The sequence below is a fragment of the Zootoca vivipara genome, chromosome 9 (assembly GCF_963506605.1).
Source record: "Zootoca vivipara chromosome 9, rZooViv1.1, whole genome shotgun sequence".
NCBI lineage: Eukaryota > Metazoa > Chordata > Lepidosauria > Squamata > Lacertidae > Zootoca > Zootoca vivipara.
Window position 1 is genome coordinate 47,701,761 of NC_083284.1, and position 576,716 is coordinate 48,278,476.

The 576,716-nt window shown below is 42.1% G+C and overlaps 6 protein-coding genes, 2 long non-coding RNA genes and 2 other non-coding genes across 22 annotated transcripts; 3 read left to right on the forward strand and 7 right to left on the reverse strand.

Moving 5' to 3' along the window:
* Positions 1–3,198: 3,198 nt before the first annotated feature.
* On the reverse strand, positions 3,199–3,267 carry TRNAA-UGC (transfer RNA alanine (anticodon UGC)). Its single transcript has one exon. It is a non-coding gene; the product is annotated as a tRNA-Ala (tRNA).
* Positions 3,268–14,972: 11,705 nt separating this feature from the next.
* Positions 14,973–15,047, reverse strand: TRNAE-CUC (transfer RNA glutamic acid (anticodon CUC)). Its single transcript has one exon. It is a non-coding gene; the product is annotated as a tRNA-Glu (tRNA).
* A 19,597-nt stretch (positions 15,048–34,644) lies between these two features.
* Positions 34,645–232,993, reverse strand: GPM6A (glycoprotein M6A). Of its 3 annotated transcripts, XM_060278714.1 has the most exons (8): positions 170,520–172,651; positions 131,087–131,158; positions 76,332–76,524; positions 59,737–59,893; positions 45,389–45,542; positions 42,850–42,926; positions 40,748–40,813; positions 34,645–36,212 (listed from the first exon to the last, which is right to left on the reverse strand). In XM_060278714.1, exons 1-8 carry the CDS (start codon positions 170,554–170,556, stop codon positions 36,060–36,062), a joined length of 909 nt encoding a protein of 302 aa, XP_060134697.1. In that variant the 5' UTR covers positions 170,557–172,651; the 3' UTR covers positions 34,645–36,059. The 3 variants fall into 3 exon arrangements, with proteins under 3 accessions (XP_060134697.1, XP_060134699.1, XP_060134698.1); XM_060278716.1 differs by lacking the exons at positions 131,087–131,158; positions 170,520–172,651 and adding an exon at positions 232,848–232,993; XM_060278715.1 differs by lacking the exon at positions 131,087–131,158 and having other exon boundaries at positions 170,520–172,649.
* Positions 232,994–244,322: 11,329 nt separating this feature from the next.
* On the forward strand, positions 244,323–307,640 carry WDR17 (WD repeat domain 17). The gene is given in 30 exon segments (XM_035111797.2): positions 244,323–248,886; positions 253,934–254,062; positions 256,531–256,714; positions 257,661–257,891; positions 262,111–262,362; positions 265,239–265,361; positions 268,945–269,026; positions 269,028–269,121; positions 270,489–270,657; positions 271,922–272,013; positions 273,695–273,777; positions 274,962–275,048; positions 275,854–276,018; positions 277,877–278,079; positions 278,184–278,333; positions 279,287–279,417; positions 280,345–280,470; positions 281,320–281,475; positions 282,712–282,776; positions 283,424–283,556; positions 284,301–284,392; positions 284,913–285,012; positions 286,371–286,510; positions 291,014–291,125; positions 299,564–299,705; positions 299,808–299,910; positions 301,372–301,473; positions 304,646–304,744; positions 304,935–305,118; positions 305,263–307,640. Coding segments are annotated over 30 exon segments (3,915 nt in total). The 5' UTR covers positions 244,323–248,820; the 3' UTR covers positions 305,383–307,640.
* Positions 307,641–307,910: 270 nt separating this feature from the next.
* SPATA4 (spermatogenesis associated 4) lies at positions 307,911–315,131 on the reverse strand. Of its 4 annotated transcripts, none has more exons than XM_060278712.1 (6): positions 314,956–315,131; positions 313,059–313,135; positions 312,440–312,558; positions 310,987–311,207; positions 310,459–310,569; positions 307,911–309,653 (listed from the first exon to the last, which is right to left on the reverse strand). In XM_060278712.1, the coding sequence occupies exons 1-6, from the start codon at positions 315,092–315,094 to the stop codon at positions 309,526–309,528; spliced, it is 795 nt and encodes a 264-aa protein (XP_060134695.1). In that variant the 5' UTR covers positions 315,095–315,131; the 3' UTR covers positions 307,911–309,525. The 4 variants fall into 4 exon arrangements, with proteins under 4 accessions (XP_060134695.1, XP_034967695.1, XP_034967696.1 ...); XM_035111804.2 differs by having other exon boundaries at positions 307,912–309,653; positions 313,059–313,188; positions 314,952–315,131; XM_035111805.2 differs by having other exon boundaries at positions 307,912–309,653; positions 313,059–313,188; positions 314,956–315,073.
* A 1,767-nt stretch (positions 315,132–316,898) lies between these two features.
* Positions 316,899–346,123, reverse strand: ASB5 (ankyrin repeat and SOCS box containing 5). Of its 4 annotated transcripts, none has more exons than XM_035111799.2 (7): positions 345,801–346,122; positions 326,382–326,461; positions 324,785–324,892; positions 324,303–324,453; positions 324,071–324,205; positions 319,827–320,018; positions 316,899–318,069 (listed from the first exon to the last, which is right to left on the reverse strand). In XM_035111799.2, exons 1-7 carry the CDS (start codon positions 345,994–345,996, stop codon positions 317,942–317,944), a joined length of 990 nt encoding a protein of 329 aa, XP_034967690.2. In that variant the 5' UTR covers positions 345,997–346,122; the 3' UTR covers positions 316,899–317,941. The 4 variants fall into 4 exon arrangements, with proteins under 4 accessions (XP_034967690.2, XP_034967693.2, XP_034967691.2 ...); XM_035111802.2 differs by lacking the exon at positions 345,801–346,122 and adding an exon at positions 339,735–340,718; XM_035111800.2 differs by lacking the exon at positions 345,801–346,122 and adding an exon at positions 334,065–334,641.
* A 5,605-nt stretch (positions 346,124–351,728) lies between these two features.
* SPCS3 (signal peptidase complex subunit 3) lies at positions 351,729–362,510 on the forward strand. The gene is made up of 5 exons (XM_035113483.2): positions 351,729–352,173; positions 357,072–357,145; positions 358,820–358,896; positions 361,357–361,472; positions 362,364–362,510. The coding sequence occupies exons 1-5, from the start codon at positions 352,031–352,033 to the stop codon at positions 362,494–362,496; spliced, it is 543 nt and encodes a 180-aa protein (XP_034969374.1). The 5' UTR covers positions 351,729–352,030; the 3' UTR covers positions 362,497–362,510.
* A 60-nt stretch (positions 362,511–362,570) lies between these two features.
* LOC132592643 (uncharacterized) lies at positions 362,571–366,620 on the reverse strand. Its single transcript, XR_009558158.1, has 2 exons — positions 363,175–366,620; positions 362,571–362,915 (listed from the first exon to the last, which is right to left on the reverse strand). It is a non-coding gene; the product is annotated as an uncharacterized LOC132592643 (long non-coding RNA).
* A 1,707-nt stretch (positions 366,621–368,327) lies between these two features.
* On the forward strand, positions 368,328–433,887 carry LOC118083409 (uncharacterized). Of its 2 annotated transcripts, XR_009558157.1 has the most exons (4): positions 368,328–368,393; positions 424,644–424,733; positions 428,468–428,574; positions 430,230–433,887. It is a non-coding gene; the product is annotated as an uncharacterized LOC118083409 (long non-coding RNA). The 2 variants fall into 2 exon arrangements; XR_004692391.2 differs by lacking the exon at positions 368,328–368,393 and having other exon boundaries at positions 424,111–424,733.
* VEGFC (vascular endothelial growth factor C) lies at positions 423,979–472,082 on the reverse strand. 4 transcript variants are annotated; one of them, XM_035111770.2, is made up of 7 exons: positions 471,417–472,082; positions 437,919–438,138; positions 433,144–433,334; positions 431,331–431,482; positions 430,018–430,106; positions 429,398–429,731; positions 423,979–424,114 (listed from the first exon to the last, which is right to left on the reverse strand). In XM_035111770.2, exons 1-7 carry the CDS (start codon positions 471,561–471,563, stop codon positions 424,000–424,002), a joined length of 1,248 nt encoding a protein of 415 aa, XP_034967661.2. In that variant the 5' UTR covers positions 471,564–472,082; the 3' UTR covers positions 423,979–423,999. The 4 variants fall into 4 exon arrangements, with proteins under 4 accessions (XP_034967661.2, XP_034967660.2, XP_034967663.2 ...); XM_035111769.2 differs by having other exon boundaries at positions 437,919–438,141; positions 471,417–472,081; XM_035111772.2 differs by lacking the exon at positions 471,417–472,082 and adding an exon at positions 468,706–471,406.
* Between the last annotated feature and the right edge of the window lie 104,634 nt (positions 472,083–576,716).

Consider the following 576,716-nt stretch of genomic DNA (forward strand, 5'->3'; position numbering starts at 1 on the left):
ACAGTCATTTTCTAGCTTTGTGTAGCTTCCTAGTCTTCCTGTCCTCTTCATTCTGTCCCTTTCTGCCAGCCTACCTTCCGGCTTGCTACTTCCTTCATCCCTTTCCAGGCTACCTTGGCTTGGACCCTGACCTGTGTGACCGATTGCCTCCAGATTGCCTCAGTTTTTGAGCCACTGACCTACAGGATCTGTCCCAATGGTCCACCTCCATCTGAAATCCACTCCCAATCCTGCTGAGATGCATGCTTTGAGCTGTCCACCACCCAGTGCTGATGCTTGGTCAAAATACATTGATGTAAACTTCCCTAACACTTAGTAATGACCTTTTAAATTCAGATTACAACTGATAGGCAGAATAGCGTTGTGGATTTCCCACGCATGCAGTGCCCAGCTATGTATGATTACAACTAAAGGGATCCATAGGATCCAGATGTGGGGTTTGGAATTGTAAACTGCCTGAAGCAAAGCCATTTTGACTGATAATGAGCCAACTAATATCTGTGTTGTCTCCTCTCTGGCCAGGTAAATTGCAGCCTCTTTCAAACATTTCACTAGATGGGTTATTATTTTGCGAAGAGAGGCATATTGTATGCATTATTCATAAGAGATGGCAAATCTTCCATGTAACCACAGAGTATGCACTATCAAGCTCTACTTAAAATTCTTTGCCTCCTTTCTCCATTTCTGCTAACTTCAGCTAAGGTTTAATCTCCATGTATAATGTAAACTCTCTGCCTAATCTCTGTCTAAATCAGGTATTGCTATGCAGAAGGAAAAAGACGTGATCTATCTTGGAACAACTGTGAAGAGATAAGTTGTTTTATTTCCATGTTTGCATTTTGAGTGCATGATTGTGTCTTTTTGCCGAACATGTCACTGAAATGCTTGGCATTTGACAGGCGCTTCTGATTTCTCAAATCTCAGGCTGTCTCCAATGCTTATTTAAACGCATGTGTTTCATACCCCTAATTAGCTAGCGCGTGGAACTCCAGGAACATTTGAAAGTTTCCTTTGTTCCTTCTTTCTAATACAAATGCAGGTTGAGATCTCTTTACAAGATGACATGTATCATTTATATCCTGCCTTTCATCACAGGACTCCAGGGAAGGATGCAACAGTAAAATGCATAACACATAAACTAGTTAAAAGTTAAAAACACAATGCACAATTCAATAAAAAAAACTATTCCGTCTGGGCAATTTCCCCAAAATATTCAAAAGGGCTAGGCTGAGTGGAGTGCTCCTTGTGAGCCATCTTTAATTATTCACCTCTGAAGACTAGGGGATCCAACTGGCTGCCAGAACTTTCTCATGTATTTTATGCCAGCCTTACTATTGTCACCAGTATGATAAATCAACAGAATAAAAATGTTTCTCAAAGTTCTTGACAAAGTTTTGCCTAGATACCACCTCTACCCAGCAATGACTTCTTGGCTTCCTCTATGACTCTGATATTTGGATGAAGTTGCAGGTAGGGATGAGGTAGAAATTTGATTCAGTTTGCACTGAAGGGCAAACCTGTCAAATTCACACTTTCTGAAACATTATGTGAACTAAAACACAGCAGAAGTGTGCATGCACACGAAAGCTCATACCAAAATAAAAACTTAGTTGGTCTTTAAGGTGCTACTGAAGGAATTTTTTTATTTTACTTCGACCCAGACCAACACGGCTACCTACCTGTAACTAAAACACAGCTGTTCTTCAAAATTCTCACTTCTTTCAATTTTTGCAATGCAGTTCTCTAGCCAAGTAATGTGTGCAAAAATGCATATACAGTATAAGCAAAATTATATTATATATGGGGGAATTACATGTTCATCAGTCAAAATCACATACTTAAATGTTTGTTGGGAGAAATTTGCCCCAAAATGCTGACAATTTTTCATTAAGATTTTTTTATGCAAATAACTCAATTATCACGGAAAACTGAGACACTTAGAGAACCAAAATGGTCAAATTTGTACATTCCCTAGTCACAGGGAAGTTAACTGGAGTGTGGGGGGGGGCAACTGGGGCAAATCTGGTTGAGCAGAGTTTAGGAGAGAGATTGGAAACCTGTGACCCTCAAGATGTCGATGGACTACAACTCTCATCATCCTTGACCATTGGTCATGCTGGCTGGAACTGATGAGATTGAAGCACAACAACTGAAGGTTGCCCATCCCTGGCTGAGGGGAAGGGCCTGTGTATTGCATGCAGAAATTCCCAGGTCCAATCCCTGCTGTATCCAGATAGGGATGGAAAGGATTCTTGTCAGAAACTCTGGAGTCAGTGGAGGTTATATGGATCTAGATGGACCAATAGTTTGATTTGGTAGAAAGCAAATTGCAATGACATTTTAAAGCATATGTTGTGGTGGTGATGGCAGCAAAGAAGGTATCATTACATCTCCTCAATGTTGTCCAGCAAAACATAAAAATAAAAAAAATTCTCAAAATGACATTTTCAAAAGGTCATGGTTTGTTCAGCTGATAAATGTAAGATTGCCAGTATAGAAGTTGTCACCAGAATTTCAGTCCCAAGAATTACTTGGGGAAATGATAGTCATACCAGCTTCGTGACTCATTAATACCAATAAAATGCACTGTGCAAGCCAATATTCAGTTCCTCGGTGAAAAGAAAATCCATATCCCAAGTAATTAAAAATATAATAATGCAGTATTCTAAAGTCATTCAAGTAAAACAAAAATATTGACTTGTCAAAGGCTTGAACAAAGTGCACTTAAACTAATGTCAGTTTTGTCTGTACGGTAGCTTACACAAAAAAAGTAAAGAAACCCGGAGACATTATCAAATATGAAGCTGTCGATCTGATGAAATTGACCTCAGTGGATCATAATCGGTCTGGATTCAGCTCAGTTGTCTTGCTAGCAGAAGCCAGTGCAAGGACTCCTACTGGTGTAAGGGGATTTCCCCCATCTTCCCATCCATCTTCTCTCCCTGCATGTCCACTATGCCTTCCCCAAATCCACTCTGGAGGGCAGAGGGAATGCCTGGAACAGTATGCAGGGGGCGGGGAGAGATAGTTTCACCTGGCAAGCAGAAATGCTGTTGCACATGGAACGAGCATCAAAGCATGGACATTGAATTCCACCTTATACTGAATCAGGCCATTGGTCCATCTTGCTCGGTATGGTCTTCACTGACTGGCACCAGTTCTCTGGGCTTGCAGGCAGATAGCATTCCCAACTCTTCCTGCAGATGCCAGGGATTGAACCTGGGACCTTCTGCATGCAAAGCAGATACCCTACCACTGAGCTATTGCCCTTCTCCATAGAACCAGCTCCCGTCCCTTGGACATTAGTCAGTAGTAGAAATACAAGAGTAAGCCAAAGACAAGTCTTGCCTAATGTCAGTTTGTGAACTGCACACATTTGCTGCTCTCATTCAGCAGCTACATATAGCAAGAAACTCTTGTGAGCCTCTTTAGATCTCATTATAAAGTTAATTGCCTCAGAGATGAACCAGGCATTAAATCACTCTTCAGGTCCAGTTGTTGTTGTTTTTTAAAGAATAAATTAAAAAACCAGAATAAATTTATCCATTCTACCCCTGGCCCATTCATGTCATCCTTACTATTGAAATCTTCTTTAAGAAATTGGTTAGTTCCCCACCCCCCACTTCCAGAGTTTGGGGCTTTGTATTTATATAGTTAATGGGAGGGGTCTGCGGGAAAGTAGAGTTCAGAAGCAAAATCCATGGGATCGTGGAGGCGGGAGACAGGGACACAGATGCAAAGGGCCTCCCACCTAGTCTCAGAAAGATATCTGCCAACCTGCGCCCAACCACTGCCTGGGGATGATGGGAGGTTACAGTCCAAAACATTTGGAGGTGGAAACGGCATTACAGTAAATCTTTTTTTACAGAACTCTGCATTTAAATATTTTCATCCCGTACTTTTTGTTGAAATGTAGCACCGCATGAGACAGGATCAAAGGTGAAAACACACAATAAGGAAGGTGTCCAAGCATATTGTGAATTTCAATCTCTTTGCAGGCCCCCTAACTTCACATGACATAAAAAGGCCACTCCTCAAATTGAGTTCTGTCAGCATTTTGCCAGCATAAGACCTGTAGTACTATATCTAAGAAGAACAAGGCACAGGTCAGCATTTGTTCCATTAGGATTATGTTACATTCATTGCATTTCTACTACTTTCTGTCTCTTTGTATTCATTTTTTAAGATTATATGTCATAATATCCTCAAGGCCTCACACAATCAGCTCCTGACATGCCTTAGCAAGTGGCTCCCTTAATGTGAGCTTTCATGGCTTTCAAAGTCAGTAGACGCTCCACTCATAAACATAGCCACCTTAGGTGATTGAAGAGGCTCTAAACAACTAATATTCTTAAAGACCATCATTATTTTTCTTTAAATTTGCTACTAAGTCATTGATTTTATTGTGAGCTAAGTATACGAGATACTTCGTAACTGACTGAAGCGAATGGTGCATATGAAAGAGTCTTACATAAAAGCATGCCAGACAAGAGAGGATGGAAAACAGTCAGAGAGGAAAAAAGCTAAAGGTGATTCCAGCACAGTTGGTAAGTTGGTAAGTTTCCAACACAGTTTTTTTAAAAGTCCGTTTCGTCAGGGTATTTAAAAATATAAAAATATGCAGTCTGAAAAAATAAGGTTAAAAAATATCTGCTCTAAAAGGACAAAACACCTAAATTAACAAACTATATCTCATAATCTGTACAATATTAAACCATTGTGGGTGTGGCTGTATTTAATCACATCAGAGTCATAACTTAAAAGTTGGAGCTGTTACTAGGTGTCTTGAAATTCAGCTTAGGTCAAAACAGCTGGGTTAATGGAGAACTTATGTCCTGTTGGGATGAATATATATTAGTATATATTAGATCCAACTGAGAGCCAACTTTAGTAATAGCGCATGCCGATCGAGGACAAAATTGTCCTATTACACAAGCTCCTATTGAGCCAGTGGGCAGACATAATTGAATATGATATCTCACCCATTAGGTGTAGTAAGTGTTATCATAAAAGGGGGGGGGACCTGCTGTCTACCACTATTTGAAACATATAACAATCCATGGAAAACCCAATTGTCATTTGTTCTGATTAAGTGGTAAATAGTGGGTTTTTCCAAAAAAAAGTTGGACAAAACAACAACAACAACAACAACAACAACAACAACAACAAAAACAACAACAACGAGACACAGACCTCAAAAGCCCAGACCTGTGCCTCATAAGTGTGGCACAAAAGGATGTCTGGTTGAGTCCTTAAGAAGTTAGCTACCCTGGCAAAACCACTTCTTCACAATCCCTAATACAAGAAAAGAACATTTTTCTTTTTAAAAAAATGACTTTCCAAATTGACTACTCCAGCAGTTGCAAGGTGCATGGCTGAACTCTGACGTACATTAAATAAATTTTATAGCCTTCTTGTCCTCAGAAAAGGGCATATGCATTTATAAAATGTCAAACCACTTACATATTAATTGTGCAAAATCAAAGGTAAGTCTGGGCTAATATCTGATAAATATTACATCTTGCTTAATACTAGATGAAAACACAGTAGATTAATGACAAAGGCAGTATTTTGTTATCCCTTTTTGTTTAAAAGTAAGTGGAAGCTGAAGCTGTAATAGCATACTTTTCCCAACCTGAACTACATCAGTGTGTGGATACCTTCAGATTGAATTTTCTAAGTGGCTATCTACATTGGGCATAAGGCAGTTTTAGAAAGCTGTATTTTTTATTCATGCACAAATGCATACTGTCTCCTGAGCTGTTATGTTATGGGTGCAAAATGAATGAAGGTCTGTAGCAAATTTAATACATGTTCCGCTTTTGCCCTGTTCAAGCATATGGCCATGAGGTGTATTTGTATGGCTGTACACATGGTCTTATTTTAACTCAACAACCATAAATAGTGATAAATTGCCATAATAGGCAACTCACAATCTAGAACCATCTTCAGTGTCAATCACTGCATGATGATCCATCTATTTTATTTGCCACAATACCTGAATGTCATCAAGCTTAGAAATAAGGTAGAGCAAATACAGGGAGGGAGATCCAGTCAGCTGTGGGGACAGAAGCCATACATGGAGAATTCCCATAGGCTCAACAGAGCCCTAGATACCCTTCACTCAGCAATACATAACTCACCAGAGGGACAAGCCACTAGTGGCCATTGGAGGTCTATGCATATTTCCTATGTCCCCATTCTCCCTTCTCTGTCACCCCAGTACAAACAGGCAGGACAGATGGACAACATGGTTCTATTCTAGAAAGGGGAGTAAACATCACATGCTCCCACCTCTCTAATGTTGTCTGATAACATCACATGAACCCATCTGGATGACCAATCACCCTTCTATTGCATCAAATGGATTGTATATACAGGGATGCGGGAGGCACTGTCAACTAAACCACTGAGCCTCTTGGGCTTGCCGGTCGGAAGGTGGTTCGAATCCATGCGACAGGTTGAGCTCCCGTTGCTCTGTCCCAGCTTCTGCCAACCTAGCAGTTCAAAAGCACACCAGCGCAAGTAGATAAATAGGTATCACTGCAGTGGGAAGGTAAACGATGTTTCTGTGCACTCTGGCTTCCATCACGGTGTTCCCAGAAGCAGTTTAGTCATGCTGGCCACATGACCCAGAAAGCTGTCTGTGGACAAATGCTGGCTCCCTCGGCCTGAAAAGCAAGAAGAGCGCTGCACCCCATAGTCGCCTTTGACTGGACTTAATCATCCAGGGATCCCTGCACGATATACAGTAGTTGGGGTGGAGAGAGAAGGAGGTTGGTTGGTAAAGATAAGGTACTCGTATATACCTGTACTCATATATTGATTAAAGTATCATGGGTGCCAGAACAAAGTGGCTGCCAGGGAACAGCAACAACTCTCCTCCTTCTCCTCATTCCTGCCCATAGCAGTGAGTACTGTCGCACACAGAAAAGGCCCTGAAAGTACTGTAGATGTATAGGGGGTGTGCAAGTGAGATGGGGAAAGAGGCACACCTGTGATGATCTATAGATGACGGTGGCTACATGCAAACATTCTACTCACTCCCATGTGCCACTAGGCTTGGCAGTGGGAATCAATTTATTGGGTTCAGATTAGTAGAATAATAAATTGGATTTCTTGGGAATGTTGCAAGTCAATGCATCTTACAATTAGAAGATGATTCTTTTCTTTTTTTAAAAAAAGAAACTGGGGGGGGGAGAGAGAGAGAGAGAGAGAGAGAGAGGGAGAGAGAGCTTACAGAGGAAGGTGAATGATTAAAATCTCACTGGGCAATGGAAAGGATTAAGCATCAGTATGGGCAAAATGATGGTGAAGTGAAAAGAAAATTAGATGAAAGCATTTAGATGAAATAACCTCTGCTGGGATATATTTATAACTTTAAGACTATACAGTGGTAGTTCCTAGCCCACCTACTGGCTGAACATGTACAACTGTATGAATAGCTCTGCTCTGAGCTCTGGGGTAGATGTTCTTTCATTAATGGAAGTTTTGATGAAGAGCTTTTCATTGCTTAGTTAACTAGGGCTCTGAATAGAACTCCACACTGCAGCCGTTACAGTCAGAGGTAATGTTCCATAATTTTATAGCACAAGATTAAGCAGAATGTGGCAGAAAGTACAGACTTAATTAAGCCACACTTGACAAATAAGCAAACATGGTGATGTATAAATTATATACTCCTTGCATCTAACTGTTCATTAGTGTCTCAGAGAGTCTGAAAATTTGCAGAACAATATCTTTGATGGAGTTTCCTGCCAGAATGCTTTGCTTCCTAGACACTTTGCGTGAGCGAACACTTAACTGTGCACAGAGATATATGCCATGCTCAGCACCGGAGAAACTGCATCATGGTGCTAATCATGCTATTGCTTTGCATAAGCAGTGCAAAAGAGTGGGGCATGCTATGAGTTTATGTCAATTGGTTGTCAAATAATGTATATTGATCAGGTTAATGAATGCACTGTATGGAAACTTACTTGTGATGACATTTGGCCCAATAGCAGGACCTTCAACAAATATTTCAAAAGATCTATCAGATGCTCTGGTCCATGGGGTCACAAAGAGTCGGACACAACTAAACGACTAAACAACAAATCACATTAATGTTAGACGAACTGCACAAAGCCAGTACAGTACATTTGTCAACCTTAACCAAGTCTCTCTTCTAATGGCTGCTAGAGATCATTGTTGTGCCTGCTGAAGGAGTCTTTGCACAACTTGTTTCCTAACTCTGAGGGCCAAACTAAATGTGACCTCATTTCTTAAATTAGCAGTTTCATGGGGAGGGATTGGTTTTTAACTGTAAACCGTAGGGCCATGCCTTGTGCTCTGAATCAGGACTCTGTGGAGGAGAGGGTTTTTACCCTTCACCCTTCTTCTACAGTCGACATCAGACTCAATCCTTGCAGTTCATATAAGCAGGTGCAGAGGCGTACTTTGGATTAGGATCGCATTAAATGGTAAAATCCACTTTTCCTGCCCTACAGCTGTCTCAGTTCTGATCTGCTCTACATTCTTGCCATTCACACTTGTAAAACCATTCACACAATTGCTGGGTGAATGGTGTCACATTTACATTTGCCCTGATAAAGTTGGGAAGACAGCTTTGGTGGAATGATGAAAAATAAAAATAAAAAGGTACCCAAACTGTTAACAGAGAGAATTCTTGGAGCAGTGGTTCCCAACAGGTGGTCCGGGGACCCCCAGGGGTCCACGAGCTATGCCAGAGGGGTCCGCAAGATGGAATTAGAATAAAAAATATATTAAATATATTTCGTATGATAACAGATTTTTTGTTTTGGCCGCTTCCTGCATGAGCAGAGTCTAGCGCAAAACTAGAATTAGATAGAGGCAGTAGTTCTGCTGTATGCCGTGTACAAACACTACTGTTTTGCAAAGAGGCAGCGCGCGCATTCTACTAACGCTCACCTCCCCAAGTTGCTTTGCGCACGTCGGCTTCATTTGTGCGCTACTGCGCAGGTACCCTGTCTTCTCCATTCCCCTCCCTCCTCCCTGGCGCGCGCTGCCTCTTTGCAAAACAGTAGTGTTTGTAAACAAAGCGTTGTTTTTTGCGGAAGCTACAGTTCGCGTAGTTAAAAATGGACCGTTGGTTAAAAAGTGGTTCGTTAAAACAACAAAGGCCTACAGATGAAGAGGAAGATAATGCATTTGATGTTCAAGTAACTGTAAAAAATGTATAAATATAAAATATAAAAAGACTCTTAATTTGGCTCTCACTTTTTAATTTTAGGATTGGGAATTAATGGGGGTCCTTGTCACAATAGCGGCTCGATGAGGGGTCCTCGAGAAAATTTTGTTGGGAACCCCTGTCTTGGAGGATACAGCTATCAATGACTACTAGACACAATGACTATGTTGTACTCCCACTGTCAGAGGTGGTGTGACTCTGAATGCCAGTTGCTGGGACTCACAAGTAGGGAAAGTGCTGTTTCCCTTAGATCCTGTTTGCACGGTTCCCATAGACATCTGGCTGGCCACTGGGAGACCTGGATGACAGACTAGATAGGCCTTTGGCCTGAACCAGCAGGACTCTACTTACATTCTTTGTGGAGAAGCATCACTCCATAAAATGTGAAGCTTCTGTTTTCCACTGCTGATTTGCCAGGTTTGTGGAGGGGTTCCTGTTTTACTTCCAATCCTACCATTGACTTACATCTCAAAACCTTCTAATTTCTACCACCAAATATCTATACTTTGCTGCTTACTAACTTAATGGCTGTTGCAGTACTTTAGACATGGCGCAAAAACAGCCAGACACATATTATAAGTAATGAAAAATAACAACATGCTCTTTATTATTAACTATAAAGGTAAAATGAGGTTAATATTATCCTCAAATTTGTTACTGCTTCATTAGGATTTATGCCTGCATACACACACACACACACACACACACACACACACACACACACACACACACACACTAAGATCATGGCCACTGGTCCCATCACCTCCTGGCAAACAGAAGGGGAAGAAATGGAGGCAGTGAGTGATTTTACTTTCTTGGGTTCTATGATCACTGCAGATGGTGACAGCAGTCCCGAAATTAAAAGACGCCTGCTTCTTGGGAGAAAAGCAATGACAAACCTAGACAGCATCTTCAAAAGCAGAGACATCACCTTGCTGACAAAGGTCTGTATAGTTAAAGCTATGGTTTTCCCAGTAGTGATGTATGGAAGTGAGAGCTGGACCATAAAGAAGGCTGATCGCCGAAGAATTGATGTTTTTGAATTACGGTGCTGGAGGAGACTCTTGAGAGTCCCATGGAGTGCAAGAAGATCAAACCTATCCATTCTTAAGGAAATCAGCCCTGAGTGCTCACTGGAAGGACAGATCCTGAAGCTGAGGCTCCAATACTTTAGCCACCTCATGAGAAGAGAAGACTCCCTGGAAAAGACCCTGATGTTGGGAAAGATGGAAGGCACGAGGAGAAGGGGACGACAGAGGACGAGATGGTTGGACAGTGTTCTCGAAGCTACGAACATGTGTTTGATCAAACTGCAGGAGGCAGTGGAAGGCAGGAGTGCCTGGCGTGCTCTGGTCCATGGGGTCATGAAGAGTCGGACACAACTAAACAATTAAACAACATAAGATTATTGTTCTTATAAATGGCAATTGCTACCAAATACAGAAACTTAAATACATAACACTGCAAGGCATAAAAAATAGTCCAGTAGCACCTTTTTAAATTTTTTATTTCGACTACATCAGACCAACATGGCTACCTACCTGACTGTAAAGTGTAGTTCATATTCCATATTTATATGCCAATTATTATTAGTCATTGCAGGGTAGCAGTGGAGGAGGAGAAGGAATGGGGTTTCAGGTGCCATTTTCTGTTTTGCCTTAGGTGGCAAAATGTCTTGGGCCAGCCTGCCCTTCATCCAATCAGATTTGAGTGGTATATAATTCTCCTCCATCACGCTGCTTTCTCCATCCAATGAGTGACCAAGAATTGATATCCAGCAACCCAACTGGAAGTGAAATTTTACACTCCTCTAATTTAGTATAAAAATAACCCAGTTTTTCCCAGGCCAGTCTTATGCAACTAAGTAACAGCAAATTGTCAGCCAGCAAGGGATACTTAGTATTTTCAGCTTAACATTTTACATAACCCCACATACACAGTTAACTCTCATAAACTGTATATAAAGCAAACATTTTAAAAGCTGATTCCTTCCTATTCTTAGGGTGAGTGGAGCTGAAAGGAAAGGATAAACTAGAAGATACAGACCTAAATAAGACCCGGGGTAAGACTCCTGAAGAATACTTGTACAATCATACCTCGTTTTAAGTACGCTTCGGTTTGAGTACTTTCATTTTAAGTACAGTGGAACCTCGGTTTATGAACACCTCGGTTTATGAATTTTCGGTTTATGAACGCCGCGGACCCATCTGGAACGGATTAATTCATTTTCCATTACTTTCAATGGGAAAGTTCGCTTCAGTTTATGAACGCTTCAGTTTATGAACAGACTTCCGGAACCAATTACACCCATGCTTCAGTTTATGAACGCTTCAGTTTAAGTACTCTGCGGACCCATCTGGAACGGATTAATCCACTTTCCATTACTTTCAATGGGAAAGTTCGCTTCAGTTTATGAACGCTTCAGTTTAAGTACCCCGCGGACCGTCTGGAACAGATTAATCCACTTTCCATTACTTTCAATGGGAAAGTTCGCTTCAGTTTATGAACGCTTCAGTTTATGAACAGACTTCCGGAACCAATTATGTTCATAAACCGAGGTACTACTGTACTCCGCGGACCTGTCTGGGATGAATTAATCCACTTCCCATTACTTTCAATGGGAAAGTTCGCTTCAGGTTAAGTACGCTTCAGGTTAAGTACAGACTTCCAGAACCTATTGTGTACTTAAACCAAGGTACCACTGTATCTGAATGGACAATGCTATGGTGTCCCTTGAGCAGGTCTCATTCAGTTCAAAAGGATTTGCTCAAGAGAACTTAGGTTTTCCCTTGCTTTCCTCATACAGGAGCTCAAAAAACAAGTACATTTCTAAGTTTGCAACTGTAACACACACACAAACACATAAACAAACAGTAGAATTTATTGCTGTTTCAGATACATGAAAGCTTTGCAATAAAGTAAAAAACAAACTAATAAGTAGTGATCGATTCACCATCTCACTGTGCCCAAGGCAAAAAAGATACATCATCAACAACAGCTACAAACTCACAATTTTTAGTTCAGGAGAGCATGGTATAAAATGTTTTATTAAAATCTCCTTTCTGTTAGATCTCCTGAAGTTATATTGTGTGTGTGTGTGTGTGTGTGTGTGTGTGTGTGTGTGTGTGTGTGTGATATTTAGGGAGAAGAATCTTCAAACATATTAGAAAAAAGTATATAATCATTACTGGATGTTATCTAACTAACATTTATAATGTGACTCTATAACCACATACCCAGGAATAAACTCTATTTAACTTAATGGGAATCACTTTTGAGTAGATAAGTAATCTTAGGTACTTGGCTTTTCACACTGAATCAGGTCAAAAGATGATCCAGTCCAGCCTTATGTTTTCAACACTGGAGGCAGATGCCCCTGAAAGCACGAAAGTGATAGCTATGGTTCTTTATATTTATTACCAATATCATTAATGCCATTTCTAATTTTCCCTTCCTTTCAAAGAAACAAGGCAATGCAATTAAAAATAAAACCAATTCATCCATCTCTTTGCTATTTTATTGGAACCTCCCGTCCAGAACTGTGGTAAAACATGCAAAACAAAAAACAAAAACAAAATCCCATTAAGAACATTTAAAAACAGCTGCATATCTTCACATCTAATAATTTCAAAGTTGCTGGGAACAGTATCTTTCAGTCATCAAATTCATATTGTGGTTGCCAAAAGCTACCAGAGCAGTCCTCTCTTTACATTAAACATTCAAGGACCACCTCTCCCCATATGAACTGACCCAGACCCTGCAATCATTATCTGACACTCTTCTTTGTGTGCCTTCTCTGTGAGAGGGCAGCAACACAACAGCAGGCTTTTTCTGCAGTGGCTCCCCACTTCCGCATTGCTCTCTACAGGGAAGTTACATATGCCAGGTGAAAACATTCCTATTCTCTCAGGCCTTTTAAACTGTGTGTGGCTTATTGATTTTGTTTGTTTCTATACTATGTATTTTTGGGTTTTTATATTGCCTTGTGATCCTTGGATGAAGGGAAGAATAGAAATTCAATTCATAGAAATAATTAAAATTAAATTAAGATGTAAACAAAGGTTGGGCGGGGGAGTAACATGCTAGCTCCATGCATGTCACAATTCCCATCACCATCACATTCTTGTAAAGCAGGGAATTTAGTGGAGGCTCTCGGTCTGCTTTACAACACTGATTTTACAGGGTTCTCAAAGGCTTATCTGTGTATTTGAGGGCTATACGTTTGGAGAGTTTAATGAAGAATGTGTTTAAAAACAGCTACTGGGCAATGTGGAAAAGATGGATGTATAAAGAACATAACAGAGAATTTTGAACACTGCCTACTCAACATGCATTAGAATAACAGAATCGTAGGAATTATAGTCTACATCCCAATTCCAAAGAAGGGCAGTGCCAAAGAATGCTCCAACTACCGCACAATTGCGCTCATTTCACACGCTAGCAAGGTTATGCTCAAAATTCTACAAGGCAGGCTTAGGCAGTATGTGGACCGAGAACTCCCAGAAGTGCAAGCTGGATTTCGAAAGGGCAGAGGAACCAGAGACCAAATAGCAAACATGCGCTGGATTATGGAGAAAGCTAGAGAGTTCCAGAAAAACGTCTACTTCTGCTTCATTGACTATGCAAAAGCCTTTGACTGTGTCGACCACAGCAAACTATGGCAAGTTCTTAAAGAAATGGGAGTGCCTGATCACCTCATCTGTCTCCTGAGAAATCTCTATGTGGGACAAGAAGCTACAGCTAGAACTGGATATGGAACAACTGATTGGTTCAAAATTGGGAAAGGAGTACGACAAGGTTGTATATTGTCTCCCTGCTTATTTAACTTATATGCAGAATTCATCATGCGAAAGGCTGGACTAGATGAATCCCAAGCCGGAATTAAGATTGCCGGAAGAAATATCAACAACCTCAGATATGCAGATGACACAACCTTGATGGCAGAAAGCGAGGAGGAATTAAAGAACCTTTTAATGAGGGTGAAAGAGGAGAGCGCAAAATATGGTCTGAAGCTCAACATCAAAAAAACCAAGATCATGGCCACCGGTCCCATCACCTCCTGGCAAATAGAAGGGGAAGAAATGGAGGCAGTGAGAGATTTTACTTTCTTGGGCTCCTTGATCACTGCAGATGGTGACAGCAGTCACGAAATTAAAAGACGCCTGCTTCTTGGGAGAAAAGCAATGACAAACCTAGACAGCATCTTAAAAAGCAGAGACATCACCTTGCCGACAAAGGTCCGTATAGTTAAAGCTATGGTTTTCCCAGTAGTGATGTATGGAAGTGAGAGCTGGACCATAAAGAAGGCTGATCGCCGAAGAATTGATGCTTTTGAATTATGGTGCTGGAGGAGACTCTTGAGAGTCCCATGGACGGCAAGAAGATCAAACCTATCCATTCTTAAGGAAATCAGCCCTGAGTGCTCCCTGGAAGGACAGATCGTGAAGCTGAGGCTCCAATACTTTGGCCACCTCATGAGAAGAGAAGAATCCTTGGAAAAGACCCTGATGTTGGGAAAGATTGAGGGCACTAGGAGAAGGGGACGACAGAGGACAAGATGGTTGGACAGTGTTCTCGAAGCTACGAACATGAGTTTGACCAAACTGCGGGAGGCAGTGGAAGACAGGAGTGCCTGGCGTGCTATGGTCCATGGGGTCACGAAGAGTCGGACACGACTAAACGACTAAACAACAACAAGGAATTATAGAGTTAGAAGGGAACACAGGCCTCATCAAGTCCAACCCCTGTAATATAGGAATCTTTTGCCCAACTTGGGGCTTGAACCCACAACCCTGAGATTGAGAATCTCATGCCCTACCAACTGAGCTATGAGCAGTCACATTGTTTTCATCAGATAGGGAATGTGCACAATTTCCTGGGAGAAGTGGGATCTTTCATAGAAAGTGCCCAACCCTGTACATCTTCTCTACTTGGACACTGCGTACATTCATGCATGTGTGAAATACACACATCCTCCACTATTGCGTATTGTTGAACTGTGTTCCTGCTGTTGATTATAACAGTCTCCACGCCTCATGATGTCCCATTGTGGTGGACATTACGGTAATAGCACCAATTTAAATCCCATTAAAATTGGATTACGCAAGTTCGTGGAAAGGGTATCAATGACTTCTAGTCACAATGTCTATACACCGCTGTCCGAATTTAAGGCACCATGGCTCAGAATACCAATCACAGCAGAACGCTGGGAGAGGGCTATTTTCTTCATGTCCTGCTCATGGATGTCTCAGAGGCTTCTGTTTAGTCACTGTGGCGAACAGGATATTGGACTAAATGGGCCTTTTGCCTGGTTCAACAGGGTCCGTCTTCATGCCTGGTGCTTTTACACATCTTCTGTCCAACCCATATGAACCACAATATATGCATTATGACAAATCTATACTATGGATAAAATTCATACTTACTGAAATAAACAGGATTTTTAAATTAATTTTTTTGCCATTAATTGCAGTCATACGGGAACTGCATCATACCTCACATAATAACATGTACGTTACGAATTCGCAGAGGCTCTCGCTCCTCACAGAAGGCTTATGATGACATCTTGTGGCCATTGTGCACTACACTGATCAGCCATGGCGAATTAAGTCTTGTTATGCAAGTTGTTTGTTTTAAAATTGAAATGGAGAAAATAATGCTTAGGGGAGAGGCTAACCCTTCCAGGGCCACGGCTGTTCAAAAATTGTTCATTGCCTCCACTCCAAAACCTTAACCAAATAGTCCTTATGATCATCACATCCTAAACTTTCTATATAGCCACAAATCTCATTTTGTTGTAAACAAGAGGCTTGTGTACACAAGTGCACAATTCATACTTTCCTTTTCTTCTTGATCGAAAGAGTTGGAGCCCGTTGGCACTTTAAACATGGACACATTGATTATGGCACAAACTTTCATAGGTCAGAGCCTATTCCAAGAACATCTGGAGAGCATCATATTGACAACTCCAGGTTTATGTCATAATAATTCTTTTTAGTCCTTAAGGTATCCCAAAGGCTCTTTTGTCTTTGCTGCAATGGACTAAGGTAGATATTGGTGCAAATTGCTCAATGGGCATTTAAATGAGTAGGCTCTGGTTTACACTGAATGTTACATATATGGTGCAAGAGAGCACTGAAAGAAGGATTCTTTCTTTTGCAGGCTTGGAAAATTGGCAACAACAACAAAATCACATTGGAAACTGTCTCATGGACCTTTTATTGGGACGACACTCTGATGAATATAAATAATTATTCAGGGATGTGCAGCTAAATAAAATAGTGCTTACCACAGGAGGGTGCTATGGCCCTCAAGATATTGCTGAACTATAAGTGCAGGAGAATTGTAAGGCTTATTTAGCTAACTGCTGAGCTCCACTGTGTTTCAGTCATTTCTTTATTTCCCTCTCAGATCACACTATTTCTCCTTTCAACCTTTGCTTGCACTGCAACTCAGCCAATACTATCCCAGAGCATTCTTCCTTCTTTTGCTCACCTCCTTCCCATCAGTAATGTATTTGTAATATGTTCCTGTTATATTGCAATAGTTTTTCACAGACCTAGAGAAGGGGACCCTTTTTCAGTTTGAGGGCCAAATAGCTTTCTTGGCAACTCTCCAAGAGCCAGTAGGGGGCTAGACTGCAGTGGGTAGTGCAATAAAAAATAAAAATGTACATTTTACCTTTGTACACTGCACTTGTTTCTACACACTCTGTTCTTCATCCAGGCAAGCAAGAGGCGTTGTCAGAGTTCAAGGATGCATCCCTGCCTAGCAAAAGTATTTGGGAAGAAATGCAAGACCAGTGAGGGGTATGGACTGGGGAGCATTATGGAGGCTGGACAGAGAGACCCGGGGGACCATATTGAGCCCCCAGGTCTGAGGTTCCTCAACTCTGTGTTAGTTGTTTCTTCAACTTTTCAAGGTTTTGTTTACAGTCATACCTCGGTTTAAGTATGCTTGGGTTTGAGTACTTTCAGTTTAAGTACTCCGCGGACCCGTCTGGAACGGATTAATCCACTTTCCATTACTTTCAATGGGAAAGTTTGCTTCAGGTTAAGTACGCTTCAGGTTTAGTACTCCGCGGACCCGTATGGAACGGATCAATCCACTTTCCATCACTTTCAATGGGAAAGTTCGCTTCAGGTTAAGTACGCTTCAGTTTGAATACTCCGCGGATCATCTGGAACGGATTAATCCACTTTCCATTACTTTCAATGGGAAAGTTCACTTCAGGTTAAGTACAGACTTCCAGAACCAATCGTGTACTTAAACTGAGGTACCACTGTATTTCCCCTTTCGATCTTGTTCGCCTTTATGTCTTTTCCTTCAGGCTCCTGCTTTTCCTTCCTGTGACTCATCATAAACCGCCTGGCCCCTGAGCTCCTTCCTTGCTAATTCCCCAACATTTCCCAGCACCTGACCCAGAGTGCAGTCGGAAAGGACTGCCACCAACTTGCTGCCACCAACTTGCTGAAGCTAAGCAGGCCTAGCAGGCTGAAGGCCTGGATGGGCGATTGCCTGGAAACCACACGCATGACACCTTGGAAGAAAGGTGGGGCATAAATGTAAGAATATAAATAAAGACATTCCCTGATGTTGGGAAAGATTGAGGGCACTAGGAGAAGGGGACGACAGAGGACAAGATGGTTGGACAGTGTTCTCGAAGCTACGAACATGAGTTTGACCAAACTGCGGGAGGCAGTGCAGGACAGGAGTGCCTGGCATGCTATGGTCCATGGGGTCACGAAGAGTCGGACACGACTAAACGACTAAACAACACCAACAAATAAAGACACACATTTTAGAGCTGTGTGTCTCCTTAGCATCTCCTGTTCCGAAGCTTCTGTGAGGGCTTTTCCCAGCCAAGAAAAATTTCACTTCCTTTGCTGAAGCTGGGATTTGTCGTTGAGAGCTTCATGGGCATAGCTGTCAACCCTCCCGTTTTTTGCAAGAAACCCTCTTATTTCAATCCGTTTCCCGCTGGCAGCCCGGATTGTAAAATATCCTGTAAATCTCCCAGATTTTAAAGGAAGCAGCTCCTCTCCCTCCCTGTTGGCCAGGGAGGCTCCACTCGCCCCCCCGCACGCACGCCCCCCGCGAGTGAGCAGCCAGCCGCCACCCGGTAAAGCGCCTCGCTCGGCGGCTGGCTGCTCACTCACTTGCCGAGTGCTGCCGGAAATCACGTCTGTGCATGCCCGGGCATGTGCAGAAGTGATTTTCAGTGTCCAGACATGCGGACACGGGCAGCCTGGCACCGAAAGTCGCTTCTGCGCATGTCTGGACATGCACAGAACCAATTTCCGGTGCCCCGGACATGGGCAGAGCCGGCACCAGAAATCGCTTCTGTGCATGCCCGGGCATGCGCAGAGGTGATTTCCGGCAGCACTCGGCAAGTGATCCCTTATTTTTCAAACCTAAAGTTGACAGCTATGTTCATAGGCCATAGCCAAAAGTAAACACTTCTTCACACAGCACATAGTTAAACTATGGAATTTGATCCCAAAGGATATAGTGATTCAGATTACTTTAGAAGAGGGTTAGAGAAATTCATGGAGGATGGTCTATCAATAGCTATATATCGGTTTCTGGGAATATCAAGGAGGGAGAGTGCTATTGTCCTGAGGTCCTGTTTGCAGGCTTCTCATTATTAATGTTCAAATGAGTGTTTTTTAAGGCCAAAATTAAACTAAAAGTATCTGTTCTCTCACTAGTAATTTTTTAATACAGTATAAAAAACCCCAGTTATATAGAAGTAATGCCTTTGATTGGGCCATCAATAGTTTGATCCTAGATGTGCTTACTTCAAAATGTCTCAGTGTGCACAGTTCTAGTCATTTAAAATGTTTTACACATACATTGCCCCCTTATCAGACACCACCATCTCTGATTTCTAGAAAAAAAGAGATTCTGTAGTCCATAAAACAGCGTATAACATACTATAAGCAAGCATGATTGAACTCTACATCGTTTATTTTAGCTCAGAGCAAAAATAAAAGAAGAAGCTGCCGCTACATTCCTCTGCTGCTATGATTTGAATGAATCTGTTCTTCGGGGGGGGGGGGGGGAAGGCAGCAGAATGGCAAAGCACATTTTGCTAATTAGGTTATAATTAGGCTTTGCTTAAAGAACATAGGGTGAAGAAGTCAGATACAAAGCTGTGCATGAAAAATATTGACTGTGGAAACATTGCAATACACCAGCACGTCTCATCAAAGCTATGAAGTCTTAGGACAGGCAAGACAAAACAGTTCAAATATTAGAAAAAGTGGAGACGGATTTTGGTGTCTTACTAGGTACAGCGTCAATTCAGTTCAACCCAACTGATTACGTAATCCAACAAGGCATTCCAAGGCATTCCCTAAATTCATGCTTGAATTTGTGATCCACATTTGTGGTCACTAGATGTCAGTATTTTGCAAGTTTCAAAGAAGCATGTCCCTCCCAGTCTTTCTCTTCTGCTTCGTTCTGTTGTTCAGCCATTTTCCTGTCTTCATTAAAATTCAGAAAATCAGGCTCTGTGGAGTCAGGAAGAGCAGCAGGAGTGCATCCATTCTTCAGTAGGTTTGAGATTCTTTCAGACTAAATGGCCTCTTTACTGATTAAGCACCACAGCTATCTAGCATCTTAGTAAAGCCTTTCTGCAGTGACTTAAATCCAGGAGGGCTTGGAAACACACACATTCACTTCTGCTAGCTTTTCTTTCCAAAAGAGAAAGCCAATACAGAATAAATTTGCAGGCAAAACATCTCCTGAATGATAATTAAAACACAGACGAGCATCACTCACACAACAGGCTGAGGATCTCAGTTTATCAGACCCAATTGGTAATTTAATGCTGCAGAGGACACAATAGCATTTCTCCCCATTTAGGTAAGAGAAAAACACATTTGGTACATGGTATCTATAAACAACTATATGCTGTGTGGGCTGAAATGTTATTTTGGCTGCTATAAATACATTGACTCTAACGAGCACGTTCTTCAGTTGTAAACCGTTGCTGTGACAATAGAAAGAAATTGAATTCAAGCTCTGGGCCTGATCCTCATAGAGGGGCAAACATGATCCACAAAAATTAAGCATGTCTATTTCAGTGGGTGAGTTCAGCATTTGCTTAACTGTCACCCACTGAAAACCAATGTAACTGCTATGCATGATTGGTAGGGAGGCAGTTTGTAGCATTAGCTCTAGAGAAAGGGAAAGGAAGGAGAATTCAAGAAGGGATTCAAGTTACTACAGAATTCTACCACGAAGGAAATCCAAGGAGATGGAACAGAACCAACAACACTGCAGTGCAGTTTGACCGCTTCAAAAATGTGCCCATTGCACCTTGCATGACCAGTGGGTGGCTTAAACATCACCTGCTAACTACACCAGAGGCTTGAGCATGAGAGAGGACCTTCTATGGATGGCCCGGGACATCCTTGAGCTGTGCTAGGACTCATGTGTTCCAATCCCAGTAGATACTGGCTAATATGCTTTGGTTGCATAAAAGCATGCCTTAGTTGTTTGAAGGCACCACCTTTGGGTTACACCAGATGCTATCATTCTAGGCACCAGGTGGCATCCTAAAACACCTCAGAGGTGCTTCTCCACTTCATGTGCTCCAAGCTGTGGAGGTTCCAAGAGACTGGATATGCCTCTTTGCACCTGCTGAATGGATTTTGGAATCTGTTCCAGACTCTGCAACCCATTTCAGAATTTTGTTGAAGTAAAAGATGGATCCGTTTCATTCTCTGCCAAACCTTTGGTTTTACATATCCTTAGAAGGGGTTCAGTTTACTCACAGCAGGCTAAATGCTGCTGTGTTGGTCTTTCTTATAGTATAGATCAGGCATCCCCAAACTGCGGCCCTCCAGATGTTTTGGCCTACAACTCCCATGATCCCTAGCTAACAGGACCAGTGGTCGGGGAGGATGGGAATTGTAGTCCAAAACATCTGGAGGGCCGAAGTTTGGGGATGCCTGGTATAGATTATAGAGGGTTTTGGAAGCAGGCATCCAGTTTTCTGGTTTCCTTGGGAAAATCTTTTTTCTAAGTAAGATATTAAAAGGTAATTAGTTTGGGTGGGGGCAGGTACTAGTCTGGTCAGAAGAAACTATGACTTCCTTGAGTACTTCATTTTGTCTTTGTTTCTTAGATTCAACTCTCCCACATGCAGGTGCACAGCACTCTCATCCCCATCGCAGCGCCGGATAGAGAAGAGAGGTTTCATCTCCACCCATCCAGTGCTATGATGGCAATCCAAATTGCTGCTTCACAGCAGTAGGTTAGGTGAAGCTTAAACCCCTCCTCTGAGCCCAGTGCTGCCATGGGGTGGTTTACCCATCACAATCATGGGCTGCGTGGAGGAGTTTGAACCTTTCCCATGCCAGAACTGCAGTAAGAAGGGAAACCACTGTGTCTACTCTTCAGAAAGTGGCTTCTGAAGAACAGAGGCAGCAATTTCCTCTCTATCACTGTAGTGGGCTAGAAAATGAAACTCTGCTCAGCACTGTGATGGGTAGGAGAGGGGCTTAAAGGTAAAGGTACCCTTGACCGTTAGGTCCAGTCACGGACGACTCTGGGATTATGATGCTCATATCGCTCTATAAGCCGAGGGAGCCGGCGTTTGTCTGCGGACAGCTTTTGGGTCATGTGGCCAGCATGACTAAGCCGCTTCTGACAAACCAGAGCAGCACAAAGAAACACTGTTTACCTTCCTGCCAGAGCAGTACGTATTTCTCTACTTGCACTTTGATGTGCTTTTGAACTGCTAGGTGGGCAGGAGCTGGGACCAAACAACAGGAGCTCATCCCGTTGCGGGGATTCGAACTGCTGACCTTCTGATCAGCAGCCCTAGGCTCTTTGGTTTAGACCACAGCATCACCCGCATCTCAGGAGAGGGGCTTATGGGCTACTTAAAATGGCTTGTTGGACCTGTTCCAGCCTGTGGGCTCACCGTCCCCATTCTCAAACAAAGTGTGTTATAACGAGGCTTTCCTAAGATAGGCATTTCAAGTCTAGCATTTAATTTGGTGTCCTAATTCCCTACAGCCATAATGTGGACATGAGCATGGAGTCGTTACTGACTTTCTTCTGCATTTCATTTCATTTTTGTGATTCCTTTGAAAGAGGAGACATGAGCGGATGGAAGCCATGTCCAACATCAGAATGCCTAGAATGGTTGCTCAAAGTCACCCGATTTTAAGAAAAAACCATTATGAGCTGCAAATGTCACAGCTGTGCAGGGTATTCCACAACATTGTAACTCCACAAAACAAAATAAATAAAGACCTGTTTTTCTAGGAGAGTGCATTTTATTCAGTACTTCTATCAACAGAATGCATTGCTGCTATAGTTTCAGCATAGCCCTACGGTGTTCTTGTGATATTTGGATATTAGAAGTTTTATGGCTCGTGGTGGGGGAGAAAGGAGGAGATTGCTTCAAAAGGAATGTAAAGAGGATTGATAAATAAGTTCCAGAAAGACCTGAAAGGGAATGAAAGTGTTTGCAATCATTCATTGATGAAAAAAAATACTTCCCTGTTTAGATAAATGCTGCTTGACTTTTCTGCCTTGTAGAAACTGAAATCTCTACAGTAATTTAAAAAGCAACAATTTGAAAACAACATAAAAATGACGAATTAAACTGGTAAGTAAAGAACTAAAGCTGCCCATGCATTTAACTTTCTCCGTTTGTGGAATATTAAAATATCTTTTTCTATACAGTAACAGCCTTAAAAACAAAAAGTCATAGAATCATAGAATCATAGAATCATAGAGTTGGAAGAGACCACAAGGGCCATCCAGTCCAACCCCCTGCCAAGCAGGAAAAACCATCAAAGCATTCCTGACAGATGGCTGTCAAGTCTCTGCTTAAAGACCTCCAAAGAAGGAGACTCCACCACACTCCTTGGCAGCAAATTCCACTGCCGAACAGCTCTTACTGTCAGGAAGTTCTTTCTAATGTTTAGGTGGAATTTTCTTTCTTGTAGTTTGAATCCGTTGCTCCGTGTCCGCTTCTCTGGAGCAGCAGAAAACAACCTTTCTCCCTCCTTTATATGACATCCTTTTATATATTTGAACATGGTTATCATATCACCCCTTAACCTTCTCTTCTCCAGGCTAAACATACCCAGCTCCCTAAGCCGTTTCTCATAAGGCATCGTTTCCAGGCCTTTGACCATTTTGGTTGCCCTCTTCTGGACACGTTCCAGCTTATCAGTATCCTTCTTGAACTGTGGTGCCCAGAACTGGACACAATACTGACCAGAGCAGAATACAGTGGTACTATTACTTCCCTTGATCTAGATGCTATACTCCTATTGATGCAGCCCAGAATTGCATTGGCTTTTTTAGCTGCTGCATCACACTGCTGACTCATGTCAAGTTTGTGGTCAACCAAAACTCCTAGATCCTTTTCACATGTACTGCTCTCAAGCCAGGTGTCTCCCATCCTGTATTTGTGCCTTTCATTTTTTTTTTTGCCCAAGTGTAGTACTTTACATTTCTCCTTGTTAAAATTCATCTTGTTTGCTTTGGCCCAGTTGTCTAATCTGTTAAGGTCATTCTGAAGTGTGATCCTGTCCTCTGGGGTGTTAGCCACCCCTCCCAATTTGGTGTCATCTGCAAACTTGCTCAGGATTCCCTCAAGCCCATCATCCAAGTCATTGATAAAGATGTTGAACAAGACTGGGCCCAAGACAGAACCCTGTGGCACCCCACTAGTCACTACTCTCCAGGATGAGGAGGAGCCATTGATGAGCACCCTTTGGGTTCGGTCAGTAAGCCAGCTACAAATCCACTGAATGGTAGCATTGTCTAGCCCACATTTTACCAGCTTCTTTACAAGAATATCATGGGGCACCTTGTCAAAGGCCTTGCTGAAATCAAGATAGGCTACATCCACAGCGTTCCCTTCATCTACCAGGCTTGTAATTCTGTCAAAAAATGAGATCAGATTAGTCTGACATGACTTATTTTTCAGGAACCCATGCTGACTTTTAGTGATCACAGTTTCTTTCTAGGTGCTCACAGACTGTTTGCTCAATGATCTGCTCTAGAATCTTTCCTGGTATTGATGTCAGGCTGACTGGGCGGTAATTGTTTGGGTCCTCTCTTTTCCCCTTTTTGAAAATAGGGACAACATTTGCCCTCCTCCAGTCTGCTGGAACTTCGCCTGTTCTCCAGGAATTTTCAAAGATTATTGCCAGTGGTTCTGAAATCACCTCTGCCAGTTCTTTTAATACTCTTGGATGTAGTTCATCTGGCCCTGGAGACTTGAATACATCTAAACTAGCCAAGTATTCTTGTACTACCTCCTTACTTATTCTGGGCTGTGTTTCCCCTGCTGAATCATCTGCTCCATATTCTTCAGGTCGGGCGTTGTTTTCTTTCTTGGAGAAGACTGAGGCAAAGAAGGCATTGAGGAGTCCTGCCCTTTCTCTGTCCCCTGTTTGCATTTCACCATCTTCTCCTCTGAGTGACCCCACTGTTTCCTTGTTTTTCCTTTTGCTACGGACATACCCATAAAAGCCCTTTTTGTTGCTTTTAACCTCTCTGGCGAGCCTGAGTTCATTCTGTGCTTTAGCTTTTCTGACTTTGTCTCTACACGTGCTGGCTATATGTTTGAATTCCTCTCTGGAGATTTCCCCCCTTTTCCATTTTTTGTACATATCCCTTTTAAATCTTAACTCAGTCAAAAGTTCTTTAGATAGCCAGCCTGGCTTCTTTAGGCACCTTCCATGTTTCCGTCTCATTGGTATTGCCTGAAGTTGTGCTTTTAATATCTCCCTTTTAACAAACTCCCAACCATCATGAACTCCCTTCCCTTTTAGTATTACTGTCCATGGGATTTCACCCAGCGTTTCCCTAAGTTTTCTGAAGTCGGCTTTCTTAAAGTCTAGAATTTGGACCTTAGTATGCTTGGTTGCTCCTTTCCGCTGGATAATAAACTCCAGAAGAGCATGGTCACTCCCACCTAATGATCCTGCCACTTCTACCCCACTAACCAAGTCATCACTATTGGTTAGGACCAGATCTAAAATGGCTGATCCTCTTGTTGCTTCTCCCACTTTCTGGACAATGAAGTTGTCTGCAAGGCCAGTGAGGAATCTGTTCGACCTTATGCTCTTGGCTGAGTTTGACATCCAACAAATATCAGGATAGTTGAAATCCCCCATTACTACTATCTCACTTCCTTTGGAATGCTTGGCCATCTGTTCCAGGAAGGCATCATCTGTGTCCTCAGTTTGGCTTGGGGATCTATAGTAAACTCCCACAATGAGATCACTGTTGTTTTTCTCTCCCTTAATTTTGACCCAGATACTCTCAATTTGGCTTTGAAGTTTTAAATCCTGGATCTCTTCACAGGTATACATATCCCTAACATATAAAGCTACTCCTCCTCCTTTCCTGTTTGGTCTATTTCTCTTAAATAGATTGTATCCCTCTATTACTACATTCCAGTCATGAGACTCATCCCACCAGGTTTCAGTGATGCCTATTATGTCATATTTAGTTTGCTGTACCAAGAGCTCAAGTTCATCTTGTTTATTTCCCATGCTCTGTGCATTAGTATACAGACATTGAAGACCGTTGATCATTCCCCCATGTCTCTTATTTAAGGATATTTTCGTCCCACCACTAGGTCTGCATGCTGCTTGCTCCATTTGGTCCTTGACATTCGGATGATCATCTTCAGCATTTGATAGACTCCTACCTTCAGGACCACTGTCTCCCTCCCCCACATAAGTCAGTTTAAAGCCCTCCTGATGAGGTTTTTGAGTTTCGTGGCAAAAACATTCCTCCCAACTTTTGTGAGGTGCAGTCCATCACTTGCCAGAAGTCCATCTTCAAGAAACTGCAGACCGTGATCTAGGAATCCAAACCGTTCCTGTTTGCACCATTTGCGAAGCCAGTTGTTCACTTCCCCTATTTTCCCCTCTCTCCCTGGGCCATGTCGTTCAACTGGGAGGACAGAAGAGATGACAATTTGTGCATCTAATTGCTTCAACTTCCTGCCCAGAGCCTCATAATCATTTTTGATCTTCTGTAAGCTATGGCTTGCAGTGTCATTGGTTCCCACATGCACCAAAAGGAAGGGGTATTTGTCGGTGGGTTTTATGATTCCTTGCAGCTGTTCTGTTACATCTTTGATCTTGGCCCCAGGTAGACAGCACACCTCTCGAGACATCTTGTCAGGCCCACAGATTACTGCTTCTGTACCCCTCAGTAGGGAATCCCCAATCACCACTACACGCCTCTTCATAGGCTTGGTTGGGATTCTTCCATGTGCTGTCCCTTCCAAGGTTACCTGCATATTCCCAGAGGACTGACTTGGTTGCTCGTCTTCATATTCCTCATCAACTGTGATGAGGGAGAGATCCTCAGGTGGAGTCTGTTCCTCGTCTTCCATGAGCACTTCAAAACGGTTGTGTAATTCTAAGCACTCAGAGCGATCCCTGGGCCTTCTACTTCTATGAGTCACGTTCCTCCATACATCTGGCTGCTGTGTTGGGGAACTGACCTCCTCCTCAGGGAGATCCCCTGTCTCCTCCTTGGTGCAGACAGTGTGCTCTGCTGCATCCAAGAAAAGCTCCAGCTCTTTAATTCTCTGGAGCGTAGATACACGCCCCTGAAGCTGCTGCACCTTCTCTTCCAGAAGGGCAACCTTGTTTTCTAGTAGGGCAACCAACTTGCAATTGTTGCAGGTGTAGCTACCCACATCCTTTGGCAAGAAAACAAACATTGCACAGGAATTGCAGGTGACAACGGTTGTTCCCTCCACCTCCATCTTGAAAACCTTGAGGTCAAGGGGGAAAGAGGAAGAGGCCTAGGTCCCCCCTAACAAACGTGTGAGACTTGCTGCCCTAGGTCAAAAAGATGGGTCAAACTGCATGCACCGCTAGTGTCTCCCAAGCTCAGCTCTCCTTCTGCTCCTTCCTCAGTCGCTGCACTCCAAGCTCTGACTAGCTCCGCCCACAGCTAATCACCTGACCCTCCTGACTCACACTTCTAGGTGAAAGGTCACAGCCAGAAACAAACACCCACACAAGCCTGGACAGTCACCCAAATCCAAGAGGCAGCAGCCCTTCTGCTCCTTCCTCACTCTTCTGAAAGTTGCTTAAGGGTGGAAAGTTCCAAAAGTTTGGGATGGTCCTTAAGCACAGTTGGGGTCTGAACTGGTGGTGACTGATGAGGAATGAGATATTGGAGTCATAATAGACAGTTCGAAAAAGACATTGACCCAGTGCATAGAAGCTGTAAAAAAAAGGCAATGATGGAATGCTAAGAAAGGAACTGGAAATCAAACTATCAACATCATAATGCCATTATACAAATCTAAGGTGTAACTGCATTATTTACTGACTGACTGACTGACTGACTGACTGACTGACTTACTTACTTGCTTGCTTACTACCTGCCCCTCACCTAAGCCTCTGGATTCTGTTTAAAGTTCTGGTTGCCTCACGTTGAAGAGAATATTGTAGAGTTGGAAAAGTGTTGCTTCTTCTCTCAGAACACTCATGGACATTTAATGAAGCTGAATGTTGGAAGATTCCAGACGGATAAAAGAAAGTACTTTTTCATACAGCACAAAACTATTGAACTCACTCTCACAGGAGGCAATGGTGACCACCAGCTTGGATGACTTTAAAAAGAGGATTCGACAAATTCATGGAGGAGGCGACAATCAACTTTCTGTACGGCTGGTCCAGAGGCTGCAGCTAGCGCAGAATGCCCTGGCCCGAGCATTGAGTAGTACCACATAAGGGATCTCCATTGGCTGACAATTAGCCACTGAGCCAAAGATAAGGTCTTGTTATTTCCATATAAGGCCCTGAAAAACTCTGGACAAGCTTACTTGCAAAACCAACTTCCCCTCTGTTGCCCAGTAATGACATTAAGATCAATAAATGGAACCCAGTTAGTCTAACCACAGTTTGGTGAGTATCATGTTGTAGTGACTCATAGGTGGACTTTTCCCACTGTTGTCACCAGTGTGGTGGAATGCACTCCCTGATGAAACGAGAGAGATCCCACGTGGATTGGCATCCTGTCAGCTTTTATAGGCACACTTGTTTACACCAGCACTTCCCCTGATCTTTCAACTTGACTCTCCTGTCTTAATTGCTGTGTTGTTTTAATGAGATCGCTTTATTGCATATTTTAATTATGGAGACCCATGTTTTAATGTTTTAATGGGATTGTTTCCTTGTGATATTTCAATTACGGTGCATTTTTAATTATTGACTACAGGAACATTGTTCTATAATCGCTTTCTATGTTTTGCAAACTGCTTAGGAGCCTTTTTCATACTATAGTCTTTAACAGGCATAGGCAAACTCAGCCCTCCAGATGTTTTGGGACTACAACTCCCATCATCCCTAGCTAACAGGACCAGTGGTCAGGTATGATGGAAGTTGTAGTCCCAAAACATCTGCAGGGCCGAGTTTGCCTATGCCTGAGATACAGCAAGGGTCTTTTCAGTCGTGACTCCCAAGCTGTGGCTTATCTGAGCTGATTTCAGTGCCAGACAATTTAAAAAAAGTTCCATTGACTTTTAATCTGTTTTAGCTTTAATATCTCTCTCTGTGACTGATGCTCCATGTCTGTCTATGTGTGTGTGAAAGAGAGAGAAAGAGAGAGAGATTATACTTTGAATTGTTTTATTTCTTGTTATGTCCACCCTGGGGCTTTCTTATAGGATGGTCTATATAAACACTCTAAATAAGTTAATAAATTTACATGTGAATCTTGTCAACAACATTCAATAAGCATCCTCTAAAATGAAATAAAAATGATTCCCTCCGGAGGCCTCTGAATAAACTGAACTGAACTCAGAAGTATTAGCTTTAAAACAATTATAATTAGCCACAATTACATTAACAAATACAGTGTTCATGTGGCTCTACATTGTGAACACTCTTGCCTATTTCCAGCGCACTATAGCAAAGCTTAACTACCATCACTTTCCCAAGGACTGATTAATGAAATGCTTTCTCCCATTTTATATATAACGCATGTTCCCGTTTCCTGTATTCCATTTCCTTTTATATTATGCAAACTTAAATAACAAATGGGCTTATTTTCTTGCAAAGCTAATATAATTTCTTAGCTTCTGTCAAAATAAGCCTTTCCAAGTCAGGAAATCCTTTGCCATTACTAGTAAACATTCTCCTAGCTAGCTTTGACTAATGTGCAAAGCTAGGACATGCACTATTAATCCTTGAATAGCTTTGACTGCACACCCATTACTTCAAGCTGTCTGAGAGCTGGAAGGTAACAAGGCAAATACCTTTTAGAAGAGCTAATAAGTTTCTATACATGCCTTGCATCTTACTTAACTGTAGCTCATAGGCCATCAATGAAGCACCCATGGGTGCACATGCACCCACAGCCTCCCCCCATCCTCCAGCTGCAATTTACCTTGAAAACAGCCTTCTTTTCAACCCTAATTGTGACATGGGGGGGGGGAAATATGGGGGTTTACAACTAGAAAGAGGAATGTTAACTCTTCAATACCCCACTGTGACCCCCCTTCCCAAAAATACCCTTGTGCCACAATTAGATTCCAAAGAAGACTTTTCTTAGCACCCTTCAAGCTCAATTTCAACTGTTGTTGTTGTTTAGTCGTGTCCGACTCTTCGTGACCCCATGGACCATAGCACGCCAGGCACTCCTGTCTTGCACTGCCTCCCGCAGTTTGGTCAAACTCATGTTCGTAGCTTCGAGAACACTGTTCAACCATCTTGTCCTCTGACGTCCCCTTCTCCTAGTGCCCTCAATCTTTCCCAACATCAGGGTCTTTTCCAAGGATTCTTCTCTTCTCATGAGGTGGCCAAAGTATTGGAGCCTCAGCTTCACGATCTGTCCTTCCAGGGAGCACTCAGGGCTGATTTCCTTACATACGCTTCAGGTTACAGACTTTGCTAACCCAGAAATAGTTCCTCGGGTTAAGAACTTTGCTTCAGGTTGAGAACAGAAATCGTGCTCCGGTGGCGCAGCAGCGGCAGCGGGAGGCCCCATTAGCTAAAGTTATACCTTAGGTTAAGAACAGTTTCAGGTTAAGAACAGACCTCCAGAATGAATTAAGTTCTTAACCTGAGGTACCACTGTAATTAGGTTTCAAAAGAGCCTTCTACTGGCTCCAGGACAAGGATTTTCAAGCTTAATTGTTGAGGAAGGGGGTGATCTTCCTGGAGATTGCAGTTAGAGAGGGAAGACCAGGTGTGCAGGATTCCATCCAGCACTGTGGGTGCTCAGCATGTGTGTGTGACATCATATGCAGCCCAACAGAGCACCCTGCTGCAGTGCTTTGGGTTACTTGGCCAAGCACCCACATTGAAAACTTTGTGGGTACCCAAGCACCCAGGGCCCCCTGAATTTGGTGCCTATGAGAGAAACTGTTAGGCTTGGGGTGGGTTGGGAAAATCAAAAACACTTATTTCAAGCCTATTTGCTGGCTGAAGCTATGAGAGGAACAACAAGAGAAACTATTGGGGTGTAATTATCTGCATTCCCTCCACCTAAACTCAGGTGTAAATATGTGTAATTCAATCATATTTCTTAAAGACTCTACAGTCTCCACCATGCCTCATTCCAAAGGAACACAATCCCTGGTTAAGTGCCAAGACCTCTGGAATCTTGCTCCTGCTCGGTGGAGATTGGGATGGCCTGTAACAGTATTAATGTACAGTAGAGGCTGGTGCATTGGGGGAGATGGGACACTGCCCCACCAAGCTCAGACTGCCTCAGCCAGCCCCACCTGCCTGCCTCCTTGCTTGCATAGGGTCCAGTGGGTGGCAATGGCGGTCAGACTTCTCCTTAATCTCAGCTGGGGCGAGAATAGACACAATAACAGAATTAGTTAGCTCTGTCCATCATTGCTTCTAGCTCCTTCCATTGGCTCTGGCTGGCTCCACCTACTGTTGACCTCCCTGCCTTCTACCCTACCAGTCCCAAGGGAAAAAAACCCTCCAATTGTTAACAAACATTGTGGATTCAAGTCTCGTTTGATTTACCACTAAAGGACTGTTTACAAGAGAGAGATAGCGGGTAGAGCAAATGAAATCTTGTGTGTGTGACGTGACCATAGCTGCCAAGTTTTCCCTTTTCTCGCGAGGAAGCCTATTCAGCATAAGGGAAAATCCCTTTAAAAAAGGGATAACTTGGCAGCTATGGACGTGACAGAAATGGTTTTTGCTGCCCCATGTGACGCTGCATCCCCTAAGTCCATGATTGGTCAGATGGATTGATCCAGTGAAAAGCAAGGCTGATTATTTATTTGTCTGTTTGGCAGCAAAAGCCAAACCCCAGTTTTTACACCAGTTTTCATAAGTAAGTCTCACTGAGTGAAGCTTACTCCCAGATAAGCAGGTATAGCATTGCAGTCTAAAAAGCTCAGATGATTAGTGGTCCAATTAACCTGAATGCACAGAATATATCAACAATATGGTGGTGGAAAAGCTGTTGAAATAATGATACTCATTACTACCTTTCTTTAGGACTGAGGATACGCAGTAGCCATAGATTGCTCATGGAAAAAAATTAGATAGCTTTCCAGTCATACATTCAGTATAAACTGTATTATCATATGTGCATAATCATCCAACTATATGGATACATAGCTGCCAAGTTATCCCTTTTTTACAGGGATTTCCCCTTATGCTGAATAGGCTTCCTCGCGAGAAAAGCGAAAACTTGGCAGCTATGTATGGATATCAGTAACACCCAAGGCTAAGAACTAATGAGACACTGTCATTCCAATTTCTTGATCTTTTCAGCAAAGAAGATACCCACTCCAAAATAATGTTTATGTATGGCATAAGAAATATAATATCAATTATCTTTGATCTGATGTCATTCTGAACCAAGGTCTATTCTTATATTGTGGGCTTCTGACACACAAGACAGCTTTTTAGAGAATCCATGACAGATTCATAAAATAATAAACTGACTCCAAAGGCAAGATGCTGAAAAATGTTCCTTAAAAAAAGAATCATTTTCAAATACTGCTTCTCACATTTTCTAGAAAACAATGCTCCTATTAGCCAATCACTGACAAACAGACAAAAATGCAACATGCTAGAAGTACATGTTGTAATTAGAATATGGATTCCTTCCTCAAGCACTTCTATAGCTGCCCTGTATTTCTGATGTTTGAGCTGTGAGTGCTGTTGCTTAGGTAACCAGAATGATATTAGCCATGTGCAAAAGGCAGGTATCAAGAGGTTTGTGGGGTTCCCAAGGTTAACAGAAATAACAAACAAAATATTTTTGAAAAAATTGTAAGTGGAGAAAATGCCCACAACACCCCCAAAACGACTGAGAATACTCAATGGTCAAAGATAGTTTAGTGGCTATTGGGGTGGGTGGTAGATGGAATGGAGTGTTCTGAATTAAGGCATGGCTGACAGGCTGGCACAGTAAACAAGTGCACTACATATGACAACATTTTGTTGCAGCTCTACTTATACACCCATTTTCCGAACTTACCGGAACAATTTTAAGGTTCCTGCTGGAGTCTCAAAGATTCCGTTCACTGCTCAGAGGAAGCTGCTTACTCTGTCAGTGTGCTAAAATAAATCATGAGATGGTTCAAAACTTGCCCACACAACCCGAGAGGGGAAAATAACTGCCAAAGTTGTTTGTATTCTCAGTATTCCCTGCTGAAAAAAATATGAAGCATTCCAATGTGAGGAAGGGTAGAATTGGAGCTGACAGTTAGGATTTCTGTCCCAAGACTGTCACCGAGAACCCAGCCACAACCCATTGAAAAAGAAATACCTAAATATATAAGAAGAGTCCTGATTGGTCAGGCTAAAGGCCCTTCTAGTCCACCATCCTGTTTCACAGTGACCTGTGGAAGGTGTAGGAAACCTGTGGTCCTCCAGATGTTTCTGAACTACAAATCCCATCAGCCCCAACAAACATAGACAATGCCCAGGGGGATGATGGGAATTGTAGTTCTGAAAGAACTGGAAGGCCAAAGGTTCCCCACCTATAGGAAATCTGAAAGCAGGATCTGAGTACAACAACACTCCCCCACTTGCAGTTCAAAGCAACTGGTGGAGAGGTATCTCAGCCAAAGGCAGATTCCTCTGAAGGACTTGACATAGTTGCTTGGCATGGCCTACAGGCTGGCACTACAAGCAGGGCCAGCACAGCCATTAGGTGGGATGAGGCCACTGCCTCAGGGAGCGGAAGCCCCCGTGGTGGCACTCTCACCGGCCCCGCTGCCTCTGCCACTGGCAGAGAAATGTCACCAGCATCAATACTGATTTCCGATGAGATCACACCCAAATCACGTGAGATCTTGTGGAGCATGCAAAGGTGGTGCCTGGGATAAGTAGGAAGGGATAATGCAGGAGCAACACAATCCCAACTCAAAGGTGATACTTTAAGGTCCTAAGTCCTGTGGAATCTCTCCTAAGGATATACATGCAAAGTTGTCCTTGATATTAAAGTGAATGGTGGAAACCTGATTAGTACTGGAGCTCTGATGAAGCTCCATTAAAAACTTAAAGCAAAGCCTTTAGATTTAATACACTCTTGACAGAACAACCAGGTTGGGGAATGTTCCTTCTGTAAAACAAGAAAACAGTGACTTATCAAGAGCACGTTTAACAACATTTCCCCTCTGAAATTTCCAATACATAAAATTTTATATCAAAAGGTGAAAAATGAAGCACGGACAACTAATAAGTACACAAAGTACACAAGTGTATTTATTACATTTTTGCAAGCACTTGGTTCTACATTTCAAAAACGCCACCATCAAGCTGTTGGCACATTTATGTACAAAACAGATTAATTGTAATGCCTGCTACAAAGCATTCTTTGTGAAAATACAAACTCTAATACCAGAGAAAAGCCAAAAGCATCAACATCATTACAGGAGTTTAAAAGACACTGTTTTAAAAATCATCACACTGTTTTAAGACACAAAACTGAAACACTACAATATAGAATCAAAATAGGTTCATAATACCTTTCTGCAGAACTGTAAATACTGGTACTGCACATATCAGAAAATGCTGACCCCGTAAGACAGTAAAGTGTTTAAAAAAAAGTTAAAAAATTATAATTAAAAAAAATCGAAATTAACTAATACTACTTGATGCATAAACATGCCACAAGTAACTATAGTATTACCCTCTACTTACTACAAGAATTGTTAAAAATTACTGATGATGCATGACTAGTAATAGTACAAAGAAGAGTTTTACTCAAGAACTTTTATTAGAAATGCACTTACACTGAGAGAGAATTCACAATGGTCCAATAAGTGCACAAAACTAGCTAGGATTTTTTTTTTAACGCTGACAAAAATGTCTTGTCAGGATACATCACTTTAAAAGACACTTTACAGCATTCTTGTAGCATTAGAAATAGGCAAAAGAAAAAAGAAAATTAAAAACACCAATTTTGGTCCAATAATACTGATGTCCCCCCCCCCTTTTTTGTATGGTTTTTCTTTTTTTCTTTTTTTAAATACAGGTACTTCTTTCAGATCAACATTACTGACTTTTCTCTTAATATTTTCTTCCTCAAAATAAAGGTTCAGATATATTACTAACACTTCCAAACAATAGGTCCAGTAGCAGCCATTAACCTCACTTTAACATAAGACAGGTAAACCAGTATGTGTGTAGGAAAGCTACAAGCCAAGCTATTACATTTATGGAAGCCTCCTTTAAATATATCACATACAGTATATGTATAGTTCAGACAGGTGCAATCCACTTAAATTTTTAAAGCAGGTAAAAAGACTTCTGACTCTTAAGAGGTTGCTGTATTATAGATATATCACTTTCATAAATGTAGCTAAGCAGCAATTGCTCACATCGGCACATGAACAGCTTCAATTCAGCATAACCGTTGTGGGATTACAGTGATCATTCTGCAGAAACCTACGCATAGCTGTATGTAACATTGGTTCTATACACTGCGACTCTTAGAAGGTAACCGCGGTATCATACGCTTTAAAAAAAGACACATGGCCATGCATTACAAGCACCACGGTTTGCATGCTCACAATATAAACATGAATAGCCACCAATGGAACTTTGATAAGAGAGAAGAATACTCTGTTAAGTACATGAAGAAGAATCATACAATGTTAACAAAGATAAGAAGCACTTCTTTTTGTTTAGTTTTTTACCTACTCTTACAAATTTAGAAATTGCACCTTTGATTGTTTAAAATGTTCTCAGGACCCCTCTGTCAAGATGCCCACTGGTCCACCTGGCGAGATTTCCAAATCTGAAGGAATGTCAGCAGTGTGCCTCCTCGAGAAATTGTACGTGTTGTACCGTGGTCCCTTTGAAGTATACCTGTAGTTAAAGTACTTACCAAAATCCAAACTAAAAAGTATAAAAAGCTTCTTTTTTTCCTTTTCAAAAACATATAAGAAACAATGCAAAAAGGTGTTATGCATAACACATACAAAGTGATTTTAAAAAAATCAAACACATCTCCGTATTTGACAGTAGTTAGTATTCTTGATCTAACAGAAAATAATCACTTTAGGATTCAGGAAAGGGCTGTTTCGGGAGCTTTGTAGTAGAGACTGATCACACAAGCTATTAACTAATTAGGAAAACCAAGTGCTAGACAACCAAGAATTTGTACAGGGGTGATGTAGATGTCACCCTAGCTATCTTTTGTGAGAAGCACTTTTCATATTTATTTTTTTAAAATGGATAGATGTATTTTAGAATTTCTGTTTTGTTGGAAGCCGCCCAGAGTGGCTGGGGGAACCCGGCCAGATGGGCGGGGTATAAATAATAAATTATTATTATTATTCTGGCCTTTAGTTAAACAACAAATCATTCAATGGTAGAAAGTAAGACAAGGTTTTTTCTTATGTGTATGCATTGAGTCGCTCTTTAGAGCGGGTAGAATGAATGTCGTGGAGCTCTTGCTCTTCCTTTGACTTAATATCCTCATATTTCTGCATTCTGCAAGCATCTTTCACATAGGCCCAGTTGGCGGACAGAACCATAAGGTAGTGAACCTGAGAGAGGGGGAGAGAGAGAGAGAGATGCTATGGAGCTTCATCACATTTATTTCACATTTCATCACACCAAGCCAGATTCTATTGGACTCTGCCTCATTCCAGCCCTTACCTAAAAAGAGAGGAATTGACTAGAACAGCCTTTGCCAACTCGTTGCCTTCCTGATACCTACAAAACATCTCTGACTGGCTGGGGCTGATGAGAGTTGAAAGGCTGGGCTGGGACAATGGCATTCGCTAGGCAAAATGATATTCCAGGCAGAAGAGAAGCTGGAGGCATCGACCATGCTTTATTTTGTGCTTGTTTACACGATTCTCTGTTTTCTGTGACTTCTTGCAAATACCAGACAGAGGGCCTTCTCGGTAGCAGCACCCGCCCTGTGGAACACCCTTCCATCAGATGTCAAGGAAATAAGCAGCTATCCTAATTTTAAAAGACATCTGAAGGCAGCCCTTTTTAGGGAAGCTTTTAATATTTAATGCTATATCATTTTAATATTCAATTGGGAGCCGCCCAGAGTGGCTGGGGAGACTCAGCCAGATGGGCGGTGTATAAAAAATAAACTATTATTATTATTATTATTATTATTATTATTATTATTATTATACGTTCAAGCTGTTTCCATGTTGTTTACCAGTGATCCTTCTTTGCCTCCACTATGCTCACCCTCATTTGCACACCTTTCTTTGATTCTAATGGCTGTGGTTATCCAAACAATTTTGCTTATGATGTCACAGTGCTACAGCAGACAAGATGATGTTCTGACACCCCATAAGCAAGATCACAAAGGTCATTATAGCCAGTTGGACAAATAAGGTCAAGGAAGAGGAGGAAGAAGCTGCTGTAGGCACAATCAGATTTCAAAAAGCAGCAGAACAGCATTAATCTTTGGCAAGGCAATTTATTTTCAGGATGTTACTTTCAACTATTTCATGCAGTCATCATCTTCCCGCTTCCCATAATGGTACCCCTTGCCATTTCTCCTCATTTCTTATCCCTGCTCTCATTGACAAGTCCGCCAGAAGTTAAAACAATGCCAAGGCATTTTGAAAAGATGCTTATATGCTGAATGACATTGATCTAGTGTACATTTGGTTTCATGAAGGAAGGTGATGCTCCACAAGCCAGGCACATAGTCAAGGCAACTTTATCCTACTATGTAGACTTAATCTCATATCTACTCTAATTAGTTCTGAAATGACTGTCAATTTCAGGATGATGGGAGCCCACGTGCAGAAGATTGAGCTCTCCTTTTCTTTCAAGCAGGTAGTTTGAGGTTGGTGGGGTTTTCTCTTCCATCTGTTAACAATTCACTGGACAACACCGTCACTAAAAGGCTCCTGTGTAATTGAATTTTACACTTTTATGAGCAGGTTGCCCTAAAGCTTAAGTGTGTCATGTCAAGGCTTTCTGGATGCATACAAGGCAAGACATTTTTCCTTATTTTTAGACATTGTTGATGCCTGAGTTTGTTTTGTATGAGAAACTGATTTAATCTTCTGGGGTAGTAGAATTTGAGTCTAAGTCACTTCCCACAGCATTCTTTTCTCTACTTGCATGACTACAAGTGTTAAAGTCTGTAGAGTGTTTGTGCACAAAAACATGCCATGTACCAGAAGGCAGACTCTATCACTCAAATGAGGCATGTAGGACACAAATAAGAACTGAATTGGGTGGGTTTCAGTTTCCATGCTGAAATCTGCACGTTGGATTTTAATGGTTTTTATTAAATTTTTATGCTGCCCTATACCCGTATATCTCAGGGCAGTTCACTGCATAAATCCAAAAGTTAAACAGACTGCAAAAAACCATCATAGGGTTTCATTGCTTTGTTGTCAAAGTCTAAATAAGTAACTCTTCCTAAGCTTTGGAAGCCAGCAAGCTCTACAGCCCTTGAGCCTTTCCAATAAAGTTCAGGATGCTATCCTACCTGACTGAGATAAAACCTGATGTGGAGTCACTGGGCATCTTGACTAAGGCTGATGGGAATTAGATCTCAGCAACATCAGGATGACCAAAGGTACTCCATCCTTGTGGTATAAACTCCCACACAGTGTGACAGGAGTTGTGTGACATTGACAGTCCTGTCTTATCATTGTCCCCTGCACTGCTTCTTTATACGGGGTGATAAGAAAGAGTATAGAGTATATGAAAGGGACTCTGATTATTTCTGGAGGATGAGGAAGCCACCTTAACATTTGTTAGACAAGGTCAGGGCAGCTGCCTTCTCTGATGGCTTGGCTGCTTCTCTGAGTTGCAGCCTGTTGCTTAGTTCAAGGACTGCATAGCTCCTCAGACACATGTTTATTAATTTAAATGGGTCTGCTCTGAGTAGGCATAACATTGGATACAAACCAAAATATTCATTTTTAATGCAGCCTTTGGAAATTACTTGCAGTTGGCAAGTCTCTGTACTCACAGTCAGCTGAACGATTTGGAGTATTTCTCTGTGCCAAAGTACTTGTTGAGAGAACATACTTTGATGAATTAAACAGTGAAAATGTTGTCTTATATTTCAGGGTATATGGCGTATTGACCAGCCTTGCTTTTGGGAGAGCCAAGAGGAAATGAATTAAATATAATCATATAATAGATAGAAGAATTTGCACAGCTTTGCACATTCAAAGAAGGAGCCGCTTTGAAGTATTAATTAATCTTTGTTCTGGTCTGCAGAGGTAGCTAAATCAAATATGGAGACTTGAGCAAGAAAGATTAATGTGTGTCCCAAAGCTCCAAGTTCTGTCCAACCAACCATGCTGCTGTCTATTTGCTGTCTAAACAATGAGCAAGACACATTCAACAGCCACAGAACAGGAAGACAGCCATTTTTGACAAGAGGACACTGAAAAACCAATCTTATCACTATGGAAACTAAAGAAGAGGACAAGTTCAGATTTGTATAAAACATGCAAGAGCTTTATCACTATCTTTTGGAAGGTGAAAGATAGTTCTGGTGCACTTGTTGGAGGGGCATAAAGTAGCACCTCTTTGCTTCACAACAGTAAACTTGCAGACCCCACATTATTTCACTCTTAGAAGAAGCAATTTCAGAAATTGAACTGAATCCAGATATAATCTGTGTACAGTTGGCAGATGAACATTTGAAGATTGAATTAATTAATATTAGAGCATTTGTATTCCTGCTTTTCAGCCAAAAAGGCTCCCAAAGGGGCTTAAAAAGGTAAAGGTAAAGGTACCCCTGACAGTTAAGTCCAGTCGCAAACGACTCTGGGGCTGCGGCACTCATCTCGCTTTACTGAACGAGATGAGCAGCTTACATGAAATCAAAAAGAGACACTCACTATCCACAGGCTTGCATTCAAGCAAATAAACAAACAACACACAATCGAAAAGGGAAAAAGTGGGAAGACGGGGGGGGGGGACCTAAAAACTCAGGGTTTCACAGCATGTGCGAACTTGGAGCCCTCCAGACATTTTGGACTATAATTCCCATCAGCCCCAACCATCATATGCTGCCTGGAACAGATGAGGGTTGTAGTCAAAGTGCCTGGAGTGAACCAGGTTGGGTATGGCTGACCTATAGGATACCATAACCACATCATGACACATTAAGTTTAATAGAGCTAGCAGTGAGCTGGGGACCTTTGGTTCCACCAGGAGCATGTCCTTCCTATATTGGTTTTTCTTCTTATTCTAGAATTGTTACAGTATTTCAATACAACAAGGGCTGCACAAACTGCTGATAACCATTATGCTTCCCAGGTTGAAAAAAGTCAGAAGTCTTCTGGTTTCTGTTCCTGCACCAAACAATAGCCACACACTTCTGCAAAACTAGAAGCATGCCTAACTTATTTTTTTTCAATGGTTACATTTTTGCAGTCTTAAAATGGTGTGAGATACCAAAATGGAATTTGTTTGTCAGTCATCAGAACAGATTTTTCATATTTTATTTTGTACATCTGTTACCCTTGTATTTTTGTTTGCTTGCTTGTTCAGAAAAATGCATCGTGAAAAGGTCCATATGCATACTGAAGAAGATGATCTCTGAATTCAAAAAAGCCATAGAAATTTAGCAGACCAGTGTGTCCCACTAGGGCCCAAGTGACTTGGGTTCAAATCCATACTTAGCCATGAAGCTTAGAATCATAGAATCATAGAGTTGGAAGAGACCACAAGGGCCATCCAGTCCAACCCCCTGCCAAGCAGGAAACACCATCAAAGCATTCCTGACAGATGGCTGTCAAGCCTTTGCTTAAAGACCTCCAAAGAAGGAGACTCCACCACACTCCTTGGCAGCAAATTCCACTGTCGAACAGCTCTTACTGTCAGGAAGTTCTTCCTAATTTTCAGGTGGAATCTTATTGGATCAAGTTGGGTCAGTCAGGCTTTCATTCTAAGCTACTTCACGGGTTGTTGTGGGGATAAAATGAGGTGGGATATGCTCTTCTCTTTCAAAAAAATGACAGGACATAAAGCTCTTGCAATTACATTTAATATTATTCGATTTAGAGAACAAGCAGCCCTTATATTCATTGTGACTTTTACCACCAAGGGAAAGGTTTCCATATCTTACCATAGCGATGACTGCGGCTCCAGCCCCAGCAAGTGCCACAATAAACAAATGGAATGTCATGTTCAGCTGTAAATAGAACAAGGGAAACAAGTTGCAAATTGAGGATGCTAATAATAATAAAGCCCAGGTTCTGCTGCACTGCCATGCATGGATTAAGCAGCCCAATTTTCATTCATTCATTTTATTTCTGTGCCGCTCCGTAACCATTGCTCTAGGCGTGACTTTCAAATAATACCAATAGTAAGGTCACATTCTGCAAGTACCACTGTGCAAGTACCAGCTCAGTATTTATTTATCTATTAAACATTTTCCTATGTCGCCCTATACCTGCCATTCTCTGGGCAACTTTTAAAACAATATAAAACCACAAAGTTGAGAACGATACAATTAAATACCACAGTGTTAAAACATCAGGATAAAACAGAGAGGAGAGCTACAAGATCATAAAAGCAGTAAATAAAGGAGGTAAACCCTATGTAGAAGTTCCAGGAAGACCAGCCACATCAAGACATTAAAAAGGATGTGAGGGTAAAAGGTATTTGCTTGGTGCTAGAAAGGTATTAATGGAGGTGCTAGGCAGGCCTGGCTGGGGAGAGCATTTCTTAACTGAGAGGCCACTGCTGAGGTGGCTCTTTCTTGCCTGGTCAACCTGCTGTTATCTCAGCTTGTGAGGGAATTTGGAAAAGAGCCTCCATTGATTACCTCAGGGCTCAGGTAGGTACATATGAGAAGAGGTGGTCTTTATTATTGATATTTATAATCCACACTTCATCTTCTAGGATTCCCAGGGCAGTGAACACACATAATAGGACAAGGAGTTTGATCACTGTAATCATATTAAACGGTTTTTTTAAAAAAATAAAAAAATAAAAAACCACCCTGCAGCAGGGTCAAAAATGGCCATTCCCACTCATAGACCTCTTCCAAATGCCTGTTTGATCACTCTGAGCTGCCATTTTCTCCACAGGAAGGAAGCTCCAAGGTCATTCCAAATCATTGAAGAGCTTTAAGGGTCAAAAAAAGCTTTTTGAATTGGGCCTGGAAACAGACTGGGAGCCAGTGAAGGTGATGAAGTATTGGCCTCCAATGCTAATAGCACTCAATGCCAGTTAGTACTCCTGCAGCCATATTCTGTATACAGACTACAGTTTCTTTCTTCTGAGGCAGCACCATGCATTCCATGTTAAAGTAATATAAAGTATTGTCTTGATATTGGTACTCTGAAGAAATTAACTGGAGTTCTATAAATTCATTACTGGTGTAAGTGAACATTTGCATTGCCCCTGAACACCTGTACGAATTATTTTGCAATATAGAATTCTATTGCTCCCCATTTGGTTGGGGACATTTTTGGAGACTGAACCAAACATCTGAAATAGCAGCAAATTGTGTTTTGGCACTAACTGATCAAGACACGGACATGCACAGTCCTTCTCCCCCTCATTTCTGTACCTCCTTTACATTCCCCTCAAAGGGAAAACATAACTTATGTGAGCTGGTCCAAACATATTTACATCTGAACTGGATGGTTTGCTCCTAACCCAGAAGTAAGGGAGGGAACTGAAGCAGTTGACTAAGTGGAAGGGGAGGATATGAATTTGTAAGCGCCAGGGCTCATTCCCAGCCTTCCACACCATGGAGTGGAGGTATGGAGGAGTTCCTATGACTATGCACACATACTCTTTCATGGAAGGTTCAGTTTTAATAGATCTTATGAGAAAATATATGTGTACCTGTATATGTATGAGCTAAGTATATGAATTAGAAAGGTTTGGAGAAGGAGGAGCACAGGGTGGACAGTGTCGACGGGACATTCCCTGCTCATACCCCATATGAATGGAGTCATTTGTTCTTCACTGCTACGGTTAGAAATATGTTATACAGTACTTTTATATTAAGAAAATGAGTGGAAGATGGAGCAATGGTGGTATCTGTGAACCTTAAACTGCTATATCTGCAGCAGTCTCAAGCAAGTAAACTGGGCTCGTGACAAGAGAGCATTCCAGATTAAAGCATAAATTATTCCCTTAAAGTGTGAAAGGAGTGGAAGTGTGTGAGCTCCTTCTTTCCACAATGACCAAACTTTTCATACTTTCACTTACCTCAGTAGATTCACACATCCTGATGAAATTTTCAGACATTGTGCAAATCTTCTTTTCTTCTCCAATTGTTACAATTCCTGTAATGGATTAAAGACTCGGTGAGCTGTTGACACACATTTAATGAATTCAGACATGGGCTCAGATTGTTTTTAAGATGAAAGGATAATAAACTAATTGGTAACACGGAAATATGAGAACAATTCAGAGTCAGTTTGTTCCGGCACCCTTAAATTAGGCGCCCTTGGCCCCTGCAAGCCTAAATACATCATAGGCACACAATATGGGTTTGGAAATGCATTTATTTGTGGTATTTATAGGCCATTCTGTAATGAAGTTGTCAGAATGGCTCACAACAAGGATGCCTTTGCTTGGTATCGTAATCACACCAACCTAAGTACCAGGCCAGCCTCTGGCTTGAGCAGATTCCACAGGTGGACTACTCTTGCTAAAAAGGCTCTGCTTCCCAAAGCCACCCAGCACACCTTGCTTTATGGTCCCGGTCATGAAACATATAAGCACACAGGTCAAAACCAGAACCTCAAACCGGACCTGGACATAGGCTAAGAGCCACTGAAGATGGTGAGGCAGCAGCATGATGTGCTCATATAACACTACTCCTTTAAGAGTCTCTCAGACATAATAAAAACTTACTTGATCTTTGGGGGCTGTTTTCAAAGGCAGTGCCATGTACAACCCATTATAGTAGTCTGAACAAAGATAAGGTAGGGTCATAGCTGGTGCCCCAGCCTATGCTAATAAAATGGCTAAACAATTAACCAGCAATATAAAATAATGCATTAATATCTAAAATATTATAAAACATTATATGAGCTTAGCTTAACCCTGACCACTAAAAGTCAGCGCAGCCAGGCTCAGATGTTGATGCTTCATTAGCGGGAAGCAAGTATTAATAGTTGGGAGGAAGCCACCATGCATGTCTCTCCACATACCAATCAAACTCACCATGTGCTTGCACTTTCTTCTAAAGGATGCACTTGAACTTAAGAAAGAATGTGGACTATATGTATGGCTCAAGCCATTTGGGACTTGGCAAATGAAAAACAGCATTATCAGGAATTATGTCCAGAAGACACCAAGTCAGTACCAAGATGAGAATGAGAAGATGAATAAGTGGGTATCATCAGTAGTGGCCAAACCATCCTGCTTCTTGTCCTTCATGAATGATGCACTAATAACCTCAGCTAATACAGTGGTACTTCGGTTTACGAACACCTCGGTTTACGAACTTTCGGTTTACGAACTATCCTAACCCGGAAGTTAGTAAGCCGAGGTGCCGGAGGTCTACTGAGCGTCCGATGCCTTTGGGGAGGCCGGGCCTTCGCTCCGATGCCTCCTGGAGGCCCGCAGCGAAGGCCCGGCCTCCCTGAAGGCATCCGAGCGTCGGATACCTTCGGGGAGGCTGGGCTTCGCTCCGATGCCTTTGCGGAGGCCAGGGAGCGTTTCCGCGACTGGGCTGCAGCCGCGAAAGCGGTCCCCGGCCTCCGCAAAGGCATCAGAGCAAAGCCCCGGCCTCCGCAAAGGCATTGGAGCGAAGTCCCGGCTCCGATGCCTTCCGGAGGCCGGGGAGCGTTTCCGCGACTGGGCTGTGCAGCCGCGAAAGCAGTCCCCGGCAACCGGAAGCCAGGGACCGCTTTCGCAGCTGCACAGCCCAGTCGCGAAAGTGCTCCCCGGCCTCCGCAAAGGCATCGGAGCGGCTTCGCTCCGATGTCTTTGCGGAGGCCGGGGAGCACTTTCGCGACGCTCCCCAGCCTCCGGAAGGCATCGGAGCAAAGTGGTTAATCCGTTCTAGGGGGTGTTTTTCCTCGTCTAGAACGGATTAATCAACTTCCCATTACTTTCAATGGGAAAGTTCACTTTGGTTTACGAACACTTCGGTTTATGAACAGACTTCTGGAACCAATTGTGTTCGTAAACCGAGGTTCCACTGTAAAGGGCTCAGCCATACAGTACTTGTCTGGCACTCACTAGTTAGAAAGATTGTGGCCCAGTTTGGCTGTAAGACTAAACCATGACTTAGTGTTATGTGTATCAAGCAAGAACAAGCCTTGGATTCATGTACTCCTCCCCTCCTGCCTCTCCACTGCTGTGACCATGGGCAAGACATTAGAAGTTTTAAAACTCTCATTAAACTATGGTTTGTTTGGATGTAAAAAGAAACTGTAGTTTCTTTAAAACCTCAATAAATTTTAATTTTATCCTTGCATAGTAAGAGAAGATAGGGAGCATGCAAGCTCCAGGCTCATTGCTACTAATGCACATAGTGCTACAATTTGGCTTAGCATGAAATCTGAAAAGGGACTATGCGTACAATTTACAAGCTGTCATCATCATGTCCACAAATACGATCTCCTGCACATGCAAGGAAGGCTGACTAAAATGTGTTCATTTTATTCACTGACATTTGTTGACTAGATGTTTGATCTAGTATTTCTAAAAGTGACGCAAGCATTTTAATGAGTTGTGGGGGTTTTTTTTATAAAAGAAAAAGATAAAACTGATCCACAAGTCATTCACTTACCAAATTGACGGAGGTCCAAGCAGAGGTTTGCCCCTTCCACTAGGGTGGTGTTTTTGCAAATAGTCCACATGTTGAAGTACATGTAAACAGGCAGAGAGGTGAACGCTGTAACACCCAACCAGGCCAGCATGAAGATATATGTCAGCATGATAAACTGTAACAAATAAGAAAAGAGTGAGACAGAAACCTGAATAATATTTTAGACTATTTTCTTTCCCCAATAAACCTGCCAGTCATAGAACAAGGAAGAAATTTTAAAAAATTGTTTGTTTGTTTTAATCCCACCTATCTATTTATTTGTAACTAAAAACTTTCCAATATTGAATTTATCTGATTATAATTCAGATAAGCAAGCTTTTATGGTTCACCATAAAAGGGTCTGCACAAATCACTTCAATATAAATGGATCAGGTGGAATCAAGCTCATAAGCTTTTATAAGAGAAAAACACGACCTGAAGTCAAATGTATCCACAATATAACCTATGCTGGCAGAATGGCAGATAAGCCATGGCCAACACATATATCCTGGCAGAACACCACAGATGTGCTGGCAAAGGGGCTGAAATGGGGTGGAGTAATGGGAAGGATGTGGGCAGCAAAGTGGAGGACAGGATCACTGACCTGCCTCCCACAATGAGGGGGCCCAAGGTCACATGATACGTCTCACCCCTGCCTGGTGCTCTCCCAGCGGCAGCGGGACATGGTGGCCCCGCAATATTGGGGGTGCTTGGCACTCTGCCAAATATTGAGGAGGCCGAAGCCCCTTCCACCTCCTATAGTTGACACCCCAGTGGAGGAACACTTCCTATGCTCCTTTGATCCACAGAGATACCTTCCATTGATGGCACCAAGAATTTCCCTCCCAGTAATTTCAATGAGAGAGAGGGAGAAATAGCACTGGTGCTAATTCTGCCATGATGGAGCAGATGAAATGGTGGAACTCAGCACCCAATCACAGCACTCAGCTGTTATTCACAGAGGGAGTATGACACAGGTTACAGGTTCTCGCTTACCTTGGAAGAGCCACTGCTAGTCAGTGTTGACAAAACTGGGTTAAATGGCCAAATGGTCTCACACAGTACAAGGAAGTTTCCTATGTTCATCATTTGTGCTCAGTCCTCCCTCCATGCACCTCCCCCCCTCGCCTGCCAAGTTGTGTTTAGCTTCCTCCTCTTCTCTCAGACCTCCACCACCTCCTTCCTACTCCTTGCAATTGTTCCCTTCCTTTACCTTCTTCCCATCATCCCACCCATTGACTCCACCACCAATCATTGCTAACCTTCATTCTGCCTCTTCTCCTTACCGTGCTCCAGCCACAGTGGGCAAAAGAACCCAGGCAGCAGTCATTGCCTTAGATTGGGTGTGGAGAACCCAACTATTTGGATGTTGCTGCCCAGCAAGCATGGCAAATAGCTAGGGGTGATGAGAGTTGTTGTTCAACAACATCTGGAGGGCCAAAGTTCCCCACACCCACTGTAGGCCATAGGACAGCTACCCTGTAGACATTCATATTGCCCAATGACTCCCTTCACAGTTTAAAGACCGTTGGCAGGGGGCGAGGGAAAGACTGAGGTCAGAGCAAGCACATCTTTTCAAATAACAGTTGGCTTCCCACCAGAACTCCCTCTCTGCCTCAGGTTCCAGCTGAAGGAAAGTGGTTTATTTATTATAAAGTTATTCCACAAAATAGAAAAGGATACATAAGAAAAGGAGATGAGATGGCAATTGAGACATGAATAATTTATTCATTTATATTGTCTAAAATTTGAACATGTGGGATCCACGCAGAGTTGGTTTTCTAATGTTTTCTAATGGATCTAACACAACATGAAATATAATGTGTATGTGTGTGCATGCGTGCCTAATATTTATTGAAGTGCAAAACATCACAATAAACAAACAATACATACACTCATTTCAAGTCTACAAGTTTTACAAAAATAAATAAATGGCAGCATTAATGTTATACGGTCCAGTCAGGAACACCAACTGCAAACTCACTTTGCACTAGCAAATCATTGCAAAGGGAGTATGTGTTACATCCTTATGCTGATTAACATATGTAATGAAAGGAAAGCATGTCTCAGAAAATATATCCTCCTGAGTTTCACCACTAGCTGTGGAAAAACCCTCCTTCGCCTCAGCTATCTCCATATGGGCTGCTACTAATAGCATTACAGAAGGGTTTGTATGAACTACATTCTTATTAAATCCCTTGTAAAGAGTGCGTAGAGCTAACACCAAAGGTTGTGTCGGTTGCTGAGGAATATCACAATATGCACTGAGCACATATTAGGCAGGAAGGATTAATTCTGTTTTCTGAAAGGCTGGTGATGCTGGATTTCATTCTACATATTTAGCATTTCAGGGCACTCTGATTCCATGTAGACCCCGCTATGTTTTAATTGACAACCACAGGATTGCAAAATAACAGTCACTTAAAATAATCTGAATTCCTCAACTTTCTTCATCTTAATTTTTTTATGTAGCACAATATTACTATCATTTGGATTAAGAAAACAAGTATGGCAGCAATCGTATACACCATTACTTGGAAGTGAGTCTCACTCAAATCAATGGGGCTTACTTTTGAGTAGGTATGCATAGCAGTGTGCGGCATAAGAAATATATTGGTGGATGGGATCTTTTAACAAATAAAAGCAAACCCACTTTTTATTTTATTTATTTTTTTAACCCTATTACCTTTTACGTCTTGTCATTTCCCCCCCTTTCTGTTTTATAGCTCTGTGCCTCTCCAACATTACTTAAGCAGATGAGACATCTCTGCCAACCCCAGGCACTCTAACTGAAGAAATTACTTGGAAGCAGAGAGTCATTTAAGAATATCAAATTGTAGGCTAAAAATAAAAGGTTGGTCTTCACTTCTTCTCCGACTAAATGTTTTTGTTTCTGCAACCATTTAAACTAATTCTGGGTGCAATGAAAAGATCCCCAAAGTATAGTTAATTATATATTACTCTGCAATTTGTAAAGACTAAAAACACTCCCATTTTGGTGATCCTTTCAGAGGACTGAAAACAACATGCTTTTACCATGTGATGCCTGTAACATGAGGAAGCAGATGGGTGGTAACATAGGGTTTAATCACATAATGAGAAGCTACCTTCCCATGTCATCCCAGGCACAACACAAGAAGCCCTTATGCTCCCTGTATCCTGCTCTACTATTCTAAACCATGAACTGAAAAATCAACAGTCCTTTAAGGCTCCATTAAAAGCTGCTCTGGTTTTCCAAAAGCTGCTCTTGTTTTCCAGAAGTGGCTTTGTCATGCTGGCCACATGACCTGGAAGCTGTACGCCGGCTCCCTCGGCCAATAATGCGAGATGAGCGTCGCAACCCCAGAGTCGGTCACGACTGGACCTAATGGTCAGGGGTCCCTTTACCTTTTTAAAAGCTATCTAATATTAGAATAAGGTCAGGTACGGCAAAGCAGTAATGGCCTAGTGGCTATTCATGTTACATCCACCATTCATCTTGATCAGCAATAGACTTTGGGCTCTTCCTGATGAACTGATTGTTCAGCATTCATCCTGTTTTAGACTATGTCCTTTTTTTATTGAGTATGGAGTCATCCTGATTTGCTTGTGGGGTGTTTACAGGTCTTCCTGTTAATCATTTCTTCATCCCTCACTTTTAAATGCCTTTCCCTGTTGCTTTCCAAAATGAAAAAGGTCCTTTTTAAAATTTGTTGTGTTAGGGTGACAGAGCACTTCAATTGCACAAACCCAAAGTTCTGCTATCTACTTGAATCGTTCCTGCAAATACTCATAGCTGCCAAGTTTTCCCTTTTCTCGCGAGGAAGCCTATTCAGCATAATGGAATTTCCCTTTAAAAAGGGGATAACTTGGCAGCTATGCAAATACTGACAGTCTGGAGGCACCCTTTTTTTTGATAGCCCGGGACAGAATGCCAGAGATAATTACAAAGCAAAACAGCAGTTTTAAGCTGCCAACCAGGGATAATCAAAGGATCGTATGGGCCACATTCCCAGCAGTTGAATGCAAGGATTTGTATTCAGACATGGATGTTCAACACATAACTTTAGTCTGAGCAGATGAACCAGCAGCACAGTGCAAGTACCTAGCAGAATGAGCCCTCACATCCTGAGACCTACTTTGAAGAGTGATGTAAAAACAAGAAGGTTCATTGGATCAGGACCATGCTGATGCTTTAGGAAAGGGTGGGGTAGCTATAAGGATGATGCGTTAGTGCCTAGCTGATGCTGACGCAAAATGTCACTCTGCTCAGCATCCAGTTCTGTGGCATTTCTTGGTTGGACAGCTACTTTGGAAACCTTTCCAGAGGCTCATGCCCTGACTCTGCTGGACAGCTCCCTGGCCTTGCTGGTAAGACAGAAAGTAGCAGTGGAATTGGGGCAGTCATGTGGGATAGAGCAAGTGGGGAGTGGATGCAAGGGAAGCAACCATGTCACTCCTCTAACATAAAAACTGGCCCCTAGTGTCCTATGTGGGACTAGCAGTCTAGACTCTGTTTGAGGAAAGGGTTAGTTCTATTAAGTATGATTCAACCTTGGTGCCATTTTAGTGCTAGGTAAAGACCTATTTATACTCCGAGACATTTGACACCTATGTTTTATCTCCTGTCTGGTGTTCTGCTGCCTTCTTATCTGTTGCTGTTCCTATTGTCACGGTTGTTTTATGCTGCTTTAAATTACAACTGTTGCATACTTGCATCTGTACATTTATACTCTAAGCCATCTGAGGAAAGTTTTGTGATGGGTACAGCATAAATGGGTTAAATCAATAAACAGAAGGGTTTTTTTATATGCTGGTTACCCAGTGTATGGGGCGCGGGTGGGTTAAACCACAGAGCCTAGGGCTTGCCGATCAGAAGGTCGGTGGTTCGAATCCCCGTGACAGGGTGAGCTCCCGTTGCTCGGTCCCAGCTCCTGCCCACCTAGCAGTTCGAAAGCACGTCAAAGTGAAAGTAGATAAATAGGTACTGCTCCGGTGGGAAGGTAAACGGTGTTTCTGTGCGCTGCTCTGGTTCACCAGAAGTGGCTTAGTCATGCTGGTCACATGACCCGGAAGCTGTACGCCGGCTCCCTCGGCCAGTAAAGCGAGATGAGTGCAGTAAAGCGAGACGTCTGCAGACTAAATTAAGTTGTGATTGTTTATTTCTTCAGAGTTAAAGCAATCTTATACACACATCTGGTGGTACATTTCACTGAACTTCAAATGACTTACTTCTGAGTAGACATGAATAGAACTGCATAGATAATGCAAGTCCCATTTTATTTCTAATTTTAGTTTCATGCTTGCTCTGGTATTGAGTCAAAGAAAAATCCCTCTTTTACATGATGACAATTATTATTAGGTCATTATTATTAGAATACCAACTAATACTGCCATGCAAAACATAGTAATAATTAAATATATGAAATTTACAGCAATTTCTTCTATTGAATTGACTGAGGCTAAATTTGTTTAATACTGTGTTGAAAGGGAAAGAAAGCTGAAGAAATTTACCAGATTGTATGTCTGAGGATCTAACATAGCCACTGTTTTGGCCAAGCAACAATTTGCCTAGTAATAGAAGTCTTAGGCACTGTAAAGTGCATTATAGTCAACTAATTATGGACAGACACCTCTTGGAGGATATTCATGAAGGAACTGATATTCAGAAGCTTAAGGCCTGCAACAGTGGAGGCAGAACCTAGCAATCATGGCTATTAGCCACTACCAATCCTATCCTCCAAGTCTAAGTGTCTTCTGAGTAGACATTCACAGGATTGTACTGTCAGCCAACCTGTAGTTTTTTTTTAAAAAAGGATTTTGTTATGTCTCCTGGGGGGCAGTAGTCTGACTTAGGGGTCGTACACAGCTTTGTCCTCCAACACCTTATTACCTTTTCCCTCCACCCAAAGCACCTGTCACCTGAGGAGGTTGCCTCCCTCTGCCTAATGGTAGGGTTGGCCCTGCAGACGAGTTTGTGCCTATACAGATGCACATTTCAATTTTCAATTAAACAGTTATAAATTACAGCAAGATCTAACTACTGCCACCACAACATGAACTGCGTTCCAATTTTACAAGGTATCTCCTTGTGGGCTGTTGTTGTTGTTGTTGTTGTTGTTGTTGTTTTAAAAAGACAATTTCATTTTATTTCTTGTTACACTATGTGTTAAGAACTTGATAGACATTTTGGGGAGGAGGCTGGGTATACACCCAGTGTGCTGGCCTGCTGCCATCCACATTGTTTCACTTCTTCATTCCCAATTGTCTCTTCCCTGTTGGTGACAATGTCAACAGCAGAACTAGCAAAACAGCTAGAACAGGCATATCGATCAGAATAATAGTCACTCAGGGTTCTTCCACTGGTTCTTCTATTCTCCACCTCTTTTTAACTTTAGGCCAGGGATCCTCCAGATGTCAGATGCCAACTCCAGCAAACCTGGCCAACGGTCAGGTTTGATGAGTTACAATCCAACAGCATCTCAAAGGCCACAGGTCCCTAATCCCTGTTTTAGGATTCATTTCCCTTACTCCTTTTCTGTTTGCAAAGATGAAGCATATACAGCAGGGGGTGTGAAGCACCCTGAGTCACAGCTTCTAAATTAGGTCCTTCCTTCTTCTTGAAATGCTCATATATTCCCTTCTGCATTATTAATTGGTGTCAATGTGATTGATTCTTCCAGGTTTACTTTCCTGCCTCCAACTGTTTTTCACGAGGAAGAAAATGAGAACAATGTGTCGAATGCTTTATTAATAATGAAACAATACGTAGTAATTTATCATACTTCAGTAATATTTGTAATTAAATCTATATAGTGAAGCCTATGTGAACATGATATGAAAAAAATAATGTTATGGGGAGAAAAATATATCTGAGACAGTTCAAGTGCCTGCTGCACAATCAATTACAACTTCTGACAGCGTAAGGTTATTGAAAATTGGGTTTCTGTTCTCTTGAATTAGCTATTTAGAACTTGTAAAACTCCAGCCCAAGCATTTGTGTGGGTAGGTCTGCCTACAATGCCACTGCAATGCTGTTTTGTTTTGCTACAAGAGCCTAATTATCAGCACATCCCACAATAAGCATGCATATATTTGACTTAGGGCTCAATCCCAACCCCCTTTGTCCTGGGCTGGGATGGAAGAGGAATGACTCAGTCTAGCTCTCCCAGCCTCTACTTGCAGTGACACCAAATGCAAGGACAAGACACAGCCCACGTCTGCTATATGCACCCAGATCTCTTATTTCAAAACGCTGGTGAATAGTCCTTAACGGAGATGTGCAAGGTTGCCACAGCAACAAGAAAAATGGTTACCATGCTCACATGAGAGATGTTGCATTCCACAAAAGGGGCATACAAACTCTCTATCTTGTAATCTCTTGATCCTGTTAAGGTAGAGAGATGCAGACACAGTCCTAGGAAACAGTCACAGGTAAATGAAGTATTGCTTATGGGTAAATTCTCAGCTGAAAAGGAATTAAAAGACTCAGACATGGCAGTCAACAGTCTAATTATCATGATGAACCAGAGGGAAGAATGGAATATTTGGTAATTGAATTAGATCCCTTTAGAAAGGAAATAAATGGAATGGCAAAGAGAGTGCCTACTACGTAGTTGCAATTACTATATACAAGCGGCTGGGCCTGCGATAGTGCAATCTACTTATTATAAAGCTAAGTAGCAATCAAGGTGATGAATAGCCCACTACTAGCATAAAAATAAACCTGCCGGCTGTGAGTGAATGTGTAGAATTATACATCCATCTTATGAACAATGGAGATTCTACTCAAACTGCTAGCAGTGGAGCATTAGGAAGGAAATGTCTGACAGTTGACATCAGAGTCAGCATAACTGTGAAAAGGTAAATCCAAATAAAGTATAGCATAATTCTCTTTGGAAAGTATTCATATTGCATTCTAATTGTTTATGAACACAGCCTGGGCAGTCTTGGAGAAGACACCTTCCCATGAGCTTCCTTAGTTGAAATTCCTGTATCACAGAGGGTTGGGTGTTCCTTCCAGCTCTACAATTCTATAATTCTATGCATAGAGAGTCTACCTTCTCACTACCATTATCCCCTTGCTTGCCAAGCAGAAAACCAATGAACAAGCTACCAGTGGTTTCTACTGGGACTGCCAGGTTTTATGAAAATAAATCACTCATTCTTCATTTTCCTCTTACCCCCTTGGAATATCTACTTCTACTTATTCCTTTCATGACATCATTATTATGCATCTTCTCAATCTCCCACCTGTGCTACTAATCACTGTGCCATGTAGGGATAACTAAATGGCACCAGGACAGAGAATAAGTTGAACCAGAAGCTATAGACTGGGGTGGGTAGTGATTTTTGACAGCAGCCCCATTTTTTTATATAGTTCTGCCATTATTCAGTTGGCAACATGCAGTACTTAGACATATGCTCATTTGTAGCAAGCTATGGTGCTTGTTCCAATCCACACATGCAAACACATTACATAAACAGTCCATATAAACAAGATGGATGGATTCAAAGCGTGTCTCTTTTCCTCTGGGAAGAAAAATCTCTTCCAAGAACCATTAAAAACCATTAAGTGAGAATGTGAAAGAGAACATAAGCAGAACTATGGAGAACCAGAACATTATGTAATTGTGTTTACTTCCCAGCCTGCATATGCAAATAATAATGCTGAGGCATGCATTACTAGGATAATGACACGATTTCTGCATCCAACTTAGCTGATTACAAAATCCCTCAAATTCCAGCAGTCAATATCCATTATCACCCATATAAAGTTAAACCAATATGAGCACAACTATGTTAAATATTAAATACATTTCATTCTGTACTCCTAATTTATCTCATATTAAATTTATTGGGCTAGATTGTGGCTTGAGAAAGGATGTTAATTTTGTTCTACACAAATGAACCTGAACCCAAACTCTGTGTCCACAGATATGCCTCTAAACTTTCAGAGGAACAACACTGAAAAACATGTTTGCCCTAGGGTAAGACTTAGCTGGGCTATTTTTCCATCTTTGCTTCCAACACAAATGGTTTGGTTTCTTTTCTCTTCTTTGTATGTCATTTCAGTATAAGAGTGATTGGCATAGGAATGTAAGCCTTCTGTGTATCATTCTTACATGGCAGTCTGACTGACCTTGTAGACAGTGGGTTCATTTAAATCTCCTGGGATATGGGAAGGGCAATGCAAACATAAATAGCAATAAAGATGCCCAAGTGAGTTGTTGGATCAGCAGATTAACTTGGAGCTGCTTTTTCTAGAGGGCAAGAAAGAGAACTATCAAAGGAGATGGAAGCTGATCAATTATGTGATGAGTAGTAATGCATGACTGTATTAGAAGCCTGTTAAGGTATTCAGTGGTCAGAAAAAGAACCACAATAGATAATAAATGTTGTGGTCCCTTGGAGTGCATACAAAAGTAGACTTAAATCTAGATTCACTACATTGTTTTTCTCTTGCAGCATGAGAGTGGCTTACTCCCATCTTCACAATGTATTGGTGAACAAATTGACTGCTGATTCAGTAGTCTGGCTTGCCCCCGCCCCCATGCTTCAGGCATACAGTGCTGAATGTACATTTTTTTCCAGTTAAATGTACATTTGCCCTCCTTAAAGCAGGGTGGGGGGAACACTGAAAAGCTACCTTAGGGGAGAGGTGTGTTAGTGATAATTTTAGTTTATAATTTATTTTACTTAAACAGTTTATATCCTGCTTATCTAGAATCAGTGCTCTTTTTATAGAAAAGGAGGTGCTGGATCTTAGAGTTCATTGTAGACAGGGCTTTCTTTTTTCTAGCTGGAACTCACCAGAACTCAGTTCTGGTACCTCTCAGGTGGGCACCATTGCCATTATATTAGAACAAGGGAGGTGTTCAAGGAAAGCCCTGTCTACAATAAACTCTAAGCTGTATAAAGAAATACAATACAGAAAGGGTAAAAAAAAAATCAGTTAAAACTTAAAAAAAAATCAGACTCGAATTAAAATGCTTGCTGGAATAAAAAGGAAAGAAAGGCTTTAGTATTTGCTGGAAGTTCAATAGGCAGAGGGCTTGTCTGACCTCAACTGCAAGGGATTTGCACAAAATTAGCCCCACCATCTAGACCAGGGCCCCCCAAACTAAGGCCCGGGGGCCAGATGCAGCCCATTCGCCTTCTCAATCCGGCCTGCGGACGTTCCAGGAATCAGCATGTTTTTACATGAGTAGAATGTGTCCTTTTATTTAAAATGCATCTCTGGGTTATTTGTGGGGCATAGGAATTCGTTCATTATTTTTTTTCCAAAATATAGTCCGGCCCCCCACAAGGTCTGAGGGACAGTGGACCAGCCCCCTGCTGAAAAAGTTTGCTGATCCCTGATCTAGACTCATGGCTCCTAGTGGATGTGAGCCATGTATCCAAGACATGGGTGTCACTGATAGTCCCACAAAGACCTCAGTGCTCAAGCAGTGATTTAATGGATTAGGCAGTCCTTGAGGTAACTTGGACCCAAGCTGTTAACAGCCGGACAATCAGGGCTTTTCAGCCTCAGCCACTGCTGTAAAGTCGCAGAACCAGCTTCCTTTGTGCTCGGTCTGCAAGAGAAAGTTCTATGTCTTACAAAATTTTGTGAGTGCACTTCCCCAGGGGGCTTACTGCACAACTTAAGTACACCTGTGCATACCCTTTGCAGAGCCAAAAGTTTTAAATGTTAAGTAGCAAGTATGCGAAGAACAGTTTTATACCCGAACCCCAAAAACCCATTCACAGAATTTAGGAATCAAAGCCACACCCTATGGTATTAGAACTATCTGTTCAACCTCTATCTGGTGTGACAGCCTGGCTAATAATTGAGATTTGCATAGTGCACTTTATCTGAAGAGCACAGGGCTGTTCACAACATTAAAATACAATAAAGGACACAAAATGCATAAACAAACCAATCACCCACAAACACATTTCAAAGAACATAGAATGGCCCGGCTTCCCATTCTGAGCATTTGTAAAGTCTTTTTTCTTCATGTGCATTCTTTTATGTTTAATAAGTTCGAACTTAGAAGCAAGGACCTCATCACAGTCTGAGTATTTTTATGTACCCAGGAAGGCATCAGGCATAACTCTCTGGCCATTCTTGGTGGAGTACAAATTTCCCTACTATAAAATGCAGCGCATTGCATTTGTCCACAATACATTTATGATATTACAGTATGCATAGAGAAGGCATTGAAAATATTAGTGCATATGAACAAAGGACACTTCTGCGAGTGCAAAGCTTGTTGTTGTTGTTGTTGTTGTTGTTGTTGTTGTTGTTGTTGTTGTTGTTGTTGTTAAACCTTTCACCATGCATAATTTTGGGGTGCATACATAATATTTTAAAATAAATACAGTAATATATGAATACCATGCATCAAATACATCTTTGTAGTTATTCCCATCTTTGTTTTTATTTCCTGTTCATAGTTGTTCTGTCTTTTCGCACCTTCCCATTCTGGGAACGTTATGTATATTATCAAAAATTACTCAACAGATACAGTTACTGAAGAGTTTAATTCCATCGTAGAAGTAGGTGTTCCGAATAATTTGTCCAAGCAGTTTTCAAATACAGGTCCAAGACCTCTCTTAAAATGATTACTTTTCATTGTTGTACTGAATCCAAAAGGAAAACCATCCAGTATTGAAATACAAGCCATTTCTGCTTCTATTCATCAAACTGTTGGTTAATATCCCTTAAGCACCACAAAAATAGTACTAAAGGGTACCAGCTTATCATGTTAAATTGATGTGAATACCTCAAAGGAAGATTTATGTGGCTGATAGAAAGCTATTCTACAGAGCGAGATTGAAATCTTATTAATGATTAAAAATTTCTGCAAGCATATGTGCAAAAATATAATAAATAACTTAGCAGTAACGGCAAAGCAACTGCGAGAATGAGAATGTTACACAGTCATTGTCATTTTGGAAACATCAATCACAAGAAGATGGTCAGTTACCAGCAGAGAAATCCAAAGTGTTTACTTTGCAAACTGTTCCTGGACTAATCACAATGAGTTATGTACTGTGAAAAGTATGCTAATAAACAACAGCAGAATCCTGAACTCCTTGAAGGAGTGCTGATAAAAATATTTATTTGTTTTATAGTTATTAATTTATGAAATTTATATTCCAACCTTCATGAGATGACCTCTGGGTGTGTAGCAATATATAAACCTAAAGCATAAAACACCATATACAATTCAATCTAGTATTTCAATCAAACAACCCATCTGTCAAAATAAATAATGCACAGACAAATATCTCAAAACTCAAAGGAAGAAGAAGGGTTTCAGCTGGCACTAAAAGATGGAAAGTGCTGGCACCAGTCAAACTTCAGTGGGGAGGTTGTTCCACAACCAGGGTGTCATTGTCAAGAAGGCCCCCATGTGAGCCGCAGATCATGAACCTCTCTCTTTAATGGTTTTATCGCCAGTGCCTCTGGCTGATCCCAGATTCCAGACAGGCCATATGCTTTCAAGCATCTTTCTGTGTCCCTGGGCCTCAGCAACTAAAGCAGATCCAAACCTAGCCTAGATAGTGTTCTAGATACATCCACCAGATCTGTAATAACTGTGATGTCAAGGTTGGCCTTCAAGAGACTTTGCCTTCAACGTGACTTACAAACTTGACACAGCAGTTGGATTCTAGGTTACTTCCCTTTATAGGGAGATTCCACAAGGCGTGATTGTGTACTTGTGCTTGGTCATTTACGTTATACAGGCACACCTCATTTTATTGTGCTTGGGAGATGAAGCTACAGGAGCAGCGACTCCTGCTGCTCCTTATCAGAATACAGATGTAGCCACAGACAGCCCAGCTGCTTCCAGGGGAAAGAAGCCCCCACTGCCCCTCTTCTGGCCATGGGATTGGAAATGGCTAGAGATGAAGCCAGGGTTTTCCACCCCTGCAACCAGAGGGGCCTGAGGATGGGCTAAGCAGGCTTTCTCAGGGTGGACCATTGAGCTTCCCTCCGCCTTTTCTGTGGGAGTTTGAGGCAGGCCATTTTGTGAGTCATACAGCATGGCAGCGGGGAAGGAAGCAAAAGCCAGAGCTGGCAAAGGGAACTGGCTTGGCTGCTGCTTCTCCTCTGCTCCTTCCTCCCCACCATCTCTCTTCCTCTTTGTAAGCCTCCCTATTTATTCCCTGAGACACAACAAGATTGATATTAGGCCAATTAATAACCTCTAAGTGTTGAAGTGAAATGAAGAGTCAAGGGAAGACCCTTTATCAACCCAAAGATTATGACTCGCTGAAGGCTCAGTTAAAGCAAGCGGTCATTACCCCCATTCGTAAGTCAAACAATTCAGTTGTCGAGTCGTTCGAGGTACCACTGTACTTTGGATTACCAATTGTTACCCAGCTATGAAATTCATCTGCATTAAACCTACCAAGGCAACTGAGGAGTATATCAACTTACTTCCTACGAAAGTCAGTTTAATATTAGGCATTAGCATCTGTGTTTAATAACCACATTTCTTTTCATATACAGAAAGATGTGTGCACAAATGGATTAGACAGATTGAGATACTTATTTTCTCAGATAGCACAAGAAACACTTCTCTGTGTACAACTATTCTTTCATTCTAGCTTCTTTTATTTAACCGCATTGTACCCTCTGATGAAGTTTAATAGTCTGACGCTTTGAATTCCTATTAACTAGAATTATTTTATTTTTATAATAGCACAAGTGAATGGGGGTGGTGGGAATCTCAAGTGTGCACTGAGCTTATTTTCTCTCTGCATGATTCAGTTTTCCATGGAGGTAGGCTTTGAACATTTCAAGATGTGCATGCTTAGTCAAATGCAACTGCAAGACAGACTGTGAATCATTCCTTTGGGAGCTCCCCTTCTGACATCACCATTGAAGAACAAAAACTGGAAGGCTTCTTATAATGTCCAAAGCCGATCTCACAGAAAGGGGCATATCGAAGGCAGATGTACCATAATTAGTTTTAGAAGCACATCTCTGCACACCCTTGATCCACCGAAAGGGCCTATTGTGTCTTGATACAATCATACAACATACAAGTAATTGCTTCTATAAGACGCTGTAACTCCTGAAGTACATTTACAGCTCTGATTTTTAAAACATCTATGAGAATTTGGGCTGTAAATCACTCTCCTGGTGGAAAACCTTTATCATATTTCAGAATATTAAGCTTGAGTTTTGGGTGGAATCCTTAAATATAAGAAGATGATGCTTTCTGCTCCACATACATACCTAGAGACACACTTTCTAGTCCACTGAGTTTGCTAACTTAGTATAAATTAATTAAAATACTCTGATGCAACTGAAATTAGCATGAGTAATCAAGGCTGTCATATTAACATACCCAAGCACTGACACATCTGCCGCAGGTGGTGATTTTGAAATCCCCATAGAGATCCTTGATGGCACCAGTTGTAAAGAATCCTTCCACCATAAGCAAAATGCCATAGACAAAGAAGGCAGCTGCTACCCCGTAGATCACATATTTGAAGATGTCAATCCTGTAATTAAAAGGTATCTGTGTTACTTAATGTTTTAATGATGATTCTTTTTAAAAAAGAAAGATTCCTTTTTCTCCACATGCAGTATACAATAACAATAACTACGTTGTTTCTATATTTTGACATCAATCTTAGGGACAGCGATATGTTAAGGCAGGGGTAGGCAACCTAAGGCCTGGGGGGCTGGATGCGGCCCAATCGCCTTCTAAATCTGGCCTTTGGGTGGTCTGGGAATCAGCGTGTTTTTACATGAGTAGAATGTGTGCTTTTATTTAAAATGGATCTCTGGGTTATTTGTGGGGCGTAGAAATTCGTTCATTTCCCCCCCCCCCCAAAAAAATTAGTCCGGCCCACCACATGCTCTGAGGGACGGTGGACTGGCCCATGGCTGAAAAAGGTTGCTGACCCCTGGGTTAAGGCAAGAAATACAGACTCCTTTCATTGAAAATAAACTGAGCATTTCACACTGATGGATGCAATTCTGCTCTGCAAAAGCAAAGGATTCCCAATGCCCACAATGACATTCACAAGATGGGAAACACCTTCCATTGCTAAAATATATACGCCTAGCAGAGGCACAATGCACGTGACACATTCACACAGCTGAGCATAGGGTTGTCACAGTCAGAGTGACATGGAGGAGTGGGAAGGCAGATTATCAGTTCTTGCAGAAGTGTTAGGATTGTGCAACCAAGGCCATTTCCAAATAAATTATTTGCTGTTAGCGATTGTTGTTGTTTAGTCGTGTCCGACTCTTCGTGACCCCATGGACCCTAGCACACCAGGCACTCCTGTCTTCTACTGCCTCCTGCAGTTTGGTCAAACTCATGTTCGTAGCTTCGAGAACACTGTCCAACCAGCGATTATACAGTATAATTGTTACACAATTCCTATTTATCTCTCTTTCCACTCTCATTGGTAGTCTTTACCCTCAATTTGAAAAAAATAATCATTTGGAAACTGCAAGTCAATGCAACGTGTATATACAGATGGGTGGGGTATAAATACATTATTATTATTATTATTATTATTATTATTATGCTTACATTGTTATTAGGAGGTATTTATCAATAGCCCAGATGAAGGTTGCAGACAAAGGTTCCTCAAAAAGATTTTTTTTATCATATCTTAACTAATTAAAGGAATGTAAATTCATTATTCATAAAATGGCAGTATCCCACACCTTCTACTACAGTCAACGAAGTTTTTCCAGATTATCAAAAATGTATCTTGTCTACCTGCTTTCTTTCTATTTAAGAATGCGTGCAAGTTTAGCCATAGCTGCAAACTCCCACACCTTGTCATCAATCTATTATTTTAATATTTGGTGTCATTAATATTCTCCATTTCATTCGGAAGGGTATTCTAGCAGCAGCTAGAAGTGTGTCTGGGGACACATGGTGAATATGTGCATGGAAATCAGGGTACATGCATACCACCCCACATCTCTCACATTATGGCAATCAGGGACATGCTGCTAATCCTTCGCTTCGTATACATGTTACAGTATACAGTACTCCAAAGAAGCCAGAAACGCGTCTATAATTAAAGCTGAATTTCACGCAACCGACATTAATCCTGAATTGATGCAATAAAAGTCTGTTCTCAATTTTGTTCATATATATATGGTCTTAAATATGAATCCTCACTGGAAGGACAGATCGTGAAGCTGAGGCTCAAATACTTTGGCCACCTCGTGAGAAGAGAAGACTCCCTGGAAAAGACCCTGATGCTGGGAAAGATTGAGGGTACAAGGAGAGGACGAGATGGTTGGACAGTGTTCTCGAAGCTACGAACATGAGTTTGACCAAACTGTGGGAGGCAGTGCAAGACAGGAGTGCCTGGCGTGCTATGGTCCATGGGGTCACGAAGAGTCAGACACGACTAAACAACAACAAATATGAATCAAGAGGTCAGGTAATATCACATGGTTTGAAGAAGATGTCACTGCCATCTGGCTGCAGCCATTCCATCAGGCTGCAGAAGAGGAACGAATAAAAGGGATGTGGGGCTGCTTTCTCTTTTCTCAAGTTTAAACATTTAAGGCAGCTGGGGAATCTTAGAGGGAGCATATGATCACATCAGTGCTCAGCCACTTCCAGTTTTGCTATGCTGGATTAAAGGCTGAAGGAATCCTGAATCTATTGTATGGTGTAGACTTACATTGTTGTACTTTATGGGTGTGAGGGACAGGGGATATCGCGAAGTCCCTCCCCTCCTGAGTTCAAGCCCATCCCCGAGCACAGGGGAAAGCAGAGAGAGTTCCGATTCCAATGGGGAAGCAGGAAGTCGTGTCCGAGGCTCAGGCAAGGTAGAGGAGCCAGGGTCCCAGGTGGGACAGGAAGGGGCGAATAAGGGGGGGAGACCCATCCCCCCAACTCCGGAATTACGCAGAAAGAGGAGGGGAAAGAGGATGGGTCTGCCAAAGCTTTTGTGTTGGAGAAAGACGCGCCAAAAGCCATTCGGAGGTTCTGGAACCGACTGACCACATCACTCCGTGTAAATAGCAATGACTTCAGCACTGTAAATACGCAGCACCAATAAAAGAATAAAATGCAGAGCTGCGTAGCGTCGTTACTCTGAAGTAGCCCACTCCGGCCACTGTGACAGCAACCTCCGAATCCTTTTTTGGGCTACTTTGGAGTTGCCGGGATGAGCGTGTCAGAGGCGGAGAGATGGCGGCAGATCGCGGAGCAAGCCCAGCAAGAACTGCAGCAGCTGTCGCTGCAGGCGCAGGGGGAATTGAAGGCAGCTAAAGAAGAGACTAAGAAGGTCCAGGACGACCGGCTACAACTTGCGGAACAGGTGAGAGCGCTACAGGAAAGAGAGCAGGAATTAAGGGCGGTGGCGGTAGACCTCCAAAACAAGCTGGATGCAGAGAAAAACAAGGCGGGAGGGGCACCCCAAGTCCAAGTGCTGCCAGGAAGGAGAGCCGGGACCCTAGTAAGCAAGTTCAATGGAGACCCGAGGGAATATCAGGGCTTTGAGACTGAGATTGTGTATGCTCTTGAGCTGCACCACGATGAGTTCCCTGATGATGAGCACAGGGTAGCGTTTATTGTGGAGCACCTTACCGGGGCAGCCAGGGAGTGGCTAAGACCGTTAATCGCAACAAAGAATCCTTGCATGAAGAATGTCAAACTATTTCTAGAAGGTTTGAAAACGATGTATTCGTCCGATAGTCATATGGACCAGACTAAGGAGGAACTTCATAATTTACGCCAAGGAAATATGACAGTTCGCGCGTATTGGGCGAAATTCACCATGCTGGTGCACAGATTGGGGTGGGAACTGGAGTCACCCCCAATGCAAGCGGCGTTCTACTTGGGGTTGCATGAGGAGGTGAAGGATGAGCTCTCGAGAGGTCCAAAGCCCAGTAATATGGATCAGCTGAGCAAAGCGGCTCTGGCGGTGGGGGTGAGACAGGAATCCCGGTGGAGCGACAAGCAAGCAACGCGCGCAAAGCGGGCTTGGTTCCCACGGTCGCAGGAGAAGCCACTCCCCCAACAACCCTTTCAAGCCACGCCTGGGGCCAGCCAGGACCAGGAACCCATGCAGATTGATAGCGCGCGCGCGCGGGCTTTTCAAACCCCAGCGGCGCCAAGACGCAAGGAGGGAAGGGGTGGGAATTGCTTTCTCTGCAACTCCCCCCAGCATCTCGTCAGAGACTGCCCACATCGCAGGGAGTGGCAAGGAAAGGCGGGAACGGTTGTGCCCTCCCCCACTGACGCAGCACCACAGCAGGGAAACGGGAAAGCCTGGCTGCAGGAGACAAGGGGCAGCAGCCAGGCACAGTCAGCAGACAACAGCCCCAGCCCACCCACCCGCACAGAGAGGAGCAGAGCCAGCCCACCCCTCCCAGAGCAGGAGTGGTTCTAGAAGTGACGCTCACGCTCCCAAATGGCTATCCCCTGACGGTCCTCGCCCTAATTGACAGTGGGGCGTCAGCGAACTTCTTCTCGAGAAACTTTGCAGAAGAGCACCAGATCCAGCTTCTGCAGCTGGATTTTCCTCTGCACGTGGCGACCATTGACGGCAGAGAGCTGCTGGGAGGGGCCATCACTCATCAAACCCCCCCCATGAAAATGACGGTGGGAAGGCACTCAGAGACACTGGCATTCAACGTCACCACCATCTCAGACCCCCCCATCGTCTTGGGCATGAGCTGGCTGACGCGCCACGACCCCTCCATCAGTTGGCACCAGAGATGCATCACTTTTGGATCGGACTTTTGCCTGGAACATTGCATGCAGCACCAACCAGGGGAGGGGCCTCCGATAGCCACGGTGGCCACCATGCACGTCAAAGGGGGTGAGGCGATACCCGAGCCGTACTGGGACCTGCAGGAGGTCTTCAGCGAAGCGGAGTCCGACCACCTACCCCCACACAGGCCTTTTGACTGCCAGATCAACCTGGTGCCAGGGGCAACTATACCCCCAGCCAAGCTGTACGCCATGTCAGACCAGGAACTGGAGGATCTGCGCGCTTTCATCGACAAGAACCTCAAGCGGGGGTTCATCAGAGAAAGCAAGGCAGCAGGGGGCAGCCCAGTCTTCTGGGTGGACAAGAAAGACACGCAACAGCGCCGTCTTGTGGTGGATTTTAGACGGCTGAATTCAGTGACAGAGCCAGTGGCTTTCCCCATGCCCAGAGTGGACGATCTGTTGACAGCAGCGCGCAGGGGCAAGGTTTTCACCAAGCTAGACCTGAGGGGGGCGTACAACTTAATCAGGATCCGGGAAGGCGATGAATGGAAAACCACGATGTTCACGCCTCTGGGCTCTTTTGAATATCTGGTGATGCCCTTCGGGTTGCAAGGGGGCTCAGCATGCTTCCAGGCCTTCATGCACCACGTCCTGGGGTCCCTCCTCTTCAGGAAATGCTTGGTCTTCCTGGATGACATCCTTATCTATTCCGATGACCCAGTGCAGCATGTGAAAGATGTCAGGGAGGTGTTGCAGCGCCTGAAGGAGAACCACCTGTATGTGAAGCTGGAGAAGTGCAAGTTTCACACCAAGGAGGTGGACTTCCTGGGCTACAAGCTGTCAGACAAGGGGCTGGCGATGGACAAGGACAAGGTGCAGGCCATCCTGGACTGGCACAGCCCCAGGACGCGCAAAGATGCCCAACGCCTACTAGGCTTCGCCAACTTCTACAGGAAGTTCATCAAGAACTTCTCTCGCGTTACGGCTCCCATCACTGACTGCCTGAGAGGCAAGCAGAAGTTCAGGTGGACACCAGAGGCGCAAGCAGCGTTCGAAAGCCTCAAGAGGGTGTTCGCCTCAGACCAGAACCTGTTCCACGTGGTTCAGGACGCGCCCCTACGCGTGGAGACAGATGCTTCTGATAAAGCTATGGGCGCCATTTTGTTGCAACTGGACGCCAACAGAGAGTGGAGACCCTGTGCCTTCTTCTCCAGGAAGTTGACCCAGCCAGAGCGAAACTACACGGTGTTTGATCGGGAACTTCTTGCGATCCACGCTGCGTTCCAGCACTGGAGACACTTCCTGGTGGGCGCCAAGCACCCCATCCAGGTGTGCACAGACCACAAGAACCTGGAGTTCTGGAGAACTGCCAGGGTGCTCAACCAGCGGCAGATACGGTGGGCAGAGTTCTTCTCGAACTTCAACTTCTCCATACACTACATCCCGGGAGAGCAGAATGTCAGGGCGGATGCCCTCTCCCGCAAGCCAGAGTACATGGAGGAGGAGGCGCCACCGGCACCCAGACACATTTTCCCCCCGTCAGCATGGTCCTGCAGAGCAGCAGTGGTGAGCGAGGCGGAACTCACAGCACTGACGGCAGCGGATGAATTTGCCGACCGCATCTTCAGAGAACTGAGAGGGGGGGGGAGCAGGCAAAAGACTTTGCAGAACGCAGGGGGCTGCTTTTCTACAAGGGTGCACTGTACCTGCCCACCACCCAGCTTAGACGTACGGTCCTCAAGCAGATGCACGACAACCCAACGGCGGGTCATTTTGGGAGGGACAAAACCGCTCACCTAGTCATGAGACACTTCTGGTGGCCAGGGGTGCGGGAAGATGTTAGAGACTATGTACGGGGCTGTGACACCTGCCAGCGGGCAAAGGTGGTCAGAGCAGCGCCACCGGGATTGCTGGAGCCCTTAGCCACGCCACACAGGCCGTGGGAAGTGGTGTCCATGGACTTCATCACAGATCTGCCTTCTTCCAGGGGCAAGACCGCAGTGTTGGTGGTGGTGGACCTCATGTCCAAAATGTGCCACTTTATACCGTGTGCCAGGGCGGTCTCTGCAGAGGAGACAGCCAAACTGTTTGTGGATCACGTATTCAGACTGCATGGATTACCTTTAAGGGTTATTTCGGATCGTGGCCGCCAATTTGTTTCCAGGTTCTGGCGGCGGCTCATGAACCTCCTGCAGGTGGAGGTCAGCTTGTCGACGGCTAGACACCCGCAGACCAATGGACAGGCGGAGAGGGTCAACGCCATTCTGCAGCAGTACCTGAGATGCTACGTCAGCCAGCGGCAAACGGACTGGGTGGATCGCCTGCCACTGGCAGAATTTGCCTACAACAATGCGGTGCACGTCTCCACAGGGGTGTCGCCCTTTAAGGCCAATTACGGGCGCGACCTCAGATCTTTCCCAGAGAGGGAGGGGGAGGAGGAGGAGGAGGGCCCACAGGCTGAGGATTGGGCAGAGGAACTGGAGACGGTGCACCAGCAGCTTAGAGAACACTTGGAGAGAGCCAAGGAAGCGTACAAGAAGGGGGCAGATCGCCACAGGCGACCGGGGGAGGTCATTAGGGTGGGGGACAAAGTTTGGTTGTCCTCGGAGGGCCTTCCCATCAGAGGGAGGTGCAAAAAGCTGGCGCCCAGAAGGTTGGGCCCCTTCACGGTCACACAACAGGTCAACCCGGTGGCATACAGGCTGGCACTGCCAGAGGACATGAGGGTGCACCCAGTGTTTCATAGATCGCTGCTGTCGCCGTACAGGGAAAGCAGCAGGCTCCGAGGCAGCGAACAAACCCCTGAGGGAGGGGGGGAGAGAGAAGGCAGGGAGCAACTCAATGAGGCCACGGCCATCCTGGACTCAAGGAGGGGGGTGGGGGGCCTGGAGTACCTCATGGCATGGGAGGATGCTCCACCGTCCCAGAATGAATGGGTCCCAGCCACTCAGATACAGGAGGAATTCCTGGTAGAAGAATTTCACGCCCTCTTTCCCCATAGACCCAAGCCCTGGCACATGGAAAGGGAGGGGGAGGGGGAGGAAGCACGGGAGAGCAGTTCACCATGGCGCTGGGAAGCGGAGTTTGAGGAACCAGAGGATGAGGTATGGGTGTCAACGAGATCCACCCAGTCAGAGGAAGGAGCAGATTGGCAGAACATTTTTACCCCTACCAGCTCTGACGCCACGGACTTTTTGGGATTCCCGTCCTCCCAGGCGGAAGGGGGGGGCTCGCAGGACTGGGGGGAGGTGTTCACACCAACGGGCTCGGAAAGCACTGAGTTCTTAGGCTTCCAGTCGTCACCGACACCTGGGGGGGACCTGGGGAGGGGTGAAGGAGAGCTTGGGAGGGGGGTGGATGTGAGGGACAGGGGATATCGCGAAGTCCCTCCCCTCCTGAGTTCAAGCCCATCCCCGAGCACAGGGGAAAGCAGAGAGAGTTCCGATTCCAATGGGGAAGCAGGAAGTCGTGTCCGAGGCTCAGGCAAGGTAGAGGAGCCAGGGTCCCAGGTGGGACAGGAAGGGGCGAATAAGGGGGGGGAGACCCATCCCCCCAACTCCGGAATTACGCAGAAAGAGGAGGGGAAAGAGGATGGGTCTGCCAAAGCTTTTGTGTTGGAGAAAGACGCGCCAAAAGCTATTCGGAGGTTCTGGAACCGACTGACCACATCACTCCGTGTAAATAGCAATGACTTCAGCACTGTAAATACGCAGCACCAATAAAAGAATAAAATGCAGAGCTGCGTAGCGTCGTTACTCTGAAGTAGCCCACTCCGGCCACTGTGACAATGGGTGTTGAAAAATTAAAAACCAGACAGCATGAAATTAGAAAGTTTCCTATGAAAGCTGCATTATGGTGATTGAGAACATACCATATTCTAAACAGGGAAACAGATGGTTTGTCAAAGAAAATGCATACAACCTTACCCAGCCACCCATTACAAAATTCTAATTGTTAAGAGGAAACAATAACACTCCTGAAGTGTCATAGGCTCCTACACTGTGATGGGCAAGAAAGAGATGGCAAATATTGAACAAGAGAGGTACTAAACGCACAGAATTCGGCTTCCGTGGAAGACATTGCTATTAGGCTTTGCCTGCGCGACCGCCAACCAATCAGGGCATTTCCAAACTTGACTACCAAACCAGTCACTGACTTCCTGTCCTCCTGATTGGCCCAATCAGCATCTGCAAAACAAGTGAGTTGTGGCTCACCTTGCGCTGACATCTCCAAACAATACTCTTTGGTCTCCTGCAAATACCTAAGCACTCTCTTAATGCCATTCCAAGCATGCACGCTAGGTTTCGATGCTTCTCTACTGAGCAAATTGACTGCAAAAGCAATATCTGGTCTGCTCCATTGTGACAAATACAACAGACTCCCTAGCGCTGACTGAAACACTTCAGGACTCTCAAACGCTACTTTGTCCTTCACTTGTGACTCTTTCACAAAGTTTGTCTCCATGGGTGTTCTGACCCCTTTACAGTCAGACATTCTGAACTTCTCAAGCAAATGTTCAATCTTGCCTTTCTGACTGAGCAAAAAACTTCCATCCTCAGTTCTGTCTATCTGCACACCTAGATAAACATTCACTGCACCTAGATTCTTGAGTTTGAACCTCTTGCCTAGCTCCTTTGCAAACTTCTGCACTTGCATCTGGCTCTTTGCTAAGTAGATCAGGTCATCAACATAGACAAGCAACAGTTCCTGCTGTTCTCCTTCACCTCTGAGATACAGACAACTGTCAGCTAGACTCTTCCTGAAACCTAGGCTCTTCAAAACAGAATCAAGACATGAATTCCAATTTTTAGCGGATTGCTTCAGACCGTAGATCGACTTGTGCAGCTTCCACACCTGACCTGGCACGTCACTCTCAAACCCTGGAGGAGGCAACATGTACAACTCCTCCTGGAGGTCAGAGTTCAAATAAGCGGTGTCCACATCAAAGTGGTTGACCACTAGGCCTCTCTGCGCTGCAGTTGCTAAAAGCATCCTGAAAGATTCCGATCTCGAAGTCGGACTAAAGACATCTGTGTAGTGGATTCCTTTCTTCTGAGTAAAACCTCTAGCCACTAATCTAGCCTTGTACTGAGGCTCTCCAGTCACTGTGGGTTTCAGCCTGTAGACCCACCTACAACTGACTGCTTTCTTGCCTTCTGGCAACTGTGTTAGGCTATACACACCAAGAGATTGCATGGAGTTCAACTCTTTCTCCATTGCAACTTTCCACTTACCAGCTTCCTCTACTGACAACTGTTGCACCTCTTCAAAGCTTTCAGGCTCACACACTGCTAGGTTCGCCCATACACTGACAGCTGAAAACCTTTCAGGTGGTTTACCTTTCGTGGTGCGTTTTGAACGCCTTGGTCCCACATCTTCCCCCTCTAAATCCGAACTGCTTGTCTCTGACTGTGGCTCTCTCGGACTAGCAGCACTGTCAAGAGACCTACTACGCTTTGCAGCCCCCTCTGGGCTTGCTTTGGGTGAAGTGGGTGACCTACCACGTTTGCTGTACTTCCCAGGCTTGACCTGGGGTGAAGTCGGTGCGCTTCTGACTACTTGCTTCACTTCCCTAGGAGCTACACCACTTGGACCAGCTGCCTGACCTGGATCTGGTCCTGCAGCACCTGGAACTCCAGCATCAGCTACCTGAGTTTCCTCTTCCTGGTCAAAACCTGAAGACCAGTCAAGAAGAACTTCGGGGTTAGCATGAATGCGTCTCCAGCCCTCTTGTTCACAGAACGTAGCACTCCTGCTAATGTGAATGCGGGTTTGGTCCCCCTCTGCTGGTACAAACCTCCAAGCCTTTGAGTTTGGTTCGTAACCACAGAAGATCATTTTCCTGGATCTTGATCCTCCCTTTCTGCGCTTCTGCTTTGGAATTAGAACCCAAGCCTCACACCCAAAAGTTCTGAAATAGTGCACCTTCGGAACTTTGCCATACAACATGTAGTAGGGTGTGTTTTCCACAACTGAATTAAAAGCGCGGTTTGAACAATAATTCACAAATTTATAACATTCCCCCCAAAACTTCTGGGGTAATCCTGCATCAAACAACGTTGCCTCTACCAGTTCAGACAGCGTTCTAAATTTTCTTTCAGCTAAACCATTTTCCTGTGGACTAAAAGGGGCGGTTTTCCTGTGTCTAATTCCCTTGCTGCGGAAAAACCCTTGTAGTTCTGCACTCAAAAACTCTCCCGCCCTGTCACTCTGAAAACACTGGACAGTGACGGAGAACTGCAGTTCTACTTCGGCTACCCACTCTTTTATCACTCTGGCAGCCTCCCCCTTCTCTTTCAGTGTTATGACCCAGGAAAAATGGCTGAAATCATCCAAAAGACACAAAACATATTTTGAACCACCTAAACTTGACGTTGACATAGGCCCAGAAATATCCAAGTGCACTAACTGAAATGGTTTTGTGCTCTTCCTCTCAGACCTAGGATAAGAGCATCTCTTCGTCTTCGCTTTCGCACATGCACGGCATTGCAAGTGTTTATGACATGGCTTGAACCTGCAACCTTTGACAAAATCAGGGGCTTTTTTCACATAAGGAAAAGACATGTGACAAAATTTACGGTGCCAAGCATGAATACAATCCTTATGGATAGCGCCCTCTGTGCCCTTTGGGGTATTGGCACTTTTAGCCTGAGCATCACCAGTGTTACTTCCACCTGCTTGCCCCCTCCCATCTAGGACAAACAGACCATCAGACCCAACAGTAACACTTACCAGCTCAGCCCCATCTCTGGCAATTTTGCAAACACCATTGGCAAAACTTATTTCAAAGCCCTCACGCAATAAGCAAGACACACTTAAAAGACCATTCTCCATGCCTGGTACAACATAAACATCAAGGTTAGTGTCTAAGCATTGCATATAAAAAACACCCTTGCTTTTAATTGTTCCAGAAGAACCATCAGCAAGATGCAGGCTTTTTTCATCTTCAAGTGGCCTGCAGTTCAGGATCTGTCCTGAAGGCGGTACAAGATGATGGGTGCTGCCTGAGTCGATAATAAAAGTGAAACTGTCCTGTCCTGTTTCTAACCGTTGCTAAGGCAGCAGAAAGATGGCTGACAGGCTTATCTGTAGTTTTCCCACGTCCTCTGCCTCGGCGCTGCTGGCTGGTCCCACGACCACGTCCGCTGGGTTGCCTGGCACCTGGCTGAGTGACCTTGGCTGCTTCCGGAGCTGGGCAGAATCTCGCTACGTGCCCCGGCTCCTGGCACCGAAAACAAAGCCTTGTTGCGCACGCACTCACAGTGGATTCCTCAGTGCTTTTTCCTGCACCCCCACTGGCTTCTCTGCGCCCACGGCCCCCCTTCTCAGCCGATTCTTTCTGGCGTCTCCGTTCCCCATCCGCCAAACGCCCAGAAACGTAAGCAATCGTGAGTTCAGCTTCAGGCATGGCCTCAAACGTTAAGCACAAATCCTCATAGGCGTTTCCCAAACTAGACAGCAGAATATAAACTTTTTCCTTCTCTTTGAACACAAGCTCATGCCGCTGCAGCTTATGGAATGCATCAATCACATTGGCAATGTGCTCCTTAATGGGTTGCCCTGGTCTCAGTCTCAACTCAAAGAGATGCCTCATAGCATGCAGCTTAGCTCCAGCTGTTTTTCTCTGATGGACCCTTTCCAAACTGTCCCAGGCTTGCTTGGCATTTTCAGCATTTTGCACATAGGGCAGCTGCGTAGCATCACAGCTCATGGCAATGGCACATAAAGCCTTATTGTCTTTCCTGGTTTCTGCTGCAAACCTCTGTGCTTCAGCTGCTGAATTATCAGCGACAGGGGTTGGAGGATTTAACACACAAGTCCATAAATCCTTTCCCAGCAACCACATTCTGGCCCTTTCTCTCCACTCTGCATAGTTGTCGCCATTCAACCTCTGGAACGGCACGACAAATGACTCCTGTAGCTGCTCCGCCATCTTGTCCACCCCCGGGCTCCGTGTCCAGCACTGTACTCACTCAGAATAGCTGACGTTGTTCCTCCGGGTAGACTGCGGATCCCAGCCTCTAGTCCAGGGTCTTTCTGCTAGCGAGTGCATCTATTAATTGCCGACTGCAAAAAACAGGTTTCTCCCAGCTAGCTCTTTACTCCGGCTTTCTCCAAGGCTTTTACAGCTGCAATCACCTTTTATTGCTTTGGTGATTGATTAGGTTCAGGACCTCTTATCTCGCAGGACCTGTCACCCAGAACTTGTGACAGGTGGCCCATGACCTGTGACCCATAACCTGTGACGGGTATAGGACTCCTTTGAGTTGTTTATGACTCAATTAGGAGCCACTGATTATCGCCCGGCACGCTTTCTCTAGCGCCTCTGCTCCGTAGACCCGGGCTGGCAGTAAAACACACAGCAGAGTTCTTCTTCTCACACACAGCGGAAACTTGTATAGCCGTTGGATAAAAAGCCTCTTAAGAACACACAGAGTCCAAGGTGTTCTAATAACTACTGGAGTTTATTTTAAAGAGAAAATAACAAACAACCTGGTGAGAGCGCAGACATCTTGCGACCGTCTCCCAGGCAAAAACGAAACCAACTGATACACACAGAAACACTTCTAGTACATTCTGTAACATGATCTTCCTCAGTGGTCAGGTGCTACACAGTACACAGTTAACCCCTTCGGTTACTTGTTACTCCTCAAACATTTAGTTAGTGAAGGTGCAACGTACAGTAGAAACACTATCACAAAGTTACAAAATAACATTGGATGAGCCCGACTAGATCAGACAAAGGGCCCATCTAGTCCAGCATCCTGTTCTCACAGATGCCATCCAGATTGCTGCACAACTAAGGAAGTCCCTGTTACATAGTGAATTGCCAATGTGGCCAGTTTCTGGGAGTGGCACTAAACTGTTAGGCAGGCAGACTTCCTGACTGGGATGCTCCAGAACTTGAATAGATGTTACTGAACATACTCAGAGCCATTATCTCTTGCCAGAAATGCTTAGAGAAAACACTAGGGTTTGTGAGCTGAGAAGTGGATGGCTTACACATCCCTGGTCATTTGATAAATCTTTCATGTAAATATTGAACTTCAGGTTATATTGAGATAAATGTGCCAATAAATGCTAGAAAAGCCATAAGCATGGTTAAATATAATTTACCACAAATAGTTCCAAAATCAGTCAAAACAAAAGAATAATAAAAAAAATTCCTTCCAGCAGCACCTTAGAGACCAACTAAGTTTGTCATTGGTATGAGCTTTTGTGTGCATGCACACTTCTTCAAAATCAGTTTTGTAGTCCTGGCAGGAGGTGTGTGTGTTAGACAAGGATGATAAAGACATTTTATGCGACCTTGATTCATTGTTTTATTGAACTGATTCACACATCTTGGTAAACTATAATTAATGGTTTACTATGACTTCCACCTGCTAATAATAAGAATAATCATTTTATTATTTATACCCTGCCCATCTTGCTGGGTTTCCCCAGCTACTCTGGGCGGCTTACAGTATATCTAAAAATCTAAAGCATTAAATGTTAAAAACATCCCGATACAGGGCTGCCTTCTGATGTCTTCTACAAGCTGTGTAATTCTTTATCTCCTTGACATCTGAAGAGAGAGCATTCCACAGGGAGGGAGCCACTACTGACAAGGCCCTCTGCCCGGTTCCCTGTAACTTCGCTTCTCACAGTGAGGGAACCAGCAGGAGACCCTCAGAGGAGGACCTCAGTGTCCAGGCTGAGTGATGGGGTAGAGAGGCTCCTGCATGTATACTGGGCCAAGACCATTTAGACTTTAAAGGTCAACACTTTGAAATGTACTGGGAGCCAGTGAAGATTCTTTAGGACTGGTGTTATATGGTCCCAGCGGCCACTCCCAGTCACCAGTCTAGTTGCCACATTCTGGATTAGTTGTAGTTTTCCAGTCACCTTCAAAGGGAGCCCCATGTAGAGCGCACTGCAGTAGTCCAAGCGGGAGAAAATCAGGGCATGCACCACTCTGGTGAGACAGTCTGTGGCCAGGTAGGGTCTCAGCCTGTGTACCAGATGGAGCTGGTAGACAGCTGCCCTGGACACAGAATTGACCTGTGCCTCCACTGGCAGTCCAAAATGACTCCAAGGCTGCACACCTGGTCTTCCAGGGGCACAGGTACCCCATTCAGAACCAGGGAGTCCCCCACACCCACCCACCAACAGTACTTCTGTCTTGTCAGGATTCAACTTCAATCTGTTAACTTCCATCCATCCACCAACTGCCTTCAGACACTCACACAGGATCTTCACCACCTTCACTGGTTCTGATTTGAAGAAGAGCTAGAACTGGGTATCATCTGCATAATGCTAGACACCCAGTCCCAACCCCCTGATGATCTCTCCCAGCGGCTTCATGTAGATCAGGCATAGGCAAACTCCAGCCCTTCAGATGTTTGGGACTACAGTTCCCATCATCCCTGACCACTGGTCCTGTTAGCTAGGGATGATGGGAATTGTAGTCCCAAACATCTGGAGGGCCGGAGTTTGCCTGTGCCTGATGTAGATGTTAAAAAGCATGGGGCAGAGGGCCAAACCCTGAGGCACCACACAAGTGAGAGCCCAGAGGGTCGAATACTCATCCCCCAACACCACTTTCTGGCTTTGCTCCTTGTTACTAGTATTACTCCTAGTATTTACTCCTTGCTTAGTATTATGTTCAAAAGGGATTGTTTTTTGTTTCACTTAAATAAGATCAGACATAAATCTAAGCCAAAATGTCTGGCTTGTTTCTTCTGCATGATAGTGGAGAGGAACAGAGCAGTCAGATCACCGAACGAATTTAAACCTTGGTCTCCCCTGTCCTAGTCTAACACTCTAACCACTACAACACATTGTCACTATATGTGTATATCTCTCTCTTGCTATTTACAATGAGACAAAAGTGTATGTATTACAGGGGAAATACAGAATTTCCAAGGAATGGAAGAAATCTTCAGGGATCAATTGTATTTTAAAAATGAACAAATTAATTAATTGATAAATACTTTATCATTGTCTCTGAATTATTTGTATATAACTATGTTTCTTGACTGATGTTTCATGTATAGCTCCAAGATAGCAGACCTGGATAATTTGTGAAAAGCTTAATGCATTGATTTACTATGTTTCTGCAATAACAGCTACCCAGAGACTCATTAAGTTAAAGTCTAGAAAAACGGGTTAGCTTTCATTCAGTAATAAACCAGAGACTGAGCTGTGAAGCCAGCTTTGGAAACATTATTCTAAATGCAATTCTAAAAATAGAACCAAATTTAAGAAGAGCAATATAAGCAATATTAATGAGCACCAATCATAAAGCAATCAAGCTAAAATATGTGAATTCTCCATCACCATCACGAGACACACACACACACACACAGAGAGAGAGAGAGAGAGAGAGAGAGAGAGAGAGAGAGAGAGAGAGAGAGAGAGAGACTTTAAGTATTTCCTATTCCTGGAAAGTGAAGTGTATAATCCTTTGGAACTTTCTCAATTCCTCCCTTCAGCCCCCTGTATGTCCCCAAAATCTGCTCTGGAGGTTCCAACACTCCCCGCATGGGGGATTGTGGGGGATGCATGGGAACGAGGAGAAGATCCAAGTTCTATTGTGTGAGTGGAAGTTCATTCCACTTGTACATAGGCAGTGTTGAAAACAACCCCCTCTTCCTACTAGGTGGCCATGTTCTCCTTGCCACCACTTGACCTGCTAACACTTAACAAGTCCTGCCAGTGGAAGCCTTGCACAAGGATTTGCAATTGTGCAATGGGGCTTCCCCCTCTCCTCCTGTGCCCCCCTCCCAAATGGCTCTGGTCAGGAGAACCCCCAGAACATTAAATAGGAGGATGGAGTGGAAATGTGTGCACGGACAGAAAGCTTGTAACAGCCTGACACTTAATTCCACCCAGTGTCCATTTCTGCACCCACTAATGCACCCACCTACTTTCATGTTTCCTAAAAAAAAACCCCAGCATGGATAGTCCATTCAGGCTGAATGCAGCCCACATCTAGATTTCATCCAACCCTAGATTTCATTTTTTTAATGATATTGAAATGTACACTCATTTTGCAGGATGAAAAATTATCAATAGAAATATTTATATAGTGAGAAATATTTTATATCCATATGCTATGAAATAGATTTAGAAGAAATTCAAGCAGATGTTTTCTCTTCACTTGGCTGCATAATGCCTGGCATAGGGAGGGTTAGTAATTACATCTTGCATTGCAATGGTATAAATGAAAAGGTTAAGCGGAGACTTACATGGTAAAGACATCAATAGTGTCCCCAGGAGCTCTTGCCAGTTCAAAGTAGGTCTGAAGAATGTTGACAGTTCCCGAGAGTGCTTCATGGCCACAGCCACAGAAGAGGGCAACCCCAGCATACAGCAGGATGGTGGCAATCAAGGAGGCATAGGGAATGCCCCCCAAGCACTTGATGCAGCATTCAAAGCACCCTGGACAAAACAGAAAAGAAGACTATTCTTAACACATTATAATTTTCCTCTGCCTCAAAGCCAACCCACGTTTTCTTTTTTTTCCTTTTTTCAGGACAGTATTTGCAGTCATGTGTTGCCAATACACTCTGCTGGGAGTGTGAGCAGGCAAATACCCTCAGGGTAGATTCTAAAATAAAATTTCTAAGAGACAACCGTGTTCTCTTTTCTTTCTAGTACCAAAGCACCCTGGAAAAAATAGTGATGCAGCTAGGTGATCTGAAAGACCCAGTCCTTGCTGTCGGACAGGAAATAGGCCCTTGAAGCTAAAGGAGGCAACCCACATATTTCTTCTAACAGTGGGGGGAGTGTGGCTAGCCACAAATTAGGAAAGTAGATAAAAGGAGTGAAAATGGAAGCCTGCAGATCCAATCTGCAGGGTAAACCTCCTGATGTTGAGACTTGGTCAGAGAGAAGACTCATGCACACGGCATGCCTTTCACTTATCACTGTCAGCTGAGGACCACACTTTGCGCACCTGATAACGTGGACATTAGTCCATGACAGCTTATACCACAATACATTTGATGGTGTTTAAGGTGCTGCGTGATTCTTTGTTTACATCAAGCAAAAACAACAAATACATTACTTTTCTGGGAACTATCCAAAACATCCTACCTGTGGCTGAAGCTCCCTGACATTATGAATTATTTTGCATGTCTGAATAACAGCACAAACTCACACACAAGCATTATGGATTAACCTAGATCCATAGTTTCAGATTTTTCAAAGAGGAAGTTATAAAGTGCTCAAGGAGGGAATAGTATCAAGTCTTATCTACACTAGTGACTTGAAGAAATCCATTCATGCCACATATTCAACATTATATGTATACACGGAAGGAATGTGTATTGTGGTATAAGCACAAGGCCATTTCCATTTCCTTTGCTTTTTATTGGCTCCTGCAGCCCCCTCATTCCTCATGCTTCACTTCTCCTTGGACCAGCGACTTCCCTTGCATTATGATGGCTCAAGTCTGCCGTTTATAATGTTTGATTTATGGATACCTGGCTGAAAGTTGTGTGGCCAACAAGAAACCTGGGCTAGAATTGCTGTGGTTGTTCAAATCAACTGCAACAGTGCAAAAGTCCTTTTGTGCTCACACTTTTAGGGCCTTAATCCCAAGATCCATGTGGTTTTAATGCCCATATCTCCCCAGAGGCCACATTGTTATTTTTTTTAAAATCATAATTTTTTATTGATTTTACAAATTACAAAAAACGGTACATACATGAACACCTTTTCTACCTTCTTCCCGCCCCCCTCCATGGGTCCTCCCCTGCCACAGAAGTATCCCACGCAGGTGAACAGTCAGAGATGGTCCATTTTATGGTTGGATTTCTGTCCTCCTCCCCCTCCCCTGCCCCCAAAGCCCCCCCCCTGCCACCAGAGAGCTCCAGGAAACCAGGGCAGTACGCAGGAAGGCGTCCATCCAACCATCTATTCTCATACCAAAAAAGAGTAAAAAAAAAGAAAAAAAGAGGAAAAAAAGAGACAAAAAAGGAAAAACAAAACAAAAATAATCTTTTTTCATTCATAATTAATAAACCATATTTTGTGGGCTTCCCCAACCTCCCCCCTTCCCCGGTTTTCATCCCTTTTTTATCCTCTTCAACAGTTTCTTATTCTATGAAATAATTACCTTTATACCTTATACTACTCTAAAACTTAGCTATTATCATTTTCACCAAATATCCAAATCACTGAAAAATCAAACTCCCATTTTTTCTTCCCGTGCCTAATTTTTTTCCCCTCTATAAGCCTCCATATTTTCACCTTTTCCCAAAATCAATTCACTTTTAAACTATAACTATTCCCAATCTAACCTTTCATCCCCAATTTCCGGCTCCAACCCCCCAATCCAGCAAGTTCCGTAGTCAGCAGTCCAGTTTTAATCCTAGTAATCCATCCTATTAATCACAACTTCACTTTCCCTTCACCCCACCCCCTTTTTACAGTATTTTGCCATCCAGGCCTCCATACAGCACCCCTGAGTTTCTTCTCTTCTCTGCTTATTTTTTTCCTCTTCCCTGTGGGCATTCTGGAGTTCCAGTAAATCCAATCGTACCCCCCTCGAAGGAGGGGCACTCCACCTGACTTTTTGTAGAGTAAAATCATCTTTTTTTTCGTGGTGAGCTTCATTTTGTATTATATTGTCACAGTCCTCATCTTCATCTTTTCGTTCCAAATCACAGTCCCCATCATTGTCAAAATCCTCCAAATCACTGTCACTGTCATTCTCACACTCGTCTTCCTCAGTTTCAGTAGCTTCATCCTCTAAGAAGTCATATTCTGCCATCACCATCTGGAATTGTTGCTTTAACTCTTGCTGTTGTGTCTCCTCTTGACATAGTCCTATTCTTACTTCCCACATTATGGTCAAAACAGTCCGCTGGAACTCAGGCGAATACCTTTTTGTTGACATAGTTCAATCCTGTCAAGGTCAAAACTTGTCACATGGGGTGGAAAATGGTCACAGTTTATTTTCTCGACTCCATTTTAACAAGCTGGCTGCATTCTCCAAATCTTATTAGAGATAAAGTTCAAACTCACATTTCAAAAGCATATAAACCAAAAAAAGGATTTCCAAAAAGTCCAAAAATAGAAATAAAAATAAAATTCCACTTATAGATCCTGATCAGCTCACTGGGTTGTCTGGGCTGCCGGCTCCCGGGGAAAAGAAAGGTCTTTCTTGATCTTAACCTCTTTCTGCAGGGTATTCACAACCGCAGTCTTTCTCCCCTTTTACCCTGCATCTAGGGGAGATCCTCTTTGATGCCTTTGAGGGAACCTTTTAAATTGAAATCTTCTATTTACGGCTTCGGGTTTCTATTTACTGTCTCTTAGGTTGCCGGTGGGGGGGGGGGTGGCTTCCTCTTTTTTCCCCTCTCTCCCAAATCCAAATTATTTTATAGTCCAAATCCAAATCGTGAGATTACTTACACTCTTATTTCCAATCGTTTTTTTTCGGAAGAATCCAGCGCTCTCCGCCTTCGGCTTGAAGCTTCTCTCCGCTAGGATAACGTTGTCGCTCAAGATGGCCCCCGCGACTTCTACCCTCCTCGCTCCGGAGCTCTTATTAGAGCTTGCCGGAGAGTTGGGGAGTCCGGATTGGGGCTCTGCCGAGCAAAATTCGCCCCCGGGACGCTCTTCCCGAGGTTCTAAGGGGCGCAGCGTCGCTCTCGCTGCCCTCCCCACTCCTAGCAGAGACGGGCCGTCTCGGAGACGAGACGGGACCCCGCCGATCGGCGCTGGCGCTGAACCGGAAGCCCCCCAGAGGCCACATTGTTATTGTCCCATTGTCACTATTTTTAACTAAACCAGCAGTGTATTTGTAAACATCCATACCATTCTAGCATGCAAGGGCAAAGGCTTCCATGCTTTGATTAACCTAGCAGAGGTTGGGATAAAACTATATCCAGAGATGAGAACATGGTTCTCCTGTACTACCAAACAGCACTACCAGTGCAGATAATAACCTGCCTTAACAAAGGAAGAACTTATTCCAATGTCCCCTTCTCTCCCATTTCTTATATGGAATTAGTAAACTGGTCCATTTTTGTCCAAAGACACCAAACATTGTCTACTCTGTAATATGAATCTGGGACCTTATGTATGCAAACTTTGTATTATACCACTGAACTATGGCCTCTCCACAAAGGTACAGAGCAAGGGTGGGAAACCTGTTTCCTTCCAGATGTTGAACTCCAACTTAAATCAGTCCCAACAAGAATGACTAAGAGTTAGGGATGAGGAGAGTTGTAGTCCAGCAACAGTCAAAGGGCTACATGTTCCCCAGAAGTTGGTTGATTCCAATTCTCTTCAACTTTAGTCTAACTGTGGTCCAGAACATCTGGAATGCCACAGGTCCCCCAACTCTAGGGAAGCTTGATCTCTCTTCATAGCAAACTACAGACTGGGAAACTACAGCACTACTATTTCATGCCAGAAATCACAGAACTCTAGACCATAGCTTCCCCTGGCACTGCTATACTGTTCTTGAAACAAAGAAATCCCCCCTTCCATTTTGCTATACTTTTGTGTCATGCCTCTAAGACTGCAGCAAGAGTTTCCCATCTATATGTACAACACTAGTTTTTATTAAGTGCACTAGACTCCTATGTACGATTCAGCAAGGTGAAGGAAAGTTCATTACTATTCTCCTTGCACAGTCTCACACAAAATCTCTGGTGCCTAATCTGACTAACTTTAGCTTTTTCTTCACATCATCTGACAGTAATTTTTCTCTTCTCTGGAGAATAACTGCCAACTGGACTGTCTATTAAATCTGTGTGGATCTTTCCTTTTTCTTCTTTGCTTCAAAGCACAGGGAATGTAGAAATATGTTTTTAACTCAAGGAAGAAAATAAGTGTTCCAACACTTTTGGGGGTCATTCAATTTGGGGTACATATGTGTTACCTGTCGAAGTGTTATGTCTCAATTACACTTGGTGAAATTTAGGTTGCAACATAAATTTAATATCAAAATAATTTCCTTGTAAAACAGATGTTCTATTAGTATTTTGACTTATTAGTCACATACTATGGGAAAGTATCTAAGCAACTTACAAAATGGTTTAAAACCAACAAAGTCCAATACATTTTATGGCATAATAATAATATCATATTCCGCCATGGGGAGTGTTATTGTGTCATTAATTTACCCAGTTCAAGTAAAGACCCATTCATATTTAATCACAAGGCTCAAATAATACTTGAATTTATGCATTTCAGTGTGCATATCTCAGAATGTTATATATTGGAAACACATTTCCATACAAAAATCATAAAATGAAAAGACTTGAGGACATATGACATACGTAAAATGGAAATAGTTTATTTTTCCTTTAAAAGTAAATGTGCTTGGTTCTGTGAGGATTTTGCACCAATAAAGAGCTATTCTTTAAGGTCATCTTTCTACATGTTTAATTCTTTCAATAAAATCAATTTCCATACAGAATATGGCTACTTGGGCAGTTGAAATGACAAATCCTAACCATTTCTGCTTTCCTGGGTGAATGGTGCCAATGAGTGAACTATGTTCCTAAAGTAGATTATATGTAGTTATTCACTTATATCTGGGTATCATTTCAGTTTTCAGTGAGGGGGAGGTGGTCAGTAAGGTGTGCAATAGAGAGATAGAGAGCAGTTTTGAATGTGAACAGAATGAGACAGAGAATATTCCAGAGTTGTAAACTAGCTGTAGAGGAAGCACCCTGAGGAGCAAAGATTAAGACCCTCTCTAGGGATGTGTTGCCTGCTGAAAGAATGCCTATTTGCTTGCAGGATGCTCTGCTTACGCATTTGCAATCCAAAAGAAGCCCAACTTGGTAACCTTGCCCCTAGCATGTTCCACTGCTCAGGAAGTTGGGAGGGGGCACCTAATGATATGACTCATGTTAAATTACAGCTTCAAAGGAAAATAATGGTTTTCTTTGATGTCTGTTGAAAATAAGGAACTTCATCGTAAATGCATTTTTAAAATGCAGGATATATCTCCAGTTGAAATAGTGCATATCCTTATGTTACTAGAATCCTTTTTAAACAATCAGTACATTCCTCCCACTGCCTTTATAAAAAGGATGAGGTGGGTTGGGCATGATCAAAATAATTCTGCCTCTGGGCTTCCATTTGAAAGCTCAGGAATGAAAAACCCAGCCTCCTTTCACACTTCTCGTGTACTGTACAGCAAAACTCATCCTATACAAGATGAAAGTGCTGGGCATGCACAAACAAATGTCCTCATGGCAATAAGAGAGATCACTTATTTTAAGCATTAGCCTTGTAGCAATAGGTGATTAGAAATTCCATGCATGAGAAGGATGGAGCAGGAAGAATAGGGTGCTTTTCCCCTCCTCTGTGTCCAACATTGAAAGCAATCACTGATAGGGGAGGGAAGCCCCTTCCTCTGCATTCAGCATAAAAATGCATCTCTCTGTCTATACCTTGCCCAGCCCATAGCAAGTTTATTTTTTTTTAAAAAATGATCTAGTAAATTTGGGGGCATACTTACAAGGCTATTTTAAGTGCAGGTGTTTGTTCCTAGAAATGCACACAGCAAAAGTGCTAAGCTGAAATTTGTATGTGTATGTGTGAGTTTCTTGAACATTTTTGCATCCACCAAAATTCAGTATGTCTAAGAAGGCATGTGAATGATGTAATAATGGTCACAGGGGGAGAATGGGGGTGTGTGAGCCCATTGCCAAGGCAACTGTGCTTCATGACTTGTTGCTCTGCACTGAAGATGAACTGCCAGTACAATGTGGCAAGATTTGGCCCTGTTGCCTTGGCACTGATTCAAGGTGCATCTTTTACCAAGTCCTGTGGGTATTAGAGGAAAAAATAGATTGATACTGTGATCCCAGAAGTCTCTTCTCTAGTGCTTAGTGCATTATTTCACTTGGTTAGAAATGAACCTGTAAATTCTCACTGCTTAAACTGCTTGCTTATTTATTCTTTGGCTAATTCTTCGACAATCTCTCATAGAAATATTGAGGGGGAAATGAAAATATGAGATGCTAGAAACTCACTATACCTTTTACCTTTGAACTCTTAGCTTAGTGTTTTGGAACCAGTATCTGCCCCCAAAAAAGTATCTCATCCTGTGGGGCAGAGTCACAGCAAGAGCCTCTCGTGAGTGGAGTCATTGCCACTTACTTGCGAGGGGCAAGATGGCAGCAAAGTCAGGGCTGCACGAATTACTGGTGGAAATGCTAGATTAGTTCTGCCAATGTACTGAAAGGGCATAAGAGGAAGGAACTCTTATTTGACTTTACACTAGGAAACCTCCACCTGACTTCTCATCTTCTCCATTGGGACAGCTCAGATATATTATCTCTGCAGCATTTGTAATGAAAAGCTATCTCAGCTCCCTAGAATTCTTAGTAAGCATTTTAAATTTGAACTGTGTTTTTTGTCTATGATCTATGCGCAAATAAGTTATTATGTAATATATGATGTGTGTTTTTTATATATAAAAAAACCTCTACAACCTTTTCTCAAGTATTTCCTCTTAAATAGTTTTCTATGTAAAACTTGTCACAACCCACATTAAGTTCAAGCAGGAACACTTCCTTCATGGGAGATCTTGTATTGCCCAGTTATCTAAATAACTTAGTTGTGGGGATGAAGCTTTCCTAATAGAGGCAGAAATATTCAGTGTGCTGAAACAAACCTTTTAAGTGGAGATCTGTATCCCAGTTGCATCTCTACTGAAACTATTTTCTTTTGTTTTTATTTGTGGAATTATTTTTAAATGCTTTACAATTATTTTATGGATGGAGCTTTTTCATTTGTTTTTATAATTGTATATATTATTGTTGTAACCTGCCCTGAGACCCTGTAGTCAAGGGCATGTGAGAAAATAAATAAATATAAACAAATAGCTCAGTTGATTAGAGTGTGGTGCTGATAATGCCAAGGTTTGATCCTCATACGAGACAGCTGCATATTCCTGCTGGCATTTCCAGTTAAAATAGGTCTCCATCCTAGGACAAAGTCAATCTAATGGTGGACATGAAGAAGTTGTGCAGTCCCCTGCCTACAACAAAAGAACAAGGCTTAGGGAAGTACCACCTTCTCGTTCAACAATTAAGCCCCATTCATTTTTAGTAGAAGCTCTTCTCCCCAGCAGATGACACTGTCAGTGGAAGAAGGAGAAACTATATGAAATCTAATCGGAGCAGGAGAAAAGTAGTCAAGCAGACAAAGCCATGTGTAGATCAAGTCTGGAGGAGCCACTGATTCACTGGGGGCTGCATGGCATACATGTCAGCCTGGAAAGTACGGGGATGTGCCCTTTGATATTCAAGGAGGAAGACATGGACTTAGTATCAAGACTTCTATTTCTCATTCTCCACACACACACCCAACTAACCATGTACTTTTGAAACTGCCTTAATCAGTTGCCGAAGCCTAAACAATCATGAAAGTAACTCTACATGCCCAGCAAGGATTTTACATAGGTTTGTTCAAACATTGCAACACATAGCAGGTTATTTCTGAAACACAGGCACTCTTGAGGGTTGAGGGTTGGGGCTTTCTCAGTGAAGCAAAGCTCAACTAACTGGATGGGTATACTAAAGCAAAAGGAGCTCTCTGGATTATGGCCAACGTGTATGCCCAAACTGATACAGACTCAGTAGTTTCTAAAGTAGCGGAAGTTGTTTCTATAAAGACATCTCGGTGTGCCTATTTTTAGTTTTTAATGCATACAATATGCCCAAAGCACACAAAGACTGGAAATAAATTAATCAATATATCCAACAACTTAATTGCACTTCATAAATTTCATTAAAATGAGAACTCTCATTTATAGGACATTAATGGTTATGAAAATACAGAGGAAAATTGTGTTGTGATTAGCTTTTATGTGTTTTCAGTACATTAAGTTTATTGCAATATAAATGAGTTATCCTACTCCCACAGCTAATAAACATGTAAGATATGGACATTTAGCAGTGCCTGCATGTAAGGTAAATTAGTCAGGCACATTGCAAACAGACTCCCTCATCCAAAAACTTACCAAATGTGTTGGTCCACTTTGTCCATCTGCCTTACTTAACATAATCATGAAGTTGTAAAATAAAAAGGGCACAACTGGATCCATCTTTCCATTCTACAACAAAGGTGGTGGTCTTGGCAAATCAGCTAAAAAATTTATTATCATTGGCTTGGCTCCTAACTTTTCTTCTGTGAATGGAATTTATGGAAAGGGACCTCCCCTTCCCAATGTAGGCCACTGCACCTTCTGAAAATCTGTTCCTGGAGGTTGAGGGACTCTTGGGAATAGTGTCACGGCTTCAAAACCCACGATGGGCAAAATATTGCAAGGAGTTGGACTGGTGACCCTCATGGTTCCTTCCAACTCTATGATTCTATTATTGTTCCAATAATATTTTCTGCATCTTTTGATTGGTCACTGCAGTGTCCACTATTTGGCAGCTGATTTGTGGACACACCCTTATAGAAGCTCACCCCACAGGCTTGTATTGAACATAAAGTAATTTGTCCACATGAAACATTGGTATTTCTTTATTACTTGAAATATAAAAACGGGATTCTTGTGCCTTCCCGAATAAAAATTAAATTCATTTTATTCATGAGAACTAGAAGGAAACGTTAAATTTTCAAAATGAAATTCCATATATGGAGAATTCCCACAATGTATTTTTCCTTAAGTTTGCATTGTTATGGACAAGATAATTCAGTTTCCATGGGCTGAGGCAGCTGGGGAAAGTGTCACTGCAATCATGGGAACTGTTACCACCCATATCCCGTGATTGCTCATTTCACACATTCTGTTTGCCCATCTGGGCATGTGTCAAAGGGTTTTTTTTGTGGAGATCAAATTTGCTACGTGCTCACATGACATGGAAATTGTATAACCAAATAAAATTCTCTGTTGCTGAGATTACTGCAAAGGTCATTTATCTATGGTGTCTAGTATTCCAGTATTCCATGTCTGGGAAATGAGTTTTACTTCCTGGAGGAACATGGTTGTGCTTTAACCTGTAGCAAATGCAGCAGGGGATCAAACACACTGCCGGGATCATGCTGCCAGGGGCGGTGCACTCCCCCCGCACTCCTCTTCTTCCACCAGTGTGGGTGGGAGATAGGACAGAGCAGCCTATGAGTGGAATTCCATTCATGGTAACTCTGCATCCAGCTCTTTATGTTTAACTTGTGCACAGGTAAAGGTAAAGGACTCCTGGACAGGTTAGTCCAGTCAAAGGTGACCATGGCATTGCAAAGCTCATCTTGCTTTCAGGCTGAGGGAACTGGTGTTTGCCCACAGGCAGCTTTCCAGGTCATGTGGCCAGCATGACTAATCCGCTTATGGCGCAACAGAACACCGTGATGGAAGTCAAAGCGCATGGAAACACCATATTACCTTCCTGCAGCAGCAATACCCATTTATCTACAGTCATACCCCGGTTTAATTACGCCTCGGTTTGAGTACTTTCAGTTTAAGTACTCCGCAGACCCGTCTGGAACGGGTTAATCCACTTTCCATTACTTTAAATGGGAAAGTTTGTTTCAGGTTAAGTACGCTTCAGGTTAAGTACAGACTTCCGGAACCAATTGTGTACTTAAACCGAGGTACCACTGTACTTGCACTGGTGTGCTTTCAAACTGCTAGATTGGCAGGAGCTGGGACAGAGCAACGGGAGCTCACCCAGTCACAGGGATTCAAACCACCAACCTTCTGATCGGCAAGCCCAAGAGGCTCAGTGGTTTAGACCACATCGCCACCTGCATCCCTAAATTACTGTAGACATAACTATGTAACAGTTGTCTACCTGTATCTGTTTTTTTCATAGTAGCAACATATAAACTGCAGAGTATACACACTCTATACAAATTCTTGGCCTAGCTGGATATAGGTCAGTAAGAGTAACAGCATATTATGCCAGAGGCAACAGAGAGAACTGATCTAGGTCCTAACTTAAGTATGGGACATTTTTGCAACGATGTAGCATATTGTGAGCAAGATATTGTGCAACTAGATATCTGCTATGATATGGTAACCGTCCTAAATGACTGTAAGGAATGTCTCCTTCAAAGTTAGTATTTTAAGATGGGAAGGCGGGAACTGCTCCCATGAAAGTTACGTTTGGCGTGATCAATACCACTGCAGCCCTGGCTCAATTAACACAGAAGAATACCAGTTTTCCACTATCAAATGTATTGTGTTATAATTATTAATTTTAATTTGTATTACACTCTTTAACTCAAAGGTTGCCAGGGCAGTAAAGAAATCTATCTGGCACTATTTCCTCTTACTGATACAGGCCTGCCCCATGATGCATAAGCGCTATCTGCAGCAGTTATTGCCAGCCAAATACATGCATGTGTGTGCGCACACATGTGTGCCCCCCGCCACATTTTCTTTTTTTACATTTCTAAGCAGGCAACAAAATAAAAGCCCAAAATATTAATCAAGCCATTGAGCCACCACACAGAAATGTTAAGCTCAGTTAAACATGGTGGGTCACAAATGGTTCTGGTCCTAATATAAGCTCTCAAAACCAGGTGTAGAAGAGAGTCATAAAAAGAAGCAGAAAATACAAACAGCGTGGAAATCCCATGGATTCTTAGGACAGCATTGGTGTTGCCACTCTATGGAGAGCAGGGAGAAAACCTCAGTTTTCCAAACTTGTGACGATCGGTCAAAGATAATAAGTAAAAGTTAGAAATGTCTCAATATTCTACCTCTTAAAGCAGAGGTTTTCAACCTTTTTGAGTCCACGGCTCCCTTGACTGACTACAATCTTTCTGCAGCACCCCTGTGGGGCTCAGGAGCCCTGTAACTATGTCACCCCTTGCCTGCAGAGCTGGCAGCCTCTCACCCTTTTTCAAACACCACCCCTTATGGAGTGTTCCCTCAGCCTCCTCTCCTCTTCTCTCCCCTCTCCTTGGGAGAACTCCAGGCAGCCACTGCTGCCACCCCTGGTCTTTGAGCTGCTCCCCACCCCAAAGAGAGGTGCCTCCTCACGCTGCCCCACGGGGATCTGGGCAGAGAGGATGCCCCCAGCCTTAGTGGCCCAACGGAGACTGGCCAAAGGTGAACATGAGGCCAGCACCTTACTTTGGGAGGCAGCAGTGGCAGCAGCAGGGCTGCAGCTACAAACAGCTGTGGAAGCCTTTAGGAGGCAGAGATGCAAGACGGCATTAGAGGAGGGCAGGAAGGAAAGGGGGGCAAAGGCCAGTATTGCCTGCGGCACCCCTGGCCATCATTCAAGGCACCCCAGGGTGCCATTGCACAGTGGTTGAAAACCTCTGTCTTAAAGAGTTCTTTTCTGGTTCCTGTTTATGAACTGCATAATTTAGGCTACAATCCTGTGCGCAGTTATCTTTGTTTAATGTTTTTATATATGCTGGAAGCTGCCCGGAGCGGCTGGGGCAATCGCAGTCAGATGGGCAAGGTACAAATATTATTATTTGTAATAATTATCTGGGAGTAAACCCTGCTGATCACATGGGAATTACAGGCTTGTGATATAAGTTTATATTTTACTGATAATTTGATTTTTAAAAATAAAAAAAAACTTTTGTTTTCTGATTCAACTATGGAAATATAAATCTAAGGTCCCTGATAAGAAGGGAGCAGGAAGAGGACAATGCCTTTCATTCCACCAGGGGCCCCTTTATGTGTAAGCAGACATCAGGACCTCCCCACAAAACACTGTGCCTTGAATGTGCCAGCCGCCTCCCTTCTTCTGCTGCAAGGAGTGGAACCTGTGAGCCTCCAGAGGCTGTTAGACTTGGGCTCTCATCAGCACCAACCAGAACACACAATGAGATGATGAGAATTGGAATCCAGCACCATATGGAGGGGTACAGGCTCCACAGGTGTCTTCTGCTGCCTCCTCTCTGCATGCAATCAGTGAGAAACAGTGGTGTACATAGTTTATCTGTGTCGGTCTGTATCTGTACTGAACCTGAAATTGTTTTACATCAGCTTTTATTGTTGATTTTTATTTTTTTTAAAAAAATACGAATCACTTTTGGATGTCTTATGGGAAAGAATAGCGATGTGCCAACGCCAGCAATTCCCCCTGCAGCTGCACACCCGCAGCTCCATAGCTGTCAGTAAAGCATATTGAAAGCCATTTGTTACAACCCCTTGCCCCTATTTTATTCATTGATTTGAAATAGCCCTACGCTGCCCTTCCTCCTATTTAAGATTTCAAGGTTGTCTGTAGCCAGCTGTACCCTACACTTCTGGCTATGAAGCATGAGTGAAAAGACCACAATGGAAATACAGAGCTTCAAATAACAATGAAACGAGCTACAGGGAAGGAAAAAAAAAAGTCAAGTGATTGTGGCCAGTTTTTAAATGGAATTTTCCCTTCTTCATTTCATGATAATGGCAGCCACATATGTGGGTATTGAAAGCCTTACACAACTGATAGGATTCAGCTGTGCAACAAAAGGAGGGAAGCATTAGGGAAGCCTCACAGTTCCGTGGCCAAGGCCCTCTGTAAATGAACAAAGAAGCTACAGATACTAGGGCAACCCAGGCCCTGCTGTTAACACTGGGAATGGCAGAAGCAAATTATACATCACATCAAGCTACCTTTTCATCTGTGGCTGCTCTTTAAGTACCCTCGGTTTGCACTAATTCTCTATGTGAAAGATTTTAAATAGGTTATGAAGATACATACAGAGGGACATAATCGTCAGGAATCTGGACTATTTTATTCCCCCACCTTGAAGAAGATGGAATGGTATACTGCTTTCTGATATCTGAACACACAGAACACATAGGGCACATAAAGACATTATCTTGGGGAGAGAATGATTATTGATGCAAATAAATGAAGATGAGCTCGTTTCTGCGACACTCTTTGTTTCACCCACCCACATAGCATACATTTATCTCCCCCACCCCACCCAGTGACTGCTCTGAGATATATGCTTGGAACGGGGCAGACCCAACGGAATAGGAAGGGAAGATCAGCAGTTCTTCATTCTCTAAGATGCAGTAAAAGCCCCCCCAAAAATTCTGGCAAATGGTACCCACCTCTCAACACCAAACAATTTTCAGTAGTACCTAAGACTAGTCAATGTATTTTGGCACCTGAACCAGAAAATCTCAAACGTGCCTCTTTCCCTCCCTTGGTGTGTGTGTGTGTGTGTACACAACAATAATAATAAATAGCTAACTAGTTTCTTGAATGCCACTTAAAATCAGCTACCTAATATGGCCACCTCACTCTACCAAATAGTAATACCGGCCTTGATAAGATGGTTCTTCCATAAACCCAGTAAAACATAAGTTCCATTTTTTTAAAGAATACTGCTGAGCAATTTTCATAACTTAGGCTGCACTCCTGTAGCCATTTATCTGGGATAAAGCTCCACTGATTTCATTAGGACTTACATGTAATTCTGAGTAGTATAGAGGTGCACTGTGGGCCCACAGGCAAGATAAGTTTCAAAAAGGTAAGAATCAGGGATAAGGGGTTGGTTCATTAAGCCAGTATGAGCTGGGTCTAAACTTCAGGAGGCTTTGGGGCCCAATTTATGATGGATTTTCTGACCTGGAGGGAGTTCATTTCTGACCACACCCCATTTCCATTCAGAATTTGAGTGCCCTTGGCATGAGAACCAGGTAACCTCAGTGATTGTTACAAGGAAATATTTCTGGATTCCAAGGTTTCCTCTCTCGCTGTCAGTCAAGCAAGGAATCAGAGCATGAATTTAGAACCATTTGTTTTATTTTAGGAATGAGTTTCTATGAAGAGCATGGAAACTAATGCAAGTCCATGCAAAGTCCATCTGTACAACAGATGTTCTTCTATAGAAGCACAGAAGAGTAACAATGCATTGCAACTGCATTTTTAATGATATGATCAACACTGTACTAAAAGGCCCATTTTCTTGCATCCCAGACGTGCCCCGAAGGCTGTCTTTTTCTAAGTACTTCAGAGAGGTCCTGTTGACATGGTACCACTAATGTAAAGAAACACTGTCACTTCCAGAGAATGCATGTACTTCAACAGTTCTAAAAGTGTCTATCAAATCACAAGCATCACATGCTGAAGTCAACTTGACCTGATCTTTCGAGTGGATTTGCATTAACTGAAACAGTGTACTAGACAGATGAGTTAGAGCAGACCCAAATATATAAATGAAATATACATGCATATAAACACAAACATATATGAAGGGTGTAATGACTTATAACAGCATGTAGGAAAATGTCCCATGCAAAGCCAGGAAGGTGCACTCAGAATTTAATAACTAATTCCTGGGCCATTTTGATGCCTTTGTCACAGGAAATTATTCAATCATTTAAATAGAGCAGCTCTTCTAGCAGTGGAATGTTAGAAAGAGCTGCAATTTCATGTCTATCTAAACTGCTGAATGTTTTCCCCTGATGAAGATATGAGACACAGTGGGAGCTATTTATTAAATCACAACTGGATCTCAATTGGCTTTCCCTGCTGCATTTTTCCCTTTATCAGAAGAGCCCTTTATTTTTGCTTGCTGCAAATACTATGGAAATTTGTGTATGCAGTACAGTACATATATTGTACAGACAACTAATCTTTCTTTCCCCTTTATGCCCTACAAGAAGAAAATAGCAGCAGAGGCAAAAAGGCAAATGGAATAAGGACAGCAATAAACTATATCCGATACAGTAAAAGACAGTTATGTCATGCTAGTGGCAACGAAGTAAGTTTAGTAAGGGGAATGGACAACAAAAACAACCAACCCTGATATCTGCCAAATATAGCTGCACAGTGATTTCTATGGTTATCAGCATAACAAAGAAAACAGATTAGCAAATAATGGCTTTTCCATGACTTTCAATACAGTGGTACCTCGGGTTACAAACGCTTCAGGTTACAAACGCTTCAGGTTACAAACTCCACTAACCCAGAAATAGCACCTCATGTTAAGAACTTTGCTTCAGGATGAGAACAGAAATCGTGCTCTGGCGGCGCGGCAGCAGCAGGAGGCCCCATTAGCTAAAGTGGTGCTTCAGGTTAAGAACAGTCTCAGGTTAAGAACGGACCTCCAGAACGAATTAAGTTCTTAACCAGAGGTACCACTGTAGTTTATAGTTTGCTAAAAGCTGGGTGAACCTTAAGGGTGCCACCATAACTTGGAACTTCAACTCAACAAAGTAGGCACCAGAAAACTTTCCAGTAAAGTCTGTCTAACCTCCAAAGAAAAGGACATCTGGAGAATGACCACAGTAGAGTGGACCACTATTTTTTAGACATCTATGCCAACAATACTCCAACTTCAATCCCTAACTGTTCCTTAGGCTTTGGGCTCTATAAAAGTCCAATGTGCATTGTTTAGGCTATTTTATAGCACCTAGGCTGTGTTTTCACATAGCACTGAACCATAAATTAATGTTACATGCATGCATCTCAGGCTCCTGGACTCACTCTCCTCTTCTAGTATAGCCACAATTAGATTGGCAGTATTTCTTTTCACCTTCAACTAACCAAGGTTTGTAGTTATTTCTCTGAACCTACATAAGCTGTGGTTCACTTTAATTATGACATGCCCAAATAAACCAAATTCAAACCGCAGTCAATTACCATAGCATGCTTGGCTAAACCATCATTAATGCTAACTGAAATTCCCAGTTTGGACATGGCAACAATCTTCAGCTAACTGAAAATGGAAGTAGATGCTTCTGATCTCCTCACAGTCATGCTGGAGATAAAACAGAAGCGCACAGGACTGGGGTTCATGGACATGTTGAGCCAGAACCTAAAGAGCAAACAAAACAGCTTTCATTTTCTGAAAATAGCTTACAAGATTTGGCTAAATGTTTACAAGTACGGAAACATATATGCTGAAGACAATTTCAACACTTGCCCAATATTCCAAATATTTATTTTTTAAGGGTCTTACTTGGGCAAATATGGTTTGCACTATTTGTAACACTGGAAACTTGAGCTGTTATAACCTGAGGGGGAGAGAAAAGGCTTAAATCCAATTTCAGAAAGACCACTTTATGTTTGAACTGATAATATGTTTTTATTTGTCCCCAATGCACAGAGTTGCCCTCAAAAGCAGCCAGTAGCAAGCTCCTTCAATTGTCTGATCCGAGTTTTTCCTCCAAAGCTGCTACACAAGGAATATTGCTCACTTCTGGGACTCTCACAATACTCTCAGCTTCATCATTGCCACAACAGAAGCAAACAAATTCAACACCAGATTCAGTGTGTTAAGAGAACAGGCCCTTAGAAGATCAGCTATATGAATACCATTACAATTACTGTCAGGACATCCAGGGAATACCAGCTGCCTTGCAGCAGATGATCTGTGGACAAAAAGAGCTGACACCATATCCCACTGCTATCTGCATGCTAAAATCAAAATACACAGAGAAATCCCTCACGTGGGAAAAGAGATCAAGCAAATAAACTAAGGAAATATTAGCATACTTCAGCCTTTATTTGAAAAGACTCCCTTATAATGTTGCCCATCCCCAATCAATGCGGGGAAAAATAGCTACATGCAAAACTAATAAAACAATCGATAATAGCTCCATGAAATAAATACAGTATGATAGATCAAATCAGTATGTTACTGAAGGCAATTGGTACTGGAAGTGGACTAGAGATTTTAAATAGCCAAATAAAGATTTCTGTGTCAAAGGGTGAACCACAAGAGCTATAAAGCTCAAGTAGAGTCATTTAATCACATCTGGACAAAATAATAATAATAATAATAATAATAATAATAATAATAATAATAATAATTGTAAATCCTTTAAATGCATAGATAGCAGTCAGTCAAGAGGGGTTTATCAGGTTACGCTCCATACTCAGGCATAGATACCTTCATGCAATATACATGAATAGCAGTTCTATAGGGAAAGGGATGTTTTCATGTAACAACAGCTACAATGCGAAATTTTAATAATGGCATTTCAACAGCTGTTTGCCCTTGATCATATTATCGTGATTCATTACATGAGGCATCCTGTTCTAGGATCAACGATGATGAAATGATAGTTAGAAATAAAGAAGTAAGAATCAGATAAAGGTCAAGCCTCCAGTCTCAAGTATTTTAAAGAAAAACACAGCTACTTCTACATGCATAAACTTGACCCAGCTGAAGTATTACATGTATGTTTTGCAGTCATAAACATACTCAAAAGTGCAGACAGTTTGTCTGTCTAAGTCTTGGGTGGCCATTGCCTTTAAAAATTCCATATACAGAAATCATGTAGAGAAAATGTCTCCTAGACTGCTGTTTAGGCTTGTTGTCAATTTTTCTATTGCCCTTTTGTATTCACCTTTTCTACTGCCAGTCAACAGCAATAGAAAATGTGTCCATTCTTCCTTAGCAGGGGATGGTTAGGGTCATGAGTTTCACGTAACATTTAGTAAAGCCGCACACTAGGGTGAATTCCTAAAGCATTAAATCCAACACAGAGCTGATACTGTGTGGCGGAAGAGTTAGATACAACTGCACCATAAATGGAAGCAATTTCCCCCTTACTCATAAAAAAAACCTAAGAGTCTTGTGGCACCTGAAAGACTAACAAATTTATAAGCTCCAATGGATGAAAGTTCACTTCATCAGATGTATGAAGTGTCATCGTAAATTTGCAGGCTTATATACACACATTGAGGAGAGGAGTAAGGTAAGAAGAAAATGCAATGCTAAGAGGACAGAGGTGATTAGCAAAAAATGTAGCTAAACGGCTACAGTGACAATTGATAGAGCAGAGTTGATATATTTTGCTTAAATCTGTAAAGCATCCTATAGAGCAGGCATCCCCAAACTTCGGCCCTCCAGATGTTTTGGACTACAATTCCCATCATCCCTGACCACTGGTCCTGTTAGCTAGGGATCATGGGAGTTGTAGGCCAAAACATCTGGAGGGCCGCAGTTTGGGGAAGCCTGCTATAGAGTTTTGAGTTGTGATTCTTTAATGCAAGGTCAGGAATAATAATGTGTGCAAATCTCAGTGAGTGCTATAAAGTTCTAGACTAAATCAAATTTAAGAAGAAAAAAATAAGGTAATTCCTATTGTCTTTGTAGATTTGTCCCCATTAGGGCGTGGCTCATTTCAATAAATCACACATTACAATGCCCTGTCTTCTTTTGCCTCCGTGCCTAGGGTTGTTTACAAATCCATTTTTTAAAAGAACTAAATAAGCATCTATTGGAGTGTTCTGGAGAAGGGAAGGGCAAATCTGTCATATTCGATTTATCTAGGTTGCTCATCAGTTCTCCACATTTCCATATCTGTTGTTGTTTAGTCGTTTAGTCGTGTCCGACTCTTCGTGACCCCATGGACCAGAGCACGCCAGGCACTCCTGTCTTCCACTGCCTCCCGCAGTTTGGTCAAACTCATGTTGGTAGCTTCGAGAACACTGTCCAACCATCTCGTCCTCTGTCGTCCCCTTCTCCTTGTGCTCTCAATCTTTCCCAACATCAGGGTCTTTTCCAAGGATTCTTCTCTTCTCATGAGGTGGCCAAAGTATTGGAGCCTCAGCTTCATGATCTGTCCTTCCAGTGAGCGCTCAGGGCTGATTTCCTTCAGAAATCCATATTTCCGTATCAGTTTGTGATTAAAAAAACTCATGAAAATTCACCAGAATCTTAGTGCTGTCTCTTAGTATGCACATTGGTGTGCAATTTTGCCAAATATACTCATTTTAACAAAGCAATGTTCCTAAATAATATGCATATGTGTATAATATTTTCACTAATATATGCATTTCATCTGGGGGTTTTTTCAGCTGGATCTCACTGGAACTCAGTTCCAGCACCTCTCCGGTGGGCACCATTGTCATTATAAAAGAACATTGGAGGCATTGCTGGTGAGTTCCGGCACCTCTTTTCTTGAAAAATAGCATTGTATTTCATGGACTCTTTACCTTTGTGCAAACATTTCCCTATACATTAATAGGCTGGACAAGTGCCCTGTAAAATTCAAAGAAGTATGAAGAAGAGCAGTGGAAAAGGCTGCTGGACCTAAGAGACTTTTTCTTTCATTTAAGGGGGCATATAACAGGGGAGCAGGTTGTCAGACAGTGAAGGTAGATGGAATTACAGTGGTACCTCGGTTTACAAACACAATTGGTATCGGAAGTCCATACTTAACCTGAAGCGTACTTAACCTGAAGCGAACTTTCCCATTGAAAGTAATGGAAAGTGGATTAATCCGTTCCAGACGGGTCTGCGGAGTACTTAAACTGAAAGTACTCAAACCGAGGCGTACTTAAACCGAGGCATGACTGTATGGCAAACACAGAATATTTCCTTACTATTGTGCTGGCAGTCCCCCTCATCTTCCCACAAACAAATCCTTCTTGCAGCCCCACAATCCTTAGGGCCACCCCTTTGCTTTAAATACTATCCCCTCAGGCAAGTTCTTGAATCATTTTATTTATTCACTGTATAAATATGTCATACAGATTTATTTCTGAAACAAGGACTGAGAAGTCAAGTCAGATTACTTTTGTGGCACAGTTACATAATCCATTATAGAGTCGCTTTCATTGCTCCCGGCTCCACTGCATTTAAAGCATTCCTCCTTCTAAACCTTCTCCTTTAGGCCAAAGTAACGAAAGCTACTGAATTACCTATGTTTAATAACCCTCTCAGAGGAAACAGAGATTAGCATCATCAAAATAAATGGAAATGCATTTTACCACACTAGCAGGTAACTTATAAAACAGTTACTACTCTCTAGTGTACAATCATAATAACAGCGCAGTTTGGCCAACACTTGCTTTATTCAACAATCTCCATTTTTTAAAAAGGCATGCTCAGTGCTCATATGTTCGCTAGCCAAGAAACAAACTATAGTAGTAGTCCTACCCACCTAAATTATATATTTTTTAAAAAATATATATGAAATGACTTATACGAAGACTTGCAAGGCACACGTTTCCCAACAATTGCTACCTTCTTATACTACAAAGGCATGAGGGAGATATATACAGTAGAATCATAGAATCATAGAGTTGGAAGTGACCACAAGGGCCATCCAGTCCAACCCCCTGCCAAGCAGGAAACACCATCAAAGCATTCTTGACATATGTCTGTCAAGCCTCTGCTTAAAGACCTCCAAAGAAGGAGACTCCACCACACTTCTTGGCAGCAAATTCCACTGTCTAACAGCTCTTGGTGTCAGGAAGTTCTTCCTAATGTTTAGGTGGAATCTTCTTTCTTGTAGTTTGAATCCATTGCTCCGTGTCCGCTTCTCTGGAACAGCAGAAAACAACCTTTCACCCTCCTCTATATGACATCCTTTTATATATTTGAACATGGCTATCATATCACCCCTTAACCTTCTCTTCTCCAGACTAAACATACCCAGTTCCCTAAGCCGTTCCTCATAAGGCATTGTTTCCAGGCCTTTGACCATTTTGGTTGTAATATGCTGTCTCCATGCACTGTTAGATGAAAGCGATTATCTGTATCCATGAAAATCTGACATGAGGCCTGGGTTCAACATCAAAACTGCCTTGGCTGGCTTGTTGTGGTGGATAACTCATGTAATCCTGCTAATTATTCTGAACACTTCAGCTTTGGTATCATTGATCATAGGAACTACTGAATGTGCTTCTTGGAGGTTGGGCATTATGCTTCAATAGTTCCTGGATGGTTGATTCTAGGAGATTGTCCTGAAAGTCTACTATTTATTTACATTAGATAGGATTCTATCTTGTATTCCATGCTATACAACTTCCACATCACAATGAGTGAGGTCATCCATGGATTCGGAATGAAGTGCCATCAGTATATTTCTTTTCATTAGAGTCAGGTGAGAAATGGTGCTTTAGATCAGTAAAGGACTTGATGAGGACAAATAAAATGATGCTCAATCTGAAGACAGCAATGTTGCTAATGGGGTGGTTTGTCTAATCTGGGTGGAGGTTTTCATTCCATACTGGATGGGTAGACACCCATCCTAAAGCAGGGGTAGCCAACATGATGCCCTCCAGATGTACTGGCCAGGGATGATGGACATTATAGTGCAACATAATGCACTATAAGGGCACCATGTTGGCCACCTCTGTCCTAAAGCACCAAGCTCACAGTCTGGACATGCTAATAGAGCTCTGGTTTTATACAGATCAATCACGAAGTGTCATCCATGAAACGTTTCACCAGATACGGCTGTTATACCAGCTGTGGCCTCTCCAGAGCAGAGATAACCTCCATAGGTGATCCTTGCCTGATAACCACCAGGCTAGACTACTGCAGTGCATGTGAGTTTAGGAACACAGCAAACTGCAACTGGTCCATGTAGTTCAGTATGGCCAACAGTGACTAGCAGTGGCTCTCCAGAGTTTCAGAGAAGATATTTCCCCTGATCCTCCTGGAGACGAGGATTGAACTTAAGACCTTCTGTACGCATGACCTGTACTGAACCACAGCCCTTCCCTTCTTGGAAAATTCAGCTGGTTCTCAACACAGCTGCTGGGTTACTATTTGGGACCAGCTTGCTCTTCAAATAACAACACTGGTTGCCAGCCTGCTTCCAGGTAAATTCAATTTGCTGATATAATACCTTAAGGCCCTAAATGTTTTGGGACCTGGGTGTCTAAGGAACCACCACTGCTCATATGAACCTGCTTTTCTCTGACTCCCTGGTCTTCCTGAAGTTAAGTGGATAATGACCAGAGAAAAGCTTTTCCACTGCGGTACCCTACATATGGAACGTCCTCGCCAGAGAAGCTTGCCAGGTGCAGAACCTGATGTCTTTTTTACACAAGGTACAGATCTTTTAATTTGGTGATAAACAGCATGTTACCTAGGTGTTTTAGCAAATACTTTGTGTGCCTTTTATTGGTCCTGCTGCTCGTTTTATTTTTATCCTGGTTTTCTCCTTGTTTGTTCTTATGGACTGATGTTTAGAAGCCCTGGGAGCTTTTCTTAAACTAAAGGAAAGCATGCAAATATTAATTACTTCATTGTGTTTGAAGTCAAGAGGCATTTGAGCCTTTAAAATTTGTTGAATTCTGAGTTAAATATCTATCCAGAGGGATATTTACAAATGGGTTCCATTTGTTCTCAAAACTGTCCATTCTGAGAATTGCTTTTCTTAGTTGTATGGCTGAAGTACATTTTCATATCTAAAACTTTTCTCAAACATGTCCACATTGTTGGAACTTTATTTCCAGCGCTAGAATTCAAAATTCAGTGCAGATATTCATTTCATATGATTTTATTTTAACTAAGCAGAAGAGTAAAAATGTAGTTAAATTGAGTTCTTCCTTGTTTTAGTCTTGCCTGTAGCCTTTAAAGATAATGTCACAAGGTATAAACACCTGCTTTCTCAGGGAGCAAGGTTACGGTAGCAGTAATATGCAAGGAAGTACTAGAGTGATCCTAAAACCTGGTCAGTGGAGCAAATTGGAATGGCAGAACACATCCCGAATATTGCCACTCCTATTAGCCAGGTTGGAAGGTGGTTCTTTGAGAAGGGATTTCTTTAGCTGCATCAGCTCCAGGTAGCTTCCCACCCTATGTGTACTGCAGCGGCCTCTGCAGCAATGGAAGCCTCCCCACTGGCAGAGCTTGATGGAGTCCAGTGAAGGCTCCCCTTTGCAGCACAGATTCAGGGTTTAGGATTGCACTCCCATTTTATAGCAAGCATAAATACCTTGGATGTCTTCATTCCATCCAATTCAGAAAAAATGCAGACTCCCACATTAAGTTAGAATTTTGGACTTTTAAAATAAGAGGCAGTGACATAATTGACATGCATCAGAACCCCATGTGTAATTCCACTGCAACACTCATGCTACTAATAGGGGAAATTGCATTGTTCCCCTCCTGCTCGGTTTATATTACTTAATGAGAGTTCAAAGAGATTGTCAGGGAGTCGCAATTCATGGTGTGGTGATATCAAGCATCATGGAGGCAACTGATATCCCCCTGCATGTGCAGGAGACTATGGCTTTTACACCGTGAAGTGAACCTTCCTGCCCATCAGTTCCAACTTCACTAACATGAAGAAAGTATGTGTGTTGATATGCGTACATGTATGCACATGTACATATGCCTACATGTATGCACATATATTTGTGGAAACTATGAAGGTCCTGTTTGTGGGTGTGGAGGATGTGGCCATCCTGGTGAGCTTCTGGCGATTTGAACAGCTCCTATCAAGTCTCAGCCAGGATGGCATTGTCAATGATCAGGAATCATGAGAGCCATATTTCTAGTACTGCCCAGGGGCCTAATCCAGGCCTCTTTTGGAGCAAATGTGGAACATGGAAATCCAGAGTCTGATGCACATAGCTCCAAATCCACTGACTTCTAGTTTATTCTTTCCATACGATCAATTTTTGAGTTGTATGTGTTTCCAAAGCATTTCATTTCAGATATTAAAAAAAACAACAACATCCAACCCTGGGTGCAATAGCACAAAAAAGGTGCATGCATTGATCCATCAATCTGATTTACCGGTGCATCTCCAATCTTTGAATTTTAGCCAAATTACATGCACGTTAGGTTCTTGAAAAAATTGAAGAGGGGGTGATTTTTTTCTTCTCTGTGGCAACTATCATGAATAAATGATTCTTCTATTTATATTTAAAACATTTTTTTGACAATCTCAATGAGTAGTCAGCCAGTAACTCTGTAGTTTAATGGCACATGTCTCCGGTATTTTTAGTAATACAATGATTTTACTTTGGGATTTCAGATTGTCTTAAACCATTACACAATGTAAGTTTTCAACTAACATATATCTTTATGTGAACTTCATTCAAGATACACACAAACAATTTGCATCATATGTAATTGATAAAAATATTTTTTTGCACACACTATACTTAAAAACTGATTCAAGCATCATGAACTTATTTTAATATAAAATAGGGAATGACTTTGAGCTTATGATGAGTAAATGTGTCAGATGTTTTTAAACAAAGAAACAAGCACAAGACCACAGTCTCTACCTTCATTGAAATTCTTAAGGTGTTTCCAACACAGCAGGCCTGAAATAATCAGGTAAAATTACTGAAATTCTATCCTATATATTACAAGGTCACCTTTGTGGAGAGATTCATTCTGGGACTTAAAAACTGATCCAAAGGAAGTAGACAGATAGGTGAATTATATTGGAAGGACTCAAACAGCAGGAAACCATATTGAATCTGTTTCTGAGTTAAGTGAGGAGCTTGGTCTTACAATAACAAATATGTGACTCGACCTGTGGTTGCACCAATTTTAAATTTAGTTGGAGCTGGAGTTTTAGAAAAACCAAGACTCTAGCTGTATTCACCTTGCATTTTTAAACTCTTTTCTGCTCTCCTATTAGAAACATATTGTGGCCTAAAATATGCAGTACATAATATTTTATGAGTGTCTGAATAATGGATGGGGCAATAATTCAAAGTAGGAATGCTCAACCATGTAAATTCTAGCGAGCAGTATCAAGGTGGACATAATTTGCATTTGGGTCAGGACTCCATTACTTTCAATGGGATGAGAAATTGGATCCATGAGAAATCCCAGTGGATCCACTGTTGGTCAAAACTGCAACTATGTAGCTCAGGCCTGGATCAGAGAATGTCTGAACCAAGATTAGTCACAAACAAAACTGGCTGTGCTGTTGTTGCAACTAAAGAAAACTAACATCCTCCCACTAGGCTACTACCAGAGCTCAAAGAGGAAGTCATTGGCTTTCTGTGCAACTGTCATGTGTGGTGAGCTACTGAACAGTAGTGCATTGCTTTTCAGTCCTTGCTTCTGGCTTGCTCCTTCTTGATGCTACTTCCTGATTTATCCTTTGGTCCTGGTTTTGCTCCTTGGTCCTCACTACTGACTCCATCCAATAATTTATGCCTCAGCCCTGACAGCTACAAAAGCCCCAACAGGGATATATGATTAGACTGCCTCTCTGCTCCCTATCAATATGCACAGTCTTGACACATTCTAATGCATCTCCTTCAAACGTGGAATTTAGAAATAGGTAACATTGCAAAGGGCCAATGAATCTTAACATGATGTCCCTATCATACAAAAATATTGAAGCGGGTGAGGGAAGACACTAGAGAGGTTGCAGCATTGAGTAATGAAGCCAAAATAATGCTTTCAACATTACCAAAATTGTAATTGCTTGAAAATCTTGATATTGTGGCTGCTTGGGTTTCACTCAATCGATAAAACGTTGAGGGTTATTCTACCAATTAATTAAATGAAATAATCATCACGGATAATAAATATGACATTAAATATTAACATATCTGATGCTTTTACAGAAGCCATTAAAAAGAATCTCTGGAAGATTAAGTTTTTTAAAAAACAACAACAACCCACATTTCTTTATTTCCAGGAAATGTCAAGTTCATAAACATGAAACTATGTTCAGACCTTACAGGACCAGGGAGAGTTCCCAAAGGAACTCTTTAACTTAAAAGACTCCACAGTGTAAGGGGGGGGAGGAAACCAGCCATTGTTAATGTTAATTTTAATTGTGTTTTTATAAACATATAATTTTTAAAAGCAAATGAGGGGGGCAATTAGATGTGATGTGTGCATCCTTTATCATTTCCAGTGGTGAGGAGAGAAATTTAAACTTCCCCAACCAGAAAGGTCTGGGCAGAAAACTACATGTCACAAACACCCATAAAAAACAACACAGTTCCTATCAGCAAATCATATCATATCAACTGGAGGTTTGAAAATACTAGTGCTGTGCAGCAGCTGGGGGGGGGGCAAATAACAAATCAAATCATCCCAGGTTCAATCCACAGCATATCCAAGCAGGGTTGGAAATGTCTCCCGAGTAAAATCCTGGAGAACCAATTCTAGTCATTGTAGTTGGTGTAGTAGTGAGCTAAATGGACCAATGGTCTGATTAGGAATAAGGCAGCTTCCTATGTCACTAAGGGAGTTGACACAGAGCTGCTGGTTTTTGGCAGCAGTCCCATGTTGGGTTTTAGATTTGGCTCCCACTCTGAAATGCCTCTCCCAAGTTTGCAGTTTGTTAACTTTTCTTCCTCATCATTGTTTTCAATGAGTTGCCCCTTGACCTCAGGTCTGGTAGACTCACTGGCTACATATCCTCTGGGGCAGGTGATTCTGGCTTAGAGTTACATCAGAAGTGTGTGTCAGAGAGATCCAGGACGTACTATCCAAACAGTCATATACTTGCAGAACCACACACAGTTACTCTAACAATCACACCATCTCCTGCATATATGTAGGAGAACACTTCAATCTCCCAGGACATTCAATACAAGATCTCAAAGTAGCTGTCTTATTACAAAAGAATTTCAGAAATAGATTGGAAAGAGAAGTTACTGAATTGCAACTTATTACCAAACTTAAAACCATGGAGAGACATTGGATTCTTATCTCATTATACATGATAAAGCTATTTTTAGTCTTCTCGCCCATTGCTTTTTCCTGTAAGACCAACTGCAGTTGTTAACAGTCGTCAACAGGTTTACCACACCTATCAGCCAATCACCCTTTCCCACCACCCTTTGGAGTAATACTCCTCCCCACCCTGTCACTATGTAAAAGGGTCTGGTACCTTCTGTTTCAGTGTATCTGAAGAAGTGTGCACACGAAAGCTCATACCAATGACAAACATAGTTGGTCTCTAAGGTACTACTGGAAGAATTTTTTTTATTTTGCATATTTATAATCACACATAACACTACTCTTTTGCATACACAAAATAACATATGCACCTACAAATTACTCACAAACCCACAAACTTACAAGGACTCTAAAATATTGTAGCAGTCAAGATGATGATGAAAGGGCAGGTATAAGCAAGCTGTCATTTTCAACAAAATAAAAAGAGCCAGCCCTATACTTACTGGTTATGTGAAACCATCCTTATCCACATTTGAAGAGATCACAACTTGATTACTCTTTGACCAGGAAAGGGGGCAAGTATCTGATTGAGTATCAATCTCAAGATTACTCTGACACTTTTGAGTCATTATTATGCTCATATTTCTTCCCTATTAATAGACCCACTTACACTGTTCCCTTGGTACATCTTTGAAAGCCCTTGTCATTTTCCTTTAACTCTTTTACCACCATTCATTCTGCTTCTCTCTCTTCTAATTTAACCTGATATTCCCATGATCATTAGTAGCTGTCCACCCCCTACCTCTCTACTCATATGTAAGATGACAGACTAAACCCTATTAAATGATCTTGGTATTTCAAAGTTTCAGTGTATTATGTGAAGACCTCCATGCTAGACTTTTATGTTGTTCTACTTTCCTGCTGGTTTATACAGTAAGTACTTCCTTTGAAATCCTTTAATTACACTCAACTACTTCTTACTTTAAGAAAAAACTCCCAATATAATTCCCATGCTCTCAAAATATTGCAGTTGAGAGAGAGTAATCAAATGTAAATAAAAGTAAGACCATGTACATTACACAGAGTTTATAAATATGCCGAGATTCTAATAAGAAAATAGATAAGAAACACGGGTTTGATTCTGAGGCAAACCATGAAACCCCTTCTCAAGCAACAATGCTGACAGCTTTAGTAGGAACATTTGCTAGAGGAGGAATTAATGTTAAACATTAGTAAAATGCAGAATTAATTTCAGCTGGAAATAAATAAATGCACACCCAGGTGAACAGAGAAGGTGAACATGCACTGTAGATACCCAACAGCAGGTCAGTATGTGGTTCAATTGTCTCTCCTCTTGTCTCTGCAGCAGATGACAATGTATACATGACTGGACTGCTTGCACAGCAGTGATTTGTCCATGACGTTCATGCCTTACTCCCCCCCTCTCATAGAAAAATATGACTACCAACAGTAAGCATGGATTTTGAGACTCTCCCGTGACAATGTATCATTGTTGGGGTTGGGTTAGCATGCAACATCAGAACATGGTCAGTAGTGCAATCCTGTTCTCCTTCATGGATGGAGCCCTCTACATGTGGATAACATGAAGGAGGCTTTTGTGAGTAGCTTTACATATTACAGATACAATTCTCATGTAACTTGCATATCTCTTGCAAGGAGAGGTACATTAGCTGGCTGAACATTGATAGCAAGCATCCACATGCATCCATGGAGAAGATGTGCAAATTTCAGGAGTGGATAAGAGAGAAATAAAACACAACTGCACTTCCCAGTTGACACGCTTCCCAGTTCCAAACTGTTCCAAGGTGTCACAAAACTCAACAGAAGAGTCAAATTCCTACCATTATATTCTACCACTGGAGGAAACTGCATGGAATTGATTTCCTGTATAATGCATGAATGGAAGGAAAGAGGTGACAGCAGCCCAGGTTGGCCCAAGAAACAAGGTGGAGGAAAAGATTTAGGATGGACAGATGGTGTCTTAAGTTTATGTAAGCCTGGCTGATACCGCTGTAGGCTAGACCTTGTAGGTGTTGGTGTTGGTATTAGCACGAGAAGCATAAGGCCGTGTGCATTTTTCAGCATGGGTGCTTCTGGTATATGTGCTTATCATATTAACTCAACAAGAACTGCATACACTGTATAAGCTGTGTGCTCATTTTAGCTATAGGTAGGAGTATTTGGCAGGTGTATTTTACTAAGCCCAAAGGTACCTAATGAACCTTGTTAATACATAAAACTTTTGTTTCACTATCAACATGAACTCAGTGATTTGAAGCTCAGTGATTTGAACTCTGTGATTTGAATGCAAGCTGTGTGAAAGAATGTTAAACCATCTCCAAAACTAGGAACATGAATATAGGCCATCAAATACAATGGAATTTCATAACTATATTATCTCTTTAGAGCAGTAGTTCCCAATTAGCTAAGTACTGAAGACTCCCTGTTTTTTAAAAGCCAAGCCATTGGAAAGGTTGGTATTCCTATGGTACTTTTTGATATGTGAATGGAGCCACAGATCTCCTAGGTGGGTTACACGGATCCTGTGGGGTCCATGGACCATCAGTTGGGAACTACTGGCCTAGAGCATCCACAGATACTGCTCTAGGTGAACAATTTCCCACCATTATCCCATGAGCTGCTACCAGAAAGAAGTGCCTACAACTCTGGACACAATAGATCAGGTATTATTGTCTCTACACATCTGTGATCATAGGGATGGACCACATGATGGATGTTCAAGCATCTAAAAGGATCTTTTGTTCATGTATGGGTGAATGCACTAGATATGGACCTTGTATCCACAGTTTGGGGTGTGTGGGGTGTGTGTGTGTAGAAAGACACATAACCCATCTTCTATTTTACTTTACAAAATAAGCTACAGTTCTTCCTGGAAGGATATGTGTGTTCTATAAAGACAACTTAAGGGAAAATATCAAACACTTAGCAAGCTCTGAAAGGCATATACTGTATATAAATACTGACAAATAAAAGCTACCCATACTGTGTGGAGGTGACTTTCCTATATTAAACTGAAAAAACATGTACCACTTCTTAGCACATCCAAAAGCGTGTCTTTTATCCAAAACGTATCAGCCTAAATTATAAAGACCTAAACATAATGTCCATGTGTGGCAGAAGAAATACTAAGAAGAGGCTTGTCAAGGTAGCACATACACCAGAAAAAAAATGCATGAATGTACTCTTTCAATATTGTGTGGACACAGGCCTGGCCAGTATGCAGACCTGTTATAGCTTCTGGGGTTGACAAGGCATGTGAGCCTCACCTGTCCTGGGCCAACTCTAGCCAAGGAATCAGGCAATGCCCCAAGCTAGCGAGCCCCACCCGGGCTGTGGGTCCTTGCATTCCTTCCCTCCGAACTGAAAGCTGTTAGTTCTGGAATCCTGAAGTCAGGGGTGGTACGTCCCATTTTACCACTTTAGGCAAAACAGGAAGTGCCACCCTGCTCTGCCACACCACCACCACCAGTGGGGACACTCACCACCACTGAGCCACCTGCCGGTGGCACTGCAGCTGTACCACCTGCTATTCAACCTCTGCGAGAGATGGAGAAATTATCAGTTTGGCTGGGATTAAAACCTCAAGCAGGCTTTAGAAACAGGAGTGACTTCGTGGGGCTGCCCGAAGACTGCAAAGAGACCCTAAAGTAGGACTGAAGGAACAGGTCTGAAAAACAAAAAGCTTAGCAAATTGAGTTGCACAGGAGAAGTCTGCTGGTAGTTGTGTTTACTGTGTAAGTGCCTCAGAGGTCAGCCCCTATCAACAAGTTCAGTCAGAGCTGCCCTGCTTTGCTGCCAATGCCACACCACCACACCTGCCCTCACAGTGTCCACTTCTAGTCATAGCTGCCAAGTCTCCCGTTTTTCGCAGGAAACCCCCGGATCTTAATCAGTTTCCCACTGTTATCCCAAATAGAAAAAAATCCTTGTAAATCCCCCAATTTCCTACCTGCCAGGGAGGCTCCTTCTGCGCATGTCTGGACATGCGCAGAACCGATTTTGGGTGCCGCTCTGCCCATGTCTGGGCACCGGAAATCGGGCAGAGCAGCACTGGAAATCGGGCAGTGCCGGCAGTGGAAGTTGCTTCTACGCATGTCCAGACATGCGTAGAAGCGACTTCCGGTGCCGCGCCGCTGCTGATCCCGGATTTTTCAACAGGAGACTTGGCAGCTATGACTTCTAGTACAGACAGACCAGGCAAAGAAGTAGAGCATGTGACTCCTGCATTGACATCTCACATCAGCACTGTGACATAATAACCTCAAGGGGGCAACATGTCAGGAAGCAATGGAGGTGGGAGCTATATTTCACTTACTGAATTCTTTGGCTAGAGGTTTTGGTAACCTTCATACAGTTCTTTTCTTAACTTCTCAAAGAGGCACACACTGAATTAATGCCAGGCTTTGTACAGCTTTTGTAACAGGCAGCACCTGTGTAACAAATGTGGTAAAAACCTTTCTCACATAGGAAAAGATGAAAAACCTTTGCATTGTGCATCTGTTAGCCAGACCCCTCCTCATGCACAACTGAGTTCAAGGGCTTTATTCAATGTTTTACTGTAAGATGTGTAGATACATATTCCAGATCAAGGAACCTGGACTATCATAATGAAAAACTACAAGCGGTAAAGGTTAAGGATCATATTCTGGCCAAAGGCTTCCCAGGATAGAGATTAGCATGTCTTGGAAAACAGATCACTGCTGCTCTCGGCATGTGGCTCAGCATGACAGACAGCATGTATCTTTAGTTTTCCAGATCATAATGAAATATAACATCTCTTTCCCCATTCTGCATTTATTTTCATCTCCCTCATTTTAAGGCAACTTGTGTTATCTCTTGCACTCAAAAAGGAGAATAAAAATTAATACTGGTTATTGTGCTGTGCGTTAACAGCAGTATATGGAGGAAAATATTAATACCATATTTAGGTATGAGCACCAAATATACAATTTTAAAATGCTGACCATTCTAAAATGCAATATTCTAATTGTAGAAATACTGCTGCTGCGGAAGTTCCGTTTCAGTTGTTGCTGAATTTTGAAGCATCAATAAAGGAATGAAAGAGTTGTATTATTGTTTCAATGTGAGGGTGACTAACATGGTGCTTTCCAGATGTTGCTGAACTACAACTTTCATCAGACCCAGCCAGCAGGGCTAGTGGTGAGGGACAGTGTCGACTGCAGTCTCTACGACATCTGGAGGGTGCCACCTTGGCTACACCTGAAATACCTTCCATTTCTGAGAAGTCCAAATTCTCAGCCGTTCGACAAGACATCAAAAAAAGACACATCATACATGTGCTTTGCTGGCAAAGCAAATTGCAATGTGCTTAATTTCTTTGGTACAGGCACATGTTTGTACATCTGCTTTATTGCTGTAGGAAGCATTACCTAATAAAATGCAACAAGAAACATTTGACTGAATCTCCAGAACATTTCCAAATGAGCCTAGTTTGGGAAATCATTCAAAAACAATGAAGTCATAAACAAGGTCCGGGGCCAGGTAGTTCTCATCCTTCCTATCCCACTCCCTGGTTTGTTAACAGACATTAAGCTAGAACTCTCAAATTCCCCTGTAACAGCCAACTCTGGTTTAACACAAGCCAGGATCTATGTGCCAAACCAACAATACAGTGAGAGGAGAGAAGAGGAAAGGCAAGGGAGAAGTGCTTGTCCCCAAAGCTTATTCCTCACTTCATAAACATGGTTTATGAATTATCATATGAACTGGGCCACTGAGTCACAAACCACCAACATTCGTTCAGACTCAGTTCACACATTGCCTTTTAACATGGAAGTGCATGGGCTGGATTAGTCATCTTGTCTTGTTCTGATGAAAGGCAGAGACAGTTTAGAACCAGCTGTGCCACACACATGTAAAGTCCTGCCACTCAACTTCCTTCCAGATGTGTTGCTAGGGCACCATACAGGTAGACTGGGCTGCCAGTTGTGTTCATGCCAAATAAATCACACACCAGCAGAATTCAACCCACAATCTTACCACCCCATAATCATTACCTAAGGCTGATTCACATGACCATCTGTGCACATGGGAACTGTGAAGAAATGTTGGCTGCTGATAGATTATTTCAAAAATCACTTTTTGATAAATTATGATGGCATGCAAAAAGCTGGATCCAGCATGCAGCAATTGATGCACACAGTCAATTCACTATAATCTGTAAACCAACATGGGCAGGCTTTTCAAACATTCTTGCGACTGACCCAATGGTGGTTTGAATTAGGCTTCAATCATTCTTAAATGTTGTCAAAGCTGTAATATTCATAACCTGCACTATTTAATAAAACAGATTAAAATCGTTTCACAATATACATTTCTGATCATCAACCTTCTGTGTACATATAAAAACTGTATATAATCCACAGTGCTTAAAAAAAAATCTAAAAACACAATAAAACAAAGCTAACACTAATACAGAATGGATGTACTCTCACCCATAAATAATTATCATTCACAGAGAGGGAGCTGTACTCTTCCAACAACAACCTCTACTGTCTGAGCTTATTTTCTGAATGACTTTTACTTGCCAAAACTGGAAATGAACCCACCCTTATATAATCCCCTTCACAAAGGGCTTTGGACTGCATATAGAGGCAGCTCTGCATAAAGGCAACTGCTAATCTTCTCTTGAATGAAAAGAATTAGATTTGTAAAACATAATTCATCAGTTGGTATTTCTGTGGAGTCCCTAGAGTGTTATTTTTAGACTTTTTTTAAAAAAAAGTTCCCTGCAGCAGTGGAATCACTTCTCCAATTCTTCCACTGGTTTAATTGAATTACATCCCCATAAGGTAGATCACCAACCCTCAACTTTAGTAGCCACCACATAAGTGTGTGAGAATTATTATTATTATTATTATTATTATTATTATTATTATAGCTTTTTAGGGGGTACTCAAGGGTACACAGTACTGGCACCTTTTTGTTATTGTTAAAAAGTGCAGCACTTACTGTAACAACTTCATGGTGAGTACCAGCACCTATTTTTCTATTTAAAAAGCACTAATTATTATTGTTGTGATTGTTATTGTTGTTGTTACAACTGATTTATTAATCACCGTCTAAACAATCATCTCACTGTGATTTATGCATATATTACCGGTAATTAGAAACAGTTAAAAACACCAAACTACAGATGCATTTAAGAAAAAACTAAAAACTTAGTTTTTAAGTATAAAACTATAAATATTTCTAGGGAAAAAATTAACACCACATCTAATCTCTTTGGTGTCCTTCAGTCCTGCAAAGTAAGACATCTTAACAAGCATCACTACAAGATAACTGTCATTAAAGACCTATGGGAATTTGCCCCATCAAAAAGTTGCCCTGTCTCAAATATATGTGCCTAATAAGTGGTAAGAAATTTAATAGGAAATTATCAAAAGAGGATCCCTGCAACACCCACTAGCCTCACGTTATGTATTATTTATTCAAATTCATAAGCCATCCAATACCCAAGGCTTAGGGAAGGTAGGATTTTTCTAAAAGTAGGTTGATCTTAAACATATCAAAAGTGATAAGAAGCCAGTTTAGACAGATTACCTGAATCCTCATTAAACAATAGAGCTAGAAAAGTTTCAGTGGCTGAGCTAGTCTCCTATCCTCAAACAGGATATCCATTACAACATATATGAAGAGGCAATATAAAGAAATGGACTCATTGGCAGGGTTTGCGTAAAGAATCACAACTGTATACAACAACAACAAAAGACTAAATGTACTGGTAAAATTTTGGGGAAACAATACGCAGGGTGAACAATATGGAAATAAAACAAAACGGGAGTATGAGGGAAGCCCAGGGGAGGAAGGTGGAAATATGAAAAATTGTTAAAGATATATTGTTAGAAGAAGTATACATGGAAAAATCAATTCAAAAACTTTTTTTAAAAAAAAAAAACCCCAAAACAATAAGAAGCCAGTTTAGACTAGGCATCCCCAAACTGCGGCCCTCCAGATGTTTTGGCCTACAACTCCCATGATCCCTAGCTAACAGGACCAGTGGTCAGGGATGATGGGAATTGTAGTCCAAAACGTCTGGAGGGCCGAAGTTTGGGGGTGCCTGGTTTAGACAAATTACCTGAATGCTCATTAAACAATAGAGCTAGAAAAGTTTCATTGGCTGAGCTAGTCTCCTATCCTCAAACAGGATACCCATTACTAAACCCATTATCTAAAACATCTCTGACAGGTACCTACCAGTTACAATCATTGCCTTCAGTACATAGGTGTCATGTCATGTTCTGCATCTGTCAACAATCCTTCAGTGACAAACTCATGAAGTATGTCACAATCAAAGTAAGGCATAGGAGTATTTCTCACTGAGGCCGTAAACATGTACTGTTTCATGATGAAAAAAGATTATTTCAGAGATAACTGCCATTGCAGGGGGACGCATATGCTAAAACCCTTCTCCCTGGGAACATTTTCTGGATGAATATTCAGCTACGTCACCAAGATTTACCATTTCAGTGATAACTAGTCTAGAAACAAGACAGCAAATTCCCTTGCTCTCAGGGTTGGGGAATCTCTGGTCACCAAACCACACCCACCTGTCAATCAGCTGATGTCACCGGATGATGTCAACTAGGGAACGCACTGCAGGGCATGATCTGCTGAAACAAACCACTGCAAAGAGGAGGATTGAATCCTCTCATCACCAGCTGGTGAGTGGAAAATTCAATCCTTCTGGGTACTGTTTGCCAGAGTGTTCCCCACAGAGAATGTCAGATGAATGACAGGTGGGTAGCTGTTCATTCATGGGGTGGGGAGATAAAGAACTCATATTTCCCTTGCTCGGTTATTTACTTCCAAGGAGTCCTACAATCTTTTCATGCCTTGAATAGTGCTAATCTCTACAGGAACAAATCACAAAGAAATCTTACCTTTGCCTCTATGTTAAATAATCCCCTTTTCTAAAGGAAAGCATTTTTAAAAGGTTTTTGCAGGGATGCTTGAGAAATTCAGATTCTCTGACTTCCCCCACCTCTCATACAGCCCCAACTAAAATAATGCTCCAGGGAGATGGAGGATTCTCTGGAGCAGATTTTGGCAGTGTACATGGAGAAGACCAAACTCTAAATGCATTTTAAAAGAAAAGAATAAAATGTGTAAATAGAGATAAAGTTGTATATAAATACCATTTTGTTTTAATGAAATACTATTTGAATGTGAACTATTGTGCAGATTTTTTCTTAAATGCAAACCAAAGTGGAAACGGGACAGAACCATTTTATTTATTTTTATTTATTAACATTGTATCCTGCCCTACTTCACAAAGGAGCCCAGGGAAGCAAACATCAAAATTATGAATGTGTAATGCGAAATTGACAGAAACTGGAAATAGGTTGGTCTAAACATCCCTATATAAACCATTTGATTCCACTTCTTCTGTTGCAGTATCTGAAAAGCAGCTCACATATTTTACTTGTGTGTGGGGCTCATGAACTCAAAACATTCAGCTGATGTTTGTGGATCTCACCACAAGCCCCACTTCAAGTATTATGTTCAGAATCCCCCCACACTGGATAGCTCATTTGCTTAGAGTGCGGTGCTGATAACGCCAAGGTTGCAGGTTCAATCCCCGTATGGGACAACTGCATATTTCTGCATTGCACGGGCTTGGATTAGATGATTCTCAGTGTACCTTCCAACTCAACAATTCTATGATTCTGCTGCCTGGTGTTTAAACTGGTTCTTAGAAAAGCTTCAAAACAATTTGCAGTGCAGGGTGTGTGGGTCATTGGGTTACAGCTACCACCTTTTGACCAGGCAAATTATAGGCAGTTCAGGGGAGCAAGGAAGGTGTATAATATTATATTATATGATCACAATATAATCATGGGTATCTAATCACATCATTTTAATTAGCTCCCATAGTAAGTGCTGTGCTACCACAGTATTAAGTACTGCCCAAATGTGTTATCCTGCCTGGCAATTCTAGAATTTTCAGAATGAATATGATCAAATCAAAAATATTAATATGTGCTGCCAATTGGATTTAAAAAATGCTTTCATTTAGAATATCTTTAAAGTATACTTGCTACAGCTCTTTGTAATCCATGCCCCCACCTGAAGAAACACACATTTCAGAAACTAAAGAAAAGACAAATTTCTGCCCTAACAAAGGTAAAGGTAAAGGACCCGACAGTTAAGTCCAGTCGCGAACGACTCTGGGGTTGCAGCACTCATCTCGCTTTACTGGCCGAGGGAGCCAACATTTGTCCACAGACAGTTTTTCTGGGTCATGTGGCCAGCATGACTAAGCCGCTTCTGGCAAAACCAGAGCAGCACATGGAAACGCCGTTTACCTTCCCGCCAGAGTGGTACCTATTTCTCTACTTGCACTTTGACGTGCTTTCAAACTGCTAGGTTGGCAGGAGCAGGGACCGAGCAACGGGAGATCACCCCGTTGCAGGGATTCAAACTGCCGACCTTCCGATCGGCAAGCCCTAGGCTCTGTGGTTTAGACCAGGCATCCCCAAACTTCGGCCCTCCAGATGTTTTGGACTACAATTCCCATCTTCCCCGACCACTGGTCCTGTTAGCTAGGGATCATGGGGGTTGTGGACCAAAACATCTGGAGGGCCGCAGTTTGGGGATACCTGGTTTAGACCACAGCGCCACCCGCATTCCATTGCCTTAACAAAATGTATGGACAAATTCTGTGGTGGTGGTGGTGGTGTGTGGTGTGTATGTGTGTGTGTGAATGATTTCTACTTATGGTGGGCAGATCCCTGATATATGAGCGATCTCCTTTCAAAATTAGTAATGGGTAGCATTCCTTTAAAACTGCTGGCCCTCCCTTCATCAAGTAGCCATTAAGTCAAAAGGAACCATGAAGATTTTGTCCTGACCTGGCCATATATTTAACTTCATTTATATTACACTAGATTGTATTTGTGTGTGACTACCAACAACAGGAAACTGTAGCCCTAAGCCCCAGGGAAGACACTTCTTGCTTGCTATTATGCTCTTTACAAGCAGCAGTGGGCAATTCCATTTTGTACCTATGTCTTTTAGTGAGCTCTGTATTTCTGCAAATCACATGGGTTCTTTGTATACCACAGTACAGGCATTGTACCTGTGAGACATCCATATATAACCCCTCTCATAATGCATACCAGAATTATTTTTAAAATGAGGAAGATTAGAGCAAAGTATAAGGTACACAATTAATATTATTGTCTAACGCTGTGGTCTGAATTTAGAACAGTGTTAGATTGGGATGCCAGCAGGACATGGTTTCTATAGCAACTGAACCAGAGATAGAGAGGTGCTATTAACTGGCTGCATGTAAGCAAAGCTGAGTTCATCTTTAGCTGATAAAAACAAAAAAACCCAGTGTTTTCCAAGTATCGTTAAGGTTTAGAAAATATGTACATTTTAAAGGACAGATAAAAAGGTTTATGCTTAAAAGTTGCTTTTTTAAAAAAAAGGTTACTTCGGGATTGTGGCTCAAATGGTTATACCTAGGATGCTTTGTAAATTTAGGGCAAAATATCAGAAAGCCCATATTGCTGACTGCAGTAGCTTATTTCTGCTAGTGAATGGATTATATATTTCTGACATTCTGCAGTACAAAAAATTAGTCTTTAGATTAATGCACATCAAGAAATTAAGGGTAGTGACTTCTATATATGCCACTCTAATATGTAAGCTATCCTCCACCCATATTCCTCTGCCCGATTCCACAGTAAAATTATTTATATTTTCAATTTATTTCCCTACCACCCTTTGTTTTGAACTGGGCTTGGTTTTCAAAGGAGTTCCACAGTCACACATTTATTTATTTTACAAACAGATGGCATCCTCCATTCTGTATCCATAGTACAGCCACCTGCTGCTCTGCCCTTAATCATTGCTGTGCCTCCAATGATGGCATCTTCCTCTATGTGTGGAATTACCAAACAAAATCACAGTGTTTTAAGAGCAACACAAGAGCGAAACAAAAATTGGCCAAATCTTAGTTGCACATGAAGCATACTAGCTAGGGCTGCGGTTTATAATTTATTTAACAGCAATAACTAGAAGAGTGCTGTAAAGATTGTTGAAAGGCACTGTCACAAAATTATAGCACATTTTCATGAGCCCTAAGTCAGTCCATCTCACACCCTGCATGGACCCTTCCATGTGAAAGAAAAACAGACAAATAAGCTTTCATGGAGGTTTAGTTAAAGCCTGGCCAGCTTTAATCGAAGGGCTTCATTGAGGAGGAACATAATTAATTGTTTTCCATGTTTCTAGCTTATATCTTGGTTTGAAGTATTTTCAACAGCTTTAAATTCACAAGCATAAACTCCCATGAAAGAAAAGATTCATAGCAATGATTAGCAAACTGATTAGCACACTCTTCTTGCTCAAGAAGCATATACATCACGTGTTGGCAAAATAATCTTTAAACGAAAACATTGTTCAAAAGCAGAAACTGAGATATGAATGAACAGCAGCTAAAATCTTACGTTCATTTTTCACGTGGTCTAGTCCTCATCTGAAGACTGCAAAAAACAATTACATACAGTACTTCCTCTGCCTTCCTCCCTAATATTCTTTTGAGGGTCCCTTCTCCAGTCATCAGAGAGTGGCTGGAAGTGGGGAGGCAGAAAAGGTCCTCCTTTCCTTCCAGCAGTGGCAGTTTTAATCTGAAATCTTTTAATAGAATAGAATAATAGAAACTGCTCAGAAACTGCTCACATTGATGAAACTCCCTGTCACAAAATGCACCTAGAACAATGTGAGTTTTGAATGCTGTTCAAAAGTTGAGAGTTCTGAATTGCTTCTATTAGGAGCAGCAACTTCTGAGTTCAGTTATTTTCCAGGAAGCATCCCAGTTTCTCAACCAGTTATTTCACCATGAATAGCCAAGGCAAATCATGTCAGTGTTCCTTGGAAGGCATAGGGCTACTATGTTTACTCCTCTGCCCTCCTCTTCCTGTTATCCAACTCTACCAGAAGTCAAACTCCCACTCTTTTGCAGTGGTTCTCACCTGCGGCTGCTGTACAGAGTCTCTATCCCAGGTATTGTAGCCAATTATGTTAAATGAGCAGCTAAAATGAGCGTCAAATAACATTTCTTTCCTTCAGTAAGCTATCCGGTAAATGACTCTATGACACTACACTAAAGAACACTTTTAAGTCATTGAAAAAGTTGTGTGCTAAATGTAGTGCAGTGTGTCCTCAGCATGCCCTTTTAATACTATGATATGATTAAACAAATATCTAAAGACATCTTTGCGTCCACGGGTGAGAAAGCTGGGCTAAGTTTTCTTCTATTAAGAAAAGAGAACAGTTGATAAGGCACAGCCCTCCAGCAAGTTTGTAGAACAATGGTGGCCGAGTAAGAAGAACAATGGCCATTTACTACCATGAGGCAGAATGAGGCATCCAACTCAGGGGGGCAAATGCTGAGGGTAGAAAGTGAACAGATTTAGAATATCACAGCTACTCTTATGCCCTTAAGGTACAATGGCAAATTCTGTCTCAAACTGGCCAGCTTTTGAACATGGAATAAATTTTGGTGGCATCTTGTATTTTGCTTAAGGCCACAAAATATATTGGGCTTGCGCTGGTTACTGGACACAGTCTACTGGAAAATATTCTACACAAGCACATCAAAATACTGTAACAGGAACAGTGCAAGAACACAGGCTTTCACAATGCCCTTTCATTTCAGTGGGAACTTCCCAGTATTATTGTTGTAAAGGTAAAGGGTAAAGGGACCCCTGACTGTTAGGTCCAGACAGTCATGAACGACTCTGGGGTTGCATGCTCATCTCGCTCTATAGGCCGAGGGAGCCGGCATTTGTCTGCAAACAGCTTTCTGGATCATGTGGTCGGCATGACTAAGCCACTTCTGGTGAACCAGAGCAGCGCACGGAAACACCGTTTACCTTATCACCGGAGCACTACCTATTTATCTACTTGCACATTGACGTGCTTTTGAACTGCTAGGTGGGCAGGAGCTGGGAACGAACAGCAAGAGCTCACCCCGTCACGGGGATTTGAACTGCCGACCTTCTGATCGGCAAGCCCTAGGCTCTGTGGTTTAGACCACAGCGCCACCCACATCCCAGAATTATTGTTGTAAGATGTATACCACCCTTCATCTGCATTTCTCAGGGGGGTTCACAGCATAATACAAGATAAAAACACAAAAGACCTAATAAAAAGAAGAAAATAAAACAACAATAACCCCTTCCACCTTCTCCCATGACACATTTAAAATGATATAGGATGTTAGCCAAAGGCTTGTTTGAAAAGGAACATTTTCACCTAGTGCTTAAAGCTGCATCATGAGGCACCAAAGGATCTCCTACATCATGGGTAGGCAACCTAAGGCCCAGGGGCCAAATCATGCCCAATCGCCTTCTAAATCCGACCCACGGATGGTCCGGGAATCAATGTGTTTTTACATTAGTAGAATGTGTGCTTTTATTTAAAATGCATCTCTGGGTTATTTGTTGGACATAGGAATCTGTTCATTTTTTTTCTCTTCAAAATATAGTCCTGCTCCCCACAAGGTCTGAGGGACAGTGGACCGCCCCCCCTGAAAAAGTTTGGTGACCCCTGTACCTACATGCTAAAAATTCAAAGATTCAAACTATTTCATGATAGAATAGTATACTGCTAACTGACCAATTTTCACTCCATTTTGCAAGGCTGTGCAAGTTGCTGTCCTATCCTTTCCATAACCAGAAATGAGAATGAAACCTGATCCACATCAACAGATACAACAGCCTATTGCAAATGATGGAAAGAGGGCTTTTTAAATGGTCCATTGGGGGCTACCAAATGACTTAAGGTTGCATTTGCTTCCTTCATTTTGTCCTTAAGACTTTGCCATTACCAAACTTTCTGCAAAAAGTAGGGTTAGACATGGGGCCAGTCATTGTGGCAATACAGGGAACGGCCAGGGTGGGGGTGGGGTCACAGTCAGCCCTACTAAGCAACAGTGTAAAGCAACCTGATTCAGGCAACACATGGAATAGATGAAGACATGAATTAGTGGCTCAATGGTGTGTTTGCTCCATTTGGACTCTGATTTAGGAAAATATATTAGACTGTCACTGACAATCATAATTGGCTTTATATATAACCAACAAATCTTCATTGGTTAGGTATTCTGGGAGAAAGCCAGGGGGAAAGGGATATATATAAATATATAATTATATATATATAATACATAATTGGAAGTGAAAACATGCATATGCAGGAGCGAGATCTTGGCAGCAAGTCCCATACCCAACTATATGTCTTCACTGTACAGTTTCTATGGGCGTATGAAATGTACACACAGGCAAGTGTGGTTTTTTGGAGCAGTTGAGAAGAACCTAGTTTCTGCATGGCTTTCACCTACTCATAAAGCAAGTGCATGAATAAGGACTGTACAGGTGATACAGCCAACATGCAAAGGTCACCACAATCCCACACCTTTCTTCACGTTTGTTTTATTCACTTGCATGAATAGGACTACAGAGAGTGTGGGTGTGTGATTGAGAGTCTGTGTATTTCAGAGATCACTATGCAATTATAATGCTAAAGCACACATAGTTGTGTACTGTGCCATTGGATAGTTTCAGATGTTTCAGCAGAAAAATCTGTGCAATCGCAAAGGTTCAAGATGCAAAACCCACCTGAAAAGCATATTGTCATAATTTTGACAGTGGCATATATGAAAAAGGAGGTGGGAGGAACAATGTCAACAAGGGTTGAATTTAAGCAACTGCAGTTATAACTTGGACTCGTGAGAATAAGGACTAATTCTAAAGATTTCATAAAGGAGTAAAGTTTTAAACTAAAAAGATTGTGAAGTCACTGTTCTACACTTCAAACAGTTTTATTTCTTGCTTAATGTAAATATTAAATTGCAGTTGTAAGTTTTGTTTTACTATAGTTTTAAAAATTGTTCATGTTTGAGTTTATAATTTGTTGTTGTTTAGTCGTTTAGTCGTGTCCGACTCTTCGTGACCCCATGGACCATAGCACGCCAGGCACTCCTGTCTTGCACTGCCTCCTGCAGTTTGGTCAAACTCATGTTCGTAGCTTCGAGAACACTGTCCAACCATCTTGTCCTCTGACGTCCCCTTCTCCTAGTGCCCTCAATCTTTCCCAACATCAGGGTCTTTTCCAAGGATTCTTCTCTTCTCATGAGGTGGCCAAAGTATTGGAGCCTCAGCTTCACGATCTGTCCTTCCAGGGAGCACTCAGGGCTGATTTCCTTAAGAATGGATAGGTTTGATCTTCTTGCAGTCCATGGGACTCTCAAGAGTCTCCTCCAGCACCACAATTCAAAAGCATCAATTCTTCGGCGATCAAAACTTCGGCGAGTTTATAATACTAGTGCTTAAAGACGTGTGTATATGCCACATGTATGCATACATGCATACACACGCATAAAAGTTTTATCCCAGAGCTGAGAGATCTTAGCCAACATTACAACAACTCCAGTTTTATGCAAATACATTCTAACAACATCTTGCAGATAATACATGTCCCTTTTCCTCCTTTTCGAAGTATGAGCGATTAACACAAACAGGATCTAAGGGGACACACATAGTACTAGGCACAGTAGCCAACTCCTAGGGGCCAAGGTCCCTTCGACCTCCCTAATAAAATATTTGAGGGGGCTAGGGGTCCCCAAAGTTGATGAACATTGCCACTCAAATGATGTGCATATGCCATGTATTGTGATTGATTAAGCAAAGTGGGGCTTACCTGCCCCCCCCCATATTTTATTCAACTTGACACCCCTGGTACTAAGACCAAACAGAATGAATTCTTTTCTCAAGGGTAGCACCACTGAACTCAACAGGACTGAAATAGTGCTACTGAAAGGCGAAACAGACCAGTCATCATGAAAGCTATTCTCAAAAGTAACCAAAAAGGCCACGATTGGTATAACGCACTGTAAATCAACATGCAACAAAATCAATCGAAGCATTACATGGTCAGTGCATCTACCAATTTACAGCAAACTAAGGCAAATCAAAAATATGGATGGCAAAGTACTGCAATAATGAATCAATAACACGACTGAGGAAATATGTATGTCAAATAGGTCTTGACATTTTGGAGCAGTAAAGCAATCCCTCCCTGTGTTTGGAAAATGAAGAATTGTCCTGCACCCAGCATGGGTTTTACTGTTGTACAAACCCTTCTAAAATACTGTTTCAGATACAAGAACTCATATGCAAATTAAAATTGGACAAACAGAGGAAGATCTTATAAACATGTCTTTGGGAAGCTTTTTCTACCTCTGGGTTTATTTCCCTCACATAGATTTGCTGCAGGAGCACTGGAGTCTTCAGGCTATATTCAAGATTCCCCTGTCTTCTTCAAGAGGAGCCAGTTCTCTTCGGAAACACGGGAACTCTGTGTGTGAGTGAAGTGTACCCAGAATCAAGGTGTCATTTTTCTGCATAAGGCCTAACTGGTGTATTTTTGTATTTAAGATCCCAAAGCACCTGAACTTGTTTCATTTATAAGATTAGGCAAGACCAATATGGGTGGTGACACTTTTTGTGAAGTAACACCCAAACAAACAATGAACTGAGTGATCTTATTAGAATCTACTAATAAATAGCTGACTGAGTTTAGGACCAATGCTGGGGCTTCAGTATCCTCGGGCTCCAGAAATAAATTAATTCTTAACAGAAAACATGGAGCAAAAGAAAGGGATTGAGCAAATCACAGATCTTCATTAGCTCTTACCATCAAATAAAGCTGCCTTAAGGGCATTCTACTGAATGAAGTATTGCACATTTGAGTTGGTCATAAACATTATATAGGATGAAAGGAATCAAGGCATTTGTTTAGAATACCCAACACACAAGTCACAGACTTTTATAGGTGTTTTAATGAATTCTTCTTTCCAACAGCAACCAAGCTAGCCACCTATATTTATTGATAGTTGAACCAGTATTTTCATAGGTTTAGAACCTTTTAAAGTGATGAAAAAATCTGACTGCTATTCTCTTCCTTTGCCGCCTGAGCCAAGTCATATTCTTTAAGCCTTCCTCCATGAAGTAACTTTTCCTGAACATGACCAATGATGTCGAACATTGTTGATTTCTTACTAACTTTCAAGCATTTTGTTTTTTGAAGAACCACATAAGAGAATTCCAGTTATGCTTTGATGATGAAAACTTAATTTGAGTCTTAATTTTAGCATCTAGACTTGTCCTTCAAAAATTGTGAAATGCGGGATTTTTTTCTGTTCTTCTACAAAACTAGAATCTCTGAAATTTGCCATGTAAAATTGCTAGCAACTAGCAGAATGGCCAGGAGACATTGAAGTGATGCCAGTCCACTCAGTACCGGTAGTACAGCACCCATTAAGTTCCCCAGGTCTGAGCTATTCATTGGGAGACTGGGTTCATCCTACTCATGTCATCTAAACTTTAATTTCATTAGACATTGCAACAGCACAGAAGATATAGGAGAACATGGATGACTGACTAGAACAGGGGTCGGCAAAATTTTTTAGCTGTGGGTCGGTCTACTGTCCTTCAGACCTTGTGGCAGGCCAGAGAAGCGGCACTGGGGGGGAGTTGGAAGAAGATGCAAGGGGTGCAAGTAGTCCTCCTCCCCACCCCCAGCCACTGCACTTACCTTCCTTGGGGCTGCTGCTGCTGCTGCCACCACCACCAACAACAACCACTGCTGCTGCTGCTCCTTCTCATGGGTAGGCAAAATGATCTCATCCACTCCTCTCTCTGGCTCACAGGAGCACCAGGGCAGCAGCAGTGGCGGGAAGATGAATGGCACAAAAGGGCTGGCTCCAGAGAGCGGCTGCTTAAAATGGCGTTCAGCCAGCCCAGCCCAGCCCAGCCCCCTTCCTCCTCTAGGCAGGGTGGGGAGAAGCCAGGAGGAGCGAGGGAGGTGGAGGCGCCACAGTGTGTGGGGGGGACAGAATAGTGCAGGGGGGAAATGGTGCAGCCCAAACAAACAGAATCCCCACACCAATCCAGGGACAGTCTGCGGGCCAGATCCTGAAGGCAATTGGGCCTGAACTGGCCCGTGGCCCTTAGTTTGCTGACCCCTGGAATAGAAGCTATCAACATGGTTCTTTCTTATTCCCTTTCTCCCACTACACTCTGCGCCAAAAAGGAAAAAAAGGGGAGGGAGAGCTAAAATCAGGCAGTAAGAAGACATCTGAAAAGCTACAACAGTGGTGGCATTAGCATTGGCAGTTGCTGTCACCATATTTGGCCAGCCAGTGGCTTCCTGTTGTCACCCTCTATCTGAATGTCTTTTCCAGACACATGCTGATACTATTTTACAAAACTAAAATGATCATTATTATCTGCAGGACTGACCCTTAGTTAGAATGAGGATCTTTTAATCTGTATCTCTAGCTCAGTGGAAAACTTCACATGAATGCAGAGGGAGACAAACATGTCTGTTATTGAAAACACTCTCTCCCTCCCTCTCTCTGTGTAGGCATGTGCATATATATGTGTGTTTGTGTTTATATGTATCACTGCGAATACCTCTCTACAGCAAGACATCAAGGAGGTTACATAGGCTCTGACAACTCTAATATTGGTCATGAACACCCATGAATTGGAAGTGGCCTTCTCTTCCAATGTCCCTCCAGTCTGGAAAAATAAAACCTGATTTTTCTCTGTTTCCAACTTATGAAAATAGGAAGGGAGGGAGAGAGAAGATCTTCAATAAGCGGATTCCTTCTTATGTCACTGTCCTACTTTCAAGCTGCATCACATGAAAGCAATTTTGCATGCACTTAAATGTGGTTACACATAGTATTTCCATTACCCACATTATACACTCAGAATTTAAACAGAAGACAGTTTCTATATTTTATCATATCTGTTGAATAAATTATTCACATCTCATTTATGAATGCTCCATTTAATAGCACAATATAAATAAATCACTTTCAGCCAATGCATTCCCAAAGGATTTCAAATGAAGAATTTTGATCTTCTACTTTGTTTCCCTGACTCTTTGTTCACAAATAATTTGTCAATGCAGTCTTCTTTGAATTGATTGTGAATGTCTACTATATGTTAAGTAGGAAATTCTTTGTTGACACTGTTTTGAGATTATTTCCATGAGCAATTGGGGGAAGGGAAGCTTGAAGAGGCTGGCAGTATACCATCCTCACCTTTTCAAAATTATGAAAAGAGCCCAGGAGAGAAACTCATCTGTGTGGTTGTGTGCTTTGGGGAGAACTGGGTGACATGGCAACTCTTTCTAGCTGACCTCAAGCCACAAAGAACCAGAAGCTGTAGACATTCTACTAAGCTGAGAATTGAATCTCAGACTCCGAATAGAAATGACTGTCAGATGAGAGTGAGTTTAACAAGGCTTGCATGATGTGTAGGGAAAACAGGCTGTCACAGTGGCCGGATGGGGCTACTTCAGAGTAACAACTCTACACCGCTCTGCATTTTATCTTTTTATTGGTGCTGCGTATTTACAGTGCTAAAGGTAGAGCTATTTACAGAGACACATCTTCTCAGCTTGAATCAGTACCTCCGAATGGCGTTTGGCGCGTCTTTCGCCAGCATAACAACTTGGGGAGACCCATCCTCTTTCCCCTACGCTTTTTGCGCAATTCCGGAGTTGGGGGGATGGGTCTGCCCCCCTTTCTTCCTCCTTCCTGTCCCACCTGGGACGATGGCTCCTCTACCCTGCTAGAGCCTTGGACACCACTTCCTGTTTCCCCACTTGAGCTGGAGCTTTCCCTGCTTTCAGCCGCGCTCTGGGCTGGGCTGGAACTCAGGAGGGGAGGGACTTCGTGATAGCCCCTGTCCCTCACATCCACCCCCCTCCCAAGCCCCCCTTCTCCCCTCCCGAGAGGCTGCACAGGTGTCGGTGACGACTGAAAGCCTAAAAACTCCGTGCTGTCCGAGCCGGTTGGTGTGAATACCTCCCCCCAGTCCCGTTGGCTCCCTCCTTCCTCCTGGGAAGACTGAAATCCCAAAAAGTCCGTGGCCTCAGAGCTGGTGGGGGTGAAAATCTGCTGCCAGTCCACCTCTTCCTCTGACCGGGTGGACCGCGGAGACGCCCATACCTCTTCCTCCGGGTCCTCAAACTCCGCTTCCCATCTCCATGGCGAACTGCTCTCTGCGACCTCCTCCCCTTCTCCCTCCCCCTCCCTTTCCATGTGCCAGGGTTTGGGCCTGTGTGGGAAGAGGGCGTGGAATTCTTCCACCAAGAATTCTTCCCGTATCTGAGTGGCTGGGACCCATTCATTCTGGGATGGCGGGGCATCCTCCCATGCCATGAGGTACTCCAGGCCCCCCACCCCCCTTCGTGAATCAAGGATGGCCGTTGCTTCATTGAGTGGCTCCCTGCCTCCTCTCTCCCCCCCTCCCTCGGGGGGCTGTTCGCTGCCTCGGAACCTGCTACTTTCCCTGTACGGCGACAGCAGCGATCTATGAAACACTGGGTGCACCCTCATGTCCTCTGGCAGTGCCAGCCTGAATGCCACCGGGTTTACCTGTTGCGTGACCGTAAAGGGGCCCAGCCGTCTGGGTGCCAGCTTTTTGCACCTCCCTCTGGTGGGAAGGCCCTCCGAGGACAACCAAACCTTGTCCCCCACCCTGATGACCTCCCCTTGTCGCCTGTGGCGATCTGCCCCCTTCTTGTACGCTTCCTTGGCTCTCTCCAAGTGTTCTCTGAGCTGCTGGTGCACCGTCTCCAGTTCCTCTGCCCAATCCTCTGCCTGTGGGCCCTCCTCCTCCTCCTCCCCCTCCCTCTCCGGGAAAGATCTGAGGTCGCGCCCGTAGTTGGCCTTAAAGGGCGACACCCCTGTGGAGACGTGCACCGCATTGTTGTAGGCAAATTCTGCTAGTGGCAGGCGATCCACCCAGTCCGTTTGCCTCTGGCTGACGTAGCATCTCAGGTACTGCTGCAGAATGGCGTTGACCCTCTCCGCCTGTCCATTGGTCTGCGGGTGCCGAGCCGTCGACAAGCTGACCTCCACCTGCAGGAGGTTCATGAGCCGCCTCCAGAACCTGGAAACAAATTGGCGGCCTCGATCCGAAATAACTCTCAAAGGTAATCCATGCAGTCTGAATACGTGGTCAACAAACAGTTTGGCTGTCTCTTCTGCAGAGACCGCCCTTGCACACGGTATAAAATGGCACATTTTGGACATGAGGTCCACCACCACCAACACTGCGGTCTTGCCCCTGGACGAAGGCAGGTCTGTGATGAAGTCCATGGACACTACTTCCCACGGCCTGTGCGGTGTGGCTAATGGCTCCAGCAACCCTGCTGGTGGTGCTCTGATCACCTTTGCTCGCTGGCAGGTGTCACAGCCCCTTACATAGTCCCGAACATCTTCCCGCACCCCTGGCCACCAGAAGTGTCTCATGACTAGGTGAGTGGTTTTGTCCCTTCCAAAATGACCCGCCGTCGGGTTGTCGTGCATCTGCTTGAGGACCTTACCTCTGAGCTGGTTGGTGGGCAGGTACAGGGCTCCCCTGTAAAAAAGGAGCCCCCCGCGTTCTGCAAAGTCCTTTGCCTGCTCCCTCCCCCCTCGCAGCTCTCTGAAGATGCGGGTGGCAAACTCATCCGCTGCCGTCAGTGCTGTGAGTTCTGCCTCGCTCACCACTGCTGCTCCGCAGGACCATGCTGATGGGGGGAAAATGTGTCGGGGTGCTGGTGGCAACTCCTCCTCCATGTACTCCGGCTTGCGGGAGAGGGCATCCGCCCTGACGTTCTGCTCCCCCGGTATGTAGTGGATGGAGAAGTTGAAGTGCGAGAAGAACTCTGCCCACCGTATCTGCCGCTGGTTGAGCACCCTGGCTGTTCTCCAGAACTCCAGGTTTTTGTGGTCTGTGCACACCTGAATGGGGTGCTTGGCGCCCACCAGGAAATGTCTCCAGTGTTTAAACGCAGAATGGATCGCGAGAAGTTCCTTATCAAACACCGTGTAGTTGCGTTCTGGCTGTGTCAGCTTTCTGGAGAAAAAGGCACAGGGTCTCCACTCTCTGTTGGCATCCAGTTGCAACAGGATCGCTCCCAAAGCCCTGTCTGAAGCGTCGGTTTCCACGCGTAGGGGCGCATCCTGCACCACGTGGAACAGGTTCTGGTCTGAAGCGAACACCCTCTTGAGGCTTTCGAACGCTGCTTGCGCCTCCTGTGTCCACCTGAACTTCTGCTTGCCTCTCAGGCAGTCAGTGATGGGAGCCGTTACCCGCGAGAAGTTCTTGATGAACTTCCTGTAGAAGTTGGCGAAGCCTAGTAGGCGTTGGGCATCTTTGCGCGTCCTGGGGCTGTGCCAGTCCAGGATGGCCTGCACCTTGTCCTTGTCCATCGCTAGCCCCTTGTCTGACAGTTTGTAGCCCAGGAAGTCCACCTCTTTGGTGTGAAACTTACACTTCTCCAGCTTCACATACAGGTGGTGCTCCTTCAGGCGCTGCAACACCTCCCTGACATCCTTTGCATGCTGCACTGGGTCATTGGAGTAAATAAGGATGTCATCTAGGAAGACCAAGCAGTTCTTGAAGAGGAGGGACCCCAGGACGTGGTGCATGAAGGCCTGGAAGCATGCTGAGCCCCCTTGCAAACCGAAGGGCATCACCAGATATTCAAAAGAGCCCAGAGGCGTGAACATCGTGGTCTTCCACTCATCGCCTTCCCGGATCCTGATCAAGTTGTAGGCCCCCCTCAGGTCGAGCTTGGTGAAGATCTTGCCCCTGCGTGCCGCTGTCAGCAGATCGTCCACTCTGGGCATTGGGAAAGCCACCGGTTCTGTCATGTTGTTCAGGCGCCTAAAATCCACCACCAGACGGCGCTGTTGCGTGTCTTTCTTGTCCACCCAGAAGACCGGGCTGCCCCCTGCTGCCTTGCTTTCTCTGATGAACCCCCTCTTGAGGTTCTTGTCTATAAACGCACACAGATCCTCCAGCTCCTGATCTGACATGGAGTACAGCTTGGCTGGGGGTAGCGTGGCCCCCGGCACCAGGTTGATCTGGCAGTCAAACGACCTGTGCGGGGGCAGGTGGTCGGATTCCGCTTCACTGAAGACCTCCTGCAGGTCCCAGTACGGCTTGGGTATCGCCTCACCCCCCTTGACGTGCATGGTGGCCACCGTGGCTATTGGAGGCCCCTCCCCTGGTTGGCGCTGCATGCAATGTTCCAGGCAAAAGTCCGATCCAAACGTGATGCATCTCTGGTGCCAACTGATGGAGGGGTCATGGCGCGCCAGCCAGCTCATGCCCAAGACGATGGGGGGGTCTGAGATGGTGGTGACGTTGAATGCCAGTGTCTCTGAGTGTCGCCCCACCGTCATTCTCATGGGGGGGGGGTCTGGTGGGTGATGGCCCCTCCCAGCAACTCCCTGCCGTCAATGGTGGAGACGTGCAGGGGAAAATCCAGCTGCAGAAGTTGGATCTGGTGCGCTTCTGCAACGTTTCTCGAAAAGAAGTTGGCCGACGCCCCCGAATCGATTAACGCGAGGACCGTCAGGGGATACCCATTAGGGAGCATTAGCGTCACTTCTAGAACCACCCCTGCTCTGGGGGGGGTGGGCTGGCGCTGCTCCTCGCTTTGCGGGTGGGTGGGCTGGGGCTGTTGTTTGCCGATTGCGCCTGGCTGCTGCCCCTTGTCTCCTGCAGCCAGGCTGTCTCGTTTCCCTGCTGTGGTGCTGCGTCAGTGGGGGAGGGCACAACCGTTCCCGCCTTTCCTTGCCATTCCCTGCGATGTGGGCAGTCTCTGACGAGATGCTGAGGGGAGTTGCAGAGAAAGCAATTCCCGCCTCTTCCCTCCTTGCGTCTTGGCGCCGCTGGGGTTTGAAAAGCCCCCCCGCGCGCGCGCTATCAATTTGCATGGGTTCCTGGTCTTGGCTGGCCCCTGGCATGGCGTGAGATGGCTGTTGGGGGAGTGGCTTCTCCTGCGACCGTGGGAACCAAGCCCGCTTTGCGCGCGTTGCTTGCTTGTCGTTCCACCGGGATTCCTGTCTCACCCCCACCGCCAGAGCCGCTTTGCTCAGCTGATCCATATTACTGGGCTTTGGACCTCTCGAGAGCTCATCTTTCACATCCTCATTCAACCCCAGGTAGAACGCCGCTTCCATCGGAGGCGAGTGCAGTTCCCACCCCAGTCTGTGCACCAGCATGGTGAATCTTGACCAATATTCGCGAACTGTCATTGTTCTTTGTCGTAAATTATGCAGTTCCTCTTTGGTCTGGTCCATATGGCTATCAGACGCATACATGGTTTTTAAAGCCTCTAAAAATAGTTTGACATCCTTCATGCAAGGATTTTTTGTCGCGATTAACGGTCTAAGCCACTCCCTGGCTGCCCCGGTAAGGTGTTCCACAATAAACGCTACTCTGTGCGCATCATCAGGGAACTCATCATGGTGCAGCTCAAGAGCATACACGATCTCAGTCTCAAAGCCATGATATTCCCTCGGGTCTCCATTGAACTTGCTTACTAGGGTCCCTGCTCTCCTTCCTGGCAGCACTTGGAGTTGGGCTCCCCCTCCTCCCTTGTTTTTCTCTGCATCCAACTTGTTTTGGAGGTCCACGGCTACCGCCCTTAACTGCTGCTCTTTCTCCTGAAGTGCTCTCACCTGTTCAGCAAGGTTGTGCCTGTCCTCTTTGACTTTCTCCGTTTCTTGCTTAGCCGCCTTTAATTCCCCCTGTGCCTGCAACGCCAGTTGCTGCAGGTCCTGCTGGGCTTTCTCCGCGATCTGCCGCCATTTCTCCGCTTCTGGCGCGCTCATCCCGGCAACTCCAAAGTAGCCCAAAAAAAGATTCGGAGGTAGCTGTCACAGTGGCCGGATGGGGCTACTTCAGAGTAACGACTCTACACCGCTCTGCATTTTATCTTTTTATTGGTGCTGCGTATTTACAGTGCTAAAGGTAGAGCTATTTACAGAGACACATCTTCTCAGCTTGAATCAGTACCTCCGAATGGCGTTTGGCGCGTCTTTCGCCAGCATAACAACTTGGGGAGACCCATCCTCTTTCCCCTACACTTTTTGCGCAATTCCGGAGTTGGGGGGATGGGTCTGCCCCCTTTCTTCCTCCTGCCTGTCCCACCTGGGACGATGGCTCCTCTACCCTGCTAGAGCCTTGGACACCACTTCCTGTTTCCCCACTTGAGCTGGAGCTTTCCCTGCTTTCAGCCGCGCTCTGGGCTGGGCTGGAACTCAGGAGGGGAGGGACTTCGCGATAGCCCCTGTCCCTCACACAGGCCATGGGGGAAATAGTGTGGGCACTTCTTCATGAGTGGTGGTGGGATTTGGAACTGTCCTATGTAGCCACTAAGAACAACCCTAAAGATTCGAGTTTCTCTGTATGCTGCTAGTAGAGGTTTACATAATGGCGATAAGTAAGGATTGGAAAGCATTTCCCAGAATAAGTTTGAGTGGGAAGGCAGAATCCAAGTCACAGAACTTGGCTATAACAGGGCTTGCCAACCCAATGCCCACAGGTGCTGTAGAACTCATAAAGGCTTTCACTAGCACCCCTGGGCAAATGTGCTAGGCACTGGGCTTTCGTTTTTTAAAAAAAGGTACGTTTCTAGCCTTCCTGGGGCAGAAAGTTATGAGACAAGATGTGCAGGTATCTTTTAAGCAATTTCTTTGAAATGGCAGTAAGTGTGATGTGGCTGCCTTGTATCTTTTTACTGAGGCATGTTCCTTGCTATTAAACAGCAATACCGTGGGGGGGGGGTGTCTGAGGAGCAGAGATCACAAAATATTGATTCTGCACATTCAGGACTTGCCATGGTAACCACAAGGCTGTCTGGCGTAGCTGTCTCTCTAATTTTGTGTTATGCCACACTCTGCATGGCAGCCATTTCGTGTTAGGTCATGCTTACCCCAGAGCAGCTATTTTGTGACTGGTACCCCCAACACCCCCTCTAAATTCTAAATGTGCCCAGTGGTCCAATAAAGTTGGCGACCCCTGTTCCAGGAGATGCTGACCTTAGTCAAGGAACTGAAGCTTGATGTGCTGCTGCAGCAAATGCTGTCTCTATTTAAATTCTATTTTGTAAGAGCTAGAAAGCATGTGGCTGATTCAGATGATATTCTTCAGGCCTAGTGGTGATGCTGCCAAGATTAGCTCTTCCATATTATACAGGGACAGAGATAACCAGGCTGGCAAGTCACTCATCCTTGGGTACTCATTCTGCAATGGTAGTGAAGGAACAGCAGATATACCTACGGTAGAGCAGAGATGGGAAACCCCAGGCCTCTCTAACTGGTCTTGAGGAATTCCCCTAGGCCACACCCCAGGCCACACCCCTCACCAGCCCCACTGCACTTCTTCGTTGAGTGCTTATGTAATTGTGACAATGCCTCTTGCTTGCCTGGATGCAGTGGTTGATGTGTGCTTTTTCCTCAAGACTTGCTTATGTGGCCCCCCAGAAGGTTGCCCATAAGGGAATGTGGCCCTTGGACTAAAAAGGATTCCAGCCTTGGCCTAGAGACTGGCAGAAGCCAGTATAACCATGCCTCTTGTGCATATGTTGCAGACCAGTAAGTGCATAGCATATTCAGTGCCCAACAGTTCCATATCAGAAAGATATACAAAGCAACGTAAGTTTATACTCGCTTCTGATAACCTGCTTGCTTTTTTCCACATCGTCCTAGGTCCAGTCTTAGTGCTGTCCAAGAGGGAATCCTTGTGGAGTGTGCCAATTTTTGAGGAAGAACTAAAATAGCAAATGTACAGCTTACCTAAATGATGACAAGTGAGGTGCATGTTAACCAAGCAGATTTCTTCCTCTCTCCCTGTCCTACTGCCCATATCTGAAAGGTGTAAACACCAAGTAGGCAGAAAAAAAATTAAGTATATGACTAATACAGTCAAATGAAATAAACATGGGAAATGTATGGTTTGATAGGGGAGCAGTTTCCTGAATATGTGGAACAGTCTTCTTTCAGGAGTTGAGTGCAAGGACCATCATTGGGGTAGAGAGCAATACAGTCTGCTATACATAATGTGGGGGGGGGGGACTTGAAAGGCAATTATTTTTAGCTACTGCATTGTGTCTCCAGCTTAACATAAACAGTGAATGTCCTGCCAGCCTCAGCTGTGTTTCATCTAAATGCACTACTATGGACGAACACAGCATAGTAAGTTGAAATTTCCTCATCACTGGCCTGGTGCCCTCCAGGCACCATTAGTCATGATGGTCAGAGCTGATGGGAGATGTAGTTCAGAACAATCCTCCGGGTAACAGAGGATTCTCTCTGCCAACATTTATTCTCTCTGCTAACACAAATAGGGATGAATTTAGGGCTGATTTGCACTTTACATATGCAAAGAAGAGCTGTGTGATGCTAATTTGCCTTCACCTCTCTGTTATTACCCTCCACATGTTCAGGAACACTTTAAAAATAAAACGTGACACCAACATCAAGACATTTATGACATAGTTTAGATGCAATCGTAAGTGGGTGGGAATCAAGCCATGAGAAAACTTGTTAAATTATAGTGTGATCTGGAAAGCTGCAACCCACAGCAAACATGCACATTGTAATTCATGCAGTTCGTATAAACAGGCCAAAGGCAAAACCAAAGTTGATACAACAGCTATGACATATGTACTCTAGTTAGTTAATTCGACATCAAGCAGATCAAAAATAATGAAAAAGACTGAGTAAAATATAACAACTTGGATCCTTAGATGCATAAGGAGAAGGACGTTCACATTTTTTTTAAAAAAAGTTTGCTGTCCCCTTGTCTCCTCTGCAGCTGTTCTTAACCCTGAAAGGCATTTCTGGAGGAACAGGGACCCTTCTGAACAATATGGGATAAGGAAGGGGCATTTAGGAGGGGTGAACAGCCCCAAATAGGCAGGTGTCAATTACCACCTCCGGCTCCAACTACAGCATCCTCTACCTCATCCTACATGATTCAGGAGGGCCTCTAAACCCTCAGAGGTGTATGTAGGCATTTGTTTATCTTACAATTAAAGCCAATGATTCAAAAACTTACTTAGCTCTGCTTTGACATACAGAGCAAATATATTTTTAACATTAACATTTCTACAGCCATAGGCACTTTTCAGAAACAAACAAAAAAGCTATTACAATGTGATTCTCATATTCTCAACATGGCGTCTCCAATGTAATGTCAGTGTGCATCAGAGCACTCTCAGCCACACATACCCTTGACCCTCAGACCTCCTTCCACCACCATTAAGCTTTTAAAATTGATAGGTTTGGGAAACTTTTGGAGTTGAATGATTGAGAGGCTGCCTATTTAGGAAGGTTCCTACTTATTTGTTTGTGTTTCATTATTTGGGGGTGGGGGTATTCTGAGAATTGGGCATTTTTGTGGTACCCATGGTAGTTTATTAGATTTCTAAATGGGCTTCCAGGCCTAAAACGTTGGGGACCCCAGGTCTGAACTATGCAAAATGCCTGGGGAGGGGGATGTTCAGGTTTTGCAATTTTAAATGTGCAACGTCAGTTCAGAAGCTCCTTCCAAATGAAGTAGCTCTGATAAACACACAGAAGTTCTTGCAGTGGCTTTCTCTTCCAATATCACCCCCTAGTGACGTATCTAACTGACAGAACAAAACAAAAATGTCTGCTTGCCTCTAATGCAACCAAATCAGCTTTGACTTCATAGTTCATACACACTTTGCTGATTGCAAGCTGGTCCTTTTCGCACTGGTTAAGGCAAAATGTGTTACCAGATATTAAATGTCTGAGCATTAAGGCATTCTATTCCTCCTGTGTGTTCATTATCCAAAACAAGTAGAGGGAAGAGGGAGAGACAAGACTGGACACAGCTGCTTACAAACAACTACTGAAGCCTGCTGAAAAACAACAATAAATAAATAAAAGATGGAGCAATCCATATACAGAAACTGCAAGAGATAAGATAAATTGTGCAGTTATATCTTTTTGTGCTTTTTATTATAACTATCGCCATTGTAATCATCATCATCATCGTAAAACTATTTTTCTAAGTGTACCAAAAGAAAGACGAGGAAGAACAACATTGCAACATGAAAATGAAGTAACCATGCACAGCTGCCAGATTTTCATGCACACGATGTACATTTCTTAACAGTCATGCAAAACTAACTCCAGTTTTTCTCCATGAAACAACCCTCTCCTTTTTTAATAGTTTGTTGTAGGTATGTATGCTAATATCTAATAAAGGAAGTGGTTTTGGAAAATACGGTATAATGGAACGAATAAGCAGTTCTTGTCTTTTATAGGTATGTTGCTCTTCCGCAGATATCAAATTGCCTTATAAAAATTCATGAACCAAACACCACACCAACACAGCAAATGCAGCACCATCATAATTATTTTATTTTCTGTATATAGTGAGTCAACCAAAAAGGTATTGACAGGCTGAGAACGCTATCATCATCTGTGGATGCATAATCTGTGGAAATGCTGCAGAATCCTACATTTTCTTCTGACCATAATTCTAAGCCTTAAATCTTGAACAAGATCAGAAGACCCAAGTGAATGGGCCATGGCTGCTTACAGTGTAAGGCCTTAAGGTATTATTGGCCTTTCCCTTTGGTTCCAGAAATATTGCTTACTAAGGTGGGCCATTTGGATGACACCCAACATTACACCAACAGACATGACTTACCCTTCTTCTCCTTCCCTTCTACAGTTCCCCAACACCGTTAGCATAAGCAGGGCACTCCAATTGGATATCAATTATTAGATTTGCCACACAAATACTTCTTGAGTGTCAAGACATCCTTCCATAATGTTTTTATTTAGTCCAGATAATTATTTGATCTCACAGTGTGGATAGAGAAATATACAAATTATCTTCTCCTATGAATTTCTGTTCCTAGTTGCATATCCTTGTTCCTCCCCAGTCCCTTTTAAGTTCACGCTGAGAGTCACATTAGTTTACAACACTTTTAAAATAACCAGACTAACTCAATAACTTTTCATTTAAATCAAAAGCAAGATTCAAGCCTGATGTCAGATATGCAAAATGTTCTTTCCTGTTAATACTTAATAAAAATATGTCTGAAACTATATTCTGGTAAAACTCCATTCAAAGCTGCAATCTAATGGTAAACACCACTGGAATACTAAGTAGTCTGGTTTCAAGTAAACCCCTTTATGCTACTGCATGGAAATTATTGATATAGCATTTCTTCTTCTTGCTCACTGATATTCTTTGCTAACTGAAAAAGCAACACATGGAAGATAAATGAACAATGCTGTTTTTTGAAGCATTTGTAAAATGACCCCTTAAATTACAAAGCAAATCTCAAGAGTATTTCTAAGCAAACTAGATCCTGTGGATGCAGTGCATATATAAAATAGGTTCAAATTACTGTTGCTATTTAAATGAGATTTCTGCAAGACCATTTTGTGTTTCCTCAATATATTGGGAAACATTTTTATTTTAAGCATTATTTGTAGCTTACTGCAAAATTCTGCAGGGGATACAATACATAATAATCCCCACAATGAAACAAATTTGTGAGTCTGGTCTGAATTACACCACTTCATGCCAATGTAGAAGTCAGCTCAGATTACTCGAGTTACTAACAATTCATACCAAGGAATGACCTCAGGGTGTACACGTAACCACCAGCATATGGCCAAATTTCCTTATCTGCACACACTATTTGAAGCAGAAGAGGTCACATTTAACCATTTAACTAACGCAAGTATCTTATACTCACATTGTGTTGCTTGTTTGCTTTGGAGTAGGGGAAAGACTGCTGACAAAGGTCCCTATAATTAAAGCTATGGTTTTCCAAGTAGTGATGTATGGAAGTGAGAGCTGGACCATAAAGAAGGCTGATAAGAATTGATGCTTTTAATTATGGTTCTGGAGGAGACTCTTGAGAGTCCCATGAACTGCAAGAAGATCAAACCTATCCATTCTTAAGGAAATCAGCCCTGAGTGCTCACTGGAAGGACAGATCCTGAAACTGAGGCTCCAATACTTTGGCAGAAGAGAAGACTCCCTGGAAAAGACCCTGATGCTGCGAAAGATTGAGGGCACAAGGAGAAGGGGACGACAGAGGACGAGATGGTTGGACAGTGTTCTCGAAGCTACCAACATGAGTCTGACCAAACTGTGGGAAGCAAGTGAAGACAGGAGTGCCTGGCGTGCTCTGGTCCATGGGGTCACGAAGAGTCGGACACGACTAAACGACTAAACATCAACAACAAAGGGGGAAGACTGGCTGTTCACAGATTTCCATTATATTCCACATAAAAACTTTCATCTGCACTCATAATGGTTTATGTTGTTGCAAACTATGCAGATATGCAGAGATCCAATGAGCTAGCCTTGCATCTTTACTCTGCTACACTATCAGTTGCTGAACCAATATAGGCACCAAATCACTCAAGGTGCAACGTGCTACATTTATTCTACAGTGGTACCTCTACTTACGAATAACTCTACTTACAAATGTTTCTACTTACAAACGGAGCTCCGTCCGCCATCTTGGATGCGGTTTAGATAGGATTTTTTTCTACTTACGAATTTTTAGATAGGGTTGCTTCGACTTACGAATTTTTTCTCCCAATGCATTCCTATAGGATTCGACTTACAATTTTTTTCGACTTACAAATGTGCGTTTGGAATGCATTAAATTCGTAAGTAGAGGTACTACTGTACAGTATCTTCTTTCAATGTTAACAACAGAGGTAAATAGCCAATCTGAAAAGAGCCAGTTCTCTCATTAACCACATGGTTTCTTCTTATTAAAGACCCATAATAGCAATTTAACTCATTTGTTCGCACTGTTGTCTGCTTTCATCAGCATGAGCCAATCCACAGGCAGATATATTAAACTACGACATCATGATGCTTGAATGAGAGATACAAACCCATTTGTTATTCCTCCTCTGTATACAGTACGTATTGCAAAAACCCAAGTACATTTACATTTTTAAATAACTAAGGAAGTGATGGACCTGTTTTCATACATGACCAGTGAAGAAAAAAACCTAACATACTAGAATTTGTTTTAGTTAGTTGTTATTACATTTTCCTCAAAGGAGCTTGAGGTGCCATAAATGGTTTTCCCCTTTGTCATGTTATCACCCATTGAACTTCATGGCCAGTTGGGAACACTGGTATCCCAGGTCCCAGTTCTCTAAGCACTACATCATATTAGCTCTCAGGGTTGTAGTCAGGGTTGTCCCAAAACCATTAGGCTGCCCCAACCAGTTGTGTTAAGGAATCCAAGGTATGTCCCATTACCACTAGATATGTTACAGAGGCAAGGTATGCTTGGCATCTTCTCTGACACTGCAAAGGATTCTAATATGCATCTCTGACTGCATGTTTTACTGATGCCCCTTAAAACGTGGCTATCCCAAGCAAGATATCAAGTTGCTTCTACCTGTCCCTGAGTCTTGTCTGATACAATGCCTACCTCTGAAAAACAGAGTGTGCTTTTTCATAACACAGCTATACGCTGGATTTCTGGCTGATTTTATTTATTACATTTATATGCCACATTTACTCCGAAAGGAGCCCATGGTAGCAAACAAAAAGTGATAAAACATTTATAAAATACATTTAAAACAATTCTAATAAAGATGCAGACTGGGAAAGATCCCAGAAGGCTTTTAGAAAGAGGTGCTGAAAAAAATAACAGAGACTGAGCCTGTCTAATATTCCAGGGGAAGGATTTTCACGGGGTGTTTGTGTGTAGAACACTAAAGGCTCCCAATTCCATATTGTGCAAAAGAGAAATCATGAGAAGAGGCCCACACCTTCCCAGAGATTGATTGGGTATATAAGGGGTGAAACAATCTTTCAGGTATCCTGGTCCCAAACTGCATGCACCAAAAACAGCCCCTTAAACTTAGCCTGGTAGCTAATTGGCAGCCAACACAATTATTTCAACAGGGAGGTGAAGTGTTAGCAATATACTTCCCCAGGAAGCAGCTGAGCTGCCACATTTTGCCCCTGCTGCAGCTTCCAAACCAACCTCAAGGACATAGAGTGCATTGCAGTCATTCAGCCTGGAGGCTACCTGCGCATGGATGACAGTGGTCAGGCGATCCAGGTCCAGAAATGCCTGTAATTCTCATACCAGCCTAAGCTGGTAGAAGACACTCCAAGAGTTGCTGAAGTCACCTGATATTCCAGAGACAAAGATGGGTCGAGGAACACCCCCAGACTACAAACCTGCTCTTTCAGAGGGGGTACAGCCCCATCCAAAGCAGGCAATTGACCAATTATCAAGACTCGGGAACCACGTACCCCACAGCATTGCCATCTCGTCAGGATTCAGAGTCAGTTTATTGGCCCTCTTCCAGCCAACCACCAGCTCCAGGTTCAAGTCTAGCGCCAAGTCTAGTGTACTGATGACCTCACCCCAAATCTCTTAACGACTGTTCTCAATAGCTTCATGTAGATGTCAAATGGCATTGGGGTCAAGATGGTACGTTAAGGCACCCCACTGATAGGGAGACAATCACCCAATTCTATTCTCTAGAACCTAAACTGAAACTAGGATCAGAACCACTGGGAAGCAATGCCTCCACCAATACCCATCCCAAAAAGCTGTTGAGATATCATGTAAGAATAACAGGATCATATTCACCCTGGCCTTCTACTTATATCTTCTTAAATCACTTTCCCTAAAGGGGGTATATTTGTGACCAGATGGTAGTTGTCACATACCTGGTCTATTTTAGAATAGCCAAGACCACTCCGTCCCACAAAGATGCATTGATCACATCCTAGACCCACTTGGTCATACCCCCCTCAGCAAACTTTAAGAAGTCAACAAGTGACGGGGTGGGGAGATATATTGCTGGCCACATTGTCACAAGGACCTTGCCTATGACATCAGGCTGCCTCAGGTGAAACTGATCCAAAGCAGTTCCAGCAAATGCCACACTGGACACCTCACTGGACATTGCAGTAAGTGTGGATGTGGTATTGAGACTGCTATGAAGGCATCATTACCAGTGCATTGCAAACAATTCACATCGGTGTAAACATACTGACCCAATGACATCTACCATGCAGTAGAGTTGATCTGCATGGAGATTGGTCATTTCAGTTTGTTTCATAACTTGGTTTTGGAACTGCACTCAGTAGAGCATAAGAAATTATCTTTTCTTTCCCCTGCAGACATTGACTTTGTCAAATGATTTTAATTTTCTTTTTGCAATGATTCATTTTTCATTGGGGGGTGCTTTAAGTTTCAGATTCAATGAAACATAGTCAGGCTTTAATTGTCTTTCTGTCTCCTCCACCCCCCCTCTTTTTTTTTAAACAAAAAACAGATGCCACTGGAATTCTCTGCCTATGTAGTCTTTAAAGGAACATTCTTTAACATTTCTACCCTCTCTTTTGCAGTTTCTGAGAACCACAGGCTGCTGACTCCTCTCTGCGCATGTTTAATCGACCACTATGGTTGTCATGCCAACCAGCAAAGAGAATTCTAAGCCTACACTTGGTATTTCAATGCAGTGACCCAATTACTGTCTGTCAACAAATTCACTGGGACAATAGCAAGTGTAACACATTATTGAGATTAAATCCCAGAGACTGAACTATAAAATGTCTGGAACCAAAATCTTAAATCAGTTTCACAAGGCAAAACACTATAAACAGAGTTAGCGGTAATGCCTTCTAATCCTTCAAATGTAATAGTTGCTCTTAAACAGCTTTTTTTAAAAAAAAAATCAAAATCAAATAATGTGTGGAGGAAAGAGGCATAGGAGAAACCGTAAACAAAAGCGAGGTTGCAGGGGAGGAAGGCGACTAAAGCAATTAAGGCTGAAGACACAGCACTATAACTTACCACTTCCCAGCATTTTCTATGCGAATGTGAGATCCTTGGTGAACAAGCTGGAGGAGTGGAAGCTGTGGGTGGCAACTGAGAGAACTGTGAGTGAATGCTGTCTTCTGCTGATTACAGAAACTTGGCTGACACCACTTATACCTGACTCAGCCATAGAACTAGCAGGCTATACAGTGTTCCGTCATGATAGAACAGAGGACTCTGGTAAAAGAAGGGGGGGAGGTTTGTGTGCATATGTAAACAACTGCTGGTGCACAAACCACACCGTGATAGCTAGTCATTGTTCCCCAACTGTGGAATTTATGACGCTTAAATGCAGACCTATTTACATCCCCCGAGAATTTACAGTAGTACTGATAACTATAGTATATATTGCACCTGATGCGAACATCAATGAGGCATTGGGTCTCCTGCACGATGCTGTTAATAGACAACAATGCAAGTATCCTGAGGCTGCATCTATTGTATGCGGGGATTTCAACCAAGCAGATTTGAAAGTGGTCCTACCCAAATTTTATCAACATATAAAGTGTGCAACCAGGGGCGAAAGGACTCTGTACAGACTGTACACAAATGTCAAGCAAGCCTATAAAGCTGAACCGCTGGCACACCTGGGTCAATCTGATCACGTGTCCCTGCTCCTGACTCCTGTATACATTCCACTGAGGAAACGGATTCCAACAACAAAGAGGAGTATTACAATATGGCCGGCTGAAGCATCTCAACAGCTACAGGACTGTTTTCATGACACAGACTGGGCGGTGTTTAACCAACAGGACATAGAGACTTTTACTGAGGAAGTGCTGGATTACATCAGGTTCTGCACTGACAATGTAACACAGAGGCGCCGGATAAAGATCTATCCAAATAGGAAGCCCTGGATGACAAGGGAGGTACAGGGGCTGCTAAAGGCAAGAAATACTGCTTTTAGAAGTGGAAACAGGATGCTGTACAGCTCAGCCAGAGCAGATTTAAAGAGAGGTATCCGGGTGGCCAAAGAGGCGTACAGACAGCGGCTGGGGGATCACCTACAGAGTAATAACACCAGGCAGGTGTGGCAAGGTGTACAGGAACTGACGGGGCAAAAATCCAAAGATTCCTTGGTGGACGAGGGAGGGGCATCCCTCGCAGAGGAGTTTAATGTCTTTTTTGCCCGCTTTGAAGCAACATCTGCAGCAACACCTGCGGAGGCTAGGCCACCATCACCACCGTCGCCACCATCGGTGCAAAGGAATGTGGTATTCAAAGTGGAGGAAGGAGAGATGAGGAAGGTGCTGAAGGGAATCAACTCAAGGAAGGCTACAGGGCCAGATGGAGTAGCTGGAAGAGTCTTAAGAGACTGCGCAGACCAACTAGCGGGAGTCTTCACTGGGATTTTAAATCGATCCCTAGCCCAGGCTACTGTCCCATCTTGCCTGAAGTCTTCTATTATTGTTCCAGTACCAAAAAAATCCAATCCGGAGAATCCGAATGACTTTCGTCCAGTAGCACTTACACCCATAATTATGAAGTGCTTTGAAAAGCTGGTACGAAATTATGTCATTGCCTGCCTACCAGAGGGATTGGACACATTCCAATTTGCCTACAAAACGAAAAGATCAACAGAGGATGCCGTGGCGATTGCCCTCCAAGCTGTTCTTGCACATTTGGAGCAGCGGGGGAGCTACGCCAGACTGCTTTTTGTAGATTTCAGCTCGGCATTCAATACCATTCTACCGCGACGTCTGATAACTAAACTGGGAAATCTGGGGCTCCCGCGATCACTCTGTGGGTGGATACTGGACTTTCTCTCAGATCGCTCCCAGAGGGTCCGGTTGGGCCCTTATATGTCAAACATGCTTAGGACTAACACAGGAACACCACAAGGATGCGTGCTTAGTCCGCTCCTTTATACTCTTTATACATATGATTGTGTCGCTGCCCACCCTAGAAATAGGGTTGTCAAATTTGCAGATGACACAACCGTCATCGGGCTCATCTCTGATAAGGAGGGTGAAACTGAGTATAGAGATGAGGTGGAGCGGCTGACAGAGTGGTGCAGAGTCAACAACTTGCTCATAAACACAAAGAAAACTAAGGAGCTTGTGGTGGACTTTAGGAGACAGAAGAACGAGGTCCAGCCACTCTTGATTGATGGAATTTGTGTGGAGAGGGTAACAACGTTTAGATTTCTAGGCATTGAGTTACAGGAGGTTCTGTCCTGGAGTGTTAATACAAGGGGGCTTGTGAAGAAGGCGCAGCAGAGACTGTATTTTTTGAGAATTTTAAGGAAAAACCATCTTCCACAAAAGCTGCTGCTTGCCTTCTATCACTGTGCCATACAGAGCGTGCTCACGTACGGTTTATGTGTGTGGTACGGAAGCTGTACTTCCCAGGACAGAGCAGGGCTGTGTAGAATTATTAAAACAGCAGAGAGCATTATTGGCTGCTCACTCACCACCTTAGAACAAATTTACACCACCAGGTGCCATAGAAAAGCACTAGATATATCAAGAGATCCAACGCACCCTGGTCACCATTTCTTTCAGCTCCTGCCATCAGGACGGAGATATAGAACAATGCAGGCAAGAACGAGCCGTCTCAGGAACAGTTTCTTCTCTAGAGCAATTTTGGCCTTAAATGGAAAGCCCGGACTTTGAAGTCATCTTATTTTACTTGTCATTTTGTAGTATAATTACTGTTTTTAATTAGCTTTTTGTAATTTTGGATTATGCGGAATGCTTTATCTGAGTGGATGTAGCAACCGAGTAATTTCGTTGTTCCCGCAAGGGGACAATGACAATAAAGATATCTTTTCTTTTGGTAGCGCTCAAAAAACCCATCCCACAACTCAAATTTTGGAGTATTTATGTGACCATTATGGTTTGAAATTTGGAAATATTTAATATATTTTAATATACATTTGAAAAAAGGAAATATTTAATCGACACAAATTTTCCTCCATGAAAACAGTAGTTGAATACACACTAAATGCACACTAAATGTTTCAGTTTTGCACAATGTGGCTGTGAGGATGAGCACTGCAGAAATGAAATCACAGACACTGTGTCTTCATGCTTGATAAGAAAAAACTAAATAAGCGCTATGGATAATTATAAAAACTGTTTTCTACAGTGTTCTGAAACAAATAAGAGCAAAGGAGATTTTTCAAGCTGAATCACTCTCTACTTTTCATTTAACAGCCTCTTCAGCATCAATGTGCTGTCCTACACTTCCATTGTTAACATCTGCAGATGGATTGTTCTGATATAAATAATTCAGCTGAAAAACATCATAGTGGAACATGAACTCGACACTGGCATAAAGCCAATCCCACAATCATATGAATAAAATATATTAACATATCACTGTTTCGACGCACAGCCATATCATCAGAAACCCTGGCGGTACCTCCTACCAATCTAGAAAGATATATTTCACACATTATATGCAATTATACACAGAGCAGTCAGTGTGGTATAGTGGTTAAGAGTATGAGCTTAGAATCATCAGTCCAATTCCAACCTCGCCTGTGAACTCACTGGGTTGCCATAGGCAAAGCACTATCTCTCAGCTGCAAGATAGGTCAGGATTATCAACCCTATCTTACCAAAGTGTGATAAGGATAACTGACGTAATGCATATGAAGCAAACAGACTCGGTCTGTGGCACCTCTGGTCAAAAGGGTTCCAATAATAGGTGATGGGAAAGACCTGTCTCTGCCAGAGTTCCTGAAGAACAATTGCCAGTAATGCTGGGCTAGATGAACAAATAGTCTGACCAGGCATTCCTATGCTATATAAAAGGTCATTATTAATAACTATCACTGATATTCCCAATCTCTGTGTATTATTAGGTGAGGTGGCAAAAGCTGAACTCTTACAAATACAAAAAAGATAGTAGAAAAGAAAGTTATTTTATTTTATTTTTGTCCAATCATTCTTTTCAATGAAAGTAGTTCTTACTGCAAGATTACTCAACCAGGAAATCAACCAATTAACATCCTAAGGAACTTGCAGTAGCAAAATGAATTAAGTAGCACTCTGCCTCATCATCACTTTCTCCTGGTAGGTGGGAAAAAATAGATGTTGAATTGCTTTGATTAAAACCCAGGTGGCTACTGGCAGAAATCAATTAAATTGCAAAGCATTAACATGTGAGATAAATCTCTCACCTGTCTGTAATGTATTTGTTGGTGGACAATGAAGGAAGCTGAGCAATATGTAAAACTAAATGAGAAAAGACTAAATATAAAAGCGAATTCCAATACGAATATTCCATAGGCGTACCCAGCGGGGGGGGGGGGGGAGTCAATCTTAGGCAGGACCTTAGGCAGCCTTCTGCCCACGTTGCTGATGCAGCTGCACGTCCAGTTGCACATCCACTTTCAAAGTCCATTCTAGTCCAATGCTCTGCCGATAGGAATAGGGACACACATCTTCAACCCTGATCATGGGCGTTCCCGCCCACCGCGCTGCGCCCTCCCTCCAGCTCCCCGTTGTGCCCTCCAGCAAGGCCAAGCGCGGCGGGGAACCAGAGAGCGCAACGGGAAGCTGGAGGGCGCGGCGGGCGGAAACGCCAAACTCGCGCTCTGCTGGGCTGTGCTCCGCCTCCGCCGGCAGCTCCGTTCTCGCCCACGGCTGTGCCGGCCCTGCTTCTAGGGGGCAGCTGCCCCCCTGCCCCGCGGTGGGTACGCCCATGGAATATTCCCAAAATTGGAAACAATTAGCATGAGCGTTGTTAAATCAGCACAAGAGGCTAAGTAATAAGTTTTAAAGATGCACCCATGTGGAAGGCGGAGCATTATTTGGTTTTACTTATTTTAAAAAGAGATAAATCACCCATAATCCAAAACAGATTTCAGGGCAAATAATGCAAATAAATTTAAATTTACAAAAACACTATCACACAAACCAACAACACAATCAGATTATAGGATGTTTGTTTTACTTAGCAAATCCAAATAAAGCAGCTCAATGAAGAACAATAAAAGTGATGCAAGCGGAACACAAACAGACGTGTGGTGGCTCTTCAATATATTTCACATGTGTCTGCTAGGTAGAAGTCCTGAAAGTGTGCACAATACAATTAGTTCCTGGGGGAACATGTTCTGAGAGGACAAGTTCACTTCTTTGATGCCAATCTAGTCGTCCTGGAGAATCATACCTGCCAAGTCTCCCGCAGAAAAATATGGGATCAGCAGAAGGTGCACCAGAAGTTGCCCGGTGGCCATCTTGGGGGTGGCCACATGGCGGCGGCCATCTTAGGGGTGGCCATGCAGCCACCTCCAAGATGGCCACCGCCATGTGGCCCCCCCTAAGATGGCCGCCGGACATGCGTAGAAGCTATTTCTGGCGCCAGCGGCGGCCATTTTCTGGTGCCCATAGATGGGCAAACCAGCACCAGAAAAATGGCTGCCGGCAGCAGCGGATTTAAGGGAGATTTACGGGAGAGGAGCTCAAACAGGAGACCGCCGGAAAATGGTAAGGAAAAACGGGGGTTTCCCGGGGAATACAGGGTACTTGGCAGCTATGTGGAGAATCTGAGAGAGTCAGAGAGGTTGGGGGATCAGGCCTTCATTGACATGTTAGCATCATCACACTCCTAGGGTGAAAGCTCATCTGTTTACATAGAGAAGGGGGGTAATAGGCAAAGAGGGTGTCACTCTCTGAAAAGAGGAAGAAGCAAATGATCACTTAGAAAAGACTCAGTCTTTGGATAAAGGGGCAAAGAGATGTTCTCTCATGCTGAGGATAATCCCAGGGGATTTCCTGGTATGTAGTTGATTTGATAATAAGGGACATAGCTAGATTTGTGATGGGCATGGTGACTGCTTGGTGCAAAAGTTGTGGGTGTCATGCATCATCTAGATAGCCTGATAGAATAGACGAATCTGGGCAGGAGTCAGGGGTTGTCGTGCATGTTGGCACCAAAGACATGAAGAGATGTAGTTTTGCAATCCTAGAAGCAAACTTTAGATTGCTAAGTACGTAGAAGGTTTAAAGACAGGTGCTTTACGGTTAGCACTCTCTCTCTCAGTTTTGCTGTTGTTGTTCTTATATTCATTACCCGCCCTTTATCAGCAGGTCCCAGGGCAGGCTACAAAAAAATCTGTATTAAAAAAAGGCAAAACAGATGACTACAGTTCAACACAGTAGACAGGTAGGCAGAACTGAGGAGCCCTAGTACTTGGCTGGGACAATGCTGTTGGGAGGAAGAGTTACATTCATTAGGCACTGAAAATGTCTTCCACTTAAAGTGATCCCTGGAAGAAAGCCAACAAGAGCTGAGGAGCATTCAGTTCAGGATGAATCATCCCAAAGGGATGAGAGTGAAAATTATCAACATCATTATTTACTACTACTACTACTAAATCACCCTCCCTCCAGAGACTGCAGGCCAGTGTAAAAATACAATAAAAATCTAAACATCTGAAAAATTAAAATATGTTATATTCCGTTAACTAATCAGCACACTCAGTTTCAAAGTACCAAACCATTGGCAGTACTACTACCAAAGCCTCCCATATTGATTTCAGGGCCTGGGAAGGGGTATACTAAACAAGACACTCCATCAGGTTTCTCAAGCTAGGAGTAAACTGTAAGGAGACCAACTTTGCTGCTGACACAAAATTCCTTGGGATGGCAAAAACAAACCAGGATTGTGAGAAGGTCCAAAATGATTTCCAAAATGGCTGAAAGTGAATTAAAATGACAAATGCAGTTCAAGAGTGCACATTGAGGCCAAATAAAATACTGCTATGAGTTTGGGGGTGCCAGGCTCCCTTAAATTCCTAGATCTGGTAGGTGCTAGAGTTTAATCAAATCTCCTGAGCTCCTGGATCCAGCAAGGGTTAAAATATAAGCTCAGACAGTTTCCTGATGAGGCAATCGCCTGTGAGATGAGCCATTAAGAAAACAAAGGAAAGGTACTTGAGGAAGCCAAGGAGAAGGGGCTCTGTGCCAGATGACAAAAGGGTGGGGTCCTTCCTCCAGCTCAGAGTTTGTTAAGAAGGGGTTGGCTGTGATGTGATTTAAAGGGGGGAAGGTTGCAGGTTGGTAAAGGCAGGAAACTGGACAGAGAGGCAGAGCACGTTGGAATATTTCTATTTAAATCCAAGGCTGCAGCTATGGGAGAAACAAGATCCTCTTGGGGTGCTTGCCCCCCCCTCCATTGTAGGCTCGGGTTGTACATATGTGTAAATAAACCATATATCATAGACATCAGAGTCTTCGCTGTGCCTCATTTCCTAAAGGAAACATGGGTAAGTACCTGGAACTCCTGGAATCTCGCACTGCCTGGAGATTGGGGTGGTATGAAACAATACTTGTGTTTGAACCGATGCTCGACCAAGAAAGACATGGCAGCTGTGACTTTGCTCTCATTTCTATTGTCCTTCCTTGTTTTGCTTCTCCTTTTGCCACTGATAAATCTGAACAGATGTACTACCTGTTATCAAGCTATTATGTTACTAATCATTTATTGAGCACTCTTAATGTGGAATGTGCTCTACCAACTTGAGTTTGTTTCCATAGCAACTCAGTAAGTTTTACTGCTATACATATTTCACAGACAGGAAATGGAAAAAGCAAAGGTTTACCCGGAGCCACCAGATCCAATTCATGGCCAAGCAGGGATCTGAATTCAGGTTCAAGTTGAACCTTTCCCCCTTTGGTTCCTGGTCAATCTGCCTGCCTCACTTGCACCTAGCTGAAGCCACATTCCCTTGGTCAACAACATATAGTTGACACTAAGCAACTAATTACATCTTGCATTAATAACATGATAAACAATCATATTGGTATTTATTTATTTTTACAATTGCAGTATCAGGCATAGCGGGGAAGCAATTGTCATTTGTAAAATTCACACAAGCCTCCTCCAACATGGCAGTTAGCATTTGGAAAAAAGCACCAATTTGCACTAATGGAAATCCCATTCCACCCCCAAAGCTCATTGCCATACAGGGACAGTTTTTACCAAGAATGTGGATGGAGAGGGAATGCTTACATCTCCCCTGCCCTTGTGCTGCACTGCTAACAGCAATCACACACCCCATTCCTAGTACTTAATTTCTTAAAAACCACAATATAATTGTTAATCACACCTTTAACAATGTGTAATTAGTCCCTAATAGGGTTGGCAGACTCAATAGAGGACAGGACTTCTGTGCCTTTAATTGCTCTGCTCTCTTTTGAGTCTGGAAACCTTAAAGAGAAACCAGCAGACCCTTTGTTTAATTTCCAAGCAAAGGGTCTGCTGGTTTCTCTTTAATGTTTCCAGACTCAAAAGAGAGCAGGACAATTAAAGGCACAGAAGTCCTGTCCTCTATTGAGTCTGGCAACCCTAGTCCCTAACAGCCTTAAAACATTATTTGCCCTTAAAAAGAACGTGCTTATTCTCCTACTTGTTGCCTTTCCTTAAATTCTGTGGGAAATACTGGTAAAAGCCATGCTATATTCAGTGCTAGTTAGTTTTCAGTTGAAGAATATTTGCATTCTGCTATCTCAGCTTTACGGCATCATACAGAGTTCTCCTGATACCAACCAAACTGGGTAAGAATTGAAAGGTTGCAAAACTCTGATTCAGGGCTTTTTATCTGTTGGGGGGCTTTATTGATACAAGAGAAGAAATGTGGCTATTAACATAGCATAAATGCCATTTTCAACAGATATACTAGGCCTGTGGTCACCAAAGTGTTCGGGCCTTATTTTGATTATGTTGACTGCAAGTTTATTTCTGAGATTATTTGATGGTGTTTGTATTTAAATATTTAAATGGATCACAGACCAAATAGCTGATGATGGAGCTTTTCTTACCATAACAATTTGCCCATGCACTACAATCTTCAGATTAGGTCCTTCTTTGACTTCTGAGGTTCATTATATAGCCAGAAAAGTGAGGACCTTTTCAACAAGAGCATCCTGGTTTTGGAATATCCTCCAAAAAGATATTTTCATCTTCAGGTTAAACCCTTTATTTGCCCAGGCGTTTCAAATTTACGGTATTGGTTTTACTGGTTGAATAGTTTTGGTTTGCTATCATTATGTTGCCCTGCCTTTTACTGTTTGTTTTAACATTTATTTATAATTTATGCATACTTGCCATGGAATCCATTATTGGATGAGGGTGATGTTTATAAATTTTCAAAATAAGTAAATAAAAAGGATATAGGAAGCTCCCTGCTGTTACAAAAGAGAGAAATAAACAATATACAGTACTATTTTGTTTGTCTTAATGTTGTCGCTTGCTCTAGGATTGTGCCAACAATGAAAAGTTATAATATACAAATAAACAAAAAATGGAGAAGTAATCACTTTATCTCCTATCTACCTTTCCCATTTGGTTGATGACCTAAAGAAATGCAATTAAAATGAATGAAAATGTGAAATATAGATGGCTATGCAATTGTTTTCAGCCTAATCTATGATTTAGTTTTACTAAACAAAGCTAGGTTTTAACATATTTAATCCTAATAATTTCAAATACACACAGAAAGAGACTTAAACCCAGCTACTTTGGTTTAACAAATTTGCTATATGGGTTATTTCTGTTATTACGCATTTAGCAAAATAAACAATGCATTGTTTTTCAGCTCACTTTAACTTGACTCCTGTTGGAAAGCTGTCTTGCTGTCTGACTCCAACCACAGTCCATGATAAATCTGCAAGAAAGCATCTAAAAAGCATTGCCGGGGGCTAGTTGTGTTCACAGAGAGGGTTCAAAGGTTGCAGAGGCTTAGTACATGAGGATTAAAATATATGCCATCCCCAGTTCTCTTTTAATATTTATGAAGCCTTCATAGAACAGAAATGCAGCCTAATTGCTTAATTCTTAGTGACAACAGTCACTCAGGCAGCCTGATCAGTTGCAGACTCAAAGACAGAGATCTGCCAAAGAATGGTCACAGCTCCAGCAGATGGCTCTGCTATAAACTGCTTGTTCTTCTCCCACACATGAAGTGGGGTGGGGGATGGGGCATGCTCTGTGATATCAGCATGTCAGTCAATTTGCTTAGCCCAAGTTTGAACTTAACCTCATGAATAGTGGAATTAGGGCATTTGTGCTCTGTTGCCCAAACGACAGGCCGCCAGAGTAACTCTTTACAACCCTGGGTCTCAGATAGCCTTAGCACACTCATGTTTATGTACAAATCAACAAATAGTACTTTTTAAAAGCCCTTTTTTGTCATCCATCACAGGATAACAATGGAGGAGCAGAGGATTAAATTTGGGAAATGCGCTTTTTCTTCTTTAGATTACCTTTTTTAGATTATCCATTTTTAGAGAATGCTACATTTTTACATTTTACATTTTTAGAGAATGCTACATGCTCTGGTCCATGGGGTCATGAAGAGTCAGACACAACTAAACGACTAAACAACAACATGTAGCTTTTTTCCTCTTGAGAATTCTATCCAGGCCTGGTTAATTGTGATATAAGCATTTGCAGCCATTACTGGCTAATATTTCTTTGTGGTGGAGAGTTTAAAGTGTAAACCCTAGTTGTTGCACTAGTCCTATGCATGCTCCCTAACATGTCACATGTTAATGTGACGTATGGGGAAGATCCAATGACTGCTTTTACAACTGCTAACAAGTGCCAGGTTTTATTCACAGTCAAGAGCATTATTCAGACATTCAAAGAATACATGGCTTTGCGGGGAGCTCCCCATATACAGCAGGGTTAGCACTGCCTGTCCTATGATCTTTCTGAAACCCACAAACCACCACTGCTATAGCCCAGTTTTTGCCTGCCCCCCAAACTTGTATTCAATATATCACCTCTTATTTAGGGACTCCACACCATCTCCAGAACTGACCAATCATCTCTGGACAGCACAGCCAATCACATTAATCGGGGTGAAATCATATTTTAAATAGAAAATTGAAAAACCCTTCGAGTAGACATGGCATAGCTGGGGGCTGGACAGCTTTGTGTCTCCTCTTTTTGTGTGTGTGTTCTCCTTTCCCCCCTTGATTATACCTTTTCCAATTGGGGGGTCCCTCAGGAATGCACTGAAAGGACTACAGAGTTTGGGCAGAATCATGTACAGTACAGTGGAACCTCTGTTTATGAACACCTCGGTTTATGAATTTTCGGTTTATGAACGCCGCGGACCCATCTGGAACGGATTAATCCACTTTCCATTACTTTCAATGGGAAAGTTCGCTTCAGTTTATGAACGCTTCAGTTTATGAACAGACTTCCGGAACCAATTGTGTTCATAAACCGAGGTACCACTGTACAACATTTTTAGCCAGTCAGGTGCATGTATTTACACCTGATCTGGCTCTTCTTTCCTGGGGCTGTGCTGGTTATTCTCAGTGGTGCTGCCTTTTCTTCAGCCAGCCAGCTATAAGTGTGCATAGGATTGCATCCTCACACTGCAGTGTTCATCATGTCTACTGACATTCTTTGAATGTGTAACTAGAGCTAAAGGAGGAGCAGGTTTCAAACAAAGTAGCTCTCATGCAATTCCAGATATAATATTTAAAAGCTAGATGAGCATGGGGGGGGGAGAGAGATATTGGAAGCTTTTTAAATGTGATTCCTTTACAAGATACTACCTAAAATGCACTCATACACACACAGCAATGTGTGCATTTAATAACCCTCAAGAGAGAAACAATAGCTTGCTTCTGTGTTTATGGAGAGGTGGTTCCATTATATTAGCTGCATGTAAGTGTGTCTTGTCCCATTTGCTGGGTTAATTTATTATTGAATTTATGACTCTCCAATTTCAGGAAGCTTTACTGCACTAGTCCGAAGAACCAAGTTATTAGTTTTCACTCTACTGTAAGATAAACTTTAATGTGCTAAACTGGATTACCTAAAACTTACTGATCTGACCCCCACCAAAAAAAACACAAAACACACACACACACACACACACACACACACACACCGTCGTCTAAGATGTTAATAATCTTTTCTGTCAAGTATATTAATGACTGGGATACTTCTCTTTCTTGTTACATCCGGGCCATTGCACAATTCATTGTCCCAGAAGGACTAGAAAACAGGCTTGTAAAATTATCTCTTTGGCAGTAAAGCCAAGCAATCTTGGTCTACAGCAGCACCTTATTACTTTGCCCCCTTGCCAAGGTATGAAAGACCAATAATGGCAAGATTGTGATCTTTTTGAGTTGCAATGCCTACAGATAATATGATGAAATAAATATGCCCTGCTTAACAACTACAGGCAGGGTTGGGCCAGGGAATTTTGCTGAGTGAGGTGGAGGGCAAGATGGTGCACACATCCATTCCTTGTACAAAAGTCTCTTAGATTAGCACTTGAGTCTTACTTCAACGCTGGTGATGGAACAGCTCCTGCTACACTTCAGAGCAGCAGGCTAGCTTTGGGGGGGGCATATCAATGTGGTAATGTGGTACATACAGTGCTGCCTGCGTTGGCTGTCTAAAGATAGCATTAGTGGCCAGCAGGGCAGTGCAGATGGGGCAGCACGTCAAGCTCCCCACTACTTTGCCCCTCCTCAATAACTGGTAGTGATGCACACCCCTGGGGATGCAGGTGAGCAATGCCATGCTGCCACAGTGGCTGCCATTGAAAGGTAGGGCTGTCCTGGCAAGAGGTAAGGCCATGCCGTAATGATGAAATATTATGAGGGCAGGAACACAGAGGGTAAATAAACCAAAAGCAAGGTGCACAACTCATAAAGAGAGATGCTGTTAATCAAATACTAAAGTTGTATCTCACCTCTGTGTGGCTAACACACAAACCACATTAAAATCCAGGGCAAGGTCCCGCCCCCACCCCAAAGGCTATGCAGCCTTACACAGTCCTCATGTGATGACTCACTGATACATTATGCATTGATTGGTGGGGCTTCTGGGGGGAAGGCCGTGGCGAGTTAAATGCATCCTGCATTCATATGTTTCCCACCCTCATCAGTGTCCTGCAGGAGTGCCAGCTTGGCCCCGCAGCCGTGGGTGCCATGGCCCTTTCATGGGGCATTTTGTGCTGTGCTCAGCCACCCAGGGCCCCAGGGAGTTGGCACCTATGGCGTCCTCTCCACACTGTCCTGTCTCTCTTGCAATGTCCATGTGGGATTTGGGGCAGATCCACCTCATACATTTAAAGCACATCCAATGCACATTTAAAGCATGTAACTTCCCCCAAAGAATTCTGGGGACTGTAGTTTGTTAAGGGTGCTGGGAATTGCAGCTCTGTGAGGGGGAAACTACACCCCCAATATTCTTAGGGCGAGCCATGTGCTTTAAATGTGTGTAAGATGTACTTTAAATATACGGTGTGGATCTGATTGGTTAGAGATTCTTGATGGTTAAGCAGAGGTATACACAGACACACTCAAATTTTACAGGTTTGATGCACACACATTAATAATGTGTAAATAAGGCAGATTTCTTTGTTAGTATATGCCTGAAAGCAATGATGCAGACAATGATTACAATTAAACAAGATTTGAGAAAGGGGAAGGTGGTATGTTGGAAACACAGGCAATGCAGATAGCTGACAGTAGTGCACAGCTGTTTAATGGAGGGTGGGGGGAACACCCTGCATCCAAACAAGTAAAATGGTCTGGGAAATAATACTCGCAACTGTCCACAGCAGCTTCTCTGGTGCCTTTATTTTTTAATGACTGGGCTAGATGGGGAAGAAAGCTCTATCCCGATTGACCCATCCATCCATCCATCCATCCATAAATACTGTAAATAAATAAGACCAACCTAAAGGGCTTCCTTGCTATACAATTCTAATCATATAACTGCTGACTAGCAAAACAGTTCCATAAACTCAACACAGATTATGCAAGAAATGAGCATTCTTTTGTTTTAAAAAATTACAAAAACTAGTGAAAGGAGGAACAATAATATCCATATTTAGATCTCCATATCACCTTGCTGACAAAGGTCCATATAGTTAAAGCTATGGTTTTCCCAGTAGTGATATATGGAAGTGAGAGCTGGACCATAAAGAAGGCTGATCGCCGAAGAATTGATGCTTTTGAATTATGGTGCTGGAGGAGACTCTTGAGAGTCCCATGGACTGCAAGAAGATCAAACCTATCCATTCTGAAGGAAATCAACCCTGAGTGCTCACTGGAAGGACAGATCATGAAGCTGAGGCTCCAATACTTTGGCCACCTCATGAGAAGAGAAGACTCCCTGGAAAATACCCTGATGCTGGGAAAGATTGAGGGCCCACTAGGAGAAGGGGGACGACAGTGGAAGAGATGGTTGGACAGTGTTCTCGAAGCTACCAACATGAGTCTGACCAAACTGCGGGAGGCAGCGGAAGACAGGAGTGCCTGGCGTGCTCTGGTCCATGGGGTCATGAAGAGTCGGACATGACTAAACAACAACAAATAATAGGTAATGCAAGATATGTTATGCAAGATAGTTCATATCCTGACCTCCTATTGAAGCAGCAGCAGGAGGAGGAGGAGGAGCTACCATAGAGGGTAGGTTAGGCAGTAACAGTGGGATAACACAGTGCTTTGGTCCATGGGGTCACAAAGTCGGACACAACTAAACAACTAAATAACAACAACAACCAACACAGATATAGGATTCTGGGTCTCTCTAGTTGAAGGATCAAACCAGTAATGGTGCTTAAGTCCTTCTTTAAGAGATTTTTAAGCAGAGAGGGGATAGTTACCAAACAGGGACATTGCAGTGGTGAATTCCCTGCACTGTCAAGGGGTTCGACTACATGATCTCAGAGGTGTTTTCCACATCTATAACAGAGCCTAGGGCTTGCCAATCAGAAGGTCGGCGGTTCGAATCCCCGTAACGGGGTGAGCTCCCGTTGCTCGGTCCCAGCTCCTGCCAACCTAGCAGTTTGAAAGCGCGTCAAAGTGCAAGTAGATAAACAGGTACTGCTCCGGCAGGAAGGTAAATGGCGTTTCCGTGCACTGCTCTGGTTCGCCAGAAGCAGCTTAGTCATGCTGGCTACATGACCCGGAAGCTGTACGCTGGCTCCTTCAGCCAGTGTATACTCCAGAGTCGTTCGTGACGGTCAGGGGTTCCTTTACCTTTGCTTAAGCCAGTAAAAAATAGGCATGTTTAAATCCAATTTATGGATCATTTAACCCTTCATATGTGAACAGTGTTAAAAGCAAGCAGCTAATGAATGCTTCTTTGAAATTAGGACTATTTGCAATAGTTGTAATATTCTGCAGCTTCCTTCTCCCATAGCTTAGTAGGTTTGGGGTTTGTAGTAGCCCGGCATCAAGTCTGGTTACTGGCAGTCTAATTATAAATACATTTCAGCCCTAGTCTTCATTCATTTGATTCACCAGCTTCTTGGGCATCTAGAGATGGTACTGAAATTCTTTATTTGTTTGCATGCAAAATGTACCATTCTGCAAAAGGCTGTAAAACAAAGTAATGTTCCAAATTTTATATGCAATCTTCAAAATTTCACAACATTTTACTAATAGATTCTTGTTTTTCCATGTCTCAACAAAGCATGGAAAGTTTAGGAACATGTAATTAATGAGCCTATTTACTTCTATGAACTGAGCTGTCATAGAGTCATATCTGCTTCCAGAGTAAGAAAAGAAAAGAGTAGAATTTGTCAGCCATCAAACGGCGAGGGGGCATCATTGCAGCAATGACAACAGAGGCAAGGAAGAGGCTGGGTTTGCATAGGTCTAGGGACTGTGGTGGTTATAGGAAGGAAAGGGGTGTGACCATGCAGAAGCCAATATATTTGCTGGGAACATTTGGGATGACATGCAATGAAGGGATTTGTGGTTACCTAGAAGGGAATGTAAGTGTTTGTGGTGCAGAAGCACCTAGAACTGGCTAGTTGTGCCATGTGCCTTGGTATTTCTGGATACTTAGCAATGGTTGAAGATATGCGAGTGAGCAGGTTGGATGTTGTACAACAGAACTGAATTGCGGCTATGGAGAAAAGGGTTGTGTCTCAGGGTCCTAATGCAGACATGTATGTGTACGTGAATCCGAAGCATTGGGGATATACGGTATGTTAGATTATGTGTTGTTTACAGAGATGGACAGTGTTTGAAAAGCCTTGTTGTGGAAATAGCACTGACCTTACAGCTAAAGACATGACCTTGCATGAAATGTTCTTAGAATGCATAGGAATATTTCACCCTCTAATATGGTTAAAATAATTCCATTAGTTGCACCATGTTAGTAAGAACAGAATTTATACCATTCTGTTGCCAAGAAAATGGCAGCTTTTTAATGCCTAATGGGGAAAATGATGAATATGTTTAAAAGGGGAATGTGGCATTCACACCGAGCCCCCAGTCGTTCCACGGACTATTGACTCTGTGCTACCACGTCTATTTCTCTTCCACTGCCACCAACCAGGTTTCCCTGGTAATATATTTGGACTCCATCAGATTGTAACATATTAACAAAGATTCAAGTTTATTGTGAATGCAAAAAAGTTTCAAATACTTTGAAACACTGTAATCCGATTCGCTCTCTCTGCCTCCCCTCTGTCTCTAACCCACTCTGACTCCTATGCCTCCCACCCATAAGAAACCAACCCAACTAACTATCTCTCTATTTCCAACTGTCTTCCCAACTGTCTAAACCTCTGGCTAAGCCTTTAAAAAGCAGGTAGACTCCGCCTCTGGGCTTTTCTATTGGTCTAACTATTAACCCTTTCTCTGCCTCCTGTACAGACATTTCCAAAACAACAGGCAAACGCCACAGGGAAAGGGGGGGAAAGAAACAAGTGATATTATCTAAACAAAATAAAAATGCTTTCACTGAATACACAATGGGGGAAAAATCTATACCCAATCATGTGGAAAATGGAGACAAATGAGGGGAAGTGTGGCCCCTATGAAAAATTAATCTGGTCAGGGTAATCATGAAGCTACTGAGTGTTTTCCCACCTGCTACTCTAATGCATAAACAAGTAGATATAAAAAGCAATACTGTATTCTCATCCTACTGCTTTGATTTCAGAACACTGAAATCAAGAACGAACGGTATCTGGATAAATATATAAAAGGATTAAATTTGTTTTGTTTAATTCTGAACTTGTAAACTATTAAAAGTGATCCCAGTTTATTAAAACTAGTTATTTGTAGATAACTAGTTTTGTAGTTCCTGTCATTAAGCATTTCCTATATAATGACAGAAGTGATTATCTTACCACCTACAACTCGGAATTTATGCTTTATCTAAGGGATGGGCTTTCTAAATACAGGCAATGGATATGCCTTTGCCTACAACAGTTTACAGCAGAGTAATATTGACCAATGGCAGCCTTCTGGAGGCCATGTGCCAAAGTAGGTGTAACCGAAGTGCAAAAGTGGGTGTGGTTAAAGCAGAAAAGTGGATCATAGCAAAACTCAAAATTTCTTGAGTTTATCATTATCTTTATTTCCATCCTTTTGCCCCTCCTAATTAATTTCCTCTTATCCTTACTAACTTCCATCCTCAGTCCCAATATTATTAATTTCTACCATTTCCTTCCTAATATATAGGGCTTTTTGCCCCAACCACCATGGACATTTCAGTCTCTCCATGCTACTCCAGAGTCTTGTAGAGAATTCATTTTAAAAAAATTAAAATTCAAAAGAAATTATATAAATGATAGTATTTACCAGTCTACGGTTGCAGTCCAATCTACACACACTTATCTAGCAGCATGCCCATCTGAGCATGGCAGGAATTACTCCTGAATGGGCATGAAAAAAGGGAAGCACTGTAAGTGGATAAATGTTTTTATTTCAAACAGAAGACTTACAATATGCTTGTAGTTTTTATTCATTACAGTTTGCAAGGCTGCTTGAGCAAATGTGATAGATAAAAAGACAGAAAGTCACAGAACCATTACACTTATAATTTTTGAGATGTCAGCCAATCTAGCCTCAAATTAAGTTTTATTTTCAAGTGGTGTAAAATATTAAGAATTGAAATTAAATTTTGTGCTGGGTTTTGTCCCCCATTGTAACCTGAGGTACAGTTAACCTTATCTCCCTGGGATTGTTTTATGAATCTTATACTTGGTCCCATTGACATTTTTGGCATGGCATACCTGGCTGTTATCATGAGGCAGCAATTGTGTTTTATTATAAATACATAACTACAAATCAGGTCTGAGAAAACACAGAATAAGACCCCAGAAAATACTGGCCTGCAACAGCTTGATGACGTCATGTAAATTGAATAGGGATTCCAACGAAAAAAGCAGCTGCCCATATCAAATTTCTTTTGAAATGCAACTTAAGTTTCAAATGTCACTTTCCATGTAACAATGGAATTGCTATTAAGTCCAAAGTCCCCACAGAACTAGCTGTGCTGTCCTTTGGATCTCTGCCTCTATCCAGCATTCTATGAACCTATTTATGTGGAGATTCCTCTGTCTCAAAACACAGAAGATTGGACAAGATGGCCTGCAGGTATCTTGCTGTTTTACACTTCTATTAATAGAGTTTGCATCATCTGGTATCCTGTTTGGAGCCAGTGCCAAACTGATAACTCCCTTAATAAAATTGTCAACGAAATTCCATTTCCACCCACTCTAGCTCAATCAACACTGAATAACTTAAGCAGCAAATTGGGAGCTGTTCCACTTGATCTTTATACACAAAAATAATAGTTGGTGAATGTGTCATTGATGGGACAAACTGCAAATCATTCAGGAATAACGCATGCACATATTTCTCGCTGTAAATGAAACAGGAACCTATAGACCAGTAATACTCAATAAATTCCATAAGCAATATACAGGAATATAGTAAGTTGCCTTCTTTGAAGCTTGACTTATATACATTAAGACTGTCTACACTGACTGCCAGCAGCTCTCCAGGTTCTTTGACAGGAGTCTATTCCCAGTCTTACTTGCACATGCCGGGTATTGAACATGGGACATAATACTATATGCTACATATATAGTTTTAAACTGGCATATATGATTTAGGTAATAGTTACAGGTAGGTAGCCACGTTGGTCTGATGTAGTCGAAACAAAATAAAAAAATATATTAAAAAATCCTTCCAGCAGCACCTAAGGTGCTAAAGTAGTTTAAATAATTAAATTTGCTTCCCCACTGAATGCTGTTTTGCCTTTCTCTTCATCCAAAATGGCATTAGGCAGATAAACTAGTTGAGGTATTTCATCAGCTGCTAAAACATCACTTCATTGAATGTTTAATTTTTACTACAGCAGAATAGATAATTGATCTGGCAGGGAACTTCTCTGCCCTCAAGCAGTGCATTAAACTAACAAGAACCATCCTTGTGCTGTTTAATGTTGAACTCAAACAATGCTGTTGTGCCCAAGTCCAAACCTAGCCAAGTGATGAAAAAGAACCTCATTAAATTCATTCATTATTTGGTAATGAAACAGAGGGTTGTATCCAGAGAAGCTTCCTCTGATGGAGTAAGCTTTTCTGCTGGATGAAGAGTCTTCTACTGGGGGGAAGCTTCTCTGGAGCCAAACCAGAATGTAGTCTGTAGAAAAGTATATATGAACTAAGCACGAATCTAAAATTAAGGTTTCTGAGGACCACATGACATATATATTTCCCAATGATATTAGCGGGAAAGGCAACAATAGCTTTAGGTTGGAAAGATAGAGAAAAATGGGCAGTAGAGGTCTGGACTAATTATTTGTTTGAATTTATTCAGTCAGACATCATGGCAGTAACGTCACAGGAAATAACATGGAGGGCCAAGTCTACTATTATAAGGACCAGATGGAACCCCTATCTTTAATGGATAACAACTACTGGATCAGAAGACATTCAGTGGAAATTAAAGACATTGTGCCCGTGGCTGAGGACAACTGTTTGAACCCTTCTAATGGATTATTGGGGGGGGGGAGGGAAAGGAAAGGAAAGAGGATACGGGAAATTAAAAATTGGAAGGAGAGAATATAATGTATGTAAAAATTCTAGTACTTTAATAAAAATCTTTTTTTAAAAAAAGACATATATATTTCCACCAATTTTCTTAAAAAAAAAAGGTAAAGCAACCATGGAAATGGGATTAAGCAGACCTCAGCACCACCAGAAATATGCACAAACACATGGCTTTCAACAGTTGCTTTTTCTTAACAAACCAAGAACCAAGTTAGAGGGAAGCAACATGCAACTGAGTTTAACATCTAGCTCAGCCCTCAAAAACACCAAACTGGTCTAATTCTAATGCTCCAAAAGACCAGACAGAACAGTTAAATGCTTAATTGCCATTCCACACATAATGAAAGGCGAATCTGGGCTTGTCAACAAGTGTATACTCAACAGGGAGCTCTTGAGTGTGCTATCATGAGGCATGTGTCACTAAACATGTGATGGTCACATTCACACTTATAGCAAGTGTGTTAGTGTACACTTAAAATAACACATAAAAAGATAATACCTTTGAAGTCCCCTGAATTAATGAATATAAACTATTTCATTATTGCTGCACAATACACACCTCTCACTGGAAGCACCAGAAGCAATTGGAAGCAATGGGAAGTAAAGAAGGAAAAGTATACACAAGTAGCCAACAGTTGCAGGGAGGTCAGGCAGGACAAAGCTCAGGCTTGCAAGAGAGGTTAAAATTAATAAAAGAGGTTTTTCAGCTATGTTCAAAGCCAGAGGAAAAACAACTACCATAGTAGGCACTGGTGGAGGAAGAGGGGGGCAGGGGGAGCGCACTACCCCCGACAGCAAGATCCCGGTGGGGTGTCATCGCGGCTGCCCCCCTGCCTATGCTGGGTGCCACGCCATCTCAGGTAGCACGCCACGCCCCCATGACACATGCTATGCCCCTGGACACGTGCCAGCCCCACCCCCGCCTCCTCTCTGCCCCCCGGGGCTGGAGCATGAGGCTCCACCACTGATAGTAGGTCGTTTGGGTGGAGAAGACAAAGAAATTCTAATGGGTGACAGAATGAAGGTGGAACTGCTCAACACCTTCTTTGCCTCTGTCTCCACCCCAAAGGAAAGCAGTGCCCAACCAGGGGATAACAGAATAAACAACATAAGAAGGTACCTGCAGCCCAAGATAGGAAAAGAGATTGTACAGGAATTGTTGTTGTTTAGTCGTTTAGTCGTGTCCGACTCTTCGTGACCCCATGGACCATAGCACGCCAGGCACTCCTGTCTTGCACTGCCTCCCGCAGTTTGGTCAAACTCATGTTCGTAGCTTCGAGAACACTGTCCAACCATCTTGTCCTCTGACGTCCCCTTCTCCTAGTGCCCTCCATCTTTCCCAACATCAGGGTCTTTTCCAAGGATTCTTCTCTTCTCATGAGGTGGCCAAAGTATTGGAGCCTCAGCTTCACGATCTGTCCTTCCAGGGAGCACTCAGGGCTGATTTCCTTAAGAATGGATAGGTTTGATCTTCTAGCAGTCCATGGGACTCTCAAGAGTCTCCTCCAGCACCATAATTCAAAAGCATCAATTCTTCGGCGATCAGCCTTCTTTATGGTCCAGCTCTCACTTCCATACATCACTACTGGGAAAACCATAGCTTTAACTATACGGACCTTTGTCGGCAAGGTGATGTCTCTGCTTTTTAAGATGCTGTCTAGGTTTGTCATTGCTTTTCTCCCAAGAAGCAGGCGTCTTTTAATTTCGGGACTGCTGTCACCATCTGCAGTAATCAAGGAGCCCAAGAAAGTAAAATCTCTCACTGCCTCCATTTCTTCCCCTTCTATTTGCCAGGAGGTGATGGGACCAGTGGCCATGATCTTGGTTTTTTTTGATGTTGAGCTTCAGACCATATTTTGCGCTCTCCTCTTTCACCCTCATTAAAAGGTTCTTTAATTCCTCCTCGCTTTCTGCCATCAAGGTTGTGTCATCTGCATATCTGAGGTTGTTGATATTTCTTCCGGCAATCTTAATTCCGGTTTGGGATTCATCTAGTCCAGCCTTTCGCATGATGAATTCTGCATATAAGTTAAATAAGCAGGGAGACAATATACAACCTTGTCGTACTCCTTTCCCAATTTTGAACCACTCAGTTGTTCCATATCCAGTTCTAACTGTAGCTTCTTGTCCCACATAGAGATTTCTCAGGAGACAGATGAGGTGATCAGGCACTCCCATTTCTTTAAGAACTTGCCATAGTTTGCTGTGGTCGACACAGTCAAAGGCTTTTGCATAGTCAATGAAGCAGAAGTAGATGTTTTTCTGGAACTCTCTAGCTTTCTCCATAATCCAGCGCATGTTTGCTATTTGGTCTCTGGTTCCTCTGCCCTTTCGAAATCCAGCTTGCACTTCTGGGAGTTCTCGGTCCACATACTGCCTAAGCCTGCCTTGTAGAATTTTAAGCATAACCTTGCTAGCGTGTGAAATGAGCGCAATTGTGCGGTAGTTGGAGCATTCTTTGGCACTGCCCTTCTTTGGAATTGGGATGTAGACTGATCTTCTCCAATCCTCTGGCCATTGCTGAGTTTTCCAAACTTGCTGGCATATTGGGTGTAGCACCTTAACAGCATCATCTTTTAAAATTTTAAATAGTTCAGCTGGAATATCATCACTTCCACTGGCCTTGTTATTAGCAGTGCTTTCTAAGGCCCATTTGACTTCACTCTCCAAGATGTCTGGCTCAAGGTCAGCAACCACACTACCTGGGGTGTACGAAACCTCCATGTCTTTCTGGTATAATTCCTCTGTGTATTCTTGCCACCTCTTCTTGATGTCTTCTGCTTCTGTTAGGTCCTTACCACTTTTGTCCTTGATTATGGTAATCTTTGTACGAAATGTTCCTTTCATATCTCCAATTTTCTTGAACAGATCTCTGGTTTTCCCCATTCTATTGTTTTCCTCTATTTCTTTGCATTGCTCATTTAAGAAGACCCTCTTGTCTCTCCTTGCTGTTTTTTGGAAATCTGCATTCAGTTTCCTGTATCTTTCCCTATCTCCCTTGCATTTTGCTTGCCTCCTCTCCTCCGCTATTTGTAAGGCCTCGTTGGACAGCCATTTTGCTTTCTTGCATTTCCTTTTCCTTGGGATGGTTTTCGTTGCTGCCTCCTGTATAATGTTACGAGCCTCCATCCATAGTTCTTCAGGCACTCTGTCCACCAAATCTAAATCCTTAAACCTGTTCCTCACTTCCACTGTGTATTCATAAGGGATTTGATTCAGATTGTATCTTACTGGCCCAGTGGTTTTTCCTACTTTCTTCAGTTTAAGCTGGAATTTTGCTATAAGAAGCTGATGATCTGAGTTACAGTCAGCTCCAGGTCTTGTTTTTGCTGATTGTATAGAGCTTCTCCATCTTTGGCTGCAGAGAATATAATCAATCTGATTTCGATGCTGCCCATTTGGTGATATCCATGTGTAGAGTCGTCTCTTGTGTTGTTGGAAGAGAGTGTTTGTGATGACCAGCTTGTTCTCTTGACAGAACTCTATTAGCCTTTGCCCTGCTTCATTTTGAACTCCAAGGCCAAACTTGCCAGTTGTTCCTTTTATCTCTTGATTCCCTACTTTAGCATTCCAATCCCCTGTAATGAGAAGAACATCCTTCTTTGGTGTCATTTCTAGAAGGTGTTGTAGGTCTTCATAGAATTGGTCAATTTCACTTTCTTCAGCTCCAGTAGTTGGTGCATAAACTTGGATTACTGTGATGTTAAAAGGTCTGCCTTGGATTCGTATCGAGATCATTCTGTCATTTTTGAGATTGCATCCCATTACAGCTTTTGCCACTCTTTTGTTGACTATGAGGGCCACTCCATTTCTACTACAGGATTCTTGCCCACAGTAGTAGATATGATAGTCACCCGAACGGAATTCGCCCATTCCCTTCCATTTTAGTTCACTGATGCCCAGGATGTCGATATTTATTCTTGTCATCTCATTTTTGACCACATCCAGCTTACCTCCATTCATTGTTCTTACATTCCAGGTTCCTATGCAATATTTTTCTTTACAGCATCGGACTTTCCTTTCGCTTCAAATTCAAATTTGCAGGACCCTATGAGCTGCACTCAAGGGTACTAAAGAACATTGCAGATGTAATCCCAGAGCCTTTTGTCTTTGAGACTTTTGGAGAACAGGTGAGGGCCCTGCAGACTGGAGGCAGGCAAATGTTGCCCCCACCTCCAACAAAAAGGGGGGAACCCAGGTAGCTACCAACTGGTCAGCTTAACATCAATACAAAGGTCCTAGAACAGATCGTTAAACAGTTGGTCTGCGAGCATTTAGGAAATGATGCTGTGATTACTGACCCATAATGGGTTCCTTAGAAACAAGTCTTTCCAGCCAAATCTCTTTCTCTTTTTTTTAAAGAGAGAGTTTTGTTTTCTCCTGCACTGGTGGGTTGGAGATTCCAACCAAACACCAGTAAAAACTTTCTGGGAGTAAGAGCTGTTTTGACAGTGAAATGGACTCCCTTGAAAGGTAGTGGACTCTCCTTCCTTGGAGGTTTCTAAGCAGAGGTTGGATGGCCATCTGTCATGGATGCTTTAGTTGAGGTCCCTGCATTGCAAGGGGTTGGGCTAGATGACCCTCAGGGTCCTTTCCAACTCTACAAATCTATGATGCTATGATCCTATGGCTATATACTGCCTGCACTCACTGCTAATGTGCTACTGGACCAAATTTAAGAATTTACTGCTACTGTATAAAGCCCTAACCACTCGGGACCAGGATATCCGAGACCTCCTTTGCCCATTCACTGTGGTTATCTGTGGGCGAACTCCTTGTGGTATCACATGCACCAGAGGATCATTTCATGGCAACTTGGACCACATCCTTCAGTGCAGTGGCACCCACCTTGTAAAACATGTTGCCCATTGAAATTAGACCGGCTCTATCATTATACACATTCTGTTGGATGCTGAAAATTCTGGGAGGAATTCAACTCCACACTGTTCCTATTGTTCCATCAGTGCAAGCATTTCATTTTTCATGATAGAATGACCTCCCCTCTTCTTTGCCCTGTGCAATACTCCAGGGCTTTGGATCCAGGGGCAGGGGGCTGTTCCATTGCATTACCAGCACTCATTGAATCTAGCCCTCTATTTCTCACAGGCTTCCAAGAAGGATGAATTGACTTATAGACAGTTATAAGAACTGTTACTATCCATCTGAAACTGTTATGTTTGCTCATGTTTAGCTGCCTATACCTTTTCCAAATAAATAAATAACTCCAGGACTGGGAGAGGGATATTCCCTTCCTGTCTTGCTTGTGGATACCCATAGGCACCTAACTGGCCACTGTGGGAAATAGAATACTGGAGAAGGCAAGGCTTTATCCAGAATATTTTGTCTTGTGGTCTTCTGTTTGCCTCTGCTTTCAAAGTTGGAAGGGTCATCTAGTCCAACCCTCTGCTATGCAGGAATATGCAGCTGGGATTGAACCTGCAACCTTGGCATTATCAACACCATGTTTTAGCCAGCTGAGCTTAGGATAGCTCGGGCTTTCAGTTCTGAAAAACCTACCACCACCCCAGAATTTCCCAAATAGACCAAAAAAGATCATCAAATATTCCTTTTTGCTAAGAAAATTGCTGCTAACAATAAGAAAACTTGAATAATTTTACATACTTCGAGTTTAGCAGCCTGTTTTTATTACTATGCTTGTTACTCCTTGCAAAAATTTCATATCATGTGCAAGAGATTATGAACACTATAGTTGGTTTTCTAATTAGCTAATATCTTATATATTTGTTTGGTTTACAGTGAATGTCCAAAATACTGAGACATAAGGGAATGTTGACAATTCCACACATATTTAGGGGGTTTCTGAAAATACATAATATACAGTAGCATTAATGTTTCAGGTACCAGTTGTCTCAATGAGATTTGGGATTTATGGGGCACCTGGTTGGGCACTGTGAAAACAGGATGCTGGATTTGATGGACCATTGGCCTTATCCAACAGGTGCTTCTTATATTATTGTAGAAACAGAAGATTCAAATCTATGTCTGGACTGGAGGACCTGACAATTACTGGGCTTTTTCCAACTCTCTCTTTTGCTTACAGGATTTTTCAGGCTCCCCTAAACTTGGGTCTCCTAATAGGCCAGAGATAGACATAAGATAAAGAATGAGTTCAAAGTGTAATTCTAGCATTTGGATTCCACTTTTCAACCTGAACTCAGCAAATCAAATGATGTCTGAAGCCTTTCAATCTTGCTTTCTTCTCTTCAGACTGGAAAAGCACCCCACAGCTAGAGAAGGAATCAGAAATGGGGAGGAGGCAGTGGCAGCAACAGCAAGTGGCGGAGCCAGCAGGGAAGAGCAAGCAAAACTCAAGGGGCTTCAGCCAGAATTTAATTGGCTGGTATCTCTGACAGTTCGGCTTTGAAGTCTGGCTTGGAGCAATGTGAATAGGCTCTGAGCTCACTTTTTAGCTTGTGTCCAGCTCCTGAACATGCTGCTAGTGATACATTACTTCTCTACTACAATTCAATGTGTCTTTTTCACTCCTGGCTCTCATCCTCTCCATTTCCTCCTCACCTTACTGCAAAGCCCTATGCAATGTGTTACCAGTCAGAACTAACACAACCCACCAGGAACTCAGTAAGCCTCCTATTTTTATTTAAATCATTTGAGGCTGAAAAACATGATGCTTCTACTTGAGACTGCATTTGATGCTTGCTTTAAGCCAACACAAGGAAATCACCAGACAGGAAGACTCTGGGGATGCCATCTTCATGTCCCAAGAGTTTCTGGCACCCAGACAGGGGTGGCTTAAGATATTTTGCTGCTTGAAACAGATAAAATAATACCCCTCTCACATACACACACATTCTACATACAGAAACTAACCAGACTGACAGCTGCTTCAGCTTGCTTCAACACTGATTGCAGGATAGCATCCTCCACCACATCTGAGGACAGCAAGCTGACTTAAAGTGTCCACGGCAGGCTGTGTAGCATACACAACTTTGGTGTCTAGCACCTCACTGGCACCGCCCTCCCCCAGCAACAGGTGCCTAAGGCAGGTGTCTCTCTCTGCCTAAAGCTGGTAAATCTGACTGTGCACTTAGGATATTCTTGATTCCCTGGACCCTCTGGACAACAAGAAGCATACTGGCTGTCCTGTGCTTTGGAAAGGATCCTGTAGCACTAGATCCCCATTTAGCCCTCTGGTTCCTCCCCTCCTTCACCAGTCCTGAAGACAGGAGGGCTTTGAGGGAAAACACGCTCCAACCCAATTTATATACACACATACACCTGTTGGCAGCAAAAGAACGAGCAACCCTTTGGCACCCACCTGAGATCCAAAGTAGACAACCCTCTAAATGCATGACCACATTTGCATTATGTTTAAATCTTCAAAAGCAAACACAGCAGTTGCATGCCAGAGGACTGAGACTGGGGCTGCAGTGTTGGAGGCAGGGTGTCATGTTAACCCTTTTGCCCTTGCCATCTTCCAGGAGAAAACTGACACCACCTAAAGCTGTTCCATTGTCCTGGAAGGGAAGCTGCTATTTTCACCCATAGTAGCTTCCCTCCCCTCTGTTGGGAGTTCTGAAAACGGATCACAAGCCTCTGTAGCTGCAACATAGATAAATTAAATGCATTTGATGTACCATTTACTTTGACCCAGAGTCTTGGAAAATGTGTTCCACTTGATACAATCTGAACCCTAGTATGAATAATGGCCAAAAAAAATATTTATCTCACTTCATCCTCACTCCATCAATGTTCCCTCCAAAATTTCATTCATGCTTGAGCCAATATTCTTAATGAGCTTGCAAGGGAACTGGGAGCTGCAGCCAGAATTCTACCTAGTGGCTTCTTCTCTGCTGTGGCTTAGGAGAAAGAGGGAGAAATGCGGCCCAGAATGAATAGTGGTTTTCCCTAATTTGAGTACTGAAGGGACTAATGTTTATTCAGATGGCTTGGAGAAAATCCAAAACAGCTGGATAATCAATCAGCTAGATTATAACATTATTCATGTATGGCTTCATGGACACAGGGCTGGACAGAAAGGTCTGCAAACTTAGATAATCAAGAATTTCATAGAAGTGGGTAATGGAGGCCAACTGTAAACGCTGCCAGAGTTAGCACTTACACAACAACCTTTCTTTTTGGCATTCATACACACTGTGCTAGAATTTGCTGAATGAATGTTCAGTGAATAGCATCCTGCAAAGCAGATTTGAACTATTTCCATTTTTCAAGTACAAAAAAAACCAAACCAGGATTCAAGCAAGAGTTCCTAATTTAAAGCCTTGTGTTATTGGCTTAACCCAGTGGTACTTGCTCCACTTAAAGTTCAAAAAGTCAGAGCAACTAACATATAATTCTAGTAGAACACTAATAGAATAATAATAATAATAATAATAATAATAATAATAATAATAATAATAAATTATTTATAGTGTTCAAAGCACTTCACATGTATTATCTATTTGCATTTGTTACAACAACCCTGGAAAGCAGGCATTAAACAACAGTCATCACCTATCCACTATCCGGCTAGGACTGCTGGCTAGGACTGATGACAGCTGGTGTCCAACAACAATTTTGAGGGCAGCATACTGGCTACGCCTTCCATTAGGTAAGTTTTATTATCTCTCAGTTTTGAGGGCACCGGGTCTGAGTGATGTCATGGCATAGGCAAGACCTGAACTGGGGGTTTGAAGCCTCTTAGCCACTACTGTGGAGTGGATTGTTACATTTCTGCCATTAGTTACAGACAGTATTTTCAATAGGAGGGGCTACATATGCAAGCAATGGTCCCAAACTGAATTTAGAAATAGCACTGTTTATCTCACTAAATTCCAAATCCTCTACAGTATTTTTGTATGGGTGATGATGTACCAATAAAATGATTGTTGAATAAATAAAATGCTATCTACTGCAACTATTCACATTGTATCTGCAAGATACACCACCATGAAACTATGCATTTCCATCATGGCTGCTAGCAACTTGCAGTGCTGTGATGCTATGCTATGCTGTGAAGAAGAAGCTCAAAGCATTCAGGTGGTGTGAAGAATGGAGGACTTTGTAGGCAGTGACACAATGTATGCTTCAATAGATTTTCAGGGAAGAGGAAGAGGGACAGTGAAGAAACAAACAATTCCAATCAAGATGGCAGCATTTATATATATATATATATATATAAAAGACACTTGTGTGATTCCATCACGATTAACATCATGGAGCACTTTCTTAGGAAAAGCAACATATAACTCACTAGTCAAACCACAAGAGGTGTATCATGCAAGATCAGGAATGTAGAAGCGAACATGCACATACTGCTGTACAAAAACAGCTATTGAGCAAGGGTACAATGCTATTGCCTCTTTCAAGGCAAAGGAATAGCCCTTAAATGATATGTAGAGACCAGAGGAACGTAGCCTGTATTTGACTGCCATATAAACATCTTCCCAATTCAGACCACAATTTTCATCTCCTTCCTTGGGATTCTGACTGCTGGTCAAGCAAAAAATTATAAGGACTGGACAAAGAGTTCCCCTGCCTTGCTCCCCAAACAACAGCCAGAGTAATGACCGTCTTATTCTGCCTTCCAGATAGAATGAAATGAAATGTAACCTGTCAGTGTTTGTGATCACAGCTGAGCTCCACTAGAGAGAAAAGGCTTCTCTCACACATGGCATATTGTGCATGGAAAACATGTTAGATGTGACAATCACACTATTAATTACAGCATTTTGAGTGCCCACTGGCTATTTCAAATGGCTTTCATTCGAATAAGGACACAGCCTTGTCTATGCCAACCTGTTAAAATAATCCATTAACCGATACATATCTTGTTAATTATAAACATCTTCAGGTGTTGTTATTTTTTTATGGAGATGTTCCCAGTTCTGGTTTATACTGCTTGCCTAGGCTTTCTATAAGTTTAGGTGGAACCTTTTCCACTGATTTTCTCTCTCTCAAGAGCAAAAAAAAAACACCATATGCTAGTTCACCACTTACGTGAAAAATACTTTCCATAGGAGGACTTCATATGCAAGCAATGACCACAAAACAATTACAGTACCTCAGAAAATGGAATTTATTGTGCCCACGCATGCACACACAAATGTTAATACGTTTTTTCATGCTGTGCTTCTGATTTTTCATTAACATACTTCATATGCAGATGATTACATTGCTTAAGCTTAAACAGTAAGCAACCACGTATGCATCTACATTTAGCATTTGTAGTAGCTTTCAAAAGCATACTGTGATTTGGAGAACCATATGAATTCATACGAGATATTAACTGATAGAAATAAGCATCTTTACACACACATCCATTGCAATTAACTGTCTGGAGAGTTAGTAAACACTGGACGGCTGTACACAGTCTAAGTGGGTCAGTTCTAATGAGAAAAGCATGACATCTACATGTAGCAAGGCAGATGGAACACAGACCAGAGAACTGGAACATGGAAACAACTGAGATATTATTTGTTTGTTTGGAATTAGTAAACAAAAAACAAAACAAAAAAACACCATTGTAATCAGCTCCCAGAAACATCTTCAGCTATGGAAAAACTACTTTAAGATCTGTTATGCCTGTAAATCACAGTGGGATTAGATGTGCTTGCATTATTATTCCACTGGTTTTAACAAGTATCCCCTGTCTTTGATGTGCCTAAGTAATTCCAGAATGCTCAGAACAACACAAAAAACACTGATGTAACAGCACAGGACTAAGGATGAGATGGTGGGGGAAAGAGATTCTTAAACAGTGGGAAAATGCGGAACTATCACCTGGCAATAAGAATAGTGTGTCCTTTTAGAAAGGCAGCACATACTGAACTCTGCAACAACATGCAATGTGCACAAGAGATTATACATAAAATAAGATGCAAATACACAGCTCTGTTTTATTCAGAAACAAAAGAAGATGCACTATACATAATCAGAAATAAAAGAAACGTCAACCTGCAATCTTTCACATTTACAACCATTTTTCTCACTATACATCACAAAACAGAGGTCTTCCAACAGATAGCAAAAGAAAAGGGAAGGGAATATGGGCAGCACTATCCGAAATTTACAAAATATAGAGTCTTTGTTCAGACTGGAAACCCATTCAGAGGTGTAAATAATGGTCACTTTGTTAGATTTCTAAATACAACTAGCTACAAATGTGTGTGAGTGGCTCTCTCATAGTTCACACTGGGCTCCCTTCACCCAGCTAGACAACCGTGAAAACACAAAATAAATGAAGGTTAACAAAGACTGGTCTGGGAAGCAGTTAACATTAAATGCTGGCAGTGTTAGTATTTTACATATAGGGCTGCACCGTGCATTCCTTACGCGTGAAATATCTGTGAATTATTTGGAAAAATCTTTACCACCTATCTTGTCGCAACAACAAAAAAGGCTTTTGAAAATGGAAGGCTTTTGAAAATGGAACCATCTACACAATAATTTTAATTTTAATTACCATGCAGAGATAAAGAGAACAGAAAGACAACAACAACAACACACACACACACACACACACACACACACACACACACACACACACACACAAGCAACTAGTTTATCACAATACCTTTTTGTGTCTGTCCCTCTTCCATATTTTCTTCCATGGCTACCTTTCTTCACTAGATACTGCTGCACAGGTTTAATCAAAAGCCTCCCTCAAATGTAGGGAAAACTGTAGATTTATTTTTCCCGGGAAGCTCCAACAGCACTGGCTTATGCAGGTCTTCGGAGCTTAGCTAAGGCTCCCCTCACTCTCCTTCCTTGCTTGGAGACAGGCTGTCAAGTGTAATTTCATTCAAATTACTCTCCAGTGAAGATTATCAATTTTTCTTCTCAGAGCTGTCCATTGTATACCACTGTAAGCAGGTATTCAAATGAAAAGCATGTGAATTTGGGGAGGGAATTTTGGTTGGGGTCCCTGCAGCAGTGTCACTGTGATTCGTAAGGCTCACTTTGCATATAAAACAGGGGGGAGAGAAACTGATGTTTGCATTGAAATCTGTGCTTTAAATTGGAAACAGGCTGCACTGCGAACAGATGGAGGGGTGTCTTCCTAAATGAAGCAGACCATGAACCTATAATTCCCCCTATTTGCTACCAAAGTGGGAAAGCCCAGATGCATGTAGCTGTGAGTGCTGCAATACTGTGATAGATACTTCTCCCTCACATACACTACCATGTATTTGGCTTAAAAGGATTTCTAAACACATAATCACAATTCAATTCAGAAATAGTGATAGGAATCTTGCAGTTGTGTGTGTGCATGCACATACACACACATATACAAGTGAACACAAAGGTATCTATGAAATCTAACATTTCAGTTTTCACCAAACCTGCTCCCTGAATACGTATATTGCAAATTTACCAGCTGAATCAAAAAAGGACCAAAATGTGAAAAGACTAATACAGTTTTTGGAATTAAAATGGTACTTGTGGATTATTTCGATGCAAAGCTAACACATAAATACATTAAAAAATATTTAAATCCTTCAAATCTCTTATCCACTACATAGAAACATAATATTAGCTGTATGTTACACCACCCCATGCGACTACAACGAAAAAGGATGCTGAAAGGGGGAAACAAATCTGTTGTGCTGTGGAATGGTTAGGGAATGCAGAGGTTAAGTACATCATGAAGACACCTGCTTGTTTGGGGAGATCTGCAATCTGATTTTGAATACCAGCTTGATTGAACACTGCAGTCTAGAGGTGAAATTGCATTCCTGTGCCTTACATCATTGGGTGGCACAGAATAAATTTGGAGTTCCAACACTCTGCATGAGTGTCAAAGGAAAAAACCTCTAAATCCGTATTTTATGAAACCTTCCTGTTTCTGTTTCCCCTATTCTATCATCAGAGAGCAATAGTGTTTCATTATGAATAACATTTAACAAATATACATAAGGTATTAAATCTGACACAGAGAACAGGCAGCATCTTACTCTATTGGCTTATGTACTCCGTCCTAGGGAAAATTAATTATAGCTTCAGTGGACTACTATAATAGTACAGCAAGAAGCATCCACCTGCCTAGGTGCTTTAGCAAATATAAGCCATGGGTGTCCACAGGATGAGGGGGACAGTACTCCCCCCCCCTTGGATGAACAACGGGTTCATATCCATAGCTTTTCTTTTTCTTTTTCTTTAAAGTAAGTTTCTAGTTTTTTTAGAACCTGAGTTAAGAAGCAAAATGTTCATGTGCTAATTCTGCCTTCTGTGTGGTGATAAACTAACCAGCTTACCATTTCAGTGTTTAACATTCCTCCCTTCCTCCAGAAATAAATAAATAAATTATGTGGATGCCAACCACAATATCAACATTAAATTCAATACTAAACAAATAACTGATTTTAGCTTTTTACAAACCAATGTATCTAGCATTACCATCTTCCTCCAAATCACGGTTAACCTGCAGAATGGCAGAACCAATGATTATGCAACAGAGCCCTATGCCCTATAAATAGCTGAAGAAACCACCCAAAAAGGCACAATCATGCTCCACCAGGGGGGCACAGCGAGGGAAATATGTGGCATGAATATCTCTGCCTTGCTTATCATGTAAAAAATGTTTCCTAACTATGTTGTCCTATTAATGTTTACTCCAAAGCAAGTTCCATTGTATTGAATGGGGTTCACCCTTTTGTTAACACATTTAGAATTTAAACCCAAGTCAATAAAGTGTTGTTGTTGTTTAGTCGTTTAGTCGTGTCCGACTCTTCGTGACCCCATGGACCATAGCACGCCAGGCACTCCTGTCTTGCACTGCCTCCCGCAGTTTGGTCAAACTCATGTTCGTAGCTTCGAGAACACTGTCCAACCATCTCGTCCTCTGTCGTCCCCTTCTCCTTGTGCCCTCAATCTTTCCCAACATCAGGGTCTTTTCCAGGGAGTCTTCTCTTCTCATGATGTGGCCAAAGTATTGGAGCCTCAGCTTCAGGATCTGTCCTTACAGTGAGCACTCAGGGCTGATTTTCTTCAGAATTGATAGGTTTGATCTTCTTGCAGTCCATGGGACTCTCAAGAGTCTCCTCCAGCACCATAATTCAAAAGCATCAATTCTTCGGCGATCAGCCTTCTTTATGGTCCAGCTCTCACTTCCATACATCACTACTGGGAAAACCATAGCTTTAACTATACGGACCTTTGTAGGCAAGGTGATGTCTCTGCTTTTTAAGATGCTGTCTAGGTTTGTCATTGCTTTTCTCCCAAGAAGCAGTTACAGGTAGGTAGCCGTGTTGGTCTGGGTCGAAGTAAAATAAAAAAATTCCTTAAGTAGCACCTTAAAGACCAACTAAGTTTTTATTTTGGTATGAGCTTTCGTGTCTGAAGAAGTGTGCATGCACACGAAAGCTCATACCAAAATAAAAACTTAGTTGGTCTTTAAGGTGCTACTGAAGGAATTTTTTTATTTCCCAAGAAGCAGGAGTCTTTTAATTTCGTGACTGCTGTCACCATCTGCAGTGATCAAGGAGCCCAAGAAAGTAAAATCTCTCACTGCCTCCATTTCTTCCCCTTCTATTTGCCAGGAGGTGATGGGACCAGTGGCCATGATCTTGGTTTTTTTGATGTTGAGCTTCAGACCATATTTTGCGCTCTCCTCTTTCACCCTCATTAAAAGGTTCTTTAATTCCTCCTCACTTTCTGCCATCAAGGTTGTGTCATCTGCATATCTGAGGTTGTTGATATTTCTTCCGGCAATCTTAATTCCGGCTTGGGATTCATCTAGTCCAGCCTTTTGCATGATGAATTCTGCATATAAGTTAAATAAGCAGGGAGACAATATACAACCTTGTTGTACTCCTTTCCCAATTTTGAACCAATCAGTTGTTCCATATCCAGTTCTAACTGTAGCTTCTTGTCCCACATAGAGATTTCTCAGGAGACAGATGAGGTGATCAGGCACTCCCATTTCTTTAAGAACTTGCCATAGTTTGCTGTGGTCGACACAGTCAAAGGCTTTTGCATAGTCAATGAAGCAGAAGTAGACATTTTTCTGGAACTCTCTAGCTTTCTCCATAATCCAGCGCATGTTTGCTATTTGGTCTCCGGTTCCTCTGCCCCTTCGAAATCCAGCTTGCACTTCTGGGAGTTCTCGGTCCACATACTGCCTAAGCCTGCCTTGTAGAATTTGGGTGTAGCACCTTAACAGCATCATCTTTTAATAGCATCAATAAAGTGACTCATGCTCAAAGTGAACTCACTGAAATAAATGACCACTAGTAACTTGTCCATTGATTGCAATGGGTCTACACTGAATATGATTTAGTTTGATGACATCCTGTGACTTCACATATCATGTGGAAACCAAACCAATCATCCGATAAGTTTCTAAATGTATTCTGCATGAGCTGGAATCTGTTGCAAATAAAAAGCCCGGCAAACAGAAAGCACACAGCCAAACTAGTCTGTGAAGTAAAGGAATGGTCTTTACATGTTCCATTCCTATTCTGTCTGAATCTCCTAAACAGTAGCTATGAACTACTGAGCCATCTAGAACCTGTATCCTGCACATAATAATCCAAAGGTTGGACTCCTGGTCCCCTAATTTAGGGCAAGAAGACCATCTAGTTTCCTTAATCTTAACACCAGCCATGGGCACCACTAACCCAGGATAGAGGCAGACCCCCCCATTTGAAACCCATTGGAAAAGCCTGAGAACACCCAATTCTGCCCCCCACTCCACCCCACTCCACCCCCATTGCACCCTTTCAGTGACATTTCAGTGATGTCTTTGTGATGTTTCTGGGTCACTTCCAGGTTCAGTGTGATGCACACATACGCAGTCATGCACATACTGAATGGGTGTAAAAGGGGAGGTGGGCTGCCTGTACAATCATCAGCTGTATAAAAAGGTAAAGGACCCCTGACAGTTAAGTCCAGTCGCGAACGACTCTGGGGTTGTGGCGCTCATCTCGCTTTACTGGCCGAGGGAGCCGACATTTGTCCGCAGGTTTCATCGCATGTACTGTATATTGTAATTTCAGCTCGTTAAGAAATTGACATTGCATCCTTCTCATATCAATTCTTACAAGTCTGGCTGATGAAGAATTGAGCAAGATTGGCTGATGAAGCATTGAACGAAACATATTGGTTTTCCATAAACTCTGTTCCGGTGATATTTGGTGACAGACTATGTATATATCAAACTTTTGAATTATTCTACCGCAACTGGTGAAGAAGATTTAGAGACTTTGGTTGCAATTTCTGATCATTTGTATTAGTCTATAAATAGTGTTTAGTGCCTCTGTTATTTGCCATCGTGTTGTGTTATTTTGTTCAGCAGGGGTCTGTTTACGGACATTTGTCCGCAGACAGTTTCTCCGGGTCATGTGGTCAGCATGACTAAGCCACTTCTAGCGAAACCAGAGCAGCACATGGAAACGCTGTTTACCTTCCTGCCAGAGCGGTACCTATTTATCTACTTGCACTTTGACGTGCTTTCGAACTGCTACGGTAGGTTGGCAGGAGCTGGGACTGAGCAACGGGAGCTCATCCCGTTGCAGGGATTCAAACCACCGACCTGCCGATCAGCAAGCCCTAGGCTCAGTGGTTTAGACCATAGCGCCACCCACGTCCTGATTAGCTGTATAAAATACTTCAAAAGATATGTGGGATGATTCTGAAATTCTCTTCTGTTTTACTTCTGCTCTGGCAGTGACGAAACCATGGAATCTATGAGCATACAGCTGTACACCTGCTTTTCGTAGGCATAACGGGCTCAAGAGTAAACCAACATGCACTATGGTTCATTAGTGGCTTTTATTCAAGAGAAAGAGATATGCAGCTACATACATATCTGTTTTCCCTGGGTAATAGTCATTAAATGAACCATGAAGATGACTCACTCTCATAACCCACTTATAGGACTGAACTTTTTTATTCACTAATCGTTCTAAAATCCACATGAGTGTGTAAGCATTTTTTACTTTTGATATTTCTTTTAATCTTAAAAACATTTTAAGTTTTAAAGAAAGAATCTGCTTGCTCATTTCACCAAATATTTGAACAAGTGAGCTGCACAGTCCAGCTAGCAATCTTGATGTGCATGGTAAAAAGGTCCAAATACAGGTGCTACCATTGCTCAATTGATAAAGAGTTGGGCATGGAGCTAGGAGACCTAAGCAGAAGTCCGAGTGGAGTCGGAGAGCTGAAAATAATGCCAATATATTCAATATATATAGTGCCAATGATGTGCCCCTTTGATTTCAGATAGTACATGGGTAGGTGAGTCTAAAAAGCCCTATGAGGGAGGCTTAGTTTGGTCGGAATCGAGGATACACTTCCAGAGTTAATGCTAAATACATTACTCCTGATAAATGAGCCACCATAGCCGCTAGAGGGCTGTGAAAATTTGTGACCCAGTCTTTTTAGACTCGTCTACCCATGTACACATGACCTGGAAGCTGTACGTTGGCTCCCTCGGCCAGTAAAGCGAGATGAGTGCCGCAACCCCAGAGTCGGCTGCAATGACCTAACCGTCAGAGGTCCCTTTACCTTTACCCATGTACTCTCTGAAACCAAAGGGGCACATTGGTTGCCAGGTGTGATTCCCCCCCCCCCAGCTCGTCTACCCCACTATCCTACATCATGAGGTCCTGGACTATCACTGCCTTTAATAACTGTGTTTATTAACCATTATTATGTTTATTATTAATTAAACTCAATGCAAAGTGCTTTATGCTTTTTTAAAAGTAAACAGTCGTATGCAGTGCAAATTGAAGAGGAGTGGGAGGCAAGAGCAGCAGATAGTTTTTCATCTGCATATTTTCATGTGGACTTACAGAAAAATGTCAGTGTTGCTGGTGAACCACTGAAAAGACCAAAAAGAAGAAGCAATAGCCGGTGTGAGAGAATGTGGTTTGGAGAGATGTTAACATGCCTGTCAAGTTTACTGTCAAGTGCTGCAACTTACAACAATTCAAATGATTTCTCATTCCAGTTCAATGCTACTCTGAGCAGCCTAAAGTTTGCAAGGGCAATTTCAAAGACTTTTGGAACTACTGTACAAACTTTAGACCACCTGTCAATCCGGCCAAGGTCTGAAATTACACAACCACATTTCAAGTGTATTACACCAGTGCACATGATCTGAAGAGGCTGCCCAGTTTCGGAAACCGCCCAGCACTAGATAAAAGAAGAATGCTGAACTGGAAGTATGGAAACTGCAGTGCTACGAAAGAACTTGGTATAATTAAAGTGAGTGCATGTGTCTTCCTGATTAATGACTGGTAAAATCACAGTGCTGTGGCTTCCAGTACTAAGAAATGATGCACCACTGCAGGTGCTGACACAAGTGATTTGGCAACTAAAATATATCCAGGCAAAGACTCGTAAAACAATATCGTCAGGGTGCAGCACAGGATGTGAAGGAGCCTGGTTGCTCCTGACTTCCTGTTTCTGCCCATTTAAGAGTTAGGACAGAAGAAAGAAAAAATGTTGTCGTTCCCTACTCACTGCAACACCCATTGGAAATTATGGTTTTTAAAAGGAGACGTGGGGGGGGGGGAAGAGACTGTTCCATGTCCCTTTCCTACCAGGGCTTTCATATTTATGAAGTATGAAAGGATGGGGAGGGGGTTTCCCAACCATATGTTTTGGGAGTCTATGTATCCATTACATTATGCACCAGGTGAGACAAGACATCTGGAAACTATTAACTCCACATATATTAGACCAGGGGTGCCAACTTGAATAAAATAGTGGGGGCCCAGGTAAGCCCTGCCCCACATAATCAATTACATGACATGGCACACACATACACCATTTGAATGACAATGCCCATCAACTGGAGAGGGCAGCCCCTTCAGATATTTTAGGGGTGGAGAAGGAACCTCAGCCCCCAGGAGTTGACTCCTGTGTACATATTCCAGGCACCCCCAAACTGCAGCCCTCCAGATGTTTTGGCCTACAACTCCCATGATCCCTAGCTAACAGGACCAGTGGTCGAGGAAGATGGGAATTGTAGTCCAAAACATCTGGAGGGCCAAAGTTTGGGGATGCCTGTATTAGACTGCTCCAAAGCTGTAAATGAAAGGCAACATCCTTCGGTCAGTGGGTGTTTAACCTCGGTTCAGATACATCTGAAATGTATCGCCTAAGAAAATCTCAGTGCTCTGGCTAAGCTGATAAGAGTAACGAAAGTTAGACAGGCTCCTATTTAGAGACAAGAGGGGGGTGGAGATGCTGAAAAACCTGGCCCATTTGGTGTTCAATTATTTAATTCACTGAACTGACCAATATAGCCTAATTCTTTTCTGAACTGAACTGCAACCATTTCATCTTTATCCAAGCACTGATCCCAGCCAGATAGTGTGCAGAGCAATCAGCCATGTTAGCAGGCTTGATGAAACAGTGTCACGGAATTGACACACTGACACAGTAATCTGCAATCAGAGTACAGAAATAACTTGCTATCATGTGCTAATTTCTATTTGTACATACTAACATTCAGACTTAAGTTCGTGTAACAAGTCAAACTAGTTTTCCCTTCTTTGTCGTGAAGGGGGAGTTCATGATCCTTTCATTACTTTTTATTACTTCACCATAAGTAAACCTTCAAAGAAATATACCGTATACATCTGTGCTCCCATTTAAATCTGATGGCATTATTTTCATTTTGGCATAGCAAGGAACAAAAAGAGACAAACCTCATTTCCAGGAGTTCCTGCAAGGGTTGTTGGGTTGTTAGAACGACAAAAAAAGTTATCACTTATTAAGCCTAGTGGAGCTGCCCATCTCTTCTCTCCATGGTCACCATATACAATGTACAAAAATTGCTGCAGTTTACTAAAGCTCCACAATCAACTGACTTCTCATGTGAAATGACTTGTTTTCTCCTTCCTCTACTCAACTGTTTTGCTCTACTATACCCACAAGGTGTTTTCAAATAAAAAAAACAACACAAAATCTAAAAAAACAGTTCAAATATAAAAGCCGATGCCACATGCAGCTTTTTAAAAAAGTAACAGATTGAGACTGCTACAAGACTCTGCTACTTCTCCATTGCTGCATTTTGTTTTGATTTAGTCGTTTAGTCATGTCTGACTCTTCGTGACCCCATGGAACAGAGCACGCCAGGCACTCCTGTCTTCCATTGCCTCCCGCAGTTTGGTCAGACTCATGTTAGTAGCTTCGAGAACATTGTCCAACCACCTCGTCCTCTGTCGTCCCCTTCTCCTTGTGCCCTCAATCTTTCCCAACATCAGGGTCTTTCCAGGGAGTCTTCTCTTCTCATGAGGTGGCCAAAGTATTGGAGCCTCAGCTTCCAGTAAGCACTCAGGGCTGATTTCCTTCGGAATGGATAGGTTTGATCTTCTTGCAGTCCATGGGACTCTCAAGAGTCGCCTCCAGCACCATAATTCAAAAGCACCAATTCTTCAGCGATCAGCCTTCTTTATGGTCCAGCTCTCACTTCCATACATCACTACTGGGAAAACCATAGCTTTAACTATACAGACCTTTGTCGGCAAGGTGATGTATCTGCTTTTAAAGATGCTGTCTAAGTTTGTCATTGCTTTTCTCCCAAGAAGCAGGCATTTTTTAATTTTGTGACTGCGGTCACCATCTGCAGTGATCATGGAGCCCAAGAAAGTAAGATCTCTCACTGCCTCCATTTCTTCCCCTTCTATTTGCCAGGAGGTGATGAGACCAGTGGCCATGATCATAGTTTTTTTGATGTTGAACTTCAGACCATATTTTGCACTCTCCTCTTTCACCCTCATTAAGAAGTTTTTTTCATTCCTCCTCACTTTCTGCCATCAAAGTTGTGTCATCTGCATATCTGAGGTTGTTGATATTTCTTCCGGCAATCTTAATTCCTTTGCTGCACAAAGTAAAGCTACTCTCACTAGAAAAGGGGCAGCTTGCCTGCTTCTTGAAGACCAACCATGAGCTTAGCAGTGTGAACTTCATAGAGAAAAGCATTCAACAACTGAGGAGCTGAGAAGCAGTAGAAATGTTATATTTCTAATTAAAGCACTGGTATTCCCAGAATAAATGCAGAATCGTTTACAAATTATGTGCAAGAAATCACAGCGGGAAACTGTTCAATACATTTATATGCTGCACTCATTTTCTGCTCTACTGGAGGCATTAAGGATCCACCCTATTAAACTGTCCACTACAGATTGCAAGGTCTGTTGTGTTTTGTCTCCCCAAAGGTTCAGGGGCAGCACTCCTCTTTGGGTCTGAGTCTAGAAACCACATCAGTTGCACTGTGAATATAATTCTTTATTGGCCTTACCCTTCCTTGTTGGCTCCTCTATCCAAATGGAATTCATCCGATCTTTTCACCAGGGGACAAGAAAACATTTTTAAAAGAGCACAAAAGAGGAAGCTAAAGGCAACAGGGTATAAAGATCACTACACAAAAGGCTTCTGCCTGAGCTGCTCCCAGGAGGGCTAAGAAGATTTACAAACCAACACAGTCCATAAATGTTAAACAATTTTGAAAGTCAGCATTAGCTGATTGTGATTACAAATCCTTAGTTGTAGAGAAGTTGTAAAAATCAAGCTGTATTCATAGCAATTTACCACCAGTTACCAGTATTTTATACATTCTGGTACTGCTGAAAGGACAGTTTATCTCTGTCTGTGAACTGGTCTGCTAATGACAAATGAAAGATGCACAGAAATGCAGTACTGGTTCTATTCTCTCGGAATGTAAATTAATTCACATTGAAAAGGATGGGTGTGCATATTATTGAGGTCTGCATCCTGGCCTATCACTTCACACTTCAGCTGAAATTGTACATAATAAAGCTAGATTTCCAAATTTGATGAAAATGTCAACTGTTCATTACTAGGAGATTTAACCTTACAAAGCATCCCACTAAAACGAAAACCAAAAAAGTTTTAAGATCTGTGAATGAAATGGAGCCTCAGCTGAACTGAGTTAAGGAAAAATCACAACTGATCAGATTTGCACATCATGGTAAGCCTTGCATATGCCAACTGCACCCACTTTGGGCTAGTGCGTGAAATAAATAAGCCATGAAACCTTCACTCAAACAAGCCATGAGTGCATAGCTGCCAAGTTTTCCCTTTTCTCGCGAGGAAGCCTATTCAGCATAAGTGGGTAAGCCAGGAACAGACGTTGACTTGACATTATGATTTGTTCCTCTCCCCCCCCCCCCAAAAAAAAAAAAAATTAGTGCATTTGCAGAAAAGTATTGTCTATGATTTACTAGGCCAGCAAACTGGGCAACTAAAGGCAGCATGGGAATGTACAAAACTCTCTTCTTCATCTAAAGTTTGGAAAGCGGTAGATCTAAAAACTGTAATTCAAAGTGACCACATTATCAGAGAATACAAAAGAACAGTTTATAAATATAATTCATAGGAAACTGTAACACTTTTTTTAAAAAAGTGTTTGTTCCTTAGTATCTTTGAATGAAGCAAAATGGTTTACAATAACCTAACAACAACATCATTCATAAGTTTGGAGGCACTGAATGTGAAAAGAGGCCAAGAATTACAACGCTGTTACCACAGTACATTTTAATAATAATAATAATAATAATTTATTATTTATACCCCGCCCATCTGGCCGGGTTCCCCCAGCCACTCTGGGCGGCTTCCAAAAAAACAGAAATTCTAAAATACAGAAATCCATCAAACATTAAAAGCTTCCCTAAACAGGGCTGCCTTGAGATGCCTTCTAAAGGTCTGGTAATTGTTCTCTTTGACCTCTAGTGGGAGGGCATTCCACAGGGTGGGTGCCACTACCGAGAAGGCCCTCTGCCTGGTTCCCTGTAACTTGGCTTCTCGTAATGAGGGAACCGCCAGAAGGCCCTCGGAGCTGGACCTCAGTATCCGGGCAGAACGATGGGGGTGGAGACGCTCCTTCAGGTATACCGGACCGAGGCCATTTAGGGCTTTAAAGGTCAACACCAACACTTTGAATTGTGCTCGGAAACGTACTGGGAGCCAATGTAGGTCTTTTAGGACCGGTGTTATGTGATCTCGGCAGCCGCTCCCAGTCACCAGTCTAGCTGCCGCATTCTGGATTAGTTGTAGTTTCCGGGTCACCTTCAAAGGTAGCCCCACGTAGAGCGCATTGCAGTAGTCCAAGCGAGAGATAACTAGAGCATGCACCACTCTGGAGAGACAGTCACTGGGCAGGTAGGGACTCAGCCTGCGTACCAGATGGAGCTGATAAACAGCTGCCCTGGACACGGAGTTGACCTGTGCCTCCATGGACAGCTGTGAGTCTAAAATGACTCCCAGGCTGCGCACCTGGTCTTTCAGGGGCACAGTTACCCCATTCAGGACCAGGGAGTCCTCCACACCCGCCCGCCTCCTGTCCCCCACAAACAGTACTTCTGTCTTGTCAGGATTCAATCTCAATCTGTTAGCCGCCATCCATCCTCCAACCGCCTCCAAGCACTCACACAGGACCTTCACCGCCTTCACTGGTTCTGATTTAAAAGAGAGGTAGAGCTGGGTATCATCAGCATACTGATGGACACCCAGCCCAAACCCCCTGATGATCTCTCCCAGCGGCTGCATATAGATGTTAAAAAGCATGGGGGAGAGGACAGAACCCTGAGGCACCCCACAAGTGAGCGCCCAGGGGTCTGAACACTCATCCCCCACCACCACTTTCTGAACACGGCCCAGGAAGAAGGAGCAGAACCACTGCATGACAGTGCCCCCAGCTACCAAGCCCTCTAGACGGTCCAGAAGGATGTTATGGTCGATGGTGTCGAAAGCCGCTGAGAGATCCAGCAGAACAAGGAAACAGCTCTTACCTTTGTCCCTAGCCCGCCGGAGATCATCGACCAGTGCGACCAAGGCAGTTTCAGTCCCATGATGAGGCCTGAATCCTGACTGGAAGGGATCCAAATGGTCCGCTTCTTCCAGGCATGCCTGGAGTTGTTCCGCAACCACTCGCTCAATCACCTTGCCCAAGAATGGAAGATTTGAGACTGGGCGATAGTTGGCCATATTGGCCGGATCTAAAGATGTTTTTTTAAGAAGCGGTTTAATAACCGCCTCTTTCAGCGGGTCTGGGAAGGCTCCCTCATGGAGAGAAGCATTTACCAACCCGCGAAGCCCATCGCCCAGCCCTTCCTGGCTAGCTTTTATAAGCCAGGATGGGCAAGGATCAAGGAGACAGGTGGTTGGTTTCATTCGTCTAAGCAGCCTGTCCACATCCTCGGAGGTAACAGAATGAAATTGATCCCACAAAACTTGACTAGACAGGACTCTAGCACTCCCCCGCCCCGGCCAAGCTCTGTTCCATTTATAAACTCAAATTAGAAATCTCTTAGTACAATGTGATTAGAAGATCGTCTTAATCTGCAAAACCAAATCACATAAATGGATTTCAGAACAGTTTTCAAATGGCAAAATCTCCTAGTACACGTGGAGACCTACAACCACGGAAAACAGCTGGTTAAAAATGGCATATCCTTGCATCTTGGGCTATCTAAACTGTTGACTTCAGTATAATACCAATTCCATGATAAACTGTAGCATTTTAGATTTTAAAATAGTAACATCTTTTCCTTGTTCCTAGGCACCAGCAGTTTACATTAAATTTCATCTGAAACACTGCAGCCCAAATATAGAACTTCCCTTAATCCTTGGATAAACTAATAATGTTAAAAGCCTACATTTGCTCAGATTTATAATAAAGCTTTCTTGGACACACTAAACAAATGTAGAAAGCAATACAAGCCTGCATTCAAAAGACATGGTACTTACTGGCCATTATTAAATACATCAAATTTGGTATCTACAATCCAAGTAGGATTTGTGGTAACAACACCTGTGTGACTAGTTTAGGGACATGGGATGGGCCATTCCAGATAAGCCAACATAGCTACAAAATCCTCTTCTAGAGGTCAATGTAAGGTGAAGCCTGCACTCCCCACACAATTTAGCCAACCAGTTGTGAAAATGCAGGATAAAAGACCTCCTTTGTTCCTACTGAAGTCAAGATGCACCAAGTATTAAAACATTTCAGCATCCCCCTGAAAAGCACCCCCTCTTTGCAGGTGTTATTTCCCCAGGAAGCACTCAAAGGAGTATTAAAGTTTTCACAGAGAAGAGAGGATTCATCTCTTAGTTGGGCTCTAAGGTGCTACTGGAAGGAATTTTTTTATTTTGTTTCGACTCCCTGTTTTCCTATGATTGGCAAAAAGGAAGCTTCACCCTGATGCTTCTTGGAAGGGCATCAGAATGTAGATCTGAATGTGGATTTTGTAATGGAATCCCTGGCTGGCTGGGTTCACATAGTAAAAGAGAAACAAGATGCCCTGTAAACTGTGTTTTTCTTTTTTAAAAAAAGCAAAGCAGCATCTCGGGAGAAGAAAGAGAAAAGTGCCACTTGAAAGCATGCTCAAAAGTGTTCTCAGCAAAAGAATAATGCTACAACTCTAGTTAATACTTATCACTTACCAGAGGTTTACATAAATACCTATATATCAGTATTATATGCATGTGCATATGGATACATAACAAAAGTATGGTTAACATACAATTCTAACAGAAAAGCCTCTTGAACGTGATTGCTGCCCATTCTGAAGCTGTAGAACTTGCATGGCTTCATGGTACTCTAGAAAGCTGCAGGTGATGAATCAATTAGGCTGGAGCACATGCTACATAAATCTCAAGGTAAATCCAACTGAACACAGGTGAAAGCACATTACTGCACCTATGACATGGCAGTGACTCCAGTGAATAAGCATTACTCTTTGCTTCTGTTGCACCATCTAGTAGCCATCCAGCAGAGCATTTCCAGGTGACAAAGGGGTTTTGAAATCTGGCTAGGAGGAAGAATGATGACCCTACTAGAGACAAGTTTACCAGGCACTTAGATGATAAAGTTTCTCATATTTGCACTAAATTAGATACCCTCAGGGCTAGTCCTGTGGAAGAGTCCAGAACACCATTGGGTCCCTTTCAATTATTGCATCCTCAGGATTCAAACTAGTTGTTTCAAGGAGTTCAGCCCTTTACAGTATATGCATTATCAGTCATTGCCCCTTGTGTGCCCCATGGGCAAGATCTCCTTCTCCCATGCTCCTGGTTCTTAATGATTTCCAACAGGCAGATGGCAAGGTAAAGATGGCATGTACCCACCTGGTGCCTAAACTCACATTGGATGTCCATGGACTCATCATATGTTCTAAGATAAACAGAACACTCTTGCTCTTCAAGAAGCTAAGAGCACAGGGAGAGCAGGCCAAATGTCCAGGATCCTGTGTTTACAGTGTCCAACCAAATGCCTATTGCCAGGGGAGGCCTCCTGCCCCCCCAAATGCTCCCTCCACTTACACACACACACACACACACACACACACACACACACACACACACACACACACTTCTGCTACCATTTTGGACTCACAGCTGTCCATGGAGGCGCAGGTTAATTCTGTATTCAGGGCAGCTGTTTATCAGCTCCATCTGGTACGCAGGTTGAGACCCTACCTGCCCATGGACTGTCTCACCAGAGTGGTGCATGCTCTAGTTATCTCTCGCTTGGACAACTGCAATGCACTCTATGTGGGGCTACCTTTGAAGGTGACCCGGAAACTACAATTAATCCAGAATGCGGCAGCTAGACTGGCGACTGGGATCAGCCACCGAGACCGCATAACACACGTCTTGAAAGACCTACATTGGCTCCCAGTACGTTTCCGAGCAAAATTCAAAGTGTTGGTGTTGACCTTTAAAGCCCTAAACGGCCTCGGTACAGTATACCTGAAGGAGCGTCTCCACCTCCATCGTTCTGCCCAGACACTGAGGTCCAGTGCCGAGGACCTTCTGGCGGCTCCCTCACTGCGAGAATCCAAGTTACAGGGAACCAGGCAGAGGGCCTTCTCGGTAGTGGCACCCGACCTGTGGAACGCCCTCCCACCAGATGTCAAAGAGAAAAACAACTACCAGACTTTTAGAGGACATCTGAAGGCAGCCCTGTTTAGAGAAGCTTTTAATTTCTAAAAAAATATTGTATTTTAATATTTCTGTTGGAAGCCAGATGGGCGGGGTATGAATAATTTATTATTATTATTATTATTATTATTATTATTATTATTATTATTATTATTATTATCAGAACTCCTGGGCTCTTGATGAACCCTGCGAGAGCTGGGCCATTTCTTTAAGCATTGCCACTTAGCTTCTCTTCACCGCCAGCAGTAGAAGTGGTGGGTGGCCCAAGCATGACCTCTTGCACTTTTACAACCTGAGGCACTTCACCCTACCTCATGGACCTATGGTAAGCCCACAAGCAGAACCTGAGTGTAACAGCACTCTCTGCACCTGCAATACTCAGCAATGGGTATTCAGAGGCATATTGCCTCCAAACAGGAGAGTCAGAATATAGCCATTGGGGCTGGCAGCCATTGATAACTTTATCCTCCATTAATTTGTCTAATCTTCTTTTTAAACCATCCAAGTTAGAAGCCATCACTGCATCTTGGGGGAGCAAAGTCCATAGTATGTGCTGTGCGAAGAAATGCTTTCTTTTTTTCTATTTACTACATCCTCCAACATTCAGCTTCATTGGATTACAAGTTCTAGCATGGACAGACAGAGAAAAAGTTTCTCCACCCACCTTCTCCACACCATGAGTAATTTTATACAGTTCTATCATGCCCCCTTTGCTTTGCTATTTATCTAGAGTAAAAAGCCCCAGATGTTGCAGCTTTTTCCTCATAGGGAAGAAGCTCCAACCACTTGTTCCTTTTTGGTATGGTGTCAGCGGGCAAGGAAAAGCTGAGATCTTGTCCGCCAACTGCTAGGACATAACAACAGCTAGCAGAGTTTAGGAACCAGACCAAACACTACATTCTATTGTAACATGATGGAAGCTGTATGCCAATGGTTGGTAGAACCAAATCCCAATGGGTTGAGGCCAATGCTCACTATGAGTGTTGCAAAGGCCACACATTCCTTGTGTTCACACACATCCAGAGATTTTTCATCTGTTGATGAGAGGTAGAGGTGGGTCAGATGGGGGGGGGGGCTGGTAAGCTGGATTCAGCTCACAAGCCAGAGGGTCCCCACCCTTGATCTAGACTAGAGCATAAAGCAAACAAGGGCCTTGGCAGCATCTGGGCCAATATAAAGAGAAATATCAATCAGTCAAGCCTTTTATTTGTATGCCACCTTTCCAAAGTTAAAACTATGCTCAAGGCTGCTTACAATGTACGGTATAAAAAATACATAACTACAAACCTAAAAGCAGTTATAAATAATAAACAAAAATTTAAAAAGTACACAACCAATTTGAACAATTTCCACATAAATCCAAAATAAAGATACAAAAAAATAGTATCAACAATTCCCCTCCAACAAAAGCCCCTCACAATGCCCCAACCCAAGACGCATAAATAAGCTGTTTGCATGCATCTGTTTGCATGCATATTTGAAAGCACCTCAAGATGTGCATTCCGTACAAAACACTGTGGTACTGATAGACGGGGTCCTTATTCAGAGGTGCATTTATGTCCACAGTTTGCCATCCTAGTAATGCATGCATACAAGATGCAGATCTCCTTCACGGGATCAGGGCGACTGAATGCAGATGTTGCTGAACATCTAGAACTCCCACCAGCCCCAGCAAGCATGGCCAACAGCCAGGCATGATGTGAGATGTGGCTCCACAACATCTGTGGGTCAATGTTTTGCCATGCACAAGAACTGCTTCAAGGAGCTTTTCAGAAACTACCATAAGCTGACAATGGTGCTCTCTTCCCTGTTGTTCCTTAGCTCTATGTAACCCTGTCTTTCTGCAAAGAAAACATCTTGCTTTCTGGGTTAAGTCCCCCAACCCCCAGCCAGTATGAACAGTGGTCTGGGATGAAGAGAGGGAGCCCAATAAGCATCTGAAGGGCTCCATGATCTCCACCACCATCACCAATGAGGTGCACAACATAATTTACATTTGACACCTAGGTCTTTATTTCCAAATATGCAGAATATTTGGGGCTATTATTCAAAATACATCATTGGTAACATATACTAACTAAAGTGACTGTGAAAAAATTGAGAAAGACAAAATGGGGGAAATTAATTAAAACAAAGGAAAAGTTGGGGTGGTGAGGTTAAAAGAGTAGCTGCTGCTGTTCTAACCAATCATTTTCTTCCCTTTCACATTCAAAGCTGGCCACAAAATCAATACAATATTGAACAGACTTCTTTAAAATCTATCCCCTGAATCTCATCCATCTATATACCACCCATCTGTCAGTAACTGTGTTGATAGTCAGACTAAGTACTCCCTCTGGGTGAAGGTAGTTAATTCGCAGACTGATGAAATCTTCATGCTAAGGTTTGCAGAAAACTACATTTGGGGCAAAATAATATCAATTCAGAGTGGGGGGAGAACTTTAAAAGATTCAGACTCTAAAGAACTAATGGCGCCAGCATGCACCTTCCAATCATCACATGCCCATGTTGATGAACAAGTAGAGGGGGCTATGTTTATCATCTCACAATTGCACTGGACTGGGTGAAGTTTAGATCTTAAAAGGTTCGTGAATACCTGGAAACTGGGATTGAAAAGTGGGGGGTTTTAAATTAGTTACAGTATTCAGTATATTTCCATAACGATTTCCCTCCTCCTGGAGATATTCTCACATTGATTCATATATTTCTTTTAATAGCTTGCAAGACACCATGTAACCATATAATAGCAAGAGATTATTGTTGTAATAAATAATGGTGTCCTGTGTCTTATTTCTTGCCGCTAGAGACCACAAAGTTTATGCCAACACAGGCTAGAATTTGTTCCTGAGGGCATTATCCACAGCTGTTGAAACAAACGTCATATGACCCTTGTCTGCCCTGATAAGTATCACACTCAGTGTTATGTGATAAATCTTTAGCTAAACCTAGACAATAAGAACCAATGCAAAGAAATTTCACAGAGATTACCTATCTTTGTAGTTTTCCTTTCCCTGTTGTACGGAAACCCATAAAATGCAAGGTTTCATCCAGTATCCTTTTCACAGATAAGAGGGCTACTTCCCCCGTTATATAATTTTTACATACAGATTCATACCCTGTATAGGGAAATATTTATTTCGTAATGCCCAAATGACAGCACTGATGTACTTTTTCCATTCAAACGAACATATGAGGAAGCAGATGCAGTCTCACTTCCCTTGGCTTGAAGCATGCTTTATTTTTTTTTAAAAAAAATGCAACAATACCCATACAATAGAATACATACAACATCATTCAGGGTTATGGATCCGTAAGTCCCCCCCAAAATTAAGAAAATATTCTCAGCACTGTAAATGCAACAGCCAGTAAAAGGTGAAAACAATGGTGGTGCAGAAATACCTGTAGGCTATCAAAAGTGAAACCAAGCAGCCTACCTTCTGCAATAATTAGCATTATAGGCATAATAATAATTAGCATTATAGACTAGGGACAGCTGGCAGTGATAACCCAGGTTTACAATCTTGCCATGTTGCTGACTGCACCACCAAGCCTGGATCTCCATAAGGCAGTGGCAGCCAAAAATGCTCATCATAAATAGCTGAGAAATCAATGTGAAGGCCTTTGGATTTGCAGTCTGCTTTATCTCTAGAATGGAGTAAATCAATGCAGTACATGTTGAGTTGCCTTTTAAGACTAAGCTTCCAGCTGCCGCACAATGAAGCACAAAACCTCCTGACTGAAGTCAGTTTCTGAGGTCACACTACACTCTGACTGCTCTTCCCCAAATGATCAAGTTCCTAGTGTTGAATTGGTATGGATATTTCTTAAGCTGAATTTATATGTAGGTATTTTGCAGGTTTTAGCTGTGCCATGTTGCTGGATACTTGACCTGAGCCAAAGGAACATGCAAGGTGATATTTATAAGCACATAATTTGTTTTTTGGGGACCCACGTGGCGCTGTGGTTAAACCCCTGAGCCTAGGGCTTGCTGATCAGAAGGTCGGCGGTTCGAATCCCTGTGACGGGGTGAGCTCCCGTTGCTCGGTCCCAGCTCCTGCCAACCTAGCAGTTCGAAAGCACGTCAAAGTGCAAGTAGATAAATAGGAACCGCTACAGCGGGAAGGTAAACGGTGTTTCCATGTGCTGCTCTGGTTTTCCAGAAGCGGCTTTGTCATGCTGGCCACATGACCTGGAAACTATACGCCGGCTCCCTCGGCCAATAATGTGAGATGAGCGCGCAACCCCAGAGTCGGTCACGACTGGACCTAATGGTCAGGGGTCCCTTTACCTTTACCTAATTTGTTTTTATTTATTTTAAAGTCCAAGCCGTTTATTTAAAATCATGTAGATTACTCATAAAACCTTGATAAAACCAACAAGCTTTCAAAACAACCCTACATCCTAGGCTTGCTGAAACAAAACAAAAAAAATGTTTCTAGCAAATGTCAAAAACAATACAGTACAATGAAGGTGCCCTCCTGATGCAAATAGGCAGATAGTTTTTTAGGAAGGGCTTTAACTCCGGAGTATACAGAGTTGCTCAAGTTCACAGAATGAGTTTTTGGTAGAAATGGAGCATTTAAACCCAGGTGTCCAAAGTCCAACACTTTATGAAATTACACAGTTGAATGGAGTGACTACAGCCATTTTCATTATTGCCAGTTTGGTGTCTTTTATACCATCTGACAAACACAACAGCTGAATACACAAAAACACTGTTAAGATGTTGGTCTGTATGTGGTGGGATGGGGAAACAGAATTACACCGGATGGCAAAACACCTACACACACTTGCTGTAACTTCTGAAAGAGCCTATGCGAAGTTTCCTGATGGGGCCTGGAGGGGGCCTGTTCACATGCAGGTTATGAGTGAATATGCTCTTTCACACATTATGCCAGATGCACATGGGGCAAAGCCAATGGCCACAAGCATGTAGAGTCCTATTTCCCCACTATGTGTATTCTGATGAACATCTAAATGTTAAATATTGTGCATCTGAAGAAGAAAAGGAAAGAATTTTACTTTCCAAATTTGCATCTACTGAAACACTGCAGTCATGTGTTGGAAATACAGTGGTATCTTGAGTTACAAACGCCTCTGGTTACAAACACTTCAAGTTACAAACTCCGCTAATCTGAAAGAGTTACCTCGAGCTGAGAACTTTGCCCCAGGATGAGAATCAGGGCCGTCTTGAGCAGATCGCGCGCCCTGGTGCTGAGGGGTGGAGATCGCTCCGCCGCCCGCCCCGCCCTCGCAGGGCGCAATTGGTTTTCGCCGCGCGGCGCCCTCCTTCCCAGGCCGGCGCCCAGCTTACCAGCCCCGCGCCATGGTGCACTGCGCCACCGGGGGTCTACGACGAGCCGGGCCTGATGAGAATGGAAATCGTATGCCGGCGGCACATCGGTAGCAAGAGGCCCCATTAGCAAAAGCAAGCCTCTAGTTAAGTACAGTTTCAGGTTAAGAACAGACTTCCAGAATGAATGAAGTTTGTAACTAGAGGTACCACTGTATAACATCCTTACGTGCACAGGAAAGGAAAAAATTGAAACAACATAGGTTGACATTATCCTAAGCATGTCTGCTTTGAGATACTTTCTCCTTCCTTTGATAGAGTGGAGAATCCTGCAAAGACTTATGTGCATGTTGATAAAATAAGCCAAGATCTTTATTACCTACAGTTTTTGATATAAGTATGTGATGTGATTCAAAATATTGCTCATCTACTTGATCATCACCCATTAATCATATATGTACTGTGATTCTGTATGTAATGTTTAAATCTATAAAACAGAGTGTTGTGGGTTTTTTGTTCGGGTTTTTTACAAAACAGCAAAGTCCTGTACAGTATAATGAAACATTAAGTGGGTTTAAAAATGAAACACCTGCATGGATGTTCCCAATCAATGTGACTCTTCAGTCAGGATGGGATTTTCAATTGTAACTGTTTTGGCTTGAATTTAAAAGTTTAATTTTTAAAAAAAGACATGTCCATAAAATTAGATCGTGTTTTTCTTTATCCTAGGGTAAGCATTGTCAAATTATGCTCCTGACACTTTAAGATCTAATATGTATTTCCCCAGCCCAACCCCCACTACAGATTTTTAAGAAGCCACCATCAAATCCTAATGGACATCAAATAGAAACAAATAAAAGCTAAAATGAAGAATTCCTATTCTCCTTGAAGTGCAATGATGCTGTCTAAAGTGAACTTACAATGAGAGCCTATAAAAGGCTTATATAAAAAGCAAAGCACAGCAGATCAACCTACTTGAAAATCTCCATTGCCATGACAACAGAAGCACAGCATTAAAGGGCCAGTGAACCTTTATAAAACCTGTTTGTGAAAATGTAGCATCTGCTGTTTTCAGGCATTTTTTTATATTAAAAGAAGACTTCTTATGACATATTATTTTGTTAGATCATTGAACAAAAAGAGCACATGACACATAGCCTTTTAAAACAATAATAATAATAAAACAATAATAATAATAATAATAATAATAATAATAATAATAAGCTAGCACATATGCAGCCACGCAATTCATGTGGTGAACTGAGAAGAAACAGAGTTCTACCTATGAACAGGTTAATACACTTATTGTGTGAGGGGGGAAATGGGGACCTGAAAATGAGTTATTTTTAAAGCTGTATACCTAAAGACAAAAAACAGTATCTGTATACTATTTGTTGCTACTTAACTTACTGAAACATACGATGGTACCTCGGTTTAAGTACACAATTGGTTCCGGAAGTCTGTACCTAACCTGAAGCGTACTTAACCTGAAGCGAACTTTCCCATTTAAAGTAATGGAAAGTGGATTAATTCATTCCAGACGGGTCCGCGGAGTACTCAGTCTGAAGCATACTTAACCCAAAGTAGGAGTGTAATTGGTTCTGGAAGTCCGTACTTAACCTGAAGCGTACTTAACCTGAAGCTAACTTTCCCATTGAAAGTAATGGAAAGTGGATTAATCCGTTCCAGACGGGTCTGCGGAGTACTTAAATTGAAAGTACTCAAACCGAAGCATACTTAAACCAAGGTATGACTGTATGCGTAAGTTATTATTGATTTTAATACAGGTGCATTACCCTTTGAAACATATACACGTTTACATAATGTAAGTAGCTAGCTAGAAAACTAGACTATACATACAGCACACACACTAGTTCTTGTGTGAGAGAAAGAAAACTTGCAATTCACATACATGTGAAATATTAAACAATTTCCCCAACTGTTCTGTTTTGGTGAATCCATCACCTGTTCTCACTGTTTCTGGTGCCATATGTATTGCTTGGTTTCTGTTGCAAGTTCAATTGCAAGTGTGTAATTTTATATTGGGAGTTGAATTTAGCATCCTGAGAACCACAGCTTTCTAGAACTTATGGATACAAAAAGAAACTCAAATTATTTATTATCCACACTGCTTCCCCAAACCTATTTATTAACCCTTTGCAGGTGGATAAGAAGCAAAGCGAGAAGTTGTCCAAGGCCACAGAATATATCCCTGGTTAAGGTGGGCCTTGAACCCAAGTCTCCCATATCACAGTGTAACTCATTAACCAACCGGCCACAATGACTCTTCTATTGTAACAGAAATCATTTTGTTTGGATTTGTTTCTATGACCAGGGGACACAGAAGCAAACTAAAATGAGGTAATTTAATCCCCGGGACATTTTCCCTGTTGACCTCTCAGGATAACACAAGATGCCTCTGCTGGATAACTACATTTACCATTATACTCACTTAGAACATTAATTTCAGCTCTCCCTGGCATGGTTTTGGTAGATAGGCCATCTCACAACTGTGCAACACCCCCACTCTCACTGCCATAACACAAAAGCTGAGGTAGGGAAGAAATCTGAGATAAGTCATAGGATCCATGTAGACAGCCCCACAGGAAAGGCAGCTTCGAAAAATTTATCCCTGCTGCTCCTTGGCAGGATTCAGTTCACAGATTCAGCTACGGATCCAACTAATGGAGTAGAGAGGGCTATGGCGCCTTCCAGAGACAGGAGGACACCATTGCTACAGTGATCTGGGCTGGAGGAGAAATGCTTTGCACACGTCTCTCCTCCATTCTGCCATGATGAACAGTTATGCAATGAAGAGTCTTGATGCCTAGACAGAAGCATACATAGAGTATTTTGGCAAGTCACCTAAAAAAGCCAGAATCTCTCATCTATTTACAGGTAGGTAGCGGTGTTGGTCTGAGTTGAAACAAAATAAAAAATTCCTTCAGTAGCACCTTAAAGACCAACTAAGTTTTTATTTTGGTATGAGCTTTCATGTGCATGCACACTTCATCAGATACACTGAAATAGAAGTAGCCAGACCCTTATGTATATTCAGAGGGTGGGGGGTGGGGGTGATGGGAATGGGTGATGGGCTGATAGGAGTGGTTAACCTGTTGATGACTGTTAACGACTGTTAATGACTGCAATTGGTCTTGCGGGGGTGGGGAAACAAGGGCTGAGGTGCTAAGGAAAGCTTGATCATGTATAATGAGATAAGAATCCTATGCCTCTGTTCATTCCAGGTGGCTCCATGGTTTTAAGCTTGCTAATGAGTTGCAATTCAGCAACTTTTCTTTCCAGTCTGTTTCTGAAATTTTTCTGTAATAAAACAGCTGCTTTGAGATCTTGTATAGAATGTCCTGGGAGATTGAAGTGTTCTCCTACTGGTTTCTCTGTCTTGTGGTTCCTGATGTCAGATTTATGTCCATTTATCCTTTGGCGTAGGGTTTGGCCTGTTTGTCCAATACAGAGAGCTGAAGGGCACTGTTGGCATTTGATGGCATACACAATGTTAGAAGATGAGCAATTAAATAGTCCTGAGATGGTATGTTGGATGTTGTTGGGGCCAGTAATGGTGTTGTCCGGGTGTATGTGGCAGCAAAAGATGTTACACAAGCCTTTAGACGGCCTGTTACTACCTACCATGCATTGCTCTGTAGGGGCATAGTGTTTCTTCAGTTCTTTATTGCTCTTGCTTTAACTCTTTAATGTATTGGGCTCCTGCTCTGTTTGGCAATTTTTTTGTTACTTTATTTTATTATATTTCTACTTATTATTTTAATATGTTGCATTTTTTGTCTTTTATTACATTATGGTTGAATTATATGCTTCAAGCTTATACAAGGAAATTGGATATAAATATTTTCAATGAATGAATGAATAGCTGAACTTGTTTTATTAATAGGCCTAAACAACTGGAATACCCATGTTACCTCTTATTTCTTCCTATCTTCCTCAACTCAGCTAGTGTGAAGGATGACATTCATACAAGAAGAAGCCATTTTTTTGGGGGGGGGGTGATTTGCTTATTTGTGTGAGGTACTCTTCCTAGCTGGGTACACTGTTGGAGGGAAGGAAATGGGATTATGTACACTTAGACCTGCATTTCCTCTATAATACAGATTAGTTTATTATTTTCACCCTATCGTTTATCCTGCTTTTCTGTTATTACAGGAGTAATCAAAATAGCATAAAATAATAGTGAAGAAACAACTGGAATTTAATGGCCAGTTCAAAAGTTTCAGAAGAAGCCTACATGAATACAGGAGATTATTTTATTCAGATTTATTTTATTATTATTTAGCAGAAAATCCTATCCATTTATCCTATCCAAGGAGATAGAACACATACTTCCTTTCTTCCTTTTATCCTCACAGCAACCCTGAAAGCCAGGTGAGGCTAAGAGAGTGGCTGGTGGCCAAATAATAATAATAATTATATATATATATATATATATATATATATATATATATATATATATATTATTTATACCCCGCCCATCCTGGCTGGGTTTCCCCAGCCATTCTGGGCAGCTTCTAACAGAATATTAAAATACAATAATCTATTAAACATTAAAAGCTTCCCTAAACAGGTCATACAAGGAACTTCATGAGTTAGTGAGGCTTTAAACCTGGGCCTCCTTAGTCCTAGGTGGACAACGTTGTAATCACTATATCACACTGGCCCTTTTAAAAGGAAGCTATATTCCAGGAGTTATCTATATTAGCTTAGGACATGGGCCAGGGTCTTTACTTTAGAGGCTACTTCAATTATTTATTTATTTATTTCACTCTAATACTGTCCGCGAATCCTGTCATTATTATTTAAATTGTGGAATTTATGTGTATCGTTTAATATTGCAACTTGTGGGCACCATCCATCCTAAAACTGCAGTTATATGGCAATTTTATAGAAACCCACTTGTGGTTTAGTAAATAAAATTCACTTCACCCATGTATCCTATCCGGATCTCTAGGTTTCACATTACTGTATTTTTTCCTTAATGTTTTCAGGAGAGATGGTTTACGGTCAGTTTACGGCCATAGACCCAAATTTCAGGAAAAATGGGAGTGCCATGTTCAATATTACAGACTTGAAAGGTGGGAGAGTGGTGGTAATCAGAGGGCAACATAGGAAGCAGATGGAACATCTAATTTGAGATATACCACTGGGGGTGGGGGGAGTGCAAGCCTGGCAGGATAAAAGATGGGGAACACATACTTCTCAATTGTAAAAACACTAATTAGTAAGTGTCAGAGGTAGCTACCACTGAATGCCAGACTGATATCCCCCACACACACCCCAGCTTTTAAACACCCTGCTTTGCACCATATGAGTTGCAATTGCCAAGTGAAAATTACTTTTCTAATTTCTGACTAGCAAGTATTTTTCAATCTGACACTCAGCTGCATTTTTCTATTAATTAGATGCTTGTCTGCATTATTAACGGTGGATGTTTTGAAATCCCAAAACATCAGCATTAATAATAAACTGACTAATTAAAATAAGATCTTTAATGCCAGAATTGTATGCTATATTTTTCAGATGAAAGTCACCTGTTTTTTAAAAATGGCCTTACTGAATGAACTTTAAAAAACAGCCAATAGACTTCTTGAATTAAAGCTTAAAAAATTATTAATAATAATAACACCATCAATTAACCCTGTTAGCAGAGCTCTATTGAATGTCTTCCTCTGTCAATTTTCAGCATGAGTTGGGAGCTTTTGGGAAGTGGAGTCATACATCGCTTCAAGGAGGACTGCTTCTGAGATTTCCCTTTTTACAACCCTGTTTACAGCCATTGCTCCCCTTAATCTGCTGATTCAGTGCCATTCCAACCCATGCCCACCCTTATTCTTTCTCCTGCCCAGCCAGACTGGGATCATGTAACATGATGATGTCATGGTGTTACATACTTGATTAGATCTGACTACATGACTGATAATATGTGAAACTAATTGAGAGTGAAGATCATACTTCCTCCACTGGTCACTAATAGGAACAATGTTTGCCCTCACTTCTGAATGGGCAAAACACGTTTTTCTCTTTCATCTCAGCCCATGGAAACAAACACCAAGAAGTGCACCGCCACCCTATTTAGCTCACAGAGAGAGAATATGAAATAAACTACAAATCCATTCACATGATCACACAACAGCTGATAGGCTGGCCAAATGAAAGAACTGGCTGGCAAGAATAAGGAGTTGGACAAGGCAGTGAAGGATCTGGGATCCAAAATGACAAAGCAAGATGACGCAATAAAGAAAATTACGCTAGAAAATAAGGAAATAAAGGCAGCAAAAGAGAAAGAAGATGAAGAGAGGAAGAAAATGAAAAAAATGCAAGAGGATCTAGCTGACCAAATAGCCCTTCTCGAAATGAAGCAAAGGGAGCTGGTTCTACGGATGCGCGGCGTGCCGGAGACAGCGAACGAACAGATAGAAGAGAAAATAATTAAGGGCTTGGCGGATTGGCTACAGGTTAAGGAGGAGGACTTGGCATTGGATGTGGACAAAATTTACAGAATTCGTCTAGATAGAGCTAAAAATATCAAAGGACCTGGAGACTGTATGCTGTTCTTGAGTTCGATGTTTTTGAAGGACAAGATTCTACAAAGGAAAAAACACGAGAGTTTGATAATTGAAGGGAAATCAATAGCAATTTTTAAAGAAATTCCGAGAAGGTTTAGACTCAAAAGGCAGGCCTATAAGAATGTGACGGAGGCCCTGACAAAGCATGGAATTTGGTTTATTTGGGAGTACCCTGAGGGGATCACCTTTGAATTTAAGGGTAGAAAGAAGACATTTAGAACAGCGGAGGAGGCAGAAAAATTCTGTACTAGAAACAAGAAAGAATTGTTCAAAGATAGAGAGGAAAAGAAAGACGAACTAGAATAATTGTTTTAGGTATTATTAAGACCAACTAGTTTCTGAGAGTTGGCGGTCTCCCTCTCCTCTTAATTGAAACAAGTAGCCTTAAAAATTTGACCGATTATAGGTGCCCCCATTTTTCTGTAATTGAGATTGACTAGAGTGCTTAGTGCGTAGTGCTACCTATTCCTCTACTGATTTCTACCTGAACGGCTATTTTTATTTGGGAAGCCGATTTAAAGAGCTTAATTTAGGGATTTATTAAATAAAGTTATGGATTTTAATATTATTTCATGGAACATTAATGGCTTAAATGATAAGTGTAAACGCAATAAGATTGAACGCCTATTGAAGAAAAATTCATGGAATGTTATTGGATTACAAGAAACGCATATTTCGCAAAAACACGAGAAAATATTGTTCAATAAAAGACTAGGGACGGAATTTATTTCATCGAATAAGAAAAAGAAAGGAGGGGTAGTCATTTATGTTAAACAAAGTATCAAATCAGAAAAGTTATTTCAGGATGATGAGGGCAGGATGGTGGGGGTACGTCTATATTTACCAGAAGGGAATGTAGTGGTGATCAACATTTATGCCCCCAATGGGTGTAAGAGGGAATTTTTTAAAAAATTGGGAGGGAAAATGGGGGAACACATAAGTGATGAGGAAATAATTTTATTGGGAGATTTCAATGGGGTAATACATCCGGAATTGGATAGATCAGGAAAGGGGGAAAAAGGAAGAGGGAGGTTACCGGATGCTTTCTTAAATTTGACACGAAATTATGAATTAACGGATGGTTGGAGAAGGGATAATTTGAGAGAGAAAAAATTCACGTATTATTCAGAGGCTAGAAAGACATCTTCAAGAATTGATATGATTTGGTTGACACCCGGTTTATTACAGAAAGTAGATAAAAGTGAAATTATGGCAAAATCTATTACTGACCACAACCCAATAATGACCAAAATTAGAGGAATAAGGAGGAGATTTAATAGATGGAGGATGGATGAGAGAATCCTAAATGACGAAATATTTGTCAAAAAAACGAAAGAGCTATTGAAGGAATTTTATAGAAATAACACCACAGAAGGAGTAGAGCTTACGACGACGTGGGAGGCAGGTAAGGCCTTCGTCCGGGGTCTGTATATCCAACAAAAAAGCAGAATTAAAAGAGAAAGAGAAAAAAATTTGGAGGAAATTAAAAAAGAAATTATAGAGAAAGAAAAGGAATTAGCAAGAAACCCTAAAGACGAGAAAGTGGGAATGAGAATCAAGGTTTTACAAAAAGAGATATCAGCTTTAATAGGTCAGGAGATAGAAAATAAAATTAGATGGGCCAGACAAAGAACATTTGAATGGGGAGGGAAAGCGGGGAAACTCCTAGCCTGGAAATTGAGGAAATTACAGAAGGAGAGGTTGATCACAGGGATAATGGATAAGGGTAAAAAATTAACAAAAAGAGAGGATATTCAAAGATGCCTTACCCATTTTTATCAAAAGTTATATGAAAAAGGGGAAATTGACGAAGAGGAAATAGGAAAATTCTTTGCTAAAAGGAAAAGAAAAAAGATTAGTGAAGAAGAAATGGAGTCTCTTAATAAATTAGTATCCTTGCAGGAAATCCATGACTCCATTAGAAAGCTAAAAATAGGAAAATCACCAGGAACGGATGGTTTGTCCAGTTTACATTATAAAGTTTTCAAAGATGAATTAGGAGATACATATCAGAAACTAGTAAACGGCATCATGGAGGGAGGGGCAGTCCCAAGATCCTGGCAGGAAGCCTATATTACATTAATCCCGAAGGATGATGATGAGATTAAACAACCAGGAAATTTCAGACCAATCTCTCTCCTAAATGTCGATTATAAGATATTTGCGGATATTTTAGCCAACAGGTTGAAGAAGATTTTAAATAGAGTCATCGGCCAGAACCAGCAGGGCTTTCTTCCGGGCAGGAAGATGGCGAGGAATATAAGAATCCCATCCTGTCTTAAGACTGTGACCAGATGCAGACTTCCTGGCTTCAACAGCAATAACAACAACCGACAACAACGACAACAACGACAACAACAACAACAACAACAACAACAACAACCTATTCCTCCATCCCAGCTGTTGTTCTGTTTATCATCTATCCTGGAAAACGTGGCTGCTTGCATGCTACTTTGTGATATTTTTGACCTAATAAGGAGTGTTGCCCTAATATGGATTTTGGAATTCCCTAAACATTAACATGTTCAGAGATTTAAAATGCACAATACACTAAAAAGACTGAAATCAGGCAGTCAGTACAGAAGCTCCAGTGTTAATTGTGAACAAAGGTCAGTACACACCAGCAGCTGGCACATACTGAGATAAAGATAAGAAACCCTGCCTTCCAAATACTGTACTATTAATTAAAGTTGGAGTGCCTATACCATGCATTTGGGGGTGGGAAGGAAATAGATACTTAAAAATGGTTTTGATATACACTTGGTGGCCATTTCAGCCAGAAAAAGCATCTGGCGAATTTTTTTTAATTTTTTTTTTAAAGTCTCCAAGCAATTGAATAAAAAGCAGAGAAGTTTGTGTTCTCCTTCATGAATGTGTTCAAAACAGTTAGCAGACTTTTAATGAGATTACTGCTCCCAATATGAGACTAAAAATCCCTCTGAAGCGCTAGGGGATCAACTGAACAAGGCATTTCCAATTTACACCTCTGAAAGCCAGAATGGCTAGATTGCAAGTGATACGAATTTATGTGAATGTTTTATCCTTGAAGCATTATTATAATTTTCTGCCTCATCTGTGTCTTCCAAAGATGATCCTGAGCAGCTCACGGGAATAAGCAAAAGCAAACACAGTATCAAAATATCAATCAATGTTACAATATAACCAGAAAAAAATGAGGTCTAATAATATACAAATAATAAACAAAAGCAGCATTGACAATAATAATACAAGTCATACAATCACAATTAAAAGTAGGCACAGCACTACTGCACAGCATGCTGAGGCAAATGTTGGCAGCCTATGGCTGTTGACTTCTGTGGGTAGAGGGGATTTCACCTGGGGGAAAGTCCCAGTAATGTGCCTTCCCCTTAAGGATTGTATATTAAGCTGTTTTCGTCTACTTTATGGAGCCATCAACATCTTCCTGATGTTATCAGCTATTCTACTGATCCTCACACTCATCTCAAATCTATCTGCATGTCTACCAATTAACACTTGATAATAAGGGGCAAAGAGTACTCTGTTTAATAACTCTGGAAGGAGTATGAACTTGGGTAGACAAAGGCTGTTTTCAGACATGGGGTTTAACTGTGTTAGTTGAACTGGCTACAATGTTAATGCTTCTGTTTCCCTTTCCATCACTCCTTCTACATTTCAGTATCTGTTGTGTTATGGAACTGTACCTTTTTGATCAATATATTGCCACATCACACTAAATTTTAAACAGGGGGGAAAGAACTGTATGCCAGGATACTCCCAATTTGATCATATGCCATTTCAGTGCAAAATGCCTGCAATTTTTTTCTAGAAACGATTAACACAAGTGCTGAACTCCGGTTAGATTCCCAGGAGTGGCTTTTAATGCCACATGAAATATCACATAAAATGCAGAAATTAACAGGTAAGGAAACACTGGGGAGACAGAATGAAGTGCCGTCTGAACACAGTGGAAGATAAGAAATAGCCAGCACAGCTAATCCATATACAGTGGTACCTCTACTTACAAATAACTCTACTTATGAATGTTTCTACTTACGAATGGAGCTCCGTCCGCCATCTTGGATGCGGTTTAGGTAGGATTTTTTTCTACTTACGAATTTTTAGATAGGGTTGCTTCTACTTACGAATTTTTTCTCCCAATGCATCCCTATGGGATTCGACTTACAATTTTTTTCGACTTACGAATGTGCATTCGGAACACATTAAATTCGTAAGTAGAGGTACCACTGTACCAGGAATAGTAAACATGGTTCCCTCCAGATGTTGTTCGACTCCAATTCCCATCATCCCTGAACATTGGCCTTGGGCTAAAGGGAACTGGAACTGGGAAGGAACCATTCTGGCTCCCTCTGTCACATACTTTCATGCTATTGTATTTATCTAGTTTACTATTATCTGAACCTTTGTAAATAGATTGCATTCCTTTACAGCAGTTTTACAAGTATTTGTCAGAATCCAAAGTACCACATCCAAATATTTCATGTGTACACAAGGATCTTCAGGTCTTCACTGCCTGAGAAGGTCACAAGCCTTAAAAAAAAGAGCACTCCTTGAAGTGCAAAGGAAAACCACCATAAAGAACTAGTCATCCCCCAATGTGTACATGCAAGTGTGTGCAAGCCTCTCTGAATCCCAACAATTACTGCCAACTCTACTTGGAAAAGCAAGAATAGGCATCCCGGCTCATTCTTAATCAGAGGTTTATATTTTAATGTTAAGATAAACTATGGAAGCCATAACTGCTTAGAAGTACTGTAGTACTGTATTTACTTTTATTCAGAAAAGTAGGTCTTATAGTGAAAGGGATGTCAGTGTTTACAGTCCAACTGTAATTCTTAAAAAAAAATTGACTGAAAAGCAGGCAAACATTCAGTAAAAAACAATAATCCTGGTTTTGTTCCAGGGATCCAAAGTGTTACAATAATTAATAAAACAGGCTACTTTTGTGCTGACCATATTTATAGAGGCCCTAGGGTGAGAAAAAAATATAAAATAGACTGTGCAAAAAGAATAACTCTGCACTTTTAGTCAATGGCAGCTTTTGTGTCCGCTGAACCTTGGCAGGGTGAGTACTTTGAATCTACAGTACTATTTAAGTGACAAGAATAATAAGCTTCAACACTTCCGCTGGAAGAATAAAGTGTTTGTCAGGACTGTTATAACTTTCCTGGGATCCTTTTTAAAATAAAAAAATAAAAAAGCATTAAAAATAGCTCAGAAAACCTACATCAAAGGCTGTGCCAGTAAACAAATGTTGATATCTCTCTTCCATGTGAAGCACAATGCAAGAAAGCATTCTACAAAGATATTTCACTGCTAAAGAATAAAATGTCCCAGTGTAGAATTTCTATACTGTACTAAGAACTTTGCGCCTGTTGCATTTTAAAATTGTTTTGAATAGCTAATGCGTGAACATTTAAGGATAATACAATAATTTCTTACAATAATTTCTTACAATATTTCTTATGAGATGCTTTTTTATTCTAAGAACAATACGCAAGATGGCCTTGCTTGGTGCACTTTTAATTCAAGTAATGGGATTACAAGCACTGAACAACTTTAACTCCAGCTACACAGAACTTAAAATACGCTGGGGAGGTAGTTTCAACAAAAATGTGAAATGGCAAAATATACAGCAACTACATAAACAAAAGGATATCCTGGGAAACCAGATCAACTTTCCAGACCAGAGTTCCCAAATGGTGGTGTAGTGTTCTTTTAAAATGTAAACAGGAGAAATGAAGTAAAGCTGTAAGGTTAGGGAAGACCAATACTTTAAAACTTACCCTAGTTTGCAGTTTTCTTTCTCTCCTGTTTGACTCAACTAAATCAAGGACTGTTATAACATTATGGTGTCGCATAGCCAATTATAATGGGTAAATTGCATTTCCTGCCATATTAAAAGGTGCTGCAGGGAAATGAAGCTCACCATCACCACTGCCAAGAGAAGGGAACTGATTCTCCCTGTCTCTCCACTGCAGCCATTTCATTGTCTACGCTTGAGGTGTGTCAAGGCTTGGCAACGTGGCCACAGTTGCTTCCTACTCCCGTTCAACGCAAAGGCTGCTCTGCACACAAAAAGCAAGCCTTTTCATACTCTTTCTTGCATGCCACCCCCACCAAAAAAAAATATTACTGAATGGTTGACACTTTTCTCAGAAGATCAAAGTTCTCGTGAAAAATGTCCCACTATTTGTCTCTACAATAACCACAAGGCTATGACTTAGAATAAAAGAAATGGAAGGCACCCTGAGGGTCATGTAGTCTAAACCCCTGCAATGCAGGGATATTGTCCCATATGGGGGTTGAACCTGCAATCTTGGCATTATCAGCACCATGCTCTAACCAATTGAGCTAGCCAAATGGACTTGTGGCTATGATTATTTTAGGATTTTGACAGATCAGTAAAACATACAACATTAGGGGTCGCCAATCTTTTTTGAGATTGTGGGCACATTTGCAAACAGGAGTGCCTGTTGTTGGCACGACATATGCCCCACAACCCACCCACTCTTTATTGGCTACAATATAATGCTTCTTTTGAGCTTAATTTTAGAAGGGGAACAGGACCCTGTCAGTGTCAGGGAAAGTTTATGTGGGCAGATGTACATCTATGACAACCCCTGCACCAAACACAGAAACCTGCCATGTATAAACTGTTTGTTTGCTTGCTTGTTGCTTTTCATTGTGATGCAGAACTGGGTACCAGTCAAAGAGTACATCTTAAGGAAGCAGAAGTCACCTAAAACACTGACAAGATTTGAATTAAAATACAATGAAAGGCCTTAATGTCATTAAAATATGTTTTCTGTGCTTCATAATGGGACAGTCCCCTTTAAAAAGGAGAGAGAAGGAAAGGAAGATATACAAATACACAGGTACACACAGGGGTGTGACAAAATGTAAGAAAATGTCAGCTTCAGTGTGGGAAAATTCTAACACAGAAGTTGTACCCTAAAGTGAATGTCTGTCCTCCCTGTATTGCAATAAACATTGTTTTCCTCCAGGAAATAAATCACCTTTATACCACTCAAATATACCCCACCCTAATTAGATGACTGCATCTAGTTATTCAAACAGTCCTTTGAACAAGAAAGAAAGGAAATCTTGTATGAATAGAACCCACAGTCACTTTAATTGAAATGTTACTAGCAGCAAAATTACGCCAAGTTTCTACTACTGTTTTAGCATTACTAACATGCTACTTGAGAATACCACCATGAACACCTGCCAGTTGCCACGATCAGGTAGACAACACAAACAGAATCAAAACATTCTGAAAGGCATATGAGGATACAAGAGGATACAGTTTCTATAAATTGTTAGAAAGAATGACATACAAAATCACAATACCATACCTGATCCAGAACCAGCTGGGCCCAGAAATCAAAACATGCTAGTTCAACTGCAGCTGCAAGATGACAACCTGGTCCATATTTTAGTAAAAAGACTCTGTTGTGTAGACTGCTCATACAGAAGGGAATCAGGAGTTGGGTACTGATGGTGGTTCTCTTCTTTGAATTGTTTGTATATAAAGATTGTTGTTGTTGTTGTTTAGTTGTTCAGTCGTGTCCGACTCTTCGTGACCCCATGGACCAGAGCATGCCAGGGCAGCATGAATGAATAAAGACAACAGCATGAAATATTTGCCTCTAGAGCTATTAAGCATTACAAACTATAACTCCATTAAATATATGACTCCTTTATAATATATATATAAAACTCCATAATGGAGTTATAAATATATAACTCCATTAAATATATGACAATAAATATATGAGTGAGTCTCTCAGCCTCACTCACCTCACAGAGGGTTTGTTGTGGGGGAGGAAGGAAAAGGAGAATGTTAGCAACTTTGAGACTCCTTAGGGTAGTGATAAAGTGGGATATCAAATCCAAACTCCTCCTCCTCCTCCTCCTCCTCCTCCTCCTCCTCCTCCTCCTCCTCCTCCTCTTCTTCTTCTTCTTCTTCTTCTTCTTCTTAACTAAAGAAGACAAGATAGCTGCCAATTTGGCTGATTGTCAAATATTTATTTCAAGTATTACAATTCATTCTCAGGGCTGGTCAATGTGCAACCCAAAATGAATGAGCAAGCATGTGGGTATGCAGATGTCAGGAGTATGGGCAGGAGTCAGGCTCTGGGGCCTGTAGTGCTTTGCAGGACTGGGGCCTGCCTCAGCTTGTGCTGGAGAAGCAAGGAGTGGCCACTCAGGTGAGGCCTCAGCTTGTGCTGGAGAAGCAAGGAGTGGCCACCCAGGTGAGGCCACTTGATACCTCACTCCACCTGGTGGCAGGAGCTGGGAGGGATAAAAGCTTAGCATTTCCCTTCAGCTCTTTGCCACAGCAACGCTATCCCTGCTCGGTTGCATCTGGCCTCTTGCTCCTTGGACCCTTGCCTTGCCGACGCCTTGATCCTCGACCCTTGGGCCCTTGCCTTGCCGACGCCTTGCTCCTTGACTCCCAGACCTTCGCCTCTGCCTTGCTCCTGGACCCTGCGACTGCCTGCTGCTGGACCCTCAGCCCTGCACCTGTTCCTGCTTCTACACCACCATCTTGCCTCTGGTCCTTAAGTCCTCAGCCAGGGCTTCAACCGCCCGCCGACCGGACTGTGACAGCAGAGTGAAAACTGTGGCCACTTCACATCTCCCCATGGCCTGCTGCACTACCCAGGGCTAAGCCATGGTTTGTCTTAGCATTATGTGCAAACATGGACTTATGGCTTCTCTTTGCTCCCAAAAAAAGCATGACTGTAGCCAAGGTTTGTTCCTGACCCACTGCTCACAGTTTGATGGAAAAAAGAAATCACGAGCCCAGCTTGGAGAGATTAGTTCCAGGTACCATGACAAAACAACACCTGATGAGGAGCAGTCACATGTTCCATATCAAGCCAGACGCAGGATGGTAAGGATCCACAGCAAGGTTCCCAAGCAGTTCAGGAACTAGACACACAGCTAGCAGTTCAGACAAAGGCATAGGCAAAGCCAAAAGGCAGCTGAAGATACTGGTCACATAGACGGTTTAGGTAAGGTACACAATGACATAGTTCCAGTAGCTCTCACAACCTCACATACATGATTTTAAAACAGAGGGACAAGTTGAAGCCCTGTAAAGGTTTCCACAGAGGCAGTTCATGGTCTGATCACATGAAGGCAGTAGTGCAAGCAAGGGCAAGAGGCAGCCCATTCTCAGACAGCAGTGGTTCGAGCAACCTACAGGACATTGTTCAGGCAACTCTCCCAGGCTTACATTGAGGCTTTTAAGCCATAGCTACCAGACCCTCCCCATCCCGTAAAGCCTTAAGAGGTTTCTGCAGAGAACCTTCTTTGTTAGGACGGCCCCACTCATGAGTAGTCTTTACTCGAGAGCAACCAGCCACTTCTTCTGACAGTGAAGATCTCAATCTGCCTCTTGAGACACTGTCACTCCCAGAGTATCAAGGATTTTTCTGCCTCTGCTTTGGAGGCCAAGCCCCTTTCTGCAAGAGTCCTGAGTCCTCCTCAACTATTGTTTTGGGCTGTTCCTGAGTGCTTACAATTTCTGGGGGTTCCAGATCATCCTTGGCTAAATCCTCCTTGGTAAAGGAGTCTTCTAGTGTGGGTGTGACACCATAATTTTTGTTGTGTACCCCATGCTTCCTTATTCACACCACCATGATTTGGCTTAGCATTACATGCTAACTGGGCCTTTATATGGGTGACTGAGCAGGGAACAAAAAGTTCAGGTAAAAAAAAGGTTATTCATATTATTGCACTCACCAACATTGAGAAAAATAGATAAATATTGGAAAGTTCATAATTTTTAGCATGATATCTGAATTATAGAAATATAGTTTAAAGGGCCCATACACGTAATAAAAGATTTCAGTTAAACAGAGTGGTGATATTATTTTCAATGTTTTGTTGTACCTATTAACTGTTCGAGACTAGTGGTAGAATTTTTGCAATCCTGAATATTTTCCAGCCTACTAGTGCTGAAGAGTTGGGTGTTCATCTCCTCTACAAGGACATGGAGACTTCCTTTCATTCTAGCATCCTTGCCTAAACTAGCTATGCACTAGAAGAAACTGAATTAAGATATAAAATACAATCTCACAATTTAGTGGGAATATTGAACTGACATTTGACTTCAGACATGCTGAAGAGGCTGCATTTTAACCAGTGGATTGATCTGTATGATCACTGATCACATGGATACAGCTTCTATGAGAAAATACTGTTATTTATTTACTTATTTTAAGGAAAAAGAGTTTTCCATTAAAATTACAAAATGCAACCCAAGCAAAAAAAAAAAAACATCTGCAAAGCACAGTCATTATGCTGAAGCCTCTGGGTTAGCAAAAAAAAAAAAAACACCTTCTTTGATCAGTGTCAGAATATTCCATTAACAGTCAAAAATGCAAATTTCACATTTTAATTAGGCATTATATTATCTGCTAATAAACCATAGTATGAAGCCCTCTTGCTATGTTCATTATTGTTTACGATTTGAATCCTGATTTTAAAACAAGGAAATATTTTTTAAAAATCTAACATGATTTATTGAAACAATAAATTATCTGCATTTCTTAGACATACCTCTATTTTATTTCATTTTTATATAATATATTTTTATTAATTTTCCAATTAAAAACATTTATATCACATCCATTATTTCAAATTATGCAAATACATATCAATCAAACCGAATGTTATGCCAAATCATCTAAAATTTTCGGGGTTCCCATGCTTCAAGAAATTGGGGATTCCTTGCAACTGCTCACTGCCGTCTTTTTTCTAAAGTCCAAATCATCACTCAAAGTCTATAATAGTCCCGATCTTTCCCTTACAATCACATAGATGTTTTCCTCTGTCATCCGATTTTTTCCCAGCTGCTGAGATAAATATCAAACAAGATCACATATGTTCTTTCTCCTGTGTGAGTTAATCAGTCCAGCCTCCCCATAAATCTTCTTGGTCTGGAGCGTCCCTGTTGCGCCGATCTTTCAACACGAAGCAGCGCCATCTTAGAAAACTCAAATCAGTTTCATTTTCTTCTCATAACTATGTAGATTAACGATCTTTATGAAATTTACAGCTTTTCCAGGCAGAAGATCCAGTCATCACATTATGCATAGATTCTTGATAAATTAGTGGCTCTCCTTGCCCTATAGCTGAACTTAGCTTCAGGTCGCTGTTCAAATTCAAAGTGCGTCACATCTCATAAATCCTCCGAACGCATTCCAGGCACTCCTTCCCTCCAGCTAGAGGGGGGCTTCTCTCATCAGCAACTCCACATCTTCAAAAAATATACTCAGTATCAACAGTTTATAAAATTCAACTCACACAGATCCCTTTTATTTCTCTTTCGTTCCAAACAAGCCAGGACATCACGTCTGGGAAGGTACGAAGTAACTCATATGCAAAAAAAAAAAAAAAAAAAAGGACTCACTTCCCTTGTCATTCAGTCCCCATCAATCCTCCTTTCAGATAAAATACAGCCTTTGACTCCTCACCCTCAGCAGCGTAAATTCCTTCTGAAGTATGTCCATGGATTTAAGCCTAATTATCTTCTTTAATCATGGAAATCCCCACCATGCAGGTTAGCGTCCGGGAGTACCGACATTCCTCATAAGTGCTTCAGCCCAAGCCCCCCCCCCCACTCCTTTAACAATCAGAGTGGGTTAGGGGGCATCGCGGGCCAGCGGCCCCTCTCCGTAACCCCCGGAGAGGTAAGGGGGTTGCCATTTACTCCCCTAGCAACCGCCAAATTCCTTATGAAGGTCGGAGGGATGGAAAACAGGTCAGCCATTCCTGCAGGCGGAAACCGGAACCTCTATTTTATTTCAATTCCAAGTTACAACATACAGTAGAATGAAGCTTTGTATGAGGTACCTCAGCCAATGGTTTCTGACCTTCCTGCCTCTGTGCCATGTCCATGTTTAATTCTTGGAATGTTTTAGTCATCACTGTTCCTTGGCTAAATCCAAATTATTATTTATTCACCAGACTGGCAGCATATCAATGAAATATTTGTGGCTTAGATATTCTCATTTTACTTGCCAACGTCAGGCTTCATTTTTTGTAATATTCATATTTTGAAGGACAATAAGGCAAGCAAAATGCACATCATCCTGCCCTTTGAAAAGAAGACGTTTAGGCTGCAATTCTGTAATCTACCTGGGAGTAAACTAAAGGGGACTTAAGTTATGAACAGGCGTGTATAGGATTGCATTGTGAGGGCAACTCCAAGCAACTGATCTCCCAGCAGCTATAAAGATTCACAAGAAGGCACTAGCACCCCAGTACCTTCAAGTAGGAACAGGACTGTCAGAATCAAGTAAGTATTGACTGCTGCTAGACCAGGCATCCCCAAACTGCGGCCCTCCAGATGTTTTGGCCTACAACTCCCATGATCCCTAGCTAACAGGACCAGTGGTCAGGGAAGATGGGAATTGTAGTCCAAAACATCTGGAGGGCCGAAGTTTGGGGATGCCTGTGCTAGACCAAATATGTACTGTACAATCAGCATGGGTAGCATAGAGATGCCAACACCAAATAAGCCGCTTTAGTGCCAAACACTTGTTCTAGGATTTCAGGTACTCCACCTTCCTCGGTTACGCTTGTTGCATAAAGCACTATTTTGAAATGTCTTGTAGTAAAATATAATCAATAAACCAAGATGGAGACACCTCCCCCTCCCGCAACTACTTAATCCACTAACTCTATGCTTCTTTTATACCAAAAAAGCCCAGTGTGGTATTCCACTACTGTAAGAAGTGGAAATAATAAAGGCAATGATTTACCATATTTCCCATGTATTCTTGGGGGGGGGGGGGAAATGTGATAAATTGAGGGTCATCTTATACACGGGTTAATATGCTAAGTAAGCGAGGGCTGGTGCTGCAGCGGTAGCAGGGAAATGTCGGAGAGGAGGCTGTTTACCCAGTCTTCCCCGCTTAGGAAGAGTATTTGGTGAGTGCCAGTATGCGGTGTATTACGGCACCAGTTCCATCAGCCAGAGCGGGGGATCCTCGAAAAGCTGCTCAACAGCTCAGCAAACTTACAAAAGAAGCTCAACAACAGTTGAGGGCTCCCCAAAATAGGGGTCGCCTTATACAAGGGGTTGTGTTATGCACAGAAAAATACGGTATGTTGTCATGGCTGCTCTTCACTTTTCTTTTTTACTTTAGTGGGGACTCAGGGTATTGAGATAAGTGGGCAGTGACTCTCATTTAGAACACTGCATGAGAAGGCCTTACACAACTAAAAAGATATAAAGTGGCTTTAATGCAATGCTCTTGAACAAACATGGCTTCCCGGAAGGAAATTTCCCATAATAAGAGCTTTTAAAAAGCAATACATCTCACAGACTAATTTTATTTTCACTAAACCTTTCAGATTAAATGGGATGTGCTAATACATTACTTCAGGATCCATGGTAATAAAATGCCAAAGAACAAGCTACAAGCTGTTTGTGACTTAAGATACTCAAAGAATTAATTTTATGCTGGCATATAGTGTACTGTAATTAGAAACGGCTCTCTGCATTGTGATTAAGCTAGTAACTATGGTAACCAAAGCAGAAGAGAACGAGTAAAAGGAAGACTAGCTGAATAAGCTAATGAAATCCCTGTATTAATCTGTTTATTTAAATGTAAGCAGAGATGGAGCTTCATAAAATGGTGAACACAACTGAAATGAAAACTCATGTTATGTGATTTATGCTATGTGGCACTGTTCCTGCAAGATGTGCATTAAGGTAACTGCTTCCATTTTTATATCAGAACATGTCAACCCACACAATCTTAAATGCTTTAAAAATACACCGTGCTGCATTTTTAAATTAATTATGTAGGATCTGGTGACACACGCAGCTCTTTATCTTACTCTGGGACTATACATACAGACATTATGCTGAAGCACCTTTTCCAATCTGACACATAGACACTTGCTGTTTCCCTGTAGCAATGGCACTGCATCCAGAGGCGTTGCTAGGCTTGCACACAGGGAGCCCAAGCCCTGAATTCACCTGCTCCAAGTATCATCCCGCTGCCACCGCTTGGCATATACCCTGAGCCCACACTTTGCATTTAAAAGTATCTACTGCTACTGCCCACTGTAACATACTGGCACAAGGGCTCTTTAAACTGTTGCTGCTTCTCCAGAGAGATACTTTGTGGTGCCATTTTCAAAGTGCACAGGCCTGTGTTCCAAGCATGCTATGAAGCCCCATGGTTTTGTTTTAAAGTGAAAACTGGATTTAAAAGCCCTCGTGCCACTTCATATTCTACTGAATAAAAAGGTAAAGGGGCCCCTGACCATCAGGTCCAGTCGTGTCCGACTCTGGGGTTGCGGCGCTCATCTTGCTCTATAGGCCGAGGGAGCCGGCGTTTGTCCGCAGACAACTTCCGGGTCATGTGGCCAGCATGACAAAGCTGCTTCTGGCGAACCAGAGCAGCGCACGGAAACGCCGTTTACCTTCTCGCCGGAGCGGTCCCTATTTATCTACTTGCATTTGACGTGCTTTCGAACTGCTAGGTGGGCAGGAGCTGGGACCGAGCAACGGGAGCTCACCCCGTTGCAAGGATTCGAACCGCCGACCTTCTGATCAGCAAGCCCTAGATTCTGTGGTTTAACCCACAGCGCCACCTGGGTCGCATTCTACTGAATAGTAACAGCCTAATCCTGTACATGTCTACTGTACTCAGACAAAAGCCACACTGAGTTCAGTAGGATTTATTCCCACAAGAGCATAGGATTGCAATCGAAGCAAAGTGCAGACCTGAGCTTTGAGTGACTAAAAAGATAGAGAAGCAAGGAAGGAGAAATGGGGGTGTGCACTGGGGGTAGCCCAGCCTGGGTTGAGAGTGGGGAAAGACAGCAACAAGGAAAGTGAGCTTTGTCGGCATCAGCATAGATTCCAGTTGGCTCCTTCTCTTGCTCGTTTGCCACTGGAGCTAGGCAGGGGTACATTGGAGCAGCTCATCCCCTAGTGGGGATAAGGCATACCCGCCCCCAAAGGAGAGGAATAAGTGTAGTAACATGCTGTCCTGCTAGTGACACACATTTCTCCCAAGTGATCTTGTTCTGTCTCTCTTTCTCTCACACAACTGTATGTGCCATAATCGGAGAGAAACACAAGGTACAAAAATCCTGTACTTCTAGAATAAACACCTCTCATTTCCATGTAAACCCCTAAAATACTGACCCCCCCAAAGTTCCCTTAGAACACATTTCTACAACCCCTTAGATTCCCATAGAACAGTGATTCCCTCACCCTAGCAGCCATTCAGCAAGGCCTCCTAGAACAACCATTTCATGGCTCCACATAGGATGAGAATTACTGTAATTCATGGCACTTAATGAACACTTTGGCTGCTTTTGCAACAATCAGTAGTGGGCATCTTCAGACCACTTTTCCATATTTCATTGTATTTATCCCATCTTTTCTGTGAGGAGCTTAGGGTGTGGTCATTTGATTCTCCAATCACCCTGTGAAGTAGGCTGAAAACAAGACAGAATTTTTTCTAGGCCTACCCAGTTAAACTTTGTGGCTAAACAGGGTTTTGAAGTCAGGTGTTCCTAATGCAAAGCTAAATATTTTGTCCACCATGCCACAACCATTTAATGTGCAATGGATTAACTGCACAGCCAAACGGGGGTCTGTGCAATTCAAGCCCTCCCTTTTCCCATCTGCACAATGTTGACAAAATTACTTTAAGGGTCCGTCAGCTCTTTTCACTGAGTAGGTGAAAATAGTTTCATTTTCAAGCACATGTCGTAACCGAGACACATTTTGCAAATCTGAATGATAACCTGCCATTTCACCAGATCTTCAATTTAGCTATACAGTAGAAAAAAAGTTAAACAACAAATGCTATACATTGGTAAAATTAACTCTTAACATTGCTGATGCATGACAATACTTAAAAAGTGGGTCTGGAAACAATGTATAGCCATCTTTGTTCTACCTCAAAAGTTGAAAAGATCAATTTATTGAATCACAGCAAATTTTATTCACTCTAGGGGGACTTGTTGGCATCTGTCTGCCTCAAGAGACAATGGAGTGCGCTTCTGGGGATGAAGTCAAACCACTGCATTAGCAGCACCAAAGTGACCTGCCTGCGGTGCAAGCCTGGACAGTGTATATGAAGGTCCAGGACCATCACTGGTGTGGTCCAAATGAAAGCAGAGCAATGTGTACAAAGTTCCTGGTGCAGATTTCCAGAAACACATTAGTATGATGTAAGCTATCCAGTTCAAACTGCATCACCTCTGCATTTAAAGAATAAGGGTGTGCAGTTTCAGCTATTTCTTGGTCTGAGTGAGAATGTTTACTCTGTTGCTAGTGGTGCAACCACTCCCAAAGAAAACCAGCCCTGGATCCCTTGAATTGGAATAACTTTCAACCAGTCACAAATACCTGCTTTTTGAAAGTTGTGGTGGGACAGCTTCAAGTATTCTTTTTTTAAAAAAAGGCAATTTATTAAATTTTCCAATTAAACACATTTAAACAAAAACAAAACATACAACCACAAACACAACACCACATAATAAACATAATAAACACATTTTTCTTCTTCTAAGCATTATCAATTATTACAATTTTCTTTGCTCTGCCGAGCTTTGACTTCCCTCCTTCCCCCCAATCGGTTTTCTTATCCATTCCTGTCTCACAGTTTCTTTATTCCTTCTACCTAAAGTCAATTCGTAGGATTTATTTCAGTCCTGCAAGTGTCTTTAAACTTCTACAATTCTTCTCCATATAGTCCACAAATTTACTCCAGTCCTTTTGGAACTTTGACTCTCCCTGGTTTCGGATCCTGCTAGTCAGTCTTGCTAGTTCCGCATAGTCCATCATTTTCGTCTGCCACTCTTCAATCGTTGGTAACTCCTGGGTTTTCCATTTTTGGGCTAACAAAGTCCTAGCCACAGTTGTCGTAGCTTCAAGTATTCTTGGATGACATTGATTCTTTCTATCATTTCGATCTGTGTTCATACCTGGCCATGGAAACGAGTTGCACTTGGTCTACCTGATGAATGGCCCTTACAAAGATTGGATAGTCATTGGATTGTCCAGAACACTTGGTTGATCAGCGCATGAATCTTTCTGATTTGTGGTCACTGTGGACGTGGAAGTTAACCTACTAACAGCTTCAAAAAAAGAAAGGAAAGGAAATTGACCCAATTGAAAAAGCCAGAAACACAATCTTTCAATTTTGGGCTGGCAAACTCTAGCAGGTCTCAGAAACTGGAAGTTGGTAAATATCTCTCTACTATTTGCACTTGGATGGCCTTTTTATATGCAGCAGTTGGACCTACCACTCTCACTGATGGCCTCCATCGGCACCTACCTACAATTTCATTTTCAGTCATATATATATTATTTTAACTCTCAGAAGGAAAATATACTTTGCTGATCATTGAGATATTTCAATAACTTAAAAATAAAAGATCATTCATATCATAGCAGCCGTAGTAATCTCTTCTTTGCTAGCCAAGGCCGTCCCATAGAAGGGCCTAGAATTATGTATCCTGACTCTGTTCAAAACAACATTCTATTTGCTATTGTGTTTGGCTGACGAATGTGGGTTTGCAGTGCAGATGAAAAAAATGGTGTAAGTCTTCTTTATAACATGATATGAATCTGATTCACCTATAGACACCAGAACTGTCTATTTCACAGTTCATCCTATGTGGTCCAGTTCCTAAATGGGCTATAATCAGAGAACAAATGTTCTCTAGAAAGGTGCTTACACAGCAAATAGCTTGGGATGACTTCTGCAGTGAACCATGCCACATGCTGAGAGAAACTGCTTAAAGGTTAAGCCTTAACCCTTAACCCTCCAAGTCTCCCCCCCCCTTTCTTTCTTTTTGCAATCACTCTTCCCAAACTGCTTCTTCACCCATGGGAAGAAAGATTAGCTTAACATATAGTTTGAGCCTGGTAAAGACTTTCAGACAACATGGGAATCCAGTACGCATGATATTCAGAAATTAATTTACACTTAATTACACTCATTTAATTTTTGCTGTCTCTGAAAATTCATTATGATCTTCAGGGGATTAAAAAAAGGAGCTTCAATATTGCTCATAGTCAATGGATACACATAAATCCATTAACATTGTAAAAAAGAAAGCTCTTTTGTTAAAATGTCAGAAGAATATAAAGCTGCATTATAGGCTAGTCAAGTCTATCTAGGCCAATATCTTTTATAGTTGCAATCTCATGCAGCCGCTTCTGCAGGACAAGCACTAACTGAACAGAACATTTCCCTCGTAATCTTTGTACACCACCATTTGTTTGCAGGTGGACATCCTTAAATGAGTATGTAATTAGCATATGCAATCCACATGGTAGCAGCTCCCCACAGGAAGTGTAGCATTCATAAATTGCTCATGATATGGAGAGCCCTGGAACGGTCCCTATTCTTGCACAAACTGCATCACACTCACATGGGGACACCCCACATAAAAGGCAGCCACCCCAACTCCAGCAGGGCAAATGGCAGGTAGGTAAGTAGACAAGCCAGCAACCAAGCAGCAAGGGTGGCAAGAGGCCTAGACAACATGCTGTTTAACGGAGGGGAAGCACATCATTAAATGTTACTGCAGAGATGTTTGATAGAGGCAGGAAGACACACCATTGGCTGCTAGGAGCCAGGGAAATGCACAATTTTAGGAAGCCAGAATATGGGTTACCGAGGGGAAGGGAATTAGACATAACACTGCTGCTTTCATTTGCAGCCATGTGTATATTTTAGCATCTGACCTTATTAAGAATCAAGTTTGGTGAGTCCATTGCAACTTCCTTCCAAGTGGAGTGCTGGTTTAATGGAGCGAGATACTTTTCTATTCCTGCATTATTATACTTGTTCCGTAATACATAGTAAAGCATGAAACATTATATGTAAGCCCTTTAGTAGTATGATATATTTAAACAAAATGAGAAGAGACTCACCTTCCTTGCAGTTAGCAAGTAAAAAGTAATGATCATTTCTCACTATCTTAGATTCGTGCCACAAGATTTGTGTGGTGTGTTACAGTTCTGAGCCCTAGGTCACATTGTTTAATGTATTTTTTTATCTTTGTTGCAAGCCGCCCAGAGTGGCTGGGGAAACCCAGCCAGATGGGTGGGGTACAAATAATAAATTATTATTATTATTATTATTATTATTATTATTATTATTACTTCACACACATCAAGCCACCATTATTGGCAGCAGTTTCTAATCAAGCTTAGGTACCCATGAAACCAAATCTATGAAAATCTCCTAACACCAACAATTCATTCAGGAAGAGCTTCAAAAGGAAATGTGGTGTGCATTTTCCCATCATGGCCAACACTTTCTTTTCACACTTAGTCCCTCCGGAGATGTGTAAGCTAAAACCACATTGGGAGTGTGTGTATTTCTCCATTCAGGGCTGCCCTACCCTTAAGCAGAGTGAGGGGATCACCTCCCTCAGGCAGCTGGTTTTGAGTTCATGAAAGGGCAGCAAAAGTCCTATTTCAGATGAGATTGAGAGGTAGAGAAAAAGAAAGCATGAGGGAAATGTCAAAGGTCAAGCAGTAGAAACTGATTGTGTAGACTGAGAGTTGATGGAGCCTCTGATTCCCTATTGTGAAATTTCTATGACTATAAAAATCGACAGATAGATATGCAAGAGACCATAGTCCCAAGCAGCTATACCAATCAGGCACAAATTATGAAAAGCCTCATTTTCAGTGGATTAAGACAGAAACCTGCAGTGGTTTTAAAGTATACTAATGTCTACAAGTTATTTTTACCAAGTCTGCTTTTTTCTTCTTCTTCAAAAAAGGGAAGAACAAAATAACAATCAATTTCACACGTAGCTCCAGTTTGCAATATGAAACTAGTACATAAAGGTATATTGCCCTCTGCTGGTTGGAATGACTTGTGTTACATTGTTTATTTACTGTATTTTTACTGCTGGTTTCCTGCAACAGAAAGGGACTGAATAACTACTAGTTACAGGTAGGTAGCCGTGTTGGTCTGAGTTGAAGCAAAATAAAAAAATTCCTTCAGTAGCACCTTAAAGACCAACTAAGTTTATATTTTGGTATGAGCTTTCGTGTGCATGCACACACTGTGTATCTGAAGAAGTGTGCATGCACACGAAAGCTCATACCAAAATATAAACTTAGTTGGTCTTTAAGGTGCTACTGAAGGAATTTTTTTATTTTGAATAACTACTGTTATTCAAAATAAAACACACACAACTCTTGTCCAGTTTTCTAAGGTACAGTAAACCATCTAGATTCATTCTAGGTAACAAAAAAGAAGGCAGGAAGAGAAAATCATCACATCATTTCCTTCCATTCCAAGCTGCCAGAGTTATTATCAACCCTTGTTAGTGCCAAGATGATTAAAATCCATCATTGTCGTTGTCATGCTCAAAGTTGCTAACAAAATCACCACTGTACAGAACAGTTACAACAATGCAAAATAAAAGCAGCTTAAGGATCAGCATAAGGAACATGTTGATAGAAACCGGGGGTGCTAAATTTGGCCACTTTTTCTGGTACTGTCATGAAAAAGTCCTGCAGAGGCAGCAAGAGTCAGGCCCATGCAGTGGGGCAGCTGGGTTCACTTGCCCCATGCCTCAGAGGGCTAAGTCAGCCGGGAGGAGGGGGACACCAGGGGCCTGCCAGACATATGCTGGTCATGCCAAGAACACCCCGGGCCTCAAACAAGACTCCTGCCTTAGACAAGTTCTGCACGGGTCTGCCAACAGTGATTTTAAAAAACCAAGAAACTGAGCATGGAATTTAGCACTCCCGTCTGCAGCCAATGGTGGTTTATTTGTAGCAGCAGCAAGTGGTAAAAGCTGCAGCAAAATGGAGAACTAGCTTCGGTTTACTAGTTTAACTAGTTTCGGTTTACAAACTCCACTCACCTGGAAGTGGTTGCTCCAGGTTGAGAACTTTGCCCCAGGATGAGAACAGAAATTGTGCACTGGCAGCGCGGCAGCCCCCCATTAGCTAAAGCGCGCCTCAGGTTAAGAACGGTTCCGGAACTCCGGAACAAATTAGGTTCGTAACCCGAGGTACCACTGTAGTAGCAACAGCAATGCGAAATCACTGCCTTGTAATTTAGGATTTTGTAGTCTCAAACTAAGTGCCCCAAATTGTTAGTGTTCTATTCGGAGTGCTTATGGGCAGGCCCATATAAAGCTTGTTAGAGGCCAGGTTGGGAGTCTTGTTAGAATAAAGTTCTTGGCATGACAGCATAAGTCCAGCAGGCCCTTTGGGGGGGGGCAACCGGTTTAGCTCTCCAAGGCCTGGGGCAAGTGTACCTGGCTGTCCCCTTCTCTGCTCAGGCCTGTTTACAGGGTCAGCAGCATGGCAGTTGCTACTTCCAGTATGCTCACCAGTACCTCCTATGGTACCTGTAAACTGTGGCAACATGTATTTCCTCTAAAATCCACAAATCATGGGTGAGGGGCAGGCCCGCACCTTTTGTGGGTCCTCTTCCCCTGCCTATCTTTTAGATGTTTCAGTCATGTTACCAGTATGTTATGCCATAATCCCATACAGGGCAGTCTCGAGCAGGTCGCGCACCCTGGTGCTGAGGGGCGGAGATCGCTCTGGCGCCCCCGCCCTCGCAGGGCGCAACATGGTTTCCGCGTGGCGCCCTGCCTACCGGCCCGGCGCCCTAGCTCACCATGCCACCGGGGGTCTATCTAGAGCCGGCCCTGATCCCATAGCAGTCATTTTGTTATGCCATGCCCCAAACCACATATTTCTGGGTTATGGCCATTTTGTGAGTGGAACCCACAGAACTTACCGTACTCAAAATTTCAAATGTGTCCTCCAGCCCACTGCTTCTACATTACAACTTCAAATAATACATTGATGCAAATAAAAGATGGAGGTAACCCTTCTATCAAAACTATATATACAGGACTCAGCTATACAGCTGGAAATGAAATGTTTTTAAAATTGCTGTAAAGTGTGATACACAAACATGACACTAGATAGAGACAGTAAGCTATACCAAATTCAATGCATTTTTTTTTTTAAAAAAAAAAAGCATTTTCACATAGATCCCACCACAGTCTGATGAGCATATTTCCATGGTGAAACTTAAGGTCATGTTATGTTTCAGACTGCAGAAAGTTTATCTAATAAGTGTATTGTATAAATCATGTGGCAAATTATATTTTGGTTATAAGCATATATGGTTCCTGTCCACAAATTCTTCTTATTTGCAGATTGATGTGGTCATTTCAAAAGTGTTATTAAATGCAAGAAATCTGACAGATTATAAACACACACATTTTTGTGTTATTAAAGTGCCAGTATCTCATTTTGTTTATTGCATGCTAGTTAATTTTAAGTAATCTCAACAGCAGAGGAAGTATAACTCTTTCTCTGAAGTAGTCTGTTGTTTAGAGAGTACTTCAGAGTATTTTACCACTTTGAACAACAGGTTCACATATTTCTACAAGTTAACATGCAGATGGATTCTTTTCCACTGTTTTTTGTTTGTTTGTTTGTTTTTTCAAACATTTTCCCCACAATCCAGTATGGAACTCCTGCAAGTTACTGCACTGTGTACTCAATACTACTTCTATAGCAATGACAACTACCGTACAAACAAGTGGAACTTAAGCACATTAAAAGCAAATCTTTTTTTTAAAATTGAAACCAGCTTTCTGCATGCAAGATCCATCCTACATATCATGTAAATTAACTCCTATTTTTCAGCTGGCTGCTTTATTGCTTTTGTGTAATTTGTTTTTACTTAATGGCAAGAGTTTTGTTTCACAAAAGGTTTTCAGAGTGGAAGGAAACAAAAGGTTGAAGGGTATATTCTGCCTGTTGTGAAATACATTTTGAGCAGTGGTTCTCAGTCAGGGGATCACTTCCATGCATTATTTGGAGAAAATTAGCTAGAAAGAGAAAGGACTGAAGCTAAAAGGTATGAATCAAAACTAATTGAGTAAAATATATTTGAAAACATGTGTATGCAATGATGAAAACAGGAAGCAAAAATGCAAAGTTTTGAAAAGTTACACTGCAGAGAGCACGCAGCATGGCTTCCGCGCAGCACCTTGGCGCCCCGCGCCACCGGGACTATACCTAGAGCCGGCCCTGTCTCCATGCCCTCTCAGTTTCAAATGGAAACTCTTCAGAGCAAGATTGCATGGTAGCAAATGCATGAAGCTATTTGCCTAAGGAATGCATTTTATTACTGGACATGAATTTCACATGGAAGCCCAAACTTCTAGCTACTTATAGTCATGCTACATTACAACTAGTTTATAGTCATGCTACATTACAACTAAATTGAATGTGAGAAAGCTGGATGATTTGTTTTAAAAATTGGCTGAGGGAGGCTCTCTTAGCTGTGTGATCCTTAGCTGAGACCTGCTAAATATTTAGCAATATGCAGGAGAGCCTTCTCGGTGGTGGCACTTCAGCTTTTGAACACCTTTCCCTTGAGATATGGCTAGTGCCTACTCTTTTAAACTTTCAATGCCAGCTGAAGACCTGGTTATTCATCCATTCCAGACCTTTTGTGGACTTTAGCACCAACATTGATTGGCTGTTAGCTGTAAATACCTTTATGTTCTTTTATGACATAGCCCAATTTATTTTAATTTGTAACCCACTTTGGAATTGCATTTATTTTATTCATTTATATACTGCTTATATGGCAAAAAAATTGTAATGAATAACATGTGAGATGTGTTTTAAGTAAAGAAAGAAAAAAGTAAAGCCTAACTTGCAGTTTTGGTCAAAAAAGAAAAAGAAAAACCTGTCTTTTTTGCATATTCCACTACAAGAAAGAGATAAATTCAGTAATCTGCAATTATCTTCTCTAACAGCCTAGGAAGGCAGCTCAAAATGCAGAAGACAGAGGCTCTACTGAAGAAAGTACTGCTATTTCAAAGCACTTTTCAGAATCTATCCTTTCTTATTATTTTTAACAAAGGGGGGAGGACTTCACAGGACAAACATATGCAGTGAAATAAGTTCTTTTTGAACTTGGCACACCAGCAAGGTTTCAAAAGCTTTCTAACAAAGGACTGCAAATTGCTCTAAGGGGATTTGATAAGTTAAACACAAAGGAGTTGTGCTTTATCGGTAATGGCATAACTTGTATTTCCTATGCTCTTGAGCACCAGATTCATTTCCAACCAAGGCAACAGCAACATATATTAATTCTGCCAAGGGTGAAGATCTTGCAGCACTTAGTACTCAGGAGCAGTCATCAGTTAATATGTTAATTTTCTTCAATGAAGATTTAAATACCAAGCTATGCATAGGCATTACTGTTTGTACATAACTTTTAGTCCTGACACAACATATTTTAATACCCACCAGAGACTTTGCTGAGTTGCAATTGTAAACATATGTCTGGCAGTTTCCAATTGGTGAAAAAAGCATGAGTAATATCTCAAGAGGAGGGAGTTTTGGATATTGTTGCCACAAGAATTTACTGTGCAAAAGCAAACACAAATTTAAAGGGGACAATTGAAATGCTGCTGTTTAACCTGTCATTTGTAGCTATCTGCATGATAAAGTATAATAAAAAGTAACAATAATAAACAATATTCATCTAGTTCAGGCATGCCCAACAGGTAGATCGTGATCTACCGGTAGATCACTGGACGTCTGTGGTATATCACTGGTAGATCATTGGCTGCCCCCAAAGAAGCTGAACAACTGTTGCTCCCTTTAAAAAAGCTCAACATTTTACGTCCTCCCTGAAAAAACTCAACAACTTTGACCTGAACCCCCCCAAAAAGGGGGGGGGTAAATCACTGCCAGTTTTTAACTCTGTGAGTAGATCGCAGTCTCTTGTGAGTTGGCCACCCCTGATCTAGTTCTTTCAAAATTTTCAAAACAATTTACATATATTTTCTTGCTATAATACTTACAGTTCTGCAAGGTAGTCTAAAATTATATTGTTAATACATAAAGGAAACAATGAAATAACAGTAATGGACACAGATTCACTGAGCTACTCATAATATTACTGCTGGTTCCATATGTTTGCCCACCCAAACCAATTGCATAGACAGCCCACATACAGCAGAAAGGGGGCTAGAGACCTAAGACCAACTAGCAAGTTCATTGCAAGGGCCAGATTCAAACTGGGGGTGTACAGATTTGTAACTCATTGTTTAGGGACTGTACCACACAACTTATCAGTAAAAGCAATAGTGTGTGTATATTTAACTCTAGTAAAATCCCAACATTTCAGTATACAATGTATACTTCTTTTGTAACCAAAAAAACCCTTAGAGATCTGCCAACAAACAAAACCCCTTGGATGCACACATACTACACGCTATCATTATAAGAGCTTAGAGTTGTTCAAGAAGAAAAAGATAGGAGAGGTAGAAAAGCATGATTTACACGCCACGAAGAGATTCCATTGAATATGCAATCATATTTAGAGCTGAAAATTAATTCACATAAGAAGCTACTGAGGTTTCAAAGTTAGTACGTCTGGCATCAAAAGCAAACACTGTCTGGATAACACCAGTAATGGTACAATTGATATAGTAAAACATGGTAAGTTCTACATTGTCAGTTCTTGATTGTGTGTTATCTGTACTTATGTCATTGGAACAATGAAAATACTACACTTCAGCTGCAATGTTATGCCCAAACTCAGCCAAGAGCATAAGGTCGAACAGATTCCTCACTGGCCTTGCAGACAACTTCATTGTCCAGAAAGTGGGAGAAGCAACAAGAGGATCAGCCATTTTAGATCTGGTCCTAACCAATAGTGATGACTTGGTTAGTGGGGTAGAAGTGGCAGGATCATTAGGTGGGAGTGACCATGCTCTTCTGGAGTTTATTATCCAGCGGAAAGGAGCAACCAAGCATACTAAGGTCCAAATTCTAGACTTTAAGAAAGCCAACTTCAGAAAACTTAGGGAAACGCTGGGTGAAATCCCATGGACAGTAATACTAAAAGGGAAGGGAGTTCATGATGGTTGGGAGTTTGTTAAAAGGGAGATATTAAAAGCACAACTTCAGGCAATACCAATGAGACGGAAACATGGAAGGTGCCTAAAGAAGCCAGGCTGGCTATCTAAAGAACTTTTGACTGAGTTAAGATTTAAAAGGGATATGTACAAAAAATGGAAAAGGGGGGAATTCTCCAGAGAGGAATTCAAACATATAGCCAGCACGTGTAGAGACAAAGTCAGAAAAGCTAAAGCACAGAATGAACTCAGGCTCGCTAGAGAGGTTAAAAGCAACAAAAAGGGCTTTTATGGGTATGTCCGTAGCAAAAGGAAAAACAAGGAAACAGTGGGGTCACTCAGAGGAGAAGATGGTGAAATGCAAACAGGGGACAGAGAAAGGGCAGAACTCCTCAATGCCTTCTTTGCCTCAGTCTTCTCCAAGAAAGAAAACAACGCCCGACCTGAAGAATATGGAGCAGATGATTCAGCAGGGGAAACACAGCACATTCCTGGAGAACAGGCAAAATTCCTGGAGAACAGGCAAAGTTCCAGCAGACTGGAGGAGGGCAAATGTTGTCCCTATTTTCAAAAAGGGGAAAAGAGAGGACCCAAACAATTACCGCCCTGTCAGCCTGACATCAATACCAGGAAAGATTCTAGAGCAGATCATTAAGCAAACAGTCTGTGAGCACCTAGAAAGAAACTCTGTGATCACTAAAAGTCAGCATGGGTTCCTGAAAAATAAGTCATGTCAGACTAATCTGATCTCATTTTTTGACAGAATTACAAGCCTGGTAGATGAAGGGAACGCTGTGGATGTAGCCTATCTTGATTTCAGCAAGGCCTTTGACAAGGTGCCCCATGATATTCTTGTAAAGAAGCTGGTAAAATGTGGGCTAGACAATGCTACCATTCAGTGGATTTGTAACTGGCTTACTGACCGAACCCAAAGGGTGCTCATCAATGGCTCCTCCTCTTCCTGGAGAGTAGTGACTAGTGGGGTGCCACAGGGTTCTGTCTTGGGCCCAGTCTTGTTCAACATCTTTATCAATGACTTGGATGATGGGCTTGAGGGCATCCTGAGCAAGTTTGCAGATGACACCAAATTGGGAGGGGTGGCTAACACCCCAGAGGACAGGATCACACTTCAGAATGACCTTAACAGATTAGACAACTGGGCCAAAGCAAACAAGATGAATTTTAACAAGGAGAAATGTAAAGTACTACACTTGGGCAAAAAAAATGAAAGGCACAAATACAGGATGGGAGACACCTGGCTTGAGAGCAGTACATGTGAAAAGGATCTAGGAGTCTTGGTAGACCACAAACTTGACATGAGTCAGCAGTGTGATGCAGCAGCTAAAAAAGCCAATGCAATTCTGGGCTGCATCAATAGGAGTATAGCATCTAGATCAAGGGAAGTAATAGTACCACTGTATTCTGCTCTGGTCAGACCTCACCTGGAGTACTGTGTCCAGTTCTGGGCACCACAGTTCAAGAAGGATACTGATAAGCTGGAACGTGTCCAGAAGAGGGCAACCAAAATGGTCAAAGGCCTGGAAACGATGCCTAAAGAGGAACGGCTTAGGGAGCTGGGTATGTTTAGCCTGGAGAAGAGAAGGTTAAGGGGTGATATGATAACCATGTTCAAATATATAAAAGGATGTCATATAGAGGAGGGAGAAAGGTTGTTTTCTGCTGCTCCAGAGAAGCGGACACGGAGCAACGGATTCAAACTACAAGAAAGAAAATTCCACCTAAACATTAGGAAGAACTTCCTGACAGTAAGAGCTGTTCGGCAGTGGAATTTGCTGCCAAGGAGTGTGGTGGAGTCTCCTTCTTTGGAGGTCTTTAAGCAGAGGCTTGACAGCCATCTGTCAGGAATGCTTTGATGGTGTTTCCTGCTTGGCAGGGGGTTGGACTGGATGGCCCTTGTGGTCTCTTCCAACTCTATGATTCTATGATTCTATGAAATAGACACAGAATTAAGAGCCTATGTATGGGCCCCCCTGTCCTATACACAAACCATCCCAATGTATGCTTATCCAACTTTAAAATAAAATTAAAACTCCATGGAAGAACATTATTTTCCTTTCCAAGGTAATTTATTACATTGCTAAACTGATCCCAAAGCTATGGTTTTTCTCTCTTAATGTTTACATTACATCTCCTTTCTATAATCTAAACTCATTGCTTCTTTTCCCAGGCTAGTAGAGAAGACTAAACAACCAATTGTCTCCTTTTTCAAATACTGTATACTGTATAGTAACTTTGTAACTTTCTTCTCTGCGATTTCCCCCCTTCCCAGCCTACATGATCCTTTGAGAGCTCTTCCAATTCCTTTGCCAGATTGTCTAAACTTCTCCTGAATCACATGGTGCCAAAATGAATGCTTCTTTAAAGCACACACAGCCAGCCATGAAGAACTAAACAGGTATAAATTTCATGCATTTGTTTCTACTTTCACTGCATCAGATGTAATCAACCTTTGGGTTGCTTCTGTTTAAGCCATGGTTCAGAATAGACCCACTGAAATAAACAGACCAGTTAATCATGATTCAATCAAATTATTTAAATGGGTCTACTCTAAGTATAACTTACTCAGAGGCAACGCTTTAATTGGAGGTTACATAAGAAACCATAAGAAAATGTATGGCAGGGGGGAATTTAAATGGATACTTGTTATATGCCACTAGATTCTATGCATGTTTATTCACTAAGATCTGCAACATTTACAACACAGTCCTGTACTCTGAAGCAAGTCCTATTGAGTTCATTGAGGTTTATTCCCAAGTACAGTGGTACCTCGCAAGACAAATGCCCTGCAAGACGAATTTTTTGCAAGACGAATGCGTCTTGCTATCTGATGGTGACTCGCAAGACGAATTCATTTTGCGAAAAATTCATCTTGTGAATCGCGGTTTCCCATAGGAATGCATTTAAATTTAATTAATGCGTTCCTATGGGCAAAAAAAGAAATTTCAATGCATTCCTATGGGAAACCGCGATTCGCAAGACAAATTTTTCGCAAAACGAATTGACTCGCGGAACGAATTAAATTCATCTTGCGAGGCACCACTGTAAGTGGAGTTGGGACTGCAGTTTTAGACAATCAATTGGACAGGATAGTAATTATGTAGTAAGTAGAGCATCTATCTTGCATATGGAAGGTCCCAAGTTCAATCCTCAGCATCTTGAGGTACAGCTGGCAGAATCCCCTGCCTTGAACCTTGGAAAGCCACTGCCAACCCGTGTAGACAATATTGACCTAGATGGAACAACGGTCTGACCTGGCATAAGGGAGAAAGGTTGTTTTCTGCTGCTCCAGAGAAGCGGACACGGAGCAACGGATTCAAACTACAAGAAAGAAAATTCCACCTAAACATTAGGAAGAACTTCCTGACAGTAAGAGCTGTTCGGCAGTGGAATTTGCTGCCAAGGAGTGTGGTGGAGTCTCCTTCTTTGGAGGTCTTTAAGCAGAGGCTTGACAGGCATATGTCAAGAATGCTTTGATGGTGTTTCCTGCTTGGCAGGGGGTTGGACTGGATGGCCCTTGTGGTCTCTTCCAACTCTATGATTCTATGATTCTATGAAGGCAACTTCCTCTGTTATCTAACTTAACGGGAAAATAATCTATTGAAAACCTTGATGGGTGTAAAAAGTACTCACAAACCAGAGAGCAGATTTAAATTTATTCTTAATGTGAGTACATACAAAATACATTGACAGCATTTTTCCACACAAGACAGTTGCTGATGAAGCACGAATAAAAATTATTTTAAAGCATTCCCCCCCCTCCATGCTTGTCCATGTGCAAATGCATGAATATTTAATCCAATAATGGATTAAAAGCTATATCAAGTATGTGTATGTGTGTTGTGTGTTACAGTCCTTTTCCAAGGTAAATGTCCATAGGATTGTGGTTTTAGGACCACACTATTCATGAGGCAGGACATATGTGATCAAATATCACAAGGCTTTTCTTTACTTTGAAGCACTTGTGAAGGGGGGTACTAGTAATTCAAGTCAAGGAACTGCGACTGGGGAAATAGGTTAACCCTTTCCCCCTGTGCTGCTCCCTTATCAAAGTGCTAATAACCACCATCAGGAGAACAGACATAATGTCTGTATTTACACCTTTCCCCACCTGCAGCCAGCTAACAAACTTTGAGAAGGATGGTTTCTGTAACTCCCCCACATTACTTTAGCACACACACCCTCACCTGGCAAGGGGCTTCGAAGCAAAGGAAAATATGTCAGAAGATCATGTCATGGATCTCCCATACCAGGCATAAATTCTCCCCTAGGCTTTTTTTAGAGAGAGAGAGAAAAGACACATTTAGGAACTATTGTTCTAGGAAATTTCATATATTATCTAGGCAGAATAGTTTTGGCCCAGGAAAAGCTATCTTCAGAAAATGTATCCTGGCAACATCTAAGCCACTAGAGCAGGAAGACTTTACAATACTTAGTGATTTACTGTCAGTCAAAATTTACATGCATGCTGGCATCAAGTACTGGAGACACAGAGGAATAAAAAAGAGGCAAGAATCATTACGAACAAATTGCAGCTGACTTTGTTACCCCTCTCCTTGTCCTTTTTTTAAAAATAACTAATACTCTAGATTCCACAGTTTATGGGCACTGTTGCATGAAAAAGTATAATCTGATTTTCTCCTCCAGCGGTACTTGTTGTATCTTGGAACTACATTCAGACTCAAGACATTCTTTGGAAGCAGTGAACTGTTGCCTTGCTTCCAGAGATGGGATGTTTCCTAGTAGAGGAAAAACAAATCAAAGCAGACAGAGTGGGGGGGAGCAATGGGGAAGAGCCATGCAATTCACCTCCATTAAAATTAGTTTTATTAACTTAAGCTTTTCCTACTGCAATGGTCATTAGTGCATTAAATTCATATACGCATAGGACCCAAGAAGTAGGAAAACTGAAATATCTTGTTGTTGTTGTTTAGTCGTTTAGTCGTGTCCGACTCTTCGTGACCCCATGGACCATAGCACGCCAGGCACTCCTGTCTTCCACTGCCTCCCACAGTTTGGTCAAACTCATGTTAGTCCTTGACTATTCACGGACTATCAGCTAGTCTGTGGCTATTCTGGTTTTAGCTTTTGTAGCCTAAACCCTAGTTAATCATAGTGGACAACAAAACATAGAACTGTATGGTTGGAAGGGGCCCCTGAAATGCAGGAATCACAGCTAAAGAATCCCTGACAATTGGCCATCCAACCTATGTTTAAAAACCTGCATCGAAGAAGGGTCTACCACCTTCCAAAGAAACCAGTTCTTCCTAATGTTTAGTCAGAATACTGCACATAAACACACCCGCACAAGTTGAAGGGATTTGTTTTTACAAGTACAAAGGTTAAAGACAGGTCCATATTCTGAAAGCAGAAATGTCAATACATGGTTGAACCTCAAAAAAAATATCCATGCTGTCCCCAACAAGGGTGCCAACCTGAATAAAATATGAGGGGGGACAGGTAAGCCCCACCCAGCATAATTAATCACACGATGCAGCACACACACCATTTGAATGGCAATGCCCATCAACTTGGGTGGGCAGCCCCCTCAAATATTTTATAGGGGGAAGGGACCTCAGCCCCTAGGAGTTGGTTCCCATGCTCCCAAGTACTGCTTGTTCCATTGCCATAATGCTCTTAAAAGGTAAAGGGACCCCTGACCATTAAGTCCAGTTGTGGATGACTCTGGGGTTGCAGCACTCATCTTACTTTACTGCCTGAGGGAGCCGGCATTTGTCCGCAGACAGCTTCCGGGTCATGTGGGCAGTGCACGGAAATGCCATTTACCTTCCCGCCAGAATGGTACATATTTATCTACTTGCACTTTGACATGCTTTCGAACCGCTAGGTGGGCAGGAGCATTAATGTAGCATTAATAAGAGAAGCTGCCTCTAAAGTGGTATATACGGTAGCACTTTTATTGTTCCAATGGTGAGGCCTGCTGCTGGAGGGAAGGTGGGTCATTATTCAAGGGAAGGAAACGGAGTTATGTTTATGAAAGGAAAGGGTTGACATTACTAGGCAAGGGTGGGGAGGAGAACAGAGAATATCAGAAACTGGTATTCTGAACCTTTTCCCAGCATGTCACTACAGCGATTAGTAAAACTAACCATGGATGTGTCTTACACATGATATAACAAACTTCAAATTTCCATATGTTTACAACCACGGACTATGTGTACAGAATGCAGCAACCCAAACATGAAAATGGAGTATTGTTTTTTTTAAAATAAAATAAAATAAAACACCACCCCAAATGTTCCCATTTTGCGGAATCCCTGCCAAGAGGGGAAAGTTGCCAATCCTACTACAAAACACTGGCGGATCATTTATTAGGCAATTCTGGCACATTTGTTCACATTCATCACTGAACTATATAACTTCATAGCGTCGGGAGAATTCTGGCAAAACACCTAATGCCCTTTTATCAATGGTGGAAACCTAGCCTGTACCAACAGACAGCAAAGTTTAAAAAGCTAATTAGATACAACAACCCCTAATGGTCTGAGCCTACACCCACAAACCCACTCAGAAAAGTCTTACTGATTGCCTACACAACTAAATACATTTCGTAGACGGAAGATTTTGGGCTCCTCTCCAAATTTTTGGCACGTGTCTCACATGACACATCTTAAGTCCAAAGCTTGCCTCACACCTTCTGAGTGAACACCTTAAGTAGCCAGGGGTTGTTATGCTGTTCTGTAGTAAACTGTTCTGGGACCTTCTGACAAATGGCAAGATATACATGGCTTACTAAGGGTGTCTTCCTTTTTATTGCACATTCATTATTACTCTTCTTCTCTTCTTCTTCTTATTTGTGCTCATGATGCTGCTGGGGTGGTGGGGCTGCCTTAAGGGTAGGTGAACTCAGTGGGTGGGTGTTTTAAAAAATAAATACTTTTTGCAGTGATCTGCCACTGAGCTGAAGGATGGGCCAAGCTGAGCAAGCAAGCAAGCACATACATACATACATACATACATCCTGCACATACAACTTAGTAACACTGTGAAACTGTAGAGCCACTCAACGTGGGCTTGGGGCAACTGGGACAATTTGCTCCAGGCCTGCTACTAATGATTACTGAATGCCACCTAATATTTTTGGGCAAGGTGCCACCGGAGAGAGATTTTCTGTGGTAGTTACCATAGGAAAATGTGTAGGAGTGGTGTGAGGCCAGGCCTTAAGAGAGGAAGTCTTCCTGAGTGAGTAGTGGTGAAGGCCAGCAGCAGGCCACAACATGGAGACCTGTGAGACTGAGCCCCAGGAAGTCAAAGGAAGTTCTGCCAGATGGGGGTTGGAATCTGGAAGAGGCAGTAAAACCTTATCCCAATTTCCTTATCCCCATGGAATTAATAATAATAATAATAATAATAATAATAATAATAATAATACTGTAATAATAATAATAATAATAATAATAATAATAATTTATACATACATACATACATACATACATACATACATACATACATACATGCCCATCTGGCTGGGTTTCCCCAGCCACTCTGGGCGGCTTCCAACCAAATATTAAAAACAATACAGCATCAACATATCATATGCTGCCCTTCATCACAAGCTCTTAGGGCGGTTCACAGAACATAAGAAAGAACAAAGCACATCTATCCATCTGCAAGAATCTGTGGTCTTTGCATGTAACAACATTTGCATGTGACCCCCAGCATTGTGCACATATGCACGAGTCTTTGCAGAGGGGAGGCAGAAGAGCTCCCAACACCACACCTACTCCGGGCCCCATAACCCTCTGGGTGGCCTTACAATGCTGACCACAGGGGTAAGGTGAACTAAAGGTATGCCTTGCCCTGGACACTCTTTACCCTAGGGCCAGACCAAGACATTTTGACACCTAAGGTGAACCAAAAAATGGCATCGTTGTCATAGTTCCTGGCCCCACCAGTGAAAAAATGCACCGAGAACAAAGCTAGAAAATCAAATCAACCTTATCCAACAGATGAACTGGCAATCAAAAGCCACTGTGGGGAAGGAAGGAAGAAGGGATCCACTTTGAATCATGCCAGGCAGGTGCATAGCCCAGTAGACCCCAGAGTGCAGCCCTTGCCATTTCCTCCCCAGGGGTGGGAAGAGACCAGCAGCACCTTCTAGTCATCAGAGGCCCTGCAGAGGCAGCACTGGAGGAGCTGCAAGGGGGTGGCAGATCTGGCCTCCAAGGAGCATGTCGCAGCCATGAATGCCACATTGGCAGGCAATGTGTTAGAGGCCGGATCTGCTGCCTCTGTGGATCCTGCCACCTGAGGCAATCTTGCCTAGTGGGTGTGTCGGTTCTGCTAGCAGTACCAATCCTGCAATCCTGCATACACATGGAAAAACTTTGGAGTGGTCACACTGCTTATTTCCAGTCAGTGCATACCCAGTAACTTCCCGCAGGAATCCTTTAGCCCTTTAAAGTGTCCTGCTTAGTTTTCGTCGGGTTTTTGTTGTACAGCAATAACGTGGTGGAATTGGGGAAGCCTTGCAAAACCAACTAAAGCGTAACAAAGCCACTGTTATTGTGCCAGGGGCTATGTTGCCGAATATAGCGAAAGACCACCCTGAGCTAGTAAACAAGTAAACCCCAAGTAAACAAAACAAGCAGAAGGCGGGGCTTTGGTAGCATGAGCAGCTGTAAGGGGGGGGGGGGAGACTCGTTGGTTGTTGTTTTGCCAGGAGAGCTTCTAGGGTCTCTGAAGCGGAGCGAGCTGCTCCTGCCCAAATCCTCCCCTTTTCTTTTACTTCTACAACTTCGAGGGACGTGACTAACCCCCGTCCTCCATTTCACGGCGGGTCTCCTTAAATGCAACCTTCTTTCGAGCCTTTTAACCTCGCAGCCCATAGACAACCAGTTACAGAAATAACGTCTCCTGGAGAGAAAAAAACACCTCCCCACCCTCACGCCTCTCCCCTGCCCCGGTCGTGGGGGGAAAGACAGGACGGGGGGTCGCTCGTCGCTGCAGCCGACTCTGTCCCGCTTCAAGCGAGGCGCCAGGAAGCAACGCCACTGCTCTGAGGGCGGGAAGTTGCCAACTCCCGTCGAAGTTTCCCCGGAGCCCCAACTTCGCGCGTCTCTCCGCCACGAGGGCTCTTCCTTCCTCCCCTCCGCCCGGACTAACTCACCCATGTCGCCTCTCTCGGCTCCACGCGGCCGCCCAAACCAAGGCGCGGATCCCCCTGGAGCGCAGCAGCAGCAGCAGCAGCAGCTCCCACAGCGACCCTCTGGCACTCTCCCCGAGAGGAGCCGCCGCCTCGCCAGCAGCCCCCACCCCCAGTCCCTCGCCCCGGCGGCGTCAGCGGAGCGGAGGCGGGTCCCCAAGCCCCGCCCCAAGCCCACCTGCCTAGTCCCACGGCCGCCGGGAGGGTCGCTCAAGCGGAGCCCCCGCCTCAGTTAAGGAACTGCCGCCCAACTTCTCTCAGTTGGGCGGGAGAGCAGCAGGACAGCGGACGCGCTGCTGAGGCGCTTCTTCGCCTTTGTCGCCCGGGCTAGAGTAGCCAGCGCAGGCAGGCTGCTTTTGGGGTCCCCACACAGCCGAGGGTCGAGCTGTGCAAGGAGTTAAGGAAGGCTGGGGGGGAGCATGCTGAGCGCGGCCCCCCTTTTTTGGAAGGGGAACTGGGGAAGCATCGTCAGCGACGGCTGCTGCTGCTGGTAAGAAGACGTGGTGGACCAGCGGAGAGCAAACTTTCCTTGCTTCCCATGCTCGGCAGCAGAGCCTGGAAAAAGAAGTAGAGAGAGGAGGACTCTCCAACCAAGAAGCCCCCTGGGAGAAACGCTGAGGCACCCTGCAGCATTTCACCCGTTGAGCCAACGTTCCCCAGCCTGGTGCCCACCAGGTGCGTTGGACTACAACTCCTAGCAGCCCCAGCCGTCGTGGCCAATGATGAGGAAGGTTGGAGATACAGTTCAACACATCTGGAGGGTACCAGGTGGGGGGAGGCAGTTCTAAGCTTGGGGGGGGGGTCTGTAATCAAGCAAGAAAAGGGGGTGACTGCAGCTCCTAACTCCTCTCTCTTGCTGACTGTCTCTAGGCACCGAGGGTGGAGGGCAAGGACTATATCCAAGTTGCAACCACCTCTGTGGGCTTGTTTGCTTTCTCTCTCTCTCTCTCTCTCTCTCTCTCTCTCTCTCTCTCTCTCTCTCTCTCTCTCTCTCTCTCTCTCTCTGAGAGGTACTGTATATAACAAGAGTCAGCAGACCTTGTGGGGGGCCATACTATATTTTTTTGGGGGGTGAACATGACCCATTCTACTCATGTAAAAAGGGATGTGGGTGGTGTTGTGGTCTAAACCACAGAGCCTAGGGCTTGCCGATCAGGTGGTCAGCGGTTGGAATCCCCGTGGCGGGGTGAGCTCCCGTTGCTCGGTCCCAGCTCCTGCCCACCTAGCAGTTTGAAAGCACGTCAAAGTGCAAGTAGATAAATAGGTACCACTCCGGCGTGAAGGTAAATGGCATTTCCATGCACTGCTCTGGTTCACCAGAAGTGGCTTAGTCATGCTGGCCACATGACCCGGAAGCTGTCTGCAGACAAACGCCGGCTCCCTCGACCTATAGAGCGAGATGAGCGCTGCAACCCCAGAGTCGCCAGGGGTACCTTTACTTTTACCTTTACTCATGTAAAAACACGCTGATTCCTGGACTGTTTGTAGATTTAGAAGGTGATTGGGCCAGATCTGGCCCCCGGGCCTTTGTTTGCCTACCCATGGTATATAAGGTTGATGCTAGACCTAGAAGGTCACCTCACCACCTGCATTCAGCCTAGTGAAACACACCTGCCCTGCTCTCCAGAGGCAATGTGTGAGGGAGGGAAGGCAGTGGGTTCATTGGACCCAATCCCCATCCCCATGCCACCTACAGGTAAACAAATGAGTGCTTTAATTGGCAGCTCCTTCCATGACTAGCCCACTGCACCACCAAGGCAGAGGGGACTGCTCGCAATTCTGCTCACAATACTCCAGCCAGCTCCATGGGCCCAATCCTTCTTGCTGTGGTACCCAACAGGGGTGCGCAATAGTGGAGGTAAGATCACTGGCCTACCTTAAGGACATTTAATGAGGTGATCTCCCACTTTTACCACCTCAGTGAAAACTCAAAACTGTAGAGAGATGGCTGAGCAAGTGAAGAGGTAGAGTTTAGATGATGATGATGATTTGCTTTCCTTTTTTTAGAAAAGTCCTATACTGCTCCTAATTCTTAATCAAAACTACAACTAGTGTGGATTCAAATATGAGGTTTTTTTCTCACGGCATAGTCCTTGCTGTGCTTCGTAGTATAATCTAAAAGAATGTTGCCCAGCACAGGAACTCTGGGCTCTTCCCACTTTCAGCAAGATGCAAAAAGCTTTATGAAAATGTAGCAGACTCAGATTTAGTGGGAAGTTGGACCTGTTTAGAAAACAGATGAATGGGGAATCCCCCTGTAAAGGGGCATATAAGGCAGGTGGAAACTATTACTATATCTCCTGTAAATCTGGGCAATAAGTGACAGCATTATTAGTACTCTCACTAATAACCTGTACTCAAAATTGGTTACATTTTTTAAAAATTAAATATATACAAATGACTAAATTAAATTTCAGTACCACTCCATTTTTATTTCCTCTTCTCTAGGAGATCCACTTATTGGTCAAAGCTTTCTGGTCACAACTTTTGCCTAGCATATCCCTGTCTATACCTTTCCCTGCTTATTACAATATGTATCCTAAACCAGGCATGTCCAATAGGTAGATCACTGGACATCTGTGGTAGATCACTGGCTCTCCCCAAAGCAGCTCAGCAACTTTGGCTCCCCTAAAAAGCTCTACATCTTTGCTCTGAAGCCCCCAAAACAGGCCTTTACTTCTTAAAAAAACGCTCAACTTTAACCCGAACCCTCCAAAACATGGATGGCTTTCCTTCCTAAAAAAAAGCTCAACAACCTCAACCTGAACCCCCCCCCCCCCACTGTGAGTAGATCGCAGTCTCTTGGAGGATGGCCACCCCTGTCCCTGTCCTAAGCTAAAGCAAAGTACAGTCATACCTTGGTTTTCAAACAGCTTAGTTCTCGAACATTTTGACTCCCAAACACTGCAAACCCAGAAGTGACTGTTCCAGTTTGGAAGCCAAATATCCGACGGTGCTTCCGCAGCTTCTAATTGGCTGCAGGAGCTTCCTGCAGCCAATCAGAAGCTGCACTTTGGTTTTCAAACATTTTGGAATTCGAACGGACTTCCAGAATGGATTCCGTTCGACTTCCAAGGTACAACTGTATAAATAAGAGCAGGGAACTATGAGTCTCTATATATTGTTGGACAGCAACTGCCATTAGCCGCAGCCAACATGGCCAATAGTAAGGAATGGTGGGAGATGGAGTCCAGCAATATCTGGAACATCACCAATTCCCCATCCTGTCTATATATTTATATAATATCAAAAGCCTTTTACAAAACATTAGCACTGTTGCCATTCTTATTACTGCAACACAAGGCTGAGAGGAATGATGCAGGCTCCAATTCCCAGATGGTAGATAAACAAGAACTGGCCCTAGAGATAAGTCTTTGTACCTGCAAGTTTTGCTAATTAAAGCCAAGATTAGCTTTGATGGCATAGAACTAGGGGAAAGGGTTAAATCCCATACTTCACAGATCTGCTTTAGGTCCCTTGAAGCTGCTTTTTGTAAGGAAAAGGATGTCAAGAGTTCCATTCACAGAACTTCCATGTCACATCTAATTTGACTATAATGTCTGTTATGCTACCCAGGAGACAGTAGCAACTGAAAAGAAAGATTTGCCTAACTACATCTGAACACTGTGAATCCCACCCCTACCCAACACCCACACCCACACCTTAAGCTTCTATTGGCTGATACCAGTAGTCTAAAGTCAAAAATAATTTTGGCTGCTTTTTGTACACTGAACATAAAATCATGGCTCTTTATTAACTGAGTATAGAAAGCCCAAGAAACACTAGTAAGCATACAATAGGGTTGCCAACTAAACAAAAGCCAATAAGTAAAAGCCAGGCCTGTTCTTGATCCTTTCATAGCAGCCTGAAGATTTTCACAGCATGGAGGTAACATCCTCCATTGCAACTTTAGAGAGTGCTCAAAACATCGAGAACTCTACTCAGAAAGTTGCCTAACAGTGGCTTTATAGATCTGTCTCTTAGCTTAGACCTCTTAGCAATTATCTGTTTTCTATGCATTGTCCAAAGCCTGCCTTTCTCTCTCAATAAGGTTACATCACATAATATTTTTGTTGTTAATTTATACTACTGTTGCAAGGTTATTCACACTGCAAAAAACATCCATCTTATAACATTATTTTGATATGATCCCACCTACCTGAAACTATGTGTGTGCATATAAATTCAGACAATGTGTCCATATGCTGGTGGGAAAGGAAAGAAAGCGACCTCTGCTGACTAAGTAGTGCTGCTGATTATATTTCTTCCTCCTGTTTTCATTTAAGTAAGCTGTCCAGGAAAAAGAAGCCAAAACTTTCTAGGAAATGCTATTGCACACTACTACTGAGTTCAGAACAGGAAATGACTGCAAATAGATTAGGAGCACCATAAAGATAGAACTGCATGGATAATGTACTTCCCCCCAATGGGAAGATTATCCTGCATACCACTGCTAGAAGCAACTGACAAGGTGAGGTATATGAAAATTATGGAGGGGGTGAGAAATGATATCACATTTTTTAACATGGCTGCAATCCTGAACATCAAATAGTGACATCTAAGCACAGGATTGCATTAAAAGTATCATTTCTACAGTCAAATAATAATAATAATAATAATAATAATAATAATAATAATAATAATGATGATGATGATGATGTATAGATTATACATACAATGTAAATTCCTCTTCAACTTTTGTAACATAAAAAATCTGTCCAAGTAGGCCTTTCTGAAAATCTAGTAGAGATCATGGCAGTAGAATCTAAACATACTTGCTCAGAATGCACAATGTTAAACTCTTGCTTCTTCTGAAAAGCACTGCTTTGCTCATTTAAAAGTAGAGTAGTTATGTTCCAGAGAAGCAGAATATATTCTAAACTCTTCAGTGTGCTGAAAGTAGTAAAATGAAAGCAAAACACACAGTTTCTGTTGATATAGTTGCAGTTTGGGTCCTGACCTTGGAAGCTTCTAGTTCAAATCTCTGTTGAGATATCAACTCATCAGCTAGCGTTTGGCACAAGTCATTGTGTCTTCTTAGCTCATTATCCATCTTTAACAGACACATAATGCTGCGGGTCTACTTTACAGGAATGTTGTAAGGACTACTAAAATAAACTGTATGAAGTCAAAAATACCACATGATATTCATCATGGCTAAAATATATGTGTTATAAGGGGTTTTTTTTGGGGGGGGGTGTTCCAAGGATCCCCTAAACTCATGATTGCTAGATCCTCCCCATAATTCCTGGATTTAATAAAAGTTAGAATTAACCAATGCTTGGAGGGTTAAACTGAAAGTTAGACTTTAAAGAGCTGGATTCAGCTTTCCCTGTCCAGGAAACAACCTGGGAGAGGAACCATCAAGGGGAACAAAGCTAATAATGGCCGAGTCATCAAGAAAACCATTAGGAAGGTGATGATTATGCCAAAGAAAGAGGGTGCTGGTGGGGTCTTCCTCCAGCTGTGTGTTATTGGGCAGAAGCAAAAGGGTTTAAAGCAGGAGTCTGCAAGGTTTATCTCGCCTGGGCTGGTTCACTCCAGCAGAGATCCCTCCATGGGCCAATCGCTCGCCCGCGATTTCCGGCATCTGCATCTGCACAGATGCAATTTTAGGCGTCTGGATCGGCGCAGACGTGATTTTCAGCGCTGAGGAAGCGAGTCGCCGCACCGCGCCAGAACTCGCCAAGTGGGTGGCTCAGTTCGGGGGCGGCTTGTGGGCTGGTTAAAGGATCCCTGTGGGCTGCTTGTGGCCCATGGGTCTTAGGTTGCCGACCCCTGGTTTAAAGGGTGTAGGATTTTAGTTAGGACAGAAGGCTGTATGTCTGTTTTATTTTGCACAGAGGTCAGATACAATGTTTGGGGAATCTCTTGGAATCTGAGGCTTTAACAATAAAAGGAAGAGGACCCTATTGGGATGTGAATGCTCTGAACTCTCTCCATCTAGCCTCAGGCTGTATATATGTGTAAATAAACCATATTTCACAAAGACACCACAGTCTCCGCTATTCCTAATTGTGCAAAAGGAAGCACAGACCCTAGTAAGTTCACCTGCCTGGCACCCCTGGAATCTTGCACCACTCAGGGGTTGGGGTGGCGTGTAATATATTTTTCCTCACTGAATTTTGTGGGACTTGCTTCTGATCATTGTTTATTTTCTTTCATTTATACCTCGTCTTCCTTCCCTCGTGGAATCCAAGGCACACAGTGTATATTGAAAATTCACTGCAAATCAGCACACAGCAGGGGAGAAGGCCAGGTGAAAATGTTATTCCTTCATGGGCTTCTTTTCCTTTTTGACTTGCAAGCAGGTTTAACATTTTTGTTTTATGGGAAGCATTCAGAAATAAGACTTTCACCTGCAGTCTGATGATGTACTATCCAGAAAGCTGTCATCTGATCACATGACCTCCTAAATAAATAAATAAATCCTAGGTGCTATGTAGTGCTGATCAACCCTCTGACAACTCTGCAAGATGCACCAGTGGGCTATGTCCTGCTGCCTACTTGGCTGCAGTCCAGACCAGCCCATTCAGGCAGCGGGGATGGAAATTCCAGCCTAGCTGTGTGTGGTCTCAAAGAACAGCAACCACCATACCACATGCTGCGATGACCGCTCAGCGACCGCATCTGGAGGAAAGAGAGGGGGAAAGTAAAACAGAGTGAAGGGAAAGCACTAAAAAGGGAAACAGTTCTGCAGAGTCACTGATCGTGGGGTGAGCTCCTTTACACAAGGTTTCTTTCCTGAGGGAGGGAGAGATGTAGCAGTGGCACTACACTGCTGCATAAGCTCACAGGCTAGAAAGACAGTCTCGTGGGGAAAAAAGAGGAGGGAGGAATCCTGAAACAAAAGTGGAAGCACCATAAGATGGTTTCACTTGGAAGAATGGAGCAAAGGAGAGAAGTGGGTTTGAATGTGGTGAAAATGTTCCCAACAAGGGAGGGTGGGCCATGCACGTGTAGCATCTTTGGCAAAGTTGTTGAGCTTCTTTTAGTTTTGGCCAAAGTTGTTGAGGGTTTTTTGGCAAAATTGCAGGGGGGATATGCCATTTTTGAGCTATTTTTATGGAAAATTGGCAGCAATGGCACAGCCAACATATGTTCAGATTTCCCCCGATATTTTTGCCAATTTCCACACAGACACTGCTGTCGACTGCAGTATTCTGTATATGTCTGGGAAATTCCGGACGTATGGCAACCCTAAATTAAATCAATACCCCCTCCCCAATCAAACTATGATCTGGAAGTACGGTAAAAGCTTTTGCAGGCATCTGATGAGTGTCTACTGCATTATTAACTCCCACCAGAGGTCACTCAAATCATAGGCTTGAAATCATAATTCAGTATATTGCTTTGATAACATTTTGCTCACATTGATTCATATCATCTTTCCTAATAATTCATATTGTGCCATCAGTTCAAACAAGTTTCAATCAGTGGGAATGGGAACTGTGTAGTTCTGCAGAGCTCACAGACCCAAGAGGAATAGCTCATCGCAGATCCATTGCCACAAACAGAGCATTTCATCTCACTTCTGAGCACAGTGTTTCCAATGGAATAAATTCGCACAGCACTGAGTCATCAAGAGGCGAAGAAAAACAAACGGAATGATTATCATTTTATTACACTGGTATACGTCTTTCATTCATCCGAAGATCTCAGGGTGGCTCACAGTATAAAAACGCAATATATAAAAAACAAAAGTATGTAATAAAACAAGAACAAAAACCACAGAACGAATAACACCCCCCCAAAAAAAATTAAAAGGGGTATAAGATGTTAATCAACCAAAGGCCTGGTTGAATGTTTTCAACTGGCTACTTGGGGGAGAGCATTCCACAAATCTGATAGCAGCTTAAAGGCTAAAAAATAAATAAAAAATAGGGCACAACCTTTCATGGAATAGGGTCCATTTCCTCAGATGCGTGGTATATTTATTACTATTTTATTTATGCACGCATTTTTTCAAAATTCCCTTTCCTGACGATAGTTGCCTCCCCCATAAAACCTCGCAGCAGAAGAAAGAGGTGGGGGTTACAAATAAAAAAATGAGGCATGCAAGAAAAAGTGAGCGTAGACAAAAGGTAAAAGTGGGGGGAAAGCAAGACCCACCTTCCAAGGAAAGGCCGCCCGTGATACTGTTTGTGGGCTGAGCCTTTCCCCTCTCACCCGCCCCGTTGCCTTGCATAGCTGCCAAGTTATCCCTTTTTTACAGGGATTTTCCCTTATGCTGAATAGGCTTCCTCGCGAGAAAAGCAAAAACTTGGCAGCTATGTTGCCTTGGCAACCCGCCCCCCCCCACCGCTGCCGCGATGTCCATCACGAGAACGCCCCGCCCCTCCATCGAGCAGCCAGCAATCCGCGCGAAGCGAAGGGGGCGGGCCCAGCCAGTTGCCAAGGCAACGAGGTTGGCCTCCTGCCGTCGGCGGCGGCTTCTTTTCCTCCGCGTCCTCGCCGCGCTGCGCCTTTCTCGGAGCTGTCAGCGCGCGCGGAGTGCGCGTGCGTGGTCGTGCGTGCGCGTGTGTGCGGGCAAGTCCAGTAGCGCCCGTCAGCGCCTCGCCACGGGCAGGTAGGCAGCAGGAGTAGGACGGGCAACAGCGAGCGGAGCCGAGAGCGGGTTGGTGTGGCGAGGAGGCCAACCTGCAGCCCTTGATGCAAGCAGGTTGTCTGTCCCCCAGGTGGAAAGTCTGGGGAAGCGGGCGGGAAAGGGGGAGGAAACTGAGGGGTGACATGGCTGTTGTCGTGCAGCCTGGGAGCCCTTGCAGCCACGTTGCTGGAGTCCTGCCTGTGCCAATGCTGGCCTGGCCGCCTTTCGCATTGGGCTCTACATTTATCTTCTTACTTGGCTTGTGGTCCTAATTCCAAACCTCCACGCTCTTCTCTCCTGCTCATGATATTCATCTGTAGCGCTTGTGCTTCCTTTCGTTTTTAGCTTGCTCTCCCCCCCCCCCCCCCCAATCCAAAAGGAGAGGGTGTGTTTAACTTTTTTCTTTTTAAAGGAGGGGGGATTAGAATACTTTACAGTTCCATGTTTTGTGATCTGGGTGCACGTGGGAAGTGGCACTTTTTTCAGGCAGTAATAACAGAAGTGTTTTGATTTTTGTTTTGCGTGTGTGCATTCGGGGTTTTTGACAGTGTGCCATCACTTAAAAAACAACAACTTGTTGCATGCAGATTTGAAGGAAGAGTGTATACAGTTTTTTGTATAAAAGGGCAGGCATAGTGCTGCAATGCTTTCCCTGCTTTGTACATGTCTACAGTATTCAGAGGTGTAGCTGTGTTAGGTTGTGGTGGAAAAAACAAATTGTCTTAGGTTGACTTCCTTGGACATGGGCTTCCTTGGACTAGAGCCATCAGATGTAGGCTCCCATCCAGGAGACGGCATACTGCAATAAATCTATTATTCTTTAAGATGTCGCATCTACAACATTCAGTGGTTGAAATGGGAGAGATCCTGGACAATAGATAGCAACAATAGAGTAAGGCAAGCACTCAAATAGATCACAGAACACAGAGTCAACAACTATCCCCACCCCCATTCAGTTGCATGATGAAATGTGAAGTCGGTGTGAAGTGATCTCTCTATGGAACTGGGTTGTTTTAAAGACAAAAACATGGTGGCATCAAACTTCTGTGCTTTTGAAAACCTGAAAATCCCTTGCTTGCTTAATGATGGCACTGGGGGTTGGCAATGTACCAGATCCCTTTGAATAATCCATTTATCTAGTGATATCTGCCCACAGTGTCCGTTTGATTTCATGGAGAATTAAAATGCAAAATGTTTAAACATGTGGCTTACAATGAGATCAGAAAAATAAATAGGAAGGTGGAAGAAGTATGTGCAGTGTGAGTAATGATTACTTGTGTACAGATATACACATCCACAGGAGCTCCTGCTGCCCCACAACTGGCCCAGTTGGCTCTGCTCATTCTTACCTTTGCTCCTCTATCAAACTGAACACTGGTTTCTTCTCTCTTCATCTTTTCCACTCCAATATTTTGGGCAGCTTTTGACTTAAAATGGTTTTAGGCATATGACATGTTCCTCTACTTAAATGGAGATTTGGTGCCTTTTCTAAAAAGCGAGTTTATTATTACGGTATTATTTTTAAACTTGAAAGTGGTTGTTGTTGTTGTGTGTGTTTTTTAAAATAATAATCACAAGAGCCAGCCAACAAGCATGCCGCTCAGCCAGCTTCTTGAAGGAGGACTCATAGCTGTTGTTGTTTAGTCGTGCCCAATTCTTCGTGACCTCATGGACCAGAGCACGCCAGGCACTCCTGTCTTCCGCTGCCTCCTGCAGTTTGGTCAGACTCATGTTGGTAGCTTCGAGAACACTGTCCAACCATCTCATCCTCTGTCATCCCCTTCTCCTTGTGCCCTCAATCTTTCCCAACATCTTTTCCAGGGAGTCTTCTCTTCTCATGAGGTGACTCATAGCTAGGCTCTATGAAAAAGGTACATCTTTGTGATTGTGGATCCCCAGTGAGTTCCCGACTCAAGCTATGTACATTGTGCATCAAGTGCCTTTGCAAAGGACCATTAAAAACTTGTGGAAGTGCTAACTAGGAAGAGAGTTTATTTGTAGCCTCATGGTCAACTGCATTCTGACACTGCTTATAATCTGTTTAGCAACTGCCTCAGAAGTACAGGTGACTAACAATCCACATGCTAAACTTTCATGCAGCACACTATGTGGTAATCTACAGGGTTAGAACTGATGTACTGTATATGTGCAGCAGAACTGAATAATTCAGTCCAGGAAAAATAGTGCTACATTGGACTGTAGCTGAGGAAACATGCTCCAGTGTTCCCTTTCTTTTTTAAAAAAGAAAAAACTTCTTGCAGATCCCCCCCCCCAGCACACCAGAGGAATATTCTGTTGGAATTCACTAGCCAACCATTTTATAAGATTGACCATAAGGGTTAAGAAGCCTTTTTTGTTACTCAGCAATTGTCCAGTGAGCCTTCCTGCTGTGTTTTGATTCCAATTATATCAATTTCCCCTTCAACTGTTTGTTTCTCAGTTTTACTAAATAAACTTGAGAGAACTAATAACAGAACAGTATTTCTATAGGAAGCAATAACGCTTTCCAGTGGGATACTTGGGCTGTCCTTGGGTTGGTTCTTGATGTTTGCTTCAGCTACAGAAACTCCTGCATTACCAGCAATTGACATGATTTCATTATGCTGTATCTAATATGGTATTATGGTATTTTGCTGAGGCTCCAATACTTTGGCCACCTCATGAGAAGAGAAGACTCCCTGGAAAAGACCCTGATGTTGGGAAAGATTGAGGGCACAAGGAGAAGGGGACGACAGAGGATGAGATGGTTGGACAGTGTTCTCGAGGCTACGAACATGAGTTTGACTAAACTGCGGGAGGCAGTGGAAGACAGGAGTGCCTGGCGTGCTCTGGTCCATGGGGTCACAACGAGTCGGACATGACTAAATGACTAAACAACAACAACAACAACAACAACATTTTGGTTATAGCAATAAAGACAATGACTAGACTGAATGCCTGCAGAGAATCTAAACAGGAATGGTTATATTTATGTATTCCTATCCTTGAAACATCACAGCTTCTTTGAAAACATTTCCACAAAACTCACCTTCCTTTCAGCTTGTTTATAAACTATCCTTCTCCTATCTAGTGCTCTCCAGATGGTTTGAACTGCAACTCCCATCAGCTCCAACTAGGACAGTTGTGCCTCATGTTGGATTTCATGGCTCTAGTAGCCCAATTTTTGAACTTATGGGGAGGGTTTTCCCCCCTCCCCCTGCTTTGTGTAGCATTTTGCTTTATTAAGAGATCTGGAGAGTACAAAAGCTTTCTGTAGTTTTGTGACATTTTGGCCAGTACTGTAAAGGTATTACTGAAATAAAGTTTCAGTTAGCTTCATATGGACATAGACTTCTTTTAACTCCTTGTATAAGGTGCTAAAATGATTTCTGTAGCAGCAGCTTCAATTTCAGATTCTGAAGTTCTGCTTACTCTGTTAAGCTCCAGGGTGCTCCTTAACACTCTTTCAGCTCTCTCCCCTGGGCCATCGTTTATATACTTGTGAGTTCTCGCACCCTAGTCCCAGTGGACTGCTGCCACATAACAACACTTAACTTGTTAAGCAGATTAAGCAAAACTTTTCAATAAGTATGGTATAGTGGCACCTTGATTCTGAAATGCCTTAGTACTCAAAGAACTTGGAACCCAACCACTGCAGACCCAGAAGTAAGTGTTTGTGAACTTTTTTCGAAAGCCAATCGTGCTCCGTTTTGAGTGCCGTTTTGAGTGCCACACTTCTGTTTTGAGTGTTACGCTGAGGTCTTTAGTTTTTGCTATTTATTTTGCATTTTTGTTTTTGCGGCTTTTTTTGTTTTGTTTTTGTGACTGGAACCCAGTTAGCTACTGATTGATTGATTGTATGACTGCAGTACATTGTTTATTGCAGGCATAGGCAACCTCAGCCCTCCAGATGTTTTGGGACTACAACTCCCATGATCCCTAGCTAACAGGACCAGTGGTCAGGGATGATGGGAATTATAGTCCAAAACATCTGGAGGGCCGAGGTGGTCTATGCCTGATTTATTGCTTTCATTTTATGGATCAGTGGTCTTGTTAGATAGTAAAACTCATGTTAAATTTCTGTTTTAGGGGTTGTTTTTAAAAGTCTGGAACGGATCAATCCATTTTGCATTACATTCTGTGGGAAAGAGTGCCTTGGTTTTGGAACACTTTGGTTTTGGAACGGACTTCCGGAACGGATTAAGTTTGAGAACCAAGGTGCCACTGTATATGGTTTAGGGGAAGTTTATGCATGCATCTTCTGAAACCTGGACTTTAGAAATCTAAAAAGAAACTTGTTTGAATGTTTAAAACTTGTGTGTAATAATGTTACATTGTCTTCACTTTATATGCAGGCCTGAATCCAGGGTATGATTCTGCAGAGTACATTGTGTTCTTATTGTCTTTTGGTTTTAATTGGAGGCTATGTGGTTAGTGCCATGTAGAACCATAGACTTTTAAGCAAGGGTTTCTGGGGTCTGGGCTGGCTCAGTCACCCTGGTGACACTAATCACAGAATTAAGTAGTAATGCATTGGATAGGATTTGTGTTTATATCTCCTTTGAAGACTCCTGGGATTACTTTCAAAAGCTGGTCTAAATTTAGATCTTGGTTATAAGTTTAATATTGTTCGATTACGTTTTGTTTTAAATAAACGGCAAGCTCTAATTTCATATATTGGAAAAAATGACCAAGACTTTCTTGTTGGAGGGAAGAAGCAATTTAGAAGTATATTAAGCAGAAAGCCTGTGGTAGATCAATAAATATTGAAAGCATTAATATAAATTCACTTTGATTTACTACTTCAGATATGTATGCAAGAGGGACACGGGTGTGCTGTGGTCTAAACCACTGAACCTCTTGGGCTTAGACCACAGCGCACCCACGTCCCTCTTGCATACCTGATATGGCTTATCTGAAGTATACCAGTGCAAGTAGATAAATTGCACCCTCTTGCATACATGATATGGCTTATCTGAAGCATACCAGTGCAAGTAGATAAATAGGTACCGCTGCGGCAGGAAGGTATACGACATTTCCATACGCTCTGGCTTCTGTCATGGTGTTCTATTGCACCAGAAGTGGTTTAGTCATGCTGCCCACATGACCCGGAAAGCTGTCTGTGGACAAACGCCTGCTCCCTCGACCTGAAGCAATATGAACGTTGCACCCCATAGTTGCCTTTTACTGGACTTAACTGTCCAGGGGTCCTTTACCTTTGTACCTTATCATGTATGCACCTTATAAGATCGACTGAGATTGAATTTGGGGTGAGGGTAGAGTTGCTCTTTTACAGTGCAATAGTATGCATGTCTATTTAAAAGTGATCCCCATCGAAATCAGGGGTATAGGATTGCAGCATAAGTAAGTTGCCAATCTTGCCGCCTTGGGCAAGGGTCTGTAGACTATATCCAGGCACTCTTGGAGGAAACTGATTTTCTGGATCCATTTCAATCCGGGTTTAGACCCAGTTTTGGCATAGAAACTGCTTTGGTTGCCCTGTATAATGACTTGTGTCAGGAGAGAATCAGGGGAAATGTGTCCCTGATAATTCTCCTTGAACTCACAGGAGCTTTCAGTACCATCCTCCTGGAGCACCTGTCCGAGTTGGGGGTGGGTGGCACTGCTTTGTTGTGGTTAGTCTTTTACAGCAGCGTTTCTCAACCGCTGTTCCGCGGCACACTAGTGTGCCGCGAGACGTTGGCTGGTGTGCCGCGACGTGCGGCGACGAGAAGGGCGATTTGCATTGTCACGTGCCTGGCGGCCGCCAATATACAGCACTGACCTGCCGGAAAGGAAGCCGGCCGGGTCACGATGCGGGGCGAGCGCAGCTCTCAACAGCCACCACCACGGGAGGGTGGTTTTTAGACAAACTTAAAGAAGCTGGCTGGATGAGCTCAACCTGAAACTTGCTGAGCAAAGGATTGTGCTGGCAGAGAAATCAGCGGCTTGTGAAGCCTTATTACAGGAGATTGCAACCAACACAGCAATTGGCAAGTGTTTCTTACAGTCATAATTATATAGTCAATATAGGGCGGCACAGAGTTAAATTTTTTGACTTTTTTAATGGTGGTGTGCCTCGTGATTTTTTTCATGGAACAAGTGTGCCTTGGCCCAAAAAAGGTTGAGAAACACTGTTTTACAGAGGCTAATGCTTGGGGACTGCTCTTCAGGCCTGTGGAGTCTTCAGTGTGGGGTCCCTCAGGGTTCAGTTTCATCCCTTATGCTATTTAACATCTACATGAAACCGCCGAGTGGGGTCATCTGGAGCTTTTGCAGTACGTTGTCAGCAATATGCTGATGACACACAGTTCTGCTTCCAGTCTTGGAATTAGTCTCTTATTTTTTTTTCACTTTTAGTTGAGTGGGCATTTGAAGGGGAAGATTAAGCTTCCTTCTCACACCTGTCTGCTCTTTTATTTTAATTTTTTTTAAAAAATGCCCACATGCTTCCAAGGAAATATGCAGTTGAAACCATCACAATGATGCAAATTTCAAAGAACTTATGGTTGCTTGCATGTCACCATTCCGAAATATAAGAAAAGAAATGCAATGTTGGGCATCCATTGATCTTCGCTCGATCACTGGCCCCGATGTTACAGAGTCCTGACTGGCTTCAACTGGAAGTTGGACATTTAGCGTCACCTATCCCATGCTCTGGAAGACTATTCCAGCAAAGATTTGGCAGGCATCTTTGCTTTTAACTTTCAGGCATCTCTTCAAGACATTCTTTGTGCCCACAAACCTTTGCAGCTGTTTTTTTTGTGTGTGCGGGGGTGTCTTTCACCAGTCACCTTAATGATTATATGCGTTTTAAATTTCATTTCATTTTTAAAAATGGTATTCTGTGTTTTAGCAGTGTACACCAGCTTGATATTTTTTGATATGGTAATATGGAAATACTTCTATAAATAAATATGGGCCACTGAATTGATTGCACAGTGTTCATTGAGATTTAATTCCAATCACACCATCACTGCATTAGTGCTTAGGCTGCAGTCTTATGCATACTAACTTGGGATGGGAGTGAATCCCATTGAACTAAGAGAGACAGTCTATGTTGTTTTCTATAGCCCGAAACATTAATAAACTTCAATATATAGTAATGGTTTTGTGTGTCCCCTGCCCAACCCTGAATTGTTCTCCTTTCCTTGTTTGGATCTCATACCATATATGGATCTTATTTGTGCTTGGATCTTTTAAAAATGTTTTCCATGAAATAGTCATAGTCAAACTTGCTTTTATAGATGAGTTGATTTCACAGAGCATTGGGCTCATCTCTGTGTAGTCTCAGCAATTTTCACACAGAATCCATATTGCCTTAGCATTATTCAAGGGCTTAGTTACCATATCCTACATTTCAAACATACAATGGCTTGGATGAGTTGTATTTCGTATTGGTTTGATGAAGACGATTGGTATGATGGACAGCAAAGAGTAAGATACCTTCTTTTCTAGAAATAACTGCTTTGTATTTAATCTCACTGAATCTTTCTGCAATGTATTGCCTGTTATTTATAGCATTTCTACTTTGCACTGCAGTGCAGTGATTAGATCAGAAATATTTATTTGATGGGTGAAATTTAAATTAATCATGTTTGGAGCTAAAGGTAAGCTGTCAGTTTTCAAACAGTGGAATCTGTCTGGGGCTCCGTGCTTAAAATACAATATACTGCAAAATCTTTATTTTACTGAATTGGAAGAAATTGATGCAAAAGCTATGAAGGTGGGAAATAATTAAGAAGCGATTGATAGATATTAAGGCAGTGTTACTAAATGCAGCATAGAATTTTACTCAGTGTTTTTTGAAGGCTGATGTAGGCATTAACAGTATTTTGCAATAAGAAACAGGGTTGCTATGGTGATATTTGTACGATGTTTGGGGGGATTTTAAAGGTATCGAACAACTGCTTCAGGAAATTATAATTTTCTATGGGTTTAAGAGAGAGTAGAGGGAGTGGACTCTGTTTTTTTTTTTTAAATAAGTCTGAATTTTGGTGCACTGGTTGTAAGTTGCATGAAATATATCACAGTGCACAAATGCAGCTCCATAGATCCTCTTTGTTGTTATGATCAACATATTGCAGCAGTGCAGTTTTTAAAATGGTACAGCAGGATAAAAAGATCAGTTCAATATTGTATTTTTTAAAATCATAGCAAGCTATAACTATGTCTAAAAGAAATAATATGAACAGAATTTATTAATTTATTAAATATCTTTCATATCCTGACTTTTCTGTGCAGAGCTCAAGGCGGTGTGTATATGGTTTCCACGCCATCTTCCATCCAGATACTTTTGAGACCCAGATCTCATTACGTTCTGCAAGGTTGTAGCAAACCTGAGAAGCTGAATGAACTCAGTTTAGTACAAAGAGAACAAAACAAAAGAAGATGCACTGACAATACAAACATACAAATATGCATGCCATAATTTGTGATGAGTCAGGCAGATGTATCTTTTGTGAATAATATGTATGTACACATATACATGCATGCTGCAGTTGCATGTATATGCACTATGCATTACTCACAAATGAGTGACAGGGACATGACAGAGGGATGGAGTCTCTTTTCCTGTAACTTCTTGTGCGTGTGGTTGTATTCGCATGTATTTAGGGTTGCATGCGAATACAACCTGATTAAAGAAATAAGTATTTATTAAAACTGCCGATGATATTTTAGAAGAGCTATTTTATCTTGTGTGTGAGAGCTAGGTGGATGCCTCCTTGAAGATGGCTCCCCCCCACCCCAACCCCAACAACAGATAATAACATTGCTTGGCTAATATGAAAGTCCTGCAGAAACTGATAAATGGCATGGTATACGACATTTCAGTGTTTTCTCATTTGTGCACACATCAATTGTTGGAAACAGAAAGACAGCACGCATTGGCAATAAGTTGATTTATTTATTTATTTATATGTATCCCCCTTTTCCTCCAAGGGGCTCAAGGTGGCAAACATGGTTGTCTCACCAGTGACAGTCCTTGGGATCTCAAATTTCAGCAGTGCCTTGTGGAATGCCCAAATTTGGTACCCCCTGCCTCTCTCCTTCTGTTCTACACCATAGTGGTGGCACCCCTGAGGCTCCATGCCCAGTGTGACCAAACTGGTTGTGCTCCCCTAAATCTGCCTCTGCTCCCACTCTTCAACTGATCCCCACAACAACCCTGCGAAGTAGGTTAGGCTGAGAGACAGTGGCTTGCCCAAGGGCACCCATTGATCTTAATACTGAGTAGGGATTCGAACACTGGTCCCCCAGGTCCTACACCACACTGGCTCTCTTAGTTATACACAATGATAAGTTAGAGCAAATACTGAGAACACAAGAGCTGGAACAGGAAGACTTCGGGAAAATGCACACTTGCATATTAACATGGTACCTCTTCAAGTGCTGTAGTTGCCAGGCTACTGGCATTGCTGTGTTGTGTGTGTGTGTGGCGCTCCACCCTGCTTGGACTGCTCTCCAGCATGTTTTAGTAGCAGTATTATTTCGTTAACAACATCAGGATTTAATTTCCTCAGCTGTCAAGTAAAGCGGTTTCACATTATAGACAGAAAGAGGTTGCATATTTGGAATCTACAGGGCTTTGGAATGGACATGGAAATCCTTAAATAGCTTGCAGAAAATGACATCTGTGTTAAAGTAGGGGTAACCGAGTCATCCAGCTTTGTCAAGCCAGCCCATTTTATTAAAAACATACTCATGTTCAAAGAGATCTAGAACAAATAGTCCTTCATTTTTATCACTTTTCTATATTTAGAAACGAGGAAGGGCTTAAAATATTACTCTTGATGTAGCTGCCTGGGAGAAAGGTCTCTCTCCCTTCCCCTTTGTCATAGCTTTGGTAACCACAGACATCATTATTTACTAGTATTTTGTTTATGATGTAAAATACGAGTGTAGCAAAATGCTTTTGTATCACCTGTGTCTTGAATAGCTGAGACTTATCAGCAAGGCTGATTTTATATATTCCTGCTCTTGAAAAGGTTTAACTTTTCTTTTTCTTAGAGTTGCTTTCAGTTTGTGGTGAATGTGCTTCTCTGTGACTGAATTACTGAGGAAGTCAGCTAGTTCTGGTTTGGATGCATAATGTTGGCTAGTGAGTGGTTCAAGTCTTTGCACAATTGATTTTAGAATATTACTGAGGTAGAAATCTAAAAATATTAAAAATCCACATTGCAAGAATTTTTGGAATATTATCAGGTTTCCCAAAACATGAGTTTTCCGTGCAGAGCCTTCTGGCTTCTGAGGATCAGAAACTACATCAAAATGGTGAATAGACAACTCAATGAAAACTGCAATTGCTTGGTCCTCTTTGAAGCAATGCGGGTATGTCTGAAATCAGCCGAATAATGCTGGTAGTGACAACAAAGAAGTGGAATGGTGGAGCATCCCATTAGGTTTTCTAAGGTAGAGAAGTTTGCATGTAGGATGTTAGTAATGAGTTTTCATCCTATTGATAGGGATTCTAAAAAAGTGGCCGAAAGGAAGATAGGGATTTACATAAAATTTGCGTATGCTAAATGCAAATTCAGAAATAATTACTCTTATTTAAATAGAAATAAGATACACCTCTTCATTGTGGCAGAAAACTATGACCTTTACCTTGCTGAGTCCAGCCAGGCAAACTAAGGCCCGGGGGCTGGATATGGCCCAGTCGCCTTCTAAATCCGGCCTGCAGATGGTCCATGAATCAGCATGTTTTTACATGAGTAGAATGTGTCCTTTTATTTAAAATGCATCTCTGGGCTATTTGTGGGGCATAGAAATTTTTCCATTTCCCACCCCCCAAAAAATATAGCCCGGCCCCTCACAAGGTCTGAGGGACAGTGGACCGGCCCCCTGCTGAAAAAGTTTGCTGACCCCTGAGGGGCAGTTCCAAGGGTTTTTCTTTAAACTGGATCCGAATGGGAAGGTCCTTCAAATAGAGGACTGTCCTCTGTAAAGTAGGACCATCCTATCTATAGGTGGAAGCTCAGCTTAGATGCATAGTCGGGCGTTTACCGGACTGTGTATGTAGGGATAAAATTATTAATGAACTGCACTTCCTTGTGTGAATGTGTCCTTTGCCTGTCCACCTGTTTTGTCAGCACCATGCTCTAACCAACTGAGCTAACCAAAACTCTCATTTTCTAAAGAAAGATCAGATAGATACTATGATCAAATAAATGCAGCGCAGTCCAAGGTTTTTTTTTTGCAGTTCTCCATAGTGAGGGGGAGCTTACGACCTCGGACTCCCAACATGTGTGTTTTTTAGAATCCACCCTATTCCCGTTACTGTGATTTGTTTTTAATACTACATTTTAAATAGTTGTTACCTGCCTGCTGGTAAAAGACGTGTAATAAATTTAATAATAATACCAAAGAATAACACCTGCGCAAGTCCTAGATGCGCCTTCCTGCAAAGTGGCATTTTGGAGTGATGAAACTTGACTGGCCTGCTTCTGACAGCCTGAAATGTTCCATTATCAAGAAAGAAGCTGCTTCACTGGCTCAGTGATTATTGATCTGCCCAAAGCCAGGGTGCAGTGCCTCTCCATCTCGGCATCCCTGCTGGGTAACAGGCAAGTGAGCGGCTGCTGCTGTATACTCATCCATCCTGCACTTTAAGCATAATTTCTTCATATCATCTTGGGATTTCCTTCAGGCTTTTTGTAAAAAAAATTTTTAAAAAATCCCTAGTCAATCATTTCTTTCTCAGGTGGCCAGGGCAGAGGAGTTATTTCATGCATTTAAATCCAGTTTTCTAAACAATTTCTATTTGTCCAAATTGAATGAACACACTTCAGTAGACTCTTACCCCCATGTACATTTAGTTCAGGCAGATGGAAAATGTCAGTACAGAAGGAAAACCATCTCTCTCCCCATCTTCCTCCCACTACTTCATTTGAAGCAGCCCAGACTCAGCAGCTTGTTTTCAGCATTTAGTATCTTAAGAACCCAGACCATCAGTTAATGGATGTGAGCAGTGCTATTTTTCTAGAAAAAGAGGTACCAGAACTCGCCATGAACACTTCCCTTGCTCTCTTACAATGGCATTGGTGCCCATCTGAGAGGTGCTGGAACTGAGTTCCTGTGAGTTCCCCCTGAAAAAAGCCCTGGATGTGAGGTGGGGAAAGAGCTGGGGACAAATATATAGTTATCACAGTATTAATTTCAATGATGTAATCAGAAAATTAGACCAAATGTGCAAGTTTCAATGGAACTGTAATATATATTGGAATTAATGAGTGAAGCTTATATGAGAGCTGGCCTTTGCAGATTGCACCTATGCGCAGTCTCAATTCACCTGTCCCAAAGACCAATTAAATAATCTGATCTTGTTTAATCACAAGGATATTGCGTGGTTTTATTCAAGATTCTGTCTTCTTGCTTTACAGCTATGTCTTTCCTAGTTCTTCAGACTGTTCTACATCAAAGTGCTCAATAAAACATCACTTAAATTATTCTGTTTCTCTTACTCTGTTTCTCTGTTTTCCAGGCAAATATGGCACAGGTTAAGCAAGTGGGCTTATTAGCTGCTGGGTGTCAGCCATGGAATAAAGATGTCTGTGCTGCGAGTGGGGATAGATTTGCCTATTGCGCAACTCTTGCTATTTATATATACCAGGTGAGATGGATTTTTAGATTTCTCTGTGAATTGATTGACTGATTGATTACGGTTCTTGACCAGCACACATAAATATGCAATACATAAAACAGTAAAAGAAAAAACAGTAATAATCTAAAAATAGGCAATAAATATAGGTTTTAACAATTGTTTAAAAGAAAACTGATTAAAAGGAGTGTTATTACTTAGGGAGGTAGACTACAGCAATTAATAACACTGGGTCCTCTTTAGCTAGCCCTGAAGATGTTCTGAAGATATTTGGACACTGCTAATTAGATTAGACCGAATTTTTATGACTCTAGCACAGAATTTGGCTACCTTCGCTGACACATTAGAGTTAGCGTCGGAAAGAAGCCACTCTATATAGAAATTATCCGAGCGTCCAGGTAGCTCTGCCAGCATAGTGTGGATAAGCTCGCCTTGCACCTCCTTCATAGAAGCAGCATCGCAAAAGTATATGGCCGGTAATATTTTTCTTTCCTGCTACACAGAATGTTTCTTAGTAAGTGTTACCGCAGGATTAAACAGATCTTCATTTATTTAATTTAAAACAAAATCAAACTACATATAATATTCCTTTTCAGGGATATTTTAAATTTTAATTCTGTTAGCGGTTCATTAGTTCAGGACCAGAGTAACCAAGCTGGAGTGACTTGCAGTCTGTGGTACAGATACTGCATACTGCTCTCTACCAGAACTTTTATATATTTCAAAAGCTGTAACTTAGGCCAAAAAGTATGTGTCTCGATGTAGCAAAGGGGGGGGGGTTGCATGAAAAACAGTACCCCCAGATTCAGATGTCCATTTCTGTCTGCTTCAATAGATTAATCTGAGAAGTTTCACCGAGAGCCTATGTGAACATTGCAATTAGGGTACACACAGGGGTAGATTTCAGTAATCTTTCTTAATATGGGGCCCTGTACAATTCCAAAATTTGGCATCCCCAAATGGATGGTTTCAATTATGGATCTTCTAAATTTTGTGCCCCCACAGCTCAGTGCCATGTGCGGGGGAACCGAGTGCTAAGTACACATCTCAAATCAGATGTACATCCACAACCATTCCATACATGATTCCCAATCCCATTTCACCCTCTTGAATTTCATTAATTTCCCCAGCCTGCCGTAGGACTCCCAAATTGTTCTTTAAACTCTCACATTTTAGGTTTTTTTTTTTTTTTTTTAAAGGTAGGCACAAGAGCTGTTTAAGGAAAACTGTTGCCTCTATCCATGAGGTTTCCCTCTTGGCTTTCCCTTCAAGCTGTTGCCTTCACTTGCTGTCAAAACTGCAAAACATTGCATATGCCCACCAGATGTGCGTACATGTGCCCCCTTCTTAATCCAGGCTCATAGCTTTTAAGAGCTTCCTCCTTCTTTTGGAAACATTTCTTCATGAACCAAATATTTCTGTAGACATTGTTTTTATAATATATCATCATGTGTACAGTTAAAATGTGTGCTGTTTAAAGGCAGAAACCTGGGGCTGTATCCAGTGCTAGTCCTGCTCAGCAGACCCATTGCTGTTAACGGACGTAACTAACTTATGTCCATTAATTTCAGTGGATCTATTCTGAGTAGAACTTAGTTGGCTACAACTCTTGGAACTTAAGGTAAGCCAACTTAAGGAAGTCAATGAAAGGGCAGTTTCCCATTCTCCTCTCTCCCTTGCAGCTCATAGCTGTCAACTTCTGGATTGGAAAATAAGGGATCAGCAGCCTCACCCAGTGGCGCGGCACCGGAAATCGGTTCTGTGCATGTCCAGATATGCGCAGAAGCGACTTCTGGTGCCGAGCTGCCCGTGTCCGCATATCTGGGCACCGGAAATCAGTTATCAGTTCTGTGCATGTCTGGAGCGAGCAAGTGAGCGAGCCGCCATCCGCCGAGCGAGGTGTTTTACCGGGCAGCGGCTGGCTGTTCGCTCGTGCGCAGGGGGGGGTATGCCGAGTGGAGCCTCCCTGGCCAGCAGGGAGGGAGAGGAGCTGCTTAAAATCCGGGATATCTAACAATCCGGGATAGCAGCGGGAAACAGATTGAAATAAGGGAGTTTCCCGCAAAAAACAGGAGGGTTGACAGCTATGGCTCCTGTGCCCCCTGAAACAACTGTCTTGAGGATTTGTGGGCCCTTTTAGACTCTTCTGGGATGGTGCTGCTGGGGCAAGGGAATATTACCGAAACTTGGGTATATCTCTGCCTGATTTGTGGTGATTCCCCCCCCTCCACTAGCCACCTTTGCCTCTCCTGTAGTGTTAAAGGTGTCTCTCTCTCTGTCTCTCTCTCTCTCTCTCCCCCAACCCCTCCTTAAATCCTTCTGAATAAGCTTGTGGGATGTAACCTAGTGGCTCTTAAGCTTCTGCCATTACTTAAAATGCATGTGTAATTAGTTTTCAATGTTTCTCAAAGTAGCAAGATGCTACATACTGTATTTTGAAGTATATTTACATTTAATTTTAAATCTGTGTAACCTTTTAGCTGGATCATCGGTACAATGAGTTCAAACTGTGGGCAATTATGTCTGAGCACAAGAAGACCATCACAGCCGTTTCCTGGTGTCCCCATAACCACGACCTGTTTGCAAGTGCAAGTGCAGATAATTTAGTCATAATTTGGAATGTGGCTGAACAAAAAGTTACTGCAAAACTTGATGGTACGAAAGGTAAGCGAGAAATTTGAGTCTAATGACATTTATTAATAGCAAAATGAAGCCACCAAAGGCTGAATCCAGAAGTGCTGTTCTGTCAATTGAAGACAGGCAAGGCTCCCACAAGCAGAAGAATGTGTGTGTGTGCTTTTTACTGATTTTCCACTTTAGTTCCCTACACATGCAATCTGTGAAGTTTGGGGGGTGGGGTGCATCCAGAATAGAATGGGAGGTAGTACAGGGGAGGGGAGAAGGAACTGGTGAACATCACCTTGCCCCTCTTGACATGCACACCATTTCAGTTCACAGGAGCCTAAGCATAGTCACGATAGTTTTGCTAGGATGACACACAAAACAAATACAGTCAGTTTTCCAGACAACAGCTTGAAACTACAAACCTCTGTTCTGTTATCCTACTATAGAAAAGAGGGAGATTGCTGCGGTGAAAACAGTTGGCTCTGCTTGACCATTACTATGAATTAGAGTAGAAAAGGCGCCAGTTAAGGTATTTTAATTTAGATTATGGGTATGTATATTTCAGGGTAGACCCTTAGCCAATTCCGCTGTTACTGCTTTGCCAGCAGGATGATTCCTATGGAGGTAACAGATTACATTTGAATGGAAATTCCCTCTGTTTTGTTCAGGAAGGATCCAGAACCAAATAGCAGCTCTTCCTTTAAAATAAAAATAAAAACCATGTGACCTTTCCATTCCAGTGTAATAACTTCCTTATGTGTTTCTCCAGATAAATTCTTCCTTTGAAGAGAAAAAAAAATACATTAGAACCTGCACACTCTTTATGTTTTTAATCTCAAGGCTGAAATGTGTTCATAGAGTGAATGTTCAGGCTGAGAGATGAATGTTATTTGAGTTGTCTGTTTGTTTAAATTCAGTATCACACTATTGGAGATGTGGCACCAAATGTGTTTTTTAGATTCTTAGATTTGTTTTTATTTTTCAGGAATTCCTGCATCTCTTAGTTGGTGCTGGAATGCAGGTGATGCGGTTGCTTTTGTCTCCCAAAGAGGACCCTTGTATATTTGGACAATTTCAGGACCGGACAGTGGTGTAACAGTGCATAAAGACGCTCACAGTTTTTTGTCAGACATTTGCCTGTTTAGATGGCATCCCAAGAAAAAGGGGAAAGTAGTATTTGGACACACTGATGGAAGTCTTTCTATTTTTCAGCCAGGTAAGGGTCCATTTTTATAGCACATGCATGTTTTGATGCATGGTGAGGAAAACCATTCTTTTGAGAAAACTGTACACTTGTTTTTCACTGATTCCCCCCCCCCCCAAAAAAAATGCATTGCTAATGGAAGGGAGTGGAAAATTCAGTCTTGGGCAGTACAAGGTTGATTTTAGATTAACCAGGCATCAAGATTTATTACTTCATAATAAACACATTCTTGGAATACAGCGGCCTTGTTTGCAAATCACAGTAAGCCAAACTATGTCTTCCTGGGACCGTGCAAAGTGGAAAGGAACTCACACTCATTTTGCTGCTACCGAGTCCTTTTAGTCTTGGCTACAGATCATGGTTAGGGAGGGGAGAGCTTAATTTCAGCTTCATGCTCAGATGATACGCAATCCCTGTGCTAAGATGACCAGGGAAGAGGGAAGTAGATATGAGCATCAGTCCATAAGCCAACATGTTTGCCAGGTACCAATATGCCATAGTTTGGTTCACCGTGCAAACAAGGTCTGTAAATGTTTACTAACAACAGGCTAATAACATAAAAATATATAATCATACATAAATGGGAATGACTAAGAATTCTGACCATAGGAGCCAACCCCTTGCGGCTGAGGGGTCTTTGCCCCCCACATAAAATACCCCCCCAAGTTGATGGGCATTGCCATTCAAATGGTGTGCATGCACCACATCATGTGATTGATTATTCAGGGTGGAACTTCCCTGGTCCCCCTAATATTTTATTCAAGTTGATACCCCTGATTCTGACATTCACTTTATACCAGTTGCTTGATGCATTAGTTTCCCATGTGGAAGAAAAGGTAGATATGGTGCATCATGAGGTCATAAACTGGCAGCCAGTAAGCACGGAATATTATAACTTCTCAAAACAGAGATGTTTCTGGAGAGCGGATAGTCAGAACAAAAAGACTGATTGTCAGTACTTTGGATATATCTTTATATAGCTACAGGTGTAGGCATGTGCCTTCTACAGGTTTGCTTAGATGAATGAAGCCAGTCTCTGCAAGACCATGTTCATTTTCATATTGCTATAGCAACTGCTGCAATTCCGTGTCAGTTCTCATTTTCAAAAGGAGGGATCTTTTTGATTTGTTTTTCATTTTGTTCAGTGTTGGCAGTTTAGAACCAAGCTTGTCGGAGTAGAAATTCAATCTGCACTTGGACGCATGGCAGTAAAGAGAGCTATCACGAGCCATTTTGTTCAGATTTCTTATTTTTAGCCATTTGCCCCACCTTAGACCAATTTAGAAAAAGACACATGATAACATGAATTCATTAGTGAGTTAATTTCTGCGGAGAAGGTTCTGGATGCAACCATTTTCTTTCCAATTGTAGGTTTAAACATACAAACGCACAGTGACATCTCACTTTCTCACCTCCATGTACTGGAATTGTTGAGCCTTTGCTAAAATTGGATGAACCAATCAGTTCTGTTCAGTATAAATTTGGAACATTTGCATGTTAGAATGCCTCTGTGTAATCTGCATCCTACAGGGAAGCAGAAGTATGCAGTTTCCTTTTTCTTCTTTATGATGGAATCAAAGCCTGCAGGTATGTTTTTGATGTCAAAGATATGGATGGGCTCAACCTCTACACACTAGCTCTGAGGAAAAACGGATGCTTACTATAACTAAAAGATTAAAAACATCATGTTGAAGATGGCCCTTAGTTTCTGATTTGTTAGAATGCACCCAGGTGTTGCTCGTAATATGTGTATCATACCACATTTGGGGTTCTCAATCCTAAGATCCTTCAGTTACCCCTAATCCAGAGTTCTGGATGAATTTAAAGATGTACATGAAACACTTTAAGCAGGCTGCCTTGTTGACTTTCTTCCTTCATGAACATGACAGGATAGACATGAAAGTATCTGTTGCTTCCATTGAAACGAATGAGGCATTTAGAGGCTGGGGGATGCCATCTGTGCATTAAAGTTTGCACACTTGCTTTATTTTGCAAGGATGAAAGCTTTGAGAAGTTCAGGCAAGTGCATGCCGTTCACAAGAAGCTGCTGCAGAATTGCATCTGTTGATATTGCAGTTGAATCTGAACCCTCAGTCTTTAACAAGGCATTAGTAGGAAATTACAGTGAATGGTCTTCTTTCTTACAAAGTGCTGTTTTGCCCTCCAGAAAAGCACTGAGCACCTTCAGTGCTGTAATTTAAGGCTGAGTCATTATTGAGTAACTAGCACAATGCAACAATGGCTTTTAATTGTTAGCATTTAGCGTTTTATCCAGTGCATTCACTTTATTTTCTACTAATTAGCTCTCTCTAGCTACTAGTAACACAGCGGAGGCACACAACAAAAAAGAGTGCAGATGGTTAAAGAAATACTGTATGTGAAAGTCTAACTTTAAGATTGGTGTTCATTCAAATGTAAAAAAAAAAATCTGCAGAAGTCATTCTGGTTTCCTGATCCCGTGCATTTGTCCCACTGCATCTAGTAGAGCCTACCCCATCCTAAGGGACCCAGGTCGCGCTGTGGGTTAAACCACAGAGTCTAGGGCTTGCTGATCAGAAGGTTGGCGGTTCGAATCCCTGCAACGGGGTGAGCTGCCGTTGCTCGGTCCCAGCTCCTGCCCACCTAGCAGTTCGAAAGCACATCAAAGTGCAAGTAGATAAATAGGGACCGCTCCGGCGGGAAGGTAAATGGCATTTCCGTGCGCTGCTCTGGTTCGCCAGAAGCAGCTTTGTCATGCTGGCCACATGACCCGGAAGCTGTCTGCGGACAAATGCCGGCTCCCTTGGCCTATAGAGCGAGATGAGCGCCGCAACCCCAGAGTCGGACACGACTGGACCTGAGGTTAGGGGCCCCTTTACCTTTACCTTTACCTTTACCCCATCCTAAGGATCTCTGCCAGCAGTAGTCAGCATAATCCCTCCAAATAGGGTGTTTCAGAAGTGGAATTTAGATAAGCAAATATCCATTGGATTCTAAGCTAGCCAGCAAGCCTCAAGTTGCAGTGGGAGGCTTGAGTCTTCCCTGGAATTGGCATAACAAAAACTGCCACTGCTTTCCCAACAGCAACAGGGCTCTGGATTTTGGCAGCAACTCTGCTGCTCCTTTAGGTCCTATTGCTATCCAGCTGGGGTTATGGTTGTACCCTGAGCCCATAAAAACCAATTCTATTCAAAACTGCACAAAGGCCAAAACCAGAAAAGGTTAGTTTAGGTAAACACCACGATGAAGAGTTCTAACCAGGGAGAAATGCAGTCTCCCAAAAGATTAATCAGAATTGTTACAAAAGGTATGTGGAAAATTTAGGACAGAAAAAACCCAACCCAGTGTAAAATTATTTCAAGCAGCAAAAATGAAATCTAAAAACAAAGTTTTGCTTTCCCTTGTGTTCCACAGAAGAGATAAGTTACTACAGAAAAAGGTATTGGTGGTAAAACTGCTTGCTAAGATGGAGAATAGTGAAGAAACATTGAGAAACGTGAAAGTTTTTCAACTCCCCAACATTCCAACCCCCTTTACTACTTGCTGTTTCGTTCTACTCCTCTTCTCCATGTCATTTGTTTAGAACAGAATTTTATTTATGAACTGGTAAATGGTAGGTCAACAGTCATACCACTTGACTGTCCACGATAAAGCTTTCCTTTTTCTTGGGGCACCTGATCTGATCCTTGGGTCTTATAAGATGCATTCTGGGCCAGAGCCATAGGAAATATCCAAACTTTTGACCTGGTCACCTTGGCAAAAATGTGTATGTCTCCCTCCCCCATTTATCTATCCTAACTCTTAATTCAGAATCCAGAGGTTCAGGCTAAGAAAAATCTCTACCACTAAGACCAACCTTCAGGCTTAAGCCATGAGCCAGAGTTTATTGACCAAGGTTTGTTCCATGGAACAATTGTTTGCATCACTGATGCAGCTTTTCCCTTATCCCACCCCTCAAATCAGCTTTATTGGTAGAAAATCAATTAACAAGAACAATAGAAGGTTCCTGAGAATTGCACTGGCTTTGCCTTTTGTCAAAAAATTGTATCTGCTGAAAAAAATGCAAAGTAGCTCTAGTGTCACTCTAGAGCTCATTGACTCTGTTGGGAGCAATCGTCATGGGCAGTTGCTGCATCCAGTAGCTTGGATCGGCATTTAGTGAAAGTTTTCTACTTTCTGGGACTTTTGTTCAGTATCTGGAAAGCTAACTCTTAACCTGCTTTAAAAATTGATACATCTTTTTCTTTTCAAGGTTCTAAGAGTCAGAAACATGTTCTAAGGCCAGAATCTCTTGAAGGTACAGATGAGGAAGATCCTGTTACTGCTCTGGAATGGGACCCGCTCTCTACAGATTATCTTCTTGTTGCAAATCTGCACAATGGAATTCGTCTAGTCGATTCAGAGTCTCTGTCCTGCATTACAGTCTTTAGTTTTCCTAGTGCAGCAGCATCTGTGCAGTGCTTAGCATGGGTTCCTAGTGCTCCTGGAATGTTTATCACTGGAGGTAAACAAATATTTTCACACATCGTTTTACGAAATAGTAAAATATGTAATAGGGACGCGGGTGGCGCTGTGGTCTAAACCACTGAACCTACGGCTTGCTGATCAGAAGGTCGGCAGTTCGAATCCCCGCAGCGGGGTGAGCTCCCGTTGCTCAGTCCCAGCTCCTGCCAACCTAGCAGTTCGAAAGCACATCAAAGTGCAAGTAGATAAATAGGTACCACTCCAGTGGGAAGGTAAACGGCATTTCCTTACGCCACTCTGGTTCGCCAGAAGCGGCTTTGTCATGCTGGCCACATGACCCGGAAGCTGTACACCAGCTCCCTTGGCCAATAAAGCGAGATGGGCGGTGCAACCCCAGAGTTGTTCGCGACTGGACTAAACTGTGAGGGGTCCCTTTACCCCTTTGCCTTTAAGATATGTAATGCACAGGCACAATCCAGAGCCATGAATGCCAGTTGGTTGTTTCCAGTTTAATGCAGTAGAATGTGATTTAAATTGTGAGTTAGCTAAAGGTGAGGACAGAACATTTGAAGAGTGATAGAAAAACATATGTAAATGTCTCTGTCTTGAAGCAAATTATGGAAAGGGGAAAAGAAGGTTCTGTGGGGGTTTGATCTAGTTTGGGTTAAATTGGGTGGTGACGAGAGAAAAGCTGGCTTTGGTAAACACTATTCATAACAATGCCAGGACCACTTTCCTCTCCTATTCTCATCCTTGTTCGTGGAACAGTTTTGTATCTGGTTTAAGAAAGTTAATTCTAAAAAGAAAAAGGTGAAGGGTGTGTATATGTGCATGTACATATGTAAACGTATGTGTGGTTGTGTGTGTGTGTGTATACACACACACACACACACACACACACACCTCTCTTGAAAACTAGATAACTCACATGATACACAAGAAGAGGGAACAGACTGAGGGGCTGAGGGCTAACACACCTTTTTGGCATGAAAGCATGCTCTGTTTGCTGGTGTGCATGCTGCAACCCTAGTTGGGAAACCAGGCTCACACACTGTGTGAAAATAGGTGAAGACCAATGCTATTTATCCAGGAAAAGAGGTGCTAGAACTCGCCATGAATGCCTCTCTTGTTCTCTTATTAATGGCAGTGGCGTCTACCTGAAAGGTGCTGGAATTGAGTTCTAGCGAGTTCTGGCTGAAAAGCCCTGGTGAAGACAGACAACACTTCATGAAACATGGGCTCTATTTGTCATATTCTGTTTATGCTCCGGAGATGACTTGTGTTATGTTTATCTTGTCTACCAAGATTCCTTCAGTAGCACCTTAAAGACCAACTAAGTTTATATTTTGGTATGAGCTTTCGTGTGCATGCACACTTCTTCAGATACACTAGAAACAGAAGTGTCAGACCCTATATATATACAGAGGGTGGTGGGGGTGGGTGGGAATGGGAGATGGGCTGATGGGAGTGGTAAACCTGTAGATGGGTGTTAATGGCTGCTGATGGCTGCAATTAGTCCTGGGCTGAGGTGCTAAAGAAAGCTTGATCATGCATAATGAGATAAGAATCCGATATCTCTATTCATCCCAGGTGCTTCCATGGTTTTAAGCTTGGTAATGATTTCCAATTCAGCAACTTCCCTTTCCAGTCTGTTCCTGAAATTTCTCTGTAATAAAACAGCTGCTTTGAGATCTTGTATAGAATGTCCTGGGAGATTGAAGTGTTCTCCTACTGGTTTTTCAGTCTTATGGTTCCTGATGTCAGATTTATGTCCATTTATCCTTTGGCGTAGGGTTTGGCCTGTTTGTCCAATATAGAGAGCTGAAGGGCACCGTTGGCATTTGATGGCATACACAATGTTAGAAGATGAGCAATTAAATAGTCCTGAGATGGTATGTTGGATGTTGTTGGGGCCAGTAATGATGTTGTCCGGGTGTATGTGGCAGCAAAGTTGGCATCTGGGTTTATTGCAGGCTCTGGTACCAGTGTCCATGTTAAGTCTGGTGGTTGTATTATTGTGGGTGAGGAGTTGTTTAAGATTGGGTGGCTGTCTGTAGGCAATGAAAGGTCTTCCTCCCAGAGCTTGAGAAAGGGAGCTGTCATTGTCCAGGAGAGGCTGTAGATCTCTGATGATGCGTTGTACTGTTTTAACTTGGGAGCTGTATGTGATGACTAGTGGTGTTCTGTTATTTTCTTTTTTGGGTCTGTCTTGCAGCAGGTTCTCCCTAGGTATCAGTCTGGCTCTGTTGATCTGTTGTTTAACTTCATCAGGTGGATATTTTAGTTCTAAAAATATTTTAGATATTTTAGTTCTTCAATCTCCCAGGACATTCTATACAAGATCTCAAAGCAGCTGTTTTATTACAGAGAAATTTCAGGAACAGACTGGAAAGGGAAGTTGCTGAATTGGAAATCATTACCAAGCTTAAAACCATGGAAGCACCTGGGATGAATAGAGATATCGGATTCTTATCTCATTATGCATGATCAAGCTTTCTTTAGCACCTCAGCCCAGGACTAATTGCAGCCATCAGCAGCCATTAACACCCATCTACAGGTTTACCACTCCCATCAGCCCATCTCCCATTCCCACCCACCCCCACCACCCTCTGTATATATATAGGGTCTGACACTTCTGTTTCTAGTGTATCTGAAGAAGTGTGCATGCACACGAAAGCTCATACCAAAATATAAACTTAGTTGGTCTTTAAGGTGCTACTGAAGGAATTTTTTTATTTTGCTTCGACTCAGACCAACACGGCTACCTACCTGTAACTTGTCTACCAAGAAATATGTATGCATAAATATGTACAAAATATATTGCAGTTGTTAAATTTTTGAGTCATTGGACTACTAGATGATAGAACTTTTTGAATTGATAATCAGAAAAGAAATGTGATTTTTCTCTCAAAACAGATTCTCAAGTTGGTGTGCTGCGTGTCTGGAATGTGTCCCGTACAACACCAATCGATAATTTTAAACTGAAGAAAACAGGTTTCCATGGTTTACATGTTCTTAGTTCTCCCCCAAAGAAAAAATGTAAGTATCTTTTTTAAAAAAAAAAAATCACCAAGAAAAAATGTGCCTTTTCCTTTTCCTAACTTTTCCTTTTCTGTTTGCACTTGTAAACTCTTTGCTGTTCAACACAATACAACATAACTATAAGCCACAGTGAATGACATGTCAGGATTGAGCAGCCTGCTACTTTGTGCTGCCCTGTTGCTCCTGCTTCGCTCCTTCTCTGGTACCAGCAGGAACAACAGGCCGTGAAGTGTTGACTTTTTGTTACAGGGTTATGGGTTGTTTCTTTCAAATAATTCACTCCCATGGAGAAATGGCTAGTACAGACTGCCTAATCTTGATAATCCATAGTTTATTATGTGTGAACTGGGCCAATATAGGCTGTATAGTCTTCCAAAACACCATTTAAAACATGCGCACACAATAGGAATTCCTCCTTAAGAATTATTGGAATACTTTAGAGAGTCTCATTTTATAATTCAAAATGCATGTCTGTATGAAGATTTGAAAGCATGCTAGCTAAGATGCCTTTGTTGTTTAGTCGTTTAGTCGTGTCCGACTCTTCGTGACCCCATGGACCATAGCACGCCAGGCACTCCTGTCTTGCACTGCCTCCCGCAGTTTGGTCAAACTCATGTTCGTAGCTTCGAGAACACTGTCCAACCATCTTGTCCTCTGTCGTCCCCTTCTCCTAGTGCCCTCAATCTTTCCCAACATCAGGGTCTTTTCCAAGGATTCTTCTCTTCTCATGAGGTGGCCAAAGTATTGGAGCCTCAGCTTCACGATCTGTCCTTCCAGGGAGCACTCAGGGCTGATTTCCTTCAGAATGGATAGGTTTGATCTTCTTGCAGTCCATGGGACTCTCAAGAGTCTCCTCCAGCACCATAATTCAAAAGCATCAATTCTTCGGCGATCAGCCTTCTTTATGGTCCAGCTCTCACTTCCATACATCACTACTGGGAAAACCATAGCTTTAACTATACGGACCTTTGTCGGCAAGGTGATGTCTCTGCTTTTTAAGATGCTGTCTAGGTTTGTCATTGCTTTTCTCCCAAGAAGCAGGCGTCTTTTAATTTCGTGACTGCTGTCACCATCTGCAGTGATCAAGGAGCCCAAGAAAGTAAAATCTCTCACTGCCTCCATTTCTTCCCCTTCCATTTGCCAGGAGGTGATGGGACCAGTGGCCATGATCTTGGTTTTTTTGATGTTGAGCTTCAGACCATATTTTGCGCTCTCCTCTTTCACCCTCATTAAAAGGTTCTTTAATTCCTCCTCGCTTTCTGCCATCAAGGTTGTGTCATCTGCATATCTGAGGTTGTTGATATTTCTTCCGGCAATCTTAATTCCGGCTTGGGATTCATCTAGTCCAGCCTTTCGCATGATGAATTCTGCATATAAGTTAAATAAGCAGGGAGACAATATACAACCTTGTCGTACTCCTTTCCCAATTTTGAACCAATCAGTTGTTCCATATCCAGTTCTAACTGTAGCTTCTTGTCCCACATAGAGATTTCTCAGGAGACAGATGAGGTGATCAGGCACTCCCATTTCTTTAAGAACTTGCCAAAGTTTGCTGTGGTCGACCATCTTTTCTTTGTCTTAATTGCTGTAACACCCTTTGGCCAAGGCAGTAATGTGGTGAGTCTTCTGCCTGTTTAAGGCAGGGCTGCCATTTGAGAGAATCATACCAGGAGTGCCTTTCCTACCTGGATCTCCTTTACCTGTGCAAAAACAGCAGCCCATTTTGTTTCTACCAGGCTAAAAGGGTTTGGGAGAGGCATTAATACTTCTCTTTTTTTGAATTTGCAAGAAGGGTATTGGGTCAGCTGACAGTGAAACTAAAGGTGACTTTACTGTAATTATGTGAATACAACTACAGTAATTTTTTACTGTACAGTTTTTGTACACTACATTTTTACTGTAAATTTTTACAGCACATTTTTTGTTATATAAATAGCAGCTGAGGGGAAACCTGAGCAGCTTTGGAACCATGGGGAGGGGGAGTTTAACTTTTTATCTCCTGACAAAAATCATCCCTCAGAAGCTGCCATTTGCATTTCAAGAGCAGTCACTTTCATGTGCTCCAAAGTGGTATATTCCAAGGGAATACGGTATGTGTATTTGTATTGAATTCTACTTCTCTCTGTTGCTGACATCTTCAAACCTGCTAATGTGCTTTCCTCTCCTAATTATTCCCACTGGCCCAATCTTGCATCATTTCACATCTCCTCTGTATTGCCAACATTGGAAACAAAAGCTGATTGCATAACAAAGTCATAGTATCTGAGTCATTGTAATAAATGTGTACTTCTTACCTGCTAATGTGCTTGATTAGTACTCAATTTTCTGTTTTTTTTTATACTAGTCAAGTGATGCATATGCCCATACAATAGCTTAAGGTTGAAACTAACTGGATAGCTGATGTAGAGTAGTGGGCTATGAGCAGAAACTATGACTGAAGTGCTTGCCGATCAGAAGGTTGGCGGTTCAAATTCACACGATGGTGTGAGCTCCCATTGCTCTGTCCCAACAGTTCAAAAGCATACCAACGCAAGTAGATAAGTAGGTACCGCTGTGGCGAGAAGGTAAACGGTGCTTCCATGCACTCTGGCACTGGTCATGGTGTCCCGTTGCGCTAGAAGCAGTTTAGTCATGCTGGTCACATGACCTGGAAACCTGTCTGCGGACAAACGCCGGCTCCCTCAGCCTGAAGCAAGATGAGCACCGCATCCCATAGTCAAGTTTGACTGAACTTAACCATCCAAGGGTCCTTTACCTTTAGCTTATATGGAAAATGTTCTGACTACTTGGAGAAATGTTATAATTACTGTAATTATTATTATTAATTAAATTTCAATACCGCCCTTCATCTGAGGATCACAGGGTGATTTTTATAAACAAAAGAATACAAAACATAGTAACAAACAAAAACAATACCCCCCCAACGGTTTAAAAGGCCATAGATTTTTTAATTAGTCAGAGGCCTGGGAGAAGAGGAATGTTTTTGCAAGGTGCTTAAAGATATGTAGCGAAGGTGCCAGGTTAGCCTCCCCAGGGAGAACAAGTGGGGAGCCACAATAGAAAAGGCCCACACCCATGTTGCCACCCTCTGGTTCTCAGATAATGATTGAAGGGTCCAGGTTGGTTCATGGAAAGAGTTGGTCCTTGAGGCACTGCAAGTCTTGCTATTAAAATATAATTAGTATTATGATGCTATGTGAATTATCAGATCCACTTTCTGTGACTGAAATTAATACTGTTAGTAGGAAAGAACTTCTCATCAGCTGATTTTATAAATTCATTGCACTAAATCTCTCTGTGCCATATGCTTCAGTAAGATAACACTTGTGTCTGAAGGAGAGAGCTGGACTGAGAAACTAAAACATTTAAGGAAAAGAAAGTTTATGGCTTCAAAGTACTGGAGAGCAAATTAGGAAATTCTCATACAAAAGAAATTCTCAGATGTAAGAAATAAATCAGATAGGGCTTAATTGCCACAATTCCCCAAGAAATGTAGTTCCCAGTAGCAAGTGGACAATAGTTTGTTTTAAATGTAGCAGAACATCAAACTTATGCTAATATGTTTATCTTTTTAATTCAGCATTTTCTTCACAGTCTCCTACCAAAAACCACCACATGTCATCTACAAGTGAGGCTGTTCCACCTCCAACTCTAACACAAAACCATCCCTCCTGGGCATGCTGTCTGCTGCTTTATGGATGGTGGAGTGGGACTTTATGACATGGGAGCCAAGAAATGGGATTTTCTTAGAGATCTGGTATGTTTGCTCTTCTTTCCAGTCTTTGAACTTGGGGTCACTTAAGGTATTTAAAATCTTCTTCAAGTGATGTGCTCTAACTGTTCCTAGGGATGTTTTCATATGGAGAATATTATATGTCATTGGAGCTGTCTGTGGGTACAGATGTTTCTCCCAGCTGCAATTGCCAAGCTCAAGGTTTTCTACCAGCAAAAATCATGAGTCTCTGAAGCATTCCCAAGGGGATATTGCTATGTCCATGTGTTCGTTCCTCTATCTGCACTTATCCCTGGTGACAGAGGAATACTTTTTGAACGTGTGAAGTAGCCCAAATAGAAATAATTAGTTTGTGTGCTAATAATTAGGCTGTTTGCTTCCTTCTTCTTTAAAGGGACTTGGAAAACTACACCCGTGTCATCCGGAAGCGGCATGCCAGATTGGATGGAGCCACTGTGCTAGCTTCCAGGGCTAATGCGGGTAGGAGGCCGCAGGAAGCTCAGTGTGATTCAAACGCTCTGGCAGGAGTGCTGGATTAGCTCTGATGGTGCGTTTGCACTGCACCGACCTTCCCATTGCTTCGTCCCTCACCCTTCTGGTAAGCAGCAGCGACCTGCCTGCCAGAAAGGTAGTGTAGTGTCTGCACTAGGGTGGTGACTTTTTCATTTTTTCTCTCAAAAATTATGTCCTGTAGCACAAATGGATGAACTTTTGCCTATTAATGACTAAAATGGGGTATATTCCATTGAAATATTTAAAAAAGGTCACGCACAAACCATTTTTAAATTTTTTGTATGCCATTTTACCATTTCATAAAATTGTATTAACAATTCTATATATATTTCATATCAAATTTGGACACAACACCACATTCCACAATGAGGAGTGTTCTTAGCAACATAGGGTATACAAATGTCACACCTGCGCAAGGTAAAAGCCCCTTTTGGGGACCTCAAAACTCAGCCAGCAGACCCTGCCGGACATGCTGGGAAAAGAACCTACAGGAGAGGTAGCAAAACATTGTCCTCTAGCGGCGTCTATACTGTTACTGCAGCTTAAAAAAGCTTCCTTGTGTGTTTGATGGCCCTATATAATGTTGTATATATGTGACTCTAAAGCTTGGGTTCAATTTTATATCTGCTTACAGTGACTTCAAAAATGGTCAAAAAACTGATAAATAAAAATTTTTTAAATCATTTTGTGCATGAGGTTTTTTTATCAAATCTCTTTGAAAGTAAGATTTTATCTAATCTTTAAGTAAAGCTCATCAAATTCTGATACAGGGAAATGAGGTTGTAAAAAAGTCATCACCCTAGTCTGCACCCAACCTGGCAAGCCACTTCTGGTGTCAAGCCCTCTTCTCTTGTAACAGCTTCCTTTTGTTACTCTAGGGTCACGTCGAAACCATCTTCGATTGTAAATTCAAACCTGACAACCCTGAGCTTCTAGCTACCGCATCCTTTGACGGAACAATAAAGGTGTGGGATATAAATACTTTAACTGCTGTCTACACTTCTCCTGGTAATGAGGGAGTCATATACTCCCTTTCATGGGCTCCAGGTGAGAATGTTTTACCTCAGAAATAACAAAAGTTTCATATGGAAAAGAGACTGCTTCTTAGCTAAGATTGGTGGGTATCCAGAGTTATGTATATTTGTATATATATATATATATATTTGGTATACATGCAAAAAATAAAAGCACAGCTCAGAGCAAAAGAACTGCAAGGGCTCTTCCATTCATGGAATGGGGCTTTTCCACTACAGCCTCTTGTGAGACGCCCCCTCAAATGGCCTCTGATGTAGTGTGAGTCTTGCAACTGGGTTGGGGGCAGGAATATAGTACCCAGCACAAACTTCAGCTTTTTTATGGTTTGGGGGAGTATTTTAAAAGCAGATTCATAGATTTTGTCATTTCAAAACTAATTTTAGAGGTGTGTCAGCAGTGCCTGGTGAAATCTAAGAAGCTCAGGGGAGGTACTGAATAAGATTTTTTTTTATTAATCTCCCACTGCATTCCTTTTATGTGTCTAATAGAGTCATCTTGAAAATGCACAATAGCAAATCATTTAGACATCAGTATGATTTCAAAATAAGCAAAATTATGTAGATGATCTTAATTTGCACATTTCGTTTCGGTTGGAGAATTCAGTTCAGGCTAGTGCAAAATTTTGGTCACCTAGTAGAACTTAGATTATTCTTTTAAGTGCAAAGTGTACATGGTGCTATATATGAGTGAAGGGGAAAAAAATCAAATTGCAGCACTATTTTGTGCAGAAAGAGAAAATTGGTCAGAAATGGACTTAGTTTGGGCACCTTGTAAAGGCAAGGATCAAAAGAGCAAGTCATGCCAATTGTAAACACTGTGAACTGCTTATGTCATGGCAAATAGGAGACAGCATGCTATCTCATTCTAAATGAAAAAAACATACTAGGCATGTTCCATGAAGGGTAAAGAAGCTAAGGAATCTTTAGATGCATGTGAGGAAAAATGAAAAGGGGAAGGGGGGGAAACCTGACTGCTTGAGAAAATAATAGTGAATGAGCAAAATGGTTTGTGATTTTTGGTAACATCAGAGGTAGAGCTGAAACTGAGTATAAGGTAAACAGAACAAAGAGATGCCTGCAGTGAAAATAAGCAGAACTTTGAGGAAGTTTTTATAGAAGAATATGAAAACAGGTGTTTAGAAGAGTGAAAGAGAGCATAGTTCAGGGAAGTTCTTTCATTACATTGCTTCTTCTGAGCCTTTAATAGGTAATAGGAAAGGCAGGATAAATAAGAATATAGTTAACCTTCTATCTATCCAATGGACTCTTTCCTAAAGGAGACTTGAACTGCATAGCTGGTGGAACTTCCAGAAATGGTGGCTTCATCTGGGACGTCACACGGGGCAAAATGATAACCCGCTTTAATGAGGTAATGTGAGTTTGGTTTTAAGTTCTTATAACTGAGGTTATAGCAGGAAGATAAACGACGTTTCTGTGTGCTCTGGCACTCGTCACAGTGTTTTTTTTTGCTGCAGAAGCTGTTTAGTCATGCTGGCCACATGTCCCAGAAAGCTATCTGTGTACAAACGCCGGCTCCCTTGGCCTGAAAGCGAGATGAGTGCCTCAACTTAACCATCCAGGGGTCCTTTACCTTATAGCTCCCACTAAAGCTTGTTTAAGGAAATGTTCAGTTAGTATGTGTACCAGTAACCTGATCCTAAGAGCTATTAAACTTTAGCTGCAAAACTATAACAAAAATCTAGGCCAAAAGTGAAACTTTTGTGACTTATTTAGTCAGTGGTGAAAAATACCCCTCCTCCTTCTAAAGTGGGGAGCACTTCAGAATAAAAGTGTCCACTTACCTTTTTTTTTGTGTGAAAAATATAGCCAAACAATCTTGGGGAATGAACAGACAGTAGTAAGAGTCACCGTGAGGAAGGTTTGCTGGTTTCCCATCATGCACACCTTCTCCTGGGGACATTTCAATCATCCTAAAAACACTACTTTTCAGATAAAAATATTGTGTTTTCTGTACATCCTTAGTTAAAAATTGAAGTGTTGCAGATTCAAGCAGTGGTGGTCTTTTGGAGCCTTACTTAAACATTTCAATAGGGAGTGAGATCTATGCCTAAGGGCATATAGAAATAGTCTTGGGGCCAGACTAGATGTGACACTAATTGTATGAATATAGTTTTTTATGTAACTAGCAGTCATGAAGAGGCTTGAGCAGCCTTGGATCATAGGGATTGAAGCGCTTACAACTGTGTTCCTGCCCTGTTGCCAGCAAAAATACCGTATTTTTCTGTGTATAAGACTAGGTTTTTAAACCAAAAAATTAGGTTTGAAATTGGGGCTTGTCTTATACACAGGTAGTGTTTTCTTAATTTGGAGTCCCCCCAAACTTGGAGTCTTAAACAAGGGGGCATCTTATACACGAAAAAATACGGTAATCTCTCACAAGCTGTTTTTGTGTTTCAAGAGAACCTTCTGTTGGCAGAAAAAGAAGTACTGTAGTTCTACTTCCCATCTCCCAGTACCTTTAAAACTTCTTTCTGGCTACTGTTTGCATAATGAAAACATGTCTTAATTGCATCCACACAATTCATGTTGTATCTAGTTTCCTCATAGTCTGGAATTCAGAAAAGCACTAGTGTTATGATTACGCATCTAAACGTTTACTCTCGGGTTACTGTTTTAAAAGGTGGCATTTTAGAGTTTGCAAACTGTTGTTTAAAATCTTTGAAGTTCAGACGATACTCTTAACATACTGTTGGGGAACTGATTCAGGTTGTATCTATTCATCTTCATTTAGCTATAACTCTCCAGTGTTTGCCTCAGTTCTGTGCTACTTAAGACAGAAATTACCAGAATCCATTAGCTTTCTATTTCATCCTCTTTCTTATCATGAAGAATGCAAAAATATTACCTAAAAGAGGCCACACCCTGTCATTACAAAATGCCTCATGGGAGCAGGGGTTATGTTTGCTTAAAGACTGGTAGAAAATATTGATTACTCCTACTTGGGGGTGGGGAGTCATAAGAAAACTATATAAATAAGAAAAAAAGGGGTGAATTATTTCTTATTGATAGGCATTTTACATTTTTTGAAGCATGGAAAGAGTGGAATCTTCTGCATTGCATGGAGTCATAAAGATTCCAAAAGGATAGCAACCTGCAGTGGAGATGGATTCTGGTGAGTGCTATTTTGAAGACAACTCTTGTGAAAATTTATGTGACAAATAGTAAAGCATTATTTTATTTGACTACGTGGCAAATGTGAATTTGATCATATCTACTGATATGGAGGTGCATGCTCCAGAAATCTAGTAGAGTGATTTCAGACACTTGCCACTATTTTTAATCAAAAATGCTAATTATTTCCAATCTTAGCACTGTAGTTCACCAGTGCTAAGTTTGCTTTGATTGCAGCTATAAGATCTGCCTTTGAATGTGGTTCAGAAGGCAGAAGGCAGAGGCTTCTCTCCAGTCTTAGTGCTGTGGAATCACAACATTGTGGCAGCAGCAGAGGCTTAATTCTGATCTTGGTACTTAGTCCTTAGATGGGGGATATCATATCTCTGCGGATGATGTCATATGATGCAGGGCCGTCTTAAGCGCCCCTGGCACTGTGGAGCGACGGATACCTCCGGCACACCCCCCCCGCCCTGTTTCCCAGTGCGGTGGGCGGGCGCAGCGCGCAGTGCGGCTAACACAGGCGCTGCTGCGTGGCGCCGCAGCGGGCGGGCAGGCACGGCACGGTTGTCGAACCGGCGGACCGGGCCGGCGCAGCTCGCGGCGCCCTCCTGGCGGGCCGGCGCCATGGTGCCCTGCGCCACTGGGGATCTACCTAGAGCCGGCCCTGATATGATGTAAGGAAACTGACAGGAGGGCTTTGCTTGCCCAACATGGCCTTGCAGGCCAAAATTCAGAGGCCTTACAGCCTAATTAGGCCTGTAGGCTGTAAGTCCTCCACTGATATATCACCACTGATATACATTGTGACGGTATTAATTGATTTGACTTTTTGGCAAAATGTACCGTAAATGGATAGCAGGCATCATCATAAAGTTGCATGTCCCAACAAAGGACAAAGATGTGATTTTTTAAAAAATGTGGTTACAATGTGGAACTTTTCATAAATTCATAGTTCCCTGATGAACAGCCATACAGACCTAAAACATGTTGGATCACTGTGGAGGGTTATTAAATTTATATAATTTTTAATTGAGCTTTTCGTCTAGCCCCATTTGTTCTGTGTAGTTGCTGCTACGACTCCCTTTCTGTGCTTCCATTTTTCCCCAAAGTGCCATGACAAACAAATAAAACCATGTAAATACAAAATTATAAAGCTCTGGTTTCCATATTCAATTCATTCAGCATTATTTGGACCATTGATGGCAAAATTCTCCACAAGTACAAACATCCAGCTTCAGTTTTTGGCTGTGACTGGAGTCAAAACAACAAGTGAGTACTTTCATATAATTAACTTCATAGTCTTAAAGATTCAGTGAATTATAAATGTTCGAATTAACTTGTTCCAGAATTAATGTAGCTAGAATACTGTAATGGTTTTAGTGTTATCTAACTCAGTAGGATTGAGTAAAAGGCAATATGTTCTGGATCAGGTTGGCCTAGAGCTGAGAATTTATGTCCTTGGAAGACTTGGCAGTGCCAAATTCCAGTTTGATTTTCTGCCTGTTATTGTACTGTGCACGTGCTGTAAAATAGTCATGCTATCACTCGCTTTTTATGGGGCATCTACATAAAACCAAAAACAAAACAGCAGTTTTGTGTCCTGTTCCATGCACTCGAGTTCCAGAAAAAAGACTTTTTTTAAAAAAAGTCAGTGAAATTGTTGCTCAGTTTCCTTGGGTATTGATGGTCTATTGTGATGCCATTCTGGCCAGCTACGACATCTCTAGAGGCTGTAGCTGTTCCCTTGACTACTCTGCATATTTCCTTCTCTGGTCTGTGTCTTCTCTCTAGGAATCAGGTCCATCACTTCAACCTTCCCTTCCCAAATTGCGCTGTCTTTATATCCACTCCCAGTCCTGGCTGCAGTAAGGGGGCGGCACTTGATTTCTCTGGTGCTGGTTGTTAAAACAAAAGAGATGCAACTAATTTGAAAACAGGATGATTGCTACCGTTAGATGTTTAAAATGAAAATGTAATAATGCAGGGCAAGTTTTCAAAACGTCTTGTTATATTTATTTGTGAACAGTGAAATTCTTGTGCCTTCTGTAGCTGATGACTGTACTGTATTTTGCAGAGATATGATAGCCACTGGATGTGAAGATAAAAATGTCCGTGTCTATTACCTAGCAACTAGCTCTGATCAGCCACTGAAAGTATTCAGTGGGCATACTGCCAAAGTGTTTCATGTAAGGTGGTCTCCTCTGAGGGAAGGCATCCTCTGCAGCGGTTCTGATGATGGGTGAGCATATTTGGCTGAAATTGCGGTGGTGGGATCATAGCTGCCAAGTTATCCCTTTTTTTAAGGGATTTTCCCTTATGCTGAATAGGCTTCCTCGCGAGAAAAGGGAAAACTTGGCAGCTATGGGTGGGATTAGCAATGCAAAAAAATGGTTTTTGTCCATAACAGAACTTTTCCTACTTGCACTCTAGCTGCCACCCAACCTGTTTCATTGACCTTAGCTTACCGGTGTACCAAAGTACAGAATGCACTCCACAATGCTGAGAAGAGGCCACTTGAGAGCAACTGTGTCAAGACCCTGACACCTCTCTGTGCCGCAGCATGACAAGGACTTCAGCAGGGTTGCCTGCTCAGTGGCGGAACTTCATGCTCCGGCACCGGGGGGCGGAGAGCAGATGGGGCGTGGCTGGTGCACGTCCTGGGGGTGGGGCACACCGCCTGCAGCAGTGTGGCACCCAGCACGGGCGGGGGGCAGCCGCAATGGCACCCCACCGGGATTGTGCTGCCGTGGGCGGTGCGCTCCCCCCACACTCCTCTTCTTCCGCCAGTGTGCCTGCTCTATCTACTGGAAACTCCCCCAGGGCATTCAGTAATCCATTGGATTCCATTAGCTTCCAAGCACAGATCTTCTTAATCTGCCCACCACCCTGCAGGGTAGGATTGGAGCTGTAAATCCAAACTTCACAAGGAAATGATCTGACCCTTACAACAGGGTGACAGCCATCACCACTCATCTCCAGACCCCAACTCCCTCCGTCTGGAGCAGAAACCCCTTTTGTTGGACAACTTGAGACAGCACCATGGTCGTCATGGAAACCCATGGAAACTCGAGTTTGAATGCTAGGGGCAGCCTCAGCATGGATATTCAATGGATATCAAAGTTATCCTTCTGGACTCCGTCAAGGCTGCAAAAAAGTTGGGGTGTACATCTTAACTGTATGAAAATACAGGCTGGGGGAAAGCTGAGCATCACTGAGGTCATTGCAGTAATTAGGCAGCAGCCTAGATTATCTGTGAGCAACTAGAAGAAAAATAGAGAAATCAAAGTGGCAAACTGCGCTTGCTGGTTAAAATATACTGTATATCACTTTTTAAATGCATCACGTTTTGCCCATAGTGCAGTCCGCATGAACAGTATTATAGTGGTTGCTTCTGATTGGTTTTGTTATGCATCCTTTGCTATAACAGTTCTGTATCTTAGTTCATCAGCCACATTAGGCCTCCAGCAGTGCAATTATTTGTGTTTTCTAAAGTAAACTATCCTCACTGGTTTGGTTTAGTGCTCTGAACGTAATTACCATCCCAAGGCAGGCTACAGAAGTCTTTGGCTCCAATTCCATAACACTTTATAGTGTTTAACTCCTGTTAATATAAGAGGGACTTATTTTTGAGTTGATGTGCATAAGCTTGGACGGTACAAATGCTGGTACCCTGGTCAAAAAAAATAAATAAAGAGAGGAAAAGACCTGAATATGATGGGGAAGCTGAAAAAGGAAATACTGTGATATGGAAAGCTTCACAAGTACATTTGTATGTGAGTGGCAGCAAGTGTAAAACATGACAGTCTGTTGCAATGCTCGTTCCACTGATGAGCATGGAGTAAATAAACCTCCTTCCCAGAAAATCAGGAATTATTCACTGTGGAGAATCACTGCATTAGGACAACTCTCTTTCACACAGGTCTCTTAAATTTTATATACGTCATTACTAAGGGAAAGTAAGTGTGAATGACTGTTATGGTGTGAGCAATTCTTGTAGATGTTCTTCTGGTGTTATCTGGTTTTTTTTTTTTTTTAAAGAGTTTTGTCTAGAGATGGTCAAGCGCTACAATGAAGTTGTTTCACTTCTTTCTTAACAGCACTGTTAGAATATGGGATTATACACAAGATGCTTGTATAAATGTTCTTAGTGGACACACAGCACCAGTACGGGGATTGCTGTGGAATACAGAAATACCTTACTTACTGATATCGGGCAGCTGGGATTATACAATTAAAGTGTGGGATACAAGAGAGGGAACCTGTCTGGACACAGTGTATGATCACGGTGCAGATGTCTATGGTAATATATTTTGATGTTTGACTTTAATACATTTTCAGTAGTTTTTATATGCTAAAATTTTTTTGTTCAGTATTTTAAAACAAATTTGTTAAAATGTATTTTAGGATTAACATGCCATCCTAGTCGTCCCTTCACTATGGCCTCTTGTTCACGAGATTCTACTGTGAGACTTTGGTCTTTAACACCTTTAATAAATCCACTCCAGATAAATATATTGGCAGACAGATCATGGGATGAGATTATTGGAAACACTGGTGAGTAAATATACACATATATGTGAGCTATAGGTAGGTAGGTAGATGATAGATAGATAGATAGATAGATAGATAGATAGATAGATAGATAGATGCATGCTGACTAGGGATATACAAAGCTATCCCTTTATTTCCACATTTTCCACTCATCTTCTCGCATGTTCACGGAAGGTTCGTGGAGAGTCTTGGATATTCTTGCTTTTCAAGTCAATGTTTGCACAAACAGGAGTCTTATGTACCTACTCACCCCCAGCTGAAATAGCAGTAATAGCAATTTATGTGCTTTAAACCACTGGTTTGTTGCATGTATACTTCCCATGTGCAAGTACACTGTTTCTGTATTGGTCACAATTTCTATGCCTTTTCTTGATGTACAAAAGCATAAAACAATTTGAGAAGTTGGACCTGCAAGTGCAACTATACGGACCATCCTGGAGACGGACAGCTACAGGCTCAAAATTACCGATTTGCTTGCTTACGTTCGTGCACATTAAACTTGACCCATATGTAGCTCTAGCCGTGTGTAGTTTCACATGACACTGCATTGAGGTGTGCATCTTATTGAGCATCATTTACTGACAGACATCCCACATTCAGAGACGAATGCTAATGTGCATTCAGCTTGTTATTTTCTCCCTTTCCACCTGGTTTGTGGAAGCATTTGCCCAATGGATATGCCAGTTAGTTTCTCATCACGTTAGAAGGTAAATAAGAGATATGGAGCATTCAGGACCATTGCCCACACCAGCAGAACACCGTATGTGTTGGTAATCACACTTGCTGGGTTTACTGTGGAATCCCTAGTTGCAATTCACAGGGTGCCAGAGGCCAACAGCTAGAAGAATTTTGACATGCAAACGTCTGCCCATGAGTGGACTTTGGAGTATAGCCATATATCCTCCTCATTATCTTCTCTGTTTCTAACAAGGTGTATAAATATTGGTTTTTAATAGATCGTGCTGTTGAAGTAGGCGCTTCTCCCTTGCTGTGTGGCAAAGTATCTAGGGATATTAAACAAGAAGTAGACAAATTGGCTGGTAATCCCCGAGGGAGAAAACTGAGGTGGTTTTCTGAATGTTTATCAGTAAGTATTAAATAGTAAAAAAATTGTGTGCATGTAAGATGTAGCTATAGAACTTTAGGCTGCACTGTAAGTATAATAAACCTTTCACAAAATGATATGTTTACTGTATTATATATTACCAAATGCATTTTTCACACATCTCATTTGTTACAAAAAATAATAAACTTGATTTGTCATTTGGCACATGGATCTCACGTCTATTTAGGTGCACAATAGATGTGCACAATAGACTGCCCATGGGAGTTCTAACATAATCAGTGTTCTTAGCAGCGTTGGGTTGAACAGGATTTGTAAGATTAATAAATCTTATCACCATCAATGTTTATTGGTTATATAGTATTTCTAAGATGGAAAGTACTTCACAATCTTCTCCCGCCCCCTTTAAAATTACCCAGTGTTCCCATTGTACAGATTGGAAACTACCAAGGCAACTGTGTAGGGCTTGGCCAAGTAGAGACAGAATCCCACACTGAAGCGAGATTGGTTGGACGAAACTAGCTCACTGAGGCTACTGCAGCTGTTTCCACAATTTCATTTAATATAAGAGTGAAGGATAAATACTTTTGAAGAAAACTGAGAGCCCCTGAGTTCAGCTGTCATATGCTTTTCCTCTCCTATTATAACAGAAGTATTCTGTGGGTCCATTGTCATGAAATGACTTAGTGGTCCTAAGTTTATACAATTATGCTGTGCTGTAAGTTAGTATGTGGTGTGTATTATACTGATTTAGTACATTTAAGGGATCTAACAATGAAAGAACACCTGTGTGGTAACACCTCGCTTTTACCTGGATTCAATATTGGCTTGTTTACTTTTGAAATGACCTGTTTTTACTTTTGCGCTGACTGACAAACATAATCACTTTCATTGCAGGTTTAATTCTGATATGGCTTAAACAACATTGTGTTCCATTTTTTATTGTTCCAGCCCCCAGGAGGCAGTAAAAACTTATGGGATCTTGTTGCTGTAATAAAAGGCCAAGATGATAGCTTGCTTCCACAGAATTATTGCAAAGGAATAATGCACATGAAACATCTGGTTAGATTTAGAATGGTAAGTTAAATATGCAGGTTGATGCAATAGCTTTAGCTTTCTTTATTAGAAAAGAAATAAGCTTTTGCTTATTTCATTTTGCTTCACAAGGCAAAATGATATTGTGGAAAAAGAAAATACAGGCATTTCTTACCGTCTATGGAATATGCACTTAAGAATAACCCCCTTGGGAACAAGGGTTGCCTACATTGTTGTGTGAGTCACTTAATTTTCTCCTAACACTTGTGTTTCCTTGAGCCAGAGGATTGCTTTAGACCCATGAGGTGCAGACTTGCCTGCTCGTTTTGTTTGTTTAGTTTATATTCCTTCTCATAAGAATGAGTATATAGTATAATAAATGGTATATGAACCCTCAGTTCTATCAAATTTACAACCAGATTTCAGAATATAACAACTCTGTTTCCTTGTCTGTTCTTCTCATTTGGTTGTAAAGAATATGCATGTAAAGGGTTGTTGTTGTTGTTGTTTACCAATAGGAATTTCGAAAAGGAATTTATTCTGACAGTTTCCATTGAGAAATTGTTATGGGTTGAACCAATACGAGATTAAGTGCAATAAAATATTTTACAACAGCGGATACTATTTAACACAGAAGCCACTAACCTTGTTTGGGGAAAGAGGTTCCCCACTTTGACCAGGCACATCCTCCTACCCTTTCTGCCTTACAGGACACCAGAGCTGAAATATCTGTGTTGGGGAGATAAAGTACAGCAGCATTTCTGCTCTGCTTTAACACCTCTGGAGATTGAGGCCAAACGTTTGGGCAATTTGTCAAGGCTTAACTCATGTTATAGGAGAAAACTTGATGGGATGTTTTTTATTGTTTTTTTTTTCATTTTCATCTTTCAGTCCAAAGCCCAAGAACTTACTACTGTGAAGATGTCTAAGTTTGGAGGAGGAATTGGTGCACCTAGTAAGGAAGAAAGGCTAAAAGAAGCAGCAGAGATACATCTAAGACTTGGGCAAATTCAGAGATATTGTGAACTTATGGTGGAACTTGGACAGGTAAACACTACTTTATGATATGATAAAAGATTTCAGTGTACACTTGAGAGGGGAGGGGAGGTGGCATTTTCTCCCACTTCCCTGAGTTTCAGACCAGATGTGAGTATCACTCTGGAACATATATATCAGGCATAGGCAAACTCGGCCCTCCAGATTTTTTGGGACTACAACTCCCATCATCCCTAGCAAACAGGGCCAGTGGTCAGGGATGGTGGGAACTGAAAGTCTCGAAACATCTGGAGCACAGAGTTTGCCTTTGCCCGATAAATATTCCTGCCAACTTATTGGTTTATATATTTAATGGCAGATGTGGACAAATGAAAGTGCCCTGTGCGCTAGATATGCATGACAAAGGTTCAAATGCCTTCTGAAGGGTTTGGTTTTGTTCTGTGTTAAGGTTGCTGTAGTTACCACTGTGTAGTTAAAATACCACATTCGTGTATTTAAGAAGCATTTGTTGTAGCTAGTATTGTTATTATTTGCACATCATAATTGCTATAACAATGCTATTGGTGCTGGATTTGATTTTTATTTTGTCGACCTTGCTGAAACTTTTAATAAACTGGCAAGTATGTGTTTGTGTGTGAGAGAGAGCACACACACACCCCCTCATTTCCACAACTAAGCATATTGTAAAGTACTATAATAGCTTACTTTAAATAAGGTCTATCCTATTCATATTTAGTATGCTGTTGATGTCTTCCATATCAAAACAACACATTACAAGACAAATGCAGGATACCCAACCCAGCCTGTGGGAGTAAAGGCCTTGGGAAGGGGTTGCAAGTGAGAATTGGTGGGCAGCCAGGAAGGATTAAGAATCCTTTCCTATCTGATGATTTTCTCCTGCAAATGTCCCCCCTTCTCTCTTCTGCATTACTGTTAACCAGAAAATGTATTTTGAGAAAGCTGTGTATGAAAAAGTTACAGTACTTTCACCCTTTATAATCTCTGGAAAAAGTTATTTCAAAACAACTGTATTTTAAAACATGACTCTGTGAAGTAAACATACAGTTCTTCAGTGATTCTATTGTGAAGGGTAACAAATGACATACTGGCTTCATTAGTGACCTCGTTTTTTCAGATAGCATTCATTTTTAAATAGAAATGGAAAGGGCTAATTTGTTAATGATGTCCATATAAAGGGAAGAGAATTTGAAATGGTTTTTCAAAAACCGTTGAATGATGCATGTTTCTTGTGTTGAGATGGAAATAATGACATATTCTGTGTTTTAGTGGGACAAAGCTCTCTCAGTTGCACCAGGGGTATCTATGAAATACTGGAAGAAATTAATGCAAAGGTAAGATGGGGATTCTAATTTAAGTCACCTATTTGCATTATGAGGCATAGGCCTGAATCCAACACAGAGTTTGGTATGCTTAAGTCCACTGATTCTTGTAGGCTTAAGAAAACTTAATTCTGTGTTGGGTTCAGGAGTTACTATAGCATCACATGCTACCTCCCCTGCCTCCCTCCATAAATCCCCCCCTTCTTCTGGCATCTTTAACCCCAATTAAATTGATTACCACTACTTTTCAACTTTGTTATGAACCTGGTGTTAGGGCCGAGCAATCAAATAAGTGGCCATATTTACAGAAATGATTCATAGTGGTAGAAACGAACATATTTTTTCGAAAGATCTCTTCAGGCTCATGTCCTGCTTGCCATAAACATCTGTTTTTATTTGACAACCCTGGTTAGGAAGGAATCTGCAACAGTCATGTAAAAGTTGTATCTAGTGGTGCGTTTTTAAATTAGTTATTTGAAACTATCCGTATAAGTGCTTGAGAGTGTAAGTTTTTGGAAGCAGTGCTTTTGGGAAGAATTTTGTGTATCTCAAAAGGATATATATAAATCTTGATGCCTCATTGATGTTCTTTGAATGGATCTGATACTAAACATAACTTAAATGAACTTAATAACAGCCGTGCTTTCAATTTTGATTAGGAGAGCTGACCAGTTAATTCAGGAAGAAAATGATGATGTTATTCCATACTGTATAGCAACTGGCGATGTGAAGAAACTTGTCACATTCTTTACTTCAAGAGGACAGCTTAAAGAAGCTCTGCTTGTTGCACAGGTACCACTGTACAAGATAGCAAATAACTCTTTTAGGATGTAATATAACTTTTGCTATACACTGATACCTGTTGTGTTGTTATCTAAATCAACAAGAAAACAAACTGAGTATAAGAATTATGTTAGAATCAGGAAATTATTAAATAAAAGGAAGGGATAGTAAAGCTCTAGATTTTCCTGCTTCTGCAAAGAATAAGAATTTCCTTCCCGTTCCACAATTTACTCATATGCTGTTGACATTAAAGCTGGTGTTTATGATGCCTGCAATCCTGAGTTTTAAAAGCCTAGTAATGATTGACCTGTTTAGCCTACACTATTGTCAGAATCCTATACCTGTGGATTGGTACCAGTGCAATGGTGGCACTAATAGAGCTAGGGAATGGTTTCAGTGTATTGGAATAAAAATCAAACAAACAGACCTATATTAGCTATGAAACAAAGCTTGGCAGCTTTTGCTAAGAATATCATTCTTGTGGATAATGGAAGCTTATACATCCTAGTCAAAGTACTTGGAATTTTACTCTCCCACATTTACAACATAACAGGATAGCTCCCTGACTAATAAATATTCTACCATCAGTTTGAGATGTACCGATACAGTTGTTCCAGATGGTAGCTGGGCTGTTTTCTCCTACTGTGATATGACTGTTCGCATTTCACTGTTGACCCCTTTTTAACAATAATATTACCAAGAGGACAATGGTTTATGTTGCTTTTGATCAACCTTTTTAAAAACCGATTTCAGTCAGCATGTGAAGGAAATATGCAAACATCCCAGTGTTTAGAATCAAATGGATCAGCAGATTTTGAAGGAAACGGCATGGAAGATTACACTGAGTGAGTCACTGAGTGGTTATTTTTCATATGCTATCTTGTTTTTTTTTGTCCGTCACAAAAATAGTATGGCAGTTTTAATTGAGATTTGACATTTTTTAAAACTGAATTTTGTAAGCTATTGATTTGCCATATCTTTGTTGTCCCTTTTGAGGCAGGGGGCACATTTACGATTACATTCTGACTTACTGTGTGTGAACCAGCGCACTATATTCCAATAACCAGTGCTTCTTTTTCTTAAAAAATGTTTAGGGGTACTCTCATTTTCCTACTCATATTGAAATACTGCCCCTCAATGAGCCCAAACTTAGATTCACAAAATGTTTAGGGGTATGCGTCCCCCCCCCCCAGAAAAAAGCACTGCCAGTAACCAAAACTAATTTATGGTTGGTCTGCCTCATGCTCTGGTGGTGCTGACCAAACTTCCAGTTAGTAAAGGGGGAGGATGCACTAACAACATCTGGTAGATTTATCTAGTTTTAATTATTTAATCCAAGTTATTTTTGTTTTTGTTTTTTTCTAGACTCCTGCACAAAGTCAGTAAAGAATTGTCTGAGTGGTATTTTCAGGATGGCTGTGCGGTGCTAGCTGCTTGCTGCCATTTAGCTGTTGAGAACATTGAGGTAAAAGTATTTTCTGTTTATTCTATACCCAAATAGAAATGTGCAGAATAATTTCTCTTTGTTTTGTACATTTGCATACATTCTATTAATTTTTTTTTAAAAAAAACACCACACACCAATCCTGTTAAGTATAAATAAACTTGTTTTTATATCATGGATCCAATGGGCAGTGTGGAATAATACACATCACTTTAGGAGATTTTTATGCTGCTGGGAGTCTGTTTTGTGCCTCTGTCTTATCTAGCCCTGCTGTGGGAATAACAGACCTCAAAGCCTAACAACACTACTACTGTGGTGGAGAAAGTCCCTTTTCGAGATATGTTTTTATATACCAGCTATCTAGATCAGGCATCCCCAAACTGCGGCCCTACAGATGTTTTGGCCTACAACTCCCATGATCCCTAGCTAGAAGGACCAGTGGTCAGGGATGATGGGAACTGTAGTCCAAAACATCTGGAGGGCTGAAGTTTGGGGATGCCTGATCTAGATATTAAAGCTGATCACAAGATGCCTTGGATACTTGCTGACCATTTCAGGAAACAGTAAGGGAAGTTCCTACAATTGTCCCTAAAATGTAGATAGTGTTGATAGTTAAGAAACATCAGCTCCTGTTGGATAGTAATTTCTCCCCTGTCACGTCGCCCCTTGGTCCATATCTAAGAGCCAAGCCTGCGTCAAAGCCAGATTTCCAGGTTGCTAGGCCCAAATTCACAAGTAACTCTAAGCTTTGTCTCTTTCCCAAGTGTTGATTTTCAAAAGGCTTTTCCAGTTACACTCTTCCCCTTGAGAAAGGCAGTGGAAAGGCAGCACACACAGAGTGGGGATCCTATTCCCATTCTCCTTAACAATCTCTTAAAGGGAAACCCTTCATTAGTGGACAAATAACTATTCTGGTGGCCATTACCTTCCTCTATGGATAAACCCTCTGCAGGAGATGGGGGAACATTCTAAAATGGCGCGTCTGAGCGAGAGAAGGTGCCATGTCGAGCCGCAACCACCACTCACTGGCAAGACAGTAGGCGGCCATTGTGAGATCTTTGGCAGCTTTTCATATTGGGAGGGTTGGATGAGTTACAGAAATTCCTGTTTACTCTAAATTTTCTAGAAGCTGGCAATAGCTTGGGCTGACGTGACTCTTCTATTTTAAATAGTAATTCACTTTTAGCTGGTTTAGTTATAGCCAAAATATTGCTTACAGTGATTTAAAGTAAAACAGATCAAACTATGAGTCTTGCTCATTAATGCATGTTTTTGTCACTCTTTAATGTAGCATTGGAAAGTAAATATTTTACAATGCTGGTCTCAGTGAATCCTAAGTGTTTGTGATGCTTAATGATATGATTTTCTTATTGAGCAAGCTTGCCATGGCAAACCTGATTCGTGGAAATGAACTGGAATTGGCAGTCAGTGTGGGTACCGTCTTGGGAGAATGTGCAGCACAAGCAACACAATATGCACTAGAGTTACTAGCAAGAAAATGTATGACTATAACAACATGGTAAGAACTTCTTACTCCAAAGAATGTTTCACTCTAACAAACCTTGGACACTTTTATAGAACACCAAAGTCTCATATTTTGAAAACAGCAACAACAACTTTGAGGAACCTTTGGTTTTTCCATCCAGAAGAAACTACAGTGGTCCCTCGACTTACAAACTTAATCCGTTCTGAATGCACATTCATAGGTTGAAAAGTTCGTAAGTCGAAAACGTGGCTTCCCATAGGAAAAAAAAAATTCGGAAAAATTTGTAAGTCGAAAAAAACGCATTTAAAGTGGCCAACAGTTTCCGTTCAGATGTACAAAAATTCGTAAGCGTGTGGCCATTTGTCCCATTTGTAAGTCGAAACCTACGGATGTCGAGTAATTCGTAAGTCGAGGGACCACTGTATTAAAAAGTAAAACTCAACTACAGTAGCATATTATGAACAAACACCAATGTTCTTAGAGCAGAAAAATGTCGAATAAAATTAGCAAGACCAAGTCAATAGTTTTTCATTTGGCTAGTACCAAGCGCTTCTATATTGCAGGAGTAATAACTACAGAATCAGTAGGCAGGGTAGATTTTTGAGACAGTTCTAGGATTTGTGCTCTGCTTGAGTAACTAAAGTGCCCCAGGAGCATGCTTGTGTGTGTCCGCATTTGTCTTTACCACCTTTGTGATTCCACCTCAGTTAGAATCAGTTCATCTGAGTATCTTTTGATCTTATTTTTTCAGTCCACAAACATTAAAACAACTACATTTCACAGATTGAATGCTCTGTGCATAAAATGATCATATGACTAAGTTGCAGCAAGTACAGATTGTTGGTGCACACACAATAATCTACGTTGATTTTCTGACCCATGTAGCTGATTTGACAGATAATCCACGAGGGAATAAATCTGCACACATTGAAATGAGCCAAAAAAGAGGGGTGGGAATCGTCCCCTAATCCTCAGCTTAGATTCAGATAATGTGAAGAAATCCAGCATAGTTGTATTTCAAATTTTGGGGTGATGTTTTGCTTTTCTCCTTTCATTTTGCTTTGCGTATCCAAGCAAAGCATTATGGGATAACTTTTAGCCTCATGGTTTTGATAAGGGTTGGAAGAAAATAGTTACTTTGGATTGTGGCTTATGTCAGGAATGCAATTTTAATACAACTCATTTTTTTCTGTGACTAAATGATAGTGTCCAAAATCTGTTCTTAATTTCAGGAACACTTGTCTTGCATGTAGCTGCTAGACATAAGTGGGTGAGAGAAATGTATTGGCAGTTGCCACTTTATGGTAGGGGATATGAAAAGGGACACCCCACCCCCCTCCTCTAAGTTTAGCAATTGCTTAGTCTTCTCCAGTCATAACAAAATCTTGGAGATTGCCTTTCTGTGCTCATTTATGTTTCTCAGCTCCTTGGCAAACAAATAAAACGAAAAAGGAAGGTGCAGAAATTTAGAGGCCCACAGTTGTTTTAAGGCAGGCATCCCCAACCTTCAGCCCTCCAGATGTTTTGGACTACAGTTCCCATCATCCCTGACCACTGGTCCTGTTAGCTCGGGATCATGGGAGTTGTAGGCCAAAACATCTGGAGGACCACAGGTTAGGGATGCCTGTTTTAAGGTATCTACAGGAAAGGTCAAAGGGAAACAAAATATAAGCAAAAATCAGGTGGTGTTGCCCATGACCCACACTGCCCAAAATTAACTTTGGTGGTGACAGCACTTGCTGTGATGACATGCTGTCACCTTCCTGAGTATAGCTGCATAATGAGATGGCTGTGGAGCTTATAGCTAAGCCTTTCTACTCCGTGCAAAATCATATGCTTATGGAGTCCAGTCATACAAACTGGAGTCCACAAGCACAACGAATTCACAACCCAACTTCTTGCTCACCCACAGCTTTATCCTTTGCTTCCCGTTTATGAGAACGTAAAGCTTTCAGCATATTGCCTTCCGAGTCAATAGATCTTTTTTCTTTTGCAGCTTGGGTGATAGCCACTACTAGCCATACTCTGAGTAAATCCAATAAAATCAGTTTATTTAAGTTATTCAAGTTATTCTCAGTATTATATTTCCCATAGATTGTAAAATCTGAAATAAAATCATGACCAAGAAAATGAATATTGGAATTCATTATTGCCTAAAACCTTGCGATTTGGGTAATGTTTTGTTTTGTTAACGGTAGGATTGTTTTTACATAAAAAGTCAAAAGATAGTTAACATGGGATACATATAATTGAAGTTTGCATGTTGAGTGTAGTAGAAGGCGGGTAAGAATTTGGAGCTGTCTTTTCCTTTCCCTGTTTGTTTGTTTTTTAAATCCCAGCTTCTTCCCCAGCCTCTCACCTATTGTCCAGTGTGTGTTTAGTATATGAATGCTGTTTTTGTCTGTTACATTTTGAATATCTTTGTTTTAGCTTTCCATCACCTGGATACAGGTACTTTCTTTTTTTTCTAGTAGGACATTCCAATCTATCCTCTGCAAAGCATGACATTTCGGGTTAGACTGAAAAGAAAATCCTCCATCCTCTGCTGGCTTTTCTAATAGAACAAAATACTTTGCATGATAAGTAGAATAGACTGGCTGAAAAGAAACATTTTGGGCTATTGATGAGAATTCAACCTGTAAGAACAAAAAGTAAGGGCATATCCTTAAGACATCCCTCTCCTCTCCTGGGATTGTCCCATGCCTTCATGAAGCAGAACATTTGCAGTTCTGACAGTTTGATCCTGATATTGTACTAGCACATAAGAACTGAGGTTAGTGATTCAACAGCTGTGGTGTTTGAATACTTAATATTATGCCGGCATTGCAGCAGTGTTAATGGCAACACTGGAGATTGGCTCCAATATTTAGGTTTTCCTAAAACCTTTCTTTGGGCACCCTCTTCTTGAAAGTTGATGGCTGCCTTGCCAGCCAAGCAATAGAAGGATCATAATCTATCCTAAGTGAACATTTATTTGGGCATTCCACCTGCGCTATACAAATTGGTATACATACTTGCCAACTATTTCTTGGAGCGCAGATGGCAAATAGTTTTCTGTAAAAGCGCTCCTCCAGTACTTAAAATATAATCCCATGGGGAGCATTACTCAATATACAAAGCAATTGCTAGTCATACACCTGAAGTTCTTCGTGCATGCAAGGCTCTGGTATATGAAGATGCAGGATTTTCCCCTTGATAATGTCATGGATAACACAATGTGCACATTCCCATTTTGTGTATGGAGGTTCCCTGATACAGAATGGTGAATGATGGATTCATTTGGATTTTCATCATTCCTGACTATTGGCCATTCTGGCTAGGAGCTGGAGTCCAACAGCATCTGGGAGGCCACATGTTTCATTGTGCGTAACAACTTGTTAGTCTCAAGTACTATTGACTAAATAATGCACACCATCTACAGTGAACTAAGACAGCTTGATAGCAGCAATATTTCTAGGGTTGCAAGATGTATTTTCTAATAGGTCACAGACTGCCTATAATCAGGGGTACCCAAACTTTTTTCAAAGAGGGCCAGATTTGATGAAGTGAACATGCATGAGGGCGACCAAAGTTGTTGAGCTTTTTCTTGTTGAGCTTTTTTTAGGATTGAAGTTGCTGAGCTTTTTTTAGGATTTTAGCCCAGGACATATACTGCCACAGGGGACCAGGTTAAATCAACCGGCAGGCCAGATGAGACCCCGAAACCGACTTTGGACATGCCTAGCCTATATAGTTGCTGAAAATGGAATAAACTTAGTAGCTGTTTAAGTTTTTTTTTAATGATACTGAAAGATGTGGTTTGGATCTTGAATGATAAATCTACCTGAATTGTATTTTTGTTGTTGTTCATAGAATTGTATTTTATGACTTCACCAAAGCATGTCCAAATTACCTGGAGTGTTCATACATAGCTGCATCCTATCCTAGGGATCTGAAAATGGTAATTTGATAGTGGCCCAAGCATGAGAGAAGGAGAGTGGAAGCTTCTGCTTTCACTTTAGAACAAACCACAGTTCTCTGTAATGACCAAACAGAAGCAGCCATTTGTTCTAGTGGTCATTTGTTTTGTTAATTGACTTTCGTTGGAACACACCACAGTTCCTCAAGCTCAATGCATTGTGAAACTGTGGTTTGTTGGAAAGTAGGAAGCTTTTTCACTTCCCCATCTTGAGGCTTGCTGCTGGTCACCCAAATCATGGTTTATCACCTAAACCATGATTTGGGTGACCAGCAGCAAGCCTCAAGATGGGGAAGTGAAAAAGCTTCCTACTTTCCAACAAACCACAATCAGGACTGTGTACATCCATTTTATAACTGCATTAAAGGCTCTTGAGCTCATTGTTAGTATGTAGTATCTTCTACATTACCACACTCTCTCCCAGATCTGTCCGCTGCATAAAAGTAGCTTCACCTCACCTACAGATTCACAGCCAGTTAAGAGAGGGACGGGAGAAGAACAAGTAATCTTAATTCTGGCATTGCTCATTGCCACCTTTTCACATTGCTAAATAACGGTGGCTGTTTGTCTTTTCACAGGGATTTAGCAGCAGATCTTCTTATGATGATCCCCAATAATGAGCTACAGTTAGTAAAGCTTTGTGCTTTCTATCCTGGATGCACAGCAGAGATAAATGACCTACATGAAAAGGTACACTTAAGAGGTCAACTGTCTCTTAACCATTTATGTGAGTAGCAGAAGAAGTTTTATGTTGATTTGTTAATACCTAGATCCATTTATTTTAGGGTTCTTCCTATTAGAGTACACTATAATCACAACCCCCTATGTTATTTATTACCGTTATTTGTTTATTTTTTAAATTGCTATCCAAGCCCTATATGTACAGGAAGAAGCAGTCATTTCCTATTGGACATACCAATAATTTTTCTTGCAGATGACAATGGAAAGTATCATGAAGCTTAGTGTGCATAACTGAGCTGTTAATCTGTGGCCTTATTATAGTATTAAGGTATCTACATTAGCTTGAAAAGTAGGTTTACACAGAATACTCTTTTCTGATGGAAAGGGTAATATAGATTTAGCTGTGTGTACAATGAGCTGAGTCCAGTTTTGTTCAGGCATGATGCTGCAATGCAGAGGTGCCCCACAGGACTTAGCAGAGCCCTGTTTTCCTATCCCAGTGTAAGTATGTATGTGCAGGGGCATTGTGGTGAATGAGAAGTCTGGACATATGTCCCCTACGTTTGCCATACAGATTACTTGTACTCTGGAGCATAAATAATGTGCCTAGTGCAAAGACAAGGGCCTCAGGATGCACAAATTGCACACAGACTTTCCATTCCCTGTAATGTTTCTTTGCACTGCCTGGGAAAGAAACTGGTTTTAAGTTGTGGGGAGCATTTCATGTTGGACACTGCACCCATTCTTGTGCAAAACCCCAGCTTCCCGTACAAATACTGTCATAAATGTCGCTTTGTAAATGTTTTGTTTTTCAGTGCAGCCTACCAGATGTAGAAGAATGTATGCAGTTAGCAGAGACAGCTCAGGAGGAAGGAAATATATTTGAGTCAATAAAGTATTATTTGTTAACTATAGAACCAGAAAAAGCACTTCCAATAGGCATTCATTTATTTTTTAAATTGCTATCCAAGCCCTATATGTACAGGAAGAAGCAGTCATTTCCTATTGGACATACCAATAATTTTTCTTGCAGATGACAATGGAAAGTATCATGAAGCACTTCCGGCGAGCTGCGGACATCAAAGGAAGTGCGAGATAGCCCCTTGGGGAATCTCGAGCTTAACGGAGCGCTTTGAAGTCACACAAAGGCTCTGCGGACTTCTAAAACCTCAGGGGGGGTTACCCTGAGGGTCGTGGCACCCAGCAGTGCCCAGCGTGCTCTCCTACGCCTGGTTTTTCTAGGTTTTTATAGCCTGGGAACCGGGCGTGGGATTGAGCTGCGGGCGCGAAAGGGGAGAGACCACTGGCTCCGTTAAGCGCAGTCTCTGGCTTCCGATGGTAAGCAGCAAGTTCTCTTAAATTATAAATAATCCGTGTCAAAAGGCGGAGGAGATAATTGGCTATTGATTAGAAATCGGATTTGTGAAGCTGTGGGGCGCAAAAACGGGGTCCGTCCCAGCAGCGGGAGAAAATGGCGCAGTAAGAAAATCGGAGGAGCTGAGCTATGGAAAGTGAAACTGACTGCCTGCGGAGTGAGTTTTGCAGAAGCCCTTGTTTATTTTGTAACAAGGCAAGTTTTGAGGGGTGAAAAGAATTACCTAAAGACTCTATATTGATACTTTGTCTCTATCTTGGTGGTGGATCTGCAAGTGATCTAGATACTTTGTATTATCTGCGCTCTAGCCCAGAAAATACGATCGGCTTTGAGTTGCCTGAAAGCTGTTTTAACATCGCTGCAGCACTGAAGGAGGGGGAGGAGAAGGCTGACTTTTAAAACAATTACGAGTAGAGTATTTCCACACTAACTTTGAGCTCTGAAGGGGGGGCCGATCTTGGATTGAGCCATCAAGAGGCTGAAGAGGGGGATTTACAGCTTTAGAAATGCAGATCTGGGGTCTTTACTCTCCCTAATTAGATACTGTGTATTATCTGTGCTCTAGCCCAGAAGATACGATTGGCTTTGAGCTGCCTGAAAGCTGTTTTAACATCGCTGCAGCACTGAAGGAGGGGGAGGAGAAGGCTGACTTTTAAAACAATTACGAGTAGAGTATTTCTACACTAACTTTGAGCTCTGAAGGGGGGGCCGACCTTGGATTGAGCCATCAAGAGGCTGAAGAGGGGGATTTACAGCTTTAGAAATGCAGATCTGGGGTCTTTACTCTCCCTAATTGGATTAAGCCTGCAAGTGGCTGAAGCTTTTAACTTGTTTTGGGTCGCATTGGATTCTATATGTGGATTAAGCCTGCAAGTGGCTGAAGAGTTGCGGGACTTGGCTTCTTTGTTTTAGGTCTTTGAAATTAAAGGTGAACTCAATTGAGTAAGAAGCGGAAGGGAGCTTATTAAGGAGGGACTGAGTTAAGGGGAATTGCAATCTGTAATCCTTCTATGTACTGAGAGTGGAAAAGTATTGAAAGAGGACTGAGAATTGAGAGTATACCACCCAGTGGTGGAGAAGGGAATATACATACTCAGGAGTTGGGACAAAGTATAGTGCCATCTGGGGGTAAATTGGGTATTGCAGGAACTTGGGATTTTGAGCAGTACCCTTTAGTGGTGAGAAGGGGGATTTTCTTTGTCTTTTTTTTTGTTTTTGTTTCCCTCCTGAATAAAAATGGCAGGTAAAGAGGAAAAGAAGCCGGCAAGCACACCGAAAGACAGAAGAGGCTCTAAACAAGAAGAAGTTAAAGATCTAGAAGCTTTATGGCAAAAAATTAAAGATGAATTTAAACATAGTGAACAGCGAATGGATAAGAAATTGGGAGAGATTGATAAGAAGATTGAAGGAGCGGTGGGAGAGCTTTCGACTCAGATAAAAGATCTGTCAGTGAGATCCAAAACAATGGAAGATTCAATTAAGAAGACACAAAAAGAAGTAAAAGAGGTTAAAAAGGAAACGGATAAAGTGAAAGATAAAGTGAAAAAATTGGATAAGGCACATGAACAAATGCTTGACAATTTAGCATTGATAGAAATGAAACAAAGACAGTTGAATTTGAAATTGAGGGGTATTCCTGAAGAAACGGGAGAAGATATCAAATCGAGAATAATTGCTGAATTGGCAAAATGGATGGGAAAAACAGATGAAGAAGTGAGTCAGACAATTGTAAATGTGTTTAGAATTAAGGTGAAATCAGCAAAGGCCAAAGCAAGGAAAGCACCTGGTGATTGTGTGGTGATATTCAATACAATGGAGATGAAAAATGAGATTTTAAGACTGAGTTTCACCAACAAGCTAATCATCAGTGGCAAGCCTATAATTGTGTTTAAAGAAATACCAGGAAGATTTTTGAAAAAACGCGATAATTATAAAGCAATGGTGGCCTTGCTCAAGAAAAATGGAATTCAACATAGATGGGAATACCCCGAGGGAATGATGTTCCATTATAAGGAGAAGAGACATGTGCTGACAAGTATACAGGATATCGGAAAATTCTTGAGGAAGTATGAAAATTTTTTGGGAGAGTTGGACCCAGAACTGGCTGTTCTAGCAGAAGTAACAGCGGAAGAGGAAGAAGACCCAAGACCACAAAGAAGGAGGAGAAAGAGAAGAGAGGAAGAAGAAGAAAAGGCAGAGGAAGAAGACCAAGATCAAGAGAAAGAAGAGGAATCAGAGAGAGAGGAAGAAGAAGAAGAAGATAAGGATTTAAATAAAGAACCCGACCAAGTTTAGCAAAATAATTTTTTGTTCTTCCTGATAGTAGGAAGTAAAATGGCATTGAAGATACATTCCTGGAACGTGAATGGCTTGAATAATAAGATTAAAAGGAATAAAATTGATCATGTTTTGAAGAAGAAGAATTTGGATATAATTTGTCTTCAGGAAACACACGTGGCAAAAAAACATAGTCATATTCTTAAAAATAAAAGGTTGGGTAAAGAGTTTATAAATTCGATGGAAAAGAAAAAGAGAGGAGTGGTCTTGTATATAAAGGAGAAATTAGATCCGAAATTGATTTTTAAAGATGAAGAAGGAAGAATAATCGCGGCTCAAATATCGATTGAGGGAGAAAAAATGTTAGTGGTGGGAATCTATGCACCGAATGAAAATAAAGCTGAATTTTACAAGAATCTGGAGGAAAGGCTGACTGAATATATGGATCAAAAGATAATGCTTATGGGTGATTTTAATGGAGTGACAGTGCCAGAATTGGATAGGACCAAGAAAAGGAAGAATGAAGGTAAATTACCAAAATCCTTTTTTGAACTAGTAGAAAACCTGGGTCTAGTGGACATTTGGAGACTGAGGCACCCTACAACTAAACAATTTACATTCTTCTCAGAACCAAATCAGAGTTCGGGAAGGATAGATAACATGTGGATCTCCAAGGAACTAGTGCCCAGGGTGAGTAAAACAGAGATAATACCACGTACACTGTCAGACCATAATTCTATATTCATGGAATTGAAAAGCAAAGACCAAAAGTCCTTCAGGTGGAGAATGAACGAAGATCTATTTGATGATAAAGAGGTGGTCTCGAAAGCTAAGAAGACCCTGAAAGACTACTTTCATTGGAATTTACACAAAGATACCGGACTGGATATGGTATGGGATGCAAGTAAAGCAGTGATGAGAGGCTTTCTAATACAGCAAAACAGTTTTCTGAAACAAAAGAAAGGAAGGAAGGAAGAAGAAATTTTGAAATGTCTCATGGAAAATGAGAAGAACCTGATTGATAAACCCGAGAATCAGCAAATAAAGAATAATATAAAGATGTTACAGACACAATTCTCCATGTTGATCAATCAGGAGATTGAGTGGAAAATAAAACAAATGAGACAAAGAAATTTCGAATCGGCGAATAAAACAGGAAAACTGTTGGCTTGGCAGTTAAGGAAACGTCAAAATCAGAACATAATAACTAAGATTAAAACAGAGGGAGGAGTGACGGAAGATCCAAAGGAGATTAAGAAAACCTTTCAAAAATTCTATAAGGATTTGTATTGCAAAAAGAAAGAAGATGAGAAGAAGATCAGTGAGTATCTAGGAAAATATGGCTTGAAACCAATTCCAGAAGAAGAGAGGAAGAAGCTAAATAACAGGATAACGACACAAGAATTACAACAAGCAATAGGGAGAATGAAACAAGGTAAAGCTCCAGGACCAGATGGTTTAACGGCGAAATATTATAAAGTACTGAATGAACTGTTGGTTCCAGTTTTAGAGGAAATGATGAATGATATTCTGTTGGGGGGAAAGATCCCAAATACATGGAAAGAGGCATATATAACATTGATCCCAAAGCCGGATACGGATGGCTTAGAAGTCAAAAATTATAGACCAATCTCATTATTGAATAATGATTGTAAACTTTTCGCAGATATAATGTCCAAGAGATTGAAAGAAGTTTTAAATCAAATAATACATAAGGATCAGGCTGGTTTTCTTCCTGGTAGACAGTTAAAGGATAATGTAAGACACATAATAGACGTAATAGAATATCTGGAGACCAAGATAGATAAACCAGCTGTTTTGATGTTTGTAGATGCTGAGAAAGCTTTCGATAATATATCTTGGCAATTTATGAAGAGGAATTTGGAATCAATGGTTGGGAAGAATACATTCGTGAATGGGATCGAGGCGATTTATTCAGAGCAAAAGGCAAGATTGATAATTAATAACACCCTAACAGAATATTTTGAAATCACAAAAGGAACTAGACAGGGCTGCCCTTTATCACCGTTATTGTTCATCATGGTCCTGGAAATATTATTGATCAGATTAAGAGACCTATCTACAATTAGAGGTATTAAGGTAGGTGCAAAGCAATTTAAAGTGAAAGCCTTCGCAGACGATTTAGTTTTAACATTGGAAAATCCAAAGGAAAGTGTTGCAGAAGCTATAGAAGTAATGGAGAAATTTGGCCAATTAGCAGGATTCAAATTAAATAGACAAAAAACCAAGGTTATGGCAATGAATATGACGAAAGAAGAAAAACAGGAATTACAGTTAAAACATGGACTCGACGTGGCTAAAAAGGTAAAATATCTGGGAATATGGATGACAGCAAAGAATATTAATCTTTATAGTGATAATTACGAACAAGTATGGAAGGAAATAAAGAAAGACCTGGAAAGATGGACTAATATGAAAATGTCATTCTTAGGAAGAATCGCAACAATAAAGATGAATGTATTACCTAAGATGTTATTCCTATTTCAAACTATACCTGTGGTTAAAGGTACGAGGCAATTCCAAGAGTGGCAAAAGATTTTATCAAGATTTGTCTGGCAGGGGAAAAAACCTAGAATAAAACATAAAATTTTGGTAGATAAGAAAGAAAGAGGTGGATTCGCCCTGCCAGACTTGAGACTTTATTATGAAGCGTCTTGTATCTGTTGGATAAAAGAATGGATAACTCTAGAGAATACGGACTTGTTAGATTTGGAAGGTTTTAACAATAGATTTGGATGGCATGCATATTTATGTTATGACAAAAAGAAATCACATACCGGGTTTACGAATCATGTGATAAGAAGATCTCTGTACGAGGTGTGGGAAAGAAATAAAAGGCTGTTAGAGACTAAAACACCCTGGTGGGTCTCACCAGCAGAGGTATTAACAGTTAAGAAAGTAAATATGGAGAAGAGGCGGGCCACGTATGAGGAAATCTTGACGAAAACTGAAAAAGGATGGAGTTTAAAACCTTTTGAGGACATTAAAGGAGTGTTAACAGGATGGATAGAATACCATCAAATAAATGATGTGCTTAAAGAAGATAGAAAAATAGGTTTTGAGGATAAAAGATCCAAATTTCAAATAGAAGTGCTAGAAGGCAAAACAAAGCTTTTGGCAAAGATGTATGATTTGTTGTTGGAGTGGTATACAAAAGATGAGTTGACAAAAGAAGTGATGATTAAATGGGCAAAAGATTTGGGGCATAATATTGAATATGATGCGTGGTTGAAATTATGGAATCAAACTTTAAGATTTACAGCATGTACTGCCTTGAAAGAAAATGTATATAAGATGATGTACAGATGGTATTTAACTCCAGTTAAATTAGCTAAAATGTATAGAATGAGTGATAAAAGTTGCTGGAAATGTAAAGCGAAAGATGGTGAATTTTATCATATGTGGTGGACATGCGAAAAAGTTAAAAGATTTTGGGAAAGTTTATATAACGAATTGAAAAAGATGTTTAGATATACTTTTCCAAAAAAACCAGAAGCATTTTTGTTAGGAATAATGGGAGGAGAGATTAGAAAAGAAGATCAAACACTGTTTATGTATGCAACAACCGCGGCTAGGACTTTGTTAGCCCAAAAATGGAAATTACAGGAATTACCTACAATTGTGGAGTGGCAGATAAAAATGATGGACTATGCTGAACTTGCTAGATTGACATGCAAGATTCGTGACCAGGGGGAGACAAGGTTTCAAAAGGACTGGAGTAAATATGTGGACTATATGGAGAAAAACTGTAGATCATTAAAAACTCTCGCAGGATTAAAATAAACCTTACGAATTGACCAATATGTCAAAAAAGGAACTGCAAAAAAGGGAATTAACAAGAAACCCGCATGAAGGGAGGGGGGGAAGTCATAGCTCGGCGGAGCAAGGTAAAAGATGTGAATATAAGATTTTGTATAAAAGATTGGTTTTGTTAATTTGTTGAATTTGGAAAACTGGAATAAAATGTATTTTTTTTTTTAAAAAAAGGAAAGTATCATGAAGCTTAGTGTGCATAACTGAGCTGTTAATCTGTGGCCTTAAAGGTAAAGGTAAAGGGACCCCTGACCATTAGGTCCAGTCGTGACCGACTCTGGGGTTGCGGCGCTCATCTCGCATTATTGGCCTAGGGAGCCAGCGTATAGCTTCCAGGTCATGTGGCCAGCATGACAAAGCCGCTTCTGGCGAACCAGAGCAGCACACGGAAACGCCGTTTACCTTCCCGCTGTAGCGGTTCCTATTTATCTACTTGCATTTTGATGTGCTTTCGAACCTTATTATAGTATTAAGGTATCTACATTAGCTTGAAAAGTAGGTTTACACAGAATACTCTTTTCTGATGGAAAGGGTAATATAGATTTAGCTGTGTGTACAATGAGCTGAGTCCAGTTTTGTTCAGGCATGATGCTGCAATGCAGAGGTGCCCCACAGGACTTAGCAGAGCCCTGTTTTCCTATCCCAGTGTAAGTATGTATGTGCAGGGGCATTGTGGTGAATGAGAAGTCTGGACATATGTCCCCTACGTTTGCCATACAGATTACTTGTACTCTGGAGCATAAATAATGTGCCTAGTGCAAAGACAAGGGCCTCAGGATGCACAAATTGCACACAGACTTTCCATTCCCTGTAATGTTTCTTTGCACTGCCTGGGAAAGAAACTGGTTTTAAGTTGTGGGGAGCATTTCATGTTGGACACTGCACCCATTCTTGTGCAAAACCCCAGCTTCCCGTACAAATACTGTCATAAATGTCGCTTTGTAAATGTTTTGTTTTTCAGTGCAGCCTACCAGATGTAGAAGAATGTATGCAGTTAGCAGAGACAGCTCAGGAGGAAGGAAATATATTTGAGTCAATAAAGTATTATTTGTTAACTATAGAACCAGAAAAAGCACTTCCAATAGGCATTCATTATGTGAAAGGTAGGCTTCTTAATTAGTCAGAAAATCTAAAAGATTAATATTTGCTTGGTTTCTCCGCCCTTCAACACTTTTAAACTTTTCTTCTCCATTTGTGTTTGACAGAACAAATCAGTAGTTCAGATTGGACCTTGGATTCAGTCTGTCCATTCCTTGATCTTCTAAGCTATATCCGGACAGAAAAGTTGTTACTTCATAAATGTAGTGAGTAAGTATGCTTTGTCAAACTTGTGAAATTGAATCTGACCTATTTCTAGGGTTAGACTTTGTTTACCCGTGTGCCCTCAATTGCCAGTACATCTTAAATAGCACCAGCACAACTAAGCTGAAGAGAAATAAAGTAAAACCAGAAGTGACCATTTTAAATGGAGCTGATGAACATAGGACAATTTTAGATGAGCGCATGTATAATAATAAACCGATTCTGTTCTTTGTAGAAGTGCAGTTGACTTCTGCAGTGTTTTATTCTAGACTCGAGCATGTTGAGGTCAGATCTTCACCTCATTATAAAGAATAGTTGTGGTAAAAAATGCATTTTTCTGCAAGCATTTTTTAAAAAAACCATGTATTCTGTAAACATAGGATATTGCCGGTTTTTGCTGGCTTTAGATATGCTTCTGGGTTGTTCCTTTGGAGATATTCCCTGTGCTAGATGTTTTTAGATTTCGGCTTTGCTCAGGCCCAGCATCAGCAGTTGGGTGTCCATCACTTGCCTGACCTGGCTGTACCACCAATTACTGCCCTCATCACCGGCAGGGGCAGACTTTGGTAATATTTCCTAATGTGCTGCCCAGGGTGAGCCCAAAATTTGGCACCCCAAAATGGATCTTCTCAATTATGAATCTTCTAAATTCTGTGCCCCCTGAGCCCTGTGTAGGGGGAACCACCGACACTGCCCTAAATCCAGTGCTGTCACTGGGGCGCAAGGCTGTCATTTTAGTGATGAGTAGGTGAACAGTTGCCAAGATCTGCTCCTGTCTGCAGTGGCCACCCACCACTTTAATTTGCCCAAAAAATAATGCCCTGGTTAGTGGCCAGAGTGAATGGGAGCTGAGCTTGGTTCTCATTCATAAGTGACATCTCCTGCTGCCCAGTGAGGAAACTGATTTAAGTGGTAGAACCACTGGAGAAAAGTGTATGAGAGAAGTGGAGGAGAAAGGCTATGTGGAGGTGTGGGAAGCAAAAGCCCCCTTAAGTTTGGAGCTGGCACTGCTTTTGCTGTTTTGTTTTGTTATTGTTTTGTTATGTTTTAAACAGATGTTAATTTACTGCTTTGAAAGAGAGCATGGGTTTTATCCAAAGCTGTCCACGTGGATGTGGAACAGACTTCCACTTAAGCGGTGGGACTTCGACATCATCTCCTCCCCACCATAGCTGCCAAGTTTTCGCTTTTCTCGCGAGGAAGCCTATTCAGCATAAGGGAAAATCCCTGTAAAAAAGGGATAACTTGGCAGCTATGCTCCCCACTGTTCTTCTGTGACCTCAGAATCTGCTCCAAATGATTTGGGGTATGTGTGTATGTGACTCGAGTAGATTTTGGGGCCACCTGAGGAAGGAGAGAACCTGAAGTTCCATTGCTCAATAGTAAACAAGTTTTATGTCTATGATCTTCTTTCATAATGATTGGGCAAAATAATGGAAGCACTTATTAATGTTCTTCTATTTTCAGATTTAGAAACGAGTTGTTAATATTGTGTGGGTACATTGGTGCATTACTGGCTATTAGAAGACAGTACACTAGCATTGTGCCGGCACTTTATGAATATACAAGGTAAGTCTTTATTACACAATAGTTGTATCCATTGGGATTACGATGGATTTGATTGTTTCCTTTCCTCCAGTGCTGTCAATTATTACTTATGATGTTCCTTGGCCCTTGAATAGTGATTAATCCCTTTGAAATTGGCTTAGTCTTTGTTAAATCTAATTTCTCAGCTGCCTTGAACTCCTTGGCATATAACACGGGCACCACAGATACTGTTTCAAAGGGACATTTGGGATTTTCTAGCGTAATGTTTCAAATGGGTTTTATTTTGCAAATCGATACAAGGAAAAAAAATAAGAAATACTAATGAGCGATAGCTTCTGTTTTTTTATAGCAAAGATGAACTAAACATATGGATGTGGTAGTCTTAACAATTATTATTAGTTTTTTTTGTCATAGGTTATATATAATACTTTAGGGGTTAGAGCAGGGGTCTGCAACTTTTTTTGAGGCCGGTCCAGTCCACTCCCTGGCAGACCTCTTGGTGGGCCGGAGCATGTGCACATGCACATGGGCACTCCTCCGTCCTGGAAGTGCGCTGGGAATAGCGTGTACACACGCATACGGGCACTCCTCTGGGTGAGGAGCGCCCATGTGTGCACACACTATTTCTGGCACTCTTCTGACCTGGAAATCAACCCCTGTGGCGAGGGAAAAAATAGTGCTGCGGGGGGGGGGGGGGGAAGCCGATCGATGGAATGGCCATGGGCCGGTTCCAGGAAGCTCATGGGCCGGAACCGGCACATGGGCCTTAGGTTGCCGAACTCTGGGTTAGAGTATTATATCTGATGGAATGGGCCAGGGCTAGACAACGTAGTGTTCTCCAGATGTTTTGGTCTACAATTCCCATCATCCCTAGCCTACAGTAACACCAGATGTATCTAGAGCACTACTTAGTTGTATTTTATTGGATTTATTTTCAAAAATTGCGAGTCGAGTATGTGGATAAGGAGCTTCAAGGAATACCGCCTTACTGCCTGTTTCTTCAATCCTTCCCTTCCTGCCTCCTTGGCAGTTATAAGAAGGAAAGAGTTGATTGACTTGGTTTAGGAGGTAATTGCATGTCCAGTCGTAGAGAACCTAGCAGCCATTATTGCCTCCTTGTAAGCTTGGTGGTCTTGACTGCCTTGAAGGAGGTGGTTGTGAGGCTGCTTTGAAAACCTCAGATTGTGCTAAGTATAGCACAGTTGGTAGAGGATGATATTCTTAATCTCAGGGTCATGGATTTGAGCCCCATGCTGGTTTGGACTACATGACCCTCATGGCCCCTTCCAATTCTATGATTGGCAGGTTGCAAATATACCTTTCTTGTGCTAAGTGTGGCGTTTGCCATATAACCCAGACAATCTGAATCAATTTCAGTCTGGCTTCAGACCTGGGTTTTGCCTCAAACTACCTTCACCTCTATGATGAGTGAGGAATACCAAGATGGCAGATGCAGTGAGACCCTTCTAATTCTCCTGGACCTCTCAGTGACTTTTGATATGATTGATCATGGCATCTTTCTAGACTGGCAATTGGGGGATAGTGCAGTTAAGTAGGGTTCTGATCTGGACTATCATTTCCAGCAGGACTTATGCTATGGTGTGCCACAGGGCTCCATTTTGTCCCTGTGCTGTACATGAAAATGCTGAGGGAGGATATCTGGAGAAATGGAGTGAGGTGTCATCAATATGCAGATGACAGCCAGCTCTATTTCTCCTTTTCATCAGATTTTGATGAGGCTGTTGAGATGCTGAAATGATGTGTGGAATCAGTAAAGGACTGGATGAGGACCAGGAAATTGAAACTCAATTCAGACAAGGAAGAGGTTCTGCTGGTGGGTGGTTCATCTGGTTTGGGAGATGCTTTTCAGTGCAATTTGGGTTGCATTGTCCCTAAAGAATCAGGTTTGCAGCTTTTGGGTGCTATTATTATTATTATTATTATTATTATTATTATTATTATTATTATTATTATACCACGCCCATCTGGCTGGGTTTCCCCAGCCACTCTGGGCGGCTTCCAACAAAATATTAAAATACAGTGGTCTGTTAAACATTAAAAACTTCCCTAAACAGGGATTTATCTTTAGAGGTCCAAATAGTTTCACCTGCTGAGGGAGGTGTGTCAGCTATCACCCCATTGTACAAAGAGCCTGGAAACAATCCAGTGTTATATCTGTTAGACTATTGTGAGTCATTGTATGAAAACTACTTGGAAACTTCAGTTAGTCCAAAATGATGCACCAAAATCACCAAGTCTGGTTGATTGGAAGACATCTAGCTAGTTTTAAAACTATTAAGGATAATGGTCTGTTCCTGAGCAGAATGCAAAGTGCTGGCTGGGACTTACCTTTAAAGTACATGCATGGCTTGAGAGACACAGGTACCTGGAACAGTCCTTTCTTTTATATGAACTTCCCTGGGTATTAAAATTTCCAAGGGCCTTTCTCTATTTCTCCTTGCCTTACTTATGGAGGCGAGCAGATAGGGCCTCCTCTGTGGTAGCTCTAAACCTTCTCCAAGGTATACTCACCTGGCCCCAGTCTGATATTTTTTTCATACAATTTATTTTATCTTATTTGCTCAGGCCTTTTAGTTTCATTAGTTTTATCCTTTAAAAGCTGCTAGCTTTTAAATAAATTTCATTGGTTTTATTATTTTTGTCTTAAATTCTTGTGAGCTGCTCTGGTACTCTGTACAAAGGAGTGGGGATATTGTATACCTGGAAGATTGACTTCCATGGTGGTCCTTTTTTACAATTCAACCAGGCCATCAACAGCAGGTATTTTTCATAAAAGTCTCTGAGACTGAACTGATTTCAAGGACTTATAGAGGATATGAAACAAAAGGGTAGATGACTACAGGGTAGACAGGTGGTTCTTCACTCGCACTAAGGCCTGCTAATTGGGACATGTGTTTTCAAAACTGGTGAAAGTAGTTATACGGTATCTTCCAAGTGCTCTCAAATGGAACTGGGGAGAGGGGCTGATGAGGCTTGTTCATTTGTTGTAATTTTTTGTGTAATATATCTATAATATTCATTGTTGCCTGCCAAAAACCTTCCGTATTGGGCGGGAAAGCAGTCTGTATAATTTGCACGCAGTTTTTAAAAGTTTGTTCAGATTGCCCAATCGTATAGAGCTAGAATTTGTCATGTGCTTTCAAAACTTCTGTTACACTGCGTTCTTTTCCAGCCAGCTTTTAAAAAGACGGGAGGTGTGTGTACCCCTGAAAATTGAACAACTCTCTGAGGAACTAGATGCTTGGAGAGCTTGTACTCAATCACTAAACAAGTAGGTGTACAATGACCATAATAGAATTTTAGATGATTTGAATTTGTGATCTTTTGTCTTTTAGTAGAGGACAAATGTATCAGAAATTCTGTTAACTTTTAGATGCTTTTTTAAAATAAAAAAAAAATCTTGTTTGTATGTTTCAAGTCAAGAAAACTATTGCAAATAATCGTATATATTTCTCACACAGATCTGCTGATGAATTGCCCCCTACACCCCCATCTGAATTGCAACAAGAGATATATGCGACACTGACGTCTCGAATTAAAGAGGAACCCCTGAAAGTAACAATTGGACCAGATTACGTTACAGGCTCTAACCTTCCTAGTCATTCAGATGTCCACATCTCTTGCTTAACAGGATTAAGGATACAGGTATTTCTTAGTGGAGCTGGATTACATTTAGGAGAAGTTTGAAAGTATTAACTTCTGCCACAATTTCTCTCTCTCAAGAGTACTGTATTTTTTTTTAATGTGTAATATTTTGCTTCCCCCCCCCATACTTCTTACATCCAACAGGGTCCCGTGTTTTTCCTTGAAGATGGAAAGTCCACAATTTCACTCAACGATGCATTAATGTGGGCAAAAGTGAATCCTTTCTCTCCACTGGGTACAGGAGTACGGCTCAACCCATTCTAACAAAAGAACATAAGATCGCCTCACTTTTACTAAAAACAAACAGCTCATATGCTGGTTGCTATCATTTTATATTTATTAGCTGGAGGATTTGAAGTTGAATCCCACTTGAAGGATAGTCTTATGTAAATTTAATTTTTATATTAAATTTGATAATCCAAAGAGTCATGTCTATCATTGGCAGCCATGGACTTTTGAGAATAGATTAAAATGTTGTTTCTGTGGACAAACATGTGGAGCATGTAGAGAACTATCTGCACTCTATTAAGTTGCAAGGATAGGACAAATTGAGGCTCAAAATTTTAAATGCATTCACATGTTATTTATGCCATTTGGAGCAGTATGGCTGCTTTTAGAACTAGCAGCCTACGATGGGGAGTATATGCTTCCTATTTTAGGTAAAGTTTGTGTATTTGTATCCTTGTGGTGGAAGCTAAGCACACATCCTACTGAACGCAACATGTTTGTTTTGCAAGATCCTCTGAAACAAATGGAGCTTATGCAGCTCTTATAGAGGATGGATTGTATTCTGATAATCTAATAATTTATTCATGCGTAAATTAATGGTTGTATAGTAAACACAGATTATTGTTTAGCAAGTATTTTGGAATACAGTACTTAGTTTTACACCTCAACTGGCATGAGAATCTTTTTTCTTATATTTTGTCAACACTTCTCTTTATTTTAAATGAGTAAGCATATTTCTAAAAATTATTTTCAAACAAAAATTTGTAAGTAAACTACTTATTGGAATGTACCAAAATACATGATGTAAATTTTAAAGTATTTCATTCCTTTCATTGTAGTGATTGTAAAAATACTGTATCCAGAGGTCCAGATGCCTAAATAAATTGGTATTGTTTCATAAAAAGGGTTTGTGCTAATGGTTGTCCTCTCATTAAAAAACACAATTATGGCAAAAAAGAGGATGAAAAGTTCTACACCACATGTAAATTAAGTATGCATGTGGGCCATAAATAGCCCCATTGAATAAATTTTGTGGAGAGACCACTGTGGATGTTCCTTCATAATACAGTGGACGCTCGGGTTGTGAATGTGATCTGTGCAGGAGGCACGTTTGCAACCCGCAGCGCCGCATCTGCGCATGCGCAAGTTGCAATTCAGTGCTTCTGCACATGTGCAAAGCACAATTTAGCATTTCTGCGCATGTGCACGCCCCGAAACCCATTCCAGTACTTTTGGGTTTGGTGCGGTGCACAACCAGAAAGCATGCAACCTGAAGCATCTGTAACCCGAGGTATGGCTGTACTAGAGACAAATCCTGTGTTTGCAACCTCCATTGTTTTTCTACAAAATATTTTGTTTATGGCCAAAATAAATGTTTACTTGATTTCCAGATTGTGTTTTACAATCCTGCTACAGAGAAGGATCAGGCCAGATTCCTGGTTCAGATACTGTGGACATAGTTAAGTGTGTTCTGTGTGATTCAGATGTCTGGAGGTTGTGGCACTGGGAAGGTAGAAAGACATTTGATGAGGACAGGAGTTTTATGAAAAAGGGGCGGATTTGGGATGGGAAAGATTTAATTTGCTCTGGACCAAATTGACTAAGAATATGAATTCTTTTGTTAAGGAGTCACAATGGCTCAGCAGTAGAGCACATGCTTTGCATGCAGAAGGTACCAGGCCCAATCTCCAGTTGGGCTGGGAGAGATCCTGTCTGAAATCTGGAGAGCTGCAGCAGCCAGTCATTGTAGACAATATTGAGTCAGGTGGACCAATGGTCTAACTTTGTATAAGGCAGCTTCCTGTGTTGATAAAACAAGAGTCTTATCTGAAGGCAGGGAGTGAACGAGAGTACTTGAAGTTTTCACTTGTTCATACCAGGGTCCAAAGATAGGAAGGGAAAGGTATACTTTTCTACTAGAGCCCAGGCTGCAATCCCGGTATTGTGAGGTGAACAAAGTGATGAATAAGATGTAGGCCATGCTTGAAGAAATTTATGGAACAATATTTCCCTCTGTAGATATTCTCCAGATTTTATGAAATTTTCTGGAGCCAATCAATAACAATGTCAGAGCAGAACAAGCAGTGAGATGCTGTCCCAAAGCCCTGCTCTAGAACAGGAGGTATATGTATTTCTGCAGTTAAACTAGAACTTAGAGTGTAAGTAATAAAAACTTGTGCATGCTTGTATGGCAGCATCAAAAACTATCAGTCCCAAAGTTTGTCTAGGCAAGGAGGATGGACAAAACATCATAACAGAACTTGAGACCAATGGAGGCCCGTGTTGGTGGTAGTTTTTATAGGGCCAGAATATATGATAGTGAATGTCCAGTGCACAGACAACACTTCCATGTCTGGCTATGAATACAGATCAGGCAGACAGAACTCTAAGAAGGTTACAAAGATAAGTTACGGTAAGCTAAATGCTCAAAACAGGCAAGAACTTTCTATAGCCTGGCTTGGGTAATATGCCAACTAGGGAAGTAAATAAACACAACAAAGATGAAAATGATTTCAATATAGAGACCGGTCACTTCTAGATTATCTATTTATTGCACATCCATCCTTATTTGTTCACAGGGAGGTTAGACATTGTGTCACACAAACATTATTGTACACTGTCTAGTACGTATATTTCCCCATCACTAAAGTCTGATTCTGGGGGGAAAGTTGGTCTGTTGTGCAAGAGCTCCCAACCAGCTTTAATTGTGGAACCAACCTGAATTTGTAACCTACATTTATTGGTTTGTGATAGAACTCTGCCTTAAACTAGTGAGTACCTGATTAAGAAAAACTGTCAGATGCATATGGCCATGTCATTAACACTACTATATTCAGTATGTTGTTTACAAAAAATAGCTATAACTTAGCAGAACTCCTATCTTTCATGTTTGTTGAAATGTCCAAGCTTGTAGACTAAAGATATAAGAGATAATTCATGATTTTGCAATGAAAGAGGCCAGGAAAACCAAAGCTTTAAAGTGTGTGGGCACACACAGCTAACTCAGCTGCTCCAGAAATGACTTGTTTTCCATACCCCTCACCATCCGGGCCAGCCAGCTCAGAATAAACTCCAGTTTGTCAGTGTCCTAAAAATGTGGAACCAAAAACTAAAAAACAGACATCTTATTCACATCAAGAATAGATAGTATTTTGTCAAAATAATAGTTAAGTTTTACTTTTTTTCTACTTCTGTCCTGTCCTGTCTGAATGATGAAGTTAGGAGCACAATGCATTAGATCTTCTTAATATAGATAATACATGCATATGAGATACATTTAGTTATCACTGGGTTGGACTGAATGGCTTTTCTGCAAATATAGGCTTTTGACAGAAGAGTCTGAGATCCAACAGAAGTTCTTACTGAAAAGTGCAGGGAGGCTATTTCAACCAGTTTCCCCTTTCTGCTATAAGTCCCCATGCAACCTCTCATATTATTCAAGAGTCTCTCAAACTCCTTGAAGCTTTTCAGGGGGCTGTAAGGGTGAGGCAAACTCAGCAAAAAAGCAGTCTCTACATCCTCCCAGAGGGGTATCCCATGAAAAGGGTTTCTGCTCACAGAAATTCAGTATCCATATGAATAAACAGAAAATGTTTTCATTACTGAAGTCAGAAAGACCACGCAGAAGGAAACTTTTACATTAGAACAAAATCTAGGTGATCTAAGGAGACACACCAAAATTAGAGTGCAAAAATATGTTAAGTACTTAAAATGCTATTGGGAGAAATCCCTTACAGTTAGTGAGGTTGGCTGATTTTAACATTTAATTATATATGACATTGCTTTCTACCAAACTTTGCTCAAAAGTAGATTTCACCAAAATAAAACATTTTAGATTGTTTTATTTTTAATGCTTGGAAAAATGTTTGAAAATATAAACCCAGCTTGCTCTAATAATCAGGTTTTATTAAACTTGCAACATTACCTATGAATACAAGGGTAAATACACCAGCCTGTGAAGAAGTCACTTTTGAGAATCCAATAAAGTGTAAAAAGCATTGATAATCTGCTTTTCATGTAGCTTATGTCTGTGCAACTACCAGCTTCCTAGTTTGTATTTACTTCAGCATAAATGCTTTATTGAGCATAGCAGTAAGGCACATGTTCTCCAATATGGTAGCAAAACTTGGTAATAAGACTTCTGTTGTGTTCAAAAAGAGCTCTCTCAAACGTCTCCAGTTACAATTCTTTAAGATGGTTTAAGGTGCCAGAATTTAATTCACATCTAAAGGGCATCTCAGCTTGTTTCACTTGGATGGTTTTGAAATGAACACCCATTTTGCCTCTGATTTCTGTGGATGCTACACCTAAGCAGGAAAAAAAAGGTCAGTACTTGTACATCCCAACAAATGCAGTTACAAAATAAAGCACTTTTTAAGCGGCATCTTTTAAGAATCCTTTATAAAGCAGGCTTTATAAATCTAAATCTGCTACTGGATCATCTCTGAACTTCACACAGCTGGCACGATCACAGTTTATTTTTGATTAAATTGACATTGTTTATAAAACTGAGTTTCTTTTATCTCAACAAGGTATGAACATTTTGAGTAACTAATAGACACATTTATCTAAATTTCAACAACAGATTAAGACAACCAATTAAGTATTTTAATTGGTTGAAAACTTCAGATCAGGGAAACCAATCTGGTGCCCTCTAGATGTTGTTGGACTCCAACTCCCATCGGCCCCAGCCAAAAGGGCGAGAGGTTAGGGATGACTGGAGCTATATTCCAGCAATATCTGGAGGCTACCATAATGTGATCACCACCTTGGATTTATATTTAATAGAGTATATTTGCAGGAAATAGATTTAGATTTAGAATAGATTTAAAACATGAAGCTTAATTCAAAAGAAACCAACAGCCTTCTCCACAATGAAGTTACATTAAAGAAGGAGGGTTATACATTTGAGCAACGGAGACATTTAATAGGAAGAAAACATGCAATCTGGTGTTAAGTTACATTTACTCAAAAGTCCCAATGATTTATTCTCAATTAAATGTTCATAAGATTGCCTTCATGAAAAATAATAATGTACATTTAAATTTGATCAATGGTAATGACATTCACGTCGAAAGTGTGAGACTTTCAAAAGAGAAAAATAATGCTTACTTGCCACCGGAATAGCTTTCTCCTTCTGAATCTTTGTGGTACTCCAGGAAGGTATCATGGAAGGACGACGAATTGCACGCTCCCCCAGTGTTTTTTTAATACCAAACCGTTCTTAAAAACAAAGCAATCTGTTGTGCAAGTATTACAATTTACACATCACATTTTCAAGATCATTGTCTTTCCAACAAGACTTAATACTGATGAAAGGTAAAACCATCCTTCATTAAGGATAAAGAACTACCACCAGGGGATTAAGCTGTGTGTGCTTAATTTGATGAATTATTTGATGACAAAACAAGCTTCTATCCCTCAGTGTGGCAAGAAGTGTAGTTACACACTGGCAATATTTCGTATCCCACCTTTCCACTGAAAAGTGCTCAAGGCAGCTAACAGAAAACAATGAAAAAAACAATCCATTAAGCAATCTCTTGATGTACCCTGAATAAAGGCAAAACTTGCAGTTCATTATTCTTGCATGTAATACAGAGAAGACATTCAAGAAACATTTTGTCCTCCCAAGCTACTCACCTGGAACTTGCTCCCTCTCAAGCTGCCGTCGCCGCATATGCATATGGATAATGGCATTTACTTTTTGTCTGTTTTTTTGAATATTGGGCTCCACCATTATTTCTGTTAGCCTAATGTTGGACTTAATAGCCCTTGAAGCAGTTGATCTTGCAACCATTGGTAACTTATTCTGATAAGTACTGTCTGTAAAGTCTGTCTCTTCATCCTGAATATGTTTTATCCTAAATGGAGAAATTATATTTATTTAGGTATTTTTGTTTGGAATGAAAAAAATGTTTTGTGACGTCTGTGACAGAGTTTGAAGCCCTGTGCTGTTACAATGTTGCAAGCCCATCTAGCAGTAGTTTTTGGTGGCCAATTTTGATGGAAGATAAAGAGACTATCACTTTTAAGGTTTTGTTAGACAGGCCTGAATCATGTGCATTCAATCTGATTGGTTTGGGGAACTGCAAGCTCTGATTGACAGGAGGTACCAGTCAGTGGGCAGTTAACTGTCAGTGAGAGAGACAGTTGGGATTTGGGACAGTTGTTGGATTGGTAGAGATAAAGGGGTTTTTGGGGAAAGTATGAAGAATAAGACCAGAGAATAGGTAAGGGAAAAATTGAAGCCTCTACATTAAAACCCAGTGTGTGTTATTAATATTTCTTTGGTGGACATCAGGGAAAGGAAGTGGTGCCTGAGTTCATCTAAGAGGCCACCCTGTGCAATGTCTTGTAAAGATATACTACAGTATATTATACATATGGATTAATGTGCTCACCTCCCTCCATTAAGGAGTTCCTGAGGAGGGGGGGGGGGAAGGCAAATGTTCAAGATCCCTGTAAAGGGCATTTATGTTACAAAATGATCATATTGATATACCAATTTATGTTTATGACACAGGTTATTTTTTCACCATAAGGTATCTAATGATATTAAAATTAGCTATATTTCATTGATTATTGCTGGTATTCTATTATCTTATACAGAATCTACAAATGGGGTGTGTTTATAGCTTTATTTTATTTATAGGCAGGTACCAGGGCTTTCATATATTTTTAGCCTGTGTTTTATATATTTTTAGCCTGTGTTTTAGCCTGTGTTTTAGAACACAGCATGTGCACTTTGAGGAATAAGGTATTTTAAATGCATTTTATTATTACAATTATATAATGCCACAAACCACCAACTAGAATTGCATTATATGTAGTTTTAAATGCTATTTAGGTCAATTGCCCCTTTTAATTTCCCCCTTTAGTAAGGAGGAATAAAGATTTTTTGTTAAAACATAAAATGATTCATGTTCCACTAATTCTGAAAAAAAGTCTAAGAAAGACTACCGTAGCTTTATTTAATAGCTGTTTGATAGAAATAGTAAGTTTGTTGATACCAAACCAGATAGTGCAGGTATCATCAAACTTTAGGCATCAACTTCTAACATTAAAATATAATGTTGTTACAAATATAACTCACCGCCTGTTTGTCAGCATCGTATAAATGTCTTGTAGAAATATTTCTGCAGCTCCTGGTTTACAATGAATTGTTCCATCAATTAGCTCTCGGATGGGATGCAGATTTCTTTTTGCAAAGAACTTTAATAAAGGAGGAAGAATTTGTTTCAGATACATTAATTCATTTGAAATCTGCTCTTCTTGAAGGACATGAAAACTGTTTTTTATTCTTATCTGAAATACAATGTAGACTCCAAAATTTTAGCATCACAGTTCATATAACATAGTCATGGCAGGTATAAATCTGCAAAGTTTCACTGGAGCCATAGCAAATAAAGACACATACATCAAAAGTATTTTCTATTTTAAAACCAGCACAAGTAGCTGTGCCTTTAAAATACCATTATCATTATATCTTAATATACATATATGTACATAAGCATCATGCATACCAAAATAATTACAGACTGATTAGGTTGCAATCCTATATCAGTTTACCTGGGAGTAAGCCCCACTGAACTGAATGAGACTTGCATCTTAGACATGTATAGCACTGCACTATAAAAATGGGTGAGGCAGTAAATAAGTTCCCATCCTTTTGTCTTTAACATTTATTTGAAATTCACTACTACATTAAATACCTTTCCAAGCTGTGACCAGTTGCTGAGTTTCACAGGTAAGGATGTGCCATTTTCAAAGGAACGCATTTGAATGTCTTCTGGGTAATACCAAGAGAATATCTCAGCAATGAGATAGCCATTTGAAAAATCCCTACTCAAAATGTATAAATAAAAAAAGTTCACTATTAGTTACATGCCTTCATTAAGAAGTGGCATCCCTGTATGGGAAGCCTCTATTTCATTACCAAATCAATTTTTGAGCTTTCAACCATTACAGTACTTTCTTTTCTTGTGGGAAGTAAAAATCCCTACCCACTCCCCTTCTCATATCCGTAAGTCAACAAAACAGCTGTAAGTTCCTCTGCCAGCTGTACAAGTTGCGTAAATGAAGAAGGGAGAGGGAAGTCTTCCTGGAAACCAGAGAGAAGTTCTGGTGTAAGGGGTAAACAGCATTAGACAGAAATCTAGAGAATATATCAATAGGTGAAGACAAATAAAGAAAAGATACTGAATAAACATGTATTTCTGCAACATAGATACGATTTTTTAAAAAAATCAGTTGCTTATGGCCAATGGAATACACAATAATAACAAAAAATAATAATCATATGTTCACAACACTGAAATGCAGGCACAAGTGTGTCTAATATTACATCAGTGTACTGTATACACATTGTTTGCTTGTTAGTATACTAGGGGCTCTACTCACCAATCCTCCCCCCTCCCACACATTAACCCCCTAGAGCTTCCATTTTCAACACCACATACTGTATCTACTAAGCTAGCTTTTCACCTTCACAACCCCACATCTGAAGTCACCGCTATTTGGTCTGTAGGCCCACTTTGTGCCTGTTTTCACCTTTTATGCCCATGCTCTCTCCTTTTCTACAACCCCCCTTGCGCACAAAACACTGCCATTGTATCATCCTGGGTACAACACAGAAGTTAACACCCAAAACTAACAGAGCCCTTCCCAAGTCCTTGCTTTACTCAAACCTTGTTTTAACTGCCATGCTCCTTTCACCCAGTGTAACCCCTGCTAACTCTATTCCAGAGCTTTTTAGACATGCATCATTTTGCCACACACTAATTCAGTTTTACTAGCAAATAGAAGCCTTGGAAGGAGCGTGGGGAACATGTGTGGTCTTTCTCTTCCACCAATAATTCCTTATGTCAGCCACCTGGTCTCCATATTCAACTTTTTATGTACTTTAGCTTCTAGAGGTGAAATCCACCTGGGTGTTTTTCTTTCTAACAAATCTTTATATCTATCCCAAACACTGAACAATGCTTTTCTTATATGACATTTAAAACCTTTGTGAACCTTAATCTTGTCATACCACAAATATGCATGCCAACCGTGTTATCAAGCAGGAACCATTCTTTCATCCAACAAAACGCTGCGGCTTCAAAATATAACTTTAAAGGAAGGAAACCTATTCTCAATGGATAAAGGGGATGCTGGTGCTATCTTACCCGACGTTTCCAGCAGTGATGACAACAGGACACAGGTGCTTCCCCCCTCCCCAAAAGGGCCTCTCTATCCCACTGGTTCGCCCAGCCTTAGGTCTGAAAACATTTGATATACACATAGCAAAAACCCTTCCTTCCCCAATGACGACCTTTGCCACCCGACCACTCCCCCCCCCCCCCAGCGCCTTCCGTGTTTTCTAGCAAGCGCCCTCACGGCCGGTCTCCTGGCCTTAAGGGGGATTCGTGTGAAAGGGGGCTTGAGTTCAAGCTCCCTCAAAGCTCCGCGGGCGATTTGCATTCACTTCTCGCAGGAGGGGAGGCGCCCACACGAGCAAGAGAGACGCAGCCACCTCCAGGCGCGTCTTCAGCCTCCGAGACAACCAGGTACGGCGGGAAGTGTCAGGGCAGCCAAGGTGTGGGAAGCGGGGGGGGGGGGCTCACCTACGGAAATGCGTAGGCGAGAAGCTGAGGTCGAGGCTCTGCAGCCAGCGCAGAACCGTCCGGGGCAGCCCCGCGCGCCTCGGGCTGGAGGAGTAGGACATGAGGAGAGGCAGCTTCCCTTTGCGAGCGCCTTCCAGAACCATAACGGCAGTTGTCACGGCAACGGTCGCCGCTGCTCTCTACGGGTTTTTTTTTTTTAAAGGAGCACTGCCGCGCATGCGTCGAAACGCCTGGGCGCCTTTAAGCGTTTGCTCACGCGCAACTGCGGGGCTGTTTGTTGCTAGGTTACGCGTGTTCTGCGTCAGAGAAGGGGGCCTTGTTTTTGAAATCAACCAAATACACACAAACAACACACAACACGCACAAACCACCGTTGGTGGTGAAAGACTTGGGATTCTGCTTTTAGAGAGGCTGTGGCCCACCAGATGCTGTTATTCCAGTTCCTATAAGCCCAGTAGCCAACATGGCCTGTGGACTCAGAGATGAAGGGACTTTGCATATAGCAGCAAGTTTTTTAAAAAAATAATAATAATTTTGTATGCAGCCCTTAATCTGAAGTTCATAGGGCAGTTCACAACATAAACATACAAAATGCAAACGCTGACCCACTGTGCCACAGGGCTAGTCTGTAATTTTAATATATATGTTTATGTAAATACAAATCTCCTTTGACTGAGATTTGTGCTGATTGGGGGGGGGGGGAGCCCTTCGTAATAACAGAAAAAAGCAAACAAACACCACCAACTAATGAACGTTTAAATTATGAGTGATAACCTATTCATGATTTCCTGATAGATGTAGTTGCCTTGGCCCCAGGAAAGGGAAAATTTCTGTGCCAGATTTGCTGGTAAATGATCCCAACATTTCCATGGAACTTAGTTCCAAGTGAGTGGACTGCTGACTATGAACACACCACAAACCTAAGGATGCTTGTTTATTTGCTTTGACATTTGGTTAGTTGAAAATCCCGGTAACTTCCTAGTCGGTGTGCGTACTTTTAAGATTGTATTGTGTTTCCTAGCACATGGTGTTTTTGACACTTGACAACAGCTTACATGCAAATCCTCGTAGGTATAGCATTTATTACTTTCATAATAATAAAACCTCTAAAGAATATGCTAGTCCCACATTCAGATTGCTAGCATTGGTCCCCGGTGGATGCTATTTGTCAGGATTTTATGTCAATTTTACCACCACTGAGTTCCCCTCCCTCCTGATTTCTGCCATACGGCTCCTTGTGTCTGAGACAACTCCTGGTACAGTACTAATTTACTATCTTCCCCTCAAAATATCTCCTCAAAACCAGCTTCTTCAACTCTTAATGTGCGGATCCCCCTTAATTCTGGCTGACAAAGGCTTTATATCTTTGCCTGAGCATGTGGAAATGAGCTGTAGCAGCCAATTAGAAAATGTATCTCTAGTAAAATGTACTCAATAGCAGTTTCTAAAATGTCATGTTAGTATTAAAAGCAAATTTTGTTTGTTTGTTTGTTTTTATTAATAGGAATTAAAAAACAGATTTCCATGGTTTTTGTCATCTGACTGACATTTAGGAAGGCATTCAGAGTTTGTTTTGGCTTTCCCCCAAGCCTTTGTTGCAGAGAAAGAGTCCTCTTATCTTGCAAAGCCTGAAGATTGAACTGTGGTGTTTGTATTGTTTCCAAATTACCTCACCAGCTTACGGTAATATATCTGACGGCAAGATTATTATGTAGAGTTTTGTTTTTTACACAGGATGATAAACAACAAAGGGAGTTTATCACCCTTACTCATTAAGAGTAGCATAAAAATGACAGTACTTGCACACCCATTTTTAAATGGTAAATATACAAGCAAAAAAAATCTATGAGTTCTACTTCCATCCCACACTCACGTTCTGATTGATTAGCAACAGATTTGGCTTTAAAAATAAGTGTCTAGTCTCATGTTATATATATATATATATATAACAGTTAAATAATGAATGCCATCGTTAGGTATAAGTCCTTCAGTGCCCCCTGTGTGTCTGTGAGAGAGGGAGAATTTACACAAAATGAGTTTTAAATACCAGTCAATGTGATGAAACTCGTGATGGAGTAGAAAGATTTGTACATTAAATAGTTCGTGGTACAGTGCCTCATGTAAGCAACGGAAAAGAAAGGGAACTTAATTCATAGTACTGTAGGTGTTCCTTATGAAGTGCTTAAACAGGGACATCAGGGGAAAAACCACACCTGTTTTATTGTCTTTCAATATGTATATATATTTATAGAGTGCACCTAACACCCTGTTGTTCTAGATACACACAGAACAAGACACCTTGAACCAGAATATAACAAAACCAAACAATAATTCATCTTTGCCAGTGAACAAAAGATCTTAAACACATGTACAGGTCTTGAGCATTGCACAACATTCTGTGACAGTTTTTGGCTTACACCTTCATTGCCACTCCAGCCTCCAGTCCACTGAAAAAGGCTGTTGCTCCTGACAACTACAGCTCCCATCTTCTTCTCTAGCTGCATCCCCCCTCCTCCAATGAATGAAGAGTAGAGCAGATCCTGAGGGAGCAACAGCATTTAAATGGACAAACTCCCTTAGCAGTAATACACTGGGTGTTGGGAAATGCTGTAACTGACAAAATAGCTGGATGACCCCGGAATCCTTGCATATCCCTGCAAATCCGCTGTGTGAGGAACAGTCCTCACAAAAGCCCCGAAAGAAAGGTAAAATTAAATGAAGTGGCTGATCAGTGAACACTGCATTAAAGTGTACAGCAAATTTATAGAGTATTAGCAAATTCTGTTTTTAATTATATTAGCCCCTCTCCATCAGGTTGCTCAAGGAACCCCAAATATCACTGAATTATAATGTAGCCTCAGTTGTGAGATATATATTAGTAAGTAAATGTTGGTTTATGCCCTCCCTTCCCCATCCCAAGAGTTTTTCACATGAAACATATAGTAAAATACTTGGCTTTTTTTTCAAGTTTTGAAAAATGAGTCACTGCTTTATCTATACTGCAGGAACTCTTTCAACATGGTTGGCAACTGGAGCTGTGGTATAAGATGCAACTTGGCTTTTCCTATGTAGTTTCGGATACGTAGCCGACACAGTTGGCAAAGAGAACATGGAGCAGCTGTAAGTAGATAAAAAGAAAAAGAAATTGTGGTAATTCAGTACTTCAATAATTTGCAATGTGTTCATTATATTACAACTTTTTATGGAAACCTTTGGGAACCTGGTACCCTCCAGATACTTTAACTTAAAATTCTCAACAGCCCCAGGCTGGGAATGATGGGAGTTGCAATCCAAAAATCTGGAGATTGCCATGTTGACAAAAGTTGTTCTATGGTATGCCCAAACTCACAATTTACTAGCATAACATTAAAAAAACAAATATTTCAACTGAATATTTGAAGTGCCCTCTGTTTTTACCAACATATGTTTTGTCATTTTGCAGTACAGTTTTCTATAAAAAGCATTGAGGTAATCATATAATATATTTGAATGTGAAAGTTCAGCAGCACACTTAAAATGTCTTGTAACAGAAGAGTCAGTTCCATGAGAGGACAAGAATGGCAGTTTGTCCATGAAATGAAAATCTGAGACTTATCCGACACCTTCAAAAATGTCCTAGACATGAAAACCACTCTAGTTCAGAGCTGGTCAAGGTAGCTTAGTATCAATCTGACTACAGGAGAAAGTTAAGCAGCTGTCTCATCTCAGATCAAATGTGTTGCTCTCCCCTTGGCAACAGATAGCACCAAAATAAAGGAAAAATAAAAACTGAGTCTCTGAAGAATTCACACAAAGCTCAGTAACAGTGGGGAAACAGAAGAAGGAACCTTTCTTCACCAGACAAGATGCCTGTCAATGTTAATAAGTGTTTAGCAGAACTTCCTTCTCCATTTTCTTGGAACCATTCTTTCCCTCAAAAAATGGATAGGGAAATTCTGTTTTCACAGGGAGGGGATTTCCATGCAATTTTTCATAGAGTGGGAGTTGGCTCACCTTGCTGGAGAATAACAAATAATTTTCTTTCTTCTGAGCTTCTAGTTAATGCATGTGTTACTACAAACCACATGAGGGTCCTGTTACTTGCTAGTAGACTCTAAGATAACTTCCCCTCTAAAAGCTGAGCCATTTTGCTTCTCTCCCAACTTGTTGAGACAATATGTCTGCTCTCTCTCTCTCTCACTCTGTCATCTCTACTTCCTGCATAAATAAAGCCTTTGAACTCCAGAAACAGGAAGTGATCTTTCCAAACTAATTCCCCAGGCTGCAAACTCTCCTAACATATCTTACTTACAGAGGAGGTAGTTGAGGGTCTTTGGTTAAAACCGTAAAAAAGAAGCTATGGTCAGCAGCCAAGGGAGCCTCTCCAACCCCCACAGCAGATCTCAGTATCTCTGCAGCTTCTTGACTCAGAATGGGAGAGAACTTCAATTTGGTTCACATTTAAAGGCAAACCTTTCACAGCTGCTATAGAAGGTACTGGTGGGCACCTCCCACCTGCGGGTGCTACATTGGCAATGCCTGTCTTACAGATGTGAAGACGTTTTAATATGGATGCAATTATTCAGGAGGAGCTTATCACTTCCCTCCTCATCCTTGATTAGAATGGAAATGTGCCCCCCCCCCCAATTCAGGTATACCTTTTCAATGGCTGTGGGGGTGGGATTTCTGTTCCAATCATGTTTTCCAAAATGGGGGATATCATTGTCCCTTCAAATGTATGGCAACTAGTTTTATTCGGTTTTTGCTGTGATTTGCTCTGGTACTCCAGAAATTATTTTCAGGTTTCCAGAAATTAGACAGAGCTCTCCCCTAAAAGTGCCAAATCCAAATTTTAAAGTCATGGTTACTACTCTGATATAAACATATCTCCTTTACCTTCTTGTAGAAGCAATACTGTTTCCACCAGACTGCGTGGAGAAGCTACATCTACAGGTCGTTCAAACTCTGTATTTTTGGCATTTATGTCTGCCCCAAACTCAAGAAGTACATTTGCTATTTCGGCACTAGACTGCTTTGCAGCTGCATGTAGTGGAGTTTCCAAAAACTTTCCTTTCTGTACATTAGCACCTATAGAACAGGAAAAATAGGAATATATATTAATTAATTAATGAGGAATTTATATTAATCAAATCAAAGCCAAATCACAATGTCTAAATTCTTGTTCTCAGAAATTAGATTCTTATTCTAAACACTGGAACCAAATACTTTATATAAAAGTATTGCTAAGGCTGTCAACAATTTTCTTAATTTTGTTGTATATCTCCTATATCTGTTAAGGATAATGGATTGTAGTGTATACAGTACTTAGTTAGGGATGAGTAAAACCCTCCATAAATTGTTTGGGAGTAATCATGAAGATTAATGACTGGCAAAAGGTGCTCCAAGTAAGTAGCATAGCAGATATATTTTGTGCTAACTGTGGTTTTGGAATTGTCTTCAAGTTTAGATCCTTGTATAACACATGAGAATAATCCAATACTGGCACGAATGGATTATTTTGGACAGGCCATAGCTGGTGCACCAGCTTTAGCTGTCTAAAGCAGGCATAGGCAACCTACAATTCCCATCATCCCTGACCACTACAATTCCCATCATCCCTGACCACTGGTCCTGTTAGCTAGGGATCATGGAAGTTGTAGTCCCAAAATATCTGGAGGGCCGAGGTTGCCTATGCCTGGTCTAAAGGTCCTTTGTGCCACCACGGCTTTTTAAATTTCCACAGAAAGCACCAGATCGAATAGCAATTTCATACTTTGAAACTAATGCTTCAGAAGAGAGTATGAGCCTACCCAGAACAGGCCAAACACCCTCACCAAGTCTTTGTCCTATCAGGATTGAAATTCAGTTTATTGGCAGTCATCCAATCCATTACCATTCCCAGGCACCCTTTCACATGAAATCTGATTATACAAAGTTGGCAGGGATATCAACTGCTTGAGACAATAGGCTATGGAATTAAAATGCTATTTTATTTGTGTTAAGAGAAAATTGTTTCCAAGACTCAATAAACAATAACATTACTCTAAACAGTGCTTAGTCCTCATTTGTTTTTAATCTCTTCCGGTTTTATGCCCCGGGTTGAAGACAAGTTGGCAATGACCTGGGAGTGGGCTACAAGAATAATTAAGAGTTTGGAAGACAAGGTGAGAAAGGGGATACAACAGGCTTACTTTCAGCTATGTGATGTGGATGCTGATGTTGTCATCCTCACATTATAAAAGATCAGTGTGACTTCTGAGATTTGCTGAAGATGGAACTCTATCTTTAAATGAATGCAAAGCTGAATTGTCATCATTTGAAATATCCTATATAGTTCATATAATGCAGGCTAGTTATGGATATTATATATTCCTATTCCTAGAGAATTTTAAATTAATTGGCTCTAGATTAACGTCTGCATCTTAAAACCAGGTTGGTTAAAAGAAATACAATGTAAGTAAGTGAGAAGAAGGAGTAAATGGCACTTAATGTAATTCTTGTGGGTGCTTCATGATTTTGGCTAAACAAATTTTTACTAATCGTCTTGGTTCAGTTGGAATTCTATACATGACCCAAAATTATATGTATAATTTGACTTTGCTCTGGACCATAAGTGTATTCTTGTGATGGACAAGTAAAGGCTCAGTCTGTGTATGAGTCAACAATAATTCCAGCACATGCTAGTCATAAGCAAGAGGTTGCGCCATGACCCAATTAATTCCAGAATCCAGTATCTAATCTAATGCAACATACTCTTGATTCAGAAAAAAAACAACCACAGAGAATAAATGATTATCAGCTAGAAAACATAACATGTTCTAATTAAATTAACTAATCCTTTTGCCCATCTGGAGAAATCCAAGTCCATTCTCTTTTTCTCAAGGTGGAGGCACATTTTTAACAAACTGAGGTCATCGGGGCAAGAATATTCCATTTACATTTCTTAAGATTGTCAACGCTCACCCCCCCCCCCTTTGTCAACAGGAAATGTAGCCTTGGATGTCCTAAGAATTGTTAACTCATGTACAGTATTTTTCTACTAAATGGTAGTCAACAAGTCCAGGCCCTACGTCAGGCATCCTCAGACTTTGGCCCACCAGATGTTTTGGACTACAATTCCCATCATCCCTGACCACTGGTGCTGTTAGCTAGGGATCATGGGAGTTGTAGGCAAAAACATCTGGAGGGCCGCAGTTTGGGGATGCCTGCCCTACGTGAAAAGCTCCTTTTGCATTCAGGGTTTGGCAGTAAGAATATCCCCCCCCCCCTTATAACTGGGTGCACATGGCATCCCCCAACTTGTTCATTTTATTGGGAGGCTGCTCCACACCTATATTTTCTAAAATGCACTACTCCTGTCCTGGAAGTGTGCTGCTTCTTTCATTCATTTAGGCTTTAGCTAGGTTGTGTCCTTACCTCTACTCGCTCTATGCTTCCTTGTCTCCAATCCATGTTTGTTAGTTTGTTTTTGGAATTAGTCAGGACCCTTCAGAAAGGTACCGGCCAGTATCTTACTAAAGGGGAATGTTTTGCTATCTTTAACAGGGTTTCTTCTTGTCATAACAAGAATTCCAGGAGCTGGAGATCAGCATTACCATCTTATTCCTTTCTCGCTGGGACAGGTAACAACAATCTCAACCTTAGCACTTTTCTCTGTGACCATTATTTCCTCCAGTCTAACTCCAACCTGGCTCTCATGAGACAAGAAAATTGCTATTTTACATATACAGTTGTACCTTGGTTTTCAAACAGCTTAGTTCTCAAACGTTTTGGCTCCCGAACACCACAAACCCGGAAGTGACTGTTCCGGTTTGCGAACTATTTTTGGAAGCTGAACGTCCAATGGGGCTACTGTGGCTTCTGATTGGCTGCAAGAGCTTCCTGCAGCCAATCAGAAGGCGCACTTTAGTTTCCGAACGTTTTGTAATTCAAACGGATTTCCGGAACGGATTCCGTTTTGACTTCCAAGGTATGACTGTAACCTTTTCTAACCCCTGGGACTTTCCCTTTCCACAAAGCAATGCTGTGTCTTAAAAAACTGGCTCACTGTGCCTTGTTAGATGAACCTCTATTCCTTTCCTTCTACAGGTGAAACTCGGAAAATTAGAATATCGTTGAAAAGTGCATTTATTTGAGTAATGCAACTTATTATATATATATATTTTTACAAATGCTTTCTTTTGGAAATTCCACAGTTATAAAACAAATAGTCACAATAATACAAAAATAAACAAAAATAAAAATCGCTATTACATTTCATTAATTACATTCCATTTATAACTGACCCACCTAACAACAAACAATTACAATTACAACAAATAAAGGCTTGACATATCTTGCTTTGCATGTCATGCATCTATCTCATATATTAGTTTCACCTTTTAAGTTGCATTACTGAAATAAATGCACTTTTTCGATGATATTCTAATTTTTTGAGTTTCACCTGTATCTGTGTAACATCAATTAAGTAAATGTTCCAGGCAACATGTGGCTGGGCTCACCTGTGTATGCATTATTAACCTATTATTTTCTGTACTTTTCTGTAGTGGCATTTAAAGTCACAAAGCTGCTTTTGCTACTATTTATTTGTTTTACATTAGCATGTTGTCATCTTTAAACCTTTACTCATTTTAAAATAAACTGTGTTGTGCCTATTGTCGGCTCCCCAGAGCAAGCAACTAGTCCATACTAAATCCCTCAAATTTTGCAAGGTTATCAAAGTCAACATAATTCTGTCTGTGCACACACAGTCATCTTCAGTAAATATCTCAAGATAGATGACCTTAAGTTTATCCTTTTAGGAAAATGCATGTGTTAGGACATGTGTACATATGAATGTTTATACTTGCACCCTAGCAGATAAGGTAATGAAACAAAGTGGTCAGATCGAATGTACTAGTGCAGGCATCCCCAAACTTCGGCCCTCCAGATGTTTTGGACTACAATTCCCATCATCCCTGACCACTGGTCCTCTTAGCTAGGGATCATGGGAGTTGTAGGCCAAAACATCTGGAGGGCCGCAGTTTGGGGATGCCTGTACTAGTGCATTCATAGCAAAACTACAATACACTATGCGTTACAGTGAAACTCTGTTCCAGTTTAAGAAGCAAAGTAAAAATATATTAATTAAGCTTATATACCTGAATGCAGAAGCTTGTGTACACATTGTTTCTGCTGTGAAATGCAAGCCACGTATAGAGGTGTTCCCAGGTGAGGAATATCTTGGTCAACATCTATGCCCTGAGAGATCAGCAGTTCTAGACAGTCACTATGACCTAGTGAAAAGAGAGTGCAATTCATATCTCTAACGAGGAATTGGATTTACAATGCCTGATGTAATTTTTGATTAATTCAGCTAGTCTCTTTTCTTACCTCTGCTAGCTGCTTCGTGAGTTGGAGAAGGGAGGCATGTCTCCCACTGAGCTTTGGCACCATACTCCAGTAGAAGCTCTACACAAGATGCACTTCCTCTTGAACATGCATTGAATAAGGGTGTCACTCCATCAATTGTTGTAGCATTCACCTAAAGTATTGGATACTGCTATGAGTAGAACTAAAATACTTGTTTACATATTATATTTCTGCTTTGGGAATATAGGTTGCCTCCCGCCTCCTCCCCCTCTCAATCTATGAAAAATCAGGAGAATGAAAGAGCTGGCAACATGCAGATGATAAGAGAGGAACAGAGGTAGGAAACTTGTATACCACCTTGTAATGATGTTCAGTAAAAATTTGTCATTGAGTGCATTGAATGCCACCTGAGAGTTTTCCAACCACAATTTACATTGATATCAGTGCAAGGTCTACAGCAGGCTATTCTTATGTTCTTATGTACAGAAGAAAACAATACTTGCATTTGCTCCTGCTTCAAGAAGAATTCTTGCACATCCTACGTGATCTCCTAGGCATGCTTCATGTAGTGGAGTCACTTGATCAATGGTCAGAGCATTTACATTGTATCCCTAAACAGGAAAAGAACTAACAGCTGTAAGCCAGTTTGTCCAAGTGACAGAATATTCTAGGCAAAATATACTTTACTTAGCTAGCATAAGGTCTAAAATCAAAGGGTGAAATCTATTTGGTGCCCCCTCGTGCTCACAGAAGGGTTTTGGACCCGCCAGACACTTCCAGTAGCAGTTTTTACCACCTTCCAGCCGGTTCTGGGGTTCAACAGCTCTTAATTTGGGGTGGATTCCGGGGTCTGCAAATATTGCCTCCCCTCTCCTTCTATTCGTAAAGTCCACCCAAATATTTTTAAAGTTATTAAATTGTTAATCCAAACAAATGTTATAAGCAGGGGTTAGCAACCTTTTTCATACGTGGGCCGGGCCACCGTCCCTCAGATCATGTGGTGGGCCGGACCATATTTTGAAAAAAAATATGAACGAATTCCTATGCCCCACAAATAACCCAGAGATGCATTTTAAATAAAAGTGCACATTCTACTCATGTAAAAAACACCAGACAGGCCTCACAAATAACCCAGAGATGCATTTTGAATAAAAGGACACATTCTACTCATGTAAAAACACACTGATTCCCGGACCATCCACGGGCCGGATTGAGAAGGCGATTGGGCTGCATCCAGCCCACCGGCCTTAGTTTGTCTACCCTGTTTTAGAGCAAACAGTGTTATAAACTGACTGGAGTAGTTACAGTAAGTTTCCTGGCTTGGGAAGCTGCATGCTATGAAGTTTAAAAAGTTCCCTCGCTACATTATATAGGGCGAAGGAAAGGAGGGGAAAAGATACTGTTCACTTTTCCACTTTCTAGAATGCCTCTTCCTGATATATAGCTATAAAATGCTACAGTTAGGGCTGGTACTAGCTAGGTTCCTCTAGCATTATATAGGGCCTCTCCACCTAGTTTTTAAAATTAGAAGTATTTATATGTTAAGGCATGCCTTCTTAGCTCATACAAGCTATTGGCAAGCCTCTTTTTCCAGCAAATACCCCTGCATGGGTAATCGTGAAGGTGATCGTTGAGTATAACCAAAGTCCCACTCAGATTAGAGTCACTCAAATAATAATCATTAATTTCAATGGCTCTATTCTGAGTAGGACTAGCGGTAAATACCACCTGATAATAGTTGGCACTGCATGTGGTTTGATGGCATTAGGATCTATGTATATAAAAAGGGAAGGATTATTTCCACCTGCAATCTCAGCAGCTGGGAGATGTGGCTTATGTCTTGTTATACTTTGACCCATATGCTCATGCTAAATTAATTCTATTGGTGGAAGAAGTGGGTTGATAGTGGGATTTATACATTAGAGTAGTTAATAAGATTGGATGGAGATTTTTTTTGTCATTTACAATTTTGCTGTTTAGCTATCTTTTACCTGCTGGTGGTGAATGTCAGTAATTTTCATATTAAAACACTGGATTGTAACAAAGAATTGGGGGGGGGGGGGGAAACATACTGTGATTGAAATACTTTAACATTTTTACCTGTGCAATTAAAGTTTTCACAGAAAGGAGGCGTCCCTGACTTGCTGCATCATGCAGTGGTGAGCGATCTGCCCAAGAACCTGTGGAACAATAAATACCACCATTTAGTTTAAATTACATAAATGGATATGTTTTAATTCATATGAAATAATAAACTGATGATCAGTTTTACATTTAGACAACCCCAATCCTACATAATTCCTATTTAAATATAAATCCCACACTTCACTTTAAATATTAAAATATTTTGTAAATGTAGATAAAGTCAAAACATTTCACAAGACCCCCACCTGAGAATAGGGAACAGGATCTGGCCACTTCCTTCACCCCCAATCCATAGGCCACTTTGACCATGATGTTGAGTGACCCAGCTTCAAAGGAAAGAAATGGGAGTGCACTCAGTGTCTGCTCCTAATTCTTTCCTTTCCTCCTTTGCAGCCAGGATGCAAAAGAAGATCCCTTCCAAAAGGCGCTTGCAGTCAGCACAACTCCTGTTGGGATCAGCTGCACTTGGGAGTTCTGTAATGGGAATCCCAAGTGCAGCTGATCCCAGCATAGCTGCCAAGTTTTCGCTTTTCTCGCGAGGAAGCCTATTCAGCATAAGGGAAAATCCCTGTAAAAAAGGGATAACTTGGCAGCTATGGATCCCAGCGGGGTTTGCAAACCCATTTTTGGCAGAGTTCTCAAGTGAGACATCCTTAGTGGAAGCAATCCTAGGGGTTTGTAGTTGGTGCCAGATGTAAAAGGCACCAAATGCAAGCCTCACTTGCAAAGGAACCTGAATCTAATTTTCCCCATCCCTAGCACACAGTTAATTGTGAACAAGTCTTATTGAGATCAATGAGACTTTCCTGTGAATTAACACATTAGAATGGAAATGCAAGTTGACTAGTCAGAAGGTGGCTTGAAATTTCTATAATCCAGTGTTGCTTCCAGGTGGAGATTGCAACTCTTCGCTCTGCCTTGCAGAAATAGTGCTTTGTTTTGCAGTTCTAGGATGCTGCAGAAAGCAATTTCAACAGCAAAATGTAGGGTCCACCTTAATATAGGCCCCGAACATGGTATTCATATGATAATAACAAAAAAGTTGCCAGAAGTTAACATGAGAACTCTGGTGACCACCCACTGCATTGAACAGGTCTCTTCTGAGGTAAATGGGTGTCCTGGTACAATTTATGAAAGTTATCCTAAATCCACCTTTAGTTTATGCTAGAAAAGCAATCAGCACTTTAAAAATCCTAATCAATATGTATATCTGACAATCACAAAACAAGAAGAAAATGTTGCTCTTCTTGTAACAAATTATTAGCAGCCGCTGTTTACAACCACACTGACGCATCCTCACTGCAGAGAATTCATCTCTCTCTTGTGCCAATTTGTTTTACTGCCAAACTGAGCTGCCACCCTAAGACTTTGTTAAGAGCTGCTGCACTGGGAAATGGTAGCAAGCATATAAAGTACCTTATTAACATCTCTCTAGCATTTTGAACTTCGAATAAGGAAAAGATCCCAGATGCTAACTTCACAGATTTTTAAAAAAATCTGAATCCAGCATTGAAGTTGCAGTTCTGCAAATCATATTTATCCTTATCTATGCTACATCTACTATTTAATCCTGTGCCTCTTTTTACATGTGTTCACTTGTGCTATGCAGAAAAATCCCTGCACATTTCATTGTCGCAGTGACACGATTTTATTTTTCCCGTGGTGCTGGGAAATAACCCAATAACTGCTTTGCACCAAGCATTCGGGGTATCTCTGCCCACTACCATTCACATCAGGGGGTATATTACAACATTCCATGGGTGAAAATGGAAACACACTTCTGTACATGTTAACATCCCTATTTCTGTTTAAGAGGGTGTTTTGTCTTAAACTGGATCTAGTTCTTAAAGAACAATGGAAGGAAATCTCTGGCCCTCCAAAGGTTATTGGAGTGCCTCCTTCCATAAGTTCCAGACAGCATGATCAGTGATTAGGGTTGATGGGTGTTGACGTCCTGCAACATCTTGAGGGCCACTGGTTCTCCACCCCTGTTATTATCTGTTTGGGTGGTTTGGAAGGAAGTAGTCCACTGGAATTTTGCATCTCTGTGTGTACATATGTATAAATGCACTAGTCAAGAAGCATCCCCCTCCCTCCAAGACAGCTAACTTCTAAAGATTATTATGGAAATGATAATGAAACCTAAAGTGCTCTTGAGCACACTAAGAACATTTTAAAAAGCAACTCTCAAAGGGAAAAATAGGGTTATCGGGTTTCCTGCCTGGCTAAGTTGGAGTGTATGAAACTCAGCAACTTGTCTTGGCTGGTAGTGACTTTTTGTGATTGGTTCTACTGCAGACAGACTTGTAGATTATAATAAGACTACTGGTATACACTATGTATATTTATTTTAGAGAATTGTTGCATGTTTTTCAGTGACCTTCTGCTCTCATAGCTTTCCCATTTTTTGTAATGGAGATGGGATTGGGTACCCAGCTGTCTCAAATAAAAAATATACCTTTTAAAAAGGCAGTTGCAAAAATACTCTTTATTCAAAAACAATCTCCCTATGATTCTTTTCTCTCTGGCTGAAGCGCAAACTACTTCAAGTTATATTTAGACTCTGCATTCCAAGCCAGCTGGTATCTAATTTACTGGAGTATACAGTTCTGTAATACTGCAGATCATTTTCATTATGAATATGGATTGTTTCTAATGGGTCTGAATCTAAAGTCAAATGAAGCTTTGTCTAAATAAATTATGTCATTCCATAAATGGACATTCCATCTCCATTTACACTGATACAAGATGGGATTTTGTAGACATGGCCTATTTACCCCCATGCTGCAGTTGTCCTCAGAAACGTGGGTGAATGATTGGCAGCCCAGCAGGAACTGTGTGAAGATGTTGATGCTTCCTTAAGGAAAGGGTGAGAGGGCTGCTAAACTCAATGGACCCAGAAGTGATGGGTAAGGAATTGGTAAGGGAAGGCTATGGGGACAACAATATCTAAGATTTGAGAGAATCAGAAATATTTTTTCCTCATTAGCAAGCATTTGCCCATCTGCAGCAGGGAGAGCAGGGGCTGTATTAATTCAGTGGTAGAGTCCTTGCTTTGTGGACAGAAAGTCTCAACTTCAATCCCTGGCATTTTCAGGCAGGACTGGGAAGGACTCCAGTCCAGTCTGATACCCTGGAGAGCTACTGCCTTTGAGTGTACGTACCGGTAGAACTAGATGGAAGACTGTAAGGCTGTTTCCTGTTCCCATACACCTTTCCACTATTCAGGAGCAATGTTAAAGTCATTGCACAATGCTCATTATAATCTCAGCATGTGAAATTCTAATCAAAATGTCCAAAATTAAAGATATGCCACATGATTATGAATATCTCCTCTCATCTTTCCTTTTCACCTTGACAACAGACATGATCTAGCAAAGAGAGGTACTTTTAAAACCAATATATTTCTGTTGGAGAGAGACAAGCACATGCTTGGCTTTTCCAACAAAATCAGTAGGAATTGGTGTATATATCTTATAGAGAACTTTTAAAAGTACCCTAATTAATTTGAAGGCGGAAGGAGCTTGAGAGATCTAGAAAATGTAAAATATATTGTACAAGATATATAGTGCATAAAAGTGTACAGGTATATTCAGAAGCCAGGCCTAATGGGACTTATTTCTAGAAACTGCAGCCTAAATGTGCATTGAAATACTTGCAAGTAATCAAATAAATAAAACCATTACTATTTTAATATTTATTATGTATGATTATAATAATAGATAATTGATTCTATGAATATCCTAATGTTCACATGCCAATCTTTTCACTGACACATGCCAATCCATTTAGGTTTTTTGGATCTGCCACCTTAATCATGAGCAATAAAGCCAAGCTCCACAGGATGTGACCGATCTGTAGTCATATCTCCCATTGTTTCTATTCTTAACTTAAAATACTGGCTGAGGGCTCAAATTTGAATTTGAGCAATGGTACTGAGGGAGTGATGCTTAAACTTTCTGCACAGTTTCCTCAACCTAAATTGCACCCCATTGAGTGGTTATTAGTTTTGTAGCAAAAGAGAAATGCAGGGACCTCTATCTGCCACACTGTGAAGCTTTGGGAGATGTTTTTGATAGGGAAAACCAGACTAGGAGGATGATTGAATCCTGTTTTCTCAATGGTGCTGCTCCAGGACACCAGCTAGTGTTTAAAGATTTGTTGGGAGATATGACGGCCATGAATCTCTGGTGTCTCATGTATTTTGACCCACTGGGCTGGTTAATGGATTTATACAGAAATATAGCTTTGAATTTGATTGGAGACAGATTACAAGTATAATAATTTCTTCCATTAATTTCAAATTCTACCCTTTAACAAAATGGCAGTTATACTAATAGCAAATGATATCTGCAATGCTCCTTATTTAAACTGACAAGTTTTAAGTGACATACCTGTATCATTCCTCTTCCTCTGACTAGACGTATTATCTTGATCTACTCTGTGAAACACTGAAAAGCTAAGTACGTTCAACTGTCATTTATTTACATTGGAGGGATTTAAGCACATGTTTAAGCGAACTATTTAAGTTGATGGTGCTTAAAAGTAATTTGTCTCATATAACCATATAAATGCTGTACTGTATGTTAGTACAAACAGGTATAAAGGCTGGGTCAACTTAAAAGGAGGTGGACTACTGAAAAGAGACCAAATTTTCTGCAAGAACAACGTTCAGCTGTGCCTGCTGATACAACAGACTCACGGGGGAAGTGAATGGCATGGGAGGGTTAGAGAGAGAGAGAGAGAGAGAAGGAAATATCACGGGTTAAATTGCCCCTTCTACAGTACTGCAGGGATGCAGGTGGCGCTGTGGTCTAAACCAGGGGTGGCCAACTCCCAAGAGACTGCAATCTACTCACAGAGTTAAAAACTGGCAGTGATCTACCCCCTTTTTGGGCGGTTCAAGTCCAAGTTGTTGAGCTTTTTTTAGACAGGAGGCAGGCCCATTTTGGGGGGGGGGTCAAAGCTGTTTTGGGGGAGAGGAGGTAAAATGTTGAGCTATTTTTTAGGAGAGCCACAGTTGTTCAGCTTCTTTGGGGGGAGCCAATGATCTACCAGTGATCTACCACAGACATCCGGTGATCTACCTGTTGGACATGCCTGGTCTAAACCACTGAGCCTCTTGGGCTTGCTGATCAGAAGGTTGGCAGTTCAAATCCCTGCGACAGGGTGAGCTCCTGCCATCCTAGCTCCTGCCAACCTAGCAGTTCGAAAATGCCAAAAAAAAGAGGTGCAAGTAGATAAATAGGTACCGCTCCGGCGGGAAGGTAAACGGCTTTTCTGTGCACTGCTCTGGTTTCTGTGTTCCATTGTGCCAGAAGCAGCTTAGTCATGGCCCAGAAAAACTGTCTGCAGACAAACGCCAGCTCCCTCAGCCTGTAAAGCGAGATGAGCGCCGCAACCCGAGTTGTCTGTGACTGGACTTAACTGTCAGGGGTCCTTTACCTTTTTCTTTTTTTGGTGTTTAGGTCTATTTCCTACTCCTCCTACATAATTTCTTTCAAAAGGAGTCTAACACCAAGGTATTCTGACTGCATTCATATGTCACATGCTCTGATCCCACAGTCTATGTGGTTTGGATCAGGATTTTGCTCTGTGCACACAACTTCCTCCTCCTCTGACACACCCAGCCTAATGTAGCACATTCTGGCTTGTCAAAACAGATTCTTATTGATGTCTGAACCAGCAAATTAGAGGTGATTCCTCCAAATGAAGATTGTCAATTGTATTTTGCAAACTTGGCTTGCTGAGGAAATGGGAAGGAAGGAGGCATGTGCTTCTTCCCAGTCCTCCAGGCAACAACTGGAGGATTTAAGTACAGTATGTGGTATGTATCTGAAAGCAGCCCTTGTGCATTACATACCAAAGGATCTGCTCTGATTTTGCCTGGTGCCTTAAAATGATAATCTTAATATGAGTTTCAGATTATTAAACTCCAGAATGCAAAATGTTATTGAATCTGACCTTTTGAATCTGGTAATGCATCAACTACAAGAATTAGGCTTGTTTGCTTATTTTAAACCTATATTAGCTTACATAGATATCGTCTTATAGATAATATATCCCATCTGTTGGAAAAAGCTTGGCACTCACTGGATGTTTGTAGGGCATTAAAGGTTTATATTGCTAGGATAAAATACATAAACACCCTGTTTATATCTACGCAGGGGGAAAAGTCACATCCACTTTGCCCAGATGGATCAGGGTGTGTATCAATATGATACTCTTAAATTACCCCATCCAGTTAATTTAACATCCCATTCTACCAGGTCTGCAGCAACCACAGCCGCCTTTTCTACAAATGCTCCATCGTTAGAAAAATGTAGGGCAGCTACCTGGGCTTCTCCTAACACGTTCACGAGGCATTGCAAAATGGACTTATTTGCCTCTGTGCAAGGCTGCCTTTGGCAATTTTCCAACAGGCATTTATGCCTTAATTTGCTGCAGTTGAGACCCGCTCCAATTGGGAAAGCTGTGGTATGTCCCAACCTAGTGGCCTCATGATAAATAGTATGACTGGCACTTCCCTTCACCTGTGGATAGTAGTGCCACAAGTGGTGGGGCCCTGCAATGTTAGAGGATGGATCCCTAGTGGATGGAAAGCTACCGCTGGTGGTAAAAAGCAGGATGCACCCACTGGATCCAAAGACCCGTAGATCCCTGATATGCCTGATCCTAGTCTGGCGAAGGGAAACATTGTGAGGTTACCTGCTCCCCACCTTCCACCATGGTTTGCACAATCTGATGGAGCTTCGGATGTGGTGATAGATCTGTCACAACATTCCTCCCTTCCCCTCATACAGGTAGGATTGTTCTGCCCATGACTACTGGGGGCAGGGAAAATGACATGGAGGAAATGGGTGAAAACCTTCTCCTCTGTGCCACAATCCAAATCTGAACCAGAGCCTCCATGGCAGCTGTTTTTTTTTAAGGGGGGGATTCCAAGCCCAGAATTCTGGGTTGTGGTTAGTTAGCATCACATCTAGTTTGACCCTAAGCTGGAACCAAGTCTCTAATAAATGAATCTATATATTTCAATAATGATTCCAAAGTGGAACCCAATCCAGAAATAAATTGATGCTCAGGTGGAGGGAACCCAGGTTTATTGATTTTTGGTAGCATATAAATGACAGGAACTTATCACAAATTTCACAGCTCCTTTCATATTTATTGTAAACTTATTTTGTATGCATCACAGTGCTTCTGAATGCAGGCACAGACAGATAGATATATAATATTAACTAATATCTGCAGTATTTGCATATCACATGTCTCCTGCCTTGTTTACCTCCCCATGTATATTTACAATTTACATATAACGTCACTCCAGCCCTTCAGATCTGTAAACAGTCCTTGGTACTTAGCAACACTGGCATTTGCTTTGCTGTATATTGAATGTGACTTCAACATCTGCAAAAGCATACCTCAGACAAAACATGCTGTAGTTAATTTCACACTAAAGGAAAACTAGATGAAAGCTGTGTCTATCTATTATAATACAATAACACAAATTAATATTTACATTGAAATATTTAATTTAGGAAAACAGTCACGACATAAAATTGATGTTGCAAAAATGGTTCACATTAGAAAATTCTGGAACCTCCATCGGCTTGTTGAAATGATTGCTGTACTGACCTTGACTGGTGAGAATACCCCAGCTAGCTTTTCGTTTCGCAGAACACTCCCCTATGCATTCTAGGCTTCTCTTTGAGAGATTCTGTTTAGTGCAGCTCCTCTGAACTGCAGTGTTTGTGGACATGATTTTAATGTTATCTTCCCTCCTGCCAAAGCCTGCGTGTCATTAATGCAGATGCTCTTCCCTGTAGAATGTCCACAAAGTGCTAACTACTATCAGCCTTCCTTGTCATTTTCTCACAAGCTGTCTGGTTGTACTTGCAGTAAAATAGCTACTACACCATCCAGCAATATTTACAAGCAGGACGGGCAGCTAGAGTGAGGGAAGGAAAGGATTGCATTGGCATGTTCTATTTTTAAAACAAGAAAGAATCAGCTTAGCTGCAGCCTGGGTCTGTTTACACGAGTTAAAATGGAAGAGGGTGTTTGATTCCTCCCCCTCGCTTACACTTGTCCTAGAAAGAAAGACCTTCCTGGTTATATTGGTTCTCCATTTGTAAAGAGGGGGAGGGGAGGGCAAAGTAGGGATCTGTCACCCAGAAATGTTTTGAAAGCAAGCATAATGACAATTGTAAAGCATTTTGCAAATTATAAAGCATTTTGGCCATTTTGCAATTTTCAAGTTTTTACTGCAAAACTGAAATATTAATATTGTAATGGGCAAGGTTCTTGAGCAGGTGATTGTAACCAGATCTAGGTGCTTTTGGAGGAAACAGATTTTCTAGATCCTTCAATCGGGGTTTCAGCCCAGTTTTGCCACAGAAACTGCTTTGGTCACCCTGTATGATAATCACTGTTGGGGGAGAAACAGGGGAAATGTGTCCCTGTTAATTTTTCTCAACCTCTCAGTGGCTTTTCATACCACTGACCATGTTATCTTTGTGGAGTTGCCGCCTGAGTTAGGGGTGGGTACCACCGCTTCGCAGTGGTTTTAGTCCTACTTGAATGGTCGTTTCTAGAGGGTGAAGCTTGTGGAGTGCTCCTCAGCTCTGTGGAGCCTTCAATGTGGGGTTCCTCGGGGTTCAATTTTATCCCCTATGCTGTTCAACATCTACATGAAACCGCTAAGTAAGCTTATCCGATGTGTTGGAGTACGTTGTCAGCAATATGCTGATGGCACATAGCTCTATTTTTCCTTTGCATCTGCAGGTGTGGCAGTGGATGTGCTGGACCTTTTCTTGCCTTGGTAATGGACTGGATGAAAGCCAACAATCTGAAGCTCAATCCAGATAACACTGAGGCACTGTTAGTGGGCAATTCCCTAGACTGGATGGATAGGAGGTTGCATGCTCTTGATGGGGTTACACTCCTCTGAAGGAGTGAAGCTTAGGGGTACTCCTGGATCCTTTGGTGTCTTTTGAGGTTCAGGTGGCCTCAGTGGCACAGAGCTTAAGATGGTGGCCCAGTTGTGACCCTATATGGACTGGGATAGCCTAACTTCTGTCATCTATGCTCTGGTAACCTCTAAGTTATAACACGTATACCTGGGGCTACCTCTGAAGATTCTTCGGAAACTTCAGCTGGTGCAGAATTTGGTGGTCAGGTTGCTGATTAATATTCCTTGGCCTTTTAAACGTGGGGGGGGGGGTGTTTGCTTTTATTTTTGTTTTATTATGTATTTCGTGTTCTCTTTTGGGTTGTGAACCACCCTGTGATCTTCAGATGAAGGGCAGTATTCACATTTAATAAAAAATAATAATAACAACATTGTGAGATATAATTTATTATAACAATGTTGTGATTTTATTATTTATACTCTGCCCATCTGGCTGGGTTTCCCCAGCCACAATTTATGGGGGAAAGGACTAAGCATTAGTAACAGTTGTAAAGAGCTAGTAAACTACCTTCTCGTGCATTGACCCAAACAGGAGCATAAACTGTAAATGTTAGTAAACCAGAGCAAATACTCTTTTGGCATGGCACTAAATAACCTCCTTGTAGTGCTGGAAGAAAATCTTCATGAACAAGCAAACAGAAGAGACTAATCTGGGATAAAGTTATAGTACAGATTAACCAGAGTAATGACCTCCTTCACTGTTGTAGCCCGCTCAGAGAGCGACCATTTTCCAATTGTCTTAGAAATTCACAGAAATTCCAGTAGCAAAGATACATGGACCCCTATCAATACCGACAAACATATTTACGCCAAAAGAATTCACATAGGAGAAAAAAACAGGGGTGATCTATTAGCAGTATTTGAAAATAATCTGGCTATTCTTGAACCTTTGATTAACCAAAACCTGCCTCTAGTGCAAGACACTGATTATTATTACAACACTATCCAGGAATTATTTGCTCCCTTTATAAACCGTCAATTTAGCAATAAACCCTTAAACAAGTATAATTGGTTTGACAAAGACTGCATCAAATATAAGAAACAACTCAGAACTTGTTTAAAGAAAGCCTCTATTATTAATTCTCAAGATATTTGGAATACTTATTTTGAAATGAAAAATGATTTCAAGAACATGCTACTGGAAAAAAAATCCATGTTTGCGCAAGCCAAATGGGCCAAAATTGTGGCAGCATTAGAAATTAAAGATTCAAAAACTTTTTGGTCACTCCTTTCAATAAAAACTACTACTGAACTCCCCAACATAAAGGATGAAGCCTGGATCACGTATTTTACTTCCATCTTTTACGATCACCAAGCTTCTTCAAAGAACCTGGAATCACTTGTGCCAAGAACTAACCAACTTCAAATTACTGTCGAAGAGATGAAAAAGATAATCCTCTCCTTTAAGCAAGGAAAATCCCCTGGTATGGATGGCATTTCAATAGACGTGCTGAAACTAAACTTAGAATGGTGGGCCATCACTCTTGTCCCGCTTTTCAATTCTATTTACTGCACAGGCCTTGTACCCAAATCATGGAATAACTCAATAGTGGTTCCGATCTTTAAAAAAGGCGATAGGAACTCCCAAGAGAATTACAGGCCTATCAGCCTGTTACCATGTATAAGTAAAATCTACACCAAATCCCTCCTTATCAAATTGGATCAATGGATGTCAACTAAAGGTCTGCCTGGCAAGGAACAAGCTGGATTTAAGACAGGCTCTTCAACCCTCGACCATTGCCTAGTCCTAAGCCATCTAGTAGACAAATACGTCGTGAGAAATAAGCGAAGACTCTTTGTGGCATTTGTAGACTTAAAAAGTGCTTTTGACACTATCGATCGTAACAAACTGTGGACTAAAATGAAACACCTTGACATAGACCAGAATCTACTTGCCCTGATTCAGAGCCTACATTCTAATAACCAAATATATGTTAAAGTCTCAAAAGACGGCAGACTTGCTGGTCCCATTTGAATATTCGAGGAGTTAGGCAAAGATGTGTCCTCGCCCCTACCCTATTTAACCTATTTTTATCCGATTTACCAATCTTTCTTCAGAATGTAACTTCTCATATCCCTCATTTAAACAATATTCCAGTTTTTCTTTTGCTACCCTGTTTCTCATATTTTAAGGCATCCCCATAAAATAAGCCATAGCAGGATTTTTAAGCATTCAAGGAATATAAGCCATACCCCGAAAATAAGACATAGTGATAGGAGCAACAGCAATGCCGGCCGCGGCAGGAGGAGGAGGAAAAAAATAAGACATCCCTTGAAAATAAGCCATAGTGTGTTTTTTTGAGGAAAAAATAAATATAAGACATGTCTTATAATATGAGAAACACGGTATATGCAGATGATACAGTAATTATTTCACTTTCTGCGCTGGGTTTTAAAAAATTACTTAAGAGTTTTTCAAACTATTGCGCCTCTAATAGTCTAAAAATCAATTATGGGAAGACCAAAATTATGCAGTTTAAAAAGAGAGGAAACCCAAAAGACTATATAATTAGTGGACATCTAATACAGGAAGTGAAGCAGATTAATTATCTGGGGATTCTATTTAAAAATAACATGAACTGGAATGCACATATCTCTGTGGCAATAGCCAAGGCCAAAGGGACAGCCCACCATATCAAATCTCATTTTTTCTCCCCTGAAGGAAATAGATATATTCCAGCGGCACTGCAAGTAGTTGATATGAAACTTTGCCCGCAACTTTTATATGGCGCCCCACTATGGATTTCAGGTGACCTCAAGAAGTTGGACAAATTTCATGCATCCCTCTTGAGGTCATTATTTGGACTTACAAACTCTGTTAAATATGAGTCAATATTCTGCGAGCTAGGAATACTACCTCTATCAATAAGAGCGTAGCTGAGGACTTTGAAATACTGGGTCTTCCTTCATAATAGAGCGCTATCTCCTAACTCTCTCCTTTACGACCTTCTAAGTGATAGTATAAGCTATAACCTATCACTGACTTGCAGGAGAAAGTTGAACTCAATAGGACTAAAGATAACTGATTTTGAAAACGTTGACCCCAAAGAAGTCTGGAAAATTATTAGAAAGACTCTTATAGAGAAAAGCACCCTCTACTTACTTGAGATGGCGGGGCGCAGCACCTGCTCCCCATTACACCTGAACCTCCCAATGTGTAGAGACTTTAAAGGGGGATATATGGCAAACTTGAAGAGTCAGGAAGGGTGCAGGCTCTTCATGTTGGCTAGATTCAACGTGTTCCCCTCTATGGAGACAGAAGGAAGATATCTAGCTCTCCCAAAAGCCGAACGTTTATGTAAATGCGGGAAGAATGAACCAGATACATTGGACCACATTTTCTTTTCCTGTAATTACAGTATTAATGCGAGAAGACGATTGCTGGATGCTTTGCAGGTGGATGCATCGATCGCAGCAATGCCAACTATTCAGGGGTTATTGTCAGATAATAATGATGGAGTTACTTTAGTGGTGGCTGAGTTTTTGTGCTCGGTTTACGCAGAGAGATTGGGCCACTGTGGAGAGGACCAGGGGATGCTAATTGAAAATTGATATATTGCTCTAAAATACTAAATAAATTAATATGTATTTTATTTCATGAAGTTTATAATGTGAATGTTTTACTCATTATTTTGTTCTGAAGCTTCTGAATTTGTCATGCCTAATAAAGGTTATTGATTTATTATAGTAGTGGTATCCCTAGTAAAAGGAGCTACTTATCTTGTGGTCCTGTTTAACTAACTTAAGCTTTTCTAGGTGCCAACGTATTTATGATTCTGGCCATAAATGTTAGCAAATCTAGTGTTGTCTACAGGATAGATTAAGGTCGGGAGTGGGACACTTGCACCTGGGGGCCAAAACACATATCTTAAACCTTTGCATCAGGCATAGGCAAACTCGGCCCTCCAGATGTTTTGGGACTACAACTACCATCATCCCTGACCACTGGTCCTGTTAGCTAGGGATGATGGGAGTTGTAGTCCCAAAACATCTGGAGAGCCGAGTTTGCCCATGCCTGCTTTACAATTTCCCCCCTTTTCTGGCCCCTCTCTCAGCCCCTTTTCTCTGGCCTCATTCTCATTGCTGCTGACCTTTTCAACCAAATTTGTTTTAATGGTGTAAGTATTTTATTTGTTCATTTTAAATTCTGCACACGTGTACAGGAACATGCTTATCCTGGGCATAGCTGCCAAGTTTTCCCTTTTCTCGCGAGGAAGCCTATTCAGCATAAGGGAAAATCCCTTTAAAAAAGGGATAACTTGGCAGCTATGATCCTGGGAGATAGAAAAGCTGAAAGTATTTGATGAGAAAGAGGCGTTCAAAAGTCTGCTTACCTTTTCTGGTGGGCAGCATTGCGGCCAACATCGGGCTCCGCAGTGATCCGGCTGGGGGTGGAGATTGGCCCCCTCATTGTCACCGCCCAGCTATGTCACCAGCGCTGGGTGGGGCTCAGCCCAGGGGCAGCCCCGCTGATGAATCAGTGTTGGCTGTAGGCGTGGCCACAGGAAATTTAAATCATGGCACAGTTGGGGGGGAGGGCATTCAAGTCATATGACTCCCCCTATTGGTGCTTTACCCTTAGCTGGTCTCCCGGCAGATGGGCAGGAGTCAATATATAGTCTGGCTTCACCCAGTGCCTAAGACGTACCACTCACATCTGTAACTGATAAAGCTGTGGCCTATTCAAACCTATAAACCAAAACCCACTTGTCTCTGTGTTTATCCATCCACTAGGGAACTGCGGGTCACAGATCCTCAGACCTCCTACATTAATGAAAGAAGCCATCTCACATAACTACTGCTGAACAAAGCAACAACAGCTACCAGACCATGGGAAAGAGCAAGTGTGTGTGTGTGTGTGTGTGTGTGTGTGTGTGTGTGTGTACATGTGAAAGAGAAATTATGGTCTGTCTGTGAGACAGAATGGATGAATGAGCATATATGAAAGGGAGGATGCAAACCTACATGGGAAAAAGAAGGAAAGAGATCTGCTTTGCATAGATTTTGAGTTCTTTGCCATAATCTGAAAAACGATCAGAAAGTATCTCTGCTTCTGTGTTTTCTAGAAGACAATCTTAATTTTTAATAATATGTTGCATGCAAGTGCATTCTGGGTGCGGTTTAATGTGAACATTAGATTCATCTACTTGAGCTATAAATGGAATTTTAGTTTTTCCTTTGTGACACTGTTGGAGTCTGGATTGTGTAAGAATGATATGTGATGATGGCTTGATATCATGGATGAATGTATTGTTTGGTGGCAGGGGACAAGTAAACACATGGAACAGGTCTATACCTAGATTACACAGTGTTTTCACTTGTCTTCTGCCCATGGGTACAGGGCTCTACCCCAGCTAATGTCCTTTGGGACTGCCAGCAGGAACTTGACTTGCATATTGCCAAAAAGAGGAAATATATCACCTGAAAAAGGACAATAGTAAATATTTGCTTGTGTTTTTCATATGCTAATTTGTATTTATAGATGCAGATTCAGAATTACTTAATATAATTTAAAAAGAAATACAATTCATCTCACTATAATGAGAAAGACTGACTAGGTGGCCTGGCTGTTCAGTCTGCTGTCCAGGTGCTAATTGTTGATAGGGAACTTCAGGGTTCCTGCTTTCCCTTATGGTTATTTACTGTTAGACTGGTCTTGGACCAGAAAACCCTTCAAAGAGAGAACTGCCCTCTGTAAAGTATGGCTTTGCCACTAGGACCCTCCCAGGTACTAAAACGTTGTCTTTCAGGAATTGATGGCCCTAGACACTGACCCTCTATACAAGCATATGCAATAGAATCCATGCCTACAAAAATGCCCAGTGAGTCAGAGTAAGGAAGGGAGAAAGCAGCCCTGTATGAATACTACATTAGGGATGCACATGTTAAGAAAGAGATTTTATGGCTTTATCCACAAGTTCAAGATCTTGACAAGGGAAAGTCCACTTCAAATGGGGAAAGTGGTAACCCTAACCATCTATATGAATGCAACTAACTCATTATACCTCAACAAATCTATTTTTTAAAAGATATTTTATTGAAATTTTCAATTATACATTTTCTACCATTAAATACCCACCATTATAATAATACATTCATTGACTTCTCTTCTTCTCTTTCCATGGTTCTTTTCTTTTCATTGTTAATTTCCCCATTATTACTGCATATTCTATTAGAACCATTACAACAATTTAATTCCACCCCCTTTTCATATCACCTCATCTTTTTATACTGTTGAATTTACCTTAATACGCTAGCGTTTTCACTTGTTTACAATTATTTCCCAAATATTCTACCAAGGTTTTCCATTCCTCTTTGTAGACCCGATCTTCTTGTTCTCTTATTCTGCTGGTTAGGCCTGCTAACCCTGCTTATTCCATCATTTTAAGTTGTCATTCCTCCTTCTTAGGGACTTCTCCCACCCTCCATTTTTGGGCTAACAAAATCTGAGCTGCTGTAGTTGCATACATAATTCCCCCCCCCTGATTTCTGGGAACCTCCATCTGCACCATTCCTAAAAGGAATGCGTCTGGGTTTGGGGGGGGGATGTTATTTTAAACCATTTTTCATCTCATTATAATATCTCAACAAATCTCTGCGTATTAATCATTTGGTGGGCATGGTTGTTTTTTTTAAGAAAAGAGCTTGTGTAAAACCACAGTGCTCAACTGTTGACTACACAGCTTCAGAAAAATAAAATGCTAAATCCTGCTGTTTTTATGTGTTGGGTGCCATGTGCCATATTCCTTTCATGACCACTAGAGCGCTATTATACCTAGAAAGCTAGGATGTTCCTATATAGTTTTTATTAATAGAACTATGATCTATCTGGAATGTGAGCTGAGAAAACATCTTGTACTATTTTTCCTCGCCCAACAACTGTTGTTGAGTGACATTATCAGTTGCAATTGTTAAACAGGGTAGTAGGAAAACATTACTTATCATTCCTAACTGTATGAATGCCGTCAACCTCTTCAGATAACACATCAAGAAATATGAGCTTCTATGGAATTTCCAGAGCTTATGAGGACAATTCATAGGTATGACTAATAAAGGAGATGGGTGATGTAGGCTGCAACCCTGTCTACAATTGAACTCAATGAGGTTTACTTCTGAGAAAATCAACCAAGTGTCTAACCTTGGCTTATGAAGGGGGGGGGGGTGTCCCTGCCATTAAACCACAGTTTCTAGTGTGGGTTTATGTCAAAATGCAAGTAGATAAATAGGAACCGCTACAGCGGGAAGGTAAACGGCGTTTCCATGTGCTGCTCTGGTTTGCCAGAAGCGGCTTTGTCATGCTGGCCACATGACCTGGAAGCTATACGCCGGCTCCCTTGGCCAATAATGCGAGATGAGCGCGCAACCCCAGAGTCGGTCACGACTGGACCTAATGGTCAGGGGTCCCTTTACCTTTTTAATTATAAATTACTCAGAAGTAACCCCTGCTAAATTCCGTGGGGGTGGCTCCTTTGATACATTCACAATAATGTCATTGTTGTGGAGAGTCATCAGCCACTGTATTATGGGAATTCTATCTCCACTCTGCACAAAAGCTACGGTATGTATGTTGACATGCAGTAGTACATTACCATTTTGCGTGCGTTCAAAGCACATGTGACCATGCACATGCGCACCCGCCGCGAATCCGGAAGTGGCAGGAAAAGTGTGCGTAATGGGGTAGGCTTAAACACGCTCTGCCACCACACATGATGACCTGGAATACAACCCCCGGGCAAATCAGGGTTTGCCTATATATGCAGACCCCCAACTCCCAGCCTAGGGAGTCATTCCAGGAGAATGCCCAGTGCAGAGGTTCCCCATGCATGTACTAGAAAGAGGAAAATAACATATGGCAACACTTTTTCCCTACCACAAACATCATAATATCTATACTGTAATCTTAATTGCAGCTGGAGTGTTGTTTGGAAGAACTGCACTTAGATCCTTGCAACAATTCAATCAACTTAACTTCTATTGTGTCCAAAGCAATGTTGTAAGTATTGCCTAAAATAAGGATGATTCATTCTCTTGAGTGTGTATTTTGAGCCACAAGGGAGGCAGAAACCTTCAGAATAACCTGAGGGAAAATTCCTTCCTGATTTGATAATGCTGTTGGGAATGTATCTAACTTCTAGCCATTCATTTCTATCTAATCTTAGCACTTTAACACATACCCTTCCCATTTAATTTCCTAATGCTAGTTGTTGCTATATTTTGTGTCTAGAATCTCTTCCAGTGGCTCCAAGGGAGTATTTTTGGAATGATTCTCATGAAGACATACATTAGAATTAGCCACGTGTCAGCCATTCCCATAGGCTGGCACTGGAAAACGCTTTTCCATAATGACCACTCCCCACACAATATGTACTCTTAATAGGATTTATTTCAGAAGCACTCCATTGGAAGCAAACATGTGGCAATGTCACCTCAGCGAAAGAGAAAATACTCAATTACAGGGAAATGAAGTATAATATATATCAATAAATAGTATCCCATCTGCATTCAGCTCAGGTTTAAAACAGTATGAGACTTATGTTCTGGGTTGTTGTTTTTCTGATATCCTACTTATTTGATAATTACAGTACACTGTTTTATGATATACGACACCTTAAATTCTGATATAATGAAGGGTGGTATAAAAATGTTTTAAATAAATAAATGGGAAACTTTCTTCAAGTCTCTAGCTGTCATTTCCTGTTAAGGGCATTTTTAAACACTTGATATGTAAATTGACTTACATTTACCTTAGTTTATATTGCAAACCTATTTTTAGTAGAACTACACTGCATTTAAATACATTGCAATAACAATATTTACACAAGGAACAAATACAAGAGAGGGTCAGATGTATTATTGTCACAGATGGAAACAATATGCACTCATGAGGAAATACACCACATTGAAAATTAACTTCTTTCTTTAAACATAGTATTTGGGATCATGATAGCTGGGACAACAACCTGTGAGTTGGCATTAAACCCTTCCCAATTGATATTTAAATATCACAAGCAGTTTGTAGGGAGGAGGCAGTTGCAGGCACTGGCAGAGGAAGAGGAGCGTGGGGGGAGCGCACCGTCCCCGGCAGCGCAATCCCGGTGGGAAGCCATTGCAGCTGTCCCCTGCCCGCGCTGGGCGCCACACTCCCTCAGGTGGCATGCCACGCCCCCAGGACGCGTGCCACACCCCTACGGGTGGCGTGCCACGCCCCCGGGATGCACGCCAGCCCCGGCCCCGCCTGCTCTCCACTCCCTGGTGCCGGAGCATGAAGCTCCGCCACTGGTTGCAGGATTGTGTTAATAATTTGCTGGGTCAAGGGGTGCCAAATAATTACTTCAGGCCTTGCCACCACATAAGACTCTTTCTTGGACTTGGACAGGCCCTGGCACCAACAACACCTCTGGCTTCTGCAATATCATGGGCAGAACCCTAAATCTTTAAACCTGGCTGTACCAGAGAATCAAAGTGATTATAAATCTCATAATGTAAAATTCTGTACCATTTGTTTAGAATTGATGGCCTCCTTTGACACACATGCTTCTGGGATTTTGAGTATAAAGAACTCAAAGCTGACCAACAACACACAAATGCTGCAGTGCAGCCACCACTCATATAGACCGCAATTACATATTACTTAGGAGTGAATTGCTAAATGCCGAGGCCTAAGAAAAGTGAGCTCTATATATCTTTAGCTTGTGGCATGTATATACTTTTTTGAACACATTTACAAAACATATCACATCTTCATAATATAAATGTTTGAAATTTTATAAACCAGATGATTTTACTACTACCTTCAAAAATATTAAGAATCAGGCTCCACTCTATATTATAGTTTTGCATTAAAAGTTAAATAGTGTAATGGCACAAATAATCTTGGTAAACAAGGGTATATAAGGAGCTGTAGTTACCCTATGCAAGCATTATGAACGTCAGCCAATACTATAAACACATTTTATAGGCATTTTCCTTCCTCCATTTGATAAAAACAGAACTATAGCAAATGAAGATTAATTTCACAATTTTAATTTTCTAATTTACCATGTTACTCATGTTAGATTGAATCTTTTTAAAAAAAGTAATCATAAAACAGCCTATAGCTCAGTTGGTAGAACATGAAACTTTTAATCTCAGGGTAATGGGTTCAAGCCCCAAGTTGGGCGAAAGATTCCTGCATTACAGGGGGCTGGACTAGATGACTCTTATGGTCCCTTCCAACTTTACAGTTCTGATTTTATGAAATACTATTCAATGTGAAAATAAAGTGGGAAAATCTGGCCAGTAACAGGTTGCCTAAAGATTATGGAAAATTACAGATTAGTTTGCTTAAAGAAAATACTTTTTATAAGTTAACAGTTCAATAACAAGAAATGACAAAGGTGATAAAGGAAACAAAAGCGTACCTTGTTCTTGAGGAAGTCCATAAAACTCAGCAGCTATTCTTGCTGCCTCTTTACGGTTCCCTTTTACAATATAGAAATGGCTGAGTATTGCGAGGCTGATTTTCACAAAAAGCTTAAAGCAGAAAAGCGAAAGTATCGTAAAGTAGACATTGGATAGTTGTTGGGCAAAAGGACGATTTTCCTCTACGACAGTCATTGCTGCACAAGAGGTTTTGACAGTGTTTAGATACAGCTCCAAAATATGTCGATAAGATAGTATGGCTCCAGCCAGACACTCCTAGGGAACAGCTGGTGCTGAGGAAAGAAAATATCAGCTGGTCATGATGCTTGCAGCTCAAAATATGGGGATTATTTATACTGTACATAGCACTGAGTTCACTTGAGCTCCTGCTAGTGTGATGGTATTTCAGCTGGAGAAGAACACATATAAACAGTTTCAAACACTTTGAATATGACACTCCATACTAAAACAGTAGCTTCGTTCCACAGCTCACATATCTATTGTGTATAATCACATCAGTTTTGCATCTGAAGAATAGTTGTCAAATGGTATGATTTACAACTTGTTCCTTGTTTTACTCCAGTTTTAACCACCTGCTGTCAATTTGAAAGATTGTCACCCTCGAAACGTGATGAACGCACATACACACGTTCGTTGGATCTTTTATTATAGTGACGTTCTTACATTTTCTCAACATATTTATTTCAAAAGGATGAGTTCTCTTTAATTAGAATGAAATGGAAAGCCAAGCCAGGAAAAAAGGTTTGGTGTGTTAACTAGGCTATGCCTAGGACAGATCCCTGGAAGGGAAGGAAGCTGATGCAATTTTGGAGACGTGTGTCTATGCCTGTTATAATGAATGTTGTTTAACGATTCGGATGTATGTTTAAACACCAGTGGCTTTGCTTGAAATAACTTTTAATATGAGCTTGTGGAACTAAGGCTGTGTTTCAGATTTCTACTAATGGACACATTCTCAAATACTAATATGGTCTTGAAACCAGAGGTGTCACCAAGTTTTTAGAACACTTGGGACACAAAGCCATGATACAAATTTGTATATGCAAATATATATATGTGTATATGCAAATTTAAACAGACTTTCAAAGAGAAAGCTGCCCTGCAGGAAAAATGATTGTGTTTTTTTTTTAAAAAAAGTGGATTGAGAAACTCAGGTGTGATGCAAAAGACTAGACCAGGAGTCAGCAGACATTTTCAGCAGGGGGCCAGTCCACTGTCCCTCAGACCTTGTGGGGGGCCAGACTTTATTTTGAAGAGGGGGAATGAATGAATTCCTGTGCCCCACAAATAACCCAGAGATGCATTTTAAATAAAAGCACACATTCTACTCATGTAAAAACACCAGGCAGGCCCCACAAATAACCCAGAGATGCATTTTAAATAAAAGGGCACATTCTATTCATGTAAAAACACGCTGATTCCTGGACCGTCCATGGGCCGGATTTAGAAGATTGGGCCGGATCTGGCCCCCGGGCCTTAGTTTGCCTACCCATGGACTAGACTTTCTCCTCCACCAGGTCACCCCTGCTTAAAAGAAACAGAGTCTTGTTTGCCTGATAGCTATTCCAACTTTCTAGGGTTTGAAGCTTTGGGGTTTAGACACGATGGCCCTGGCAAGTATGTTAGGGAAATTACAGATAAATGGCCTAGGAAATAACTGGCGAATCATTTGGATTCTGTGCAAGAAATAGCCAGCTTGTGAAGACAAACTATGGTTTGGAGAAAAACAGAGATACTGTACCCAATTTCTTGGACTCTGAATTAACAGCATTTTGGGGTGCTGGCTGTATCCCTAAAGATCTGATGTGGAAACAGTGAACTCTGATTGTCTGTTGGAATGTTTAAGCTATACCTCCACCTACCTTCAACCTGTATATTTGTGTAAAAAAACACACCCTCAAACATAAAATGCCAATAACCCTGCAGTGGCCTTCTAAATGTGGGTAAGTGCTGTGCTCCTGCATCTCAGCATAGCTGCCAAGTTATCCCTTTTTTACAGGGATTTTCCCTTATGCTGAATAGGCTTCCTAGTGAGAAAAGCGAAAACTTGGCAGCTATGCATCTCAGTGCTTGGAGAAGTGGTGTGTGCAACACTAATGTGAGCCTGTCCGCATCAGTAGTGTGCGCAGAAGTAGTACTGCTTGTTTAAAAGCTTCAGGAAAGAGAATAATATTCCATGTTTGAGTAATTAATCTACAACCATTGACCCCAGAGAGCCTTTCATATCACTTTCTCTAGGAATTGCATCTAGGGTGAGCTACTTCAGAGCTGCAGGGGTGGGTGGCAGCTTCAGTGCCTTTGTGATATCGCCAGCCAGTACATCAATCCATCTCTTATCTGACAGCTGTTTGCAGAATTCCATCCCAAAGCAGTAGCTGTGACAGGCATGCCACTGCTGCCAGATCAAAAGGGGAAGTAACCAACAGAGCTTACCTACATATGGTGAAGCAAAAGGCACTCTGAGATATGCAAGGTCACAGGGAGAACAAATGCAGGCTAATTATGCTACCCATTCTCATAACATCCCACCTGGCCTGTTTACAACACTTGAGATTAATAGTGAGAAGTCGGGGAGAACGAAACGGGGAAACAATTGTGCACGGAAAGGCTCTAGGCAGAAGGAAAAAACTGCCACATGAACTAGTCACAAGGTTAGAAATGTCTGGCAGCACGAAACAAACACAAAGCCCAGCACAGCTGCTGCTTGGTAACATGATTGGCAGTGCATGAGCGGGAAAAGGAGTGCATGAGCGGGAAAACGTTCTCCAAGACAGGGTCAGGGAAGAGCCAGCCTCCAGCGAAGGAGTTGCTACAGACAAAACGGCAAGTAAAAAGACCAGGGGGCTGTTGAATATCCAACTTTTGGAGAGAGAGATCCAACTTTTGAGCTTATGAGGAAAGGCCACTAAATAATGGAGGAGAGGAGGCCTAAGTTGGCTTGGCTTCTGGTGGCCCTAGGGAGGAGACAGGCAGCGTGATGACCTCAGGGCTCTCTACTTTCGCTCACTCAGGTAGGCATCTCAAGGTGCACAGGTGGGTGGGTGTTGCCATCAGGGTCTATGAGGTAGTTGGCTAAAGATACGGGAAGCATCAATGAAGCTTACTAAGATGTTTCCTAGCAGAGCTGGCCTATCAGACAAGTGGGAGGAGTTATGTGGGATGCAAGAGAGTGGACCAAAAGAGCTGGTTGGGCCATGCAGGAGCCAGGTGAATGGCTTCAGTGCCAATCAAAACCCTGCACGTTTTCCTAGAGTATCCTGGATTCAAACTAGTGATGTCTTGTATGTGAAACGTAAAACAAACAAACGTAAAAAAAAATGTAAAAAAAGAAAGCCCTGTTGCAACAAGCCATGCTCTTCCTACAGACCCTGTGCTGTTGTCCCCATCCCTGCCATGCTTGTCTGATGCTGCTGGAGCTGAATGGCAAAGAAACTGATCTGTGATGTTTCAGCATGGGTTTGAGTCTTCGGTGCTTCCTCTCTTTTGCCCGACTTTCCCTTTTTGTCAGCTTAGCAAAAGAAATGTTAAAAATGTCGACCAATTCTAACAGTTCGGATGAAGCATCTACTTAATAAATGGTGGCAAGTTAATAAATAAAATATTACTACAAAAAGAAAACAAATAGTCGTAATTAAAAAACCAAGCCCACGTAAGTAAAATACAGTAGGTGGTAAATAACCATTAAAGTTGTCAAGGGGAAAAACCAAATAAATCCATAAACAATTACTTAAGAAAGAAAAACACATATTATGTAAGAAATTATACACAGCTTAGGATCATCTTAATTTGAGGAAGCTCTATGATCACATATTCTCTTAAACAGAAAGATGAACATTGCATACTGCCCATTCAGATCTCTGCCACTTTTGCCTGCCATGTTGTACCCATAAAATCCGTGATGTACGTTCTCTTAAATGGAAGCTATTTCCCCTGCCTCTGCTTTTTGCATAAAGAATCCTTACTGGCTGCTAATATGATATAGATGAGCCATTTTTCTGTATCTTTAGGAGCCACATATTGCAGATTAGTTAGTAAAAATATTCTAGGATTTAATTGAATTCAGTGGAATTTTTAACTTCACCTCTTTGAAAAGTTCCTCCTCCAAACCAAATTACTTTGAAACTCTTAATTAAAACAAAACCCAAACCCGCTTGATTTGCAGCATGGGGAGCTGGTGTTTAAAGCTAACAGATTTTGCAGGGGCTTATTAAACTAGTTCCTGCTTTTCTTAGATCCTAGCCAGGATGTCAAAATATACTGAATTAAAACACACACTCCCCACAGCCAAAGTGAGCGCTTTCAGGCACCATGAAGGAACTGACCCATAAGCCTTGTCACTTGAACAGCTTGCATTGAACAGCATTGCATTTCCGTGTGAAGAAGCTCGACTTCCCTCCATAGAGATCAGTTCATAGGTGGATTCGAAAAGCTGCTGTTTTAGCAGACAGCCGTCAGGCGGCACTCGCAGCCTGCGGCGACTAGCGGCGGGTTTAGACTGTTCCTTTGCATGCAGACCGGAATTCCTGGCTGTTTTTGACGCCTTGACTATTTACCTTCAGAGTGGTAACAAGGCAGTTGCTCATAAGGCAACAAGGGAGATGTTCTGGATTTTTTCGGTGCAGTGATTTAGTTGCAACGCGCGTCCTCCTCTAGAAGGAAGGACTAAGTTTACGTTTCTCCAACGTCTGTGGGTTATTTTAAAGAAGGGTTTTTAAAACGCCCTGCAAATGCCCATTGCCCCTCTTCCTGAAGATGGGCTAAGGGTAAAAGGACCCCTGACCATTAGGTCCAGTCGTGACCAACTCTGGGGTTGCGGCGCTCATCTCGCGTTATTGGCCGAGGGAGCCGGCGCACAGCTTCCAGGTCATGTGGCCAGCATGACAAAGCTGCTTCTGGCAAACCAGAGTAGCGCACGGAAACGCCGTTTACCTTCCCACTGTAGCGGTACCTATTTATCTACTTGCACTTTGGCATGCTTTGGTTGGCAGGAGCTGGGACCGAACAACAGGAGCTACCCCTGTAGCGGGGATTCGAACCGCCGACCTTCTGATCAGCTAGTCCGTTCTCACGGTACTGATTTGGACTCTGGCTCTTTATCACCTTGCGCTTGCCACAATTCATTCAACTTCGGAGTAGCTGCAGTGCGTGGATTGCCTACCTGAAAGTGATTTATATCACAATCCTATATCACAGCTCAGTGCACTCACGGGAGCAAACCTCACGATCTCCACAGTGCAGGCGGTAGCTGAAGTTAATAATGACTTAAAATAACTCTCTAACAAAGCTTTGTTTAAAAAACCGATTCAGTCTTTTTTTTTTTAAGCAGTCTTTATTAGCGAAATGAAACCTCACCAGCAAAGGTTTCCATCGCGGTACTACACAGATGAGGCAATTGAGGCATGTCATCAAGATGCAGGCAGAACGATTACAGTACAAACCAGGATAAGCAGATAAGCTAATGTCGCTAATGTCCATATACTGTAACTAGGGCTTGCGATCGCTAAACGCACAAGCCCTGTTGAGCTCAGTGGGGTTTACTTCTGAGTAGACATTCACCTTGCATGGCAAATGCCACGAAAGATGCGCCCCAACAAACGCACACACCTCTCGGGCTGCAGCAGAGGCGAAGGTAGCCGCTTTCCCGCCCTTCCGCCCCCGAATGCCGCTGCTCTCCGTTCACTCGCGCGCGGACATGTCGTGACGCTCCGACTGTTCTGTGGGGATCCCCGGTCCATGCCAGAAGATGGTTATCCTACTATCACTCTAACCTTTCTTATCTCTCTCGTCTCTCTGTTTTTCCCCCTTGCGGCGGCGGCGGCGGCGGCAGGCGGGCGGAAGCGACTCTTCGGGGCCGATGGGACTTCCGGGCAGGCCGAGCTAGGGCGGAGGGAAGGGAGGCGGGCAGGAGGCAGGCAGGCGCAGGGACGCTGGCTGGGCTCCTCCTCGCGCGGGCGACTGGGCGGGCTCGGCTTTTCGGCGGCCGTTTCGGGCCTCTTTTCCCTTTCAGCCACGCAGCGCGGCAGCTCCCACCCTCCTCCTGTCTTCGGTTCCCCGCCACCCGAGGCTCGCTCGCTGGTCCTGCCTGCGTGCTTGAGACGGCGGAGGCGGGTGGCGCGACCGGCCGGCCGGCGAGGAGGGCCGGAGCGAGTGAGCGAGCGTGTGTGTGTTTGTTTGTGTGTGGTAAAGGCCGGAGCGGCCGGCGGGGGAGATGAACACCGTCCTGACCCGCGCCAACTCTCTCTTCGCCTTCTCGCTGAGTGTGATGGCGGCGCTGACCTTCGGCTGCTTCATCACCACCGCCTTCAAAGAGCGCACGGTGCCCGTCAGCATCGCCGTCTCGCGGGTCATGCTGTGAGTGAGGGGCGAGGGCAGCGGGCGGTGGCGAGGGGGTGGGGGTCCTCTCTTCCTCCTCCTCCTCCTCCTCTTCCTGGGTGCTGAGCCCCGGCCGCCCCTCCTCCCAAGTCGTTTGAGTATTGGGCGGAAAAGGTTCGCCCCTTTCTCAGCAAGGATGTGGGGTGAGGAGACTGGGGTGCAGAAAGCCCAAGCCTGACTTGCTTCGAAGTATTCCCCCTTCTCCACCCCCACCCCCCAAATATCCATTCCCCCTTGTGGAGCATCCTCATGTGCAAAACGTTAGTTGTGCAACGAGCCATCTCCCTTCGTTCGATTAATATTTACCTGTGGTCCTCGAAGTGATGGGGGGGGTGCATAACTTATCAGGATGTCTTTGTGTGCGCCCATGGCAGTGGCTGATGTGTATTACAGTTACCCCACCTCCCTGCAATTATTATTATCCCCCCCCCCCCCGCCAATCAGTCCCATCCCTGCTGCAAATAAGTCGCACAATGGAATGTTCATGTTAAATGGGATTGTCTTCGAAGACGGATAAAAGCGTTGTGTATTATTGATCCCGCAAAGCTCGCCCGTTCTCTGTGATATCAGCTAAGTTTGGATTCCCTTTTCTCTTTGTCGATTATGGATGGGTCTCAGAACAGTAGACCTTTCCTTCCTGTTCTCTCGTTTCCCCTTTGTGCGAGCCAATGAGCGAGCACCACGAACTCTCTGGTGCTGTAGTGTCCGCCCTCTGGCAGGCTCCGTCCAGGGTGTACATAGAAAGGCAACGCGGCTATTTGGTTTAGCACACGTCAGTGGCTGTTGCCCTGGCAGCATATTGCCAAGCATATGCCTGTTTCCATGCAGTTGGGGTGGGGTGGGGGGGCAGTGTTGTTTTACAGCAAATTCCCGTGCTGTTCTGACAAACACAAGTCCTGCTCTCAGCATTGCTGACTGGTGTTGCTCTGAATGGTTTAATAGATTGCTGTGCATCGTTTGTGGTGCTTGCATACTGATTTTACGTTCCTTGGTGCACTTGGAGCTAAGAAAGAACACCTTAGCTGAATGTGTTAAATTATGGGCTTCAAACATCATTGTTGTTGTTGTTGTTTAGTCGTTTAGTCGTGTCCGACTCTTCGTGACCCCATGGACCATAGCACGCCAGGCACTCCTGTCTTGCACTGCCTCCCGCAGTTTGGTCAAACTCATGTTCGTAGCTTCGAGAACACTGTCCAACCATCTTGTCCTCTGTCGTCCCCTTCTCCTAGTGCCCTCAATCTTTCCCAACATCAGGGTCTTTTCCAAGGATTCTTCTCTTCTCATGAGGTGGCCAAAGTATTGGAGCCTCAGCTTCACGATCTGTCCTTCCAGGGAGCACTCAGGGCTGATTTCCTTAAGAATGGATAGGTTTGATCTTCTTACAGTCCATGGGACTCTCAAGAGTCTCCTCCAGCACCATAATTCAAAAGCATCAATTCTTCGACGATCAGCCTTCTTTATGGTCCAGCTCTCAAACATCATACTCTATGCTATTAAAATGTGCTAAATTGACTGCTCTTCATGAATAAAAGCATGGCAGTGCATGGAGAATTAGATTTGTTCTGGTGTTCTCTCGCATTGTGCCTCTTGGCAAGAACATTAACATTAGTTGCCAAGTGTCATCATCGCACAATGGCTATGATAACTATAACTCGTAAGGTAAAGGAAATTAAATTATGTAGCCTATACATTATTGAAATCACAGATGACATTCACTTGGCTCAATTTTGCCTAAATTTCTTGCCCAACTCCTAAGTTCCCTTCTGTTGCCCTGCATAATGTTACACGCCACCCCAATGTCCGAGCGGTGTGAGATTCCAGGTGAGGCTCTTACCCAGGGTTTGGTTTCCTCATTCCTAGGGACAGTAGAGACTGACTGATGTCTTTAGGATGTATGGTTTATCTACACACACACCCCTACCCCTGTGATGGAGGGACTCACAGCATTAACATCCCAGAAGGTCTTGCTTCTCCCATATTCACAGCCTTGGATTTCAGCAGAAATCAGGCATGACTCTCACTCTCTGACTTCTGCTTGCTTCTAGCAATAGCTCATGCTCTCATTATGGCTTTTGTCTTCTCACTACCAGCCAGAAGGTGGTCCTCCCATTTGCCTTCTAGCACAAAGTAACTTCCTTATTACAGATAAGCTGGCCTTGCTACTTCAACAGTGGAATCTTCCAAACACAACCCTATAAACATTTCTGTAGCCATGATACTTTATTTATGACTTACAGAACATTTGCATTCTCTAAGGGAATATTTGTTTAAAACTTTTAATTTTTCCAAATTTTGGAGAATGTTTAGATATGCATGTTTAAAATATCCAAGTAAAGTTATTGGCTTGGATTCTAAGATAAGTCAACCTTCAGGAAGTTTTTTTTTTAAGAATTAAAAAAAATATGTCCGTTTTTAGCTTGCCCCCCAATAGAATCCTGTCTGGACGGTTGGAAGGCCTTGAATAACAAGGGATTTTGGGGGGGGGTTGTTGTTGTTTAGTCGTTTAGTCGTGTCCGACTCTTCGTGACCCCATGGACCATAGCACGCCAGGCACTCCTGTCTTGCACTGCCTCCCGCAGTTTGGTCAAACTCATGTTCGTAGCTTCGAGAACACTGTCCAACCATCTTGTCCTCTGTCGTCCCCTTCTCCTAGTGCCCTCAATCTTTCCCAACATCAGGGTCTTTTCCAAGGATTCTTCTCTTCTCATGAGGTGGCCAAAGTATTGGAGCCTCAGCTTCACGATCCGTCCTTCCAGGGAGCACTCAGGGCTGATTTCCTTAAGAATGGATAGGTTTGATCTTCTTGCAGTCCATGGGACTCTCAAGAGTCTCCTCCAGCAGCATAATTCAAAAGCATCAATTCTTCGGCGATCAGCCTTCTTTATGGTCCAGCTCTCACTTCCATACATCACTACTGGGAAAACCATAGCTTTAACTATACGGACCTTTGTCGGCAAGGTGATGTCTCTGCTTTTTAAGATGCTGTCTAGGTTTGTCATTGCTTTTCTCCCAAGAAGCAGGCGTCTTTTAATTTCGTGACTGCTGTCACCATCTGCAGTGATCAAGGAGCCCAAGAAAGTAAAATCTCTCACTGCCTCCATTTCTTCCCCTTCTATTTGCCAGGAGGTGATGGGACCAGTGGCCATGATCTTGGTTTTTTTGATGTTGAGCTTCAGACCATATTTTGCGCTCTCCTCTTTCACCCTCATTAAAAGGTTCTTTAATTCCTCCTCGCTTTCTGCCATCAAGGTTGTGTCATCTGCATATCTGAGGTTGTTGATATTTCTTCCGGCAATCTTAATTCCGGCTTGGGATTCATCTAGTCCAGCCTTTCGCATGATGAATTCTGCATATAAGTTAAATAAGCAGGGAGACAATATACAACCTTGTCGTACTCCTTTCCCAATTTTGAACCAATCAGTTGTTCTATATCCAGTTCTAACTGTAGCTTCTTGTCCCACATAGAGATTTATCAGGAGACAGATGAGGTGATCAGGCACTCCCATTTCTTTAAGAACTTGCCAAAGTTTGCTGTGGTCGACACAGTCAAAGGCTTTTGCATAGTCAATGAAGCAGAAGTAGACGTTTTTCTGGAACTCTCTAGCTTTCTCCATAATCCAGCGCATGTTTGCTATTTGGTCTCTGGTTCCTCTGCCCTTTCGAAATCCAGCTTGCACTTCTGGGAGTTCTCGGTCCACATACTGCCTAAGCCTGCCTTGTAGAATTTTAAGCATAACCTTGCTAGTGTGTGAAATGAGCGCAATTGTGCGGTAGTTGGAGCATTCTTTGGCACTGCCCTTCTTTGGAATTGGGATGTAGACTGATCTTCTCCAATCCTCTGGCCATTGCTGAGTTTTCCAAACTTGCTGGCATATTGGGTGTAGCACCTTAACAGCATCATCTTTTAAAATTTTAAATAGTTCAGCTGGAATATCATCACTTCCACTGGCCTTGTTATTAGCAGTGCTTTCTAAGGCCCATTTGACTTCACTCTCCAAGATGTCTGGCTCAAGGTCAGCAACCACACTGACCTTGAGCCAGACATCTTGGATGTCTGGGGGATCTTTTGGGGGGGGGGTCTCCCAAATTGGGTGGATTTCTGCTGTGCCTGCATCTCAGTAATGCCCCATTCAGCAACCCGCATTCCATGTTGCTCAGGAAGGGAGGGGAAATGTATTCTTTCTGTGAATTTCCTTAAGTTAACTTTGGTTACATAAGGAATTAACGGACACCTAAGGAAGCTCTGAAATTTCCTATAGGCGGGCCACCTAACCATGCATAAATCTAGAGGTGTATGCCCAATTCTAAGTTCATTTTAGCAGTTTTACTGTGCTGAAATTACTACTAAATTGTCAGAATGTTAATTTTTGTGTTATGTCTCATGCAGCTGTTGTGTCTTGTGAAGATTAGTTTCTTTACTGTGAAAAGCAAGCAGGCCAGTAGAAGAGGGATGGGGTAATTAATCCCTCCTCAACCAACCTGCTCACTTGCTTAACTGCCTGGAATGCTTCAGTGACTTTGGCTACCAGGTGAATTGTCAAAGGCTGTAATAATATTGTATTTGTACATGCCTGACAATATTGTAGCGCTGTTCTTTAAAAAATCAAGTTAGCCTAGTTCCTAATGTCATCTATCTATTTTCTTACTGGAGCTCTTGTGAAGAGAAGTATATTTAAACTGTAATTATTGTTGTCCATTTAAACTGTAATTATTATTGTCCATTCTACATTCTGTTACAAGGGACCAGCCTCAGCACCACCTATGTTTCCCATTTTTTTTCCACTGAATAAGAGTATCCTTTCTCTGAAGACACTAATATTATCTTGTGCCAGCTGCAAAGAAGTTTGAATAATGTGGGGTTTTTTGTGTGTTTTTAGGAAAAATGTAGAAGACTTCACTGGACCTGGAGAAAGAAGTGACCTTGGAATCATTACTTTTGACATTACTGCAGATATCCTTCATAAAAAATTTGTAGAGCTTCAGAATAAATCCTGTTTTTAAGTACTGATTACTAGAGGGTGAGAAAATGAAAAATCTATACATCTTCGAAGCTACTTCTAACAAAAGCTGGAAATGGAGAATACATGATACAGATATTGAAGGCTAGAATGTTTGGTTTATATTTGACTGTTTTCTCAACTACAGCATTGTTATTCATGTCATAATGATACCTGATTTTTTAGCGTGGTGCTGAAGTAACACACCTGATCACTTAAACATGGTTCAGTGGGCTACAAGCTTGCACACTTCTTTTATCTCAGTGGTGAATTCCCCTTCCTTCCCCTTTAGTGCTATGGTGTTGCATTACTGAACTTTGCCAAGTGTTTGCAAACCAATTTATAAATCCGGTGTCAAATGATGGTTAAAGCTAACCATGGATACTCTGAACACAAATGTTTATATTAAAAAAAAAAAAAAACAGAAGGGGCCCATGCCCCTAGTAATTCATGGGAAACAATGCCACATTTTGTTAATCCTCATTTTCTTGCCCATTATCTTTGCTTTGCTTTCTCTCTGTCACAACTCTCCCTGTTCTCTCTCCTCACCAAATTGTGTGTCCCCCCTCTCCATCTCTTTTCACCCACATCATTTCCCTCCAGTCTTGCTTTTTGCTCTGCTGCTTGGCCTACCCCCTCTCATTGCCTAGTATGGCTGCCTGGTTGAAACAGGACAGGCAAACTGGCACAAACAGCCATGCACCCCTGAGTCCAGGAAGCAGCTGAGTGCCCACCATTGCTATTTTCAGGCACCTGCAATCTGCAGATGTTTTCATAAAGGGTGAAAACGACAGTGGACAAGTGTTTCAGTTAGAAGTTCCCCAGGGAACTGCAATGCCCTAAGTGTTTTCATTATCCCAGTGGGATTTCTTGTATTGAAACAGCATACTCGGTGTCTTATCAGAAGCTCCCTTTGGCTTCATCTGTAGTTTGCTATGTAGAATAAGGAACTGCTGTTTGGGTTACACAAGTCTGAAAACTGAACTAGTTGTACTAGTCATTGGATACTGGCCTAGAACTCTAGTACATACCGGTAAGAGACTTCGGCTTCACTTCAAAATCCAAAATCCCTCCGTCCTATACCTGGAATAAACAGGACTGGCATGCATATATTCTATTACCTGTTTAATACCAGTATCTGACTATGCTTTTATTGATTGTAAGCAGCATCTAAGGTAATGTGGAATTAAAAAGTTTTAAAATGAGCAAAAATTGTTTATTTGAAACAATATGAATAATTCATTTCCATTTGGAGATTTTTTAAAAAATGAAATAAGAATTGGGACTCATGGAAGAATGCAGGGGAGTTAAATAGATTTGGAAAGGGTGGGTGATCACCCCTTCCTTTCTGCCTCTTATTCCCCCAACAACCCCCCAACACAAAAATAAGAACCTGTAGCAGTTTTCTTTTTTTACAAAAGTAAAGCTGCTGGTCTTGATCTACAAAAATTAACGTCATGAATCTTCAGTTAATATGTTGTTTATCACAGAGAAAAGCCTTAAGTTGAGAAATGCCTTCTGAAGAGAACATTTCTGCTTTAAAATGCTTGGATAGTTGATCGGCACTGAATGAGTATTTTTGAAAATATTCAGAATTTGAAACAATATATGTTCCTTAACGTTCACACATCTGCACAGTATATTTGACTGGAATGTGAAACAATTATTTCTGTATTTATCAGCAGAATATTCAACAAAGAACAATGTAAGTATAAATTTTAAAGCGGTTAAATGGAAATGCATACTAATTGCATAGTTATTTCTGTCAACCCATGGAGGGGTATCAGGAAAAAACTTAAACACGTAGCAGAGTTTAAAATAAATAAATAGACCAGAGGCAATTGTACTTCATCCAGCAGAGCTTTTACTGGTACTGAGGCAAATGAGCATAATAGTCACAAATCCAATACATTCAGGATTGGCACAGTCCATAAAAATGCAGTCGCAGCACTTACAATAAAACTTGCAATACTTATAATAAGACAAAACCTTAACACTATGGTGGTACCTCAGTTTTCGAACGTCTCGGAAGTCGAACGTTTCGGTTTTCAAATGCTCCTCGGAAGTCGAACAGGAAACGCGGCTTCTGATTTTAGTTTTCCGTAAGCAAATGCTTCCAGAAGTAAATACTTCGGGTTTCGGAAGTTGAATGGTCTTCCGGAACGGATTACATTTGAAAACCAAGATACCACTGTGTAGCATACAGAAACAGAATACCAGAACAACTGGAGGTAGAAAGAAAGTGACTGAGAGCCAGGCTCCTCCTGGCCTGACTATAATAGCTTGACCTTGACAGAAACGACAACAAAGCCAGCTGTACTCTGCTTCCCAGCAGAAATAACCCAAACAAAAACCTTATTCCTGTTTCTTTCACATAGAAAGAAAACTCTTTCACAAAGAGAAGGAACCTTCTAGAGCCCCCTTGAATTAAGCAGAATAGGAAAGATCTCTACACATCAGATCAATACTTTCTGTGCTAGGAAATGCAAACTGACAATTTCATAGTGTCAGAATACAGTAATTTGTATCTCCTGCTTCCTGTGTTCTCCCATTACTACTCCCATCACCACCCATACAATGCCTATGTTGCATATTGAAGAGGGAACTAAAAGGCAGCTTGTGGGATGGGGCGCTTATACTGTATACTAATGTTTGGCAAAAGTTGGAAACTGTTTCTCTATTCTGAAAGTTTGCAGGTAACTGATATCTCCAGCTTAGATGCATATCTGAAATCTGTTTCACATGGTTGTCTGTAGAAAGGGAAACACTTCGGTTTTCAAACGTTTAGTGTTGTAAAGTCCCCAGCACCTTCTAATGTCTGCATCTATGAATGTACTCATGGCTGTCTTACCCTGATACAACAACTGTGCCACTGATGGTTTGTAGAATATTTAAGTGGGCACTACATAGAAATTGGTATGTTACCACTCATAATTCCTGTCCTTGCCTAAAAACTTCAAAAACATGCCTGTGTACTCATGATTGTGCTAGTTACAAATTATATGGATGGAATAGTGATGCTCTGGCTTCTTGGATCATTGCACAATTTATAATTATCTGCTGCTTGTTATATTCTGATTGTTTCACCAGTCTCTGGCTTGGTTCACGCATCACGCAAAACCATAGAAAACCAGCTGTGGTCTAATGTGAATGAGGAGCTTGCTAGTGCACTCTACTGAAAAATTCTCGCTTTGCTTCTCTCCTGTTCTTGCTGCTGCAATGCCTCTGGGAAACAAGTCAGATTTTGACTTGTCATGATGGGCAAATATCTGTGTTTGTGGTTTCTCTCCAAACAAACCATGAGCAGTACTCAAGGTCCTTGGCTTATTGCTTGTGGTAGAAGAGTGAACCATGAGCCCAAATTCATGTTATAACAAGGTCGATTGTCTTGTTTCCCAGCAGTGCAGCATGAGTGGTAGAAGAGGAGCAGAGCAAAACTTTTCAGTGCACAAGTGCAAATGTATATTTACATTCAAGCATAGTTTGTTTTCATCTGTGGTTTAATGTGGTGTGATAACAGGGTCTCTGTAAACTGAAAGAAGGCATATCTTTCTCCAAACATTGCCACTCATATTTTGTGATTCTTGCTAGATAGATCCACCGAGTCCCCAATTCTTGTTTCATATGTTCATGAACATGGAACTTTTACAAGGGCTTTCTGCAATGTTAGTATATTTTCAAAAAGAACCTCACCACAAGTTCTGCAGAAAACATGTAAATAGGCTGGAAATACTAGTTTATTCCAATTTCCATTTTAGTAACACCTTATGTGAGATTGGCATTTTGGGGAACTGGGCTGCAGTTCTGAATCTGTGTCTGGTGCACAGTCATAGCTCTGAATTACTAGTCAGCTATGCACACAATACAAATATAGATAACAGTAACAAAGTCTGTTTCATTACATGTTGATTTTTCCAAAAGCATTTCACGAACTGTTTACTTCTTTTTATTGTAATGCTACAATGTTTTTTCAGGAAGTTTTTTTTTTTTGACGATGCTTTACTATGTAGTTTACTTTTGAACCTATAACTCTTACGATATCACTGAAAGAAAACAGCACCCCTCAAGCCCTGTGTGAATGGCTATCTCCATGTTCAGCTTCCTTGGTGATAATTTTTTGCCATTTTCTATTCCTTTTAGTGATTAATGGCAACTTTAATTGCAGGCTTTGAACCAGGTTGTCCTCTGGGACAAAATTATTTTGAGAGGGGATAACCCAAAGCTGCTGTTGAAAGACATGAAATCAAAATACTTCTTCTTTGATGATGGAAATGGTCTCAAGTGAGTAAATTCCCTTCCTGTATTCGTTTTGATGATGTATTTCTGATATGTATGCAGTGATGTAGCTGAGTGAACTCGTAAGCAGAGAGAATGTTTACTTTCAGGAATGCGCTCACGTTGTCATCTACGTTCTTTTAGTGCAATAACAAACATTTTCTTATCACAGGCTTTCTGTCAATATAACACACTTTGCAAACAGCCATATTTCACATAACTTACTATGTGCAAAATCCAAGTTCCCCTTGTGTCTTTTGCAGCCACATTTAATGTTGCTGTGGCTGTACCAGCTGGAAGTTGTCGAAACTTTGGAGTAGTCGCCTCATTACCTGCAAGCACAATCTAACCTACAGCAGCTAAGCAGATGAAACCAGTTAGCACGAGCGATGAGACAGTGAGCAGGGTGGGGATGGGGAGCAAGATGCACGGGGAACAGTTATACTAGGAGAGGGTTCTTATATAAGAAATGTTGGAAATGATGGAAGGAAAGCAGCAACCAGAAAAAGTGTTTACAAGGGCTCACAGAGTTTCTCCTTTTATAGTGCTTCTGCTTCTGGATTTAGGGTTCAATACATTAGTGTTCTCAAGTCCTATTGAGTTCTGCAGCACTTCCAACGCTTAACAGTAATCTCTTTGAGGACACTTCCTGCAGATTAGCACATCTAGAGTTTGGTATGTTTTTAAGATGCAAAGTATCATAAATGTCATTGCCATTGTTTCTTGGTGAGAAAAATGGGTCCCTTGCATGTGCATGTGGCCAATGGATTGTATGATGAATAAGATTAACGAATTCTTAATGCTGGCATACATGGTCCTGCATGCTGCAGCGTTTATTGCAATGTACACTGCTTAGAGTATTCAAACGATTCTACTAATACTGTGTTCAAATTGCAGGGGCAACAGAAACATCACATTGACGCTTTCATGGAATGTCGTACCAAATGCTGGCATCCTACCTCTTGTGACAGGAGCAGGACACATATCTGTTCCATTCCCAGATACTTATAAAACGGCAAAAAGCTATTAAATTATTATGCTGAACCTTGAGTAACATATTTTTATACTTGTACATCATAAATTTTATCGCTTTTTCGTCTCCCGCCCACCTCAATTCAAAGGTACTGTACTGAGTTTCTTTAGGTTTAGCTGAGATGGAAGGAAAATAATTTGTCTGGTTTGTTTTCAACTTTCAGTTCAAAAAAAATGAACTTGAAATCTCAAGGAAAGGTGAATAGTTGTTTTAAATTTTGGGCAAAAAGTTATTGTTCTGGTTATCAGGACAGGTAATACCTTTCTTACAAATAAAACTTTTTGAAACCGGAAACAGTTCATTTGGTTTGAATGTATTGAGAGTTCTTGTTTCCATCTGGTCTTTCATATTTCCCTATAGGTAGGAGATATTAGTCTTGAGATTTCAGATTCAAAGCTATGACGAAATTAAAAGACCTTAATAAAAAAATTCCTTCAGTAGCACCTTAAAGACCAACTAAGTTTATATTTTGGTATGAGCTTTCGTGTGCATGCACACTTCTTCAGATACACTAGAAACAGAAGTTCTGTTTCTAGTGTATCTGAAGAAGTGTGCATGCACACGAAAGCTCATACCAAAATATAAACTTAGTTGGTCTTTAAGGTGCTACTGAAGGATTTTTTTTATTTTGCTTCGACTCAGACCAACACGGCTACCTACCTGTAATTAAAAGACCTTAATAAATGATACAGAATTGGGAAGGATTTAAATAACTTCCTATATAGATTTAGTGCAGCTTTTCTTATGAAAATATTTTCTAAAAAGCTTTATGGAGTATGCTCTACACCAGGGGTCAGCAAACTTTTTCAGCAGGGGGCCGGTCCACTGTCCCTCAGACCTTGTGGGGGGCCGGACTATATTTTGAAAAAAAATATGAACGAATTCCTATGCCTCACAAATAACCCAGAGATGCATTTTAAATAAAAGGACACATTCTACTCATGTAAAAACACCAGGCAGGCCCCACAAATAACTCAGAGATGCATTTTAAATAAAAGGGCACATTCTACTCATGTAAAAACATGCTGATTCCTGGACCGTCCGCGGGCCGGATTTAGAAGGCAATTGGGCCGCATCCAGCCCCCGGGCCTTAGTTTGGGGACCCCTGCTCTACACCTTATTAAAACCATGCTGCAGCCTTTATTTTTTTAGAGTTTGCTTTTAAAGTGTAAATACAATGAAAGTTAGAATTCATAGGTAGAGTTAAAGAATGAAGCATTAAACCAGCAATCCTGAATACAAGAGTTTGGATCATTGGATACAGTAAAGATGCTTCATAGTCTCTGTAGCCATCTGTGCCTCCTGAAATACCTTTCAGAAGTTTTTAGTGGGTTTCTAAACAATGGGCGTATGGGCCTTATGTGGTTTTTAGGACTTTCGCTTTTCCCACATTCCATTGCTCTTTCTCCAGGTGTTCTCCCCCTCACCACCCCCACCCCAAGCAGAGGCCTTTTGGGGGAGTGGAGGTGATCGTATGCTGCAAAAAATGAAGAAAAGTTTTATCAAACGAAAGAGAAGAGGGCTGTAGAACCCCCTTTCTCAGCAAGCAGGGCTGCTCACAGTATTGTAATGGTTTCTCACAGTATTGTAAGCCAGAATATACATATCTTCTGACAGTGACGACCATTTCTTGCTTCCCATGAGATCAATTAGCAGTTGAACTTTCAGGAATTATCTGAATTCTCAAAAGTCAGAAATTGCAAACTCTTCAGTAGCTAGTACCTCTCGATCATTACTGGAGGCCTGCAAAGATAGATATCATCTGAAGATGTACCTAAGAAGTAATTTCAGTATTCCAGCACTAGTTTTCAAGTAAAGGAAGATGATTATGAGAACTCAAAAGGAACTTAAGGAAAATATCCGAGGTTACCAGCTGCTGCTTATATTGGTTTGTTGATAAAAATTTAATGTGATGTTTCAAAAAACACTACACTGTGTCTAGAAATAAAATATTGAAGCATGTTATTTGGTTTATCCAGTATTACAGAAAACAGCTTACTGGTTTCATATGAACACAACTTTCCTTTACCTGTGGAGTCTTCTCATGGAAGTAAACAAGCTGCTGGTGCTTTTACCATCCTTATTGATAAATACCACATGCTGGAATGTTAAAGGTTTAACTTTAATTAAGATGGATCATGCAATACTGTGCATGAGAGAGTACCTAGAAAGGTAAAAAGGCCTGACATTAGCACCACTATATCTTTAACTATATGGTTTCATATATGGTGTTATTTCCTCATCAGTCAGACCATTGCATCTGTGGTATGTGAGCTTAGGTGGAATGGCAACAAAGCTTGGGTTGGTATGGTTTTAGAAACCACATGGTAGTTCTTTATGCTTGAATTGTTTTATCCAGGGGTTGGCAAGGTTTACCTCGCCTGAGCCGGTTCACTCCAGCGGAGATCCCTCTGTGAGCCAGATTGTGAGCGCATGCTGCCACGATTTTCTGCGTCTGCACAGACAGGATTTCTGGCATCTGCGCAGACGCAATTTTCGGTGTCTGAGCATGCGCAGACGTGATTTCCGGCACCATGGAAGCGAGTCCCCGCGCCACGCTGTGCCGGTTTAGCGCAGCGTGCAGGGACCCGCCAAGCGGGCGGCTCAATTCAGGGGCGGCTCGTGGGCCGGTTAAACGACCCCTGTGGGCCGCTTGTGGCCCATGGATCTTAGGTTGCCTACCCCTGGTTTTATCTCTGGACCTCATCTGTAATCCTGCTAAGCAAAGTTACAATTGTGAGAACCATCTTCTCCCCCCCCCCCAAAAAAAATGCCAGAACAAAACTGCTGGAATCAATAGTTGGGACAGAAGTTTCTCAGTGATTGATCGAGGTAGAAGACAAGACATCAGAGTTCCATAAAAATATTCTTCTAGCCTGCTCTTCTGTTTCTCTTCACTTTTTTGCACTTTCTCATTTTCTTCTTTAGTGAAACGAGGAGACCCTTTTATTAATATTAGTGATTGTAGTGATTTGGTTGTTAATCTCTGCACGGTAATTTTGAGTGTACCTTCTTAGAACAGTGCTACTGTAGTGGGTCATGGTAGTTCTTCATTGATATCAATTATAGATGCATGTACTTTCATTCTGATCATGCCGCTTTGGGGGATTTTCCTGTAGTGCTGGAAATAGTAATTGTTCTCTGCCCCTCTTGCACACAACATGTGCTCTTTGCATAATGATAGAATTGCCATTACACTACTTGCCCCAGCAATTTGGTCAAAGACAGCTCAACCTATTTTGTAGGAAACGTAAGTCTGGCTCCCAAGTTTTCGATGGCACAAGTACACTAATTTGTAGGCAGCATATCTTCACAAAAACAGTTGAGAGCACCAGCGTTTGGGACTTCTGTGTTTTTGTGTCTCTAGTGGGTGTGTAGCCTGTGGCCCTTGGGCTCTTTGTCTGGGAAGGGGAGCCTTGGGGGGAAGAAAAGGATGGTGGGATGAGCTGAAACAGATGGAGCCATGGCAGCAGGAGGAAGAAAATTCTGCAAGCAATCAGTTCAAACTTCTGGCAAGAGTCACCTAACCCCCCTCAGGAGCCCAAGCTGTCTCCACACTATCCTGAGTTCAGGTAAGTGTTTTGAGAAAAAAATGAGCCCCTGGCAAGAAATTGTTTTTTCAAAGCAGTTATTCATACAAGTCAATCTGATAAATCGGGAATGGCAGCTTTTGCAAAAAAAAACCCCACCTTCCCAGTAGTAGCCCATAATGATTCTGGAGTAGATCATTAGTGGCACAAGAAGAGCTAAAGTGAAAAAAAGAACAAGTAGAGCATTATTCAGTGGAAGGCCCAAAAGTCATGGTTGTTTCTGCAGGGATCCTTTTTCTAGTAGTCTAAAAACTGCAAATAATACCCAACAACAACTTTTTGACAAGCGAAACTGCAAAGAAAAATTAGTTGCTTCACCAAGTATATACAAATTGTATGTTGTCATATAAAATGAAAGTACTTAAGATAATGATCTTGGTCACCCTTAACTTAAAATTTCTTTGTAATGGGGTACTGTTTTTAGGATGTGCATTATTTTGCAAATAGCAACCAGTTTGTTACCCTAGAGCAGAGGGTGTCTATTAATTTTGAGGAGAGCGGAGTGGGGGGTGGGGTGGGATTCCTATTGAAGGGAGCAGACTGCTTTCCATTAGCAGCCAGTGCAAGCAAAGAAAACTTGTTGGCTTCTATTGCTTTTAAGTTTTCAAAAACAATAACTTGCTGCTGCTTACAGAAACCATCCTGTCATAGACAGGAGTGGCAGTCACAGCACCTAGCTGCTTGAACATAGTTTCGTGGCTTGCTGCAAATGAAGCTGCCTTCTCCTGTAGAGGAGAGTGGTCACACATAAGGTTTGTGCAGCACTCCTGTGGTGCTATGCCTGACCCTGTTCCGAATGGGTTGGTATATGTGATGGGGCTTTTCCTTTCCTTCTCCAGGAGCTCATGGGGCGTACTTGGCAAGTATGCTTGGCAAGTATGCTGCTTGTACTGGCTCATTGGTGTAATTACCGTACTTTTCCATGTATAAGACTATGCTTTTTTACTCTAAAATAATGCTCAAAATCTGGGCTCATCTTATACACGGATAGTATCTTCCCCCATTTTCTTAAATCAGTGTCCCACAAAATAGGGGGCATCTTATACATGGGGGCATCTTATAGACTGAAAAATACGGTACGTTTTCCTTTAAGCAAATTTTTAAATGAGCAAGAAGGGAATCAGGTATACATCTTTCCTCATTCGGAGGGTCGTGTTTGAATTGCCCCTTTTTGCCAAACGGCATACATTTTTGTATTGCCTTCTGTATTGTTCCCTCATCACTTGCAGCTGGAAGAAGCCTGACCTAAAGTTCTCAAGACACTACCATTGCAGCATACGAAGCTGTCTTGTACCAAGTCGGGTCAATGGTCTCCTTAGATCAGTATTGTCTGCACCACACTAGAGCTGGTGCTCTTCAGATTTTTGGGTGCTCTCCAGCCAAATGATCAGGGATGGTAGGAACTATAGTTCAAAGCACCTGGAGGACACTGGGTAAGAGAAGGCTAGTTTACATTTACTGCCACTGGTTCTCCATCATTTTAGGCCAGTAGACTTCCTAGGCTTATCTGGAGAGATACTGGGAATTGAACATGGGGCTCTTTGTATATGTAAAGTATGCAATTTTGCTAGCAACTTAACATAAATGTTTCAGTCATTTGTAAATTCCATGACAGATCTGGATCACTTCCGGAACCAGAGACACATCACCAGGAATTGTGGAGACTATGCTTTAGCATAAGGGGCTGTCTAATATGCCTATATAATTTCAAAATCTTTCTCTGCTACTTTAATTTTTCATTTCACTTTTAGTTTGTATACCTCCTTTCTATATTAGTTTACATACAAGCTGAAGAAAACCAAGATCGCACACCTTATAACAATCTGGTCCAATGCAAAAACCTTACAATAAAAACAAATTTTAAAATAAACAACATACCAAATAAAGTAATATTCAATAATCCATTAGAATATAATAGTACACAATAAAATTAAATACCAGCGAATAACAATTAAACAGAAATTCATTTTTAACCATTTTAATAAATAATTTCTAAACTATAATCAATAAAAATAACAGCAAGTCACACTGCATAAAATAACACAATATGCAAACTGAGAAGCAAAGACACACAACTTTTTAAATTATTTTTTAAAAAATATCCCTGAACTCCCCTTCTCTCTTCCCAGCTGTTTCTGATGTTCCTAACGTCATGGCCTGGGAAATACTCCTAGGGCTGGAGGGAGGGGCAAGGCAGGTGAAAAAAGCCATTGCCTGATGGCCAGCACAAAGTCTCCCCTCAAACATCTCTCCTATGAAGACTTCTACGGCTGGAGGAAATATGGAAGAAATTAAAAAATGCAGGTTAGTCTATTAGATTAACTGGGGGGACGGGACGACAATAGTAGTGTAATATTAAGATCACCTTTAAAAATTACAAAGTAGTGAATAAGCTTTTAAGTTCACCAGAATGTTCTTGAAGCTAAATATGAAGCAATATGAAGGGGGTATGGTCAAGTTGAGAAGATTTTGTTGCATGTGGTGACAAATCCCTGTTGCAATTTATAATGGCATAAAAATTGAGCGGAGATGTTATACAGACATAGGAGTCTTTTGTCAAAGTCGACTGTGTCCTAGAACTTGAGAAAGAAAACCTACAACCTAATAATGAACTTTGCCTATGGGAGAAAAAGTCCTCCGATTAGTAAGCAATACCCAGTTGATGCTTTGCCTTGTACACTACCTAATAACAATTTTCAACTTTGCAAATGTTACAACAACCCTCTTTTTCTTTGCTCTCTGGCTTAGAAAGGATCAGTGTGTTCTGACAACCGTTAGAAAAACATCCCAGTAAGCCATGGTGTTACATTTTTGAAAGAAGTGCAGCAATGGCTCATTCCCCCCCCCCATTTTTGTAGCAACTGGAGGCCATCTTTGCACTTACTACAGACCTACCTAAACCCTACTCTAATGCTATAATAACCTGCAAATTGGCTCTTTTATGAGGCCAAGCAATCTCCCCACCACTACCACTATCACCTACCTGTTTGTGCTTAATATCCACTGTGCTTAATAATAGTACCACTGTCGGAGGTAGCACGCCTCTGAATGCCAGTTGCTGGGAATCACAAGCAGGGAAGCGCCATGATTGTGGTGCTCAGCTCCTTCCCTTAGACATCTGGTGGTTGGCCACTGTGCAAACAGGATCCTGGGCTAGGTGGGTTATTGGCCTGACCCAGCATAACTGTCCTTATGGCTACCATCCTGCCTGAAGAGGAGTGAAAGCTTGCTCACTGCTCTGACATTTTACTTGCTCCAAATAAAGGAATTAAGTTTAAAGAAACAACAAATGCATGTACATATACTGCTATTCAGCATTAGGTGGCACTATTGCCTTATATTAAATGAGGCAAGTTGGCGGTGGTTGACTTAATTTGGTCTGTAAACCTCACCTGGCGCATTCCCTTTCATCATGATTACAATGCATACATTTCAAAGGCTAAAGTGAAATGGTGTAAATCTGTGAGTATAGTTAAAAGCGTTTTATAGTCACACGGGCATCGAGTTTGTTCACAGATGTCTTTGTTTTATGCTCACCTCTTTCCAGTGAGTTTATGGCCTGTACTTGAATGAGCATTTATTTTCTTTACATGTGTATTCTAATTTGCACAGTTCTGGATGCTCGCATATATCAGATCCATGTGATAGAATCCTGCACTAAAAAAAAGACGTTATAATGAAATGGCGTAGAACTTGGTTTGGATTTATGGCTGTCAGATTCTTTCCTTTTGAAAAACAGCTGGATCCACTAGCTCATTGCCCTGCTAGCCATACTCTGCAGTCCATAAACTGGCTTAGATTTTGCCCCCAACTGTGCAGTCACTTGGAGTTAATGATAATTTTGCATGGGGCAATATAGCAGTCAACAGAGAAACTGCACCTGCCCCTTCCCACCATGAATGCCTGTCTACCAGATCCCACACCCATGGTCACACAGCTATCCTGGTTCAGGGAGAGGCTGCGCACCAGACAGGGAAATGAAACATAGGTCTCTTCCAGATCACTATAGTCTGCACCACACAACACCTGGTGCTCTTCAGGTTTTGGGCTGCTCTTATGTTGAGTCAGGCCATTGGACCATTTAGGTTTGTTTGTCTGCAATGGCTGCAGTACTCCAGTTTCAGACTGGAAAGTGGGTTCCGGGACATTTTGCCTGCTACATCCCTCATGGCAAATGAGGACTATGGAGGTTGCGTATTGTCTCCCACCATCTCTTTCTTATATATTTCAACTTGAAAAATCAGCTGGTGAATAAGTGTCCCACTAGGGCAGGGGAGGATGTTGTGAGCAGATAAAGGTGAATTTGGAACCTGGCACAGACGATCAGTTCCTGTTCTGAGCATAAACCGTCCATACATTTATCTCAATGATAAAAGCATAGGAATCAACATTTCAGAGTCTGGGGACAAATCAAAAAGGGCTGTGCTAATTCATTTCAACACTTTTGCATTTTTGTTGCATAGTGCTGTTTAAGTCAGTTGTCAAATTATATTAAAACAAATTATTTGTATAAGTCTCACTTCTTTATCCATGGGCACTGCTGTTTCCATCCAAGAAAACCAAGTATCGCATTAAAAATTTGTTTGCTTAGTTTCCATAGCAAATTCCACTAGGTGTCAGCCCATGCCTCTTCTAAAGCTGTGTTACGTAGGTGCCCATCTTTATATTTGGTTCCAGAAGACTTCATTTTAAGACCAAAGTGTAAAAATGCATCTACTTAAAAGTCCTACTGTGTTCAGTGGGATGTACTACTTAGTAAGTATCCAGTCTGTCCTTTAATGTTTATAATCTCTAATGCCTTGGAGGAGATACAAAATTACTCAGACTGATAGCCACATATATGTATTTAGCATGCTACAGTTCACGGTGCCCTTCCAACCATCTAATTAGTGGCACTTTCACCCTCTGTAAATAGCCACTCCCAGTATCTACCTTTGGTACTCACATGCTTTAGGAAGCACCAGCAACTACATGCAATGTCAGAGTCCTGACTGGGATCAGAGACAGAAGTTCAGGATATGCAATAGGAATAACCCTGAAGACTTAGGGATCATTCAAATTTTAATGGATTTTACTGGCAGTTGCACAGTTATAAACTCATTTTTATGGATGGCTTTTTGGGGGGTACATTTCTAGCTTTGAGGATGATTTGATTAAAATGATACCTGTATTGCTAAATACATTGTTTATATTTATAGTTATCTCTTGGCTAGATAGACCAATGGTTTGATTTAGTGAAGGTAGCTTAGTATTTTAGGGAGGAGCCATAAGCTCAGTGGCAGAGCTCATCTTCTACATTATAATTCCTGAAAAATTTATCCACCCAATTTACACAGGCTGCAAAGGATCCCTGCTCAGCCTCTAGGGAGTGGACAGGACTGCACTAGATGGCTCAGTGGTCCTCCTTTGCATAAGCCATCTCCATGTGTTTCTATAAACTAAAGTGAAAATCAAAACCTAACCTATTTTATTTGATTTTTAAAAGTGCACTGCAGTGTGAGATACAGTCATACCTCGGTTTAAGTACGCTTCGGTTTGAGTACTTTCAGTTTAAGTACTCTGTGGACCCGTCTGGAACAGATTAATCCACTTTCTATTACTTTCAATGGGAAAGTTTGCTTCAGTTTAAGTACGCTTCAGTTTAAGTACTCCGCGGACTGTCTGGAACAGATTAATCCACTTTCCATTACTTTCAATGGGAAAGTTCACTTCAGGTTAAGTACGCTTCAGGTTAAGTACAGACTTCCAGAACCAATTGTGTACTTAAACCGAGGTACCACTGTAATTGCAATCCATTACTCAGAATATATGACCAACATTTTTTTAAGCCCTGATCTTTCCATTCATGTGAGTAAGGGAAATGGGGCAGGATAGGAAGCTGAGGGAAAACCAGAGAAAACAATAGCAGTGAGTCATATTTCGAGCTTATTTTGTAGATTCCCATTATAGCAGACCTTTTAATGTAAAGCAAAATCTGCCAGAATATTGAAGGGAAGCCAGAATTATTTTTAATTAGGTCTGGTATCGCCCAGAACAAATTCTTCCTTTAGAAATGGGCAAACCAGAGTTCCTGCCTTTATGCTGTACACTTGAGTTATTATAGTGATAAAACTTATTTCCCTGTACACTGGAGTCATTGAATGGCTCCTTTTTTTCCTGAAGAGTCGTGATGTACTTCTTGCAGCCTTGATAAAGTTTCCTAGGATCCTCTGTTCTCTGCAAGTTCATCGGAAGCTTAGATTTGTCAAGAAGCTCTTAGTCCCACACTGTACAGTTTTCTGATGTACCCCACCCTCCGAGGGCTAGTTTTTTCCAGGATCTAACCATTATAATGCAGAGGTCATCAACTGAGAGCCACTACACCCACACCATGCATTTAAGCTTTCCCCATAATATCCTGGGAACTGTAGCTTGTTAAGTGCACTAAGAGTTGCTATAGGAGACCCTTAATAAACCACAGTTTTGAGGATTCTTTGGGGGAAGGCATGACTTACAAAGTGGTATGAATGTTTTAAATGTATGGTGTGGTTTCTGATGCTGGGTATCTATCAAGGTTTCTACTAGAGTACATACCACTGTTGGAAATCACAGCCAGTGATGCTTGATGAATTCAGTCTTTGCACAGTTCTAGTTTGAATTGACTTGATCTGCACCTCCCAGACGAATGAAAGGATAGAACATGCATATCTCGAAAGGGAGCAGGTTTTAAACTATGTATTTTAATGCAAATTTATATGATTTTTAAAAAATCACATTTAATATGATAGCCCAATGGATCAGACAGACTCGTGGGTCAATATACAGTATGCAAAAGTGGCTTAGACTGTAAACACATCCCTATCACTTACCTAGGGAAGAACATTAATGAGTTTAATGTACCCTCCAAGCTGCAGAACAGGCATCCCCAAACTTGGCCCGCCAGATGTTTTGGGACTACAGTTCCCATCATCCCTGACCACTGGTCCTGTTAGCTAGGGATGATGGGAGTTGTAGTCCCAAAACATCTGGAGGGCCGTGTTTGGGGGTGCCTGCTATAGAATCACCAGGTCAAATCTGTTTCAGTTAGGCACCCTGTCCCAAATTTTATAAAACTGCTTATCCAGTGCTCAGATTGGCTTTAGATTTTCTGTATTTTTTCCTGATAAAGCAACAGTATGCCATAACCTCTCCCTACAATAACAATGGCATGTTACACTGGCAGATTGTTTTCTCAAGCTGGTTTGTATATGAACTGTCAGGAGTATGGGCAGGAGTCAGGCTCTGGGGCCTGTAGTGCCTTGCAGGACTGGGGCCTGCCTCAGCTTGTGCTGGGGAAGCAAGGCGTGGCCACACAGGTGAAGACCTCAGCTTGTGCTGGAGAGGCAAGGAGTAGTCACCCAGGTGAGGCCACTTGAGATCTGACTGCACCTGGTGGCAGGAGCTGGGAGGGATAAGAGCCCAGCATTTCCCTTCAGCTCTTTGCCACAGCAACGCTATCCCTGCCTGGTTGCCTCTGGCCTCTTGCTCCTTGCTCCTTGGACCCTTGCCTTGCCAATGTCCTGTTCCTTGGACCCTCGCCTTGTCTTCGTCTTGCTCCCTGCTCCTTGGACCCTCGCCTTGTCGACGCCTTGCTCCTCGACCCTTGGACCTTCACCTTGCTTCCTGTTCCTTGGACCTTCGCCTTGCTTCTTGTTCCTTGATCCTTCGCCTTGATCCTTGCTCCGTGGACCCTTGCCTTGCCGACGTCTTGATCCTTGCTCCGTGGACCCTTGCCTTGCCGACGTCTTGATCCTTGATCCGTGGACCCTTGCCTTGCCGACGTCTTGATCCTTGCTCCATGGACCCTTGCCTTGCCGACGTCTTGCTCCTTGTTCCGTGGACCCTTGCCTTGCCGACGTCGTGATCCTTGCTCCGTGGACCCTTGCCTTGCCGACATCGTGATCCTTGCTCCGTGGACCCTTGCCTTGCCGACGTCGTGATCCTTGCTCCGTGGACCCTTGCCTTGCCGACGTATTGATCCTTGCCCCGTGGACCTTCGTCTCTGCCTTGCTCCTTGACCCTGCGACTGCCTGCTGCTGGACCCTCAGCCCTGCACCTGTTCCTGCTTCTACACCACCATCTTGCCTCTGGTCCTGACGCCCGCCGACCGGACCGTGACATGAACAGACAAACACAGATTCTAGTTTGCTAAAAAAGTTTTCTTTAGAATATAGAAGAATTCTGAAGTTGATTCTTTATTTTTACCATTAGAATGAAAATGATGAGGAAACTAATTTGGCTCCGTATTGAAAAAGGAAAGCGTGTGTTCTGAAGAATTCACGTCTAATAAAAGTAATCTTATTTCACTATGTCTTCTCCCTTCATGTGGCTGTTGTTAAGATGGCTTTACAAAAGGCTTTTATCATCCCTCAGTTTAAATTACTGTGGATAAAGGAGGGTCCCTGTTGCTCAGTTATGTCCCCTATCTATCAACCTGGTTTCCGCAGCAATGGGGACACTCCCCTCTTGCGCAAACATTTGTGTGCCGCTTTGAAGCTCTCCCAATAGTTGCCAAAAGGGAGTGCTTCTCAGAGTTGTGAATTTTAGCAAAATACTTCCTCTTTCAGATATGGCAAGTGCATTGCTTTTTTTTGGTGGAAAATGCAATGGATTACAATATTAGATGTCTTAATATTACAGTGAAATGCTACTCAGAATCTTTTTGGACTTCTTTGGCCTTTGCAGCAATACATTTGATTGACTGCTTAAATTTAAAACTGTGTAAAGTTCATTTCAGAATATATAGCATATTTGTGCACAGAAACAATTTGGTGATATACAGTTTAGTCATGGCTAATATCAAAACATGATGATGTATCATTATAAACAACTCCCCCCCCCCATTTTCTTTTGCCTTTTATTGGAACGTAACAAGAAAATGTGCACAATTGGCTTTGTATTCCTAGCTATAGCAGATGCCCTATTAACCACCATAATCTCTCAGCTATATTTAATCTACATATATTGTTCTGTTTTTTAAAATCAAATAATGATACACAAATGCTATGGATTAATGGAACTATGTGAAGTGGATTCAGTGATACCCTAAGCCTAAGGGTAACATCTCCAGAAATGACGCTTTAGCCTGATAGAGTAATGGCTGCTTGTTCTCTCAAACCACAGTTGGATTCTTGAAATATTTGTTCAGTTTAGGGATCCTAGTAACTTATGAGTTATGAGTTCCTGGGTCTCCAAAGGGTTAGTTTTCATCATCATGATTCATGTGATGGTTTTCACACGGAAAAGAATTAAGCACAAATTCTTATATGGTTATGAGTGTTTGCTTGCATGTGCATGTATCATAAATCTTTTCATGTCATCACTTACAAGGTGAAGGACTTTGGCAGCACTTAGACCACAGAAAGCCTCCATTCAAAATGGTTCCCTGTCCTTTCCAATATTTGCACAGCATGGTGTAACCTGTTGTTTCCCACATTTTTCATACTCAAGGAATTTGCTTCTTCTACGTATACCTACACTGAGAATGCTCCAAAGGTACTGCATAAAGAACAAAGACTTTTTAAAACAACAACAACAACCATGCTCCTGTGGACTTGCAAGCAAGACCTGCTTGCTTGCCCCTTTTTACCCAGGGGACAATACATTTTTATGACATGAGGTGTGTGGCTTGAGTATCAATGGTTACAAGGGAGCAGGTTGTATGGCAGCCACTTCAGGTCAGGGCCGACACTCCTGGCTTTTTAGGCCAAAGGAAAGTGTGGGCATAGGAAGGCTAAATTGTATGTGAGCATGATGTATGCGATTATGGAACATGCATGCTGCTTACATGACTCAGAAGGATTTTACATGTTCATGCTTTACAGTGCATGAGTGAATTGCAAGTGACTCAACTCTTAAACTGAAGGTTCCTTGATATATGTATGTATGAGTGTATGTTTATAAATGGGTGAAATCTGGATACCAGCATCTGGTTTTAACTGGTCTAGTAATCTCATTGGTATTAGTGTATTTGATTTAGTAACATAACCCCCCCCCCAACCAATGCCTGAGATGCTGATAACTGCCAACATGCAATAAATATGATAATGTTCAGAAGTCTTTAGGGACATAAATGTCAAAGATATTTGGAGGTGGGAAACTATGTGAGACTTTGTGTCCATGTGGCTTCCCCCCTCCTTTTTTTTGAATAAGTCTTCTGACTATAAATGGAACAAAAATGTTTAGTCTCTTAATCTAGAGATTTGTCTCCTTGTGAAAATGTCAGCAATGCCAGAACATCTGATAATACTTAAAATCTGATTTAGAATTATAGTTATTAATACATTTAAGTAAACGTTGGAAAATATTCAGTGTTCTGAGGGGCTTTTTATATAGGGTATAAGATCATCTGTGTTAAATAAGTATATATAGATCTGTCTCACTACATATTCACACTGTGGTGTCAAAGCCGAAGCCAGCAACTGAAAGACGTAGGAATAATAATAATAAAAAGGCAAAAATCTATTAACTGATAATGTAATACACTGTAATGGGTGATTTCTGAAACGATTTTATTTAGTTGATGGAAGCATGTGGAAAACCTCTTAGAAATTTGTACAAAAAGTGTCTAATTATCAGATTATGTACTGTTTAAAGCAGTCTTTGAACTCGTGCAGACTTGAGGGTTCTTAAGACCGAAGTCACTTACGGTAGTTCCTCAGTACTTGCCAGCAGACACCACATCTCTTCATCTATACTCATAAAAAAATGTTCTGTTATTCATCTGTAATCTTTAACCTGGTCAGTCTCTAGACAATGGTTTCCCTGGGGACCCTAAGGACTGGTTTCCCTGCTCTTTTAGTAGAATGTGTTGATTTGTATTTTCATGTTCCTAATTTAAGTAGTTGAACTAGGCATTTAGATTAGCTTTGTCACTTTGGGACATCTTAATCACCCACATGATGTGTCACGACTAAACTAGCCCATCTACATGCTCCTCGTTCCAAAGTGTAGGAAACTAGACTTGCATGAAATACTACAAGGACTAAACTCACTCAAAGGAACTTACCTATGTCCAGAGATTTCCCCCAGAGATTCTGCTTCGGAGGATGATAGATGCTTGTGGGTTGTGCCTTTTCACCATGAGCACAGAGATAAGGGAATTCCCTCTCAGAGAAGGGAGGGTTCATGACACCCTTTCATTTTTGGCTTTTTGACATTGCACGTAGTTCTTTTTTTAGAGGGTCTTTTTAAAAAATCTTTATTTAAAGTTCAGAAAGTACATAAGAATATACAATACCACACTTACAATCTCTATTACATCTTTCTTATTACTTATTACATATAACACTCTATTCCACTTCTCATCCTTGAATTACTGTACCTTAATTCAGGCATCCCCAAACTGCGGCCCTCCAGATGTTTTGGCCTACAACTCCCATGATCCCTAGCTAAGAGGACCAGTGGTCAGGGATGATGGGAATTGTAGTCCAAAACATCCGGAGGGCCGAAGTTTAGGGATGTCTGCCTTAATTCATCCCCCGATACCCTCCTCCGATTCCCCCCTCCAATCATTACCTCCCTCCACTTCGTACCCCCTCCCTCTCTCTTTTTTGGAGGGTCTTTGAGAACCTCTAGTAATGTCTCTCTTTCTGCTTCTCTTTTGCTTTCCCCACCAGATTACTTAACTATTTATTATTCTCATGGTTATTGTGGGGTGGTGGTTTTTTTTTTTGTGTGTGTGTTGTTCTTTTTATGTGCTTTAAAATAGTTTCCAAGTTGCCTCGTACTGTCAATGATGTAGATCATTTCAGAGCAAAAGGTGGGATGTGTATTTTGTGTTATACAAAGAAACAAATATGCACATATTCTTACCTTTGCATGCTGTGGAAACCTGAGCTTGATTTAAATATTAAATATAAATATCAAACTTGCAACACCACAAGTAGTAACTTGCACTGCTGCAAGTACGGTGACTGAATGCCTTGGGAGTGTGTCCCACCAGAAAAAATGGATCCCTTCCTTTATGAAAGCTAATTGCTGGTACATGCTTGTGCAGGACTTCTGTACCAGAGAACTGAAGGGAAAGTAACCCTTTCTTGCACATTGTGAGGGAGGCATAAAAGCAGATGAACTTATGCTTGGTGCTAGTACCAGATCAGGGTATAACATGTGGTAGGGCCATTTCTCAAGAAGCAGGTTCCTAAAATAAGATTGGTAGTCAAACTAATAATTTAAGGCTGCAACCCTATACCTGCTTTACCATGGTGTTACAGCATGAATGTTTGGAGTCACTCCTGTACTTGGTATCAGCAGCCTCTTATGCTCGGTTTTTCTTCTCTGGTGCCCCAGCCTGCTTGGTCCCTCCCCAGGAACGCCAGCCAGCAACTCTTTGAGCTCCTTGCACCCCTCATCCTGCTCTGACCAGCCCCTCCAGGTCATCTCCTCAGGGCTCATGACAGAGAGCTTCACAACCTCTGCAATCCTATACCTAGTTAGGCTCAGGCATAAGAAGGACACCTCCTCTAGAGCAGTGGTTCCCAACAGGTGGTGCGCGGACCCCCCAGGGGTCCGCGAGCTATGCCAGAGGGGTCCGCAAGATGCTATTAGAATCAAAAATATATTAAATATATTTCGTATGATAACAGATTTTTTGTTTTGGCCGCTTCCTGCATGAGCAGAGTCTAGCGCAAAACTAGAATTAGATGAGGCAGTAGTTCTGCTGTATGCCGTTAGGTGGCGCTTTACAAACACTACTGTTTTGCAAAGAGGCAGCATGCACATTCTACTAACGCTCACCTCCCCAAGATGCTTTGCGCGCGTCGGCTTCATTTGTGCGCTACTGCGCAGGTACCCTGTCTTCTCCATTCCCTCCCTCCTCCCTGGACTCTTATAAAAAGACTCTTAATTTGGCTCTCACTTTTTAATTTTAGGATTAGGAATTAATGGGGGTCCTTGTCACAATAGCGGCTCGATGAGGGGTCCTCGAGAAAATTTTGTTGGGAACCCCTGCTCTAGAGTATATACCTAAGGGGAAATGGAAACCTAAATTGGGCATCAAAGTGCTAGGTGGCAATTTCCACAGCCTTAAGAGCCACAGCTACTATCTCAAGCTTAGATTTCTACCCCCACCAATTTACTTCCACTCCTCCTCTCTTCAACCAACTCCCAACTCTCTCTCTCTCTCTCTTTGATGGTTGACCCCCAACTGAATGTTGACCCTCCAGCTGACTGGAGCTTCCAGCTAATCAGACTGAAATCTGCCAGATCCAAGCCCCGCCTACTAAATCTTAAAGCATCCCCTCTCTGCCACGAGCGGTCACCTAGCAACCACTTCTAAAACAGGCTTGTAATATCTGGCCAATATAAGGCCTCCTGACACTCAGGGAAGTCACAAAATATATATTGCTTCACAGGCAGCAATGAACCTAAGCAGACACCTATACAACTTTCTCCACAACTGGCATTAACTTTTTGCCTATACAGTACAGTAATGGTGTTGTTAATGGCAAAGAATCTCTGTCATCTTAACTATACTCTTCTTGTAGGGAAGCCAAGGCACACCTCTCCCCTGATTAGAAATTAAGATTCCACTTCAGAGCATGCTCAGTTGGACACTTTGGAGAAAATTTTCCAGGCTATTAAACAGCCTCTGAGAGAAAATGGTCACTGAAGAGAGTCGAAGGTCCATGCTTATGTCAGGGATTTAGAAAGCCGGACTGCACCTATTTACAGGTATGTTTTAGGGTTAGTGTGCTACCTTAGGAAAACTGTGAGGAACTGTTCTTGTTTTAAGGAGAAGTTACGATTTCTACCTTCATGGGCTTCAGGCCTGTTTCCATCAGCATGTCCCTTTGGTTGATTATTTAATTTCTAAAACACTTAATTTATTTACAATATCTCAAAGCGGGATACAAAAAGCTGAACCAACAGACAACTTAAAATATAGCAAAAATACAGTTGCATATAAAAATATTACAAAAATACAATTAAATATAAAAATGTTACATAAATACAAAGTTACTAACACACACACACACACCAACTAGGGTTGCCAGACTCAAAAGAGAGCAGGGCAATTAAAGGCACAGAAGTTCTGTCCTCTATTGAGTCTGGCAACCCTAACCCCAACATCAATTCAATTTCCTTCTGACACACTCTCCCATCTCAGTCTCTTGATTCTCATTAAGGGTCCAACAAGTTCTCAGCTCATGCCCAAAAGTCTCACAAGAAGAAGAGTTCCTGGAAACAGCAGACATCACCCTAGTCTCTCATTCTAGACTTGCTTTTTATGAGGAGTCCCAGGGTGTGTCTCATTCAGCTACACTCTCCACGCCCAGTTCCATGCAAAGTAGGCTTCTTGAGTTTCCCGGGGCACCCAAAAGATGGGAAGGGGTTCCCTTCCACTCACAGCTCTTTCTTTATTTCTTTTTTAATAAATAATTTTATTAAAGACTTTCCTCATTTACAAAAGGCACATACACTGTCTCTTTCTTCAGGTTGTGTTTTCTACAGATCCGTTACATTCGTCATGAGACATTGGTATTATATGCAATATAGGGTTGGGAAGAAAAGGGGGGTGGGTGGAGTGGGAAAGTTTGTGTTCTTTTACTTAGCGTGTGTGTGGGGGTTTTTGTGGCAGCGTCCCTATTCACTTGTTATGTTTCCTTGGTGGTGAGAGAGGGTGGTGTGGTTGATTATCTTTCGTTGGCTGCAGTGGGATTTGTTTGTGCATGCGTGAGAGGAGGGAGTTGTTGGGTTAAGATAGCTGCATTGAATCATATGCTGTCGGTGGGTTTGTGTTGTTGGGCCATACCCATAAAGGGGAGCCATACCAGAGTGAAGGCATCCTCTTCTATTTGTCCCCATGTCACGTTTCAGTCTATTGGTTAGCTTTTCTAGTAAGGCTGTGTCCAATAATACTTGATACCAGTGTTCCATGTTTATTCCTGACAGGTCCCCTCCAGTGTCTGGCTATGATGTTTTATGTCTGCTGAGAATGGGTGGGTTATGAGCTCTTTATAGTGTGAGTGGGCAGTGTTATCTTGGAAGGGGTTCAGTAGGGCCAGTTCTGGGGTGACATCTAGTATCTGTTTGGTTATTTTGCTTATTTCTTGTATGACTACTGACCAAAGAGCTGGGTTTGGGGGCATTCCCTTTTCTCTGGCTTTTGATAAGTTCTGCTAACAGTTCCTATTTGCTGCTGCTTTTCAGTGCTTATGGCAGAGTTGTTAATTGTTGCTTGATGTTGTTTCTGTCATCTTTAAAATATGTTATAAAGGTGTTCTAAATGATATTGGTGGCAAAGTTGGATAGATTAGAAGTATTTTGTAAAAAATCAAAATGGGGTGGTATCAAGGATTTCTACATGATGCAAACTTTGAGCATACTTACTAAAACATATGTTTGACTTTTTACACTTTCACTGATTGTAAAGATGGAAACATTAGCATCTGCTTTGTTTCTGAGATGACCTTAGTCTTTTAGTGCAGAGGTGTGGGAACCTGTTTAAATATCACCAGGAAACATTTAGAAGACTATTGTGTGCACAAAGTTTTCCTGACACAGCATGGGGCTTTCAGATGGCAGCTCCACAAACAAGAAGTAACTATCGGTCAGTTTGGGTTTTGTTGATAAAAGAAAATGTGCATGTCCCACAGCCAATATTTAGAAGACAAAGACAACATAAAGGGATAGGATGTTCTGTTCATAGGATAATTTTGGATCCTTTTAACAGTTCTTACAATGTTTTTATTCTTTTGGGTTGTGAAAAGTTTTTGTTGTAATTTTGTTAATGCTACAAATAGTTTTGGCAATGCCAGAATCTGTGGCCCAACATGGGGCTCAAACCCACGACCCTGAGATTAAGAGTCTCAAGCTCTACTAACGAAACTATTGATGCATGGGTACTTTTCAAGTTTGGAAGCTGCATTTTCTTCTGCTAGGCCTATTACCCTGCAGATAATTTCTGTATCCAAAAACATACAGTTCATTCTAAAAAAACTGATGCATGCTTGGTCTCCTCTTAGATTGAAAGAAAGATAGAATAGGATTATAATGACTGACAGCTATTATTCTTCATAATGTTGTTCCAAAGTATTTTATTTTTTTAGTGTAAACTCAAAAGCACAGTTCTTCTTGCTTTGTTATTATGCAGTGTTGAACCAACACTAGGATGTATATTCTGTGCACACACTTTATGATTATTAATATAGTGATCTCTTGCTTTTAAAAATGTCTGCGCTTAATCTGTTTATAACACGTATGGACAGGCTAAATCTAGCTTATTTAAAGAGCAGTAGAGTAGCCTTCAGATTAGCATGATATATATTTTTTGTTTCCTAGGGACCAAGTGTTAAGTCTATTAGACATTTCCTGCTATTCTTTTGAATTGTAAATACTATTCTTGTGCCTTGAAAAGGCTAGTGTGGAGAGAAATCCATGAAATTTCCCATCTATTATGGACAGAGATTTGAGAAGCAAGAAATGATTTTTTAAAATTCAGATAAATTAAGTTCAGTACATTTAAATGTGCAGTTCCGAGCTCTGGGGTGTATATATTTGGGATTCCCCAAGCATTGCTTTTTGACCTTTTGCCACAGTTGTTTTAAATAAAAAAGAAAGCACTCACAGCCCAAAACTCAATGCATCAAAAATTCCCATCCTCCTATATGCAGATGACATGATCCTGCTCTCATGGACAAGAATAGGCTTAAAGCATCTGTTAAATGCCTATATTGACTATCTGTCCAGAATGAAAATGAGCATGAACTTCAATAAAAGCAAAATAATTGTTTTCGGGAATTCTCGTAAGAGCTATAGTTGGGTTTTTTGGTGGGAAACACATCCAGCAGGTATCCGAGTTCAACTGGGGACCGCTTTCCATCACAGGTTCCGGTGGTCCTCGCACTATGCAGCAGTGGTAAACACCAGTAAGTTGTCTATGCAGGCCATAATGCGCTTCTTTGTAACAAGAGGTAACCAACACATCTCTTCCGCCCTTAAGGTTTTTAATGCCAAAGTTAGTGTCAGGAGTATGGGCAGGAGTCAGGCTCTGGGGCCTGTAGTGCTTTGCAGGACTGGGGCCTGCCTCAGCTTGTGCTGGAGAAGCAGGGAGTGGCCACTCAGGTGAGGCCTCAACTTGTGCTGGAGAGGCAAGGAGTGGCCACTCAGGTGAGACCACTTGATATCTCACTGCACCTGGTGGCAGGAGCTGGGAGGGATAAAAGCTCAGCATTTCCCTTCAGCTCTTTGCCACAGCAATGCTATCCCTGCCTGGTTGCATCTGGCCTCTTGCTCCTTGCACCCTTGCCTTGCCGATGCCTTGCTCCTTGGACCCTTACCTTGCCGACGCCTTGCTCCTTGGACCCTCACCTTTGCCGACGCCTTGCTCCTCGACCCTTAGACCTTTGCCTTGCCGACGCCTTGCTCCTTGACTCCCAGACCTTCGCCTCTGCCTTGCTCCTTGACCCTGCGACTGCCTGCTGCTGGACCCTCAACCCTGCACCTGTTCCTGCTTCTACACCACCATCTTGCCTCTGGTCCTGACGTCCTCAGCCAGGGCTTCAACCGCCCGCCGACCGGACCGTGACAGTTAGAGCTCAGCTGCTCTATGGAATTCCAGTCTGGATGTCAGGGTTTACCCAGTCAGTGGAGCGAGTGCAGACAGCCTTTCTATTTAAGATTTTCGTTGTCCCATGCTGTGTACCTTATGCAGACTTATATCTTGAGGGAGGCCAACATAAGTTAGAGACAGTTGCCTGGATGAGTTTTCTCTTATGCTGGCTAAACATTTGCTTTTCAGCAGACAAAGACACTTTACTTAGCGAAGTTCTGCTAGACTCCTTCCCTTCCCCAGGACTACAACTGTTTTGTACAAAGATACGTCAACTTGGGCTTTCATGGGATCTCTTAGGTGCTGTGGCTTTCGCAATCGCCAAAGCCATGTTAAAAACTAGGTTATAGGACATAGAGCTCCAGGAACTAATTTCAGCTGCGGAAAAAACATGTTCCCCTTTTTATTTTCGACTCTCTCCCAATTATTTACAACTTTTGTTTAATCCACAAGAAATAAGGGCTTTTTCGCTGGCTAGGTTCAATTCTAATCCCTCTAACCTCCTCTGGGGTAGGTTCGTGGGGATGGCAGAAGGAGATAGGATCTGCCCATGTGATTCCCACCTGGTGGAAACTCTAGCTCACATGGTCCTCAATTGTAAAATGTATGATGATCTCTGCCAACAATTCCGAGACCAACTATGTATCCCAATATGGAAACTGGAGACAGAGGTTATACGCTTCCTATTACAGGGGAGAGATCAGGAGCTCACCAAGACAGTAGCTAAATTCCTCTATTTGATCTTTTGCTGCCAAAGTACATTACAGGACCTTGCCCTTGTTGGAGACCCACAGAGGTGAAATAGATTGCTGCCCCTCTTCCCTTTGGCAAGTGACTGTACTGATGATATGGCGACAAGATCGTACTGGCCTATTTACTTTGAATGTTTGTAAGTGATGCCAATAAAGGTTTTGATACTGATACTGATAATTTCATAAATATAAGTATGTTCATACTTGGAGAATTGCATTTGTACCAGTTCATACTCTGGAATAACAATGATAAGCATTTGGCCTTGTGGGTATGTTCTGCTTTAAAATGTTCCTCCAGTAGGCAAGTGCAGATGTTTTCATTCTAAGGTTCAACTGTTTGTTTAGTTCATAGAAAAAAGTATGTTCTTAAAATGCAGAGAGACTGAAACACAGTGTACACTGTGAGACTTCTGATGTTTACGGCAGGAAGCAGCTGATTGAAAAAGACAAGAAATCACACAACCTAATGAATGTTAGCTTTGTGTAAGGTACTGAAAATGAAAGAAGACCACCCATGCAGAAGACAAGTGTGGTTAACTTTTCCTTCTGTTTCTGCACTAATTTGAATGGCAGTATCTCTCCAGAACTCAGTCACTGCTGTTTATACCTACTTTTAAATGCCTGAAGCGCTTTTTTGTGACCTTAGTTTTTAGGATGCTTTCTGTTGGACCTTAATATCGCGAATGGGTCATTTGGATATTGGATGTTGGGAACAGGTTTTTTTTTAAAGTAATAATACCAGATTTCCCCCAGAAAGGGTAAATCTGAATTAAACAGTTGTGGTGGGGATTTAGGCTTGCATTTTGATGCCAATTATGTCATGTGAAAAATGTGAATGTATGTGGAGCATTGACTGAGCAAGAAATCCTGCCTGGGTATTTATCGAGGGTGGGGAACAATGATGACCTGGTCTGATTAATTTCCACTGATGCTAGGGATTACTTTTTAAGATTAGTATGTTCTTACTATAGTGGACCACTGAGGCTGTTCTTTTCATCTCCAATTTTCAGATATGGGCGAGCTAATGATGCTTTGAAAACTTTTCATTTGGCTTAATTATAGCATGTTGTTTTGAAGAGAGGGAGCCCTCCCTTTGAATTTGAAGGCAACTCCCTAAGCCAGGGGTGTCAAACTCAAATTCATCGGGGGCCGCATCAGCAGTTTGGTCACCCTCAAAGGGCCGGTTGTATCTGTAGGACTATGTGTCCACTCTTTATTATCATAAATTATTGTCACTGCATTAAAGACCTCCAAAGAAAGAGATTACACCACACTCCTTGGTAGTAAATTCCACTGCCGAACAGCTCTTACTGTCAGGAAGTTCTTCCTAATACTGTTGTGTTAGAAAAATCTGGAGTATAATGTCCAGATCTCACCCTCATCCTTCAAGCAAAAATTCACAGAAATTCACAGAAACATATAAATAGAACGAAACAGTTAGTGCTGAACTTCAGCTCCCATCTACAGACTGCTGTTAACGTGCATGAATATTAAAACATGTTGTGCATGTTTATTTATGTGTTGGTTTGATATCCCACCTTTCTTCCTAGGAACGGTATCTACCCGAGATTCATTTTCAACTGTTGCTAATATATTATTGACCGAATTTAACGTTTTCTAAACAAAGACAACAAAAATCACCCTCTTTGCTTAAAAAATAATAATCGGTGCAGGACAGAACTATAGCAGAGGCTTAACTGAATACTTATTGCAGGCATCCCCAAACTCGGCCCTCCAGCTGTTTTGGGACTACAACTCCCATCATCCCTGACCACTGGTCCTATTAGCTAGGGATGATGGGAGTTGTAGTCCCAAAACAGCTGGAGGGCTGAGTTTGGGGATGCCTGACTTATTGGGAACGCCTGAAGAGCCTTCAACAATCTGCAGTGGCGGGTTGCAGGAGAAATGTGCACAAGTCATTCTTGGGGGCAAAGGAGAGATTATTCTGGGGAGCCCCTCCCACCTTTGGTCGGGACATGCTCTGCGCGGAGCTCCTGAAAGAGGGCGCACGGCAGACTACAACTCCCATCAGCCAGCGCGGCCCCGGGGCCGGGAATCAGGGGAACTGGAGTCGCACAAGAACACCCGGTGGGACGGCTCGTTGGGTGCCCTGCAGCGGGCGACTCTTGTGGGCTCCCAGCCTCCGGCCCGCCCACTGCTGTGAGGCGCTTCGCCTCAGCGAGAGGCGGGCGCTGGAACTGCGCCACCGCCGCCCCGCAACGCGGGAACCCCAGAAACACCTCAGAGACACTCGAGTGGAAGTGATCCCTGGAGAAGTTTCAAAACATCCTCGCCTGGTCCAAAAGGCCTCCAAGGCAGAGAGCGGCAGGCAAAGCACAAATGAAAACACTTCACACAGACCAGCACCTCCTGGCTAGGGAGGCTCCCCTGAATTCTCGAGCGGAGAAAAGAAATACCTCTGTGCCGCTGCCACCGGCCTCTCGCTCCTTTTCCACGTCTGGCCGCTGTTCCCCTCAGGCTCAGGACGCTGCTTCTCAGGCTCCGCTTCAACTCCCGCGCAACCGCCGGAGCCGGAAAAAAACTTTCAGCCAATGGGCTGCCTCGCTCCGAACTCCGTTGTCCAATGGCGAGGCGAGTACTGAGAGGCTGAGATTAGCAGCGTCACTAGCCAATGGGGCCTCGAATTCAACTTTGTGTCCCGCCCTTTCCTCCGGAAGCAGCGCCCAGGCCGCCCACGTGACTGCGTGGGCGAGCGGCTGCCCAGCGGCGGGCGGGCCACATCACGAGGTCTGCCGGGCCGGATTAGGCCCCCGGGCCTTGTCTTTGACACCCGTGCCCTAAGCTGAGAGAGGAGGGGAGGATATTGCTCTTTCATAGAGGAAAAGGTGATCAAATGGGGGACAGCTGCCAGTTGGCGCAGGGACACCAGGCAGGGTTGTTGTTTTTATTTCCTGCGGTTTTTGGTGCTCTGCAGAAATGCAGGAACTGTTAAAGGGCTGGGGCTCTGCCAAGCGATCTAGGTGAGACAGGTACAGGAGCCCTGAGAGAACAAAACATTGGCAACACAAATAGACAGAAGGGAGTCAACCCATATTCAACTTCTGCATATCCAGCTGGCCATGTCTACCTACCCCAACTTCCCCTGAACCTTCTACTGAGGTTTCTCCCCTTTTCCACTCTTCCACCCACCTATTTCCCCTCGGCCACCCTGTCCATTTGTGACATCACAGGAAGTTTGTAGCCAGTGGCAACTGCTAGGAATGCATCTGCACAGCCTCCCATCCTGGTACTGGAAAGGGGAATGTCATGAACATTACTTAGAGGTATTTAGAAATACATTGATTTAGAAGTAGAAGATGGCTTGCTTAAGCTCTGCTGGGTCCTTCACTGCTGCTTTCGGGGAAAGCGTCATGGGCTTCAGACATCCATGAAAAGCAAACACAGATACGGTGAGGGGAATGACCCTCATTCAACAGTATCATCCAGCCACCTCCATTGACCAGCCTACCAACCTCCACTTGCTTCCACCCATGAATATCCAGTGGTTCATTCACCCAGAGCCTGAAGGGCAGCCTATACCGCTATCTGAATATGCAATTCCCAGGCATACCATATCTGGTGGGTGACCTATGTCTACTCTCCATTCATACTTACCCCAGCATCAATCCACAAATATCCACACAGCTTTTGTCAACAGCCTTCTGAAGGTGAATTTCAGTCAGTTTACATGCACAAACTTCAGCCTCCTTCAGCCCTGCAGCATCCCGGGCTTCCACATGCTAATAACAGATTCCGCCCACCAACACCTGCTAGCTTCTGCCAGGTCCATCACTAGTTGTTGTCCACTGTGTCCTCTTCAAGCTTTTGCCTTGGCTTTCCCCTTGGGCTGCTTTTGTATATCCACTGAGCTGCCATGTGCTCATGTGACATCACAGGACGTCCACAGCCAATAACAGCAGCTGGAGGGGCATCGTCATCATCACTTCCTCAGGCCTCACAATGGTGGGTGTAGCTCAGCAGCCAGTTCCCCTTTGCTTGTTTATTATTTACAACTCACTCCTTATCTGTAATGACTCCAGAGAAAGGCATGCCATAAATCCATAGTGGGGGGTTATTTTTCATCCTGATGGCTGCATTTCCTTGGGTCAGATTTTCCATGTATGGGACTCTTCATGTCCCCTCAAAAATATTGATTAGTTGATTAGTTTCATCAGGTGTGCTTGAGAAAACACCTGTTTTGTGCTGTTGTGAGGGATTCTATTCAAGGGGTTGAATAATAGACTGGGGAAGCCAGTATAAACTGCAATTTCAGCTGAATTTGGGGGAACCACTTGAAGCATCTGCTGTGTTGAGCTATTTCAGTTGCTTTTGTTTGATTTGCTCATTGCCAACAGATAAAAGTCTGTAAATTTTGATAATAAACCTGATTTGCAATGGGGGAAAATGGGGGACAGCTCTTCTATTTGAGCCCCATTTCCTTGGTTACTAGAGGAGCCAGTATGTTGAAGTGGGTGAAATCTTGGGAAGGCCTTGGTTCAAATCGCTGCTTATTCATGAGGTGACCTTGGGCAATCTCTGTTTCCCAGGCTAATTTACCAGGTGACTTTCCTGAGAATAAAATGGGACAGCAACATATAATCCTGAACTCCGTAAAGGAAGGATAGGATGAAAATGCAGAAATTTTTAATTGCTGTTTTTAAAAGTAGGATTTTGCAAATCTGAATCATGTAACCAGGCTGCTTAAAGTGTTTGCGAGGTTGAGTTTATATGACAAGCTACACCTGCTGACATTCTCTTTTTGCGCAACTATTACGTTATTGACCATTTTGGCCAAGAACCTTGAAGGCTCCAGCTTTTATATTCTGGTCAGGCAAGCTTTAAACAAGTCTTACCCTTTTCATGCCTTATGCCTGCAATTCACCACAGTCAAGGCAGATTCTGTGCGAAAAGTATGAAATGTAGCCTTAGGAGTTTTTAATTTGGTTCAGAGTCCTACAGTATTAATGTTCAGTGGACAAATTTAAGCTGTCTCTCTAGTGCCTTACTCTCTTACTGTTAAATGAGCAAATAAAGAAATTTATTAGAAACTAGTTCTGAAATGTATAATCCCATACAGTACAGTAAATCACCAACAGGCATAGCCCACCATCTTTTCAGCACTATATGACAGTGCTTGAGGTTCAGACATATCCTGTAGTCATAGACCATCCCCCACCCTGAATTATGTCTGTGGACACACATGGGCCAGTTTCTATCAGTTTTCATTCCCCTCCATCCTCTTCATTTTTAAACACTCTTACAAACAAGGAAAGATTGAGGGCACAAGGAGAACGGGACAACAGAGGATGAGATGGTTGGACAGTGTTCTTGAAGCCACCAACATGAGTCTGACCAAACTGCGGGAGGCAGTGGAAGACAGGAGTGCCTGGCGTGCTATGGTCCATGGGGTCACGAAGAGTCGGACACGACTAAACGACTAAACAACAACAACAAACAAGTACTAGAAATAAGGTCAAGCACATGGAGGTTTACTAATCAGCAAGTAGGTGGCAATAGCGCAAAGACATTTTACAGTGTGCAAGGTGTATTTCCAATGGAATTTTTTCTCTTGTGTTTAAAATCAAGCCTTCTCCAACCAGTCCCTCATCGGTGTAACTTCCTCACATATCAGTGTTCTGTATCTGTGAAGCAAGTGCCAACATGAGATAGGACACCTTAATGGAAACACATTTAAATCAAGATTTTGACAAGATTTTAACATTTGTTGCACCTCCAGCTATAGGAAGGCTCACGTGCTTCCTTGGGCCCCCAAAGTCTGCAGGTACAGCTGTGTTTTCCTTTCTCCAAAAACCCAGTTCTTCTCTTCTTTGACTCACAATGGGTGTGCTTTGTTCTTTAAGATAAATGTTGCCTAGTTTACAGAATAAAACTTTTTTTTGGAGACTAGCTGTGAGGCCTGACATTATACTGCCAAGAACCCCATCTTCAAAAGCTCTCGTCCTGCTAGCTATGGTGAAGTGATGCGTCTCCTTATACTTCTCTGCTGGAGAGGAGGCTAGAAAAGGGTTATAATCTGAATGGACAGATGACGGTCTTGCACCTGATGGAATCACTGGGTATATTGTTATTAGTTTTTTGCTAGAATCAGGAAGCGGTCCAAAATATGCTTTTCAGTCTCTTTCATGCCAAGTAAGGTGGACTTTAAGTAATGACCCCTACCCCGCACACTCTTGAAGTCTCCCCCTCTCTGGGCCAGTGATTTGCGAGCATTGCACTTTGCAAAACGGAACTTTTTAAGGCTAAACAATGTTTCAAGGCGACTTAGAATAAAGCATAGAAATATAATAAAAATAAATAAGTTCCTGTGACCAGCAACTAGTTTCCCAGATTCAAATTCTAGTATGACAGCAGCAGCTGTTACTGGACTGGGAGAACTTGACAGTAGTAATCCAAGCATAGGTGATGTCAGGGCAGGACTACTGCAGTGCATTCTATGTGGGGCTTAGCTTGCATTTGGTCCAGAAACTACCATTGGCGCAGAATGCTGCAGCACCATTGCCAACTGGAGTGAGACCCTGTCAGTGTTACCTCTGCTCAGACATCTGCATGGACTGCTGATTTGTTACTGGGCCAAATTCAGTGTGTTGCTATTAGTATATAAAACCTTTAACAGCATGAAGCCCGTCTACTACCTTACCCTCATGTGTCCACTCAACTACTTCAGTCTGTGGAACTGGCACAAGTGCCATGCAATGACTTTTCTGCACTTGAAAGGGATGTATATTTTTAACTACTGATTTTATTAACATTAGGAATTCTTTATATATCAACTTTCCCCCCCATTTCTGACTAGTACAGTAATTTTAAGTTTTATGTAAAGCATGGAGAGGTTTAAACAATTAAGCAAGTATACAAACTTATTAAATAAAAAAGAAGAAGAAGCCATGATTGTCTGAATAGATTGATTTTATGCATGGATTAAGCCATGCATATTTTACATCTTTTTTTTAAAGTTAAGTTGTATCTCATGGGTACACTGTGTAATTTTCCTTCTTCTAAAACTATATTTTTTCTTTATAGAACCATGTTTTCATGGTCTTTATCAGCCAGACTGGTAAAGAAAAAGCGATTTATATGCATTGTATGTGCAATATAACATTGTGCCATCAGATGGCGATGTGGAGTCTCATTTTTCTCTACCTGTTTTCCCAGTTTAAATTTACAACACTTTAAACTGAAACGCTTCGTTAATGTGTCTAGATCCAGCCTAAGCACTGATAATAGAGTTTTACATTTGAAAATGGCCGAACCCCTGCTCCTGTTGATTCATACAATGTGCTAGATGGTACTCATGCTATTTTCCCTTTTTATACAAAAAAAAATGTTTGCCATAACATTTTAGTAGACAAAGGCATTTCCAGTGAAATATTGAGAGATAGAAATGCAGATTCTTGGGAATAAGTTAATTTTAAATTCTGGTATTTTACCCAGCTTTGAGGTTTTAAATTCACTCCATTTTGTTGAACCTTTTTTTAAAATTTCTTGTAGAAGTTAAATTATGATTTAAACTGTATTAATTAACCCAAGTTAGGTGTTAATCAAACACTTGTACTGCCCCCTCCTCCCCACCATGGGACAGGTCAGGTCTATGCTGAATTTTCTTTGGTCTTCTTCATATTAAGCCCTATGATTCTTTTCCTACCTGTATGCCCATTTTCTTTTTCTTTTTGCCCATATTGGAAACCCTTTTGTGAACAACAGTGGAGACAATGGGCAACATTGCCATTCCATTTGCCAGTATTGAAGCTATGTTTTTTCTGATATATTAACTATACCCATGCCATTTTTCTTCTGTTATAAATTAAGGGCTTTTTATTATAATTATATATGTTATGTTTAAAACTGAATATTTTCACTATCAGCCTCTATAGTATATAAACTCTTTCCCTGCAATTATATTTTTAAGAGTGAACAAAAGAATACCGGGCACTATGGCAAACCCATAATGCGTGTGTGGAGGACACCCCAAGAATCAAGGGTTCCCTAAAGCTTCAAATGGATGACCTAGGAGAAAAAAAATGGATGACCTATAATTAACTAGCCTGGCTTGGGAGGCTGATAAAGATGTGGATGTGAGTCTTGTGAAGTTTTCTTTATATAAATAAATTGCATTTATTTACAAATTAGAATAAGGCAACTTCTCAATGGTGGTGGCTGACACAGCTCTAGGGTTATACATCATGTTTTACATGAGCAAATGTCAGATTCTTGTTCCATAGAACGTACAATCCTAAACTATTCATATTTAGTAAATACAAGTGGATCTACAACAATAGAAAGCCATGCAGGGTGTCCTTGTTCGAGGAGGTAGCCAGCCATGCCCTCTTGCTGGATACTCCATTTCACCTCCCTGTTTTGGGCATTCCATGGATACTAGCTGATTTATGGGACTCTTTTGGGCTGTTTACTGCTTAGGGTGGTCTCCCCCGACCCTGCTAAGCCCCCCCCCCGTATTTCTGTGACTCTTGGGACTTCCCTCAGTCTGCTGATATCTCCCTCTTGGGCATCATGGATAGTACCTTATTTATTGCATAATGATCCATACAGTACGTGGAGAAGGAATTTTCTATTAGAATATAGGATTGCTTACCAGAAGTTATTGTGTGTTACTGCACATTCAACTGCAAGCAATGTTAACAGACTGTGATTTCAGTAGTATAGCAGGGGAAGCAAATGGAGATTTTCCATGTCTAAGTTTTTGCCAAAGAGGAATCTGTTTAGAAAAGAAGGTTTTAGAATTATCACAGAGTCCAGAAGATATAGAATGGGATAGTAATTGAAGAGACAACTTTATTAAATAATACTTCAGGGATACATGGTACTCTGTGTGTGTTGGTTTATGATGAATTATATAGGCTTAGCCATTTGAGAATGAGCGAAAATAAATTCTGGTGCTCTGGAACTGAGTGATTTACATGATGTCCCTGTAGCTTTTTAATGTTTGGATTTGGATAATAATCTAGGTGTTTCATTTAATGATTTGACAGCATGTAGCACTAGCTGGAAAAAAGTTTTTCAAGTTGCACATGGCATATCAACTCTGTGTTAATATAACTGCATTCTGAGATACTGAATCTTTTTGTCTTTCTTTTTATATGCCCAGTATTAATTGATAGAACACTGCTATGTGCAATTCAGATGAGTGTGTGAGAGTTTAAAACATATCAGTTGTTGTACCCTCTCAAACACCAAGCAAAGTACATTTCTTCCTCTTAAAGAGTACAACCTATGCCTCTCCAATATTTTACCTTGTTTTTAATCCATTTTTGATGAATGTTTTCCACATAAAATACAATAAAAGCCAAGCTAATCTAAAAAGAGACAATAAAAAGAGAGAAAATAAAAAATAAGAGAAGGAAAAAAAGAAAAGCCCTCTATCACAATTTTATCATACCCCTTCCCCCCCCCCCCCACACAAAAGTGAACCCTCCCAAGCTCTCACCTGGAGCTTCTTCCTCTTCCTCCAGCCCTCCCACAGTGGAAATTATCTCTACTCTGCCTCTCATCCAGGGCCCTTCTTTTCCTGTCTATCACCTTCCTGTGTGTATCTTAAGCATATGCGGTGCCGGGTGCAAAGATCCGCCCTGCACACACACACCCCAGGGTGCCCAGAGTTGTCAACCTTTTTGTTAGGAGGGGACCCCAAAGTTGCGCACGGCAGAGCTGGCCTGGCTGGCCGCCTCAACAGCAACAGAGGAGCCCGAGGTGGCGGCAGCAGCTGCAGAGCAGGGGGGGGGGGCAAGCAGAGTCCAGCGCAACAACAGTCGAGCCCAAGGCGGTGGTGGCGGTGACTGAGCGAAGCCGGGCACCTTGTGTGAGCAGTGTGCACTGGGTGGGCCTCTTGACAGCCCGCCAATCCCAGGCGTGCAGGAGGGTGGAGCCAGCTGGCTGCCTCAGCACCTCGCTTGCCCGCAGCAGAAGAGCTGCAGCGCTCCAATGGGCTCTGCTCTGCTCAGCAGCAGCTGTCAGCTCTTCCCAATCCCCAGACTCTAAATCTCAGCCCCAGACTCTCGGCCTGGCACCCCTGAGAGCTCAGCGCCCGGGTGCCCCGCACCCCTAGTGCCTATGGGTAAGATGGCCCTGGTTGCTTCATTATGTTTAGAAGCAGCAGCAGCAGAGAACCACAAGTAGCTTGTGTTTCCTGTCCCAAACCTGTAGGGCCTTGTCTGAAGGAAAATATGAGCAGATGCTCTTTGCAGAGATGTGCATTCTGTCTCCGCATTGGGAGAGCACATGTACTGTATCTCCCTTTCCATAGGGCACTGAAGTGTAGAGGAAAGGAATCTCTGAAGTCATTGCCACACAAGGTCTGCCCATCAGACCTTACTGTGTTTGCTTAGACAAACTTTAAGATTTGGACCTTCCAGAGTTAACAGTGAAGCTGCAGAAAGTGTTAAAGTGTGTTTGAGTGTCAACCATCTGGTAACTTGTGAGAAACCATCTTCACCAAAACACCTGATTAAGCAGCTATTAATTAACTATGTAGGGACCCAGGTGGCGCTGTGGTTAAACCACTGAGCCTAGGGCTTGCTGATCAGAAGGTCAGCGGTTCGAATCCCTGTGACGGGGTGAGCTCCTGTTGCTTGGTCCCAGCTCCTGCCAACCTAGCAGTTCGAAAGCACGTCAAAATGCAAGTAGATAAATAGGAACCGCTACAGCGGGAAGGTAAACGGCGTTTCCATGTGCTGCTCTGGTTTGCCAGAAGCGGCTTTGTCATGCTGGCCACATGACCTGGAAGCTATACGCCGGCTCCCTCGGCCAATAATGCGAGATGAGCGCGCAACCCCAGAGTCGGTCACGACTGGACCTAATGGTCAGGGGTCCCTTTACCTTTACCTTTAATTAACTATGTGCAATTATCCCAAGGGAAGTTTAGGTTATCTCAGCACCATTCAATTTATAGAGACAGCTGTTGTTAGATCTTAAAGGAGCGAGCATCTGACCACAGGTAACTCCTTATAAAAATGCAAATGAGATTACATTATGTATGACCAAGAAGTCATGTTGTTTAAACACAGGCTAATTGTGACAATGAATTAACAACTTATGGCTGGCAAAGTGATATATCTTAGCCTATTTTCCCTTTAAAGAATGCATCTGATATTTTCTAATTCTTATTTATCTTGTTGTCAGAAAGAAGAAGTACTAAAATGTATAATATGGAACCCTAAAATGTAAATTGTTGGTATAAATTATTCTTCCAGAGTAACTGCTTTACAGCATTTCAGTTGGAATTGATTTTGACCTTTATAGCACCAACCCCCATATAACCACCAGTTTTTGATATGTTTTATAACATTGAGAATTTAGGACATCCCTGTAAATTTTTGTCCAACCATGGAACTTGAATTGTATGTGCATAGTCCTCATTATGGCTTATGTCTGAGATTTTTTCTCAAGCAATCAAGCCTTTCAAATAGGATAGTGGCTCCACTTCTTTTCAGAGAGAAAAATAAACCCTAGAGAGCTAGTGAAGTATAAACTGGTTTTAATCTGTAAATGCTATTGTACCACAGAGCAATATAGAGGACAGTAGGGTTTCAGTTTCATTTGTGTTGTCAAATTGATGGATTAGCAAATATTATTCATGGGTTGCATGCCAAATGACGTCTTTTGAATTTGGTTCCAAGGAAAACAGCAGGAATCCCAACTGATGAAAGCCCTGAAGGAGTTGTTAATTCTGGCTATTTAATAGAAGTAATGAGTGACTGGAAAAGTGAAGCATATCAAAATATGCAAGCCATTCCATTCAAGGTACTTTGTCCATTAGATGAAGTGAGATGCAGGAAGTGCATGACATGTCTAAAAAACTGTTGGGAGATTTCATTGCACTTGACATCACCCCAGCAACGCTTCCATAGTCCAACCCTTTGAAAGACGGCTGTGTACAACAGAAAGTGAACATGTGTGGCAGTTTACAGCACAGGCAAAGGAGATGAAAACCATATTGTTTAAACCTTCTGTTTGTAGTTTGATAATACAAATGAGTTCTTGGTAATTGCTGTTATAGCCCTTTGGGTCATATGATTTCCACAAACACAAAGCCCGGCACATCTGTTTGCATACTAATAGGTGCAGTTTCCTTTACCATTACGATGCGCTTCTGTCTGTAATAATTAGAATAAGTATTCAGTCTGAGGCCTGTTCAGATTTCAAATAATAACAAGAAACCTCTTGCCTCTGTAGTTGGCTTAGGATGAATGGATTCGTGTGTGTGTGTGTGTGTCTGTCTGTCTGTCTGTCTGTGTAAAAGCAACTATGTATAGTGGGTTAGATTGGGACCATGACACAGGAGGAGGGAATATAACCCTTTCTTTGTGCTAGAAAAAATGGCTTCCTCCTTATTACATTAATGGAGACTCTGCTAGATCAAAAGCCATTCCACGAGAGGAGTGCAGCACTGGATATCATCTGTTATTTTTGTTTGAATTTTGTCTTAATGCTGAAGCTTCTAATTCTTTCATGCAAATATCTTTGCTTTCTACAGTGCAATCTTATCCCAGGTTCCCAGGTGTGCATAGTGCAGACCCATTTGATTTTCATGTTGTCCCACCTATCAGTTTGTAGTGCAGAGATGTCAGGGACTGGCTGGGCTCTAAAGTGGAGCGAAGGGGACCAGGGGAGTGTCCCAAGAGAGGGGACCAGTGATGTATGGGGTGTAGCACTACCCACAAGGCAGGAACCAGGGCAGGGGCTGGATGAAGAGACAGGGCAGTCTAAGAAGGAGGAAGGCACACAGGATGTGGTGGAAGAAGAAGAAGAGGCTGTTCTGGCGACAGATGGGCTGGTAGACACCCCCCTTTTGCCCCCACTCTCTCATAGAACCAGGCACAGATCTGAGGGATGGCTGCCTAGTGGCTAGTAGCATTTGTGAGTGTACTTCTTTTGTCAATAAATATTTCTTTTGCCTAGAAATAATATTGTATCATGATTCAGGTCAAGTCTAGCTATTGAGCTTTGCAAAAGGCCTCTGGATACTAGTGCATGATAGTATTTGTCACCTTTCCATTAATTGGTAACCATTTTTATCCATGTTTAGGGACTGGAGTAAAATAAAAAAAATTCCTTCAGTAGCACCTTAAAGACCAACTAAGTTTTTATTTTGGTATGAGCTTTCGTGTGCATGCACACTTCTTCAGATACAGTGAAATGGAAGTTTCCAGGCACTTATGTAGAGAAGGGGTGGGGAGGGGTGGGGATGGGGAGGGGGGATCACTCAGAAGGGTGGTGGAAATGGGTGATTGACTGACTGATAGCTGTTGATGACCGCAAACGACTGCAAATGGTTTTGCATGAAAAAGCAAGGGTTGAGATGGCTGAAGATCGCTTATCATGTATAATGAGATAAGAACCCGATATCTCTGTTCAAACCAGGTCCCTCCATGGTTTTGAGCTTGGTGATAAGTTGCAATTCAGCAACTTCTCTTTCCAGTCTATTTCTGAAATTCTTTTGTAGTAAGACAGCTACTTTGAGATCTTGTATAGAATGTCCTGGGAGATTGAAGTGTTCTCCTACTGGTTTTTCTGTCTTCTGGTTCCTGATGTCAGATTTATGTCCATTTATCCTTTGGCGTAGGGTTTGGCCTGTTTGTCCAATATAGAGAGCTGAAGGGCACTGTTGGCATTTGATGGCATACACAATGTTAGAGGATGAGCAATTAAATAGTCCTGAGATGGTATGTTGGATGTTGTTGGGGCCAGTAATGGTGTTGTCTGGGTGTATGTGGCAGCAAAGTTGGCATCTGGGTTTATTGCAGGCTCTGGTACCAGTGTCCATGTTAAGTCTGGTGGTTGTATTATTGTGGGTGAGGAGTTGTTTAAGATTGGGTGGCTGTCTGTAGGCAATGAAAGGTCTTCCTCCCAGAGCTTGAGAAAGGGAGCGGTCATTGTCCAGGAGAGGCTGTAGATCTCTGATGATGCGTTGTACTGTTTTAGCTTGGGAGCTGTATGTGATGACTAGTGGTGTTCTGTTATTTTCTTTTTTGGGTCTGTCTTGCAGCAGGTTCTCTCTAGGTATCTGTCTGGCTCTGTTGATCTGTTGTTTAACTTCATCAGGTGGATATTTTAGTTCTAAAAAGGTTTGCTGTAGATCTCTTAGGTGAGATTCTCTGTCTGTAGAGTTGGAACAGATGCGGTTGTAACGTAAGGCCTGGCTGGAGACTGGAGTGACTAACATTGTGGTTTTTCCAAGCCTTGATTTCCCTGAATCCCAAATATTTTACTGGCTGGGTGCTCTGTGTGTGTGTGTTTAATAAAACCACCAGAGGTATACAAAAGAATGGTCTTCAACATTTATAATGCTGTTGCAATATAATGAAATTATATGTGTCATTCCCCCCCCCCCCCAAAAAAAAGCCATCTATATGTGATTGCTCACCTCTGACAGAAGGGAAGAATTTAGACACTTGTCACTTAGGGACTTTTCACGTGACAGATAGAGGAAATAGCAGGGTTGAGCCAATATGCACATTTCACATGGTTTATGAAATAGCCTGCTGACTTACAAACTATGTGTGTAGGTTTCATCTGTGTGACTGGGGAGCCTGTCAAAATTTGGGCAGAGCCAACATACAACAAGTAGGATCTTTTGCAAATCATACTAAACTTGTATTGGGGTGGGGGAAGGGCCAGTGGGCGCTATCATACTCCCCTCTCTTTCTGTGATTAATGTCATGTGTGAAGGGTTTACTTTTGGCTCATTCATTCTAGAATGGCGGTTCCCACTTAATGATTTTTCTGCCTCTTGTAGCAATTGTAATGTACTGTGTTAGATGTGTATGCATTTTTATTGCATTTTTATATCTTTATCTATTTGTAATTAACAACAACTTCATTGTTTATACCCTGCCCATCCGGCTGGGCAGCTTCCAGCAAAATATAAGATAATAATAAAATGTCAGACATAAAAAAACTTCCCTATTGATGTTTTCTAAAAGTTGTGTAATTCTTTATCTCCTTGGCATCTGATGGTAGGGCGCAGGGCCGTCTTAAGCATGCCTGGCGCCGTGGTGCGACGGATCCCTCCGGCGCCCCGCCCCGTTTCCCAGCGCGGCTAGCAGATGAGCAGGCAGGCGGGCGGGCGCAGCTGCACTGCGCCACCCAGCCTGTTGTAGGGCCGGCCTTGGGCCAGGGGACGCTGCCCGCCCCCTGTTGCGACACCCCCCCCCCGCACGGCGGAGGCGGCCCCAGGCCCGTGCGCCTCCGGAGAGCAGCCTGAAGCCGATGAACAGCGGAGGCGCACCTGGGGCAGCCTCAGCCGCGCCTCTCAGTGGACGCAGCGACGCCCCTGGTGGCCTGGCGCCCCGCGCCACTGGGGGTGGGCCTAGAGCCGGCCCTGGTAGGGCGTTCCACAGGGAGGGCGCCACTGCCGAGAAGACCCTCTGCCTATTTGCTTCCCCTCATTCTGTCTTTCTGGCTCCTAATCCTCTCCACTCCTCTCGAATCACTTCCTCTTGCTCTGTCACATTGTTTATCGTCTCCACTCCATTCAAGTAGCTCCCCTCTCTCCCCTCCCCAGCACTTCTGGTCCACCCTGCTTACTTCCTGAGTGAATTGCTGGGTTTTTAGGATGATGCAGCCACTGCATGCAGCTTTCATGAGAAGGGGGAATCAGGGTTTTGGGAGGGATTTTTCATTAGGATCTTTTTTCCCCTTTCATTTAAGCACTTCCCCAGAGATTGCTGTGCCATGAATAAAACTGATAGGCTAGGGTAGGAGCTCTGACTAGAACACAGATTGACTGGCATCATAACTGCACCAATACCCAAAGGTTATTTGCTATAACAGGGATGGCTAGCCTGTCACCCTTCAGCTCCCATCAGCCCAAGCCAGCATGGCAAATGAATGAGGGTGATGAAAGGTGTAGTCCTGCAACTTCTGGAAGGTCACAGCTTGGCTTAGCTGCTCCTGTGAAACATAATGCAAGGGACACAGTGAGCACCTGTAGCAAGAACTTTTTGCATTTCAAAGGAGGAAAAGTACATAGAACATAAATGTATGGATTTAAGAAATTCTCTCTCTCTCTCTCTCTCTCTCTCTCTCTCTCTCTCTCTCTCTCTCACACACACACACACACACACACACACACACACACCCCTCTATCTCTATCTCTTCAGAGGACCTTGCTTTATTTCCATCAGACTGGAGCTGTTCCATGAATATGCAGGCCATGTATATAAGGCATGCACTGCATACCAATCTCTTGCCTCAAGAATAAACACTCTTTAAAATAAGAGGGTTAGGAAAGATGTAAAGAACCCCGTGGCCTTTTGAAACATAAGCTTTCCCTCTTAAGGGCATACAGAGCATGAAGTGTGCTTTCCTGTTCCCTTGACAACTTGAAATTAATTTTCTTTCTTAAAGTTTCTGTTGCATTTCCCCTACCAACCGGCATCCTGGAGAAAAGTGTTGCCAGGACTACATTTTTCATGGTGTGGTGAATGAGGGACAGGAGAACTTTTTGGCAGGTGCTTATTGCTTCTTTTCTATCCTTTCTCCTGAGCACACAAGGTGGCTTACAATACACTTAAAACAATACAAAGTGAAACCTAAAGCTAAAAACAAAACTAAAGCACAAACACACACATTGCACACAAATGCATGTAACACTATACAGTGGTACCTCGGGTTAAGAACTTAAGTCATTCCGGAGGTCCGTTCTTAAGCTGAAACTGTTCTTAACCTGAGGTTCTACTTTAACTAATGTGGCCTCCTGCTGCCGCCGTGCCGCTACCACGTGATTTCTGTTCTCATCCTGAAGCAAAGTTCTTAACCCGAGGTACTATTTCTGGGTTAGCGGAGTGTGTAACCTGGAGCGTCTGTAACCCGAGGTACCACTGTATAAATATATAAAAGCAAACTTCAGGAAAAATCACTTCTGAGCTAAGAAGCAGCTGGAGGCAGAGGACCACTTAAACAGCTTTCACCCTGTATACCTGAAGGAGCGTCTCCACCCCCATTGTTCAGCCGGGAGTTTGTCATAGCTCTCCCCTCTCTTAAGAACTTTGCTGTAACATTTTTCTTCTTAAAAAGAATGCTCAACAAGAGCAAAACTAAGCTCATGTTTGTTGCTTTAGACTTAATAAAACCACCCAATATTTGCTGCCTATATTGTTTTATATAGCAAGAAGAACTGGTTTTGATTAATGTGAATATAGTTCAATTATATATCTGGAGCTACTATCTTCCCTCCCCCTTTCATCACTGTGCTTGTGACTAAGAGGGAGTATTTCTCCTTCACAATAAGAGGAAATCTCATTTGTTAAACTTTTAATGTTATCTTTCTGAGCACTACTTAAAGATAAACTGCAATACCAAACACTGACTTAATGGGAAAAAGAAGTTTGTATTTAACATGAGAAAATACAATAAAGTGAAGGTGATTTTCTTAAACTGTATTTCTTTTACATTTCCCATCACTTTAACAAAGTGTTGAAGAAATATTATTTTTATTGCTAAATTAAATATATTCTTAGGGAATGTTCACGAGCATTTTGTCTTTTTGTTTTGTTTTTAACCAGTACTAAAACCGATTCGAAAAGGTGTGGAAACCAAGATGCAGGCATTCTGAATGGAATTCTGAATCCATAAATTCAGGGGCTAGGGTTTTTTGGGGGTTTTATGCACAGTTTGGGGACCTAGTCTGAATTTTGCCCCAAATCAGTATTTTATGGGATGTATCCTACAGGCTGCACATGGCGTCTCTACATCTGTAACCAGTGTGACTAAATGACATTATTGTGTATTAGCCTCTAGAAACCTCTCTGAATGTTCACGGTCTGCATGCTGCAAGAGCTGAGACTTCTATAGGACCTCTGTTGGGTCTCCCTTTTGTGAAATTAGTTTAGTGGAGGCTTATTTAGTGCTGGTCAGAGATGGTTACTACTATCACACAGGATCAAGAACACACAAGGTTTTGTGGTTTATTACAACTAAAGCATGCACAGGAGCGTCCGGGCCTTGCCCTGGCTATAGCCAACACAGTGGGGACTAGGCCTTCCCTGATGCCCCACTCCTGAGTAGTTCCATATAAGTGGCAAGGGGAGCAGGAAAACTGTTGTGGTGTGTTGCGGCTCCTACCTGCTCCAGTTAGTGCTGAAAATGGAATGAACAGCAGCAAGAATACAGGATCACGGTGCCCACTCAGGAGCCCCAGGTCATAGAATCATTGTAGGAAAGTTAGGAAAGGACCAGGAGGGTCATTGAGCATAGCTGCCAAGTTATCCCCCTTTTTAAGGGATTTTCCCTTATGCTGAATAGGCTTCCAAGTGGGAAAAGGGAAAACTTGGCAGCTATGGTCATTGAGTCCAACTCCCTGCAATGCAGGAATCTTTTGCCCAGTGTGGGCTTGAACCCATGACCCTGAGGTTGAGTCTTATGCTGTACCAGCTGAACTATCACAACCTTGGGAACATTGCAGAAACAGAGCTGCCCGATAATTAATATAAGAGATTATTTAATACCCTTAGAGCAATTGCAGTCAGGTTCCTCCTTCAAAAAAAAAAACACATAGAGAAACCCAGCGAACACTTTTTGTTTCGTCAATGTTCACCTTCCATCCTGCCTCCAGCTAAGCAGTGACTGAGTAGCAGAGGGAGGTTGATATGTGGCCTGCTCTGCACTCTTTAAGCTTGCCTGCTGCCTTTAGATATAGGGGAGGATCCTGGATCCAATGTGGAAATAAGACTGTACATGGAATGGGGAAATGGATGGAGAGGGCCACCTTTCCTTTACTTCAGGTAGTAAAATGCCTTAGCAACAGCTGCCTTGTACTGTGTATGACTCATCTGTATCAATGGCTATCCAGGTTTCTGCACAAGGGTCTTTCCAGGCCTACCTAGAGGTGCCAAGAATTGAACCTGCCTGCAAAGCATGTGCTCTACCACTGAGCTGTGGTGTCAGCTTTGCCTGCTGAACAGCAGCCTGAAGAGGGAGAAGGGGGAGTGATTTCACCTGCAGCTGATCAGCCTTTGAGAAGGCACTGATGAGAACCAGCTGGTGTCAGCCTTCTTAAGCAGAGCTTCCAGCAGCAGTTAGATGCTGCTAACAGTGCTTGCAATTCTTGGCCTTACCTTGCTGCTTCCTCCTCTTCTTGACCCCTGAGCCCATTGTCATTGGATTCCCTGACCTCTGGACTGTCGGACAATGTGGATTGCTGTTTGCCTGACCCCGGGACTGGTCCTGACTTTGGATGCTGACTCTGCTTTTCAGGCAAGTTCACCTCAGATACTCTTCTGGTTGGCTGGCCTCCCACTCCACTGAGCTCTACATTGTAGCTCAGTAATGAGACTAGGACACCATGGCTGTTTTACATATAGAAAGCTGGCTCACACCAGGGCAGATAATTTGCCCATCAAGCCCAGCATCAGGTGTGAAAATCTGTTGTAATGGGGCTGGGTGCCCTCAATATTGAGGGCGTGGGACATGCAGCACAGCATCAGTGGCCAGCTTCTCCAGAGAGCTTGGCCTCTTCTAGATGATGTGACACCCCATGCGCATGTTGCACGCCAGATCCCCTCAATCTTGGGGGGCAACCTGGTGCCTCTTCCCAGCATTGTCTACTCTGACCATTTAATGGGAGATGGAGAGGATTGAACCTACCACTGAGCTATAGTCTCTCCTGGGCCATAACCAGTGAATTTTTATCTGGAAACAAAATCTGTTTTGAGAGACCTTTTAAAATACACGTATTTTGCATGAGTTTTTGTGTTTCTAAAGAACTATGCAGATCATGTCTGTTTTTACTGATGTGCAATCAAAGTAACTTTATATATATATATATATAAATAATAATAATATATAGGGTTAATGAAATCGGTGTTCGGCCCTTAATAGCCCATTCACAGAGGTCCATTTTTCTTGCAAACTACCATACAGCACCTTCAAGTTACAAAGGAAATAATTTCTTAAGATAGTTTCTTTAAAAAATACTCTGTATTTTCTGGCTCATAGCTAAATCAGTAATGAAGAGGCAAGCAGGAAACACAATGAAAATAATACAAGGAAACCTTTTCATCAACACCCATTCCCAAAGCTACATCTCACAGGTCATTGTTTGACTTTTCCAGAACTCCTTGCAACGCAGGCTATGTGAGAATTGCTGATCAAAGATCAGGCTACTAATATTTTTCTCATATTGACATAAGTATGCTAAGTAGTGCCAAGAAAGCAAGCATCAATTAAAATCAAATTTTCTTTTTTCAGGAACTGTGTGTTTATGCAGCAAACTCCCTATCTCATTCTTGCACTCATCACATGCTCTCTCTCTCTCTTTTCATATGATTGAATAGGCACCAGATTAATTAATCCAACACATACAGTTTTTGCAGCATAGCCATCCAATTTGAAATTGTGACTCTATTGAATCAATTTTTTAGAAAACCTTATGCTTGAAATCATGTTGTGCTTTAACTGTCAGGTCTTCTGGCACAAGGTTGTTAAATGGATAGTATTTTATTAGTGCAGTGATATTTTGCAGAGGTACTGATTTAGTTTCAAAAGCCTGAAGTGAACACACCCTAACCGTTCATTTTAAAATGTTTATAATGTGTCTTCTCATGTGAAAGGAAATATGGAAAGGATTCTAATTAACCTTAAGGAGTGTAAATCATATTGCACTTTTATTTGTTTAGGTAGGCAATTACGTGATAGGGAGGAGGCAGGATATCCTATTCATCATACACTTTTCCTAGATGATGGGCCCTGCGCAACGTTTCTTGCTTGCAATACTCCCATTAGACTCAAATGAGTTTTTAACTATAATGAGTGCTGACTGGGATCCTTTAAAAGACAAATGGACAAAAGGCAGTTGGACCCAGCAAAGCACTTTTTAATGAACGGTGGCATACTCAGGACAACGTATTTCAGATTTAACGTTTCACTTTATGTTCCCCATAAAGTATATTTTCAGATTCCGTGGCAAGGCCCCTAACCAGCCCCTTATTAAAATAATTCACAGACACAGAATTTTTAGTTGGCCACAACTTTATTGAATTGCAGAAAAAGTGAGCGGCATTGGCTTAGGCATTGGCGTAGACTATATCGGACTCCTGCCCCCTTTGCAGGAAGTCAATAAGGGTAAACCACCCAAAGAGGGAGCCACATTGGGGGACCCCGCCTGCAGCTCTCCTCAGTGTCCCCAGAGGCCTGGCATGACCCTAGCCCCTCAAGCGGACTTTGGACAAGATCCAGACCCTGGATTCCTTTAACGGAATACCCTTGATCAAATGGAAGAGCAGGCGATGGCTGACCTCTCCCCCCCCCCACAAATCAATGTGCCCATTGCCTAACTGCCAAACCTTACAAAGTTGTGACAATTGCTAAGAGGGAGGCAAAGACCAAGTGGCTAGAGCCAATTTACCAAATGGAAAAAATTCCTACCCACCCCCTGACCCAAGACAGGCGACCAACCAAAGTCCAAGCCAAGGCCAGAGAACACACATAAAACAGGGAAGGTGGGGGTTAGGGTTAGGGTGCACACATCGCACTGCTGCTTAAAAAAACCCCACGATCATCCGGCTCAAAATGGATTGGCCAATAGGCCTGGGGTGATAGTGGTGCCACCCTGGCATGAAGGCTTTACTCCGCCCATGCCAGGGTAGGGGGGGAACTGTGTTGGGGGCCTGCCGGCAACCAGGAGCATTCTAAAAATGATCCCATATGGCAATGCATGGGGCAAAATTTTCTGTTGGTGCTGCACCACCCCCTGGGCTCCCAGCCACTGTTTAGTTTAGTTTTTTGTTTTTTTAAATGTCATGATTCCCTAAAGTGAGGCAAAGAAGCAATGTCCTTGCACAAGCTGGTTTTGCTCTATAATGGGATATCGTTATTCTGAAACTAGCCCAAATGAGAACGGTGCTTCCTGCCTTTATGGTAAGGGAATAATGAGGAGGGTTCTTGTTCACTTGAAGGTCTCCAGGTGAAGGAGGCCTTCAGCTGTTTTTGGACTACAATTCCCCTCCCCTTGTATTATTCTAAGGGTGCAGCCTTATCCACGCTTACCTGGGAATAAGCTCAACTGAACTCAGTAGTACCTGATGCTGAGCGAACATGCATAGGATTGCAGTGTAAGCCAGTTAAAGAAAATTACTGTGGAATCTTGTACAGTAAATGTGTCCAAAACATTTTCACACAATATTTTGAACTTTAGTCAAGACTATCAAGACTTCACCGGGAGCTAATTTAACCACAGCCTTTTCAACATAGCTCGAGTAGCTTTTGTGCATATTTAGGCAGTTCGGCAGAAGCAGTTTCTATGTGGCTTATATTTAAAGATGAGGTCTTGAATGTGCAGACATCCAAATTGGGGTGTGTGCGCGCTAAGTCCTATAAGGAATCTTGTCCCTGCTCCAGAGAGATGGTGAACATTCTTACATTCTGATGGTAGGTAAAGGGGCCCCTGACCATCAGGTCCAGTCGTGTCCGACTCTGGGGTTGCGGCGCTCATCTCGCTCTATAGGCCGAGGGAGCCGGTGTTTGTCCGCAGAAGCTTCCGGGTCATGTGGCCAGCATGACAAAGCTGCTTCTGGCGAACCAGAGCAGCACACGGAAATGCCGTTTACCTTCCCGCCGTAGCGGTCCCTATTTATCTGCTTGCACTTTGATGTGCTTTCGAACTGCTAGGTGGGCAGGAGCTGGGATGGTATGGAAGGGTAAATAACAACAAGAAGAACAACAATAATAGGAGGCTAGGAAGTAGTAATATAACTGAGTTGGTGTCAGACTTTAAAGACATTAAATATTTAAAGTATCATGCTTAAATACAAACCCATTTCTAGCTCAGACACAAAGGCTTTAGGAGGCATGGAACTATTCTGCATTCATTTCATCTACACCAATCCATAAAAAGGTAACCTTAAATTAAGCTTCCACAAAACTGGATTTCGTGGTTCTACAAAACCTTCACATGTTGTATTCCACAACATCCGGAGGGCACCATGTTGACTAGTAGTGACTTAATGAAACAGTTTGCTTTTGGCATGACGATAGAGTAGGCAGTGAATCAAAGCTAAATAAACAAAAGCAAAACCTCCTGTGTAATCAAAAGGACTAATAGTAGGCAATCCTGTACACATCTATTTAGGAGTCAGCCCCATTCTGTGCCATAAGACTTAGTCCTAGGTAAGTGTGTACAGAATTGCTGTCTAAGTACATTTTTTACCATGCGTAAGTGCAAAGCATCAAAACAATACGCATTGGACAGCCTGCAAATAAAAAAGGATAGAAGAGAATAAATAACAGGGAAGCAAGGGACAGGCATCAAATGAGAAATAACAATGTATCTTACTGTACTATTTCAATGTTAAAATATATCATAAAATTTAAGGGACTGACAGTCTTCCAGGAAACTGACTTGGCTTCAAAATTTGTTTGCAGAGCCATGCATGAGAAAAAGGGTTTGGCAGTTCTCAAGCTTAGGAGTTTTCAAGTGTGCTGCATTGTAGTGGCATCTTTTAGCAAAACCTTCATTTTTAAAGTAATCTTATAGGCTTAAATTACTTTTATGTGCCCTGACCCCTCATTACTGTTTTATGGTTAATTTATTTGTGTCTGTGTTTTCAGGGGAATAAAATATGTATTTGCGTGTGTGTGCACGACCCTTCAACCTCCCCAAAATAAAACTTCAATGACCTCAAGAACTGTAAATAAAACTTCTAAAACATAGCTAGATTTTACAGTGCAGGAGTATTTTTTATAAGGACTCAGCTTTTCCACATAAATTATATTTCAGTTTGTTCACAAAAATAACAGTTTTGATTGCCAGACTTTGAATGCTCTCTAGAGCAGGGCGGTCCAACTTTTCATACCAAGTAGGCTGCAAGAGTACTTTGACATGGAACCCGCGGACCACACACTGCCTTGTCATGTGAGTGAGGGGGGCAGGGCGGGACGCCAAAATTTGATGCCCCCACAAGCCCTCGTGTGGCCTTCCCAAAGCTTGCTAAGTGAGGCAGCAGGCTTTGGGAAGGAAACATGAGGCCCTCCTCCTCAAAACTGGGCTTTGGGAAGAAGACAGGAGGAATCTAGGATGTTGTCAGAACCTTCACGCCTCCTCCCCAAAACCCAGTGCCTCACTTACCCAACTTTGGGAAGGCAGCAAAAGGGTGGGGGTGGGGGAATCAAAGGTTGCTGAGGGTTTCCAAAAAAGGCTTTGAGGGCTGCATGTTGGATTTCCCTGCACTAGAGCATAGCTGCCAAGTTCTCCCTTTTTTTAAGGGAAATTCCCTTATGCTGAATAGGCTTCCTTGCGAGAAAACAACTTGAATTGCTTCCTATAATCAGTGGATCCAACTTTGAATACTTAGAGCTCTAAAGGGAAGGCAGTTCCTCCTTCACACTATCCAAGAGATCTTTATCTTTGCTATGACGATATCCAAGGTTATTAAAACCAACCACCCTGAGCAAGTATAATGGGCAGTAAGGATGTTATTGTTTCCTTGACCTTGACTCATAGTATTTTATCCTACATCAACACGTTTTTAGTGCAGTGTTTCACTTGAAAAAATATAGAGGCAGTAAAGAGTACTAGATCTTACTAAAGGCATCTTACTGTACTAGCCAATAAAGTGAAAAAGTCGCATTCTCATTTCTTACAAAGAATTCCTGTGGAATTGCTAAACAGAAGGCTTGTCCACACATACCTTTCCTCTGCTTCTTCCAGGCACTGTCCGCAATTTAAAGCAATTTAAAGCTCCATGTCCAAGCCTTTTTGTTGCTCTGGAGCTCTCCCCGTGAAAACCCCCTCTTTAAAGCTCAATCACAGCAAATGTCAATCAGTGAAAAATCTGAATTGATGTCTGCACGAATTCAGCTTTAAAGAGTGGGTTTCTGTGGAGAAAGCTTGGGGCAAAAAGAAGAGTATGAAGAAGAAGCTTGGACACAGAGAGTTAAAGCATGAACTTCTGTCTGGAAAGAGTGGGGGGAAAGGTATGGTGCAATTTAGGGCCAACTAGACATGATGTTAAATTGTGTGAAAGCAATTAGCATGCACATTTAAAAAAATGTAAATAGCAGACGAGGAGTAGCCTGAGCACCCTCAGGCCCTTGTGAGGAGAGGGCAATAGGAGGTTTCTCCCATGCAAATTGCCTTTCCTCCATGCCTGGGTCCCAATATGAATCAAGGTCAGTGCTAGCTATTTCTGAAAGAAAAATGGCAGACTCAGAGACAAACCATGTGATTATCTTCATGTGTTGCTTGGCCCTCAGTTTAGTTTCTGAAACAATCTTAGAGCATTTTCACACACAAGGCTTAAAGATGAATTATGAAGTTTGTATTCTTCCTGTTTGTTTTTTTAAAAGGCAGTTTTATGGTTGCTAGAAAAAGAAGCACCTATTTCTGGATGTGTAGTTTACAAGAAATGGAGAAGACATAAAATTAGGGAGCAAAGGACAGTATTGCAACTTATTTAACTTATATGCAGAATTCATCATGCGAAAGGCTGGACTAGATGAATCCCAAGCCGGAATTAAGATTGCCGGAAGAAATATCAACAACCTCAGATATGCAGATGACACAACCTTGATGGCAGAAAGCGAGGAGGAATTAAAGAACCTTTTAATGAGGGTGAAAGAGGAGAGCGCAAAATATGGTCTGAAGCTCAACATCAAAAAAACCAAGATCATGGCCACTGGTCCCATCACCTCCTGGCAAATGGAAGGGGAAGAAATGGAGGCAGTGAGAGATTTTACTTTCTTGGGCTCCTTGATCACTGCAGATGGTGACAGCAGTCACGAAATTAAAAGACGCCTGCTTCTTGGGAGAAAAGCAATGACAAACCTAGACTGCATCTTAAAAAGCAGAGACATCACCTTGCCGACAAAGGTCCGTATAGTTAAAGCTATGGTTTTCCCAGTAGTGATGTATGGAAGTGAGAGCTGGACCATAAAGAAGGCTGATCGCCGAAGAATTGATGCTTTTGAATTATGGTGCTGGAGGAGACTCTTGAGAGTCCCATGGACTGCTAGAAGATCAAACCTATCCATTCTTAAGGAAATCAGCCCTGAGTGCTCCCTGGAAGGACAGATCGTGAAGCTGAGGCTCCAATACTTTGGCCACCTCATGAGAAGAGAAGAATCCTTGGAAAAGACCCTGATGTTGGGAAAGATTGAGGGCACTAGGAGAAGGGGACGTCAGAGGACAAGATGGTTGGACAGTGTTCTCGAAGCTACCAACATGAGTTTGACCAAACTGCGGGAGGCAGTGCAAGACAGGAGTGCCTGGCGTGCTATGGTCCATGGGGTCACGAAGAGTCGGACACGACTAAACGACTAAACAACAACAGGTGGTGCTGTAATCCTAATTGGAGCCTTGTGAATGAAAATGTAGTATTATAATAGAAAATTTGGAAACACACCTGCTTAGTTTGCATTATATCATTACAAAATATTGGTGTCCCTTTAACTTAGTATATTGGCAGTAATAGTAAGCATATACTGAGTTCCTTTGAGCACTCATAAAGCATGACAATAGGGTTCTGGGACATGCACTGAGATGATTCTTTGAAGTTCTAGACTAGAGGGTTTACATACAACAGTAGACTGTCACACACAACATAGAAAAAGAGTGCTGTATGTTAAAATTATAAGGGTGGTAAAGAGAGATGCCACAAAAATGGTGTAGAATATTTGGAGAAAATTATACAAAGTGGTCTTTTTCTATTTGGGGTGAGAAAAAGAAAACTCAGAATTTTTCTCAGAACATGACCTGAGACATGATCTGAGAAATTTTGGCTCACTCTGAAAGAAAAATACTAGAATTCTGGCTCAGTAAATGAAGTTAATTAGTTAGGCTCAGGCTGGACTAAATAAGTTCCAAAACATAATTATATCTTGAAATTCACAACTGCAAAGATGTGATGATAAGTTAGATGGCTTTTAAAAAGTTTAGACAAACTTATGAAGGATATGTCTATCAATAGTAATTAGCCATGATTGCTAAATGAAGTCTCCAAGATATATTTCTCAGTACCAGATGCTGGACACGATCAACAGGGTATGATCACCACCTTCATGACCTGCTTGTGACCTTGAAGAAGCATCTGGCTTGCTGCTGTTGGAAACTGAATGCTCGAATGTATAGACCTTAGTCCAATCCAGACAGTTGTCTTTTTTAAATTACCTGGAATATTTATGCTCTTTACTACACTATATATGTTACAAGTTTTAATCCAACATCACTGAATTTTAAGGCCAAAATATTCTACTAAAAGGTTATCTCACGTTTTCTGGTAATCATGTCTACAATAATAAATTGCACTGGTCCTCCAGCATAGCAGCAGATGCTAAACAGAGATCTTTTTCAACAGTGTGTGAGAGTTCTAGATGGATGCAATGCCAATTGCCTGGAGAAAATTGAAAAAGCAGTGAGGTGCCAATGCAGATTTTTATTGTCTCCTCCATTTTGACGCAGAGAGGGATAATTTGCTTGGTCAAAGGTTTTGGAAACTCGTATAAAAAGTGGCGATCTTCTGTAGTCTCTCTTTTTCTGAACAAATTCTTCAATCATTTACAACTTGGAGGCAAGTGGGAGGCCAAAAGCTGTTTTCCAGGGATGAACACCCCCACCTGCACAATAACTCCATCAGGGCATTGTCCTTTGTCCACTTCGGCTCGGGCTTTCCTTGCTCATCCCACCTGATCTATTTGGCATGTGAAGGAAACATTCCCACTGAAGTAAAACATTTTATCATCCTCTGTATCCTTTTGCAGCTTCCTTATCACAGACCTCTTTGTCATATTGAGTTCTCTAGCAGCTGTGTTTATACATGGGCACATGATCATAGTGTGCACTCTGTTCTTCCTATTAGATTTCACTCACAGCTTCATGTGAGTGAAAGTTATCATAAGGAGTGTGATGAACTTTTGTGATATGTGGTGGTGTGGGGCAGAAGGGGATAAAGCTAGGAATTCAGAGTGTGTGGAAATACTCAGTTTAGCTGACAGGCAGATATTTCTTAGTGATGTTTGAGGCACACAACATACCTAAACATCAACAACTTTGATCAGGAAGGGGGATTGTTTTTCATATATTCTTTTTTTTAAAGATACTAAACATATTAGAAACTATAGAAAAGCATTGAATGTTACATAGAACAGATGAAGTGTGAGAGAGTTTTGGCTGGTTTTGTTTTTTGTTCTCTTATCTGCTAGAACATATAAAGGTGCAATATTATGTAGAAATATGTGAGCTGTACGTCTGTAGCATATTCAGGTCCACATTGGAGAGATGCTCTAGTTTTTCCGTAGCAAACTATACTGGAAGTACAAAAAAGGAAGAAAATAATGGGAACCTCATCATCCACACTTCCTTTGACGTCTTTCTTCTTAAATCTGAAGTCTCCTGAACAGTCATAGACAAACTGAATTAAACCTGAACTACTTCTGTTTCTCAGGTCTAGAGTTCATGAAATCCTTACCGATCAAAGGAAATGCAGTTTGGTGTAGGGATAGAGCTCTCTCTTTCTCCCCGTCTCTCTGGCAGACCCCAGGAGGCTGGCTAGCTATTTTATTTTATTTTATTTTATTTTGCAGGTTTGTAACTTTTGTGGGATTATTTGTAAGACTGGTAGCAATACCTTGCCCTCATTCCAAACAGTTGATATTCTTATTTTAACTAGGGTTGCCATATTTCAAAAAGTTGAAAAAGTTTTGGAGCTATCTTTGAGGAAATCAGCCAAAATCTACACTGCTGGCATGGGTTGCCATACGTCCACATGCCATACGTCCAAATCACATTTAAGTGATTTCTGCCCATGCACTGTTTCCAGCTGCCTAATCCGGGGTATGTCCAGGAAATTCCGGACGTATGACAACCCTATTAACACTTTGTGTTAGGGATTTCATTTCCCAACAACTCAGGATCATGATGAATGTATTAGAATGGGTTAGAAAGTCTGAAGGACTTTTGACCTTGACATTGAGTCAATTTCCTGAAAGGCAGAGAGTCACAGAGACTTTCTCATACATAATAAATGTGATTCATATTAGTGTGTTGCATTTTCTTCTTCTTTATTTTAATGGGGACTTGAGAAAAAGCAAGCATTTTAAACACTTACTTGAATAAAGCTTCCAGTCTTAAAGTTATGTTTTCTACTTCTTGGGTGTATGCTCTGTTTGGCTCTAGAGCTAGATAGTTTGTTATTTCAGCAGTCTTCAAACATGTAATAAATAAATTTCCACTGGGTCGGCACTTCCTTTTTTACTTCCTTGTTGCAAAGCTTGATTGTTCTTTGGAACTCTCTGGGGATTCCAAGGGCTTTCTCAAAATGACCAAAATGGTCAGAAGATTCAGTTATCAGATTCCTCGTGCCATTTTCACACAGAAAATTCAGCAGATGCAATTTGGCAGAACAATGGAGGTATGGCCAAGCACTGCAATCGCAAGAAGGCTGAGGTGGAATAAAAATCAAACATTGATAGGCATATGCTCCTTCTGGGATTCATTACACCTTTGGGCTAATATGTGAACAAATGAAGGCTATTAATGACAGCTATTACGGCTTCTTCAGAAAATATCCCTTACCAATTCATAATAACAAAAGGTAAATAAATAATAAAAATCAGTCTAGGCAATATTGTATAAAACAATACAAAGAAGCTAACCAAATTTAATAACAGTCCTATTTAGGACTTCTCAAACATCACAGACTAACCTTGTATAAATCACCCTGTACCTTACATGCAGAAGTAGTTGTGCAGGTTTCTGTGTCCTGCATTGCTAACTCTCACAACAATACTCGGTATGTTTGTGGTTCTGTTCTTAATGCTCTGCAAGCTGCCATTGTTGTGGCCATAAAATCAAGAGTTGCTCACTATCTAGGCTGCCCAGTTGTATGTCATCCCCACAATACTACTAGAAATTGAAGTGAGAGAAATTCTCTGCAATCAGAAGGGAAAGTTACATGGAGCAGCATCATACAAGAAAGCTGTTTGAAGAAAGTCCAGATACAGACCATGCCTTAGGTAGTTGCCGAGAGGTGTTTGGCACTTCAAAGCTGAAAATGATACTTACGTAGGAAATAGAATGAGGACTAGACCATGTGAAAAATGAACATAAGATTTTAGCTGCAGTTCATTCATTTTCAGCTTTGTATTCTTGTTATAAAAAAGTGCACCTAGGCATTCCGTTGTTGCGCCCATAACCTTGGTTTAAAGTGCCATTTAGCTCCTAGCTTTCATATCTCAGTTTTTAACACTGGATATGATATGAACTGACCTGATCTATACTCTCTGCTTTAATGTGTTCATTAGCTTGAATTCCACACTTCTCTGAATTTTGCAATACAGTTCTCATCTCAAAAAATGTATTGAAATGTATTTAAAATATGTATATAGATATATAGATAACATATCAAATACAATTTTAATATGCATTTTCATGCCACTGAAACATAGATTAATGGGAAAATGTGGGAAATGGACTTATGAATCAATATATGGCAGAAATTGGAAATAGATTAATCTGCCCAGCCCCAGCATCTACCAACAACAATCACATTTCCACATTATTATTTTCTCAAAGATGACTGCAGAGGCCACTTGTGCTAGATAACAATGATGTAGTGGAAGTAAGGCTGACAATAGATGCTACACACTGTTGCATTCAATTTCTTTCCTCATTATATTTTGCAAGCTGGAAACAACTTTGGGAGACCATGGATTTAAATAGAAAAGCTCTTGGAAGGATTTTAAGTGAGACAGCAGCCAACAGGATAATGGTTAAATAGGCCACCCTTCTCTGTTGGTAGCTTTTCAAGGCTGCATTTGAAATTCTAAAAAACTGAGAAAATTGTATGTATAACATACAGCTTTTGTCTAACTGGTTCATTTAGTACCAATCTGATACTGTAATACTAAACAAGGATGTTAATTATTACAGTCACTACTCTCTGGCTTTGTTGAGCTCAAATTTACAAAACTTGTATAGACACAGTAGCCCTTTTAAAAATGATTCCAAGGTAGCCTGAGCTTGTGTCTATTTTGTCTATAGTGCTGGCTGTAGAAATATGCAAGGGTTAAAAAAAATCCATCCCTGTACATTATTTACTTCCTACAAAAAGTTGAAATTAATATTGTGACATTTAGCTCTGAGTACGTAAGGTCTAGTAAAGTAAATAACAAGACTGCTAGATTGAAATTTATAGCTGCATTAGGCCAAAACAATTAGAAGACTTGCCAGAAAGTGTCCTTGCTTGAGAGAGACTAGTGGCAGAAGAATTCTTGAGTGCTGCCTGCAAAATGTACAAACATATGCACCGTTGAAAGAGTCGCAGAAAATGCATTTCCTTGTTGATATGAGCCAGTTCTTCCAAAAACCTATTAACAGCTTAAAGTGTGTGCGTGTGTGTGTGTGCGCGCGCGTGCGTGCGTGTGCGCGCGCGCGCACACACACACACACGCATCCATGCATGTATTTAACAGTGTTCAGAGTTGTTCTGTACTGTTCCATTGCTTTATGGTTTAGCAATCAGATTGTTGGGTTCGAATATAGGAAACACAGATTAAAAACCTTTATAGACACAATGAAGCATATTGGGTGGTACTGGGCAACCACTAGCTCTCAACCTACCTTTGTTGTGAAGTGAAAATGCTGTTTTGTGCTTTTTGAACAATACAAACTTAAATAAATTTACACTTAGTCTTAATCTTCAGGAAGTCAAGATTTTGGGAAACTGTCTATTTGCATTCCAGTGCTGTGGTGCAGTCAGAATTTGTTACGAAGCTGCATAAGATTGCTTTGATAGCATTGCTTATTCTATTAGCCAAAGGCCTTAGATCAGCCATCCCCAAACTGCGGCCCTCCAGATGTTTTGGCCTACAACTCCCATGATCCCTAGCTAACAGGACCAGTGGTCAGGGAAGATGGGAATTGTAGTCCAAAACATCTGGAGGGCCGAAGTTTGGGGATACCTGCCTTAGATGTATTCTTTGTAAAAAAAACATTTTTTTTCATATCCATGTTCTAGAAGTAAGTACAGCATGTTTCTTTAGTACCTTGACTATATTCTGTTGCACCAAGCATGGAAAGGCTCATAGCTCTGTTGCAGGGCATGCATTTTGCATGCAGAAGGTCCCACTTGCAATCTGGGGCATCTGGTTAGGGCAGGAAATGCTCCTGTCTGGGAGCCTAAATAACTGCTGCCAGTCAATGTCGTCAGTGTAGAATTGATAGTACTGTGTTTAATGGACCAATTGTTCGCCCGGGAGTAAGGCAGCTTCCTGTGTTCCCATGGAAGGGCAAAATAATGGAATAAACTATTTTAGGAATGTCTTCTTTGATTGTCATGCATAGAAGCAATGAGCAGAGCGGCCCAGATAGCTGCAGACCCCCAGAGCTGATTGTGCAGCCTTAACAGAAGTGATTGAAAACCCCAACCCTCAATTATTATTCCCATGTTTGGGATTCAGATGCTCATCGAGAATCTGCCCTAGTGAGTAAAAGGGTGGTAAAAGGTAAAGGGACCCTTGACCATTAGGTCCAGTTGCAGACAACTCTGGGGTTGTGGCACTCATCTCGCTTTACTGGGTGAGGGAGCTGGCGTACAGCTTCCGGGTCATGTGGCCAGCATGATTAAGCCGCTTCTGGCCACCCAGACCAGCACACGGAAATGCTGTTTGCTTAATTTGCCTAACTACCAAGGCCTTCCTTGTGACCAGGAGTCTTTCATTCCTGGATCCTTCAGTGTATTTGTCTCTTAATTAGCCAAGGCCAATAGTTTCTGCAAGTAATTTATTTCCTTTTAATTATGGGCAGAAATACAGCCTCACATTTTTAAAAGCTGGGAGCCAGACTAGGAAGGAGAATATGGTTGTTAACGGAAATCAAAGGACACCTTTCATAAAACACTTTTGCCACCAAATGAGATGGATCCTATTAATACCATATTCAGGCACTGAAAATATTCCAGAGCAGAGCTAAAAATAACTTGATGAATAAGTAAATATTATATGTGTGATAACTGTGCTTATCAACCACATACAAATGAAATATTGTTTATGGAGTTGAATTTATTTCTGAAGAATCACACTATAAAACAAAGAAGGCTTTGTCTTCAACTAGAACATTTAAAATATCATTTTGACTTCTTTCCAAGAATCATGGACTTTTCCCTTTCAGTTTGTACATGACAGTAACCAGCTCTATCCTTTCAGAGTTTTGAAGTGTAGCAATAGTTGAATTAATGTCAAAAACCTAGCATGCAAAACGGCAAAAGAGACCTGGAAAAGATGTTTAGGACTGTTTGACACTTGGCCCTTTTTATAGCAATGTTTCTGGAACACAATTCGACAATCCACGTAATGACCTGCACTGTTTCAGGGTGTCACATGTTTCACTGAGTATATGAGAATACGTGTATGGTTTCTTTGGAAAGCAAGTGCTAGCTTGTTACTTCTCAAAGAAGGAACACACTGAAGCAGAATTTAGTGAATGAGATGGTTCAGAAGTATGTATGTATTTCAATGACCATGGTAAAAATGGAAACATCTGGATTTTTTCAAGTCTCTCTGAATGGCTGCATTTTTGTGTCTTCCACTAATACCAGAAAATGTGTGTGAAGTTTGTGAATGGGTTTCGACATGACAATGTGCACTGAGCTTTCCATAACTTCCATTATCAGAAATCCTGCATGTAACGTTTCTTTTTAAAGTCTATTTTAAACTGGCTTAGTAATTGAGAAGTCCTGGAGCAGGACCAAACAATGTCTAATTTAATCCTTAGCACCCGATCAAAGCATCCATGTGAGAGTGTAGTTATAAGAAATCACCATTTGCCAGTAGTTCCCACAAAGCAATATCTGAGACACCACAGTCATTTCCTATCTCCAAGTATGGGTAAATCTGTGGTGTCTTTTATATGAATGTGTGGTTAATGCTGGCAAAATTTGCCTTTATTATGTTGACCGCTAACTCTACATTTGATGGAAACAGAAGATGATCAGGCCCAGAAAACCAGTGTACTATTTTATATATTAAATTTTCCTCCATGTTAGAAAAATGTTTTGTTTTTGTAATAGAAACACAATAACGTTTTGGGCTGTGTATGCAGGGTGCTGTTCCATGAAGTGGCCTTATAAGCTATGCCCATGTTTTTCTCTCTCTCTCTAAATATAATACTTTCAGTGTGCATGGCATAGCTAAGATAGCTTTAGATCTATCATCTATCTATCTATCTATCCATCATCATCATCATCTATCTATGCATTCTGACGTTTGACACAGGCTATAGGAGCAGAAAGAAAGGGGTAGCAAGGCCTTGGTGGTCTTTGAAGTTAAGGATAAAGAATTTGTACTGATCCAGGAGTGGAAAGGAAGCCAGTATGGGAATTTAAGGTGGGGCACCACCTAGAGAAGTTAGAGAGGTGAATGATTTTGGAGTTGAGTGCTGAATAAACATGATAAGGCAAATTTGAGAAAGCCAGGGAAGCAAAGATTGAAGTAGTTTAGGTGAGATGATCAGCCTGTGGACAAGAGAAGGACCCTAACCAAGTGGTAAAGGAACTGCTTTGCTTGCAAGAAGATTTCTTGGAGGAAACTTATTTTCTAGATCCGTTTCAATCAGGGTTTTGGCACGGAAACTGCTTTGGTTGCCCTCTATGATGCCCTGTCTGGAGATAGACAGAGGAAATGTGTCCTTGTTAATTCTCTTTGGTGTCTCAGTAGCTTTGGTATTTTTCTGGAGTGGCTGTTAGGGGTAGTTGGTACCACTTTGTGGTGGTTCTGGTCCTACTTGGATGGTCGTTTCCAGAAGGTGATGCATGGGGAGTGCTCTGAGGTTCCTTGGAGGCTTTGATGTGACATTCCTCAAGGTTCGGTTTTATCCCCTGTGCTGTTTAACATCTACATGAAGCCGCTAAGTGGGATCATCCTACTAGTCCAGCCAAAGCATTTCATCACCTCTGTATTCTTTTGTGGAGAAAAAGACAGAGGATGAACAGGAAGAAGGAATGGGACACTGTATATGATGATTTTTTTAAAAAAATCCTGAAGCCCTATGCTGTGGGCTTGGGTTAAAGGTGGTTCCTGGGTTTGAAAAGATGACAGTATATAAGTTCTAGAGGTTATTGGAAGAGTAAAAGGAGCAATGCTCAGTTTTGTAAATCCTTTCCCAAATGCAAGATGTTGGCCTTAATATCATTTTTTTTCCTTTTCAGTGTACTGTCAGCTGAAAAACTTTATTAATTTTCCTTTGTTAAAACAGGATTAATAGTACTGGACCAATATTTTTTATTACACAAAAAACTTGAAACATGTTCAGCACAATTTGTAGTTAAGAGTCCCTAGAGTACAAGCATAACATTGTTTTCAGTGATTTACACTGACATGGGAGGGAGATTAGGTCTTTCACTTAATTATGTGACGTTAGGCAGATTCTTAAACTAAATGGGAAGTGTTAAGAAATAAAGAGAATGGAAGAGAAATATATTTGTTTGAATGGTTCAAATAGCCGACATTCCCTGTTCCATACAATGTTAATAGTCAATAGCCCATTTAAACTTTCTGCTTATTACCTAAAAAACTTGCGTAACAGCAACCAATGGATAAAAAAACTCCAGAAGAAAATTTCAGTGATTGTTTATTTGGAGATCTGGTTCTAACATACACGAGATACTGATACAAAGGTTGCATGCCATACAAAACAAAGATAGTTGATATATAGCAATATTTTTCCCCCAAGACAAACTAATGGATTTCCTGTAGGTTGACTCTGTTCAGCTTCACCTTTCTTTTAATTTTATGTGAAGAATTTTGAATTGATTTTAGAATTTGTAAATGTATGAATTGCCTCCACTTGTTTACAGTGTTTATATATGTTTGCCTCCAAGTAATCCATACAAAGCAATAGTGGATGGTATTCTGTGGTGTCCGTCTGCTGACAGAAATAATCTGCCAGCCTTATTGATGTGAGAGGTGTTTTTCAGCAATTCTCCCTCACCTCTGAATCTGCTTTAGCTCTTCCAAACCTCTGCAGCAGATTTAGGGGGACACAGGGAACTGCAAGTGGATGGGAGTTTAATCCAAAATTGTCACCGTCTCCCATTCCATCTATGGATGGACATGATTGGATTCTACCATGTTAGGGACGCAGGTTGCACTGTGGTCCAAACGACTGAGCCTCTTGGACTTGCCAGTCGGAAGGTTGGCAGTTTGAATCTGCATGATGGGGTGAGCTCCTGCTGCTCTGTCCCATCATCTGCTAAACCAGCTGTTCAAAAGCATACCAGTGCAAGTAGATAAATAGGTACCACTGTGGCAGGAAGAGAAACACCATTTCCGTGCACTCTGGCACTCATCACAGTCCTCTGTGCACCAGAAGTGGTTTAGCAGGCCCGGCTCTAGGTGCAGTCCCGGTGGCGTGCACGAAGAAGCTGCGCGGAAGTCGTGCTGCGAGGGCGGGGGCACCGGAGCGATCTTCGCGCCTCAGCGCCAGGGCGCCCGACCTGCTCGAGACGGCCCTGTGGTTTAGACATGCCGGCTACATGACCTGGAAAGCTGTCGGGACAAACGCTGGTTCCCTCGGCCTGAAAAGTGAGATGAGCGCCGCACCCCATTGTCTTCTTTGACTGGACTTAACTGTCCAGGGGTCCTTTACCTTTTTTTTATAGCTTACTACCATGTTCTGAAACAGCAGGTTTGTTTTTTTTAGAATTTGATTGTCTGCACGAGTCCATATCATAGCTGCCAAGTCTCCCGTTGAAAAATCCGGGATCAGCAGCGGTGCGGCACCAGAAGTCGCTTCTATGCATGTCGGGACATGCGTAGAAGCAACTTCCGGTGCTGGTGCTGCCCGATTTCCAGTGCCCAGAAATCAGTTCTGCACATGCCCAGACATGCGCAGAAGGAGCCTCCCTGGCAGGTAGGAAATCGGGGGATTTACAGGATTTTTTTCTATTCGGGATAACAGCGGGAAACGGATTAAAATCCAGGGGTTTCCCACAAAAAATGGGAGACTTGGCAGCTATGGTCCATATCTGCAGAAATTAAAAACCATGGGCCTATTGCAGCAAGAGAAACAAATCTGCACCCCTAATTACAATATTATAACATTAGCAAATATCTATATTTGCTAATATAGCAGTTCCTCCTTTGGGAGGAAGGTTCATATAAAAATATAGTAAGTGAATTATATATATTTAACAACAAGTAGAACTAGATCAGGGTGCAGGTATATGAAGCAAGGGTCACAGATGGTGTGTTGACTATCTACAACTGGCATTCCAGAACTACATTCTTCCTTCCGGTGACAGCTGTTGAAGAAGTACTTTTGCTGTCAAAAGGTTATAGATTTTGTAATAGCATTTGGCAAATTCTTGGATGTTCTCAATGATTTTTTTTTATTTTTACAATGTCTGAAAGTCCTCTTTGAACTAATATTGGATTAGTAATGCAATGATGCAGCTCTTTCAGACACAGGAAACAGAGAAACTAAAATCTGAGAAAAATTCAGAAGAGAACGCAAGCACTGCTTTCATAAAATTATGAAAGTTTGCAGCCCATTGCTTATACAAGTAGGCTTGTACAATTACTACCCCAGCAGAGCTGTGCCACCAAAGTGTACTGAGGAACACAAGTATAAATAATTCACTCTGATCCAGAGCCCACTGTGCAGTGCAATGTGCACATGGATTTCCAGCCACGTATGGGCTTACAAACTTCATATGCAGGCCCCTTTGAGATTGTGGTGTTGCCTCCTTAATGGAAGTTACTGGCAATGCTTTTTGCCTACAAGGAATCTGTGGATCAGGTGATTATGTTACATTATGTAATCAGATGCAGGAATGCTTCCTTTGGAAGATGTTTTGCATACATAATTGACTATTGAGTTGTCTGTTTCATATGATCCTCTTAATGTTTTTGTGTTAAAAGATGCACCATGACAGCATTAGATGTATAGATGCTCAGAGTGCAAAACCATCCAAAGATTATTAGGGGGCAATACTTCTTGGGAGAGAAGTAGAGCCAAGGGGATGGCCCCCACAACCAAGGGGAGTGGTTTTACAAACCCTGCTCTGAATCTGTATCGCCAGCCTCAAACTTGCATGCTATAGTGGTAGGGCAACAAACTGTTCTGTTAGTCCAAACCTACACTGAATGGCATTGAGGGAGGTTGAATCTCCTTTCCATGCCGTATATCAGGTCAGTTGGTGGGTGTGCAACAAGCTGTACAGCTAGCCTGAATCTTTGGAGTATAGTGTTGTAGGCAAGGCTGCAGGGCCGTCTTAAGCATGTCGGGCGCCCGGGCACCGTGGTGCGGAGATCGCTCCGGCGCCCCCCCCCCCGTTTATTGCCATGGCTGGTGGGCGGGCGCAGCGCGGCTGCCACACGGTGCCCCCGTGGCAGCCCCACACCCTGGTGCCCTGCACCACCCAACCTTCCCCTAGAGCCGGCCCTGCAAGGCTGAGCAGTACAGAGAGAAAACATGTTAAGCATCTCCTTCCTACAGTTTGGGAGAGTAGGGTTTTATCCTGTTGAAGTGTGTGAGTGTGCGGACTGCTCTGTTACTCTAGCACTCTATAGTGATACCTCTGGTTAAGAACTTAATTCGTTCTGGAGGTCCGTAACCTGAGGTACCACTTTAGCTAATGGAGCCCGCCACTGCACAATTTCTGTTCTCATCCTGAAGCAAAGTTCTTAACCCAAGGTACTATTTCTGGGTTAGTGGAGTCTGTAACCAGAAGCGTCTGTAACCCGAGATACCACTGTATTCCCTTCCCCCCCCCATCACCAATAGGGCACTAAGCTGTTTCAAATATATTGTTCCTATGGGAGGATTTTGCACATCTGCAACCCCTATTGGGAAGGTGTTTTTTTCTGGGGAGGGGCGGTCTCTTTTTAAATAAGTAACATTGTCCTGCATACTTCGAGAGTCCTTTGAGTGTGTCAAATTTTGTCTCTGTATTTGGGCCCATTTCACTGATTGCCACAGGACAACCAAGTTTGCTCTTATAGAGACTGGTGAATAGACTCTAAATAGCATAAGGTCAAGCTCTGAAGTTTCATTGCTCAAAATATTGCTTTTTACATGTTCAGTGTTATAATTATGTATTACTGCCTATAGCAGTCTTCATTTTATCTGGATTCCAGTAGAATACTTAAAGTTGCCATTCATCTCCCCCAACTGCAGCTATAGATATTAATTAATGAGATAGTACAGTGAACATGGTCAGGATATAATACAATTTCATTTTATTTAAAACATTTTGCATAATATAAAAATATTGATCACAGTGAGATTTAACAATTGTTACTGCTATAAACAAGAATGCAGTACAATACTTTTAATGGAAATAAATTATATAGTTATTATCTTTTTTAAAAAATCACAAGGAAGAAAATGTAGGCTGTTTGGTCATTAGGAAAAAAAAGTTCTTATTGAGTTCTTTATAATGAAGAAAATCCCAGGTTTTGTTTTCTACATTTGCTTTCCACATGTCTTAAGAGCACAAACGAGTCTGTGTCCAATAGTCCTATGATGTCTCTTTTGCACAGTAAATCCAAAATGTTAGTCTTTTTTTAAAAAAAACAACAACAGGAAAAATGTACACCAATTTGTCAGATGGTATCTTCTTCACTAATTAATAAGTGGTCTTTTCCAATATGTTGGCACACAACGGCAAACTTCTTCACTATAATAAAATCCAGGTTCACAGCGTTTCGTTCGAACTGTACATGGTGGTCTGTAGCAGCTGAAATAAGTTGGGGGGGGGGGGAAACAGTTGTAAAACTGACATGAGAAATTATTCTGCCTATTCTGAAATCTACAATGTGCTCTTGGTAAAAAAACCAATTAATCTATGCAAGGATGCTCTGTAAGGTGCGTGGATTCAAGTGGCTGGCAAACAGAACTGGATACTAAGTGCTCCACCCACAGCTGCTTCTCTCTCTCTGTCTCATGTAAGCTCTCCATAAATGGAAAACACCACACAAAGAGAGGCAAGGAAGAGGTGGGTGTAGTTCTGTGAATGATAGTTTCTAGCATCCAATGACGGAATGGATTTACCAGGGCTCTTTTTTTTACTTACAGAAGCTGTTTCGGTGCTTTAAAAATAAACAAAACTCAGCTACTGCCCCCCACCCAACTGCCAATATTCTGGCACCAATGGAAGACATGGTGGTTTGCCCTGGTCTTTTCTGCATTTTCATGCAAGATGTTTATTTATTTTATTGCCACTTGTTGTAACTGAATTGTGAACTGTTTTGTTGTTGCTGTTCTAGTGATGTTAATGATGCCTTGGATCCAAGGTGAAGTGTGAAGTGTCAATATGAACCATCGAGATGAAGCAATCACATATCTGACTCAGTGAGGTAGGTTCTGAAGCAAATACTTCTTCTGTACACAGAGCTAATAATCACTCATTATCAAGTCACTATAACTATGTTACAACTTTCAAATATTTAAAAACGTTCTAGCTATTTACACAACTACTAACTTTTTCTGGTACTGAGCTTCTAATAGTCTAATTTTATAATTACTCAAGCCTGTTATGCTCATGTAGAGTTCCTACGACATCAGTGGAAGCAATGTGCAGGTTTTCAGAGGCTTATATGTATAACATTATGAATTGAAAATGGGATGGAAAGACATCAGTAATTTATAGCACTTCAGTCAGGGAAGTAAAAAAGTATTTTGCTAAACAACACTTCATGCTTAGAAGATAAATATTTTGCATCAGTGGATAATTTGTTTCTACAGGGATTGCAGGACAAAGGCTATAAACAAGTCTGTCATAGCATGATAATTTCTTATGGTTGTTTTTAAAACAAGTTGACCTAACATAACCTCACACTGATAGTGCCAAATAGCCTCTGGTGTGTAATGTAGACAAAGCACTAGTCTTTTGCTATTTCAAACATTGGCAGCAAATCAAGAGCGAAAAGTATACGTTTCAAGTTTCAACACAGCTATATTTTAAATTTGTTTTCAAAATTGTCTGTTTTTTATAAAAAGATAGTTTAATGATCTCAATTAACATTCCTCCTGATTAATAGCTTATCATTTCAGTTTACAAATAAAATACTAGACGTTTGCACAACAAAATTCACAGGGGGGGGAAAGACTGCCTGGACAGAGAGAGGACACTTTCTTTCGTTCCTCTCCTTACATGTCCTTCCCATCTAACTTGCACCCAGAAAATGACTTCTGTATCTGGATTTTTAAAAGTAGATTGGTACACCTACCTCCATGGACCCAGCTCTGGGGAAAACACCCATTTCTTGATAAAACACCCATTTCTTGATTTGGAACTGCCCTGCTTGGGTTTGCTCTGAGAATGTGACTTTTAGAAAACATCTGAAGGCAGTGCTATATTGGGAAATTTTTAACGTCTTATGTTTTTCCAACTTTTTATATTTTGTAAGCTGCCCAGAGTGGCTGGGGCAACCGAGCCAGATGGGTGGGGTATAAATAATAAAATTATTAATTATTATTATTATTATTATTATTATTAATTATTATACTCATGGAGCACATGCTCTTCAAGGCAAACCCACCCCACCTTGCTGTATTTCTTTTCCAGGCAAGTGCCCACCTGCTTTTAGTGGCAGAAGTATCCTAATTATATGTGTGTATGGGGTGGGGACCTAGCAGTTCAAAAGCACATCAAAGTGCAAGTAAATAAATAGGTACTACTCCGGTGAGAAGGTAAATGGCGTTTCTGTGTGCTGCTCTGGTTCGCCAGAAGCGGCTTTGTCATGCTGGCCACATGACCCGGAAGCTGTACTCCGGCTCCCTCGGCCAATAACGCGAGATGAGTGCCGCAACCCCAGAGTCGGTCACGACTGGACCTAATGGTCAGGGGTCCCTTTACCTTTACGGGGTGGGGAACAGAGTGTTGAGGACATGCATCTCAAGGTACATGCCCTCTAAGTCTAATTCTCTCCCCCCTTGACGCCCTGAGCCACTTCCTTCCTTCAGCCTTCTATTGATTGTACATGCACATTACTCTCTAGTGGCAATATTCAGAGGCAACAAGAGTGTAGTGCACATGTGCAGTTCTGAACCCCTGTCTCTTTTCATGGGCGTAGGCAGGGGGGCAATTGCCCCCCCTAGAAGCAGGGCCACTGGCCAGCCTGCCCCGCTACCCGCCCGGTGCGTCTCCCTTCTCCCTGGCTGGCTGAGGGAAAGCCAGCCACACACTTTGCGCGGCTCTGGGGCTTTCCCTCCGCCCGCCCCGGCGAACGCGGAGGGGGAGGAGGGGATCGGAGCAGCCCGAAATTGTCCTCCCCCGCCCCTTAGTCCCGCCCCTTGCCCCCTAATTTTCATCCTGGCTACGCCCCTGTCTCTTTTTGAGGTGGTGACTTTTGCATATGTAGGAACCTCTGCTGTTCTGGCTTTCCCTCCAAGGAATATTGCAGGTGAGGCACCTATTTTACTGTCACGACGGAGGCATTTTTTAATGTTTTCCTGAAAATAATCATTACATCCAATTATTGTAATAGTTGAGGATATGCTAGAATGCGAGGTGGTTAAGAGTCGCTTTCACATTTACAAAATTCCTTATCAATGGCACTATGAATGTGATCTGCATGCGGTTGTATGTTATGACATTTTATGCATGTAAAGAACTATGATACACCGGCCTTTCCCAACCTGCTGCCCTCCAGATCTTTTGGCCTACAGCCCCCATAATCTCTGACCATTAACCATGCTAGCTGGAGCTGATGGGAGCTGTAGTTAGGGATCAGGGAGAAATTTAAGTCAGTTGACCTTTAAAGGCAAACCTAATCCTTTATATCCCAGCGAGGTGGACGGGGACAATGGTCTGTGAGAGAGCTTCTCCTTCAAGTTCCAAAGATATCAGAAGCCTACAATACAGAAATCTGGAACTGGGTTTTCACTGTGGATGAAACTGACCTGTGGAGTAGTTTTCATATTATCCGTAATTTCTAGAGACAACTAAAGGCATTTATGTTCTAGTGGGCTTCCAAGGTATCTGAACAGGTCTCTGCCAGGAGTGTCTAATTTTTTTTATTAATACACTTTGTGTGCTCTTTTTAACTGTGTTTAAGCTGTTTTTATTATAGCCCACATATTGCCTTGAGATCCATGAGTGAAAGGGAACTGCAATATAATTTACACTTTCAGAAACAATACGCAAACCAAAACATAGTTCAAAATTTGTACTTCTCTGAACTTTGCAATACAGTTCTCCATCCGAGTAATGTGTAAAAAAAAATGCATATACTAGGGATTGTTCACTATAATGCATATATATTAGTGAAAACAACATACAGAACTGCATTAGGGTAAATTGCTTTGCAAAAATGTGCTTATTAAGACAAATTCACACTTGGTCCTTGTGGAAATTTATCAGCATTTAAATGGGAGAATCTGTTGCATCCTGTTTCAATGTTCAAAACACAGCAGTGGCAGAAGCAGAGTAATGGCAGCACCAACAGTTCCCTTCCTAATAAATAAGGGACATTAATGGGGTTCAGGAGTTCTATGGAAAATCCATGTGAGCATATCCCTCTTGGGAGAATATGCAAATAGTCTTAGCTACTTTTGCAGAGGTTATTCAGGGAGATGTGCCATACTTTTTTGTACAGTGGACTATATCATGCTGTTTTCCTCACAGTAGAATCACATTCAGTTGTATTGCTTATTCCAGGTTGCTCTTGGCTCTGCTTTCTATAGTAAATGTAATATATATAGTGGACAGATAACTACTGGGAAGAAAAATGATAGCTAATGCTCATCATATGAGCAAAGTGTGCTGGAGTTGTGGCTCTTCTCTGCATGAATCATACAGAAGTTAGAGGAATACGTTCTTACAGTGCATTCATTTAACCACAGTGTGTGTGTGAACCTACCGGTACATACGAACAGTGACAGCTGGGTTTTAAGAACAGGATGCAAGTTGGATTTGAAATCTACTAGGATGTAAATTTGCTAGTATAATTATTAGAATTTCCAAATGCAGCTAAGGATGGCACATGCAGAAAAATGTGTGTTCAATATGTACCAAAAGGTTGTGTTTGAAACAGGAGATTGTATTCCGTAAAAACAAATTTGGTACTGTATTATATGTTTGTAACAGGATTCTAGTTACACTGGAGCCAGTTCTTGCAACAAATTAGCACAGCTATGAGGAAATCTGCAAAGAATGAGGAAGAAACACCCTGGACCGACCTGTTCCATCTTGTGGTGAGCTTTTATAAAATAACTTTTCACATTTGTTCAACTCATTTGTATATAATACACAATTGTAAATCTCAAGTTACACAACACCTACTGGAAATTTAAAAGAGAACATATTTAAAATTAGATTATAAAGAGAAATAATCCATAATGGGTTTATTGTTCAACTATGAGTTTACTCCTGAAGTTTCTTCCTATTAAATTAATCCTGCACTGTGCCTCTCACGACCGGGGCTGCTTTCCAGCTGCTGGTCCCGCCGCCACACGGGCAGGTAGAGGAGCCGTGGTTGGGAGAGGTGTTGAGCTGTGCCTCTCCCAACAGCGGCTCCTCTGCCTGCTATTGTGAGCGGGAGGAACGAGCAGCGGGAAAAGTCTCTTTTCTCGCCGATCGTCCTCCTCCTGCCTCTCGCATGGGCTGGCAGAGACCGTGGAGGGGGTGGGAACAGCCTGATTTTGGGCTACTCCTTGCCCTCACTCCTCCTGCTGGCGGGGGCCGCAGAGGGAGCGGGCACAACCTGATTTCGGGCTGCTCCTTGCCCCCACAACCTTCTGGCGGGGGCCGTGGACAGGGCAGGGACAGCCCAATTTCTGGCTGCTCCTCGCCCCCCCCCACCTCCTGTTGCTGGCGGCGGCTGTGGAGGGGGCGGGAACAGCCCAATTTCAGGCTGCTCCTCCCTCCCCCACCACTGGGAGCCATGGCTCTGGCCGCAGAGACATCCCTTCGCTCCATAAGACACACAGTCCTTTTTAGAAGGGAAAAAGTGCATCTTATGGAGCGAAAAATACGGTATCTATTTGCATTTTGACGTATTTCAGTTGTTTTACTTACCTGCATGTCTGGTGATTGAATCTTTTTCCTTTCAAGAAGCACTTGTTTGGAGATTCCACACATTCACAAATACACTTTGCAGAATTTAGTGGCTGATGTTTAGGACATGTTCTTCTACATACACATTGGCACTTTTCTTCATCAAAATCCTTGCTGGGTCCACATGAGCTAGGCAGCAGTTTATTCTTACATGTACACTGGCACGATGTTCTATCCAGTTCTTTGTGAGGTCCACAGCTGGAAGGCCTCACTCCCCCTTTACAGACGCACTGGCAGGTTTCTTCATCAAGCTCCTTATTAGGTCCACAGATATCATGGTATCCTTCAGCAGTGTCTATAAACACAGCAAACATTAGGAAAATGAATAAATTTTGCTTCAGGCGTTGCAAAAAGTGAAACATATCTGCTAGTTTCACATTTTTCATACCCATGTCTAAATCACTAAATTTGTAATGTGGAGTGAACAAACATGGGTAAATTGTGCCATTTTCTATGAACAGCCAGTTATAAAAGATTAGAGAGTTCTTCATTTTAAAAAGTTTATGTGGATATAATTTATTTATTTTTTTCTTGAATAATGCCACGTTAAGTGAATGCAACTTCTGGAGCACATTGCTTACCGGTATCCCCAAGGTAAGAAGCCAGACATCTGCAAATCTGATTATTCCAGATATGATTTTTTGGGCAAGTTTTGTTTGCCACATGGCACCTAGGGATAAAGTATTGCATTATTTAGTGCACTGAAAATGCAAGACAAGAGTTTTTGTGCATGGGTCACAGATACTTCTGCGGACAAATGCAACCTGTTTTTCTTCCTTCCTCATAATACCAGAACCTGGGGTCATCTAATTAAGCTGAAGAGTGGGAGATTTAGGACAGACAAAAGGAAGCACTTCTCACAGTGCATAGTTGAACGCTATAAGAAATAGATATGAACAACAGCTTGAATGGTTTTAAAGAATACTGGACAAATTCAGAAAAGGTAAGAGCTATCAATGGCTACTAGCGTATTCCAGCATGCATTTGTTGTAAAGTGAAGTGGCTTTGTTCACTGCCATTCCATTTCCACCCAATACATGCCACATCCTAAAAAACCCTGCAAAGTCCATAGGGCCATAGTGCAAATGACATTGAGAAATGACAAATGCCTATTGCATCAATTAATCCAGTAAGTCTGTAGTTTAAACTCAAATGTCATACATTAAAAACTCAGGGTAATGACCTCTAACACATACAAAATGTCTCTGGAAAAATCCCCACAAACTGTTTTATGATTTTTGTGGGTCCCCCCCCATTCTTCTGTATACAACTCAGTATGTTTTGAAATAACAATTAGAAGAATTAATCAAGCACATTCTGAAAGAGCACACCTCAGATTTCAAATTGATTTATAACACTTTGAATTTACATGCAATTCACAATAACTAAAATATGTTGTATTGTTGTTTAAAAGTTGAAAAATGAACTCCCCGCCACATCCTATGATCCTTATTCAATATTCAATACTCTGGCAAATTGTTGTGGAAGACTATTCATAATTTAGGTTGAGAATACTTCTTAAAATAAAATAATATCAAAACAATTGTTTATTTAATTTAAAAAATAATTTAACTAAATATCTGAAGTGTTGCAGTCCTTTCAAACTGATAAACCACACTTTTATTGATTTTGATGTTAGGTTCACGCTCATGATACATGAATTTTTGCATAAAGCTAATGGCATAACCAACCATGTCTTCTGATTTTTTTTAAAAAAAATCAACTAAATAACTTTTTCCTAAAATTTTGTATAACTTTATAATACACTTGTTTAAATATTTGTCACCAGTAACCTGCTTTATAATACACTTGTTTAAATATTTGTCACCAGTAACCTGCTTTGTATTCTAGAGTTTTTAAAATAGAGCAAGAAATATGCAAATCTAATACTTACTGTGTTTGTGTAACTGACAAGGACCGTCTAATGATTGAATGAACTTGTCTGTAGACATCAAGTTTGGACATGCATCGGCAGGATGTATGATTCGCGAAACTGATTGTTACGGGTTTGGGACCATGAGACAGTGGCACAGTTATTTCAAATAACTACACAAAAATAAAAGGGGGGGGGAAACAGAAACAAATTTTTATTAAAAGCAAAAATGAGAGCAATGTTTTAGTGTGCTGCTTATAATGTTTTTTAAATGCTTTTAACTGTTTTAGATTAAACTGTTTCAGAATGCTTAAATAAACCTGTGGATGTGTTTGATGCTCTGGACTCCTTTGGAAGAACGAACAGTATATATCTACCTCTCTTTTAAATCAGAACCAGTGACGGCAGTGAGTGTCTGGAGGTAGTTGGAAGCTAACAGATTGAGGGTGAATCCTGACAAGACAGAAATACTGTTCTTTAGGGACTGTTGTGGGTGGGTGTGGGGTACTCCCTCTTCCTGAAGGACCAGGTGCGCAACCTGGGAGTCATAGCTGTTCATGGAGGTGCAGGTCAATTCTGTGTCTATGGCAACTGTCTATCAGCTCCATCTGGTACACAGGCTGAGACCCTACCTGCCCGTGGACTATCTCGCCAGAGTGGTGCATGCCCTGGTTATCTCCCACTTGGACTACTGCAAAGCGCTCTACATGGGCTTACCTTTGAAGGTGACCCGGAAACCACAACTAATCCAGAATGCGACAGCTAGACTGGTGACTGGGAGTGGCTGCTGGGACCATACAACCTGGTCCTAACGAATTTTCACTGGCTCCTAGTATGTTTCTGAGCACAATTCAAAGTGTTGGTGCTGACCTTTAAAGCCCTAAACGGCCTTTGCTCAATACACCTGAAGTAGCATCTCCACCCCCATCGCTCAGCCCAGGCACTGAGGTCCTCCTCCGAGGGTCTTCTGCTGGTTCCCTCACTGCAAGAAGCAAAATTATAGGGAACCAGACAGAGGGCCTTCTTGGTAGTGGCTCCCTCCCTGTGGAATGCCCTCCCTTCAGATGTCAAGGAAATAAAGAACTATGCAACTTTTAGAAGATATCTGAAGGCAGCCCTGTACTGTGAGGTTTTTAAAGTTTGATGTTTTTATACATGCTGTAGGCCACCCAGAGTGCCTGGGGAAACCCAGACAGATACATGGGGTATAAATAATAAAATTATTGTTTGTTGTTAATTCTTTTGTGGTATGGATGAGAGGGGTAAGTTCTTTAACCAAGGTGGCAGAATAATTTGTGCATGAGGTTGCTTATAAAAGTGAGGAATATACTAATGTAGCACCATTAACTTTCACTTGTTCAGTAAATAGGTCCTCTCCCTACCTAAGAACTAATAACCAAGCATTCACTTATATGGGAGAAATAAAATGTATGTTGCTCTGCTTGAGCTAGAGCCCAGCCTAATGAATTGCTATGAACAGGACAAAATGAAAACATACAGAAATAGAAGCCTGTATGTTTGAAGGCTTTTCCTTTTCCTTCAAGTGTTTGCTTGGTCACATGGTAGCCAGAGGAAGGGGCTACTCAGTGTGACCCTGCTTATTACTCGTGTGCTAGTATTAATAATAAAACGAGGCTCTCATTTGGTCCCAAAATAATGATATAGTGCTGGGAGATTGGGACAGAATGCTGGGATTCTTATTATATTTTACAATGTAAACAACAGAACAATGTATTCCTTTTAAAGCAGATCCAAATCTCAGTGCATATTTCAATCACATGCAGGCACTGAGAGCTTAAAACAAACCCAGAATGTAGCTGAGATAACAACCTACCGTTTTACTGATGAAGCTTGTGCTGATATTCATACACTGCAGCCCTTCACTATTGCAGCAACCTCCACATCTGTAGATGGACACACATGGAGGTTTAAAGAAGGTGTTTGTTGTTGCTCCATACTCTTTCCCCACATCTACACATACCTCACGTGGCATGCATTGAGTTTTTCTCCACTCATTATCAATACCTGCCAAGTTACAGGGAAAGCTCATAAGTTATAACACAGGTTTTCTTAATAGTTCAAAATCAGATTCCCCTGAAAGTAGTTAAAACTTGCTTATTAAATGGACCATGTTTATCTAGAAACTGAGTTCTGTAAAAAGCAAACACAACAAGAGCCAAAAAAATATCAAAAAATCAGAGTTCTTTAATGCTAGTTCTCTAAGAGTAGTCTTATTACCAGGGCTTATCCACACTAACCTCCAGAGCTTTCCCTGTGCAAACCCACTGTTTAAAGGTGAATTGTGGAAAACCTGGATTGTCATTTGTTGTGCTTCAGCTTTAAAAGTGGGGTTTTTTGGTGGGGAAAACTCCAGGGTGAAAGAAGAGCACTTGGAGCTTTAAAGCATGGACCTGTACCTGGAAACAAAAAGTTAAGTGGGGATAAGTCCTTAGGTATGCCTGAGCCACTGGTGCAAATGCTTTGTTGAGCAGGCTAGAAAAGGCACCGAGGATCTAAAGAAGGGCAGAGCAAGCAGGGGTTGGGGCTTGCAGATGGATTTAGGGAAGAATAGGAAGAAGAAACAGGAGCAATAAAGAAGAGAGAGGTATGGCAGCCAGAGACCAATGAAAGAGTATCAGAGGCAAGTCGCATAAATTAAGGGAAGGCCAAAAAAGAGGATTCTGAGAAGGAAAGAAAATCCGACAGATAGAATGGCAGAGAACAGAGGTAGATATGCCTTGGAGCATTAGAGGTGAGGAATCGCCTACTGACTTGAAATAACCAACCAAATATTTGCTCGTAGGTTTCTAGCACTTATAAATGATTAGTGAATGGTTCCTTAGCAAGGTTTCAATAGTTGTGAGAAAACCTAGCTGGAAAAAAAAATCTACAGAAGAGAAGAAAACTGATGTTGCTTACCTTTAACAGATGTTGTTTGAGTGGTCATATATGTAGTCACAAAAAGGGGATCTGTGTCTGTGCAGAGCACCATCCTGGAACTTTCTAGAACTCAAGCCTGAGAGCTGATGCTCATGCCCCTAACCCTCAAAAGGGAGATATATCTCTTTTACATATGCCTGAAGGGGCAGTACGTGCACTTCTATTCAGTTTCTTCATGACTGTTGTGAGAATATCCCACCAAAAGAAAGGAGACACCTGCAGTGGGAAAGGAGGGTGGATTGTGACTTCACAGATGATCACTTGAAGAACATCAGTTACAGGTAAGCAACGTGTTTTTCTTCTTCATAGACTCTGTGCAGCTACACATATGGAAGACTAGCAGCCAACATACATGGAAGGAAGTGCTGGTGTTATTATGGGGGGAAAAGTTGTTCAGAAGAGCTCTCCCAAAGATTGAGTGAGAGGCTATTTCCACTTCCAACACATAATGCTTTATTAAAGTGGAAAAGTAGAACAATATAGCCACTTTGCAGAGTTCTGGTAATATTGTTGGCATCCATTTGTCTCAAGAGATAATGGAGTGCACTTCTGGGGGTGAAGTCAAACTGCTGCGATAGCAGCAGTGAAGTGACCTACCTGGGGCGCAAGCCTGGGCATTGTGGATGGATGTCCTGGGCTGCCCAGACGACAAGACCCCTCTCTCAGCCTCGCTGATCTAGTCCAAAGGAAAGCAGAACAATATGCTTGGGACCAGCTTGGCTGCAAGAGCTGCCAGAAGGAGGCGTACAAGGCGCCATCCATCTTAATGTAATGAAATACCCTAGAAAAAAGGTAGAAGCAGCATCTGGGGAAATGAACGCTATTGGGAGGAAACACAAAAGGCCCTTTTCAGATTCTCATAGCAAGAAAATAAAATGTTTATGTTGTTGTAAAAAGCAACTGATCTGTCCAGACAGAAAACTAAAACCCCTCCAATCATCCATGTACAGACAAGACTGGTCTGGAACAATTAATCCACAATTAATCCAAGTCCCTTTGGAGAAGAAAATGTGAAACAATCTAAAGGAGGACAAACCACAAACTCTTCTCTGTCGTCATTCAAATAAGTTGAATCAAAATGCAGAGCACATTGTTCACCAAGTGTCCTTGCCAAAAAAGATTCTTAAGAAGAACACATCCTGAAGCTGAAATGAATTCAGGGAAGCTCACACCAGCAGAGTTAAGAACGGAGGGAAACTCCAGGACTGGACACTGATACTGGGAATTGTAAACTGTTAAGACCTTTAAAGGAAAATGTAACAAATGAGCAAACACATTACTTCTACAGGATGGTGTAATGAAGAACCCAGATGTTAAGAATAGCTAAAACCCGAACAGCAGGTTGAGCATATAATCTGAAGTATGATTAGTGGAGTTTTCAAAAGTAATAAGAACTGAATCTATTTCATTGTATAGGATTGCCTCATGGAAGAATATCATGGAGTATTTTAGAGATCCCTAAGAAAGCTGTATATTCAGGCTGTTAGGCTCATCATTAGTGCATTTGGGTGCACTAAGGTCAATGGGGGTGCAGTTTGTCCTGTTGAGTGACATCGTATGTAGCACTCTTGGAATGATGCAAAAGTGCAGGAAGATATATATAGAGAGAGGTTCTTTCAGTGGTGGGGATATTGATCTGCTCTGCTGCAGAATTAATAGTATTTAGAGATGGTGAAAAGGTCCACCAGGGGATAACCCTAGAGACTGAAGCAGATATGAAAGGTTCAAGGACTTGAACAAGTTTGTGTCAGCTTTTCTCTTTCCAATATTGATTCCAATATTAATAGGGAATAATGATGTTGAAGCCAATACCATCAGTACTGAAAGTTTTTAGAATTGAAGGAATAAAATAGGACTACAGACTGAAGCTGTAGTCTTAAGAGTCCAGATGTCTCTATGTAGGAAGTCTTGTGTACCATACTTTTTGTGGTCTGCAAAGCTCATTCCACATAGATAAGAACAACAATTCCTATGAGCTTGCTTAGTGCAGTTTTGGCAATGAACAGGAATCAACTGTTTAACTTCCTAAACAGATCAGATAGCAGTTATTATCCTGCTTTAAACAGCTTGCTATCAGAGGTGGGAATCTTCCTCCCACAATTTCAGCACTTCTTAAGAGAGATCAGCAAGGGCAATATTACCAAATATAAATGTAGCTAGTGATTATTATTTTTAAAAGTTAGAAAGAAAAAGCAAAAAGGAAGCTTTTTGACTAAAATAGGGTGAAAGGAAGGACTTACAGAATTCACTGAAGAGCAATTTCCTGAGAAATTTTTCCATTTTTTTGCCTTTGTAGTAGCCAAAAGAGAAATGGGTGGGAAGGCACATACTCAAGGCATGCATGATTAGAAAACATCTTCTGATGAATGGGTGGGGATGGGCATGACACCAGCTTCTGGCCATGAGCTCTAGAAAGTTTCCAAATGGTGCTCTGCTCAGCTGCAGAACCCATATATGTGCCTGCACAGAGACTACAAAAAAAATCAGGGCTGGAATGAAAGTACTATAGATCCAGACCTATTTCCAGATAAAGACTTCCTTGTTGTAACTTTCCACAAGTCTAAAGCTAGGTGTCCAAACTGGAATGGGATGCTAAATCCTCCTCCTAGCCTAGGACTGGGATGCAAAACTAAGGCTGCAATTTTAACCCCTTAACATTGGACTGTGTAGGTAGGTGGTTGTGCTGCATCAGCTGGCCTCCTACAAGTGCAACCTCCCACTTCTGTCCACGAAACATATGGCTGGGCAAAAGACCTGCTAGTAGTATCCCTGCCAGTGGACCCAATTGCTGTGCCAGCCTGCAACTGGAGCAGGAATAGGGCCCTATCTGCCTGATCTATTTCCTATAACTGCTACCACCAAGAACACACATGGCAGTGACAGCAGGGAGTTAGGATTGCTCTATTAAGCTGTTACATCCAGGAGTTACACCTGTCAAATCATGTGACTCAAATGACTCCTAGATATCGGCAGATATCTTTGGTCTGAATAATTTGTCAGACAAACTGCCAGGTGAGCATATCTGTACTTCATATTTGGTCTGCCTCCTTTTTCCTAGCTTAGATTTCCCTCTGTCTGCCATGCCTAGGTTGCTGATCTTGGGAAAAACCTGCACACCTCACCTATTTTTCACAATATACAGTATTTTTTTGTGTATAAGTCGATTGTTTTTGCAAAAAAAAGTCAAAAACTGGGGGTTTTCTTATACATGGATGGTGACTGCTATGGGTTTTTTTTTCTCCCCAAAAAAGCTGGACAATTTTGGGCGATCTTGGGTGTTGGTGGAGCATGCTCCACTGCTGCCAACACATGCATACACCCCCCACCACCACTGGGGGTTGCTGGGCTGGTGCCAGTGCTTTGAATATTTAATAAAATACAAAGTTGTTCTGTTTGATGTTTAAAATATTGATTTCTTGATTTTGGGTTAAAAAAGGGGGGGGTCGCCTTATACATGTGGGCATTTTATACACCGAAAAATATGGTAGCTCAAAAACCTGCAAACAGTTATGGAATTTCTTGTTATTAGTGAAGGTTTGAGGTTCTGAGTACGCTAAATTATGCTTTAACGTAACATTTTAGCAGTTTTGTTTTCAGAATTTAAATGTTAATTTTTTTAAAAAAAACTGATTTGCAGTATCTGGTGGACATTACTTTTTCAACACTTACTTTTCAAGATCTCGGGATTGTAATGTGCCGCAGCAAATTTTACTGGATTTGAATCCTCTGATCTTGCATCGAAGCTGGGCTGTTCCCTATTGTATTGCCAGCTCCCTTTCCTCAACTGACATTTGAATATTTTCCAGTATTCTGGATAAAGTACTGTCATGAGTTCATCCACACTGGATACAGACCGCAACTGCTCTTCCAACTCTTTACTTGCATGAGTCTGCTAAAAAAGAGCAAAAATAATTAGTTCCCACATTATACAAATATGTAACAGCAAGTATGGAAGTCTCTTTCCCTATAGAGACTTCATTATCAAAAATGCATTCAAGTCTGTCTACCTACCTTCTTTGTTTTGTTAATATATTGACTTTGTTAGCCCAGTATATTGCCATTATTGGTCCAAACAAACTGCCATTGGGGACCCTTACACATGAACACTAATACCAAAGCTAGTTTTAGGCAAATGTGAATGAACTACAGATTCTTTGTTCAATATCACCTAGGCTGCAATTCTATGCACGGTTATTTAGAAACAAGGCAGGCAATGCCAGCTAAACTTATAGAGCCTTCAAACATTGATTTTGTGTTCCACTATGACAATGATTTAGCATAAAGTAAAAACAGTGCACTTTAATCTGATGAAAATAAACATTTAAAAATTAACTAAGAACCAGAGAGGGGGGCAATGCAGTGAAAAAGGCAGCAAGGGGAGGAAGAACTAGAAGCAGATGAATGATCTTTTCTAAATTTTATTGTTCCATTTTCTCTAACTATATCATTGTATACTTTTAATACAGTGGTACCTCGGGTTACAAAAACTTCGGGTTACAGACTCCTCTAACCCGGAAGTAGTACCTCGGGTTAAGAACTTTGCCCCAGGATGAGAACAGAAATCGCGCGCCGGCAGCTCAGCAGCGGCAGCGGGAGGCCCCATTAGCTAAAGTGGTGCTTCAGGTTAAGAACAGTTTCAGGTTAAGAACGGACCTCTGGAATGAATTATGTTAGTAACCAGAGGTACCACTGTGTGTATATATATATATATATAATAATAATAGTTTTTAAGACTACGCATTTACAATACACCTTCTGGATTATGTTGAAGCAGTCTTTTTGAATTTGCAATATGACATGCGATTAACGTGGAAAAAATAAAATAATTAACAACATACTGTATACTTTTTTCAAGGTAATGGTCTCAAATATTTAATGCCTTCACCCTAAATGAATTTCAGTCACATATGAAATTCTCCTTTATTCTATCTTGTCATAATATAATAGCCCTGCTGGCTGATGAGCTTAGAATGAGATTTAAGCTACTTCAGGTGCAAGTAAGTTTATTTTGCATGAATAATTGGGGAAAGTATATTCATTGTATATATTGTCACACACACACCCCCCCAGAAAGTGTTAAAAAACAACCAACCTCAGTTGCTTAATGAAATAAATGTTCAAGCATCTGTCCAATCTAGCAGTGCAAACTAAATGAATGTAGCTTATATTTTCACACTATGGCTTTTTTCTTTAAGTCGTCCCTGGTGCCCATTATTAATTATAAAGGTCAAAATACTTAATACTTGGCTGAGCCTGCAACTCATAATTGATGGTGTGACATGTAATAATACAACTTAATGGATTCATAGTGATCATAGTTGTCAGCACATTTCATTTTCAAGGATTTGTTGTGAGAGCTTTTAATGGGAAAATGATGTCTATAAACCTTTGTGTTCATTTACTTGTATGCAGGACAAATTGGTTAATAGAAATGTATTAAGAGGGGCCAAAAGATGTATTTATATGGTTGGTTGCTGGTTAGCAGAGACAGAATTCTAGCTGTTGGTGTTTGCTGTTTGTGGAGACCACCAGAAGAAGACAACAACAATAATAGAAGAAGGGCATTGGAGAAGAAAAGGAAGGCCTGAGAAACTGCCTGTGACTAAGCCAGCAACCAAGCCTAAGGGAGAACCTGTAATCCATGTGCTGAAAGGGAGTAGTACTGCACCGATGGCTCTGCACCTCCCATGCCACCCCAATTTTGAAACTGCAAAATTTTGACAATCCTTTTATCAAATCATTATGTTATTAATTTTATGTAACAATGCATTTTTAGAAATGGAATGTTTTCTGTGAAAAATGTTCTGCCACATATTATTCCCCAATTACAATTCAAAACTGAAGCTATATGTCTGGTCTTCTCCTTGCCTACAGAGACACATACTAGGGAGGTAAAGTGCCTTGCAGGGGTGAGATGGAAGGCTGTCAGTTACTTGACAGAAGGCGGAATGCAAGTGCTGTTTAAACCTTTAAATAGTGGCTTGTGTTAATGAAAGGGAAGCATCAGTTCTTCATTAATTAAAATATTATCTTTCACATAGTTGTATATTTTCATTATGAAAATATCCTTATTTACTATACAGTGGATGCTCGGGTTGCGAACGTGATCCATGCAGGAGGCACATTCGCAACCCACAGCATTCGCAACCTGCAGCGCCGCATCTGCACACATGTGGGTTGCGACCCGACGCTTCTGCACATGTGCAAAGCGCGGAATCCTGGAAGTAACCCGTTTCGGGACTTTCGGATTCACCGCGGTGCGCAACCTGAAGCAGCTGTAACCCGAGGTACGACTGTATAACATTTTAATTTGTGATAATTTAGTGGCCCAATCTCGAATGTTGCTCATCTCACTTCTTACCACTGTTTACAATATGCTATAAATTAATAAGCAACATTCTTTCTCTGGCATGTGTTTGAATGGTAATAGCTAGGACGTTTGACTAAACAGAAGTAAACTATAGCCCAAATGTTTAACAAGAGACGATCAAAGTATGTGGAGTAAGCAAATATAAAGAGCAATTCTGGAGAAAAGCCTTAGTCCATGAGTAACATGCAATACGTTGCAATGCAAATGCTGAACTTTATTCCAAAACAAATGGAATAATGTCATAAGGCATGGATTCAGAACTGTTAAACAATCCTTGTACAGTTTACAGATCTGAACAGAAATATTAATCGGAAGACCACCTACTTTGTCATGTTGCCTTGTTCTAACAAATATTTCAAATTTAAGCATAGTAGGCCATGAAGAAAAAAACCTACAGAAAGGATTGCCAAGTCAACAAATGGCTCAGTTCAAAAATAGTGAAAAGAATAGTAAATAATGGCAACATAAATTAAGTCATTAACATCACTCCCAATGATTCAGTGCATAAATAACTTTGGCCACCTCATGAGAAGAGAAGAATCCTTGGAAAAGACCCTGATGTTGGGAAAGATTGAGGGCACTAGGAGAAGGGGACGACAGAGGACAAGATGGTTGGACAGTGTTCTCGAAGCTACGAACATGAGTTTGACCAAACTGCGGGAGGCAGTGCAAGACAGGAGTGCCTGGCGTGCTATGGTCCATGGGGTCACGAAGAGTCGGACACGACTAAACGACTAAACAACAACAACATCTCAAAAAGTAAGAAGGAATGTAAAGGTAGTAATAAGCCAAGCATAAACATAAAAAGGAAGACATTTCATTGGATTTGTGTTTTGCTGTAGAAGGCCCTATGTCTGCGGAAACATTGTGGGCTTCACAAGTCTGCAGGTCACCTTATAAATAATCAGGAATGGCACGGTGAAAAAATATTTTTGCCATTTCAATGACATTTTAACTTACAATTCACAGGCCATTTAGAATGGACCTGCCCCTCCCACACGCAAAAACAGGTATTTCACAAGTGAAATGTGTACTTTTGGAAATGATCACGAGTGTTACTGGATTTTCTTCTTGTAAATGTACCACCTGCTGCAAATATTGAGACTGCTGCTTATATATACATTCACTTTAAAATACCTTCACTCTGATGATACAAAGGCTATTAGATGAAGGAAAAAACTGGTTTTAACATAGGCATTTGTAATCTCCACACCGTACAAGATCTGAACAAGGAGGCATGCAGCCATGGCTTCCAGCTGAAGGAAAACCAAGTGAATAAAATCTCTCTAAATGAGATTTTACAGCCTACATCTTTGCTAACCCAAATATTATATAATACTTTTTGCAAGGAAATCAAGTTATTTCCTTTTAAGTCATTTGGACTTGTTTACCTTATCTGCACCAAGATCTTCACTTATTTTCAAAGCTAGGTGTCTGTGACTTATTCTAGCCTAAGTATTTCAATGGGGAACATTTGTTTTAAGATGGATGAGGGCAGATATAAAATCTAACAAAGTTTTAATGTGTTGGAGAAATTGCCATTTTGCTACAAGAGAGTAAGAATCTATCTTCTAAACCTTCCTCTCCAACAGCACTGTCCTGTAATGGAAAGTGCTACATATCCTGCACATTGAAATGTAAGCTAGGCAATGTTTCTATTTACATTCCATTAACAGGTAGCTATTTAATAAGATTTCAGTTTTAAAAATTGGCACTCTATTTGCAATCTTACTTTTCAGTCGTTTTCAGTCATCAACAGCTATCAGTCAGTCAATCACCCACTGCCACCACCCTTCTGAGTGATACCCCCTCCTCACCCCACCCCCTCCCCACCCCTTCTCCACATAAGCGCCTGGGGACTCCTATTTCAGTGTATCTGAAGAAGTGTGCATGCACACGAAAGCTCATACCAAAATAAAAACTTAGTTGGCCTTTAAGGTGCTACTGAAGGAATTTTTTTATTTTACTTTTCAGTGTTCACAGAAGAATGTTTTCTGAAGGAAAAAAATGTGAGATTTTCAGTTTTATTTTACTATTTATTTCAGTTCAAATTACCAGTATTTTCACTGTAAAGGTAAAATTGAAATATTTTACTGTAATATGTTTTGTTTTTCTTTCACAACTGTCTAGTCCAACATTTTGATATTTCAAACAACATATCTTTCTTTATAATTCAGGGTTATAAGTATTATGGGTGTGTGCAAAGTTTCAGTCCAGAACTAATTCTGTTTAAGTGTTCCACTTAAATATGCTATAAGCTGCATGATTTATCAAATCCAGTATATAAACAGAATAGTCTGGTCTTAAGTTGAGAACAGTTAAATATGGTTCTTGTGTAACATGTAAAAAAGTTCAAGAAGCAAGTTAAGATGAAATATTTTCATGAGAATTTCTAACATTTTGCACAGAGAGAAACTTCCATGCAGACAGTAGAAATATTATAAAAGGTCACTGTGTGTCAGTTGTTAATTTACAATGGCTAAAAAGTCCAATTCCAGATGTTAATAAGTTGCATATATTGAATATATTAAGTGGTCACTGTGCTTCCTGCATGTAATAACCAAAGTAACTTAAGAAACAGCTGAATTCATTTAAAAAATTTCTTCAATTTTCCTTAATTTAAAGCTTTGCCCATCATACAAACCAAAGAAAGAGTTTGTGGGGAAAAATAATTGAACACCATGTTTATTTGCATACCCAAAATAAGAAAATAATAGAGGAATGAGATATGCTAATATCTTCAACCTGGTAGAGCTAAATCAGAACTACAGCATCCCATTCTACCTGCATAGTCACTTTATATATTTCCCTCTTTGAGTGGATATGCAATTTTCCTACTTTATAGCTGAAAGCAAATCCTGCAGTTATAATAGTTCAGATAGTTATTATAATCAGATGATATGCAGGTAGCACACATCCAGGGGCTACGTTTCTTGCCATTGCATGTACAGTACAGTATAAGTAAAACCGTGTAATACCCCCAGATACCATGTGAAAGTTTTGTGATTTTTTTTACTTGGCATCATTCTGAACACAGAAAAAAGAAAGGTGCATTGCAGCATGGTGCCAGGGATCTTAAAAAAGAGAGAGCTACATTTGCCTCCAGGCTTCCTCCTGCAAACTTTGTTGGCACATTATTTTTCCTAAATGCACTCATATTCTTGTGATGTGTCTTTTGAAACAGGCATATCTACAAGAAGTAACTGGAACTGAGAGTATGGCCATATAAGGACATCTCTTTTAAATCCTAATCTTCCTTCAATGTGCATTTCAAGGGAAAAAAATCCAGGATCATTTACTAACTGGAAATCTGATACTGGTGTGCTGACAATAAGCACTGCATTGCATTTGGTCTTTATTAATAATAAATTATGTATACCACCTTAAACCCACAGGTCTCAGGGCAGTTCACAGGATAGAATTTGGTCTTCTATATTTCCTGTTTTGTTGTCTTCACCTGTTCTTCTAAACCCAAAACAAAGTGTCTGGCCCTGCTTTGTTCAAAGTATCATTTGCCAGTTTGGATGTAACAGCAGGCTATCATTCATAATTAAGTAATTAATTAATATTACTACTACATGTACTTTCTTTTTAACCAAAGATCACATGACTTTGCAAAGTATGAAAACAACAATAAAACATACCGCAAAAAATACAACAAAGAATTTTAAGATGTCATCATGTTAGCATAATATTAAAGATTCTATTTCTGGATTAGCATCGTATTACTCGCAGTAAGGATTATGGAGGGTGAGGTTGGTTTGTTAGTGGAAGAAGATCCAGCTGGCCTCCTGATTCGAGTTTGCTTTTTTTCATTCTCCCTCAAACTTCCCAAAGGGATCTTGTCCTACAGGACAGGATGAGCAGCCAGAGCATGAGATGCTGGCCAACAAGATATCATAGAATCACAGAGCTGAAAGGTGCCCCGAGGATCATCTACTCCAATCCCCTGCAATGCAGGAATATTTAGCTGGCCCATACAGGGATTGAGCCTGCGACCTTGGCATCATAAGCACCACACTCCAACCAACTGAGCTAACTGGCAGGTATTCAATGGACCATAAGATGGAGCAGGCCAATTTGCAGGTGAAGCATATCCACTGGCTGAATTCAACAGTTTGAGCATATTGTGACCTTCAGGGCCACCTGAGTGAGGTTGATGTTTGTACCAGTGCTCATTCAGTACTTGGCAGGAGTTAGAATCACAGTGCCTGGCGTGCTATGGTCCATGGGGTCACGAAGAGTCGGACACGACTAAACGACTAAACAACAACAAGAATCACAGAATTGTAGAGTTGGAAGATATCTTGAGAGTCATCTACTCCAACCCCTTGCAATGCAGGAATCCTGCCCACAGCCATACCGGGCCGGGGGGGGGGGGGCTTGAACCACCAACCTCCTGGTTAACATCCAGATGCACTGACTCATTGCACTGCTGGATAAACAAATGATTGTGCAGTACCATGTTGTGCTTACCGGTATGTACAGTGGTGCCTCGCTAGACGAATTTAATTCGTTCCACGGGTCAATTCTTATAACGAAAAATTCATCTAGCGAATCCCATAGGAATGCATTGAATTTAAAAAATAAATAAATTGCCCATAGGAACGCATTAATTGAATTTCAATGCATTCCTATGGGAAACTGCTATTCGCTAGACAAATTTTTCACAAAACGAATTCGTCTAGCGAGGCAACCTCCGCTTGAAAAATCTCTTCATTAAGTGAAAAATTCGTCTTACAGGGCGTTCGTCTAGCGAGGTGAAATACTGCTCTGGTGCAGAACTGGGCTCCTCTCAAGTGAGAGATGGGAGAGGAGTATTAGATGGCCCGGTGGGTATGCGACATGAGCCCATTAGTGCTTTAGAGATGGGGAGAAAAACTTGCATCTGTGTGCTTGGCAGCAATCCATTGTATGTGGGTTGCAATCTTGCTGAATATGAATGGTTTATGTGTGAATAAGTGCTATGGTCCATGGGGTCACGAAGAGTCGGACATGACTAAACGACTAAACAACAACAACATATTTTTATGATTGCAAACCACTTCAAAGTCTTTAGATAATATAAGCTGTCTATATTGGGGGGGGGGTTAAGTTAAATTAAGCTAATCAGAGAGTCTAACCTCAGAAACTCAAAAGACAATATACTCTGATGTTTCAACTTCCTCCAAAGGCTTGAGTGAATAAATATGTCATTAAAAGAGGCTGGAAAGAGCACTGAGTGACCCAGTCATACATCCAAAGTTCCAACCAAGCTATAGGTTGAATACACCTTCATGGATCAATGCCTTGTCGTGGCGAAGGGGCTTGAATAACTCAGAGAAGCTATGAGCTATGCCATGCAGGGCCACCCAAGATGGACAGGTCATAGTGGAGAGTTTTGACTAAACGTGATCCACCTGGAGAAGGAACTGGCAAGCCACTCCAGTATCCCTGCCAAGAAAACTCCATGGACAAAGACAACAGGCATATAAAAGTTATGACGCTGGAAGATGAGCCCCTCAGGTCGGAAGGCGTCCAACATGCTACTGAGGAAGAGCGGAGGACAAGTACAAGTAGATTCAGAGCTGATGAAGCGGCTGGGCCAAAGCCGAAAGGACGCTCAGTTGCGGATATGCCTGGAAGCGAAAGGAAAGTCCGATGCTGTAAAGAAAAATATTGCATAGGAACCTGGAATGTAAGAACCATGAATAGAGGTAAGCTGGATGTGGTCAAAAATGAGATGACAAGAATAAATATCGACATCCTGGGCATCAGTGAACTAAAATGGAAGGGAATGGGTGAATTCCGTTCGGGTGACTATCATATCTACTACTGTGGGCAAGAATCCTGTAGAAGAAATGGAGTGGCCCTCATAGTCAACAAAAGAGTGGCAAAAGCTGTAATGGGATGCAATCTCAAAAATGACAGAATGATCTCGATACGAATCCAAGGCAGACCTTTTAACATCACAGTAATCCAAGTTTATGCACCAACTACCGGTGCTGAAGAAAGTGAAATTGACCAATTCTATGAAGACCTACAACACCTTCTAGAAATGACACCAAAGAAGGATGTTCTTCTCATTACAGGGGATTGGAATGCTAAAGTAGGGAATCAAGAGATAAAAGGAACAACTGGCAAGTTTGGCCTTGGAGTTCAAAACGAAGCAGGGCAAAGGCTAATAGAGTTCTGTCAAGAGAACAAGCTGGTCATCACAAACACTCTTTTCCAACAACACAAGAGACGACTCTACACATGGATATCACCAAATGGGCAGCATCGAAATCAGATTGATTATATTCTCTGCAGCCAAAGATGGAGAAGCTCTATACAGTCAGCAAAAACAAGACCTGGAGCTGACTGTAACTCAGATCATCAGCTTCTTATAGCAAAATTCCAGCTTAAACTGAAGAAAGTAGGAAAAACCACTGGGCCAGTAAGATACAATCTGAATCAAATCCCTTATGAATACACAGTGGAAGTGAGGAACAGGTTTAAGGATTTAGATTTGGTGGACAGAGTGCCTGAAGAACTATGGATGGAGGCTCGTAACATTATACAGGAGGCAGCAATGAAAACCATCCCAAGGAAAAGGAAATGCAAGAAGGCAAAATGGCTGTCCAACGAGGCCTTACGAATAGCGGAGGAGAGGAGGCAAGCAAAATGCAAGGGAGATAGGGAAAGATACAGGAAACTGAATGCAGATTTCCGAAAAACAGCAAGGAGAGATAAGAGGGTCTTCTTAAATGAGCAATGCAAAGAAATAGAGGAAAACAATAGAATGGGGAAAACCAGAGATCTGTTCAAGAAAATTGGAGATATGAAAGGAACATTTCGTACAAAGATTACCATAATCAAGGACAAAAGTGGTAAGGACCTAACAGAAGCAGAAGACATCAAGAAGAGGTGGCAAGAATACACAGAGGAATTATACCAGAAAGATATGGAGGTCTCGTACACCCCAGGTAGTGTGGTTGCTGACCTTGAGCCAGACATCTTGGAGAGTGAAGTCAAATGGGCCTTAGAAAGCACTGCTAATAACAAGGCCAGTGGAAGTGATGATATTCCAGCTGAACTATTTAAAATTTTAAAAGATGATGCTGTTAAGGTGCTACACCCAATATGCCAGCAAGTTTGGAAAACTCAGCAATGGCCAGAGGATTGGAGAAGATCAGTCTACATCCCAATTCCAAAGAAGGGCAGTGCCAAAGAATGCTCCAACTACCGCACAATTGCGCTCATTTCACACGCTAGCAAGGTTATGCTTAAAATTCTACAAGGCAGGCTTAGGCAGTATGTGGACCGAGAACTCCCAGAAGTGCAAGCTGGATTTCGAAAGGGCAGAGGAACCAGAGACCAAATAGCAAACATGCGCTGGATTATGGAGAAAGCTAGAGAGTTCCAGAAAAACGTCTACTTCTGCTTCATTGACTATGCAAAAGCCTTTGACTGTGTCGACCACAGCAAACTATGGCAAGTTCTTAAAGAAATGGGAGTGCCTGATCACCTCATCTGTCTCCTGAGAAATCTCTATGTGGGACAAGAAGCTACAGTTAGAACTGGATATGGAACAACTGATTGGTTCAAAATTGGGAAAGGAGTACGACAAGGTTGTATATTGTCTCCCTGCTTATTTAACTTATATGCAGAATTCATCATGCGAAAGGCTGGACTAGATGAATCCCAAGCAGGAATTAAGATTGCCGGAAGAAATATCAACAACCTCAGATATGCAGATGACACAACCTTGATGGCAGAAAGTGAGGAGGAATTAAAGAACCTTTTAATGAGGGTGAAAGAGGAGAGCGCAAAATATGGTCTGAAGCTCAACATCAAAAAAACCAAGATCATGGCCACTGGTCCCATCACCTCCTGGCAAATAGAAGGGGAAGAAATGGAGGCAGTGAGAGATTTTACTTTCTTGGGCTCCTTGATCACTGCAGATGGTGACAGCAGTCACGAAATTAAAAGACGCCTGCTTCTTGGGAGAAAAGCAATGACAAACCTAGACAGCATCTTAAAAAGCAGAGACATCACCTTGCCGACAAAGGTCCGTATAGTTAAAGCTATGGTTTTCCCAGTAGTGATGTATGGAAGTGAGAGCTGGACCATAAAGAAGGCTGATCGCCGAAGAATTGATGCTTTTGAATTATGGTGCTGGAGGAGACTCTTGAGAGTCCCATGGACTGCTAGAAGATCAAACCTATCAATTCTTAAGGAAATCAGCCCTGAGTGCTCCCTGGAAGGACAGATCGTGAAGCTGAGGCTCCAATACTTTGGCCACCTCATGAGAAGAGAAGAATCCTTGGAAAAGACCCTGATGTTGGGAAAGATTGAGGGCACTAGGAGAAGGGGACGACAGAGGACAAGATGGTTGGACAGTGTTCTCGAAGCTACGAACATGAGTTTGACCAAACTACGGGAGGCAGTGCAAGACAGGAGTGCCTGGCGTGCTATGGTCCATGGGGTCACGAAGAGTCGGACACGACTAAATGACTAAACAACAACAATGTGTGAAGTTGAGAAGAAGCAGAAACAGATATGAATCACTTCAGCTTATGGTTCATTCTTAACTCTCTGAACTATAGAAACATTTGCATTCAAGCTTTCCTTTTCTGTCTGAATGCACTCTCTGTTTTATTCATGTTATGCCAATTGTAAGACCTCCTTGTACAAGACTATGTATTCTGTAAATATAACAAGGTACCTTTTGAACATAATGCCAAACCACCATTTGACACTCTAGGAATGAGCTGAGTAAACCTTGTAGGCTTTTCCTACTCCAGCACAGATGAGGGAAGGATATTTAAGTTTTTGCTTTTGTTGTTTATTGTGCAAACTGAGAGTGTTAACTCAGAGTGTGTGTGTTCACTACAGTTTAGGGCAGAGGTTGTGAACCTGTGGCATTCCAGAAGCTGTCTCATTAGCCACAGCCATCATGACTAATGGCTAACCATGATTTAAAGAAACAAGTTGATCATGAATTATGGTTTGAAGTTGGCTTCCTTCCTTCCCTAAACCTTCACCAGCCTGATGTCCTCCAGATATTTGGGACTACAGCTCCCATCCAGCATAGCTGGAGCGCACCAGGTTGGTGAATGATGGCTTGAACTCTAGTTAAGACAAAGCAGAGCTTATCTGGCTTCAGACACAAAGAGTAACTGCAGTTAGTTGAAGACAGAAGCAAAAGCTTCCTATCTCCTTGCAGCAGTACCAGAGGAAGGGAGCGGGGAGCGCATAAGTTTGGAAAACCCTGCATGTATGCTAAGCCATAGTTTAATCTTACATGCAAACCAATATTAAATAACATCTAATTTATTTGCTAAACTACATACATTTCTATGGTATTTCCATATGACTAAGACTTCTTGTTGCTGTGATTGTCACTTCCACAAACCTGTTCTAATTTCCCTTATTGAGTTTATTTTGATGAAAATATTTTGCATAGATGCAATGTACCCCCTCAAAAAAATGAAAGTGAACTTGAAAACTGAGCAATTAATTATAATGTCAATAGTAAACCCCAAAAGGAATTAGATTTAGTCTTTTTTTGATAGATAAAAAAATAAGGGAGAGGGGAAATGAAATACATATGGACACAAATGTATTTTAAAAATGCAACTTAGTAGTCAGAATGTAACATTTTGAAGATCAAAATGTATTTCTTTAATGGTTTATAACATCAAAACTGCAATGCACCAATATTTTCCTTTCTTTCCACAACAATCAGATATAGCCATTACTCAAAATATTTTGACAAAGTATAAAGGAAGTCTCTATTACTATGAAAACAGATTTGAGTCAACTAGTATATTAGATTTATGCCACCTGCCTCCTGACATTTGCTTGGCATACATAATGAGTCCAGGAATTCTAGCTACCATGGCTGTTATGAAATGCCAAAATAGATTATGGGTGCCGCAAAAATGATGTCTATAGTAAATGTAACATAGCACTTGCTCTTTTTGTGCTTAGCTTATTCAGGAATTGTAGCAGAAGCACCCAGTGAGATCTGAATGAGATCTGGTGAGTGTTAAGGGGCCTGTGCTATGAGATGGAAGCTTCTAGTGCCAATCTCAGGTCTACCATGAACTTGCTGTTTGTGCTTCGTCATGTCTCACAGGCCCTACTTTATAAGAATAAAATTAAGCAATCTTACAAGAGTGTTGAAAGTTTACTGTGAGAATGCATGTGAAGTGCTTTGATCAATTATAATTATAATTCTGTATAAATATGTACATTTTATTAAGAGGCTATACAATACCTGTATATAGAGGATTCCCTTAGGACTCAATATAATCCTATTGCCTGGGCTGTCCATTGACCAATGTATGTAAGAGACAGCTTCTAGAAATGGAAGCCCCTCATCTCTCTGCCATGCAAATTATTTGTGCTCCAGAGCAGAAGTAACTTGTAGAGCACAGAGGGGGACAGTTAGATGGATATTGGTGTTCATAGACATTTTATTCCCTGCAATGTCATGGGCTGATATGCAGGAGAAGAGAGAAAGAGAACCTTATGTGAATCCCCATGAAGAGGACTTGTACCTGTACTCAGAACTGATTGGGCCCTAACCCCTCCCAAAACTGAAAACACTATTGCAATGTGCATTGCAATTTATTTGATGTGGGAAGTTTTATGTCTGGTCTGGTAAAAGTTTAACTGTTGCCTGGGGCCTTAACTGACAGCTGTGTGGAAGGACTGGTGTATGCATATTTTGATTGGTGGATGCAGGTTTAGAATTTTCAGTTGGATAGCATGATTGGCTGGGACTGGAGTAGAAAAGCCAGAATAAGTGTATATAGCAGCTGAGTGCTGCTCAGCAGAGGGAGAGTTGGGGTTGGCGGTGCTTGGCATTTGTGGAGTTGGCCAGAAGACAACATCAAAGGAAGAGGTTTGTTGAAGAAAAAGGAAGACCCGAGAGACAGATGGATTGGCTTGGTGGCTGAAGACTTGTTGGGTATGGCTGAATCATTTGGCTTAGGTTGAACAGACAAGATTTCTAGGGTAGTACAGGAAGACCCACCTGCACTTCAATAAGTTAGTAAAGGGTTTGGGGGAAAGGCTTCTGGTAAAGTCCTCGCTTATAGTTTTGGCGAGGCTTAACTAAGATGGAGAGATTAAAATGGTAATTTGGCTAAAGGGTTTTAACAGGATAATCGATGCCTTAAACTTCCTTAGTTGTTTAAAAAATCCTGAGAACAAGCATTCAGAACAATATGAAAACAAAAGGATCACTTTAAAATGTTTTTAAAACATGCAATAAAAATCACATCACTTACCCACTCTTAGAAAGTGCTTGATGTTTGGTACAGCCCCATGATTATATCTGATGTGCCTGTGTACTCCATTTGTGAATATCTTTCCAAAATTTGCAATTCAGAGATCAAATAGAATGCTAGACTGTTATTATTTTCACCATAACTAAACGAGAATGGAATTTTTCATATAGACTCCTAGCCTTCCTTCCATTAAAGGACAAAGAAAAGATTCCTAAACAATGTTGTAGAAGAACAGGGAGAAACAGTAGAACAAATCTCTACAGAATGTCCGAGGGGATGATTTTAAGATACTGTAGAAGCAAGCATCGAGCTCTTAAAGAAGTAGGGCAGAGGTACTCAATAACAAAAGAGTGGGTTGCTTTTTTCTGATTTTTGGAAACTCTTCTCCATCTACCCCTATTGAAAGAATAGGCTGTTTTTCTATCTCTTTAGAAAGGTGGGGATGGAATGGGAGAAAGAATGAGAGAAATTCTCAGAGATGCATTTTAGTGTGGCATTTACTTTTTTATTGATGATGAAAGGTAGGTGAGGGGTGTGTTTTTCTTTTAACAACAATAATACCCCCCCACACACCCCTTGCATAGATCTCTGTAGCCTCACTGGCTGCCACACTTCCTGGAATGCATTTCCCAATGGGGGAAATAATGGGCAGCTAGAGAGGCTTCCTCTGGAACACCTAATAGTGGGACAATTTTTCTTCTCCCTTTTCTTAAAAAAAGATAGAGGTCCATAGTTCTGCCAGGTGTGGGTGGTTATGTCCACAATCAGTACAATTTCCATAATAATTATTTTAAAAAATAATTAGAAATAAGATATTCACTGCCAAAACGAATGAGTGTCATTAAGAAACAATATCTATGTCAGTATCTTATCTTGTGACAAAGCAGAGTTCCATAGGATGACAGAAATCTACATTAAAATTCCAGACATTTCATCCCATATCTGGAAATAATTAGTTCACTCTATTTTCAGGCTGTTGAACTGGATTTCTGTATCTCCAGTTATTTATAGGAGCCGAAAGAAAACAAGAGACATATTATAGATAGTTTTAGGTTTCATGTTCACAAACTCTTATAATGTGAATAGCTCTCTACATTTAAAATTCCTTTGTGTGGAGTATGAATTTTTGGTCTCTTTGAAACCGTGAATATGCTCGTAAGAGGCACCCAATATTTAAAGCACCCACAAGGAACTCAGAATGGACAATCCTATCCAAAGTTTGTGAACATGATGTACTACATGGTAAAACTAGATGTATATTTAATGAGGTGGGTTTTCAATGGTGCAATGACAGTGTCAAGATTTCTTTAAAAAGGTGAAAGCTTCTCAACAAAGCAAGGAAGTCTGCCAGCCACAATCAAAAGGACTTACAGCTACCCTCTGTAAGTCAAAATCATGCCACATGTTAATTTTTGAAGGGCACATACAAAAAGTATTTTATGCAAAAACACATACAGATTCATGCATGTGAAAAAATGAGAGATTATGCCTTTATGAGAGGCATAAAGCACACAGCCCAAGGAAGAATTGGCTTACCAAACTCCTTGTGAAAAGGGTTTTCTTATTAACATCCCCCACTTTTCTGCTTTAATTTCAATTCATGTTATCCAATATGTCAATAACAAGATACAATATTCAGGATGAGGTCCAACCAGTGAGTTTACAGCAAGGGGGAAAGTCAGAACTATGTAGCTCTAAGCTTACATATATCACTAAAATCTCATTCTACCCACACTCCAGCAATTTAAGATAATGATTTATTGACAAAGACTTATTGCTTAAGAAAAAGAAAACAAATTCTCAAAACTAACGTACTAAGTTCAAATCTACCTCTTATTTTTCACATCTGTTGAGACAAAGGGGTAATTAATTTAAAGAGAAAAATTTATAAAAGCCTGTTTTATAAATTCTGTTCTAGTTTTAGGAGCACTATAGTCACAAATGGCTGTTATGGGGAAAAATGTCTTTGGGAGAAGCTGATATAGGCTTTACTTTCCAGTGCAGTTTTCGGAACTTCCTATTCGAGGCAAAATGTCTATCAAAGCTGCAAGGAACTGCTTGTCTGAGCTATATTTCAGTTGTTTTAGAAGTACACAGTACTGCTAAGTATAAACAGTCAGCTGACAAAACATATACAATGTGATATAAAGGAACTCAAAATCATAACATTTCAAAGCAACTTTTATTTATATTGAACATCTGGGTTGGGGTATGCAACCTGTTCAGCTCAGAGACTCATACTGGAAAAGTATCCTAAGTTGGGGGGATGCAATTAATTTACACATCAAATTTCCATTAATGTGGTGAAGAAGAAATGTTACACATTATTTTTAACCATTTGAGCAATGCTAAAAATTACTATTTAAACATTTCTATCCCAGCTTTCATTAAAAAAAAACACCAAGGCAGCTAAATAGAAGTAAAATAACATAGAAATTATATAAACTACTAAAACACTGTAGAGCCACAGTAAAAGCAAAAAAAAGTCTGGCTATTCTATCAAAGCTGTGATTTTCTAGGTATTGTTGGGCTATATCAGCCCCAGACAGCATAGCCTAACATCAGGGATGATTGAAGCTGTAGTCAGCAACCTTATTTACTGTAAGCCACCCAGTGAACTTTATGTCATGAGGTGGTATGCAAACACCAAAAATAACAAATTAGTATCTCTGAAGGGCTACAAGTTCCCCTACCCCTACTCCTAGAACTGAAGGCCTTCTTAAAAGAGAAGGCTTTTATACTATGGTGGAAAGTCATCGTGGATGGGACAAGATGAACCTCCCTGGGCAAGATGCTCTAGAGCAGTGTTTCCCAACCTTGTGCCTCCAGATGTTTTGGACTACAATTCCCATCTTTCCTGACCACTGGTCCTGTTAGCTAGTGATCATGGGAGTTGTAGGCCAAAACATCTGCAGGGCCACAGTTTGGGGATGCCTGCTCTATAGCCTAGATATACCTCAGAATCCATAAAAGTATCTGTCCCTTCCTCCAACCAAACAGGAGTTTGGGACAGCTAAGGGGGCCTCTGCCAATGATCCTAATGCACAGGCAGAAGAATATTTTTCAGATGCCGATCAGTTCATTGAGATTTCCACTAAATAATGAAAATCATTGTATATGCATATATATAAATTTACATACTGCAAAATAAAGAAGCTAAAGTGCTTAACTGGACAGGGCTGGGGCAGTGTGGCAGGGAGATAGGGACCATGTCAGTATAACAGCATGAATGCTGCCACCAGTCTGGCATTCCCAGCGGTGTACCCAACCACATCCGCAGAAGTAGAAGTGATGCCAATGTTAAGAGGGAAGCTTTGTGCCCCACCACACACATTACTATTGGTTGCTTTGCACTCAAAAGCCCAGGCTCAGTAGATTCTAGGTAGGTATAAAACAACAACAACAACAACAACAACAACAACAACAACAACAACAACAACACACCTGTCTACAATCCTAGAAAGATGCTGCTAGCACTGAGCTAGACAGACCAATGGTCTGATTTGGTATAAGGCAAATCCAGTATTTTTATATTTTCAAACCTCCTTTGTAATCATGAGCACTAGATGCATACTTCTCTGAAGTAGACATACAGTAGTTACATGTAGCTTCGAGCTCGAAGCTACGAACATGAGTTTGACCAAACTGTGGGAGGCAGTGGAAGACAGGAGTGCCTGGCGTGCTATGGTCCATGGGGTCACGAAGAGTCAGACACGACTAAACGACTAAACAACAACAAGGAGGAGGAGGAGGAGGAGGAGGAGGAGGAGGAGGAGGAGATTGGACTTGATATCCCGCCTTTCACTCCCTTTAAGGAGTCCCAAAGCGGCTCACAATCTCCTTTCCCTTCCTCCCCACAACAAACACTCTGTGAGGTGAGTGAGGCTGAGAGACTTCAGAGAAGTGTGACTAGCCCAAGGTCACCCAACAGCTGCATGTGGAGGTGTGGAGACACGAACCCAGTTCACCACATTACAAGTCCACCGCTCTTAACCACTACACCATGCTGGCTAGAGGAACACTACACCTCCCTGAACAAATCCAATCACAACACAAAAGATGTATGCACTCCTGCTGGGGTTCTTATGCCCTCGACCATCCAGTTCTGATTCATACCTTGCTCTGTTTCTTAATCTATTCAAGGAGTCATCCTTACAGCTGTGCATCAACAACAATGATGCATATTACAAGTGGCTGCAGAACAAGAGGACATGATTCCGAAAATTGAGGCAGACTAAATTATCACACAATAGCTTTAATATTGGCTTCAGTGATAAATTAAGTTCAACTGTGTTGCTTTCTGTAACAACTACAGCAACTAATGGGCTGTGTTTGACTTGTTGTTTAGAAGTTACGCAGTCTTATAACAGCAAAAAACACACACCAACCATTACACTATATCCAACACAAAATGGGGGGGGTAGCAAAACAGAGGACCCTGTAATTACTATCTTAATTAATAGTTTAATTAATTAATTTAATACCTACAGTATTAAAAACTGCTGACATGATATAGCACATGGAAAATGTGTTAATAAGGATATCATTTTATGTTATGATAGTTTTCAGTTGTAAACACAGAGATACCTTTGAGTTTCAACAATTAGCAAACTATCCTCACTGGCATAAGTGAAATATTACAGAACAACCTTGCTACTAGGCATATCAGCTTCATTGTTCTAAACTATTTCACCTTCTTTAGCCAATTGCCACCAGCTAGCTGTATTTGATCCACTGCACCTGATACCTATTTGGGGAGCCTAACATTGCCCTTTCAAGCCAACCTGGCAACCACCATAGTACTTTGCTGTGCTTTCTGCAAAGATAAATGCTGCACAGCACTATCATGGCTGTGCTTGCAGCTCTCTCTCTCTCTCTCACACACACACACATTTGGCCAACAGTTGGAAAGAAAGCCAGAATTGGCAGCCACCACTGCATTATGCTGTGCTGTGCTATATCTTCTTGGACAAAGAAACACAGTGCAATGCAGTAGAGGTTCCTAGCAATCTAGCAACACAGTTGATCCAATAAAACTAACTATCCAAACAGTTTTGGATCTCTCTCGCTCTCTCTGCCCTCCCCCTTCTCTGGAACAAAAGCAGCAACTTCTCTTGTAACTGCTACATTCCAGAATGATGAAACGAGTAAAAAAGTTACACTATGACACAAATCAAGGGTAAAGCCAAAATATCTGTTGAATATTTAGCCAAAAAACAAGAGGGAATTTCATTCGGAAATGTGTACAGAGGTGTCTGGAGTTATGAAGCAGTGCCCTGCTTTTTTACGGGATACTTTTTTTTGTGGAATCACAAATATAGTACATAAAAAAGCTTATGACAAAAAACCTCCCAACAGCTATATTTAAGAATGCAAGAACCACCCTGCTGGATCAGACCAAGAGTCCATCTGGTCCACCATCCTGTTCCCAGGTATGTGTACATGGAAAGATGCAAACATATATGACATCTACACTGCACACATCTACTATAAGAAACACAGGTGTAACAATTAGTAATAGTGTTTCCCAAAACCATCTTCTGCTCTAAGATGTATCTCAAATGCAGCCATTATGTCTAGAATGGCCACCAGGGGGTACTCCTGTGGCAAAAGAGTATAAGCCAGGAAGTACTGTTTTAGCAGGGTTTTTTGCGTATGGACAGGGAAAGCCCTAGGTACCAAACTTCTGAAAGCTAATAAAGATGTGGCAACAGCTATTTTAGGTAAAACCTTGTGTGTGTGTGTACATGTTTGTATAAGTTATTGTGTATGAAATACAAAAGGATTTATTCTACGTTGTAAACCCCTTTGTGGCAGGAACCTGTCTATGTTATCTAAGTATCTAATTCTTATCTAATTCTGTAACTTCAATATACAGTGGTGTGCTCTGTAAATAAATAATAACCATAAAGAATAAGTTGGTGAGAGGAAGAATTAGGGCGTTGCAACCAAAAACTGATAATGGATGTTTCACTCTGTTTCACAGAGAAGAGGTAAGCGTGCAACTGACGCCAGAGCCTGAATTCTTGCTGGTTAACAATTAATTAATGAGATTTTAGGAGAGTACTGGGTGGTCTGGAATGGGCAACACAGAAAAAAGATCACATTTCCTGGGCTATAATGCAATGTGCAATTGCTCTGATAAGTGTAGCCTGATATTTTTATATTTAGTGAGTGGTGCAGCCTAGGGAGGGGATGGGACTTGAGCAAAGTCCCAGGCACCAGGCAGAAAGACCTGGAGTGCCACATTCTTAGTGTAGGGCTTTGTTGGACTAGATGACTCATACATTCCAAAGGAAATAAAACAGAATATTGAAACTGATGGTGTAAATAATAAATATGAATGCATAAGCATCTCTGCATGCACCCCAAAGTGGGTTTGATATTTGGCAAAGACTGCATCTAATTGCACCTCCCCTGCAAGACGCCCTTGGTGGAAACTAATTTAAGTCAGTTAGTGGGCCCTTGGGAAGGAATCAGGGGCAGGCAGGGCAAATAGTTGCAAGCATTTGAACAGAAGCTCTTCCAAATGCTCATAACATTCTGAAGCAAAGTACTATAACTGCTCACATTGGCCACAGGACCCCAACGTTTTGGCTTCTGAAGGCTTGTATTATAACAGACTCAATGAATATACTTAAAATAACTAAGAGCATAACTTGCCCCATAATTTTTTAATAGACGCTTGCTGCCATTTGAAACTGGGAGCCTCCACACTGGTTGTCTGCTCAGCAATGTTTGCATTTTCAAAGATTAACAGAAATAACAAATAGATTATCTGCATAGCATGCCAGAAACAAGCCTAATCAAGTGTCACAGTGGCCGGAGTGGACTACTTCAGAGTAACGACGCTACGCAGCTCTGCATTTTATTCTTTTATTGGTGCTGCGTATTTACAGTGCTCAAGTCATTGCTATTTACACGGAGTGATGTTGTCAGTCGGTTTCAGAACCTCCTAATGGCTTTTGGCGCGTCTTTCTCCAACACAAAAGCTTTGGCAGACCCATCCTCTTTCCCCTCCTCTTTCTGCGTAATTCCGGAGTTGGGGGGATGGGTCTCCCGCCCTTATTCGCCCCTTCCTGTCCCACCTGGGACCCTGGCTCCTCTACCTTGCCTGAGCCTCGGACACGACTTCCTGCTTCCCCACTGGAATCGGAACTCTCTCTGCTTCCCCCTGTGCTCGGGGATTGGCTTGAACTTAGGAGGGGAGGGACTTCGCGATATCCCCTGTCCCTCACATCCACCCCCCTCCCAAGCTCTCCTTCACCCCTCCCCAGGTCCCCCCCAGGTGTCGGTGACGACTGGAAGCCTAAGAACTCAGTGCTTTCCGAGCCCGTTGGCGTGAACACCTCCCCCCAGTCCTGCAAGCCCCCCCCTTCCGCCTGGGAGGACGGGAATCCCAAAAAGTCTGTGGCGTCAGAGCTGGTGGGGGTAAAAATGTTCTGCCAATCTGCTGCTTCCTCTGACTGGGTGGATCTCGGTGACACCCATACCTCATCCTCTGGTTCCTCAAACTCCGCTTCCCAGCGCCATGGTGAACTGCTCTCCCGTGCTTCCTCCCCCTCCCCCTCCCTTTCCATGTGCCAGGGCTTGGGTCTATGGGGAAAAAGGGCGTGAAATTCTTCTACCAGGAATTCCTCCTGTATCTGAGTGGCTGGGACCCATTCATTCTGGGACGGTGGAGCATCCTCCCATGCCATGAGGTACTCCAGGCCCCCCACCCCCCACCTTGAATCCAGGATGGCTGTGGCCTCATTGAGTTGCTCCCTGCCTTCCCTCTCCCCCCCTCCCTCAGGGGTTTGTTCGCTGTCTCGGAGCCTGCTGCTTTCCCTGTACGGTGACAGCAGCGATCTATGAAACACTGGGTGCACCCTCATGTCCTCTGGCAGTGCCAGCCTGTATGCCACCGGGTTGACCTGTTGCGTGACCGTGAAGGGGCCCAACCTTCTGGGCGCCAGCTTTTTGCATCGCCCTCTGATGGGAAGGCCCTCCGAGGACAACCAAACTTTGTCCCCCACCCTAATGACCTCCCCCGGTCGCCTGTGGCGATCTGCCCCCCTCTTGTACGCTTCCTTGGCTCTCTCCAAGTGTTCTCTGAGCTGCTGGTGCACCGTCTCCAGTTCCTCTGCCCAATCCTCAGCCTGTGGGCCCTCCTCCTCCTCCTCCCCCTCCCTCTCAGGGAAAGATCTGAGGTCACGCCCGTAATTGGCCTTAAAGGGCGATACCCCTGTGGAGACGTGCACCGCATTGTTGTAGGCAAATTCTGCCAGTGGCAGGCGATCCACCCAGTCCGTTTGCCTCTGGCTGACGTAGCATCTCAGGTACTGCTGCAGAATGGCGTTGACCCTCTCCGCCTGTCCATTGGTCTGCGGGTGTCTAGCCGTCGACAAGCTGACCTCCACCTGCAGGAGGTTCATGAGCCGCCGCCAGAACCTGGAAACAAATTGGCGGCCACGATCCGAAATAACCCTTAAGGGTAATCCATGCAGTCTGAATACGTGATCCACAAACAGTTTGGCTGTCTCTTCTGCCGAGACCGCCCTGGCACACGGTATAAAGTGGCACATTTTGGACATGAGGTCCACCACCACCAACACTGCGGTCTTGCCCCTGGAAGAAGGCAGATCTGTGATGAAGTCCATGGACACCACTTCCCACGGCCTGTGTGGCGTGGCTAAGGGCTCCAGCAATCCCGGTGGCGCTGCTCTGACCACCTTTGCCCGCTGGCAGGTGTCACAGCCCCGTACATAGTCTCGAACATCTTCCCGCACCCCTGGCCACCAGAAGTGTCTCATGACTAGGTGAGTGGTTTTGTCCCTCCCAAAATGACCCGCCGTTGGGTTGTCGTGCATCTGCTTGAGGACCGTACGTCTAAGCTGGGTGGTGGGCAGGTACAGTGCACCCTTGTAGAAAAGCAGCCCCCTGCGTTCTGCAAAGTCTTTTGCCTGCTCCCCCCCCCCTTCTCAGTTCTCTGCAGATGCGGTTGGCAAATTCATCCGCTGCCGTCAGTGCTGTGAGTTCTGCCTCGCTCACCACTGCTGCTCCACAGGACCATGCTGACGGGGGGAAAATGTGCCTGGGTGCCGGTGGCGCCTCCTCCTCCATGTATTCTGGCTTGCGGGAGAGGGCATCCGCCCTGACATTCTGCTCTCCCGGGATGTAGTGTATGGAGAAGTTGAAGTTCGAGAAGAACTCTGCCCACCGTATCTGCCGCTGGTTGAGCACCCTGGCAGTTCTCCAGAACTCCAGGTTCTTGTGGTCTGTGCACACCTGGATGGGGTGCTTGGCGCCCACCAGGAAGTGTCTCCAGTGCTGGAACGCAGCGTGGATCGCCAGAAGTTCCCGATCAAACACTGTGTAGTTTCGCTCTGGCTGAGTCAATTTCCTGGAGAAGAAGGCACAGGGTCTCCACTCTCGGTTGGCGTCCAGTTGCAACAAAATGGCGCCCACAGCTTTATCAGAAGCATCTGTCTCCACGCGTAGGGGCGCGTCCTGAACCACGTGGAACAGGTTCTGGTCTGAGGCGAACACCCTCTTGAGGCTTTCGAACGCTGCTTGCGCCTCTGGTGTCCACCTGAACTTCTGCTTGCCTCTCAGGCAGTCAGTGATGGGAGCCGTAACGCGAGAGAAGTTCTTGATGAACTTCCTGTAGAAGTTGGCGAAGCCTAGTAGGCGTTGGGCATCTTTGCGAGTCCTGGGGCTGTGCCAGTCCAGGATGGCCTGCACCTTGTCCTTGTCCATCGCCAGCCCCTTGTCTGACAGCTTGTAGCCCAGGAAGTCCACCTCCTTGGTGTGAAACTTGCACTTCTCCAGCTTCACATACAGGTGGTTCTCCTTCAGGCGCTGCAACACCTCCCTGACATCTTTCACGTGCTGCACTGGGTCGTTGGAGTAAATAAGGATGTCATCCAGGAAGACCAAGCATTTCCTGAAGAGGAGGGACCCCAGGACGTGGTGCATGAAGGCCTGGAAGCATGCTGAGCCCCCTTGCAACCCGAAGGGCATCACCAGATATTCAAAAGAGCCCAGAGGCGTGAACATCGTGGTTTTCCATTCATCGCCTTCCCGGATCCTGATCAAGTTGTACGCCCCCCTCAGGTCTAGCTTGGTGAAAATCTTGCCCCTGCGTGCCGCTGTCAGGAGATCATCCACTCTGGGCATGGGGAAAGCCACTGGCTCTGTCACTGAATTCAGCCGTCTAAAATCCACCACAAGACGGCGCTGTTGCGTGTCTTTCTTGTCCACCCAGAAGACCGGGCTGCCCCCTGCTGCCTTGCTTTCTCTGATGAACCCCCGCTTGAGGTTCTTGTCGATGAAAGCGCGCAGATCCTCCAGTTCCTGGTCTGACATGGCGTACAGCTTGGCTGGGGGTATAGTTGCCCCTGGCACCAGGTTGATCTGGCAGTCAAAAGGCCTGTGTGGGGGTAGGTGGTCGGACTCCGCTTCGCTGAAGACCTCCTGCAGGTCCCAGTACGGCTTGGGTATCGCCTCACCCCCTTTGACGTGCATGGTGGCCACCGTGGCTATCGGAGGCCCCTCCCCTGGTTGGTGCTGCATGCAATGTTCCAGGCAAAAGTCCGATCCAAAAGTGATGCATCTCTGGTGCCAACTTATGGAGGGGTCATGGCGCGCCAGCCAGCTCATGCCCAAAACGATGGGGGGGTCTGAGATGGTGGTGACGTTGAATGCCAGTGTCTCTGCGTGCCTTCCAACCGTCATTCTCATGGGGGGGGTTTGATGCGTGATGGCCCCTCCCAGCAGCTCTCTGCCGTCAATGGTTGCCACGTGCAGAGGAAAATCCAGCTGCAGAAGCTGGATCTGGTGCTCTTCTGCAAAGTTTCTCGAGAAGAAGTTCGCTGACGCCCCACTGTCAATTAGGGCGAGGACTGTCAGGGGATAGCCATTTGGAAGCGTGAGCGTCACTTCTAGAACCACTCCTGCTCTGGGAGGGGTGGGCTGGCTCTGCTCCTCTCTGTGCGGGTGGGTGGGCTGGGGCTGTTGTCTGCTGACTGTGCCTGGCTGCCGCCCCTTGTCTCCTGCAGCCAGGCTTTCCCGTTTCCCTGCTGTGGTGCTGCGTCAGTGGGGGAGGGCACAACCGTTCCCGCCTTTCCTTGCCACTCCCTGCGATGTGGGCAGTCTCTGACGAGATGCTGGGGGGAGTTGCAGAGAAAGCAATTCCCACCCCTTCCCTCCTTGCGTCTTGGCGCCGCTGGGGTTTGAAAAGCCCGCGCGCGCGCGCTGTCAATCTGCATGGGTTCCTGGTCCTGACTGGCCCCAGGCGTGGCTTGAAAGGGTTGTTGGGGGAGTGGCTTCTCCTGCGACCGTGGGAACCAAGCCCGCTTTGCGCGCGTTGCTTGCTTGTCGCTCCACCGGGATTCCTGTCTCACCCCCACCGCCAGAGCCGCTTTGCTCAGCTGATCCATATTACTGGGCTTTGGACCTCTCGAGAGCTCATCCTTCACCTCCTCATGCAACCCCAAGTAGAACGCCGCTTGCATTGGGGGGGACTCAAGTTCCCACCCCAATCTGTGCACCAGCATGGTGAATTTCGCCCAATACGCGCGAACTGTCATATTTCCTTGGCGTAAATTATGAAGTTCCTCCTTAGTCTGATCCATATGACTATCGGACGAATACATCGTTTTCAAACCTTCTAGAAATAGTTTGACATTCTTCATGCAAGGATTCCTTGTTGCAATTAACGGTCTTAGCCACTCCCTGGCTGCCCCGGTAAGGTGCTCCACAATAAACGCTACCCTGTGCTCATCATCAGGGAACTCATCGTGGTGCAGCTCAAGAGCATACACAATCTCAGTCTCAAAGCCCTGAAATTCCCTCGGGTCTCCATTGAACTTGCTTACTAGGGTCCCGGCTCTCCTTCCTGGCAGCACTTGGACTTGGGGTGCCCCTCCCGCCTTGTTTTTCTCTGCATCCAGCTTGTTTTGGAGGTCTACCGCCACCGCCCTTAATTGCTGCTCTTTTTCCTGAAGCGCTCTCACCTGTTCCGCAAGTTGTAGCCGGTCGTCCTGGACCTTCTTAGTCTCCTCTTTAGCTGCCTTCAATTCCCCCTGCGCCTGCAGCGACAGCTGCTGCAGTTCTTGCTGGGCTTGCTCCGCGATCTGCCGCCATTTCTCCGCCTCTGACACGCTCATCCCGGCAACTCCAAAGTAGCCCAAAAAGGATTAGGAGGTTGCTGTCACAGTGGCCGGAGTGGACTACTTCAGAGTAACGACGCTACGCAGCTCTGCATTTTATTCTTTTATTGGTGCTGCGTATTTACAGTGCTCAAGTCATTGCTATTTACACGGAGTGATGTTGTCAGTCGGTTTCAGAACCTCCTAATGGCTTTTGGCGCGTCTTTCTCCAACACAAAAGCTTTGGCAGACCCATCCTCTTTCCCCTCCTCTTTCTGCGTAATTCCGGAGTTGGGGGGATGGGTCTCCCGCCCTTATTCGCCCCTTCCTGTCCCACCTGGGACCCTGGCTCCTCTACCTTGCCTGAGCCTCGGACACGACTTCCTGCTTCCCCACTGGAATCGGAACTCTCTCTGCTTCCTCCTGTGCTCGGGGATTGGCTTGAACTTAGGAGGGGAGGGACTTCGCGATATCCCCTGTCCCTCACATCAAGGCAGCTATTTTAAGCTCCCAGACAGAACGGCTGAGGGTGCACTTGAAGCTACCGAACCTCCCCATATACTGGCAGAAATGGAGTTCTTGGACAGAGGAGTTTCATTGCCATGGGCCTCTTTGTTGCAGTGGTGGAAAGCTCCACCACTATTGTTCTGATGGCAGAAGACAATGAAAAGAGGAGTGCTGAAGGTGGATCCACAGAATCTAAATCCACCCCATTTCCCTGGCATCCCCAACATGGGATGAAAAGCTGCAGTGGCCCTGGAGCTGGTGCTTGTTATTTTCCCTTCCACTGAAGATATGTCAACCCTTCCCTTTGCCTTGACCAGTGCAAGACCAGAAAGGTTTAGAAACTGCTTCTCCCTGACCTCCATAGGATTCCTCTGCCCTTTATTTCTCACACAAGTTTATTAATGATTATACTTTCTATACTTTACATCAAGAAGCAGCCTAATAATACTACTTCTCAATCTTTATAATGATAAGCAGAAAGAAGCAAGGGAAGAAACAGGTTATATCACATATTATCTGGCCTGCTCACATGTGACTCCATTACTGCAAATTAAGATGTGTCAAATAAACCTTCAGGACTATTGGAATAGTGCTTGGTATGCCATACTACAGGGAGATTGCCTGTCCTGCTCCGGCCTTATCAGGGACTTTCATATGTTGCTTTGCTCACAGATGTTGTTGCACTAGGGTTGGGTCCAAGGCTTCTAGCGCTGGCATTACAGTATCTGTGTCTTCGTGGACGAGCAAGTTTCCTTAAGTGTAAGCCCATTCACAGGCATGCTAATAGAGCAGTTTCTAGAAAGAGACTGCAGAGCACTCTAAATTCCATCCTCCATTACATCAGTGAAGCAAATCAGTTGAAAAGTGGTAGTATTTGTCTTAGGCCTCATATACTTGGCCAGGTTTTCATTTTCTGTATATGAAACCCATCATACTGAGTTGTGAACAGGTGTACTCACACATAATAAATTTAAAAGTGAACTAAAATATATATTCCTAGCAGATGATGGTTCCCTCCTTCCAACTCCAAGTTTTTAGGATTTTGAAGGCCAGATGATCATAAATGTACATACTTATTTATCTGTCTATCAATTTATACCCTGCCATCAGGTCTGCCACTCCCCCAAGAGTTTACCCTAAGACAGGCAGAGATATCCTAAACCCTGGTTGGAGAGCAGAAGATCAATTGACATATCATTTGCCCTGCCACTTACCCCAGGCAAGGTGAGCTGGTATATGTGCTATGTCAGTTCCAGTCCAGGAACCTCTGTAATATTGGAGCCCACCCTACCACCACTAGAGATCAGTGGAAAGACACCTCCATCATACTTCAACTCTGCCCAGGAGCAGTGATCAGGGGGTTAAGAGTACTCTGTTAGTAAACACATGACAAATATGGAGCATATTTACTCAAAAACAAATCACACAGAGTTCAAGAAGACTAATTTCCCAGAAAGTGTCTTGGACTGCAATATTAGCCTAACAAAATTAACAACAACCCAAACAGATGCAAGTTGCATAGAGGACAAGGTCAAAAATAGCCCCACTGTAATTTAACAATTACAAGTTGAATGACATATTTGATTATATGTTTTATAATCTCTTTAAACTAGGGGTGGCCAACAGTTTTTGGCCCAAAGGCCACATTCACCCTTGGTCAATGGTCCTCATGCAGTGGTGTGGATGTAGCCACCCCACACTCGTATTATGGACACTCTTGTACAAGTAATACCTCGGGTTACGAACGCGATCCATTCCGGATCGCAGTTCGTAACCCGAATAGTTCGTAAACCGAACGCTGCGCAAAGCGCCATTTTGCGCATGCGCAAAGCGCGATTTTCATGATTTTCGTGCTTTGCGCATGCGCAGACCGCGCGTGCCACTTCTGCGCGCGCGGCAAAAACACTTCCGGGTTTGCGCAGTTCGTAACCCGAACTGTTCGCAAACCGAGGTGTTCGTAACCCGAGGTACGACTGTATATACAAACAAACAGGACTCGCATAGCTCCCCACCCAGCTGACCCATGTGTCCAGTTGTTTTTCTCAGCCTTTGATGTGTACCCATCTATTCAAACAATGGATCCCCTTCTCTGCAGAGTGAGCCACAAAGACTCAGGACAATGCCAAATTGTGTGCCGTATGAAGCCATGTGTCTGGAAACTGGCCAAGGGCTTCTGGAAACCAAAGCATGGCTCACCACTATAAAAATTCTGGCTCCGCCTACATTTCAAGTCTGATCTGTCTTCTTTAATTTTCCATATGCTGGTGGAATCCCTCCACTCCAAATGGTTAGCTCACATTGAGAGCGAAATCAGAACCTGTGGCCTATCACTCAAGTCGCTGCTTAAAGGTAAAGGTAAAGGGACCCCCTGACCATTAGGTCCAGTCGTGACTGACTCTGGGGTTGCGCGCTCATCTCGCATTATTGGCCGAGGGAGCCGGCGTATAGCTTCCAGGTCATGTGGCCAGCATGACTAAGCCGCTTCTGGCAAACCAGAGCAGCACATGGAAACACCGTTTACCTTCTCGCTGTAGCGGTTCCTATTTATCTACTTGCATTTTGACGTGCTTTCGAACTGCTAGGTTGGCAGGAGCTGGGACCAAGCAACAGGAGCTCACCCCGTCACAGGGATTCGAACCGCCGACCTTCTGATCAGCAAGCCCTAGGCTCAGTGGTTTAACCACAGCGCCACCTGGGTCCATGCTTATGCTCCCATAATTGGAAGCATTCCAGACAACCAAGTGTAGAATTCTAGAGATTGAATTCCAAACACTTAGCAGCACAACCAATAAAACCTTTCCTCCATTAGGGTTAGGAATTCGACCCTCGTTTGGCCAGGATACTCCAGTTTTACATCACCTTTATGAGCCCCACCTACGCAGAGCTTTTCCCCTCACAAGATTAAATGTTTTTCTGCCTGCAGTTTTGCAAGGTAGATTCTTGAAAAACCCATATACTGAAATCTACTGCTCTTGTGGCACAAAACAGGTCAAATCCACCACACACATTTTTTTTCATTGCCCATTTTATGCAAAAATGTATGATTAAGTATTGAAGGAGGGGATCTATAGCACTGACTCTTCCAGGGTGTCCTGAATAATTGTAGGAATGACATTATGGAGAATGTGCAAGATTTTTAAAGTGACCCATGAAATTACGCCACCATAGGTCCTAAGAGCCACTTTTGTATCTCATGACGTCTGGACAGTTTTATCCTTAACTATCTCCTACTATGTTTTGCTACCCGAGCTGTGCTCTGATCCATGTATATGACACACTCTTATTATGCCAATAAAGGAGAATGATTGATTGACTCAGGACAATAGAAAATACAGAACTCAAAATCAACTACCTATGGTTTTCCCTTCCCCTTAATACAGAAAAGAGCTGGATGAAAGTTTATCCTAAAACCAATAGGAGTCATACACCCATGCAAATAAGCTAGAGGGGGATTCTGCTTCAAAGAAATGGAACAACTTAAGGTTAGAAAGAAAACACCCAGTGATTGGTCTGGAAGCACCTGGTGCTATGCCATTGTTGAAGCCAAGAAAGCATGGACCGAATTGTTTGCTGGATCAACCATCAGTGGAAGCTTCATGTCAAACTGCTCTGTGCTTTCTTAAGGAAGTATAAGGGGATGGAAGTATAAAAAATGAATAACAGCTGACAGGTTGCTTGACACCAGTTGAGATACTCAACAGCAGGAGCTAAGTGTCTCCTCTTCCACCTGTGCCCCCACCATAGCCCCTATAAGAGCTACTTGTGTGCTACCTCAGGTTTCCAAAAGTTGGAGGTTAAATAGGAAGGCATGACTGATAATTAAGGAGCCACCTTTCTTCCACATGTCTTTGAAATGTTAGGAAAAACCAACCAATGTTATACTATTTTCATAAGTTTATGGCATATCACCTAGAAAAACAGGTCCATGGTACCCATCCATCTTTGTATTTAAAAAAGCTGCTGTCCCCTTGAAGCTTCCTCAACACCACCACTTTCAATCCCAATAGACTATATAGAATCTATTAACACAAATGGAAACAAAATCTTCACCTATTTCAACTAAAAATATGGCTTGAATGAGGAAAAGCTAAGGAAATCACAATTCCAAACAATCAGACTCTGCTCTAGAGTACTCATTTTTTATTTGAACTGAAAAAAATGACACCATAATGGCTGCTCACCTGGTCCCAGGGTGGGCGGCATTTGTAGCCCACCACCATCACCCACAGCTCCCTGGGGCATAATGCTCTCACATGATGGCTAGCCGTTGGGAATTACTCTGACCGGCTGCAAGGGATGGTGTGAAAGCCGGCCACCCTCAAAATTAAACTGCCCAATCATGGGCAGGTTGGGGGAGGAGTCTTGTGCAGTTTGTTTACACCTGTTGTTGTTGGTCTTGCCTTTCTCCCACCAGGGTGGGGAATAATGTGTGTGGGTCCACAATCATACTTTCCTTGAAATGTTTACCTACAGTTTAGTTATCGAATCATATTTTAATTCCTTCAAGAATTTCCTTTTAGCATTCTCGCATTACACAGGGACCAATATGCAGAATTGACAGGGACCAAATCCTTCCATTTGTTCTTACTTGAGCTGTTCTGCTTAGGTCAATGACATTATTCATGTGCATGGACAGCTAAGGTAAGGGGGGGGGGGAATGTCCTATAAAAACTTGGAATGTGTGTTTAATTCCCTCCCACTCCTCATGCATGCCTATATATATATATACACACACACAGATGGAGCACAGGTGCTCACCCCCAAAACAAAACAAAAAACCTACTCAATATCCACTGTTCATTGTCTTTCCAGTCTCACATACTCTTCACTTCCTTTGCTTTATTGTCCCAGGTTTCTCGCAGAGTCATGATACTTCAGTAAAACACAGAGCAGACTGTGGTGGAGTATCGATGGTGGTGGTGGTGGAAGTTTAAGACTTCAAAGATGCAATAAATGCAGAAAGCACATACTTTGTTCCACACCATTCATCTTTCACCGAACTGTTTCCTGTGAGTGTATGCTCAACACACTGTAGAAACTATTATTACTGAACATAACTTGAAAACTAAAAGTTGGCATAATAATAAGCAACCAAGTTCAGTCTTTTGTCAACTGATTTGCATGAGGTAAAACTAAGTGAGAAATATGTCTGCCTTTCCGTTTTGCTACGGTTTTGGCATATATTAGCTTTAATTAAATTAAAGTGATTACCAATTGGACTTGTTCTGTGTTCACACATTAGAAATTGGGGGCGGCGGCGGGGGGGGGGGGAAGAGACACAGCAAGCCAGCTTTTATCCTACAGTGTGTGGGGATCAGCTGTTATATTTTAAAACTGTCAGCACCAGTCTGAAAAGTCCAGATTGTTGTGGAAATATCCCATTAAAAGGGTGGTGCAATGTGCAAAGAAACTTTCTTTTATAAAGTTTTAGGTTTCCTTTGCAAAACATGGTATCCTTGCAATGCACATAATGCATACAGAGGTAGACAACATATCCGTAACTGATATCTTCTATAAAAACTCTGATTTTGATATTTCTGATGTTATTTATGTAGTCTACAAACATGAAAACACTATGTATGCCCTACATTTAAAATTAATGCTGTCAAACGAGAATTATCCAGGCAGCACCGTCAAATACAAAGGTCAAGTTAATTTCCTGAAACCACATTGCTCTTTAGAAATTATGACTTTCATAAATACCACCACAGACCTTTAGAAAATGAAAAGACATTCTAATGCAATTATTTCTCTTTGTGGATTTACTCTGCAGTTGCAATGCAGTCTTCCAAAAGCCTTTTAAAGATTTTAGCCAACAGCTAGTCAGATCCCACTGGAAAGTTTCGAGAACACACACGTTTCACTCCAAGGACACAGACCTCCTTGCTTTCCACAGCTTTGCCCTTGATAAAGAAGCTAGGAATGCTTACAGTTAGTGAACCACTTCTAGTAGGGAGGCACTAATACTGCATTCCCCAGACCAAGCCTGTCCTTTGACTAGTTTGTAAACTAACATGACTTCTCTGGGAAGCAGTGGTGCTCATAGCTGCCAAGTTTTCCCTTTTCTCGCGAGGAAGCCTATTCAGCATAAGGGAAAATCCCTGTAAAAAAGGGATAACTTGGCAGCTATGGTGGTGCTCCAAGTTCTTATCTGTCTGTACAGTACTTAGAGCCCTATGCAAGCAAAAGATAACAGGATAAACAACTAGGGTTACGGATCTCAACATCCTCGGGGTGAATTGCTTTCTTTAATTCAGCAGGCTAGGAATCACCTTTATAAGCTCCCTGCAAAGCCAGGAATGACCAGAAGTCATTGTGTCCAAACCCATAGCCCAAAAGCAATTACCGGTATTGTTTTATTTATTTATTAAATTTGTATACTGCCCTTCATCTGAAGATCCCAGGGCAGGTCACAACAGAAAAATACAAAATGAGATCACAAAATATACCAGAAAGCAAAAGCAACAACAAAAACAAACCAATAACGCCCCCCCCTCCCACAAACACAATTATAAAGCCATATAGGCTGCCTAAGACTTCAGAAGACAAAACTTTCATAGAATCCTTTAAGCGTTCTGCCTAAATGCGTGTATTGTATGTTAATCTGGAGAATTTCTGACCAGCCTAAAAATACCTATGGTGGGATAGAAATACCGCTTCCCACCCCCCTTGCATTGAGAGAGGGGTGGAGGGAGGTGGGAAGGCACCTTTCCCTCTCTGTTTCGAGCACCCTGGTTTTATGAGCGGCTGGTATGCACTTCTCGAGGGGCGCTCCATCTGCACCAACCAAGCGCTCGGGTCACATGACGCTCGGGGAGCCTGAGCGAAGCGAAGTCTCGGCGGTCTGTGGCCAGGCCGGGAAGGGCTTGCGCCCCGCACCCCTGCTGCTTACCTTGGCATCCCCCACATCGGGCTCCTCTTCATAGTAGCCCTGCCCGGATTCATAGGCAGCGGCCGTCGCGGGCTCTCGAGCTCCCAGCAGCACCACCGCGCCAGCAGCCAGATAGCAACCCAGAGAGAAGAATCCCAGCAAGTGCATTGTGCAGAGGGCGGCGAGGCGGGAGCCGTGAAGGCAGCGCGTGGGCAACGCCGCGCGGCTCCGAACGAGTCCCGGCGGCTCTCTCCGAGGCAGCAGCGAAGCGGCAACTTCCCCAGGATGGAGAGAGGAAAGGTGCGCAGGAGCCCCCCTCCCCTTCGCCGGCCCAGGCGCTCGCTCGCTCGCTCCTTCTCCGACGAGTTACTGGGAGTTTGTCAGGTTAAAATAATAATTAAAAAAAGACACAAGGAAACCGGACATCCGAAGCGGGCTCCCTCAGGAGCACGAGGAGTTCCCGGGCCAGTTGAGGGTAGTAAGAGGGGGGGGGAGGTTTCCTATGCAGCCACCAGCCCCCCCGGAGGGCTATATGCCAAGGAGGGACGAAGGTGGTGAGGGGCAGCGGCGCGACTCCGTCTCCTCGCCGCTTCCCCGGGCGTCTGTCAGTGGCAGCGGCAGCAGCACCAGGGGCCGGGGAACGGGAGCCTCCTCAGCGCGTGGAGCGGAGCTGGAGCGGCAGCAGCAGCAGCAGCAACCGCAGGGGGCGGGCATGGCTAAAGCGCCCTCTGCCTGTACCTTGGAGAGACTGAGTGGCTGGCGAAGGAAGGAAAGGGAGGGAAGGAAGGAAGGAAAGGACGGAGGGCGCCCGGGACGTGTGTGTGTGTGTGTGTGTGTGTGTCCCTCCTTTTCCTCCACACACACCCCGCCACCGCCCGCTCAGCTCTTCTCCTCCTTCCTCCCCTTCGGTTACATTTTTCCACAAGTAGCCGCTCGCCTCGCAAAAGCCCTTTCCAAGAAAGAAGACGTGGTGGAAATGTGAGACTGGAGGCGCGCGCGCGCGCGCTGCTGCCCCCCCCCCTCGGGAAGGCCAGCCGGAAAGCCGGAGCCACGCGCTGCCCTGGGGACGCGCGCGCGCGCGCTTCGTTCGAGCAACTGCGCCTTGCGCGGCGCTGCCCGAGGCGCCAGACCTGTTGCCTCGCTTTCCCGCGCTTTCGCAGAGCTGGCTCTGGTGTCTGCGGTGCCTTCTTCCACGCAAGATGCCGTGGAAGGCTTTTTGCAGAAATGATAAGCATTCTATATAATGTGGTGGAGCGGGAGCACTGCTCTCCATCTTTCAATTCAGTGCTGCTCCTGTCCATTACACGTAATTGTGAGTAACTGTCCCTTTTAAGATTCTAGCCCCTTCAAAAATACAAAAGAAATTTGCAACACAGATTCATTATTAAAAGGAATTTATCTTCACTTTGACATCAGGTTAAAAGCAATGGGCTTGCTTTATAGCCCAAAGCTGAACTGCATCTGTTTACAGCGGACTTAATTTTAAAGGGTCTTGAGATTAGGATTTAATATATACAGTAGTAGTACAAAAATACTGCTGAAAGAAAACAATGAAGGCATATGAAAGTGTTTTTCATTGATGTATATGAAGGAGCTACATGAAGAAGGCATAAAATGACAAGGGGTGTGGCCTAAAATGGAAATACATTTTGCTTTTTCATTACACCATGTAAGGTAATAATAGATTATATTTAGTAGTCCTACTGGGTAGTAAAGGGGAGGAAAACCTTAATGACTTCGCTCCACATTTCAAGGTCAGACAGAACTGTGATTGAAATACCATGGTTTTTTTTTCTTTTTCAATAAATGTATTCCTTGTCTGTCCACTTACTGCAGAATTCAACACTAGAGGAAAAATTTCTGTACCATCTGAGCTGTTTTGTTTGATGTATACAGTGTTGTGATTAATAAAAACACTGTTAATTCTTTCTGGTTGGCTTGATAACTTGACCTTATATGAGATTCTTTTTCTCTGCCCTGAAGTGCTAAACTAAACTGTTGTAATTTTACTGATATCAGCTTAATAGCTTTTAAAAACAGTAGTAAAACAATGAAGAAGCAATAGAAAAAATCTAAGAGGATATTTAACCTTTGCCCTTCTCGGAGAGAAGATGGCAGAGTTGTTAACAGAAACAGAGAAGGAGGCTTACTGCAAAAATAGAGAAGTGGGATGCGGTTTAGATAGGATTTTTTCTACTTACGAATTTTTAGATAGTGTTGCTTCGACTTACGAATTTTTTCTCCCAATGCATTCCTATGGGATTTTTTTTCTACTTACGAATGTGCGTTCGGAACGCATTAAATTCGTAAGTAGAGGTACCACTGTAATTCCTGTATTTCCAAACCTTTTTTTAAACAGGAGTCTTTTGCTGCTCTGCCAGATATCACTCAGCCTGTCAAATTGTATCTCTGCCCAGCTGTCAACTTGTATCTCAAAGTTACTCTGTTGAAGAGCAACCGGATATAACTGTATCCAATATGTATCCAAAAGAAGGAAAATTTCTTGTATTTCAAAGTTGCTAAATGGTCTCCATTAGCTGCTACTACTGTGCTCTACTCCCATTCACAAAAAGTCCCCTTGCAGAGCCTGTCCACAGAAAATGCTTCCGTTTTCCCAACTCAATTAATTTAAGCCTACTTTCTTCTTTAAAAGCTTTCTTTGGTCTTTACCTCTGATTGGAAAGTCCACTGCTTACGGTGACAGCATGTGGCTTCAGCTGTAGGGTGCGATGGAGCCATGAGCTGATTCAAGCCTCTTCCCTTTCTCCCTCGCAAAAATGGCAGCGGGGAGATCGGGGTTCTGGCATGTTCTCCGATGCTCTGCTGGACCCCTGGGGTCCCCACTTGTCCGGGGTGGGGGGGTTCAGGGGGGCACCTAGCCTTGGCGCTCGCCCAGGAGCCCTAACAGCCAGAACTGTGTCATCCTTTACTCGGATGACACGGAGCGCACCACCATTCCCTCCGCAACAGACCAGAAGTCTGGCACCAGCCCCCTTTTTTTTAAAAAAAGCAGCCAGTTCCCATAAGTGGCTGGAACAAGAAGGTCTTCATCTGCTGGTGGAAGGACAACAAGGAGGGAGCTAGTTGAACTTCTCTAGGGAGTTCTAAAGTCCGGGAGCAGCCAATGAGAAGGCCCTCTCCTCTCCTGTGTCCCTACCTAGCATGGCTGTGAGGGTGGTGGGACCAAGAGAAGGTCCTCTTCCAAACATCTCAGAATCTGAGCAAGTTTGTAAGAGGAAATACAGTCTTTCTGGTTAGGATATGAGCTGGCAATTAGTTATTAGTTGTGGGGACTGAGAATAAGCAGTGCAGTCTAGTTAAAGTTATTAATATATCGCGCACACTGGAGAAGGTGAATAATAATAAAAAAGAAAATTATGTAATTACATTTTAACTGGCTGGAAAGTAAAACACTACTTATTGTTGTGGATAAAGCGCTCTATTTAGAATACAGCACATTTTCTAGCTGTTACATTAACCAACAGGGAAATTGCTTCATCTTCTTCAGGGTTGCGTGTTTTGTGTTGTGTGTAATTCATAGCTGCCAAGTTATCCCTTTTTTAAAGGGATTTTCCCTTATGCTGAATAGGCTTCCTCGCGAGAAAAGGGAAAACTTGGCAGCTATGGTGTAATTAAAAACCTAACGAGAAACAGTGGTTTATTGCCTGACAAGAAATACAAGGTTGACTGATTTTACATGTCAGATGCTGACAAAGTGCAGTGAAGAAACTAAAGACGAGTGGCTGGGAAGCCTTCTGTTGTACACCTAGGCATAAAATAAAACCAAACATAAATTATGGACTTTCCCTAAAATCTAATAAACCACTGGGACATAATCTTCATAGGTATATAGTCACCTATAGAACCCATTTGTTTTTGTGTCTAAAGTAACAATATGACTTAAAGTTCCACCCACAAATCATGTAAGACAGAATACTTGGACTTAAGCCAATAATAATATCATTGGCTAGAGGGGCTAAGCAGAAATTCAGTGGGAGAATGCTAGGAGGTTAATGATAGACACTTCCCAACCCTCTTCAGAAGAGTATCACAAAAATGCATCAATAACTGAGGATCATGGATGAAAACCATAATTTTTATTCCACTGACATTTTCAGCATTGACTTGATTTGGAAAAATTAGTAGAGAACGGTTTATACTTATTCATTCATTCATTCATTCATAAGTGTTTTGGATTGTGCATAAAACAAAATAAATTCAGTAAAAGGAAGGGTGTTGTTGGTTTGTAATGGCTGGAATCCATTTATATGGAACAGGTATCATCACCACCATCAAAGTATAATCAGTACTGCATTGTGAAGTACTATAAGACGCCAGTCCTAATGGGACTTTTTCAAGACTAGAAGAGTTTCACATACAGGCCGCAGTATTTAAATAGTTTAAATGAATTACATACTTAGAAGATTTCTCTATTGTGATCCAGTTGTATGTGTCTTTATTTTTTTCTTGATTTTTTTTAAAACCAAATGTCACATGCTATTAATCACAACGACTTGAGTCTCTCCAATAACCAGAAGGAGTCGATAGGATTGGCAGAAGGCCATTATAAACTGCAAAGCGATTAGTGAGGCCTTAGCTCTTTGGTAGACATATGTAATAGACATTCTCACATAAGACTCAACTCAGTGGAACCACAGAACAATAAAAAGGCTACAGGGCCCATGGCCTCTGCTCTCCAATTCAGTAATGCAAAGATAAAATGGAATTCACCAGGACCTGTCAGCTTTGAAACATCTCAGTTCAACTTTATTTCACTAAAGATCAAGTAGAGAAGGCTAATCTAGTTTTCTAGACACTTAAATCTCATTTTCCCAGGCAGCTTTACACTCTTGGTTTGTTTAAATGTGCTTTAAACAGAATATCTTATATTCCAATGTGTTTTGTTGTTGTTATTGTTTTAAGAACAGCAAATACAATAGAACCAATTATATTGGTGTAATAGTTATTGTGGCCACCAAATAAAGAAAAGGCTTCTTAGCAACTGCTGAAGATCCAGAATGAGATGACTCTTTTATTAAAAAGTTAATACAATTTTGGACTCACACTTAATCATGTTAATAGTTTCTGACCATTTTGGATTCCCATTAAATGAATGTTTTTGTTAGAAATATAGTACTGTATTTTGAAATAAGGCTTCCATTTCAGATACGTGGAAGTAATTTGTTCCAGTTAGTTAAAATTTGATTAGTGTCTTATATACAATTGGCCATTGTGCAGCTTCTTTTATGTTTTGCTTTCATATGAATGGTATCATACTATTCAACTACCCATCAACGTGATACAAGAACAAAGATTAAAAAGTCAGATTTACTCTGTAGATTTCATTGCTAATTCTTATACTGCATCTTACATTCTTCAAGGTATGATTCATGCACATTCACAATATGTGATTTTCTTTCTTTCCTTAGATGCTAGTGTGCCACATTAACAGGATTGTAGCAAGATGACCAATATGTCTTCTTTCCTTACATATTAATTTTAGCTCCATATATTTGTTTGCTTCTGGCATTAGCCAAAGATTTGCTATGCTAATAAATAAGTGCATTTTAAGTGCTTCCACAAAGCAATGTTCCAATCATGACATTAGAACTGCTGGCATTGCAATTTTCTTAGTACTGGCTTTGCAGTACACCAAAGCAAATCTTAGGATGACAAACATGTAGTGTAATTAGGACTTAACATTTCCACGTGATTTTTTTGGGGGGAAATATAAATCCTAAGCATCATTCAGAATCAGTGTAGTTGTGGTTCTGCTGCATGGGAAATTCCAATTGAAGTATAAAGATAAGGCAATGGGGCAGAAATTAAGTGCTGGTAATAAAAATAATAGAATGTTTGCTTTGCTTTTTAGGGTCTCAGGTTCAATCTCAAAAATTCTCTGTATAGCAAAAGACCTCTGTTGGGGACCTTTTAGAACTGTTACCAGTTAGCTAGATAGTAGTGGGCTAGACGAACCATAGATACTTGAAGGTAAGTCCCATTGAACTCAGGGGAACTTCTCAGAAGAATGCACAACCACTGTATGGTTACATTCACATGAATCAATGGGAGTGGCATTGAGTAAAAAGGTCATTCAACAGGGTATGTCTTAATGTTCATTTACAGGAGTCACTCTATCCCCTCCCAAAGGGCTAGTGTATAGTTAAGCCCTGTAAGAGTATCCCATTGTTTCCCACTGCTGTGCCTTCCATATTTCCCCCCTAAAAGACCTAATCATGCTCTTGGGGAGGGAAGGGTTGTTTTGTGGTGGTCTAGTGAACGTTTCCTCTGCAGAATAATCACAATATGTAATTCAGCCAAAGCTGGTAAAAGGCACTCCTAGATAATGAGGTCAGCTGGTCCTCTTCTTGGACAAAGATGGACCCAGAAACACTCACAGACAGTGAGCCTGTTCTTTCAGGACAAGTATGACCCCACCCAAAGCAGATAATAGACCAATTATCCAGATTCAGGAACTACCCACCCAGAGTGCCTCCAGGATTCAGAGTCATATTTCACATTGAAACATTTCTCTGCACCTTAGTGCTGATTTACAAAAAATGTATTTTCCCCCATTTACATTATGTGCAGGAAACCATAGTAGTGAAATGCCAGCTGCTGATGCTGGCAAGTCATAATTCTTGATTCAAAATCAAGTTCAATCCTGTACACTGGGAAATTGTATATAGTGCTCTTCTCTCAACTTGGCACAGTTAAGGCATTATAGTTTCCATTTCTTCCTACTAGAGAAGTTTGTTAAGTAAAGCCTATACATGATGAGGCACATTGAAAGCTTGCTCTATTGTTACCAGAATGACTTTTCTTTACATGAGGAATTTATGTTCTTTACATGAAGCAGGGGAGCTAAGCCAAGAATCTAATGAAACCATGCCAATATTATAACCCACATCTTCCTTTTAAAAAAGTTCTTCTTTGACCTTGTTAAGCAGAAGGCTTATGGAATGGCAGTGCATTCACTGGAAGTCAATTTAGCTGGGCAACTCCTTTGATCCACATCTTAGTTGGAGGCCTACTGCTGACCTCCAGAGCTTTCTTGCTTGGCTGTGTCTCTTTGCTGCCTGCTTCCTTCAGGCATGTGAACCAGGGAAATGTAGCTGCAGTGGTGAATCTTTGAATATAAAACAAGCCACACTATTTATACACTTTGAACCATTTACTCCAGCATGGCCTCATTTGAGTCGGCAGAATTGCTTTGGAACAAGAGGCCTGAGAATTGCTACCATTGACTTGGATGACTTCTGTAGGGTTTGGTGCCTAAATGCAGCCTTATTTCGAAGATAAATTGCCTTTAGAATTGCAGTGGGGGTGGGTGGGAACAGCATGTAGCATTTTCTTGAAACTTGTTTCCAGCAAAGTTAGAGAAGTCCGGGTTAGTCTCAAATACATGTAACATAATAACCTAAGAAATGGCCTTCAAATCAGTTTTAGAATATTCTTTCGACAGAAAAAAGTTCATGGAGCTATTTTTAAACTGCAGTGTCTGCTGCGAATGATCTTTGGAATATTATTGCAAGCCATTGGGGAGGTAGCCTTTGCCTTAATCCAAGCCATGTGTCAGTAATAAACAAACAGCTGACTTTTTATAGACATTTTACAATATGTGTATTGACAGGACATTCTATATTTCAGTAGAATAATTTATGCCCTGTTTTCACTGTTATAGCAGCATAGTTCCAGCACTTCCTCTCTAATGACTACATTTAATTCCCAGTGAGGTCAATGGAACGACAAACTACTGCATAAGGGTTTGGTAAACGCACAGTTTTACACATTTAAGCATAGACCTGCTATTGCTGAAAGGGAGTCAAATAAAGCCACTAGTCTTTATATCTACCATGTTTATGTTGTTGGAGTATCAGGGTCTCAGCTGGCTTGCCTTAACTTAGTGTCCTTACCCAGATGTTGTTGAATTACAACTATCATCTTTCCAAATGTTCAGAAATGATGGAAGTTGCTGTCCAGCAACATCTGGGAATAACCTAGAGACCCAAAAGAATTACTCTAAGAGTGGATAAGACTACTTCAGAGTAAAATGTGACTGGTTATGGTGTACCTGACAAAGGACCTGCAGTATAATCTAAAGCATGTTTACTCAAAAGTAAGTCCCACCTATTTCAATGAGACCAACTTCATCAAAATTGGGTTTAGAATTGGTCTTAATGATTCAAAGTCCTCCAGGAAGCTCTTGAGTATTTTTTTTTTGGGGGGGGGGAATGTTTGCAAATGCTAACATGATACTGGTTAGCAAGAAAGAGTATTATATGCTGTATGACTTTCACATTTTGTTTCTTTTATATCCTCAAATACTATTATTGATTTGTTTATTAAATTTCAACCCCACTCTTCCTCCCAAAGGATCCCAGGCCTGTGAAAATCAAAATGCTTGAACAATTAAGGTAAAGGGACCCCTGACCATTACGTCCAGATGCGGTAGACTCTGGGGTTGCGGCGCTCATCTTGCTTTACTGGCCATGTGGCCATCACGACTAAGCCGCTTTTGGTGAAACCAGAGCAGTGCATGGAAACGCCGTTTACCTTCCCGCCAGAGCTGTACCTATTTATCTACTTGCTTTCGAACTGCTAGGTTGGCAGGAGCTTGAACAACACAGTAACATATTTAAAACATTTATAAGTGTTTGAAGGCATTTAACTTATCTAGAAACATCTAAAAGCAATCACATACATTCCCAGTTGTTATCTTTAAGGTTGCCATGGCCAGTATGTTTCAGCCATCAAATTATTTACCATGAATTAAATTCACAACCAGTGGATTGGATGAACTGCAACATGACAATTTCTATGGGCCCATCCACCCTTCTGCTTATCTTGTACCTAGAAAGCATGGGTCCAAAAGGTTTTCCACTTGTCTCATACTTTGTAGGCACGGGTCTGAATGGTTTTCCATTTGCCCTGCTGCTTTCCCTGGGGAAACATACTTTTTGCCACTGAAGCAAATGTCAATCCTTGGAAAACCCAGCTGATGTTTGCTCTGATTCAGCAGCAAAGAGTGGGTTTTCCCTGTGGATGAGCCCCATGTCTGAGACTCACCTTAAAAGAGATGTTTAGCTAATATGTGTTCATTTAAGCAGTCTTAGAGGCATACAGTTGCTTGAGTGTAAATGGGGAGAAGAGGCACAAGTGGAATGAATTGTTTCAAGTGAAGAGTGGCTCATCCCCTGTGCAATAGCAGTAGGAACCCAGGAGGTGCATAGGGAGAAGTAGGCAATACAGTACAGCAGATAATTGAAGCCTAAGGCAGTAGCCATTGAAAGCTTATTTGTTCCACATTTCAGTTTTCTCTGGCATCGTTTTATAAAGTTTTTAGCTGCAAGCACCGCATCTTCCATGGGGAGGATGTGTTCCCTCCTCCAGACACATCTGAAGATTGCTCCCTACTTTTGATGTTCCGCAGGAAGCATTAGTAGAAGTGTTTGTGCTTCTTCTCTCCCTGCACTGAAAGAACATTACACAACATCTGAAACTGACTGAGATGAGTTTTCAAGCTGTTGTTAATATTTGTGGGGTGGAGGGGAACAAAGCTGCAGATATAATTTATTTTATAACCTTAGAACAAAGCTAGTTTATGGTGATGGCCGAGAACAGCGAATGACACACTCCATGTATCAGAGTAGCACAGGCGTGATGAGTTGCCTTCAGTTTTATATGTTTATCTTTGTATTGAGAAATGTTTTTTTGTTTTTTTGTTTTTTTGTTTCTGACTATCGGTCGAATAAAGTATATTGATTGATTGAGGCGTGATGAGTTCTCTTTTTTTTTTTTGCAGAATAAAACATCTTTATTGATTTTTATAACAGAACAAACAGAACAAATATTTTCGTCTCACAAAAATAAAGATTTTCATTAAACAGGCTACAAATTTGTTTTCATTATTATTACCCTGATGACTTCCCGTCACCTCCCATAGCGCGACTCTTCTTTTTTGCGAAGTACATACTTTTCTCTTCGTCCTCTTATAATCTCTTTTGTACACCAATGAATCCAATCATACCGATAATTCTTTTAGGTTCTAGTATTACTTTATAGGCCAGTCATTCTAAGGCTGCCATGGAAATTACAGAATGTCCATTTCTCTCTTGCATATATCTCTTAAGCACATCCCATTTTTTGGTAAACATCTGTTTCGTAACTCCCCTTAAGTTATCTGTTAACTGAGCCAGCTCTACCATATCTGACAATTTACTTTGCCACTCCTGGAGTGTTGGGAGCGTGTCCCCCTTCCACCTGGCCGCTATTAATAACCGGGCTGCCGCTGATGCATATAAAAAGATCTCCCTATATTTAGCAGGTAAGTCTCTGTTCAGGATTCCCAACAAAAAGGCCTCTGGTCGTTTTTGGAATGTTAATCTAAAGATCTTTTTCATTTCTTCATAAATTGTATTCCAAAATCCTCTAACCATCCGGCATCCCCACCACATATGCATAAAATCTCCTCTCCCTTCCCCACACCTCCAACATCGATCTGATATGTTCTTATACATTTTAGAGAGTTTGGCAGGTGTGAGGTACCATCGGTAAAACATTTTGAACATATTTTCTTTGATGGAATACGACACGGTAAATCTCATGCTGTTTTTCCAGAGGGCCTCCCACTCATCAATCATTATCGTACGCCCGATGTCCTGGGCCCATTTAATCATAACTTCCTTTACCGCCTCTTCCTTGACCTCCCAGTCAAGCAAGAGGCGGTACATTTTTGATATAATTTTGTTATTGTTGTCAAGCAAAATTTTTTCCAATTCGGTTGGTTGATTATTAAATCCTTTCTTTTTATCTTGTTTAAAAGTTTCGTTTAGCTGGTGATAGTCTAGCCAACTCGTTAACTTGTTCTTAATTTCTTCATATGGCCTCAACTTGAATTGACCCTCTTCAATTACCAATAATGATCTATAAGTTACCCAATTGCCTTTCATGTTCTTTTTTTTGACCGCTATGGCTTCCATGGGGGATATCCATGATGGTGTTTTGGGTTCCAATAACCCCTTGTATTTGGCCCACACTTTGAAAAGGGAGCCTCTTATTATATGGTTGGTGAGTCCTCTGTGCACTTTGTTTTTATCATAATTTAGATAAGCGTGCCAGCCAAATCTTAAATCAAATCCTTCTATGTCGAGGAGGTCCGTTTTTTGGAGCAGAAACCAGTCTCTCATCCACAGGAAGCATGCGGCCTCATAGTATAACTTAAGGTCCGGTAGGCCAAACCCACCTCTCTCTTGGATGTCAATCAAGAGAGTATGTTTGATTCTTGGCCTTGCTCCTTGCCATATGAATTTCGATATTTCTTTCTGCCATGATGTTAAATATTTCGTACCTCCTAATATTGGTAGGTGTCACGGTGGCTGGAGAAGGCTACTTCAGAGTAACGACTCTACACAGCTCTGCATTTTATGGTTTTATTGGTGCTGAGTATTTACAGTGCTAATGGCAGTGCTATTTACAAAGACCCATCTGCTTAGCTTGAATCAGAACCTCCCAGTGGCTTTTGGCGCGTTTTGCGCCAACATAATAACTTGGGGAGACCCATCCTCTTCCCCCAACGCCTTTTGCGAAGTTCCGGAGTTGGGGGGACTGGCCTGCCCCCCTTCCTTTCCCCTTCCTGTCCCACCTGGGACGATGGCTCTCTTTCCCTGCCAGAGCCTTGGAACCCACTTCCTGTTTCCCCACTTGAGCTGGAGCTTTCCTTCTTTTCAGCCTCGCTCGGGTCTGGGCTGGAACTCAGGAGGGGAGGGGCTTCGCGATATCCCTTGCCCCTCACATCCATTCCCCTCCCAGGCCCCCCTTCTCCCCTCCCTAGAGGCTGCTCGGGTGTCAGTGGCGACTGAAAACCTAGAAACTCCGTGCTGTCCGATCCGGTTGGTGTGAACACCTCCCCCCAGTCCCTCTGTCTCCCTCCTTCCTCCTGTGAAGAGGGAAATCCCAAAAAGTCCGTGGCCTCAGAACTGGTGGGGGTGAAAATCTGCTGCCAGTCCACCTCGTCCTCTGACTGAGTGGACCTCGGAACTGCCCATATCTCCTCCTCCGTGTCCTCAAACTCTGCTTCCCATCTCCATGGTGAACTGCTTTCCCCCTCCTGTGTTTCCTCCTCCTCCCATTCCCGTTCCATGTGCCAGGGCTTGGGCCTGTGTGGGAAGAGGGCGTGGAATTCTTCCACTAAGAATTCCTCCTGTATCTGAGTGGCTGGGATCCACTCATTTTGGGATGGCGGGGCGTCCTCCCATGCCATGAGGTACTCCAGGCCCCCCACCCCCCTTCGTGAATCCAGGATGGCCGTTGCTTCATTGAGTGGCTCCCTGCCTCCACTCTCCCCCCCTCCCTCGGGGGTCTGTGCGCTGTCTCGGAACCTGCTACTTTCCCTGTACGGAGACAGCAGCGATCTATGAAACACTGGGTGTACCCTCATGTCCTCTGGCAGTGCCAGCCTGAATGCCACCGGGTTTACCTGCTGCGTGACCGTGAAGGGGCCCAACCTTCTGGGTGCCAGCTTTTTGCACCTCCCTCTGGTGGGCAGGCCCTCCGAGGACAACCAAACCTTGTCCCCCACCCTGATGACCTCCCCCGGTCGCCTGTGGCGATCTGCCCCCTTCTTGTACGCTTCCTTGGCCCTCTCCAAGTGCTCTCTGAGCTGCTGGTGCACCGTCTCCAGTTCCTCTGCCCAATCCTCTGCCTGTGGGCCCTCCTCCTCCTCCTCCCCCTCCCTCTCCGGGAAGGATCTGAGGTCGCGCCCGTAGTTGGCCTTAAAGGGCGACACCCCTGTGGAGACGTGCACCGCATTGTTGTAGGCAAATTCTGCCAGTGGCAGGCGATCCACCCAGTCCGTTTGCCTCTGGCTGACGTAACATCTCAGGTACTGCTGCAGAACGGCGTTGACCCGCTCCGCCTGTCCATTGGTCTGTGGGTGCCGAGCCGTCGACAAGCTGACCTCCACCTGCAGGAGGTTCATGAGCCGCCGCCAGAACCTGGAAACAAATTGGCGGCCTCTATCCGAAATAACTCTTAAAGGTAATCCATGCAGTCTGAATACGTGGTCAACAAACAGTTTGGCTGTCTCTTCTGCAGAGACCGCCCTGGCACACGGTATAAAATGGCACATTTTGGACATGAGGTCCACCACCACCAACACTGCGGTCTTGCCTCTGGACGACGGCAGGTCGGTGATGAAGTCCATGGACACTACTTCCCACGGCCTGTGCGGTGTGGCTAATGGCTCCAGCAACCCTGCTGGTGGTGCTCTGACCACCTTTGCTCGCTGGCAGGTGTCACAGCCCCTTACATAGTCCCGAACATCCTCCCGCACCCCTGGCCACCAGAAGTGTCTCATGACTAGGTGAGCGGTTTTGTCCCTTCCAAAATGACCCGCCGTCGGGTTGTCGTGCATCTGCTTGAGGACCTTACCTCTGAGCTGGTTGGTGGGCAGGTACAGGGCTCCCCTGTAAAAAAGCAACCCCCTCCTTTCCTCAAAGTCTCTTGCCTGCTCCCTCCCCCCTCGCAGCTCTCTGAAGATGCGGGTGGCAAACTCATCTGCTGCCGTCAGTGCTGTGAGTTCTGCCTCGCTCACCACTGCTGCTCCGCAGGACCATGCTGATGGGGGGAAAATGTGCCGGGGTGCTGGTGGCAACTCCTCCTCCATGTACTCTGGCTTGCGGGAGAGGGCATCCGCCCTGACGTTCTGCTCCCCCGGTATGTAGTGGATGGAGAAGTTGAAGTGCGAGAAGAACTCTGCCCACCGTATTTGCCGCTGGTTGAGCACCCTGGCTGTTCTCCAGAACTCCAAGTTCTTGTGGTCCGTGCACACCTGAATGGGATGCTTAGCGCCCACAAGGAAGTGTCTCCAATGCTGGAACGCAGCGTGGATCGCGAGAAGCTCCTTATCAAACACCGTGTAGTTGCGCTCTGGCTGGGTCAGCTTTCTGGAGAAGAAGGCACAGGGTCTCCACTCTCTGTTGGCATCCAGTTGCAGCAAAATGGCGCCCAAAGCTCTGTCTGAAGCATCGGTTTCAACGCGTAGGGGCGCATCCTGCACCACGTGGAACAGGTTCTGGTCGGAAGCGAACACCCTCTTGAGGCTTTCGAACGCTGCTTGCGCCTCTGGTGTCCACCTGAACTTCTGCTTGCCTCTCAGGCAGTCCGTGATGGGAGCCGTAACGCGAGAGAAGTTCTTGATGAACTTCCTGTAGAAGTTGGCGAAGCCTAGGAGGCGTTGGGCATCTTTGCGCGTCCTGGGGCTGTGCCAGTCCAGGATGGCCTGCACCTTGTCCTTGTCCATCGCTAGGCCCTTGTCTGACAGCTTGTAGCCCAGGAAGTCCACCTCCCTGGTGTGAAACTTGCATTTCTCCAGCTTCACATACAGGTGGTTCTCCTTCAGGCGCTGCAACACCTCCCTGACATCCTTCACATGCTGCTCGGGGTCATTGGAGTATATAAGGATGTCATCCAGGAAGACCAGGCATTTCTTGAAGAGGAGGGACCCCAGGACGTGGTGCATGAAGGCCTGGAAGCATGCTGAGCCCCCTTGCAAACCGAAGGGCATCACCAGATATTCAAAAGAGCCCAGTGGCGCGAACATCGTGGTCTTCCACTCATCGCCTTCCCGGATTCTGATCAAGTTGTACGCCCCCCTCAGGTCGAGCTTGGTGAAAATCTTGCCCCTGCGTGCCGCTGTCAGCAGATAATCCACTCTGGGCATTGGGAAAGCCACCGGTTCCGTCATGGAATTGAGCCGTCTAAAATCCACCACCAGACGGCGCTGTTGCGTGTCTTTCTTGTCCACCCAGAAGACCGGGCTGCCTCCTGCTGCCTTGCTTTCTCTGATGAACCCCCGCTTGAGGTTCTTGTCGATGAACTCCCTCAGATCCTCCAGTTCCTGATCTGACATGGAGTACAGCTTGGCTGGGGGTAGCGTGGCCCCTGGCACCAGGTTGATCTGACAGTCAAAGGACCTGTGTGGGGGTAGGTGGTCGGACTCCGCTTCGCTGAAGACCTCCTGTAGGTCCCAGTACGGTTTGGGTATTGCCTCACCCCCTGTGATGTGCATGGTGGCCACTGTGGCGATGGGAGGCCCCTCCCCTGGTTGGCGCTGCATGCAATGTTCCAGACAAAAGTCCGATCCAAACGTGATGCATCTCTGGTGCCAACTGATGGAGGGGTCATGGCGCGCCAGCCAGCTCATGCCTAAGACGATGGGGGGGGGGTCGGAAATGGTGGTGACGTTGAATGCCAGTGTCTCTGAGTGTCGCCCCACCGCCATTCTCATGGGGGGGGGGTCTGGTGGGTGATGGCCCCCCCCAGCAACTCCCTGCCGTCTATGGTGGAGATGTGCAGGGGGAAGTCCAGCTGCAGAAGTTGGATTTGGTGCTCTTCTGCAAAGTTTCTCGAGAAGAAGTTCGCCGAGGCACCACTGTCAATTAACGCGAGTACCGTCAGGGGGTAGCCATTTGGGAGCGTTAGCGTCACTTCTAGAACCACCCCTGCCCTGGGGGGGGGGGTGGGCTGTCGCTGCTCCTCGCTGTGCGGGTGGGCGGGTTGGGGCCGGTTAGTGCTAACTGTGCCTGGCTGCTGCCCCATGTCTCCTGCAGCCAGGCTGTCTCGTTTCCCTGCTGTGGTGCTGCTTCAGTGGGGGAAGGCACAACCGTTCCCGCCCTTCCTTGCCACTCCCTGCGATGAGGGCAGTCCCTGACGCGATGCTGGGGGGAGTTGCAGAGAAAGCAATTCCCGCCTCTTCCCTCCTTGCGTCTTGGCGCCGCCGGGGTTTGAAAAGCGCGCGCGCTCCACCGATCTCCATCGGTTCCGGCTCTGAGCTCGGTCTGGGCGGGACTAGGGGTGGGCCCTGGGGTGGGGTTTGGTAATGTGGTCTGTCCTGGGAGCGTGGGAACCAAGGCTTTGCTGTGCGCGTCGTTTGTTTGTCATTCCACCTGGATTCCTGTCTCACCCCCACCGCTAGCGCCGCTTTGCTTAACTCATCCATCGTCCGCGGTTTCGGACCTCTCGCTAGTTCATCCTTAACGTCTGAGTGCAACCCCAGGTAGAAGGCTGATTTCACTGGCTCACTGTGCAAATCCCACCCCAGTTTGTGCACTAGCATGGTGAACCTCGCCCAGTAGTCTCGAACTGTCGATTTCCCTTGTGTTAAGTTGTGAAGCTGCTCTTTTGTGGCTTCCATCTCCGAATCACTAGCATACATGATTTTTAACGCTTCTAAGAAGAGTTTTGCATTCTTTATGCAATTATTTTTTTGCGCGATGAGCGGTCTGACCCATTCTCTGGCAGCCCCCGTCAAATGCTCTATGATAAAGGAGACTCTGTGCGCGTCATCTGGGAACTCTGCCGCATGCAGTTCCAGCGCATAATTTATTTCCGTCTCAAAGCCTAGGTACTCTCTCGGGTCGCCGCTAAACTTGGTGACTAGGCTCTGTCCCCTCCTCACTTGGACTAGCTGGGGCTGGGGCACCCCCCCACCTCTTGCAGCCTTTTCCTCATCCAGTTTTTTCTGTAACTCCACCACCATCACCCTGAGTTGCTTCTCAGTCTCATCTTTCGCTCTCACCTGCTCTGCCAGTTTGTTCAGCTCCTCCCGCGTTGCTTGTGCTTCTTCCTGAGCTGCAAGTAATTGCTGGTGTGCCTGCGTTGCCAGGGTCTGTGCGTTCCGCAATTCCTGTGCTGTGGCCTCGGCTTCCAGCCTCCACTGCTCAGCTTCTTGTGCACTCATCGCTGCCGCTCCAAAGTAGCCAGAAAGACTGGGAGGTTGCTGTCACGGTGGCTGGAGAAGGCTACTTCAGAGTAACGACTCTACACAGCTCTGCATTTTATGGTTTTATTGGTGCTGAGTATTTACAGTGCTAATGGCAGTGCTATTTACAAAGACCCATCTGTTTAGCTTGAATCAGAACCTCCCAGTGGCTTTTGGCGCGTTTTGCGCCAACATAATAACTTGGGGAGACCCATCCTCTTCCCCCGACGCCTTTTGCGAAGTTCCGGAGTTGGGGGGGACTGGCCTGCCCCCCTTCCTTTCCCCTTCCTGTCCCACCTGGGACGATGGCTCTCTTTCCCTGCCAGAGCCTTGGAACCCACTTCCTGTTTCCCCACTTGAGCTGGAGCTTTCCTTCTTTTCAGCCTCGCTCGGGTCTGGGCTGGAACTCAGGAGGGGAGGGGCTTCGCGATATCCCTTGCCCCTCACAGTAGGTTTTGAAACAGGAAGATAAGTTTCGGTAGGACACTCATCTTGATTGCTGAGATGCGTCCCCAAAATGACAATTTTAATCTGCTCCAGATCTCCATATTACGTCTTATTTGTTCCCATGTTTTTATATAGTTATCCTGGTAAAGATTAATATTTTTAGGTGTTAGCCAGATCCCTAGGTACTTAATTTTGGAAGAGAATTTTAAGTGTGTTAATTTTTCAATTTCCGTCTTCTCTTCCGAGGTCAGATTTTTGGCCAGGAGTTTCGTTTTTTTGTTATTTAATTTAAAACCCGCCACTTTCCCGAATTCTTCTATAATTTCTAATAGCCTGATTGTACTCTCTTTAGGGTCCTCTGTCGTAATTATTAAGTCATCTGTAAATGCCCGCAGCTTGTATGTTCTACTACCAAGTGTTACCCCCTTGATCTCCTTCTCTTCTCTGATCTTATTATTTAGAATCTCCATTATTAAAATCAAGATCAAGGGAGACAGGGGGCACCCTTGCCTAGTTCCTTTGTTTATTTCACATTCTTCTGAGATGTTATTATTTACCAATATCTTTGTTTTTTGTTTATTATAAATTGCCTGAATCGCATTGCAGAAAGACTTCCCAAATTCCATTTGTTGGATGGTGGCTGTCATAAATTTCCATGAAATCTTGTCGAACGCTTTTTCAGCGTCGACTGAGATCAAAAGGCCTGGCTTATCAATTCTCAAATCCAGGTACTCTAGGATATTTATGATGTTCCGTATATTGGTTTGCATTAAGCGCCCAGGGAGGAAGCCCGCCTGGTCCTCATGTATGATTTGGGCCAGAATTTTCTTAAGCCTGTCTGCCAAGATGCTGGCGAACAACTTGTAATCGTTATTTAATAACAAAATGGGCCGGTAATTTGAGGGGTGGGTCAAATCCACCCCCTCTTTTGGTATTAGAGTAATATAGCTCTCGGCCCACGTTCTTGGCAGCTCTCCTCCCTCCAATATATTATTCATTATATCCTTAAGCGGTTCTATTACCGCTTCCTCGACTTTTTTATAATGGATTGCGGGTAAACCATCAGGGCCTGGCGTTTTCCCTAATTTGGCTTTTTTTATTGCTTGACTAATATCGAAAGTTGAGATCCGTGCGTTAAGTATTTTTGCCTGTTCCCTATTAATTTTCCTCACATTATTTTGGCCCAAATATTGATTAATTTCCTCGATTGTTTCCTTTCCTTCTTTATATAGTTCTTGATAGAAGTCCAGAAATACTTTTTCAATTTCTTTTGGGTTATTAGTAATACTATCCCCTATTTTCATCTTATTGATAGTTCTTTCGTTTTGTCTTTTTTTCAATTGCCAGGCCAATAACTTGCTCGGCTTATTAGCCTGTTCGAAATTTTTTTGCCTCATCAACTTTATTTTCCACTGGATCTCCTCATTCAATATTGTGGAATATTGTAGCTGGAATGATTTAAGATTTTGTTTTAATTTTTCATTTTCAGGATTTTTATAGAGTTCATTTTCATTTTTCCTAATTTCCTCCCAGATTGCTTGTTTTCTTTTTTCCTTTTGTTTGACTAATATTGCATTTTGTTTGATAAAGAACCCTCTTATCACTGCTTTCCCAGCATCCCATACCGTTGTACTTGGTGTTCCTTTCTCTAAATTTAGGGAAAAGAATTCTCGAAGAGTCTTTTTTGCTTTATCTATTACTCCTTCGTCATTCAATAAGGATTCATTTAATCTCCACCTTCTTGCTTTGGGCCCTTCTTCCTTAAGCCAAATAAGGACCGGATTATGATCGGATAGGGTTTTGGGTTGGATCTCAGCTTTATGTATTCTTAAGGTAAGTTCTTTAGGGATCCATATCGCATCTATTCTGCCCGCTGACTTATTGGGCTCAGAGAAAAAGGTGTATTCTCTTTCTACTGGATGTTTAGCCCTCCAGGCATCATTTAAGTTTAATGTTTCCATGGTTTGGCTAAAAATTATCGGCAATTTAGTTTGCTTGGAATCCTGGTTACTTTTTTTTTTGGTCCTATCAATATCCGGTGATGTGACCCCATTTAAGTCTCCCAGTAAGATTATCCTCTCTCCCACATATTCTAATAACTTTTCCCCCAGCGCATTGTAAAATTCTTTCTGTCTTTTATTGGGTGCGTATATTCCTATTATTATTATCTTTTCTCCACGTATTGTTATTTCTACAATCACTATCCTCCCTTCCGAATCATTAAATAGCAATTTTGGTTCCAAATATTCTTTTACATAGAGGACAACTCCTCTCTTTTTAGTCTTATCAGCCGAAATGAATTCACGCCCTAATTTCTTATTAGAGAGAACTCTAATATGTTTTTGGGTCACATGAGTTTCCTGTAAACAGGTCACATCAATTCTTTGCTTAAGTAGTTCATATTCCACCTTATTTCTTTTGGTTTTATCATTTAGACCGTTCACGTTCCAAGTCAATAATTTTAGATTCATTTTCTTTTATTTGGTTATCTCTTTAAATGTTTATTAATTTATTTGAACTCTTCTTTATATCGTCTATTAAAAAAAAAGTGCAGTCAAAGTAAAAAGAAGTTTTTGAGTCGTTATATAATAACCAGTAGTTGCACAAGTACAAACTTATATATTCATCCAATTCTTTTTAACTTTGTTCTATCTCTGTTGGGTTATCAGAATCCGGATCTAATTCTGGATCCTCCGCTCCTCCGCTTGGCCTTCTTACAGTTCCTAAATGTTTGGAATATTTTCTCCAATATTTCGATGCATCCTCTGGTAGAACAAACTTTCGCCTTTTCCCTTTGAAGAAAAAGGAGAAACCCTCTGGAAATTCCCACCTATGGGTTATACCTTTCCCTCTAAGAGCATCTACATATGGTTTAAATTTTTCACGCTTCTTCAAATATCTAGTCGGGATTATCTTGTGTATAATTATGTCCTTGTCATCAATCTGCAATCTTTTTTTGTTACTGGTTTGGAGGATTTTATCTCTGATATCCAAAGTTTTAAATGTTACCAGGCAATCTCCCGGCCAATTGTTTGCCTTTGCAATGTTCGATCTTACCCTGAATGCCCTTTCTATGTGCTGTTCCATTTCTTGCTCAGTTATCTCCAACCAGTTCACTAGTTCTATGGCCATCTTCTTGCCTATTTGTTCATCTGGTTGCTCGGGAATTGCTCTAAATCTCAGGATTTTCTCCCTTCTATGCATCTCTATCATAGCAATTGCATCCAGTACAGCCTCGTGGGTTTCTTTCATATCCACCATATCTTTTTTTGCCCTTTCCCCCTCCCTCTTCATTTCCTTATTTTCATTTTGAAGTCTCCTTACTGTTTCTTCTAATCCAATTACTCTACCTTTTAGCTCTTGTACAGTTTTTGTAAGTTCTAGATTTTTCGTCATCACCTCATTTATTTTCCCTGTTAGCTCCGCTACAGTTTTTGCATTTCCATCTATTTTTTCTCCGAAAGTATCCAGCTTTTCATTCATATCATTTTTCATCTCTGCAAATTCTCTTTTGAGGCTCAGAATTAGTTCTTTTACATCCATAGAAGCGTCATTATCTATACCAGAGCCTCTTCTACCTGAATTACCAGCGTTCCCAACATTTCCTGCTACTGCTGTAGCTTGCGCTCTTTTGCTCCCCATATCTCACTGACGTTCCTGTCTCCCCTGTACAGAAACTCAAGCCAATCACTCCACTTCTTATCCTAGACCTCCAATATCTATATAGATCTAGAATGTGAAGTGTTAATATTCTCAGGTAGCGCCGGGTAGAAGTACCGACAAGTTTGAAATTAGAAGAGAGGTAAAGTGAAGAGGAAGGAAGAAGAAGGAAAAAAAAATAAGAAAGAAGGAGACAAAGGGGCAAAAAAAGAGGGAGAAGAAGGAAAGGAAGAAGAAGAAAAAGAAAAAAGAAAAAAGGGGGGGAGAAGTAGGGGGGAAGGGAGGACAAAGAGGAGAAGGAAGAAAAGGGAAATAGAAAAATAGAAAACCAAAGGAGTAGAAGGAGAAACAAAAAAACAAAAAAAAGAAAACAGAAAAAAGGCAGGAAAAGGGCACAAAAAACACAAAAAAACAGCAATATCCAGCAGTTAAAGACTTAATGCTTTAACTGACTGCAAAGGAACAATTGTAGATTAGGCAAAGTTCTTTAAAAGTTCCCAAATATGATTGCAGGTTGAAGTTGATGCTTGGGTTGGTGTTTGGTGGAGGTCCGTGTTGCTGTTCCTTTGGTTTCCACCGGTTGGCCCCCTCCTGTAATCAGTCAAGATGATCAATACTCCTTAGTCACCCATTGAGGGAACCAGGAAATGGCGTATGGTGACTCAGTATATTTGGTAGCAATACTGTTTTGTCCACTAGATGGCAATGCTCTCTTTCAACCACTCCTTCAAAGCCTCTTTTTCCAAAAAAAGAAATAATAGTTCCACCAGAGGATTATTTAATTAATCAAAGTTCCCATCGGCGTCTTTTTAGCCCTTGGTTCCAAGGCTGTTTTTAATCTTCCCACAATTAGTCCGCACCAAGAGACATCTCCTGGTTTTGGCTCCCCTTTTTTTCGCCGCCGGGAAATCAGTCTGTTCTTTTGCCAAACAGTACTATTTCTAAACAGTACTATTTCTAAATCAGCTTGGCGTCCTGGAGCGGAGGCGCAAGTTGGGTTTACAACATCCCGCTCTCCATTCTCAGCCCTTTAACGTTCGCAGTTGGAAGTGGCTCCGATAGAAGGGAGAGTTAATTTGTAATTTTAAGGGGTTTATCGGTAACCAAGTGTTCACTTCAGTTGCTTCCCCTGGGATATTGTTACTAAGGTTCTCCGCTACTTTGTTTACGAAAAAAAACAGTACTTAATCCACATGCAGCACTCAAAGTTACACAGTATTCTCTTCCTTTTGACTCTTACAGCGTTTGGTATTTACACAAGGCACTACAGGCGTGACTCCCTCCTCTTCTTTTCCAATCTCCTCCCGACCTTCCAACCTTAAACTCCTCAATTCACAGTCCTCCGGAGTTCCCCTGTTTTTTTGGGGGGGAGCTTCCCAGGGGGACAATGCCAAATTAGTTTATGGTCGGGGTTCTTAGTATGGAAATTCCACCGCCTTCACGCTCCGGTATTCGGGCTTCCTCACCAAGGGTAGGATCGATGAGGCAGGCGTCCTGGGGGGTTTCTTCCCGCCGCACCTTCCAGTCCGGCGTTGGACTCCTCCCGACGCTGCTGCTCGGCTCCGGATCCCCTCCGAAAGCCTTTTTTGGGGGGGTTTGAGCCCAATACCCCCCCTTTTCTGCCCTTTAATGAGTGCGCGTTTCAGAGCTCTCTGAAAGCGTGTCCGGAGGCGAGCTGCGGGAAACCGGAAGTCCGAGGCGTGATGAGTTCTCAACTCACCTCTGACTTTGATAATGCTCTCTGTGTCAGCCCAGAACTGCATGCAAAAGCTGAACGCAGTACTGTTTAATTTTAGATTAGAACTTAATCTCAAACTGCCTTGGAAGCATTACTGAAATGCATAGCTATCCTTCCTTCCTTCCTCCATTTCCTCTATTTCACCTTACTTTTTATTCCTTCTAGTTTGGGGTGCCATTGCAGTGGTTGAAGACTAATGGCCCTTTATATACATAATGGAATTTGTAAGGGCTGCAGAATCTTGGGAAAATTACCATAGTTGGTTAACAACATTTCTGCTATACAATGCTGATGCTAGGACTTACATAGTTTCTTTGGCCCTCCCAAATTGCCTATGTAGGTACCCTGCAGCATTAAAGAAAACACACCACAACTTTTCTTATTACTCTACAGCAATGATGGGACCTCTCAATGATGCTGATGCAATCAACCTTATGGGTAATAATGAGAGAGAGAGAGAGAGAGAGAGAGAGAGAGAGAGAGAGAGAAAGAGAGAGAGAGAGAGAATCTTCTTGAACTTGTTATATATGTTGTCACAAGGACAAATACTCCACACCCCACATGCACTGGAACAATAGTTTCGATTCTGTTTCCTTTGGTATTAAAATTATTATTAAAAATACATTCATTTTAAAAGTGAGAGCGAGCAAAGTCAATCTTAAATAGCATGTGTTTTGCATCAAAATGGGAAACTTGTCATATGTGACTAGGAAAGGGCCTGAATCAGAGCTAGTATTTAGGCTACTAGTAATAGGTTCCTGCATGCTATAATTAAGCAATCTCTGAATCTGAGTCAAAGTGATATGTAAGATTTGGGGGGGGGGGACTAAGAGCCTTGGTATTTTTTTTTACTGAACAACTCCAGTGAGGTAGTGAATAAGGCTGCAGTTCTATGTAAATGTGCTTGGGAGTAAATTCTTTCAGGTAACAAACATAGGATTGCTCATTAAGTTTGAATACCAAGAGTAAGAACTTTCAGAATGATAATTATATTAGTCTGTTGTAGAACAACAAAGAGTCTTGTGGCATCTCAAAGATTTCTAAATATATATGGAATGCTGTGTTTTGCAGCACCCCCCCCCAAAAAAAACCCCATATCCTAATCCAAATTGAGAAAAATAAAGGCATAGCTGTGTAATATACACAAAGCCTTACTGGGCTGCCATCCACTTCTTCAGATGCAAGAGTGGACGCTAATACCACAACAAAGGCAGTCCAACCCATGCACACATGTAAAGAGTACATTTCAAATGATACTCTGCTTTGCATCTTCCAGCAGATGTGTCGAGGGTGATATGTGATAGTTTAGATGTCAGAGTACATGACTCTGCTTGTAAAAGGATGGCTGCAATTACTCAGATCAAGTTTTTCTTTTCTTTTTTTATTGCTGCTTTTACAATTATCTCCCCAGGATAATGTGATTCCCGAGCTTCCAAAACGAGGCAACCACAGAGATTTTATAGACGACTCATTCTTTCTCTTTATTTATTATTGCCGTTTCAAAATAAATGCTGCCTGCGATCTGAGAATGGACTGGGCTACTGCTTGATTACCTAACCCATCGGGGCCCTTGCCAGCATTAATCAGCATATCATTTACCTCAGAGATCCGAAATGCTAAGCTAAACATGGCATTTACTTCCACATTACTGCATCTTGAAAGGCGCAAGAGCCTCTGTGAGGGGCTCTTAAAAAGGAGCAAGGGGGAACAATTCTTACTGAGATGCCGCAAAGCTGCAGAAGCACAGGCACGTGAATGATTACTCAAAAGGATTTGAAGTGGCCAAACTTTATGTACACACAAAGCGGGAGCATTTCTTGTTTCTGAGTCACAGGCCAGCAAGACCTTTAACCTCCACGCCATAGATCTCTTACCCAAGCAAATTACTTACACTGGACTACTTCATAAACAATGGAAGCTTTAAGTGCCCCACCAGGCATTACAAATAAGGCACAGTTCTGCCTGTGCAGAATTTCATTGAGATTGAAATGAGTCTCCTCGGGATGTTGGTTTAAACCTTTTAAATAACGCTTCACTGGTGACCTTGGAGTTAATATATTTAATCTGAGATGGGCACTAAGATTTCTAACCTGTGTATCTCTCTAAAATGTCCTGCAATTAAAATACCCATTCTAAAATAGGATATATCTCAGTTTCAATCCATGCTGGGAGTAAGGGAGGAATGTGAGACCTGCAGGTATATCGTGATATAAAATTAAGAATAAATAAAAATAATCCATGCCATATTTTCAGACCACAGCCACTGATGAGTGGCACTGATGAGGACAAACTCATTAAGGGTAGTTTCAAGACAAACTCAAGGAAAGAGCCATCCACACAGTACATAATTAACCCGTGGAATGCCCCAACCACTGGATGTTGTGGCCACGTTAGATGGGTTTAAAAATATATGATGCAAATTCATGGAAGGTAGATCTATGGCTATTTTTTTTTACTCTGATAGCTAAGTGAAACTTCCATACTCGGATACAGCAATATATATTTCATATTAAAAGAAACAAGACTCAAACAACATGGGACACCTACCATCACCACCATTTTCATGCTCCACTTGCATATTTCCTGGAAATAGATTGCAGACCACTACTGAGACAGAGGCTAAATGGATATTTGCTCCTATCCAGTATGGCTTGTGTTCTTATAGGGAACCGGTTATCAGCTGCAGTCTTGGGTGGGGAGAGTCCAGTTCATGTAGTGCAGGGGTCATAATCAATGATGGGTGGTGTTCATTGGGCTTGGTAGGGTGCAAGGCAGGCAGACCAATGACAGGAAGAGCCAGAGCCAATGACAGGGGGAGCCAATCTATTCTAGTTTTGTTCTTATCCTCCACTCTGCTTTCAACAAGGGAGACTAAGTCGAAGGCTGCTGATACGGTAGTGAGTGCCATACCTTGGAGTGGTTATAAATAAAAAGGGAGGCAGATGGGCAGGGCAGGGGAAGTTTTGTGGGGCAGTTCCCCTTTGTCCAAATGGATCAGTCTCCACTGGGATGCTGTGCCAGAACAGAGAAATCTAGCAGCCACCACTGCATGGACCGGTGATGTCACTAGCCTGCACAGATGGCTGTAGCATCTCTACAACTGTCACATTATAACTCCAGAACCATGTGAACGGGCACCGTACACACTTCAGACACCAACTGTTGACATGGGGTGTTCCTAGCCTGGAACTCAGTGCAATCAACACACAAAATTAACTGAAAACAGCATTTTGTTCAGTAATTTTCAAAACCAAATATTGCTTCGAATTCACATTCCCAAACAAAAGTGAGCATTAAGCACACACAAACACACCGGTAGTGGGGATATACAATTCTTCTCTGAGGTAGCACATTCTTTGTTATTTCACCAAGCAAATGTCACAGGTGTTAACTCTTCCACGTTAAACATCTAAAACCAATTCTTTTCCAAATACGAGAGAATGTTAAACCTAGCAATGCCTTCTCTAGCATTCCCTCCGCACTTTTTTTGGTTCTCTCCTTTTTTATTACTCTCCTTTCAGTATTATTGCCTGCTTTCCTCCTCCTCCTTCATCTGTTGCTTGCCATCTCCTGTTGCCATAAAGTATATCACCAAACTACATATCCACTGGGGGAGGTGATTTATTAGATGGAACAGGCAGACTATTGGTGATCATCAAGAAGAAGTAAAACAGACCAAGAGCTTTTGGAAACTATAAATACTTTGCAAATGGGTGAAAGGGATTAAGGGAATACATTCTTGGGAGATTTAATGTTCCAGAGATCTAAAAGTCCACATTTGTGACCAAATGACCCTAATTTTCATTTAGCAAATTCCCTTCTAAACCATCTTAAGCTGCGATTCTTTACACATCTCTGGGAGTAAGCCCCATTGTACACAATGGGACTTCTGAATAGACATGTATATGGTAGGATTGTGCTGCAAACAGTATTGCTTAGTAAAATATTTTCCTTTTCTAGCAATTAGAAATAGAAATACTGAATAATACTTTGGGCAATGTAATTAATAAGCAATTCAGTCATTTCCCCCTGATTATTAATTTCTGTACATAAGACATTTGGCAAGTCTGCAGATTTTCTACATCTTCCACAAACCAGTTTATGTAATTCTTTCGGGGCTAAAAATAGTATTTACCCTAAGCAAGGCTGAATTTGAGGGCAGAATGCATCCAGAATTATATTGCGCTGCCTCAGTAACCTTCTCCCAGCCAGCATTATCCACCAATAAAAGTGCATATGCCAATAGAAAGCAAAACTTCTTCAACTGCAGCGATTATCATTTTTAATAAATCAGAATAAGTTCTCAATCAATGGGACACAGAATATTAAGTACCGGTAAGAAACCTATGCTGAATTTTCAGATCCAGACAATGAAATCTAAACATGGCTGGATTTTACTCTTACATCTGCCTGTGTTTGTTTATTTAATTATTGTATTTACATACCAACTGGTTTTCTGCCAAAGCAATTTACAATTTTAAAATTCTAAAACAAATAAATGATATAAAATATAAAGTTGGCCCTTTGGGGAGAGGGGGCAGTCTGCCCAGAGCAGGCCTTGATGATGTCCTTACCCTGTCTCCACCATTCTTTTTCCTTCCCACTAGACAGATGTTGTCCAGATGCTTTTTAATAAGATTATTTTTAAATGATAAATGTGTTAAATATACACATTCTGTGTATAAAGGATAAACAAATTACCTCCTCATTTGCTCTGTTACCACATAGGAAACATTTATCCACACCAAGGCAAACTTCTTCCTCCATCGGAATGAGCTATTGGCCCTCTCAGTACTGGCTTTCAAAAAGAAGCCTTGTTCCAACTGACTTTTAGTGAAGGGGACTTTTGGGTTACTCCTGTTTTAAATAAAGTAAATACTACATTTGTGATGACATGGGAGGAGGACAGCACAATGATCTGCTACACATGAATGACAAATCATTTGATATCAGGTGCCAAATGGCACAATGTAAAATCATGCTCAATGCATAGCTCAATGTTATGGATGCTGTGGAATTGTATTGATACATCAATTCTTGCTTTAAGTAGTAGATAGCCTTTGGCCCTGTATACCTGAAGGAGTCCAGCTCCGAAGGCAGTTCCCTCACTGTAAGACATGAAGCTACAGGGAACCAGACAGAGGGCCTTCTCGGTAGTGGCACCCACCCTGTGGAACACCCTCCCATCAGATGTCAAACAGTTAAAAAACTATTTGACTTTTAGAAGACATCTGAAGTTCAGGGAAGTTTTTAATGGTTGATGTTTAATTGTGTTTTCAATATTTTGTTGGGAGCAGCCCAGAGTGGCTGGGGCAAACTTGTCAGATGGGCAGCATATAAATAAATCAACATCATCATCATCACACCGACCTTCGTGGCTGCTGTGTTAACAGGACAGGTGTTTTGCTGTGTCCAATATTTCCCCCCTATAGTCAACAAAACTATTTTTGTTTCATTTGCTTCTAAACAATAAATCACTTTTTCTTTCTGTTTCAGCACCCAGCAGGCTTTCCCCTCCCAGTATAGTAAATGGATAAAGATAGTGGCATTTTAGCAGCAACACACTCCTTGTAATCTTATAAATCTGTTACTGATCATAGAATCATGAGGCAATTTGTACAAGAGTTTTAAAGGGACCCTTTGACATTTGATGTCTTGAGTGCCTGGTACCCTTTGGTTCATATTATATATCTGAGCTCAGCTATTAAACATTGACCTATAATTTGCTGCTTATCCCTGATTTTAAGCAGTTCCAAGTAGCTGATAGTTTGGGGGGCTTTGTATTCATCACCCATTTCTATGCAAAACAGGAAGGATTTGTTCAGGGGCATTTAAAATGCTGGAGAGATTTAGCTTCAAGAATGACCTCTAATTTCATATAAAACCAACCTTAAGACTGTGCATTTGAACAGTCAACATAAATATATCCCTTTGTCTATAAGCGTGGAAATACTCTTTCATCTGAACTGTATTCTAAAGTCAAAGCACAGCTAACATGAAAGAATATAAATAATTACTAGCTACTGAGGTGCCTGCACTGGTTTATGCAGTAATTTGGAGATTTAGCTCCTTTCATCAAGTTAAAAAGATCATGACCTCCACACACCTCTTAAATCAAAACACTTACATTCAAGCTACTTTAACCCTACTGAACTTTAATTGGGGATGGAACGAGACTATGCATGCATGTGCCAGTGACTATGGTTTGTGAATCATGGTCTTTTTTAGCCCAATCCATGCATGCTTGCTCAAAAGGGTAGCCTACTGCACATGGTTACAGCCTCTGATCAGAATACATTGCCATCAGGTAAGTTTGGGTAAAGAGAAGGGGTGGGTGAAATGGTGGCATTGGGAAGAGTTTGGGGCCTTGAAGGAGTGGAGGCGTTTGGGTCCTATTGTGCATAATGAGATTCCTGGTAGTGAGTATTATGCAGAAGTGTTCACTGAAACTATCCTTCAACTATCTCTCTTATTAAAATTTAGTAGTATTTTTTCACACCCAGTGCCTTCCATTTACATTGATCATGTGATGGTAAATAAAGGATGAATAGCATCTCAGAGCTGGTTATATGAAGGTGGCTTAAGAGAAGCAATCTCTCATTGAATAAAAGCTTTTGTTTTATTTTGGAAAGATAATGTTTCTTTCACCAGGTCACCATTTCCCGAAGCATAAAAATATTATGATAATTGCAGTGTCCAAGAACTGGGAGAAGTTTTCATTGTATGGATTTGTTAGTTGTTGTTGTTTAGTCGTTTAGTCGTGTCCGACTCTTCGTGACCCCATGGACCATAGCACGCCAGGCACTCCTGTCTTGCACTGCCTCCCGCAGTTTGGTCAAACTCATGTTCGTAGCTTCGAGAACACTGTCCAACCATCTTGTCCTCTGTCGTCCCCTTCTCCTAGTGCCCTCAGTCTTTCCCAACATCAGGGTCTTTTCCAAGGATTCTTCTCTTCTCATGAGGTGGCCAAAGTATTGGAGCCTCAGCTTCACGATCTGTCCTTCCAGGGAGCACTCAGGGCTGATTTCCTTAAGAATGGATAGGTTTGATCTTCTTGCAGTCCATGGGACTCTCAAGAGTCTCCTCCAGCACCATAATTCAAAAGCATCAATTCTTCGGCGATCAGCCTTCTTTATTGTCCAGCTCTCACTTCCATACATCACTACTGGGAAAACCATAGCTTTAACTATACGGACCTTTGTCGGCAAGGTGATGTCTCTGCTTTTTAAGATGCTGTCTAGGTTTGTCATTGCTTTTCTCCCAAGAAGCAGGCGTCTTTTAATTTCGTGACTGCTGTCACCATCTGCAGTGATCAAGGAGCCCAAGAAAGTAAAATCTCTCACTGCCTCCATTTCTTCCCCTTCTATTTGCCAGGAGGTGATGGGAGCAGTGGCCATGATCTTGGTTTTTTTTATGTTGAGCTTCAGACCATATTTTGCGCTCTCCTCTTTCACCCTCATTAAAAGGTTCTTTAATTCCTCCTCGCTTTCTGCCATCAAGGTTGTGTCATCTGCATATCTGAGGTTGTTGATATTTCTTCCAGCAATCTTAATTCCGGCTAGGGATTCATCTAGTCCAGCCTTTCGCATGATGAATTCTGCATATAAGTTAAATAAGCAGGGAGACAATATACAACCTTGTCGTACTCCTTTCCCAATTTTGAACCAATCAGTTGTTCCATATCCAGTTCTAACTGTAGCTTCTTGTCCCACATAGAGATTTCTCAGGAGACAGATGAGGTGATCAGGCACTCCCATTTCTTTAAGAACTTGCCATAGTTTGCTGTGGTCGACACAGTCAAAGGCTTTTGCATAGTCAATGAAGCAGAAGTAGACGTTTTTCTGGATTTGTTAGTAGCTTTATCAATTTGCTTTGTTCATAATGGAGGGAACTACACAACAAGGTCTCCGAAATATTTGTAGTGGGGCTGGTGCTATTTAACTTGAGCATAAGGTATCTGGGCACAGATAAATGGTAGATGACGCTAACTTATTCAGGATGGAGAAACTCAGGGTTATAGCCAACTAAGTCATGCTCACAGTAGACTCATTGAAAAGATTCAGAAAAGGGCAACCAACATTAAAATGGGACTAGAACAACTCTCCATATGAGAAAAGATTACAACATCTGAAGCTTTTTAGTTTAGGAAATAAAAAGGTGTGGAAGAGGAGACACAGAGGTGTGTAAAATTGTATGGATCATGACCAGGTATCATGGCAGGGCCATGGCTTTTAAGTCAGGTAAGCTCCGCCTCCCTGGGAAGTCTAATGAGACTGCAAGGGCTCTGATGGGGTCTCATGAGACTGAGGAAAGAATCATGAGACCTGGCATTGGTCAGCTGGCAGCTTCTGCTTTCTGGGAACATGGTGCTAGCTGCACAAGGTGATCCCACTTCAAGAACAGGGGGCAGCAAATCATGAGTTCTGTGTGGTGTAGAGGAAGTACAACTCAGGGTCATCCAGAGAAGTTGAATACTGTATTGACAAATTCAGGGCAGACAAAAGGAAGTACTTCTTCCCACTGCATATAATTAAATTCTGGAATTAAATTCTGGTAGTGCAGTTTTAAAAGTACAGTGGTACCTCGGTTTATGAACACAATTGGTTCCGGAAGTCTGTTCATAAACTGAAGCGTTCATAAACTGAAGCGAACTTTCCCATTGAAAGTAATGGAAAGTGGATTAATCTGTTCCAGACGGTCCGCGGAGTAACCGTTCATAAACTGAAGCGAACTTTTCCATTGAAAGTAATGGAAAGTGGATTAATCCGTTCCAGACGGGTCCGCAAAGTACTTAAACTGAAGCGTTCATAAACTGAAACATGGGTGTAATTGGTTCCGGAAGTCTGTTCATAAACTGAAGCGTTCATAAACTGAAGCGAACTTTCCCATTAAAAGTAATGGAAAGTGAATTAATCCGTTCCAGGTGGGTCCGCGGCGTTCATAAACCGAAAATTCATAAACCGAGGTGTTCATAAACCGAGGTTCCACTGTGCAGTTTTAAAAAGGAAATTAGACAGATATTTTGCAAATTTTGCACCTTAGCTATTAAAAAAACGTAAATCTCTTTTATTGAATAACATATTATAACAATTTGTCCTGCCCTCCGATGATGATATTGCCGCTACAGTTCTTAGTTAAATCTCTTATTCTTTTATGGTGCTTTATTCCACTGGACCTGCATTTTAAGTATTGTATATTCAATTAGTATATTGACTGTTAAAACCCCACATCAATCATTTTTATTGTTTATGTAGAGAATTATGCAGAATTTCTGGTTTGATATGCTGGGTGTTTGCCATAATAAACATTGACTGACTGACTAACTATATGTATTACCTGCAGGATCGGAAGCGGTATGCTAGGGAGAATAAATGGCTAGAGTGCTGTTGTACTCACATTCTGTTGGTAGGCTTCTCACAAGCTTCTGGTTGGTCCCTGTGAGAAAAGGATGCTGGACTAGATTGGCCTTTGATGTGATCCAGCTTGGCTCTTCTTATGTTCTTTAAAGACCTGTAATAAAAAGGTGATGTGGATGACTCCTGTTCAGAGTTCCAGCCATTCAACTATGCCATCATCCATGACACTCCATTCTACAACCCCTCTCTGGTTTTTGGTGCCACTTCAACAGTGACCATTCTATACCCACTGAGCAACACACTGCCCTAAATGAGGGTTTTGTGTTTTTTATTTATTGTTCATTACATTTATATTCCACCCTTCCTGCAAAGGAGCCCAGGGTGACAAACACATCAATCCCAACTCAATACTATTAAAATGTAAAAAAAAACCCAACAAACTGTTAAAAGCAACCTTCTAAAAACAATGGAAATCTTTCAAAAGCAATCATCTACACCCAGACCAATAATCTTAAGGTTGCCAGGGAGAGGGCTTTCAGCCATGGAAATGCTAGGATAAAATGTGTTGTTCTAAAGAACTTTTTGCATTCTGCAAACCTTGGGGTTTCTCCAACCCTGCTGATACCTCTGTCTCTTGTGAGTGAAGGATGTTGCTTTTACTGCAGATTGATCCATACTTAGATAATTAGTTTACTATTAGTATACAACACAAACAAGTATAATAATAAAATAGGAAAGTCCAGCTTATCAGTCAGAGGTGGACGTGTATGTATTTTCCAATGCCATACTGATATTTACATATCAGAACCTGGCCCAAGACAATAATAAAAAAGTGGATTAGTTCACATATAATGCATACCATGGTTTATCAAATCATACAAACCATAGTTTGCCAGTTGAGATAGAACCACAAACTGTAGTCTCTGCCAAAAGGGGAAGTAATTGATTAAAACTAAGCATGTTAGTAGAGTGGGGAAGTAGTGTATGAGCAGCACAAAGCTCATTCATGGAGTGCCAAACATGGTTTGGTGTTACATGTAACCAAGCCAGAGATTTTTCATGTTGTTGAAGGAGAAGAAAGCCTTTCACAGGAAGATCTGATTTCTTCTAATCTCTTTTGCATTGATTTTTCCATTCGTTTCCCCCCCCCTCCAGTTACCAATTGTCACTTCAAGTACACAGTTTCTTTAACTTTTTACACAAAATTGGTAACTTGTTTTTGATGGGGTTCCACTCCACTGACACACACATGTACATAAATTAGTTTGGGATAGCAGCAAGGCAATCTTATGCAACCCCCAGCCCATTGATAAAAAAGGAAATAATAAACTTTTTCTCTGCCTGTTGAGTTCATGAGCTGTATTGGTATTAAAACTCACATTAAGAGTTTTCTATTTTTACATGATCCTGGAACAAATTCTCAAATTCTGTCCACTGCTGAAACAACTCCATAAGTAATTTGAAACTTGTTTGAGGTCTATGTGCATGGCAGTTTTGTTATCCCATGCCAACAGATTTGACCTTCTTAGCCCGCTAGTAATATGCCTTTGTAATAAAATCACATTATAGAATGAAACCAAAGTTGGGGAAACCTCTAGATAATAGCCAGTTATCATACATAAGATGTCTAGGACTGATTATATTGTACTATTAGCACATAATAGTTGCACATAGCATCGTGAACAAAAAATATAACACATTAAGCCCATTTTGGACACCAGATTTTTCCCAAAGGCTGATATCCAGAGCTTAACTATCTTAGAGACACCAAACTAGGGGGTTACTATGAAATGCCTGAGACCCTGTTATGAACATAAAATGTATACAATACATACTCACTAAGGCTGAAATCCTGTACCCACTTACATAGAAGGAGGGAGTGATGGGACTTAGTCCTAAGTAGACATGTGCAGATTTGTGTAGCAAAATGATACAAAGGATAAGATGGGGGTACAGTCCCTCTGAAGGAGCATGTATGTAGCTTGGGGGTGCTCAGGTGGCCTCAATGATGCACAGTGCCTTCAATCAGCTTTGTCTGGTGGCCCAGCTATGCCCTTATCTGGACAGGGATAGCCTAACTACTGTTGTCTATGATCTGGTAACCTCAAGGTTAGATTACTGCAATGCGTTATATGTAGGGCTGCCTCTGAAGACTGTTTTGAAACTTCAGCTAGTGCAGAATTCAGTGGCCAGGTTGCTCACCGGAGCCGGACAGTTTGAGCATCTTACACCGATCCTAGCGCAACTGGCTGCCAATCAGCTTTGAGGCCCAATTCAAAGTGCTGGTTTTGACCTATAAAGCATTAAACGGCTCAAGACTGCAATACCTCCAGGACTGCCTCTCCCCATATAAACTGACCCATTCTCTGAGGCCCTTCTTTGTGTGCCTCCTCCACATGAGGCCTGGATGGTGGCAACCTGAGAACAAGCTTGTTCTGCATTTGTCAAATACTCTCCTCAGAAAGGTTCATCTGGTGCCTTCATGATATATCTATAAATGCCAGGCAAAGAAGTTTCTCTTCAACCAGGTCTTTGGCTGACTAATATTCTGCAGCCTTTTAAATGTGTCTGTGGGAGGTTATTGTTTTGTTGATTTCGTTTTAATTACTTTTTGTGTTTTTATTTTGTATTTTTATCTTGTGAACCACCCTGAGATATTTTGATGAAGGGTGGTATATAAGAAGAAGAAGAAGAAGAAGAAGAAGAAGAAGAAGAAGAAGAAGAAGAAGAAGAAGAAGAAGAAGACACATTTCTGTTAATTTGTAGACTAGGGGTGCATTTCCTTAGAAATGGCTACAACATGACTCCCATTTATTTCCCTGGAGCTTATGCAACACTCCCCCTCACACAAATCTCAGTGAAATGAATGGAGATTACTTTAAAATCAAGAACTAGAAGTTTGGCTTTTAAGGTTTTAATTTCAAAGCCAGAAGAGCCAGACAATTGTCCTCTTTCCTCACTCCCATAGCCCTGCCATTTCATTGCCTTGTGTTGCCCTACTGTGTGAATACCATTCTGGAAGGAGTGTTTACCCATTCCCATTCACAAAAAAGGCTGTGATGTGAACAGCAGCATTGCTTTCTTCCATCCTGCAAGATTGCTCCACATCTATTACTTAGGGTTGGGACATCACTCTACTTGTGCTGTGCTGGGGCCATCAAGAGTGCAGTGCTATCAAGGGCCTTGATACAGTTATCTTGATCATCTATTTTGAAACACTTTCTCTTTAACTGGGACTGAATTATAATAATCTAAAAACTGTTATTAATTTCTCTGTGTTAGTTTTGGTGGAGCCTTTGGCAACTCTTAACTGTAAATCTAAGGAGATAAAGATTATTTTGTGTGTGTGCCTGGTTTCCCTTGGTTTCCTAGTTTCTAAACTGTAGGAATGATTCGTGAGCCAGAAATCAAGAATGTTTTATGTTGTTTTCAACCTCCAACTCCCCTGAAACTGAGCAGAAATATGTCTTCTCTGTTCAGGGGTGAACTGAAATGTTTTTGGTTTTTTTTTGCCATTTTCCCCTGAGTATTTTTAGAAGTAGTCTTGAGCCATCCTGCTTGGATCCAAGTAATCATCATCTCCTTAATGTGATAAAACTGACATATCATACAATGAATAATCATGAATGATTGACCAAGATTTTAGACAGGAATCTTACAAGCCTCACTTATGCATGCAGTCTGATAATCAGAGCCTCCATCTCAATTGTTGTCAGCTTTGTTTATTTCCCTGCTTCTGGTATCTCAGAGAATGAATTGATAGGCGAATTATTTACTCTTTTAGCTGAGAGTGCCCATGGCATTGTGCCCTTCACACAATCCACAATGCATCAGTCGCAAAATGAACCAGTGGGGCAGAAATAGGGGGAACGTTGTCCCCATCAAGCCACAGATTTGGTTGTCTTGGATTTTCTGAGGAAGGCTAAGGAGAAAAATGGATCAGTTCTACTGTATCAGGAGGACAGGGCACAATCTGGGTTGCACATCACGGGCTGAAAGCAATCATGCCTTTGTGGAAAGTGGTTCTGTCACTTGATTTTCACCGACCTCCCCAAAGTTCCTATTCCTCCATTTTAAAGCTGCTCCAAAGGGCGGGGTTTCTCCAGAACAGAATGGAATATAGTTCTGAGGACTTAAATAAGTAATGGGAGATCAGTGGAAATCATACGCCCCGATTTGCATTAGTGAAAACCCTTTTTGCTGACACAAACTTACCACCAGATACAAACCTCATTTGGCTCTCTCTTTTTAAAATTATGCTTTGCTGTGAACCTTTTTTGAGTGTAATGCATACGTGCAAATAAAGTGACTATGATATGACTTCAAAGCAGCCCATTCATTTCAACTAATCATACCAAATACCAGAATTTTAATTCCTGTTTAATTCCTTGTGTCCCACAACATTAGTCTATAATATCATGTTTTGGATGTGGCATGCACAGAACAGCTGAGTAGCAAAAGCTATTCAGCAGCAGTAAATATAAAATACATCTGTGTTTAGCTCAAATGAGCTGTTTCTGAGTTGCATGGAAATTATGCAGTAACTACGAGCTTTACAGCTACATTCCTCCTTATGTCAGGATCAGAAAAGAGGAAGAAGCCAGGGCATGAATGCAAAAGTCACTTCCCCAGCCTTACTGGCTGCAACAGAACAATGAAGTTTATGTGGGATGGAATACGAGAAACCCCATCATTTTCTTCACTAGAAGTTTGTTTCTGAATTGCTGCCAGGTGGAAACAATAGAAGAGAATGCACTGTTGTTTCTCAGGTACAAATACCACAGTCCAGGAAAGAGTGAGGCAGGTATAAGCCCATTAATTTCAGTGGATTTATATTCACCTAAATTGGTGCTGAATTATGACCGCTGTGCATTGAAAACAGTCAGCCACAGCAGCAAAAGCCTATTTCCCCAGGTTATAATTATGTTACAAATTTAAAAAATATGCCCTTCCTCTCAGGAGCTTGGAACTAGCTGCAAAGCTTTATCCTCTCCATTTTATCTCCACAACAATTCTGTGAGATAAGACTAAGGGCTTGTCCACACTTCTGCTTGTCTGGTGCCTAGAAAGCCTGGGTCTGAGTGGTTTTCTGCTTGTCCCATGCAGTAGAACTTGTCCCATATAATATAAGCTCCCCCTTCACTTATATAGTCACAGGAAAATACTATAGAAAGAGTAGAGAAGAGAGGGCGAAAGAGAGAGAGAGAGAGAGAGAGATCATTATGCACATGAGACATGCTTCCCCACATAAAACAGAAAGGCATTCTGCAGTTCAGATGTGGTGCATTGCATTCTTTTTAATTTGTAAAGTACAAAGGGGAGCATATATATTTATGGAAAACAAACACTTGCAGAGAGAACATCTGGCAGAGGGAAAAACCCTTGTTAAAATTAATCCCATGAATTTAGACAGCTTTTTTTTTTAAACCACCCACCCACTGTTGAGCTTCATACGAGAGAACTTTCTTAGCTCTTGTTCACATATAGAAAAGGAAAATGTATGTGTGATATTGTAGAAAGCAATATTTTTATATTTCACTCAAGTTATCCAAAATCTCCATTTCACCCAGTCTTGGTATCTTGCATATTTAGGAGGTATTGCTTACCCAGAATGCTGCGACTTGCAGAAAGGTTTGATGGACTCCCAAAAGGCTAAAGCACAACAAAGCCTATTTAAGCATGTACGGATAGGCAGAATGAATAAGTTCACTCCCAAAAGTTTGTGAATTTCAATACCCTGAATGGAAGCCGCAGAGACTTTCTAGCACGTGAAACAGGTGACCATATTCTGGTACCCTTGGCATAGCAAATTCCTCATATGCAACAGATGAGGCAGTACTTAGCATGCCCCCCCCCCCGGAATGCTTAGCGTAGGCCACCTTCCCCAACCTCATGCTGGCTGGGGCTGATGGGAGCTGTAGTCTGAACACTGGGAGCACTTCAAAGCCTTCAGGACATCAAGTGAGCAGTGAAGCAGAATGGAGGGTTTTGAATTTTCACTTCATACGAAAGGCAAAAGGTTATTGAATGAGTGCTGATAGTTTGCAGCAAATGGAGAACTTTGAATACAAGTTGGCAAAGCTATTGTTAAATCATTGGAGGGCTTTGGAGATCAAACTGAAGCATTTGGGAAGAGGCTGAAGGAAGGGAGGAATAGCCCTTCTGTCAGCCCCTATTCAGCACTTGGTGCTACATGCCTCGGAACTCTGAAGCCACAAGAATGTATAAAATATTATAATGCTATATAAACCAAGCCTAGAGATCTCATGGCATCCAGTCATGAACTCTATTTCTGGTGGTTTCACCAGCATGCTTTTGTAAAGCAAGGAGAGGATAAATACAAGCACCGGTCCCACTGCTGTGTGATTCTAGCTAACACACTTAAGACCCATGTTAATTCATTGGGAAAAGTCAACAGACTCTTGAAGAAAAATTCTGCTGGAAAATTTTTCTTAGTCGCATTAACATTATAAGGAAACGTGAAATGAAAACCCATTTGAGGTTTGGAATAACAGTGAAAGAAATTGGTTTTTAATGAACGTCTAGCTTCAAAATGGAATCAATAATGGAATAAAAATAATGCTACAGTAATCCAAATAGGCAACTGAGTGAAAGGCATGGCATTTTGTGCGTGTGCATGTGTGGAAGAAAAGTGGATGTAAACTGGAGAAAAGAAAGCCAAAAATCAATCAGCAGAAAACTTGAATAGTTTGCTTTAGGTCATAATGCAAACATACCTGAATTCTTTAAATAAGAAATTACCAGGGTTTTGTAAATTGTGGCATGAGAACAGACTAAACTTGTGTGATGCCCTTTTAAAGATATTTTAAAGCAGCATTCTTTCCCTTCAAGTACCTCTTGAAAATGGTTCTTGGCTCTTGTGCCTCGGAAACACTCGTTCTCCTCTTATTTCTTTCCTGCTTGACTGTGCAGATATGCAAAATATGTCTCAGTGTACCAATAACAAAATATGACCCTAAGCAAAACCCCAAAGTAGGCCTATGTACATCATGCTCTTGCCCAGACCCTCATTCTCTGTCTGCTGCTCTGTCAAATTTCAACATGAACATTGTTTCCAGGGTCCCATTTCCCTATAAGCTTTGCAAAGTGTGCTGCTGCTGCTGCAATGTCACAAAGGTAGTGCTTCTGGCCGCAAGGGGAAAGCTTACACGGAGGTTCTCCCTTGGTCTCACAGCATCAGAAGGAACTACACTGCAACAGCAGCAACAGTATAAAGGCTCCTTTGAGAAGGGGGGCATTTTAGCCTGACAAAGGCCACAGCCACACCATACAGTTAAAATGTTATGATACCACTTCAAACAGTCATGGCTTCTTCCAGAGAATTCTGGGAGCTGTAGTTTGTTAAGGGTGTCATTATGCTACAACTCCCAAAGAGGTTTAACAACCAATCCCTTTTCACAGGGAACTTTGCAATGGGAGGGGAACAGAGGCCTTCAGCAACATAGCTCTCAACACCCTTAACAATATACAGTTTCCAGCATACCTGCCAAGTCTCCCGCTGAAAAATGCGGGATCAGCAGCGGCGCGGCACCAGAAGTTGCGTAGAAGCAACTTCCGGGGCTGCTCTTCCCATGTGTGGGCACCGGAAATCGGGCAGAGCAGCACCGGAAGTCGTTTCTATGCAAGCCCGGTGGCCATCTTGGTGGTGGCCGCATGTTGGTGGCCAGCGGCCACCCTCAAGATGCGTAGAAGCCACTTCCGGTGCCGCTCTGCCCGATTTCCGGTGCCCACACATGGGAAGAGCGGCACCCAAAATGGAGGCTCCCTGGCAGGTAGGAAATCCGGGGGAATTTCCGGGATTTTTCTCCATTTGGGAGAACAGTGGGAAACGGATTAAAATCCGGGGGTTTCCCGCAAAAAATGGGATACTTGGCAGCTAAGGTTCCCAGAATTCTCTGGGGGAAACCACGGCTGTTTAAAGTGGTAACAAAGAGCTTTAAATGTATGGTGTGAATGTTTCCAAAGCCGAAAGAATAATGCCAGTGCTACGAAGCTGATCATGAACACCTTTTCAATAAGTGAATAGGTTTGGAAAGTCAGGATAAAAGTACACACACAAGCAGGAGCCATATGGTATCAATTTTATATCTGCACATTCTCTTGCCGCTATTGCAGCAGAGAACACCTAGTACTTCACCTTAGGACTGGCACTTCACATAATTCTTTGGTTCCTTTTTTATTAATCCGCGAAGCTCTTTGGCAGATTTTGCTGTTTTGAGACAAGGTAGGTGTTAACACACTGGCACTAAATTTTTACTTTGAACCTGAATGTGCTTTGCCATATAAACACACTCAGCAGTTTGGATCCCCAAAGACCTTTCACTTTTTTAAAAAAACTTCTATTTGGTATGTGTGTGTGTGCGCGCGCACGCATGTGTGTAATGACCTCAGCTTGCTGCGAATCTGGCTCTTAGGATTTAGCTTAACGAGAAATGTTGATAGTAATAAAAACAACATGATTGTGTTTATGAAACAGGCAGTTTCACTTGCTTGCTGGAAAGACAAAATAAGGCTTGTTTCACGATACAGCACACAAGAATTTAAAATACTAGGCAAATCTGCTAGAGATTACTTGGTTTGGGGGGGGGGGGGAATCACCAAACTACTTTTCTAAACTTGTGGCCCAGTTAAAATGCTAACAGTATCTTAAGGTCAGTCCAAGTGGAACAGAATTTAGTATGTTCCCTCAAATGATAAAGATACAACATTTATTTGTCTACTTATTGACACAGAGCCACGACAGGAACCAGCAGATTATGCAGTCTAATGACATGTGGCAAATGTATGACAGATGAACACATTCCTTTCTGTTGATTCCATATCTAAACTTAAATCTTAGGCTGGAATCCTACTCAGAACTTCCCAAAAGCTAAGTCTCATTAAGCTCATTCCAGCTTCTGAACAAACTTGATTTGGAGTAGACTGTAAACTGGAGAAAAACGCAATACAAGGAAAACTGTATGCTAGCGTACCACAGACAGAAAAGCAAAAGGATAAAAAGCTGTGGAAGATGCAGTGTTACACTGAGATGTCAGGATTAGCCAGCAATTTGGATCTGCCACAAAGTCCATTCCGCCGTAAGGAGGAATGGAGGTTGTGGGCCCATGAGGCCGACACGTGGGGGGTGGGGTGGTTGCCATTCCCCCAGCCCATTGGCTGGCTCCCGGCTGCGGCACTCCCTTGGCGTATCCAATCAGGACTCATAAAGTTGTGGCCTTTTATGCCCATTAACCTTATGCAATGTGTCCTGTGTCATTATTCATTCTGGGGAAGCATCGGGGTTCGCCACACAATGAGATGCATCAGCTGGTCATACACTTGGCAACGACCATAACTCTGCTTTCAAAGGTTTCAGCACATGGTATTAGAATGGATGGGCTGTATCTTCATAGGTATCCTCAAGTGTTACAAAAATGGGCAACTTACTATGTAACAAGGGCAGTGCAAATGAGTGCAGTGCCTCTTCCCACATTCCATGCCTTTTAATGCCGCCTTTCGTTAGTTGGAAGATGACTGCCTGCAGATCTCTTGTAGCTGTGGTGGTTCTCTGTGCATTTTGGAAACCAGGACATCCACAGTTACCAGATGTTCCTTGCTGAGATAGTCACCTTTCCAACTTACAGGAAGCAATGAAAATGGGCCTGGAGGATGAAGCTATCTCAGCCATCTCTGGGTGGTAAGTTACCCATTATTTTTTTTAATAAAAAAAATAAAATTAAAATTTTATTTAATTACTGATTTTTATAACGGCTGAATAGAGCTTCTAATATAAGTTTGCCAACTACTGTGTGCCAGGAATGATTGCATCCTGAAGCTTGAAATCCAATGCCACCACCTCCCATTCATTAACTAGGTCTTCCACTGCCTTGATATACAAGCATGCTTTGGAATTAGCAGCAGTGAAACATGGAAATAAGCTGTTTGCCTATCTGCTCCATTTCCTGACTGTCCAACAGTTCCCAGTGGTCTGAAAGATTCCTTTTCCTAATTTCTATTGTAAAGGGAGCTTTCTTTTGGATCAGCTAACCTGCAATGGAGCCAGGATTTGAAGTCTTCTGAGTTTACAGGCTTAGAAAGTTATTGGTATTTGGGGCTCAATCAATGCCTAAATTGCAGCAGTCAAAAACAAGGCAGATAAACCGCAGCCAGTTTGAACCATTTAGTCAGACTTGATCCTTCCACACATTCCACAAATGCTTTTAGAATCAGCTCTCATTAAAGAGACTGCATGTGCTTTGGGACTGCAGTAGTTACAAAAGCCAGCTTTTAGCCATCCAATTCCATTTTACAAGGGTCTGCGTTTTCTCTCCAATAAATGTTACTCCTTTGAAAAAAAACCCATCTTGTTCCCCCTTTCTTCCATTTTCCACATTCTGAGTGCATCCCTGACCAGGAATGTGAAACTTTTTATTCATGGTTTCTTTCACTCTCAGGTATTGTTCACTGTGCCACGCTGGTGGGAACAGTGAAATCAAGGAGCATATCATAACTTTCACTTAATGAACCAGAACTCAGTGGGATTGAGTTTACAGGAAATGAACCTGTGTTATACAATGCAAAGGCCTTTTCAACTCCAGAGGTTCCGGTTTCCGCCGGCAGGAATGGCGGACCTGTTTTCCATCCCTCTGACCTTCGTAAGGAATTTGGCGGTTGCTAGGGGAGTAAATGGCAACCCCCTACCCTCTCCGGGGGTTACGGAGAGGGGCCGCTGGCCCGCGATGCCCCCAGACCCACTCCGACTGTTTATGGAGTGGGGGGAGCTTGGGCTGAAAAGCACTTACGAGGGCCAGGACTCCCGGACGCTAATCTGCATGGCGGGGATTTCCATGGTTAAAGAAGATAATTAGGCTTAAATCTATGGACATACTTCAGAAGGAGGGGAAGAAGCGCTGTTTACTGCTGAGAAATTTATGCTGCTGAGGGAGAGGAGTCAAAGGCTTTATATCATCTGGAAGAAGGATTGATGGGGACGGAGCGATAAGGGAATTGAGTTTTTTTTTTATTTTTCTTCATATGAGTTACTTCGTACCTTCCCAGACGCGATGTCCTGGCTTGTTTGGAGTGAAAGAGAAGCAAAAGACTGTGTGAGTTGAACTTTATAAACTGTTGTTACTGAGCATATTTTTTAAAGATGTGGAGTTGCCGATGAGAAAAGCCCCCCCCCTAGTCGGACGGAAGGAGTCCTGGACGCGTTCGGAGGATTTATGAGCTGTGACGCACTTTGAATTGGAGCAGCGACCTGAAGCTAAGTTCAGCTATAGGGCAAGGAGATCCATTAATTTACCAAGAGTTTATGGTTTGATGTTTGGGTCTTCTGCCTGGAAAAGCTGTAAATTTTATAAAGATCGTTAATCTTCATGGCTATGAGAGAAAACGAAAGTGATTTGAGCTTTTTAAGATGGCGCTGCTTCGACGCAACAGGGAGCTCCAGACTAAGAAGATTTATGGGGAGGCTGGACTGATTAACCCACACAGGAGAAAGAACATTTGTGAAACCTTGTTTGATATTTATCTCAGCAGCTGGGAAACAATCGGTTGAAAGTGGAAAACATCTATGTGACTGTAAGGGGAAGATCTGGATTATTATGAACTTGGAGGACGATTTGAACTTTAGAAAAAAGACGGCAGTGGGCGGTTGCGAGGAATCCCCAATTTCTTGAAGCATGGGAACCCAAATAAAAAATTCTCTAGACGATTTGGCATAACATTCGGTTTGATTGATATATATATGTGTATAACTTGAAATAATGAATGTGATATAATTGGTTTTAATTGGAAAATTAATAAAAATATATTTAAAAAAAAAAAGGCCTTTTCAACTCCACCATGGCAGGTTCATTAACATCACCTCATTTGTATGTAAATGTGGTACCTGCTGTGAGACTGCTAAAAGAAAGCAAATAAGACTAAAACCTTGCACGTTTTTAAAAAGGGATATGTTTTGCTTTGTTGAGAGTACACAGATGTTTCCTCTTGAGCTGGTTGTCCATTATGTGTGCCCCCCCCCCCGCCGCAAAAATGTTCCAAAACATTAGTAAAAATGCAAATGTGAGTCTTGATCCAGCTCTGTACTTTTGTCTGACAAAATGATGCATCTTTTTGAGCTTTTTTTTGGGGGGGGGGAGGGCTGAAACAAGCAAGGAAAGTTCTGCATGTACAAATTTCTGGGTGGTTATGAATGCCACAACAGCACAAACAAATCTGTACACACACACACACACACACACACACACACACACACACACACGTACCCACTGCCTTGAAGGACATCTTTGGGAGAAGAAAAAGTTAAGGAGTAAACAGCACACAAATCCAGAGTTGAGTCTTCCTCCTTACAACTCCTGCAGCCAAGCTGGTGACAAATATATTGCTCTGCTTTCCTTTGGATCACATCAGTGAGGTCAAGAAGAGGGTATTGTTGCCTGCGTAGCCCAAGACCTCCAAACACTGCCCAGGCTCACCTTGCCTCATGGGTGAGGTGCTATATACTGCCTTCAGATTTTAGGGAGTATATAGGAACATAGAACACTGCCTTATACAGAGTCAGGCCATTGGTTCCAGTTACCTCAGTACTGCCTACATCACGGATGGGGAAGTTTTTGAAGTTCGAAAGACACCTTTCCTTCTGGTACACCTTGTGCAGGGTGGGGTGGGGGGTGGGGCACATGCCTGTGAGGGATGGGGCCAGAGGCAAAAGTAGGCCTAGCGTTAAATGTTAACTTTACAGTAGGCTAGTTTCCTCACTCTCATACCCCCCTTCCGGTCTCCTCTCCAGGTAAGCATGAAGCATTAGCAGAGTTCAAGGACACATTCCAGCCAAGCAAAAGCATGAAAGGGAGCTACAAAGCATGCTTGGTGAGGGGTTCCACTGGGAAGTGATTGTGGCCTGGGGAGACTCCAAAGGGCCACTGAGAAAGGACTGGAGGGCCACATTTTACCCCTAGACCTGAAGTTCTCTGTCCCTGAGGAAAAGCAAACGATGGTTTGGAGTTCTAATCATAAACCATGCATGGTACCCAAATCATAACACAGGGACGTCTGCACACATATTGACAATTCCCCTTCTCTTTATAGCAGAGATGAGGAACTTCCAGTGTGAGGGCCTAATTAGATCCAGCACAGGTCCAAATTTAACCCCCTGATGACACATGCTCCTTATAATATCTGTAATATCTGGGATCTGGTTGTTGTAAACTGAGTGCAATTACGGTTAACATCACAGTTGGCACTAGTGATAATAGAGGCATGCAAGAGGTACCAAAGTAAAGTGTTCTTTGTTGCTGAGCAATCGCAGAGTACGTCTGCTCCTCCCTGCACAGCATCCATAACATTACAGCTGTGACTACCACATACCTGACAGTAAGCCTGCAGTGGCTGACTCTGCTATGGAGTGCCCCGTTGGGAGCTCTGTAGCACAGCTGATCCCAGCAGGCTTCCTGTAAGTGCCAAAGAGCTGGTATAAGTCTTACAGCCTCTTTTATCAAAAGCTGCCCCTGACTCTTGACTCCTACACAGTGCAAGAAGATACAGCTAGATGTGAAAACAGGAAAGTCTCTGGGACATGCAGAAAGTGATTTGGACACATACACAGGGAACTTCAGATCCCAGATCTTATTGTGGTCCAGAACATCCTATTTTGGAAAAGCAATAGCATTTATTTATTTTTTAAGAGAGAGAGAGACAGCAACAAGTGGCATGGAAAGGGAAGCAAAAAGTAAAAGTCACCTTCTAACAATCAATGTGAGAAGAGATTTTATGTGTGCTTGTTGTTGTTGTTTAGTCGTTTAGTCGTGTCCGACTCTTCGTGACCCCATGGACCATAGCACGCCAGGCACTCCTGTCTTGCACTGCCTCCCGTAGTTTGGTCAAACTCATGTTCGTAGCTTCGAGAACACTGTCCAACCATCTTGTCCTCTGTCGTCCCCTTCTCCTAGTGCCCTCAATCTTTCCCAACATCAGGGTCTTTTCCAAGGATTCTTCTCTTCTCATGAGGTGGCCAAAGTATTGGAGCCTCAGCTTCACGATCTGTCCTTCCAGGGAGCACTCAGGGCTGATTTCCTTAAGAATTGATAGGTTTGATCTTCTAGCAGTCCATGGGACTCTCAAGAGTCTCCTCCAGCACCATAATTCAAAAGCATCAATTCTTCGGCGATCAGCCTTCTTTATGGTCCAGCTCTCACTTCCATACATCACTACTGGGAAAACCATAGCTTTAACTATACGGACCTTTGTCGGCAAGGTGATGTCTCTGCTTTTTAAGATGCTATCTAGGTTTGTCATTGCTTTTCTCCCAAGAAGCAGGCGTCTTTTAATTTCGTGACTGCTGTCACCATCTGCAGTGATCAAGGAGCCCAAGAAAGTAAAATCTCTCACTGCCTCCATTTCTTCCCCTTCTATTTGCCAGGAGGTGATGGGACCAGTGGCCATGATCTTGGTTTTTTTGATGTTGAGCTTCAGACCATATTTTGCGCTCTCCTCTTTCACCCTCATTAAAAGGTTCTTTAATTCCTCCTCACTTTCTGCCATCAAGGTTGTGTCATCTGCATATCTGAGGTTGTTGATATTTCTTCCGGCAATCTTAATTCCTGCTTGGGATTCATCTAGTCCAGCCTTTCGCATGATGAATTCTGCATATAAGTTAAATAAGCAGGGAGACAATATACAACCTTGTCGTACTCCTTTCCCAATTTTGAACCAATCAGTTGTTCCATATCCAGTTCTAACTGTAGCTTCTTGTCCCACATAGAGATTTCTCAGGAGACAGATGAGGTGATCAGGCACTCCCATTTCTTTAAGAACTTGCCATAGTTTGCTGTGGTCGACACAGTCAAAGGCTTTTGCATAGTCAATGAAGCAGAAGTAGACGTTTTTCTGGAACTCTCTAGCTTTCTCCATAATCCAGCGCATGTTTGCTATTTATGTGTGCTTAGAAAGAAAATACTACACATAACTACTAGCATCTCCCCGAGATCTCCTCTTTCTAAATGGTTACTCATGATGTTTGTCCCAAATAGAAATTGTGCACAGACTGTAATACATGGAGCCTTCCTAAATGATCCCATATGTGAAATCATATCAGCTCTCCTGGAAACATCAAGGAAACCCACTTGCATGTGACAGAGGTGCACCATTATCAACAGGAGTTCAAGACATGGCTTGGAGAGTTCAGCAGGCCACCCAGCACAGTGCATTAGTGACCCAGCTTTACTGCCCATTAAATGGTTGTTGTTAAAGCATCTCAGACAGCCAAGATAGTTCTTGCTTGTGTTCTTTGCCCCCAAGTCAATAATTACACTAAAAGCATTTCCTTTTTCAAAATCATAGTGCAATTATAAAAATAGTTTTCATGCCTTAACCAGAAATATAACATATTTCATTTACAAAACAAGAGTACATCCCCAGGCTTGAGACAAATTGCTAATTTCTTTCCAATCTGCAGCCCATATGGGTTTAATTTTTCCTTTATTATGTGACACTTTGCATGAAAATATTAATTTAAACACTAAATTATGGCTTTGAGGCATATAATTAATCTTCATTTCAGTTTTTTTATTTGTACTTTGTCTAATATACCTATAGGGCAAGAAGAAGAAAAGAGAGAGTTATGCACAATGAAAAATGCATGTAAGAGTATAAACTTTGTGAAAGTATTTACATTTCCACCCCTTTCCTTTCCCTCATCACATTGACTGGATTGAACTTTACATTGGGAGCATGGGATGTAGAGACAGAAGTTGCTTGTATTCTTCTCAAAGAAGAAAAAGTCACTGCAAAAATGTGAACATTTGGATCTTACTTACATGTCAGATCTGTGTCCCGAAATGGTTTCTGGGACACATGGATTTGACAGCAGGTGAGATCAGTATCTCACCACTTGAATTTCTGGTGGATCAGATTTATCACATTTGAGCAGTATGGGATGGAAGCTGTTGCTGAACGGTTAAGGGCAGAGGAGACGATGGCACAGAATTCAGTCCCCATGAAACAAAGGAAATATATAATGATAATATAGGACTTCATCAAGTTTTGTGATCTGCAGTTGTAGATCACCAGTGATGACCACGTATCCCTTTTTTCCAAAGAGATGTTTTAGGTTATGGAAATATCAAGGTGACATTTCCCCCAGTTTTTGAACATTTGACTATCTTCTTGCCAGTACAAATTCAGTGCCGTTCCTCTCCAAATTGGGAATGTGTACCCCTCATTTTCTGAAAAATAAACAAAATATGTTTTCCACATTTGAAGATCCTGTAGTTGAGCCTTTCCCTCCAGTGTGGAACTGAATGAAACCCTGTTGAGCAACATGGTTGCAGAAATATAGGATGGGTATTTCTCCTCAGAATAAAAAATATGCAGGTTTTACCTTTCTAGCTTGCCTAGAAGTTATTTAGAATTTAGGTATAGTTACAAATGACTGTCCGGCATACATCATACATGATTGTATAAGTTTGTATAAGAATGTATAATAATATATGCAATAGATGTATACAAGACCCCAGGGCCAGATGAACTACATCCAAGAGTATTAAAAGAACTGGCAGAGGTGATTTCAGAACCACTGGCAATAATCTATGAAAATTCCTGGAGAACAGGCAAAGTTCCAGCAGACTGGAGGAGGGCAAATGTTGTCCCTATTTTCAAAAAGGGGGAAAGAGGGGACCCAAACAATTACTGCCCAGTCAGCCTGACATCAATACCAGGAAAGATTCTAGAGCAGATCATTAAGCAAACGGTCTGTGAGCACCTAGAAAGAAACGTTGTGATCACTAAAAGTCAGCATGGGTTTCTGAAAAATAAGTCATGTCAGACTAATCTGATCTCATTTTTTGACAGAATTACAAGCCTGGTAGATGAAGGGAACACTGTGGATGTAGCCTATCTTGATTTCAGCAAGGCCTTTGACAAGGTGCCCCATGATATTCTTGTAAAGAAGCTGGTAAAATGTGGGCTAGACAATGCTACCATTCAGTGGATTTGTAACTGGCTGACTGACCGAACCCAAAGGGTGCTCATCAATGGCTCCTTCTCATCCTGGAGAGTAGTGACTAGTGGGGTGCCACAGGGTTCTGTCTTGGGCCCAGTCTTGTTCAACATCTTTATCAATGACTTGGATGATGGGCTTGAGGGCATCCTGAGCAAGTTTGCAGACAACACCAAATTGGGAGGGGTGACTAACACCCCAGAGGACAGGATCACACTTCAAAATGACCTTAACAGATTAGACAACTGGGCCAAAGCAAACAAGATGAATTTTAATAAGGAGAAATGTAAAGTACTACACTTGGGCAAAAAAAAATGAAAGGCACAAATACAGAATGGGTGACACCTGGCTTGAGAGCAGTACATGTGAAAAGGATCTAGGAGTCTTGGTAGACCACAAACTTGACATGAGTCAGCAATGTGATGTAGCAGCTAAAAAAGCCAATGCAATTCTGGGCTGCATCAATAGGAGTATAGCATCTAGATCAAGGGAAGTAATAGTACCACTGTATTCTGCTCTGGTCAGACCTCACCTGGAGTACTGTGTCCAGTTCTGGGCACCACAGTTCAAGAAGGATACTGACAAGCTGGAACGTGTCCAGAAGAGGGCAACCAAAATGGTCAAAGGCCTGGAAACGATGCCTTATGAGGAACGGCTTAGGGAACTGGGTATGTTTAGCCTGGAGAAGAGAAGGTTATGGGGTGATATGATAGCCATGTTCAAATATATAAAAGGATGTCATATAGAGGAGGGAGAAAGGTTGTTTTCTGCTGCTCCAGAGAAGCAGACACGGAGCAATGGATTCAAATTACAAGAAAGAAGATTCCACCTACACATTAGGAAGAACTTCCTGACAGTAAGAGCTGTTCGGCAGTGGAATTTGCTACCAAGGAGTGTGGTGGAGTCTCCTTCTTTGGACGTCTTTAAGCAGAGGCTTGACAGGCATATGTCAAGAATGCTTTGATGGTGTTTCCTGCTTGGCAGGGGGTTGGACTGGATGGCCCTTGTGGTCTCTTCCAACTCTATGATTCTATGATTCTGTGATATGCAAAGCCTGCAACCCTTATGAGCCTTAGCAAACTCAAATACAGTTAATTTCATGTACTTCAAAGAAGATTGGTCAGCTGCAGCAAAAAGTGTGTAAGGGCAGTCATACCTTTAATGCTTCCTGATATGTGTTCATATGGAAGAACTATACTGAGGATTGTTTTGTTATTGCACATGTACACACATACATACATTTGTCCCTCCCTAATTTTGCTTTTTTATATATAGAGAGAAAGGCATTTGGTACTGACTGAATTCAGAACACTCCCACTAGAATAATCACTCAGCTACTCTAGACTGCTTGAATGTTCAAAGCATTTGGTTCCCTTTTTTTGCTTGTCCTAAATACATATAGGATCCAAAGGTTACTGCCAGAAGGTTTATGAAAATAGTCTTTCATTGTTAATTTCCAAGAGCAAAGGAAAGACGCCACCAATTTGTGTAGCACCAGCCCTGTGCATATTTCGAAAAGATAACAGGGTTTTACAACCCTGTTGCAAATAATCATCCATTTTCTCTCACTATTCCCCTGATACTTTTATTAAGAAAGAAAGAAAGAAAGAAAAAAGTTAGACCAAACAGAATCCCGTCAGGAAATTCCTCAACTCTAACCTTTCAGGGTCAGGGAATGCAGCAGACGGTTTGTTGTCTTCAAGAGTGACCTCAGTTTGTTTCTACTCCAAACAAACGTTCAGATGTTATCTATGTGTTGTCTCGGGAGGCTTCAGCTCTAACCCTCAGAGATCAACAGTAGCGCTTTCGGCACCACTTTCTATAAGGAATGACTTTCATAGGGAAGTGACCCTTCCAGCTAATCATTTGGTAGCACTTCATTTGCCGAGCAGTTTCGTACTTGGCTAACAGGAGGCCTTCGCTGCCTAAGATATCTTGCACAGCTCTCCTTCCACTCGATCATTTAGATAGTTCCAAACATCTGGTTCCTGATGAGGTGTTTCAATATATCAGCATACAGCAAGAATAAGCATTTAAAAGGTCACGTCAGAAGCAACTTCCATTCCTCAGTGTGTAAACAACTGTAGAAATCCATTGCCAAATGGTTTATATCTACCCAAATAAAATCTGCTATGAGATGAAGGTGGAATAGCATGTTACCTCAGAAGACGTCTGTTTCCCTAATGAGCCTGCAAGGCAGGGATGGGAAGGGGAATTTGAAAGTGGAAATAACAAGCGAGTGCTTAACTCTCCCCTCACCAACTGCCTTTCTTATAGGGTGCTCCTCTCCATCCACCCTTATTTCAGCCCTGACTGGGGTAAATAGGAGAAAAACCAGCTGGGGAGAGTCACAAGTTCGCCATCAATGGTACTGTGTATCCCACATTTTGTATAAACCCATGATTTAGAGCATCTGAAATGTAGGTAACCAGGGCCTTCCTATAGCTTTTCATACAGAGGAAAATGTTACAGTATTTCAACTCAAGGAAGAGGAATTGTCGGGTGGAGTCGAACAGCAGCTTTTGGCTGACAACAGAAGTCACTGCTGGCAAAATGGTGATGGACATTTCTCCCCCGCAGAAGAAAAAAGAGAAAGTACTTACTCCCCGTGAATTTTCTACACAGAGATTTCAGGGTTGTTGTCCCTGCATCACTCTGTTTTCAATAATCCTAAAACGACACTCCTCAAGAAATCTTTCGAATTCTTAGGCATCCCATTGGTTCCTTGTTTTTGGAGAAACATCTGAGGATTCCTGTGTCTTCAGGGGAAAGTTATCAAGTGAAATACCTTGTTGTCTGATGCCTTATTTGCTCCCAGTGTGGCAAAAACATAAAGATTGTCGATAGAGCTCCAGCTGTAAAAGCACATCTGCCAGTTCAAGTTAGATTGACAGCTTCCTATAGTCAAGGGGCAGACTAATGCTATTAACCTTCAAGCTGTAAAAAAAGCGTTTTGGCAGTCAACTTTCAAATATGTCACATACCAAGAGAGTAAACGCTTTATATGTGAAAATAAACAAGAAAACATAGTCAGAGATGGAAGGTGGGTGGGGAGCAATATCATTTCAAGGCTTATTTCAGTGAAGCAAACTCATTTCATATTTGGTGAAAAAGGATTGGGAGCACATCTGTGAAGTACTTTCAAAAGGGAATACAGTGGTACCTCTGGTTAAGAACTTAATTCATTCCGGAGGTCCGTTCTTAACCTGAAACTGTTCTTAACCTGAGGTACCACTTTAGCTAATGGGGCCTCCCGCTGCCACCGCGTGATTTCTGTTCTCATCCTGAGGTAAAGTTCTTAACCCAAGGTACAACTTCCAGGTTAGCGGAGTCTGTAACCTGAAGAGTTTGTAACCTGAAGCGTTTGTAACCCGAGGTACCACTGTATTAAGAAAGCACATGTTACATAGAATTGTGACTCTTTTTCTGAAAGAGGTAATGAAGACAGAACTCCCTGCGGATGAAAAAACAATGTCATTTACTCTGTAGTTTCACAGTCATGACCACCACAGAATAGATGTGATTAGTATTTGGAAGATGGTGGCAAGCTTTTGTTTAATATCAGATCACTGGGTACCTAAATCAATGTATAGTTTGTGATCCACTGAGCTAAATACAGCTCACAAAGCATGTTTTGGCCTTTCCAATTGCATCTCAACCTTCTCTGTTCTTGCAGTCCCAGCCAAGCAAGCAATCATGGCTGATACATGGCTAATGGTTGGCTGGTCGCACATTGAGCAAGCCTGATATAGGATATCCAGCCAGTAATGCAGTTCTGACAAAGTGTATTCACAGAACCACTTTTATCAGCTGTTTAAAAGTTTTCAAGGAAGACGTGAGCCATGATCTCGATACATATGGGAGACTTCACATGACCAGCATAAACAAAAAAAGAAAGAAAAAAAAGCAAAGAAAAAGCAGGGGAAGTCTGTAAGTTCTTATCACCTCATTGTGTGGCAATACCCTGATCCCTCCCAGAGTAAATAAAGACACTGGACAAATTGCATAAGGTTATTGGGCATTAAAAGGCCACAACTTTATTGATTACGGATGTAGAGAGGTATTGGCTTAGGCATTAGATCTAACCGTCTATATCCGACTCCAGCCCGTTCTGCTTGCAGTCTGTGAAGGTTTAACCACCGTTGGGTGAGTCCTGCATCAGGAAAGAGAGACTGACTCCCAGCCGTGCACTCGCTTAAATTAGCGAGCCACACCCCCTTGGAGCGTCCTGATTGGACATGCCAGGGGAGCGCCATGTCTGGGAGCCAGCCAATGGGCTGGGAGAATGGCAGCCATTCTCCCAGCACGTGCTCGGGCTCATGGCCCGCCCACAATCTCACCTCCTTCTACGTCGGAAGCGACTTTATTGACATATAGGAACGGTTACATGAACCATCTTGTGTCATCTTCACACAAGTGATTAGAATGAGGCATACTCTAATATCCCTAACAAAATAATTATGAAGAAACACCACAAACCATGACTTATGCCAGCACTTCAGTGAGGTTTACAAACACTGTGCTAATTCTTTTCACATTTCTCTTTATACATATCTGAGTCTCAGAAATATTGAAAAGATCGAGGAAATTGGGCAAGATTGACTGTTTCATTAAAACACATTCTGCTCTCAGGAATTAAGGGGCTTGAACTACCTTGCGAGACAGCTCATGAGAATGAAATCAAATTACGAAGGAGAAATGTGGAGGATAAAACAATTTGACACTGATGTGTTATGTTGTTGGCTCTTTTAGAGTAGCCAGAAAACAGTCCCTAAGTTAGTTAGAACTTGGTTGCGCTTTCATGGTATAGGGTTACATTTTTGGGTAACAAGCAACAGATTTCAGTCTTACTGCAATTGTAATTCAAAATCAGATTCTCGGATCGTAGCTGCAATGAAAGGCTTATCAGGCATTTTCCCAGAAATTGTTGCCAAATGTGTCAGCATCCTTCATATGTTCAAGACTACTCCCATGATGTCAGTGAAGCATTAATAACATCACACTGTTGAACTGTCGGATTAGCTAGCTGTTCACAAGTGCAGAGGTCTTGCCTTCCAGCATATTAGTTATTGCCACTATGTTAATGAGCATTTGTTGAAGAATAACTGTATTAGGGACAGCTGAAAACCCAGCAGCATTTCGATTTGGCCCCATGAAGCAAAATAATGTGATTACTGCAGCCTTTTGCAAAGGCTTATGGGCATGGCATAATTGAAATGTCTGGTGCTTTTGAAAACAAAGATGTCCCCCGCCACTTGCAGGGCTAATAAATATGGCTATGCACTCCTGTCAGTCTTTAACCTCTGCGTTGCGCTATAATTTCATTAGTGCTTCCTCTGCCACCTGTCAATTGTTTGTTTGTTTGTTTTCCCCTGACTGAATATGCATTTCACTTTCATGAACAGCCTTCTTCCTTGTATTACAGTAGAAGAACTTCTGCAAAGACCAAAAAGGGATAGGAAAGAAAAAGAAAGACTGCTGAATATTCAAGTATTCTTTTAACTGTTGCAACCAATGACATCTGGAAGATTAACTAATTTGAGTAGAAGAGATCAATAGGATCGATCTCATTTCAGTAGAAACTGGGTTCCACTTAGAAATGTCTAGTCTAGCTTGGATGCTCAGTTTATCAAAACAACTGAGTTGCAATGGAGCACTGCCAGTTTGTGAGTCTCTTCTCCTGCACTTACACAATTTCTAGCAATCTCTCATTTCCAGGGAGAATTGTTGAAGATTTAATGATTGTAAGACTTGGAATTATAGAGCTGTCTTCTCAAATTCCAAACATAGAAAACTGCCTTTTTTGAGTCAAATCATTGGTCTGGCTTATCTCAGCATTCTCTATACTGACTGGCAGAAGATCTCCAGAGTTTCAGACAGAGAACTTCTCTGCCTGGAGATGAATGCAAAGCGCATAGTCTTATGAAATGTAAACTGAGATATGTTGTGTCTTCTTCTTCCACTTCTCTTTCCTCTCCTTCTCCTTCTCCTTCTCCTTCTCCTTCTCCTCCTTCCTTTCCTTTTCCTCCTCCTTCATGGCAAGTAAGAGGCATGCCAACTTCTAGGGGCGGAGGTGTCTTTGGCCCCCTCAAAATCTGCTGGCACAAGGCTGGGTCCCCTCAGTGGATGAAGGCAGGTCGCTGAGCGACACACAACATGGTTCAGTGGTGGTTCCTCCTGAGTGTGAGAGGGGAAGACACACCATGCTGGACTCTATGCTCGGCCTCCTCCCAACGATGTAACGTTGCATGTGCAGCATGCATCGCATGCATGATGTCACACACGTGCAAAACACACTTGGCACATGATATCATGTGTGGGTCTTGCAGGCCACCCCCTCCCAATCTTGGGCACAAGACAGCACCTCTAGCGAGGACACTTTCCTGGAAAAAACTCATGGTGCTGTTACAAGTTTTGAGCACTGTTTGGTGTGGTGTATATAGGTTTGAAGAAACTTTAAAGAAAAAGAAAGGAATGGCCAACAGCCCATTGCAAGCTTTATCTTACTGAATTGAGAATCAAAGGGGGAACAGGGAACAGGGTAAGAGTTCTAGGATCAGCACACCATATTAGGCAAGACCACTCATTCAATGCCCATCCCTGTAGTTCCTGCTGGGGTCAGGAAATGAAGCAACACCCTTTCCCTCATAGTCTGGTGCATGTAACCTCAGTATTTCTAACTGAGCAGAACTGAGTCACTACAACTGCACAGCAACACCCTAGCTTCTAAGTCAGCTTGTTATATTTTGCCACTAATTTGTATTTATGAATTATCTGTTATTTTTGGATTCATGGAGACCTGCAGCGCATCACAGTAAAATATTGTGAAGAATAAGAGAATTGTGAAAAATGGTCATGCCCCCAAAAGAGTTTGTATCTGCATTATCTAGTTTGTTGTTCATATTATCTGGTATATTTGCCATCTGTTTGTGGGCTGAAGAAACATAGGAACATTTCAGCCACAGCTGGGAATGTTTGTAAGGATTTTTGCCCCCAAATGCAGACTATCTGACCCATGCAATCTCCAGGCAAACAACTTACTATGGATGGGTGAATATGTCTTTTGCTTTTTAGCAGCAAATATGCCACTAGCTTAAAGTATGAAGCAGGCAGAACCTTGAACTTGAGTGTCTTCCCTAAGTGATTTGAAATTTTTATATTGAAGCATGTTATATATAAAAAATCAAAGTTGAGCCTGATATCAGGGCTTCTTATATTCTAAATTCTGCCGCTTTTTTTTTTTTTTTTTTAAAAAATCTAATCCTTGTAGTTCTCCATTTGAAGAAACATTTGATGTACCTGCCTTGTACATCAAACAAGTAGCAACTAATTGTATCTGCTACAGAAAATGGAACGGGAGCTCATGCAACCGGCCAGTCTTGGTGTAAGTATTTATAAAAGGGGCCACCAAACGTATGGGAGAGTGGTCACATTTGAAAACAGTTGAAACTGTTGTGGGCACCACATACACTCCCTCCACCAAGCACACACCAGAACCTGTTCTATTAGTTACAACAGAATGCAACTTTCAAGCCTAATTTCAGCAGGGAAAGAGCCTGTAGGTGCCTGGACAGGGTACCTGCAACATCTCCTTCCCACAAGGATGTGCTGACCACACTCTGGATCTATGAGAGTGAATCAAGAGTCAGTTCTTGGCTGAAGCAAGATGTGAGCTGAGGACTTCCTGGCTCTCGGCTCCCAATCTCAGCCATTACACCACATTACACCCCAGCTCCTGTCCTGTGTGCTTTGAACAGCAAGGTATGGAACTGCTCTGGGCCAGTCATGGCCTTGTTCTACAAAAGCTTTTAGTGCAGAATTACTCCACAGCTGTAAAAGTGTCACAATCCATTAGATAGTCACTGAAAAGGCTAAGGGATACAAACAGCTGTCATGACCACTTACATATCTGGATTGTGTGCATATTTGTAGTTTTATTCACTAATCACAGCAGTATTGTGAAAGGCATTCTCTTGAGTGCAATATCTTTTTGCTGTTGAGTAGACAACAGAGCTGAGCTAGTGAGGTCAGCCTTAGGGGCATTCATTCTGGCCAAAGGGAGGCTAACACAGGAAACACACAGCAGTTCTTGGAAGGCGCACCGTGTGTTCCTGTCACTCAAAAGATTCTAGGAAGGTTCAGTGCCTGCTCTCAGAGGTAGCAGATAAGGGCAGTTAAGGGCATTAGTATGTAAGACAGGCATTAGTGGATCAGGCCAGAAGTCCATCTAGACCAGCATTCTGTTCACAAAGTGTCTAATCAGATGCCTATGGGAAGCAAGAAGGACCTGAGAGCAATATTGTGATTCCTTGCAATCACAATATTCAGAGACTCACTAGCAATGCTAGTAATGAAGGGTTTGCTTTTTAACATTTCTACCAAAGTAACATTGGCAAAACTACAGGATGAAAGTCTCCAGAAAGTGTAGCTCACAGTAAGGTACAATATCTGGCAAGATTGCAACTGCCAATTCACTGTGCTATCAAAACAGTGTATTCTGCCTTTTATACAATTTGCTTGGCAGCTTGTTAGAATTATGAGGCCACTGTGGAGATGTGACAGGCAGTGACACCTTAAAAGTAGTGTTGTTAAGGCACAGATTCCATTCCATCTTATCAAGACTTCCATAGCCAAATCAAGCAATATATCTCAGACACTATACATCAATTCATTTATTAATGCCACTCTTCACAAAGGTATTGTTCACTAAGGTAACTGTAACTGTTCACTAAGACATTGCAGCATATATTTCTGAGAGTTCTCCGAAATGTTGAACAAACAATGAGCAGTTAATCTTCTAATCTTGGGGCTTCCTGCTGCCATTCATGGAGGGTACAAGGGTACACAGACATGCATTCTCAGACGTTGCTATAGAAATCTTTCTTTGGTAGATTCCTTTCTCTATGCATTTACCATAGTCTGACTCTGAGCACCATCCAGAGGTACTGGATAGCATTCGGCGCCCCAAATGACGCTTGTAGAGAATTATGGGTTGGTTTCAGATGATAAGGGACTGTGCAACACTATTGCAATCTGGCACATTCATAATAGTCAAAAATATCTGCATTTAGAGGCAAACTTCCAGTTCAGTGGGGAATAATACTGCAGAGGAGCATTCAAACTCGTAATAAGCAATAATAAAGTTCACTTGGCATTGGAGTGAGTTAAATAATGCACCTCCATCAGTATCATAAGCAATATCCAAGAGATGCCCATGGTCAGGTGCCCTGTGCTGCATATTCAATCGCATGACACAGTGTGTGGACACCATTTGAATGGCAATGCCCATCAACTTGGTGGGGGCAGTCCCATCAAATAAATAAAGGTTGTCTCCTATGCCCATGGTGCTTTTGTAACTACACAGTAATAACAGTGGAAGACTGTTACCCTGGTACAAGCTACCACCCTCTAGTGCTGGAGATGAATCAGCGTACCGGGGGGGGGGAGGTTCAAAAAGTATCTACATGGTGCTTAGAGAATAACTTGCACCTAAATATTAGCAAGACAAAGGAGATGGTGTTGGACTTTCGGAGGAAGAGAGGGGAACTAGCCCCGTTGTATATCGGGGGGGGGGGGTTGTGTGGAGAGAGGCTTTTACTTTAAATTCCTGGGAGTTTACCTTTGAAGACCTCACTTGGAAAAACAATATAACTCAGGTGGTTAGAAAGGCTCAACAGAGACTCCATTTCCTTAGGGTCAATGTTTAACAATGTTAAACAACAATTGATGACCTCCTTCTACAGGTCCACAATAGAAAGTGTCCTCTCTTATTGTATTACAGTGCGGTACGTTGGCTTGACAGCCATGGACAAAAAGTCTTTACAGAGGGTGGTGTACACAGCACATGATATCATGGGCTGTCCCCCGAGTCCACTAGATGACATCGCAAGGCATCGATGCCTTAGGAGAGCGAGAAAAATACTCAGGGACGATTCATACTCCAACCAGCACCTCTTTAATCCTCTACCCTCGGGCAGGAGATATAGAAGTATAATCAGTCGTACCAACAGGCTAAAAAACAGTTTCTATCCATGGGCTGTTAGGCTGCTGAACGGGAAATAATATAGTGCAGCTGACTTTCGGGGTTGGTGTGTTTGTGTGGGGGAGAGGGAGGCTCGGTTAATTCCATTGTACACAGGTTGTACATTGACAATAAAGGTATTATTATTAAGTGGCACACTCCTTAAGAGAAACATTATTGAAATGGTACATGTTCAAATTAGATGTAGCAAACGGGTACATAATTAAGTAACTATTACCAGGGGAATGTCAACACAATTACCCTTGATGCGACCTCCCATTTCATCAAACCTGCGTGGCACCAGAGGATGTCCCCATGCCACCCCAAATATGCTCTAGAGAATTTGGTGGACCACCCCGAGCAGATGAGGGGGGTGCACTCATGGAAATCATTCTGCACAAGCCAATATTAGATACAACACTGTAGGTAGAAGGTAAAGGTAAAGGACCCCTGGACAGTAAAGTCCAGTCAAAGGCAACTATGGGGTGCAGTGAGGGAGCCAGTGTTTGTCCAAAGACAGCTTTCTGGGTCTGTATTAGATACAACACTGCATGTTACAATGATTCACATTGTATAGTTTATGGTCAATGTGTTGTCACCTTTTCAGGAGGGAGAAAGATAGAGGAAAGTGATACACAGTAAATATAATACTATTATTAGGCATGTGACTTCTTGAATATCACAGGCCTGTTTGTCCAGTCACTAACCACACTGTCACTAACTTGCAAAGAACATCTAAATTGCCTCGCAAATTTTAAAAAAGAATATTCTGAACACAATACAGTAGAAGCCTTGTGAAGCCTGGTAATGAAAACCTCGTGCTTCAGCAGTGTGTGATTTCTATGGCCATTGTAACATATACAATAAAACTTAAAAGAATGCAGAGCATGTATTTTCTCTCTGTAATACACAGGAAACATGATGGCATTAATCTTCCACTCCTGGCAACTAGCAATCTGAATGCTTGTAGTAAGTGGAGTGCTCACTTTTTTCAGGTGACACTACAATTAATCAAGCTCCCCACCCCCTTCCAACAAATAAATCTAAATGAAATGTGTGCATGCATCACTAAACATTTTCATCCGGTGTTATAATATGAACAACTTTAAAAGGATACAATACAGTCTGTGATCACTTTTATTTCAATCTTGGAACTGGAATTGGTCACCCAATTGCATATGTAGTGTGTGTTTATTTTCTCTTGTGTTGTGGTTACTGGCAGCAGCCTTTCAGTTGTCTCAGGTGTGAGAAGCAGGGAAAGGTAATAAAACACGAGGTTTGTCCTTCTACCAAAGGCAATAAGATTCATCAAAGCATGTGCATGGAGCAATGCAAAATAAACTCAAACTTTGAATACTTGCAGACAGCTACTGGGAGTGGGGTGGGGTGGGGGAGCAATTTCCAGAGGGGTTGTCCTGTTAGTCTGTTTCAGCAAAAACAACAAAGAATCTGGTGCTCCCTTGAAGATGTACAGATTTATTATGGCATAAGCTTCCACAGGGTCCACTTCATCAAATGCACGAAATGTTACCCTCATTTGGCAGACATGTATAAACTTGAGTATGCAGAAAAAAATAATTTGTATTCAGATATTAATTCCTGTAGCAAAAAGAGTTCCTCTTGAATAATTACCGCTCTGATGATTGCTTATGGGGGATATTTGATGGCTTTCAGAGGTGAATTTTTTTAGGGTGGTGATGGTGGCTTACCATTGACTGAAGTAGTCTCCCTTTCCCTTTTTTAAACAAAAGGAAAGCTTTGCTGCTATATGAAGGGGGAGTGGAACAGCCTGAATGACCCAATGGCATACATATTTACTCGCAAAATGCTGTGTGGGAAGCACCCTGCATCATGATGTAGTGTTGTTCATTGATACACTTCTCCATGAGAGGTCCAGAGGGTGACTTGAACATGAGAACGAGCCTTTTCTGCAGTGGCCCCCATTTGTGGAATGCTCTCCCTAGGGAGGCTCACCAGGTGCCAACATTATATAACTTTAGGTGCCAGGCAAAAACTTTCCTCTATAATCAGGCCTCTGGCCGTTAACTATCTGTGGCATTTTAGAAGTGGGTGGGATGTTTTAAATGTATTTCTTTTTCCTCTTGGTTTTAATGTACCTATGTGAGGTTTATTGGTTGGTTGTGAATTGCTTGGGTTGTCCTGGGCAAGACAAAGCAACGGACAAACTTAATAAATAAAAATGAAAATAAAATAATAACAATGAAAAAGATGGCAGCTCCATTGGCTGTTTTTGCATGTATAAAGACTACACAACTAGCAGCTTATCATAGTTCTATTTATGATGAGCCACTTTGTCAAGCCAGTGCATATTTCCATTAATGTGAAAATTGCTTTTGGCAGGAGTAGATCATTTATTTTCCACAATTTATATTAATTACTGCTTACTTTGAGTTCAAAAAAAAGTAAAGCAGTAACTAGAACTATGCCATAAACTGGGTCATTCACAAAGTATGCCTGCAAAAAGTATAGCTGTCTAGTGTTAAGCATTATATTTAGAAAGTATAAGAACCTCACTTGTCAAATTGTATGAGGGCAATAGCACAGTGAAAAAAGCATTTGATCCATGCATGAAAAGGGCTCAAGTAAATTAAATACACTCATAGGATAACAATAATAATCCCACCATTCAGGGCTTTGAGCAAGCTTCTCCATTCACCCATTAGTGAGCACAAGGCATCAAAGCCCTGAATGATGGGATTATTAATGTTGTTCTGTGAGTGTATTTAATTTACTTTGAATGTATTTAGTTTTGGAATGATCTGTCCTCTTTCAATTTCCTTTTTGAGCCTGCCTTGTGAAAATAGGCATTCAAGGCACGTGTCCTATGAAAGGAATGTGGCAATTACACTTGTTTTAACAGTCTATAAGGCAATCATCAAACACTCATTTATAGTTTAGATTACAAGTGAAAACTGGCTTAAAACAGATTCTGGTTATATTTAGAACCTAAATTCACTTTGCCAAAGAGTAGACGTTTTCCCAGGTGGAAATTAATTTATAGTCCTTGGGTTGCACCCACTGGGTAGGATAAGACTGCTACTAAATTCTCCTGATCTGATGAAACAAGCTGTTACACAAGCATTGTCAACAGAAAAGGCAAAAATGGGTAGACATTGAAGCATGGGGAATCAGAATCTAGATGAAATTGCTGCGTTCACAGCGTGAAGAGATAGCCAGGGAAGATAAAAGTCTGTTTATGTACCTATGTAACAACTGTGGCAAGAATTCTTTTAGCCCCAAAATGAAAACAACAAGAAGTACCAAAGAAAGAAGAGTAGCAGATGATGATGACTTTGCTAAGCTGACAGGAAAAATCCAAAGCCAGCAAATTCAAGCATTCCAAAAGGGCTGGAATGAATTCATACGATATCTGAAAGATCATTTAAAGCAATTAACATCACTAGCAGGGTTGTCTGAAGACTTGTAAGGAGCGACAGGGTGAGCTCCCATTGCTTGGTACCTGATCCTGCCAACCTAGCAGTTCGAAAGCACGTCAAAGTGCAAGTAGATAAATAGGTACCGCTCCGGCGGGAAGGTAAACGGCGTTTCCGTGTGCTGTTCTGGTTTCGCCAGAAGCGGCTTAGTCATGCTGGCCACATGACCCAGCCGGAAGCTGGCTTCCTCAGCCAGTAAAGTGAGATGTGTGCCACAACCCCTGAGTCGTCTGCGACTGGACCTAATGGTCAGGGGGCCCTTTACCTTTATATTTATTTAAATTTTGAGTTATTTTGTAATGTGTGTAACTTGTGTGTAACTAGAATTGGAAAATGTGCAAAACGGAATGATATAATGGTTAACTTTGAAAGCCATGAGGTGGGAGGGAAGGAAGTTTACAGGCTCGAAAGAGCCAGGGATGTAAAGTGGAGTGTTATGATGTGAACATATATTATAAAAGGAGACATTTTCCAGATGTGGTGGAAGTGCAGCAAAGCTGTGGACTACTGGTAAATGGTTGTAAGGTTAATCAGTCAAATGTTTCAAATTTGTTAGTGAATTTGTTAGTGGATCCACTGGTTTGCTCACTGAACTTTGGGAACTGTTGTATGTCAGTAAGGAAGTGCTATTCCTACCAACATTGGCCAGAATTATGCCAAATTTAGGAAAAAGAAATTTGAGTACAATAGGTTAGGTAAGGAAAATGTGGAATCAATTGGAAGCTTAAATTAACAGCTTTTATAAGAAATCCAGAAAAATTGAAGGGTGGTTGGCATTCAGTAACACAGTACACCCACAGGAAATTAGGAATCATGGATGCAAAAAGTGACTATATGATATTGTAAATAGAGGGGGAATCAAAATAATTTTGGAAGGGACAATGCTTATGCTTTATTTATTTATTTAACATATTTTTAACCCACACTTTATTGTAAATAAGCCCAGCACAGGATATGATCTCAATATAAAAATGTCATCCATCAGCATAATAATAAAAAAGAGAGGCTGATAAACACATAGCTAAAACAAGTTGTTAAAAGTGCATTTTCATAATAAAGAAGATGATGTACTGAATATAGCGTTTGAAAGGAAAGAAACATGAACACTATCTACAGATGTCCAGCAAAAAAGACAATCCATGAAACAACTATCATCCTGCCCCCCTTTAAAAACCACTGTGGAATTTTTCAAGGAGTGATACTGAGAATTATATAGCAATATTTATATTTTGTAGGCATATCTTTCAATTCCATACTAATATAATAGGATTGCTCACATCTGTTTCAGATGCAGAACTTGTATGTGTGTCAATTACATGTTGACTGTACCCATAACGTTTTGTCAAAAACTATTACAGAGGAAGAAGGAAATACAAGTTTCAAAATCCTTTAAAACCCACGGGTTCTGCTGAGAGACAAACACATAATTTGCCCAAAGCACTTCTGGCATATCATAAGAACACACTGATGAAAAAGCAAAAGCAAAAATGGCCATCAGTGATACAGTGGTACCTCTGGTTAAGAACTTAATTCGTTCTGGAGGTCTGTTCTTAACCTGAAACTGTTCTTAACCTGAGGTACCTCTTTAGCTAATGGGGCCTCCCGCTGCCACCACACGATTTCTGTTCTCATCCTGAAGCAAAGTTCTTAACCCGAGATACCATTTCTGGGTTAGCGGAGTATGTAACCTGAAGCATCTGTAACCTGAAGCGTCTGTAACCCAAGGTACACTGTAATTTAAAATGTAGGTAGTTATATAATCTCCTTTGTCATCATGCTAATATACGGATTATATTTATATCAACATGCATGCGCATGGGTGCACACACACACATTCATGTATATAAGTCATATACAGTGGTACGTTGGGTTACAAATGCTTTGGGTTACAAACGCTTCAGGTTACAGACTCCACTAACCTGGAAGTTGTACCTTGGGTTAAGAACTTTACTTCAGGATGGGAACAGAAATTGCGCAGCGGCAGTGGAGGCCCCATTAGCTAAAGTGGTACCTCAGGTTAAGAACAGTTTCAGGTTAAGAACGGACCTCCGGAATGAATTAAGTTCTTAACCAGAGGTACCAATGTACAGATTTATGTTCTTTCCCCCTATGAATATATCTTCTTTGATTGAAACTGGCTGCTGAGGTGGAGAATAGTTTCTATAAAAGGAAACGTGATGATAGGACTCCCCACCCACATATATTGTTGTGATATGCTGTATGTCAGGGTTTCAAAGGCACCAATTCTTCCCCAAAATTCCTAGGTTATATCAGCAATCCTTTCCAAGAATCCATGGGACAGTCCTCTGAGCAATTTACTCAAATAATGCAAATATTTTTGGGATCTTTCTCTACCAGGCTTTCCCTTTAACCAGAGACTAATTGGAATCTTACTGGGAGAACCGAAGGGATAAAGCAGAACTGTAACACAGAGCAAGCTGAAAGGAGACTGGCTATATAGTTTATTTATTAGATTTATATGCCACCCTTTATCCCAGGTGATCTCAGGGCAGTTTACGACCATAGCTGCTTCTACATTACAACAGTAAAAACACAGTATAAGAAATTAAAACAAGATTAAAATAAAGCCAAAACATGCAGCAGATGAGCACTTCTCAATTACAGCTGGCCAAAACAAATCAACCAATCTTAATATTATCAATTGTTATGAAATCTATTCCTCCATATCCTCTGCTTTGAGTATAAGATTGTTCAGTGATTATTTGCCAGCACAGGTACTCCGCAGTACAGATCCCAAGTAATATGGTGTACATATCTTGCATCTCTTAATATTGTCCCATGTTACAATTTATGTTAAAAGCCTCTGTTCAATTCCATCCATCATTCTGGCCTGACCTCATGAGGGCTACTAAGGTTAAATATTACAAATATCCAACATGAAAACCAATGCCACACAGTATTGTGTGACTAGTAAATCACTCATCTCACACTGCTCGCAAATTCATTTCTCTTTATGTTGCAGAATCAATCAACAATCTCTAACGGGGCGGGGCGGGGGAACCTCTTGCTGTAGAAATCAGAGTAGAAGAACTTTTGGTAACATGATGAAAAGGCATTAAAGTAATGAGCTGATTTATAACTACTGGGGACCATTAGAATTTCAGTATCTTGAAAGAACTTCACTACCTAGTCCCAGATGTTTAGTTACATGTTGTGCTTATGCATGTGTGGGGAAAACAAGTGTTTTATTAATTTTGGGTACAACCATAAAACAATAGTAGCAGATTCTGAATGTAATGATTAAGAGATCTCAGGCACTGCAGTTCAAAACTGGTGGCTTTAATGCTGTAATTTGTAGCCATGTTTGCATGAATGCCTTAAATATATGAAAAATATGCAAATATATAAATATATACAAATATATATATATTTATTCCATGGGAATAAACAGGATTTGTGGTGTTATGAAGGCCACATTCATTTCAAATGTGCATGTGCAGGAAGGCTTTTACAAAATACAATGGTCATAGTCCAACTAAAGCAATGCACTTTTAATTCCTATTGAGTAAATCAAACATGTTCTCCCACTGAAATGAAGGGAGCTATGTTCTTCGTTTTGGCTGGATCATGTTCAAGTGGTTGCCTTTCACTTACATAATTGCCAATCACAGCCCTATTGGGGCAGTCAAAAGACAGATTGGGGTGGGTGAGTAGAACATATGGGGAATTCATGTTCTGGCTCTGCTGGCTGCAGCCCCAACTTTGCCATTTGGAGTGGAAGTGGCTGGCAGAGGTTGTGTGCTTAGAAAAGTCCCCATGATTGGGGGACTCTGTGTAATTGGGGTTCCCATCAGCAGGGAGAAGACTACATGTATTCGTGAAGAATCCCCCTTCAGACCTTCTGCCCAATATACAAAGGACTGAGACTGCAGCTATTGAGTGTTGAACGTGAAACTGGGGCTAAATCTTCCTTGTGAAAGATAGGTATTAGGTCCAAAGCCCAGATTAAGTATTAGTATCTTAATGCACTTCAAAATCACTTAAGGATGGCATTTCTAACACGTGTGAGTTTTTTTAATGTTTCTTAGCCAAAATCCTGGCAATGATCTTTGGCCTGCAGGCTTTCATCATCAGAGAAATAGCAAAAAGATTTGAGTTTGGGACATTGGGAAACTCTGATTTCCATAGTTGCACTGTCTGTAAACCTTAGTGACACTGTTGGCTAGAGACTACGCCAGACATATAGTTGGCATCTATATTTTTTCCCAGGGTTGTATAAATATGCATGTTTATCTAACTGTTATCTTGGGAGCAAAGTTGGTACATAATTCTTCACTATATTTTAAAATCCTCACCAGTGATATGGCATTTTAAGTTACTTTTATTAGTCTTTCCCCCTCCTATATATTCTACCATTAATTAGGATTCACCTTTACAAGGGAGCCTAGTCAGGCAACGGAAGATGGATAGTGTATCATGACCCTGGGATCAGACTCTGCTTTTTCAGGGAATGAAGCTGAGAGTTTAGGGTGGGAGAGGAAATTGTTCCCAGGGCCACCCTTAGCTTCACATACTGAATCGCAGGCACTGAAGCAAGAGGATCCCATTGTGCCAGCACTTCTCCAGCCTGAAGAGGGAGCATTGCCCTCCTTTCACTTTGAGAATTCCATCTCAGAAGCCCCAATGAAACGACAGTCTCCTCTGCTCCACCAGACTCCATGAGCGCAAAGGGGCTGGGCCCCTTCTAACAAAGAGGCTTATCTCATGGAAGAAGAAGAAGAAGAAGAAGAAGAAGAAGAAGAAGAAGAAGAAGAAGAAGAAGAAGAAGAAGAAGAAGAAGAAGAAGAAGAAGAAGAAGAAGAAGAAGAAGAAGAAGAAGAAGAAGAAGAAGAAGAAGAAGAAGAAGAAGAAGAAGAAGAAGAAGAAGAAGAAGAAGAAGAAGAAGAAGAAGAAGAAGAAGAAGAAGAAGAAGAGGAGGAGGAGGAGGAGGAGGAGGAGGAGGAGGAGGAGGAGGAGGAGGAGGAGGAGGAGGAGGAGGAGGAGGAGGAGGAGGAGGAGGAGGAGGAGGAGGAGGAGGAGGAGGAGGAGGAGGAGGAGGAGGAGGGGAGGGGGAGTTTGGATTTGATATCCCGCTTTATCACTACCCGAAGGAGTCTCAAAGCAGCTAACATTCTCCTTTCCCTTCCTCCTCCCCCACAACAAACACTCTGTGAGGTGAGTGGGGCTGAGAGACTTCAGAGAAGTGTGACTAGCCCAAGGTCACCCAGCAGCTGCATGTGGAGGAGCGGAGATGCGAACCTGGTTCCCCAGATTACGAGTCTACAGCTCTTAACCACTACACCACACTGGCTCCCTTTATTATTATTATTATTAGAGGTAAGTTTAAGGAGGAGCCAAGTGCAGACAAAGCTGAAGGTCAGTCTGAAGATCGCTATTGTTCTGTTTGAGGATGTACAGGCAGGTCTCATTTTATTGTGCTTCGCTTTATTGTGCTTCACACGATATTGCTCCTTATAAGGATGCAAGTGCAGCTGCAGGCAACCTGGCCCCCTTCTGGACATGAAAGAGGAGCATGCTAGGGTTGGATTTCCCCCCTCCTGTCCCTGTGCCAGGGGGGCATGGCTTAACAGACTACAGTGTAGTGTAAGCATAAGTTTTCATTGGGAAACAAAAGAATTGTGTGACTCGCTTTCTTGCGATCTTCACTTTATTGCAGTGGTCTGTAACCAAACCTGCAATATCCGCGGGGTATGCCTGTATACCAGTACCAGCATCTTGACCTTAGCTAGGTGGCTAATAAGCAGTCAGTTCAATTCTTTCATCAGTGGCTTAACATGGTATGGTGATTACCTATCCCAGTGAACAGCTAAGGCACTGCGTTTTTCATTAGTTGTAACCTGCAGCTTATGGACCAACCTCAGGAGTAGCCCCACAGCTGTAGCTGACTTACTAGCTGAAGCTTGTAAAAGGCACTCCTGTACACTGAGGTCACCTGGGAGACTAGTCCAGAGATGGCTCCAGGAGAACCCACAGATTTCAAAGCTGCTCCTATCCACAGTGGACAATTGACCAACTATCCAGACCAACTGGCAAAAGAGGGGCATTGTGGGCGAATGATTCCTGAATCACTCACCCATAATGCCCCTGTCTTGCCAGGATTCAGTCTCAGTTTGTTGGTCCTCATTCAATACTCCTAATGACCACTGCATATGGATGTTAAACAGCACTGGGAACAAGATGGCATGCTGCGGGACTCCACAACACATCTCTCAGGGGGCCAGGAGATAATCACCAAATACTATTTTCTGAAACTGACCCCGGAGACAGGACTGGAACCATTATAAAAAAGAAACTCCAATACCCATCTCACCTAGTTGGTTCAGGGGGGCAGCCTGGTCAACAGTCTCAAAGTCATTGAGAAATCAAGTAAAGACAACAGGGTTGCACTCCCCTGACCTTTTCCAGATTAAGGTCATCCATCAGGGAAACCAAGGCCAATTCAGTCCTGTAATACAAGGTTGACTTGTAGGAAGCTGACTTGTACTGGTCCATCTAGCTCAGAATTTTCTATGCTGACTGGCAGTGGCAATCCAGGGAGGCAGAAGACTCCCAATCCTAACTGCAGATGGTGAGTATTGAATCTGGGACCTTTTCCATGCAAAACAGATGCTTTACTAGTGAGCTATGGCCCTTTCCTAAGCTGACTGGAAACCCAGATTGAAATGGGTAAGGACAATCCATTTCATCGAAGACTGCTTGCAATCATGCAATCCATTTCATCAAAGAGTGTTTGCCATAATGGGGCCCTGGGATGCCAAGACCTACCATTAGGAAAACTTCTGAAGCATCAACAGAAAGGTGTTCCCTGTTGACTTCTGAGCAACAAGGAACCAGGAAAAAAAGCTTAACTACAATCTTTGATACTAGATAATGGTCACAATCCACTGAAAATCTTTTCTAAAGAACAGATGTTGCTCCAAATCTACGTGCACACGAGAAGGTCTCAGTGGTCTATGCCTATCCCTTCTACTTTCTCTCAGGACTCAGCTAGACTGGTAAAGAAAAAGCGATTGATATGTGTTGTACGTGCTATATAACACTGTGCCACCAGGTGACGATGTGGAGTCCCATTTTTCTCTGCCTGTTTTCCCTGTATAAATTTACAACACTTTAAACTGAAACACTTCTTTGATGTGTCTAGACCCAGCCTCATTGTCAGTCTGTCCACAAAATTCCCAGTAGACCTGAATACACTCTATTAAAAAAAAGATCTAAAATTCCTGCTACACATTAATCTAGTTGTGTTTAACTATCTAGGTGCACAATCTAGTTTTAATCCATCTCTGGCTATCTTCTTGAAGCCACATATTTTTCATGAAAGTCATAGCTTTAGTCATTTCTTTTTGGCTTGATGGGCCCTTTGCTGAAGGATGGTATTCTAGTAAATTCTAATCAAGTTAAAAAGAGGTCACAATGTGTTGTTTATGTAACTTCTATTTTTGTCTTAATCATGTTCCAGCAGTACCATTACACTTCAATATACTTGAGCACAGGATTATGAATTCTTCGTTTCTGGCATTTCTCTGGAGCTTTCTGACATTAAATATATATACTTGGGCGGAGCTCAACAGTCTGCACCACTTTTTATTATTTTAATAACTGTTCTAGAATTTAGATTGAATTTAAGATGCCACTAGTACCATCAATCTGACGTCCTTTTGCTACCTTTCTCCATATAAAATAAGAAAGTAAGTGTGTATATTCTCCCTTTCTCAAAATAACGGAATATGAAACTGCTAGACTGTCACTTTCATGGTTTTGTTGCAGGGGGCAGGTCAGGGGAAGAGGAAGAGGAAGAGCAGCAGCTTGATCCTATGACTTGCTCCCATTGGCAGAGGAAGAGGGATGCGGGAGGAGCGCACCGCCCCCGGCAGCACGATCCAGGTGGGGTGCCATCACGGCTCCACCCCCCAGGACGTGCGCCACACCCCTGGGACGTGTGCCAGCCACACACCCCGCCTGCTCTCCACCATCTCTAAATAAATGAAGATATGCCTTACACATCTCCAATGCAATGCCAATAACCATGGCTTCCCTGCCATTATACAGATTCTGCTCTAATACTGCTTTAAGATAACACAAGACACAAATATTCAAGATTAAGGTGCAAAACTACTTTCAAAGGGTTAAAATTGGTCCCAGAGTGTTATCAACCATATTGTGCCTTATGATACAACTAATGGTTGTCTATATGTGTAATATAGACCATATATCATTAAGACACATTTAATTTCTCCGAAGGAACACAGACCCAAGTGGAGGCCAATGCTGCAGGAATTTCGTGCACTGCCAGGCAAAGAATTGGGGGCAGGGGGTGCTTCTAACAATATGTAACATTGCTAATGCTTTTAAATGTTTTTTCTTTACTTTATGTTAAATTGTATTGTAGTTCATTGCTCTGGGTTCTTTTTGAGGAAGTGCAGGATAGAAATATAATGCTGATGATGCAAGGCCACTTAATAAAACATGCTTAAACTGGGAGCCTTTATTTTAAACCTCCCCCCAAAAAAGCACCTCCAACGTGCTTCCAATCTGTAGTGACATTCCATGACAGTTTTCTACCAAAAGTTGCCATTCCCTTGGCCCTGTTTGCCCTCTCAAGTGTGCTGTTTGCAGTAAATAGCAATTTTCAGGAGCAAACAGCAACGACAGGGTTTTCAGGCCCAATCCAAACCCAGAGCACAGTCTAGATCTGACTTCTCTGGGTTGCTTTCTCTTTGAAATAAAAATGGCCAATTTAAGTGTGCTTTAAAAAAGAAACGTGCAGTTTGTCTTTCCATTTTTTGTTACCTGTATTAATGGCATGATAACTTCCACTTTCAGCACATGTTTGTCTGCAGCTTTTTTGATGTTTGAATCACTAAAGTGCCATGTAACACTTTGGGGGACATACTCAGGGCTGTCTTAAGTATATCTGGTGCCCTGGCGCCGTGGTATGATGGATCCCTCTGGCGCCTCTGCCCCGCCCTGTTTCCCTGTGTGGCGCTCCCCTGGCGGCCCGGCGCCCTGGCGGCCTGTGCCACCCAGCCTGGCCGTAGGGCTGGCCCTGGACATACTTAGACCTGTGAAACCTCATACAGATTCCACTTCACCTCAGGATTTGTCAAAATCAGATGCACATCCCTCATGCATGTGTGCATGTGTGTGTGTGTGTCCACACACAAAACGCAAATAAAAGGAGCTGAGTCTGTTATGATTCCAACAGATGTCCTAGATAGATTGTACAAATATTTCATTCAGAGGGTAATCTGGCAAGTGGGTTTTGAATGGCTGCTTTTAAAGGCAGAGATTTAAACTTGACTTCCCCGTTTTTGTGACGAGGGATTAGCTAATGAACCCAAGAAACACTCCACTAGTTAGAGCCAGCAATGACTTCTTTTTGCTTGAGTCACAAGTTTAAATTCTCACATTAGTTTCACTGTATACAGCAAACAAAACAACCAAATCCCTGGAATGCATGAAATTGGCTTTGATTGTGAGATGCATAATGAAGCATACAAAAGCTTTAACAAACCTGAACTCTTAAGACCTTCTTGCGGGTGTTAATGAGGCATTGATAACCTGGAAAACACATGTTGTCTTTTTGCTATGCCTTGTTTTCCTGCCAGGTGCACAGCGATTGTGTGGCAATGAGATGCAGGCTTAGTTTCTAGTGACTTCAATGAAAGTGCTCAGCCACCAAACATCTCTAAAGGTCAGGCCCTTTGCAGTTAATCTAGCATTCTGGGCATGCTTACAAAGGAATGTTTAATTTGTACTATACCTTAAATGGGTGGAAACAAATGCAATCTGGGAGGTGGTTTTACCTCTAAGAACTGTTTATACTAGGGACTCTATAAAAACCTGACCCACCTTTTTCTTTTTACCTTTTTACCTTTTTCTTCAAGGGATCTAATTTAGGTGTCCACATCAAAGGAAGAAAATAGTTGAGATGGAATGAATCAGCCCATTGTGCCAAACACTGGTTACCCTTGGCTTGGAGAAAAGAAGGGATGGTGATGATTTCACCCTAAGGTCCCAAGGCAGGCTATAACAATTTAAAATGCATTAAAAACAGTTTTTTTTAAAACTTACAATCATAAACAATGCAATCACAAAGAAGATATTGGAGAGAAGTATGAAGCAGTTCTCCAAGGTGTGCAGAAGGCAAGGAGTGAACGAAAGAGAGAGAGAGGAATTGCTATGCTCAGGGCAAAGAGCAGGGCAGTCTCGAGCAGGTCGGGCGCCCTGGCGCTGAGGCGCTGAGATCGCTCCGGCGCCCCCGCCCTCGCAGCATGCAGCATGGCTTTCGCACGGCTTCACCGCGCAGCGCCCCGCCTGCCAGCCTGACATCCCGCACCACCAGGACTCTACCTAGAGCCGGCCCTGGCAAAGAGTCATATCTTCCTCTCAGTACTGTTAGCACTTTGGATTTCTTTTGTAATTTATTATTATTATTATTATTATTATTATTATTATTATTATTATTCATACCCCCACCCATCTGACTGTGTTACTGTGTTGTCCCAGCCCCTCTGGGTTACTTCCTACATACACAACAAAACAAAATATTAAATGTGACCCTCTACAGAATGACATCATCTACGCTCTCCAAGCCTAGTGTGACACCCCCACTCCAAGTTGAAAAAATGGGAAGACCCTCACACTCATCAACCGTGCATTAATAGCAAAGTGCAAATATGGGGCACAATTTAGACAAATGGATAGCTTTTAAAAATCCTATTTGTTTAACCGAGAGATTTACGCACGTGCCTAAATCTCTTCCGCTGAAATCAGTGTGACTAAAAGGCGCTTGACTTTGACTAAAATGTGCTTAACTTTGGCTTGATGGTGTCCTACAATTGAATGCCAGGCACACATCCCAGGAAAGCCTACCAAATATTTGGGCAGGATGCAGTATACATTTCTAAACATAGGAATGTCAGAGAATCACCGAGTAAAATAAAAGGCATAACATTGCCAGTGGTCGACTCTGGCTGGAACTAGCTCATCTGAGCTTTCTGTTTGCATACCACTTACAGTTTGGCCTTATTGCCAGCTGGATGAGAAATAAGAGAAACAAAAAAAAAGTGCTTCCTTGCAAAACTCGCTTGCTTTCATTGAAGTACCCAGAAAGGGATAGGTTTGTCTGTCTGGAAATTTACTTGATTTATTGAATGAAATAGTGTTTGTTATAGCATTTTTGTGCTTACTTTTAAACTGGTGTATCTTTTGTTCCATGTGCTTTTCATCCTTGTGAATGAAAAATGTTCCCCATGACAACAAAGTGTGTTTATATTTTGGGTAATGTTACATTGGGTCAAACACATTATAGATATTTTCCCAGTGAACTGTGGAATATAACAGCAATGCACTGTTGTCCACTGCCAAGTGTCATCTTCTGCGTTTTTTATAAATTATAATTCATTGCTTCGAATTCCAAGAAGGTCCAACAGGAACGCCAATATTGACAGCGTCTGTACACAGGGAATGCATTATTTACAAGACAGCTGCCATGTTTCTATGCTTCATAGAAACAGAGATGTTTCTGTACCACAGAGGTCAATTGTCAATACACTCCATCAGTAGTGCTTCTGGATGCTTGCCATACTTATATCATTATGGTCCCAGTAAAGTTCATGGGAATTGTGTTGATGGCTTTACAGGGATTAGAACTTGGCTCACCGTATTATACTCTATAATCTGTTTTGTTCAGACTTTTCAACAGTGCATGCTTTACTATAGATAATTAGAAGGTCCCTCATTGAACTGCCTGGCTAGGGTAAGCACAACATCTGATAACACATTCATTACATAGACAGGTTTTCTATTTACATTGTGATAACTGGAACAATAGGCAGGTGTGTGATTTACTGACAGTTCCTTTTTGTGCTTCTGGGCAACTTGCGAAGGTAGGCTTGTAAATCTCTCCCCATGGCAAGGGGGATGAGTCCTACACACAGTGAGATGTAGTGCATATTGTGTGGCGCAGACCCATGAATGTGCAGAAAGGAGGAGCAAGAGTGACTCACCCACCTACCTTTTGATGCTTCTCAACAAGCAAACTAGCTACCCATCTAAATTGAATGAACGGGTGATTGTGTGCTGGTGGAAACTAAATCTGAATTCTTTGAGGTTTCAAAAAAACAAAAAACCCAACACATCCATCCTTTAGAAAGGCACAAATCAGCCTATTTGCACATGGGGTAGTAGAGGCAGGTGTATTACAGTCCATGGGAGAAAGTCATTCAATTCCAGGAAGCCACATTAGCCACCAGGGTTTTCCAAACATATCCAGCTGTGTTGGGGGGGGGGGCAGAAAGCAGGAAGGAGGTGGCAGTGTCACATACCTACTAGATTTATCCTGTTCCCTCCCATTCAAATAGGCTCTAAAACGGGGGGGGGGGGGCAAAACCTCAAGTACCTTCCCCTCACCACATAAACCAGCCCAAATCCTGTGGTCTTCATCACAGGCCCTTCCCTCAGTTGATGGAAGTGCAGAGGGTGAGAATGGGCCTTTACAGTGGTGGCTCCCTATTTATGGAATGCTCTTCTCAGTCAAACAAACCTGACACAATTGTCACCTGTCTTTAGATGCCAGGCTAAGACATTTCATTTACTCACTGTACTGTTGGTAGCTATGTTAGCCTTTATTGTGATGCTCATCTTTTAGTGGGGTGGGGTGGGGCTTGTCCTTCTTATTGTGTGGTTAGGTGGATATCTTAGGAGTTGATTCTTTAATTTATTTTTTGTTTTGAGTTGATTTTATTTGTTTGTATATTGCTTATTTTGAAGGTATATCTACTGAGATCTTTTGCAGGTGCCATAGGAAGTACTTTTTCGCATCACTGTGGACGACATAACACTGGCAACTCCTGGTCTACAACATGAGAAAATATAACAGAAATCATTATGTGATAGCATTTCCCTGTGGAAAAATATTTATGTGGCAATGCTCTCATTTATATCGTTGGACAGGTAGTAAATCATAAATAAATGTGATCAGAATTTGGCCCTATTTTGATAACTCTAAGTTATATGTCTTATGCTTTACACATTCGTGAGAATGATACAGCATTGTTTCTGTTTCCACAGCTTTGATCTAACACAGATGCGGCAGACTTATCTTAGGCAGTGTGCAGCTGACAAGAATGAAGGACTGGGGGAAAGGAAGCAAAATGTGGACAAAAACATACCCTGAAAGCCACCTGGAAAGCAGAATACACAGATGGCATTCATATTCTGTGTGTGGCAGGGATCTGGTTATTTAAATAGTTTGTGTGGCCAATGATACTATTTTTCATCTATGGGAGGTGAAGCAGGGCAGGGGAAACAGAGCACAATTTTCTCCTTGGTTGTTGAAAGAACTGGTTCAATGACACGCCAGGTGGATTTGACAGCTTTCCTGGGTTCAAATGCTCTGCTACTTATGACATTGTCAGCAGGTGAGCAAGAGAATTGGAGTACTACTATTGTCCCACCAATGGAGTCTTCTTTCCTGGAGCAAAGAGCAGCCTTTGGGGCAGGGTGGGGTTGAGAGAAAATTTCCATTACTATACCACTGTTTGGCAAAATTGGTTGATTCTTGCCACAGTGCTGATCTTAACTGGGGAAGGGGCGAGGCTGCTATTTAATTATTTTTTTATAAACAACAACAACTAGGCACATCATTTGCAACTGTGCAAATAACTCCACCACTATTTTGGTATTTGGTTGCCGTCATGCCACTGCAAATGGGTCTGCATCTGCATGGATAAACAATGCTTACAAATGGCTAACCACATGATGACAGCCACCATATGGAACAATTTAGCACAACCTCCTCTTCACAGCTGTAATGTGTAAACTGATGCTAAAAATGCATGAAAATGCAATGTAAGAAAGGTTCCTGGCCAGCGTCTGAAGTTTTGCCAAATGTGTGCCTTCAACATAAAGCAAGATAGTTGTGTAAATCTATCCTATATGTTAAAGCTCTACATTGCCCTATCCTGCTCAGGCACTAGCATCAGGACAAACTATACTCTAACAATATTCTAACAGAACCCCCCCCCCCCCCACACACACACAAAATCCAGCCCTTAAAATTACTTACTTAAAGTCTGGAGCAACAAGAAGTGAACTGTATTGAACACGGGTCCTCCAATCAAAATTGTTGATTTAGCACAGGTCACTTTCTAACCCAAACTAGAGCTCTGTAAAGCACACAAAATCCTCCAAGGAATTTCCCTTTGGCAGTGAAACCTATTTTCACACATAAACCCCTTGATGCTGGGATTCCATTTCATAGAAATGGCTGTTTGGAGGATTCGAGAAAGAAATTCCTGGGTGTACAGAACAGTTTTATGCTTCATATGAAAGACATAGCAGCACAGTATGCATTATATCGGGGTTATTCTCCCCCCCCCCCCCCGCATTTCATCATATACCTACATTGGCTGCTAGAGGCCAAAATGTCCATACCTGCAGTACACATTGAGTGCATCCACCATTATGTTTACTGAACATAATGACTGCTTCCCTAGTATGAGCAACAACCCACAATTCCTGGCTTAGTGTTACATCCAAGCCAGAGACTTTGGTTAGTTTCACTCAAACCATGACCAGGAAGCCAACTTAGAAAACTTCACAGTGTGGTCAACCATGATTCCTGGTTTGGTTATAATGCCATGCATGCTGAAAGCATGGTGAACCCTGTGCTGCTGGTGGTAATAGTCATTGTAAGTCCCCCAAATGAGGGGTTACTGGGTGAGGGTGGATCAGGCTTGGTAATGGATCCAAAGCCAGCCCATTTTCTGGAGAGTGACCTGATGTGGACACCTCTGCTGTGCCAACCCAGAAACAGAGTAGCAAAACAAGCTAAAAGCACCCACCCTCCACCTCACCTTCTGCCCTGACCAGTGCAAGCAGCAGGGAGTTGGTTGCAGCCGTTTATCCACAACCCTAGGAGCAGGACTTATTGGATTGCAGCCGAGGGTGTCTGGAGATTCCTGCTGTTTTGAGCAAAACAAGATATTTCTGTCCAAATGCCTATGCTTTCAAATCTTCTATTTTTAATGGCAATTGTCAAATGAAAAACGCAGAGTGCCCTGCGAGCAAATTCTTTTTAAAAATTTCCAAGATCTCAGTGTGAAGGAAATAACTTACTATTGCAAAACCATGTATTTTTGAGAGTCTATTGTACTAGCAATAAATAAAATGTTTTTAAAAAATTCTTACGACCTTATCATCTATAAATCCCCTTGGCAAAAACGCTACTGATATGCTTAAGATGATTTATTTTTACACCTCAGTCCCAAGATAAACTATTTCCCTTGGTTTAATGCAACATTTATTGCCTTCATAATATATGGTTATCATCCTAAATAAATCTGTCTATGTGCCAAACTGTAACTCGTCTTATCTACCAGATCCTAATAATTTAAAACATGGAAATGCCTTCATGTTGAAATCCTCCCCTGCCATGAGAACTCAAATTGGCACAATGACTGCAACATTATTTTGCAACAACCTTCCATCATATCTTCCACTTATAAGGCTGAAGCCACCTACCAGAGAATTAAACTTTCTAGCAGCTGCCCCAATAACAGGGGGAATCATGCTTTGCTATGTCAACTATAATGGTGAAAATGTTGGGGGATTAGTAGCACCCCATAAATCCCTCTGTAAATTTACTTGTAATGACTACCACAGTCTTCCTTCCTTCCTTCCTTTCTAACTGCCATCAGTTCTTTCATTTAGGAGGCTATTTTCCATCCTGTTTTAATTTTATATAAATATCTGAATCATAAATATGATTCACCATCTCAAATCACTCAGAGAGCGCTCACTTTTTTTCCTTGCTAAAGCAGCCTTTTGTTTTAGTATGCATTTTGTGCAGACTAAAATGTGCTAATTGAGCAATCATGGATATGTCCAGTGCAATTCTTGGATCATGGCATCTGGAAAAATACCTGCTGTGAGCACAGTAATTGTTGCCAGCTTAATCTCTAATTGCTCAATTCATATATTACATTTGCTCATGTGAGCATGAGCCTTAGGACGTTTGGCAAGTGCTCACACACTATTCTTCAAGGTCAGTTCTGAATACCAATTTATGCATCCTTTTTGTTCGCATAAGGCGGACCATTTCCCTATATGAGTGGATGTTGGAGAGTATTCTCACAGTCCCAGGTTGATGCAGTGTGCTCTTCTGATCAATGAAGCTTGTTTCACTCACATATATTAAAGCCACCCCCCCCCCACTCAGTCTTTATGGCGTTAGGAAGCGTGAAAAACAGTGTCCTTTCAACCACATTTGTAACTACCCTGTTTTAAGAGCAAGAGTGTAGTTAAGGGTGTGGTTTAAGTTAACTAACCTATGTTAAATTATACTGTGAAAGATGATAAATAAAGTACTTAGGAACATGTGGTGACCTTATAATCTTTTTCTTTTTCTTCTTCAAAAAAGTGCTGCCTTTGAAAGTTGCTTTTTATACCAGTAACTGCTTAAAATCTGTTTCTGTGATTTGAAGGTAATAGTAATTATATTTCCTACTTTGTTCCTTCCGGTTACCCTTTGGCAGGTCTTTTGTAACTCTTTGCCAGATTTATGGGGGTCATCTTGCACATCTCAACCTAGCGTAGAGGAAATTGTTGGCTCCAGCAAAGAACTATAATGAGGATAATCTCTTCTCCAAAGGCCTCCAAGGGTCCAGATACTTTTGGTTTGGACATGGTCTCCATTCATTCCGCTCAGGCAGCTCAGTATTGCACTATATATTGAATTCCAGGGCGGTGGTTTTTTATTTTACTTCCACTCACCAGCAACCCACAACTTTGTGCCTTAAACTGCCAGTGTGCTTGGTTATACAATCACCAAGAACAAGTCCTGCAGGAGGGGAAATATCAGGCTTCCAAGAAGAAAATTCCACTAGGCTACTTCAACAAGTACAGTTGAGAATACAGTATGACAGCAGCTGAGGGCTGCTTTAAACATTACCACCCCTACGTGAGCATCACCAGCAAAATTGTTCCGTAGCCCCTAAAAGCTTCTATGCATCCACCTAAACACACATCCACTTTCCTGAGGGTTGTTGGTATCTGGGCAGAACAAAGGTAGAATCATAGAGTTGGAAGGGACCCTGAGGATCATCTAGTCCAACCCCCTGCGATGCAAGAATATCCACTTGCCCCATATGGGGAATGAGCCTGCAACCTTGGCATTATCAGCATCACACTCTAACCAACTGGGCTATCCAGGCTGATATAAAAAGTTTATCCCAGATGTGGTAGAAAATGTATTTTCTTTCTTTACTGAGAAAGTTCAAGAGTCCCCAAGTGCCTTTGACTAGTGGCCAAATTTCATCCTACTTTCTATCATGTACTGGTAAATCTGAACATTCATTAAGGGCCACTTCTCAGGGTATATTCTGTAAGCAAGTACTTACTGAGCAAGTACACAACATGTATCACATCAGATCTGAAGGGCACACGTTTCACAAATGGCTTCCCCTGCAAACTACTTGCAAGCAAGGCCAAGAGAGGTTCAAGCTCCCACATGCAGATATTTGGAAGGGAAAGGCACTTTTTCTGCTTATTTCATTGATACAACACTTTCCTCAGTAACTCCACTCAAAGCACCTTACAGCAATTTAAACAATAACCACCATATAAATATAAAAATAATGAGAATGCTGGAGGAGACTCTTGAGAGTCCCATGGACTGCAAGAAGATCAAACCTATCCATTCTTAAGGAAATCAGCCCTGAGTGCTCCCTGGAAGGACAGATCGTGAAGCTGAGGCTCCAATACTTTAGCCACCTCATGAGAAGAGAAGAATCCTTGGAAAAGACCCTGATGTTGGGAAAGATGGAGGGCACTAGGAGAAGGGGACGACAGAGGACAAGATGGTTGGACAGTGTTCTCGAAGCTCCCAACATGAGTTTGACCAAACTGCGGGAGGCAGTGCAAGACAGGAGTGCCTGGTGTGCTATGGTCCGTGGGGTCACGAAGAGTCGGACACGACTAAACGACTAAACAACAACAAATTGATACTACCAATTAAAGTTAAAAACAGCAGCATAAAATAAGATTGGAGCATATTATAACAACTGAACTGCAGAACAAACACTGAGCATACAAATCCTTTGATTTTGCAATTGATACTTGCAAATGTATCACATCAAGTGTTTGAGTTTTCCAACCTTGCACTGGCCAGGACCAGTGACAACAGGTCCTTCCTCACTCATTACAGTTCTGCTCAACAGCCACATAAGAGTGCGATGGAAACAGAAAGTAAGGCCCCTTTCCTGCCACATGGTAGGTACGACTGTTTGTTTGTTTGAATTTCTATCTCACCTTTTTCTCCAAGGAGCTAAAGATGGTGTACATGCACAGGAACCAGAGCAGCAGGACCCATTACCAGAGCCAGAGGGGCCCCAGTCCCCACGAACACGGCAGACTCTGAGGTGTAAGGAGTGGCACTCTAGGAGGCTGAGGCAGGCAAGGGCCCACAGCCCAGCTTTCTAGCTGGCCAGGTGAGGCTCGCTAGCTCTGGGAGAAAGTGTGTAATTACTCAACTGGAGAAGGCTTGGAACAGGTGAAGATCTCATGCCTCACAAGCCCAGATGCTGCAATCAGCATGCAAAGTACAGAAGGGAAGCAGAACTGAGGTGCTGTGTCTTCTCAACAGCCTATGTTGGTGGACCTTGGCTTGGATGCTCTTGGACCTCTATGGGGCTGTTCTTTGGGTTTGATTCTGGACTGTATCCTGACCTTTGGATTTTGGACTTTGCTTGTGTGAACTGAACTTAAAACTTTGGACCTGACATACTGACTTGTTGCCAGCTAAGCCAGGGGTTGGTTCAGGACACATGGTAATTGTTACAATCATGGTGCTCACCTTTGTTCCTGTAGAGGGTTACGATGCTGGGGTCACACATTTCTTGTGGCATGGATCCTATTTCCCAGCACTGCAAGGAAAGAGCATCAAGGTGCATCATGAGGGAAGAATTGGCACACTAAAACCATTGTAACATGTTCTTAAGTGATGCAACTGCAGTGGATTTTTTTTTCCTCCGGAGCAATCCAACAGGCTGCACAAGAAGAGCTCTGTTGTGTTAAGTTCTCACAGTAGCTGATCAGATACCTATTGAAGCCCACAAACAGGACTCTTACCACTAACGTTCCGCAGAAACTAGTATTAAGAGGCATGCTGTTTCTGATAGTGCAAGTAGTACAACGCAATCATCACTAGCAGCCAATGATAGCCTTTTGCTCCATGTCTGAACCCCCTACAATACTTGGTGTTCCTTTGCCGGCACTCAAGCCAGGATCAACTTGCCCACACAAATGGTGCAACACAATTTGTGCTGTTGCTCCAGATAGCTGCCATGCTTTGTGTTGCTTGTTCCGCAAGCTGAGTGCAAAACTGTAAGGGTGAATTCACTAGGCATGGATCACAAGATCTGAGGCATCTCAACATCACAATCATTCCAAACCGTTGTCTATATTTGTACTTCAGCATAAGCAAACAAGGCCCTAATGAAAGGCAAAGCAGGTCTTTAATAAATGAGTTCAAGATTTACAGTGTAAACTCCTTTGGGTGCCAGCCATAACAAATTTACTCTCAGCACCACTGAAATAGTGTGAAAGCGATGAAAGCTACAATTAGGCTGGGCTCCAAAATACACACATATAGGTTTGGCGATGAAAAACAAGGTTCCTGATTTGGGAGCTTCATCACCTGCAGGTGGTTAAAAGAATGCATCCATCATTGACACAAACCCTGTGAATGTCATCAAGCTACAGCATCTGACTCCAGTCCTCCAAAGGGCTCTTACTGGTGCAAGATCCATTCTTTAGAACTCATTCAGCAGGATATTCTGCTTGTCTCTTGTCTGTTTCAGCCTTGTAACAAATTCGAATCCCATAGTAGATTGAATAATGGGAAGTTAAAATAAATTTGATTACTTTCTCAAATGATTTTCAGCTGCCCAGTGGCTCTTGGGCGCTTTATGTGTAAAAAAAGAAAAGAAAATTTAATTATTGGGTACTCAGGAGAGACCTATATACTGTAAACTGACATGTAAGATAACAAAAGCGTATATAATACACATTTACTATCGCCAACTTAAGGAATCAACTTTCGTTGTGATTAATCATGGATTCTCCTCCTGAGAGCTCATGCTTCAGTAACAGTGCAGTAAAACTTCGCTTCTCTAAGGGAGCAATCACATACTGAAGATTTGCTGGCTGAGGAGTTGCAGGGTTTGATGGAAGCCCTGCTATGCTGACAAAGCCCCAGAAACATGGTGGAACGCTCTAGATATACTGGCAGAGCACTCCACTGCCGGGGCTGTTCTGTAAGCAAAGATGCACCAGAAGAATGGCTGAAACAGAGCAGAGATTTTGGCAGGGAATGGTGGCACAGGGGAGGCATACACAATACAACTTCAGTCATTGACCATATTCCCATCAATAGTGCAGCTTGACTGCACAGCGCCAGGCCCAGGACAGGAAATTTTCTACCCATTCACTTCAAAAGCGGGGTGGGAATGAGCTAGTCTCACACTGCCCATGTCACCATGATGGAGGATAGACTCAAAGAATGTGGTGTAACTCAGCACCAAGGGCTCATCCAGACTTCCCTTTGTGCCCTGTTTCTAGGCTCAGGTCCCTGTGAAAACCTGCTCTTTACTACTGAATCAGAGCAAATGGAAATCCACAGAAAACCTGAATTGCTTTGGGACAATGAGGCATAAAGACTGTGGTGTTTATTTACTCTCATATACAACCTGAGCCTAGATGAAGGGCTTGCAGAAAATTCACAGCCAAAGCAGGTCCAGACTCCTCCATAAGCGTAGCATTGGATTCAAAGAATGGCAAAAAGTCATGTTTCTGCCTCCTTTTCCACAGCCTGCCACTGTCAGTCTCTACACCATGTTCTGCCCCCTCTTCTCTGCTTGCCAAACCGCTTGCAAAACTGACACCTTCCCCCCTGTTCACTAAAGTCACCCACCCCAAAATCCTAAGCCCTTTGGTCTCTGCCCACCAACACACAGCTGGAGGAGGAACCCCTCCCCTCCTTGTCTTCACTCTCTCTTGATGAGTTCCATGAGGCCATCACTGTTCTTTGTTTCTTAATGGCTTGCACTCAGCTAGCCCTGCCAGGCTGGCTAGATTTGTTAGCATAAGGTAAACTCAGGCATTTCCATGTTTGGCACAGTTTAATCAAACTTTATTTCCAACTTTTACTCATTCTAAGACTTGTGGTGCCAGTTTTGTGGGTGCAAGGCACTCATAACACATAACAAATAGCTGCTGTTCTCTCCAGTGCCTTGCTTATATTTCAGGGGGTGTCTAAACATTTTTCACACTCACAATAGATGCACATTCACAACACATGCAGCACACACAAACAGAGCACATATAGTTTCACAGAACTCTCCATCTTACGCACACGCACACAGCACCAGCAACACTCAACACTCTCAGACACAAGCACCCATGCAGAGGCATGTGTATGTTCTTTACTCTTAAGGAGTAAGAGTTTTTTTATCTGATCTTAGTGCTTCTAAAATTGATGATAAAAGATCCCTCTGGCTGCCCTTTAGAGTTCCTTTCTAAAGGGCTGCCAGAAGCATCTTTTAGTTCCTGATTGGACTTATCTCAAATCTCAGCACAGTGGTGATTAGTGCTGAGATTATAGATAGATGATCCCTCTGGCTGCCCTTTAGAGAGGAATGTCAAGGGCAGCTAGAATACTTTTTATGACTGGGAGACGAAGCAATCTGCCTGTTCTTTTAAAAAATATCACTCCCTAAAGAACAGAAAACTTTATCACCCAATGAGATTGCAAGATAAATTTGCAAAGGCTGGTGGGACACTTTATGTGGTTTGGTGGGCCGGATCTCGCCTGTGGGCCACATGTTAGCCACCCCTGCTATATGTGAACACTTCATCTCAGCATAACTGCATTGTTCTCAAACTCCCCATCTCTCCACAGTGGGGAGAAGTATCCGGGGCAAAAGCACTCATATGTGCACACAAATAAGCTCTCTGTTGGCAAATGTCAGTCACTCCAGCCCTTCCTGAATGCACATGTTCTGCTGGATCCGTGGAGCAGAATTAACAGTCACTGAATACATGGTGTTCACCTGCAAGTGGGAAGTGAAGAGTACAATCACAACAAGTCTTCCCTTCCCTACTAATTGTTGTGGGTGAGAGAGGCTGGGCCATGAGCTGTGCATTGAGCTGGCACAATTCACTTTCCTCTCACTCCCTCACAAAGTCCTGTTGTTGCATGCTAAACATAAGATTGGTCTGTGAAACCACCACAGGTCATAGCCAATGTTAGTCATGCCCATTGCAATTAATGGTCATGGCTTACTTACTCTGGATAGAAACATGCCTGAATACGGCTCCAATGTGTGTGATGTTTTAAGGCTGCCAGTGACCATACATCATGTCCTTTCTTCACCCTCAAACTTCCCTGGAAACCAGAAGGATACAGTCAGAAGATTCCATTGCTCAAAACAAAAGTTAGCTAACAATTTAGCTTGGCCAATGTACTTTTGATGCTGCACTGCAACATTTAAAACTCAGAACACCAATTAAACCACATGTACAACCAAACAATCCATTAAGCACAGACCAAATGGTTTTTTTGTTTTTGCTCTTTCCTATCTCTCCCAAACTAAAGGAAAAGCTGGTCTTATATAACATAACAGCCCTCTGAGTTGCGCACCCCCTCCCAGGCTGGGTCTAATCCAAAGTGTCATAGATAATAATGTCACCCAAACTCATAATTACTTTGTTTATGAAACTGCCTAGCTTGTAATGCTCAGATGCAACACAAATTGAATGTCATTTCCTTCAAAGTTCTCTAAAAAGCCAATTGGTTGGGTGTGGCTTGCAGCGCCTGCTCTTTTAATTCTCCTTAAAACTCAAGGGGGGAAATATAGGAAGGAAATGCAGGGACGTGAGCATTTACTAATCAGACTTCCAGATGGCATTCGGAGCGTCATAACAGTAGCTGCTTTCCCTTGCAAAATGTATCCAGTACTTGGCAATCTTATCGAGAATGGAAGGGTTGCTGGCAGGCTTAATCCCTGCTAATTTTAGGAAACTGAAGCGGAGAGGGTTGAAAATCAGAATTTTTATTCCCAAGACGAAGGGACCTAGTGACATAAAAGTACACCTGGGTTAGGGATATCTAGGCAGCAGGCATGCCAACAATTGTATTGGCCTTTGCAGCTTGCTTGCCTTTAATAGCGATCTGATTGCCAGGAATCAGCAAGTGGCAAAAGCTTCAGCTCCCAATTTCTATGAATCAGGCTGCTCTTGAATGGCAAAACAGGAAACCATTCCCCCTTCCCAGGTTGGCAACCCTACAAAGCAAGGTTTTTAACTGGTGTAATTAACTGGGCTTTTCACAATTTTATGCACAACAAAATATTTTTGTAGCATTTACGGTGTGGAAAACAGTATCCAATGGGACAAATATGGAGAATACACTCCAAGTCACAGTAAATGGAAAATCAATTATTTTATTAATAAGTCTCTTTTTTTAAAAAAAAGGAAGTGGCCCACTCTAACACTTCCAAGAACAATAGAACACAACCCCAGAAAAGCATATTCAGTATGTTCAGCACAGTAGTTTCAGTACTGGCTGGAAAGCGACACTGTGTTTGGTGCCTGATGAAAAACATTATATTGCTGGGTCCCTCGCAACTGTCTGAAAGGAAGATGGATGTGTGGGCTTTTATTTTTTTAGACGAAGCAAACTGCTCTTCAGAGACCTAATTGCTAAAGAAGCATTTTTGTATGACTGGCAATTTCTACACAGTGATCTCTAATGACAGAGCTACAAAAAGTGAAGAGCTGCTCCAAAGCACTCTTGTCTGTCAGTACAAGATATCTGGGGAAAACCCTTGATGATTGTTTCTGGCCTTGTATAGACATATGTTTTACTATTTTGGTTTGATTACCATAGAATCATAGAATCATAGAGTTGGAAGAGACCACAAGGGCCATCCAGTCCAACCCCCTGCCAAGCAGGAAACACCATCAAAGCATTCCTGACAGATGGCTGTCAAGCCTCTGCTTAAAGACCTCCAAAGAAGGAGACTCCACCACACTCCTTGGCAGCAAATTCCACTGCCGAACAGCTCTTACTGTCAGGAAATTCTTCCTAATGTTTAGGTGGAATTTTCTTTCTTGTAGTTTGAATCCGTTGCTCCGTGTCCGCTTCTCTGGAGCAGCAGAAAACAACCTTTCTCCCTCCTCTATATGACATCCTTTTATATATTTGAACATGGTTATCATATCACCCCTTAACCTTCTCTTCTCCAGGCTAAACATACCCAGCTCCCTAAGCCGTTCCTCATAAGGCATCGATCTTGCAGAAGCTTGAGCATTCATATTTCAGTATCAAATAATGATCAACGGTACAGTAATTATCGACATCATTTGGGTGTATAAAGAGCTGTAAGTCTAGAGCAGGCATCCCCAAACTGCGGCCCTCCAGATGTTTCGGCCTACAACTCCCATGATCCCTAGCTAACAGGACCAGTGGTCAGGGATGATGGGAATTGTAGTCCAAAATATCTGGGGGGCCGAAGTTTGGGGATGCCTGGTCTAGAGTCTATCTGGAGTGTAAAGTGTATAAAATTTACAGTTCTTTCCATATACCTTAAGAGTAAAATAATAATAATAATAATAATAATAATAATAATAATAATAATGCAATCTCATTCATGTCTGCAAGTCTGTGAAGTAGGTCTGCCCAGATATATTTTTGAGAACTTATTTCCATTAAGAGAAAAAGCAGAAATGTGAGGTTGGGTGTAATATAATCAAGGCCAGCATCAGTGATTGGCATCTTCAGGCAGTTGTTGAGGGCCTAGTCTCCACCCAGGTCCCACTACACTGGGTGGCTGTGGCTGTGAGCCATCAACTACTTTAATGGCCTATGATGTCCCAGAGCAACGCTGGTTTAATTAAAATGGCAGGCACCTCACAGCCATCTGTTGCTGATCATGCTGCTGCTGCCTGCCCCTCCCAGGAGGTAAGCCTACTAAGGAGCGCTCACTGTTGTAGGAAGGAGGACACAAGAGACACTTTGCTGGTGGTCTCTAAAGACTGGAGCTGCCCCTGTGTCTAGTAATAAATCAAAATGTATGTATATTTATTTATTTATTTATTTACTTATTAAAATTCTATTAAATATCATCTGAGGATCGCAGCACAGTTTACAATATAAAAACACAAAAATGCATAACACCACTAATAAACAAAAACAATACCACCAACCTCAGTTTAAAATACCATAGGTAAAGGTAAAGGGGCCCCTGACCATCAGGTCCAGTCGTGTCCGACTCTGGGGTTGCGCCACTCATCTCACTCTATAGGCCGAGGGAGCCTGCGTTTGTCCGCAGACAGCTTCCGGGTCATGTGGCCAGCATGACAAAGCTGCTTCTGGCGAACCAGAGCAGCGCACGGAAATGCCGTTTACCTTCCCGCCGGAGCGGTCCCTATTTATCTACTTGCACTTTGACGTGCTTTCGAACTGCTAGGTGGGCAGGAGCTGGGACCGAGCAACGGGAGGTCACCCCGTTGCGGGGATTCAAACCGCTGACCTTCTGATCAGCAAGCCCTAGACTCTGTGGTTTAACCCACAGCGCCACCTGGGTCCCTTACTTAAAATACCATAGATTGTTTAAATAGCCAAAGGCCTGGGGGAAGAGGAATGCTTTTGCCTGGTGAGTGTCGTGGGAGAGAACAATCCACAAACTGGGAGCCACCTTGGAAAAGACCTGTACCCATGTTGCTACCCTCCTGACCTCTCATGGAGGGAGCACATGAAGAAGGGTCTCAGATTATGATTGCAGGGTCTGGGTTGGTTCATATGTGGAGGGATGGTCCTTGAGCTATTGCAGCCCTGAGCCAGTCAAGGCTTTATAGATCAAAATCAGCACTTTTATTTTGGCCAGGAAACTATTTGGCATTGAAGCCATGACAGTTCATCTTCTAATGTGTTAAGTGTTTTAGATACCCAATACTTTTTGTGGGGAGGGGTGGGTGGGCATGGAAACAGAGATATATAATTATGCCATGGCTGTTTTTGTTGATTTTATCACAGAATAATTATTTAGTAGTTCAGAGACAGAAGATAAAATTGTTTAATTCTTGGATCCATGCAGTTTTAGGATGAAAAGAAATGGGTACTTGGCAAAAGTTCCCCCTTGTTTATCATTCTTGAGTGGGTTAATATAAAATCTACTCAGCTGAAATGGTTTTCTAGACAGAGTAATAATCTCAATGGTCACAGCACTTTGAGGCTATCTATGGCATTCTTTAGAGACATAGACAGATTTCTCTCAAGTGTATTCCTTTCAGACCACCTGAGAACAAGTATTCCTCTACAAAATTTATATTCCTAAAATTATCCATTCTCCCTGGTTCTATAAAAAGATGATTTGCTCATATTTTCCCCCTTTGCTCTGAGTATGCAGCAGTCATGTTGGACATCTTTCCTCGGTGTTCTTCATTTCATCATTCAGCCCACATCTGGTGGCTTGACCTTGGGATCTGTGCCATTGGACAGCTCCATATATCAATGTTTTCTTGGCAGAAACCTTCCCCTCTACCATCTTTCATACTGAAGTACATGCTTTTTATACACTGTGATAAATATGCACTTTTGACTGCTAGTTCATGCCAAGAGGCAAAGCCACACTGTTAACCGTTCCTCTTCCTTTGCCTATTTTTTGTGTTTGATAGCATATTCAAACAGCATATTCTGAAATAGCCACGAAGTTCACTTTGCACAGAGAAATCAAGTGAAAGCCTAAGTGAGGAGGAACAGTTTCATGCATCTGCATTTTTGAAACATTTCTATTTACGCCTTACAAAAATCTGTCCAATATGCATTATTGTTGTTGGTTTTTTTTAAAAAAAATGCACTAAACAAAGGAATGATGTAATTTATATTCATAACACGTGTAGCTCCAAACAACCCTAGAGATACAGATAGAGATACTGATCCAGTGGGCTTCATGTATTCACTGGAGTTTAATGTGTGCATCTGGATTTCCCGTGTGAGCAAGTGTTGTTGACCTAAAGACCGGACTATGGTAATGCACTCTTTGTGAGGCTGCCTTTGAAAGTGGTCCAGAAATTACAACTGGTACACAATGCCAGAAATGCTTTGAAAGTGGTCCAGAGACTTCAACTGGTACACTTGTTATCGAGTGTGCGCTGGCGAGAACAACGCATCACGCTAGTTCTGAAACATCTGTCTTGGTTACCAAGTTTTTCCCCTTAAGCCTGATTCGAAATGCTGTTTTTGGCCTTTCAAAGCCCTGTGCAGCCTGGGAACTCAGCAAACACGTTCTTCCATATGAGTCCCCAAAGGTGTTAAGATCTGCTGATGAGGTTCTTCTCTGAGTGCCCTCTTTCTTGATTAAGATTAGCTTTTCCTAGGAGCAGAGCCCTTTCAGTTTTGTTTCTGGAGTTGTGAAACACAATCTTTGGAAAGGCTCATTTATGTTCTTCCTTGTTTTCCTTTCAGAGACAAGAGAAAACATCTCCGTCCTACCAGGCATTTTAGCATTTGACTGGAGCTATGTTTTTAGTGTTTTGTGGGTTGTTGTTGTTGTTTTGCTTTTGAGTAATTTTATTAAATTGTTCTATTTCATCTATAGAGAGCTTAAATTGTTTCATTGCATGTAAGCAAGCTTGAGACCATTCACATTTAAAAGAAATGGCACAGAAATATGTTGGGGGGGGGGGAGAACCCACTTCAGAAATAGTTTAGGTTTTTGTAACCATAGGATGGGGAGAAGAAGAAGAAGAGTTTGGATTTGATATCCTGCTTTATCACTACCCAAAGGAGTCTCAAAGTGGCTAACATTCTCCTTTCCCTTCCTCCCCCACAACAAACTCTCTGTGAGGTGAGTGGGGCTGAGAGACTTCAGAGAAGTGTGACTAGCCCAAGGTCACCCAGCAGCTGCATGTGGAGGACCAGATTACGAGTCTACCACTCTTAACCACTACACCACACTGGCTCTCCAGTGTGTTTATGCAACCTACAGAGAGGGTTTAAACTGCAGGCATCCCCAAACTGCGGCCCTCCAGATGTTTTGCCTACAACTCCCATGATCCCTAGCTAACAGGACAAGTGGTTGGGGAAGATGGGAATTGTAGTCCAAAACATCTGGAGGGCTGAAGTTTGGGGATGCCTGCAGTTTAAAGCATTAAAACAACCTAAGGAGTGGTGTACTCTTGTAATGCTACAATCCCACGTATGGCTTTTCAGAAGTTAGCAATATAGGATAGCAGCCTATTCAACATAAGGGTCATTGCATTCCACCCCCACTCCCCCATCTTTAGACTACAATACTATATTCACATCTGACTCACACCACTACTTGATGAAAAGAGAAAGAGAACTGTGTGTCCTCAGTGCACTGACTCAGAGCATTTTACTACATATCTATGGATGGCCTCCTTCACTGGTTTCATGTCAAAACTTAAGAGCATGCAGGAGCCAAAGACTCTGGGCTGAGTCTTTATCATCTTTGGGTAATTCCTGGCAAAAGTGTAAGCATTTTCTGAGAATTTATGATGGCTCAGAAAGACCCAGCCCAGTCTGAATCAAAATGCAAAGTTTTGTCTATCACTGTTCAATACGTACAAATGAAAAAGGCTTCTGTGAGAAAAAGCCTTGTTGCTTCTCCGTGTACTTAGATGTTATCGGTGTTTGTTATCATCAAAGAAATGATAAGGTCAGAAGTTACTATTTGTTGGCAAGTTCAAGAAGTCAAGAGAGTTTCAAGAAACCTGTAAGCCTCAGCATCATGTTACAGGTAAACAAAACAGGTAAAGTAAGGTGCAAAGCTACATGCGTTTACCTGGAAATAAGAACCATTGTACTCAATAGGACTTACTTCTGAAGAGAGATGTGTAGGATTGTTGTGTAAGTTGATGAAAAGCACATAGAAATTAAATGCCAACTCATTGAATTCAGTGCCTCTATCATGTAATCCTAACAAAATAATAGCAAAGGGCTGCGATGACAAATGGATTGCAGAGTTTTAGCGGCAGCCTTTAAAGTGGTTCTACATTGCAGATCTATGGCAACATACTTGACATGATGTTTCTTTGTGGGCTGCAACGTACATCTCTATTACTACTGTCAAATGCCTTAGTCTGTCTGTGGAAGCTGCCCTATAGCAGGTCAGAATATTTGTCAATCTAGCCCAGTATTCACTACTCAGACTGACAGTTGTTTTCCAAGTCTCAAGCAGAAGTCTTCATCCACTACCACTTCTTCCTTTTAACTGGAGATGTCAGACATCAGACCAGAGGCTTTATGCAACCTACAGCTCCTCCCCAAATTCTCTTCCTGTCACAGCCTGCACAAAGTGCTTAGGATGAAGGCAAGATATTGCTGTAGATTAGGGGGTGGGGAACATGCAGCCCCACAGATGATGATGTTCTCCAACTCCCATCAGCCCCAGGATCAAGGATGATGGGAGTTGTAGTCCAGTAACACCCAGAGGGCCATAGACCGAGATTTTGGATTGAAGATACCCAGAGCTGCTTCTTTTTTCAGCCAGAGCTCACCAGATCTCAGTGGCACCTATCAGATAGGCACCATTGCCATTCTAAGAGAATAAGGGAGAAGTTCATGGTGAGATCAGGGACCTCTTTTTTAAAGAAAAATAGCACTGAAGATACCACTTGTGTTCCAAGTGACTCCACAGAGAGGGAACAAAAGGACCTGCGAATAACAGCTGCTGAACGTTTTAAAGAAAATCAGGGCATTAGCAATATAGCTGGCAGGGAATTCAATGACTACTTAGAATCTTGAGAAGAATGACAATCACTATAGAGAGGGGCAAGGGACATAAAACTGGTAACAATGAAGTCAGGATGATGAGGGCAAACACCTGAAGATGGGGATTAAGGAGAGCCATATTATGATAACATACCCTCCAACATTTCTCTGATGAAGATAGGGACATCCTACCATACCCTCCAACATTTCTCTGATGAAAACAGGGACGTCCTAAGGAAAAGCGGGACATTCTGAGATCAATTCAGAAACTGGGATGGCTTCTGTAAATCAGGGACATCCCTGCCCTGGAAAATAGGGACACTTGGCTGTTCTGTGATAATCATGACAAAACATCGTAAGGATGTCAATGCTTTTAATAATTGTACTTGCTTTAAGCCACAGTGCCCCTTCTGGCAATGCCTTTATAAGCATGCTTTTCTTTTAGAAAGAGTATCTGAATATTGGTGCAATGCGAATAAAAAGTACAATATTCTTGAGAAATAAGGCTGAATATTATATTTAGAATTTCAGATGGATTCCTGTAAGTGGCAGAATATATCTAAAATGTCTGCAACACTCCAAGAAGCAAATCATGTTCTGATGCAGCCTGATAACAACGTAAGTGAATCCAGCCTTCTGTGATAAGCTAATCTGAGATGTAAATTGACATTTGTGACATTAATTGACTGGCTACACAAACAGCAGAGAGCCCATGGCTTTCTAATGTAAATACAAGGAAAGCCACTGTAATCCTTCAGGTTCATGCTATTATGACTGTTCACATGTGTTACAAAGAGATGACAGCATTTTCTTAAAGAAACTATAGATAAAGGATTTGATGTGATATAATTTAACTTGGTCCTTGTATGCATAGTGGGTCTCTGTTCTAGAGAGGAAAGATATTTTCTTCTAATCGACTGTTTATTTCTAGAGCAAAAAAAGTCTTTTCAAGTGTTAATATTTCAGCCATAGCATCAAGCACACATTGCGACTAACAATGGACTAACTGAAAACGGACAGAGCTCTTTTCAGTTGACCCTAGCTCTGTTCAAGGTGTTCATGACTTGTTTCTGATAACGTTTCTTCTTCGCTCTAGGATTCTAAAAAAGACAAATCTTAAAAGGCACTGCACATTAGCTTCAGCAGAATATAAAGGGGATAGCATTTTAGCTGCACAACTGCAAAAAGGTACTTTTACACCACCTGCAGGCCCAAAGAATGAACAAGGAGAAATAAGTCACTGTGGTTCAATTACCACTAGCTTTCATCTTTTGCTGTTTCATTAAATTATATCCATATGGGTTTTCTGAAATGGTATGTGTTTTGATTTTGAAAAACAACAACATTTAAATCCATTTCATCACTTGTTTTTATTTCTTCCCACACATTAACTGCTAAGAGGCATATACTGTGTAAATGGAAAGATAAGCCCCAAACAGACATGGATACTTAGATGATACAATTAGCACCAAAGAAAAGGTAACGTATAAAAGTCAATTTGTGCAAGTGAAACATAAATATTACAAGCGATTTTTGTAGAGAAATACACAGTGCGACAAACAGGCAAGATTGAGGAACCCCTGGTGCTCCCCCCCATTCTTTTTTATTTCCTTCTTCCCTACCTTTTTTTTTGCTCACCTTGTTATCTCTTTTGTAATCAGTAGACATGTGTTCATGATTGACTACATAAAAAAGGACTCATAGGAGGACCCAAAGGCTCTAAGCTAGATTCACTTTTACATAAGGTTGAAATTGCTGGAGAAATGTTTAGGAGATACAGAGGCTGGAGAATTAAGGATATAGGGAAAAGCAGCCAAATGGAACAGCTCTTGAACATTTCTTTAAAAATAATAATAATTGGCATGGTTTATTAAAATTAATAGTAAAATTAAAAATATTGCTGAAAATATGGTTATGTATGGATGCTAGATTTTTGTTTAGCTTGAATGTTAACACATTTCCTCCCTCCTCCCTGATCCACCTCTCCTCCCATTAAACTAAAATTCTATGGGGAAACCAAAAGTTAGTACTTTGCCAGTTGGTGTTTGCTTGGAATTTGTTTAAAATAATGAACTTGGAAAAAGAGGACAATATACCTGCTGAAAATACTGATGAGATCTCTCTGAAAACAATTACGAAGGATTCATTTGCTTTGAAAAATTATGAGGAAATTCTCTACACTTGACCCTTATTTATTTCTTCCTATATAAATAAAAATGTAAGACTATCATCATGCTAGCACTCTTGTGCACGGGCACAGTTGGCAGAGGAGGGGGCAGCGTATGCATGTGCGTGAGAGTCAGTGGGAGAGGCAAACAAATGAGCCAAGGTGGTCTGAGGAGAGCCTGTCTGCCTGCAGCCAACCTTCTTGCCAAAATGCCAGGGGCGGCTGTGTTATTAGAGGTAGCCATGTAAGGCTCCCCTTTCTTTTGGTGGGTGGAAGAAGGAACAGAAGAAAATAGTTGCTTCAGAAATGCAGATGGGAAGATGAAAAGGGAGCTTAGTAGTTACATGGGCAGGTAAGGTGACGTAGGGCATTGCCATGAAGGAAATGGTGAGGGATTGAAGAGTGGAAGCAAGCAGGCGGGCAGCCCCTAGTTATTAAAAAATATTTATATGCCACCTATTCATGCAAAACGTATTCAGGTAGTGTAAAAATATAATTTACAATACAATAAACCAGGCATATGCAAACCCAGCCCTCCAGATGTTTTGGGACTACAACTTCCATCATCCCTAGCTAACAGGACCACTGGTCAGGGATGATGGGAATTGTAGTCTCAAAACATCTGGAGGGCTGAGTTTGCCTATGTCTGCAATAAACAGATCCACACTACACAAAAGCAAAGCAATACAGCATATTCGGTAGCCAAAAGCTAGAAAACATAGTGACTATAATAAGGAGCCATCAAAGGTGAGTAAGAAGCGGCTAAACTGCAGCAGAGCAGAAGGTATGCTTTATTTCCAGGGGTGGTCATTCCAGTTTATAGGAATCAATACAGAAAAGGCGTTTCCTGATTGTCACCAGATGGAAGCCTGTAGGGCTTCTTCTGGTAATTGCAGGGACAGGGCAAGTCTACATAAGGAGAGACTTCCTTGCAAGTATCCAGGTCCCAAGTTGCTTAGGGACTTCAATACCCCTTGATATTAAATAGCTAGCAACATGGAAATATCGGTAAAATTGAAGTATCTGCCAATAATGAGCTACATTTACTTACTTCCATTATAATGAATGGCTTCCACTGGCTGTTTTGAAAGAGATTAGTGGACTGCAGTCCAAGGTGGGGAAGGCCAATTCATGTGGAGGGAGGAGGACATATATCTTGTTTGGGGTCTATCTGGCCTGGAACCAGACCAGCATGGAACCAGACCAGCAGGGAACCAGACCAGAGGCAGCATCAGCAAACCTCTGCTTTGAGCTGAGCAAAGAAGAGATGGAAGGAGAAGTCAATTTAAGATCTAAGAGGTGGAGAAAAGGGAGAAAAGCAAACCGCAGGTCATGGCTAAACATTGCTATTTTGAAGTCAATGACTATGGTATGTTTAGTGAAGCCAGTGTTTGAAATCTGGAAATATCTTAGTTTCTAAAGTAATGGAAATCCACTTTAAACCATGTAATTCAAACGCATATTAATGCATCCAGCTCCCTGATATTAATCTGTAATCTAGTTCAGACAGTCTCCATTTGCTCTCTGCATAGTAGTTATTAATAACTTATTTTGAGTTATCATTACATAAAGGCCACATCAGCATTCCAGTGAACACAGGGACAGCCTCAGCAACCCTATGATGCAGTCATAACACATTAAGGGGTTCTTTTTTCACATCATTATGTCTTGAACTAAGAGCAGACTATGCTGTTGACTATGATTTGACTGTCAAACTGTACCAATATTATTTCTGCTAATAGGCTGACCTCTTTTATATTTTTCAGATATGTGTGGCTTTGGTTTCGGTGACTGGCATCAGTGAAAATTTATGGATGTTGCCCTGTTTGTGCTAAGTGATCAATTGCACTGACATGAAGAGAATAATAATGAGAAAACCCTCCACAAATCAGAATTGCATCTTCCTTTAAAGAAGCAGCTGACCGGAGAATTTACAGTCAATATGTACCTCATTGGAGAGAGCTATAAACTACATGGTGAAATCAAAACCTCCTTCCAGAGTTGGAAACCATTTTTACATTCAATAACATGGCAGATTATATTACCTTATAAATAATAATTGTAAATCCTTAAGTATTCAGTAAGATTAAAAACATGAGATGTCTAATAAGTTTAGACTAAGCGAGACTTATGCTAGATTTCTGAGCGTATGCCATATTATGACTATATTCTGCCAAAGTCAATAGAAAGGAACCGAAACATTATTTCCATACCATTTAAAACTGAAAAGGCAAAATACCAACTCCCTAATCCAAGGTCCATAGGATTCCATGGGAACCTCTTCTTTGTCTATTGTGTAAGAAAAGAAGTGACAAAGAATATCTTCTTAGTGAGCATTTTTGGGATGGGTGGGAGCAGTAAAGTTCTTCTCTAGTAATGATATTATTTAGCATTTATAGAGTGCTTCCTGTTAATGTTCAGATTACTTTGATTATATCATTCCGTAAAATCTTATATCAATCTTATAATGCAGGTCAGTATTATCATTCCCTTGTTCCAGCTGGAAGGTTAAGAGATTGTGGCAATGTCCCAGCAGTTACTCAGGAAGAAACAAGAGAAAGGTCGTGGTAGGTCAAGTGTGGGCAAGCAGAGCATACAGCAGCTGCACAGTGAAGCAACTGGACGCACCACTGCTAGTACTTTTGTGCCATGGCCCCGTGACCTGCAGTTCCCTAGTGATTAATAAACACATGGACACTGGTATTTAGGTTTATGGGTTCAAATAGGACAGAACCTTATTGGTTACAGATGTGGGCGGTTTGGCTTAGACATTGGATGAAGCCACGCTATATCTCCCAAACACTGCATACCCAGAAGTAAGTGTTTTGGTTTGCAAACTTTTTTTGGAAGCCAAACATACTCCGTTTTGAGTGTTACACTTCTGTTTTGAGTGCCACACTTCCATTTTGAGTGTTACGCTGAGGTTTTGCTATTTATTTTGCATTTTTGTTTTTGCTGCTCTTTTTTTGTGACTGTGTGTTCAGCTACTGATTGATTGATTGTGTGACTGCAGTACACTGTTTGTTGCTTTCATTTTATGGATCAATGGTCTCGTTAGATAGTAAAAATTCATGTTAAATTCATGTTTTAGGGGTTGTTTTTAAAAGTCTGGAAGTGATTAATCCATTTTTGCATTACTTTTTAAGGGAAAGAGCACCTTGGTTTTCGAACGCTTTGGTTTTGGAACGGACTTCCGGAACGGATTAAGTTTGAGAACCAAGGTACCACTGTATTAGAAAGAAGATTTGAACTAGATGTACCCTCAATCTGATGTAGTAGAATTTTTCTTCTTCTGATGTCAGTGAACTTAAGAGGGGGAGTCATAGGAAATTATAAGAGACCAACAATAGAAAGTACGGTAAGTTATTACACACATTTACAAAAAGAAAACAGCTGAGCGGCAGAAATAAGACCAAATAACTTGGTTGGCAGTCCTATCTCTATATATTTTTAAAATCCATGGCATAAACAAACACCACATAGATTCCATGTCTCAAGGCAAAATGTGATTAGCATCCATACAGTCACCATGCTAGCCAAACAGAGAGACATCAACACACACTATGTTTCAAGACTTGAGTATTTGACTCATCAGAAAGGCTGCACACGCCAAGTTTGCATTCTTAAAGTTGAGTCATCACTGGTCCATTCACTCAATTAGATGCTTAATCCACCTCCAATTCCTATGTACCAGTTGTCAATCGCACATTCAGTTGGCACACCTTTCCAGGAACTGCACCTTTCTATCATTTAACAGCATAGTTCCTGGAATGGAGAAAGGTTATTGCATTGTCACCCCAGTTTGACCTTCTTGAACTTCATCAGTGCCTTCAACTCATTCCTATCCAAGTTGAAACTGACTACTAAAACTTAGTCTACCTGTCAAATGCCTATGCTTGTTCACACTCCTTGCAAGTGTTGCCACGAGGAGGATGTTATCAAGGAATGTTATAGGCACTAGCAGCGTGTTATCCAAGTAACTCTGTAAATACCCTGCTCGTACTCACACAGTACAGTACCAACAGGTGCACTTCCTCCATGAAGTGGCAATGTGTTGCTGCATTTCCTGCAGCCAAGGATATATACCAGAATCATGGGGTCAACGCTTTTAAAATACCCCAGAGCTATTGAGAACAAAATTTTGAATCTATTTTTTAATTAAAATATATTTTCGTTTTGCTTTTGACATAAAAGTATCAACACAATATAAAATTTCACATAAGAAGAAGCAAAATAGAGAGGATTGGTCATGTTACATTTTCAAAGTACATCCAAAAAAGAAAAAGTAACAACAATCCAGAACCTGTTAGGACATTTTTAAGACTGTAGCAATTACAATTATGAGCCTCTGGGTGCAATTATGAGCCTCTGGGCGCCAGTCACAAAATGGCTGCTGTGTGGATGTGCTATATCACAAAAGAGACAGGACCTCAAAACCATGCAAATATGGAAGGTTTTAATAAAAGGGGGATATAAAAGGGAAAACATCCTGCGATTGTTAAGTCTAGTGAAGTGTCTGTGAAATTACACAGAAGAATGGCATACAAATCAAAACCACCATTCTTTGCTCTGTGGAAGACACTTCCTCTTGCCGATGTTGCATCCAGAACAGAATGATTGGGCGACATCAACTATTTGTCCCACCCAATCAGGACTGGGTGTTTTTAGCCGATGAGAGCATGGAAGAGTGAAAAGCCTCTTTCTGAAGGTACAGTGTGCCTCTGATGCAAAAGCAAGCACTGATGAGCATGTGTGACTGCCATGTTGGCAATCCCTAAGTAGGCATTTGAATTGGTAGATTCTGAAATGAACCAATCTCATGTTCTCAAAGCATTATTAGGGGAAACCAGGTAACATTTTTAGATATATATCTAAATATATATATTCAGCAAAACAGATTGTTTAGCTTGAGGGTCACTGTTTTCCTTACGTCATTGAATTCTGATGTGCTCTACGATATCACATCATAAAGTTCAGTTTCATTAACACAGTATTACTTTCCAGAAAACTAATGGACTTCTGGAAAACAGCCATCAATAAGAGCATGTAATGTATGCAGCACCAAAAATGGTCAACTTCTTATGGAGTAAATTCACATGGTCTTTGTTAGAATTCTATGTATCCATGTTCCAGTCCAACAACTTGGATAGTGTGGCGTTAACGGTTTAACCCAGAACCATTAAACATATGTAGGACTATAGCAAATGAATTATTCAGGACCCTTCTCGGAACATTTGGTATCCGTTTGGAAAAGATCTTAAAACTGAACAATAGCAACCCATAGTTTTTGGTGGGAAAATTAATTAAACACATTTCATAAATGGATTTTCCAGCATCAAAATCTAGAGTCTCTGTGGTGTTTTTTCTCCTTTTGCATGCTGTGGCAATTTTGTTTGGAATATATTTGGTTCCCTTTTTTCCCATCTTCTAAAGAGATAACTGATTGGTACAATTCCCATTTTTGTTATCAGATCCACTGGCCACCGGACACTGATAACCTTCTAGGTAGACTGCTGCAATGTGGTTACATGCAGAAGTGATCCAGATACTGTGGCTTGAAGACAATTCTGTTTTCTAGAAGGTGAAATGCCCGGAGCTTGTTAATCTTAATTGAACTGGGCTGGCTGCTGCTATGTTTCTGTGTACATTTCAAAGGGTTGTTAAAAACAGCCTTTGTATTTGATGAAACAAGTCCTACCATATGTTATTCCCCACCATGTGATAACTGCCAAGAAGGCAATGCTTTGCGTTCTGTCTTTGAATCAAATTTTTACCAGTCTGAGAATGGAAGAAGTGCAGTCTCCTTTGTTGTGGCACCCACAGTGTAGAACTTGCTTCCAAGGGAAATTTGCTTGGTTACCTTCCTTATCAAATATGCTACCTGCAGAAGTTATTTCTATTTCGGAAGGGTTTGTTTCAATTTCATTGGTGTGAGATCAGCTGTCATATGGGGATTGCAAATGTGGTATTTTTAGTATGGCTCTTTGTTTTCAGTTTGTTTTAGGAAACTGGATTAGGTTATGAATTTTATTATACTGTAATATTTTACAGTTTAATTATTTGTTTTAATGTATTCTACTTCGATACTTTTAAAGAATAGAAATTGTGCATAAAAACAACAAACACTTTCAGTGGAGGCCTTGCATAAATGGAGTGTACTTCTGCTTACACAAGTAGGGGCACCTGATATTTGCTGATCCTCTGCTCATACACACTGCGATACTGCATGTCATGTCTCATAAATTCCCAAAGGATGGATGAAATATATGTGTCCTGCTTTGGGAAAGCAGAAATACTTTTTGCTAAAGAAAAGCCAATATTAGGTACAACCTGTTTTACTTCTCCCCTTCAGGATACAAAAGCTGGTAGGCTTAGCTTAATTAGTAATAGGTGAAGGGACCCCTGACCATTAGGTCCAGTCGTGACAGACTCTGGGGTTGTGGCACTCATCTTGCGTTATTGGCCGAGGGAGCCGGTGTACAGCTTTCAGGTCATGTGGCCAGCATGACAAAGCCACTTCTGGCGAACTAGAGCAGCACATGGAAATGCCATTTACCTTCCCGCTTGGAGCGGTACCTATTTATCTACTTGCACTTTTATGTGCTTTCGAACTGCTACCGTGTTTCTCATATTATAAGACACGTCTTATATTTATTTTTTCCTCAAAAAAACACACTATGGCTTATTTTCAAGGGATGTCTTATTTTTTTCCTCCTCCTCCTGCCGTGGCCAGCATTGCTGCTGCTCCTATCACTATGTCTTATTTTCGGGGTATGGCTTATATTCCTTGAATGCTTAAAAATCCTGCTATGGCTTATTTTATGGGGATGCCTTAAAATATGAGAAACAGGGTAGGTTGGCAGGAGCAGGGACCGAGCAATGGGAGCTCACCCCGTCGCAGGGATTTGAACCGCCAACCTTCTGATCGGCAAGCCCTAGGCTCTGTGGTTTAACCCACAGCACCACCTGCATCCCTTCAATGCAATGGTAATTGCGACTAATTATAAAGTTTGATGGCACGATGGTCTTTTTGCTAATGCAAAGATGGAAATAAAGTATAAGCACTAGCCTCCACGTGCCTCGCCCCCCAGCCCTTGGTGCCTGTGAGGACCAAAATGAAGTACATTTGTAATCCAAACGTACTACTTTAAAAAACCTAACTAATTTCTTGATCAAAATCCTCCTCATATCTCAGAAACTGCTATTAGCTCCATAGTAGAAAACATGGTGTTGTGAGTTTGGGGGTGGGGGGGGGGTAGGCTCTATGCCTGAGTCCCTTCTAATTCTTCGATCCAACAAGGATTCAATTGCTGGAATATCCAGGCAAGTTTCTTTGTAGTGGGTCATTACGGTAACAAAGGGAGGGCTCTGCGCTAGAGAGCAAATGGATGGGCCCCCACCCTCTCAACTGGCTGTTGGTTAGAAAGACAAAGGCCAGAGTCATGGTGTGTGAGCAACCTCTGATATCATATTGCGAGTGGGGTGGCTGTTGATGTACAGCACTACTTTCCTTTCCTCTCTTCGGATATCAGAAGCTGCTGAAGCCCTCATCTGCTACTTGGAGGCAGTTCTGAGAGGGATGAGGGGAAAGATGCAGAGGTGAAATCCCAAGCAAGATAGAGGGTGGTATGGGCTCTGAGTTCTCTGACACTGGAAGGAAGATTCCAACTGATATGGGATGCGGTAGCAATTTGAAGATAAAGTATATGATTGCTTTGTCATGCAGCCAGCTGCAATGTCCATTGATGCTGCCACACTCCCAGTATACCATTTGGGGAAGGTGGCAGGTGCATTGTACACCTTTGCATGTGATTACTTCTCAGGAGTAGGGATGTAAGAACACATTGCTATCCTCTCTGACCTGAGTTCCTGACATGCAATGCTGTTTTAGTTCTGCTGCAGTTCGACTTCCAACAAAAACTACATTATTTGTCTAGTTGTTTGCTCTGGCAGCATTTTACACAATTAATTACACAATTACTTATGTTATCATTACCCTTTCCCACACCGTTTGGTGCAAAGATCATTTATTTCAGATGCAATGGAAACACAATGCAAAGCAGGGAAAGTCACCAATTATGTTTCGATTGCAGGTGGAAAAACAGCAGCAATGTCAATATTATTCACTGCATTGATTTCTCTTCTGGACAGGAGATGAATAGTGAACATTGGCAATTTCTGTTCCCATTTCTACCTGAATTCTTCTACTTAGGGGTGCCTGTATTTCTGGCCAACATGGTTTCTGCATGGTGAGTGAGTAAATGTAAACGGGCCTACTGAAAAATCTATTTTAAAAAAGTTGTGACTGCTTGACCTATAACATTGATATAGTCATTATGAGATATAAACAGCTAACCACAGGAAATACTCTTAAAATACACAGTGTTTTTAGAAGTTAATCTTGAATGTGCCCAGCTATAAGAACTTAAAGCTCTAGGAATCTTGCTCCTCTCTCAAGATATTTGTCCTTTTCACTAAAACCTAAAATTGTGTGACAGGCTGTCAGGGACATTTTTCAGTCAAGTTACAAATCATTTCTAGGAATAATAAAGTATTATGGAGTAAAAAGATGAGAGAGAATGTGAGTTTTTTTTGTTTTGTTGTTGTTTTTTAAAGAGAACTTTAAATAGACAAGACAGGAAAATGAAAGAAGAGAGAGAACTAGCCTACTGTTTATTACAGTTCCAAAGTATTTTTTTAAAAAACCCCATTATCACCAGTTCCAGCTCACTAGTAAAGAAAACGGATTATTAAAACCATCAAGCTCTGTACTAACTGTTCCCTAAGAAATCTTTGGGGTTTTCACACCTCTGCCATTGAAATCATTTGTGTTTGATGTATCCTGCTTTTTAAAGCCTGTTTAAGGGGACTGATAAAAAGAGAATAAACTTGCAATATTACTTTCTACTATTTTCCTCACTTAATCATTAGGCTACTTGTTTTATCTTGAAAGACAAGGAAGAAAACGATGAGTGTTCAAACATCACTCCAGCTAAATAGCTATCATAAAAGCTTGGTAGCTTAACATTTCCAAGATTATAGCTGCATGTTAAGCATATATGTCTCATTGTTACAATCCGAACTGTGCTTAAAGGTTACAAAAAAAAAACCATAGCTAGTTCATGATTAAAGAGTGCACTGAATTTTAGCAAGCTACAGTGTGATCACAACCTAAGTTAACTCTGAACAGTTGTTGCAAATAAAAAATTGATATGCTACAAATTATATTATTTATTAGGGATGCAGGTGCGCTGTGGTCTAGGGCTTGCTGACTGGAAGGTTGGCAGTTCGAATCCCCACAATGGGGTGAGTTCCCGTTGCTTGGTCCCAGCTCCTGCCAACCTAGCAGTTCGAAAGCATGCCAAAAAATGCAAGTAGATAAATAGGAACCGCTCCGGCGGGAAAGTAAACGGCGATTCTGTGCACTGCTCTGATTTCGCCAGAAGCGGCTTAGTCATGCTGGCCACATGACCCGGAAAAATTGTCTGCAGACAAACATTGGCTCCCTCAGCCAGTAAAGCAAGTTAAGCACTGCAATCCCAGAGTTGTTCACGACTGGACTTAACTGTCAGGGGTCCTTTACCTTTTTATATTATTTATTACAATGAAGTCCAGAAGACATTGTCCAGGATCCAAAGGGTCATGGGCATGGAAAGATGATACAACGCCAAAGACAAATCAGTTAAGGAAGAGAAGATGGGCAGATTCTCAGATCTGTGGGTCATTACAGGTTCCTTAGGCTATATAGTAAAAGCAGTATTGTAGTATGTGAATAAAAGTTTCACTTTTTCAAGCCCTGACATACAAAAAAAAATGGGTTTTATATGTCATCTTACATGACTTTGGAACTTTTCACTCTTCTTCAAAAGTCATTGTGTCAGAGAGGTTGGCTTCTCACAGCCATTGGTTTTGCAACAGTGCATTCTTATCCTTTCCTAACTCCCCCACCATATACTGCTCTATCCTAAACTTTTGGAGCCTATTGTCTTTTCACAATAAAGATAGAGTTTCTTGTTAAGTGGAGTTTTAATACTGAGGTTCCCCAGGTACCTGGCAGGAAATGCACATACCTAAACTTGTACCGAAAGAGTCGGTATAAAATTACCATACAGCTGTTATGAATTTCTTTATTGCTGTGCTGTTGGCATTCAAGTGAAACAGCATGATGTACCTGGCAATGTGTTAGTAACTTTAAGGCAATCTTGGTGATAGAGAATGTAAAGAAATGTCTTTACTGCTCATTTTACTAGGAGAGCTTCCATATTTTTTTTATTAAATGTAGCCAGATACATCCCTTCACTTTCATACTTTCCAGCCTGCTTCATCCCGAAAGCCAAAGTGGCTATTATTCCTCTTGTTTCTGTTCTTCCATTATTTCACAGAATTGTCAACAGTAACTACCATACAGGAACATTGTAAGGATCATGGTAACATGCCCCAGTATCCTAAGTAATTCATACCAGATTGCTATCTGAAAGGGAGGGAAACACTACACTGCCCCTTCAATTGACAGTGTGGCTGCTTTGTCACTTTGATTTAATCTACAAGCAGAAATTATTATACTTGCATAGTGCACAATGAAATGTTGAGCTCCAAGATGACAACAGTAAAAATAACTCAAACTCAACAATCAGTTCAAGATCTTCTCTTTGCCTTACTTCATTTCAAACAATTGTGGCTAACGGACAAATCATTTTACTTCAACCACTGAAGTACTTGGAACTAATAATTTGCTTATTTCCATGTTGCCAATGTAAATCCTAGGTCATGGTTGCAAAAGGTTTGGCAAAATGGATGGGCATTGTCTGCAAAAAGTAAACTCAGTCACTGCATTTAAATCTCAAGCACTAATTCATATCAGTTTTGCTACAGGTATAATGGGATGGGAG

Excerpts from the sequence above, each read along its gene's own strand:
- VEGFC (XM_035111769.2), bottom strand. The coding sequence starts at position 471,563 with ATGCACTTGCTGGGATTCTTCTCTCTGGGTTGCTATCTGGCTGCTGGC. Across the intron at positions 438,142-471,416 it reads CCGATGTGGGGGATGCCAAG|CAGACTCATGCAAGTAAAGA; the intron begins GTAAGCAGCAGG and ends GCTCTTTTTTAG. Across the intron at positions 430,107-431,330 it reads TTGTCAGTTACACAAACACA|GTGCCATGTGGCAAACAAAA; the intron begins GTAAGTATTAGA and ends CTTTATCCCTAG.
- ASB5 (XM_035111799.2), bottom strand. The coding sequence starts at position 345,996 with ATGACTGTCGTAGAGGAAAATCGTCCTTTTGCCCAACAACTATCCAAT. Across the intron at positions 326,462-345,800 it reads TGGACTTCCTCAAGAACAAG|GTTCTTGGGCAGATCGCTCA; the intron begins GTACGCTTTTGT and ends ATTGTTCCACAG. Across the intron at positions 324,893-326,381 it reads TGAAAACTTTAATTGCACAG|GGATACAATGTAAATGCTCT; the intron begins GTAAAAATGTTA and ends TTTCCTGTTTAG.
- GPM6A (XM_060278714.1), bottom strand. The coding sequence starts at position 170,556 with ATGGAAGAAAATATGGAAGAGGGACAGACACAAAAAG. Across the intron at positions 42,927-45,388 it reads CTTGGACCTCCGTCAATTTG|GAATTGTAACAATTGGAGAA; the intron begins GTAAGTGAATGA and ends AATCCATTACAG. Across the intron at positions 40,814-42,849 it reads GGATGTGTGAATCTACTGAG|CTGAACATGACATTCCATTT; the intron begins GTAAGTGAAAGT and ends TTCTATTTACAG.
- SPCS3 (XM_035113483.2), top strand. The coding sequence starts at position 352,031 with ATGAACACCGTCCTGACCCGCGCCAACTCTCTCTTCGCCTTCTCGCTG. Across the intron at positions 352,174-357,071 it reads GCCGTCTCGCGGGTCATGCT|GAAAAATGTAGAAGACTTCA; the intron begins GTGAGTGAGGGG and ends GTGTGTTTTTAG. Across the intron at positions 358,897-361,356 it reads AATATTCAACAAAGAACAAT|GCTTTGAACCAGGTTGTCCT; the intron begins GTAAGTATAAAT and ends CTTTAATTGCAG.
- SPATA4 (XM_035111804.2), bottom strand. The coding sequence starts at position 315,094 with ATGGTTCTGGAAGGCGCTCGCAAAGGGAAGCTGCCTCTCCTCATGTCC. Across the intron at positions 312,559-313,058 it reads ACTGGTCACAGCTTGGAAAG|TTCTTTGCAAAAAGAAATCT; the intron begins GTATTTAATGTA and ends CCTTTATTAAAG. Across the intron at positions 311,208-312,439 it reads ACGATGCTGACAAACAGGCG|GATAAAACATATTCAGGATG; the intron begins GTGAGTTATATT and ends TTCTCCATTTAG.